General features: G+C 38.9%; 5 protein-coding genes and 1 long non-coding RNA gene across 10 annotated transcripts; 4 read left to right on the top strand and 2 right to left on the bottom strand.

Moving 5' to 3' along the window:
- Positions 1 to 95,582: 95,582 nt before the first annotated feature.
- On the bottom strand, positions 95,583 to 207,834 carry LOC134550611 (uncharacterized). Of its 2 annotated transcripts, XR_010080376.1 has the most exons (5): positions 207,742 to 207,812; positions 205,389 to 205,480; positions 102,982 to 103,047; positions 96,426 to 96,532; positions 95,583 to 95,712 (listed from the first exon to the last, which is right to left on the bottom strand). It is a non-coding gene; the product is annotated as an uncharacterized LOC134550611 (long non-coding RNA). The 2 variants fall into 2 exon arrangements; XR_010080375.1 differs by lacking the exon at positions 205,389 to 205,480 and having other exon boundaries at positions 207,742 to 207,834.
- A 10,304-nt stretch (positions 207,835 to 218,138) lies between these two features.
- SEL1L (SEL1L adaptor subunit of SYVN1 ubiquitin ligase) lies at positions 218,139 to 252,111 on the top strand. The gene is made up of 21 exons (XM_063399108.1): positions 218,139 to 218,368; positions 225,319 to 225,356; positions 225,708 to 225,930; positions 227,135 to 227,302; positions 227,854 to 227,959; positions 229,661 to 229,823; positions 231,274 to 231,327; positions 231,408 to 231,467; positions 232,065 to 232,146; positions 232,452 to 232,606; positions 233,358 to 233,414; positions 234,392 to 234,460; positions 236,920 to 236,997; positions 238,139 to 238,201; positions 238,973 to 239,060; positions 239,310 to 239,458; positions 240,018 to 240,183; positions 241,599 to 241,673; positions 243,262 to 243,434; positions 246,781 to 246,909; positions 248,156 to 252,111. Exons 1-21 carry the CDS (start codon positions 218,275 to 218,277, stop codon positions 248,357 to 248,359), a joined length of 2,394 nt encoding a protein of 797 aa, XP_063255178.1. The 5' UTR covers positions 218,139 to 218,274; the 3' UTR covers positions 248,360 to 252,111.
- A 7,798-nt stretch (positions 252,112 to 259,909) lies between these two features.
- On the top strand, positions 259,910 to 333,628 carry STON2 (stonin 2). Of its 2 annotated transcripts, XM_063399105.1 has the most exons (8): positions 260,013 to 260,059; positions 273,663 to 273,775; positions 277,137 to 277,345; positions 277,779 to 278,018; positions 284,183 to 284,380; positions 319,889 to 321,724; positions 327,703 to 327,905; positions 329,163 to 333,628. In XM_063399105.1, the coding sequence occupies exons 3-8, from the start codon at positions 277,258 to 277,260 to the stop codon at positions 329,244 to 329,246; spliced, it is 2,649 nt and encodes an 882-aa protein (XP_063255175.1). In that variant the 5' UTR covers positions 260,013 to 260,059; positions 273,663 to 273,775; positions 277,137 to 277,257; the 3' UTR covers positions 329,247 to 333,628. The 2 variants fall into 2 exon arrangements, with proteins under 2 accessions (XP_063255174.1, XP_063255175.1); XM_063399104.1 differs by lacking the exon at positions 273,663 to 273,775 and having other exon boundaries at positions 259,910 to 260,059.
- Positions 333,629 to 346,044: 12,416 nt separating this feature from the next.
- Positions 346,045 to 372,332, top strand: GTF2A1 (general transcription factor IIA subunit 1). The gene is made up of 9 exons (XM_063399106.1): positions 346,045 to 346,258; positions 353,278 to 353,379; positions 355,024 to 355,228; positions 357,526 to 357,590; positions 359,729 to 359,804; positions 361,576 to 361,709; positions 362,608 to 362,928; positions 364,761 to 364,850; positions 367,827 to 372,332. Exons 1-9 carry the CDS (start codon positions 346,229 to 346,231, stop codon positions 367,932 to 367,934), a joined length of 1,131 nt encoding a protein of 376 aa, XP_063255176.1. The 5' UTR covers positions 346,045 to 346,228; the 3' UTR covers positions 367,935 to 372,332.
- A 5,861-nt stretch (positions 372,333 to 378,193) lies between these two features.
- TSHR (thyroid stimulating hormone receptor) lies at positions 378,194 to 426,690 on the bottom strand. Its single transcript, XM_063399107.1, has 10 exons — positions 426,082 to 426,690; positions 415,825 to 415,896; positions 412,637 to 412,711; positions 402,851 to 402,925; positions 401,604 to 401,678; positions 398,833 to 398,910; positions 397,767 to 397,835; positions 391,182 to 391,259; positions 382,180 to 382,368; positions 378,194 to 381,370 (listed from the first exon to the last, which is right to left on the bottom strand). Exons 1-10 carry the CDS (start codon positions 426,249 to 426,251, stop codon positions 379,966 to 379,968), a joined length of 2,286 nt encoding a protein of 761 aa, XP_063255177.1. The 5' UTR covers positions 426,252 to 426,690; the 3' UTR covers positions 378,194 to 379,965.
- Positions 426,691 to 437,061: 10,371 nt separating this feature from the next.
- CEP128 (centrosomal protein 128) lies at positions 437,062 to 535,586 on the top strand. Of its 3 annotated transcripts, none has more exons than XM_063399101.1 (25): positions 437,062 to 437,368; positions 438,492 to 438,531; positions 439,932 to 440,089; positions 441,435 to 441,521; positions 442,918 to 443,044; positions 443,949 to 444,070; positions 446,776 to 446,867; positions 447,587 to 447,659; positions 455,472 to 455,588; positions 462,688 to 462,774; positions 464,232 to 464,306; positions 465,553 to 465,685; positions 467,499 to 467,656; positions 472,280 to 472,630; positions 475,814 to 476,464; positions 480,229 to 480,393; positions 483,236 to 483,412; positions 484,993 to 485,052; positions 486,720 to 486,912; positions 509,600 to 509,649; positions 512,386 to 512,409; positions 524,146 to 524,223; positions 526,035 to 526,148; positions 529,733 to 529,841; positions 533,930 to 535,586. In XM_063399101.1, the coding sequence occupies exons 1-25, from the start codon at positions 437,192 to 437,194 to the stop codon at positions 534,034 to 534,036; spliced, it is 3,525 nt and encodes a 1,174-aa protein (XP_063255171.1). In that variant the 5' UTR covers positions 437,062 to 437,191; the 3' UTR covers positions 534,037 to 535,586. The 3 variants fall into 3 exon arrangements, with proteins under 3 accessions (XP_063255171.1, XP_063255172.1, XP_063255170.1); XM_063399102.1 differs by having other exon boundaries at positions 437,106 to 437,311; positions 467,496 to 467,656; XM_063399100.1 differs by having other exon boundaries at positions 437,108 to 437,368; positions 467,496 to 467,656.
- The last annotated feature ends 41,130 nt before the right edge of the window (positions 535,587 to 576,716 follow it).

Raw genomic sequence — 576,716 nt, 5'->3', positions numbered from 1 at the left:
GGGCTACACAGCACCCATCTACCATTGAAACCCCTGAACCCTTAAAAGATCCTGTGACAATCTGTTGCACTTTACAAAGGACCTAGTTCAGTGCTTCCATCTGGCACCAACTGCCAGCACTCCACTGAGTATTCCAACTCATCTATCAGCTATTCCCAAAAGTGAAGACACATTTTACAATTTTGTTTAGCTCTTATCTGGTCTCTGAATCTTTATTGTACTCCCCTTCTCCCCTGCTTTTTGTTTTTTTAAATTTTCTCAGCATGTTGTCACCTAGTCTTTTCTCCCAGCAGAAAATCAAAAATATTACAATTTGACAAAGGAAATATTCACATGAATTGCTTGAAGACTGAGAAGATTTCCTTAGAAGTTATCATTACATGACATCAGCCTCCTGCTGATTGCTGAGATAAATGGTGTTCAGTATTCACTCACATTTGGACAGCATAAAAAGAGAGTGCAGACAGAGATGCAACGTACTTGAAAGTGGCAAAATGTGTGCCCATTTGTTGGGAGCTCTGTGCTGAAATTGCACCTCCACTGGATTTACTGTTCTCTGCTGTCACATCTCACCCCAAGACACCACCACCAAGAGTGGGCCACCAGCACTTCCCATCTTTGTGCCCCCAAAAAAATACTTGCAAGGACGCAGCCCAGGGTGCTACTTCACCCCATCCAATCTGCCTCTGCAGCGCCTTTTACAGCTCCCAATACCAAACAAGTTGGATGGAAAAACAGCACTGAGTTTCTGTTCACGTTTAGTTCAGGTTGGGATGGAGAAATAGCTTGTAAAATGATAGCATTGTGCTCCGAAATGCAGAGAAGTGCTGTATGTCAGAAAGCTGAATGATGGCAAGGGCTTTCATGTTTCTGAAAGCAATTGTCCCAAAAGCCCATAGCAACTACCTGTGTAAGGAAATATCTGCCCACTCCCTACCCTCTTTTAATGCCAAGCTTAGTCTCAGCATCAAAAAGAGCCACGAATGTGGTGTGCCGTGATAAAAGAGCCCTGCTAGACTTCCACAATAGCCTCTCTTTGTGAATGCCCTGTCCCTTCGTGGAAGCAGTGGTGAGACCACTATTGAAGGCATAGTTTATACCTCTGCATTGTTTTGTACTTAATCCCTTAGCCAGAAGGATTAAGCAGGTTTAAGGGAGCAGGAAAGGTTCTGCTGCTCCTGAATGCCTGTTGTGTGTTGCTTGCAGTGTGTTGACCTCTGAGCATGGCCTGCAAGCATTGTATTTTCCCAAGCGTGTTCAGTGGTTTTCCTTGATTTTTATTCCTTCAGTTGGGCAAATATCACATTTTTCTGGAAATGGAGTGCTGTTAGTTTTTTCAGTCAATGGAAAAGGGATTGATTTGTCTGAAAATGTAGCTATTGGCACAAAGTCTTTGAAAACACACAAAGATGACTGTTCATACCATGAGGCAAAATACAGTACAAATTACAGAAGCCTACAATGACTCTCCAAATCCCAGTTGTTATGTTCCCAGGCCCTGACTGCAGGACAAGGTGTGATTTCCCATTCAGAGATGGAGCACGGTAAGAATGCCACTGGTAATCTGGAAGACAGCAATTGTAATGTGAATGTGTGTCCATAATGAAGACACGCCGGACTCACACCACCATGAGTCACAGCCATGGCTCTGACTCCCTTCTCCAGCTAAAATTTGCATCATGCATTACATCTTCACTTACCAGAGGTACCCTGCTACGGACAAATGAGACATTACCTAGGTACTCCCAGTAACTGTTGCTGCCTCCAGGAAGACAGCTAAGATTCACTTAGGATATTTTCACTGTATCTCCTGTTTGTCAAGCATTTGTGTCTGAAAGTATCTTTAGTTCGTTTTCTGATTTTCAGAGGTGTATTTCTTGCTGAATCTGACAATTTAGAGGGAAGTATATACTACTTGGGAACGATAACCTTACACTGATGACATTTTTCAAAGACAGAAATTGCAAAAGAGGAGCTCATAATAAGCAATAACTCCACTGAGGTCTGTGCATTTCAACATTATCAGTATTACCACAGGCCCTCAGAACAAAAATTTTATGAGAAACAAAGGTAGTCCACAGACCTCTGTGCAGCAGTGATCACTGCTTCTGAAACTATGAAAGGAAAGAAAAAAGATAGAAGAGAAATCCAGCCCTAGTAAATACTCTAAATTATGTTCCAGACATAACAGAAATAATTTTAAAAGGTTTTTTAACTAGAATTTAAAAACATGTGAAAGCAAAACAAAAACTAAGGACTAGAAACAAAATATGAAGCTGCTCAGACCTTTCCATGGAGTACTGAGGATTTTGAAGTATATACATTTAGCACACATTGCAGGACAGGAATGCAGAAAAGAAGAATAAAATGAAATTAAGAAGAATGGAAAGATTAATTTATAAACGAAGAAAGGGAAAAGAGATTTGTCAGAAACAAAAGTCAGGTGCCTGCAAGCAACAGGGGGAAACAATAATACGAAAGAGAACTGATTGTTTCTGAACAGCCAGAAAGGACTTTCAATTTAATAAAGACTGCAGCACCTAGAGAACATTCCAAGAGATTCTGAAGTCCTGTCAAGCATCTGGCAGGCAATTCCATTACATTTGAGACAGGAACCAAAAACATTGCAACACTAATAAAGGTTGTTACATACATTAGGAGACAAGGGGCTAACAGAAGTTCACATCATGCTGAGACATTTTGATGATAATGGAATTTCAGTAATCAAACCACTCCACACAAAAATAAAATGTCCAGGCAGTTTAATATCCCAGGCAGAGGATCAGCACAAAGCGTAGCTACACCAGTTTTTAAGGAAGAAATGCTGCACTTATAAGTGGCATATGAAAAGAGAAAACAGGACATCAAAAACAAGGCATAGAAAATAGGTCACACTGTGTTCCACACCTGGTTATCTGAGGTCCAGAGTAGGGAAGCTGTCTTACTACATTGGTTTCTCTTCTTCATTCCCCTCCTTAAAATCCACCCTGCAAGCCTCCTCTAACCTTGACTCTAGAGAAGCAAAGTCTACCTTAAAGGATTGAAGATCAGCAGAAAAGTCCAGAGTGTTTGAACTACTCAGCATGCAAAATTGGCTTCCTGAGAAACAGTTCTCACCTGTGAGCTCCAATGAATGATTACAGCATTTAAGAACAAGAGAGACAAAATGTATTTTTAGCATCAATGTACAAAGAGTAAGACACATGCCATTCATTGATAAGCAAGACAGAAAGGCTGTACCAGAGCTGTGGTGCTGCAAGGTGTAATGCTGCTTTGCCAAGTTTCTTCTGTTCATTTTCCTCTCTACTGTCACTGATTCAATGGCATTATCTAGTCAATGCACGCAATTCATATTAGATGTATATGTTTTTATCCATTGCACATTCTACTTGCACATATATAGCCTGTAATCGAAAACAGTACAGCTGAAGCATTTGAAAACCCCAGAAAACTGAGCTAGCTGCAGCTTGTGAGGCTGGAGCTGGTTAGCAATGTGTTCCTATAGGTATTTTAAACATTAGAAAACATTTTCTCCCTTTTCCAGAAAAAAGCAAGCAGTCATACATTTCCTCCTTCCCATGTTCAAGGCCATTCTTGTGAGGGAAACAATGAAAATGCAGCAGCAATTACGTGCCTAGCAAGGTACTCACATGATAGAGCAGCCTGTATTACTAAACAGGGTAGATGATTCTTGCAGAATCCCTTCCCAACCTTTTTCCAAATTAAGCAGTGAAGGTGACATGTCCCTTCTTCAGGCAGCCTGAGCTTGCTGTGGTATATGTGCAATAACAGTGCCTTTCTTCTCCTAATGAACAAACATACACAAAAAATGATATTCCTTTTCTTTTCAGGAACTCTGTATATTCCTGAATCCAACACAGAATTGTTTGTACCCTTTCCAGGGCAAGCTAACTGTGCCTTTTTTGGTTATTGGACTTGGGAGCAAGCCCAAGGTTTATGAAAAGAAGAATCCAGTAAAATTCCTGATTTAAGCTAGGGAAGAACAAACAAAGGTTTAGTCACTAACATGAACTTTCCACTCCTTAAATATGCTGTATGAGACTAGAAAGGTCTCAACAAGCAACAACTTCTCCACAAGCCTCCTTGCATTTTCCATTAGTTATTACCCAGAAAAATTACTAATCTTTTTTCCTTTAAAAACTGAATAGAAATCCTTCAAAATCTTCTAATGAGTTTCCAATTTCATTTTTACATACTTCTACTATCAATTCAGTATTATGTACTATCATCAGTCTCCTTTGACAACTCTGAGCAGTGTTTAAGGCTTGTTAAAAAAAGCTTACTATGCTAAACAAAAAAGTCAACAAAATCTGCCATATAAACAAGTGTGAAGGACAACAGCACTTTGCAGTGAACATTGTCACTCATTGGGAATAATCTTTTACCGTGGAGATAAGAAATTCACCTCTACATTATCAAACAAATTTGTGAAATACTCACATAATCCTGTTACTGATATAAAGACACACTCATCCTTCACTGCTCTGAAAAATAATGGCCCTTGAAACAGGCAACCTCCTTTGTTTTGTTTCCAATCATCAGTAATGCAAAACTTCTGCTCACTAGAAGATACTGTTATGCCAGGCTTGATGCAACAGCAAACTGTATTGCTCTCCATAAAGCACTCCTAAACCATCAGTACAAATTTTATGCATCTTGTCACAGATTTAAATAGTTGAAGGCTTCAGAAGCTGTTAAAACCTGTTTACAAGTCTTAGGTTTGACAGTACATCCATGTAAATCCAAACTGCTTTATAACCATTTCCTGAGTGATGCAGAAACTACATTGAAATATGCTTCATTAGCAGCCACTCTCACCTCCAAGAAACACAAGGTTGGAAATGGCTCTGCGACCTTTCATTGCAATTGGCATTTTGCTTATAAAGAGTATAAAGAGTGAAGCAGAAGTTGACCTTTCTGTTTGGCATTAAGTTCTCAGCTGGGCATTCTGCTAAATGGCATTCTAATGGTTGATGCAATACTGTTACCAGACAACTAGGTGTGGTTCTGACGTAAGCCACCTCTTTCATACAGGTCGCTGAAAGGCTGTCATGTAGCAACATTTGTTTACAAAAGTGGATTCATAGAGAGTCAGCATCTGTAAAATTTCATATCTCATTTCCAAACTAGTGGGCTCACTGGAACACAATATATTTCACATATGGTAGATATGTGATATAGCCAAAAGGAAAAAAAAAAAAAAAAAAAAAAAAAAAAAAAAAAAAAAAAAGAGCAACTGAGGAATCTTCTTAGCAAAAACACAGAAGTGCCACTTTTAATAAACCTCTGTTTTATCAAAGCTGGAAATGGGAAAGAAACTCTCTGTAAGTTTCTTTCAAACTTTTCCCAAATTTAATATAAGACTACATTTCAGTCCTTACAAGCTACTTCAGTAAGGTATTTTTACAGACTACTTTGTCTTTTCATCTTCGTGACTCTGGGCGAATTATGGCAGGCAACATGAGAGAAAAGGAATTTTGTGATTCCATTTCTAATAGAACACATCACCTGAAGATATCATCGTTGAGCTCTGTTTAGCAATTGAAAGTGTGGATAAACCACACACAGAAGAGCTCACCTAACCCCATGTAACAGTAAGGAAAGTAAGAAAAATGCTCCTTACAATCAGGTCTCAATTAACATTAAGAAATTTCAATAGATTTATTAAGTGAAAAAACACGTGTTAGTACATGACATTAAACCTGCTACTTCAGGGTTTATAAAACCATCCATGGTTTTAACACATCCTAAACTAACACATATTAAAGATTCATGTTCCTGAATCTCTGGCAAAGCTCCCATCAAATGAGAAATTAATGCTATATTCTGGCTTTATAGGTCTCAGTATGTTAAATTAAATACTTGGCCCTGGGACAGCTGAAGTCTCTATTTTTGCATTAAAAGGGTAGCTTGATGAGTTTTTCTTGCTTTTACAAAGGCTAGGAGCTCTGAATCTGAGCACACTTCGAGCTGATTAACTTGAAGTTAGAAGCCAAAAAGCCAGCATAATATTAGGAAAAATATATTTTTCTTAGGCAAACCTCTCTCTCTTATGACATTCACATTTGCTTTTGTTTCCATACTTTTCAAGAGTGGCCTTGAAAGTGCACTCAAGTGTCTCTGAGGCAAAATGACACATTTATCCAAAATTCCTTGAACTCAAATTTGAAGAGCTGACTGCTCCTTGGGGGCTAGCAGAATCATTCTTCATTTCACTGCATGAACTGATTTTCACTACAATTACCAGCACACATTGAAAGAAGACAGCAAAGGGAAGGGTTGAGTAGAACACAATGAGCAGCAACAGGATGCACAGAGGTGATGCAGGGCTTGGTGTGAATCAGCAATTGAAAAACAGATACAACATACTATCTGAAAAATAATTTTGAAAAAATATATGTGACAGAATTAAGGTTTTCATGGTTGCTTCTCATTACTTGAGTTACCATGACTTCAATATGAAGCAATGAAAGACAAGTTGAAAAATATCAGATGTTTCCTTACAGAGAGGAGGACAAAGTGAGAAAGAAAAACCAAAAATCACATTGCATATGGTTATGTCCCAGCAACACTCACAGTAATTACCGGACTTTATCCACATAATATTCTAAAGTCTGAAGAAACATCCCTATTCTTTAAGAGGATTATTGAGCAAATAATGCAGGGAACTCTATACAACAGACTATGTGGTGAAAAGTCATCTTAAATACAATACAATCAGCTGATGCTCAGCAAGATGAACAGACTTCTGCACGGACTAATTCCAGAATGACAAATAAGAAGTGTGGCAAGGAACAAATCAGGAATACAGAAATCATGTGTATTGTTATAGTGACTTGGAGCACAGCTTGCGAGCTATCACAGGCCAAGTTTCAGATGAACTGGTTCAGATGAAACCTCACCCTTTCCAGAGGCTGGCAGTGGCATGGTACTGCAGCAGTTCTGGGGAGGGTCTCAGCCTCTGTACAAATGGGTAAGCACATTTTAACACACTCTGCAGTCCATAAACTCAGAAGCTGCAAAGAAAGAGCAGAGCATCTCCAAAAAAGCATCACTGCTGTGCTCTGAAGGTGGCCACACCTCAGACAGTGCAGCAACACAACCAGCAGGGCACAGTCCCCCAGTCCCAAACAGGGTGAACAGAGCAGGGCTGGAAACTGCAGCAGCACCGATTCCAGCATCAGGAGTCCAACAAACATCAGACATGACAGTGAGTCAAAGCCAAGATCAATCCAGAAAATTAGAACAATTTGGGAGCAGCAGGGAACAGGACCAAAGACTATTTCTTCAATATGAAATCTCAGACTGCAACATGTTGATGAATTGGCCTTTGCCAGAGGAAGTATGCACTGAGGTCAGTATAACTCAGACATACCTCAAGATGGCCATCACATTTCTCCTTCTCAGGCTGTCACATAAAAAAAGTTTATTCAGGAGAATGAACAATTCCTTGGCCTGTGGCCCTCATTGCCGAGTCAGAAGTAACAGATATTATGTTATTGCCTGGTGAGCTGATAAAAATTAGAGTAAGTGTTGTCATTGCACCCTAAATCTGAAGAAAAGACAGTAAAGACAGCAAAGACAGCCTGTGCCCTTTCTTCCAAGGACAGCAAAAGTGAGACAATGCAATATATATGGATAAAATAGTGGATAACTGTCCCATAATACATTTTTTCCCTTGGATTCAGTCAGTCAGGTTTTGTTTATTTTCTTTTTGTTGATGAAACAATAAAGAAGAATAAAAGTGAGTATTGTTGAAACAATAAAGAAGAATAAAATATATGAGCCTGACGGGTCCAGTAATAAACCCACAGTCATTAAGGATCTGTTCTGGTTCTAGCAATGAGACCCTGACAGCTGACAGGTTTCAAATATGTCAGATGCCCATTGTGAAACATTGTGAGAGTATCTGAGGCCTGTTATGATTCTTCATGTTGCATACACCTGGCCTTGGGAAGTCTGACAAATCCTTTGGAATCCTGTATCATGCATTAATTAAAGAATTTTGAGACATGGGGAAAGATCATCTTCTTGAGGGATTTGCATCCTTCCTGGATGTGCAGTCCTCAGCTTTATGGTGATCACGTGTCTGCAGACTCTTCCTGGGGGACACTGAGACTACCTCCAGGATCCAAATAAGGATTTTATCTATCCATCTGGTTGGAATGCAGTGTGAGAACACAAGGAGTACATAAACAAGTACCAAAGGACCTGATTCTGCAAAATATTCCATATGTATGTAAAGACACAAGTACTATAAATTTCTATTTACTTCAGAAATGCTCAGACACCAGGCTCCCATCACATGCAGGACATATAAGGATAAGCGCAGTGGAAGTAAATAGATTCTAAAATTTGCACTTCAGGAAATTATGGAATATTCCTTGAAGCAAGAACATGCATATTTTTTGAATGGCTAGGGGAAAGAAAACAGAACTGGGCTTCAGAATGAGGTAACAGTAGGACCATTTTTCCTTGGAAAGTATTTTGGGTCCATTTGGGACTGGCAAAGAGACACAGTAATTCAAATCCCAAACAAGCCATCATATCAATCAAGGGCCAAATTCTAAACTTCATTCTTAATTCCTGCCTCAATGAGGATTGAGTGATAAAGAAGAATTTGATATAGTGTAACTATGTTAGAAATACATGCTCTAAGAAGTAGTTTCTCCATACTAGGACAGAGTAAGCCAACAGTTCCCTCTCATCACTGGTCTCTCTTGTATTTTGATCATGCCAGTCATTGCAGACTGTATTCCCAGCTTACAATATCCTTCAGTTTTTTCCCTTTTTGTCAATTTACTTCCACTGCCTCCAAAATCATATTAAGGAAGTTTTTAGGCAGTTATGAACTGATTCTTGTGGCTACTTCTCTGTTCACTGTCTTCTAGGTCCCAAAACACAGAAAAGCAAGTCGTTCTATCATGCTAAGGCAGCAGTGAACTGATACAAACAAAATCAGCAAGGACAAACCTGGGTATCCAATCTGGAGAAGCAATCTATCTGAAAAACTGGCTACAGAACTGTTTATTGCATTGCTAGAACAAGCTATTAGTAGGGCAGGGTTCCTGGCGCAGTCTCAAATCCACTTAAGCTCATAATGAAGGCCACTTTTAATGCTGATTTCATACACTACATACCCATAAGAGCTGCCAAGAAAATGAAGATAAATTCAGTCATAAGGTTCCCAAAACTCTCCTTGCTGTTGTGAATTTGTCCATGATGAAATCGATGATGAAAAGATTAAATTGCAAGTCATTCCAAAAGTTAGCACGATACTGATTTTTGGTAAAGAATACATGGAAAATACCTATTTTAAAATAATTCATCAAGATGGGTATCTGTTTTCTCAATCCTGTCTTATCAATCAAAATGTTGCAGCAATAGATGGATAATTGAAGGCTTGAAGGTGGCCAGTGTACAATACCTTGTGTCATACAATTATGGTCAGTGTCCCTGGCTTATCATAGGCCCCAACTTAATGTCAACAACAAAAGGTATTAAAAAAAATAGGAAACCCTAACGAAAAGTAGGACTTCCTCTTCTTCAGCTGATCAAATGGAGCAATATTTAAAAATTAAAAAGGCACTTTCTACTGGCAAAAATCCAAACTAGATTATTAAAAGTTAAAAATAATAGTCTAAGTGACTGTATGTAACCTAAGGGAGAAAAAAAAGTATAAGATTTTAACTTTGTGGGTAACTTGGCCTATAGCAAATTGCTTTTGCTCATGTGGGAAATACCAGAGCATGTGATAAAATTATTAATGTGTTTGTTTACAATATATATGGGAAAGATAAATTATGTATGCTTGTTTGTACGAAAAGAAGTAACACAAATCTTTGTTTGAAAGAAATTATGTAAGCTACAAGGTGCCTTAGCAAATGTATTTATGAAATTGCGTTTAAATATAAATGGATTAATGAACGCTCTTCAAAGATAAACTGGATTATACTAAAGACGTATTTTGGGGATCTTCTCAGAATGCATTGAGAAATGGGGGTTCCAGGTGTTACAGTTAGAGTGTTCCCACAGGACACATGAAAGAATATATTATTTGGTATTAAAAACACAGCTAACACTTCATAGAGCAGATAATGACATTGGTTTTCTTTTCAGTCACATAAACAGGAAGAATGTTATTTGGTGTCAAAATGTTAAGGTGAAGTCTTGTCTCCAGAACCTCAACTGACTTGTGGTTTAATAAGGTTTCACCTCCCTGAGTAGCCTGGGGTTGCAGGACAGACACTGACCTTGGTGAAGCAGAATGAGACTGGAAGAGCTCTTTTTGAAATGAGACAAGAAGAATGTAAGTATTATATGGCAAATTACAACACAAGACAAAGGTCCATCTAACATTACCAAATCAAATGGATCTCAGCGCTATGTTAAAAAAACAAAGACTAGCAAGTCTAACATAGGAAGGGTTACTCTCAGCATAGGAACATCCTTGAAGAGAAGGTTGGATGAGTAAGAAGTGAGGTGGGCAAGGATGTGCAAGGAAAGCAGACAGATGGGACTTGGAGGGAATCACGGAATAGGTTGTGATGGGCAGAACCTTAAATATCATCTAGTTCCCTGAATATCTTCTGTAACAATGACCTAGAACAAAATTATCCTCGTCACTTCATTTTAGAGGGTCTCTTTAGAAAACTGCTGTCACCAGTATCTGGACTAAGAGATGCAAGCCTGGCCCTCTCCTCTCCAGGAGGGAAGCAGGTTAAATGGCACTGTTATCAACCTGTTCTACACACAGGTATAGAACTGCAAATGTAATGCATCCTTGCAGTTACAGCAGCTGTGGACCTGCTGCCTTTGCAGTCAACTTGGAAGTACAGCATATATATGCTGAATTCAATTTGGCCTTCTCACTTAATTACTTACTTCATTTAGAGAGAAATAGCTTGAAAAAGATTAGAATAACAATGTGTACTTTCTACCACCACAAAATCCCTCACAGCTAGTTTATCAGCTACTTGCCTTAAGTATAACAAACATAAGTTCAAGTCTACTTAAGACAAAACTTTATTTCCCTGGGCTGGGCTACTGCTAATACCTTTGCAGCAGAACTGCTGGGTAAACTTTCCTCTCAAATGTCCTGTCCTTTCTTCTCCAAGAGTCCAGTAGTTCAGGTTATATATGCTTATATCAGCATTGTTAAAAAACAGAAGTACAAGTCTAAACCTGAAGACACCCAAAGAAGGAACAGATATTAAAAAAAAGTGTAAAATCACATCATCACTGGGATGCTTCATGATATGAATTCTGTAAAAGCATAAATATTTTCATTAAATCCACAAAGAATCAGTCACACTCAGGATTATGTAGCTCACTGATATCTCTGATACTTTAATTTTGCACTGTTAACCAACAGGGCCAGACAATGCATTCCTGAATCAGTCTTTCTGCAGACTAATCATGCACCAGAGATTACAGTCCCATGGACTGAAATGGGATTTGAGAGGCTAATTCTTCTAAATCAACCCAACAGTTTTGTAAACCCTGGGCTGAGGGTTTCTGCTGGAATTTTTTAGTAGGTAATGTTGGATCACAACAACTTCTTATCCATCAAATCAAGAGCACTGTTATATGAGCATCCATTTCATTTCTGCCTCCAGAAAACAAGAAAAAAAAGCAGCAATCATAATTAAATTAAAATAGCAATACATATACAACCATCCCTTTTTAGACCAAACCAGCTCCTAAAATGACAACTGAAGCAAAAATAATTAAAGTAAGACAGATGAGTGGGAAGGAAAAGGAAAAGGAATGTATTTAGAATTTGAAGAGAAGTAATTAGTTTTGGCAGGTTATTTATTTATATAAATTGAAAAATTAGCTGTAGCAGATGCAGGCAGCAGATACAAATTTTACTCTCTATTCACATCAGAAGAAGAAGAAAAAAGTTATGGCTAAATAGCCTATTGGATTTCAAAGTATGTATACGTCCTCAGAGAATATGTAAGAGTGTTTTCCATAATGAAACATCCCTGGCCAATAAAATAGATTATACCAAGAGACATTTTTGTGTACTGTCTCAGAGGGCTTTAGGATTGGTTTTGTTGCCTTTTTTTAACCAGGGATACTTGCATCAATTTCTTTTTTTTGCAGCAGTTTTTCAGTTCTTGAATTACCACTGCAGTGTACACTGTCTTCTCAAATTTTCTTACACTTCAGAAAATAAGCTGAAGTGTGACTCATTAATATAGCTCTGTGAATGGATTAGTACTGCTGTCTGGAGAAAAAATAGATGGGTATAAGTCACTTTAAGTTTTAATGATGGTATAGTCTTTTCTTATATCTCCCACCACCTTTGATTAATATGTCCTCTGGAGACAACATCAATGCCAAAATGAGAAAAGTATTTAACTTCTTGGTGTCAGGTGCTATTCTCTGCATGTTTACAGAGGCACAGTATATTTTTAGCTAACATTAACAAGCAGAACTGGAGAGGCTGTTGTTAAACCAACACACAATAATTTTGCAGTAAGTTACCATTCCCCAGTTTCACAGAATCACAGAATATACTGAGTTGGAAGGGATGCATCAGGATCATCATACAGCTCCTGGTCCTGTACAGGACACCCCAACAGTCACACCATGTGCCCAAAAGCATTGTCGTGAGGCTTCTTGAACTCTATCAGGCTGCTGCTGTGACCACTTCCCTGGGGAGCCTGTTCCAGTGCCCAACCTCTGAGTGAAGAACCTTTTCCTGATATCCAACCTTAACCTCCTCTGATTCAACTTCAGGCCATTCCCTCACAATCTGTCACTGGTCACCAGAGGAGATCAGCGTCTTCCCCTCTTTCCCCTCACAAGGAAGTTCTAACTGCACTGAGGTCTCCCCTCAGTCTCCTCCTCTCTAGGCTGAACCGACCAAGTCACCTCAGCTGCTCTTCATACAGCCTCCCCTCAAGGTCCAACCATCCTCATTGCCATCCTTTGGACACTCTCTAATAGCTCAGTGTCTTTTTTATATTGTGGTGCCCAAAACTGCACACAGGACACAAGGTGAGGCTGCACCAGTAGAAAGTGGCCCTTCAGCCTTTTTTTTCCCATTGTTCTTTCCTTGTATCTATTGAAGGCCTATGCACAACACCACAATCAGATGGCATTTTAACACTCTATGAAGAGGTTAAGGCACCATCTCCTTTGGTAGAGGTAGGATCAAACACCGAGAACAATTCTTCCCTTTTTTCAATATATGGTGCCTTTGTTCTCAGACTCCCCAGTGTGATCATCCACTAAACAGCAAATTTAGTTTTGTGCAGCAGACTTCTAGCTCACCCAGATTTACAAATATTAAATCAGAGCTATTTAAGCAGCACCTTCAGACAGACTTGGGGACTTACATTCTGCTTTCAGCACCACAGTCTGGTAGGTGATATAGCATGTCACCTCAGCACCTCCATTTCCTGATTTGCAGATTTACAAAACATGCATGCTCCAAGGCATGCTTAACATCTGCTCTCCCCAAGGAGATCAACAGCCCAAAGGCAAAGTTCTAAATACAAGGTAACAAAAAAAAAAAAAAAAAAAAAAAAAAAAAAAAAAAAAAAGTAGTTATTACTGCTATTCACATTTTCACATTTCCAGGTCACTGCCTTTGACCTGGAAAGCCTTTCAACCTTTGAAGCACATTTGAGTTGCATTTCAATTCATTGCAGTCCACTCTTTCTGCTCAAAAGCACAAAATAACAGGAAGCAGAAGGACTATAAATTGCTTTATGGATACCATAAATACAAATAATCCTTGCCCATAAAGTTACATTGGCATTACAAAGATCTAGTCATTTATTTAATGCATGGCACAGCCACGCTGCAGCACTTGGAGGAGGAGGATGATCATGCTGTCACAAGGATTCCATCTTTAGCATGAGAAATGTCTCTCTGACTCACACAACATATGAAAAAAAAAAATGCTGGGAATGCAAGCACCAGCAGTCCACAATAGCCTTAGAATCATAAGAAGCAATAAAGAGTGCTCCTAAGTGTCAGCACTGAACCTGGATAGCTTCATTCTGTGATTTATATACTATCACACACCACTTCTGAAATCAGTATTTAACTGACTTTGTGTTATCCACTGTTTTATGTGAATCTTCACTTCTGTCTACAAAGTGTGTAATCAGATAAAAGTCAGATAAGGCTTCTGAAAATCTACTTGTAGAATTCAAATAACAGATTATTCCTGTGGAAACCAAGTTATATCATCATTAAGTTTTCGGAGTAAGTTATATTAATACTTTCAATAACTGTAAGTATTAATATATAACTATATAGTTATATATTTTTATAACTATACATAGTCATATATGTATAACTGTAATTTGTAATAGTTCAAAGAGCTGCACATATACACACAGCAATTCTCCTAGGACTCATAACTGATATATTACAATGTTTGCTAGAGTATTTTTTGCTTTATTGATAATTTAACAAAGTCCCTGAGAGTCCTTGAAAGTCCTTAATATGTTTTATGAAAAAAAATGCCCACATCTAAAAGGATACTTCCTTCCTGTAATGTTACATCCACAGCCCTGGTGGTGACACAGCAAGTGGTCCACCACAGAAGGCCAGTGAGCAAGCCCTTAATTCAGCATCTTCCCATGAACAATCAAGTCAGTTAAACATGGAGCTCTGAAAAGAGAAAACAATATTCCCACTGAAACTTACCAGTCCTTAGACCATACACTCAGTAACTTTCTTTTAGGGGATAATTAGACATGTATTGTTTGTTTTTGCATTGTTAGAAGTTATATTTAGCCTCCAGGGAACCTAAATTAGGCAACAATTAAATATATTCTGGCACTTACTTTTACAATTGATAAAAATAAGCAATGAGACTACTACCCAGAATAATGCAAAGTGAATTTTGGGTTCCCAAAATTATGAACTACCTAATTAACTACACAGCCCCACTTCAAATGAATAAACAACTTCAATATTTAAAGAGGCAGCACAAGGAAGACAGACTGAGATATAAAGTGATCCTAAATTCTTGAGTTTAGGATAGTCCTGTGGCTGCTGAAGTTAGTAACTAGAAGGTGATCATGGACACCTCCAAGTGGCATTCGGGTGTCTAAGGCATTTCATGGCCCTTGCTTCTGCTTTGCTAGAGTCCTCATTCAGTATTCAGTGCTATTCAAATATGCAGTTGTGAATATTCTCCTAGCACCATTTCCACAGTCCTTCCCTGCAACCTGTCATTTAACAACTCTTCTGTGAAATTACTAAGAGTCTTCAATCAAGGCATTCTGAAAATAAAATAAACCAAATTTTCATTATTCAGACAAAAGTAATTTGCTTTGAATCACCTAGAAAAACAGAACCACCTCCTCAGGCAGAATTTAGCTGCCATAACCAAGAAACCATGCAACGTTTTTCCTGCTGTCTCCTCTCTCTTCTGCCCACCATCTCCCAGTATTTTCAAAGTTTTACAAAGAAAACTCCTAGGATAAACTGCTGTGTTCCAAATGAGGCAGAAACCTTACTACCAGAAAAAGTGTTTAGAATCTTGTCTCCGGTACTGATATGCATCTAACCAAAGGAAATTAACTGCATGGACTGCTTTCATTGCCTCACTTCCCAGTTGCTTATTGAAGGGGAATTAATGTCTTAAAGTCACTTCAAGTGTTCATATCAAGTGTTTGCATCTAGACATGACATTGACTGCAGCATTGCAAAGTTACAGTCATAGATGAAGTTCTGATCATCTCTCACAGGTATACTTTCACTGCAGACACCGAATTTAGCTGCAAATTTCTATGCAGAATCTGTAGAAGATATGCAAATGTTTCCAAAGATTTTCTCAGGAAGCCAAATGCTAATTTCTGAGTTCAAAGCAGAATAGCATTTAGAACAACTAAACTACATTGTCCCTATTATCATTCTCAAGAAACACAGAGACATTTAGGACTGTGTATTCAAGAACTGTATCTGCATCAAGCTGACATTCAGCATGAAAATGGTTCAGGCCACATCATTAAGCCTGACAGCTGAAAACTGTATCTTTTAAGGGAATTGACCTTTAAATAATATATGATCCTCAACCTTGCAGCTGCTACAATTGGCAGCCCAATCAGACCCACGTACAATACCTGGAGTCCTAAGGATAAATGTTACTTCTCTCCCTTGTTCTCTATATGCCTATACTTTAAACTCATAACCTGCACAGAGCATTGAATATTAAAAAAATAAGCAAACATGAACATTATACATTAGGAAGGAAGTGAAATAGGAATCTGAGACATGAAGCCCGTATGCCCCACGTACACTACTGCAAAAGGCCAATTTGTCTCCAGGCTACCAGTATCAGCCTTTATGTAAGAAGTCTGATGACTTGATGAGCAGTAACATGCTGTTCTCTGCATATTCTTCCCACTCCAAAGGGTGACGCCATATTTTTTATCCCACTTTTTAACAATTACACAGAGGAAGAGAGTTTTCCTGCAGTGCTTTCCGCTACATTTGGATCAGTTCTGAGGCAATTTTTAAATTGCTATGTGCTGACTTCTTTCCATCTCAAGTGAACATTACCTTAACACACCTTCTAGAGAGATTATTTAGATTAAAAAGTAGATGCAGGTTGGTAAGAAAAGGGTTTTTTAAAGGCTGGAAATTCAAATCAGGATTTATACACAGGCCCAGTCAAGATCCAGATTCACTGATTGTTGCAGTCAGAAATGCATAAAGCAGTTCCTGTGATGAAAGCCAGCCAGTAACACCTGTAAGGACTGCTCACCTGCCAAGGGAGCAACACATTTGCTGAGAACCAAAAAAGAGCTGTAAGGGACAATGACGGAGGAAGAGCTAGTACAGAACAATGTACTGCTAAACTCTAGTCATAAGCTGAGATCCTCAGCTCTGATGGTTTGTGCTGTAAAAAAGGTTCAGCACAGTGTAAGAGGACCCTAGTAAGTGTAGTTCCAGTCAGAGAAAGATTTCCCCAATACAGCTGCCTGGTGTTAAATTAAAGCATTGTAGCCAATCATGTTAGGGCTAGGCTTGGAAAAAAGCCTTTTCCCTAGGCAGAATCTCTATGCTTACAAAACAATGCCACAAAACTTGCAGAGGAGTAAGCTGTTCTCCAGGGGGTATTTTTGATCAACTCAGACTTGATAAGTTGAAAAAAAAAAGAGGGGGAGGAGAGTTTCAAAGTGAGCATGAACAGGCAAACACCCCACAGTGTTTGCCTGAGGTCAATCAGCATGTGTGTGTCAGATTTGTCAGCAGAAGTCTCTGCACTGTTTGACACAAATGGCAGCTGCCTTTCTGCAGAGCAGCCATGGCTGCAATGCCAGGTTTTGCTCCAAGTCAGGACAGAGCTGGGCACCCCCAGCACCAATTATCTTCCTCCACATCCCTAGCTCAGGGAGAATTCCTTCCCCTTAATATCTCTCTACCATAACAATTTATGAAACACCACTGAGAGATGCAGCTCAGCCAACACCAGAAAGCTATTATGGGGGAATTGTAATGTATTAAATGTAGCTCACAACTGCAAGGCTCTTAAATGATAGTAGCATTTGTTTTGGGACTTTTGCCTGGAAATGTTAGAAGATCTTTTAATAAATGTACTAAATAAGATGCATAATTTAGCTTCCTCTCAGCAGAACGCTGGCTGGCTGCCAGATCCACTCTCAGGTTTGACTCAATGTCAGGGCTGCCCGCTGGCCCAGTACAAATAGACTCATTAAAAAATGTTTGCTGCTGTGTGCTCAGGCTCTATTTCTCCCACTAATGGCTCAGTTTATTCCTCCCTCTCTTGAATAAATAGAGGAGCAGCCTCCAGAGAGGAAAACATTCTTCTGTACACACATTCCACACATATGAATGCGGGCAACCTGCTGGGAGGTGTAGGAAAGCAGAAGAGAAATGGCTGCCCCATGCAGGAAAAGGAAGACATTCAAAGTAGTCATATCACATAACATGGACTCCGAGTGACCATGGTATTTATTAATCGTAACAGAGACTGTTCACCTCCAGATTTGGTCTCCATTTCCATTGGGGTAGACACACCCAGAGCCCAATCCACTGGCAGAGCCTGACATCTGAAGAAGCAGCATGGACAAAGCCAAGATAAGAAAAGGATACTGAAGGAGGCAGCTACCCTGGGACAACACTTATATGCCTCTGTTTTCAAGTTCCATTAAGCCTTATTTCTTCTCTTGATTAAAGAGGGTTTGTGACTATTACAAAACCTAACAGAATTTCTCAGCAGTCAGTCATTTTCAGATTTGCTCTATTAAATTTCCTTTCAGATGTTCTTTCTGTTTAACAGCAAAAACAGTGGTACAGGTAAAACTGGCTTTTCTGACTTATTTATATTAGTAGAGCAAAACTTTATATATTGGAGGTGGGGGATGGGGGTGGTGTTATTTAAAACTTTGGGTTTTTCCAGTGGATTGCAAAAGGTCTTGCACTAGAGAACATAACATTAGCAGCATGTTCTATATGTCAGCTCTGATAATATATCTTAGCTTAAAAGCGAATGTAAATGCAAAGGCTTAAACAGTCTCAAAACACCTCCACCTCTTCACCAAAATTAAAAATTTATAACATCTAAAATTATATTTCTGTTAACTCTACAAGCACTGGTAACTGCTGAAATGGCCTTAAGACACACAGATTCAAAACTCAAGCTAAAAGAAATTAAAATCAGTCTCCAATCTCATCCACTTTCTATTATTTTTAAGAGTCATGTTCGGCCAGATAATGGAAGGCACTGCACACCCACATAGCAAAATAAAGTAGTTTCCACATTTAACTCAGTGGCTGTATTTCACAACAGTGGATCAGATCTCTAACTGTGAAGCTACAAAAATGTCACCATCCCACCCTCTCTGGCCCAGCAAATCATGTCTTCTTTTTTCCTCTCACCAACAGTCAGAAGCACCTGCTGTTCCTTCCCACATTGCTGACTCCTAGAGTAGCCTCTATCCCCACATTCCCTCCACTAGATTAGTTCAATAAAAAGGCAAGCATGTGAAATTAAAACTATGTTTTGTTTTTGTGTAGCGTAGTAAGAATTATAGAAAAAATTATCAAGCAGAAACCCAGATAGCCATCCCTCACCTTTCAGACTCATCCTTATATTTAGTGTTTCTTAGTCACTCACTCTGGACTATGACCCTGACTATGCTCTGAGGTGCCTAAATTTCTTTGAGATCCTGCAAAGAATCCAGGAACCCAAACCAGACATTTGTCCACAATATTTTTAGGTTCTAGATGTCATTTATGCAGTGACACTTAGAGTCAGTGACAGAACAAGGGTATTTCTTCATGCTTAAGCTCCCTTGCTCTGCTCAAGCTTGCAGTGATATTGCAGCATGCTGAATTTCAGAGCTGGAGTCTTTGATTCTATATTTTAGAACATTGCATAGAGCTTTTAAAAGCTCTGCAGTTTAAATCTAGTATACCTGAATCACCAGCCTATTAATTCCACTCTGAGAGCATTACAGCTCTGTTGAACTAATTTAACACCAGACTGAAAGAGCTCCTAACTTCTTAGGTTATTTCTTCTGCAACTACGCAGCAGACATTGTTTATTTACAATCCATTTCCCAGGCCTCCATTACCTCTCACACACATCTTAACCTTTGCTGAAAACATACTGCTTAATACTCCTTCTGTATTTTCTTAATATAAAAAGGCCCTATTTTAAAAACAAGCTGAATGGTCACACGTGCTAATCATTAGTACCTTTCAATTACATCTGACCTTCTTCTTTTAAAGTGGTTCAGCTCCTCTGAGACTCATCTAATCTATTTAAAAAATCAAACCCACAACATACTATTACGGTAGTTATAGACAATGACTATGAAGAAGATGTTAAGACTGTTATTTATTTTTTTCTAGGTGTGCTTTCGATTTAGAGCATGTAATGAGAGTATTTACACTTAAAAAGTAAGAAAATGTTCAGAAGTGAGGCGGTGTTTTATAGAACTGTTGAGCTATCTTGGTGAATCAAAGAAATCTAGATAAAGCATAGTTCAAGGATACTGTCTCTCAAAATACAGTGTTACCAACTCGAGATAGTCCATTTTAGGGCTAGAGGATCGATAGTCATATAATTGTGTAAACTAATTTACCCTTTTAATGTATGTAAAAATGTTCAAAACCTTTTTAAATTCTGCTTGATTTCTGTATAGCTCAAATTAAGACTTTAAATTCTGTGCTGAGTGAAATTCTGCCACCACAAAAGCTTGTCTGTGTGCTGTCAGGTACCAGTACTTCATTTTAAGAATATACAGTACATTGTTTCCCAATTAGATGTTACACCAAAATCAATGGAGTCCTTCTTTGCAGCAAGATAGTAAAGCAATATTCCAAAGCCTTATTGATTTTAAAAGGGTTTTGCTAGCACAGAGAGACCTATTTGTGTGAAATATTTTATTGGAGCAGAGACTGCAGTTTTGAAAAGGTCTAAAAGGAAATGACTTTTCTCTAAGGGTTTATGCATTTGTGGGGAGTGCAAAGGATGCTTTGTAGCTCAAGTGTTACGGCTGCAGCCATCTTATCCCATTTGTCACTGAGAATTACAAGCCTTATTGACAGAAATATACAGTGTTTCATAACTAGGATTTCAAAGCTGAGCATACAAAAGAGTCAGGCTTTGACTGATGTGTGCCCAAATGTCCCCAATTCTCAATATGCTAAACTTGCTTCCTTCATTCTCTCCTCCAAGGGATGTAATTTTTGAGTCAAGTTGTAGAAAATTCCCTCTTGTCCAAGTTGCATCCAATTATCCACAGTGATTCTGAGAGAAAAAAGTTATACTTCTGCTGTGCCAGCATCTGGAAAGCAGCCTGATTGGCAAGACTAAAGAGCACTGTAATTGCATGTTCAAACACTTTAACTCTGCCCTTCCATATGGAATAAACATTCAGTTAAGAACAAACAGCAAAAATTCCCTGTGAGGCTGGTGTTGGAAAGATCACCCTTCACCAATGGTAGATATCCAGGGTAAAAACTGGGTAGGGTTGAAAGCCCACAGTCTCACAAATCTTTTAGATTTAGAGAGGCCGAGTCTGAACTATTTAATGAGATATATGTGCTGGCACTGATTAGCTGAATAGACTGAACATGATGGTATGTACTCAAGTATTCACAGAAATAATTTGCAGCCAGAAAACCTGCAAAGTCTTTTTCATTACAAGGGCATCTTGGGACAAGTCCAAAGAGGACAGAGCAACAGCAATGCACTTTATTTTTGCCGAATACTATAACACAGTCATAGGAAATCCGGAGTTGCACAGCATAAAAATCCCTCATCACACCCTCATCTCTGATTAGTAGGAAATGAATGACAGCAGTGGAGCTACTCAGTCTAATTATCAGTTTTGCTGAATTCCTAATAAGCTCTTAAAATCTAATTTTGGAAGCAGGAGTTTTGTCTCCTGCAGGGAATGGCTGATAGAAATGAGTAAGATTTCAGTTTGTCAAGTCTGGTCATTTCTCTGGCATTTAAAGTCCTCAGTGAATCGGTAGGTTGGGGATAGAGCAGAATTTGTGTAAACTCTTATCCACTTTACCACTATTTTCTTTAGCTTTCTAGGGATACAAACCACTTCCAGATTTAGACATGGCCCTACCAATTCCAAGCTCCCCTGCTAAGACTGGGGTATTTACGAGAATGACTCCACTGCTTCGTTCATGCCCGTCGACTGGGAGGTAGCCTGGCCAAGAAATAACTTCTGACAGCCACTCTGCAGTAATAGTGAAGATCAGAACTTTGACTTAGATAGCAAATTAATGTTTCATTAAGCTTTAGGAACCATTCAGAAAGTATTTTAAGTATGTATTCATAATTACACTTGCTGTAGCAATGGGAATTAGGCTTCTGGCTGTTCTTAGCTCTAATTTCTCTTCCCTCATCTATTCTTCATCACTATGCTAGCACGAAAAGCAGCAAGCCTCTCCTCTGACCAGCACTAAGCCTCTCCCCTGGCCAGCGATGGGTCATGGAGAGATGTGTCTGGGGACACAAAGCAGTTAATGAGTGCTGATAGGGACTCATTTCTGCAGGCTGCTTGTGAACTCATTCACAAGGAAAGGAAAGGGAAGGGAAGGGAAGGGAAGGGAAGGGAAGGGAAGGGAAGGGAAGGGAAGGGAAGGGAAGGGAAGGGAAGGGAAGGGAAGGGAAGGGAAGGGAAGGGAAGGGAAGGGAAGGGAAGGGAAGGGAAGGGAAGGGAAGGGAAGGGAAGGGAAGGGAAGGGAAGGGAAGGGAAGGGAAGGGAAGGGAAGGGAAGGGAAGGGAAGGGAAGGGAAGGGAAGGGAAGGGAAGGGAAGGGAAGGGAAGGGAAGGGAAGGGAAGGGAAGGGAAGGGAAGGGAAGGAGGAAGGGAAGGGAAGGGAAGGGAAGGGAAGGGAAGGGAAGGGAAGGGAAGGGAAGGGAAGGGAAGGGAAGGGAAGGGAAGGGAAGGGAAGGGAAGGGAAGGGAAGGGAAGGGAAGGGAAGGGAAGGGAAGGGAAGGGAAGGGAAGGGAAGGGAAGGGAAGGGAAGGGAAGGGAAGGGAAGGGAAGGGAAGGGAAGGGAAGGGAAGGGAAGGGAAGGGAAGGGAAGGGAAGGGAAGGGAAGGGAAGGGAAGGGAAGGGAAGGAAAGGAAAGGAAAGGAAAGGAAAGGAAAGGAAAGGAAAGGAAAGGAAAGGAAAGGAAAGGAAAGGAAAGGAAAGGAAAGGAAAGGAAAGGAAAGGAAAGGAAAGGAAAGGAAAGGAAAGGAAAGGAAAGGTTCAAAATATCCCCCCCCCTCACTCCCGCTTTTTTTCTCGTATTTTGTAAAGCTGCCCAGCACACACAGCAGGGTTCTGATATTGCAGTCCTTGGGTTAAGGAGAGTGGGAGAATAAGAGGTAGAACATACAGGCCAGGCCAGGCCATTTTTCAGTCTAAACTGGCAATTCATGGCAAGCTCTGAATTGTTCAGTATTAATGGAGAAATAGGGGATAAAGACCTGTATGCAAGAGATACTGTTCATGTTTCTAAAGGCATATCTCAAAAGGGATTACATTAGAGTAATATAAGGACAAATCTGACTAGAAAAGACATGTCCAAAGCATTACATTCACTGAGGAACATATTAATTGACCCTTGCTCATGTAACCTCATGTCAGGAAAGAATCTTACTCATGGCTTCACTGTGTGCAAGAGACAAGCTGCACCAGACTTGAGTCAAGCTGCACTTGACTTAGAGTTTTGGATGGAAGATGTAGCCAGGCAGCAGAACGCTGATGAAAAATCAACTTATGTGTAAGTTAGACTAAATACATTTTCTGCATTGATGAGAGTAATTACCTCTTACATAAAATTAGAAGTGAGTAGGAAGAGGGATTGCAACCCTGAAAAGAAAAATGCTGATTACAAAATATTTTCTCTTCCAAAATATTTCAGTTTGGTAATTGCAAGTTATCATTTTTTGGTACTTTACTGTAATTAAAATTGACTTTTACAAGTGGAATAAGCATTTAAGAAGTAAAAGGGAAACTTTTTCATGTGAAAATCCAAGAAGAGGTATTTGAATATTTTAATATCTATTTTTAGGAACATATAAACCAGAACAAGCAATTTCCCCCTTCTCAGTCTCAATAAATTTCTGTTTTAAAAATCTCTCCATTCTTACAGGTACAAGGGAGAAGACATCTGAAGACTTGAATTGAAAACTTTCCTCAAGGAAACATTACAAAAGTCCATCTTGATAATATGTATCTTCCCACAGGGAGAGAGAAAGCATTTATAGGAGTCTCTTTGCTTCTTTCAGCACACTGCCATTTTCAGGTCAATGTCAGATATTGTCAGTTGCCTCATGGTAAGTCTGTGCCTTGTGGGACTCAAGAGCTAAGTGACTTTTTTTTTGCCTCTTACTATATTTTTTTAACCCTGAAAAAGAATGAGATTACTTCCTCCTTATTCCTTTGTTCCACGTTCCAGCCAGACTCTCATGGAATTTTGTTGCCTTCTTGAGGTTTAGATGAAGACCATTTCACTGCAGCCAGCTCTCAGATCCTCAGCACAGGAAAGACATGGACCTGTTGGAGCAGGTCCAGAGGAGAGGCAGAAAAATTAGCCTTTCAGTACTTAAAAGGGGGCTATAAGAAAGCCAGGGACAAATTTTTTAGCAGAGGCTGTTGAGATAGTATAAAGTGTAATGGTTTAAACTAAAAGAGGGCAGATTTAGACTAGCTATAAGGAAGTACTTTTTTAATGATGAGGGTAGTGAAACAGTGGTACAGGTTGCCCAGAAAGGTTCTAGAGGCCCCAATTCTGGCAACATTCTAGGTCATGTTGGACAAGTCTGTGGGCAACCTATTATAGAAGACCTTTAAAAGGTCCCTTTCAACCCAAAATATTTTATTTAGAGCAATCTAGAACTTGTGTCTGATTCTTTCTCCTGGTAGGATTACAGAGCCTGATGTCTTCAGTCCACAGACAGTAGCTAGAGGGGAACTGTAGCAAAGACTCTTGGTGAGAAGAACCTGTTGGATTACTGAAAAGTATTTTTTAATTTCATATGTGTTTTTTTTTACTCTGGCCACTACCATCTGGAAGCAAAGCTGTGTCAGTTCCTAAACCATGTTGCTCTGGAAACTTCTAAAACAATCTTATTGTCAAATAGGTCATTTCTACAAGATTCAGACCTTTTGGTGCTTCTCGGAACCGAAGTTCCAAATAATCCAGGATTTTATTAATTTTAGTTTTTTGCAGCAGTAAAGGCAAATTGGTATTATTTTATTTAGACTTCTAAGATTATAGAAAGCTAAAGCACTGTGACATTTTGATGTTCCTAAAAGCTTTGAAGTTGCTGTTTCACATGACAACTCTCTTCCCCTCACTTCATCCTCACAGTCGAACTATGTGTTCTACTTTTCACTTTGAAATAGAGCAATGACTGATGGGCACAAGCTGAGGATTTCTCTTACAAGGAACTGAAAGGGATATGAAATGAGGCCAGAGGTATAAATATAAAATAGCTATTTTTCAGAATGTTCTAGACTTACAGCTAATATAGAAATGAAGCTGTGTGGCTACACAGAAAACCTCCCTATCTCTCTCCTCTTTCATGATCATACAGCTTTTCCCAGAATTTGGAAGTATTACTGATTAAACACTTAAAATCTTAACTAAAACTGGAAATAATGAAAAAATCTGAGAGCACTGAAAGAAAAACCAAAAACAAAAACAGAGTGTCTAAAAAACTTGGGAATCAAAAATGAAAGGGAAGTCTGATGAAACTTGAAGATGAAACTCCTGTATTTACCCTATACCTTTTCATTCTAGGAGATATTGGCTAGTAATTTGGGTATGTATCTTTGCTTTTCTGAATACCCAAATTAAAATATTCTTCTAGCAGACCAAAAAAAGGGACAGTGGTGTTAAAGTTATTCCAGTTTTTCCTCTTTTAGAAGTATGGTTCCCCCTGGAAATCCAGAACTTCATTTTAAGTACCTGTCTCTCTCTAAGCATTAAATCTGGGGTCCTGGATGCTCAGTGTGGTCAAACACACACCAAACAGGGCAGCCATTCAAAGATCAGTTCTTCTCTCATTTGATCTGAAAACTGTATCTCTGAGAATTTCTGTAAGCATGCCTGAGAATGCCCATCAAAATCAAGTCCCAAAGTGATGCTTACCTTCTGAAGCCTGAATAAGCCTGACTTTCTAACTGTCCCTTTTGTTCATGACCACTGCAACTTTTATGCATGAAGAGAGTGACATCAGATGCCTCAGTAATTTGGAGCAGAATATTTAGAGAGTTCAGAGACTTGTGAAATTAAAGGACAGTTGAATGTGGTTTCAATACTGCAAGCTTGAGCTTCCTTGTAAGATCTTAAATTTCATTTTTATGCCTTAATCTGGACATAGATATCTAAAAAAATAAATTTTACACTAAACACTAAGCATAAAATAAAAGCATTAAACACAAAATAGTGGATAGCAAATAGATGCAATAAGAACAGCAGCACTAAATTTAGTAAATGGGGAAGAAACAGAAGTAACTATGATATCTTTATTTAAAATCAGTCCTGTCTGATTGATTAATGTATTTCTTAGGTGAGCTGAAAATAAGAAATGTATGCACCTAAAGTACAAATTAATCAGCACTGCACCACTGTTATCTATACCGTATTAATTAATTATACCACATGACGGATGCAGATTTAATCACTCTGTCTGAAGGATTTGGGTACAGAGAGCAGTAGAGAAAAGATGTGTTTTAGAAAATTTATGAATGTTCTATAATCACTTAAGCTGTTGAAAGATTCCATGAGATGCTTTTTCTGACAGATCTTGGGGAAAAGTCTTCAGCAATAATTAGCAAAGTTTGTATGAGCAGTCATTGATTTATTTCAATGCAGTGTTTTCTGTGGGCTTAATTAGGAGTTGTTAGTGTTATGTCTGATAAGTTAAAAAGTACGGTGAGATGCTCCATAAGATAAAAAGAGATCTCTGTCTAGATTTGTCAAAGCGACCCTAATTTGCTGTAAAATTGATTTTATTCCAGAGTGTAGCAGGGAAAATAAAACTTTTTTTAAAAGCCACTTGAAAATCTTCAGGTTTTCCTACACCTTTTACAAAGAAACTGAATTCCATACCATTCCAAGAGTCTCCACCTGTGAAAAATGCTACACACTGAAATGAGTACTACGAAATCCTTTTCTAGATTTGGGTGGTAGTTCAGTCCTTTCATCTTGTCCTCTTTCCAGTCTTATCCCCCACTCTGCACCCAGGTTTTTCATAGGAGCAGGAGTTCTAGGTTGAGTCAATAATTTATACTTTTCACAGATTGCTTCCTTTTTTTCTCTTACATGCAACAAATCCATGATTATCTGTTACTAAGTAGCACAGTAGCCATTTCTTGCCTCAAAACATGTTTAGTTCCACTCCTCCTGCTTCAGGAAATCAATTTTGTATCAATTGAACTCAAGTTCTGATTTCTATCTAAAAAAGATTTAGGATTTAGGGAACTTTGATCAAAGAAAACCTGTGATAGTTATGGACATGCATTTAACTGTATTCATTCTCTCCATCCATGCCTTTAGAAAATATCCTAAACAAAGGCATTCAAGAGCAATGAAAATTCCTAGTCTGTTTGTTCAAACCTTCTTCCTAGTCTCTGACTGGCTGAGAAAGTTTCTCATTATACTACTGAGTAATGAGAGAGTCTTCAAAACAGGACTTAAACTACCTTCTGAAGGTGGAGAGCTGCAATAAATTTCCCTGCAGGCTGAAAATGAGCCCCTAATGATTTGGAATATATTCTCCCATATTAGGCTCTGTCTTTATTTGCTGCCATTGAATAGAGTCTACAGCTGAAATGGAAAACAGGAATGTAGGAAAGAAAAGAACACATATGCAGAAATTTTGCATTATAGAGCAAGGAGTTATTAGCTTCTTTATCTGCTGTTTCAGTGATTGCATTGAGGATACAGTATTTATATAGCCCCAGAATGCCTAACCTGAAAGAGCAAAGAGAATTTAGGAAAAGATGAAAACTCAACATATAGAGAGACTGATTTAAAGATAATGATATGATGAATGAACTAGTATTTGTGTTAGGATTCTTGGAACTGTTTTATAGCAGTCACAGGCAAAAATACTCCAAAGAATATGCTGACATGTTCTCCTTTTCCCCCATTTCTGACTTGACAAGCAGATCATGATTTTGTGGAATTAATTTGCTATTCAAGCTTATTTCCAAGTTAAATATAATGGCTCATCCACTACTTATCTGTAAGGATCTGCCATTTGAAATTCCAGCTGTGCTGTTCAGATTTGATAGGCTGCAGCAAACACATGGCGTGTGTTTGTTCCTAGGAGGATGCCTGTAACATCTCTGCTGGCAAGTTTCTCTATTAAAGTATTTTTGGAAAGCAGGCACAAAAGGGGCAATAACGGTGACAGAAGATTGTGTTCAGACATGCAGAGCATGTTTTCGGGGCATAGTTCTATTTCAAGACCTCATCATCAAGCAAAAATATCCCCTAGGTCAGGGAAGTGTCAGACAGCTGGCACACAAAGAACAGAAGGACGTGAATGTTAACCTGCCAGTGGCAGAAAGGCCCATATGGCCATGATGGAAAGGGTAACAGGTACTGGTCATGGAGTTATCAGCCATATGGCAACTCAAATTGATGCGAGACAGTACATGAGCATCAATAATAAACACTAAAAGTATTGGGATAAAGACTCCTTTACAGACTACAAATAAAAAGTTAAATTGGGCAAAGCAAAACTAAGATAGGAAGAATGTAAAACTTGCTGTGTACAGGGCTAAAGAATTAGCATTTGAGGAAAGGTGTCAGTGCCATTGCTTCAGAAACTCAGAGCAGACACACATATTGCAAGGAAATACCCCTTTTTATTAATTGTGAAATGGATGGGCAAGAGATAATGAGGTATCTATGTACCAGATTTGCATTCAGGTATTCAGAAGAATCAATATTTACAGGTTTTGTCTTTAGGCTTCTTCTCTATTCTTATTACAGAGAGAGAGTGAAATTTGCATGCAGGGAGTGTGTTTAAATAACCTGCAGCTCATTTCCATTTAGAACGTCTGTTTAAATATCAGTTTGACCTCTGGCTGTCTTTGGTGTTGGATAATACGTGTAAAATGGCCACCAAGAATTTTGTATGAAGCACAAGTTGAAAGGAACATACTGAATTTTCTTGGGTTTTTTTTTTTACCTGATTGTTTTATTTTCTCCTTCAGGATGTCAGAGGGAGAGAGGATATAGGCAACAAATCAATAAGGCAGAGAAGAATCAGGATATTTGCAGTAGAAGATGAAGGAAAGGAAAGCTGGGTGACTCATTTCATCATGTAAAATATGCCCTTTCTGATCACCCTCCTGGAACCAAGAATGCAATACTCTATTTGCTGCTCAGATACCATGCTGAAGAAGTTAATACAGTCTTAAGTAGATCAGATCTAAATGATGTTTTGTACAAAAACTGAAGGTTTACTACAAGAGAAAGTGACATGCTGTTTCTTTTATCATTATTTACAATAAAGATTTGTTTTCTTTAATGTGGACTTCCCCTGAAATACTGGAAACCAGAACATAACAGGAGGAATTGAGAAGTGATTATGTCCACAAATAGCAAATGAAATTCTGTAGCCCTTGTACCTCATGAAAAATAAATAAGATTTTTGTTTCTTTTGGTTCATTTGGGGATTTTTAATTTTTTTTTACCTTTTTTTTCACATTTTCCTTTCTTTAAATTCCTCTAGCTTTGAGGGTTTTTTATGTAAGGCACACAGCAAAGTAAGATGTATTCATAACTATCTTGCAGTATAATGGTAGACATGTAAGACTGTCTCTGTCACGCCCAGCACTACATACAGGATTGTGTAACATAGAGAACTTGCATTAAGGTCACAAACATTCCAAACTCAGTGCAGAACTCTCAGTTTTCACAATATTCCATTTAAAGTTTAGTTGAGACATAAAGGTTTCTTTGCCCACAGGAATCAACACCTTCATTTCAAACTAGAACTAAATTGCAAATTTTCCTATATGAGGCAAATCATTAACCTTTGCCAAATCATTACCTCAAGAGATAATTAACAGAGATCTTGCAGAAAATGTAACTAATAAAAAATGCTCTCAAAAATTAGTCTGAAGAACAAATGTTGTCTGCCTCACAGCTAAGGGACTCAAGTCCCCAGAGAAACTAAGTTTCTATGGACTTAAAAGAAGGTCAGGTGAAGAAAAAGAGAATTATTCTAATCTACTAGACCCCCCAGGTACGGCTCATCTTAAACTTGGCAGAGATGTTAGAGTAGAAATTTTATCCTGGTATCAAATAAATTCTAGGTTACATTAATTTGACTATAATTCCATTAAAAATAATAAAACTTTTCACTAATTATTCAGTAACTAAGCTGAATTTGCCTAGATACATAAGAAAGTTAAAAGCTTAACATGGGAATCCAATGCCCTGGCTTATCTATTGACTTTGTTATTCACTTCTTCTGAATTTCGCTTTTATTGGTCTATAAAATATGTACATAAATATTGAATTAATTTACAGGAGCATTGTGTAGATAAATACATGCTAGTAGAGTCCACCAGGTACAGCATACCTTATGTTCTCTCACCTCCTGACAATTGCATGATCTTTATGAAGTTGCAGGGAAAATCACTGTGATCTTATCACTTTGTGCAATCCTTCTATACATTATTTATAAGAATCTAGTAAGATGACACATTGTTTCATTATATAACCCCATAAATAATCAAATAAAGTATAAAATTATATGTGCATCAGAATCAAGAAAATTGAACCACATATTACTGAAGGCTCAGGAAAGTAATTTTTTTCTAACAGATGATGAGATCTAGTTTCAGAACAGTATCACAATGGCCTTTTCCTCCTAATGAATTAACTCAAGGAATATGGACTATGGGCTCAAGAAAAAACAACAGCCTCAGCAGCCTGTCTCATTTATTGTGTACTTTTTGTTACTGTACCTCTCACTTCCTGAGGGAAAAAGCAAGTGAAAATTAGGCCATTCATAGAAGGTATGTCAATACTTCTCAGTAATTCCACATGTCATTGGATCCTCTGGGGAGCACTATGAAACTTCTCCCATAGTCCACCTACTTGATGAAGCCCTGTCTTTCCTGTATTTAGAGTCAGTCACAGTGTGTAAGGTGACTGCAGCCAGGTATTAGCTGGGCATCTGGAGCCTCTCCTCTCAGTACAGTGTGCAGGACTCTGCTCTGTGCAGGGCTGATGAGGCCGGAGGGAGCAGCAGCCGTCCTGCACATGGGCTCATGTCTCAGTGAACCCGTGGCAATAGAAAACAGCCACAGCCAGGAATGTGCTACGTGTTTATAGGAAACCAGGATTGTATTTTAAGATAATGTGAAATGCTGAGGCCTCTGACATTTCTTGTTTAAGCAAATCATCTTCAGCAGTTATTAGCAAGACAGTATCTTCCACAATTAGAAACAGCATGCATCATTTGTAAACAATACAAAATAAAACTTTGCTAATGACCCAAGCCTAAGGAACATGTGTTCACCTTTTCTACCAATGACTCCTCTTCCTTGACTAAGACCCTGGCACATGGTTTTTCTCCATTTTGTACATGGCTGCCTCAATGAGACAATGACATGGGCAATGTGACATTGATGTCAATGAGACTTGTAGATATGGGCTTCTTTCCTCCATTTATTGCAGCAATGAAATGTGTTTCTATGTTCTGCCTTTTGTATTGTTGGGCCTCTTCACAGGTAAATCTAAAAAAATACATGGAAATGACTGCTTTACAACCAAACCCTTCTTGCTAACAGAAAGCAGTGACCATGAAGTCACAGCATTATTGAATCAGTTAAAAAAAAATCGTGTAATCAATAACTGCAGATCTTTCAAGCTCTTTAAATTAGGCCAAGTAGTTTTTTGTGAGTATTTTAGTGTTTGCTATAGCTACAAATGATAAAATTACCATAGATTTTTGAATTTGGGGTTATTCACACATGCAAGAGGTTAAGCTGGGATTTATTGAACTGCTGACTATCTAATTCTTCTGATAAGCTTCATGAGGTCTTTATTCCCAGACTGGATAAATATTTACATACTTCTGGATCAAAGACTTGCATTAACAAATTTAACATTATTTTCCTCTAAAACTTTTACATGTAATAGGTTTTGCATGTAATACACCAGTTCCTTCATGATGTGAATCTTTAGGATACTCCCTGAACTCAAACTCTCAGAATTTGATTCAATGCTACATCAACAGGTAATATATAATTAAGAGTGCAATCAATGTCAATATTGAAATATATAAACTCATTAATAATAAAGAGCATCTAATGATGTGACTATGGAATTAGGATGGAAATTGACACATTCAGTAGGATTTAAGAGATGACAATAATAGGAGAAGAAAGCTGAAAGGAAGCTCCAGGGGCCAGTACAACAGGAAGAATCTTGTACTTCTCATTTTCTGACCTCCATTGAAAAGACAGTTTTCCCACACCACAAGATTTCATGAGAATTTTGAAAGTAAATTTATCATTCCTTATTGTCCTAAAGATCTTCAAAATAGATCTCCAGAAATAAAAACCAAGATTCTCTGAGCTGATAAGGATATCATTTTAGCCATTTATTCCCATTTTGTTTAATGATTAATTTATAAGAGATCCCCATCAAGTTGTCCCATTTAGCTCTGGTTAATTCCTTCATTACTACACCATGATACTGAAGATGTTTGTTTCTTATATCTTTTCCACAGTGTAGAACATCTTCAATACAATAATGTGTTTCAACCTGAGTATAAAATAAATTGATGCTTTAGGAAATCACTAAGTTTCAAAATGAATGAACTTTTTGGTCAGAAACAAGTAGCAATAAGGCTTGAACATGATTCCCTTTTTCCTGTTGCCCACAAAAATTCACCCTGTTCTTAGAAACACTTTTCCAAATTTAACTGTTATCTAACCATCTAAGCTTCTAAGTGAAAATGCATGTTTTTACCAAAAAACATTTCTCTGATTCTAACATTTCATCAAAAGCACCTTGAATTTCACTGCATCTCTGTGTTATGAGTTATCAAACTTGAAGTATGTCTTCCCCAAATCATCAGAACCATTATCATCACAAAGAACCCCCCTGCATTTTTTAATTCAGCATCTTTTGGTGATACTTTTCTATGTCCTCTGTGTAGGTGTATATTTTACAGTTATACTGTAATTTTTCTATTTTTAAGCAAATGTCCATTTTTAAAGTTTTAAGGTACACAGAATTGTCTATCCATTCTACACTAACCAGACAAGCTCTGAGCTAATGTTCTCAGAAATAAACAACCAAAGTAAAGTGAAAGCTATTCTCTCTATATGGAAGAAGGTAGTGCAATCTTCTTCAAAACAACTGTGAAATGACCACACAAGATGTTTAAGAATCAAAAATAAATAAGACCACAGACAGGGCTGTGTTGGAAGTAAACAGAATCAGAGAATCATAGAATAGAATATTCTGAAGATAGGAGTGGACTTGTGCAGAGAAATGCACAATGCATACACCAATATAAAGACAAATTCTACCCACCAAAGGCATGTTCTCTCAAATAGATTACTTCTTTGAAGAAACTTCTTGTTAGGTATACAGTCTCAGACCATCAGTCCTATACAATACTCTTCAGGAAAATGTGTAGAAAGTCAAACCATAAGATATCCTGGACAAAGGTCATAACATGAATCCCTTTTTCAATTTCTCTTTTCTTCTCTTCAAATTCTCCTCTTTCTTTTCAGAATGTTCAGAAACAAACGTCTGTATACCCACACACATCAAACAGTGTCAGACTGTGCCTAAGCAGGAAATGCAAGATCCTACAATGCATTTCTCACACTCACAACAAAGTATGTTCACCTTGTCCCCATTTCACAGGACACCCAGGATGTAACTCACCTCCTTCAGTGCATTACATACCATCATAGAAGCTCTGCAGATGAAAACAACTGAATATACAGCAGAATAAACTTTCTCAGAGCAATAAGTCAGAAATAGCCATTTACAAGGAGGATAATACTCTTCTCAAATCAATCATCTCATCTAGCCTCCTAATCTGTGATCTTTCTACACAGGGTGGCAACAGAAATGTGCAAAACACCCTCAAAAGACAGGACTAGGAATGAAAATCCATAACTAGTATACACGCCCCTTGGTTTTAAATCATGGGTTTAAGCCATCTACCTGGGTCCATGTCCAGATGCAGGTGATACTGTACATACTCATGTACTCAACTGAGCTCATTCCACCCTGATATTAGAGTGACAGAGTATCATGTTTATCATCTAAAACAAAAGTGAGATTTGTTCAAATATAACATTCCTAAACTGACTGACCTGGACAGCTGTCAGCACTCAAGACTTTCCAGTGAGCAGCAAGGATCAGATGCTGCACAAGGAAAGATGAGCCAGCAGTCAAGTGTGATAATGAAGTATGTGGGAGCAATGTCCTAAACAACAACAGGGCAGGATGCAGAGCAGTGATTTCAGCTCTGAAGAGACAATGATCAAGAGTGATCAGGGTCAGACACAGCACAGTGACCACCGAGCAAATCTGCAGCAGCCAGGCAGGTCCAAGGCCAAGCCAGGAAACCCAACCAGCAGGGCCAGGTCAGACTCACAGAGGTGGGAGATTAGGCAGAGTCACAGTTGCTACACAAGCCTGGTATGGCATGGGCAGAGGCAAGATTAAAGTCTCAGTTAAAAGAAGCTTCCAAGAGAAAAATACGGCAGCCCTCACTTCCAGGTCTATTTGCTCTTAGAAGCTACATTCACCAGCTGAATCCCTGGAAAGGGGACAGTCTCCAGGACTTAACAGTCTTACTACGATCAATTGCTTTCTAAACCATAAATCTCAATTGGTAACCATTTCTAAGAGGCAGAGAAATGTCAAAGAATGGAGAAATGCAACTAAAATCTCAATAACCAGAAAGGGAACTTTTTGTCCAGGAAGTCTCAGATATCCTCACTGAAAAGCTAGAACACTATGATATGAAGATTTTTGAACAGAAATATGGAGCTGTTTTGAGAAGACAGAATTTATTACATAAAATTTCTGCTTCCTCTACGTTTTACTAGGTTGGTTGCTTAAGGGCAAATGAATTATTACAATATAATTGGACTTTTTGTCAGCATTTGATTTAGCACTGCAAGAAATTTGTTTTAATGTAAGATTTTCTAAATCTTTTCAGAAGCTAACAATATTGTAAAGTCAAGCACATCCACTTAAATAATCTTAAAGAAATATATATAAGTAAAATTTCTTACTCCAAGAGAGCTGGGTTTTCCTTTGATAATTTTTAGAGAAAGAAGTGCAAAAATGTGGAGAAGACACATATATGAAGCACTTCAACTAAAGCTACTTGGTTAAAAATTTTAAAAATATATTTCGTCTCCCTTTCTTGAAGTATTAGGTATTCTCCTTTTTTGCTTTGATTGATTTCACAGTTTTTCAGCAGGACATATGATACAGTCACCCCACTGCCACTTCCTTATTTTTAACACAGTCTGGCAGGCGCTCATCACAGCCGTGCAGTAGAGGCATTCGTTTCCACAGCACCCCTTTGAGACAGTCAGTTTGTAGTCATGCACAGTACAATATCATATTTTACCACTCAGGGAGACTAGAATTCAAAGTAATAAGACCAGTTGCAGTAAATATTTTGCAGTAAACACATTTCCAGGGTAGCATATCAATACCATTGTTGAGTGAGAAAGATGCAAATACAAAGCCATCCTCACTGAATCAATAAATGAGGTCACGAGGGAGAGTTAAGCTGTGTCTCACCAGCAGTCCACTTAGTTCAATATTCTGCTTCTGGAAAGAGCCCACACTTGGCACTTCAAAAAAATGAAAAGCTATTGACAGAGCCCATCATTATGTGACAGAAGACTCTTTTCTGACCTGTTTACACAACATACTTACAGATGGATGCTGATCTCAGCGTGAGCAAAGGGCAAGGTTCAAAATGCTTCAGGAGTTGCTTGTTCCAACTGAAAGACATTATTCTACTGTCTGATTTGGTTTGTGGGGTTTTTTATCATTTTCAAATATATATGAGCTCATATAATGAGGCATTGCAGCAAATGACTGCAGCTCCTGCTCAAAAAAGCAGTGAGTGTCAGCAACCAGAAAGCCTTAGAGGCTCGTCGCTCTTCTCTGCTTTCAGCCATATTGGTCTGGCACGCAAATTAGCGCACTCCAAACTGCAAGCTTGGTCTTGTCAACATATCAAACTGGAGTGCTAATCATTAATAACTTATTCTGAGACAATATTGACAGCTGCTTTGCTTTATTACCAATGCCATCTGTGCCCAGCAACCCACACTTTCTTTTCTACTACTTCTTAGCTTGCATTCCAAATGCTTTTCAGGCTGCAACAAGCAGAATGGAAATAACAGCTTGAGCTTCTTAAGAAATATCACCAGCCAACTCAGGGAGCCCAGAAGATAAGGAATAATATGATTGTAGCCTACTGAGTTTTCATCATAAGCCAGCTTTATGAATAGCATGCTGCCAGGTGCCTTTTCCTACTAGTGATCACTTCCACTGTTTCCAAAGATCAATATTGTGCACTTGATATTCAACTGGTCTTTTCCTATTCTCAGCAGTACTAAAGCCTCAGTAAGATTACTAGCAGATAACAGTATCTGAACCATTTTTGAGACTCCCTATCACATTTATTCAGTGTTTAGATACTAAGAGAAGTTTGTGACCAAAGCAAAAGTATTATTCCAATAATACTTTTGCTTTGGCCACAAATTTCTCTTAGTATCCAAATACTGAACAAATGTTATAAAAAAGCAGCTCCTGCTCTTCTGCTGGGCCACTTGAAGACTTTTCATTTGTGAGTTCCCAAGGTGTTTGCGCTTCAGTACAGAATTAATAATAAGAGCTATCCTTGCTAACCAAAGTGCATTCCTTTGAACAAATGAGAAGATTTAGATTTCACAAGTAAATTTAGCTTAGGTCATTAAAGGCAATTCAGTTTTACCAAAATTATTTAAAAACTTGTAAAGAAAAAGAACTGAGAGTGTTCATTCAAGCCCCTTTTGTGGGTCAGCTCAACTGGGATGAAATTCCTAAGATAAAATGCATAAACAGACAGATATTTGATTGTTTTATAGTAACAATTTGGAAAAAGAAGGAAAAACCAAAGATTTTTGAAAGACCCACAGATAAACTTTCAAGTGTGGATAGCTTTTTCAAGTACATGTCCTTCTGATTTTTCTATAGTGCTATTTTGGGAAGAGGTGGAAGGAGCCCAGAGATCTACCATTTTCTTTGGAAAATCTGCCTTTTGTCTAAGTAAATTCTATCATTTGAAATTTTTAAGTCAGAAAAAAAGAAAAAGATAAACTGTGGGGTTTTTTCACATGTATGTATGTAAATGTGAAAATTCAAGTGCAAACTGAGTCCAAAGCAGAAAGGTCTGGAACAGATGGCTGAAAGTCTTTGGAACGTCAGTTGAAAAGAGGCTGTCAGTGGCAAACAATGATACCTTCCCTGAAAAATAAAGGGAAAACTCTACAACAAAGAAGGAGTTTAGGTAACTTGTTAAGAGCACTTGCCAGGAAAAGAGAGGAGTGTTTTCTGGGTGAAGATACATTTTTAACTATCTGAGGAAGGGACTGGGAACCCAGAAAGCTTGTCTGCTCTTACCAACCTTATCACTGATCTAATAAAACACTGTATCTCTGCAGAACTTGCCTCTATTAGATCTCTAGAAAGCATAGGTTCTGCAGCCTCACTACTACCATGAAAGAGTCACAAGTCAGCAAGAAGAAAGGGACTTCAGAAGGTTGATTAGAGGCTGTCGCGTCACGGTGAGGGTTTTACAGGCCTGTGGCGACTGGGCTGAAAAAGATGAACAATAATTACTGCAAATTCAGTGTATGTAATTACCTCACACAGATGACTTGCCAGGACTGATAACACGCTGACAAATCCGACACAAAACTTTTTTAGCTTGAATAGTGGAGGTTGGCATCTGTGGTCTGCAGTGCTCAGTGAATGACCGCAATCGCCGCTAGCGCATTGTTCATTGTGCTTCCTCAGCACACTTGACCCTTGGCCGTTCCATTAGCAGTCAGCAGAAAGAAAACTGATCACAGTGACCCTGCCTCCTGTGGTATCACAGAACCAACCTCAATAGAAACAGAATCTACTGCAGGATTATAATGCTTTCAAAACTGGATGGTGTGTCTCTACCCACCTGTAACAAGACTGAATCCTGCAAAATCAGTGTCTGTTTCATGTTACCCAGGCTCCCTGGATCACAATAGGGGATGTAATGAAGAGGGAACACACAAGAGCAAACCGAGCTATCTGATAAGAGCTAACAGCCTATCAGGGCACAAAGCATGCCCAGGAGCTACTCCTCTCCAATCCTGATCTGGGATGGCACAGGAGACTGCAGCTGCAGGTGAACAGTGTGAGACCTGGCAGGTCCACTTTGAAAAAGGAGTAGAAGACAGGCTCTTTTTCATTTAGTCATTACTCTGTCTGTCACATTGACATTGCTCCCTTGGATCATGTTTTCAATACCACACACAGAGTTACAAATAGCTCCTGTTAATTTTATAGGTTATGTCCAGGGAGCATTTGATCTTATCTCTCAATTCTGCATTCCTTTTTGCTATTCACAACATTAAAAAAAATTTCAGACCAGATATCTTTCTCCAGCAACTAAAAGAATGAAAACAAATGTAATTGATTATTTCAAACATACTGAGAACACTCAGGTGTAAGGACTGAAAAATCTATGATTAAGTAGAATTCTAATTAAGAAAGTGATTAACTTGTTAATAACCAGAGAGAAATCTTAAGGATAAGGGGGTTGCAATTATTGTCATCATTACTTTGGTCTATTCTAAATACTGGAAGCTTTATTTATAAATTCTCTGATGTATATACATTTAGTTACATTTCCATTAGGTTATTCCTTTATTTCATGACATTTGCAGCCTCAGATAGAACAATTATCCTCTCCCTTCAGGCACAATTTTAATGTCAAAACAAAAGGCTGTATCAATGTTCTTTAGGACTTTAAATCTGTCTTTGGAAATGATATTGTATGCCATGTATGGAAAAGAGAGTGTTAACTTTATCTGTATCTAGTCTAACCCAAATAGTGCGTTAAGGATGTGTTTATTGAACTTGAAATGTGCCAAAGCAGACTGACATAAGGTCCTCCACCACGTGTCAGATAGAACAAGCTGAACTGCTAAGATTGAAGAGGTATTTTCTTTTTCTTTTCACTTTAAGTAAAAACACAAAGCTCTTTGACCCAATTCAATTTTTACTTCAGAAACAGCAACCGAAAGAATTTCCAGGTTTTGCTGGAGACAATTTGAGGTCAGTGAAAGTCAGTCTGTCTTGGTTAACAATTACTGGATCAAATACTGACTGAATAATCCCCAAGTCACTATGAGTGATCTCTTCCCTATATAGATGTGTTCTTTAACATATAGAAAATGTGAATGTAGGCAAATTGACTTAATACCAATACCTGATAAACCTGAAGGTATCAGACCTGACCTGTCTCAGAGAATTTCCCAGACCTGACATTTTGCATCTCTACTGTTTTTGAGGCTACTTAAACCTGGTCTGTGCTCAGAGTGCTTAGAAATTCCTCCTGTCTTTGTAGAAGCCAATGCTGATTTTTCTAGGAAAGTTCTCAGTGTCATCTGGCCTGCTGGCAATCAGCCATGAATACCTCTCTAAGAGCAGACAGATTAGAAGGAAGTTGGTCATCTAGGCAGAGCCTGGAGCTTACGTGAACAATACCCAAGTGCATCCTGGAGTGATGTGTCCTGGGAATTTTCTCTGGCTTGCACAAGAGGCAGCCCTGACAGCACACCCAGCAACAAATTCAGCCACAAATTATGTGGGTCATGACTCGATACACTGTGTACTTGGTCTTAGGGACAGAAAAGTGCCAATGCAGTGACTGCCCTGAGAGGCTGAATCCTCTCATTCTTCCAGCAGTTTTAGATTTGCTGAAATCTTCTGGGCTGTGTCACATACGGGATGAAATTATAACAATGACAGAAAATAGGTCTGGAAAGGACCCCAAAAAGATACCTAATTCAAAGCATAAGTAACTAACTTTTCCAGTCCTATAGATTTTGCATTTTTCCAGTGTTTAGCTTTCCATTATTCGTACAAATAGAAAGCCTCTCCTACTGCCTAAATTCTTTGTCCTTTCTCACCATAAATGCTAGTCATTAGCTGACTGTATTTTTAAAATTCTAAGTATTTTTAATTTTCCCAAGTAGACTTTCTCTCTGATTAGAACCTTTTGGTCAAATGACTGAGCAGTGCTGAAAAGGGTAAATCCACTCCACATTTAAGAGCACTAGATGGATCCCATGACAAGGGACAAGGGACAAGGTGAATAACCAAAGATCAGTTACCACACTGTTTTTGTCTAAGATGTAATAAAAATTTCTGTGGAACCCTACTGATTACAGCCATGGCATAGAAGTCCTCCTTGCATCATACACAGCTTTGTTACATGCAAGAATGGCAATGGCCTGCTGTTTGTTCCAGCTTGCCAGTGCACCTAGGATCTGTAACTCTTCATGTAAAGGCTCTGAAATTCCTGATCTAGAAAGGGTTTTACAATTATCTTTCCCATGGTCTGTGCCACTAATGTGTTCATCCCAGAACTGCCATCAAAAAATAAAGCTAATGCAAATGCTTATATGTAACTACATCAAACTTTGCAACCATTGATTACTGCTTGGTGGTGAAATCACTGGGCAGCACTGAGTCTGGAGACATTGAAACAGGAAGCACAGGCATGTATAAGTCCAGGTACAAAACACTTAGACTTACATTGGAAACTGAGCTATTTCCAAGCACATATCCACCTGCAGAAGCTGACCAATTCTCTATACTAAAACTATGATTAAAAAAAAATAAATCTATGCCTATCATGAAAGTAAATCATTCCCAAACAAAATTCAAAGTCAGAGGAAACATATTAAATGGTTTTCATTTAGGAACAGAAGCTGTACACAGACATCTGGGAAAATAACTACATGGAAGCTTTATGCCAAGATCTTCTGCTTATTTCCACTGGCATAGTGGCCTTTCTGGTCAGGATGCCAAGTCTGCTATAATCAGCAGAGTTAAGGGCTCTCAGTGCTTCAAAAGATTGGGATCTAATTGCTGCAAATTTAGTTAATGCCAAGGGAGAAAGACAGGCATCAAGATTTGGGCCTTTGCCCCAAAAGAGAAGTGCAAATAACATCCATAATCATTAGACAGTTGTCAGGAGAGTACTGAGAACTGGGCTGTACAGAAGCCTGCCTGAAAATCTGATGAACTAAAAAAATTAATGAGCTTTGGGTTCAAAAGGTTTCCTTTGATGTGTATCAAGCATTTTCATGAAATACAAGTAACTACACAAATGTGCTATTTAGCAATAATGGGTCATATCAGAGCTGGATATCTCTTGATCTCCTGTTGAGATGACAGCATGCCCCACACACTTCTGCCAACACAAAACAAGTGTTAGCAGATTTACTCTTAATGAGCTCATCACACCAAAGTACCAGTTAAAGGGAGTGGGTCACAGATTATGTTTGTTTAGTTGTCCTGATGTGTTTTGTTAATTCCACACACAAATGTGGTGTTGGGGCAGGAAGTGCCCCCAGTTCACAGTGCCTAACTACCTTCTGATCTATAAGCTTCCTATCTGCCTGAACTGGGGGTAAATCGACACAAATGAATTTGTCTGTGCCGGCTTTGAATCTAGCCCTGAGCATATGTACTTTCTCCTCTTAACATCTTTTCTGACCTCTCTCTCCATTGAAAAAGATGTAAAACAAGGTTGGACCTTTTGGCCTTTGTTGGATTTGGTGATCTTAGGAGTTTTTACCAAGGTTAATGATTCTAAGTTTGAGGTAGGAAGACAGTTTCCAGCCCTACCAGACTGGTATTTTCAGATCATATTTCTGTTTACACATTTACATTTCTCATGCATGTTGGTATGTGGCAGAAGTCTCAGTCATGCAGCCCTTTGAATTCAAAGGTGGTCAGATCAAGGAAGTTTAGGAATGAGAGGATACAGTCCTGTGATGCAGGAATACCACAAAATCTGCTCAAAGACCAAAACTACATTCTCTTCTATGTACATAAAAAACCTGGGGCCAGCCAATGGATATTACTACAGCACTTAATAACAAGCACAGCTAAATTAGCAGGTGTTTATGCCTAGAGAAAACCACAATCCTTCATTCCCCACGCCTCCACCCCTCCAATGAACCCATGCCTACCTACCTTTTGTTTTCATTCCTTTCTGCACAACAAAACACCCTTCACATGAAAGTAGGGTACTTGCTAGAGGAAGATCTTGAACACCCAGAAGCTCTGCTGCATCTCTGTATTTTATTGTGTATGAGAATGAGGTCTACTGGTTAATCCAGTACTTAATTTCTCTGTAGGGAAATGCTTAAGGTTTGATGTGCAGTCCTGATCCCTTTCTTCTGTACAGGAGGACAGAGTCCAGTGCTGTATTCATAAGGTAAGGCACAGATTAAGATAAAATAATTTTATATAACAATTGCATACCAGTATGTTAATTTTCTTGAAGAACCAACATCTCTCCTGCTATTCTCCTAACAACAATCTATTGTTATGAAAATCAATATTTAAAATGAAATATTTTCTGTGTTGGATTTGATAGAAGAAGCAGTATGTGATAATGTTGTATGAACACTTAACAGCCAATGCTATTTTCACAGAAATCAATTTTGTGTCGTAGCCCATTAGGTACTTCAAGGCAATGCAACATTTGAAACTACAAAAGCTTTAGTAAGGCATATAAATTACACAATAGACTCTTATCCTTGTCAGGATATGCTTAAACTGCAATTTTGATGGTGGGGAATGCTAAAAGAGCTCCTATTCTTCCCTTCTCTTCCATTTTGTTTATAGAGCTGTCTTGAAAATCACAGCACGAACTGAGTTTGGAGTAATTCTTAAACCTTTCTCCTTTTTTTGGTAAAGAGGGGCTGAATCCAGAACACAGTGGAGTAACCCCACTAATAGCTGTAGTGGCACAAAAAAGGCACAACAGTGCTGCTGGAGAACACCGACGAGAGCAGGAGCTCCTTCAGCCACTTTGAGTGCTTGTAGTTAGTGCCTTGTTACTTCACACCTACCCAAAAACTAGTCCCATCAATGACTAGCTCTTGGAATTCAAAGCACATTTTGGTCAGTAATCAGTTTCCTCGATTTCCCACAGGTTTGTTCCCTGTGATGTATACAATGTATACAATGATTTTTCATCAACTAGGACTAAATTATACTCTACAAGAAGCAATTATTTGGAATGCAGATAAAACATAAGAAAATGCTACGTAATAATGGCGTCAAAGCTGGCTTCCTTTTGAAAGCAAGAGAGTTAAGGCAGGAAGAAGTTGGCGTTACTGGAAATGATCCACTTCCAAAGCAAAAGCCTTTCGCTGATAGAAAGAATCAAAACACAATAGCACATCTGTGGAACAGGTTATGGTGGCTACACAAGTCAGAGTTCAGTAATAGTAAGAGCAGAGCAAAGAGAATAAAAGTAGCATGGAAGCTCTTTAGACAAAAAGCCTAAACTCTCTCATCTGGAATCAAAAGTTGTACACAAAAGATGTTTTGAAAACAGTATTTTTATAACAAGAAAGGTGTAGAAGCAACACCAATTATCAAGTGTTGCCTCTGCTTCAAACATGATGTTTGGAGCACAAGTGTGTGTATACCACCTTTACTTTAGACATAGCATGACATTTCATTACCCACCTCCATAGTTTTCATCATGTCTATTATTCTAAGTATTTCTCTGCTTTCCTTCCCCAGAGCTGATTGTCTCAGCTCCCAAAAGGCATCTTTGGCAGCCCCCAGTTTGCTCTCACCAAAAATCTTCTGCACTGCTGCTTCAGACACCATGGCTCATGCCCTGTCATGACCTCACCTCTTTCCAAATGTCTTAGTTCTTTGTTTATATCCTACTTAATTTCAGGGACTGTATTAAACAAAAGCGTTCACGGTTTCCTTCCCCTCTGTATACTTCACCAATATACACACCACTGCAGTACAAACACGGAGTTTAAGTCTGTGTTTATCAAATAACTCTGACAAAACCTGAGGTGTTTGGTCTGTCCTTACACACAAATGAAAGAGAATTTGGCCAGCTTGGGAGTGAAAACTGAGTATTAAAGGTAATCAAAAAACACAGGGTACTGTAATTCATTTAATATTTCAGCATCCCCAATTGCCACATATTACATCAGTTTTGATGTGTTTCCTTAGGGCAGCAACACTTAGAAGTATTTTTACAAGCAAACATCCTCCTTAGTTTTTACATACCTATTACCTAAATCAATATCCTAATAATCAATCCCACACTCAAAGTCTTAGGCATCCTTACTGTTTTTTATCTATAAACACATCTCCTGATTGTCTCCTTTCTCTAATTGCTCTAATGATATCAGGGGAGACAACATCTACCTTCTTTCAATGCCCTTCATTCCTACTCAAACTGTGTCAGAAGTTATGCTGTTTCTCTTACAGACTCAGACCTCTCCAGGACATACCATCCTTTCTGGCTTACTTTGTTTGTGGCTTTTGGCAACTCCTGTATTCTATTCAGTCCCTTGATGTTTTCCAGGCTTGTCTGTGATGCTAGATGAATTCTGTATATCTCTTGGAAAAAAATAACCACTTGATTCTGTAGTTTTGTGCTATATGCTTCAAGAATTTGTCTGGAATATATTCACAATGTACTTTTAAATTACTTGCATTTATAAGATATCAACTTGAATGCACAGTACAAGAACTTAAAGACAAGAAAAAATACCTATATGAGAAAAGATCAGGACTCTGGACTGGGATTTGAAATATCTGGGATTACTTCTTGGTTCAAAAATTCTGTGTGTGATCATCAGTTACAGCTGTATCATTATAAAACAGCAGTCTCTAAAGGGATAATGAAGTTCTGCCTTCACTCATCCTCTCTTCAAACCATTGCCTTGGAGATGAATTGGAGAGACTCTGTATGCCCCAGGGTGTTAATGTATTGGCAGGATACTTGAACACCCAGATGTTTGAACACATTCCTGTGTGCTTCAGAAAGTACAGCTTAGATCTATATTTAGTCTGCAAATTTGCAATTTGTACTTACAGCCTTTTAGATCTTCCTTGACCCAGTGGTGTAGATACAACATTATCTTTTTTACCTCTTTCCCTTGCCTTCAACATCTCTTTTCCATCTGCTCTGAACCATAACTACTGAGATTATACCTTTATCTGTGTAAAAAATTCTTAATAAGAAAATAACTAGGGTGTACACACAAGTAACACTAATTAGGACTTTGCAAAATCTTCAAACAAATGCCTTATATTCTGCACAAATTCAGTGACTAGTTCCAGCATGTAACTGACTTTCACTTCTTAATATTTTCAGTACAAACTTACAGCCTCTTATGTCAAGCTTTTTGTTACATTCCTCACCTCTGTTTAAACATAAGTATCAGGAAAAGTTTCATTCTTTAAATTATTTTAGAACTGGACCAGTCTGATCCCAAAATGTGTTCAATTCACCATACCTTCAGTAGCCACTGTGCAGAGAGTACTGTTCAAACTCATTAAACATCCTTAGAGCTGTGTTGACACCAAAAGGAACACCTAAAGCCTAAGCAGAAATTTCGTGACTAATAAGGACTCATCTGAACAGACCCCATGACACCCACATGGCAGGAGACACTTAACAAATAAACCTGTGTTAATGATCTCTTGGTAATATTAGCATTTGCATTAGTACTAAGAAAAAGTAAAACCAAGGCCTCCTTAGCCTTTTGTTGCTTCTTGTAATTGGAAAATGGGGTTGAGAAATATACACTAAACAAGGCACTTGGGGCACATCACAGGGTCTACAAGCATTTGGTGATCAGGACATCCCATGCTGGCCTGAGGGGACTTGCTCTGGGTACCCATCAGACAGTCCAGCACAAAGTGCCCTGGTGCCATGGACACAGAGTTAAAGCAGCCAGCAGAATCTGAGTTCCTGGAATTCATTTTACTAATCGACTTAATTAATTTAAATGGATTAATTTAATTAATTGATTGTTTTAATTAATTTAAATGTCATTAATCACTTTACTTCATTTTTCCAATGACAGAATTCCAGTGAGAGCCAAAGAAGCACAAAGCAAACAAGCAGTCTGGAAATTCAAGTCAACTGCAAGGCAGTTAAAGCTAAATTAATGGTGTAAACAGAGCACACAAATGTACTGCAAGGTCACGGCTGCTCAGGCTGACAAGGACTGCATCCACCTTAGCTTTTCAACATTTGATGAAGGATAAGTATTCTGAGGGGATGGGAACCTGTCTCCTCTTGGCTGCTATGAAACACATATTACGACTCAATTTAACCAATAAATTCAGAACAAGAAATGCACATTCCAGCAGTGAGAACAGCTCTGCCCTGGAAGGTAAGAAGTGATTATGAAGGACAGTTAGTGGTCTGTCCTGTCCCTGTCTGCCCTCCCTGGCCCATTCCAATATCCCTGCCATGACTGGGCTGTGTCCAAGTCCCCCCTCACTGGGCTTGATCCTGATTTGCTACAACTTGGCCTTGGACCTGTCACCTAACCATGGACTTCCCTGATTGCTGAGACTCTGAGCTGACTCTGGCTGCTTCTGCCTGATGCCTTGTGCAGTGCCTAGGCTGAACCAGCAGAACAAAGGAGGTTACTTCAGATCTACAGCCTTTTCAGATGCCGGTCAGGAGGGTCCCAGCTTACCCAGGATGGAGCCCCACTAGCCTGAAGGAGTGGGATGATGGTTTCTCCACAGAGACTTCGAGTCTCCTGTAGGTACAGTCCATGTCCTGCCACAGTCATGTCATTCCAGAGACACACAGGCAGTAAAGAGGCAGGGTGACATGCAGGCATAGTCAAATTAGAGAGTATTGAGAATACCCATAGACTTCATAATCCAGTTTTATAAAAATTCAGATGTTTCTCCTTTAACTAGTCTATATAGGCTTTCCCATTCCTAATCTTCCATAGACTAGGTGACACTCACTTGTAGACACAGACTTTTGGGGTCCCAGCATATCCAAACCAGTACTGTAGATTAAACTAAACTTTTTGGGAGGTTTATTTGTTTGCTTGTTTTCTTTGATGGGATGCCAATCCTGACAATATTTGCTACACTGCCTTCTTCTCACCTGTCACCTGTCATGGCTGTAAATCCATGGTTAGGAGATACTGTTGCTCTGCCAGTGTCTGAAGGACCATAGGAAATGCAGTGGACACAGCAGAAAACTCTATGCCCAACCTATTGAGTTCCAAAACCAGTTTCCTTCAGATACTTTGGTTCTGTAAGAACTGCACATTTGCATCACCTGCTTCAGCTCACTTCTGTCACCTCATCTATGCCTGCCACTTCTCCGTATGTAGAGCTTACTCTCTTCCATAATCTCTTCTGTGAGCTCTACTTCAGTCTCTGTTCTAGGGACTAAACTGCTGAAGCTGATTTTTAGGATCCCAATACCCCTATTTAAATGTTTTTAAAATATGTATGGACCATATATGCCATAGCAATTTGGTAGCTGAGCTGATTTAAAGTCCAAGTCTAAGCATAGATTTGCTTCATCTCTCTCCCATAAAATTTTCAAATAAAATACAAACAACTAAAACTGGATTTTTTAAATACAAGGCATCACATGCTCCTACTACCCCCCCACCTTTGCATTTTAATTGCTTTCACTAAATTAATCATGTCATTTTAATGCCTAATGAATACCATCAAAACCCATTAATAAGTCATCTCAGAAGTCAGGTAATCTGAATTTGAACACAAAGAGCAGATCTCTTAGGATAGTGTCATCATTCTTCAGCACAGACTCACACTTTAAAGCTTTGGACAAAAATATAATGATTTTTTTTCAAAAGCAGACAGCCATAAATATGCTAAATACTTACTATGTTATATTTGTAATTTTTCATTCCTTGGGATTGAATTCCACTCCTGCCTTGTGAGTCAAAAACAGTCCAGGAGCTATGCTGCTCTGAAAAATAGCATTGTTGGTTCTTGTGTGTCCTGTGCCCTACACACTTGCATTAACTTTAATAATTTAAATAACTACATAGCATTTTTCTGCACTTTGCTAAAGCCTAAAAAAATGAATCTCATTATTTTTTAATTTAATATATTTTCACAGAAAGTCACAGCTGAATATTTTTTTACTCTCTTTCTGTTCCTCCTCCTTTTTTGGTCAGTAAAATCAGTACTCAGTTTAACTTGAGATTTGATGGAAGATGGCCAGCTGGAAATATCTGTTTGGATTGTCTTTAATTGTCACTAAACTTAAAAACTGCTTAGTCTTACTTTTTAGAAGCACAATTGTACATTAATTGCTCCAGATTAAAAGATTAAAATTTGGATGTAGAAACCAAGGAACATCTTCAACAACTTGGTAAGTAACAGGTTTGGTTAGTCAACACTTTGGTACACAGCATAAGTGATCTTGACAACACACTCCTCTGTCTCTGTGGAAGGACAATGAAATTGCAGCTGACAAAGAACATAGGTAGTGGGAGCTTTAGGTCCCACTTGTAACAAAAATTAAGTCAAAGGACTGAGATATTTAACTTTGAAGACATCAAATTCTCTGTTCAGATGTAATTCTGAGCAGTGCATGTTGCCAGGGGCTAGTGAACTGTGTGAAAGAAGAGAGGAGCAGATCCAAGCTCCATGAGGGCTTAAATCCTCCCTAACTACAGAAAACTGGAAAATATCCAAACAGCTTTGTGTGTTGTACCTGCAAGGAATATAATAATAAAAAACATTATACATATCACATACTTCACAATGAGTGATCTTTGAATCATTTGATGCGGTTTAGCAGCTTCAATTAACTCAAAGTAGGCTCTTTATGAAATGCTAATACAGAATCATGAATTCCAGGCAAAACAAAACACAAAGACTACAAAACCAAAAGGGGAATACAGGAGATTTTGTAACTGAGGGGAAGCCAAGGAACAGATCTTGTTCTTTCTGAGATTAAACACTAAAGAAAGATCATCTCACAGTAGTGATCACCAATATGATCCCAAGGAGGCACTACCAACTGTTGACAAAGAATTTATCCAGCACACGCAGTCACCCAGCCCCATAATAAAGTGGTTAAGGGGATAGTAGCATTCTGACAATATAGACAGGAACTATAAGAACTGTAAAAGGGAGACAAGTGAGAAGCAAAGGAAGCACAGCACAATGAGCTGCAAAAAAGACCAATGTTTTCTTTTCCATTGTAAAGAAGAATCTTCCTGTTAGGAGAGAATGATTGTTGTCCACTTCACTGTACAGTTGAAATCCAAAGCAATTAATACAAAGTCTCACTATGTTTCCATGTATCATAAGTAGTTTTATGTTCAGTCTTGTTAAAGAATTAGTAATTTTTCACGTGCTTAAAATCAAGTTTTTGTTAAAAATCTCCACTGAAATTCTCTAAGACTTCAAAGGAATGATATCTGGAAGGCAAGTACAGGTGCATAAGAAAAGAAAAATCTCTTGATTATATCTTGAAACATTACATTCAATCCATCATAAGGAATAAAATAACCTACAATTTAACAGCATACCAACAGCATTTTTAAGGAACCAGGTGGAGAATCTACAAGCACAGCTGAAAAGTTGTGTGGCATGTTTCATCAGGATTGCTCATGAATATTCATATCACATATTTAGACTAATGTAAAAGGCCACCGTCAAGCAGAAAGCATGAGTCAGATCCCAGGAGCCTATTCAAAGTTGCAGGCTTCTTTTTCATTTTTGATATTGTTTACTTTGCACCTTTCAGTCATCTCGATATACAACCCTAGGCTCATCTTGTTCTGCCCACAGTACAGATGGCCAGAATCAGCACCTAAAATTCAAATTACATTTGGTAGACATAGGATGGATTAGAGGTAATTAGGGCCTCGTTTTGTTGCAGTAATTATAATTCTGACATGCTAGAAAATTCTATCACTCTTTAAGTCGTTTTTATTCCAAAGGGGAAATAATTCCCACCCAATGATTTACTGTTGTCTCAAACAATTCCAGCTTGACTCATACTTTTTTACAGAATCCACAAAAAAAAATCTGTATATTCAGTATAGTGTTTATCTCGAATACTGAACTATGGAAGGTGTTACAAAAAAGAGTTCAGGACTCGTGCCATTGCCCCATAGATAGTTGGTAGGAAGAATACTTGTGTGGCGATGCAGAGCTCTATGGGGAAATGAGCAGGTAGACTGCAAGGCTGGGGATGACTCCACTGACATCATTAGACAAACAAAGCCCCTCTGCCACCTGAGCAAATTCTGGAGCAGAGAAGATTAAAAGTTTGGAGACAGATCAACAGGACAAATCCCATTCTTTCTGCTCTAGAGGGAGCAACTTAAAAGCACTCCTGTATGGCTACAGGGAATCACTGGCAGATCTTCCAACCCCTTCTTATGACAAAAGATCACAAGCCAGTCCACTTTATTTGAAGAACAATGCAATGGAAAGGAGTAGGAATATCCAAACAGATGACTGTATGGAAACTGTTTTGGTCAGGACCACAAGCACAGAGCAGCTGGTCTCCATGGAGTCACTTCCTAACATTGTTTCTTAAGTTAATAGTTGCTGACTGCCTTTCCATCCTCTGATTTACCTTAGAATTACACAGCTGTAGAATTGTTTAGGTTGGAAAAAAACTTCTAGGTCACCAAGTCCAATCACTTACCTAAGACTGCCAAGTCCCCCATTAAACCATTCTCCCTGAGCAGCACAGCTACACATCTTTTAAGTACCTCAAAGAATGGTGACTCTGGCCACTTCTCTGGGCAGCCCATTCCAATGTTTGACAACCCTTCCAGTGAAGAAATTTTTCCCAATATCTCATCTAAACTTCCTCTGGTGCAACTTGAAGCCATTTCCTCTTGTCCTACTAATTATTACTGGGGAGAAGAGACTGACCCCCACCTCAGTGCAATTTCATTTCACAAAGCTGTAAAGAGTGATAAGGTGTCCCTGAGCTTCCTATTCTCCAGGATAAACAACCCCAGCCCTCGACTGCTCCTCGCAAGACTGCTGCTACAGACCCCTCACCAGCTGCATTGCCCTTCTCTGGACACACTCTGGCACCTCAAGGTCTGTCTTGTAGTGAGGGGCCCAAAACTGAACACAGGACTCAAGGTGTGTCCTTACCAGAGCCAGGTACAGGGGGGACGATCCCTTCCCTTGTCCTGCTGGTCACACTGTTTCTGCTAGAGGCCAGAATGCCATTGGCCTTCTTGGCTACCTAGGCACACACAGACTCATGTTCAGATGGCTGTTGACCAGCACCCCCAGGCCCTTTTTCAAGGGCAGGTTTCCAACCATTCTTCCCAGCCTGGAGCAGTGTATGGGGTTGTTGTGACCCAAGTGTAGGACCTGGCACTTTGCTTTGTTGAGCCTCATACAATTGGCCTTGGCCAATTGATGCAGCCTGTCCAGATCCCTCTGCAGAGCCTTCCTACCCTCCAGCAGATTCACGTTCCCACCCAGCTTGGTGCTACGTGTTACTGACTGAGGGGGCACTCGATCCCCACACCCAGTTCATTGACAAAGATACAGGACTGGCCCCAATATTGAACCTCAAAGAAAACCACTGATCACCAACCCCCAGCTGGATATAACTCCGTTCACCACCATTCTTTGGACCTATCCATTCAGATAAGTTTTTAATCCAGTGATGAGTGCACCCATCTAAACCATGGACAGCCTTTTATTATTGTATTTAAGTAAAGAAAGTTATCTCCTCTCTTCCACGCTCTTCTTTGTTACAATGCTAGAGATTAAGTACTGATAAGATAGACAAATTAAAATGGATCTGTAATGGATTTGATATTCTGATGTGTCATGCTGCAGCCCTTCTCTGCAGTAAGCTGGCACTCTATCACACTATTTCCCATTTTTCACTGTAGACAGTTTGTAACTAACACAGTGGTTTTCATTACCCATTCCTCTGAATACAGCGAAGAATGTATATTAAACTAGAAACACTGGCAGCTTGCTTGGCCCTAGCGTAAACCACTGCTTGCTTAATTCAGCACCATCACAGCTGCTTGGCAATAATAGTCAATAGTGTTACAAAAAATAAGAAGGAATCAAGGCCAAATCCAATCAACATAACTGCCATGTCTCCCAGGCACCTTCTAGACAATGTACCATTGAGAAATCTCTCTTTAAACCATTGCACGAGTTTTGCTCATCCCTGACAAAAGACACTTTTGTACTGTTCACTTTCCACACAGGGTCAGCTAGTAAACCAGTCCCAAAGAAACCTAAATCTGCTTCCATTGCTCCGTGAAATTTGGGAAATCATGGGGTAATCTTCAGGTGGAGACCAAACCTTATGAGGCAAAGGAACTGCTCCACCACAATCTCAGCCTTGTGCTAACAGAGGATAGAATTCTAGCTATACATTCAGAAAAGAAATAATAGTAAATAAAAGGGTATAATAAAGGGGCTAGGAACCTCATCTTAGACATTGCAAACAATCTAAGCATTTCCCATAGGTGTTGTTACAGGCTGTTCATACTGTATTTTATTTCCCCAATGAAGCAGAAGCAGAAAGATAGTATTTAGGATAGTAGTTGTTCTAATATTAGAGACCATGCCAAATACAGTGTCCCAGTCAATTTGAATCTCATGGCTCTTCAAAATTAGAGTGAAAATATCTGTACTGTTACTTCTATCTTCCAAAAATGATTGCACATTTGCTTTTCCTGAAAAATTCTAATATAAATTATGGTAGCTGAGCCCAAATGAACCAGGGAAGAACTTCAAGGAAGAAATGCAGTTACATGTTTAGGATTCAGTCTTGCTACAAATCTTCCTACCCTACATTGCTCTTCTAAGTTCAAAAATGCAACATCCAAAATTTGAGTGCTGAAGTTCTACTTCATTTTTCACTTTTTCTTCTAATAATGATATTGAAGAAAAGCAGTACCTCGTGAATCTACTGCAGTGACAAAAAATAGGAAAAAACTGTTGGCATCTCCACGTTTCATTGGTGTAAATTAGGTGAAATGAAATGACAAACATTTTCATGCAAAGCTCCACGAGAGAGAGATTGAATACAGACAGATCCAACCCATCTTCTGAGTTACTGAACAACCTCATTGGTTCAGGGAGCAGACTTATGTTCTGGTTTTGATTCACAAAGAAAAATGCAAAGAGATTGGGTTTGGTTTGTTTGTTGCTAAGTTTATATTACTATAGATGAACTTGATGAAATTTATTTGCCAAAATCCAGTGATGAAGAAAAGGAGCTGCTCAACCAGCAGTGTAGAATGACTAGAACTGACAGAGAGGTACAAATCACAGCCAGTTTTGTTATCTAAATTATTTTGCACAGTTCTGATACCATACACTGGACAACAGTGAGTTCGATTCTCTGGGCCACTATAAAGATGGTGCCTAAAATATCTCTTTAAATCTTTTTATCTGGAAATGTCTTAGTTCTATGGATTAACAACCCTAGAAAGCAACAGCTTCTGCATGGTGTAGAACAAGTAGCACCAGTCAAACGCAATGTAGGGAAATAACTTTCCTGGCCTGTGAGTATGCATAGATTTCTACTTGGAGATGCTAATACATGCCAATAAACAGAATAATCTCTTGGTGTTAATCAAAATATTTCTTTCCTAATATTCAAATGGAAATGATCTGTTTGATCCCTTGCAGCACTTACATTGATCTAAACAGATAATGCAAAGTGGAAAGGTTGCATAAATCTCAGACACAGCCCTGTCTGTTTTTCAGTCAGAAGCATTTTGACACACTACTGTGGACTGTATTTCATAATGAAACATGCTGTGCTCTTGGCAGATGATGGTTTGTACCCATCTGGCAAAACACGAATCACAGTCAGAAACATAGCCTAACTGTTTTTATGAATTTAGGACAAGTCAATGAAGCTTTCAGATTTCCCCTGGATGATCTGGTCTCCTAAGCTTCAGTGTGTAAGTTCAGGCCTATGTTTATTATAGGTTGACTTAAACAGTACTAGTAAACATCGTGGCACTCTCAAGTTTTTAGCAGTCAGTAGGGATAAGTGACTACAAGAAGCAGAATGGAAAAATAATTGCCTTTGAGTCTATTCAATGAATAGAAAACTCCATTTGTTTCTTCAAAGCAGAAACTGGCCACAGAATTATAGAAAAATATTTCCATATTATGTATGGTGTTTATGGCTTGCAATTAGAAACAATGTGAAAATCAATTAGTTTAAATGGAGAGAAATTGTGCGAGTTCCCACTGGCTTTCGAATAAGGATTTAACCAGAAATTGGCTGCCACAACCCATATCTGAGACAAGTAACAGCTGACCAGTATCTTTTTCAGCCATTTCAAGCATGTAAAGGGCTTGCAGTTCATTTTTAAAGACTTTTTATCACAAAAAAAGAGATTTTTTTTTTTCCCTCTATACTAGCTCCCTGGTTATTTCCATCAATGATGATATAGCAAAATCTGCTTTTATTTGCTACAGGAGGTGGCAGACTGATTTATCCCAGAGAAAGTTCTTGCCTTCTCTAGTGAATTTATCCCCTGGGAAACATCACAGATTTCATAAGATGATATCAAGAAAAAAAGCCTGGCCTATCTTCATACTATATCATTTGCTTGGTGTCTTGAGTATAAATTTAATTTCAGACTACTTGCAAAACTAGGATAGAGGCACAAAAGCTAACCGACAATTATTGGCCTTTCACTTTGGCACATATTTTTAAATTTCTTAAATTATTTCTCATTCAAGAAGTGCAAGAAAATAAAAATCTTTAAAATTAAATACTTTTTGAGTGATATTGTATTAACACCACGCAGCAATGGCATATAGTTAAACAGTGGTTCTTGCACAGTAATTACACATCCATAAATGTTTCCACAGTATTTTGCATAGGATGTCTTACTTCCAGTTAGAGCATACACTAATACTTTGAACAACAGAAAGAATGAAACAAAAACATGGGAACTGGAGTGTGTTGGTCAAGTTCTAAACTTCCTTGACTGGAATACTCAGACTGAAAGTATATCCTACCCTTACCCTTATAGAAATGGACCCACTATTGAATATGGTTTGACAGACAACAATCTTTTAAAGAAAGAAGATCGAAGCCTAAAATGAACGAAACAGAAAGGCAACTTACCTTTGTATATTTAATAGGATGTTTCCTCCAACTTAAAAGACCATTCTGACAACAGGATTAAACCAATTTAAAAAGGATCAGGACTAACACTTCCAAGTCTAAAATCCATAATTTGGAAGCCCAAAAGTATTCTGCGCATCACAACAGGAGGAGTAAATTTAGTGCAGCTAGGATTCAGACTTTGGTGATATTCAGAAGCTACCAGTGAAAAATAAACATGGACCACTACTCATATAGCTTGAACTAAACTCCAAAAGCTAAAATTCAGCAGAAAATCATTAGTAGTCTTGAAAAGTAAAAAGATTTGATTCTACAGCACTTTGCCACTGGAACTTTTACACCCAGATGAACTGCAGTCTCTAAGTCCAGTGAAGTTAAGCTTTTTCTTTACTTGCTCAATTGGGTATTTAGGCAGAAAGGGTTGAGCAAGAATGCTCCTACTTTCTCACATGCTCTTTTTCCCACAACAGGACTAAGCTGATTGCTTAATCATGCTGTCCATGCACAAGTCTGTAAAGAGATGAAGTTATATGTGGATCTTCAATAATTAATGTTTCAATTTTGCCTTTTTTCCAAGGAAATGGCTAATTTGAATATATTATTGCCATTGCTCTTATCCATGTATTATTTGCACTGTGACTTGGTTTTAATTCTAAATTCATTTTCTTCCTAGGATTTTCTACACATCTTATTCCCCATGCTCTGGGGCTGTATTTCTGAGAGTTTTAAAAATCTATTAAAATCAAAATAATTGGTTACTTGTCGTATTAGAGTGTGCCTGTAGGTATAATCTAGTACAAGTTCCAAACCCCTAGAAATCATATGAATTAAATAAGGTACATACTGCTAAAATCCTCTAAGCCTCTCTAAGTGTTACGAAACAAAGGTTTACAACATCATTTTAGTATATGCAACAACGAGCTGAATTCTCTTAACATTTTGCTTAGAGATTTAAAAAATAATAATAAAAAAGGCTGCAATTTTTTCCACCTGCAGGTAAGAGGCAGCACAGCTACCCAGGAGAGCAAGGGAGAGCTCATGAAAAGTCATAGCAAAACAACATCCTTTTAAAGGATTTTGCTTCAGCAGAAGAAGCCTAGAAGATAGATAGGAGCAAATAAAGCTGTTTCAATGTAAAGAGCTCCATTAAATGCTTGAATGGCTCTTCCTAATGAATAAAGCTCTCTGGGATGGAGTAGTAAGTCAGTAAAGCAGGTGCTGTGCTGAGGGGCAGACACTGGAATGCAATTGCCAGTTAGGTTGTCTTTTTCTGCCCATTCAAGATAATCACTTCAGCACCCATAATGCATCTTTGTGGAAGTTATTGCCACACATCAAGAGTTTTAAACCCTTTAGCAACAGCTGAAATTGTTCAGTTTGGAGACAGAATGGAGAACACTGAGGAAATACAAATAGCAGAACAGAGACAATTCAGTTCTGTTACAGTTCTTCTGAGAAACAAATGGGCTAACCAGGATTAACAAAGCTAATATTACACAGTGCTTTGTCCTTCTCCATTAGTTTCCATCTGAGCTTTAGCATTTCCTTGAGGAAGGAAAGCATTTATTTCCCTTTCATGTTTGCAAAGCTAAAGAACAAGCAATGAAGGTGATTTGTTCAAACCTGCACAAGTTTCAAAAGTAGCTGAATTTATAACCCTTAAATCCAAATTCCCTTTCTTTAAGTTCATGAGCACATCCAGAAGGGTAGCACTAGTATTCTTTTCATTCTTTTCATACACACTGTTCAGTTAAGAACACAAAAATTTGTTGGTTTATGAAAAAAAATAAAATCACAAAAATTTGTGAGAAGTATCAAAGAATTTGTTAATGCTCAACAAAACTAAATTAAACCTTTTATTTCATATTGACATTAAAATGTATAGGAGGTATTTATTTGGGCACTTTTGTTGTTTTTCTTAAGGTTTTTTTTAAGTGTTTAAACCTAAGAAATGAAAGCTGATTTTTCCACTGAAACAAAATGATGGATACCTTTTAATTAAACTCACACCTGGTGCGTTAAAGTTGTCACTTTCACGTTTACCGCATTAAAAAAACCCACAACACTCATTAGTTCCCAGAAATTTTTGGGTTTGTATTAAAAACTTGGTTTAATTGCAACTATTTTTTTCAATAGGGAAACTGGCATGGTGAAAGAGCCCAGTTCCTTGTGCCATTTGCTCTTTTGTTTGGATCCATGCACCATGAATACCTTGGTATCTCACCAAGGAACTGCAGTTCAGCAGTCTTGTCCTAGCTTTGAATATCATGGAGCTATGGATCAAGACTGATACTGGGAGTCTTTGCCATAAGCTTAATAATTTCCAGAATCAAATCACCATCAAAAAACTCTGCAAAATAAGACTCCCGCTGAAACAAAGCATCCTTCATTCTACCATGACGGCAATCCTGTTCCCAAAGGCAGAGAAGCCTGGTGAACTCAAAGCCACAGGACGCTCCTCACCTTTGTATACACAAACCATGGCCTGGATATTTTTGAAATCAGCTTAACATTTCCTATTTGTAATTTCATATTTCTTAGTCTAAGTTAATTTGAATTTGTGCTAAAATGTATCATTGAAATCTCTGGTAATTCCAGGTAACAACATCAATCAGGATTTTAATTCTGACAGCAGATTAATCCTTTGAGAATCAATTCATACTTTCTTTTTTGGTTTTGTTTATATTTAGACTGGTTCAATTGCTGCTTCTTGGGGAAAAGAAATAATTCCACTCCTCTCATACATATTAAATGACATGTTGGACAAGAACTTAACTTCTACCTCAGAACTTCTCTTGCAATCTGGGATTTATAATTTTACACTGTATTTCCATTTCTTTGTCTCCAGAATGTAAATAATGAATGTGACTATGTACCTTGCATGGATTTATCAGCATACAGGATGCTTTGGGAAATGCTACTGAACAATCTATTTTAAAAATACACAACCCAACTTAAACCTTTTGAGCATTTATTTGATTACAGCAGAAGAGCTTGTATGCATTGGTATAAATTCTCTGTGACATGCACATCCTACTGCACCTGATCAGAGCACTATACCTATGTGCTTTGTTGATACCTGTCATTGTATCAACAATTCAGTTAATCTGCCAATTTTCTTAAACCACCATTTTTCTCATCAGCTGCTACTCCTCTCTTATTTGGCACCCTGCTGTGTGCATAAATTCTAATTACTGGTCTCTCTTGGCACCTCAATACTTTTCAGACATGATGGAACTTCTGCTGCCCCACATTTCCTTTCAAAGCATAAGGTGGTTATCTCATCACAGATGAAATCTTTGAATGCTTTTAAAAGCAAATAATATCCTTCAAGCTTGGAAATGGACAAAGTATGGCAGTGATCAGTGATTCACCATGTAAGAGTTTTAAACACTTCATTTTCATCTTACTTGAAGTATTTTTTGTCTTTGAAATAACGTGAGATAAATTACCTTTCTGCCTAACAGCAATGTGTCTCGCATTAATGACCAATTACACCTACATCCAAGAACAGACTTGAGCTAAGAAAAGTAATGGGATTTAAACTTGAAATTACTCTGAATGCAATTGTAGCACTTTTGCACCTCTTTTCACTTATATGAGATCTTACAACTGGTATGATAATTCTATATTTAACACAAGGCAACATTTTCTAAGTTTATAGCTGTATTCAACGATCTTAAGGGTTTTTTCAAGACTAAATTAGTCTATGATTTTTGCAAGAAAAAATATCAAGTAGTGTATTTTAAACCTATGATCAGCTAATTTTTTCTGTGCATCAACCACAGAACACAAGAAACTGAGCTTTTGGGCTTCTAGGTTCAGTTTTTCCTTAGACTCATGGGAATTCCCATGGTTAATTCCCTAATATCACTCAGTGTGTCTCTTTTCTCCTCTGCAGAAAGAGGACATTACTTTATCTTTGTCAACACAATGCTACAAGTCCTGCTCGATAGTATTGGTAAATCACTCTCAGTATGTTCAAGAGCAAGGCACTCAGTTTGGCCAACAGTTTGCTGTTACACAAAAAGAATGTACAATGCAGTTCCAGCTGCCCTTTAACATGTAAAGACTTCAGTAATTTTTCTCCCCCACTGAATCACTAAGTGTAATACAGACTTAAACATTTTTGAAATACTGTCTTTCTTTCTCTATACGCAGGTGGAGTCTTTATTTCCTTTTTAATGCAAAAATACTTGTCCTCTGTTTGACAATACTTTGGAAAAAAACCCATATATTCCTGAGAAAGTAAGGACAAAGAAGTACTATAAGAGTAGTAAACTGGGAAAAAGGGCAGTTTTGTGCAATTTTAAAATGAAACTGAACTTATTAATGATATCACTAGAGTAGTAAGAGTAATTTGATTGTTTCATACATATTCCTAAAGGAAGATGGTACTTTTTACCACAGGATTCTTTCTGTCTGACTCAGGAAGACAAAATAAGAAGTAGCAGATTGTCATTTTTCATGGTTTTTTGGTTTGGGGATTCTTTTGGTGGGTTGTTTGTTTGTTTGTTTGTTTGGGGTTTTTCGGGGGTTTTTGAGTTAATAAACTTCAGTCCAGCACAAGGTGCTAAATTCAATACTAGAAAACCCTTGAAAGTCTAACTGGCCCATGATATACACAGGGCTAGACAGAATGATCCTTCCTGGATAAACAAAGCTATGAATACATCTTATCTTCAGCATCCTTCCTAAAAACTCACCTGAGAAGGCATGGTTCCTTCATCTTTCAATGAAGTTTTTAACTCAAAAATATTTAGCACATATTTTCAAAATGACAGCTCACTTAAATTACTGGATTGTGATTCTGCAGATTCTAGAGCATCTGTTGATAAAGACCACCTCCTATTCCCATGCTGTCAACTTAATAATGCAATCCTTGTTCAGACAAAACTCCAGCTGTTCTCATGGAATAAGGCCTGAGTGGGGAAAATTACTCACAGCCCTTCTGTGAACAAATGGACACCTACATTTCTTTCCTGAAACAGCAGGCACCACTGTATAAACTGCATCCATTATCAGCCAAGTTGAGAGTTTTGCTTGTCATTATAATGAAAATTATCTGGCAGCCTTAGAGGCTACATTGACATGCCACTTACATGGCCTGAAACTAAGTCTGAATGCCAGGTATCTGCCAGGCTGACCACCATTAGTGCTGTATAACAAATGAAAAGTTAACCAAAGCCTGTTTCTGAGAATATATTCAAAGGAAAATATTTAGTTGTATTAAGATATTATTGTGGCTGTAATGTACTGTCTTCCTGCTTTGAATTGGGCATTGAAGTTTGGAAGGGAAGCTGAGGCATTTCATTTGCAATCAGAGAGTTAGTCTTTACAGACCTTACAAAAACTTGTCATTTAGTTAATAAGTCTTGGAAAAACTGACGCTCTCATTCTCAGCAAGAATATATTTTAGCAACTTGAAATTTCCAAAGGCCCAGGTTCTAAAGAAAAATTTTCATTGTCTTGGAGGGCCTTCTGCTAAGTCTCTGCCCTGTTCACACACCCCATGCTTGTGGGTTGTCAAGCAGGAGAGTTTGGACTACACAGGCACCAGAATATACATGATGAGGGCATTTGTGTGTGTTCTTTCACCACCACCTTTGTAATCTTTCAGTGATGTGCTTGGAGAGATTTAGATTCTGCTCCTTTTTGCTCTAATCACACTAATGAATAAGATGGTATTAAGTTGCCAATACATCCATGGTTCGTGAAAGATAAAAAAATCTTTATTTAGAAAATTGTTAACAAATCAAACATCCTAAAATATTGCTGCTCCCACAGTTAGTTACCACTGGAATAAGAAAGGATGAGAGTAGTTTAGGGATACTTGAGGAACCACTGAAGAATTGAAAAAATAAACATATCAGCATTTTATCTTACAAAAATGATCCATTTTCAGCACTTACAGGTGACTCCTAATATTTTCTCTGAGAATGTTTTCTCTCTTATTTGCTTTTCTTCACCCTTCTCCTCCACATCTAGGTTATGTCCTTAAATGGTCAAAGTTGAGTAGCTTGGGTTCTGAAATCTGATTCTGTCTGAGTTTCAGGAATGGAAATGAAATTATTTTGGCACTCATAAAACTATTTTACTGCACTCAGAGCAGTCTCACAGATTCACCACAGACACATTTCAGACTTATGGTGCAAAGAGGCAAAGTAAACATATATCTTAATCCTGGGATAGAGATACAGTAAAATCAGTTCCTTGGATAATTATTATAGTGGTCAATCAAAGCAATGGAAGATTCATTGCAGTGCAACTCAGACAATTTACATTGCATGTTTGGGGAAAGAACATTTTAGATTCAAACCCAGTTTCTGAATCATACTTAAATTTTAAACAAACACCTTAAATATACAGGCGTGCACAGAGGTAGATTTTATTTTTGTGACCACCCTTCTTTGGTATTGTCAGAACCTACAAACATGACACATCAGCCAAACTGCTTCAACAGAAGTGAACTCCACAGTACTTTTGAAGGTAGCACTTCTGCTACGTTTCTCAGTAGGACATTCACCCAGAATGACTGATTCCATCCATCCCCACTACTTATGTGTGGTCTTTCCCTGAGATCAGTGACCCTACTTTCATTCACACCGGTACCACAGAGATTCAAGTCCAAAAAGAATATACTCAGAATTCAGACTTTTGTGGCACCAGAGGGCAGGCTGAAACACTCCACACAACTGAGTTGGAGGGTGAATAGCAAGGAGACTAGAAAATTATCTGAGTAGTACAATTCTGAACAATCCCAGAGTCCACCATTAAATCATGTCCTTAAGCACTATAGTTTTAGTGCTGGACTTCACAGTGCTGGGGTAGCAGGATTCAATTATCTAAAAGGTCTATGATTCGAAGATTTTCTTTCTTACGGTAACATTTGGACAATTGAACTTAACACCTGCAGGACACCATATTCATATGTTTTCAGTGTTTCCAAAGGGTAAACACATAATTCATAACAGGATTTATGGATCCCTGCTTGTGGCCTAACCATCCTTTCCCCACTTACTTGTTAGTACAGGTTTCAAGGACAAATTCAGCCCCAACATAAACAGGGACAGGTACCTATTGAGTTCTGCCTGGCTGTTACATTTTATCCACGTAATTATGGTTTCATGGAGATCTGGCTATTTCTGCCTCAGATCAGTCTCTAATGCAGGAATCCCTGACAGAAATGTCATTGCTAAGAACAATATGTTTTGACTTTTTACCTTCAGTTATTCCATAGCTGCTAATATGTTATAACTTGAAACTACTGAAGATATGCAAACATGAGAAAGAAATAGAGCATCAGGAGGCAATGGCATAAAACATGAAAGTAAATGCAAAAAAAAAAAAATCCATTAAAAGAGCACTTTCATACTGATCACAAAATTCTTTCCAATGCTGATCTATCTTGTGTGAGCCTAATACTTTAACATCTAGGAGGAATGAACATCTGAGGTTTTCACTATAACACATACACATTTTTGATAGACTACTTGGACACCCCTTATTGAAAAATCAATATCCTCTCATTTTAACCAAATACTATTTTGTAGCCTCCTGTATTCTACATCTATTAAAGAGAGAATTTGTAAGCTTCCTGCTGGCACTAGGAGTGATAACATGAAGTACCACTGCAACAAAGAATTTGTGTGTGGTCTTTCATGTGTCTGCAATTTTGCCCAGCATTTTCAGAATCTCAGCCTTCTCCTCTCCAATTAGCAAGCACGCCATCAGAATTATCTCCATTAAGACTAAAAGATCTAGTTTGATGGTGAAACTAGATTTACTAGAATTTCAAAACAGTATTTTTCTAAAACCAAAGTACTCATATGCCTGCTTGGGTGAGCAGATGGAAAGCACATCTGCTTTACTTCCATCAATGACCTTATTTTAAAGCAGTTAAATATTCCTGCATAGTATGTGTGATGTAAGCAGTGGAGTTACATGCAAGTGTGCCAAAAGAGGGAATTAAAACCAGTGATTAATCAACAGTCTATTTCCATTGCTGAAACTGAGAGATATAAAAGAAGGAAATCATTAGTATAGAAGATGAACTTTTTTAATCATTTCCATCACAAAAAAAGAGATACAGCTTTATTATAAACAAATATATCTATATAAGTTTGAATAAATAAATAGAAACTTATTAATTTCTTACATCCTAAGTCTTGCAACTTCACATGTAAAAACCCAAGCCTCAATACCAAGTCAGACTACCACAAAATTCCAGTCTCCTGGGAAGAGTCAGCTAGACATAATTCTCATTTATTGTTTCCTAAGAGTTTCAATTTTTCTTCATTTTCATGAAGTGCTTATGATCTGGACCTAACAGTGGGCAATTCTTGTGATTATACGCATTTTATAGAACAGAAACATTATCACTTAGCCTATAAATCAACTACACAAATACAAGAGTGGGAAGTGAAATTTTATTCTCTGTGACACTGAGTGTTCAGAAAGCAGCTAATGATACTGCCCAAGAGGTAGGCAGGCTAGTAAGAGAGAATCATGAAAGCACGTAAAATCTTGAACTGCTAGTTTTTATTTTAGTCTTGCTTTCCTGGGCTATTTTCCCACAATTAACACTGTGCAGCATCGGGGATTAGCAATTCTTATTCTCTTGCTCTTATTACAACCTTACACAATCTCTTAGGCTGAAGAGGAATTTAGACAAGTTTTCAGTATATTTAATGGAGAATAATACACTTCTTGAGATAATTAATAGCATCACAAGAAATCCTTGTAAAAACATGTGCCTGCTTCTCATGCTGAATTTACTTTTCCCTCAGTATACTTCAGCAAAGAGTATGCTGAGCATTAAATGAGTTTCTGATCACCCAGGGCAAGGTCAGTGAGACTGTCACTGGTGTCCCAAGCAGAATAATAGAGCTATCAATAACGCTTAGATCAGGGTTAATAAGTGGAAGGTAATGAGAGTGATTGGGAGGTCACATTGAAACACACTGCAAACGCCTTGGTTTACAAAGATGTTCTCCAGCAGGGCTGGCCCTTATTTCCACCTTATCCATAGAAAGAATCTACTTTTTAGTATGCTCTTAAAATTATTCAATCTTCATCAGACACTCATTTTTCTGCCAGCCTCAGGCAAATAAGGGCCAAATCCTGCTGCATAATTGAGTCCCTCCTGTTCAAAAGAGAAGGAAATCTCTTTTCAAGCCTCCCCAGTGCTCTGCACATGAGAACAGTGACAAGTCCAGCAAAAGGTTGTTTAGGTAGTTCAGTCTTAGTGCTTCACTGTTGTTTATGTCCCTCATTACTGCATTAGCAGTGAGCTCCCACAGACATGAACCTCCCGCATGCCAGTCAATGCAGAGGCAAGAAGAGCCCAGAAATAAAAAAGAAGATTGGCAGCTATTTATTGGTGGAAAGGAGGAACAAGACCTCAGACAGTAGTGAATACAAAGAAAATGGCACTCCCTTCCTCTTACACATACATATTCACATACAAATCCACAGCTAAACTGTGCTGCTGTTTGCATTAAGTACAAATCTGCAGTACCTTTGAGGAAGTGTTTTTAATCAGTCTGGGGATAATTCACTTCTTTTAGGACTACATGTAGTTTAGATAGACATAAAATTCCTGATATGGACTCGACCCTACCTGAACCTATTCATTGAAGATGTTCTGCTCACTTGAATATTTTCCAGCAGACCTTCCTGATCCTCCCACTTACTGATTGTTCATGTAATGTCCCCAACTTTCCAACTAAAACCTTACCCTTTCCTGCTTTCATACCACATGGCACTCCATCTGAGTTTCTTTGGGGGATAAAAACACAAAGTTAGAAGCACCAGATGCATTTTCCAGGATCTTTGGTAAAATTTTCATACCCGGGAAAGATGTACGTGGACTGCTAACTCTCAAGAGTATTCAAATTACAATAGCAGGCCTTTCAAAACTAAACAAATCAGGGAGAGAATTCTATATTATAACAGGGTCATAAACATTTCTGTCTAACAAAAATGTATAAATAATTATAAAAATTTGTATCTAGATCTTCATAGGCCTGGCAACTAACTGGTACACTTATGAACAGTCGTTTCAAAAAAAGAAGCTATAATGCTGCTTCAGACCTAGCTGCCTTCTTCTGCATGATACAAAGCAATGAAACACAGCAGAGGAGATTACATAAATCTGTTCTTAGAAGATCTGAAGTCTAGAACTGACATAGAAGGCACACTGGATACAGGTAACACACACATTAAACAGGTAACTGGATGGACTTAATTATTGTAAGCATGGAATGTTTTATACAGGTATTGCAGGGGTTTTTTGGTTGTTGCTTTTTGGGTTTTTTTAAGGGAGAATGAAGGAATTCAAGATTTAAAGTTCTACTTATGGTATAAAGGAATTTATTATAAATGCATTATGTGGTTTGTGTGCTCACATGGCATATCCTGCTTTCTTGAAAACTTGTTTTTGCTATGGCATTACCTTTTTTGATATGTAATAAACTTGTGATTTAAAAGTTACAAGACTATTACTGGAGAGGATATAAGCAGGTGTGTGCACATATAGACAAACACACAGAGACCAAAAGGTACTCCTACACAGAATATCTTTTTTTTTTTTTTTAACTGGCAATGCCAATGGATTATAATATCCCTGCCCTCATGCCATCCAGCTCAGGGATCCTCTTCTCCCTGGAAAGGTCATTTTGCAATACACTTCTCTTCCATTTCACTGTAAAAGTAGATATCCTTCAGAAAACATTTCCCAAACATGGCTCCAGTTTGCATGGTTCTAGGACTGCATTGTCTTTGGCCTTACACCAGGCTTATTCAGATAATTAGTGGACCTTTCAAACATGCATCTCCTTCCTCTTTCCCACACTAGTCTAGATGAATCAGAATGACAGCTTGCCTGTCCACAGGGAAATTAAACTGTCGATCCTAATCCTGTAGAGCTGTAAGGGGCACTTCTCCACCAGCTCTCTCCGTGATGCTGTCTACACAGTTGGAATCTCTTCTCAGAAGAGAGAGAAGAGCAATCAATAGTGCCTCTGAAAAAGATGCCATCACCAGCACGGTAGCACTTAGCCACTGCAGTGAACCACACGCTTCTGATTAAGATGCCCAGGCAGGGGCCGATTGATTTGTCTGGCTGCACAGCATACTAACCACGAGCCTTAAACCCAGCAGCTTCCCTGCCCTGTCACCCTCCAGCTTCCTCACATCTCTCCTCCTTGGGAAGGATGGAGCACATACGGGTGAACACGGGGCTTAAATCCATACATTGGCAGAAGAAATTGTGATAGCTGATGTCACTCTGTGAATCCAGTGACTGGAAGTAATGAGGCGCATGACTACAGCTCCTGAAGACACATAAGGAAGAGATAAAAATGGCCTGGTAGATTACACTTAGCCCTTCTCCCTGGAGACCACTACAAAACAGTGTGTTCTTTAAGGTGACTAGACTCATTCCTCAGAAGAAGATTTTATATCCTAGCAGGCTCCACTGTTGGTAACCTGGGGTGTTTTTTTGTCTCAGTGTTATTCAGTTTAATCTTTTCCAAATTTGATCAAGTCATTATTGCCCAGTCACATCCATTTCACTGGGCCACACAAAGTCACTACTTTCTTACAATCCTTAGTGGGGCTGGTGGTGCTTTTGGTCTCAGAAATTTGCCACAGGAATAATTACAATTGTCATTAGCTATTTTCTAAACAATAAAAAAAGTAGACATGGGAAGAAAGGGATGATTAAGAAAAGTAGGAAGATGATAGGACCAGAGACATAGTACTGAAGAGCAGAACCAGCTGAGTCATCTGATGTGGCAAAGGCTCTATTTAATTTCAGGAGGATACTGGCATGGAAAAAGCTCAAGAGAGGCTATCATTTATTTTACTGAATCAGTTCTGTCACAGCCTTGCATCAAGACTAACGCCACTTAAAAGTCTGTGCATACAATTTAGTTACAGCCTTGCCTAAGAACCAAGCAGAGTAGAAATTGCCTAGAGTATTCAGGAAGCAGGCAAAGGATCAAACAGTCATTCTGCTTATTTTGCCTAGGCTGACTGCTGCTGCTGCTGCCACCACTAATTAAGAAAAATTAACAATATAGGAGCAGTAATTTTGGAGCTGTAGTCAATACAAGATTGATTCCCCCCATCAATCACTCCTAGGAACAACAAGCCTGACCCTTCACAGCTGTCTTCCCAGCACAGCACAGCAGTTTCATTTTTTTCTCCCTCAGCCTCTTTTTCTCATAACAGAAACAATTCAGCCACAACTTTGTGCCAACACTTCATCCTTCTGGGAGGCACAACTTAGTTTTACTGGAATGTTGAGAAGTGCCATAGCACCCTTGCCTCTTTCCTTCTTAACTACTTCAAATGGGATCACATCTTCTTGAGAGCATAAAGGAAACAATACTTTAATGCAATCACTTCCATGCCTGAAGCAGTTGGTCCTCATACTAACACCCATTGCAACACTTAAAACCAATCAAAGTTCTGAAACAAAACCTAGATTATAGGTGTCTGGTCTGTTGTCCCCTGTGTTCTTTGACAAGAAGGCTCAGCATGTGTGTTTCCAAATTTTTTTGCATCACACCTCTCAGATGCAATTTCCGATACAACTTACTACTAACTATATTTTTGGCATTACTCCTTTCCATAGATTTTCATCTTTCAGAGACTGTCTGATTCTTTCCTACTCAACACGTCAGATTCTTTTTCTTCTTAAAGGATAACTCTGTTCATGTTGCCACGTGCCTGGCAGTAACACAGGTATCCATGGAAATGATGGCCTTCTACAGGCTCCTTTCAAATCAACCTGCCATCTCATAATCAATAAATGCATTTTTCTCTTACGTGCCTATCAAATCTTGTTCTTCTAGTTCAAGAGAACTGAAAGTGAGGAACATGGTCTACATGCCCCCTCTCTCTTCCTTTTCCTTCAACCTGTTTTTCCTTCCTTGTCTTAGTAGTCTCAAAACAATACAGAGATATGGGCTTTTTGACTGTTGGTATCTGGACTTACTTTAATAATATTTAAGATTCTCTGTATTGGCAACACTTTTCAGATCAGCAATGTCTGTCTCATGTAAAACAAAGTTAGTGCAGCATTTAGGTTGACACTATCTCTTTCCAACTTAATACATTACTGTTCACTATTACCATTTCTGTCCTCTGCTCCTTCAATGATGCTTGACTCCAGAGCTCATAGCCCTAAGCTGATATATAGAGCTAAAACATATTTAAAATAGGCATCTTCATCAATTAGGGAAAACACAAAGGAAAACAATGCCACTGATTTTTGTGAAACATACTAACTAAATCCAGAGGCAGGAACACATCTTTATATCAGTACTATTAGAATATCAAAAAATAGTTTATAATTATACCCTTGGGAGCCGTCCCATATCTCAACCACCAGGTGGCAATTTCATCCCATTATATGTTCCATTAAGTAGGCAATGGCCTAAACGGTGTGGAAAGATGAATGTGTTTTCAGTTGATGTAGTCTCTAGAGGGACTGGGATTTCCACGGCAGGCAGGAAAAATGGCTTTTCATCATAGAGGAGAGCTGATATCTTCACATAAGTGGAATAGTCTTCCTTCTTTTATTTGTGGGTATCTAGTGAAAATCCCTAGCTTCTCACCTGGGAACTAGCACTACGTATTTGGCAATCAAAATGGAAGTCCTCACCTCACTGGAATTACAAGGAGGTTACCTCCCATTCAATAGGGGTTTTGTTCAAGAGAACGTGAAAAGAAAACAATTCTCAAGAAACTAAACTAAGTTGTTTATCAGTCCCTTTTCATATGGAAGTAAAACCTCACTTTTTTGTCTTACATGGATTTTGAAATTATTACACAGATATTCCCTGACCCTTAACACTGTATTCCCTGAAGTCTCTGCTATCTCTCTTAAATCCCAGTGATCTTTGTCTTCATCTTTCCTCCTTAGTAGACCTTCTAAGTCTGGGGCTGAGCAAGAAAGAGAATATATCTTCTTCGCAAGCCACATCAACGAGTGGATTTTATTATTTGAATTATTCATTCTTGATCTTTGCACAGAGCATAACAAAGTAACTAATAACATGCTTTAGCAAATCTATGAGGCAGCAGTCAACTGTTTGGTACTGCAGTGTCTCACAGTCAGCTCTGCTTTGAGCCTATTTCCAAAAACAAAAGGAAACACAGAGACAAATTTAACCTTGTTCTGAATTCACCAGTATAGGTGAATTAGCCTGCTTAAAATTAGTAATGAGGTGTATTTCCTATTTTATGTATAAAGCATACTGACTATTCATTTACTTCTGATTTTTGACTGTTTCATATTCAAAACTATATGGCTTTGATATCAAAAAGAAGTAGGATTCATGTTTTATAAACATCTATATATAAAGCAGAGCTTTGTATATAAAATATACAGACATTCTAAATCATTGATACTTGAGTTAAAGACTGCATGTTATCTGTGTTTAGTTGCCAATTTTAAATTCTCCAATGATCTGGAAGGGAATAATTAATGTATCTATTTCACATCAGTGTGGAAGTTTTGATAAAAATACCCCACACCTACAGAGGAAAGGGTACAAAATAACTCGTTTCTTTTCAAGTCTTTTTTTCAAACAGGAAAAAGGATATATTGATGTGATGAGGCTATTTTCAAATCTTCAGCAATTACAGATGATTCATTCTGCACTTCCTGAAGTGTTCCTGATCAAGTTTATCAAGCAGAAAAGTTGTCTAGGAAGCTGTGTTCTGGTGGAGATTACGCATTTTCTGCTGAAGCTGAAAGAGCCAATATTTTAGAGGTAGTAAGTTGTGAGGTTTATGTGTTTCCCTTTGCTGCAGATATGACTTGAGTATGCATGTATAAACCAACACTGCAGAAAGCTAGCCTGGGGGGAAATCTCTTATCCCCTTATTATATTGCTCCCATATTTGAAGTTTGAAGCCACTGTGTATGACAAACACCTGCAAGCTGAAAAGGGAAGTATTCTTCCAACTCCATTATCACAGGGATACTGTCACATCAGAACAGATTGGTTTCATTCTGCTTTAGTAAATTGATCCACAAGCTTAACCTTTGTTTGAAGCCTCTAGGGCTGTAACAAAACAAGTGCTGTGCTTATGGCAGAAAAGCCTTGTCAATGCATTTTTCCAGTGGGGCTATTACACAGCACAGACTAAGAAGGCCCTTCCCCAGGAGAAACTGACTGACAATACTTGTCACTTCTTTAAGACAACCGCACCTTTTTTGAAAAGTAAACTTAAGATGTTTAAACCTGTATTGGTTTATGTGGCAAGGTTTTAGTAGCAGGGGCTCTGTGAGAAACCCCAGAACTGCTCCCATATTGTACAGAGCTGGAGGAAATGGTGGTTTTAGTTTTGTCTCTGTTTCTCACTAACCTACTCAATTTTTAATTGGCAATAAAATAAACTAATCTTCCCCATGTATTTTCCAGACCACAGAATTTCAGCTTGGAATATGATTTCAGAAGCTCCATCCCTACTGGCAGAAAGCCCATAAAGTCTCTGTAGAGCTTGTTGCTCAGTTTATAGCCATGGCACCCTGGTGACTCAGTTTTTGACCACCTTCCTTGTAAAGACACTTTCATTTGACAAGCAGCAACCTCCTGAACGACAAGCAGCACCATGGCTCTGGAAAGACATGGCTTGGTGGCCAACATGATGGTGCTGGGTTGACACCTGGACTCAGTGATCTTAGAAGTCTTTTCCAACCTTGACGACTCTGTGATTCCACGATTCTATGATTCTATGATTCTATGACATGCCAGCTTGAGAGCCCAGATAGAGCTGGGAAAAAGCAAAAATGAAATGGCCACGTACCAAAGAACCTTCTGTATAAATGAGCTACATGTTTGGGCAGTGTCAACTGCAAATATTATGCACTTGCGTTTTCTCAAAAGCTATGAAGAACCTACAGGTGCCTGCCTCCTACATTTGCTTTGGGACACACAGGTTTGCCTGCAGCCATTGTCTATTATCTCATGAACCAAGACTGATGAAAACATTTAGCAACCCAGTGAGTAATTGAGAAAACTTACTCTTGGGATAGCTTCTTAAAAGAGTTGTTACTAGATTCATGAAATATTTTGCCTGTAGCAAGAACTGCATTATAAATCCCTTCAGCTCCAGACAGGTGATATTAATTTTTTCACACCAGTAGTACATTAATGGAGAAAAACCACTTCCACATTCCACAGATCTGACACTGACAGCTGTACAGAAGGGGATATGCACCTGGGTGTCCTGTTCAGTAAATAAAAGGAAGATCAAAGCATGTTCACTAATAGAGAGAAGCTTGCCAAAGGATATAATGTATTTGTTTTGTCTTCTGATCAGATGTGTGCACTATTCACTTATTAAACTATGGAACTTTAAAGCAGAAACAAAATTCCCAAAAAAATAATCTCTTGCTGCTTAACAGTATGAAGTTTTTTGTACTAGTATAGAGAAGAAAATGCTTTTTGACTACATTCAAAACTGAACCACCACTCACCACAAAATTCATAGGCAAGTTCTAATGCATAAGTCTTGATTTAAAAATGGTTTTGATTCATAAGGGCACCTTTTTTTGCCCCAACTTTGTTCTCAGTATTTTATTTTAGAAAGGCTGTGAAATGCTTATACAGGATACCCTGAGAAATACAGGGTATTTCAGCCTAGACTTCAAAAACTTGTTTTGTGGAATAATTGCTGTACATTTTTTGCTACTTCACAGAAAGATGAGTTATCTTCTGGATGCATTTTGACAGCATATTCTGATCATTTAGTATGAAAAAAATTAATGGTGATGCCACTCATAAATATAAATAAAAAATATATTAGAGATGCAGGAAATGTACCTGTACTAACTACACATATAGATACACTTCCTACACTACATATACACTCTGTGCTATAGAGAGTCTTTGACAGTCCAAAGAACTTTAAAACCTGTTTCAACAAATCCAGGACGCCTCTATAGTTTTCACATTCTTAAAAAAACACAACATTGCTATAGTCTCGTGTTATTTTTAAATACTTACAGATATCCTCTGTAACGACAGGGAACATGTTAAGAAAATATGGAAAGGTTTACATAAACACTAAAATAATTATTAAAGTTTTAAAAAGACCAATTTTTTAGCAATTTCTACCTTTTAGCTGTTATACTTGAGAATTTTAGTCCACAACTGAAATTTTGGGTGTATTCTCAGTGCATTTTGTTTAGCAGAAAATGAGCTCTTCTGTCAGACTAGTGCTTTCACACATATATTCCCATGCTTCATAAAAGCATCCCCAGCATTAGGTGGGTTTTAAAGGCACAGATTAGAGTCTGGAAGTCACAACAAGCTAAATTTTGCATATTATAACCATTAACAAGAGTCCTTCATTATCCAGAGACCGAATGTGTCTGCTGATGCATATTCTTGAACAGTCTTCTCTTCCTAAAATGTGTTTCATACAGCACAATGCTTTCTGACTTACAAGGTAGGTACTAAATTTGTTATGGATGTCTATTTTCTGCCTGTTTTAGTTGAAAAGTATGGACTTTTCCTTTATCCACATCGTCCTGCTCCAAATGTCAGACACCTCTGAAGCATAAAGAAGCAAGCTGTAGCTTTCTCAAATTCATTTAAATGTAGTCTTTAGAAAACAGCTTTCAACAACACAGCCAGGACCTGCCCTGCTACACTACTTATGTTCTCTCTCTGTCCTGGAAAAGCTCCTCATTCCCCCTCTTGTGATTGAACAACAGATTTATTTTGGACTGTGAACCCATTTTACTGTCTTGAATTAAAACAGACAATCAGCAAATACAGCAAAATTTAGTAACAATCTAATTCACACTCCTTACCCAACTGTTTCAATTCTATTGATTGCTTCTTTTAAGAGAAAGCTTTCTAGTCCTCAGACTTTTAATGAGGTTCTTACACATTTTTAGGGACTTCCTATTTTGATTCCCATCCAAAGAATGTTTCCTTTTAAGATGCTACAAGTTTTTTTCTGAAATAGTTGCTATTCAACCATGTGAGAACAAAGGGCATGTTGCTTTCTCTGTTGGAGGGGAAAGACTGGATGAGTTTCTTTAGAAGTTTGTTTCTCTTCACACAGCTGGACATGTCTTCCTTCAGTAAACTCAGGCTTTAAGTCTGTTCTTACATTTCCATTTTACACCCAGCAGTAGCTCTTTTCAAAATATAAACCACTATCCAGCCAGACAAAAAACCTCTACTCTTAATCTAAAAGCTTCTGGTACAAAAACATCTAAACTCATCAGCAATTAGTCACAAAGTTTGTGGAAGCACCTTCAAAATTTTCTAGAGAGAGTTAAATGCTACCAGCATACATTAATTTCTCTGTAGCTGTTACTTGAATGCTTACCCAGGAGGTTTTAAAAAGAAAGCTATACTTTGTGTTTAAATTATTGTTAAAACTCTCTCTATTTCTTTGGGTTTTTTCTGCTTGGGACTATGCTCTGGACTACCCACTTACTATTCAGTTGCCTATGATGCTGATCTTTCCAGTTTCATAACTTTCACAAGCAGACCACAACAAATAATCTACAGTAATTCATATTTATTTCATGACTGGAGAACAGCTGGCTAATCAAAACAAAAGATAAGCCCTCTACAATATTAGTAAAAAGATATTTATAAAGCCAGCTTTTATACAGAGTTGCTAATTATTATAATAGTGTGGTCTGCTCTTGGACCTAGCAATTTTCACTTGGCATTATTCTGTACATTTTTCATAGAATACCTCTTACCAAAGTTGGTGGTCCATTTAAGTTTTCCAAAAAAGGGGTATTTCCACTGTATATTGATTTCCAAAAGCCATCAGGCTGCAATTTACCTTTCTGGCCTAAGCCTCTGACCATGAATACTGCTAAGCTGAGGATTTTTCTGAAAGTGTTTTTGTTTCCATTGCCTGGTAGTGTTCTTCCTAACAATTGGCACCTGCAGTGGCTCTCCAGCTTCTTTTAAGTTTGTTTCCCTTAAGAGCTGCACCATAATCCAAGACTGAATTGTTCAAAATGGCCCAAATTGATTTTTCCTGACTCAGAGTAAGCCCTTTGCTTTATATACACACCTTTCTGCCTGACATTTACCCATACTTTTCCAGTCCTGCTGACACACACAGCATGACGTGTTGATTTTCTGGGATCTCATTTATGAGTTTTTTTTAAACAATCACCTACTGGATGGTTCAAGTCTTCCTTATGATTCATGAACATCGCATCACCTGTCAAGGCATTGGCAATGATCTTGCATCTCTATAAAAGAGCGCTAAGTGATTGTAAGCAGGGTGAAATGGGCTATGAAAATGTTTTTATAACTAGCATGTAACTGTCTTTGGCATGCTTCAAAGGCAGGCAAACCATTTCATCACATCTACAACTGTATAATGAACCCTGGTAATTACTGGGAGGGAGAACTGTAAAAGCATTTACTGGAGTCAATAGCAGTCCTATAAAAAGATAATACTTATTCTTTGGCCACATTTACTTCATGAAGAATTTTAGAACAATTTTGTAATCTGGCATTTTGTGGAACTCACTTGATTAAATTGTATGATTTCGTTCATCTGCCATTCTGACTGTGCAAGTGAAAGGAGATGCCACATATGTTAATGCTGTCAGTTCTCAAAATAACAGAGGGAAGGAGAGGTGTCACCAAAGTTTTGGAATGTCCAATACAATAACCCCTGCTTTTGCTTAGAGAAAGGAATGGAATATTAAAAAAAAATCCAAAACCATAAAACAAAATGAAAAAAAAAACCAACCAAACAAAGATAATAGATGTCATAACCAGTTTGAATGTGTAGCACAAAAGAATATAATTACTCCTTTTTGCAGCCAGTACATAGTCAGGCACTAAGGGTTGTGACAGCCAACCCTTTTTTAGACAAATGCCCAACTTCCCACTCTAAGCCATGTTTTTCTTGTGCTCCCAACAGAATGTTCTACTGGCACATTCCCATCTTCTGAGATAATTTGCTTTCTTCTGTGTTTTGGGATAAAGTATTATCCCACATCTCTTTAAAGTTCTGACTCTGGTTTAAAGTAAGAGGAGAAACAATCATTAATAATTGAAAATCTATGTTCATTTAACCATCGAAAAAGTACTTGCTCTCAGTTCCTCACCCTGAAACTTGTAAAATATCTTGCCTCCCTTGTCTACAATACAGTGTAGCCACTGAAAAGCTGGAGATGAATGCCAGTCTGCTATTCCTGCTTTGAGGAGGATGTACTATGATGCTCTAAGAACATTAAGCTGTAAACTGCTGTGAAATAGATGCCTGGGTCACGCACTGCAAAAGATTATGGTGTCTTCTTAACAACATAAATCTCCAGTCCCTTCCTTTTACAAAGTCTTCATGTACTAAAAGGCCTGTGCCTTGTGTAAGTCAAACGTTTCATTTCAGCGCATTCAAGGTATTACACTTTTTCTCCCCAGTCCATAGATGTCAACCCTACAGTACCTCAGCTTCTTTCCAAGCACACAGATATAAGCTCCACAGTACCTCAGACTGGGTAAAGAACTGCCAGTCCATGAAGATCTTCGTAAAGTCCAAAATGTGTTGTCTGTCTTCTGCAAACAATTAAGTCATGAAGAAAATTCCTTTCTACTGAAATGCATCAAAGAATCCATCCCCATGAGCTATCTGTGCTTATAAAGCTTCCTTTCACAGGTGTGACTGCTAACTCCATAAGAAAAATGATGTAACTTTAAATGTGGTTATTAGACACTTAAACTCCCTGTGTAACCTAAAAAAACTACAGCCAGGGATGTTTGAAGCAGTTCTTGTTACTTTTTGAAATAAAAGGCACTGAACTCTGCACATGCAGTTACAGCTGCACAGTTTTTTGTGTCTGGCATGACTTTTGAGATCAAACTTTTTCCCATCTGGACCCTGATAACTAAGGTTATCATGAACCTAACTGAAATTGGAGGTATAAAAAGATTCCCCTTTTACAGAATCACTGTAGCTTTTGATCTGAGAATATTTTCTAAATGCAGCTGTAGTGCTGACTGATATATATATATATATATATTTTTTTTTTCTGTCTAGCTACTCCAGTGTCTCTTGCAGCTGTTTTGCTACTGCTGCTATTTCTGCATTCATTGCAACCCCAATAGAAACAGACAGAACAGAACAGAAAGTACATGTCACTAAAAGTATTATTTGCATCTGCTGTATCTCCCTCTTTTTTGTGGATGAACATATTAGAGGAGACGAGATTTACACCTATGAAATAAACCTCAACTACAAAAAGAGGCAATTCAGATTGAGTTGAATTCCTTTATTCTTTTAAAGATACTTACTGATCCAGTTGAAGAATACTTACTGATCCATGACAAAAAAAAAATCCCCTTTCATTTATTTTCAGTGAAAAGCTCAGTAAAAATTTCAAGAACTATCCCTGAAAAAAAAAAACCTTTCAATTACTCATTATGTCTAGTCTTCAGAAGGCAGTTGAGTCAGTGTATGCCTCACATTGATGAAGTCACAGAATTTAGAATAAGAGAATATGCTGCGTTGGAAGGGAACCATCAGGATCTTCAAGTCTGACTCCTTGCCTTGTGCAGATCACCCCAAGTCACACCATGTGCTGAGAGCATTATCCAAATGCTTCTGGAACTCAGACGGGCTTGGTGTTTTGACCACTTACCAGCCTGTTGCAGTGCCCAACCATGCTCTGGTTAGGCACTGCAATACCCACTTTCTCCTGCTATCAAATCTAAACCTTGCATGACTCAGAGTCATGCCAGTTCCTTGAGTACTGTCACTGGTCACAACCTTGAAGAGACTGGTATCTGCCTCTCTGCTTTGTCTCATGAGGATGTTGAAGACTGCAGTGAGGTCTCTCCTCAGTCTTCCCTTCTCTAGGCTGAACAAACCCAATTACCTCAGCCATTCCTCATAAGGCTTTCCCTGCAGACCCCGCAACATTCTCTTCAAGATGGTCTGTAACAGCTTTATATCTTTCTTATACTGTGGCACCCAAAACTGTCCCCAGCACTCGAGGTGAGGCTGTCCCAGCTCAGAGCAGAGCAGGACAATCCCTCCCTTGCCCAGCTGGCCATGCTGTCCCTGATGCCCCCAGGACAGGGCTGGCCCTCCTGGCTGCCAGGGCACTGCTGGCTCGTGTTCAGCTTTGCACTGATCTGGACCTGCAGGTGCCTTTCTGCAGGGCTGCTCTCTGGCTTCTCATCCCCCAGTCCATGCACACAACCAGGGTTGCCTCATCCCAGGTGCAGAATCCAGCACTTTCCCTTGTTGAACTCCACACAGTGGGTGATTGGTGTCTCTAATTTGTCAAGTCCTTCTGAATAGATCCCACATCTTGCCCCAGCACCCACTGTAGGGCCTCTCTTCACTTTCAGCCTCACCAAGCTTTTTTTTATGTCTTGAGGAGACAGATCTGCCCTGGGCAGAAGACCTCTCTCCATTTTTATGCTCTTCAGCAGGCTGTCTGCCATTGTTAGCAACTAGGAAGACACTGTTTTTCAGAGGGATTTTCAGATCATTCCCATGTCAGCCTCCTCCCCAAGATATGTTGTGCTAACGTGTCATCTTCAGAGCCTTTTTTACTGGGTTGGGGTTTTGGAAACAAATGCCCCTTAGCTTTTCTCACCCTTGCAGACAAGCTCCAAATCTTGGGTTTGTTGTTGTTTTGTTGGTTTTTTTTTTCCTAGAAAAGTTGCCTCCTGAGGCCTTTGCCAACAGTATTTGCTTGGTTTAGAAGGTGAATTATGTCAGTTCAAAGCTTCTAGTGTTTAACACATCCAGTTATTTACTTGCCTGAAGTTAGTAATTCACATAGAATCGTCTTCCTTGTTTCCTCTCCTTTTCCCATTCTTGGCATATCTTTTGCACAAAGCTGCATAGTCTGCCTTGCAGAGGCTTTACTATTATGAATAACATTGAATGGCCCCAATAATTTCTTCTTTTTTCTTCAAATTCATATCAGGGCCTGTCTCAACAAATATTAGAGCAAGTATCATGCTGTATATAACCTTTTATTTAGCAGTAGCTGCTAAGCTGGGAGTCCTGGGAATCTTATCCTCAGGCTGGAAATAAATGCTTAAAAACTGAAAAACTTAGCACACACATGCAAAAAAAAAAGGTCTACTTCTTATCAAGTTCTGATGTATCTTAAAAAATGAAAGCCTGAAATCAAGTACATCTAAAATGTGGTTACTCCAGCTCATGTATATATTTTTCCACAACATTTCAAACATTTTCCTTTCTGAGGTCTCATTTTATTTCTTTACAGCTTCTCAGCACCTTTGAGAGGAGTCTGGTTTTGACAGAATTATTATTATTACACTTTTATTACACATCTAAGATAGATTTTGATTTGCAAGCAGTAAGATGTACAAGATGGTTAGAGGGGTTTTTTAATATGTATTGATTAAAACATTTAGAGCTAGCAGTGAGGACTTTAGAGAAAACAAACACATAGAATATAGTAGCAGCACTCAGACGACAGATATGCAACCTCCAACATAGAGTCTCCTGCAGAATTTTATAAATTTTTCTTTCTACACTGCTCTTAGTCACAGATGGTCCCTGGAATCCCAGAAAAAAAATAGTGTATTTTGGTTAATGAGCAAATAAATGTTGGTATGGAGTCCTATATGACAAACACTACTAATAGCACTGATACATCAAAGGGCCACATTTTTCTGGAGAAAAGTATTACAAAGTATAAATTATAACACTGTTGAAGGCAATATTGCCTTGCCTCAGGATTTTTAAAGATTTCAATAGTCCACTGTTAGAGAGAAAAGTCTTAAAGCAAGAAACACTGATTAGTGAAGGTAGGTATGTAAAATTTTTTTGTGTCTGAACATATATAAATGTAACTGTACAAGTAATTATAATCAGCACCCAAGCTTTGCAGAAATCCATTTGCAGGATTTCCAGATAGAAGAGAATAAATAAAGGTTGAGTTTTCCTATTCTGCAGCAGGAAGATTGCTTTAAACCAAGGTGCAGTAAGAATGTGAAATGTCCCAGAAACATTCAATGAATGGATGGTGAAGATTACCACCATCCCCCATCACCTCTGCAAGCACATTTTACTGTGAAACTCACAGCTTTTTTTCCTTCTTACGACTAGCAAATGAATTTCACAATATGTACACCTATATTTCTGTGTTACTCTGAAATGCAGAATAATAATATACATTTTTGTTCTTCCAGACAGGGACTAGATGATTTTAAAAAGAGAACAGACTCACAAAATCACAAGATGGCAGAATCACTGGTAGAAGAATAAGCCTTCAGCAATAGCTCTACTCTCAATATATTTGTGGCAGAAGTAGCAATAGGTGACCACTTCCTGAAAATTAATATCAGGTAGAAGGGAACTTAAGAGTTCTTCAGTCCAGGCTCCTGATCAAAGCAAGGTTAACACTGCAATTAGACCAGGTTGATGTCTAAAAACAATGTGCTTTCTTCCCTTTTCAGTTGTGGGAAAGCTTCAATTTGGGATGGCATCTAAAATCTTGAACTAAAACTAACATTGTTAGGCATGGGAATCAAATCCACACAGATTCATATTGAGTGCAGTTTAAATGCTATTTGGCTATCTGGTATGTGGCTTTTTAAATTTAATTTGATGTTCCTAATGCATTCACAGACAGAAGGCAATTAGAACTGGACAAATATATGTTTTCAGCTTATTTTATCTCAAAAGTTCAGTTTCATTACAACTAATATATTTCTTTAGCACCTCTAGGTTTTCCTTCAATTAAATGCTTTTTTGATAACTCATTTATAATCTCTGTTACAAAGTATTCATCCTTCATTCTGCGTTAAGGGTTCATCAATCAGCTCAACAACATTAATTAAAAATCATAGTGTAAGAATTCACATTCTTCTGTGACTTTTAAGGAAGCATGATGTCAGTTTTTTAAACTAAACAACCAGCGTGTCACAAAGAGTCATATCACAGTGCTAAAATAACACTAAGAGCAGTTTGCAGGTTTAGTTCAGAATAGGATAACCACAGGTTTTGTTCCAGGTTTTCTTGGTGAAGTGCAAGTCATGCAATTAAAAATGCCCAGGCCCAGGGCATTTGCCCCACAAGCATTAGGACACAGCTAAAAATGGTGCGTATGGCAAGACTTTTCTGAAAATGTTTCATAGCTATGAAAAGCAAACATTCTACAGCTTTTGAAGTACTTGAAATTACCTTTGTTACCTGTCTCAGGTGCAGTGAACCTCGTTTGATCAACTTTTAGCAAATATGTTGGAGGCACTCAATCTCTAATATAACTGCTATCACTACAAACATTATCTGCATTTCAGAGGTAGGCCAAGTGCAAAGACACATTGCAATTTGCTCAACAAAGCTGCTAAACTGAGACTTGAAACCAGATGTCCAAAGTCAGAGCTGTTGTCTGACTTCCTTTCACACTGTCATAGTAGGTTTTACAGTTTCACTGCCACACTAAACCTCACGTGTGCCATTGGCATCTGACATATCAACCATTTCACTTGGCCTGATAATCAAGATGTACTCAAAGAAAAATTTGGTCCATGCATTTGTCATTAGCACATGGGTTTTTGTCCATCTGTATGGCCCACTCCATCTAACTTCACCAAGAAAAAATTCCCAATCTTTCCACTCCTTCCCCTGTTTTCAGATAGCAAAACGACTACTGCAGGTAATCTGACAGCAGATGATGAATGCAGGGAAGGGCAGCTTGTCTTGCAAAGATCTGTAGCTAATAAATCTACTCATGTTTTTTCCCTTTCTTTGACCAATTAGTTTAAAATTCATTAGCTTGAGCTATACCATTTCTGAGAGCAGTCTCAGCACAAATTAAAGAGCCATCCATCCTCAACCAAAAAGAGAGTCTGTTTAATACTCACAGTCTCCATAGTGACCAAAACACAGGATTGTCTTACTATATCATCAGCTCAAGGGGTGTTCATAGGGTCCAAACATCATATTGTCCTATTTGCCCTGTCACTGTAAGTTTTCATTAAAGCCTCACAGAAAATTCACCGGCAGAAGCCATTTATCATAAACTACAAATATTCACAAAGTTCTCTGAAACCTCCAAACCCAAATATTGCATTTATTTCATGGCATGCAAGTGTTTCAGTTCTTAAGACTGCAGGGGGAAGAAGTGGGGCAAAGTTCCCATGACTTTGCAATCATTGCTGAGGCTTCTCCAGTATCTCTTCCACCAGATCATATATAACTGAGACAAAGGTCTTCCTCTCATGTCAAATTAATGAAAGCTAATGCAGTTAGTTTTCCTGAGAGATATGTCATTTGTTAGCAGAAAGCTTCAGTGAAACAACGGTTTACAAGCTCCTGTGCGGGTACAATTCTCAGCTTGTGCCTTTTAATTGTCAGGTAAAGCACCTACGGTGCTCCTGAAATAAAAGATGCAGTTGGATAGTTCAGCTGGTGAGCTGTTCATTCAAACCTGCATCAAGAGCAGACGCATTCATCCCAAGGACTCACAAAGGCCACAGATCTCATGCTGACACCCATCAGTCTCTGCATTTCATTCCTCTAACTAGAAACACTATTGGTGCAAAAGGGTGAATGAATCAGTCTGTGGTTTACATCTCCTGCCTCTCTTCATCTGGTAAAGAGGGTGGATAGCTGCAGAGATTCCTGTTCTCTGGGTCTACATGAGCACAATCAAGTCATGAACAGCAAGGAGAAATCAGCTCAGTATTGACTCCTCTTGGCTCCTGGGTTACACAATAAACCAATTTAAAGGGAAAAAAAATGACTTGGAAAGAAGGATGGCATAGGAAGCTCTGTTTCAATGCCTTGAAAAGGCTGGGGAGAGAATGGCTCTCATCACATCCTGCATGTCTTTACACGGATACTCTACTTCTCACTTCCCATGAAAAATACCCTGACAGCAGTATCTGAAGGGCTTTACAACAAGCTTGTTGCAAAGCACAGCTATCCCTATTATCCCTTGCCTTCAAAGATCCTAACTAATTCCTTCACCTGATTTCCTTTCCCACTGAGAGTGTTGTGAATCTGATATGCTGCCATACATTTGAAATATCATTATGGAGTTCATCTCCCGACCTGCTTCTCTCTCTCCTCCCCCAGACACTTTTTGAACTGATCTGTTGTCAAGTGTCTTGTCTTATATTTGTCTTGCCTTACCTTAGGGCAGGTAAGATGTCTCTCTCCATGCTTCTAAAATGCGTGTGATTTGATCCCACTCTATAAATGTTTTAGAATAACAATAGTACCAAAGGATGCTTGCACATCTCAGCTGTCAGGGAATCAAAGAAGAACATTTTCCACTCTAAATATTAACTGTTAGAGTCTTCTATTTGTATCATAATTGAAAACCATTATCGTAATTGGTTAGCAAAGCCACCAAAGGCACAGGCCTAAAATGGAAATGAACGAAGCAGCTATGGAAATGACAGCTTAATAAGAATAATGAAATTCAAACCCCTACTGCAAGTACAGTGTATAATCCATTACACGGAGATTAGATGAGATATAAATACCTGAAGGATATAAAATGATTGATCTGACATGTCATCTGGTTTTGCAACCATAAAATGTCAAACAACAGGTATCTGAACACTGCAAATTGCCTAACTACAGCTTTTTCATGGAGGGTGAGAAGGGAATTTAGCAACTTGTACTTTCAGGCAAGGCCTTATTCCATTCTGGGTGAAGCATTTTAGCTGGGTTTTTTTCTCTTCCTTTTAATCCAGAAAGTACTATCAGGGCCTGAATAAATTTTTTATTAATTCTCTGGATCTGAAACTCAGTGGATGAAGGTTCGATTCCCAGTCTACCCATAGTGTTAATCTCTTTATAATTCAGTTGCTTGCTCATGAGATGTAGCAATAAAGCTGGCCTTTACCATTTAGAGGTGGAGGAAACGTGGTAATCTTCATGATATGGCAAAATACTGTATCAGTTCTGGGTAGGGTCATACTCAGACTGCTACAAAACCTCAAAGACAGAAAAAGGAAGCATCAAGACTGGATTGAAGAGCATGGGAGCTGGAAGTGTTGACTCCTGAAAGAGATGGCTACTCTCAAGGACTCAGCTGAAAAAGCCACAGTTTTGGTAGAATTCTTAGAATCTCTAGAAATTCCATGTTTCTCATTGATTTTTAAGTGAAAACAATGAGGATTGACAAGTCTTCTAAATCCCCCTCGTCGAATCCAGAGAAACCTTCATCTAGGTGTGAGTTATTCCAGTGGAAATGAGCTATCCTGATGTTTGTATCATTCCTATTTTTGTTGTGGTCCAGAACCTCATAAACACATATCAACCACGGAGGCAGCTCAACACAAAGATAGCACAGGCATCTGAGAAGTCTGAGTGGTAAAAATCAGACATTATTTATCTTCCTTTACAAAGCCTCCCTCACTCATGCCCTAGAAAATATGCAACAGAGCAGGAACCCTGATGCTTAGACACTACTCAGATATTCCTGATTTCACCCAAATCATCCAGAAGCTCCAACAGCGGGTGGCTGTAAGGGCATTTTGCAGCAAAACATGTTTCAATTACAGATACTTAATGTTCATAATTGAAGGACACACCGTGATCAGTGTAGCTAAGTTAAAGGGACAACAAGAAGGATGACGCTCCTGCTATGCATTTTCTCTCGACAGCTTTTAGCCTGAACCACTCATGCTGGTGGTTTCTGTAACACACACACCAACTGCACTTTAAGTGCAGGCAGCTGCTGAGCATAGCTGGGGAAAAAAGTCTCAGCCTTAGCACAGGCTCAAATACACACATGGTTTCTTTACAGAGGGCACATTTATCAGTTTAACCATGTTATTTTCTATCTCACCAGATTTTGGCAAATTTCTGTCTTGTCTTGGTTTTGTAACACATCAGTCAAAGGCTTCTGATTAGAAGGATCTATTTCATGAGCACAGCAAAAGACTGGAGGACAGCTAGGATAATTCACTGAACTTGGATAGCCATGTACAAGCAATACCCTTCAGATACATATAGATTAGGAGTACTTTGCTAAATGTAATATTATAATCTGCAATAATCACTAATGGTAAAACTGGAAATCCACAGTCTTACTTCTTATTCAGTAGTAACTAGTAGTAGTTACTACTAGTAACTAGTAGTAAACCCTTTGATGTCCAAGACTGTCTCCTCCACTCATAACAACCTTACTAGAACATTCATACCCATAAAGTAATTACAGGAATGAATTAATTATTTGGAAGGTAAACTTGCACCAAGTTACACACGTTGCTTTAAAGACACTTACGGAAAAGAAAATTACTACTTTATTTTCTTGAAGTCTTTTTAACTTTACTCCAAGCTCTGGCTGTTGTGCAATATCCTTCCACAATGACTGGGGAAGTGCTTAACATTACAGGAAGGAGCAGTCTACTAAAGTGTAGTCTGCTTTTATGCTGTTCATTTCAGGCTGTCCCTCCTTAAACCATGTGTACTTTATATAGATTTCATTAATGTCAGAGCCATTACATTTGTTCAGCAGCTAATGGGAAATATTAAGTGTACTGGAATAAATACGGCTAAGTAGAAGAGGCCTTAATATTTGGCTTTCAGTAAGCTCTCTTGTCAAGCTGTCACTTTTTGCATGTTATTGTCTATACATATTCTAGAGAACAAGCTGCAGGAAGTCTGGGATAGGAATATACCAGGACACCACTCCAGGGTAGCTACAGGTAACTCCTAGCTAGCTGTGTCAGCAGCAGCAAGTGGTCACTTTCAATCTTTCAGTGTGGTAAGTGTAAGTCTTAAATAGCTTGAAGGCAACTAGCCTGAAAATTGCCACAGCTTGGAAGGCCTTTTTGTGTTCAAGAGATTAAGGAGAGATTGGAAAATTTGGGTTTCTATCCTTGGCTCTATCAACAGGTTATGCTGTGTGATCCCTTAATGGATTTTTTTTCACCCCAATTACCCACATCACCACATCCTTTCTTCTGCCTTCTCTAGTTAGATTATCGCTACACAAGTCAGATGCTACATCCTCTGCATACTTGAAAGCTTCCTGATGTAGTGGGGATCCTTTCTGGATAGATGGTCAAGTATCAGAAGGCATGAAATAAGAACATTCCTGATTCTCAGAGCTTTTTAGGCATAATCTGATTAAGCACCATGCACCAGGTGCATTCTCAGTAGAGCTACTTGCCAGCTCCATTCCTGGCTGCTCCAAAATTTGCTTTGCTGCTATATTACCTTCCTACCTAATTAGGATAATCTCAAGGAAGTGAGGCATTAGGAGGAATGAATACTTCAGAAAATATAATTGCCTTTGAGAGAAAAAGATTCCCTTGTGAATTCAACTTTGTCTGCCTGGTTGAAATGTCATAGCATTTTATTCTCATCCCCCTCACGCTGGCTCTCAGCTTTCAAGTTGTGCAAACTGTTTGAATGAGCAGCATATGCTGACACACAACAATGTTGGGTCAGTTTTTATATCTTTGACTCATTCACGCAAATGTTTTTCTACCATTGCTCTGTTTGATACTCCTAAGGTATCAGATTAAAACAGTGGGCCAGCTCACTTAACACACCCAACTACCTGACAGAAAAGACCAGAGAAGCTGGCGTGTTCTCTTAAAACTGCAGTCCTTTGCCTCTGAATTTAACCAATAATCCAAATAATTAAAACCCAATTGTTTTGTTTTGTTGGGGGTTTTTTGTCATCCAGCATTCCTAGTGTAGATAACCAGACCAGTGCTGTAGCTTCTTCGAGTACTTACATATTTATCCCTGTATTTCTACTATCAAGCAAATATAGTTCATAACCAGTCTCTCTGGGCCACTGAGGTCCATTTTGCTTGCAGATTGTTGTGTGCATCAATTCAGTGTTACCATAAGCCTGGTACCAGCCTCTCAGTCCCCTGAGCCGACCATTTCTGCAAAACTTTATATGTTGGACTGAGTTACTTTTCAATAACATGTCCATGACAGAGGGAATTGATACCGTGTTTAAATGTTTTGACAACATATTAAGAGATGTTATGTAAGATCTTTCTCCAAGCAGCTCCAACCACAAAATTTTTCTTCAGTGTCAGCTGTTCAGTACTAGTGTTACCCACCCTATTTTTCATTTGCTTTGTCTTAGCCATACCAGACTTCTCAGTTCCTACTCCAGTTTTATTTAATCTCATCTCAGTGTTGGGAGAAAGTCAGAAACTTATGCAGACATGTACACATAAATTCTCACCAGTAGCTTTCATAATGGGACTAATACTTTACTTCCTCTTGTGGAAATGCATTGATCAATATCCCTCAACTTAGCTGAACCTGATGTTTAAGCATGAGTTTACTTCAATATATTTCCTCTGTTTCTAGTCATGTATTTATCTTAAGGATATTCCAGTTAAAAATGTTATTCCAATATATTCCTAGAGATGTTCTTTTATCAGTGAACTCTTTCCACTTTTCTCATAATAATTTGTCTAATTTGCTAATTATCTACATCCAAGATATTAATTCATCAATTCAAATTCTGATGCCATCATAAAACAAATAAACAAATAGCCCAAACAAACAACAACCAAAAACATAACCTAGAGTAGAACAGCATGAATGTTTGATCACATTTCCCACATGTATTTAATTCTGTTCTCAGATAATATTTTTTTACTAATAGTCTAAATCTATTGCTCGTATAGCATTCTCCCACTTTTTAATTGTTTGTTGGTTGTTTTTTTTTTCTGGTGTTTGACTTGAGACACAGACTACAAGTCTCCAGTACTTATTTCTACAGTCTTCCAACTGAAATACTTCATGCTCTTGAGTTCTGGTTTTAACTCAGAGTAGTATTTTCAATTTTCATTTCTTCATCCTTAAGATCAACAAATCCATCACTATTATCACTGAAAACCTGCAGCAAAGTATTCAGTCTGTTTTGAGGAGTATCTACATTACTCATTCTCATCCTCATTGAAGATTAATTCTAGTTTTCTTTTTCTCATTTTCTCTTAATATTTTAACAACCTGTTGCTGCCCTGTGCAAGACCTAACTCAGCTTAACTTCTCCCATTTCCTTCTTTCCCTATACTTACCAGATTGTTTTGCTGATTTGTACTTATTCCATGTATTTTTAGATATCACTGGTTTGCTTGAAAACACTTCAAATGCACACTTATCTATTTTCCCTTTATTTCTTCTCATCCTAAACTGTTCTCTGTTCCTTGACAAATAATATCCAAAATTCAGCAGTAAAATACACCACAGAAGAGTTGTGTTGGTGTTCATTTTAGGTGACAATCAGGTCTAAGCCCTCTTTTCCATGCCTGACAGTCACAACCACTATTGCTTACACTACAAAGGCAGAGTCTCTAGTCATCTACACAGATCCCTATTTTGTGTAGAGGAAGAGGTTGCCTAAGACTAAGCAGATTTTTTTATTATGATGATTTCTGCAATGAATGTAGCTCTGTGTCTCCTGTGCAGATCTCAAAGATCTCCTCAGTGCAGTTCTTACCATTCAGGCAGACTTTCTATCTTCCACCTTCTTTGCACATTCAGCTATCTGTCACTCTCTTTTATACTTGTGTTTATCATTTTCTAAAGGCCCTCCTGGGATGTAGCAATGTAGTCAAGTTTGTACATCTATAAACCAGACTCAGTTTGAATAGTTTGATAGTTTGAATTCTGGGCTTTTTGTGCATTTTAAAATGCTGCTTAGCCTTTTTTCTCCCTTAAGTTGCTAAGCAGTAAGAAAACTCAGGACTAGAATCTGTCATCTTTTTAATTATGTACATAAAGAATTTTGTGGATGAGTTACACACGGTAATGCCTGAAGACTCTTGGAGGGCTAATTCCTTTTTTTACACTCAGGCTGGTCAGTACAACCTTTACAGATACTACTTCTCACAAATTTCTTTTTCAAAGTGGGTATTAATAGGCATTTTAATCTGTAAGAGATAGTCCAGATAATGAAGATATGCGGTTAATTATGATGAAAGCCACTGTGCTTAGGGTAATGCAGTGGGATTTGCTGGTCACTCTGCCTTAAGGAACACTTTAGATTTCATTTAATTTTTAATATTACTTTCAAATCCCCTTCAAAGTTGTTTCTAATAATCTGAAAACTTTTAACTGCAACTGCATGCTTTATCTCTTGGCATTAGACTACAGATATACATCTGCAAGTGCTAACCCTCTGAACAGGGTTAGAAACTTACACCAGGCTGAGTTCCTTCATTCATCGTTGTAAGCTTGTGAATGACAAGCAGTATATCCTTGGTGGTAGCAGCTGAGAACAAGAATTTCCATTAAGTATGAAACCAATATTCATGTTCTGAGATTAAACAACTACAGGTTTCTGCCAACCTTTGGAACCAGCAAATGCAATTCAGAGTTACTCCTGCTGAGAAATACATTTAGGGCAGGTAGATCTATTCTGCGTTTTGGTGAAGTCTTCAGTCTCACTGTAGGTCTCTGAAACACACAGTTCTACAGATTCACAAGCATTTCTAAAGCTCAGCCAGAAAGTATAGATAATTTGTGCATCTTTCTCTTTTTATGGATGCACCCCCTTAACAACAGGCTCTGTCACACCCTGCAACAAAAAAAAAAAGCAATTTATCAGGAACAGGTAATTTTGACTGCAAAATCATCCACAAAAGTCTTTGATTATGTGAGACAACTGGTCCAGATGCCACTGCCTGGGGGCCAGGAACCATCCTGCTTCAAGGAGCTGTCTTTATAAGATGGATGGAGTGGGGGTGCTCATGGCAAGGACATAGCTTGCCTTTCTGCAGTCAGACAGCATCCTGAGTCCAGCAAGAGAAAAGGGCCTTACACTTACTTGGTTGTTTGTTAAACAATTTCGCTTCTGTTTGTTTTGTTTGGCAGGTAAAACACTGGCACTGTCCTGACTCCTGCTCCCAGTTAATGTCTCTGATTCTGTGTGCAGCTGTATATATGCCTGACTTATGAAGTTATTAATCAAAGAGTCACAGAAACACAGAGTGGTTAGGGCTGGAAGGGACCTTGAAGATCATTCAGTTCCAACCCCTGCAATCTGCAGGCTGTTTTTTTGGAAGCAGATGTTTTAAGTGATGGAAGAGTGAAGAAAGCAGCTCCTGTGAGCTCCGTACCAGGTAGAATATGCCTGAACATCAATATGGCCTGGAGCCTGGAACAGTGCCTGAATCTAATCCTGGAACACATCATCCACTTGGCAGGTTCAATGGCTAAATCCCTTGCTACTGTGGGCACTTGAGAGGGCAAAATGACCATGCTTTAAAACCTTGCATTAGCTTGTAAGATTACAAAAACACCATCCTTTTGTGCTGTGGGATCCTGTTACACTGTATAAATAAAGAAAATTCATTCTCCCCTTCATTATAAGCCATGGTGCTGAATACAACATTAAAAAAACAAAATAAAACAAAACAAAAGTATTCAAAAAGGAAAAAAATCAATTCTTCCAGGTTTCTTTGCTCTAATTCTGAACAGCAGTTTCAGAGGAACAAATAATCAAGTAAGGCATATGGAAACACCTTGGTTTGTAAGCACGTATGCAAGGAGAAAAGTATTTGGAAAACCAAGAATAAACCTGAGTGCTGTATTTTGCAGGAAAATCTTCTCAGCCTCCAAAATCCTCTTGTGCTTATGTTTTGAGTGGTGCATGTACAAGGCTTCTATCTACCGCCCATGTGTTGAAATGTAACAGGAAATAAAAAAACCTCATGGGTAATTGATGTAGAATACGTAGGTGATCTGAAGGGAAAATCAGAACCAGAGATGTGCCAGGGAACAACAACAAAAAAAAAAAAAAAAAAATAAAAAGGGGGAAAAAAAGGATGATATTTAAAATGCCAGCCTCCTGTGAGCCCGTCTGCTTCCTATCACTTATTTTGCAGCTCTGGGTTCCCACAGTGGACTGCTGCTGCCATCTACTGCCACCAGCACTGCCAGAGACTGAGCTCCCCTCCTGCAACCTGGCCACGGAATCGGGGCCAGAAACGATGGCAGGCCATGAAAGATTTTGAATCAATAAAGGAAAAACAGTTTCCAAAGAAAAGAAGCATCACAGCCAAGACGAAAAACTCAAGTGCAGATTTGTCCATTAATGACATAATGCAAAAAATGTCTGTATTCTGAGGAGGAAAACCTAAATAAGAAAATCTTTTGCTTTCAAAAGGGAAGGGAAAGCCACATCTGGATTCACATGTCTATCATGTAGTGACCTAAACCTATAGTCAGGGTCCTAAAAGTTCTTAGTTTAAGTGACATGGCTGACAGTCTATGTTCAGCTTCATTAGATGATGAAATGATTTGCACAGCAGGAAAGCTAAGGAAGTACAAACAGCCTGGGGTAAGTCCAAATCTCCTGATTCAGTCACCTGTGTTACTCCTGTTCTAGGAACAGAGGGCTTCAGATGCTGGCAATGGAAATTCTATATCTGACCTTCGCTTAAAATTCACATCAACAAAAACTCAGAGAACAGACAAGCCTGCACTTATTGCAGATATTTTCTAAATGGAATCTGAAAAGAAAGCATACTCCACTGTGTACTGAAAGACAGACTATGGAAAGAATAGAAAACAAAAATTTGGCAGGGGACCTATAGAATGTCTGTTACTATCCAGCAAGAGATATGCTTGATTTCATAACCTCTGAATTTCACATAGTCCATTGCAGGTGGCAGCAAAGATCAGACCCAGACCTCCCTGATCCCAGATCATATTTCTTCTCTGTTGGTGTTATATAGCAGCCTTCATTAGCAATACCAGTCTACACAGTGGTTGCAGAGATCTCAGAAGTGAAATAAATTAGCCTTTCCCCTTCTCTGTGCAGCTCTTGTGAGACTGTTCTCAGTGTTTAAGTCAACTGAGTTTAGTAGTCTCTAACTTGAATTTATTACACTACCTGAAATGCAGAGTGGAATAATTTTAAGTTGATTTATTTAAGCACAGTGATAAAGTCATGTTTTTAATCCTTATACCATTTGTCTTCGGTAACTACCCTACACCGTGTGGCCCTTTCCACATGGATTAAAATACAAGCCAGTCTGTATGGCTAGCATCCATTTGTGGTACTATGACTTCATAAGAATGCAATATCTAAGCACGCCACTATCTGTATTATACACAAACAAGTACTAAAAGCTAAGTTATAATAGCAAAACTTCTGTGCCCTAGCAGTGTGATTGAAGCCAAACCACTGTCCACACTGACACAACATCGAAGTATTCCCAGGAATCACTCTCTCTTCCCTCATCTCTGCTAGGAGCTGATCTACCAAAACATGCCTGACAAGAAAGGCCTTTGTAGACTTGCCTCAGTTTATATTTCAACAGTCAGATTCTCCTTAAAGCAACTTTGTACTGAAATAGGAACTAAAATTCCACAGGCACTTGCTAGGTAACAGAGAAGACAAAAAAAAAAACACTAGGAAGCCCTGGGGTTTGTGGTGGTATTTTTCTTACAAATTCTCTTTCAGGACAGAAGTTTTTCCTTCTAAATCAGTTGGCTGAATATTTCACTCTTGTATGGAAGCTGATGTGGTTAGGTGGCCTTCCTTAAGACACTGTCAAAGGCTGATCAAAGAGTAACAATTAATTTGACTGAATATCTGAGGACCAGTATCATTTTCTGATAGTTTTTTTTTTCTTTCTTTCTTTCTAGAATCTTTGTCTCTTGCTCAGGCTTTGCTTTTCTTTAGATTCCTGATTCAGTGTGTATCTCCCTCATTTCACAGTGGTCAGAAGTTCCCTCCATCCAAAGTTTCTGGAGGACTAAAGGTCATTACAACTCCTTTACTCAGTGTTTCAGGAAGATGTATGGGAAAACTTTGTTTTCCAACAGTTCATGTGAGCAAGGAGTTTTGACCTTTACCTGACATAAAGGCAAACTCAAAAAAGAGCTCCTAACCCAGTGCTTCATGGGTGCTTATTCCCTCACAGAGCCCACAGAAGTGAGGAGAGAGAGTTGTCTGGCACTGCAGTCTTCTGGCAATTTATCTCTTGGCCACACTACTGAACCACAGAGACAGTGAACACAGACCCAATGCCTGCTTGCAGGATGCAGGATAAGTCCTGTAAAAGAGTGATCCTGTCTCAAAAGCTGTGCAAGGTAAATTGTAAAGATGGGCAAAATATTATCATCCTCATTTAGAGGTAAGAAAGGACTACAACTTGGGCCTCTGCCTTTCCTTAATGACACTTTTACTGTGTGACAAAAACTACACATGTGCACTCCCAAGACACTAATACAGACGTTCAATAATGAACTAAAATATTATGTGGCAATGAGCCAATAATCAAAGATTAATAATCTAGCCAATTAAACTTGCTAATAGAATTAGCCAGCTACCTTAAATTATCCCAGTCATAATTATGAGGGTCATTGTTTATATCTGTACAATATGTTACAGACAGCCTTTTGGAAATTCCACTAAATGTTCTCCATCACCATGGAAGTATCTATGTAGCATTCATTTTCTGCACAGTTTGAGTTTTTGTCTTGGCTTGCACCTGAGAGCTGAAGCAAGTCCTCACTGCTGCACAGGGATTAAAAAACCCAGCAAAAAAGCCATAACTTTTTTTTTTCTCCTTTAGAATCTGGCACATTCAAATGCAGGAAAAACATGTGATTTGTGCTTACATGATGTACAGTTACCCCATGCACATCCACCAGACCATCACAGTTTTCCTAAAGGATGAAACAAATCAAGGGCCATCCAACACTAACTCTTAAGATCAAATCAGCAGAGAGGGGTTCTTGCAGGTGTTTTTGGAACCATGAATCACAGGAAAAATTAGGGGAGTCAAAAAACCTTGGTTTTCCTCTTCATGCGATAGTGAAAAAAGCCATGGACTATAATCAAAGTGCTTATGGCATCAACGGAGCTATATTTTTCAGATGGGATTTTTTTTTCTGGTTTATTTATTAGTTTATGTTGTTTTGTCTCTGCATTTACATAAAACTGAATGCATTTTTAAAAGAATGTGTGAAAAAGAGATTAATGGGTATACTACAGATCTACTTCTGCCTCTCCCCTCATATCCAGTTTTGACATTTTCAAAGCTATTTCTAATATGATTTGGTTTCAGGAATAATGAATTTATGCATTCATAAAGTCCATAAAGGTCACACTCTTACGAGTTACTAGTGGTTTGATTTTAAGGTGCACTTTGCTGCCATATTCCAACCACCACCAATGTTTCACAATTATGTCTTTCTTAAAACAGAGGGGTATTCCCAACACATTAATCCTTACTTAATAAGATTATTTCTGTTGCTTTTCTACTATATGATGGGCTCTTCATCCTATCTCATGCAACCGCTGTGTTCAGTGAAGCTGCTGCTGTGTTTCCAGATACGGATGCGATTCATTGATAACCACAACAATCCTTTTCCCACATTCCATAAATCAACATTGCTGCCTTGCAGTCAATAAAGCCTGCCAAAACTTTGAATGCTGAAAATGAAAGGTGCACAGCTTATTCAAACAAATGTCAAAAATAGACATAATAACAAAATAGTCCACTTCCACCCAATAAATTTTGCAGCTTCCTCAGAGCTGAAGGTGCCCAATAGCCCTGTGTGATGACTTTACTGCAGAAGTGATGGGGCAATAACCTATTTTCTTCTCAGCACCTCTCTGAACTTCATTTTGTTCTAGGTCACATTTATGAAGATTGTGACCCCATGCAGCAGACACTGGGAGGTTATCTTATTTGATCCATACTGCAGACAATAAAAATTCTGATGAGAGCTTACTACCTTAACACATTTGTCCAATTTAACTTGCATTTGATGCAACCATTCTCAAATGAGACTGTTCATACCAGCTGAGGATCAAATCCAGACATTTTTCTCATAAACAAAACAGCCACTGTAGTGAAAATAAGGTCTGAATAAACCTCAGTTTCCTCTTTGTGCAGCCAGCTATCTCTGAAACTCTTAAAAATTTGACCATAAGCTTTAGGATTTATCTTGAAACCATCCATTCTTTAAATGTAGTATTTAAATGTCTATGCTCCACTAACACATACTGATGAGAGAAACTCTAACTTCTATCCAAGTGTTGTGTTACAGCTTTGTGCTGGATGTGATATTCAGGAAGCTGAGTGGCTGAAAAAAAACCCTAAAACTAGTTTTATAACAAAACTTCTCACAATATTTTCCTTTTCTCTGGAGCAGGCTCTCCCTCAGATCTTTCTGCTGGCTATGGGAAAAAAAGCCACCTTGTGCATGAAGTCCTTTAAGCCAGCTTGTAGCATGGTAACTTCTAGCATAGAAAATGCCTGTTGAATATACTGCTCACAATCATTTGTCTCAGCTTAGTCTGTGCACTGAAAAATGAGAAGAGGGAAAAGGAAGATGGTCTGGTAGCACCAAATCCCTGACCTTTCCTTACTTTCTTAGATAAAAGAACCAGTCTGAGTGGTAAAGACCAATTCAGTCTCATTGGCTTCAGCAGTCATTGGGTGGTGGGGACAAACCCCTGGTGTTTCAAAGAACATGCAAGACAGACACCTTTGAGTACACTGATCACTATTATTTTAGGATGGTATCATGCACTGCTAACTCAACTATTTTCATTTAATTTAAAATTATTTTCCTTCCATGTTGCTATACATAATATAAATCTGTGATTTTTAATATTTTTCCTCTTCTATGATACAGCTTCTAATCAGACAACTGGAATTTTATCTAGGTGTAAAAAGTCAGTTGCACATAAGGAAAACATCAGTATTTATCACAATGAAGTATATGGCTTTACAGCAAGATCTCTACATGGCACAGAAACATATCTGAAAGGTACAGGCCAGAAACCTCTCCTAAATACCTGATTTACAGAATGCAAATAGGATGGATTTCTTAAGCTGCCTGGCAGAGAAACATGAACATTGTCAAAACCTTAACCAGCTACTTAAAAGCTCTGGTTTTGCCACTGACTGTCACCAGCTGCTCCAAAGAAGTTTGCACACAAGATATTTGCACACAAGATACTTGCCTCAAGCCTAAAGGTTCCTCATGAAAGGCTGAAATATAAAATTGTCTCAGGCTCTGAGAAGGCTTGCAGAGCATTTCACAGCAGGACAGTAACAGGACATGCAGTACTGAGTACTTTTACACATTGCCCTGTACCTCAGCCTTAATTTTAAACTGTGGTTTTCCTTGAGGAAAATGTCTGAGCGATCTCCCACAAAAAAAGAAAGGAAGTCAGTGAAACCAGTGGTACTTAAGAAAACTTCTAATAATTTTATTCCTGAGAAGAAGATTCTATTCTCATATACTGAGAAGGTATTGCCTTCAGGGATAACCTGCCACAGTCATTTTCAAGGTGCAATCACTGGTGTGAAAAAAATATCTCTGCTTTGAATTTCTCAGTTTATATTTCCCTATAAACACTTAGATAAAATATTGAAACATTAGGAAAATTGATACTTTGAACAAGAAGAGATATGTGCATCAGAGCACTAGAGGGGAATGCTTTTGCTGGCTATGTGTTTTTCCCAGACACTGTTCAACAGTCTTGTATTCTGTGCAAGACAGATAGAGATCCCTATACCAGTTCTTCACTGGCTCGTCCCTTATTTCACACTTGACCAATTTTAATCTCTTTCAATTGCTGCAAATAGTAAGACAAACATTATTTCCTGAAGTTATATTTAGGTGGGTCTCATCTTGGTTCTTTCCAGTGAAAAGTAAAGCAATTAAAAATGTGTTGGAGATCTGTACTTGGAGTGTGTGCTCTCATGTCAGACATGAAAGCCCAGAAAAGCAACCTTTTTTTTCTTTTTACCATGGCTGAAAGTTTATTTGGTTTGAGATCAAAGTTATGATTTCTTTTTGCTAGTGATTCATAGGCAACTGCAGTACCTGCCAATCCAGTTGGTATTTGCTCTTCCTCACCTCATCACCACAATAAGCATTCTGCAAAGGAGCTTGAACTTCAAACTGATGTCATGAGGCAGCAAGGATTCAGCTCCTTCTCCTGTAGCTGTGTTTGCGCTACAGCAAAAAGAGAAGCAAAAGGTCTACGTTAATCAGCACTTATGACTTGAAGAAACTAACAACAGCTAAATTAGAGAGAAATTTTCTGCTTTATAGCAGCAAACTTTTATGATTATTATATTTAAATTTCATCTATGATTTTTTTTCATTAATCCTAAAAATTACATAAGAAACCTTCTTTTCTGCCAGTCAAGGGACAATACGGTTTACATAAAAAATGAATAGGCAAATTGTAGCAGGTAAAAAAGGCCTGGCAGACAATCAAAATGCATTTAAACTGATAATTTATAGCATTGAAATTTGTAACAACTGAAGTTTAGTTTCTTAATGCATACATGGATGTGCATGTGCACTTGCACAGGTGTATGTAATATGCACACAGACATGCAGAGACACAAAGTTGCAACTAATTTTCCAAACTGTGAGACAAATGCGTGGACAGAATCACCGTGGTCTCTTAACAAAGAGGACCACTTTTGATCTCATGTAAATTCACTCAAGTCAGGGGAATTACACTGGAGAGAGGTTTGACCCAGAATGTCAACAATTTTGAGAAAGTACGGATTTATTTATTATGCAATTATTCACACAGAGGGACTTGCTTTCTCTTTTAAGAGGATGTGTCACACAGTTTGATGTGTGCAGCTTCTTTTTCAGAAACTGCTTTCTCAGTTCAGGCAAAGGCAGAACAAGCAGTGTCAGGGACTTACATATTTTATTTGCCTGTGTTTGCAGCTGGAATATAACGTTTGCAAGCCAGCCCTACTAAAATATGTTGCATATCCTAGGACAGTGGAGAAGATGGGATTCCTCCTGCCTGGGTAAAGAAAGATAGAGGTGAACTGTGATGCATCTTCCCTGCACCTGTTTCCTGCTCTTTTGTTAGATCTCATGCCTCTCTTTTCCTCCCTTAACAATATTTCAGTTCTTTTGGCTACCAGCAGCACATCTTCCCTCTAATTCATATCTAAAGCCCAGTAAAATAGGATCAAGGAGTCCTTTCTGGCACCAAGACAAATAGCCCAGGGTGACTTATGTGCCTTTGATTTAGAACTGCCTTTCCTCAAAACATATTGGCAATACTCATGCTCCTTAGTACTTCCTCCAGATTCCCCTTTCACGTGAATATTATTTCTCTACGGTCTCAAAACTTAATTAATTGGTTTGTGCACTCCTTCCAGTTCAGAGCCATCGACCAAACAGACATGTACATCGTGGGGATGGTTGGGTAGAAGAAATGCTTTCGTTTCTTCTTTGGCCCTCATTTATTTAACACCATGCATGTACTGATTTTGACTATTTTACATTCCTACAACCTCAAGTAGCTTTCTGGAACAGATTCATCAGATGTCTCTGTACCTTCTTGCACCCCAGCTGGCAACACAGCCACCTCTAGCCAGTAGTTACTGCAACTCTACAACTGGATTTCCTTTGCTTAAATATAGAATTAATTCTGAGGAAAATTACTATCAGTTCCTCACCTTCTTCTTTCAAACTGAATTTATTACCTTGCTTATACACCTAAGTTCAAGACTGCTCCACTTAATCCTAGACATTCAAGCAAATTTACAAATTACCCTCAGCAGCGCCTGTGTTTAAAGGAGAGAGGTGGGGAGATTCCTTTAAGCAAAGTCATCTCAGAACTGCACTATTTATGGTAGATATCTGCATTTTTCTTCTAACAATATGAATGCCCAAAACAATCTTATTTGAGAATAATATTTGATGAATAAAACTCAGACAAAAGCCAGCCCCTAACAGAAATAAACAGACTCCCACCATGTCTCCCAAAGCAGGTAGTTATTCAGTGATACTGGATCTCTCCATCAGCAAATCCTTTCCCCGGGATCAAAATCGAAGGCCCATATAAAGGTCCAAATCAAACTCTTCCTACATCTCTTGGTAGTCAGTTTCTGTAGGAACAGCCTCAAGATCCCTGTCATCACTCAATATTTACTACTCAACTTACATATCAGACATTTAGAGGTAAGCATTAGTGCCAAAATCTCAAGAAGCTGGGAACAAATATGACTCCAGAAATCAAACAGTCTGTGGGACCAAATCCCCTGGTAAGAACTCTGTGTCTTGGTAGATATCATCCCTTGTTTGCTGTCTTTCAAAAAATGGAGTTATTTAACAACAAACAAAATGCAGGATTATGCAGGTTTACAGACACATCAAGAGACTCACTGTCTTGATACCTCACAGGACTGTTAATGTGCCTCTCATGCATGGTGACTAAGCAAAGTGCATGCTCCTCAGACTATGGTGGTTTCCAGTATAAAGAGCAGGCATGAGCATTCCCCAAAAACTATATAATGAAGACAGTAACTAAAGTCCTGAGGGTAACATAGCTGATGAGTCTTGAGAAGACTCAACATTCTTGAGTCTTGTCAGGACTCAAGAAAACACAGCACGAGATAGTCTCTAAGGAATTCTGACACAACCTTCACAAAAAAAAAAAAAAAAAAAAAAAAAAAAAAAAAAAAAAAAAAAAGTTGGTTTGGAGTTTAATCAATCTCTTAGAAATTACATGTCAATTTACAAACTACTAAACTCATAATTAGTGTGTTATGAAACTATTTCTTCCCCTTGTAAGCAGAGAAACAAGTGATGATTTACAAACTATACAATCAGTATACAAGCATATATAGGGATACTTCTGATTGTGCCTGCCCGTGTGCCAAAAAAAAGGGCTTTTATCTTTACACGATAAAAATCTTAATTAGCAGTAACGCTTCATCTCCAAGCTCAGGGACAGTATGGTGCCAATCACAAAATGAGGTTAGTGAGAAATTGCTTACACAAGCATTGTGATGATTTATTCTCCAGTAGTGCCTCTGGAAAATATTTCATAGAAATTATTGGTCTGCATTGTCAATTCCAAACTTCCAACACAGTACTTATATAGTCCTTTAAACTGTCTGAGACACAGACTAATCTGACCACATAATAATCACTGTGGTCACCAATAAAGAAAGAAAAAGAAAACAAGTTTTAAAAAAAAGATTATCATTGCGTAGAGACTGGATTGATACAATGGCAACACCTTTAAGGCCCTGTCTATATGGAGCATTTTACCTGTGATTCCAGAGCATTTTAGCATACCAAACCTTCTAAAAGGAGACACAGCCGCCTTCCCCGCTCTCCAAAACAGGTAGATATTCTCAGTGATCAAATCCACTTAAAAAGCAGCCCATAATTAAGATTTTTTTAAAAGTTAGATTTTGTATTATTAAAGCATAATGGGGTCCCCTAGGTTCCAATTAGGAAACTGATTAAAAAATCTTTGAGCTTAAAAAGCTGCAGGTAGGGAGTTCTGCTCTCAGCCCCCTTGAATTAGCATATTGATGGCACCACAGCCCTAGCTGGAGGGAAGGGCAGAGAGCCTGAAGATATTTTGCCAGGCCAGCACAGTGCTATGTGAGCACTCCTGCCTCAGTCCAAGGAAAGAATTACTTACATAGCCAGGCCTGACCAGCAACAAAAAAGTTACAGTAAGAGAAATGTACTGGGCAAAGTATTTGCTGGTACCAGTTCTTCAGGGAAAAGGTATTGTGATTGGAGCAAGAAGAAAAAGAAAAAATTCTAAACCGAAACAAAACCTATGAGGTTTCTGGCTTGGATTTGGAAGGACATTAATCTATGACCTTGATCCATAACAGAGATATGGCTCCAGTTTCAGCATATGGCAAAGTTCTGGCACAAACCCAGAAATTTGCTTTAGAAATTCCTTGAAATTTGGCTTAACTCCTGCTCTTGAAAATTTAAGACAATTAGCCACACTTGTTTCAAACTGAAACCCACAAAAAGTGGGTTTAGTAGGACATTTGATTTTTCATTCAGAGCTCTTAAACATTAAGCTGATGCTGGTTGAGTGCTTAAACCTAGCTTTATCCTAGAAGTCAGTTCACAGACCAGTCAGACACTTACTAAACCCTACAAACCTTTGTGAGCACTGTGGACCCCATCAGTGGAAGCAGTGGGAATTTCCTACCACAGGTGCTCAGCCTGCTGCTCTACCTGCCCCTTCCTAAACTAAACAAGTGTCCTTCAAACAGAAGCAAAGGAGGAACTTGCAGGGCACTGCAGCAGCAGCTATTAAGGAAATTGCTTAAATACGGTGTTCAGGAGACAGTAGAAAGTTCAGTCTTGGTGAGATAACAGAACAGAAAGCACGGGGAGGGAAGGTCTGACAGTCTGTCAGAAGAGCACAGAACCGATAACCTGGTGAAACTTATCAAAGCTTGCACTCTGATGACTATTACAAGAGAAGAGGATGAAAGTGACTCATGCTCTGGTGGACATGGGGTACTTTTATTTTAAGAACATCACTTTTGCTTTAGGCAGTTCATTTGGCAGGAGACACTGGAGGGTTTGCACATCATCAAGGATTACTCTGGTGGATAAGGTTTAAGCAATTGCAAAATTGTGCCAAGATTTCTGATGATCGAGGTGAGGGAAAAATAATTGGGATTATGGGTTTTTTAGTATCTTGCTTCATTGCTAATAAAAAAAGTTAATAGCACTGAAGGACCACCTTGGCATTTTCTTTATCTTGGATAATGTTGCAATCTTTAGGCTCATGAACACAATGCACTGTAGAAACATGTGCCCAAATGCAGAGGGAATCTACCTTGGTTCTGGTTGAAGGACTCCCTGTTCTCTCAGGTTCTCTCAGCTTCTCAGGTTACAATAGCTCTCTTTCACCTGTACAGTTTTCTTGCAAAAGTTTTTCCAGGATTTGAAATGGCTCTTCTCCCAAAAAAGATGTGTGAAGTAAAGGAATAAAAATGCAAAGCCAAGATAGGCATGGTTATAGCTCCCATGGCACCTCTAAATCAGATGTCTCCAGCACATGAAGTACTTCGTAATATTGAATTTGCTGCTAAACTTAGGTCTTAACTGCACTGTATGTACAGTACATTCTAATGGGTTTGACCGGCCAGCTTGTAGCTTGTTAAATACTATGGGTCACCTTTACATCTGTTTCCTTTCTGTTAGTCTCTTGACCCTATTCTCATCTCCAACATAACTTCTACCATAGGTCCTAGACTAGCTCCCCCTTTAATTCCTCCCCTGAGGAACTAACCAAAATCCACAGCTAAGGCAGTACTTCTCATCTGCCGCTTCTTTTGAGAAATGTTCTTCCCATTTCCTAGAGTAGGGTATATCTGTGCTGAGAAATGGCATTGTGTCTTTGTGAAACACTTTGCTACGCCTGTGTAACTACTAAATACCACACATTGCATTAGTGGGCTGAAACAAAGCCGTTTTCTGGTGAACCCTGCATATGAATCCTGAGGTTTGTAGATGGATATTCAAAACTCTTCAGAGACTACCTAAGTGTTCTGCACATCAACACTTTCTTTGGAAATGCCACCTAAAAATGTCAAGTGATGCCAACAGCTTTAATCCAGACTCTGAAAGTTTCTGCGTCTGCATGCACGGAAGGGAAATGAGTGCATGAGTTCTTCTTTCAGATCCTGTTATGCAAGGGCACCCAGAGACCTCATGCCTTGTACCTTTGAGCGTAAGATTAAAAAAAAAAGAAAAAAACAAAACACCACGACATAGTGTTGCCTGCTGTGCTGCAGACAGCAAAAGTAACAAAAGAGACCCTTCACATGCACTGAATATTCAGGAAAAGCCCATTTGAGGAAAAGCAATTCTTTGTGAAAATCTCTGGAGTGTTGCTAACTTCTATAATTGGATGTATGTTCTGGAGAAGATGTACAGAAACAGACAAAAGGTTAGTCTAACTCAGTATTATGTCCCTGGGCAACCTATAAATGCAATGGAAAAAGTATAAAACCAGGCAAGCACATAACAATACTTTTCTAAATACTCCCTCATGATTCAGATATTTGTAGCTTTGAAAGTGTACCTTTAAATACGCAACCCATTCCTCAAGAGGAACTCAGGTCATGAAAGGAGAATGAAAAGAAGGCTACGAGTGGATGTATATATTGCCACAGCAACAGCAGTTGAACTCTTGAATCCATGCACAGGGGAGTTTCTGTTCTGAGGCAGGAGGAGAGGACATGCTCTGATGCTAACCTTGTAGAGACCCTCATGGTTAGGTAGGCCAACAGCAGCTCTTGACTGTTTCCTTTAGACTCATGAATTCACCTAAACTCATCAGCTTTTTCCTTTCTAGACCAACCACTAAAGTGAGGCAGCAAATAGTTTTCTCAAATGCAGTATATTCACCTATAGCTTATTATTTTGAATAAATGCATTCATGTCGTAAGTGTAGTTAAGTGTAGACTAAGATTCTGCTGACTTCTTAGAATGCCAACTGCCACTAAAGTTGGTTAAAAAAACAAGAAAGAAATTATTTCACAAAACTGTATTACAATAGGTTTGCATTTATGATGCAAATCAAGTAGTCATCCTAAAAATTTTAGTGAATATATATATAATTGGGAAATGGCAAACCAAAATTATTACTTGACAGTTTGCTGTCAGTTCTTTTAAGGTTTATAAATTACAAGAATTCAGGTACAGTAACAGTTTCCTTTAAGCTAATTATATGGAAAGCCAAGGAATACACACAGTTATGCAGTTAAATAAGGTTGTAGAACAATGTCCTTCTATTTTAGCAGTGTTGTGCAAGATTCAGAACAGAAAACAGATACAGGTTAATCAGGAAGAGGCAGAAGAAGAAATCAGAGTTTATTCAATCAACTCTTTACAGTTGCTTAAAAACAGTTCCGCAAAACAATCCTGAGAATGAGTAGCTGATATTTTTCAATGTTGCATCTCTCAAATTTATATTTCATTTATCATAAATAGACTGTAATATCTGGAGTGCAACATGGCATGTCTAGCGGCAGCTGGGTTATCAAAGAATTAAGACTCCAGTTAGTGGTATTTATGGACACTGGAACAAGTGCTTTGCAGAAATCTTGTCTACTCTAACTGTGTTTTTATAGCGGTAAATAATGTTACGACCATGGGATATTATCACTAATTTATCATCCTAAAGCTGACAGTGCTTCTAAAAGCACTTGAGAGGGCACAGAGAAATCCACAACCTCTGTAGCATTATGCCAAGACACTGGCTCAATGTGTCCCACATCCTGCTACACTCCTGCAATCCACCAGACACCCTACAGGCAGGCCTGTAAATCTAACAGAAAGCAAAATCAGTGTAATGTCCTCCTGATGTTCTATTCAAGGCAAAATGTTTGAAATTACTAGAAGCTGAAGAACTGTATTAACAGACAGAAATTTCTTGGGCTGATTTCTAAAGAGCCTTACTGGGTATGTCCTGTGGGAGCCTGTGAAAAGCACTGAGGAGGGCTCCAGAAAAGGCAATCACTCCACCTGAAAGAGAAAGCGGAGGAGGAATATGCAAGGATTGTGCAAGGTGAACTGGGGCCACTAAAGCCCTTTCTTGGAGGTATATGTGTATTGATTTAATATTGCAGTTTATTTCCATTGCATAAGTACTGTTTATCCTGAAAGACTACCCTGGGGAGGAACAAACAACTCTGGCTGCAGGCCTGTATTTTAACTAGGTTTCTTAAGACTAAGTCCAGAGAAGCAGAGTCAGACTATTCATCGACTCAGCTAGAAAGCTCTGATGTCCTTGTCTCAGTGCAGACATGCCCCCACATGGAAACACAGAAAGAAGCCAAAGAATCTCATAGTTCTATTTGTTTCTTCCTCACAACCTGTCCTTTACCAGGTCCATTATATACCGTGTCCATACATTGTTATCTCCAAAACTAATTCTTAACACTGGGGATTAGGAACTACATTTTGGTTCTGTGTTTGCACCTAATGCAATGGAGTAAGTAGTACTCTACACTTTAAAGCAGTCTATTTGTTCCTCAAGCTACTGCTTCAAGCTGCTCTAACTTCATTTTTGCCAGCCAGTTCTGTTGAAATCTGTAGTCTGCTTAATATGCCTGTTTGCTCTGAGCCAAATCACCTGATATGGGAAGAATCTCATCCCTGCCCAGATGCAATTAATTGTCTGTTACTGTCAAGTTATTCAAAATTTTGCAATGGCAGCACCACTGCAAGCAGCTTGTTTTATTAGGTCCCAATTTATATTAATTTCATATGCTGCTGTGTATTAATATCTCGTCTCTTGTCTCTCTTGCCTTTGGAAATAAAAAATATGATTTATCAGCAGCCTCTTTATACTGCCAGTATATAATTGCACTTGGGCTAATTGTTAAAGTTCTGAGGGAGCTATACTAAGGGATCAATCCTTTTACTGCTGCAGTAATGAGCTTTTAATGGCTGGCTGGCTAGACCTTCTGGCCTTCTCAGGGAGGCAAGCTTTAGCTATACCCTTTCTTTCTGCCCCTTAATCATTGGTCTCCCATAACAGTATATCAAGGCAAACACAACTGCACTATTGAAAACAGGGAGCAAAAACCAAGACTCATTGCATCTCATTATCTCCACTAATATATACATACAATAACACTGCAGATAATTTCCTTACATTGTTTGAAAAGAAGCCCTGGATGGCTCACAGCTATGGTAAAGATACATCAGGCTTGTCATCTTCAGGTCAGTATTTCAAATCCTGGCCCGTGTAATAGTGACCTGTAGTCATTAACAAGTGATGACATGTTTAAAACCTTACACTCTGGGGAAGCTGCCTCACATCACTGACAGCTGTAACTCTCATAGCTGGTCACTGGAGAGCAATAGAATGTTTACAAAAAGCAGAAAAGGCCTTGGCTGTGTGTAAGCCCTGCTCAGCAATAACAAAAACATCTCTCTATTATGAACATTGTGTTCAGCATAAATCCGAAACACAGTCCCATACCAGCCACTGTGAAGAAAATTTACTCTACTTCAGCCAAAACTAGCACTGTACCTTGTCTCAGTTCCTGACAGCAGGACAGTGGAAGAGATACTTCCAAATGATAGATTCATGGATCCAGTAAAATGGGAAGTGATCAAGCAAGCTGCTTTTCTCCAGCCTCTGGGTAGGGTAGCAGACATGCACTACTGACAAACCAACAGCCATGCTGCACAGCTGTACATTGTGTACCAAGAAAAGTGTATAGTCCAGCCAGGATGGTAACAGCATTCATATGAGCCTGCTCCCTCACTTCTCCATCAACTATCAAGTGAGGATTCTGCGATTCAGATCCTTTTTAGGCAACATATTTTTTATCCATTTAAAGGAACCACTCACTATCTTGCAGGCAATAGCTGCACTGGATTGATGGGAGGTTACACACAATTCTTTTATGTTCTGTCATAAAAAACACAGGCCAGGCTAAATAACACTAGGCTTCCTGCACACAGAGTAAATTATACCAACACATCCTGTGTCACATATTTCTATCGAAGAGCAAAGATTTGGAAGACAGTAACTGATGAGCATTGCGTGTTTGAAGATCTGGTGTTGAGGGAAGGAAACAGGAATCTGGCTGTTCAACAAGCAGAAGTAACATCCTATTTCCTTGCAGTTACTTCATCATCTAACACACAACACATGTACCATAGAATCACAGAATGATGTGGAATGAAAGGGGCCTTAAAGAACATCTGGTTCCAACCCTCCTGACATGGGCAAAGACACCTTTCACTAGGCAGCTTGCTTAAAGACCCAACCAATCTGGCCTTAAACACATCTGGGGATGAGGCATCCACAACTTCTCTGGGCAACCTGTGCCTCACCACATTCACAATAAAGAATTTCTCCCTAATATCTAGTCTAAACCTACTCTATTTCAGTTTCAAGCCATTCACCCTTTTACATGTCCTTGTAAAGATTCCTGATCCAGCTTTCTTGTAAGCTCCCTTTAGGTACTGACATGCCTTCGCTTCAGCTGACATGTAGCTATCCTTCAAAGAGGAGGACACAAAAAAGATATTTACAACCCATTTTTCCAGAAAAAATATCTTCTTTGAATGCAAAGACTATTCTAAATACTGCTGAGTAGGAAAGAATCTGGAAAAAACTCAGTGATTACAAAAATCAAAGTTTCTCATTAGAAAAGTTACATTTAGAGAAGCTAAAATCACAGTTAAATTTCCTGTCTTGTGTGCTCAAATTGACTTCTTGGTGCTACCTCTACACATTTGCTCTTGCCTCTGACACACATCCCCCGTGAAACAAAGACAGCAAAAGACAGTTCTGAAATTATACATTTACTTCTAGTTTGTTCATCCATAGTTTAAATTTCCTTGGTAATGGACAAAATATTTTCCTTTAGTTTTGGTATGTGAAGAAAAGGACATGATAGGGACAGAAAAGCAGAAAAATGCAGTATTTAATTTTGCTTTAATTTGCTGACCTGAGCAGCACTTCCGCCAGAGTTACTGATTTGAACATCAGACTCCTGCTTTAGTTCTAGTATGCTCTTTACCTATTACAGCCATCTGCTGGCTTTGCTCACAAGTGGCCTCAGTGCCTGAATCAGAGTCTGGACTCATTGCTCTTGTAATCAAGAGTCAATCCATCCAGACAACACATGGCCTGTGTGTCTGGGCACAGCTAGTCTGGGATGTCTGGAGCACATAGAGGAGAGCTTCTACACATGCTGCTTTTCCCAGTGGAAATATGGACAATACTAAGGACACGGAATCAGAAAAATACATCTTTGGCTTTTATAAAGATTGTATGTTTGGACTCTTATACTTTCCCTTGCACTTCTGGAAGAAGACATCTATGATCACCTCAGCACTGAACCAGCTGTTCCCTGGGTTTTTTAAAAAGAAACCCAGAAATTCAAGGTCTACACTGAGGGAGACAGAGGGTTGAATTCACAGTTATTTTTCTTCTTATCCAGTCACAAAAGATAAAATTAAGGATATTAATTTTAGGAAAACCACAAGACTTTGGCGCTGTGGAAGACAAGATTAGCAAACAATTTTTTTCTCTAGTTTTCCCCCTTATCATGCAAATTAGAAGAACTGTCAAAATGCAATTTTTTCCTTTTTGTACTTCGAAGGATAAACAATAGGAAAAAACATTTTGCAAGGACAAATCAATTGGATATTTTAAGATAAATACTGACATGAACATCTGAAAGACTACCTCATTAAAAATTCTTCTATTCTTATTTACTTGCTTCTTAATCTGCATGGAGTTTATCTCTTGATTTCCCACTTTCTATCACAGGATAAGCATAGAATCCACTATCCTGAGTAATGGGGCAAACTGACAGGAAGCCACTGCTAATGAACCAGATTTTAGAAATGAACACAAAGTTAACTGACTCAGAATTATCTATGACCCAATTCTGTAACATATTCTACCCTTGTCGTTTGCTCCAGCGCAAAACAGCCCAGAAAATGAAAACTACACCAGATGGGAACTGATGTACAATGTTTTGCATTATTATTGCTAGCAACAGCATAACAAAGAACTGTGCTCCTGCCTTCTAATTTGTTGGCATTTTCTGACCAGTTTGTCTGAAGCAAAGCAACTGAAAGAAAGGCAGCATCCAATCAAAGCCCTGCCATCTACAGGGCAATCTGTCTTTGGCTGTCAGCCATATAAATGCATGGCTGGAGTGTCTATTTAGTGAGTCAACCACGGACCATTAAGGAGGCAGAGCTTGAAATGGGAAGAAGAGCAATGCAAGTCCCTGCCAGCCCTGAGCTATGGAGAGCAGAGCCAGTCTAAAGGCAATGACATAGGTTGTTAGTGGAAGCTGAGGGTTGAATAAATAAGTCCTGTTCCATCAGACTTTGCTTCTTAAGCCTGCCACTTATTGTGTAGTAAACTGGAAGTCATCAGGATTAACAAGCTTTTTGAGTCAGATGATGGAATAGCTGGACACCAAGTGTAAAATGCTGCAGTTTAGATAGCAACATCTAAGCCCTTATCTGACCTAGTAAATTAAAGAGTCATATTTGCTTTCAGAGCACTCACTACATATCACTTTAGGACAACCATGGCACCCACCCCAATTTCAAATACATAGAGGTGTATCTTAAAACAATTAGCAATTAATAGAGTTGGCATGCAGTGAAGCAGCAGAAAAAATAGTGCCATCAATCATCTTTCAATGTCCACTACAATAGCAAACAGAATTGTCATCTTTGTATTATGATGCAGCTCAGAAATTGAACTAGTATTGTTATTAACCGGAATAAACCCCAATCTACAGGATTTCAAACCTCCTTTGAAATTCAGTTTATTAAACACATCATCCATTAACCCATTTTCATTATTTAAGCAACATCATGCAATAAAATAATCTCAGGATTCAATTTGCCATCTGCTGGGGTTTAAATTTGTTTCTTTTCTACTTATACAATTTTTCACCATAAGTTGCTAGGAGACTAACTACTGGTGAGTGCTTGACCAAAACAAAGTGGCCAAAGGAAACGGTAGCACCGGGCTACACCCTTTTTTGTTGTTGTTTTTGGTTTTGTTTTTGGTTTTTTTGTCTCTGGGAGTTTCCTCTCCAAGGGAAAAAAGAAAAAAAGATACCAGAAGGTTTTGGGGCAGGTAAAGGATGGGGCTGGAGGCAGTTTCGCTGTCTTGCTCTCGGCATCAGAGAGAACAGCCATGCTGCTGCTCACTGCGGGAGGAGTTCTCTGTCACCACCCCGTCCCGTCCTGGGAAATCTGCCAAATCTACCATCGTCTGCTCGTGTGCCTCAGAACTCTGAGCTCGCCTCCTCCTGCCCTGCCGGGCCAGCCCTGCCCCACCACTGCTTCTTCAGAAGAGCGCTGCTTCCAGGCTTTCTGCTACTCTGTAGCCCCACAGTGCTCTGCCCTGCAGGGACACCCCTGCCGCTCCAGCTACCAGCACAGACCTTCTGAACTCATCCACCAGCCTGGGACCTTCCACAGTTACAGTCTGGTGCTCTCAGAGTCCCACAGGGGCACCGAGGTCAAACTGCCCCGGGCTTTGTGAAAGAAAGCCCCTCCAGGTTCCTGGTTCTATTTATTATTAATGCTGTAGTTGTTATTGTTTGTTTGCCTTGTCATACATACTAGTAAAGAAATGTTATTCCTATCCCCATACGTCTGCCAGAAAGCCGATATAATAATTTGGAGGGAGGGGATTTGAATTCTCCATCCCTAGGGAGGCCCTGCCCCTCCCTAGCTGATACCTGTCTTTCAAACTAAGACACCATATATAAGTGATTTATTTGTAAGTCACAAGGAAAATGTGACTTACAAATAAATATCACATATCACTTCCAACCACAGATTAACAAAATATTGTTGCACAACTCAGCATGATTTGCACTCTCCACTTGAGAGGAGTTTGGTCCTCATATATAGGGGATACATTTCAAACTAGGAACAAGCATCATTATATGGAAGATTCTCTGTTCGCACTGACTCTTCTGTCATGCATAGGCACAGTGAAACAGTACCCACTGAAGAGGAGAACCTGGCACAGGTAGTACAGACTTACCATCCCAAGCTGATGTAACTGGTGAGTTACAGGTCAGAAAGAATATGTAATGACGGTATTAGGCTCATAGGCCTGAGGATGATGCACACGGAGGAATTTTTCTCTCTTTTCTATTAGAACCAGAGAAAGCAAAGGAAAACAGTGGGCTGCAGGTGCAGAAGAAACAGCAATATTCTTCTTACATCATTAAGCGACTGAAGTCACTGTCACAGAACATGGCAGCTACTATGTATTTACAAAGACTCAGGAGGCAATTAACTGGACTAAATCCCAGAATAAATATCTATCATGATTTCATAAATACAAAGGATACCACTTTCAGAGTATGAAGTTCTTGAGCCAAATATTGTTGGATGGTGGAAGAGTGCACTGAAGAGTTTTTACTGCATCTGAGTTAAGCCAGTTCTTATAGCCATCCCAGGCACCCAGATCTGGATAGTACAGGCATTTTACATTCTTATTCAAGCACTAAAGGGATAGACATCATGTAAAAACTCCAGTTACTTAAAAAAAACCAAAATGTTGGGGCATTTATACTCACTAACAAGATGGGAGACAAATGTGTTTACTTCAACCTTAAAATTCCACTGCCAAATTAATTTTATTCTGTGTCTCAGGACCACCTCCATCCCATCTGTAAAGACATCCACTGTTATTTACAGATTATCATATTTATTGGTGTATAACCTGTTGGTGTTTATCATAGCACTGAATCCAAGACAAGTAATTACAAAGTCCACAGTCTTTCCCACTGAGAGAAGTGGGTAAGTTTTCAGTTCTCCAACTTACTTTCAGGCTTTCTGCAGAATTAGACCAGATTAAATTGATTTCCACATTGCAAATATAGAATTAATAAGTAATAGAAATACAACTGCATAAAGAAACTTTGATACTGAAATGTATGGATGTATGATAGAAAGTAAATTCTGTGGCTAGAGAACACAAGGCCATTATGATTAATTAATTTACCTTTTAAGAAATCTTGTGACAGGTTCTACTGTTTTAGATGAGTAAGTGTATCACAGAGTGCTTGAAGAATAAAATTCCTCCTATTTCTGTAAGAGGCCTTCCCTTTTCATTTTAAAATGTACAGCCCTGTTTCACCCTCTCTGACAGAAAAGCCTTTTGCTATAACCCTTTGGGGCAGTATGTATCAGTTCAAGGTCTGTTCCAGTCATGCACTCTTTTAAAGATAAATAGATAGAGATTAGCAGGTCAGCAGAGTGGGCAGGTGAGGAGGAGAAGCACCCATATCCATGACAAAGAGCAACTTAAAACCATTTTTTACTTAATCTAGCAGAAATCTTCTGTGTTGGGGAAGGGACTACCAGTGTCACTGCGAGGTTTGGTCATGCCTTAGTTCATTAATAAGGCATAGAATTATACACAGAGAGACTAGAGCTGCACATGCATTATCTTGCTTTCCTCACAAATACTGAATTTATGACAAAATTATAGGGAAGAGAAAGAGAAACATAGTATCTGTGAACACTCAAGGGAGTCTACACAGAAAATATGAACTATGTGAATTTCTGAACATGAAACAAATATTCTCTTCATTCAGAAGAAAAAATCCATTTTAGCTGAATGGCTGGATTTTATAACTGGACTCTAGAAGAGCTCCTTAAAAAGGAAAATTATTAATCTATTTCAAAGCAGTAGTAACAATTAGCTCTTAATGAGTGCTTGTCATAAGAAAAGACAGACATAAACTGTTTTAAATTCAGGTGATTTCTGTACCTACTCCAGCATGAGGCCCCTGTGCAACACATCAGCTACCTGAGGAAAGGTTTGCTGGTGACCTGCAGCAAGGGCACAGATAAATGGCAGATTCCAGAGCTCAGTTAGAGGTGGTATCACCTCTCATCTTTGCTTTGCCAGTGCACTTCATCAAAGGCCTGCAATGAGGAAGTGCTCACTCACAGTCTGTCAAGGAACTGTTTTTTTTAGCCAAGATCTGACAGCACTTGACAGACCCAAAGGGTTTGCCCATCGTGGGATGCTGCAGTGCACTCACTGAGAAGGGCTTTCAGGAACTTTCAGGAACAAAAGAAGACTGTAGTCACATGTGGCCATACCCTACATGGGCTAATTCTGGGAGAGGCACTTCTTGCACTGCCCATGGTGACAGATAACTAGACAGAGGGCATTTGACCTTAATAGATGACACAGATAAATAGAAAAAGGAAACAAATGAAACACTGAATCAGGCTGAAGTGAAGCCTTGTTTCCACACATCCATGAATATTCCCCGGGCTCAACATTCATGGCTGGATTCAAGATATTTAATGTTGCTTTGATAAACACAGTTAGCACAGGGCAGCCTAATACTAGTGCTGCTTGAAAAGAACTGCTAAATGGCTTGATTAAGAACTTTTAACAGTCACTCTTCTAATTTCCTCATTTCACTGATGTTTATTTTATTCTACTCTACCTTCCTTCTCTTCTCAGGCAAATATAAGCAGGAGAGGTCTAAATAGCTAAGGATATTGCTTTATAAAAACTTTGCTAATGACTTACTCCTGCTTATAAACCCTGAGGCATCAGCTTCTCATGTGTCAACAGCATTCTGTGGAGTCTCATAATTTTGTCTGTAAACTTTAGTTCATACTAGAAAATTACCTCATCACTTCATATGAGAACTTTGATAAACACTTGAAAATTAATGACTGACTCATATAGCTTAATGTATCAAAAGAAGGGCACTCAGAACTAGCTGAAGATAATCCATTCATTTTTTTATGGATTTGTAGATGATTTTTTTAAGAAAAGGCCACACAACTATCACATGAAAAACTTTCCAGTTAAGACTTTAAATGGATCTTTTTTTGTCAGTTCAGCTATCTTAGACTCAGCTGCCCTTAGGTCTCTTAGCTTTAGGGCAGGCTTTTTCAAAATGGGTCAAAGAGATGCAATAAAACTCCCTCTACTAGTTGCTCTGTTGAAAGCATGATTAGTATGGTGTTATGTACTATAGAAGTTGACCTGGCTTGAATTACGTCCTTTGGTTGCATTTTTCACACCATCCCCTCTTATTTTATTACTTAACTCATTATTCCTAAGGTGTATTTTGCTATAATTGTCCTTAATGGTTCTACTGTAACTTTGCAGCTTACATCGGAGCAAGAAAAGCTTTGCCAACAGAGACAAGAAGGTGCTTTTGTAGGCAACAGCTTTGCCTGTGAAAGTTTCTCTGAAGTCATATGAAAAGGAGTCAACCAAATTGCTTAAAGAACTTAAAATATAGGAAAACATTCTATTTTGCAGAAGTAGGTATCTTGTACTTTACAGAGTAATTGCAGATGATATGGCATACATATCAGTGTGATCTGCTTGGTAGAATGTGGCAGGACTGGACAAGCATTCGCAGCCTCAGAAAGATGCCAGACCACAAATACAAATCTCCATGTGGTAGGAGCCATATTGGAGACAAATTGTTTGTATTTTCAGTCAGGTTGTGGTTTCCCTTGTGCCAAAGCCTGGAGAGGGCAAAGAATACTATCTGGGGTGTATAGCACCAGAAAACCATAAGGAAAGCTGTTGCTGCAGACAGAAGATCAGGCAAAGGTTTTCATAAGCTTTCAGTAATTCAGGAATTACATGAAGTGCCCTTGTCTCCAATAACCTGTGTATTATTTCATCTCTAAGACTATATTGAAACCCAGGTCAAAATCAGACCAAACAACAGCTTTCAGCTTGTGTTTGAGTACAGGATGGCAAGCAGGAAATCTGGTTCAGTGTTCTTTCTCCAGGGTGTAGTTTTTTAACCCCTATATCATTTATCTTCACACTTACCACACTAGAATACATTTTCCCATGATAACCATGTACAGCAAAAGAATATAAGACTGTTTTTCCTTCTTTGTGAGGGGCTACAGCCTCACCAGTAACCAGTACAAACTAACTGTCACCATGACAAGAACTACAGGCACAAAACCTGAAATGTAAATTTTACCTGTATATAAGATTTTGTAAGCTGCACTGGCAGCAGCAGATTGAGAAAATGGGAACGGTGCACTTTAACTTCAAAAAATGCTTACCACAGTTTCATTATGTCAGATGGTATCTGAAAGTCAGCTGAGCTTTAGGGAAGGCACAAATGGGAACTTTGAGAGATACAATATATACAACTGACCTTTAAAAAGATAAACACCAAACACAGAGCAAAGGGAGCTAATTTAATAAAATAAGAGTTTGGCAGCAAATGTTTATTTGTCTTGGAGGACTGTTTTTCTTTTTTTAAAGAGCACCATTCACATTGTTCATTTTCAGTCTTGGTTCATCCCTGATGGATCATTTTCTACTTACTACCCTTATTAAAAACTACTAGACTATCTCATAGCAGTAGTCCCAATCACTGTAGCAATACAATGCTGTGTATTACACTCTTCATCTTAAAAATGCTCCATAAATATTGAAGACCAAACCACAACACTGAAATCTACCTTGAATAAGGGCAGCCTCTACACAAACACTGTGGTTACCTGTTTGCATCCTTCTTGTTGCTAAGGGTTTAATGTAAGTAGAAGTATCGTTTTACCTGAGTTTTGATTCTTTATTTGTCATCTATATGAGAGCTGAGGCCTCTTTAGAAATCTCAGCATGACAGTGAATGTCATACCAATGAAAACTGGACTTTTACTTTCTAAGGAATCCTTGAAAAATCTTCAACTGGAAGCCCACATACTAAAATGGTTTTCCTGAATTTGGAAATTCTGCATCACATTGAATTATGCTAAAAGATATAGAAGTATCACCATGCAAACATGTCAACACATAGCCCTTAAAAAGTTTTTTCAAATCATTTTCTAAGATGCTAGATCCATTTATGAAGTTGCAGAAGAAGAAACACAGAGAAAGGATGAGAAATTAACATCTTCTAGTCTGAATGTTGTTTCTAACACCACTCTTTCATTCCAAGAGTGTTATTAGGAGGTTATTTCTCATGAAGACCAATACTTGCAGTATTCAATCTGCTTCAGCTTCCTTATCCGCAGCTGCTTACCCAGGACTTTGGTAAGGGTCAAGAGTGTTAGGAGACACTTTCTTTCTGCACTAGGTTACAAGCACACACTTTAAGGTGGAGAGAAAAATTTTGATATTGCTCTAATATTACATTTGGTCTACATAAATACATTCTGTATCAAATATGAAGATATCATGTTTATAATTCATCTACCATCACAAAATATATAATCTTGTGTCATTAAGATCTCAAAAAAAACAACAGAAGAAAGGTACAACTTCATTAATATACTGTTTATTTTAGTGTGGAAGCACCTACAATTATATAGATGTTAAATAATTGCAGCTGACTAACTCAGCTTAGTTGTATATTACAGTTGAGCACAATTTAAGGATTCATTTGAAGTTAATTATATGTTCTTTTAATAATGAAAGGTTTTGTATTTCACAGAACAGTTACCAGGAAAATGCTTTTATGACTATTAAAGCCACGCTGATGTCCAAGAGATACCCGGTAGGTATTTCTATGAAATGCGTGCAACTATTCCTGCTCCCAGTTTCAAACACTGGAATAAGTTCTCATAATCAAAATGTCAAGCAGTATTTTTCTGGAATTCAGACACAAGTAACACTACTGTTGCATCTTCTCCTCTGATGACTGAGCACTAAGAATGTCTTCACAACATTTTTTTTACTTTATGGATAATCACAGATGCAAGGTCTGGTGCATTCTACTCTTCACAAGCCTTGTGTTACATTGAGCAATAGAAGTGGTAAACAATTAAATGCAAAATCAGGAGAAACATTCTCTAGACACTCCCAGTAAATCCATCCCTCCAAAAATTACTGTCAAATGTAAAGAATAAAGCAGCAAAATGCCTCAGCTACCTACCAGTTACTAGCAATTTTAGGAGAACTATAAGTGTGAAAGTTGTTAAGAGGGTTTTATTGATGGCTTGGCAAAAACAAACACATATTGACTTCAGGAAAAACAAATTATAAAAACATTGCATCTGCCATAAATTATCATCAGCATGACCTCTCAGAAAAGTTAACCTAACATCTAAAATTACTTCCCTTTATTGTGAAAGCTGTATTGTAAAATAATACTTCATCTTCAAATTCATCTCCTTTCTCACCTATCAGCTTTGCTTGTATTCAGAATCTTTGATTCCTTCTCTTCCCACTCTATGCTTTCATTCTGGTGAACTCAATAGTTTGTGTTGTCAACACTTGTGAGCACCCTTTTTCTAGATGACTATGTCATTTCATTGTTTTAGTCAAAACATAAAAGCAAGAAGGACCCTTTCTCAAAGAGATTTGAAAATCCCAGCTCTCAGGTGAGCCTCTTGAGAGGTGGAATGGCTGCTGACAAAAAAAAAATAACACTTTTACTTTGGTTGTTCTAGGAAAGGCAGAATCAGAGGACTGTACTTACAAGAGTTGTACTAAAAATCACTGGACAACATTAAATACTTTGGTGGGGGTTTTTTTTCTGTTTGTGATCTGCAGCTCAAAACTGTAAATGTGCAGGAGCATGTTTAAATTATGGAAACTCCTGAGGGGACCCCAGCAGGGAGTGCATCCCAGCGCCTGAGATCAGGTTACAGCCATCAAGCTGGGAGACCCTCCAGTATCAACACTGTGTGAAAGAAAGTCTGGTAACTGAGAAGTTGAAGGGGAAGCAAAGTTGAGAGGCAAAGCAATAGCATTGTTAAGTGTCAGAAAAATTATTCAAATATGGCCACAAAGGCTGTCTTGCAGGAAGTACAGGATTGCTGTCAGGAGTCTGGCTCCAGAAGAGAAGGGATGAAGTAAGAGCAGAGCAAACAAAACCGAAATAACTGCTCAAATAAAGGAGCAAGGGTCAGAACTGGGAATCAGAGATGACTGTCCAGGTCACATGGAAACGAGCAGCCCAAAGCAACTGATGGGTTTGTTCTTACACCTATTTAGAGGTAGCAGATCACACAACAGTTTTACAGAGCAGTTCTCAAGTGGTTAGGATTGTTGGACTGCTGCCCAAGCTGAAGCCCAGACAATGACAGAAGAGTTCAGTTGTCCAGCTGGAATCTAACAGACTAATAACAGCCTTTAAATAAATCCTACAACTTTCAGAAATACACAGCAAACACTAGTTCTTGTGACTTCATTTTTACTCAGTCATAACTGAAAAATTCCTCTACTTCCCAAAGGAGGTTTTAGAGTCAGGATACAGACCTGAATGTTACAAAATGAATTGCTGTGGGACACAAAATTTAGTTAACCATAACCAGTGCTTGGGACACCTCTGTAAACATTACAAGTTTCTCATTTCACAGCCTCAAACAACTGTAATTGACAATCTACTAACAAAAAGATTTACTTACAGCTTTAAAATCCTGTTGTATGGCATTTTTTGATTCAGTAATTGCAGGTGAGGGAGGGGAAAGCCAGATTAAAGTTTGTATAACAGTAGTTTCCTGACTTTGATTATTATGGACAAAAGGAGATTTTAGGATGCTGCAATCACCCTATGCATTTTGCACAGAGTATGAAGTGCTGGGAAGAGCAGTGTCTGAAGGCCTAGGATGAGCTGCAGATCTGTTCCCTGGATTTCAATTAACTACTTGTTCTGCCTAGAAATCTCTGAGAGGTAGTACTGCCTGCCTGTAAGCTGCCTGTCCTGCGTGGCCTCACTGTGGGAAGCATGAACTTGTCTATTGCTATCACCACTGCCTCAAATGGAATTATTCCATTTAGAATTTCTCATCCTCCTAGAAACAAATGCTGCAAGCATGATCTGCTTGTAGGTGGAGTTACACCTACACAGATACTAATCATAGATTAAACTAGACAGATGAACCATCAGAAGCCAGTACCCTCTATAAACACAGATATTTAATGCCTAGATAGATGACTGGTAATTGTCTGCTGATAATCTCCATCAGTTTGATGCAATAGTATGAAGCTTTATTTTAGGCTCTAGCCAGAAGTACAGGATAACCTCAGACTTACTTAGCAACTTTTAGTGCAGAAAAAGGCAGGAAATCATAATACAACTGGTAGTTCATTACTACAGTACAGGACAGAAAGCAATCTCTGTATCATAGACTGACAACGGATAAACTCAGATCACAACATCTTCCAAAGGCACACATGAGTTTGAGTAAAATAGTTTTTTCAGCAGTGTTTTAAAATTGCGTCTCCAACTTCAATTGAGTGAATCTTGATGTAACAGGAATACAGTTCAGAGCAACTCAAGTGATGACGTGCTAAAGGATATTTTACACAGCACTCACATCAAGGAGATTTGCTAAGAACTCTGCTGGAAGGACTCAAGAAAGATGAGCAGTTTTAATAAGATCAGGGTAAATGAAAGAAAAATTAAAAGAAAATAAAGAAGAAGATAAGAAAGGACAGTGTAATAGGAATCTTCTCTGACTACAAAGACTGAAGAGATGAAAGGCAAAAGGAACTTCACGTGTTTTCTACCTTCTTGTTTTTGGACTCAGATGCACTGGCACATCTCTGCAAATGTCAGTGAGTCAGAAAGAAAATCAAAAGAAACAGCTCTGATCTGTGGAGTGTGCTTTTGAAAGGGATACTTCTGCTAAGAGTGTAATGTGGCACATCAGGACACCTGGATAATGAGGGGCAGCAGATAAGAAGGAGGATGAATTATGTCAGCTCCTAAATGAGATGGCTGATGGAAGAAATAGGTCCATTTTGCTGGAGCTTTCAGTGGGAATCATTTGTGCAAAAGCATTTTGGGCCTCTACTTTGGAGCACTCTTTTTCTGTACAGAATGGGTGCTGCTGGACACAAAATTTCAAGACGGTAATCTCTGACTTGGAGCCACAAATGACCAAACTCTCACCTCAAAACATTTCCAGACACCTTGCAGAACACTGACCTAAAGTCCATTTTTGTCTACATTTTCTAGACCTTCACAGAATATTATTAAGTTAAAGGAAATTATCTAAATACCATGACTTATGAACAGCAACTAAAAATATTGATTTATCTTTTAAGATTGTTAACTGATTCAAGAATTGCTTAAGATATCCAGAGATTTTTTGTTACACACTTTCAACAAGCAAGCGATATTCATATTCAAATAAATGACAAATGTGATTTTTCTTTTTCTAGAAAAAGAAAAGAAATGAGTAATAATTTAACAGAAGTTTAAATAAGCTTTTGAGGTATTGTTGAAAAGCTTTAGACAGCGAGTTTCCAACAGAAGTTCAGGAGACATGTGAATAAGTGATACATACAATTCTGCAGGAGGCCAGTGTGTTATCAGCCCCACGAAGGTGTATCAAGCTCTGAGGGCTGACCAGCAACCCCCCAAAATGGCTTTAGAATAATCAGCGAGACGGCTTGATCGAAGGAGTTTTGGAAACACAAAAAGGTTTAATTAAAGAGAAAATAAACTATACAGAACAAAAGAATAAAAGCCATGCACAGTGCAGGGAGATCCCTTGCACCTGCTAAGACACCTCAAAAAAGCCCGGTGCTCTCTCTTAAGTATTTAATAATCTAGGAGGGGGTTTTTTGCATGCTGCCCAACAGAAAACAGTTACATTCCTTGAGGAACAGCTCAAGGGTCCAACAGGTGCCTTTGTCCTGGCACTGGGCCAATTACAGTGAGAGAAGCATGGCAGTTTCTGGTTCTTCTTCCTTAAAAGTTCAGGGGCTGAGGCTTAAATACTTTTCCTAATTTGGGAACACATGCTTGGCTGTGGGGGTGCACTGCAACAATTAATGAGTAAATAATGGCCTCAACAGAGCAAGTTGAAAATATCATAAAAAGGAATAGCCGTGGTCTCTTTCTCCTTTAGCAACAAATTCCCTTGAAGTATTTAACATTACTGTGAAATAATATAGGATGAATGTGTAACCAAGAACAATTTAGCTTAGTGATAAATGAAGACTTCATACTGTAATGCTATTGGTATTGTTTTTCTTATTGAATTTTGTATTTTACTTCCACAAATAGTCATGTATTCATATGAACATTCAGATTATTCTAAGTGCTGAAGGATTTGAAAAGCATTATTTGATTTAATATATATAATCAATGAAACCTAAAATAGCTAAATAAGAAATACAGAACTATATTAAATCTTTTTGATTAGAAATGCATTTGGTCAATTTGGTGAACTAATTCAGAAACTGCCATGCTTTTCATTAAAACAAGTAAGTTCTCTGCTGTCTGATCATGATTCACAAACACATAAACAGAACAAGAGACAGGACAGGTCAAGTCAGGTAATGATCATGCATCAGCATTATATTTTGACCAGTGCTTGGACTAGCTCTACTATTTGATTGTCTCCAAAAAATTAGGTTCTTTTCCTCATGAATATTTGTGTTATTCTGCTACCAAGTTACACTCAGAACTACAAATGGAAATGTTGTGGGAAAAAGCATACTTGAAAACAAAGCCCTAAATGATGCTCTTTCAAAGCCAGCCAGGAATGGAAGAAAATCAAAGTCTGTTCTAATGAGATTTCTCCTCCAAAGATTTTTGGATGCACTTGCATACACATTTGAACCCTTCAGGGTTATCTACTGGGAAATGAATTGCTGGGCAATCCTCTTATGCTCACAGGTCCAAGTTATGACCTGGAATGCCTTGTTGTGCTAGCTATGAAACTGATAGCTTTAGAGAATTAAAAGGTTGGAACTGAACCCTGCTGATTGAACCAGGAGTACAAAAAAAAGATAATTAATTAGAGACCATTAGCTTTTTCAGGGTGCTTGGTATCATCTCTCAAACACAAAGCATTTCTAGAAAAGAAAAGATAAATATTTCATATTATAAATGAAAGTGCAATCTGTTTTTATCTGGATGCATCCACATCAATGTTGGCTTTCATCTCAGAGTGCATAATTGAGATGGCAACAGAATGACAGAGTCCTTAATTTGAGTTGTCCAGGGCAGAGTGAATTATTGGAAATACACAGTTTTGCAAAAAGAAAAATGCTTTGCTGGCTGACAGCTTTTAAGCACAGCTGCTTTCTGGGAACTAGGGAATTGTACATTTTGCTGCAGCTTTGGTATGTTGCCACTTTAGTCCTTTGAATCTCTGTCCAAGACAGTAAAGATTTGTGAATGAAATTGTCTAGGAATATAGCTCCAGAACACATTTTTCCATTCTCAGAAGAGGAATAAGCGACAACATGAGGGCAACCTGTTAACATCAAGGAGTCATGACTCCCACAGATGGCTCAAAAGTCTGTCCTTCTGACCCAAAAGCTCCAGATGAAAAGAACTGTGGGATCCAGAAAATTATAATGGATACTGATTTTGAGGACTAACACATGTTGAGATGGAGAGAAAATTTGAAGAAATTTGGACATACAAATTTAATTTTACAGGGTTACCAACACTCAAGCACAAATTTGTTCAATTAATAAGGGTAGCTAGGAGTGAGAGAAATTTCTCCATCACCTTTATTCTTTTCTCTTCTGACTAACAGTAAGAGACAGCCCACAGCAGCAGAGAAACACACAGAAGCATGCCTGGAACATGGGGCTGATTTGCAGTTCCTATGAAGACAAGCACAGTTACGAAGTCATTGAGAGAGAAGGGTCCTTTCTTTAAACTTTTCTTTAAAATTTTGCCAGCCTTATTTTTTTAAAAAGTCGTGTGGTTCAAATCATTGCAATTCTGGTTCTTACAATTCCAGATCCAGACAAAGTGGTTTTAAGAATTAATTATATCACTACCTCCTCATTGCAATGAATGGAGAGAAAAAAAATAAAGGCAGAACCTGCTTCATTGCTTGTAAAGTTCAAGGGCCTTCTGCAAAGAAATTCAGGGTCTTGTTAAGCAAAGTATGAAAGACCCAGTCTGGTTTCTCTCTTCTGCGTATTTGCAACAGTCTTCCACTGTTCCACTATGTACATATACTTCCTTTGCTTGCTAAAACAACCCTTTCCATTATTATCAACCTTGCCTTCCTGAGCATCATCCTGTGTTTTCTGAGCCAAAGATAGTGTGCTCTGAAAGCAATCCTGCACTTCTAGAGTAGACAGGGCCTGGTAGCATTTACATAGATTTGTTTGGACAAAGAATGTCATATGTTACTTCAAAGACAGCAGTATTTTTTTTTTCTTCCAATGTTTTCCCCATATGCTACTTGCCAGAAATTTTTAAGGCCAAGAGCATAAGCCAAGAGCAGATTTTACTTGGTTTTCAGCCGTGATTTCATATTTTCATTAATTAGAAGTGGGAGAAGAAAATGTAAAATTAAAATAATCCAGACACACTATTTGTATTTTTACATTTATTCCTGCAACTGCAGACAGGATTCAGAACAAGACTTACTCACAGAAATAAGCCATGAAGGAATCAGAAAAACATATTTTCTTCCAAAACTTTTAAACATTATGGGTGAGAGATGCTCTGAAACCTGTATTCATTTGAACAGACCGTGCTGGGCAGAAAGGCTTTGCAGAAGATCAGTTGAAGGTCTAGGTCCTTAATTAGCTCAATGGATTTTTGCACAGAGATGTGCAAGGGCCAGAAGGACGCCAGATGGGAGCAGTGGCTGATGCAATTAGTCTGACAATACAAAACTCAACACCAAGTCAGACACAAACAGCTGTTGTATTTATCACATAGAACAAACAACTGGAAAGAAGAACCACAAGCCCTGATGTAGGAAATGAAACTGGATGATGGTAAACATTAAGGAAAATATAAAAGCATAGTAAGCATGAATGGACATTGCACTGAACAGGATGAGCTGGTCAGAAATGGTGGAGATGACACTAAAGAAACAAAGTGATATGGAAAAAACTCCAGTTCATTGCAAATCAGAGGCAGAAACATGCAAATCAAGAATCATAAATGTGGTGGCTTTATTTACTAGAGGGGGAAAGTGATATTGACAACTAAAAGGTGTGATCTCAATCAGGAAGAATACAAATTAATAAATATCATACATAAAACACCATGACAGATAACATGATCTTATTTGCTAGGTAGGTGATTTTCTAGGGAAATTAGGTAAAATCTAATCCATCAGACTTAAGGAAATCTATCAACATCGTCTCAGATGAAAAATCAATTAAGGTGCAGAAAATACAGAACTGTAAAATGGGTTAATAGTTATCTACCACAAGGGGATGTTTGCTGGTGATTACAGTTCTACGGGAGTCTAATGTATTTGAATTAACAGGACAAAGAAAAGAAAGTTATCTAGTTCCAAAAATAGAAGAATTCTCAACATATATGAAAGTTTGGGGATTTTTAATAGGAATACCATGCTGCTGATAAGTTCCAGAAGTGTTGAAAAACAGTGTTTCATTGCACTGTGCTTCTAGGCTCTGTATTAGAATTACAGTTTCTGCTATTAAGTGGAGAATCATATTTTTTTAACAAACAAAAAGAAAGCACAACAGTTGCAGAGTGTTATCACTGTATACATCAAGAAACGTGACTCTGAGCACGATAAGTTCAATTCATGGTAAAGTACTTCCAGTGAAACAGACTGGTATTCTATGTTTACATCATAAAAGTCTATACCAGAAAAATGTGATTCTATTCAGTCTCATTTGAGAAAAAAACTACTTAAATTTGATCAAAGAATGTTCCTGAAAAGAAAGGAACAGTTTTTTTAGGAAGTGACAACTGTTTGTCCAAGCAAAGTGTGCATGGATGAATGTTATGACTGCTCTTGTAGAAATGGAGGAGAAAAAACTAATTATTTAAGCTCAATAAAAAGGAAAACTAAGAAATACATTTACAAACCAGGAACAAATACAGGTATTCTAATCCCTAAACAGAGGATACCATAGAAATTGCCTAGGTTAATGACAGAATTAATACGTGCAAAACATTTTGTGAAATATTTGAAAGATCAAGTCCCTGATCTTTGTCCTTGCTTGGGTGTGCCTCACTGGTCCCCCACTGCTCTGGTGTACTCCCTCCACAGTTTGCCAACAGACAACAGGCAGGCAGGCGCTCTCACACTGAGCCTGGCCCTGATGCAGCGGCTCCTCACCTCAGTTCTGTGATCAGGATCCTCTCATCATGCAACCAACCTTCTGTCAGTGCTCCCTTAAATTTATTTATGTATTTCTTTCCTTTTATATATATAGAGTTAATAACTAGCTGTTGTACAGAAATCAGTTTATAAATAAAAATACAGTTGCACATAACGATTTAGTATTTCTTACTACGAGATGCTCTTGAGCATAAGTAGGGAAAGGATTACACTGCAATCAGTGCTGTGATCTTCCTTAGAGCCACCAGAACCCAACGTGAGACAGATGTCTCCATCAAAAACCACAGAAACATGAAATTTTCATATTTGGAAGAACACAAATCCATCCAATCTCAAAGAACAGGCTCTGATTTCTAACTGAAAGCCTATTTCTGCAGCTGAGGGTCAAGGGCATGCAGTTGAGCAGTCTGGGTCCCTCCCACTAAAAGACTTAACACTCTGCACTACTCAGGGCACAGTGAAATTGAGACTGATGATTGTCTGCTAACTCCACTGACTCAGTGGCAGCACACTTGAAATTTTTATTATCTGTTTCCTGGTACATTAACTGGGCTGACTTACACCTCAAACTGCCATAGCAGTCAGAAAAATTCTTCTTATGGCCATTATAAACAGTTGCACTGAATTCTTGTTCATTATTCCTTGTGAAAGAAAACCACTATGCCTGGATTACTGAAAATCTGTCTCCACTGAAGCAATTCTGTGTGAGTCACTGTCTGTGGCAGTGGATATGCTATAGTTCTCCAAACAGCTCTATAAAAATCTCCATGGAAATGAGGCTCCTTAGCACTGGGAGAATGTGACCTGCAGAGACCTCTGTCCCTCGTACCCTTCTTGCCATGTGAGCACAGGATGAGTAACCTCAGACAGCAGTTTGGAAGCTCTCTGCTCTGTAAGTGGTATTAAGCACATTCACCTTAGCAGTGAGGCCTACGGGGAGCCAGTGTGTTCAGGAGATATATTGTTATCTTCTGGGAATAAATGGAGACTGCAAATCTCGAGAAAAAAACCAAATTGATTAGATGCAGAAAGCATGAAAGTGCAGTCAGTATCACAAGTGCCTCCAAGAGTTTCCTAAGGCAGGCTTAGTTTCTCACAGTAGCTGCTTCCTATAGATCCAATATGAACGTCTTGTGTGTATGTCACTCTTCCACTGCACTGTGTTCTGACTCAGAGAGATGACACAATGTCAACATAAATTTTCTAGAAGCTGTGTTTCAGGCTTTGATCACTAACATCCTGACGAGCAAAATAGGAAGCTTCACCTCTTCATTTCCTCCCTATGGAGTGTGGTTATCTTATTTACAATAACAGACCAAATTCAGAGGACACATATACTCAGTCTCATGCAGAAGTGATCAAAGAGTACTATTTGTCAACCTTTTATCTGATGAGGATGTTGCATAGGAAAGGATTCCCTGCTGTTTTAAAGTCAAAAGTTCCACAAAGAAGAAAAGCTTTTTTTTTAATAACCATAATATAAACACACACTTTGTCTTCACTTTCTTTTTTCAATGAGGTAAGAGAAACCCTATAATGAATTAAAAAATGTCATTTTCTTGTTAGAGACCGAAATCCTGAAATGCAAAATCTTGACAGAGCCCGGAAAAAGGAGGCATTCCCCTCAAAACAATCAGATGTCTTTAAAATCACCAATGCTTTGTTAAGACTGGGTGGTAATGCAGTTGCAAGAGACGTTGCCCTACACCTTGAACTTTTATTATCTTATTGCTGTATTGTGCATATATTGATATCTGTGACTTTTCTTACCATTTCAGTTTCTAAAGACCTCAAATAGGCTTTCTAGAAGATAAAAAATAGAGTGCATTTTTTACATTATGAATTTTTCTGAGTACACCCGCTAGAAAGACTATTCATCTGTGGTGATAAATCAAGATTCAGATTTTGGGGTTGGCAATTCAGCCCAAAATTTCAGGATCTGGGAACCTCTTTCCTTATGATTTCTTAGAAGTGTTATCTCTTTTCACCCACAGACATAACTCTGTTTCCCTATTTCCTGCATTATATCATCATCAGGCTGCTGCACAGACAGGTTGTAAGATCCACCTGACTGCTTCACAGCGCTGTTAAAAGGCGTATTCACCCTCTGTTTATTGTCGTCTCTCAGGAACAGCTGTTTGATACAAGTCAGCTTCCTCTTTCTGTTAGTAAGGAGGAAGAAACATATTCATAGAGGGTTCAGGCCACCATGGTGCACAAATGTTCATGTTTCCTTCTATTGCCTTCAATTTATTATTCTTTACGAAACCCATCTGATGAGTCCATATGACTTAGGGTTCAAGGGCTACCAAAGGAGGTTATTTTTCAACCTATTTGGGACTCATCCAATTAAGAAGTATCTCGTTCAAATATAAATCATATCCCTGTTGGGTCATCTCTGAGCTCTTTACAATATGGCATCTGCATTGATGCACAAAAACAGTAGCACAGCTGACAGTTGTAACAGATCCTGTATATTAAGAATAGATGTAAATTCAACAGCTCTACCATTCAGTAGTTACATGCAGAATAACAGATGAGATGCCTAAGGACTCTTAGAGGGGTTAGATCAGAGTAAAGGAGGCAAGACAGGAGAATTCTCAGTTTCTCAGTGGTAATCTCACTAAAGTTAGCTGGCTAATTAGCTAGTCAGATAACATGACATTCAGCTAACAACAAGACCACAAGGTAAGTAGCTACAATAGCTAGATTAGACTCCTATCAGAATAACACTCAAAACTTCCTGAATTGAGGGTGCTTAGAACTGTATGTGACAATATATTCTCTGTCCTGAAATTTGCAAAATCAAGGTCCCAAAGTCTCTAAAAATTATTTGAAAAGTTGATTTTTTTCATTGCTCTCTCACCTTCTAAGTGACTTCATCTAGCACCATATGGAGCTGTTACTTAGGACTTGAAACAACACCCATGTTTTCATATTCTACACCTAGTACATACAGCAAAAGCACTGATTAATAATGTCACTAAACTCTGTAAAATTCTTACTTAGCTGAACAATTATTTTAATTAGACAGAAGGTTAATAAAAATACCCTTTACTGGAAAATAAGCTGTGCTGATTTATTTGGTGGTTCTCGATTCCACAGTTCCCATAACACACCATTTCTTCCCAATCAACATGCGTTCCAACATAATTGAGGGTGAAGAAATATGTGAAAATTATATTAATTGAAAAGCATTTTCAAAGGCAGTCAGTGCTAATGAGACCAACCAGAAAAGTATAACCAGTTATAGAAGTAAAATAGCATGACACTTAACCCTTTGCTAAGGACGGTAATTAGCAGGAAGGTTAGGCTTAGTATTAATGAGGTAGTATTTTTATTTCATTGAGATTAAATTTAACAAGGCAATTAGTCTAGGCTAGGAAGGAACAGTAGCAAAATACCATCCACAGCAACATGAAGAGGCAGATACAAAATAGGCCACTTAGAAAAATATAAAGGAAACAACTGTTACATGTGGAAACCTATGTTATGGGATGCCACTGGGTATTTTAAGGGTATATGAATGATTAAAGAGGCCAAATCCTGGATCTTGTAATCTGAAGTCACTTTATAGAACCACAGAATGGGAAAGGTTGGAAAGGACCACCGTGTGTGGTCTCTGGTCTAACTTCCCTGCTCAAACTGGGTTAGCCTAAAGCACACGGCACAGGATTACATTCTGTTCTTGAAGAGGTTCTCCACAACGTCTCTGGGCAATCTGTTCCAGTACCCAGTCATCTGTGCAGTAAAGAAGTTCTTCCTTATGTTCAGGTGGAACTTCCAGTACATCAATTTCTGCCTGTTGCCTCTTGTCCTATTGGTTGGCACTACTGAGAAAAGCCTGGATCCTTCCTCTTGATATCCTCCCCTCTCAGTCACCACTTTTCAAGGTTTAACAGGTCCAGGTCCCTCAGACTTTCCTCACGAGAGAGATGTTCCAGACCCTTTATCTTGTCACCCTCCACTGCACTCACTCCAGCAGCTCCAAGTCTCTCATGCACTGAGGAGCCAGAACTGGACACAGCACTCCAGCTGTAGCTTCACCAGGGCTGAGCAGAGGGGCAGGATCACCTCCCTTGACCTGCTGGCAGTGCTCCTCCTAATGTACCCCAGGACAACATTGGCCTTCTTGGCCACAAGGCACACTGCTGGCACATGGACAACTTGTGCATGAGGACCCCTCAGACCCCTTCTCTACAGACCTGCTCTACATGCAGGTCTGCCCCCAGCCTGTGCTGCTGTATAGGGTTATTCTTCTCCAGGTGCAGGACCCTGCATTTGCCTTTGTTGAATTAAAGATGGAACAGGCCCAGGGATGTTGTGGAGTCTCCCTGTCTGGAGACATTCAAAATCCACCTGGATGAGTTCCTGCACAATCTGCTCCAGGTGACACTGCCTGGCAGGAGGTTGAATTAGGTGATCTCCAGAGGTTCCTTCCAGTCCCAATGATTCTGTGTTTCTCTGCCCATCTCTCCAACCTTTCAAGGTCCTTCTGAATGGCTGCACAGAACTGTGGGGTCTTGGCCACCCCTCCCAGCTTTGTGACATCAGCAAAGTTACTGAGGAGGCATCTGCCCCTTTGTCCAAGTCATTGATGATCAAGCTCAACAGTACTGGACACTCTCAAAACTCCCAGCCTAAAATCTGTTTTCTGTCAGGAGTACATAGATGCACTATGTGGGGAGTCATTCTTTCCATCCAAAGCAACCAGTTCAAAGCTTCCCCACAGCTTTCAAACAATTCACATTGCACAGTATAGTCTGATAGAGAACACCACATACTTCTGCCCTTGGCCTCATAGTGACTGTTCAGCATCCTCCTCTCTGCAGTTATTTTATATTCATGAGAATGCTATTTTTCAAACCATCTGCATAATGACTTATCTCTTCAACAGCGTAAAAAAATAATCCTCAGGAGACAAGGGAAATACTACTAAAATGAATCCTACAGATCATCTCCTCCTCTGTTACTTTTTCTCCCTTTCCAAACTAGGTGGGGATGGATTTGAATTCTCTTTGTGGAGTGCTGAGGTGGAGGTTACATACACCATGCCCACTGCTTCTGCCAAAGAAACTGTGTGACTTCAGCTGGCTTTGAGTGCTCAATTTTCACACATTGTGCCATGCTCAGAGTACCTGTTCTTACTGCATGATGAAGTGTCATGCTCAGCTTTTACCACTAAACATATCTGTAGCTGGGTGGTGGGATTAGACAATAAAAAGCACAAACTTCATTCTTCACCTCCCTTGTCCTGCAAGGATTTCTACTCTTCTGTATGGGCATGAGCCCATATGGGTGATTGCAGAGCAGATGTCTCTGGAATGAGGCTCCCTCAAGTACACAAGTGCACACCAGTGAAGGCAGCTTAAAGTAACCCACAGGTGTGGGCCAGGGATTCTTCTTGCCACACCTTGTCCATGTCCTCAGCATTCAGCAGAGTTGTGACTTCTCTTTGCTCAGTACTTGTTTCTATACCATGAAGCATACACCAGACACTGCCCTCCTTGGCATCCACTTTGGCATTAAGAGGATAATTAACAGGGAAAATTATGAAGACCATTTGTTTAGACATATCAACAATAGATTCTGGGGTACCAAGTAGCTTTTGGCTACATTGTTCTTTGCCTGTTCCCTTTAGTACCTTTGAGTGTCTACACTCAGCACCTTCATCTTCAGAATTTGGCAGTTGCTCAGGAATCTTAGTCATTTTCAATTACTAAATATTTTTATTAAATAACAAGTCTCATCTATGCTAACACTTCTCATTACAGTTCTTAAGAAGACCTGAGTGTTTGTAAACTTTAGGAATCAGACATCTAGAGCTGTTGGATCAACCTCTTTCATCAGCCCAACCACAACAGATTTTTCTCCAACATTTTCAGGTAGTTAAAACACTCCAGGAAGCCTTGTGAGCAACAGATGATTCTGAGTAAAGAATAATGCCATACGTATGGGCCTACTGAAGTACTGCCAGATACTTCTTAACAGTCAGGTTTGTGAAAATCCTCCCCATTTTTTCAATCCAGAAAACTGTAAATGTCATGACACAAAGGGATTATTGAAACCTATAAAGATTGAGAAATTGCTTATCTCTGCCAGTTCTCACACATGACTCTATTAATGCAGGTTAACGTGGTGATAAGCCATTTGTTAACAGCAGTAATTGACCAACTGTGAGAAAATATGCTGTACTTAATGAATAATGTCAGAAAGACAGAGTGCACAGAAACCTGCTGGCATTGCTATTCATATTTTTGCTGTCTGTGGTAGTGAAAATTGGTAAATGGTTGCTTCTAATGGCAATTTGCTGTCTGAGCCCATTACCCCATGAAATAGTGGAACTGCACTCTGTGATAAATTACATAAAAATAGGAGTTCAAAGTAAAAAAAAAACTCAGAAGTTTTCTCTGTAGCAACCTGTTGCTCCCCAACAGCTAAAATTTCATGATCTTCCCTCCCAAGGAGATTCACTGGTCTAACAGAAGAGCTAGCTTTTCCAAACTGTCCAGCAACTCTTCTGTATAAGCAAGACGAGAAACAAGGCCTTTGGGGCTCTGTGCTTTTATTGAGTCTCTGAAAGTGCTAAAACATAATATAGAGAGAAAAAGGAGGAAGAGACAAGCATTTCTGTTAAAAACTCCCCAATAATTTTCCTATCTCCAAAAGATAAAATTTCCTGTCAAGCTTGTCCCCAAAACCTAACAAAATGTGTTTCAAAAGATTTTCATTACTTTTATTGTCCCTCCCCTTCTCCCATTTTCCATGCAATTGAATGCAACATACTAAATAGCCTTCAGACTTCCTTTCATTGCTTTCTTATCACTTTTCTCTACTCCTATCTGACAGTACAGCTTTTCAGAGGTAGAAGTCATGAAATGCCATTGAGAAAGAAAAAAATATAAACAAAACACAAACCCTCCAGTGATTTCTTTCACTAACAACAAGAAAGGACAATAGAGAGAAAGATTAAAAAAATGTTATGCTACTAATTCAACATCTCTAGTTTTAAAAACTAAATGGAACTTTTAAGTTTGAGGAAAGTTTTGCAAATACACTTTAAAAGCTGGTGTCAACTTTTGATATTACAAAGAGAGTACTGGCTCTAGAAACAGTCAAAACCAAGGGCTATGAAAGCGTGTCAGTAGGTAGCACTCAAGCAGTAGCCAATCTAGCTAAGGACTCTCAGCTTGTCAACTTTGCAATATTAATATGAGAACAAATTCATCTTTTCAGATATTCCTAATGAGACAGGATTATCACAACTCCCATCATTACAACAGGAATTAAATACTTTATGTCAAATAATGAAATGTCATCATTCCATACCTTAACTGAAATTTTATAATAAAAATCAGTTTTAGCTTCTATTTCCCTCCTTTTTTGCAACAACTCCGGAAGCAAAATTCATGTCCCATGGCATTCATTGGATTCCAAGAAAGAACCGAGGATTTTTTTAAGAGTACACTTAACAAGGAACATGCAATGGTATACAGTGGAAATATGGCTCCAAATTAAGACAGTTTAATTCAAGTAAAAAAACTACTCAGCATAATTACATCCTAAATTAAACAAACCCATGCTCCCCAGTTTAACTCTAAAAAGTACCAGGTTTAAAATACTTGATTCTGGAGGCATTCTAATAAAGATTTCCCAAGGAATAACAAATGGCTTGTAATTTAATTTTTATTGAGCTATTACCAAGTTCTATTCTAATTAAATAGAGGGATCAATACTGTTATGAGTTGACACACTTTGGTTTTCATTTAAAGTGGAAACAGTTCCCTGTCAAGACCCTGGAACGTTTTTGAGACAGGCACCTATCAGAGTTCATTTTTAAATATTGACATATTGTTCAACCAGTGAGGAAGCTAGATGCAACTTTGAGAAATACCCATATAAAATTCTGAGTGCAAAGTCAGCCCTTTCCTTCCAGCCACAGAACAGGTAACATCGAGCTGGGCAGTTCTGTTAGCTTTTGAAGCTTAACTCATCCTTGAGAGAGAGGAGAGATGGGCAGAGGGAACACAGAGAAGATCCAGCATGAAGTCAGAGAGAGAGAGAAGGACTAACTGGAAGAAGGATGGAAGAGTTGCCTGATGGCTAGACTTCAATTAGAGCCATGGAAATTAACTCTTATGTAGACTACCCCTTCAAATCATGGAAAATATATGTATCTGGGGAGAGGATTGTTTATTTATAAATTTTGGAGCAAAGGTGTTGGATAGACTGAGTAATATTGCATTAGAATCTGTTATTCTTGTAGTCTCATGAGATGTTTGAACAGAGAGAGATGAGAAGCCCTTTGTGCCAGTGAAGAAGTGAAGAGACATCTCTGTTCCCTGTGATGAAGAATCCTTTACCTCTGGATTGTTTATCTTTAAAAGGTGACACCCCGATATGCCTGAGTTCACATGACCCATAAGCAGCTTGGGAAACTGCTAATGGGAAGAAGGGTCAGAGGAGTTACAGGAGCAAGTTTTATCTGCAGGCAGGTATTTCTGTGACAGTTAAACCCACAAGAGAACTGTTTTGTCAGTGAGATCCATGACTCTAAGAGACTCCTTCTCCTAAAGAAGTAATGAAAGACCATTTTTTCAAATAGTGAAACTGACTGAAAATCACAAGTTGTCTCTCTACAAGCAACAGCTTGTAAGAAAGTGAACAGTTTGTGGAGTGAAAAGTTTTGAAAGTTTCATTTGTTTCTTTTTCTTTTCCTTTAGTGTGTGTTAAAGTCTGTTTACCTCAAGTTGAGCCTGTTTTGCCTTTTTCCTCCCTAATTCTGTCTCACAGGGGAAAAAAAAATAGACACAAAAACCATCACAAACACCAATTCGTCTAAATCAAGATGTGAAAATATAAATATTAAAACAAGTAAAAAATACCCTTGTGTTGCCCTGAAAAAAGACAAGCCAAGAACACAGAGCAAGAACTAAGGAATTTAGAACTAGAGAGAACTTCTGTATGCCTGCCTGTCTCACGTCGATTTGTTCAGTGTTTTATAATGCCTGCTGTATTTTGCATGTATTTCACACCAAGTGTCCTCTTCATGTACATGTTAAGGGTTGACAGCTAAGGTGGCTTCTTTGACCAAAGGGCTTGTGAAAGAACCTTTTCCCTGGGGATGAGATGAAATAAGAAGTACAGAGATGATAGAGGATCACAAGACAAAACAGCTGCCTCCAAGGGTTCTTCTCCCCATGGTGATAGACCTTGTTCCTGCTGCACTAGGAGTCAGAGACAAAACTCCAACTGACTGCACTTGGACAGAGCAGGATCTTAGGGTGTGAATGTCACATTTTAGCAAAGTTTAAAGGATGGATCACATCAAAAACAAACATGGAGGAAAGACTTGTGAATCTTCCTCTGTTTCCTCTACAAGATATTAATATGTCTTTTCTCCTTTATTAGAATAAATCCAGGGATCTCAATCAAGCTTGAAATCCACTTAATTATTTGTATGGAAAGAATCCTGGAATATGTTACAAGGACACAAGGTTGGGAAAAGCAAGAAAAAAGTGGTTTTGTGGTTTTGTCACATTTTGGGTATCAGTTAATGCCAGAAGATTCCCAGCAATAGCTCTGGTATTTGCTCACCCACCTCCTAACAGACAAATTGGGCATGCTAATTGTATAAAGAATGTGAAGGGCAAAAAGTCTGAAGAAATCATCCAAGCTCACCTGAGAAGCTGCAGAGACACCAGGAAGTAAATCCCACTATAATAACACTAGTTCTTTAGAGTTTCAGAAATATCCCCCTCTCAAGAACAGTTTGGCTTCCATGTTTATTAGGGATATGCCAGTGAGACCAAAATACTGAATCTGAATATCTGGGGATATACAATGAGGAATCCCAGTGGGAGATAATGCTGTATGTTCAAGTAAAAGGAGATGTTAAAACATTCTGTCCTGAAATGAAGCAACAAACATACCAAAATAATGAACAAAAAAAGCAAACACGCTATTTGCAGAAGTATTTTTCTCCAACTACTGGCCATTCTTGGAACATAAAAAGCCAAAAACAATGGTGTCAGTGCATGAACATGTGAATACCAAAGCTAACTGCAGCAAAGGAGAGAAAAGAGTCCCTGCACACTGTTCAACATGTAAATACTCTGTAATTGCCCGGTAAATACAAAGTGTGCCACATGCATGTTTAATGTTAGGGTCAAAGTGTAGTGCACTTCTTCAGAAATATCCGGTGGGTTGAGCCTTTTTTTTTTTTTTTTAACCTTTTTGATATATATATTTCTGGCTTTAGATTTTTGAAGTAAGTTCCAAGAGCTTCAGCAGTATTCTACGTTTGAACTGTATTTTGCTTTGGTCTGAACGCCAGCACATTTCTTAGCATTAATTCTGCCTGTTTATTCTATGTACACTTGTTCTTTCAGTTGGCTTGGGATGTTACAAGGCTGCTGAAAGTTGAAGCTTTTTTATTTAGTATTATTAGGTTTTTTATTTCTGCAAGTCTCACTTAACAGAACTTTCACCCTTATATTAAAACACACAGCGCAATATCCACCAATTAATGCAGGCTTTAGAAATGACCATGCAGGCACCATAAAATAAGTCTAATGAAGGAAATGTGTTCCTCCAGTGCTGAACTTTCTATGACATTTTGTCTTCTAAAAGAAGAAAAATGTTTCTGGCCCTTTCCAAAGTCATGTCCTGTGGTAATTTATAGGATGAACACACACATGCAGCATATTCACACACATGCAGCATATTCACACACATGCAGCATATTCACACACATGCAGCATATTCACACACATGCAGCATATTCACACACATGCACAACCTCACTGAAAAATAGTCAGCTTTTAAAAAAAAAATCACCTTTGTGTCCAAACACTAGGTACTCCCTCAAGAAATAAGAGTCAACCCAGATGCCAGTAAAATCAAAAGCAGGTATCAGAGCAACGGCTGTTCACAAAAGTCAGTCCCATGACACAGCTTTCCAGACTGCACAGCTCCACAGGTACATCAGACACCCCCTCAGCAGCTGTGGAGTAAGGATCCAAAGTCACCACAAAAAAAACCCACCCCAAATATGCTGGTTAGTATGGCTCTGAAGATGTTTACATCTACTTTTCTCCTGGCTTGTCCCTTCACACCCTGGGTGATGCATCTGAAATAAATCTGTCCGTGGTGTAGTGGGGAGCCCAAAGCACTACGCAGAAGAGAGTGCACCTTCCCAAGGGACACCAAGCAGGAAACATGCACCTATAGCTGTTGGCATACAGTATCACAGTGCTTTTCCTTTCCCATGACCCTGTACAGGTTGCTGAGGTAGCCAGGCAACAAAGCACAGAACCATTTGTTATACAGTGTCAAAGGTGAGGAAGAAGAGAGGCCATGGGAACTATGCAGCAAATATAAAGCTCACATCGAGTGTACGAAACTGGCTAAGCTAGACCTAAGAAGTGTGGGAAAGGGCCAGCTGAAAGGTATTCTAACCCCTAAAGACACAGGAAAGGTGTAAGGGAATGTATTGCAGACAACTCATCCCAAAAGCATTGTTGTAGGAACAAAAAGAACTCATTAAAAGCATTTTAAAACATTTTAAAGGGCATTTAGCAAGAAATTTGAACATTTTAATAGTTCTCATAAAAAGGGAATAAAAATCCAGTGGTCAGCCTTCTTTTAAATTATGAGGAAGGAACTGTAACCATGGGTGGTATTGTTCAAGTTTCTCCAACACTGCAGAACACTCAGGCATAGGACCCATATCAGGGTTGCAGCTTTTGGTCCCCTCTGGATGTAGAGCTTATGCTGACTGCTGTGAAGTGTGTGGGCTTGAGGCAGGTTTGCTCCCTAGACTCTTATAGACTAAATGTCTCTTGCAGATTTGTGTGAGAACTGGATGAATGTATCACTGACCGTGGTGATACATTCCTTCTCTATGAATCTGTTTCTTCCTGCAGGGTTGTTGAAGATCATATTCAGCACTTACAATGATTGTACAGAGGATAACTGCATAAAAGGTAGAACAAGATTTATCGTGTCTGGCCATCACATTAAACATGCTTCTGCTATTTTACCTACATACCATGAGCATAACTTCTTTTGTATTTCTCATTATTCTGAGTTTCATAATAAAGGTCAGGGTTAATATAAAGCAGGCATGTAATACATCCTGAGGTTTCTTTGGGTGGATTTAGAGGTGTTTTTTAATGTCAAAATGCTGTATTTATCACACTTCAGCATCTCGTACATAATTGTGTATATGGCATTGCAAACCCTAAAGGAAAATTCAGCTATTATAAAGAACCTACAAAAACCCTCATGTTTGGAAAACCAACCCATCCATACACACTTCTTTCCTCATAAAAATCTCCCAGACATTTTCTATGCTATTTTAATTACAAACTTCTATTTGGGAAACAAACGGTTTGTACATTACACAATATAAAGAAAATAGCCTCCCACAGAAATCTCTTTTCCCCCTATACTGAGAGTTTTTCAAATGCTTGGCAGCAGGTTAAAAAATGTTTCTTAAAAAGCCAATTACAAGTAGTGCCACAAATAGTCATTACAGTCCAGTCTCCTATACCATAAACATTTTTTGCCAGGACAGTAGTGTTTAAAACAAATATTCCTGTGTGCTCCCTCTACTTTGCACCCTCACTCCTGCAAAATTTCACTTGCAACAGTCTCCATGTGTTCAACTCTTACAAAAAAAAAAAAAAAAAAAAAAAAAAAAAAAAAAAAAAAAAACCACCACAGATTTCCATGGAGGACCTAGCAGTCAGATTATGCTTCTTGCTTCTCTTCAGTAATTCTTACTGTCACCATCCTTTGAGATGGCACCTGGACAATCACCCAAGTCCCTGAGAGGTGCTTCAATTTAACTGCAGCAGGAAACATGTACAGAAACAACTCCCAGTCCTCACATGGGCAAACATTGGGGCTGCCTCAACCCATGTTTCTCCCCAGCTCTGCTCTGCAGCAGCTCACAGCCCTGCCCCCCAAGAGGTGTATGGCTGCACACCCAGGCACCGCCGGCCCAGCTCCACCGCTGGGTCAGGTCCTTCTGCTGTTTCCTTTCTGCCAAGTAAATTCGAGTTCCAAACAGATGGACGTATAATACAAGAAAGCAAACCACTGTAAAGCAATCTAAGGATGGCAATCCATTAACATGACCATCCCTTTCAAACATGCCCTTCATGATTTCCCTGCTACAGAACAGCACAAGTTCTACTTACAAGCTACATTTAACCTTTATGAGCCAAGTTTATGCCATTATGTCAGCTTGCTAAACAAAGGAAGAGCAACTTTGCAGCTGGAGAAACAGAAGCACTGAAAAGCAATGCAATCCATCACAAAGCAAGATCCTATTGGAAAGACTGGATTCTTCTTTGTTTTTTCACTCTCCCCTCCTGCACTGCTACATGTAACACAGAACAAGAAAACTACCATGAGTATAAGAAGAGGGAAAACAATCTTACTTCAGCCATGTCTCTAAAACATGGGAAATGGGAAAGTTGTATATTAGGCAGAGTGGAAACCTGCATCTGAGAAAATCAACTTCATGTATCAGGCATCGTAAATCAAAATGCTCCTATACACAGAATTTTTCTATTCAAACTCACTGATGTATTATTATAAAGCTAGACATAATTAATTAATTAATTCACCCTTTAGTTGTGCTGATAAGTCCAGAAAGACTAAACTTGGATTCAGAAGTGGAAGAAAAACTGTTAAGTTATATTTTTCTGCCTGTTGTGAGTTTTGGACACCTCCTACTTAGAACAATTCTTGAGATAGATTCACAGTTTCAAAAGACAATTTTCCATGAACGTATAAGTGAAGGAGAGCCTGTGATAATCCACCTCACTGTATCCCCTTTCCACACAGGATGGATAGTAAAACGGTGTAAGGTCATGGGGACCATTTCCTTTGGAATACTTATTCAGTAAGCACTCCTGCTCTTAAACTTGCTCCTCTAACCTCCTGCTTACAAAATCAAAAATCTACATGAACAGCAATGATCTAAAAGCATTTTCTTCATTATTGGTTAAACATTCATGCTTTGTATGACTCTAGCATTTATTACTTTGTTTATGTGCAAATGCTTTGTAATGTAGAGACAGGTAGGTCTGTCTTATCAGCTGACACTCTATCAAGGTGACACTATCAAGGGTACTTGCAGTATTTAACAATCTTATCCTGCAGAACACCCTTGGGTTCTCTGATTCATAGAGCAGAGGAGCAAACTGAATTATATGGAGAGATCCTCAGATGTGTCAGATAAGGAGTACTAGTGCAGTAGACCCCTCCTTCATGGCATGATACGGCTGCCAAACCTTGCACTAAGTTAAATCAGAACCGTACGTATCTCAGAGGGCTACAGCCTAAATTATCAGAGTGACTCTGGGCAGCATTACAGTCCATGGAAAGGATAGCTTCATGCAGACCACTACTTTTGACAGGCATCACTACCACTAGCAACGTAATTTTCCCCCAGAGATAGAGGAGATACTGTTTTTAAAACCAACAGAACACAGCTAAATTTGCTAAGCCACACACTAGATTTTTAATGGTAAGAGCAGATGTTTAGACACGACATATGAAAGAGGCGTTTATGATCACTCATTAAAGAAAAAATGTAGCACCTCAGAAATACATGTGAATACATTCTCCAGCTCATCCACAACCACCAGTTCCATTCTATTGAAGAATAAAGACCTTCTAAGGCCGTTAGTAAACAACAAATTTCTTTGATCTGTTATTTTGATTTGAGAACAAAGAGTTTCTGAGCAGCATAAAAAATTAGTTCACCCATAATACAGTATGTCAGACATACTGTTGTCTTGAATGCTTTTCATCTTGCAGCTCTGTAGAAGCTAGGCAGTACCATCTACTTTTTTTTCTGAGCAATCACATATGAACCCTGATCTCTCTGCACAGTACAGAACAGGCTGCAAGTTCCAAGGAATTAATGCAATAAGTCTCACATTGTAACTTTTTATTTTTAGTCTTAGCTGAGTATACTATATGTTCTTTAATTGAAACCAGTACATTTTATTTAGTTTTAATCTTTATTTGAACTCAGTCCAAACCCCTTCTATTGTCTACAAAATGCTTCTGTGTTAGTAGGTATGATACTTCATCTGTACATTAGAACTAACACATACTGCTCTATATATTGAAGCCATAAAACACACAGCTGACAAGTACTGACATTAAATATCAGCAGAACTGCAGGAGACACGAGTGCCTGAACTCTAGTGACAACGATTTCTAATATCAGAAACCTTCTTAGCATTGTGCCTCATTACTTTAATACTTTGTGTGAAGTATTTTATCCATTACAGGCAGAGGATGACATCTTTCATTAACAGCTCTAAGACAAAAAGCACTCAACTTCTCATTACTCTGAAGCGAGTCATATTCCAGTACTAAACTTAAGAGCCACTTACAAAGCATTCAGCACTTCATGCTTTCTTGTAGACACTCGCATTGAATTTAGTCCTCACTTCAGCTTACAGCAAGGATGATGTATTAGACACTTTCACTATTGTAAACTGTCATGGCAGAAGAGTCACTAATTTACTGGGGGATAAGCACATTTTGCCTCCCCTCCTTATTACCCATTACTTTATCCCATTCTTGTTCCTTAAGCTAACTTACGGAATCTATAAAGTCATTAATTGAAGCACTTGGAGTTTTTTGCATGAAAGATGTCCTTCTACTCCAGACAGAAAAATTTCAAGAAAAAACAAATATTTGTGGAGTCCCTGCAATCCTTTGACTCAATACCCAGGGTCTGGGCTTGGCAAGACAGACTGTAAATCTCCACCCTGCCTGAGAGAAAGAACTCCACAATGGTGCTCTGATGGTTTGGCCCTGTCCCCTCACTTCCTAATGCCCTTGGCCCCTTGGTTTCTCCTTTCCCCTGTATCTCCATTGGTGGTGGGATCCCAATGACCAGCCCTGTTTTCCCTATAGGTCACTGCCTTACCTGCCCTTTGTACCATCCCCATGTCTCAAGGTCAGTGGCTGCTGAAGCTCATACTTAAGCCCAAGCTGGGACATGTTCAGTCCTTTTGACTCTGGATATCCCTTTGGCTGGTGGAAATAAACCTGGCTGGAACTGATCTAGTGCAAAGGCCTTCTTGCCTCTCCCTGCTGAGCTGCCACATGGCATGTGTAGATGTGTAAGCTTGACTGCTTTGTCCGAGTTTCCTCAAGCAGCTTTTCCACAGGAGATGCTTATTGGGGTTTAAGCTTCAGCTCCCTCCTAGAAAGCATATTGCAACAAATATTTCTTACAGGAAATGAAAAATCAAACTTTTGGAGAGTTGTGCTTACTTTATGCCAAGCTACATGCTAAAGCAGATGATCACACAAAAATTCATGGGTTTTTGTGTTGCAGGGTAGCTATTCTAAAACTGGAGACAGTTTGGGAAAAGGTAAGCCCTGAAAGAAAAATGTAAAAAAAAAAATAACAAACTTATTTTATTGCACTTACTGGAAGAAGAATTGGCAGATAAGAAGCATGAAAATTCCTTTTCTCCCCTATAGAACATTATGCTTTAAAATACATGCACACTAGTTGTTTCATTCTCTAATCTTGTTCTATTTTCTGACAACATCCTGAAGATTTGATTCTTGTACCCTTCACTTGCATTGTGAAGCATTTTACTTTGTGATAACTTCCAATCAAATTCAGAGAAACTATTTTAAAAGTGATTGCTAGCCTGATATGGATGAAAAAACTCAAGTCTCTATCTTGCCAAGGTCAGAGAGAAAAAAAAGTGATTTGACAAATCTTTTTTTTCTTCCTTTTTTTTTGTTTGTTTTTGTGTTTTTGTTTTTTGTTTTGTTTTTGTTTTGGTTTTTTGGGGTTTTTTTTTCTCCTTTTTATTTTTTTTTAACCTCTGAGAATGATAGAATCAGTAAGGTAAAGAAAACAATATCTGGTTCTTAGTACAAGCTAGAACAATCCAGATGACAGACCTGCATCCTGAGTGCAGCTGTCCTCGGGCAGTTATACACATGCAGAACCTTCAGAGTAACTCTTTCTCTGTCCCACTACATTACATGGCTATGGGTTGGTAAAGGGTTTGGATCACACCTTCCACACACAGACTCATTACTGAGACTGTCAGAGTCGTGTCTCTAACCTGTTGAACTCAATGCAGTACAGCCACTTTTTTTTACTAACTTTGTGTTCATTGCACCAAATGCTCCCCTTCCACCCTTGTATCAACATCCAAACTACCTCAACAGCTGAGGAAACTTCAGGCCACTTCTGTAGGCTCTTCAGCTTTTGTTCACATAATATGAAAAAGCTTCAATAAAAGAGAAAACTGAAATTTACAGTCCTAATAAAAGTTTATTTCCTTATCAGCAGCAATAGCTACTATATTTTCAGCTGTCCAGTAAGTTACAGACTTCCTTACTCATTAACTCAAGAAATAGACCAACTCCTTTGAGCTCAGGCATAGTAAATCAAACTATAGAGCTTCTCATCACTTCAAGCTATGTAACCTGAATTCGCTCTTCAGTTAAAGCAGCTTCCTCATTACCTGTGTCTGACATTTTTTTCACCTCAATTCTTATCTTCTTTGTTCCCTTACCATCAATTCAGACAGCATTCTGCTTTCTAAACTACCTCCTACATTTTTAGGCATCATATTCACTGTGCAGGTATACTCTGATGACAGAGGCTGAAAACATGATGTATACCAGTATCTTTGCATTTTTTGAAGTCTCCTTTTCTAGCCAAACATGACCTGAAATGGGAAATATGGAATTATAGTATTTTGGTCCTCTAGACAGACAAAAACTTTCAAAGACTGTAAAGAACTGCAGGGCAGGGGAAGAAAAAATAGGAGCTCTGCCTTGGGGTTGAGGGGAGAACAATTCAACTGGATTTATTCTATTGGATATACTGTTATTCCAGAAACTGTACTTGAATGACTGAAAAATGTCAGAAGGAATATAATATCACAAGTTACAAACAGCAAAGCTTGATTAATTGATAAATGATTTTTTCTTAATATTTTATTTATTTAAATTTCTTCATAAACATTTAAAAAATTGAGATAGCAATAAGGTGTCAGGCAAAACAAGAATTGGCTAACAAGCAATAGGAAAGAGCTCTCAAGCATGATATTCAGTTCCCCCACCAGTATGTTGAAGGGATATGAAAGCTCCCCATTTAACTCCACTGCTGTCTATCTACTTTTATCACCCTGCCAAAGTCAAAGAATCACTCCATTTTTTTTAGAAATTACAGCTATTGATTTCTCTCTTTTTCCTGTCCTTGTAGGAGAAATATGCCTTATTAAGGGTGTCTCTGGTTGGTTTGGGCTTTGTTATTTTTGAAAGAAAACTCCTCATTCTTCCCTCCCATTTCTTCCTCTCTGTATTCCAAAGAGACCAGAACTAAAACCAAGAAGAAAGAGACACTGACAGGCCTAGTATTTCTAAGGTCAACCACCATAGTAAAGAACACCCTTGGTGGTTTCCTTAGTCTACTTGAAAAAGGGCACAGACAAAGCTCACATGCTCTTTGCAGAGACAGTGCACATAACCGAATCCCCACAGCCACATCAGACAAAATTTATTTGTATAGCAGGAATCACATCATCAGCCTAAGGAAAATGGGAATTAAATAAACCTAAACCTCTGGATCACAACAAACAAATGAGATTACCCTGTAGTTCCAATCTCACCACCCAAATACAGCTGTTACATACTCTTTAATTACAAATGAGATCTCCTGGTCCCATGGAAGAAAGTGTTCAACCTGCTCAAGGCTCATCTAAAGAACATAGCATTTACAAATATTGATTCACTCTCTTTCCTTAGTGGAAACATCCATAGACAAAGAAAGCTGGCTGCTGAGCATAATTAGAATTCTTTCTGGTAGGATTTCTCTTTTCTACTTTCCTAGTTTGATTAATATATCCTGATTTCAAACTATTTTTAACAAGTCATTTTTATTCAATCAAAGGGAAAATGCTTTTTCAAGAATGTCACTTATCTAAATTATCCATCATTTAATAGTTCCCGACAAGTCTCAAGAGTCTCTACCATAGAAATAAAATCTACAGCTGAATTAACTTAGACTGCTTTATAGGTACCTGCTATTACAGCAGTGCACCAAATCTTGAAGATCGTTGAAGGCTGTGGTTCTTAGCATTACCTTTATTTTTTGCAATAATTATCCATAGTACATGAAAATACTGGGACCAGAACTTAACCTTTGTTGAATCTACATAAAACTCAAAAGATTCTAATACTATCAGTGTAATTATTTTGCATTTACAAGGGTAGAATTGAAATAACAACAATCTTAGTAAGAATAAGAAAATCCTTTTGATTTTAAAAATGGGATAAATGGGTGAATTTGAAAACACATAGATGGCCAGTCAAGTGTTTGTGTTTTTATTGAATTGTTCTGAGCATGAAATGCAAGAACATCTAATTTCTCAAATTCAGGCTCTCTTGAGAGTGCAAAATCACCATTACCAGCTGAGATTTCTTGCTTGGCTGATGGTTACCAATCTTGACACTTGCTGGTACTCTGTGTTGTGAATAATTCAGGTATACTGAGTTGTTCAGTGACAAACTATGGAGGGTAAAATGAAATCTGACATTGCTGCTTACCTGTTTTTGCTTCATGGCAGAATTAATAAGTAGAATCTCTACTTATAAGTTAAGCCTCAGGATAACTGAGAGGAGATCTGAATCAAAATGCCCCATAAATACTCCTAGTGTTTGCTCCACTCCAGCTGAAAGGAAGAAAGCAAAGAGGGTCTTTGCCCAACATTTCTCAGGAACTTAAAGCAATTGTCCAATTGCTGTAAATAAAACATTTGACTGAATCAAGAACAATGCTGTTTGCTTCTAAGCCTCAGAATTAGAAAGAAAATAGATTTCTTGTCTGGAAAAGAAGACACTGAAAGTCACAGCCACTTTCTGCTAGATCCAGATATGCCACTGTAGAACCATGCTCTGCTCCACCTTTTACTGAGAGCCAAAAACACCTATAGAGATGTCAGCTGAGCCCTTCAACACTTCCTAATTTGTTCACAAAAAATCACTTATGTTGTTTTGGGCCTGGTTTGAGTTGACCTGAATGGATTTAGTTGACCTGCATACCCTGGATTAGAGAGCACTTTCAGCACCTACTGTAAAGGAAGTTGATAGAGTGCTTGATAATCAACTGAGGTTAAGCTCTAAAACTGATCATGTCTCCTTAGGATAAGAGCATTTGAAGAGACGGAATCTTGATTTACATCTGATGTGGCTGTGGGGAATTAGTTGTGTGCACCAGTGCTGCATCCTGTCCACATCCTACACTGGGCTCTTTTTCCAGTAAGGTTAAGAAGGCTCTTGAGTGCATTCCTTACAATGTTATTTGACCTTAGAAACATCAGCAGAAAAATTAGAGCAATGGAACACAGATGAGTCAGCACCTTCTTCCACATCCATAGCTGGATCCAGAAAATTATGTCTATGAAGGGCTTGGAGCAAAAGGCCAAGAACCTGCAGCCCAACCTAAGAGTGCGCAGCCAGGCCACTGGTGGAGTTCTTCCTGGGCAGTTACAAGTCTCAGGACTTTTGTAACACAAAGGGCTTTTGCAAAGAAAAGACTGGCATGAACTGAACCCCAGTCAAAGCAGGTCTGTACAGCTGTTGACTGATAACACTAATAATCATGCAGAGGAGTCTGGCCTTGTGAGCCTCCAGCATTAAAGGCTTTTATCTCAGTAATATTAATGTTGACTTTACATTTTTAAAGAGAGGAATTTAGAGACTAGAGTCATCAAAACACAAATTAAAAAATGCAAATCCCTGTAGTGCCTTGAGTTTTGGCAACACAAAACAATTGTTTCTTCCCTTTATTTGCATAACAAAGACACTAAATCCCTCTTTTCTCTATACCCACAGGGAGGGTTTCCAATGCACTTGAGGCACAGGAGATTCATCCAGCCAGACAGAGAAGCAGAGGGCCATTTATACTGCTAAGCTTTCTACAGCAGAAGAGTGTGGTAGTAAGCACTTATTTTCTTTAAATCAAAAATGAAAAGGGTATGCTAGTAAAAAGCCTAAGCTTTACAAAATCAAAATGGGGTTCTATAAACCTTAAAGTGCACCTGTGATTACCAAGCATGAGTAATAGCTCACTGCTAAAGACCACTAAAACTTTCCCTGAAGGGCATCAATTTATCCGCACCAAAAATTTTCTCTACAGCATTAGAAACTCAGTATTAGTCATGCACAAGGACTGAGAAATCTTAAGCAAAAACAAGTGTCAGCCATTAACTTGACAATTTTCATTTTACTGCCACAGAGGCAAATGGAGTCTCACACACACACACACACACAAATATCTAGCATAAGGAATGAAAAATAAATGAGATTTATAACATGTATTCAGTTTCACTGATCTGCCTTTTCATGGTTGTATATTTGCAGCCTGTTGTATCTAGGGACACCATGTAGTGTCTAAAAAACATGAGTGTAATAGTTACTGGACCAACTTTGTCACTTGATATGAAAGACATTTTGATTAGGTTAAAACTACCTTCAGCAATAAGAAAAATTCTTTATATAGTATTTGCATTTTTTTTTATTTTCCCCCTAAATTTTTATTCCTTGATTTGTTTATTTTTATGATAAGAAGGAGATGCTGCTATTGTTAGCTGTTTTAATACCTGCAGTCCTTGGAGGGACACCACTGAGCCATGGCCTGAGAAGGCTGACTTCGCTCTATGTGATTACTTCCATGTACTGGATGCCGTACACTCTCTTGTTAACATTTAGTTACCTAGGCGTTCTCAACCTCATCGATAACTCGCTGCTGAAGAAACACTTCTGTGAGCAAAATGACATTCTCTCATTTTTATCCTTACAAACCCTGGGTTAGATAAGGATGGTTTTAGTCTTGGAGGACTGTATGGCAAGTTAAGCTGGTTTACCACATACATTGAACTTTATGAGTTACTACAGTTACTAGATGATTGTGGAAGGAGGTTCTCATGGTTTACCCACAGCCAGCAGCCAAGTCCCAAGCAGCTGCTCACTCACTCCCTCACCAGAGTGACTGGAGACAGAATCAGAAGGGTAAAAGCTGGAGAACTCATGGGTTGAGATAAAAACAGGTTAATTGAAAAGCAAATGCTAGGCCTACAGGTAAAACAAGGGAACTAATTCACTACTTTCTATGGCAGGCAGGTGTGCAGCCATCTTCAGGAGAGCAGGGCCCCATTACTCTAACAATGACTCGTGAAGACAAACACCATCACTCCAAACATCCCTCCCCTCCTCCTGCTTCCCCCCACTTTCTATACTGAGCATGATGTCACATTGCCTGGAGTATCCCTTTGGGAACTTGGGGTCACCTGTCCTGGCTGTGCCTCCTCCCAACTTTCCCTGCACCCCCAACTTCCTCACCAGTGTGGCAGTACGGAAAGCAGAAAAGGCCTCGGCTCTTTGTAAGCCCTGCCCAGCAATAATAAAAACGTCTATTATTAACCCCTTGTTTGAAATAATACAAAACATAGATCCATACTGTGAAGCCACTGTGAAGACAATTAAGTCTACCCAGCCAAAACCAGCAGAGAGTAAAACTGTTTTGGAAAATTTTGGCAAAAAGCAAGCACAACTGTATCCTTGTATTTTTTTTTCTCACATACACAGGGTACACATTTATTTATTACCATCTATTCCAAAGCTAAAAAACTCCAGGAAATACCATTTATTATCATGCTGATGTCTAAAGCTGAAAGCTTGAAGCAAATCATTAGGCTTAACAAATATCAGGGAGCTCTACCTATGGATCAGCAGTTCTGAGCTGAGCAATAAGGTTGACACTTAGCACGCCTGCTTGTACCTACTGAGGGTTCTCATTCTTTGCTTTTCTGAATTTTCTATGCATATTCCAAACAGACAAGAAAAAAAAAAAAAACCACTAGTAGTGGAGATTAGATGAAAAGTTACTTTGTCCAATTCCCCCTTAACTCTTGATGCAATACAATGTTAATTTTTCACACCCACGAAGAAGCTAGCAGTCTGTCACACAGGTGGAATATTTTTTCAGGTTGAAGAAATGAATTTGAGTCATTCTTAGCAGTAAATATCTTATGCCAAACAACATTTGCAGAAAAGTCCTATACCAAAGACTCAGCCAAGCACATTTTGAATCTTCCACGTTAAAACTGAAAACAACGTTTCCTGATCTATTTTTATTCTGACACAGTAAAACGGGTGACCTGAAAGTCAACTTGCTTGTTTTTTTTCCCACTTCAGTTCTGACCTGTTCTGTGCTCCTGTTATACCCATAAATGAGTAGATCAAGGAGGAGGGATCAAGTATCATTCCTGCAGCTGCAGGAGTACTGAGCTGAGAAGAAAATCCTTTCAAGACCATTCTTGACCCAGATTCATCCCCAGCCCTGTCAGCTTCTCACAGCCTAGATTTGAGGACGAACTGTTACTGTGATGGCAAAAAATTACTCTCAGAGGCTTATTTTGATCAGAGGAACCCCCAAGCACCCTTTATAATGCAACAATCAAACATGAACTGTTTACATCTTTAAAATAAATTACAGTTTCCTGCTTCCTGCCATGAGTCAGACTGCACACCAGAAATAAGTCAACACATTTAGAGGCAAAGTCATACAGGTTTTGCAAAAGGTTGAGGAAAGTGCTACCCATCATCAGGTCAGAAGGCCATTCGACATGTCTGCCAGTGAAAGCTCTGTTAAAGCTCATATATAACAAATTGCCTAAAAGACTTATTTTTCATGGGACTATATGCAAATAAGGTGCATTCTTAAGTGCATCTCTGCTATTGTTTCAAATCCACTGAAGTTTAGCCTGGAGGTACAGATAGATTCCTTACTACATGTCATGCCAAAATCCCACAGTGCTGTTGCTTCAGTCACGAAAATGATCCAGTTAGTATCACACACGTACCCTGTGTTCAAGGGTACGTGACTATAAATTAAATACAATGGCAACTGAACTTTGATCTCTTTTCTCCATTTCATTTTTTTGCTTTTGCCTACTAAATTAGTCTAAAGACATCATGAAAAATGACATGGTTGCTTGAAATGTATCTGAATAGTTCTGACTTGTGACTCTCAGAAATAGCATTAGCACATGTTCCCTTCATAAGTTCACAGCTTATGATAATATGAAAAATAAAATCATAAGACCATATGAGAGTTACTGAAAAAATGAAGCAAAAGGAAAAATACCAGTTTCCCATTGGTAGAAAATAAATAATGAAGTAAAAAAGACAAAGATGTAAAAGCCACTGCCTACATACTTCTGATATACCACCTGCTCCGACAATAACTTTTAGATGTCTCCATGTCCTATAGGATCTTAGTCTCTGAGGTAGCTTTTCTTTCTCTGGATGATACACTCCCTGAGAATTTCCTGTAAAGCGCTGCATGCATGCTCATATTAGGGCATGATACTAATAATGCTAAGGTCGTGGGTTCAATCCCTGTATGGGTCATTCGCTTAGCACTTGGACTCTGTGATCCTTGTGGGTCCCTTCCACCCTGGAATATTCTGTAATTCTGTGGAAATGGTGTTTACACTATTAATGGTGTCCACACAAAGAGCAAAACAGTCCTCAGTGGCTTAGCCAACCTTATCTTCAATTGAGAAAAACTCTACAAAAGGATGAAGAATATACAACAGGATCATTTTGGAGTATTTTCCATTGTCTTCAGGCATTGCATTTTCTATCATAGAATCACAGAATTATAGAATTGCCTTGGTACAAGGGACCTTAAACATCACCTAGTTGCAACTCTCCACTGTGGGCAGGGACACCTTTCACTAGACCAGGATGCTCAGAGTCCCATCCAATCCGGCCTTGAACACTTCCAGGGATAGGACATCCATCTCTTCTTTGGGAAGCCTGTTCCAGTGCCTCACCAGCTTCACAGTAAAGAATTTATTCCTAATATCTAATCTAAACTTACCCTCAGTTTCAAATCATTCCACCTTGCTCTCTATCACCACATGCTCTTGTAAACAGTACCTTTCCATCTTTCTTCCAGTACCTTCAGGTACTGGAAAGTTTCAATTATGTCACCAGAAACCTTCTTTTACTGGCTGAACAATTCCAGTTTGCTAAGCTTTTCTCAGGGTATTTTTTTCACTGTAACACTTCACCTTCATCCCACCTTACAGAGTTCAACTGAAATTGCAAGAAAAGAAAATTCATAATAGAAAAACTTCACAGAACACTCAGCTGAACAAAAAAAAAAAAAAAAAAAAAAAAAAAAACCAAAAAAAACCAAACAAAAAAAAAAAAAACCCACACCTAATTGGACTTTGGATATTTATCCTGATTTGAACTTAAAATCATTTGGTATTTTCTCATTCAAGGTATTTCCTTGGAGTAGGATTTCCTAACAGTCTTTTGGTTCCAGGGAACAAAAAGAGCTATTTTCTTCTACATGCTCTTTAATACCTGGCTTCTATATTGCATACATAAAAATGTTTGCCAATCTCAAGTACTCATAAATTTGTAATTTTACGATGTATAACAAGTAAATAGAGGATGTCTGACTGTAGAACCCTGAGTAATCACAGCATCTCCTATTTGCTTGAAGAAGATCCTTCTTGGATATTCCTATTTGCTTGAACACAACCATGTCAACAAGAATAATGTGCAACTCCAGCTCTTTGAGGTGGTCCTACATCACACACAAGAAGTTCACTTGCTGGTGTCATCTGAGAAGCTTATCACACAGATAGCAGCAGCCCTTGATTCTGTCAAAAATTTCCGTGCAGAGCTGTGTGATATAACACTTTCCCTGCAGACTGATGGGTGTGAGACATTAAGGTATACTGTTAGGTCAACTTTCTAAATTTTGCATCTAGGTAATTTTCACTGATAAACTACTTTTCTGCCTTCTCTATCCACATCAGCCCTTTTATCATCTCTTTCAATACTGATTATCTGTAGTTGTACCTAAAGTGTGAGTAGAACAGAAAACTAGTCAAGTTGGCAACCTGTAAATCCTTGTATGGATATCAGCTTCAATGACCTTTGCAGTATTTATTTCACTTACACATGCACATTTCACTTATACATAATGATCTCAAAAACACTATTCAAACTGATCAGTGAACCAAACATAAGGTTGTCTTTAGCTAGCTGCTACAGGACTGCATAACAGCAAAAAGCAACTGGGTGTAATACCTTATAAAGAAGTGGCTAACAGGCTACTCAAATGAGAACATGTTGCAGCAGCCTTCTTGTTAGAGGGTAGAAATGAGCCAAGACAGATATTTCTTGTTTATCACAGCATGAAGAGGATCCTGGTTTATTCCTCTTTACACTGAGCCATCCTGACTCCAACTATTCACTGACTCTGGCTATACCAAGCTCCTGCTGTAGGCTTCCCTCACAGCCTCTGAATGCTGGTTATTTCCTGCTAAACTATGACTGCAGTATTGGTTTGCAGACTCTGACTGCAGGCTTTTACCTGGCTAGACTGTGACTGCAGGCTCCAACAACAGGCTCTAACTGCAGACCCAGACTGACCTCACAGCAGCGATTCTCTCTCCCCCAGATCCTCCTTCCTCAGGATCCTCTCATTCCCTCTTCCTCAAGGTTCCTCCTCCTTCATGATTCCTCCTCACCAGCTATCCCACTCCATTTTGTCACATTTATCTTTATTCACTCTAGCTGTGACTCATCAGAGGCAAGGTTGTATTGGGTAATTAACACAGCTGTTACTTATCAGGGGCAAGGTTACCTGTATTCCCTTCTCCTACAAGAACACAGGGAAATTTTACTTCACTGATATATAGCAGTAAAATTCAGCCTAACTGCAGTGTTGTCCTCCTCCCATGACTTCATTTGGCAAAATTTAGAGGTGAGGCTAAGGTTGTGTCTCCAGCTATGCAGTGTCCAACCAGCACAGCTGTAGTCTTGGTTCTCTGCCCTTCCTGACAAAGCATAAGTCCTTACTAAAATACCAGGGATTCAAGCTGTTAAATGTAGCCTGGCAGCAACACATTCTACCATAAATTTTGGCTCTCCTTACTTCTCACAGCATGTCTCTCCAGGGCACACCATAGCCATGGGAAATGGCAGAAGCCAAAACTCAGTAAGTGTGAGAATCTTAATTGCTCAGGCTAGTAAAGTTGATGCCATATCCAACATAGGCAAAACAGACTCAGGTCCTTTGGTCAGCACCTGTTCTGCTTCATGTCTTGAACTGGCTCCAAGAATGGTTTTATGCTCCAAGAATAAACCCTTGACACAGAGAACATCCAGTTTCCTAGAAATGCTGATATTTAGCTGTACGGTCTCTGCAGCCTGGTACTGGTGACAGCCAAGCAGGCAGATGACCTTTCTACTTATAATTGTCTTCAAAAAAATTTGAAAGCTCAGATACCTACAAATTGGCTTAAATTTTTAGAAGTTACTTTCAAGCTTGGTTAACAACTCCAGCTGGAGACTAAACATTTCCATCCACTGGTTAAGTAAAATATAGCCAGTTGCAATGTCGACTCTCCAGTGAGATGAGACAAAATGATTCTGTCTCTCCAGTGAGATGGGACCAATTCTGTCAAAGACAGAGGACTTCATAACATTTAGTTTATTCTGTCTTGTCTCTCAGGTGACAGCCAGGGCACCAGCAGTGACATCTTCTCCTGCCTTCTAGTAGCTCAAAAATTGAACAACTAGCACTAGTGACCTGGACCACATTTGAACTAGAATTCTATGTTGTACTAAGAGTCTCCACAGCTGCAAGCAGTTCTTTGTCCTACTTACAGCTAAAAACCAATCTATCCTGCACATAAACTTGAAAGTTTACCTGAGTTATATATTGTCCTGATTTTTCCTCATATGTTGACAAAAGCAGATGAATGAAAACTTTTATAGAAACAGATTCAAAGCACAGTACATAGGTATAAATATGGAATTACCTTAACCATCTATAGAAGTATCCTCTCACAAATACCCTGACCTTTGCAGGAAACCAAAAACAAAACAAAACAAAACAAAAGCTTGGGCCTATTATAGACATATAATAACCACTTAGAGCTCCTCTTGTCAAGTGGCTTATGTGAGAAATTGCTTTGGCTCCTCAGCTGCCTTCAAATCAAATGTGTGATAGGATATCAATTTGGAAAGACGCTGGCCAGCCTCACTGTTCTCATAAATATTTTGCCCTTGCTTCATTCACCATCCTGTAGTTCATAGGAGGTGATTGAAAACAAAATCATAAAGAAAGTCAAAGGAAGATCTAAAAAATAGCTCCACTTTTCAAAGTTATTCCAAGGTCAGATCAGTTATAACTTAAGCCTTACCCAGAAAACATAGAATTCCGGTACAAGAAGATGCCAAAGATGTTTTTGCAGTTTTACCTCAGAGTTGCTTGCCACGCTGTTGCAACAAGAAAGAATACTTAATAAAATATGTGCTCTTATAGACAATTTGTTCTGGCCTGGCTAAATAATAGGTGTGTTATTAGAGCAGTGACAATTATACCTCTTCGATAATTACATAATTTGTTTTTATAACTTTTGAATGATGAATTACTGGTGTGCTCTCCAGAGGGAAGTGTATAATCCCCTTGGCTGGGCTGCAAAGTGCCCCAGGAGCACCATATTGCTGAACATCCTGCAGGCACCAACTGAGACAGCTGCCAGGTGTTCTTGGGGCTCAGGGCACTCCAGCGATACAACCACCTGTCTATAAATACTTGGATTCAATGCCAGAAAGATTTCTTTACATTGACTCATGCATTGAAACAGCGTCCATAACATATTTCACCCTCCAAAGCAAAGCAAGTATCTCCAGAAAAATCAACTGCCATTAAAAAAAACAAATGTACACCTTCAGAGAGAGATTTCTCTGGCACAATTAAGAGTTACTCTCTTATTATAAAAGTGGAGTATCAGATAAGAATTTGGCCCATCCAATTTGAATGACATAATATATGCATTCTTCAAAATTAAATACTTGAAACTGTCAGCTCCATCCAACTGTCTCATTACTGTTCATTCACTTCCTGTCAGCATCACAAAAATGGCTAGAAGAAGGATTTTCCATAAGGAGAGAGCTCAGAATGGAAAGGGGAGGTTTCTATATGGAAAAGGGAGAGCATGTAGGCAAGTAGAGAGATGAGGACAGGGGAAGCAGATCAGTGGGCCACTCAGTACTGAGGTACAGGATGAAACAGCAGAAAAATAAACTGTACCTGGGGAAATGAGCCTTGGAAAGTGTTAAGACTGCAGGCAGCTATTTAAGTAGTTTAAGTTAAAGGGGACATTGTGTACCAGGAAAGACAAATTTCATGTTCCCTGTGTCCTCTGATTGTAAAAAAGGTCCCTAACAAGCCAATTCTCAACAGTGTAAGGAGACCATACTAATGCATACCCTCTAACCCAGTATTATCACATCTAGAGATCTCCTCTGTGCCACTTGCAGAAGAAAGCCTCACAGGCAGTATTTTGTCATTGAAAGCAGCACTGAAAACTACCCACTTGGCAGCCAATGAATAGGTCCTTATTTTCCTGCCTTTCTTACGGTAGAAGCTGTGAGACAGTCAGATCATCTGAATTTCAGAGCAGCTTCTGCATGAAAAAAAGGCAGCCTAAAGCCATAACACCTGCCTGGCTGCACTAGTAGTCACAGTAATCCCTTATAGTACCCCCCACCATGCTGGAACGAAGACCAGTGTTGTCTTCGTTCTCTTTTCAGAAAAAGAGAACCTTTTCTGAAGGTCGCCCTTCTCTTTTCAGAAGAGAACAGTCGGCAACAGAGAGTCAGCTGGAGAGTGAGAGGACTTCAGAGTTTAATTCTCAGCTCCTGCTGAACCCCAGCTGACCTCTCTTGCTGCTCTGTGTTCAGAGAAGAGCTGAGAGAGAACCTGCCAATGACAAACCAAATGGGACCCAATCGTGCTAACCAACCCTAATCCTATGCCTTCTAGTAGAAGGGCATTTATCTCTGTTCTTTGTTTTACAAGGGTAGTGGATTCATGTATTTTTAATAAAGAAAAAATAGCTTACAGCCACCTCTGTACTGCACAGTGAACTGCAGTCCCTTCTGATACTAAGCAGCCCTGCAATGGCTTTGCCTTATACCCACCCTGCAGAAGTGCCACCCATCAGGTTCACTGAATTAAACTCAGTATAGCACGTGAATAATTCTAGACCTTTAAACCATCAGCCACCCACAAAATTTGGTCCTCTTGTGTGGATGTCTACAAAGTTTATGTACATATGCAAATCAAGCAATCACAAGATGTCAAAATAAACAGTGGAAATACAATTGATCACACAACTATAGCAGCTCTTTGTTTCTCTCTTCCTAAGTGCTGACTACAAGAGTAATTATTAAATTTCAACTATCACTGTATCTTGATTTGGTTATAGCACTTTTCTGCATTGTGAGAGTTTAAAAAAATGGAGCAATAACTGAATTATGTCTGATTACGAGACTAATATTGATTTTCAGACTAACAAGGATACCAGAGGGAATTCTCTTGGTCCAGAGAAATCAGTGTCTAATGACACAAAGTCATATATTGGCAGAAGCACCGTAAAGATGTTTCACATAAAAGCCCATAGTCTAGCCAGCTTCAAAAATCCAAGCTGAAATCCAACTATATCAAGTTGACAGCAACTCTTCCAGTACCACACAATAACACATGATCATTACATATTGTTACTGTACAATGTTTTCATACATACCTTGTTTCTGTCTCCATTGCCAAGAATCTAATTGTAGTAAGTGACTACCATATAACTAGCATGAATAACACCCTGTTTTTCTTGAGCTGGATTTTTCAAAATAATGACTGCAACTCAGATTCTAATGTTTACCACTTACTCTCAAATTGTCATTATGTGCCTGCATAAGGAAAGACTTCCAAGGGGTTTCATGGTGCAATAGATATGCCAAATGCTGAGAATCATTCCTCTTCAGCATGTCTATATAGGGAATGTTTCTTGGGAAACATCTTCTCAATTAGTCAGGATAAAACAGATAGAAGGTGATGGAATATCTCAAACATAAACCACTGCACTTTATATACACACATTTTGGCCTATATTATTCTCTACCTTAAGTGCCCATTTAAATTGTGTTTTCAGCTTTTCAAAAAACTGTGTAGAAACATTTGTGTCTCTCACATGGTTCTTCACGCTCTTCCAAAAATTCTTTTTCCCCACATTAACACAAAGAACTCACTTGCTGCTAATTGCTCAGTAAAAGACAGTACCTTGGGGCTTTATTAAGTAAGATTTCTGAGACTGAACCATGTGTGACCTAAATTGGCTACATAAGTGCTTTCTGGAGGGCATAGAGCAGTATTTACAAACATAATCGTCTTTCACCTTGATGTTAATTATATACTTTGCCATTCAAAATAAATTATGGCCATGAGCTAAAGCATTTGTAAAGTAAACATGTCAGGAAAGCAAGATACTGGAGAATTAATTAAAATAGTAAATTCATCTCTATTAAAAATTACTTTTCTTTTTACTTTCAATCTCTAGTTGGCCTAAACATAAAACTACCATTGGTCTCTAAAAGGAAGGCAGCAAATTTTCACCTCTCTAGTTTGCTTTGTTTAAAAATAAAAATATAATGCATAAGTCTTTTCCTTGGAATATGAAAATAAATGAGCCTTCCTGGTTAACAACAATTTGACAAGCTGGAAGTGCTTCAGAGTCTCATAAAATACATTTCCCCTAGAAAAAAAAAAGTTTTACATTACCTATCATTTTTACATTTCATTTTCTGTTTGGGTTTTTTTCCCTTTTTTAAAACAAGGATATTTATACAAAAGCAGAATCTTTATTTCTCAACTGAGCCCTACTTCACCAGAGTCTGTATGACCCATTTTTGAGAGTGAGTTTTCTGGTGGGGTTTGTCGCATGCTGTTTAAGGGAGGACCATAAAAACAAAAATCACCATGATCCAGAAAGCAAAGTCTCCAACCAAAAGAGATGGCAACCAGAATTTACTGATTGCCAACAGCAATTAGTGATGAGTTTAGAAAACCATGTTCTGGACCTGGCCAGCTTTAAAGCAGTGGCTCAGCTGAGACGAAAGGACTAGATTTTGCAAACAGATTTGTCAGGCATTTAAGAAAGATCATAAAGAAGATGCTTGAAAAAAATTTTGAAGGTTTTTTGCTTTAAATTGTCATCTGCCAGACAGTTAAGAGGATACAGTACAGCTGAGGATACAGGACAGAGATGTAGGTTTTTTCCAGTAATTTCAAGCTTTGAATCCTCACTGTTCATTCCACACTGGACAGCCCACCTCAACCCCTCAGAAGACCCATTGGGGCACTGCCTCTGAATCCAGGCTGTGCTCTCTTCTACATTGTCTCCTACATCCAACTCCAAAATTCAGTGTAAAGAATTCTGTTTGTCATTTGACTAAAGTCTCCATTTTCACTCTCTTCTCCATCCACCATTTTGTTTGCCTGATACCTAAATGCGAAGTCCTCAATGCTCCTCTGTAAGCCCACAAAAAAACAAACCAAAATATAAAAATAAATATTTGTAGCTTCAGAAAAATATATATGACAGCTTTATAGAAGATGAATCCACTGAAAGGTTTAGTACCCGGGACAGTATTTTGGAGAAGTTTATTTTGTTTGTCTTTATGCTTTCTTTCTAAACTAGTGCTGATGAATTGTGTTAAATCAGAGTGCTGACACAAATAATCCTTTGATCTGAGCTAGCAGGGCTATTCTTATGCACTGTCTCTACAATACCTCCGCTCTCTGTTCACTCTTTTATGTTTCTTTATAGAAGCTAAGACTAAGCTTCTTGCGAAACAATTTTGTTGATATCTGACATACTTTATAAACTAAGTAATATTTCATAAGACCATAACATCATCCTTTTGAGACATACTGGATATTAGTTACAAGTATAATAGATTAAATTAATACTAGAAGTATCATTGTGAAACCCTTTCTTTAAGATTACAGTACTGAAGTTTAGATAAAGAATTTCTCACCTCCTTGAGGATATTAACTGCAGACTAAAAGGATGATGAGGGCGTGGACTAAGCACACAGTAGAATAAAAAAAATTAGGGAAAGTGTTAAGCCTCTTGTACGTCATTATTTTCACTGATCAAGTTGTTTTGTTTTGTTTTGTTTTGTTTTGTTTTGTTTTCCTTTATAGGCTACAGTTTAAGTCTTAACTCAAACCTCTAGAAAGTACTGGAGTCCCCTGTACTGGGCACTGGTCAGACTGGAACCACTCACAACAAGGACGTGGAGGTTCTTGAGTGTGTCCAAAACAGAGCAACAAAGCTTGCATCTGATGATGAGCAACTGAGGGAGCTGGGGTCGTTTAGCCTGGAGAAAAGGAGGCTCAGGGGTGACCTTATCATTCCTACAACTGACTGAAAGAAGGCTGTAGCCAGGTGGGCACTGGCCTCACCTCCCAAGAAACAACTGTTCAGACAGGAGGAAATGGCCTCAAGTTGTGCCAGGTGAGGTTTAGACTGGATATTAGGAAAAATTTCTTCTCCGAAAGGCTCATCAGGCATTGAAATAGGCTGCCCAGGGAAGCAGTGGCTTCACCATCCTTGGAATTAAAAAGGTGTGTGCATGTGGCACTTGGAGACGAGTTAGTGATCAACACAGTGGTGTTGAGTTAACAGTTGGACTCAGTGAGCATGGAGGTTTTTTCCAACCTTAATGATCCTATGATTCTATGAAAGACATTCTCAACTTTCATTTCAAATCCTCATCTAAAATCCTCTGTAAGATGCTCAGAGATTTCAGTGCTTTTGTCTTCTTTGTAGCACTTCAAGTGATGCATACTGCTTGAAAACACACTTAGTACTAAACTCTCATAATATCTCTGAAAATTTGGAGGTATTTTGAAAGAAGATGCAAAATTCTCCACTACAGCTTATTAGAAAAGTTATTAAAGGCCACTCTTATTTCCCTTCTAATTTCACGGATTTCTATGTCCTTTCTTGGAAAAAAAGTATCAACACCATTACCCAGCTGATCATTTTGCTGGAACTTTGGATAAATATCCTATGCCTCATTATTAATAATCTTTCTGAAATGTATCCTTTTTGCCAGTACTATGTTCCCCTCTATTTTCAAATTTTTAAATAACAGTTGAGGAATCTTATATGCTGCAGTTGATTCCAATGGATTATTATGTTCAGGTTGCACCATTGTACTTTAAGACATCACTATGATTGGTCTGGAAGTCAACCTTTGCCAGGTTTTGCCATAAAAACTGCTAGCTCACAGCACATGAAAAACAATTCAGAGATGACTCCAAGCCAGTCTCCTAGTGTGATGTTTTAATTCTATAAATCAGCAACCACTAAGAATAATGATTCGAGGTATCAGGTTCCTACAACACTGATGCAATTTATTAATCCATTCACTGTTACTTGCAAAACAAGCAAAGTTGAGTTGAGATAAATAAACTTTAAAATGTCATAATGAGGAACAGTATCTGAAAGAGCTAAATTGCTCATGGTAGAACTGATACAGAATGAACAGACAGTATTAAGTCAAGGCAGACGGACCTTCACCTCATTCAGCAGAGTTGCAGGGTCATTAACTATTGGATATCACATTCTTAAGGTATCCTAAGAGATAGGTTACTTATTCTGAAATATTTTTGAAGTATCCTTTACTTAGAAAGTATTTTACAGAAATGAATATGCATGTCATGAAGCACTGGTGCAACAAATACATCCTAACCAACCTATAACTGAAAAAAAAAGGAAGAAAGCAATAAATTACTTGGGAAAGGCTGAAATATTTACACAAGAGATATGATGCAAGTAAGACTGTATCCATGAAACTAAGAGTAGCTGGAACTGCGTAGATTCCACAGTGACAAGGGCGGTTTATGCAACTGAAGATGAGAGAGATATTAGTAATTCCTCTGGATTTATTAGTATTAGTTGCAGTGAATTATTTAATAAATTTCTGATTAGCTGCACCTCACAAAAGTTATGGCCGCAGCAAATTATTTCAGTAGTCATTCATAAGAGCAACTTTACTCCAAAGAGTAAGAAATCATAAACAAATCAATCCTTTCACCACAGTTGTCTGAAGTACAGATAAAAGCCCTGAATTTACATCTTGATATGAATATAGACATCTGGATATTAATATAATCACATCTAGATGGAATAACATCTAGGTTAATGTAAGTACTACATAAACTATGACATCCAAAGTAGCAATAGAAACCAATACTAAACGGATACAAGAGCACCCTTTAAATTCAATCCTTTGCTCTCTACAAGCTTAAGTTTCCAAAAATATTGTCTAGTTCCCAACATTAATTAAATATACCAACAATAGTCATTATCAATCATAAAGCAGTGTTTTATTTCAGGTATTTACTAATACATCTAATATACTTCAAAAATTATTATATTCCTTTTTACATTTTGATCCCTTTAAATTGAGTGGGAGCACTTTTATACCCTGCCTTAGTCCTGAATGGGATTCACAGATTCTCCAATGAAAGAATTCAAGTAAAACCAATACAAATAATGAAAGGGATTAGGCAGCAAATATATGAAGCATATAAAAGTTAAATGAGCTAATGTTAGGCACAGGTCTGGTTTGGTATGCTGACTTTGGCAAAATGAGAGCTATCTCCAAGACTGAGGGGCCAGAATTCTTTCTGTTCTTCTTCCCAGCTGACAGAATTTACACCTCTGTGAGAAAAGTTTAGTTCCCACAGGCCATTTGGCCCCTGTTCCCCTGCTCAGAACACTAGCTGGCCTGTAAATTAAAACATTTTCTACTACAGAGAATATACCCCACTAAGACTACATTGACACTAGATGGTACAATCACCTTGGGGAAAATTAACAAAGGCTACTGGGACAATCACACAATTGTTGATATCACTTACTGCTCTTGGAGCAAAAGCCTTTTGTACCATTAACTGAATTTAAAGTTTCAATCTCATTGAAACATAAAGGAGAAACTATACTGATCATTTACAGTAACACAGGCAGTATTTCTAATGTTAAAGATATTGTTAAAAAAATACAAATCAATGATCCCTTTCACATAAACCATGAAAAAACACATTGGATTCTTTCACTTGCAGCTATTTTCTAACTGATTTGGATAGAGATCAGTTTCCAAGCATTAAGAAACTGCCATCTCTGACCACCAAATCAGAAATGTTTTCTGGTCAGCACTTCCATTCTTACTCTATTTGAAAGAAGATAAATTTATATACACTTATTGAAAACATCATACTCCAATTCTTAAGAAAGAGAATTGAAAAATTTTCAGTAAGTATATGAGGAATTAGCTGATTGTTCAATAACATTAGGAAAATAAAAAGGATAAGGTAAGAATTAAAATAAATAAATGTTCCTAATAAAAGAACTCTTTGCATCATCCTTTTGATGATGCATACAGTTTTAATGACTGCCCAGCCCTCTAATCTTTCAAGGTCTCTCTCCAGGGCCTCCCTGACTTCAAGGGAGTCTACAGCTCCTCCTGGTTTTATATAACCTGCAAACTTGCTTAGTATCCCTTCAAATCTTGAGTCCAAAACATTTATGAAAATGTTGAAAAACACAGGACCAAGAATGGAGCCCTGTGGGACCCCACTAGTGACAGGCCACCAGTCTGATATCACCCCATTCACTGTAACCCCCTGTGCCCAACCTGTGATCCAGCTGCTCACACATCACATGATGTGTTTGTTTATCTAGCTGTGTGCTGGGTATTTTATCCAGAGGGATCCTGTGAGAGACAGTATCAAAAGCTTTACTGGCATCCAAAATTATAGCATCAACTGGCTTCCATTGATCAACTTGATGGGTTACTCTGCCATAAAAAGAAAATGGAAATCCTGATAAGCAGACTTTACCCTTTACGAAACCATACTAGTTGCGACTGATAACTGTATTGTCCTTCAGATGTTTTTAAATAACTCCCAGGATAATCTTCTCCATAACCTTACCAGGAACTGAAGTAGGACTAACAAGCCTGTAGTGTCCAGGGACATCCTTCTAGACCTTTTTGATAACTGTGACAATGTTAGCCAACTTCCAGTCAACTGGCATCTCTCCAGATTCCCAAGATCCTTCATATACAGTCAAGAGAGATCTCAATCTCATAAATACCCCTAAGAGCTAATTCACAGCATTTTCATTATGTCAGTCATTGCCTACAGCTGAGAAAAACTAAAATAGAGCCAAAAGACATGAAACTATTTTACCACATATACAGGGAGTTGGTGGCAGATCTTGGAATGCAGCAGCCTGGTTCGCTCTTGAACCATGAAGCCAAAGTCACACATAACACCAGGAAAAGCACTACAGTTGGAGTGTTTAACAGTACTACCATTATAACTTTGTGCTGCTCATGGCTAAGATAAGAAGAAATAATTAAAAAAAACCAGGATGAAAAGTAGACTTCATTCAATTCTCAGAGGGCTTTCCTCAAGTGCAAATTCCAAATACTTTTAACAGAGTTTTCAGAAGGTCCCTCAAGATCTTGCCAGAATTGGTCCTCCATAAATGATAATACACTTGAGCCGAAGCAGTGTTTCTGTCGACTCTTATAAGCATGTCTAGCAGTTCATTAGAAGCCATCATGCTATGAATTTTGAAGCATAGCAGGATATTTCATTTTCACAGAGCAATTTCCATTGGGAAACAGTGCAAGTGACCAGTTTGTATTTATTTATTGAGCATCATTTAAGGACTGTTAGAGTCTTTTAAGCTTCTCCTACCAAGAGAGTACCAGCTTCTTGTTTGAATAAAACAACATAAAATTATAAAATTGGGCAGAAGATTAAATTGCCGGTACATGGCTCTAGTGATAAAGGCCAGTGCAACACTGGATAACATCTTTAAGAGTACATGTGAGGAACTGTCCTGCAGAGGCCAAGGCAGGGGAGAAGGAAGAGAGGAGGTGCTCCAGACAATGCAGCAGCAGTTCCCCGGCAGACACTGAGGAAAACAATGGTTTCGCAGGCTCTCAGCCTCTGTTTTGTGCCACTGGCAAGCAGATGTGCCCCTGCAACCCTTAAGCCTCCACAATAGAAGCAGGTAATGCTTTAACCCCAGCCAGAAAAAAAGTGCCACACAAGGGCTCACTCTCCCCAGCAGCTTGCTGGGGAAGAGAATTAGAGGAGTAAAGATGGGAAAACTTACGGATCAAGATAAAAGCCAGTTTACTAGAGAAATCAAAAGCCAAACATGCAAGCAAAGCTGGCAACACCATCACTATGCCCCCACTGTGACACCACTGGTGAGGCTGGCTCTGTAAAGCGCTTGCATCACAAAGGGCTCCCGCCTGTCCCCCCCTATAAAAGCAGGGCAGCCGCTCAGAGCCCTCAGCAAGCACCACCATGGCTGGGTACAACCGGCGGCGCAGGGGGCGCAGGAGCCACAGCCGCAGCCGCAGCCGGCGGCGCCTGCGGAGGACACGGCGCAGTGGCCACTCTCGCCGCCGCAGCAGACGGCCAAGGCGCCACCTTGCATCACACAGGCCCCCAGCCATCAAGCGCCGGGCCCCCAGGAGACGCCCCCGTCCTGAAGAAGAGGATCTGGAGGACGAGCTGGGTGACCTGGGAGAGTTAGAGCCAGTAGATGACTTCGACTTTTAGAGCCAGAGGCCCTGAGAAGATCCGTCACCACATGGGCCTGGCTGCAAAAATAAAGCATAGCAAGCTTGCATGATGAAAGTGTTTATCTCTGGTACACGGTGCACTAGCAGGACACACAGATAACCTCTGCTCCTGCCACTTGTCCCCTGGGCTCCCTTTTTGGGTCCCTATTATTGCAGGGTCCCTAGAGGCTGAGCAAAGCCCACAGAGAGAAGAACCCTCAGTGCCTCATGCCCTCTCCTGTGGCACTGCTGGGGCTTCGAGGCTAAAGGCCAGACAAAGCAGTGCAAGTTTCTCTGCCCATCTAATTCCTGACTCTCACCCTGGCCAATCCCCCACTCCTGGTAGCGTTGTCACATTGCCCTTCACAGATCTCCCTGTAGAGAGACTGTCTCCCAGACACTGCAACATGCTTCTCAGTGCTGCTGTGCTTCCCCTTGCCTCCCCCTGGTTCTCTGTGCCTAAACTGGGCTTGGGTTGTTGAGAGCTTGAGAGCAAGGAGACAGTGTGGAGAGCATCTGGGAGAAGATGGCACCAGCTGCCTCATGTTGGCCAGGATAGTGCCAGCCAGACCTGAGAAGGACTCGCCACTGGCCAAGGTGGAGCCCATTCCCTAAGGTGATAGTGCCTCAGGGATAAGGTGTTTGGGAATACATGCAAGAAACAGTCCTGCAGAGGCCAGGGCAGGGGAGAAGGAAGAGAGGAGGTGCTCCAGACAGTATTGCAGCAGTTCCTCTGCAGACACTGTTAGAAGACCATGATTTGCAGGCTCTTCTGTGCAGCCCATTTTATGCCATTGGCAAGCAGATGTGCCCCTGCAGCTCTTGGAAATGAATGGTGGAACTGAGTCATGTTTTAACCCCAGCCAGAAAAAAAGTGCCATGCAAGGGCTCACTCTCCCCAGCAGCTTGCTGGGGAAGAGAATTAGAGGAGTAAAGATGGGAAAACTTATGGCTCAAGATAAAAGCCAATTTACTAGAGAAATCAAAAGCCAAACATGCAAGCAAAGCTGGCAACACCATCACTATGCCCCCACTGTGACACCACTGGTGAGGCTGGCTCTGTAAAGCGCTTGCATCACAAAGGGCTCCCGCCTGTCCCCCCCTATAAAAGCAGGGCAGCCGCTCAGAGCGCTCAGTGAGCATCACCATGGCTGGGTACAACCGGCGGCACAGAGGGCGCGGGAGCCGCAGCCGGAGCAGGCACCCCCTGCGGAAGACTCGGCGCAGCGGGCAGAGCCGCTCTCGCCGCCGCAGCGCGCGGCCAAGGCGCCTTGCGCCGCATGAGCCCCCGGTCATCAAGCGCCGGGCCCCCAGGAGACGCCCCCGTCCCGAAGAAGAGGAGGAGCCGGAGGACGAGCTGGGTGACCTGGGAGAGATCAGTGAGCCGGTAGACAACTTCGAGCTGTAGAGCCAGAGCCTCTGAGAAGACCAGCCACCACATGGGCCTGGCTGCAAAAATAAAGCATAGCAAGCTTGCATAATAAAGAGTGTTTATCTCTGGTACACTGTGAACTAGCAGTAGATCACTCGGTGTCCACCCATGTCCCAGGAGTGTGGGTGGCCCACAGGTCAGTGTGTCCATGTCTATGCCCAATAGCTGTGGGTGACAAAATATGTAGGAGGGTTTGGGATCAAAGTAACAGGCCATGGACACATGCACACCTCTACCTGGACACCACTAACTTTTATCTCAAGCCACAACTTCTCTCAGATTTAGTCTTCTGATTCTCTCCCCCAGAAAGCTATCCTTGGAACACCCAGCAGTACCGTGGGAGAGGGCAAAATGCACCAAATGTTATTCTCTGTGTGGGCTCTGTTCAGCCTCTTGGGACTTTGGAAAAAGACAGACCCAAAAATGGACCCCAGGGGACAAGAGAAAAGAACAGGGACATCTGTGTGGGCTTGGTCACAGGAACTGCCCAACAGGGAGAGATTACATGTATAGTTTATATTCATCCCTGAATACCTTCAGAACTTACCTGGCTGAATACCATCCAGGCCTTGGCATCCTTATATATCTTTTATAAAATTTATGTATATTTTTACAGTAATGTCTAAATGTATTAGCAGCTATGTAATTTAGTATAAATGTTGTGTTCCCTTAAATCTCCTCAGAATGTCATTCTAGCAGTGTTATTCCACTTAAATATGCAGATAGTAGTTTACTAATGAAACATTCCATAGGTTCTATAACTTACAAAAGTTTTACCTAGATTTAATGTAATTGGAAGGATTAATGGAAGAAAATTCTGGCAGAGGCCATGAAATATAAAGACTTCAAGCCCAGGAATACTTGGGAGTATCCTCAGAGGAAGTATTGTAAGTTTGACCTGCTCAAACAGTGCTACAGCATTCACTGTTGGCCACTGTTTAGGATTCTTTTGTAATTGTGTTATAGTATGACAAGCACAAAGCCAGATAAAGAGAAAGAAAGTTCCACCTTTTGCCTGATAAAATGTCAGACACTCAGAAACACCCATAAGTGAGAGCCAATTCTCAGCCTACAAAAGAAACATTTATTTATTTATTTCCTTTCTGTAGCAAAGAAAGTTGTCCTTATCAGCCTGCTACATTAAATCACCTCTGGTCTGACATGCATTTCAATAGACGCCAAGTTACCATGGTGCTGATGGACAAGTATCCTCTGCATACAAGCAGTGGCTTTAATTTGAAGTTTGGTCAGCACAAAAGACTCTCTGATGAGCCAGTGAGGTACTGAACTTGGTATTTAGTCCTCTGGGGATCTTGAAGATGTGATGTAAAGTGCACTGCTGTATGTTGTGCTGCATAAGCAGAAGCACCTAAGGCTTCTGGATGAAAATGTTCAGTGCAAAATACCCTTGCAGGCTCAAGAAAAGAAATAAATATGAAGGATGGGAGGAGTGAACAATCCAACACCAAAGAAAATTGCTAGGAATACAGAAAAGAGCTGTTTAGCATTTCAAGAGGTGTTTTTCTTCTTATGTATGTTCACAATATTCCAAATATGTCAACATACCCAGAAATCCTCAAGCTAGAGTAGTAGCTGGCTTGCTCCAAAGGAGTTCACCCTGATAGATGGTAATATATAGAGCTGGGTGTGGGCTAATCTGAAGCTACAGGGGTGATCTAGCAATTCTAACAAAGACAAATACAGCTTCTGCTTTGCAGTGTTTTACAGTGCCAGGTACTGGCCATTGTTTTCCCCGACATGATGGATTTTATGGTCAGGTGTGGTGACATCTCATGACCTAAATAGCTTTCAGAGAACAGCTGGTTTGTTTTGAATGATGATGGATTATACTTCAGAACACCCCATGAAAAATTATGTCTCATGCTTGCAAGTACTGCATGGACAGGGATAAGTTCTAGTCAGTTCTTGGACTTGGTAAACATCCTTGTGTTTTTATTGCAAGTTTCTGTCCATATTTTTCCCATGCTTTATAACTGCCCCCTTTGTTTCTCAATCATCCTAGATAAATTGATAATCACATCCTCCTCAGTACATCCTTGCAGGGTGACATATGGAAACGTGAAGAAGACACTGAAGTCAGAAATACTGCTAAATGAAGGTACCATGTAACATCTGATTTCAGCTACAGGTCATGAGTTTTAGCCATAGCAGCAACAGTGACTGCAAACCAAACTCTTACTTCCTTGTGGTACGTCACTTCCACTACCACAGAGCTACACCACCAATGCCTCTCCCTGTCATGCACCAGTCAAACCTGCACAGGAAGTTCCACTGGTTATGTGTTCCCACAACTGCCAGAGGAAAATCCTGTAAGCAGGAGTGTAGGGAAGAAAGAGCACAAGCAGGAAGTTCTGAAAGTGATAGAGCCCACTCTGCACAGAACCAGATTGAATCCAGCAAATTTCTCTGGTTACACTGTATATACACTAAAGCTAAATTTAGCCCTGTATGCTTTACCTACCAAACTAATGGGAAAATTTACTACCACAGAGTAATAATACTGCATCAAAGAAGAGGGTCCATGTCTGAATTATCTGGAACACTTCTCAAGCTACATATATATATAAATTTAACTCAGCTGTGGACTTTAATAAGGATTAATAAAGGATTAATAAAGTAAGCTTTCTTACACTACAGGCTAATGCTGTAATTTCTTTTTGAAATCTATTTCAGTAATTTCTGGTTGAACAGAGAGTGCTGCTGTTTTCCTTCCTTTCTGGTATTTTCCACTCTTTTCTTTAATGAATTTTAGTATTTTGCCTGTGTCTTTGTGTTAAGAATGAGCAGTTTCCATTTAAGGCTTTTCTCTCTCCAAATGCTCTGTGTCATGTTTTGAGTATCAGGCGGCATGGTGGCAGCAGGGGAGAGCAGAGAAGCACCCACAAGCAGTGCCTAATGGAGAAGACAAACACCACCAAATAGCAAGAAAATAAAATTCCAGAATATTCCTTCCATCTGTTTGCTATACAGTGGCAAAGTCCATTTTTAGTGTAATAGCCAAAGGGATTTTAAAAATGCTTCAGTACTGAAGGAACACATTTCCACTAAAGAAGTTACTGTACTACAAGCAATGATCTCTTTCCTTAATTCAATACTGCAGTTCTTCTGAAAGTGAGGGACTGTTTGTGGGCACAAGATGAATCCAGGTGAGCTCTACACAAGCTTTTCATGCACTGATTTTTGGAATCCCTGCCTGTGACCTGCAGTACCCAAGCTCCTCCAGTCCTTCCTCAGCCCCTCACATTAGTCACATCTGCATCCAGGTTGTTGTTGTATCACAGAATCATAGAATCATCATGGAATCCTAGAATCCTAGAACCATAGAACCATAGAATCATAAACTCATCAGAAAATCACAGAATGGCCTGGATTGGAAGGAATCTTAAACATCATCTAGTTCCAGGCCCCCTGCCCTGGGCAGGGATACCTTTCACTAGACCAGTACTGAGTATCTATTGAACACAGATCAGCTTGTTCCAGACCCTTCTCCCACAATTCATGTCCATACCCACACTGATTTCTGCAGATAAAAGATCCATGTTACCATATTACTCCTTAATAAACTAGCTTGAAATAGAGCTTAAACCAAAGCTTACCATTGTGATACAGACAAAACTGCAAAAGAAGTCACTGAGAGTAATTCTAAAGCAATGATTTCCTGTCTAGGTATTATGGCTCCTAGTTCCTACTGTTTTGTTATTTGGAGTGTGAGAGTTTTACAGGACTGGAAGTAAAGGCACAAGATCATCTTCTTTCTGTTGAATTAGTAACTCTGCAGGCTGGAATTTTATCACTGGAATCAGAAACACAGGGAATGCTGGAAGACAATTTTTACACTCAGCCACATACCAGCCAGTAATCATATATACAGCTCTCGCTGGGAATATCCAAATTCAGCCACGGACACACTTCAAATTCAGGGTAATCAACTGTACTCCAATTAACCCTGCAACTCTGCTGCAATGCAGAAAGTATCACATCCATCAACACCAGAGGCATTTAACATGACACACAGACAAAACAAGCCCTAGCCCAAATCTTCCCCAAAGAGGCAGTTCCTGTGTCATAGCTCCAACTAGCAATTTACATGTATTGCAATATCAGACACACTCATTTCATCTTAATTTGTTTAAACAAATACAGCCCTATCATCCAGTATAGGTCTCACTGAGAGCTGATTATGATCACTTGTTCTTGTTCAGCATAACAACCAAAACCTTCCTTGATATCTGCTCCCTCTTTACACATCAAAACTGTGTTTAAAAAATTCCCAAATCAGGCCATGGGAATTTTTCACAGGAAACAAATACAGTAATCAAGCCAGTAAATTTATACTAACGATGTAAAGATAAGTGGTTTGTTTATGGGATTTTTCACAACCTGACATTTCAAAACAGTTCCAGAAACTTTCAGGATTTGTTTCCTTAAGGGATTGGGAGTATTTTACAGCCAAATTTCTCTTTACTAGCTCATGAAAACTGCAAGGAAAAAAAAAAACAAAGCCATTCAGTTTTGTTACAAGCAGAACTCTCACTGCAAGATGTTTATTATATATTCGAATACTGATATATCATCCTCTGTGCATAAAGAATAAGGGCAAGTTCAAAAGAGCTTCCTCCAACTTAACTAAAAAGAAAGAAAGAGGGGAGGGGGAAGGGGGAAGTGAGAAAAGATATGTTTGCTGCTTGCCTTTCTAATACACTTGGAAAAAAAAGAGAGAAAAGCCAGTTTACCAGATGCCAGTGTGCAAGATATTATAGAAAATCCAATGTACCTGATGACAGAAGGAGCAGAAGCCTAATCCTGCCTCATTCAAAATGCACAGGTTATTTGAGCCAAAGAGAAATTTCCTCAAGCTATTTCCACTGCAACATCCATGAGATTCAGTAAGCAGTTCTTATTTTATTGATAATCTTTGTCTCTGCCCAGAACTTGTGTATGACTTTATTAATCTAAAAGACTCCCTAAGTGGTTGTCATGCTCTAAGGTTTCCTTAAACATACTGGTATCACCAGAGCTTCCTAACATTCAGTCTCGTTGTTAACAGAATGGCAACTTCTGTCACTTCAGCAAGAGACTTCTGGTGTACTTTATAAATTATGTTGCATTAAAAAAAGAAGCAGACAGAAAGTTTGATATTAGGAGAGTCTTCTAGTTTGCTGATGTTCAAATTCCCTAAATGCAACATTCATTATGATTTCTGGACCACATGCAGAGACAAGGGAAAACAGAAGATGAGCTGAAGAAAGCAAAAATTAGCATCAGCAATGCAGGCAGATATCTAATGGGAAATATGTCTTCCTGAAAGGGTAGTGGAAGTTCCATGGAAGTGAAAATCAAATTTACTCAAAGATCAGACTCAGGACTGATTTTTTTTAGTAACATTAGTAATTCAGGCCCAATAAGGAGGAAGAATTATCTATGTCTATTTAATCCCAGCATAACTATGAGTTACTGATGCAACATGAACATTAAAGACCCAAACATGATTCTGGGAGGTTTCAGGCAAATATTAAAAACAAACAGGCAAATAAAAATGTCACTAGGAACTCAAATATGATGCAGTTACTGTGTAGATCCTCTGACTATTCACCCTGAGATTATTAACTCTGAAATTAACCCAACAGGTTAGAGCATAGTGCTAATAATGCCAAGGTCAGAGGTTTGGTCTCTGTACACTCCATTCACTTAAGAGTTGGACTTGACCATGCTTGTGGGTCCCTTCCAACTCAGAATATTCTGTGATCTGTAACAGGAGGAAGGGTTTTCTCTGTTATTTCTACCTCAAAGAACGAGATCACAGAAGTAAATGTTCAGGAAAGGGTAATAAAAGTTTTCAAGAGATTTGAAAAGATCACACAGAGGTAGACACTGAAATGGCTTCAACTGTTGGCTTTAAAAAGGGGCTTACAAAGGATGAGACAAGATAAAAGTACATCAAATAAGGAACCACAGCAGTAAAGAGAGATGGGGAGTTTCTGTTTTCTGTTGCATAATACCATAACAGGAAGATGTGCAATGAAACAGTGGAAAGTGAAAATTGAAAACCAGCAACAGGAAATCATTCTTCATACATGCAGACACATGGCAGAATTTATTTTCATTGGAGGCTGAAGATGCCAAGAACTTTACAAGATAATGAAGGAACTGCATGTTTACAGGGCATAATACCATATTCTGAAACCACTGAGTGTCATGCACCCATCAGAAGACATTTCTTCCTCACTAACATTCATGTTACCAACCCCTAAACCTGCCCAGACAAAAGAAAAACTGAGGCAATCCTTGGGTGTTACTTTGTATTCAAGAGTCTGACATTGCCAGAGTCTGACAAGGGCAAACTCTTGTCCCAGCTAACCTAACCAAAATAACCAGAAGACAGCTCTGAAACCAAACTTAACCCAAGACAAGCTAAAAATAAAATTAATTTACTTGCAAAATACAATCACACTATTTCACACAATTTTAAAATACAGAAGTTACAGTACAAAAAGTAAGAGAAACATTTGTTTCTACCCACCCATACATAAGTGTTGTTTTTACCCAGCTGACAAGCAAGTCTGAACTCTTACTTACTCATGCAGCTGAGAGACTTCCTTTGGAGAGATCTTTTTCCTAAAATTACTGACCACCTCAGCACTATTAACAACTATTAGAAATAATTCACTTTCTCTGAGGTAAATGCGTACTTTTATGCCTGGCCAAGCAATGTTCAAATCCGAAGATGAAGTTTTTTCACACATTACCATTCACACTGTGACCCTTCACTTTGACATGTACTGAGGTCTAATGAAGTCTTGCTAACACACACCAGATTCCAGTGCCATTCTAGGAACAACAGAAGTGTTCCTGAGTAGGTTGCTTGCTGAAGAATTGTATTAAATCCTGCATTCATTGTGGCAGGAAAACTGTGAGGATAGATGTGATGACCAGGTGGGAGGCTGACATGGTCCAAGGAGAGGAGGTCTGTTGCAGAGCCAGACTACCTGAGCCATGTTTACTGTCCATCTTAGAATCTGTCCCCAGACATGTTTCTCTAAGATACACATCCCCATGGGAAGAACTCCTGGTGCCTCTACAGCACCTTACAACCTCTCCACCACTCACACAGGGGTTATCTGTACATGAGAGAGAATACCAGAATAAAAGAGTAAAAATAATCCCTTGCCTGAGCAATTTCCTTCTCACTCAGACAAATATTTTCTGCTTTCCTACACAGAAAACACAGTGCATGCAAGATAGCATCAAGAGTGTATACTTAAGTGATAGAACAGATATTTATCTGCTGTATCTGTGGGTAAAGGACAGACCCCAACCTTAAAGTTTGCTAGCACTTCTCTTTGCTAGTATTTTCTGCACTTCCATTAATTTAATTTCTGAACTCCCTACACAAACAACCTCCCTCTATATCCCTCCATTCCATCGCCTATCAACCCTAGCAAACATAAGCATCTCAGTCACCAAATACTTCTGCCGACAGCATGACTTCTTCAAGGCTTAAAAATTTATTCCCAGCAAGAAAAATGGAAAGGGAGCTTCTTGAGCTGTATCCATCAATTTTTATTAAGCATTTCCTTCAAAGCTGTGAGGCTACTCATTCCCCCATCTAGCGATAGCAGTCCTCTGATTTGGGGAAGTGCTGAAAAGTTTGGGGAAAAGATGAGAGCCAACAACATGAACAAAATCACCAAAACTTCAGTCTCACCCAAGGCTATTATAGGATACATTGCTGGTTGCCAGGAGTCACAAAGAAACATAACTGCTCTGCAGACTTCAATATACCTTGACAGAATCAGATTTTTGTGAGCTGTAGATTTTCTCTAGAGCATTTTTTTCTCCCTCTTCCTACTGGTTTGTTTTGGGGTTTTTTTTCTTTCCCTTCTGAGTGTACTCCATACCCATTTAAGCAATTTTTCTCCCTGTTTTGCAGGCAGGGAGCACTGTACTAAGCATACCAGAGAGCTGGTGCACTATGGACTGTTGTAATATTTCAACAGGGTCGTGATGTACACTACAGGAACAGTTTCAGTATTTGATGAAGACAACTGAAAAGCCAGTAGCTAAAAATCCATGTCAGTCTGAAGGGGAGGCACAGGAAGAACACATTACCTCTTATGTGCTTGCAACAGGCTAAAGTAGTGTCTGCTTGAGCCACTTGGGGACTCGAGATAGAAGAATGGAATGAACCTAGACCTTGATTTGATCTGTGATTCCCATGCCCTCAGGAGCACCCAACTGAAGAAACAATTTAAGTGACTTATCTAAGTCAAAGGACATCTGCAAAAGCCTTGCATTTCAGGAATATAGAGCACTCACTGGAACTGACCCAAACTGAGCTCTTCTGAATGGTCCTGTGGCAGTGGCGACAGACCTAAAAACCATCTAACTGCTCTCTTGTGGGCAGAAATGCCCTGTGGACAGCAGATGACAGAGTATGGTCTTCCACCTGAACTGCTAAGCAACAGTCATCTGAATCTATTCTTTGCATGGATTATCCAACTGTGTCATAGATACAAAGAAAGTTCAGATGGATAATAAATTAAGGCACAGCACCACAAACATGTTCAGACTGTTTTTAGTATCATCCTGGTTTCCCCTAATGGCACTGAAGAAAAGCCCAGAGCTGGAACCAATGAAGCCTGATAGGATTAATCTGGCATTATGCAAGCTAGGATTTGGAATACACAGATGTCCTGGTGCTTTCCTATGCACCAGCCAAAGTTCAGCTGCACTTCCTTGCTTTAACCTGACTTGACTCCACAAAGACATTTCAGCTACTTTCTACTCCCAGTCTCCAGGAATTGTAGTCTGGAGCCCAATCTTTCATGTACCAGCATCCCTCTGTATTGAGACTGCTGAGCCATACTTGTGGCAGTGTACCAGGAAACATAAGGAAGAAATTCCCCACCTCAGGATCCACCAAACATGGTCCACAATCAAGAGTGATTAGAGCACTGGGTGCCAAGCCTTATTTATAGTGGGAAGCATCAAACTCTACACCACATACTATTAGACATGCTATTTAGTTTTCTCTGTTTTCTTGGATAGCTCAAACATCCAGTACACTGAGTTATGAAAAGCTTTAAAATATGTAGAAGTATACCAGAAGTGACATCACATGTGGCCTCCAAGGTTTTATCTGCTAAATGTGAATTATTATGGTTCACCTCAAAGACTATTGTTACCCTAGTCAATCAAGGAGCTAAACTCAAGTAAGTTCAGTTCCCACTGACTTTCAGTGGAGTCAAGGCAGGTCCCATTTCAAAATTCATAAAACTCCTTATGAAAGTTGCTTAATGCCATATTTTTAGATAGATAGATAGATAGATAGATAGATAGATAGATAGATAGATAGATAGATACACACATATATGTCTTACTTAGAAAACAGAGAACTGGGAAGGTTGTGATCTGTGAAGTGAGAGATTTGTTTACCTGCAGGAAAAGTTGTGTAAATTAGCTTTTCCTCAGTACCACCAGAAACCTGCAAGATATCTCATGACTGATGCAAGTTGCATCCTTCTTTCCTCTTCAAATCCTCAATTATATTGCAAATTATATCTGGGAAGGAATATCTGTGCAGCAATGTTTTAAAGGGAGTCCTCAATGAAAGATGGGATTCTGGCTCTACTACCAGTCATGACACAAGGTCTGACAAGATTACAATTGAATGTGACAGGCTTAGCAGAAGATGTTTTGCTTGTTTCAAAAACACATTCTATCTGGTAAGACTGTCAGACCAGGACTCTTATCCAAAGCCAACTTTGCCCAAAGTAAGCTGTGTTTGATTCAGAAATTTGCTCCTGTCCATTAGTATATTACATAATTCAGAAAGCATTAATTAGAAGTGCTTGTACAGAAGGGAACTGCTCCAAGGCCTGCTATAAAATAGTTGTATGTGCATTGCCAATTACAGCTTTCTCAGTGCCTTGCTTTGCTCCCCTGAAAAACAGAGTGGTACTTTTTAAACTGTGGATCACTTTGAGACATTATGTTAGAGAAGTAAAATAGTACAGACCAAATCTCCAGATGAAATGAAGCAAAATTATCCTCTCCATTGTTACCAGTCTACTAAAATTGTGAATGAAAAAATTTAGAACTGGAAGCACTATTAGTATCTTGCCTCCAATGGGATATCGAAGGAAATAAAAAGGTTCAGACCCTTGCAACAGTAATGAAACAGATGTGGGACACACAAATGTGGAAAGCTGAGGTCTAGAACAGAGAAGATACTTGTTTATGACAGCACTGTTGACAGGACAGCTGACTGCCACTTCTTGTTTCACATCCATGTGCTTTAGACTCTGAACTCTGTCATATCAAAAACACCATTGGACACTCAGCCCTTCAATTCAAGCACTGTATAGAAGACCTTTAATTCTTTGCAAGCACTTCTGATAGGCCTGACTCTCTAACTATTCTGCTCAGCTACTTCTTTTTGTGCTGTTTATGTGCAATCATAAAGTTCCAATGTACTCTTCAGCTGCTCAGGTTGTCAGAATTCAGTCACGCTAAACTTCAAAGGTGTGAAATTCAAGCTAGATCACAAACTCCAGAACCAAGGAAATTTCTCATTTCAATGGGACAAAACAGTGGATGTCACTGCCCACTTTTATGAGAATCTTCAGAATGACAGCTCCCCACATTTTTTGTCATTAATTATCAAACTTTCTGATTGTGTTTGTTTCATCTGATCTTTCTCCAGCATTTCTCTGGCACAAGATGGACCGGCTTTCTGCAGCTGAGATCTCTGCCAGCCTTAATCCTTCAGCTGTGTCCCAGTGAGAACTCAGGCTCTTGGCCAGCTGGAATAAGCATTCCTTTCCCCCACCTTTATAACCCCAGGCACAGATTGTGGCTGTAACCCTGACTGGTAAGTCAGAGTTAGAGAGTGAATGAGCAAGCATCATAACATGTATCAATAGAAAATGCTACTCATCCACTTAGTAAACACATTTCAGATATGATGTCACAGTGGGCTGTGTTACCTCACCCCACATTCCACTATGACAAACAGAGCAGAATTTTCTTTATGGCCCTTTTATTACTGCTAATTCAACGACAGTGGTACGGTGGTGAGCTGCATCTAGAACCTAGCCCATGACCCAGCCACTCAGCACAGCTCAGGGTCAACTAATTACTGTTTCACAATCTCAGCAAATTTATTCTTTTCTAGCAGAAAGTTAGTTAAATCTCAACCTTCCCACAAGGAATTAAGTGAGAATGAATGGCTCTGTGTCCAGCGTTCCTTGCCGGAGGGCAGATGCATTTTAGTCACAGTTATTAGTCCCAAGATCTCGCAGAGAAAGAAGGCATTAATGAAAAGACACTGAACCTCATCTTAGGCTCCCAGCTGTTTTGTGATGTGGGTGATGAAACAGGCTTGCTAAAAATATCCCATCAGAAGTATGATCTAACCAAATATAGCTCTAGTTCCTATATGTGACTTTGAGTGTACACAGAGAGGAGACCTCTTGGCATACAAGCTCAAAGGCTGTGCTATGATATCCTTCCTTTAATAAAGCCTTCTTGCAGTCATGTGCTAAAAAGAACTCTGTTGAAAAAAGGAAAAACAAAACAAAAAACCAATCAATCAAACAAAAAAACCTCTATAAAATGTATTTCTGGCCCTGGATCTAAAGGACTAAAATAATTATACTTGCAGTGACCATCAGGATTCTGATGAAGTTTTTCGGGTACAGTTTCATAAATCTTACTATCTTCTTCCACAACAGAAATTTTTTTCACCGAGAACTATAGTGAAGCCACTTTTTTTGAAGAATGCATTACCTGCATTACCTGCTAAGCTGCTACAGCAACAGCACATAGCTAGTCAAAGCAGGAGGTGAAGGGAACTGCTCTATGTCTTTGAGCAAAAAGGAGCTTTTTTAGAGACAGAAAACTTGATGTAAGTCAGAAGATTCCATGTACCTGCTTTAGACTTCTGAAGTGTTTGAATTATAGACTCCTCTAACCTCTAGCAGGGATTCCAGTAACAGTTTGTTTCTAAGGACTTTGTATTCTTGCTCTCACATGCAACATTACTGAGGCCACTGATGTGGACAGTAAGCATTTGTCAGATGTTTTGGTTGTGTTCCAATTCTGTCTAAAAACTGAGACAGAATATGAAAAACTAGGAGTTACTTATATCTTTCATTTTTTAATAGGGTTCTCTTATTCTCCATGGAAATATGCTGGATAGGATAATGATAGCTATATTCTGCTTCAAGGTCTCTACTCCATTCCAATGCAATGTCTCACTGTATTCTATATGCACAGCAACAAGGATTTTACTATGCAGCAAAATTACTGTTTCTTTCCCAAAGACAAATGTCAAGTTCCCTACTCCTAGCAGGATGCCATCTGCTTCTGCCCCCAATGTGTTCCTGCTAACCCTCGAAACACCTGCTTTGTAACACACAGAAAATGCAGAGCTGCCAAGCAGGAAGAAGTAGAAGTGAGGGAGCATGGAAAGTCTTCAGGCATCCCTCTTACAGCATCACCATTCCTCCTGCTGGGCCCAATATTTGCATGGTCTCTCTTCCCAGCAGGGATGGGGTCAGATGCTTGACCAAAGCAAGATGCAGGCAGCATAGCTGTTATCATTTATTTCAGGGACTAGGCAGTACATATTCATTCCTGTCACTTACGACCACTTACAGAGTGGTTCTGGTGTTCCCCCATCTGTTTAGTTAATATCCCCGAGCCAGTGAAGAACAAACACAAACAGGGCCACTATTACGAGATTGAGTTTCCTTGCTTGGTTACCACCATGCCTTTACCACCACTCACAGTCTTGCCCAAACAACCACGAGTTTATTCACACTTAATGCTGGCTCTGCTCAAGGATATTTATATTCTACTTATAGCATTAAGATCACGTTGGATTCCAGGTAAATCAGAGTAAAACTTCAATAGACAAGTGAGAGCTTTTATATACAAAATTTTTTCATGGTCAACCAAAAGGACATAAACTGTGTGAAAATCGAAGAAAAAATATCATATTATTAGTTTAATTAATGGTCTAGCAAACTAATACAAAAATAAGAACTACTTCTTCAATTCAAATTATCCCATTCCTATTGTGGATTATCAGTAATGTAACAAATGCCTAAAATTAAGTATTCCAGTGTCAAGTTCTCATCCTTTCGGTGCAGTAAGTTGTCAGCCAGAGGAGTAATGTTGATGGTAAGTTTTTTCTTCCCAGGTCTTGTATCCATTCTATAAGTACTTTTGTGTGTTTACACTCCACTTTGTAAATAGGTTACATTTTTTCCTCTCCTAATGGTTCTCAGCATTAGCCACAATTCCTTCTTTATACAAGGTAGGATACAATAAAATGGGGCATGTATTTCTGGGAAAGAACCAAACAAGTAAATAAGTGACACAAAAGTGAACTAAAACCTAAAGTAAATCAGATAATATTGCTAAAAAACAAGCTCAAAACAACAGAATAGGCAAAAGCCACCTAATCACTGAAAATTATGCTATCAGGGTTGGGACTGGCCACTCAGTGGTCCTCTGATTTCAGAATTAGATACAGTGTAAGTAATTTTATACATACAAATAAAGTTAAGCTACAAAGACTATATAAACCCAGACAAGGCCTGACAAGTTTTATAGACTGGTATGGTTATTTATTACTAGAAAACTTGAAGTCTGTTATCAGCTCTAGAAAAACCAAGTTTCTGGGGAACAGGACTATAGAGCTATGGACAGGAAACAGACAAAGCCACCATTTCAGAACATTGGAAAAATACAAATATTAAGTCCCAGTCTATTCCATCTAATCTGCATGGATCAGTCCAAAAGGACAAAGCAAAGACACAGAGACCAGACTGCAAATCAGATGGAACACAGGAAGGCCAGGGTGAGGTTTGGAACAAAATGACAAATCTGACTGGGAGCAGAAAAAACACTTGGGAACCAAAGACTATCATGTAAAAGATGGAACCAAGTAGAGAAGTGGCCTGATTTTGTTACAGTTCATATGGAGCTTTTGTGTAGATCCTCACTTCATGCCAGCATAGCACTGTCAGGTTTGGTGACTGAGCAGTTCAACACCTTCCCCTCTGCTTCACTGCAAATGCAGTTGTTGTCTCTCCATACATTCACTCCAAGTCAAGAAAACAAGAGCCAGACATTACAGTGGGTCTCCAACAAACAAGCAGGCTTCTGTATGATCTCTCAGGCATTCTTTGTTTCTGGATATTATTGGAAGCACGAGTTTTCAATTTAAAAGACAAGGACAGCACAGCAGTTAGCTGAGGACATTTAGTCATAAATATAACCACATTATGTAACATGCCTCCTAACTGGAAGAAGCCTTAAGGGCAATACCTCTTACATATATAGATCTCACAATACATCTGGTGTTGGCAGCTCAAGCACAGAAAGTCAAGAGAGAAACAATTCTGCCTTACTGTTCATCAGGAGTAACTTCTTTGATTTTTAATCTTTCCTTATACCTTTGTAACAGCAGAAGTAAAGCCAGAAACCTCTCAAGCAAAGTGGGAAAGAACCATGCCTGCGAGCACCTTTTTCTCCTAATTGGCAGACATATGTATTAACTGATCTCCTCTCACCACTAGGGAAGGTTCACAGATCAAATCCTTCAAAGCAATATCAGGTCTAGTTGTGTTCCTGACAGGTAAGAAACACCAGACTAAGATGGGTTGCTTGTCTCCACAGCACATTAGTCCTGACAATGAGGAAAATATAGTCCCAGTAACCATTACTTTTACTCCATCCTTTCAGCTTACTGACACATAGAGACTTGACAGAAGAACACGATGCAAACACATAAAGGAAATTATCAGAGGAAAAACTTTCTGTATATTGACATAAAATGCCCATGCATTTACCAGCAATTATTTCACACTCCTAGTAAAGATAGGAGAGATCCCTGCATCTTGTTTTATGATAAATGACTGTGTGAATTGTAACCAGAACTATCTGCAGGCCTTGAGACCCATGAGAGGAAAAGGGGGAGGGAAACAGGGCTCCAGCACTTTCTTGGTGTTTTTTGTTTCCTCTGTATTTATATTTTTCAAGACAAGACAGCTCTACTTGTTAGGCATAGGATGGCTTTGCCTCAAGGTTACAAGGCCCTCAAAAACCTAATAATGAAGTGGACAACATGCAGAGAAGGGCATGTCTGGAAAGCAGAAAAGCATTGTGAAATTCAGGCAAAATCACACAAAAATTAATGCATCTGCTCCTCAGAACTGATTGATTTAGAAGGTGATTGAAAGAGAAAAGTATTTATATTCAGAAAATTATGCCAAATTCCTTGAAAGAGCAACTATTATTCTAAAGGATAAAATAAAACATTCTCTACTTGCTGTAGTAGAGCTCTAATTATTTAAAGTGTGAGTTTTAAAAGACCCATACTACTCAAATATGAAATTTTTTACACACTGTAGATACTTATCAATACAAATAGGTTCACAGTTAGCTCTCCTGTTCACTTTCATATGCAAAAAAAAAAGTTTCTTGTCCTGATATTGCAAATGATGCAGGAAGATCTTTATTTAATGTGGGGATCAAACTGAAGGTTTTGTAAATTTTTCTTTTTCACTTCCCAAGACATTCACAAGCCTGTGATGCACACATTAGCCCAAAGAACAAGAATGAATCCCTGAATCCAAAGAAATTATTCAGTACTGATTGGGCATGGCTGTGTAAGAAGCTCAGAAATTCTGCATACAGAGAAGATAAGCTTTACTCCTACTAAGATTTCAGAAAGAACTCTAGAATTGTTATGAGACAAGTTACAAAGTGCATATTCCCACCATCTACCTTTTTTCTCACAAAATTTCATCACCTTAGCCCTATGTCATTGCCTTGTCCTATGAGGTAAGTATAGTACCATATACACATATATATACACTGCTTGTACCATATACACATACAACTCAAAATGCTCCCATTCTAAAGTGCATTCCTTTCCCACTGCAGATGTGAGTAAATGAACTCACTCATGTGAGCAGAGTAGTAGTCAGGCTAAATGGAAGTTAGAAAGAAGTGCTCATCAAAATTTGCTGGAATGCAAAGAAATCTAAGCTGGCACCGCAGCCCTGACAGCCAAGAAGCCGCAGTGCCCTGTGCTGATGTGAGGCTTTGCTGGCAGCAGGGACAGCAGCTCTGGCAGCTCTCCTGTGCCAGGGACACCTGCAGGTATCTGGTGCATCTCTGGTGCCTGCTCAGGTGCACATTTGAATGCAGGCAGCCAGTCCTTGAAACTAAAGACAAAGTCAAGAGACAAACTACTGAGTACTTTTCTGCATATGGATATGGGGGGAGGGCTATGGATATGGGCTTGTTTATTGCTCCACCAGTTAAGAAATACCTCTGGTAATACCCATATCCTAGAATTCCCAATGCTGTTCCCCTCCCCAGCCAAAAGAATATTTATATTCTCTACTGTTTAACCATCATCCTCATCACAAGATTTTCTCACTGTGGGTAGGATTTACTACTATTTTAACTCAGGCTGGAGGAAACAAGGTAAGTTTAGCAATAAGACTTTGCAAAATAAGATGTGGGCACTGCTTCCCTCATACAGCACAGAGTGTGTGTGATCAGCCACACTTGCTGGGAGAGGAGGCAGGTTGACAGGCTGGTGGGTTAATCAAGGATGGGCTGACAACTCATGAAGCTCAACAAGAGCAAGTGCAGTGCCCTGCACTGTAGGAAGGAACCACCCCATGCAACAGTACCTGCTGGGGATGACCCAAATGAAGTTTTCCTGCTAGAAACATTTCAGCTTCTCAAGTTATGTGAGCATAAAGGGCTTCTCTGTTATTTATTTTGTGAAACAGTGCCCATACCTGCCATTCTGTAAGTAGTTGGGGGAGGAGGATAAAATCTCCTTTTGTTGCACAGGAAGTGGGATAATTTTCTTTATGATGAGTTTTTTAATCTTTGGCACAAGTTGCCAGAACATATTTGTTGAGCTTCTTGGCATTCTGCTCATGTCTCTGGCACTAACACCTGCTTAGAGCTTGTGGAAAGTGTTCTCCTGTTCCTAAAATTTCATCCTCCTTCTTCTGTCCACCCTCAAATCTCAGTAGATCTCACAAAAACTGGCTATGATACCACTTCTCCTGCTGATACACAGTGAGCTCTTCATCTCATTTTTCCTTAGCAACACATTTGCTAATTCTTCCTTGGCATTGCTTATAACCAGATATTAACAGAACCTGTGAGAACTCAAGAGCCAATGATTTAAAACGGGCAAAGAGAGAGGACATAGGAAAGGTGACTTTTACAGTGGCTTGCCAGCTATCAGTTTTGACCCAGTACCAACCTGCTTCTTTCTCCATTCCCTCCTGAGGCTGGAGCAAGGAGAAAGCTGCTGTTTTACAGGCAATTTTCTGCTTAAATAGCTTTAGGGGAGGAAATACAAAACTAAGAGGTCACCAACAGATGCCAGTGTCAGCTACAGAAAGATTCCCAGCCATAAATTTTAAGACACACTGCACATGCACACACTAATTGCTCGTCCCCGCTCATGGCTGAAAATGTGGAGCATCATTAATTAATGTAGGAAATGGATCCTCAGTGAATCCTCTCTCCATTCTTTCCCACTCAGGTCCCTGCTGCCAGCACCTAGAATACATTCAAGGCCAGTACTCAATCTGACCCAGCTCAGGAAAGCAACTTTCAAGATATTTTGGGGGTTCTAAATATTTCAAGACCAAATATGTCAATATTAAAAGTCACTCAACTTCTGCTAACTCAATTTTGACCATTCAAGCTGCTGTTTTCATCTCTTCTCACTAGGAATAAATGGTCAGCTAAGATCAGCTTTTGTATACATGATATAAAATCATCTACCTCACTGTCCTGTGGTATTAAGTCTACAGGGCAAGCAGAGGAATCACTGAACTATTATTTCACTGTTTTACTACAAGAAAGCTGATGTACTAGGAATTTAGGGAGCTGCTGTTGAGACCTAACTCTACTTATGTCAAGATTTAAACTGAGGAAAATAAAAACATCAAAAACTATGAAAAGTATCAACAAAATATTTTTTACTGATGTGCTACCATGATTTTCAACATTTGTAAGTGATAGTACAAAACTGGACCGTAGGTATAAACAATCTCACTGCCTGCTGAATAAAACTGGGCAATTTAATGATGTGTTTTCAACAGGAGACACAGTTTAGGGTAGGAAGTTATCTATTACAGCTTTGATAGTTGGCAACATTATTTGGCATGCTTTATGTTTCCATGCAGGACTGTTTTATGTGGTTATTAACTAATAACTGCTCACAATCAGAGTAGAACATTGACATTACATCACTAATTACAGGTTTGCCTGTATTTAAACTTGTCAGGAAAGTGGCAGTGAAAGAAGTGTGGCCTTTTACTTGTGGCTTTCAAGAACACAGGCATTATTTCTGATTTGGCAGACATTGTTCATTTGCTAGTAAAAAGGTTTTTCTGGGCCTCCATGAAATTATTCAGGAGCAAAACTGTTTGCTAATCACCTTGTAAAGAAGCAAGAGCTCTTTCTAAAAGACACTGGGAAAGGTTTCAACTCCCACCAAGCTGGGAGTATAGGATCCTCTATCAAATAACACAGCAGAAATCACAGTCACAGAAGGGACTGGAAGGGACTTCTGGAGATCACCTAGTCCAACCTGCCAAAGTAGACTCACCAAGAGTAGGTCATAGAGGAACTGTTCCAGGGGCATTTTGAATGTCTCCAGACAGGGAGACTACACAACATCCCTGAGAAGCCTGTGCCAGTGCTCTGCCCCCCTCAACATAAAGAAGCTCTTGTTCATGTTGATGTGTTTGCCAGTTTCCAAATCTTCCAAATGAAGATTTCCCTTTCATTTACATTATTTTTACTACTCTTAATTAAAATTAAACTTTGAAGTGAAAGCTAAAAATTGGAGGCCCGTTTTTTAAAGGGAGAAGGAATACTCCACCTATTCCATCACAAAGGCCAGTGAGAAGAGATTAGGAAAAAAAAAGTCTCTTCCATGAAACAGGTTTCTAGATGCAGCTAGACCATAGCCACCCTGAAGCGATTCCAGCACTGTCCTTCAGCTCTTGGACTTCACTGTATAGGTAGCAAAAACTTAGCTGAAAGGAGGAGGCAGAAAGAGAGAATTCAGAGCTAAAGACAAATTGCCTGTGAAAATGCACTACTCAGGTGTATTGCTGCAGACTGAATTATTTCAGACTCTGTACAAGGTAGGACTGGGCTGCAGAAGCTGTTGGCACAATCCCCAGCCTAAACTGGCCATTGTGCCTCCCAGCACATAGCCCACGTAAGACTGTGCAGGTACACTGCTGTAGCTGTGTGTAAATTACACGCTATTTATGTCAGCTCTGAATTTGGCTTGTTGCATTTTCATTTTAATACAAGTTGGCTTCTACATATGGCAATTAAAACTAACTTGGCAAGTGGGAAAACACCTGTACAAACCTCTCATTATTCTGGCATTCCACACTAATTGTAATACATTTTAAGAATGCAGTATTGCCTGAGGCGGGTAATTTTTGTGGAGTTTTACAGGCAATGAACTTTCACCAGAGGAGCTGACACTTTCCCTGATCTTACAGTTTTAACATTACCAAATCCTGATTAATTTTGTGGATTAATCAGGTTTCAGGCCTAACAGCCAAGATGGATTTTACCTAAAGCTTTATTCACAGATGACTGGGCAATACCTGTTATAATTTACAGGCACTGGCAGATCTGCTTCAGATTGCTCCTTGGAAGTAATTATCTGTCTTGCTTCACAGATGCCATGTGTAATATATTCCAAAACACTAAGTTACATAGAATTTACTGATGTCTTGAGTTCTTTTACTCAAACTCAACACTGATCACATTCATCAAGAGAGCCACAGGCCTGGAACCAGTTTCCAACGAACTGCAGTTTATTTATCATGCAAAGGTAGTGACTTCACTCTGCTTTGCAGAGAACAAAGCAATTTTGATTTGGAACTTGTTTTGCTTGGGCAATCTGAGACTGCTTAATCCTGAAACTACAAAATTCACATCAACTAACTATTTGCCTGAGTTTTGAAGAGAAACGTAGCTTCACAAATCCTGCTATCAAGCCAAATTCCTTACAATTAAAAATAATCTGTTCTATGTACAGGATCCAGTTACAAGGACTGACAAATACAAAGTTCTTCTGTAATTCCTATTCTGTTCTCCTTGAAGTCAGTAATATTTTGGGCAGGCAGAAGGCTGCATGCTGACAGAAAGGAAGAAGACACCACAAAGAGGGCTTGCCTGTGTTGATACCAAAAGGGTGATATGGAGGTATTCAAGGCCAGGCTGGATGGGGCTCTGGGTAACCTGGTCTAGAGGAAGGTCCTCTGCCTTCAAAGGGGCTTCAAACCAGATGATATTCTGGCTCACTTCCAACCCAACCCATACCATGAAAACTCTGTGCTGCTTGCTCTTTTGAGCCTTGAGAACACTTTCTGCATGACCTTCCCAGACCAGTGATGATCTCCATATTGAGGATAAGGAGGGAAAGAAGTGATTCTGTGAATATCAAGAAGGGAAAAACCTCTAGTCGCACTAGTGTGATCCCAAGATACTCAGCTATTAGTGAACTGAAGACATTCAAAATAGTCCCTGTTAGAGAACAAAGGGAAGAGCAAAGGAAGGAAAATTGCAAGGCATGCTGTTTCACTTTTTAGTAGCCAAAATGATGCAAGAACCACATGCAACTGTATTACTAACTTCACTACAGTGAGAATAAAAATAATAATAAAAAAGAAATGTATTCATTATTTGTGGTTTGACAATTTCTTCTATCTATTGGAACGAAACACCATGTGAAATTAGTAAAACTAGAAGTTCAAACATGATTCCCCAGAAGAAATTTTGCAGTGCCAATGCCCCTAATAACCTTGGAATGGTCAAGTATGCAGCTGAGCAAGACAGCTATTTCAGCAGCAGAAGGTCCTAGAGTCTAATATTTTCAGTAATATCAACTTCTGTCCTTTTGCTCTCCTGTCTTACCTGTTTTCCTTTCTTATTTTTTCTTCTTATTTTTATCTTTAATAAAGTTGGTCAATTATGGATTCCTGCAGAAGGATGGACATTTCAAAAGTCACATTTCTAAAGACAGGTTTCTCATCCGAGTTGTGCAGAAGATGACTTTGCAGCAGTTACATTAGATGTCTGGAAAGAAAGAAATCAAAATCTCCAACTCTTTCACTATCTTTTTGCTCTCGGTATTCATTTCCTTTAAGAGAATCTGAATCATCTTCTTAAATTCTTAAAGCAGCTAGTAATGGCTTTGGGCTTGACTTGGTCCAAAATGTAAATCAAATTCAATCAAGTTTTATGTAACAAAGACAATTAACAAACTTCTGTAACCTACTCTATTTTCACAGGCATTTTTTAATCCAAATTCCGTTGTGGGAATTTTTAACAATATCAGCTGTAAAATCTGCATTCAGATCCATTTTTCCCTCTATTCCTCAGACACACTTTTCAGTTGAGCCTGCTACAGAAATAAAAGTATCCACAAAAAAGCTCTAGATCGGGATGCTTCTTAGTCAGGTGTTTTTCAAAACCTATCTGTTTAAGAATACATACCTCATACTTAGGAATCTTTGGAAGGCATCAGTGTCATCACACCTTCTCCCTCTGAACAGTTGAATATTCGCCTTTGTACCATCTTGTCCATACAAAACTTTTTTTTTATTTCATCAACTGATCCTGTTTTGCAAGCAGGCCTATGTGAAAGTGAAGGGCAGTGGGAAGGCTAGGCAAAATGAAGAAAAAAGGGACCATGATTAAAATTCCCAACAAATCCTGGACAAAAATCCTGAGGAGGATGCAATAGCATGAGGCGTTGACCCTAGCCAGCAACAAAACACTCATCCTTCCTTGGCTCACTCAACTCTCCTGTGAGATAGCAATTTAAAAAAATCAAAGGAAGGAAAATAGCTTATAGATATCAACTATTTATTTAGAAGAACAAAGGCTGTGTAAGCAAAGCAAAAATAAGGTATTCACACCTTACTGTTGGCATGCGGGCAGATGTTGAGCCACTTTCTGGGAAACAGTGCATCCCCATGTGTAACAGTTGCTTGGAAAGAAAAATGCCACTTTTCCCTGAGCTGCTGAGCACATTATACAGTATGGAATATCCCTTTGGTTAGTTCAGGTCACACTCCCAACTGTGTCCCCACTCAATCTTTTGCCCACTGCTGGACTATCCATAGGGGGAAACCTTGACACTGTGCAAGCAACATGCAGCAGTACTCAAAACACCAGTGTCACCAACACTGTTTTAGCCACAAAGCACAAGCTCCTTGTGAAATGCCATGAAGTTAAGTACATAATTTCATCCCAGCTAAGACCAGTACAAATATACATACCATGACAGGGTATAAACCCAGTCTAGGATACTCCACCCTAAACAGAGTTAGGTTTTCTTGTTTTTAACGAGTGCGCCTCATGCATTTAATGCCACCTTTCCATGGCTGTAGGATAACTAACAAAAAATGCAGGACAGAACTTTGGGTTTGAACACTTATCTGCTGAGTAAGTACTACAAAAAATGGTTAGTATGATTTCATTAAATGAGAAGAAAGTAAAGGCAGGACAACCTCTCATTCTTGCAGATTACTCTTAGACTTTAACACTTTCACTTCTTAGGAATTCTCACTTTAATATCACTTCTCACTCAACCAACCTCCTTACAATCCCAAGAGCTCAACCAAGTTAAGGTTAGTTTACCCATGCTCAGCACCATCTTTTCTCCTTTAATTTTCACCCTTAGATGGAAATGCTCTCCGTAAGTGCTACTGCTGCCAGTCTTATGCCTGATTGCTTTAATTAAAATGCTAGAAGGGATGATTTAAGAGTCTCATCATCACGCTTGGCATAATTAGACTCCCAGACCCAGTGTCAAATGCTCCCAGGGCTGCCCCAACCTTTCATCCTTCTAAGGCAGCTGTAGGCAGTACTATACAACATGTTTTGCAGCAAGAACCATTTCTGAAAAAAAGCTTTAGAAGAAAGGTTTTGTCTTCTTTCTTGAAACATTAAAAAATCCCCCTGGCACTTTTTCACAGAGCCCAGATTTCTGTTTATAACCACAGCCAAACTATCTATGCCAGAATAGCTTTTTTTTAGTAATGCCAAGCGTATGAAGTTGAAAATTGCCTGGTGATCCTCTGGAGCAGAACACGGTATGTAAATAGCCTCACTATTTATATCCTATATAGGGCCAGTTCCAAACTAAAATGAGAAAATTAAATGGGAAAAAGAGGTCAGTGCACTCAGATATTCTCCAGCACTTGTCAGCATCAATTAAGCACAAAAGATCAAAGCATCAGAAACAGAACAAGACTGTTTTCAAGGTGTCTCAGATCCTACTGCACTGAGTTGACAGCTGGGTATGTACCACAAAGGCTTGCCAGAAAGAGCCAGAAGTGAGCCACTGCAGTCATTGATATGGGTCTAGTCTCTTAATTACTACATTTTCTCTTTCTCCTTGGAGATTAGGTTCTACCTTTTCCTGAACTATGAGTGCTGTTTTACATGCAGTGCTATCACAAATTAGAGAACATCTTAATTGTTCAAAATTCTTGCCTGTTATATAAAGGTAATATCACTACAAATGAGCAGCTAAAATATTAGTTTCTGGAAGAGCAAGTTAAGCAGGATGTACACATTACCAAAGTCTCACAGCTGGGGCCTTGTAGGGAGAACTTACACAGATGTAGTCGGTTTAAACAAGGCACATAGTAGTTTAAGCAAGCAGTTACCATAAATGATGCATTTTCACCACTGCTGAGGTCCAAGTCCTCAAGCTTTTTCTGCACTCCCTATTTCCATAAGTGTTGTACTGCCATCTGGTGGGGAAAACTCATAGAAAGAAGCATAGTCATGAAGGTGTATGAACAGAGGCAATGCAGTGAGAGTAAGAGAATGCTGAATTCCCAGTTCCAATGTAGGATTGTAGGATCCAATTCCAACGTAACATGCAAATACACAGATAACTGCCATACAGATTCTACATAATAAAGAAACAATACCATGAGACTTGGGCTGAGTATCAGTAAGACAGATGCCACAGGCACCAAAGACAGTGACCAGACCACAAATCAAGCCACATGAATAGATACTAACATTGTAATGTGAATTATCTGATGGCCTACAAGAACAGAAACATTTTAAGGGCAAAGAGAAATTCACATTCAGCAAATAAGTCACTAACTGGGAGCTATTATTAAAATTACTCAGAAGTGCACAGTGCTCAAAGGGCACATGTAACTTTATGGATGTATCCATTCTTTGGGTTGGTCTAGTTTTACAGTCAAATGCACTTAACTAAAGGGCAAACTACGGCCTGTTTTAGTGAACCAAAGAAATTAGTGCCTCACCTTGTGCCACTGGCTTTAATCAACTTGGGAATACAGTGCCCATTCTAAGTTAGAACCTGTAAAAGGTTTTTATTTACCCCATATTTCCCTGGTAGGATTGGTCCAGTAGGGTCCAGAAATTACCACCTCTCCCTCTTTAGAAGACTCAAAGGTCAACTGGAAGTGCTGCTGAGTTCTTTTCTATGCAATGTCCAACCCAAATACAGATGGTGCAAACAGTTCTCTGTGTCTGGCTCTGAAGAGAAAGCAGGAAGGATATTCCTGGGTAGACAAAGATGTCCTCTCTTTTCCGTGAAAGCCAACTTTCAAAGATGACAAGAAAGTCTTTTGAGATTTTGAGGGGGCTTTAAGACAAAATGTATTCCATCAGTTACCTTTAGCCAATGCGTTTCAGGCAGGGACTTGAGATAATGGCATGGAAGTATGACTGATCTATCCATTAATACAGTATGTCACCACCAAATGGTATTATTTATGTTTTATGAGTCTAAATGTGTTTTGTATGTTGCTGAGTGTGCTTCCATTAACTCTCAGGCACAAAGGAACATGTTTGCATTTGGCAGCAGATTGCAGACAGTGTGTGAAAGCAGAAACTGGGAGAAGTGCAGCTGAGGGCTGCCATTCTCAGCAACAGGCACTCGATAGCAAATCCCTGCCTACATCCTAGGATGGCACAGTAGAGTTTAAGAGGTCAATGCTTTCATAAATACAAATTTGCTATTGCAAAAGGGCGTGATTCAGTTTACACATAGAGAGTTGCCAGTAGTAATCAAAGCATTCTTCTTCTCTGGGTCATGTCAGAGTTCAGATCCAGGCATTTCAGGATCTACTGCCTTGGTATAACCAGACAAACATGGTTCTCTGGGTAGGCTATGGGTGGTGCTTGACCACAGATTTCAAAGAGCAAGGAACTGATTCACCCTTCATTACACTTCCTTGAGTACAAGAACACACTGAGTTAATGTGAGGTCTTATCCTGAATCATTTTTTACAATTCTAGGAAAATAACAAGTGACAGACCAGGAGGTATGCATCTCCACTGCTATTTGGAGGACAAAGGGATGACCTTCTCAGGCTCAGTACTTCAGATAATACAAGGAAAACTATACAGAAAACTGAGGATATGCACCAGATTTTGAATAACATCCTTGCTTTGACAGAGTATCAAGCACTTCAAATAGTAGCCCCCAACCTAATTTAGCTAATTTCTATTAAATTAGTCAGTGAACTGATATACATAGTCAGGATTTGTCCCTATCATTATTTGTTCCATAAATTGAATCAGTTTAGAGTCCAGGTGACTCTGTCACTGTGCAAGAGTCACTGTGACTTTGGTTCTAGGTTCCCCAGAAATAAAACTTTTTTTTTTTTTTTTTTTTTTTTTTTTTTTTTTTTTTTTTTTTTTTTTTTTCCAAAAATGTGATTCTGCAGTTGCTGAAATCCACAGACTCTCCTGGAAGGGCATCTTTTCATTTAACAGGAGAGATGGCTGACAGGCAAAAAAATCACACTATAGAAGGTAAGGGAAATGGAGAATTTTCAGAAGATGGCAATAATTCCTCCGGAACAACACACAGTCTATCTGCTTGACCAGATAACAATGGATTAGCTGAGAAAAAAAGCCAGTAAGAACTGCCTGAGTAAGAGGGAGGTGTAGAAACACACCAGTGATGACAAGGTAACTGTGCTGTTAGTATCTTTTGCTGCTTGCCTGTGTCTTTAATTAGAAGCAGCTAAAATGCCTACATCTAGAACAGTGAAAAAGGTAACTGAGCAAATGACACATCAACAGACACTTGAGGAAGAATCATAAAAGCACTGGAAGGAAAAATGGAAGCAGATGCACTACTGGAACAGAAAAGACCAAAATATGATGAAATTGTATTTCAGAAACTGAGAAACTGTATTTCAGAGAGACACAGACAAAAGAATAAGTTTACTGAAGTCAAACATGTATCTCCTCCTGTGGGAGATTGCTGGTCCCAAAAGAGGAAAAAAAACCAATCAGTAAATTTACTTTTCCTGGTTATCATATTTGCTCCATTATAGCTTATATAAAAAACATCCCCCAAAGAAAGGAGGGTAGGCAGATAAATCAACAGATAACTTTACCCTGCAGGTCCACTGGAGGTGTGATGGATGTCTAAGTATTTCCAGTCACTGTGCCAGAAAAATGTGAGGAAGAGTCCTGCCTCTTAACTGCAAATGCTTGGGAAGTTTGGAAAGGTCGGACACCATTACTTAATGGGAATGAAATCATGACAATGGAACAAACCCCAAAACAGCAATAATAGTTCCCATTGCTTGGGAACTTTACAGGTTTGGAAGCAGAAACTGTCCAGATTAAAAATGTCAGATTTTAACCAAGATCCAGACCTTGTATTACTATTCAGACTTGTACCACATCAGCCCACTTCTGCATTTCTCAGTAAGGTTCTAGGTTTAACAACTTAAATCCAATAAACTTAAAATTTGTGTTTAGAGAGCAGAAAATCCAAAATCCAGATCGGGATCTAAAGCACAGAGAAATAATCTTGGAAATACCACCTCTTCTTCCAAGAATTTCCGACTAAGAAGAATTCACAGAACCATAGAATCACAGTATGGCTAAGGAAAACACCACAGTTGGGTCATCTGGTCCAACCTCCCTGCTTAAGCAGGCTCATCCTAGAGCACATTGCATAGAATTGCATTCAGAGTGTTCTTTAATATCACCACTGTGGGAGACTCCACAGCCAAATCTGTTCCAGTGCTCCATCACCCGCACTGTAAAGTTCTTCCTCATGTTCAGGTGGAACTTTCTGTGCATCAGTTTCTGCCTGTTGTCTCTTGCCCTGTTGTTGGGCATCACTGAGCAGAGCCTGGATCCTTCCTCTTGGCACCCTCCTGTGAGATACTGACAGACATTGATAAGGTCCCTCTCAGTCATTTCTTCTCAAGGCTGAGCAGGCACAGCTCCCTCAGCCTTTCCTCATGAGAGAGATGCTCCACTCCCTTAATCATCTTTGTTGCCCTCCACTGGACTCGCTCCAGGAGTTCAAGTTTCTCTTGCACTGAGGAGCCCAGAACTGGACACAGCACTCCAGCTGTGGCCTCACCAGGGCTGAGTAGAGGGGCAGGATCACCTCCTTTGACCTGCTGGCAGTGCTCTTCCTAATACATCCCACAACACCATTGGCCTTCCTGGCCCCCAGGGCACACTGCTGGCACGTGGACAACTTGTCCACCAGGACCCCCTATCCTTCTCTGCAGAGCTTCTTTCCAGCAGATCAGCTCCCAGCCTGTACCAGTAAATGAAAGCTGCTTCTGTCTCTACAGCAAAATTAATGAACTAATACATGGACAAGCCTTCAGGTACTCTGGATTTAAGTGCCCCTGTCCCTAAGCTAGTTGCAGTCTCTGGTGTCTGTGATCCTTTGCGCAGGACATCTCCTCTTAGACCTCTGGACAGACTTCATGCTCTGATCCTTCAGTCAGGGACCAAAGGCAATAGCAAGGTAAAGCCTTCTGTTCTTCACTTTTAACAAAGGAATGTATACTAGAGATAAAAAGCACTGGAAAACAATCTATAATTCCACTGTGAAATTAACTGGGCACTTACAACCAAGTTGAAACAATTTCCAGCTATTTTATGCTACTCATTTAACTTCAAATATTTCAACATTCAGATTTGTTATAGAGAGAAGGTACTAAAGGCAAAGAGTCGGTAAGTAAAGTTTCCTCCAGTTTTCCACCCACCAGATAGTTATTATCCTTAATAATGCATACAGAGCAGAAAGCATTCTCTTCCCACCACTTGATATAGGATGCATCCTTTGGACATTGTGTGAATATATTGGCCGTGTCAAGCGTCTCATTTCTAACAATAAAGTTGTCCCCTATCACAAACCTATCATGTTTGTACATACCAGCTTCCTCCCCCACCCTCCTGGGCATCAGCAGTGCTTTAGAAATGGAACCAAATTAATTTTTAGGGAGCATGCTGTAGTTGTATTTTATTCTTGTATTGTCATGTCACAAATTCAGAGCTATTTTAGCAGTCTATTAAACGCTTCTCTGCAGAAATCAAGTTACTTCAAATGAAAGGAAGGTATAACCAACAGGTACTGTATTTCATTCTTACTCCTTGTTACACAGACTTCATTTGGAAATCACAGCTTTGTTGCACAAGGCAAACAAGATGAATAAATAAGGATTCAAAGTAGTGTAACATCACAAGCAAGCCTCACAATACAAAAAGCCTCATCAGTTACTGTCAAACTACATTGTTATTGGCCAGTGCCTGTACAGCTCCATTCTCCTATCATGAAACTGTTGCAAAGGAGCAATAGTGTGGTTGTATCATGTCACAAGAACCTGCTTGGTGACTGTGCCACAAGACAACAACTGACATTGTCACACAACACTGTGATATCTTACAGGGACACTCCTGAGTCATTGTTGCTTTATAACAGCACATTTCTGTCATAAAAGCAATCATCTCTGGACTGCAGCACATGGGATCATTAACATCTGATATGCATCTAGATACTGTAGCGTATGGAGAGAAATGCCAAGAGCAAACAGGTTTCCTAGTATCTGATTTTGGGTGCCTAAATGAGAAGGCTAATCACCTCATATCATTCAGGGACAGAAATACAAGCATTGCAAATACAATTTATAGCTACAGCTTAAGCAACATTGTCCTTAGCTGCCTCCTGAAAGAAACCATTGCTACCACTAGGGAACCTGGGGAAACTAGTCTAAGATAAATATCCACATTTAGATGCCCAGTGTTTGACACAGACTGGCTTGATTTAAATAATTGTTTGCAAGACTATAATGCACAGGGCACAGGAGGACCCACCAAACTCAAACAAACAGAAGTAGTGAGCAAATCCTTATATAAGTTAAGATAAATGCACTTACATCAGTAGAGCCTCACTTGTTCCAAACTGTAAAAAAACCACAACAAAACTAGTTTGCGGCTATATTCACTTCCTGTTACAAACAGGCAGGCAGTATCACAGTAAGGTATACTCAATAAGTAATTAAAAACTTTACATATAAATAAAAAAAAAACAAAACAACAAACAGAGATAAGTCAGTGCTACATTTGTTGGTATAATGTTCCCCTCATTTCTTTCAAAATTAATTTTAGCAATATAGATGTGCACTTCGCTGACCTCACTGAATGCTGAAGTACTTTATCACCATTTTAGTCCTGCTGTTAAAAGGAATTGCATCGTTTATACATGTCTAAAAAAGCTTCTCAAACCAAGTTTTCAAATCAAATAGAATAATTTCTTTGCAGTGTTCTTGAAATACACTGTGGTCCTCTTTCCTTTGAGCTGAAATTCAGAATTATCGAGATCTCACGTAAGGCTACATAAAAAGATCAACATCAGGCAAACCAAGCCAAGTGCTTCCTCAGCTCTGCCAAGAATTAAACACAGTGCTCCATCAGCAGGAAGGCTTTCTTTGGTAACAAAATCTGTCTCAGCCTGTATGTAAAAGGTTTCCTAAGGCTGCAAATTAAAGCTTAAAGACCACAAGAAAGGCCACAAGACAAGGAGAACTCCTATAGAAAAAATGCTGTATAGAATTTCCAAAAATAAATAGGTAGTAATTACTTCTAGTAACAACAGTAATAGCAACAATAGTCCCTCTTTTTAATGATTCTCCTTCCCTAGAGATCTCAGCATGTTCTATAATTTATATAAGCAACAGAGTGTGGTTCACTTAATATTGAAATCCAGCCATCTCTGAGCACAACTGAAAAAGACAGCATTAAATTACATTTCATTATGTAAGGAAAAGAAAAAAAGCTATATTAATTTGAAATCACAAGGGAAGTTTCACAAGACATTTGGAGAAAACACCAGGGCTAGAAACCACTCCCTGGAAAAGTGCCATTGAATATTTAACAAACTGAAATGGTCAAGACTTCTTGCATGTCAAAAGGAAAAATTAGACTGCACTTCATCCCCTAACCCCTGCCAGCACTGCTCTGAAACAAGCTGGGGAGGCAGTTCATCAGTGATTGAAGGGGAGAAGCCCAAACACCGTATGGGAGTGCTCTTAAGAGCAGCTCTTAAAAGGTTTGAAAAATGCACAGGCACTATTTGCCCTGGAAATGGATTTATTGGGAGCATGAAGCAGTCTGCTAGTTCTGTTCCACGCTGCATGTAGCAAGCACAGACTGACATATCAACCATACATCTGACTGATAATGTCATATTGGTCTGATTTGTCTTAGCACAGTATTAAAGACAAAGGTGCAGTATGATGAACAAAACTGTAGCAATAAAACAGATTTCTGAAGGAAATTAGTCTGATTTGACAAGAGTGTGCAATCCAAAGATAAGTATCTTTCCTATAGCAATTCTGTTTACTAATTAGCAGCAGTGAAGGAGACTGAGCATTTCACTTCCTTCCCTTTTTATTAATATGCACAGTAAGTCAAAGCTTCCGTCATACAAAGCAAGATGGAATACTGTTAGTCTTATCCCAAAGTAACACATGGACCTCCTGTGATAGCACATACAAACAACTAACTCCTTCTGCTCAGCTTTTCCATCACCCATCATTCATTCTCATCACTGAAAGCCACCAAGCGTGTGGTATTTCTCAAGTACAGATCAAGTGTTACACTCAGAATGTATAATAAAGTAAATAAAAAAATAGAACTGGAGGTAAACAGAATTAAAACAGAAATTTAATCCTGTTTTTCTTTTAAAATTATCCTTATGTTCTCACCAGACCAGAAACACTAGATTGGAAATCCTGCGTAAGCTGTCTCTTTGAAACTCCTGTCATCTTGGACATAACTAGATTTTATGGCTAAACAACCTTGACCACAAACAGATTTAAAAAAAAAATCCCCAAAGGGAAAAAATGGAGAAAAAAACCCCAAATAAACACATCAGAAACACACCTGGGCTCATTTCATGTTGTGGTATTATGGCCAAAAAAAAAGGGCATCAGTCCCAGAGCTGATAATCTAGTACTACCCCACCATGATTAAAACATGCTTCATTTACTTTACTATAAAATAGCTAAAGCCAGCAAGACAGAATTGTCTCTTCCTTTTAACCTACTGTGATGGCTCAACTGGCCTGTGATTATATGAGACTTACAACTCATCTGAACACATTAGTATGCAACTATTTAATAACACTACAGTGATTAAATGTCTAAAGTTATCTTAACCAGTTCAGTGAATATCTAACACAAAGTGAGCTAAATTTACAGTGGAAGTGCAAGAGCTCTGATTATGGCACGAGTATTACACCCATTTCTTCTAGTTGTAATCTCCTGTCAAATTGATGTCCACAGATATTACAGAATTGTTTAACAATGAAAAGTGCCCATACTGTCGCATTCTCAGAAGTCTTGTCAGCACAAGGAATGGATCACAGAGACTTAAACTGCTCACTAATGCTCATAAAGAGTAATCTTAAAAGGTGAAGCCCTGATATTGCACTCCAAGGAAATTTTGCTGCTGAAAAGACACCAATTAGCACATCTTATTAACTTCAGAAACTTGGCAAGGAACAAAGGCCACAGCTTTTAGTTGCATGAGAAGATCATGATGAACATGAAGAGAAGTGTCTTCACCAGGAGGGTAATGTAGCATTGGAAGGCATAATCCAGAAGGACGGTGGAATCTCCAAGCTGCTTCCAGACAAAACCACAGCTGACCTGGTCTATCAGTAAGAATAATCCAGAGACCCCTTCCAAACAACTTTTCCAAGATTCTGTGACCTTGTGGGCAGATGCAAACCAAGGCAAAAACTGCAGCAGGAAATGGCTGCAAGAGCCCCTAGTATGGTAGTAAAGCCATACACCTGGACAACTCTCAGGCAAAGGTTCACAGAAGATCTTGTGCAGATGCCTGTCAGCAACTGCATTTTTTTTTCAAAACGCTGATTTTGGCACTGCCTTCCACGTATCAGAAAATATTTTAGCTGAATGACTGAAGAACGTCAGCCACTCCCTTGTCTTTTCCCTGAGTAACACTGTTTTGTCTATCAGACATGCCTTTGCTGAAACACGAAGATGTTCCACATGTTCAAGTTAGAGGGGAAGTCTGGCACACCAAGTTCCATTCAGAACAGCTGGTGCTGGCATGTAGCTAGTTACAAATGCATGAAGAACCTTAGCATAGCAATGGTAGTGCAGTAGAGGAAAAATGCTCCCTTCTTTTTCTGTTACAGTCTTCACGGTTTAACTTTAAAAAAAATTTCTCTGCTTCAAAAGTCTTTCATGCATATGAATGTGATTTTCAGCTTGTCTCTCAACTCCACCGTTACAAACACTTGTCAGGAAAAAATAGTAACTGGAAGGACTCGAGGGTAAATGAAATATACAAACTGAGAAACCTTTCTTGTGTCTGGTTGCACTCTTCGGTACCCCCTCTGGTACAAAACATCATTTTTCACATCATTTAAGCATTGTGTGCATTGGACACTTCTGTATGTGCCAGTAAACATACTTGCATCTCAAGCTTTCTTGTCACTAGTATGATTTGCTCTGCAGGGTAAGCATAGTTTTAATTAGCTGGTGCAGGTCTCAAGACAATTTTTTCCCCTTTTATTTAAGTTTTGGGCCCAAGACCTTACAAAGAATCTTGGGGGAGAAAAAAAAAAAAAAAAAAGCTGTGGGTGGCATCCAGGGGGTTGCCTTCAACTGCAAAATTTTTTCTCAATTTTTAACACCTGATACCCTTCTCATTCCAGCAGCAGAAGAGGGAATTGATAACAAATATAGCTCTTGCTGTGACTAAAAGAGTGGAAAATCTTTGAATCAAGCTGTCAGATACCGTAAGAAGAGTACTCAGAAATTCATAAATCTCAAAAATATTTATTCTGTAGTCCAGAAATGGAGTGGGCTAAAATTCAGAGTCTTGAATTCTTATGATCTGCTGCAAAATTGTAAAGAACTCCCTTTAGCCCACATGAATCAAATTACAAGGGAAGTTACTGAAATAACCAATAGATCATATGTGGCAATCATATTGAGGTCTTGCTCCCCAATGAAGAATTTTACTCTTCCCCATAATGAAAAGTACTAGGTGAAACTAATAAATGAGGTATAACTAACAGGCATGAAATATGTACATGCTAAGACAGGGGCATCTGTTTGGAGTGGTTCATTCTCTAACATCTCTTTTCTTCTTAGCCTATCCTCCAGTTTGAGGGTTTGGTGTTTTCCTCCTACCTAAAACTTCTCTCCTTGTTACTTTAGTTTCATCTTCCTCCCCCCAAATCATGGCTCTACATTTTACCTCACACTCTTCCTTAGAGACAGAATGTTCTTTAGACAAAGTCTTGACAAACTCAGTCAAACCAGCATGCTCCAGCAAACCACAGACCTTCACAGATTTCAATGCCTGTAGACTTCATCTAGCATGATTTCTTTCATTTTTAATACAGATTTCTAGGAGTTATATTTAAGTACGCTTTTTAACAGGAGAATCTTAAAACGTTAAAACATCAGAAGTGAGGGCAAGTCCACCACATTCCCGAGTGAACTGCTTGCAACAACCTTCGCTTAAATACCGCATCTTTTTTAGAGTAAACTCATCTATTTCATTGTGTTATTGCAATGAAGACTGAAAATTTTCCCTCCTAGGGCATCATGTTCTCATCTGGAGTTATTAGTATTTATTAAGCCAACTTTGAGACTCCAGAGAAAGAAGAGAAATATATCTATGTATTTAAATCCATCTCCAGCTAAGGATCATGTTAAGCCCTTCTCTGAAGTTCCACCAATGTTGCTATATTGGTTTTGGATAGGAAGTTCTAAACTGAACATAAGAATGCAGCACTCTTACCAGTATTTCATGCAGAGGTAAAACTACACCTGTTTGTTTACCTGCTATTCCGATTTTCAGTAGAGTCCCAGTGTTCATAGCAGAAATGTTTTGAACATCACTTCAGTAAAAACCTGTATGGTGACAGGTACCCATGTTCATAATTACTGCTCTAAGTTACTCCCTTTCAGGAGTTTCTTCAAATAGGTATGGCCAGTATTCTCTTACTCCTACACATACCATGTTTTATTTATCTGTAAAGAATGCGATTACTTTAATTATTACACTGTAATAATGCTGTTATTATTATAATTACACTATTATTTTCTATTAAATAATTTAAACAACATTTCAGAACACTGCAAAAATGCTGAATAATATAAAGCAAACAGGACTCCTCAGGTACCTTGTCAAAAAAAAGACACCCTGTTTTTTTTCCCAATAGCAACTTTTTAGATCTGCCATGAAGCCAGATTTTAATCCATCTAATATATAACTTCTTAGAGCCAAATTTCATTGGTTTCCCCCATCAAGATGTTAGAGTGATAAGACAAATGCCTTTGAGAAATTCAAGCACACTATATTCATTCTGCTCTCTTTATCAGCCAGATCTATGATCTTGTCAAGTGATGACAGTTTTGTTTGACAGAACACACTTCTATAAAACCATCTTGACTGACAATAATATGCTCTTTGTCTCTAACCTTTTGTAGATGGCATCCAAACTGTTCTGTTCCGTTGCCAAGACTTCTGTGAAAGTTGCTATTCTGTTGAGTGGTGGATAGCTCCTTATAATTCTCCTAAGTATTTGTATTACAATGGCACTCCTGCATTGTTACAGAGCTTCTCTACTCTCCAACGCTCTTTAATATTTAATTAATGGCTCACAACACAAATGCTAGATTTATTTATCTAGTAGGATTTCAGAACTGCTGATCATAATACGCTTACTTTTACCCAGTGCTCCTCATATTGCACTTCAACTATAATGAATAAATGTATACTATCTATCATAGAAAGGTTGAAAAACAGAACAGAAACAGCTGCTGAATATTTTTAGCTGTTCTGCATCACTATTTATAATTTTACTTTCAGTTTAGCAACAGGTAAGTCGATCCAATTTGCATCTATCAATTGGAGGCTGATTCATAATATATCTTATTCATAGTATACTTTCATAATATACCTTAAAAATGCCATCTCACTGCTGTTCGATTTTGGTAATCACTTTACCCCCCATGGCTTGCTTTAACACAGGGACAAAGTACACATCAAGTTAGACAAAAATGTCCTTATATCAGTTTCACACTGAAAGAATTGGGGGGAAAAAGAGTACAATAAGATTGTCTAAGTAGCACTGTATGTGGAAGAAAACATACTTCCTTGTAAAAAAATCAAACTGCAAGTAAAATTTAGATAACTGCTACTTCAATGCTTTTCACTTGACTTTGAATGTTAAAATTACATTTTATTATTTTTACAAGATACAGGGAAATACATAAACCTAGAAGAATCTTAATTGTTGTACAATTTAAATATAGAACTGTCGTCTGTGAGAAACACAGCTGTAAGAAATCGCTTTTAAGAGAACCAGAAAATACTTCACCTTGGATACCAACACCTATACATACACTCTCCATCTCATGGTTTTGAAGCAGCGTACAGCAAGTTGAGAAACAGAAAACTCTGCAACATTGCTCTTTCCCAACATAAACAGAAAACAAAGGTAGATTCTGAGCTGTAGTTAAAAAGTGACCGTCAGAGCTGGACAGACACAGAGGTGTTCTGACTCCTTCTCTTGATTAGATCACTGCCTAAGGGTTGGTGAATTTCTAATACAGTTTTTTATGCAGCAAAAGTTTATTCCATTCTGTTTCTCTGAGGAGTGGGAGGAGATGGCGCAGAGGCATCCATACCTCTCCCAATATGCTCGGTGCTGTTGTGCTTAGTTGCGCATATGCCAGGGACACAAAGCATATGGCCCGGGGGTTGGCACTGTCCCGTTTAACAGATGTCTTCAATACATTCTGCCATAAAAATCTTTTGGGGGACTGCCTGACTGCTTTTTATCAGACAACTCTCTCTCTCTAGTTGATAGAGAGTTATTCACCTTAACTGAAATCCCACTAAGCACCTTTAGAGAAGTTGTGTAGTTTTTCATATCCAGCAACTAGAAAATAAGATTTTACTACTCTCTCAAATTAAGTCGGCACCTAGCAGATAGATTGACTGCAAACTGACTACCAGAGGTAGTGGAAGTGGTGCCAGAGGAAGATATAAATCTTCCTTAAGTAGTTATGCTGCTTTGGTTTTTTGGACAAAGAAATTAGAGACAAGAATCAATCTTCAAAGGCAAGCACTCTTCCCCTTGTGGCACTACTCCAAAGCAGCCAAGGATGAAAACACCTGTAATTTGTGCAGGCTAGCCATGCCAGCAAGTAAAGAGGAAGACTCACACAGCTTACAGAAAAAAGCAAGAGAGCAAGTAGCTATTTGGAAATCCACTGTCAATTAATCTTGCATGTTGGCATTGTAAGGATTTACCAAATTATTCAACTGGTGAACAATATTTAATCCTGTAGGCTGTTTACAAACTCTGCCTGAATTGTTTTATGGACAGTTAATTCCCACTTTGGGTTTGTGCATTTGACAATCCCTTCCCCATGGGGTTTCCAGTGTTTGGCACATCCATCAAGAAGATGGACAAAATAATCCTCATAGAAGTTATTCCTTTTTGCCTTTGTAGAGAACGCACCAGACAGTGGAGTAATGGCTGAATGGGAGAAGAAAAAATGCTGTTGCACAATATCAATGCCCTACACCAAATCACATGACAAAATGAGAAAGTCAAAGCATCAAAGGCAATTGGCTCCTAGTCAGTGAGCTCAAAGGCAGAAGAATACTCAAAACTGACTTAATTTCTGTTTTTCCACTTTAGTTCTTGTTATAAAGGCTGGACACTTTCACCAAGCATCATGATCTGTTTTAGTTGAACACCTGTATCATCCTAAAACTTCTACTTCCTCACTTACAAATTAGAAGGGAAAGAGTAGCACACTTTGTGATCCCTCATGAAAATAAAGAATAAGACCCAAGAGAACCCAGAAGAATTGCCCTTCAAGTGTCCCAAACTTGGAAACTGATGTTCCACACTAAGCATTCTCTTCCCCCCAACCAGTGGTAGAGCATTCCTGTTCCCTAGCTGGTGATATGAACGTGCCAGGCTTCTACCAGATAATTTTTCTGGTAACACAAAAACAACGCAAACAAGAGACCTCTTTATTGATTCCCTCGTCAATGTGGTCAAACACCCTGACTAAAAATAAAACTAGATTGCCTCAACAAAGTCCACTCTTCAGTGAGCAAAGATATGCATTGAAAAGAAGAATGTGAAGGCTTTTATAAATGACTCGGCAAAATAAAAAGTATATTCAATCAAATTAAAGAAAATCTGTATTATATCTCCTCCAGCCCTTCTGTGACCCCCTAGGGCCAAATTCCTTGTATCTAAATCACAGATTAATCCATCCTTTAAGAACAATAATAAGCTTAGCTCCCCGGTGTTTTCACTACGCAATTGTAAATACCGCAATGGAAAAACTTCTCCCCTCTTTGGGAGGCTATTCCCTAACCTAATACATTTCACCATCCACTTGGGATCCAGTACTCCACAGACCACTAATTCTGAACAGATTAAGGAAAAAGTATCTAATTCTCCTGATAAATTAAAGTCTATGTAACCTTAAGGAATTTTCTTGTATCCTTCTCTGAGAAGTTAACCACCTAATTTCTGAGACTTTCACTAGTGTGTTGCCATTTGAAGAGACCACATAAGAAGCATATATGAAGAGCTATTTTTGTCAATTGCTGCCTAAACCTTAGCAACATTATTCATTGGCCCCTACCTCGCAAAGCACCTACAAAGCACATTCCTCCCCAACTAGATTCCCCCAAAGTGCCAATGAAATAAAGCATGCTTCGTGTTTTCCATTCAAGCCAATACAAAGATAAGAGTATTACACATAACTGAACTATTTCAATCTAGTATGAGCCCAATCTATCTGCCCAAACCACTCAAACATCTGCTGATGACTCGACTAAGCAGACTACATGAAGAATTAATACAAGTTTCACATGATTACCATCACCTGTTCAAACTGAGGAGTGTAAGCGTCCATGTAGCCATTGCTGTCTGCATAAATGTTGGGATTCGTGATTTATTTCTCTATGAGTTCTCTGTGTGGTTCAGTTTCATGTATCCCTTCGCCCCTAATTGTTATGCAAGCCTTCCCTCACAGTCCCTGCACCCCAAGTTATTTTTAGCCTTTGCTGTTAAGTGTTCCTCATCCTTCCCGCCAGAAATGTTCTCCTCCCCTTCCTCCCTGATTGGCTCTACTGCCTGTCCCTGCCCCTTTTCTGTCCTGGTTACCAACTTGGATTGGCTAGCTGCATCTAGCCACCCCCATTGCTCCTCCCATGCTCTGTCCCTTAAAACCCCTGTGCATCCCTGATTCTAGGTCTCTCTCTCTCTCTATCCTCAAAGAACCTAGAGTGGGCAAATAAACCTCTCTGTGGGTTCCCCCGAGAGAGCCTCTCTGTCTCCTCCTTCTTTGTTGTGGCGAACCATCGGGTCTGCATTGCCTCTCGAGGCCAAGAACCCACAGGGGCAGGGCTGACTCCACAAGGCTGTCAGCTCGCCTCCCAGAGTCTGTGCGCCAGCGGTGTAGAGCAAGCCAGGCTGAGCAGACGGTGAACAGCAGACACCGCAGCACATAAACCCTTATTCCCCTGTAGCCCATAAGCACTATGGGGCTGTTGGATCCATGATATGATCACAATCTTTGCTTGGATATTGTATCTATGATATGATCACAGTCTATGAACAGTCTTGTCTTCTGGCTGTTCAGCTTTTCATCTCTGCAAATCTGTAAGAACTCCACAATCTGACAATGGTAGGGCAGAGTGACTGCTTCAGGTGACCTCAGCAATGTCACTTACATTTTCAGAAATAGAAGCTACTTTAAACATTTCTACCCACAGTCTCATAATTAGCCTGTTAAATTTTCTATTCAGATAAAAAACAAAAACAAAATAAACTACTGCCTTCACCACGATTATTAAAGAAAAAACAATGAGGGTAGAAAAAGTGATTTTCTTGATGCAACTCTTCCAGAAAGGCATATTTCATTTTAAACTATGCTAAAAACAAAAAGGTATGATCTCTGTAGTGCATGGGTAGCTTGACGCAAATGAAGAGAAGGAAAAGGAAAGCAAACGAATGTCAAGCACTGCCCACTGGTATATTTTCTGTGAAGAGAAAGATGCATGCTGGTGGGAAACATAATAGCATGTGAATGGAAGGGAGGCCATGGCACAGCACCAGACTGGTTTGTTTTATTTGAGAAAGCACTGAACACTGAGATCATTTACTAGAGAAGCTGGGAGAGCAACTCACAATAAATAATTTAGTCTCCAAATGTACCTCTTTTACTATTCAAACTGTCCACAAAGACCAACCTAGTTCATAGATGTTTGCTGTTTGTACTTATCCAGATAAGTATTTCCTTCTAGTCTATACCAATTCAAGTGCTGGTTTAAGGATTCAGCACTCACAATGACAGCACTGTGACTGCTCAGGCAAGTCAGCTGGCATTTCTCTTGCTCCAGCTTAGCTGCATATGCTGAATTCCTTTATACAGAACTAAAACTTTTGAAAGTTCCATCTCAACATCTGCATGTCTGACATTATTTATACCAAAACTTAGCATAAAACCCCCTGCTCTTGCTGTACACTTCACAATGGATGTGAAGAACATGTCACCATAGGATTTTATTGCAAGTTTAGTCATTTTTTTACTTATGTGTGCAGCTCTGCTCTAAAGCACATAGCAAAAGAGAGAATTTAGTAGACAGTGTGAGAGATGAGACAGGTAGAATTAGTCTTTTGTTATATCTGCTCTGTCCCTTTCTTCTATCCTTTGAAATTCAATTTCTTGTTTGCTGATATAGCATCTCAAAAAAGCTTAACCAGAATACACATAAAACATTTCTTCTGTAAATCTGAGATTTATCTTTTCAGAAGGCAGGTGTAAGTGCAAGAGAATCATACAGCTACTTTTCTAAATGTAACTTGATTACAGACCTCATACAGCTCCCAGAATTATGGCATGGTGATATCACATATCAGGCAGGTAATTTTATATACATTCACTGTCATTCACATGCATACTCTGTTTATTCATAATAAGCTGCAGCTGTTGAAGTACTTATGCTTCAAAAAATAAAACCATTTGGGGCTATGCTCTGGGGTTTTAGGGAAGAGATGGAAAAGAAATCAGTTTTTCCCCACGATTAATCTCAATGGAAATACATCCATTTTCCATGAAGACTGTGACTCTTTGGGATAGAACAATCCTACATATATTAAAAATCAGGGTTAGGCACAATGCTCCCTAATAAAACTGGACATACTGCTTCATAATATCGTACTTCTCTGCTTTCTGTAAGACATACAAAACTAAAGGTACGAAATACAAAACAAGGTTTAAACATTGTTCAAATCCTAGGTGCTGAAACAGAAAAAAATATATGCTGTAATTTTGCACTGGAGAATAGATGAGATAAAAGGTACATCAAGTAGCAGAAGATTAAAAGAAGACATCTGGAAGAGTTCAAGAAGGATTGTGCTATCTCAGAAGGTTATCAGTCATTAGACACCATGTATCCCCTGACCTAGGGGGGGAAAAAATAGAGAGCACTGTACTCTGTACTTGCTTCTGGTCTAATAAATTTTTCCTCATAATCAGTTCCTTTTCATAAAATCTGACCCAGTAAAGCATTCACCACACTTTGGTTTTAGGTACAAGTGATACCCTGCATTTCTAGGACACTATTCACATCATACAAGGATTCACAGAGTTCAAAGTTTGCTTTAGAACACCAAAATAATTAAGTTCTTGTAGGATTAAACCCATTACTAAACTTCTCAGCACATGATTCCACTGGCACAGGGCTAATCATCACAGAGCTTTCTAATATGATGCTTTCTGGCCTGGAAAACCGTCTCGCTAATTTCATCTTAAACTAAGATTTTTAGCAGTCTTAATAAATATTATACAATTAATTGTAATTCACATAAACAGAGTCAAAATGTCTGGGGTTTTTTCTTTCTTATTCAAAATTACAAATAAACACATTAGCAAAAAGGGGAGAAAAATGTTTGACTGCAACACCTACTTTTCTAAAGCTATAAAGAGATTTTTTATGCATGAGAGGGTTTAGAATAATTATATTTACAAGAGATTACTCAAGGATTGCAAGTCTCTTTCAAATATACTAATCTTAACCTAATTAATATTTCTAATTTTACAGAGGGGTAATTGACATAACTGACATTTTCAAATTAGGTCTCCTATATTCAAATTACTATATTCACATTGAGAACTGAAGGAATGCAGGATCTTTGAATGTCAAGATAATTTTTTAGGAACCTATGCATTGACTAAGCTAAGAATTACAGAAGTTAATTTTTGCAAATTGTGATCAATATAATGAGACCATGGATATCATTAGGAAGAAATTAATGTCTGTTCAGTAGTTTGACTGGTGTCTGATTATAAAGTTAATAGCTTTGTGGTCTGCAGGTCCAACTGAAAGGAGGGCTAGAGGCTTCTGATCTAAAGAAGCTCCTCATTAGATCATAATACTGAGCCTGGAACATAGCTCTTGTGCATATGGGTAGTTATTCACACCACAGAAGAAAAGCCACTCTAGGTCTAAGCATGAAGTCAAGGCTCAGTTCATTAACAAATCCTTGAGCCTAATTGTTTCTCCAATGGGAGAACTCTGGGGAAATTTGAGTTTAAAGCAAGTAATCAGCAGGCTACACTGCTTTTCAGTCACAATTCAGCACCTTAGAGGAATCAAATTCAAATGGGTCTAGTACATTACATCCAGAAAGGTGTAGGACATGTTTGCAAAGCAGCAGTTGCAGCCACTTAAGCATTCAGCCTTATATATCTAGGGCTGTCTCCAATCTCATTTTGCTTTATTTGAAATATATGATTGTAATACTCACGCACAAAGAAACTCTGACCTTCAAACTCCTCCTCCTCAGTCACTGAGAAGATACTGGTATCTCTACCTTATTGTTCCACACAATAAAATATCCTAGAAAATACATATAAAATAACAGTGCTGTCTTGATATTAATTTTATTTATTCTCTTTAAAGTCTCGGTGTCTTTTGCCAATCCTCTCCACTAGCAAATTTTCATCAGCAAGTACAGTATACATTAAATGCTGATCTATGTCTGCCCTCAGAATATGCTGGTTCACTTCAGCAGTCAATAAGCAAAAGAAACACATAAAATTTGGAATAAAAACAAACACTAATCATTTCAAAGCTGGAACTGCCTGCATTTGTAATATCAAGCTTCAGCTATATCTCCAGCAATACTGAAAGACCAGTTTTAAATCAGACAGCAAGACTTAGCAACAGTTATCTGGAACGTGTTATATAAAAATTACACCATTCATCTTTCAATCTCAAATCAGAAATGTGTGCTCTTTCAACATGAAATTGTTTTGAGTTATAAACTGCCTAAAATTGAAAAGTGAAAACAAAGTCAGTCCCATTTAGATAAAATAAACGAACAAAAAACCTAAAAACCATAAAAAAAATAAAAACTTCACAAGCTAAAAACCAGCAAAGTAAAAGTAGAAAAAGAAAAGGATAGAAACATAAACTGTTCCTCATGTTCTTGGATATATATACTTCAAACACGTTTAGAGATTAAAATGTCTTAGTCTCTCAACACCTGTTTTCATGATGAAGAAATCAGCTATTGTTCTACAACTTGATGAGGCAGATTATGCACAATGATGCCACATACTATTTACTGTACTGAAGTCAATTTTGCCTTGCATTTGCTTTCTTTGTGGTGTTTACCCAGATTTCAATAACGTTATTATTAAAATACCAGAATATCACTCCACAAGCGAGTTCTTGTTCAGTAGAGAAGGGACGCATTACTAATGCCATTTCACAGTTGAGCTATGTAAGTCTTGAGAGATTAAGGCGAGACTTCTCAAAAAGTGGACTCTGAACCAGAAAAGCTTTGCCTGTTATTTTTACAGAATGACAGAATGGGGCTGGAAGGGATCTTTGGAGACCATGTCATCCAACCCTGTTGCAAAAGCAGGTTCACCCAAAGACAGCTGCCAGGATCGCATCCAGGCAGCTTTTCACAGAATCACAGAATCACTAGGTCGGAAGACACCTTCAAGATCATCGAGTCCAATGCATGCCTTAATACCTCAAATAAACCATGGCACTGAGTGCCACATCCAGTCTTTTTTTAAACACATCCAGGGATGGTGACTCTACAACATGCCCGGGCCATTCCAGTACTTTATCACTCTCTCTGTGAAAAACTTCTTCCTAATATCCAACTTCTATTTCCCTTGATGCAGTTTGAGACTGTGTCCTCTTGTTCTCTCAGTTGTTGCCTAGAGAAACCCCCCACTTTTCAGAGAGTTGTAGAGAATGATAAGATCACCTCTGAGCCTCCTTTTCTCAGCTCCCTCAGCCGTTCCTCACAGGGTTTGTACTCCAAGCCCCTCTCCAGCCTTGTTGCCTCCTCTGGACGCGCTCAAGTGCCTCCACGTCCTTCCTAAACTGAGGGACACAACTGGACACAGCACTCAATGTCCTTCCTAAACCGAGGGGCCAGAGCTGGACACAGCACTCAAGGTGTGGCCTCACCAATGCTTTGTACAAGGGAATAATGACCTCCCTGCTCCTGCTGGCCACACCGTTCCTGATCCAGGCCAGGATGCCTTGGCCTCCTTGCCCACCAGGGCACACTGCTGGCTCATGTCCAGCTGCTGCCACCACAACCCCCTGGTCCTTTTCTGCCTGGGCACTGTCCAGCCACACCATCCCCAGCCTATAACCCTAGAGGGGGTTTTGTGGCCAAAATGCAGAACTCGGCACTTGGACTTATTAAACTTCAATACCCCCATCATGTCATCAGTGAAGATATTGAATAAAACAGGCCCCAGCACAGATCCCTGAGGGACACCACTGCTCACTGGCTGCCAGCTGGATGCAGCACGGTTCACCACCACTCTCTGGGCCCGGCCATCCAGCCAGGAGATTCCCCAACCTCCCTGGCTCGCCTGTTCCAGTGCTCAGTCCCCCTCCCATCAAAGGACCTTTTCCTCATGGTAGGACGGAGCCGCTGCGTTTCAGCTGGTGCTTGTTGCCCTCGCCCTGTCGCTGGGCAGCCCGTCCCACGGGACAGCAGGGGCCCCGCCGCAGCGCACCGCGCTCCGCCCCTGGGAACCAGCAGAGTTCAAGGTGTTTTCAGGCACTCGAAAGGGACCCACTCGGTAAGTGTAAGCGGCAGGGGAAACCCCTCCGACTACCTGCAGAGCCTTTCCTGCTCTCTGCCCGGCACGCCCCGACCCCGCGCACTCCGCACCGCGGCCCGGGCGGCCTCAGCCGGCCCCAGCCTGGCGCCGCAGCGACACCTGGCGGCTCCCGCAGGCACCGCGGGCGGCTCCCGCAGGCACCGCGGGCGGCGGCCGGGGAAGCGGCGCTACGGGCCGAGCCTGTAGCGAACAGGCACAAACGCACCCAAACAAACCTGCACTAACAAACGCACCTAAACAAACACACCCAAACAAACACACCCAAACAAACGTACATTGCAGGCACGTGTACCGATGGAACGTACAGATATGCATACATCTAATATACCTATATGGCGTAACAACAACTTTAAAATACTGTTTGCAGTGTCCAGCTGTCACAGCTTTCAGAAGATTTGAGGTATCTGGGTTAGTACTCAGCAGGAAACGACAGCAGAGTTTCCCCATACAATTCGGGGCAAATGTAATCTACATCACAAGAACGTTTCTTTAAATCGTTATTTTACTTTAGTGTTTAGAACAGGCACTGCTGAGGAACAACGCCCAGTTGCTAAACCAAATGTGACATGTATGACAGCAGAAGTACAGACAGCTTTCTGATCAAGTCAAAATTACTCCTAAGCCTGAACTCCTCCTGCACAACAAATGGATAGTTGGATCTCTAATCTAGTCAGTTTATAGCCGAGGATACTGAAGTTTGCAACATGAACACTGAGCACCACCACCACTGTTTGTATGCTGTGGCTTACAGATCAGCAGACAAAGCAGACAAAAGCCAAGATCACAACAGAAATTAAGCTGGTCACCAGTGTCCTCAAGGGATGTTAAGGAGTCAAAAAAGATTGATATGCCAAACATTTAAAATTCACAATCACACCAGAGGAAAAAAAAAATCTGAAGTGAAGTTTGTACTCCTTCCCAAAGCCTTTCACCAAAGCAAATATTTTCAAAATAAAACAGGTTTGATGCTTTTCCATTATTGTCTCTCTAGACATATGATCACTAGACCACTGTTAGTGCATCAGGGGCCGGACATGAGAAACACAATGAAGCTGATAGCAGTGGAAACTTAGTGTGAATCAGTGTGACAATATCATTTGGTGGAAGCTGCTGTTCTACTCTTGAGGAGCAGAGCCCAATTCATACACTTCAATCCTGGCTTTCTACTAGTTCCATATTTTATACCCTAAGTTAGTTCTCTGATGATGTGCTTCAAAGAATCTTGCTGCCATCTATTCTGAATATTCTAATATCAAGTATTAGGTGGTTTTACATGTAAATTATTTCTACATACATATTTCTAAATATCTACAATTATTAATTTTTATCATTCTCTGTTCCCAAATAATCTAAAAAATCCTCCAAGCCTGTTCCTTACTTGCAAGTGGTTGTTGAACCATTTTTCTGAATAAATTACACTCTGCATGAATGACAAGATTATTTATTTATAATTGATAGTTTAAAACTTGTGATTGTTTTCAGTTTTTTCCACCTGAATGACTCAAATTTTCAAAGCAAGCCATTACAAATACTAACTACATATATTTAAGAGCTAAATCTGAAAAAGCCCAAGAAATAATAGTGTTGGCATACCGTAAACACAAAAGATACCTGAGAGTTCATAGAAAGCTAGGGGATAGTTAATATAGTAAAATGTGATGTTCTCAGAGATGCACTTTTCTTCATCTGGCATTGTGTACTTCCCAGAATTACAGTTCTGGAGATGTTTCCCAGTTAATACCCAGCCCTATTACTGTAATAAAGATCTTGCTCCTTGCCTGATCACTGAGCAGAGCTCTGGCTTTGGTCTTGAGCCTACAGCCTGCACAAAAACTTTCAAGAAAAGGGCTTACAAGCTGGGAAGGAAAACATCAAAACCAGGTCTCACCCTTGAACCATTTCCATGCTGTACTTGTTATCTTGTCCTATTTTCCCTTGAAAGCTTTCAGTCCCGTTGAGGTTTTCTTACTTTTAAGTAATTCAGACTACTCTAGAAATTACCACTAAAATAACTGACACTGCTAAATCCATAACTGCAACTGAAGTGCAACGTACATGAAAATTTTAGATTGCAGGCAGCACAAGGTTTAATTTTATCTGCACTGCAACTCATAAGACACTTCTCTGGAAATCATGTGAAAAACACACTAATATACAAAGATTCACATGTATGTGCATGCTTCAACTTGTTTCTCAATAGCCTGGGAAAGGGGATAGAATGTACCCACAGAAAGTTTGCTGATGATTCAAAACTGGGAAGAGTGGCTGATCCACCTGAAGGCTCTGCTGCCATTCAGCAGGACCTTAAAAGGCTGGAGAATTGGGTGGAAAGAAACCTAATGGCATTCAGTAAGGCAAAGTGCAGGGTCCTGCACCTGGGGAGGAAGAACCCCAAACATCAGCACAACCTGGGGGCTGTCATACTAGAGAGCAGCTCTGCTGGGAAGGACCTGGGAGTCCTGGGGGATGACAAGCTGACCATGAGCTAAATAGTGCCCTTGCGGGCAGAAGGGCCAGTGAGATCCTGGGTTGCATTGGGAAGAGCATGGCCAGCAGGCAGAGGGAGCTGATCCTCCCCCTCCAGTCAGCCATGGTGAGACCACATCCAGCATGCCACGTCCAGTTCTGGGGTCCTCAGTACAGCAAAGACAAGGAGCTCTGGAGAGGGTCCAGCTGGGGCCACAAAGATGATGAGGGGTCTGGAGCATCTCCCCTGTGAGGGGAAACTGTGGGAACTGGGAGGCGTGGTTAGAAGAGGAGAGGTGAGGACAGAGAAGAGAGACCTCATCAACCAATAGCATTAGTATCTCAAACATGGGTGTCAAGGGGATGGTGCCAGACTCTTTTCAGGGCTGCCCAGTAACAGGACAAGGAGCAATAGCCATAAACTAAAACATAAGAAGTTCACCTTAGTGTGAGGAAGAAATTTACAATGAGTGTGGCAGAGCACTGGCACAGGCTGCCCAGGGAGGTTGTCAAGTCTCCCTCTCTGGAGATACTCAAAACACATCTGGACAAGTTCCTGTGTCACCTGTTCTAGGTGACCCTGCCTTGGCAGGTGGGTTGGGCTAGATGATCTCCAGAGGTCGCTGACAACCTAACAATTTTGTGATTCTGTTCAGTAGCACAGAAAGGGAACAGACCACGAGCAGAATGTGATTTCCTGTTATAGACACTTAACAGAGTGTTTCTTCTTTTCTTCATTTGGTCCAGCTTTTGAAAATCAGAGGCTAGAATACAATCCTATGGATTTTACACAGCCTTAAAACAATAATCTATTTTTTTAAATTATAAATACTATGTTTTCACCAGATTTGCACACAGGTCAGCCTGATGTCACTATACTTTATCTCCAGAATAGGATAGCATTTGTTTTGCTGTAACACCTGCAGACTTGTTTGTGCTTGCTATGCATTATCATCTAAAGACAGGACCTCAAACACACAGACGACTGGATAACATTATTTTTTGTGCAAGCACACCAACTATTCTTGCTGGGGGGTTCCCACACTAGGCACTGATCTGAAGTTCTCAGCACAATTTGTACACAGAAGAAATCTATATAAGCAACTCAGTGATGCCTCTGGGACTCTAGCATTACAATTGTGGTGAGCATGTAATACTCAGATTTTGTTAAATCCTATAGAAAATCTAATTGAAGATAACTGGAGCTCTTCCCTTGAGAAAATGGACAGAAAAAAAAAGCAAGTGATAGCAGTAATTCAATAAGAGAGGTAAAAACAGAACCAATACAAAAAGCACCATGATTTCATGACCTCAAATAAACAAGAGTTTTTTTCCTCTATGCCACTGTAAGAGCATGTGGTTCATTAAGCTTTCTAGTTAAGGACCATTCAGTGTAATAGAAGAAATGAATAACAAGGAAAACAATAAAGCAATAAAGCAAATGAATACACAAGCATTAGTGAGCAGGTAGACAGTAATAAGGTAGACAAAGACCAGAACTTTTCAGTTGCTGATTGATGGGCTGTTAGAAAGAACTACTTAGACATAGGCAGGGGCAAGGGGGAGGGGGGAGCACAGGAGGGAACAGAGAAGAAATCAAGACTTCATGAGTATGATGACATATTTGAAAGTGTTTGTGAGAGTGTACCAAAACCATTGAAAAGTAAAAAGAACTTGTGGGGATTATGTAAAAATTATAGATTCTTTATGGGAAGTGAAAAATGTAAGGAAAGTTAGAGATATGGATGGATAGCAGAGGAAAAAGCATAGAATACTTGTCTGAGCCACATGATCAACACGTGATCAACATATGATCCTTTCTTAATAAATTCTATTACTGACTGCCTTTGTAACCTCACCCTATCCTACACGAGTGCTACAATGTCCCCAGCAGCTGGAGAACACACCACAGGTGACCGGGTTGTAGATCCAGGTGACAACTGAAAGACTAGAATGCAACTGAGATCTGAGTGCCAGCAACAGAGGAAGGGATCATTCCCCCCTGGGAATAGGGTGTGTATTGGTGGGGTCTAAATGGCAGCAACTGCAGCAGGGACTGTGGCTCACAGGGCCCATATGTGTAAGTGCCAGCAGTTGGAGACACCAGACTGTTTCTATTTCCCAAGGGAATTTCACTGTGCATACACCTGTGTGTATGCACATCCATGTGTACGCATACATACACTTTGCTAGCCAGTCTTAAGCTGTAGCAGTGAGTAGCCATGAAATAGAAGATCTATATCTGGAAAGACTCGAGCTCTGAGTCAGCAGCTGTGTAAGGGACACAGTGTGTGTGCATGGACATTGGATCACCAGCCAGTGGGAGATCTAATATCTGAGCAAGCATGCTTGTGAGAACAGTGCATGAGTGTGTGCATCTGTTCTGTACTGAAGATCAAGCCAGACTCTCCTGGTAAGCAGGGGAGGCCCCAAATAATGGGTGAGGGCCATGAGTCTAGGCATGGATATTAGAGCTCACACTGATATTACAGAGATCTGTCAATGCTGGTATATTTGGGAAGCTGGAAAGCAAGGGCCGATGTTTTCAGTAATGAGCTTCAAGCATTACCATTTGGAGAGGAGAAACAGGCCTGGGCTATCTGCATTGCTATTTATGTGAATGCTGGAAGTTCACAGTGTTGCCTAACCTCTCCAATCGTTACTGGTCTAGACTGGGTGACAGCCCTTCAAGCTTCATCATTCTTGTTCCTCTTGACTGGAGTCTTCACAAAAGCCTTGGCAACAACCTCTTTTCTAACACATACTGAAAGAGCCTTCTTTCCTCTCTTCATCACTGCTTCTCTCTTCCCTGTGACTGGGCAGTTGATTTTACTGACCAGTTGATATTAACCATGGCAATTTTCACCTTTTCTCCCTTAGGCTGCTTAAATAACACCTGTATTGTGTCTCTTACTTTGCATATAGGCCTTGCTAGAATCATAACCCTCCAACTGCCATGAACACTGGAGATATAGGAGTGTTATTCTCCTTATAGTTGTTTTCTCAGAAATTAGCATGCAAGAGTTTTAAAAAAAAATGGTAAAATATTTTTAAAAATCATTAAAAAGCTATGAAAATTAGTCTGCCTAAAACGATGTATTTTGTACACTAATTTAAGACACTAAAAGAATGCTATACCTTTTTAGTAGAAAAATCTGTCACAAAGCCAATGTATTTTAGGACAGAAATCTTCCCTGAGAGATGTCTGAAGCTTTCTCCTTTTAATTTTTCTGAAGCACACTGAAAAAATCTTTATGAGAACATTCTGCAAGGAGAACTCTTGGGAAATTGCTCTTCAAAATCTACCAAGCTTCATACTCTCCCACTTGTGCAGTTTTTCATTAAAAAAAAAAATACAAGAAGGTTTCTACAATCAAAGTAAAAAGTAATATTGGTACAACACAGATAGTTGTATGACCAGAGACAGAAGACAAGAAAGAGAGTATAAGAAATAATCATAAAGAATACATATCACTAAAGTATTCTTAACTTTACTCCCACACTTCCATTCTCCTAACTAGAGAACATCCAATATTACATCACGCTACACAAGCTAGGCAGTACTTAACAGATAAATTTAAAAAATCTGTTGAAAATTTAGATCAGATAATAGTTTGAGAAAACATAGCTAAGAGTACCTAAAATGCAAAGGATGAAATTTAGGGCCTTACCATTTGTCTGGTCACTTGGACTGCTGTATAAAAGACCACAACATTTTGGCACAGAACAGAGAGAAAGAACACTGTAAAAATACCTAAGATTCCATTCAAAGCTTAAGAGAAGAAAATGCAAAACAGATTAAGAAAATTGATGGGAATTTTATGGCTGCTGCACACATAAATGGAAAGGCAGCAATCAATTTAACACCCTTAGAGTACAGAATATACTAAATTAATCAGAACTAACTCAGTCTGCAATATTATCTATTTTTTGTTGTTTGTTTGGAAGGTTATTAATTCAGAAAAAAAAGAAATATGTTTCCCCCACTGCATTTTCCTCTTGTTCCTCCAGTTCACTTAACCCCACACACATCACTTTAGATGTAGAATAAATTTCATTAGAAGCTACCTCCAGAGGTCATCTAGTTCAACCCCTGCTTGCAGGAAGGCTGACTGGGTCAAGTGGAGGAGAGATTTGCTCAGTGAAGTCTTGAACAACTCACGGGCAGGGAGTCCATAAGGGCACTGGGTAGCTGTGATGGGTTGACCCTGGCTCATCACGAGGTGACCACCAAAGCCTGGAAAGAGGAGAGAAAATATAAGGAAAGGGCTGAGGGTCAAGATGAGGACATAAGAAAGATTACTCACCAATTACTGTCAAGACTGTCAGATCAAAACAGACTTGACTTGGGAAAATTAATTATGAATCTAATTAGAGTAGGGTAATGTGAAGTAAACCCAAATCTTAAAGACACATTTTCCCCCACCCCATCCTTCTTCCCAGGCTTTATGCACAATTTCTCTCTCTCTCCCTCCTAGTGCTACAGCAAGAAAGGGAAAGGGGATTGTGGTGAGTTTGTCACTTCCTGCTGTTCCTGACAGGAAGGACTCTTCACACTACCACTGCTACAGCATGGGCTCTGTCACATGGGAGACAGTCCTCCACAAACTTCTTCAACGTGATTCTTTCCCATAAGCTGCAGTTCTTCACAGACTGCCCCAGTGTGGGTACCTTCCACAGGGTACAGTCAGTCCTTCAGGCACAGCCTGCTTCAGTGTGGGTCCTCCACAGAGTCACAAGTCCCACCAGCAAACCTGCTCCAGTGTGGGCTCCTCTCTCCACAGGGCTCAGGTCCTACCAGAAACCTGCTCCAGCATGGACTTCCCACGGGGTCACAGACTCCTCCAGGCACCACCTCTCCGGTGTGGGATCTCTGCCCCTCCATCAACCTCCATGGACTGCAGGACAATCTCACCTCCCATACCTGGAGCACATCTTCCCCTACTTCTCCCCTAACTTTAGTGTTTGCAGAGCTGTTTCTCTCACATATTCTGTCCCACAGCCATTGCCATTCTACAGTAACTTTTGCCCGTTCCCTAGAGGTGCCACCACTGTCAGGGATGGGCCCGGCCTCAGCCAGTGACAGGTCCATCTTGGAGCCAGCTGTCATTGGCTCTGTCAGACATGGGGAAAGCTTCTGGAAGTTTCTCACAGACTTGTAGTCCCCCACCATGGCTACCTGTCATGGTTTGATACAGGCCAAAAGCCAGGCACATAAAAAAGTCATTCATTCACCCTCTTCTCTATAGTTGGGCAGAGGAGAGGGGAAAAAAGAAATTAATGAAGGGCTCATGAGTTAAGAACTGGGAGAAAAACACTCCAAGGACAAAATAGGTTCAAATTTAAAGGTATAAGGTAAATTTATTATTAATAGAGTCAGAGAAGGATAATGAAAAGTAAAATAAGCCTGTAAAACATCTTTTTTCTCCCCTCTTTCTTATCAATAGCACAGGGAGACAAGACATGGGGGTTTTGATCACTCAGGGGTTTCTTCTGTTCTCTCAGGGAGAGGAATCCTTTTTCTGTTACGCTGTGGAGTTCCTCCCATGGGCAAACAGTCGTCTCAAAACTATTGTGGCATGGGTCACTCATTCACAGGGTGCAGCCTAAGGATAGGCGACTCTATTTTGGAAGCAAGGGCCCTCTCTTTCCATGGCTGGAAGCAGAGGCCCTCTCTCCCTATTTTGGTCTCTCACTGGATCAGAGCTTTCTTTGGCATCCACCCACTCTGGATTTGATCTGACTTTCCACATGGGCTATGAGTGGATCTCTCTATCCCCCATGGACTTCATGTGTTACAGTTTGTTCTACCATAGTCCTCTCCATGGTTTGCAGAGGAATGTCAGCTCTGATGCTTGAAGCACCTCCTCTCCCTCCTTTTTTGCAGTGACCATGTTATTTTCCTTCTCGTGCTCACTTCTTCCTCTTCTCTGACTAGAATAAAAAAATACTGCTCGTAGGAACCATTGTCAACAATTAAAGATTCCTGCAGGATCCCACAGCACCCAGAGGCCGATCTTGTCAAGGTTCCGCATCGGAGAGCAGCTCACCGTATTTTCGCTGCCAGCCATGTGGCCCCACCGCCACCAAGCAGGCAGGGGCAGCCGCTGTGGTGCTGGTGCTATTTAACACCTCTCCTCATATGGGGCACCAGGAAGGGGAAGCCACCACTGCCGCCCCTGCAGCGCTCTGGCTAGGGCCAGCCACGCAGGCAAGGTTCGCCATGAGCCCACCGAGATGGCAGCAGCCACGGCAGTGCATTGTCACACACCGTGCCAGGGATGGCCCCTGGTGGCAGTGCCTGGCTAACCCTGGAAAAACTGATTTTCTTCTTAAATACGTCATTGCAGAGGCACTACCAACCTCTCTGATTGGGCCAGCAGCATGTCCATCTTCAGAGCCATCAGAGATTGGTTCTGTCAGGCATGGTGGAAGCTTCTAGCAGCTTCTCACACAAGTCAGCCCTATGGCCCTCTCCCACTACCAAAAAAAATCAGGCCAAGTCAACACACTGCCCAACATACTGCCCACCCACCCCTGCCCTCATGCCCTCTGGGCAGGACAGAGCCATCTCCTTGCAGTACTGCCGAGGCTTCAGGTCACCTCATGGCCCCTCATGCTGCTTCCCCGGGCTGGTGCTTCCAGCTCCCCTGAGCGCTGTCACTGCCACACACAGGGGTTCACACCACTCCCCAGAAGGGGTGGGCTCCCCTCCTCTGCTCCAGGGGATGACATTCACAGGCAGGTGGATTTATGCTTTTCCATTTACCAAAACATAGGTTAAACTTAGGGCTGATCTGAGCACAGAGAAGCACGCTGGTGAAACCCCTTCAGACCCATTCCAAAATGGCACTCCCGCACCTGTGCAGCTTCGTTCTGCCACTGTTTAGCCATGTGTCCTGTTTACCTGTACTGTAGCTAGAAAAAAATTGACCGTGACTTCAGTATTCTCCTACTTAGAATCAGAACCACTCGTTCATTCCATCCAAGGCGCTCGCATGCTCTTTAGACACCTGTCTGAAGCAGTGCAGGCATTCCGTTGCCTGCAGACCCTGCCCTAGCAGGCAGAAAATCCCTCAGCCAGCCCTGGGTGGGACTGCCCTTGCCACAGCTTTTGCCACTGTGTGCCATGGGAGAAACAGCCGCTGGTGGCCACTCTCGCCCTGCAGAGATCCCAAGTGTAGCGCTGTAAGGCTGAGCTGGCTTGACATGACTGAGACAGTGTGGGAAAACCCCACTTTAACATTCAGCACAGCACTGCGTAACAGGACAGTCCTGTGACGCGGTGACATTTACCACCTAGCCATGTTTCAGTCCATTAAAGGCTGGGTTGCTAGTTCCCTTCCTCGTTTGCTTTTTAACTGACCCACAGAAAGATGCAATTCCTATGAGAACGGAAGAGTTGCCTCCTACAGCGCTACACCCATTTCTAGAACTGATGCCTTTCTGAAGACAAAGTTGCACTAAACTCTTTATGTTTCACATACTCCATGGTCACATGTTTCACATACTCTGTGCAGGTTTAGGCATACACTTAATTCACTGCTGCTTCCATACTCCTAGCCAACGAACCCTATCCCAATTCCCGGAATTCTGCGGTCTGGAATGGGCGGGGCTGCGGCCGGCGGTGCCGCGCTCGCCCCCTGCGCCGTTCGGCGCGGGGAATTGTGGGTGGCGTAGTCCCTGCCCCGCAGCGGGCCCCTGGGAGCACACGCTCCCAGGCAGCTCCGCGGCCCTCGCAAGGAACTGTGGGTGCTGTAGGAACGGGGCCCGAGCCAATGGGAGGGGCCGTTTCGGAAGGACCCACTCGCGCAGCGGCGCTCGCTGACACACGTGCGGCGCTATTTGCTAACGGGAGGGCGTGGCGGGCGAGCCGGGCCTCTGCCGAGCCAATCGGAGCGGGCCATGTAGGGCCAGCCGTTCCCCGGGGTTGCGTGTGCTGCTGCCAGCGGCCCGTAGTCGGCCGTCAGCGCGGCAGCTGATTGGTGGCGGCCGCGCGGTGGGCGGGGCGAGAGAGCCGGAGTCGGGGGCGCTCGGCGCGGCCCCTCAGAGCCCAGCGGGATGGGGCGGTGGGCGCGCTGGGTGGTCCTGGTGCTGTACCTGGCCGCGCTCTCGGCCGGAGCGCTGCCCGCGGCCGGAGCGCTTCCCGCGGCCGGTGAGTACCACGGCTCCGCCTCCCTACGCCCCCCTGGGCCCGAGCGCTGCGGCGGCATTGCCCCCCGCGGCCTGCGGCGGGGGAGGGGGCGCAGAGGTATCTGTGCGGGTCCTGACGCCTGCACCGGGGCGCGGAGGCGGCGGCAGCGGGGGAGGCGAGCCAGTGCTCTCGCCGGGGCTTTGGGGTGCGTGGGGGCACCGCCGAGCTCGCTGGGGCGCTGAGGCGGCGGAGCGGAGCGGCGGGGAGCGGGGCTCCTGTCAGCTGCGTGGCCGCGGGTGGCGGGACCGGGCTGGCTTGAGCTTTGCCACACCGGCGCTGCTCCGTAGGCCTGGTAGGGGTAGACGCATTGCTCAGTGAGGTGCCAGCCTTTAAACAGCTCGTTGGGAGCCCACTTTGTAGTGCTTGCACTGCCTAAAACTGAACTGAGGCGTTTTTTCTCCCTAGAACGCATTTTCTCCCCGAGGCGCTGATAATGCTGATTTCAGCCTTATCAGAGCGGTTTTCTCGCCTCGATATGTGAGAACATTCATGCGTCCTGTTTTATGTTCCCATAATACTTTTTTTCCCATCCCTGTTTTGTTTTGCAGCTCGGGTTTTGTCTGATTCTTATGTGTTGTCATCTACTTCCTTTCCTGGGGTTTCTACCTCCCACACTCTGCTTTCCACCATGGGCTGGTGGGGGGGATGTGCAGTGCATTTATTTTTAAAGCCAGAAGCCACTACCTTAAAGACAGCCATATGTTGTGCTACTGGGGATTTGCTTTTTATTTCAGGAAAGTAACTTAACGTTTTCTGTAGAGGTAAGTTCAGTAGCTTGGCGTTCATTTTCCTGTATGCAGTAGGAAGTTGAAATTTAAAGTAATATTACTGTATTTTGGATTATATGAGCTTTGTAGATCATTGTGTAAGCCAGCAGGGCACTTCTGAAGTTATGGAAAGGATATACACAAGTTCTGTGAAAACCAGAGAGATGCAGGCATTCTTCTGAACTGTGTGCTTTCATTTATAGTGTATATGAAGCAAAAAGCTAAGGTGAGCAGAGGCTGTGAGTGTCAGCTGAACCATCTGTTGTGTATGTGGAAGTTAGGTGGTAAGGGCTGGTCAAGTGTGCATCAGTGGCTGTACTGCCATGCAGCTCTTCTGTCTTGACTGTTTCTCCACTATCACAAAGTTCTTTGTGAGCATGAAGTTCTGATAGTTTAATTTAGCCTGTGTAAACAAAATGTTAAGGTTCAATCTAATACAATTAATAAGCCAAAGAAAGCACAGTACATGAATGTAGGCTTAGGAACTGTTTACAAACATAAATTGCTACTGTGATATCAAACTGTTGCTTGATATCCACAATTAATTAGGAGAGGGTATTTGGAGTCCATCTTTTGGCAGAAGCTATGAGAGGAATACATTTCTTGCTCCAGTTTTTGACAAGAATCGTTCTGGAAGTTGTCCTCACTTCATGGTTTGATTTCCCACACTAACAGTATGACTTTCTGTAGTAGAGACTGGTATAAGCCTTGGGACAATGTATTAAATGCTTCCTTGAATACTAAATTGTTTCTAATGTCTGGTCTAGAAAGAGTCATCTAGGGTGTGACTATAGGGGGAGGGGTTTTAAGAAGAACGAGTAAAAATGGTCCAACTATTACATTTCCTAACTTAGGAACAGTTTTTAATGAGGACTCTTTTTCAGTGAGTATTTTAAGTATAACTCTATCATCTTAAACTTCAGGTCAATTTATTGAAAACTTGAGTTGAATGCAAGAAAATTCAGGCCTAAGGAAAAAAGAACTCTATTTTTTTGAACATATGATATTGCTGCAGATTATGACGGCATTTAAAATTGCGAGTGGGGAAAGATATTAAGAAGGATTGGCAAAAGCAGCTAAAAAATGCTGAGTGTGTGCATGTTCTCCAGGTGAAACTAGCTGTCTTCTGGCCATCGCAGCAGTGACAGCTTTCCCCTGCTGATCACTCATTAAGAACATTTAAAAAAATTTTTTTTTTTTTTATGATTGCTGGGATTGTTTCCTCTTGTTCACAGACTAAGAGGTAAAAATGCTCTCATTCTGCCTGAAGAGAGGAAGTGATGCTTCCTCTGACTCTGCTACATGTTCTGTGGCTAACTTCAGCGATAGGCAGATGCTTTTATACTATGCCAGTGATTGGTGGGACAAATGAGCATACTCATATAGCTGTAGGGAACTTCAGTACCTGTTCCTCCATAAGACAGAGCTCAGTGGTTTTTCCTGACCTTTCTGTTTTTATTTATCTGATAGAAAAATATCCCCTACACTATTTGACTTGTTGCCTGGTTGGGAATCTCAGTTCCTGCTGAGGAACTACTGGAAAGTAACTTCTGTAACTAGTTAGCCAACAACTGCAAGGACACTGGAAAAAACATTTTTATTCAGGGTGAGGATTGACCTATATCTCAATCTTCTAGTGGAACTAAAATGAATATCTTGCACAGATTGTAACTGGGAGCAATTTACTTGCTGCCAAGGATACTTTGGAACTGTTCTTGCTGAATAGGTGCTGCTTGAGGATTTTACTTAACTCACTGCATGTTTTAAAGCTTCATGTAATGGAAATAGCATCTATGCTATTGGGTCTGTTTCTGTGCTGAATATATCAGTCAAAAAATTGATGACAGTCTGAGGTAATTTTTTTCTTAAGATTTCCTTTTTTTCCTGGAAGAACTGGATAAACAGAGTTTGTGTTCTCTTCCAATGTCTATCTAGTCACTTGCACAAAAACAACATTGAAAGAAATTGCCAAACAATGCGACAAAAAATCTCTCATGGATGCTCTAAAGCAGTCACTACCAAACCATTTCTGTTCATGCACCCCTCCCTATAGAAAGATTTTTGAGCATACATTTTACATGTAATTTTTGTAAGTTAAAGATTGATGTATTCTTGTCCTAACATATTATGTACCTCATAAAAATGCACAAAAACACAAATGAAAAAGAGTGAAATAAAGGCGGAATGACCACTGTATTAAGCAAAGTTTTATGTGTTAACAGTCCGAAAGGTATGTCATTCCTGCAGCCCCGATGGGTTGGCTGGCATACTCCTGAGGTGTGCACACTCCCCCTGGGAGCTCTCTGCAGAATCCCACTCGTTGCTTTGTTATAGTGTTTGAGGCTTGGAGAACTCCACGAAAACTAGAAGGAAACTCACAACAGTAATGGGTTAGGGATTCATCAGGACTGTGGAAGACTGCTTCGCTTACTGAATTTTTGGCTACTTCCTGAATGTGAGTGACCATTTTAACATTGAAACTTGTGGTATTTCTTGTCTGGTAGGAGCAGCCCTTTAGCTTTATGGGATGAGAGTTGATCTGTTCTTCTAATACTGCAAAAGTTTGGAACTGTTGAACTCCCTCAAGCTAATGATGGTATTGCTGCATCACACTGCATAGCTCTTCTGGTTTCTACTCTTTTCTCCTTAGTGCTCTCTTGAAAACAGTAATTCTCACAAAATGGTAGGATCTTTATCCGGCATATGGTAGGATCTTTTTCTCTAGCATAGGCTGCCAGAGTACTTTTACTATATTTACATAGCATGCTTGAGCACTGGCCTTTCTAATTGAGGAAAAACGAATACTTTTTAAAGCTGATTTTAATTATATATGAACTATATATATATATTGAACAGCAACATCTACAGCTCAGCACTCTTTGTAAGTGAAGCATTCTGTACAACATTGTCAGCTGCCCACTTAAGCCACAGGTATTTTTGCCTATCTTTTCCTTTTAATAGATCATTGCACTCCCTAACTTGTTTAAGAAATTGTGACATTAGTTTGCACTTGGCCTTTTTAGAGGAAGTTTATAGAATTAGACAGCCTTGGTAACAGATATGAATAATAATTAAAAATGACTTAGTTCCTTTTTAAATTAAAGTGTGGAAAAACAAGCTGAATTATCAGCTTTAATCTCTGAAGCAGGTGCATAAACTTAACATCTGTGACTTAGTTCAATAGCTCAGCCTTGACTGATAAACTGTTCTTAAGTCCAACTGTGACCTTTCATTAACACTTTCAGAATAGTTTCCTTAACTGTTTTGTAAGAATAAACGCTTCGGTAAGTAGTGGGTGCATATTAGTGAGCAGTTCCAGGAAACACCAAGGCTGTAAGTGATCCCTCCTTTAGTCATACTATTCATTAATCTCTGCAACCTCATCTACCTACCTTAGAAATAAGTCTTAAAGCTAAGAAAAGTTAATATTTTGGTTTTGCTGTAGTGCCTTTTGGAACCACTGTTTGAAAACAATCATTCAAGTACAAGTTCTCAGTAACAAAGCTGGTTTCTTCAGAGAAAATTTAAATGATGCAATAGAAAGGAAACAGGTTTATTTACTTTCAAGGAAGAAGAGCAAACACTTAGTGAGCTCTACCTTACATTGTTCAAGTGTCTCTTGCCTTTCAATTTAGTAAACCGTTTGCTTTGCATATGAAGTTACAATAAAATCATCCTTTCATATGTGTGCGTAGACAGTATAACCTATTTGTATTTGTTCTTGTGTGGTCTTTTGACATAAAGTGAACCTACCCCCACAGGTTGAAATCAGTTAGTGAAGCCTTTTCCGAAATGTTAGAAAGCTCTTGTGCTGTCAGGCATGTAGGCTGGTTTTGTACAGACAAAAACAATCACCCTAGCAGGTGTAGCTGTTAAAAAAAAATAAATTATGTTTTCTGCTGTAATAATGGGCACTTTATAAGTGCTTTGTGTATAGTAGAAGGAGCATACTGAGTAGATTACCCTGTCTTAGTTTTCCTGCTCTCCAGAAGCATGTCTGGATGTCTTGACAAGCTCTGAAGTTTGAAGGTGGCATTTGGTCTTAGGTCAAAATTATTTAGAATAATAGAATGTAATATGGAGGGAAACATGGTAAATGACAACTTCTTTCATTATTTCAAAATGGAAACAGCAGCAATATCCTAAATGTGTGTGTACTTTCACTGAATTTAAGGATCAATTTATGACCAATTGTCATAACATGGTCTGGAGTGTCAAAGTTCAGTGCTAGAACTTCTTCTGACTTATCACAATCACCCTTATCCTCAAGCTGCTAAACCCCGAGGTCTCTGCCAAAAATGCAGCTAGCCTTGTTTTTTCCTTATGCCTCATTTTTTTCCAAGTTGGTGTTTATTCCTATGCTGTCTTGGTTGCTCCTTGCAGGGTCTGTTTCATTGGGAGTGCTCTTTGCTCCACAAGTTTTTCCGAAGTTCTCTACACATTTTCATTTTCAGACCTATAAAGTACAGCTGCTTACCCGCATCAACTGTTCTACATCCTTTTTAATTCCATGCCTGCTGACAGTCAGACTCTTTGAGCTTTACATCCTCTTCACCATGCTCAACAGGCTGTTATTTATGTCTCAGTTGTACTCTCAATCATCTCATCAGTTTTGTGGCTTCACTTATAAGTCTTTGCATTTTTTCTTAATTTCTATTGCGCTGTTACAGCTTCAAGTTGAATTCTCCCTCATCTTTTTACTTGTTCCAATCAAAGATTGTACTTCAAGTAACAATATGGAATCTAGATTCCAGAAAGGGATTTCCAAGATTAACCCATTCATTGCAAGGGTATAGTAGTAGGCTTCAAAGCATGACCCGATGAAATACCATGTTTGGTATTGGTCACTTCAGAGATGGTTTATCTCTGGTAAGTCACTTTACTTGCATGAGAATGAAAATAGTGCAAGTTTTGTTTGCTAGGTGCTTACAGGAGTCAGCAGAGCTCTATGAACTGTTGGAAGTGTTTGTGCAGGTAGCCTTTCATGGCTAAGTGTAACATACTAAATGTGTCTCATGTACAGGGCATTAACTTCTATCAGTTTAGACACCTTTACCAGTCACGGGTGCAGGTCTCCAGCCCATCATTGCTTTGCCACTGCTACAGGGCATTGTGTACCCCAGAGCCTCAGAAAGCAGGATTTCAAAATGTAGGAGGAGTTAGTGGCAGCTTTGCTAAGTGGTCTGTTTATGTTTTGAGCTTTTATTTCAATGTGAGTTAAGTACCAGAGAGATGGAGGCCTGTAGCATCTTCTTTCAAATATCGGGGGGTTTGTTTGCTGAAATGAGGTGGTATCAGATATTGATGACTCTGAACAGTCACATCTCAGTGATGTTCATTTTAGAGGCTTCCCATCAAAATGATAGCACACACCAAACTGTTTGAAGGACAACGGGTAGCCCATTTCAGTTGAAGGAACAAAACAATTGTTGCAGAAACAATTTTGAAAAACAATGGTAAATCTGACATAAATAAGCTTTTCTGATTATCTTCACCTTTTCACCTGTATTCCTTTAGGTGTCTGCCTAATAGCCTTTCTTCTTTACCATTTCTTCTCCTCCTAATCAAATGTCCTGTAGCTTTTAGACAAGAAAGATGACAGTTAAACAAGACTTGCATCTCTTGAAGAGTATCTTAAAGACAAACTAATTCCACACAGTTTTGAAGAGAAACCTCTATATGAAGGTTTGAATATGCTGGTCAGGCAGAATGAATTGGCATTTTATAAAGGACAGTGTTTAATTACAAGCATGGGGTTGTGAATACAACTTTCTGGTCACTACTGATGCTGTTCATACTTAAGCTGATTTGATGACTTAAAACCTTATGTTCCAGAGACCTCTTTCACTTGATCCAAACCTTTTTAAGTAGTTTAATTGGACTCAAACTGTTCAGACTGTGATTTGGGTTAAGAACAAATGCACTTGGAACACACAGTTGTGTTGGCATAATTTAGGGAAGAGGACCACCTATGAAACATTTGATTCCTCTTCACCACGGTAACAAGGGTTTTCTGAAGTGTATTGGTCAACTTAGTACATTAGAATATTTCAGAACCACGGTACAACATTGTAACTAAAGGTTTTATTTTTGAGATAGTTACTCATGGAAAAGCTTTTTACTGACTTATAATGTCTCTTCTAGATGAAGAAGGAAATCAAGATGAATCACTGGAGTCAAAGGTGAGGAGATAAGTTTCTAGTCATTCTGTTTTACCTGTGGAGTGAAACCAAAGCTCTTAAATTTGGAACAATAATTTGATTTTAGGTTTTAAGCTTTTCTGGGGCTCTTGCTGTCTCATTAATTTTTTCTGTGCATCAGAGAAATTAATACTGTGTTACAAGTTTGAAACACTTTTTTTCAAAGACCTGAAAGGAATAGAGGCAATGAGAGCTGATAGGTAGCTCAGCTTACTTTTGATTCCACTGTTTACATTAATTAACCATGTCTTTTAAGAAGTTTTTAAATGGACTTTAAGCCAGCTGCATCTTCTCAGTTTCAATCTTCTGAATGATGTGGCTGCTTTCCTTCAGACTTTATCTGCAGAAGACCAGGTGAAAGATCATTCCACAGGAACTCGAGTGGTAGCAGGTCAGATCTTCCTTGAATCTGGGAAATCAGACTCTCAATCAGAGAATGAAGAGAACTTTCACAGTCAAGAAGAGGAAAAAGAGAATTCACTGGAAGAGCTGAACTCTCTAGAAATGTCAAATCTATTAAATAAGGATTTGGAAGAAGCAGAAATACAGAGTCCAGGTAACTGCTCACAGACTTTTGAACATGTGGCAACACAGATGCATCTTACCACATTATTTTTGAGTGCAGTTAGTGAAAATTACAGTTTTTCTCTTGTGGTGTAATTAAGTTGGAGTGATGTGGTGGAACCTGTGTCAAGGCATCCAATTATGAAGAGCAATTTGAACAGGTCCAGCTATATCTGAAGACGTTTTTACTTCAAAAAATCAACATGAGATATTTAAATTAGTATAGTGTTTAGGCCTTCAGTTTTAGACCCTTAAAAAAAGAACTAATTTTCTCTGTAACTACAATAATTACTTGAAAAAACTCTCTAATTGACATTGACAATTGCATGATTTTGCAAATGTTTTCAAGTGAAGCTGAGCCCAACTGTTGGATTTAGCTTAGCGAAAGAGGAAAACATCTATGAAAGTGTAATTGAAATAATTCCATCTTCAAAACCTAGAGAATTCTTCATCTTCATACAAGATTGATTTTATTTTAAAATATTGTGATATTAAAGTCAGTAACCTTTGAAGTTTTAGTGCATGGCAAGTGATAAATTGTGCTGTTCAAAGCCATTTTGAATGCAACTAAATATATTGGCAAAATTAAATACTGGTTTTAATCTAAGTATTTTCAAGAGCAGAAAATTACTGAACTCCTAGTGATGAGAATCCTTTCATTTACATTGTAGTGATTTCACTTAAATCTTTTCATATGGTTGTATGTTCAAGTACTCCCTGCTGATACTCCAGTACTTTCAATATGGCATTTTGTGATGTGTGGTGTTCTGTTGCGATTGTATCCAACCCGGGGGCTAAAATGAAATGTGCTCTGGAATGCACTTCAAATGTGCATTACAAGGTTTGTTACAGAGCAGAGAAAGTGCAAGGAAAGACTATTCTGGTAGGCAGTAAAAATGTAACTGAGATTTGCCTTCTCAAATCAAAGCAATATTTACTTTGCTTAGAACTAAGACTATAAGAAACCACATATCTTCTGCTTCATTTAATAATTAAAACTAAGAATTGTATGTTTCAAGTGCTATTTAGAAAAACTGCTTTTTCAAGCTTTTGTAAATTAGAAATTTTACTGAAAACCTGAATAATTGTAGTTCATAAAAATGAAATCCAACATAGGAGCACTTTTCTCTATGTAATACATGATTTTAATTTGGGACCAAAGGAGAGTAGTCTAATTGCTGGGTGTGTATTTTCAGTTTTGACAGCCATTGGAGGCACTGCAGATGGGGAACCTTGCCACTTCCCGTTTTTGTTTATGGAGAAGGAATATGCAGAGTGCACCGCCGATGGCAGGGAAGATGGCAGGCTTTGGTGTGCAACAACATATGATTACAAGAAAGATCAGAAGTGGGGCTTCTGTGAATGTAAGCAACCTTTTGTCTTGTTTCTGTACACAGAATGCTTTTTTAGACAAATGTTTTCAGACGTCTTTAGTAGTCTTTATTTCAGGATGTAGAAGTCCCTGGCTACTTCATACCACAATAAACAAGTTGTTACAAAGGCAAAGTTATGCCTGATTTGGAAATCTTGCAGTGAAGACACCTATAAAACTGTTTCTGAGGCTGTAGGAGGGTAGGAGTTTGACATCATTGCCCATTATACTTAATGATTTGTTGCGACCCTTTCTAGGAAACATCCTTTTGAACAAGGAACCTGCACAGCTTGCTTTTGAGCAGTGAATAAAAAGAACATTTTGTCAGCAAACTTGTACATGAGAGACATCACACAACAAGAAATCATCCATTAATGTGTCAAACACATCCGTTAGACAGCTTTTTGTAATCACTTAGTTTCTTTATTGGTCTTCAAAAACATGTTTCTGGCTGTACTTACCCTTTAGAACCAATAGGAATTTTGACATGATAGTCTTGAGTGTATAATTGGAGCTCTTTATGTACACTTCTATTTTTTTCAGCTGAAGAGCAGTCTAATAAGAGAAGGCAGATGCAAGAAGCTGAGGATGTTTATCAGATAGGAATGAAAATCCTTAATGAAAGCAGTAAAAAGGCTCAGAAGAAAGTGTAAGTACCTCATCTACCCCCACAGGAGAAGGATGATATGGTGAATTTTATTTTACTCAAAAAGAACTCGAAGGAGCTGCCCTGAGATTTTGAGCTTTATTGGACTCAGCATCAAACTGTTCAGTAATAGAAGATAGATAATAAATTTAAGGTATTTAGAAAAATAAATTTATGCTTGGATTCCTTTGAATGCAATAAAAATTGTGTAAGATTCATTTCTGAAGAGTGAGTGTCATCAAAACATTGACTTAATGCAAGATAATTCTGCAGTTCTCTAGCCCCAGTCTATACATGGCAACTGCCCAGGAAAAAAACTGAGAAAGTGATACAAGATTATTGCCTTTTTTCAGATGTTTGTTACAGTCTGGTTCTCATTCTGCTTCAAAGACAACGTGGGAAAAACTGGCATTTCTTGTCCTGCTCTGTTTTTTTTCTCCTGCTTTCTCATGGTTTTGGTCACCATAAAAATAGTATTAAACTTAAGCTCAACAAATCATTAAAATTCTAATAATGTTGTTAGAAAATACAGGTAATGCTTGTAGACGAAACAAAAAATAAGCTTGTCTCAACTATCTCTTCTGTATTCATCCAATTACTGACTAAATAGCTACAGAGTTACCACAGTAATTCAGAATTGCTATGTTAATTTAGATCTTTGTCCTGTTCATGTTGACAACTTCCTCAGTAAATAGTGACTTCTGCTGATTAATATGTGAGGACTATTACTATTTAAAATTTGTTTGTGGAAATAAGGGAGTGTATTTCTACTTTGTATCAGGGAAAGTAAGGCACATCTAAAGCTGTCTGCACCTTGGAAAAGACAAAGGGAGGCAATATCTGTTGGATTCTGAGTAGTATTTTTTAGTATAAAGTAGTGTAAGAATTCTAAAGCAATATTAGGTGTTAGTTCTCTTGTACACCTTACACTTTATTAGAAGATGAAGTTCTGTGAGGGTCCAGGTATGCCTCAGTCTGTCCTAAAGAGCAAGCCTGAGCATAGAAAGGAGGAGAGGTAGATGAAAATCTGGAGTTCTATCAAAGGTCCCTGAAGCTAAGCTGCAGCAGGCTTGCTGATAGTGTGTAACGGGTAAGGTTGGGAGGGTTTTAACTGCTGTGAAACCAGCTGCTGTGAAATTACTTTGAAGGGTTACCTTACATTCTGAGACTGAAATAGAAGGGGGAGCTTCCAGAGATCCTCCTGATCGTTAGTATGACTTTTTTGGCACAAAACTGATCATGTATGCAGTTGCCTTGGGCCCAGGGCTTGGTGTTTCCACTGGAGTGGTTTTGTACTCAAGTTGTAGAGGCTCCATAGTCTTTTTCAGGCTGCTTCTTTTTACTGTGATATACGGGAGTGTTATGAAAGTGCTTCTAGTGGATACCTAGTACAGAACTAAAAATTATTGCTACAAAAATATTATCCTTTGACCTTAAATTTCTTGTATATCTTAGAGGAGAGGAAATGCATACTGCTTTGCTTATGGAATAGAGCAAACATTGAAATTCAGCTTGTCCTTTAACTAAATTGTGAGTTGTTGCTTATGTTGGTGATTTGTAGCTGGAACAAATGCCTGTAGGCTAATGCATTTTAGAAAATAAAGGCTAAAACAGAGAAGCAAAACCCCTCTCCAGAGTCTTCAGGCTTATGAATGGAATTTGCTACATTGCTTCAAGTTAACAAAGAAATTGTTTTCTCTTAAGAGCATATCAGTATCTTCTGAAAGCAGCTGACATGAATCATACCAAGGCCATGGAGAAAGTGTCTTATGCTTTGTTGTTTGGGGATTACCTGAAGCAGAACATCCAGTCATCAAAAGAACTATTCGAAAAACTAACAGAAGAAGGTTCTCCTAAAGGACAAATGGTATGTATGTCCTTAGGTCAGGTTCTCCTAAAGGACAAATTGTGTGCATATCCTTAGATTCTACAGATTATTCTATAGGTTTGTAAATGGTTTACAGATTGTGCTTCCTCTAGGGTGCTTTTATAGGTGGCACCTGCACCCTCAGAGTAAACACAAACATATCTTCCATTTGAGTTTAAAAAAATGTGTAACTACTAGGAATATGGGATGGTGGTGGTCCTCTAGTTTGTTGTTTTTTTCTGTTATATGACTGACAATATCACATATATAATGTATTTTATGTGCTTTTTGTGCAATGTTGGGGGTTTTTATTTGCAGTTTTATCTGAGACAACACCAATTTATAATTTAGTAAATAATAACACCTAGGAAACTGGACATGCATTTAGTAAATTGTGACTTGCTTTGTCCGTGTGCCTTTGAACACAGACTTATTCATACTTACTATTACAAAATGTCATAAAATTCGAGTGTGACTGATTTTAATGTCTCAGTATCTATATATACCTGTTGTTTAGTTCTTGCTTGTTTTGCAAGTGTCAGCTTCTTAAGAAGCTGTTAACTTTCTTCTCTTTGGCTACCAAATCTCCAGCTGTTCCCTGTTTAATGGGGTGGTACCGATTTACCGTAGAAAGCAGGAACATGTTTTCTCTAGAGACTTATCTCTCAATGATGACTTTGACTTTTATTGATCTAGAATTCAGTACTGTCTGCATGAGATAGTTTTTTGTGTATGCTTTCAGATTGCCTAGAATAGTCTTAGAACACTGTGAAATACAGACATCTTTGCATATACACTGTCTTGTGTGCTACTAGTTTCTATTCTGAGCCACCAGCTGTAACAAGTGTGATAGGTAGAGCAATAACTATGTAAATGTTATGAACAAAAATAACTTCTGAAAGAACCTCAGCCAAATAGCTCAGTTCATTCTGATTGTTTATATTTATAGTCACAGTTGCAAGTAACCAGTGGCAGAACAGATGCAAAACTGTAAATTCATAAGGTTGCTAAATCAAACAGTATGAGTCTTCAATGCAAGGCTGTGGTTCACAGGTGTTTACACTAGTGTCTGAGGCAAACTGGGTACAAGACTAACCTGACAGATACTGCTTAGCTTCACTTGAGGGTCTTTGAGCTGGGACACTTTCACTGTTCAGGACCTTTGGATCTACACTTGATACTCAGGAAAGTAGTAGTATGTTCCTTGCATTTGATTCACTCATCTGAATTCTGATGAAACACTAATTTATGTTAGCATTCTAAGCAACTGAATAGTTTAGAAACTTCATATTCTGAAAGGGGCAGGGAAGAGCATAGATATAGGTAGCACCAAACTGAAGGTAGAGCTTGGCGTGGTCTTTGCAGCTTTGAATCTTTATGCCTCTGTATTCCAGGAAAATTGGTCCTTTTTTTTTAAAATGTGTACTGACAAACTTAATTTTATTTCTAGGCTCTTGGATTTCTATATGCATCTGGCCTAGGAGTCAATTCTAGTCAAGCTAAGGTAATTCTGAGATTTTCAGTATGTGGTCTTTTATTTTCCCTTGAGGGCTGATATTAAATAACCAATAATTTTGTTTTAAGGCCCTGGTGTATTACACTTTTGGAGCTTTAGGAGGAAATCTGATCGCTCATATGATCTTGGTAAGTAAGATGGTTAATAACTTTAAACATACAAGAGTGTTTTTTACTCCTACATTTTCAGTGTTAAGATTTCCTTTCATATGAATACCCTGTCCAAATACTAGATCATTTTGTGTGCATTAGTGGGCAGTAGTATCTTCCCCATTATTCATTTTTAATTCAAGGATGAGTCTGTTCATGTTAAACTATGAATTTTAGATGGACCACGTTTACATCTCTTGACTTAAATCAGAGTTGTCAGACTTAAAATTTTTGTAATCTAATGAGAACTATGAAAGAGATTTTTATAGAAAATGCTATTTTAATCAGTATTGTGAGATTTAAGACAAAGTGCAATATGTAAATAAAAGGCTTTACATGGTCACCCTGAAGCATTATTTGGTTTTTCATGAGTAATGTCTGAACTCTACTGGCCATGTTTAACCTTTAGTAGTGTCAGTCGTTCATTTTTTACGTAGCTGCAATGGACTTGTGGCTTTTGTCCAGCCTATTGTCTCATCAAGTCTTGATCAAGTAATGTGAAAAAAGTTCGTGACGTGGCAAGCAGTTTGTTCTCAAGTAACTGAGAGTTCCATATGTACATCATTTCCTTTCTAGGGTTACCGGTACTGGGCTGGCATAGGAGTCCTTCAGAGTTGTGAATCTGCCCTCACTCACTACCGACTTGTAGCTAATCACGGTAAAAGCTTTTTACTAGGGTAACATTCTTGTTACTTTGTGTACTTCTGTGTCATTCAGCTAGAAGATACTAAAGTACTCCCAATGCTAATAGGATAAATAGAGAATTCCTGCTGTTAATCAAGTTATCCACTTGACTCTGCATTTGATATTTTTATCTCTTTTGAAATAGTTTAGAGGGTATCGAAGTAATTAATTCTCTCGTGAGTTTACAGCTTGAAGCTCTGTAGACATCTGTTTTTACTATGTTATGGTGCACCTTCTGCATCAAAAAACCTGTCTGAATATTTGTCATCTGTTTTCCAGTTGCTAGTGACATTTCCTTGACTGGTGGCACAGTGGTTCAGCGAATTCGCTTACCAGATGAAGTAGAAAATCCAGGAATGGCAAGTGGGATGCTAGAAGAAGACTTGATCCAGTATTACCAGTTTTTAGCAGAGAAGGGAGATGTACAAGCACAGGTAAAATTCAGTTCGTCTGATGGCATTCAGACGTTTTCAAGAATTACAGAACAGCTTTATGAAATGTGGAAAGATATTGGAGCTTTAGTGTTCTCTTCATCCAGAATCAACCTGTTTGCTATTTCCCCATTAGTTTTATGTGAAGAGACTTATATTTTAGTGTGTTTAAGGTACAACTTGGAGAGATAATGCAAATTTTTTTTGAGAATACGTCTAAAACATTACAAGTTTAGCATCTTAGGACTGAGACTTGGCTTTCACTAGAAACCAGGCAGACTATTTCAGGGTTAGCTTCAATTGTTGTGGAGGAAGGCTAGATAAAAAACTGACCTTGACAGGGGATTTCAGTTTCTTACTGCTCCTGCTATTGCGTGAATTCCGCATGCAGCAGGCTGGACCTCTTCTACACACAGTGCAGGAGGGGAGGATGCTAATAGAGGCAAATTGTCCCAAGCCAACTTGGTCATGTATGACTTAAGACTTAGGTAGGTAGGATTCAAATGAACAGTTGTTACTTACATCTAGGATAGCATGTTGCTTCTATCTAGGATTAAATTCCATTTAGGCTAGTGTGAAAAAGTAGGATAGTACTGGAGTTATTGAAGCAAATCTGCGCCTTCAAACTTTGTGGCATCTTTAACTCTGATATTGTCTATCTGTGTAAATAATTAGCTCACCTCTATCTGTGTTGCTAGAAAAAGGAAATCCCAAGGGAAAAGTGACTTACTTGCAATATTAAATTTATTTTTAGGTTGGCCTTGGACAGTTGCACTTGCATGGGGGAAGAGGAGTAGAGCAAAATCATCAGGTACCCTTTCTCTGTATCTCTGATGTATATTACACTAGGCAGAGGAGGAAAAAGTATAACTGAGAAAACAGTGATGCAAAAGTGTGTAAGTACCACTGTATGGTATGTAACAATTTCAGTAGCCTTGTTCACTAAAACTTAATCTTCACGTGACTAGAAGATGGAACTGATTTTTTTACATAGTTACTTTAAGACTAACCATCTTAGAAATGAGAATGTCAAAAATAAAAACTTTTTTTATCAAGTAGTACTGAAGCTGGCTGAGCTTTTGTAAATGTGGTACAATCTTCATGATGCAGTGGGCATGCATTAGTGATGATAGTGTAGTTTGTGGCTTGCAATATTTTACTTCTGCAGACAAAACACTACAACTCTAAATACTAAAGATATTAAGTGTGCATAGAAAACAGAATTTCTGCTGATGTAAGCAAAGCTAGCTGCCTTGATTATGGAAGTTAAAATAGCTAACCTCATCTTGAAGTATGTGCAGTCCTGGGGATTATTTCATCCAATAAAGTAATTATTTAACAGAAATTATTTATTGGTCATCATATTTAAAATACCTCAAAATGACTGCTTCAGGAGGGTTCAGAGATGATAGTAAGTGGTCAGAAGGAGTATAACCAAATTCTGTGTGAAAGTAGAATAAGAACTGACACATCTCACCTATTCTAAATAGGGTTTGATGGTGCACTAAGAAAGTAAGATTTACCTGTGTAGCTAGTGCATAGTAACAGTTGTCGTTTGTTGGGTTTTCCCCTTGAGGTTTATGGAATACACTAGTTAGAGGGATTGCTGCTTAATATTACAATTATATAAGTGAAGAACCCTGCCACATATATTAAATTAGGGGGGATTGGTAACTTTTATTCCCAGCACCTGGTAACTTGGCAAATAAATCTACCTGCCTCTACTCCATTGGCAAGCAAAGTTACTCAAATCATAGTGATGGTGGTTAAAACACTTGTTCTCCACAGCGAGCATTTGAATACTTCAATCAAGCAGCTAATGCTGGCAATTCCCACGCTATGGCCTTTCTAGGAAAGGTAAGATATAAACACTCTCAAAAGCAAGAAACTGCCTTGCAATGAAAAATAGCAAATGTTTCCTCCTATCTGATACCAGGCAATCTAAAACTTGAATTCTGGAATCTGAGTATTGCCATTTATCTCCTGTTTTGAATTTTTCTGCAAGAGTTGAGTGTTGTAGTCTGTTATGTCTTATCTAAGTTTTCCCTTACTTTAGGAGTTTCTTGGGTTTTTTTCAACAGTGCTCGAACTCAAGGAGTTTTGTTAAAATCAAATAATTAAACATCTAAATGTTGTTTTTCTGTGATGGAATTCAAAACTCTAAATAAGCAACTATTCTTTTCCCCATAATGTATGGAGAAAAGCTAGAGTTCTCAAAACTTTGCCCAGCAGGAAGTACTAAGCTAGGAAAGGAAATGGGAAGGAAATTCTTCTGATTTCATTTTGTGTAGCGAATTGAGGCATCTGAGTCAGAATTGCCAGTAGGCCTGTATTTACTTTGCACTAAAGCCTGAATCTATCTGCAGGGTGGGCCATTGTTTCAGTTACCAGATTTAAGGTCTTTTTGTCTAGGGGCAAATCTTACCTGACCAATATGGTTTCCTTCTATGGTGGAGTGAAAACAATGGTCAACAAGGGAAGCATGTCTGATATCAGCTATCTAGCCTTCTGTAAGGCCTTTGGCATGGTCCCGTGCAACATCCTTGTCTTCAAATTGAAGAGAGATGGATTTGAAGGGTGGAATATCTGGGGGATGAGGAATTGGCTGGGTGGGTATAGCCAAAGAGTTGTGATTGATGGCTTTATGTCCAGATGGAGGCAGATGACAAGCGGAGTCCCTCAAGGCTCTGTCTCGGGACTGGTGCTCTCTGATATCTTTATCGGTGGCACAGGCAGTGAGATGGAGCACAGTTTGCAGATGACACCAAGCTGAGCAGTGCAGTGACCAACAGAAAGATGGGATGGCATCCAAAGGGACCTGGACAAAACTGAGATGTGGACCCATGAGAACCTCATGCAGTTCAACAAGTGCAAGGGAGGGCTGTGCCTGTACAAATATGAGTGCAGACTGGGAGATGAACTCATTGAGAGCCTTGTGAAAGACTTGGGGGATCTCATGGGTGAAAAGCTGAACGTGACCCAGCAATGTGCACTTGCAGCCCAAAAGGGAAACAGCATCCTGGCCTACATCAAAAGAGGAGTGGCCAACAGGTTGAGGGAGGTGATTATCCCCCTCTGCTCTGCCCTCATGAGACCCCACCTGGAGTGCTGTGTCCAGGTGTGCAGTCCTCAGCACTGGAAGGACATGGACCTGGTGGAGTGAATACAGAGGAGAGCCATCAAGGTGATCAGAGGGATGGAGCACTTTTCCAATGCAGACAGGCTGAGACAGCTGGGGTTCTTCAGCCTGGAGAGGAGAAGGCTCCAGGAGGCCTCATTGCAACCTTCCAATACCTAAAGGGGTCTTACAAAAAAGAGGGAGAGTAACATTTTGCACAACAGATAATGATAGGACAAGGGTGAATGGTTTTAAACAAAATGAGGAGAGATTTAGGTTAAATGTTAGGCCACAGTCTTTATTCAGAGGGTGATGAGGCAGTGGAACAACTTGCCTAGAGAAGTTGTGGGTCTCCCATCCCTGGAAGTGTTCAAGGCCAAGTTAGTTTGAGCCCTGAGCAGCCCAGTGGCTAGCATCCCTGCCTGGCATGGTAGGTGGATCTAGATGATCTTTAACCCAATCTGTTCTATGATTTTAATTTAAAATACAATTGGCAAAGCTGCTGGCAGTAATGATAATGCATTACTGCTTAGAAAGGTATTTAGGTCATTTGTCTGAGATCTGGGTTGCAGACTATGTAAAGCCTGTGAGGAACTAAATCCTTATTACTCCATTTGAGTACCTTCTAAGGTTAGGCTACAATAAGCACCAGCTCTAGCTCATCTTTTTCAGGCTGTCATTGTAGTAGAGGATGCAAAATCAATGTCCTTAAAGCCTAAAAAAATAACATGGTGTGCTGTTCGAGGCACTGACAGAAGAAATTGCAGTTCCTGCTTTCTCTATTGGTTGAGTGTTTTGTATTAATTATTGTTGAAGTGAACTGTGTTTAGTAACCAATTTTTGGGTTGTTTTTGCAAAGTATTTTGACTGCCAATACAGTTTGATTTCCACTGGCCTCAGAATTTTGCCTGTTTTCACTGCACATTGGTAGAAATTAAAAGTGAAGGGTATTGTCATGAAAAATGTTTAATTTTATGGGCAATTCATTTTCCATTAGAAAGTTAAACCATTTGAATTTTACAGCAGGTAGATGTATTTTCTGCGTCTGGACAAGTTTTAGTGGTTATTCAGTAACATACTAGTCAGAATAATCTAAGTACAATAGACTCCCTCTCAGTATGTAAAGTGAAGATGCTTCATGGTCTTCATGCTAAACTGACTGCTTTGGCTCTTCTTCAGTAATGGCTTTCTCTTTCAGATGTACTCAGAAGGAAGTGATGTTGTACCTCAGAGCAATGAAACAGCCCTTCAGTATTTCAAGAAAGCTGCTGATATGGTATGATTATCTGTAAGGTGGAACTACAGCATGTGCACTAAGAAGCTGATTAGCTCTGAAATGCTGCAAATGCTTCATGTGCTCTTCCATGTGCACACAACTAGTCCCAGCTTCTGTCCCAGATTAATTAGCCCATAATCTTGCTTGCCTAAGATGTCAAAAACTGCTCTGGCCATGGTGTTTCATGAAGTTGAGTTCAGCATAAGGAGTCTAGTAGCTCTGTTTCCTCAATATGAAATAACGTCCACCTAAATTGTCTGCAATTCTGTGAAGTGCTAGTGTTTGTTAATTTGAAATTGTCTTGTCACAGGAGTTTACAGCTCCCATTTTCTGAATGTATAATAGTTTTATACATCTCATTTCATTGGACTGTATACTTTTTGGGATGATGTTTTTTGATCATGTTAATCCCTCTGTCTCTCTTTGACCTGTGCCTTATAGTAATGTTTGTACAGTTAAAGCATGAGTAGTCCTCCAGGAAGGGTGTTTAGCATGTGAAACACAGTAGGTTAAGTTGTGAAGGGACTGTTGTAAGATAACTGCCTTCATGTTTTATGTTCCTCAATCAGAATGCTGTTCCAGATCTCTGTGCTAAAGTGAGGATTACTCAATGTGCTCATTCTCTGCACTCACTGAAACTTTCTGATGTGTCCCAGTGCCTGTCCTGGCACTGAATGAGTGCCACAGTGCCCTTTTACAAGGGCAGTGGTTCGTAATGTAGCCCACAGGACAGCCACCATTCTACCCTTAACACAGGTTCTTAGAGTTCCTGGAGCTGTTTGGGGAGCTTCTGTAGCACCCAAAATGTTTAGAAGTTGGAAAAAGTTCAGATGAGTAAGCTATTAATGCCCTGTCTTTCTAGGGTTATGGGTTCTAAATATTGTATGACACTGTAAAAGTATATAGTAGACTTTTATAACTAATATTGAAGGTTTTTTCCCTGGTTATCAGCTGTGTAGTTACTGAATAAAAATTACTTTAAATGCTGTTTCCTCCCTAAATAACTATTGCTAGGAGCAAAAAATTAAATCTCTCTTGAATACTATATGATCATGTTTAATGATGTTAAAGACATACAGACTTGAAGGATGTAAGTGTAGGTTTTGCCTTTCTTTGCAGAAGTGTTTTTTTGTGTTTTCAGGGTAATCCAGTTGGACAGAGTGGATTAGGAATGGCTTACCTCTATGGGAGAGGTGTTCCAGTGGTAAGCTTTTGACAGTCATCTTTCTAATCATAGCTGATTGTGTGACTTTTTGTTGTCAACAGATTTTTTTTTCTATGAAGTACTGTAGAAGGCTTAATTGTGAAGATTTCTGTTACGCTGAAAATTCCTTGAGGAAATCTGTAATGTAAAAAACACTATGGAATTAGCAGCTGTGAAAGAAACATCCTGATTTTCCTCTCAAAAGTTTGAAAATGTTGCTTAAGCTATTAGAAATGCATAGAAGTGTGCATTTTAGCAGGAGATTTGAGCTTGTCTGTCATTTTCTTGTGAAATAAAACAAATCCTAACTGTCCCCATTTTGTGTCTCCTATGGGAGTGGAGGAACACTTTGAAACTTTTAATTAGTTCGTTTGCTTTATTGTGTTTCCCACAGGAGGATTTCTTGTCAAATGTTTTATATTTAGCTATGAAAACAGATACTCAAAAGTTGAATTAGCCCAAAGTTGAGGAAATAAGTAAGTGTTCTAGAAACAGATGAGAGCTTCCATTTTGGTAAGCATAACTGTTCATGGCAGTGGTGTGTGAATGCCAGCTTTGAGATAGCTGCAGAGTTATAAAAGGCTAAATATCACTGTAGTCTGTTCCATTTTTTAATTCCAGATTTTGATCAGGGGAACATTTTCACTGGAAAATCTTGCTGTAATTTTTCTATAAAACAGATCTGTCCTCTCATGTAGGCACATGCATATTTTCTCTCTTAAACTTTGGTATATTGCAAGACACTAATGACTGGACCAAATCTTCCTGCAGAACTACGAACTAGCACTGAAGTATTTCCAGAAGGCTGCAGAACAGGGATGGGTTGATGGACAGCTTCAGCTAGGTTCCATGTATTACAGTAAGTGGCCTCAAAACCATTTGCAGGTCTGAACACCTGCCTTTTCAGTCACTGTTCACTAGGTGGCATTAGAGGTGTGCATACACTGCATGTGGAATGGGCTCACTACATTGAACTTGTATTTCATTCTGGGTTTTCCTAACATTTTCACAATGCTTTTCTAGAGGAATTGTAAAGAGTAAGTAATGCATTTCATACAACACTGCTTTTGAAGAGGAATGAATGGCAATGATTTAATCTTTCTTTTAGATGGCATTGGAGTCAAGAAAGACTATAAACAAGCTTTGAAATATTTTAACCTGGCCTCCCAGGGTGGCCACATTCTCGCTTTTTATAATCTGGCTCAGATGCATGCTACAGGCACTGGAGTGATGCGGTCCTGTCATACTGCTGTTGAGGTAAGGTCACCCATTTATAAAGATCAGTAATACTGACTTGCAGGAGATTGGCTGTAACCACATCAGCCTGTACAGGACATTTCCAGCAGTGACTGCAAAGTCAAGGCTATCAAAAGGGAGGGTGATATATTAGCAAACTTGTTTGTATTTCATGAGAAAAATCTTTGGCTTTTATGTTATGTCAGGTTTGTCTTCCATTTATTAACTTGGAAGAAAATCAAAAGAACGTAATAAAAAGCAACAGTAACTTATAGGTAGTGAATTCTTCTTTTATACCTCGATTTAAGTGTAACAAAACGAAGATACTAAATAATTCTGAGTAAGCATCTGAGTCTTACAAGTTACTAGCTTTACTTATTGATAGTCTTACAAGTTGCTATGCATCTGCTTAGCAACTTGTATCTTAAAGTAAGCCTGTCTTAAGCAGTGGCATTTACTTGTCGTATTTTTCATGTGAAATATAAATATTTTGAACAGGCATCAGAATGTTCAAGTGTTACTTCTTGAAAACCTAAATTTTTTCTGTTCCTGACAACCTCCCTTCCTTTTTCCTCTGCAGTTATTTAAGAATGTGTGTGAACGGGGTCGTTGGTCTGAAAGACTGATGACTGCCTACAACAGCTATAAAGATGGTGATTCAAATTCTGCTGTGGTTCAGTACCTTCTTCTGGCAGAACAAGGCTATGAAGTCGCACAAAGCAATGCTGCTTTCATACTTGATCAGAGTAAGGATCTGAATATGTACTGAAAAGGGTTTTTCTGGAGGTGGCATATTAGAACTTTAAAGAAGCTTTTGTCCACTTTCCTGCTCTTCACACTGGAAAGTAATCAGTTTTCATTTTCACTTCTAAGGATGACTTCATAACTAAAAGTTAAAATACATCTAATTTCTGAGGGATTTTAAAATGGCATAGGCAGAGAGTCTTTAGAAACTTCTGTGGTGCAAAAAATTCTCTTCCCTGGATTTCCTAAGCATGATTGTAAATGTAGGAATTGCATTAGATTTACCTCTGTCTTGTACTATGCATGGAAGTCTCAGTGTCCTTTGTTCTTATAATACATTTTCTCAGCTCCTTCTTCTTTGTGTGACTTTACTTATGCTATTCCTGAAGCAAGGGTGAGGAGCTGGGCAGTCTTAGATTTGAAAAAAATCTTGTCCCATGTGTCTTACTGGAACTAGATGGTTGGAACTTGGATTTATTAGAGTTTGAAGTTATTGGGAGACAATGGAAGTACAATGGCAAATCTGTCTAGAAATTGCAAAACATAGTATTTTCAACTTTCTCTATATCAAATCTAGGTCTCATTGTCAGCTTTTTATCTTACTGTTGAAAGCACCTATTGGTGGCTGATGGGCTAATCTACCATATTCATTTCCAGTTAATGTTTTTCAAAGGTATCTGGTGAATCACCTTTAGATAAGGTACAGTAATGACAGTCTTGGCTGGAAGTGAATACTTGCAAAGAAACAGCATTTTTCCTTGAGTTAAAACTCTGGTTGTCTTTACTCAAATATATCTGCATCTCAACTGGAGATTGATTTAAAATTACTTTATATGTTTTATAAAGAAAATCTTTGTGTTAGCTGTGGGATAGTACAGCTGAAACCATAATTACACTAGAAATTCAAGTTATAAATCCTCTGAATTGTTTGAGCTCTGATAGTTCATGAACCTTCAGATTGTGACAGGAAAAACTTGTGAAGTAGCCAAATCACTACTGTGTAAAAGAGAGACTGTAGTCTCTGCCTGGTTAAGGAGTTTAAGCCTTTATTTTACCTGACTAGTCCTGGCTTTCAGGTGGCCAAACCATAGCAGGTTATACTTGCATTTTCTGTCATTCCTTAAGTATGCATTAGAATCTCCTACAGCTGGAGTGGGAGAGATGCTTGGTAAGCCATAGTTCAGGGTGAAATTATATAGTTTGTTCCTAACTCTGTTATGTGGGCAGATAAATGGCAAGGCCATGTAAATGAAAGGGGGTTTTATGAGTTTCAGATAGGTTGAGTCTTGTTTGTTTCATAACACAGATTGCTTCAAGTTTTTAACTTATTTCAGCAGACTGAAGATAAGCAGGGTAATTTTGTGGTCGTGTGTGCATATACCATGGTTCTATTTAACTGGATTATTTTCTTCTTTAGAAGAAGCTAGCATAGTAGGAGAAAATGAAACCTATCCTCGAGCTTTGCTTCACTGGAATAGAGCAGCTTCTCAAGGTATGTCTGTACCTCACAATTCCAATCAGTTTATTTTGATGTTCAGGAATACATTCAGTGTAGGTTTGCAGCTGCAGTGTGAGCTGCAGGTTGAGCTCTGGCTGGGAGGAGCCCCAGGCAAGGGGCCATGAACTGCCGATCCTTTGCCATAGGCCCGGGGATCTGTGCAGCCAGGTGAGAGACACAGTGGGAGCCAAGGACCCCAGAGTTAAGTGTGAACAGACTGTGAGGGTATAAAAGCCCAGGGATTGCTTTGTTTGGGATTCCTTCTTGGAAATACAAGCTCAAGCTGGTTTTTGTGTTACTGTGCCATTATTAAATTGTTTAAAAGATTCAGCCCGTTAAGATTCTGCTTTGAAAACCCAGGGTCAAACCAGCAAGGAAGGCTTGTCTGACTGTGTGAGGGTGGCACAAGCAGGGAGCCAAGCACCCATCGGCCCTTGCAGCCAACCCACTGCGAAGGGGAAGGAGGTTCTGTCCGTGCAGTAACAGTCTGTAGTGGTGGGAGTGTGATGGCCAGAGTGCCTCCCAAATGATCAGACAGGGATGTTTCCTTAACATGTAGTAGAGCCATTAATGTGTGATTTCATATGTTTTGGTATGAAACATGTAAAGAGGTAAAGTTTACCTCGTCCTGCTCAACAGAAGTTGTATCCCAGGTAGGGAAGTTTGCCTTCTTTGTTCTATTGTTAGCTATAGTGTCATTACAATATCCTTGCAGGTCTGAGCCTTTCTGTGATTCTGAAGACTGAAAGGACTAAAATACGAATGTACTGTGTGTTTCTTTTGCTGTTCCATATGGAATTGTAGAGCAGTGTTAAACAACATTAGTAACGTTTACACTGACTTTTCTAAAAATATATCTGCTTGGAAAAACAGATCCAAAATCCTTAAGAGTAGTTCGTTACTTTTCATCATTTATAAGAAATACAATTTCCTATTCAAACTAAGCAGAGTCCAGTGATGAGGAATGCAGCCTTGATGTCCAAACAACACAAACTCTGGTGCTTGTGATCCTACCCTAAAATAAGCAAAATATGAACTTCATGATGAAATATCTTGAGGTATCTAACTTCCAAATGGATGGATCTACACTAACATCTGCGTACAATTTTTGACTGTAGAGCAAGAGTACCATGCGAATTCACGCTTTCAAGGCTTTTAGTTGAAAGCTAAGAAATTGAGATGATGACATGGATGATTAGACACTATTTTTCAAATTTCCAGGGTCACTGCTTTTAAAAAAAAGTTGAATCCGTTAAAGGCCATATAGCAAATGAAAAGTTTTTCTGTACTAAGTGACTGATTGTGAATATATTACGGGTTTTCAGTTCATACCACTTCATAGCAATAAAAATGTTGGTAGAATTACTAGGAAAAGGTCTTACCTACAAAGAGAAATTGCTTATGTTTTAGTTAGCTTAACCAAATTTAAAAACTAAAAGCTGTTTATGTTAGAGGGTGGTGGAAGATAAACAGTTTGTACAAACTGGGAAAAGTAGTATTAATGCTCCTACTGCCTCTTCATAGGAAGCCAAAAGGGTTTCTTTGCTTAGCTATTTTATCCCTTTTTGTTGTTTGTTTATAGGATATACTGTTGCAAGAATTAAACTTGGAGATTACCATTTTTATGGGTTTGGTACTGATGTCGATTACGAAACTGCATTTATTCACTATCGACTGGCTTCAGAACAGCAGCACAGTGCTCAAGCAATGTTTAATCTGGGCTACATGCATGAGAAGGGATTGGGCATCAAGCAGGTGAGTAAGCTGTAGACTGAGTGAGAGTCTGCTTTGTTAGAGTACGTTTGCTAATACTCAGTTCAGTCCATAACTACTACTGGGCTTTGGGTACTATATTGGAATTAGCATGTCTCCCAATACATTCACCAGTAGGCAATGGACAAGTATATTGACTTCACACTTAACTATGTGAAGCAACGATGCGTAGATGGGGAAGAAACATTTGCCCAAAACGGTGAATATTGGCAAAAAGAGTGCCATATGCTTCAGTAATGCTTTCAAGACTTTGAAGTGTAGTGAAATGAATGCAGATCAACTCCAGGCTCATGGTATTTTAGTACAGGATTATTCTGGTCCTCTGAAACACTGGTTAAATTGTTTTCTGTATCATGATATTTTAAAAACAAGGTAACAAAGCATAATCACATCCAAATCAGCTGTGGTTTTTCAACTTAGGCAAGCTACATCACCTGAAGAAGACAGTACATCTTGTTCTCCCAGGAAGCCTGTGATGTGCTGCTGTCCATGAGTTAATTCTTATGGAATCAGAGCAACATATTTCTGTATGTGTCAAAATAATGCAGTTAGCAATTGCATACTAATTTTGAGCAGCCTACCTTAGCGTAATGAATTTAATAATAACTTGACCTGAAACTAGAAGAATTGGTTTTATTTTCTCTATTTTCAGTGATCTTCAACTTTTTTTTTGTCTATGTATGCACCTTTTAATTATTTTATTAATCTATTAAAAGACCAATTTTTGCTTCTCGACAAAACATGAGAACAATGCAGAGCAATTAATAGGTCAGTATTGTTACTTTGGCAGCATCAGGCAATTCACATTTGAAAAATGCTTAATAACTTCGATGTAGAAGTGACAATACAGTACACAAACTGCATTTTTTCTAAAGTTTCTTTTCAAATGTTACTTTAATATTTACTTTTTTCCTAATTAAATGTTACTTTTTCCCTTTGTAACTGAGCCCTCAAAAGTAGTTGACTCCTGAAAATAGGTCCACAGCTAAAAGCAACAGTTCTAAAGTTGAAGGTTTTCTTTAATTCTTTCAGGCATGGGCCTTCTTATTTTGCATCTGTCTCTAATACAACACAATTTAGATCAAATAATAAAAGGTTTGAAAAGGTTCTTGCATCGTGTTCAGCATGATGAGAAAAATGATTCCTAATTCCATCATTTGCACTGAGTATTCTCCAGCCTGAAGCAGAGATGGCTGCCCACAGAGAGCCAAAATGAGGGCACAGAGGCTCATGATGAGCATATGTAGCCTTGCTTATGCAGAAGAAAAATACTTTCCCTCCTTCAGATCCATCATGGAATGAAATGTTGAATTGCAAGGGAAATAGAGAGAGTTAACATAGATATAGGAAAGGAGCACCGAGAATGTCTAAGCAAGGAAACTGCATGTGTAAAACCAGTCTTAGTAATTCTGAATTTGTAATGTCTTTGTTTTCTCTGTTCTAAAACTTTACAGCTGTAAGATGAGAAGATGGAGGTTTAGGACTGATTCAGTGGCTAGGGGCTGGGCCAGGATATTCTAAAAAAGGCTAAGACTGAGTTTTGCATGAAGCCGAATATTTGGCTTCCCTTTCACAGAATGGAAATTGCTGAATTCTGAGCACCTCTGAAAATGACTGGCAGTTGAAGTTGTAGTTCCTGCAGTAGGATGTCTACCACTCAAGTCTGTTCTTCCACTAGGGGCCTCTGGATGGGACGTATAAACTGTAGTAGCACTGTAGTATGTAACAAAATTGGGAGGGGGTCAGTGTTTTGAAGAAAGGGATGTGTACTTGAAATCTCTCCTCACCTAGATCCATGTCATTAACATTCCTCCAGAGCTTGGGAGAATGTTCCAATCAGATGGCGTGCACAACTTCAGGTCACTGTTCATTCTGGTTAAATGTGGTATTTCTTAATGTGAGGATTTTTTTTTCCCACCAAAGAGCTTTTGCCTTACTCTCACTTCAATTATTGAATAAATGGTCTTTTTCTTGCATATAGAATTTTATGCTACACTTCTTATACCAAGAAGCTTTTTGAACTCCAGCTAGGTCAATGCCAAATATTAAGCCCTTTCAGAAATCTCACACATGTACACTTAGACACTCTTCATAGACCTAATGCTGTCAATCCCTGCGGCTACATGTCAGAATGAAGACTGTTTCCATAAACTGCTCAAAATTAAGAATGAGTTGATTTTATTACAATATCATCTTAAGATTTGCTGTGGTATTTCAGTGCTACTTGTGTGTTATAGCTCACGCTCCTACCGTTTGCACTTTTCTGTTAAGAGTAAAGTATTCATAAGCAGAATGAAGTACTTGCTAATTAGAAGTGAAAATAAGCCATTATTTAGGATCTTCTTTTACACCAACACTAGCATGGTGCAAAGGAGGTAAGGAAGTTTCTTTAAATAGTTATACAAAAGATAAACTTTCCATCCTCAATGAGTATTAAGAGTTGCTCTATTAAATTAGAGTGCTGAAAACTGAGATACTACATCTCATTCATTTAATAGGCCGATTTTCATACTGTTATTTCCACTGTATCAATGAGCAGAAAACCTTTATGGTATTTCACCATCAGGAAATTATCAAATGAGCATGTGGCATGAAGTCCTGGAGATCTCTCTTACTTTAAGTGTCTGATTTGGAACACATTCAGAGGCAAGTCTTACATGAGCCTGTTCTTCACATCAGTGGTTGAACATAGCCAGTTTGTATCCAAATATCCCAACATGGCACAGTATGTATCTGAAGCAGAGCCAAGAAAACACTGAACAAGCAAGGAAAGTTAAAACTATTCAGAATATGTCCCCTCAGTTCTTAGTCACCACCTTGTTTCAATTGCCACCAAGGAGCACTAATTTAAGCTCTTCCTTAAATTGCTCTCTCTTTGTGCCAGTACTTTTGCCAGGCAGCTCTCACTAATGCCAGTTATGTACATTTTGGACAAGTAGTAAAATCTAATTTGTGTATATGTGCAGAAATTATTAGAAGCTACACTATGCAGCAGGCATACTGTAGTGTAACTGAGAGGAAATGCTGCTGCATATTCCTCTGAAACTTGGGTTTTCTTAGTCTTTTATGTTTCTTGTGGTGTTGGAGATGTTAAAGCACTAGTATTACTGATATATTTGCCTTGGTTTACAGCGAATAGGTTTAACATGTTATTACTAACCTGATTGTGAACTTCAATTCTAGCATCAGCTAAAATAGCTTCATCCTCAAATTGAAGCTTCCATTTACTTGTGTATTCAAAGGTAAACATATCTCAGGGGGAAAAAAAACCCCTATGGTTAATTTTTCAAGTTCTTGAAAACTGAGCTTTGAATTTTCTTAACTTTAGGATATTCATCTTGCAAAACGATTCTATGACATGGCAGCTGAAGCAAGCCCAGATGCTCAGGTTCCAGTCTTCCTAGCACTTTGCAAGCTTGGAGTGATTTATTCCTTGCAGTACATACGGGAAATCAATGTAAGTAATGCAGAATTAAAAGAAAACAGCAAATCTGGTTTTCATTTTTAAAAGGAAATTTGTAATCTTAAGATTTTAACTTGTAATCTTACTTAAGTAGAAGTATTGCTTGAGCCTTCTGCAGACTTAAGATAAATTTGTTTTCTTCTGTTGCATATCAAGAAAGTCACTGAAGCTTTCGTTCCTATTTCCAATTTGTGCAACTCTGTGAAACTGAAATGTGCAAAGGCAGTGCTGTTCTGTGCTGTTCTTCCCTTGAAGAGAATTTCTCAAAACCATTTGACTGTTCTAATCCATGACCATGTGCTATCAAAATGAAGCAGAATTAACTGACAATTGTTCAGGGGAAAAAGTTATATCTTTAATTCTCATGCTATTTATATTCAGCTCTAACAACCCCAATAGAGTTGTGTTTGATCTCTGTGGGGGGAAAATGTATTTCTATTAGATAATTCAGGTATCTGTAGTGTTTCTACTGGGTGATGGCCCTGGAAAAAAAATTGTCTGGAATTAAAGTGAAGTCTTTCCAAAATTCCTAATGTTCTGATATCTTACTGCCTTTTTGGATTAGTTAACAAATTAAAATGGTGTGAAAGTTATTAGCACTTAAAGCAAATGCAGTTTTAGGCAATTCAGCAGAGTTTGACAAATTATAGTAGTCTTGAGGCTGGGGACAGTCAAAATACTCTAGGTCAATTGCGCAGATACCCACGTAGCACTCACAGAAGCTAGTGTGCATAACCCAGCTTTTCCTAGTTTTGAGTCTGCTGCTGCAGATTTGAACTGGCAGTGACTGTGTAGTATCATCAGATACAGTAGTGAAGCACAGACGTGCATGTTGGCTAATCCTTATGCAAATGGGGTCTTACAAAATGTCACTTTAATCAAAACTAACAGTAATTCACTTTCATTTCCCTGTCCATTACCTGCGCAAATCTCAGCATTGAACCACAAGTGTCCTGAGGCTTAATGCTCTGTCATTCATGGGAAAGCCACAGAACTTCATAGTGAGAACTTTGATCTCTAAAATAGAAAATAGAGTACCTTATTCTGTGTAGCATGGCTCTTAGTGGTATTTTAGTTCATGGAAACTAAGAATATCACTGACATGATACTATTTTTTCAGAGAGAAAAAGAGCCACTAAGTTTTAATACTGGTACATGAAAAGTGTTACAAGTCAAATTTAAATTCAAAGTAATTTCTCCTTTGTGTTCTTTGACATGATGTGGGCTTTTTCCTTCTTAGATAAGAGAAGTATTCTCACATATTGATATGGACCAGCTGCTGGGGCCTGAGTGGGACCTCTACCTTATGACCATCATCGCCTTGCTCCTGGGAACAATTATAGCTTACAGACAAAGGCAGCACCAAGCAATTCCCAGACCGGCAGGACTGCGGCCAGCTGTGCCTCAACAAGAACCGCCCCCAGAGCACCAACCACCACAATAGCAACAAGAGCCTCCGTGAAAGAACTGGATTTTTCCAAAAGGAACAATTTTCATTGTGAATTAGGACTTTGGATCAACAGACCCTCCCTCAAAAGAGGCACAAAGAAGTTTAAAAAAATGTTTGAAAGCTGCTTAGAATGATGCCTTTTTTCAGGGATAAGAAAAATATTTTGAAACTGATTTGAATGTTATTTCAGTGCCAATGGAATAACACTATGGCTTTTTTCATGGAAACACAAGAGTGCTACTACAAAAATGTTGCCTGCTGTATCTAGTTCCTCTTTATTCAGAGTCCTTTTCATCTCCCAGAGAGACAGAAGTCTACCAGTGGAAGGTTTTTGCCTGCTTGACAGCAGTTGCCCTTTATAAAAGTAATAATAACAAATTTATGGCAAATTTAAGGCGAAGAAGCTGAACTAGATTCATATTTGAAAAGATCAGAGCTGTTAGGAACTTAAATTCTGATCTGCACCCCAAGTATTTCTATAGTCCTCATTTCATTTTTTTTAGTATTTCTTACACTTTGGTCTTTTAGGCAGTGTTGGGTGGTTTAACATAGATAATTGATAAACCCTGTAAAACTAAGCCAGCGAACACACCACTCTCCATTTGTGCTTTTTTGTTTTGGGTATCTTCCTCCATTCCCCTTGGACAGTTCTCAGCAGTCAGTATGTAGCCTGGAAGGCAGAGTGGGACAGATGAGGTCTGTAAAGCTCGTCAGCTGAAAACTGTCATACAGCACCCAGATCTCACATACTTCTAAAGCTTTTCAGGAGCCTGTGTAGTTGCAATCCTTCATGACATGAAACCATATTGGTAGTATTCCGAAATTTCAATTTGTCTTTACTAAGAGGCTGAGTCTAGATTGCAGAAAGCACCAGTATTACTATGTACACTGAAGAAAGGAGAGAGCCAGAAATCTCCATGAGTTAGCTGACTTGCTTTTAGAGTTGAAAGTTCCATGCTTAATTTTCAACAATCCTGTTAGTGATTTGCAGTGCAAGAAAGAAAGATGTTTATCTCATGCATGCATCTGCTTAATGCATCTACAAAAAGAGCCACAAAAATGCATACTCTTTACAAAAGGGCACGGGCTTATGTCAGGGATGCTACTTCAGAGCTGCAGGGGTGCTCTGGCTGTTGCCAACCTCTCTTGTACCTGGCATAGGGGAAAGTCCAGTAACGTCTCTGGCTGTGCCATCTCGAGGACCCCTTGTAACAAGAAAATCCAAAGAGAAAGTAGACTAGTGGCTTCTTGATGCCACCAGGCCAGTGTAAAGGTCTTTTAATTTTAAAGAATGTGACCTGTGGACTGATGACATAAGACTGCAAGAGAAATCTTCACTGAGAGATGGTTTTCACTGAATGGTAATTTCCTGGGCTGGGGGTGGGGGTGGAAAGCAGTGGGGCAATAGTTTAGAAGCGTGAAATGCAGAAGTGTCTGCTCTTACTTACCAATGGTAGTTAAATATTGGTTTCTGTACTAGCATTAAACCCTCTGATTATCATAAAGCTGAATGAATACAAATGAGGAAGCTTTAGCTGCTTTTTGACAAAAGCTATTGTGTTTAAAGGGTTTAAGGGCTTCTTTTCATGCAAATGTTTTTCCAGTGTATTGGCAACAACATATCAATACACTTTATTTAGAATTGAGATTTTGGTTTGGTTTCATACTTGGTGCATTTGCAAGGAGATCATTGCACAGTAGATCTCTATTGGGATAGAAGATAAGCAATCCCTTCTTTTGTAAATGGAAATGTGACAGACTACTAGTATTAAAGGTACTAGTACTATAGGTAGAACTCAGTACTTCACAATGCTTATGCTGGTCATATGAAGACAAATCTTTAATTTTAGTGTGGAAGGTTGCAGAATGTGGTAGAGGAATGTCTTGTTCAGTCTTAATAATCATTAGCAGATGAAACAGTATTGAACTAAAATGTAGTGTCTTAAATGTACAGCATTCCCCAGCTGCATTTCTAAGATACGTGTGACTTCTGAACACTCCCTCTGAAATATTTTGCCAGTGTCACTTAACTCTTTTTAGCTTGGCATGAGTAAATTAAAGAGTATATGGAAAATGTTTTTCAGTTAAATACCATTGGTTCATTGGTATTGCTCTCTTAGGCAATTTAACAATTTTGTTACTGCATTATTAAAATGTTTTGGTTGTTTATCTATTAGAACTAAATTCTAAAAGCTCTATTCTACTTGCATGAGAATCTCTCATCACTGCTGCTATATGACAGTCTTATAGATGACTTTTAGTGAATCTGATGCATTTTACATCCAAGAAATCAGCAGAAGAAAACAATTGAAGATCACCAAGTTACTTAATATTAAAAAAAATGCTTTTTGAAGGAGCAATAAGGAAGTCTTTCTCCTGCTTTTTTCCCTTCCACCAAATTACTACCACTAACTTTTCAAATGACATTCATTTGAATGTGGTGGTAGAAGAAAAAAGGTACTTACCATAAATAATGGCAAGTTAACTCAGGGATTAAAGAAATGAATAAGTTTTCTAAATCAGTTATCTACAACATGACTTAAGTTTTTGTGACAATCCCTTACTACTCTGTTCGGAAACTTGCATTTTGAGGAAAGTATATTTAACTCTGACTAGCAATATGTTCCTTGTTGTGCACTCAGTTAATCAGGCATCATTTTCCAAAAGAAGCTGAGTTGCTCCATTTACCGCAGTGAAGTACTTTTCCCTTTTGGTAGCACACAGGTTATCTTATAGTTCATATGCAGGAGTATTTTGGAAGGGAAACTTGATTTAAGAGAAGCCTTTCTGGGTGTGTTCAGCATGGTTTGAATGGAAAAGTTGTATTCTTTGTGTGTAGTAATATAGGCCAGAGCCTGCTTATTTGACCTTCATAGACACATACTCTTCTTTCCCTGCACAGAAAATGAAACTACAGAGCAGTAAGTGTTCTTGGTGGTGTTTTTATATGTAGGAAAACTGTGGGAAAATACGAAGAAACGCATTTATTCTGCATCTCAAATTATTAATCAAAGACATGAGCTGTTCTTGCTAGTTCAAAGAAACACTGAACTGTTGAAAAAACAGGATTTTAGTTCATCGCTGGTGAAACTTGTCCCAGAGCTATCTGTTGAAATAATTTTCTTGCTTTGTGCTGTCCATGATGGGACAGTGTCATAGAAGGTAAGGCCTTTGATACAAACATCCCCATGAGACTCTTGTGAGAGTTTTACTCACTTTTTAGTCATCTTCCATAAGTTAGCTACTCTTATTAAAAATTAATAAATAAAAACTGTCAAATGTTTTAATTTGGGGGAAGAACATTAAGATATGGCTTGTGAAAGGACTTTTTAAGACTATGCATTATCTAATTTTCACCTATTATATGCTAATTTTGGCCTATAAGAGGAGATTACACTCACCTTTGCAAGTTACTCTCCTTTTAGATAGGCAACAAAGAACTGAAATTCTATTTTTGTTTCAGAGAATATTAAACTGAAAAGATTTAGTTTGATTTGAACTACTGCAAATGCATATGGCAAATAGGGACTATGGGGGGGAACCCTTTGTTTTTATCAGCTACAGTTCTTTAAAGGGTCTTGTAGGAGTTTTGTAAATTTATTTTGTATTTAAAATCAGTATAAAGGCTGGTCAAATGTAATATAATTGTGTAAACAAATTCTGTTAATAGAAAGATGTACAGATTCATTTTGTACTGTATCTTTAATCTTGTGAAATAAAAATACCACCTGTGTGGTTACCCTCAATGTTCACAGTGGTTATGGTAACAGAAGATGTGAATTGCTAGTCATATGCACTGGTATGTGCCATTGTTCAATGCATCCCTTCCTATAAGATTCTCATATTGTCGCTTCCATTTTTTAGGAAGGGCAAAGAAAGGGGGAATGGATCATTATGAATTTTGTCTTCAGTTGTGCTATAAACTTGCCATCTGCACATATATGTGTGTGACAGTGTATATAGCATTTGTATTATGCCTGGTAGACACAGAACTGTGTGATTCAAGTAACTTTAGACTTACTACTGCATTTTCAATCCTGTTACAGGGATAATTCAGTCAGTTGGAACAGACACTGGGGGAGGGACTGCTCCAAGCTGACAAATTTGTTTGCTTTTCAGGCCGTTTTTGACCCATTAATCCCTTCAGGCTCCGCCTGTTGAGACCAGGTCCTCTCTTGTTAAATTCATGTAGTTGATGGCTGCGATGTGCTCGTTCATTGGGAGAAGGAAAATAAGAACAGTGGAGGGAGCAATAATGGCTAGGAAGGGCATCAGTAGGTAAGTGATCCTGAGCATCAGCTCAAATTAACATAGTTTTCTTAAGTGTTTGGAGGCTGTCCATGTTGCCTGCTCCTGCCAATAGCACTTGTTGCAGATAAAAACAGAACTGCAGGTATTAAAAGCAGCTTGAGTTTGACTAACAAAGCTCAAGTTTAGTGAGGTCGTTCCTCACCTTCCAAAAAAGGCCATTGTTTGAGATGTGATTACTGACATACTCAGTTGAGGTAGGGTCAGGTATAGATACTTTTATTTTATTTGTAGCCTGTAGTCAATGTGGAGCTGTGTTCTGTGGAGGGAATTGAGTACCAGATAAATATATGATGAGGCATGGGGGAGTGTAGGGGACTTCTGTTGCTTGTTTGTTTGTTTAAAAAAGCTTCAGGATAATGTTCATTGAAAACTAGTATACTTTGCTTAGTTTGGGGTTTTATATTGCTGTATTCTCCATATTTTAGTCTTGAGACTAAAACCAATTAAAATACTATTAGAGAATATAGTTTCTAAACCTAAAAGACCTGTTTGATTAGTATTTGTTATTTGGCATAATGACAATGTTCTTCCTCTTCTCTGAATTCTCATGATCTTAATGGATTTTCTGAATCATGACTTTGATTCCTCTTTTTATAAAGAATAATTGAGGGAAAAAAAGTCACTCTAACCTACTTACTGTCAAAAATCTTCAGACAACTGTAATCAACTTCTAAAGCCAGGGATGAGGGAGGGCAGTGTACCATCTATTCAGATAATGAAAACTAACCTATAGTCTTAACTTTTTTTCAGAAAGAAAAGTAAGGGAAGATGGAGTACCACTGTAGTTGCACTTCAGGTAGTAAGAGAAAAAAATGTCATTTAGCTTCCACAGAGATGAGTTGCTTACATTTTTATTTCTTTAGTATGCAACCTTTTGAGCTTTCTATGTACCATGGGTTGCAATTCCAGATATTTGAAAAGAGCTTTGAAGAATATCAGGTTTTTGTGTTGCAGAATAGAGAAATTACAGCTCTTCAATTCTGCTGTCAATCATTTTCTGTATTTCCTTATTTTTTTATATGCTTATTTTTCTTCGTTCTTCGTCCTAAACACAGGCTGTTTTGTAAAATTAGTTGTTCCAGTTGCCATCTGTTACAAAAGTGGCTCCATTTCTGTACAAGATTCATACCAACTTTCTTTATTGCTTCTAATTTAACTGGTTTTGCTGGTGGGAAAAAAGTGCTGTACCTGGGATGTGTGTTTGTAACCACAAGGGGGTGTTAGACAATAATGGCAACTTGGACTTGTTAAATACTTGAGGTCTCAAAGATTGGGAGTGGAGTAACTTCCACCCTTTGAAACACTGTCATGTCTTGGGAGAATGTGTGTATATCTGTGAGTGCATTTTCTATATACACACATACAGAGATACAAGAAGTCCTTGGTTGAAGGAGCTTTGGAAACTTCACAAAATTAAATCATTCAGTACTCTTATTCCTATTTGTGGAGCAAAAGTTCAAAATTAAAAATCACTGTAGCTTCTGGTAAGACCGGGTAAATAATTACCTTCCCATGACTATTAAAACTTTTGTAGTACGTAAATCATTCTAAAATGTGCCAGACTGTCTTCCAACATTATTTGGAATATTATATTCCAGCTTCCAGGAAAGTAGCCTCTTTTGCAAAGTTAAATCCATATTTTCTTAGAGTATAAAATCTTTCCCACAAAAATAAGTGAAAATGTTTAAAACAGGTGATTTTTTTTAAACATTTTTCACTGAGCTCATGTGGTGCAATATTTGAGGTATTCAAATAGCTTGAAAACTTTAACAAAAAAGAATTTTACATTATTTGTTTCTGTCCAATCTTACTTTAATGTTTGTTAGGCTCCAGACTTTGCTCTATACTGAAATTCTATTAATTAATGGCATTTCAGGCACTTCTAAATAATTTATTGTTATTACTACCACTATTTGGAAAGTTTCCCACATCAACAGCATTTTTAAAGGAAAAGCCAGTTTACATTGCTAGTATTAAAAAGGGATATGTGATAAGTCTATGAAGTGTGTTTGCCTTTTACATTCATTATTATAGCTGATGTTAGAATTACTGAAGAAATATGTGGAATGTTCCAGTTTAAGGGTTATAACTTTGCATTATAAAAAAGATACTTATTGAACAATCATCCAGCTTTGAATTCAAAGGCTGAAGGCCTGACAATCTACATGTTAATTTTCCAAAGTTATTTTGTTGCCTTCATTACTGGGGCTATGAGATCAGGAGGACTTAATTCTTTTCAGATTGTATTTAGTTTCCTCTCTAGTTTTCATTACATTGATTATAGGACTGGACAGTCCATTAGGAAGAATAGCAACACTAAAATATGTATACATTTTCATGTGGAATCCAGTGTTATGTTAGTGTTCAGCCGTAATTTCAGAAGTAAAGGATTTCATATTTTTTACAAATAATTTGACTTGGTTGTTGAAATCTGGGAAACATTGCACAGAAGGGAGGTGACTCTAGTAAGAGAATTCAGACCCAGTGAGATAAATGTGGTGAGCTCACTGCACGCAGCTGTGTTGGCTTTTCCTGCCTCTTTGCTAAACTAACAGCCTTGCTGAGTTCCCTACTAGGAGTCCGATTTTTTGGGAGGCGAAGGGTCCAAGTAGGTAGGCGCTTCTCAAAACAGAGCTAGAAAGAAGGGTTTCTTCATTGATGTAATCTCTCAACTAACAAACGGGACATTGTATATTTACTGTTTGCCTACTCTACCTTGTGTATTCAGTGAATAGCTCCACAGAGACACAAAAAATACTTCAGATTTTTTGCACATGTAATTGCAAAAAATTGGCCTAATTATTATGTTTGGGTTTACAAGCCTCAAAGAATTTACTCTTTACTACATATGTAATTCTCAGTTCAGTTCCAAAAGATAGATGGATACGAAATACTTGTAAATGTTTCTGGTGATACTAGTTCAGCATCATAAAACACAGCTCTCAAGTTTAGAGTAAACAGTCTGCAAATAATGCTTTGGCTGAAAACCAAAAAATTCTATGGTAAATATTGAAAATTAATAGAAAATAAACTAAAAATAAATCCCCTTTAAGATTGCAGATCTAGTGTCTCATTAATCCCCTTTGGCACTGTGAAAGGTGCTAGAAAAATATTCTGTCATTTTAAAATACTATTCCTTATTTAAACACAGCAAATAAAATATTCATCCACTGTCTCCTTGGGATTTCTGAATGCCAAATCATAAAGACTTTCTTGCAGTTACAGAAAAGGAAGCTTTCAAATTACATAAAATGAGTATGTTTGATAAGCCTTTAGCTCTCTCTATGCTTATATTAAGCATTTGATGATTCCAAATTTCTCCAGTAGCCATTACACTCCAGGCACTGCGATTCTACAAACGCTTCAGTTGCTCAGATTGCAGGCAGAACAAGCTCTGCAGATAGTGGTACTTTGGTGTGCTGTTAGATGGCAAAACAAAGGTGTCTGGTCATTGAGAGGTGCCCTTCTGTGGGGAAAATACTGTCTGTGAAGGGGAAGTGAAGGTGATGGGCTGCCATGCTGGAAAGAGTGCATTTGTCCCTGCAATATTAATTTTTCACGGATCTCAGCATTACTGAGATGTGCAGTTAAACAAATCTCTCCTGAAGAATGTGATCTTCCAGGCTGGGCTGTGGCAGCTGGAGCAAAGACCACTCAGGTGTGTGCCCATGGTCTGAGGGAAGGGAGCTAAGCAGATAATCTTTTAGCACTACACATTTCTCTTACTGCTTGCTCCGTGTGTCAGTATCAGCTCATTGGGTGAGAAATAGCACTCCTGTGAAACTCCTTTGTGATACAACATAAAGAAATATGTGAAGTACAGACTTTATTGTGGAAGCAGGTCCAGATAGGTTAAGAAAACCTTGAAGTGCTTCTGTACACTTCTGAATTGAGCCTCTGTTGGCACACCACTAAGGGTTAAGTCACACCACCTCATTTAATATGATAAAATATATTGAATACTGTTAACTGACAAATTTAATTAAATTTGCAGTAAAGCTTGCATGAGATTCATGGTTTTGTATTGGAATAAAATAGCATCATTTTCCTGGATATAATGAATTATTAATATCTTTATCATGAAATATTAACATTAAAAACCCTAGTTACCTGTCAAGTTGAAAGAACAAAAAGTCAGGTGATGTGTATATTCAAAATAAATTAGAATTTGGATCATTCTAGCAATTAGTTACTCAGTACATGTGTTTATAGTTATGACTTCATACACTCTAACCCTATAGAGTCATATCATAAATACATCTTCAACATCAGTCAGAATATCAAGAATAGAATGCTGTATTTTTATGAATAATATGATTAACATTGTCATATTGTAGAAAATGGAAGAATATAATCTTTGTTCTTCAAAGCCAGACTATTTGAAGTAGGCAAATCAGACTCTCTGGAATATGTTTGATTTTTTTTTTAATTTTATTTTTTTACCCCTGTGTCTTTACTTTGGTGGGCATAAACACTTGAGTATATTCTAACTTCTCTTTCTATTATAAGAAAGGCAATGTTCAACCAGAAATTGAATATACTTATTTAAATAGAATAATTTGGGGTTTGACTCTCTGATGTAATAGAATATTTCAGTAGAAAGAACCTATAATGACCATTAAGTTCAACTGCCTGACCACTGCAGGGCTGACCAAAAGTGTTTTCTGTGGTTTTGATTCTGAGAAGACTCAGAATCAAAACCACAGAAAAATATAAGAATCTGTGTCAGGTGTGTTACCTCCTACTCCTTCCATTCCAGATCTTACTAGTAAAAGAACTTCAGAAATATAAAGCAAAAATTTCTTTCAAGTCCAAACAGAATAATACTAAACAGAGTTGTGTGGTGTTGTGGTAATGATGTCATAACTTGGATGGAATAGTGTAAAAGAACCAAATCTTGTAAAACATGTTTTTGCTCTCCCTCCACCTCTTTCCCCCTCCTCCTTTTTAAAAGAATGCTTAATACAAGAACTTCAATTTACCTAATATCAGAAAAAGTAATGGGTGCTAGAGCAAATTTAAGCCTTGTAATCTGCATAAAAGAGGAAAATGTGCTAAAAAGAATAATATATTATACGCAAGCCTTTTTTCCTTTAATGATTTCTTAAACGAGGAAACATCCTCTTCCTTAGCCCTTAAACCACCTAAAAGGCTATCAGTAAATATGCTCTGGAGTGAAAAGAAAGCTAAGATGGAAAATGTATTTCTGGTGCTAGGTCTTAATTACAATCTGATGACATTTCATGCCTTGTGCTTTAGCAGTGCAAGATACAGCAACCACTGCCTCTGTTGGGCTGTTTGTGACAGCATTTGTCAGTCTTTGTGACTGTGACTTCAAATACTGTTGTGAAAAGTTACTCTGTAGTACCTTTTACTTTTATTCAGAAGACAAAGAAGTGGAAAAAGCAAAAGAAGAAATGGGGTTCAGGACTTGACCAAACCAAGGATGGATTGATGGCCTTCAACTCTTTGTAGCCAGGATCTTTCACATCCGAGGTCAATAATGTTATTCTGGATCCTGGATTTATTAAAGATGGGAAAGATAAAGGGAAACAATCGGAAAACGAATCTGTAGTTCTTTTGACTCATAATCCTGAGAAGAAACATCAGTTGTACCCGAGTAGAACTATCGATGTCCTTGTTGAATTTACCCTGTACACATGTAAATGAGTCTGACACCCAGCCTAAACCCATTTGTTATTCAACTAAACATCTTCCGGCTGATTTGCTTTGTCTGGGCAATCAACGTCTTCTACTGCTGAATAAGACAGGATCCGCAAGTCCCGTTTGGTAATGTGCGAAGTGTGTGCTATTTTCTCGCAGCCACCTCTAGCTGGCACTCGTGTCGGTGCTTTGGGCCATGCGATGTCCCACGCTTGTGCCACGGGGCCTTTGAGCTTCGGTTCGCGTGTTCTCTGTAATCTGTGTCCCCACACCGCTCTGCTCCCTTCGAAAGCCCCTTGGAAACAATCAGATGAACCAGACACGCTCAGCTGCTGCGTGTAACATCAGTTGCAATTACATGCTGATCTTGGGCTTTGCATTTGAGATTTTCGCAGTGGTTTTGCACTTTTTAAAACTCTTAGTTCACCAGAGAAGAATAAAACTGCAACTCTTTTTTTTTGTTTTTACAGTCACTCTCCATTATTAATTAAGGCTATCATTATAGTGTTTATTGCATTTGTTAAGGTCATTAGCATGTCTCAGCTTGCAAGGTTCAATTTTCTAGGAAGCTCTTGTGACTTGCTAGTCCCTCGGCTCTGCAGAGTCATTGTCTGAATCTGCTAATGGATGTAAATGTACACAGCTGCGCTCGCGTTTGGGCTAATGATGCACATGCTCATTTTGCATAAGCTTCCCTGCAGCTGGAGTCTCGGAATTGTACTGAAGATCGAAGTTAATTCCTCCACGAAGACATTTCCATATGCAAATTGCTCTCTGAACTATTTAAGGGCAGAAATAAGATTAATATTACCATACAGTTTATATTATTAGGTTTGTAATAGTCTTACAGTTTAATGGCTTAAACACATTCGGTTCATAGACATTGTATTAACTTTCTTATACCTGCCTAATCCATAATCTGTAAAATTCATCAGGGTCCAACAAAAGAAATGAGGTGCCTGTAAATTGGTGTTGCAAGTGTGTACACGACCTCACCAGTTACAAATAAATAGAGTTGTATTTAAGTAAGCCCAAGCAGAAGGATATTTTGCTTGCATTATCGATTGTTATTTGCACATAGCTATTTATTTTTGCCCGTGGGTGAGCGGAGACGGCAAAGTCCGCTGCCTTTGGATCGTGTTTAGAAGCGGGCCCGAAGAAACTTCGAAGGGATCAAGCCGCCCCTCCGCCGACACCTGTGCGCGGGGCCGGGCCCTACGCGGGGAGCAGCGGGGACAGGGACCGGCTCCGTGCGGGGGGACGGACAGGGACAGGGACCGGCTCCGTGCGGGGGGACGGACAGGGACAGGGACCGGCTCCGTGCGGGGGGACGGACAGGGACAGGGACCGGCTCCGTGCGGGGGGCGGACCGGGACAGGGACCGGCTCCGTGCGGGGGGACGGGCCGGGACAGGGACCGGCTCCGTGCGGGGGGACGGGCCGGGACAGGGACCGGCTCCGTGCGGGGGGACGGGCCGGGACAGGGACCGGCTCCGTGCGGGGGGACGGGCCGGGACAGGGACCGGCTCCGTGCGGGGGGACGGGCCGGGACAGGGACCGGCTCCGTGCGGGGGGACGGGCCGGGCCCAGCCAATGCGGCGCGGCCGTCGCCGGGAGCGCCCAATGGCGGCGGCGCGGGCGGGCTGGGCCGGGCCGGGCCGGAGCCGCCGCCGATCGCGCCGGGAGCGCGGCCGCAGCGCCCGCGGAGCAGCGCTCGGCGGTAGGTGCGCGGGGCCGGGCAGCTGCGGGGGGCGGGGGCCGCGCCCCGTGCTCTGCCTTCTGAGCGCCGGGGAACGGGGCTAGGGCGGGCGGAGGACAGCAGAAACTGGAGCCGGGGAACGCTGAAGCGAAGGCAGGTGGCCCTGCTGGCGGAGCTGGGGTCGCCGCCTGCCCCGCGGTGCCTGCGCAGCGGGGCCGCCCTCGGCTGCGCGCCCTGAGGGAGCCGAGGTTCCCCTCCGCGCTCCGGCCCGTTCCCCGGCCGGGGTCGTGCACCGCTCCCAGCCGTCTGTAGCGAGTGCGGACCCGTTCCCGTCGGTGCTCGCAGCCTCGGTCAGGGCCGTTCTCCGCGGAGGGGTTGGTGCGGGCAGCCCGGCAGCCCTCGGGCTGTGCGGCTGTGGCCGTGCGGGCGGGCCGGTGCGCTGCGGCCGCGGAGGGGTTAAGCTCAGCAGCAGCAGCAGCGCGGGGAAGCTGCTCGGGTCCACCTACCCCTCAGCTGCTCCGTGTAATTACTCATGCTTTGGAGTTTGTCTCGCCTGGGTCCGCTGAACTGGGCTGCTTTTGGAACGTTTTACTGCGGTTCAGATACTGCAAGGCAAACAAAAATCGCTCGCTGATCTTTCTGTTGTCGCGTTTGAATACGCTGTGTAAATTGTAGGTTTAAAATGCTCAAATTACATATTTCCATGCAAAGTGGATTTTTGTGTTGATATATGATCAGACAGCCTTTTTGCTGCCCATTTGTTTAGTTTGTGTGTTAAATATTCTTTCTGTACTGCATATCCACCTTTTTCTGTTGATTTTTGTTAATTATTTTGTGGATTCATTGCTTGTAATTAGCCTCGACTTTTCTGATTTTTCCTTTCCCATGGCTTAATCTTTTTGAGACTTCAGGTTTTCAGAGACACAGAAGTTTAAAAAATTCTCGACTGCTTGACTAGATCGGGTGATGCTCTGCAGCTCATGTCCTCTCGTACTTTAGTTGTGCCTTTTGCTGGGAAATATCCTTAGGATAATGTTGCAGTATTGGTTTGAGAGCACTTTTAGTATTGTCAAGGCAAAAATTTGGCAAACATTGGCATTTCTTTACTTGTGAACCAAATATGAATCATTCTTGTCTTCTGTGAAATGTGTATTTTGCAAACTTACTAGTCTGGGCAGGTAAATTTCAAACAACAGGTAGCTGGGAAAATGATTGTGTTTGCTAATTCTGGCATGTGACTCTGATTTTGTTTTTTCTTTGCCAAGGTGGAGGAAACATACCTTGCATTACAGAGACAAGTGAGATCTGGACTTTGCCTTAATATTGTCTAGATAAACAGGTTTATTTTCATGACATTTGTGTTATCACCAAAAAGCTTAAAGAGCCGTTTCCCATATCTCTATGAGATGTATTATGCGGGATTAGGCAGGATATTGGACTTTCCTAAATACTTAGTTACCTAATAGCTGGGTTGTCTCTTCTCCAAGAATTTTCAATTTTGATTGATTATGATTTAAAACAGTGTTTACTATGAATTACTTTGTTATGTCTTGTTTTTTTTCAGGTAAATCTTTGACTTTTTCTGTATATTATTACTGGCTTTTCATTATATTCCTATGATGCTTTAAAGCACAGAGTGAGTAGCAGTAACTCCGTAGCAGATCTAACATACAGGTTTCCTTATATGTGGGAACACAGCTGGCAGCTTCAGTGATCTCTGCTCTTTTATAGTTTTGGCTTTTAAATTATTTTTAAAATATCAGTATCATCAGGAGCATGGCCTTTAAACTTTCCTGTAAGAGAAAAGGGTCAGATTTTTTTTTTGTCTCACATGATGCAGTGTATCTCCGCTCAGACTAGTGGTGCGCTCTTATAATTTGTGTCCTTCATTATCATTAAGAACAGAACAGCACACCTAGGTCTTTAACTGCAGAGCTTTCCTTGAGTTCCTTGTATCCCTTTCTACATCGGTGGCATAATTATTACTTGGTGTGGTTGATTTAGAATAGACTCCAAGGGATGGAAGGTAAAAAGGTAACAGCTACATCTCGGTAGTGGCCAACTGCCCATGTCGAGTCCTTGTTTGTGCTGCCTCACCAGCTGCCTTGTTAAGAACTAGCAGCTGGTACTGTTCCCTGACTGAGAAACCCAGACTGTGCGTGGGTTAGAACCATCTTGTGAGTGGGCTAAAAACACCATGTTTATAGAATCTGTAATTTGCAGCTATCTCAAGTCTGGCATCAGCAAGTGAAGATGAGAAGTAGTATCTAAGCGTGTTACAAACCTCTCAAGATGTTTTGCCGTACAAGGCTTCTGTTGCCCCTGAAGCAGTGACTTTTCCAGTCAGTGAGACAGTTTCCAAGGTGGCATCAGCTTTAGGGCATGGCTTGTGGATCCTCCTGCTCTGACACTTGGCTCCCTTTCTTCATGCAGCTTTTAACCCAGGTACTGCACTGAGGCTTTGTGCAGTAAGCTAACAGAATCAATTCTGAATTGTTGATGTCCTGTTAAAGGCCATCTTTGCAATACCATGAGCTTTCTCATTGGAAGCTGGAAAACCAAAAAGATCATTAGGAACTAAGCTGTAGAGCTGTAAGGATTCATGTGGTGGTGGCAGTAGTCTTCTAACATAATATTTGCCATCTAAAAGTTGTTTTTATCTAAAACAATCCCTTAAACTTACTCTGCTGCTCAGCTAGGAAAGGACAACCTTCAAAAGGCAATTCTTGGCCAGTTTGTCTGAACCATTAGTTGCATTACCAAAAAAAAAAAACCAAAAACGATAAAGTACTCAACTGCAAACCGAGATTATTTTGTCCTCAGATGTCTTGGTACGTTTCTTTGGAGTCTTTCATGATGGATGTTTTCTTGCGGGACTGTGAATTCTGCCAATGGATGTCATAACTTCAAAAGTGGTTAACCTCAAAGAAGGAATGCCTGTCTTTGTACGTGTCGGGTATGATCATGTGCTGTCTTCAAGACTATAGCTGTAATTATGGCCACAAGAATTTGAGTCTTAGGAAATTAGAAGCCTTACAACTCAGCTTGTACATCGGAAACTTCAGGGATTAAATCTTTGCACCTTGTAGGTAGTGGAAGGTTTACCAGGACCTTAAACAGGTCCAAAAATCCATCTACACGTGTCTGTGTGGGTAAAACTGTTTCGCAGGGAGGGATTATGTATCTCCTATTGACTCCTGCCATTAATTTTCACTGTCTTCTAAATAGTCAAATAAGGTGAATGGTGTAGAATGTCCTGTTTTTTTCAAAACTGAAAGGGCGGTAAAATTCCAGAAACTGATTGAAAAAATTGGAGAGATGCAGTCCTGTGGCAAGACCAGGGAACACAGATCAACGTTCCAGATTTATTATCTTTTCTGAAAAAACTGTGGATGCAAATACATGAGCACACTATTTAGTGCAGGAATGCACTTTTAAAATTAATGTCCTGATCATCTGCATTTCTGCAGTTCAGTTTGCATCTTGGAGCACATAAACTAATTCTGTCTGGGATAATCCTGAGGAGCTCATTTAATGTACTCCAAATGCTAATGCAAATTCAGTCTGCAGGATCATTTTGGAGATAATTGTAAGTAAAAACCACAAAAAAGGTAGAGTGAAAGTTGTGCCCTTGATGCTTAGTATTTCACTCTACCACTCTGCTCCTGCTGGTAAGGTTTTATGCTGTTTACTAGTGTAAATTTAGGATGTCATCTCTTCACCAACTTGACAACCCATTTTTAAATTTAACATAATCTTTATTATATATGGACAGAAAAAAATACAAGAAAAAGAATAAACATTGTAGAACAATGCTAAAAGAGCTAATAGAAGACATGAATGCTAGGACAATGTGTCCCTTAGATAAACATAGAAACAACTGGTGGTTTTTTTAAATAGGAAATAATCCAAAAGAAATAGCTTGCTGGAATGTACAGCTTTCTTGTACACCAGTTCTACAGAGATCCAGTTTCTAAAGGGAAACCATAAAATTAAAGAGCTTTTGCTGTCATAAATCCTGAAAATCCTTCAATAGGTACTTTTTTGACAGGAAGTATTTCCCATAATACTGAAAATATTTCTTGGTGATATATTAAGGTTTGTCAGTCAGCTGCAGTGAAGTGTCTAGAAATGTGTGTAAGACTTCCTTGAAGTTTACACCCTTAAGTGTGAAAAAGACATGCAAGTCTAAGTTAGGTACCATACTCTTCTTGGAGGGGGATTCACCACATTTGGAAATAGGTCAGGCCAAGGACCCTCTGAAGGGTCCTGTTCCTTCTGTTGGCCGTAAGCTCACTGTCTCAGATGTCTGCCTGGGTGTCTGGAGTTAAAGAAGGTGTGTTTCATCTTGCTTTATTAAGGTAACTGAACTAAAGATCTCAACACAACTCCTTCAGCTTGGAACAGAGGGCAGAACTGACCAGTGTGCTTCAGGATCCTACAGAGGTGCTCTGGTAGTTCAAAGCTGTGCTGATATTCAAAGAGCACACAGTGTGCTCCAGAGCTGAGATTCAAAGTGGAGCTCCTGGTCCAAGGGCAGCAGACCTGCCTGGTGAGCTAGAGAGAAAGGATGTCTTTTTGCTGAGCTGTTTCTTAATTCATTATGCTCTTTTAGGCCAAGTTTTAGTTGGCATTTATAGACATGAATATTTATAGAAACCAGTTCTCTCTGTGGGCTCTTGGGTTTGCCAGCTGTGAAATAAAATTAAAGAATCATCTTCAATTTACTTTTGAAATAGAGGGTGGCTATACAATACAGTGATTTTGCTATCTGAATCAGGGGCCTCTGGTGAACAGAAGGTACTATTTTGCAGAACTTCATGGTGGTTTTGTGGTTGTGTGGGTGATGGAAATGCATGAAAAAAATCTACAAAAGCATTTTTGAAGAGAAAAAGTATTACTAGCTGCAAAACTGAAACTAGAGCTGGTCAAGCTCCGCAGCACAAGGCCTGTTTATCTTCTAATAGAGCAGTTTCAATTGAATAGCTGTGAGGAAGAATTTGGCCTATGAAGTTTAATGATTAGTTGCTGTTTAGTTGCCAGCTGCTCCTAATGACAGAAGCTTGCCAACAGAAATGCTCCTTTCTGATCCTTGCTAGGTTGTTTCATGTTCACCACAGTTGAAAGTATTTACCTGGCTAAAGCTTATATTCTATATATAAAAATTATACATGGTGAAAACGTCAGGTGCACGCTCCCAAATTTATTCTAAGTTGTGCAGTACATGAGTTTAGCATGAGGAATGAGATCTCAGTTGATAGGTGTTCCTTTGGGGGCATTTACAGCCAGAATCTCAAGTGTCACTGAAGAGGATAAAACTGAAATAGAATAGATTTGGCAGATGTGGGCTTTCCTCTCCTAAATAACACGTCTCTGACCTCTGCAATTTAAACATCCAGTCTCTCTGAATGGAGACAGCTTTATTAGTTTACCCCACTACATATGAGCTCAGCACCAGCATTCAACACTTTTTTTCCTTGAAAAGTTTGCAGATTCTCCCTGTATCCAGTCCAAGCTATTGGTATGAATGTGCCTGGAGCTGAGGCTGATTGAGGGCAGCCACAGACCTTTAGGAGCTGCAGCTCCAAACAGCTACATTAGCTCTTCAGTGACACTGAAATAGGCACTAACTCTCAAGAGATAATCCCTTCTTTTCAGGAAGTTTGTAACAAAAAAAAAAAAAAAAGGTTCTTCTAATACTGCCAATTTTCAGTAATTTCTAATATGCTTTTGTGTCTGTGTGACTTAGTGTCAAATTTACAGCTCTCACACAGTGACTCTTGGTAACAGAGTGTCCCTGTCCCTTTGTGGGCCTGTGCCTTTATGAAGGAGGAAGTAAATACCTCAAATATTTTAAAATCTACTTGTCTGTATCCCACTGCCGAAACTTGTCCACTGGATATGGCAGCCTTTGCCAAAGGGTAGCTGGATTCAGCCTCCCCTAGAGCTGCCAAGAGAGCAGTAGCACTCCATTAGGATTGCCATGAACTGGTATTTCCACATATCATGATGCTGTGCTACTGAGACTTACTGTGGGCTGGGGAACAGAATAACCATGGTCACTTTTGGCTGAGTAAGGCTGGGGGAGGTGGGCTGACCTGACTGCATTGCTTCTATTTCCAGAGCAGCTTCAGAAAGCAGCTGTGCTGTCAAACACTGCTGGGAGTGTTACCCAGGAGGGGTTGCACAGGCAGGATATTCAGATTCCAGACCTTTTAATGAAGAAAGGCCTTGCTAATGTGAGTGCCCAGCATCCATCTCCAGTGCTTTCTATTGTTTTGTTCAATGAAGTGAGTGAAGTCTTCATAAAATTCTTTTTTCTTTGTTTTCCTGAATACTTGAAAACTCTAGAGTTTTCAAGGCAACAATAAACCTGTCTTAAATGTGTGATGACTCGATGAAAAGGGAGTTTTGGGTTGGTTTTGATCTTGTGTTTTTGTGGGGTTTTTTACACAGTTGCTCTACTAAAGCTTACTAAAGCACTTGCATAACACAGAAGAGGTCATGAATTAACCAGAAAGAAGAAAGTTATGCAATATCTGACAGTACTCAGAAATGCAACATGAATTAAATTCTTGTCTAAAAAATTTGGGATACTGCATTATCCAAGCCCAGCTGTGAGCTGGAGTATGTTCATGACTTCACTTCTCTTACCATGTGACTCTCATAGTACTCTGTGAGTTTCTACATGCATAATGCAGAAGGAGAGCACAATTCTAGCTATATGGAATGGCTGGTCACCTGCTGCAGTTCAACTTTACGTGATTTCCTCTTCATTAGGAACTGTACTGATAAGACAAGGAGTAGCGGGTACAAATTGAAATAGGGGAAATTCAGGTTAGACATTAGGCAGAAATTCTTTATTGGGAGGATGCTGGAACAGATTGCCCAGGGAAATTGTGGATGCTCCAACCCTGGCAGTGTTCAGGGCTGGGTTGAATAAGGTGTCCCTGCCCATGACAGGGGGTTGGAACTAATAATCTTGAAGGTCCCTTTCAAGCTTTACCATTTTATGATTCTATGATTAAATGATAAAATAAATCTCAGCTATTTGAAACTGAAGCATTAGTTTTTTGAGAAGGAAAGACCAGAGAAATGTCTTGCTGTGTGCCTTTTCCTTTCTCTTTTCCTTTCTTCTTTTTTCCTGAGTATTGATTTATTGTATCCAACTAAATTATTATATCTCCTCAAAATATGGAATTTTGAAGGATTGAATCACATTCCTATGCCCGTGTGAAAACTCTTTTGGTTTTTTTCCATGCACCTTTAAATAGTGGTTTGTTTTGTTTTGGTTCTGTGTAGCCTGTGCATGTACACACACAGGACTTGTGTCCCTCTGGCTCAAGCCAGACATTCAGGAGAGTGCTACTGCAGAAGCTTCCCCAGCAAATGGTTTGGCCTCCAGGGACCTTCCCCAGGGTGTCTGCACAGCTCTGTCATGCCACAATGTCCATGCAGTGCTCCCTGCTGTTCCAGTTTTGACAGTTTACTCTGACAGTAGTGCCTCTACCATCGAGAGATTAGCCATTGTCCCACTCCGTGGGAGCTGGTAAATAGGAATTTTGGTGTATAATACTACACATTTTTTAATACCCTGCATGCTTTTTAACTTGGCATTTGGGTCAGATTAAAAGATGATCTCATGGAAGCCATGCAATAACATTGGTATTAATTATTTGATGCCCTCTAGCATGAGGTGCAGCCAGTCCTTCTTCCTGCAGTTGGTGTCAGACTTGCATTTTCCTGCTGTTGTAGCTTCCTCAGCAAAATACTGAGTGTAATGAAATACAAGGGATTTACTGCCTCCATATGCAAGAGGAGCCTGCATCACTCACACCATGTACCTCACTTAAAAGATGGCACCGAACAGATGGCCACGTCTTGGATTCCTCTTCTGGAATGCACAAGCTTGCCTGCTGTCTCACAGGCTCCATCATCGGGGTACTACCATAGAGTACCACTTATTAGTGTGTGCTAGTAAAAACAAAACAACCCAAAACCAAACAATAAAAAGTGAAGGATTTTCTCATACCCCCTGTTCTATACATCATGCTACTATATTATGCATTATGTTTTGACAACTAAACAAATACAACTAGACACAAATGCATTAGACCATTAGGCAGTACCATTGCAAACATACTCTTTTGTACTGTGTATGAACTTGACTTGTCAGAAACTTTGTTTCTGCTTCAGATATATTTTTAGTAATGTTATATAAAATACTGGGTACCTTTAAATTCAGTCTTTGCACAAGCTTTTTTTTTTTTTTTTTCCTTTTTTCTACAGCAGTTTTTTCCTTCTCTTGAAATAGAGGTGGCCATGCTAAAGGAATAGACCCATCATGTCTAATGGACCTATATTTAGGCTGTCTAAAATAGAGAGTGACAACAAACATGATATTTGTGGGTTGCCCTTAAGGACTGCAGTGTCCTGGCTTCACATTAAGTTGCATATGACTCTTCAGACACTGGAAATGAGGAAAAACTGGTTGGATCATCGAAAGAATTTTCTGTTAGGGCAGGCTTGTTCCCTGTGATACCTCTTCCAGAGTATTGGGGTTTTTTTCTGGCTTTAAATAATCAAGCAGGGTTTCCTTAAACTGGGAGACAACTTCACATTTTAATGCTGCCTTTATCTACAACAATCGAGAAGGCTCTCCTTCATAACAAAAATCCCTTTTTAAACTCTTCATTGGAAGGGTGCTGCTGATCCAGGTTAGAAGTTATAAAAGGTGTCACATAGAAATACAATTATAGAGAAATTGTTTATATGGAAATAGCTGTTAGCTCTATGGAAATACAGAGAAGCTTCAACAGAAGATGACTTTCTCACTCAGTGTTCCTAATCACCCTTTTGAGCCAACATTCAGCACAAGAAAACTTCTTTGCTTTCATTCAGGGCTGCATCACTTCCTCAATAGTCCTTGTCTTCCTGATGCTTTCACAGTTGGATTCTGTGTTTTTCTCTCACTCTGAATCTGTTCCCCTGTTCTGTGCATACTCACAGCTCAGACAGATCAATACGCATCCTCTCCTTAGGCATACAGCCTCCAGTGAAGCATCTCTCTACAGAATTCAGTTCCTCCCTTGTCTTGAATGTGGCTAGTGTTTGAGAGCTTGACTTCTTTCTTTATTGGAGGGTGGTTTTTTTTGGTATGGGATTTCTTTTTTCCTCTTCCCCCGGCTGTCTTAGTCAAAATGAGAGTTTAACTGATACTGATTGATGGCAAATAATTGTACCCACCACCTTCACTGAAGGTGTTTTTGCCTATCTTCTAGCATTTAAATTATTTGTAATGAGAAAATAAAGCCCTGATTTCATTTGTGCAGGTGAAACTTGAGGCACAGGAGGAATTCAACTGCCTCTATTTTACTGATGAAGCAGGATCAGGTTTTGAGTTGTACAGTGAATACTTGAAATGCAGTCATTTGTTGCAATGCGTATAAGCAGTTGGTATAGCAGTTATAAGCTGGAAAGTTAGTATCTGTCAGAATAGAATGGCATTTCATACAAGGCAGGTTGTGTGTTTTCTAAAAGCATGTTTATCATCCAGCATGATATTCCAGTACTTATTATTGCTTACTCTTTCCCTGTTTCTTTTGTCATTAGTCCCAGTGCAGAAGGAGGACGGGTAGATAGGATTTTATGATCTGTGTTCACTTCTTTGATGGCTTCAGTGATGTCAGGCTGTGTTGGCATAGTTTGTTCTACAGTGATTACCTGTAGAACATTTAGCCTTTTGTGTTAGTGAGATAACTTAAAAAACCACTTTGATAATCATCACAAGAGCTAATAAAGTACAGGAGCTTTTGGAGGGTTTGATAAATGGAATACATCTGGATAGTTTTTCTGTGCAGAATTTAAATGAGAATATATGAAAGCATCAATATCAGCTGTGCAAACCCAGTCACTCTGGGAATTTTCTTTTGAAATGCATGTTTCTTGTATGACTCACTTTTTGAGGTTTGGAAGAAGAAATCAATTCTTAAACACAGGTCCCTCCACATACTGTGGATTGGAGCATCAATTTTATAGTATTGTGTTGTGCAGTAGTGACTACTGCAAATTACCATCCTGAAGGAGAGAAGAATCTGTGACACACGTAATGGGCAGGTGTTGAAGTCTGGGATCTGGGTGCTGCTTTGGACTTCTGCCCTGTGGAGGCCTTCAGAAAACAAGGAAGAGTAGTAAGGACCCTGTACCCTCCCTCTCCTAAGGGGATGTTAGCAACCTCTCCTCCCTTACTGTATTTAGATTTCCTGTTGCCTGCTATGATTACCCACAGAATTTTGCTGAACAAAGTAAAACTTGATCTGAACTATTGTAGTATTTGGGAAGAAAAACCTTAAATTAGTGGGTTTTTCCCTTCTATTTTTTTTTCCTGTTTGTACAACACTGACTGGGGAAAAATAAAAAAGTGTCAGATTTTAGAGATGGAAATGTTCTGCTAAACAAATCGACACATTACCTCTTTCCTGTGATCTTGTCTCAGTCTAGTTCTATTGCACTGTTGCTCTGTATGGTAAGAGAAGCATTTGACTGATTGTAGCCTCAGCTTCTAGTTTGAGTTGAGCGGTTGGCAGTTTGGGAAGTTGTCCTTCAAGTTCCCATGCAATTACATGGCTTCAGTTACACTTTGAATGAATCGTGTACGCAGAGTGAGCTATACTGAAAGTCCTGAGATGCAGAACTTCTATTTTCCCCATGTGACTGGTTATGTGAACCATCACTGTCCAACATTTTGTCTCACATCCTCCCTTGGTTTTTGCCTGCTGTGTATTACTTCTAATAGGGAAAAATATAAATAAATAAATAAATAAACATTCCTGTTTGGTTTTGCACTGCTAGTCTTTCTGCAGTGTCTTTCTGCATTTCTCAAGTTTTTAGGAGTACAAGGAATAGAGGAGATTGTACAATTTTTCTCCAGCATCAGACTTTGAATCTCTGTCCCTCATTCTGAGGCATGCAGAACCCATGAAGTATTTCTGAGGCATGGCCTTCTGAAGAAGAGACGTTATTGCCTTCTGAACTGCCTAAATATGCTGGTATTAGCTGCAGGAGAGTGTTTTAGGTGTCTTTTCTCTCTCTGTGGAAAACAGAGGAGCTTCTGTGGCAGATAAATTTTGGTGCAGAGAAAACAGCAGCTGTTGACCTTCCAGATATTAGCCTTGACGTAAATATTGCTGAGGGAGATGCTTATGACTTTCTTACCAATGCATCCTGTATAGACTCTCCTCTCCTACTCACAGCCATGGAACTGTGAGCTTCCAGGAAAACTGGGATGTGTGTTTGTGGCATATGGTTTTATGTATGCTGGTTATGCTGGAGAAAGTAAGGTCATTCCAGGTCACCTCAGCCTGAACACTGCCTCTGCCACGGACTTGCAGTGGGTGTAGGCAGATCACTTTGTATCTGTTGGAGTAATTGGGGATGGTCATTAGTGTGGCTGCACTGGGTCCTGGGCTCAGGCAGAACCGCAGCCTGCTTTTCTGTCATTCAGTGTGCCAGATGGCTCTAGGCACCTTCAGCACCTTACTCCACCTCACTCCATCTCTGTCTAAATCACCAGAAGACAGCACTAATGACCTACACTGTAATGACACAGGTGGCTTTGCTCTGGCTCTGCAGACACAGCACTTAGATGCTGTGTCTTATTACCACTCACATAGGTGTGATCCATAATGGGAAAAGCCATCCTTTCTCCCAGAGAGGCTGCAGGAGTTTCATAAGACATGTCCATTTGTCTCCCTTTGGGCCCTAGCTCTTCCTTTCATACCGAGAGCTTTTTGTGTTACATGCACCAGGTAGTGACTGAGCTTCTTAAGCTACACCAGAAGTCATGGAGCTCTTACAAAAGCATGAGAGTAAGTAAAACTGGTCTAAGATCTAAACCAGAGTTTTACCAGAGACTTTATCAGGGCAATTTACAAGCTGGCAGAGCTGTATACATGGAGAAGATATTGTCAATATTACAAATACAATAATCAACTAAATATAGTTTTATTCTTGTCATCATCTAGATTATTCTTGAGGTAATAGTACTTCAGGCATTTAAGCAGAGGTTGATAAAATTATTTTTTTCGGTAACAATGATATCCAAATCCACTTCCTTTATTTCACTGGGTTTCTCAAGTTCATTGTTTTGTTTTTTTCCTGTTGTTTGGCCCTGTGTTTTGTTTATGCTGTTGCACCTTGAAGTACTTGGGACTTGGTTTTGATGCTCAAGAGCAGAGTTCCAGTTTGGAGTTTGTTTGTTATTCAGATCATGATGTGCTGATGGTCAGTGTTTGTTTACAGGCCAAGCTGAGAGGAAGAGCAGTGAGCTCTCTCTCACTTGGAAATTTGCCCAAGGCAGCAATCATTCCTCAGTTCATGCTACTAGAATAGATTCATCTGTACAGGTTTGCCAAACACATGGTCAAGATAAAATTACTTATTTTTCCTTGAGGCTTTCCTGGTGGGAGTGAAGCTTGTTTGTTACAAGAAAAACCCTGGTCAGAGACTTTCCTTTTCTTACTGTCCCTTTGGCTTAGTTTCTTTTCTCTTCTGTATGGAATTTAACAGCTTGTCTAGTTGTTTTCTCACAATGGTCTACTACAAAACCAAATGCAACCCACTGTAACCAGTTGAAGATTCAGCTCCTGGGATTGTAAGGGAGTGTATAAGCAAGAAAAACTGAATCACTATAAATTACAGGATTTTTTTCAATAGTGTTGCCATGTAAGGCCATAGAGTCTATGCACTTAGCACAAGCTTGCTATTGATATTATATTTGGAAAACAAGAAAGCAAACCACTGAATTTTGTTCTCAGTATTTTTATTCCGAATTTTTTCTCCTGTTTTCCCATATAACTGTGACTTAGTAACTGTGGGTAGTGACCAGAAAGGCAGCTGCAGCCTGCATCATATGAATGTAACTTGAAGCAAGTGAAGAAATGACCCTTAGTGCTTAAAATTATTAACTGTGCTAATCTGTTTCTTCTAAGCAGAGTTGAAATCTACTGAGAAACTATTTGAGTTTGGTGTCCAAACACAAGTAATTAAATACTTTGAATGGTATGTTTACAAAAACACCATGCAATTACAGATACTTCTGAAATCCATTACAGATACTTCTGATACTTCTAAACCTCAACAGTGCCACAAACATTTCTACACATCAACATTACTTCTGCTAGTGTTTGTACTCACATAGTGTGTAAAGGTCCCACCTAAAGTGAGGGCTCATTGTACGAGGTGCTGGGTGTCAGACTTCTGGCACAGGATAATTATGTGTGTCTTTCTCAAATACATGTTTTTGGTTTACTGAATAAAGGGAAAAGGACAATGATATTCCTTTTCATCTGTTGCTAGAGTGTTGTACAAAAGGACAGATGGGTAGTCATGTCACAGGAAGGAATGGCTGTTGGCTGTGAATTTACATAGTTTTGAAATGAGAGGTTTCTAGCTATCAAAGCAGTTTTGCCATTTTAGAATGAAAGTTCATCAGTTTTTAAAAGGGCTTGTATAATATGTTTTATGAAAACACTGGGAGGACTAAAGAGACAAGGAGTTTTGTTCCAGTTGTATGATCTCTGCCTTCTGGAGAACTGGAAATAACTGTCACCTACTTATCACTCAGATTCACATGCACCACTGTGAAACTGTAATGTGAAAAAGGGACCTGAAGCAGAAATTTCAGCTTCTTTGAGGGATTTTTTGCCTCATGGTCAAGTCACTGCCTTGAAACTGATGGTAAGGATCATTGGCGTGAGTAGGTAGAACATCTTCTTTACCTTGTATTTACTGTGTAATAGTAGGAAATAAACAAACTTCTGATTCATAACTTTTTACCAAAAAATTTTTTAAACCAGTCCAGCACCAAAAGCTTTAGTGCACATGATAACACAAATCCAGAAGTAACGATCTAAACAATCCTATTCAGGTAGAGAGAAATAATGCTGGTCTGGCCTGGTAATACCTTGTTCCAAGAAATGTGTTTCCATCTGCTCGTTTGGGCTGTGCAGTATAAACTTTTGCTTTAACTGTAACTCTCTTGGAGTTTAAAGGATCCATTTGTTCTTAGTCCTAGTAGGCTGCAAAATTTGTTCCTCTACAAATAGCCAGAGATGTTTGAAAAGCCTGAAGAACAGGAAGGAACACTCTGAAATTCGCTTGCAGGGTACTTGCTGCAGTGTTAAAGCAGTGGTGCTGGCTGCTTTGTTACAGAGAGAACTCAGGTTTATGCACAATTCAAATGGTTCTTTGGGAGGGATTTACCTCTAGTAGTTCTGCAGGTTGCAGCATTGTTGTGTTAACTGAATGCACAGTGGCACTGCTGTTGTGCTGGCTGAGGCTCATTGGTTCACAGTGGGATTGGCTTAGGTCTTTCTTGAAGGACGATTTTGGAGAGTGAATGAGAGGTGAAAATTAATTTCTGGATGAAGTATTTTTTTCCACATAGTCTGCACAGGTATTAGCTATATATGATCCATAATTCTGTAGAGGCATTTAGGTCAAGGGGTGGGATTGAGGCTTCTTTGTGAATGTTGAAAGAATGCAAAATTCTATCTTTTTTTTTTTTCCGAACCTAACATATGCATCCTCAAAATACCTCTAGTCTGAATATCTTTGAAGTTATTAGCAACTCAGACTGCCTTTCCTCTCTTTCAGGCTGCTTGTCTAAAGGGTGTGATAACCCCAATAAGTCAACACAATCTCTTATTTACCTGTTTACCAAACTGGGAAGTCTCTCGAAAATTGCAGTCATGGGAAGTTGTATAACCCTCAATGCACAGTATTCTGATGCTTTTCTGGGCTTGTAGTGCTCACTATCCATTTTGAAGTGCTAGTTTTGCTGTCTGGTACTATGTGGATTTTAAGAATTATGTTTATCAGGGCAGTAAAGTACTAGAGGAAATCCATCTTAAAATATTGGTATAATGGTGTAAATGGTATAATTTATATATAAGTATATATGGTTTAATATATAAATATATATATGTAAATTTATATAATAATATAAATGGTATAATTCTTTCTATGTATGTGAACAATTGCTGAAACAGTCCATTTTCTTGCCTCCTTTCATATCTTTCTTCTTGAAATCAAAAGGGAAGAAATTAATTTAAAAATTAGCTCTACTGCAGTCTCTGTTCATCAAGGGCAGGCTAAATAGTTTTCTTTTTTCATTTCCTGCCACATCACGCTTCTGTCAGGACTTTTCCAGGAGAAAGGGCAGGTCAGTATCCAGTTGTCTGGGAAAAGAAAACTTAGTTACAGATATTTAAACAAGCCCCAAACAAACAGTTTAATTGGTCACATGAGGAAAACAATATGCCAAGGTCATCCTCTCCTTCCCTCATATGGCATCCAAGTGACCCTAAACATCTGATTTTTTTTTTTTTTTTTTTTTTTTTTTTTTTTTTTTTTTTTTTTCTCTTAGCTTGCTTCTATGTTTAGCTTTGTAGTTTCTATTAACAGCACCCAAAATAGATGTTGTTCAAGGCAGGCAGTGTACCTGCCCACCCTGCATGGAGTCAGGGCTCCTGCCATGGCAGTGGAGGAAGAGGGGCTCCAGCACCGCTGTTCCTCCTGCAGCAGGGAGTTGGTTGTGTAACAAGGGAAAAATATGCAGGGTGACTGGTCAGGGGGCAACAGGCTCTGGAAGGTCTGTGGCAAGGGGGTCAGTCTTACGGCAGATTGCACTTAACCCTCTGGATTATCTCTAGGAATCCTTTTATGTGTTTGCAGGAAATTGTACATTTTGCATTCTATTCTGCTCAAAAACATTCATCTTCAGACACTGACCACAAATTGTCTCTTGTCAGGCAGGTTTGTGGCTTCCAAACTTCTGAAATTTTCAGCTCTTTTGTCTGCCTTCAGCAGACAAAAGACTTTGTGGCCCTGAGGAGAATAATAATACTGGAAGCTATTTGAGGATCTGTTTCCTTCAGAAATACTTAAAGATCAAATGCATTTAAATGTGTCTGCCTTTTAGGCCCAGATTTTGTTAATATAGAGTAAGGAGAAGTCTCAGTGAAGTATCTTTTCTTGTACACTAACATGAAGTTTCACCCTGAAAAACCCTTTAGTTAGGTGAGAGACAGGAGGCCAAGAAATGCTGCTTGAAGCTCTTTCAAATAGTCAGGTCTGAGTTTCAGTATTTTCAAGTACTTCAGTACCATGGCAACAACAAGAGCTTCAATGCTTGAGATAATTGGGGACAGAATTAGCATATTTTCCAAGGAAGAGTCTTCTGAGGGTTTTGAAGTGGTTTACAAAACTGAGGTGGTCATGGGTGCTTGTCAGAGAGAATTTCTCTGCCTGGGCCTGACTGTCCCAGTTACTAGCTAACAGCCAGAGCACTTTCCTGTGCTCCATTCCATCTAGCAGCTTTACAGATCTGTGGGGGTGCATACCATTGCAGGGCCTACTAAATTCAGTTTCCACATCTATGAAAACATTTGCTGAGCTACAGCAAAATCATGCTTAACTCTGGACAAGGTCTAAGATGGTTTTTAAAATTAAAATGTGAAGTTCCAGTCAAGCAGAAGAGTGGAAAGTGCAGCTGGAGGAGAGGGCAGCGCTCTGTACCCAGACCATGATAAGAGTCATTGGCCACTCATCCTCATTCCAGAATCAGCTACATAAATGTTATTGATAATGAAACATGCAATTTATTGTTTGCTCTGGAGAGGGATTAGGCATTGTAAGCAGCAAGGTGGGTAAAGACATGTTGGCATCTTGGAGTGGGGATTAAGTTACATCATAATCAAAATTTGCTAAACCTGGGAGAATCTCCTCATCTGCTTGTGCTGGGATTATGAGAGGCATGGCTCCTTGAGTAAGGACTAAAATGTTGGGTTTGTTGATGGACTGTTTTAACATGAATATGTTTCAAGACCCTCAGTTGCTTTATATGAAGGAGTTGCTCAAGTGTGACCCTCCTCTAGACACAGGTGACATTCCTGTCTCAAAGGTGGTAATGCTCTGACAGTACTGTGACTGTGCTACATAAATTGCTTTAACATTCTGTATGAGAAAAAATGGTGGCACTAGTTTCTCCTATTCAATTTTCTAAAAGACACAATCAACTTATTTCTTGTCTTAACAGCAGTTGAAAAAAAAGTGGAAAGGAGGTGTTTCCCTCTATTGGCTCATCTTCACTGTCCCTCTCCCATTCTGCTTCCTCCTCCTCATGACCCCCAAGTGAAGATGAGTGACCTGCTGTGAATATGACATCTCTGACAAGTGTCATTGCCTCCCACCAGTCTGAGTGGGTGTCCTTCCCTGATGAGCTGCTCCTGCCTGTTCACCCACAAGGTAAGCGCTCTGATTTTCTTTGAAACTGGTGAGACTTCCTTTGTTTGATTTAGACCAACTGCTGTCATATGTCTTGCATGGGAGAGCTTGTGTCCTACATGGAAGCAGTTTGTGCAGAGATTGAATTATCTCCTGCTACCGCTATGTAAGAGGAGAATTTGAACCAAAAAGGCAAAATAATCTCCTCATGTGATTTAATGTGGATCTACTACAGGTGTTGGATCTGTCCTTCAAAATTCAAGACAGTATCCAACTAACTATGGAGAAAATCTCACCTATTATAATCAAGTGCAAGGCTGCCCAGTGTTAATCCAAAAACCACATTAGGTGAAGGAAAATTTCCTACATTTAATGGCAAATTTTGGATCTTTCAGTAAAAACCAATGAAATAATGGTCAATCCTGTAAATCTTTCTATGTTTTCTCTATTTTAGGTAGCACTGAGGCTCCTCCAGTGAAATGTTTTAATTCCTCGGACACATCCTCAGAAGAGAACCACAATGCAAACGGGGAATTTCAAGACCTTTTCTGCACAGAGCTGGAAGAGGCAGCTGAGCAGCCCAAGGTGGATTCTGCTGTGCTTGGTAACCGTGATGTGTCATCATCCATCAGTGCTTGGGTTCAGTTTGAAGATGCACCGTGGACCAGTGCTTCATCAACCCACCCACAAACAGGTGAGGCAAAAGCAATGAAAAAGTCTGTTCAGTAAGATAACAAAGTACAATGAGAGCATACAGGATTTTTGCCTTGCTCTTTGGTTTCTCAGAGGTTTAACTTTGGGTAGTTTGTACTGTATTTAAACACAATTAATGGTATCAGAGTTTCAATAAGGGCTCACACTATCCTTCTGGACTGAACAAGAAATATTTTCTTCTTGTAAAGAAAATGAAAGTCTTTTGTGATTCACTCCACCTTGTCTTGACTAAATCTTGGAGATTGCCAAAATGTATTCATGGGGAGAGCATAGAGGTGTTTTCAGTAGTGACATTTCTTACATAGACGTATGAACAGCCATTGAAAAAGTCTGAGCCATATTTGCCTCTGTAATCTGGAACTGAAAGAATAGTGATCACCTCTGTGATCGTAGCCTTTACCTGATCATAGTTCCCCTGTGTTTTTTGCCAGCAGTTCATTGATGCCAACAGCTAGTGTGTCAGTGCTCATCAGTACTTTCTGCTGTCTTTAGCTGCTATGATTTAGCAGCTGGAGAATTAGAAAGGCAACAGAAGTTTACCTTAATTCCAGCACTGCATGCATTTTTCTTCAAATAGAGCAGTTCTTTCTAACATACTTTAAACACACATGCAAATCCTCTGGCTTGCCTCATCAGCTTATGGTAACTGATGTGGCTGTGAGCTTCTAGCTTTTCTGCATGAGCAGACTTCTGTCCTTCCTTGCAGGAGGTTGTGGAGTAATTGCCCAAGAAAACAATAGTTTACTTTTTCATGTTTAAATTGAAATTCTCTCTTCTTAATTCCACTTTATGTCTGCTAATTATTAAAGCAGATTAAAGAGTTACAGCTTTCCTCTGCTCACTGAGTCCATCAGATATTCCCTGTAACATGAATAATATGTCTGTCAGAAAACTTGGATTGTCAACTTTGGATTGGGTTTTGGGTAAACCCCATCTGGTTTTCCATCTGCTCTTTTTATGGGTTCTACAGACTAGTCCTTTTGAGACAATGTGGTTAGACCTTTGTGCAGAAATAGGGGAGTCTTCAGGCTAAAGAGATTTCTCTGACCTTCTTTATATTTATTTGTTGGTTCTTAGTTGAAAATACTTATTTATCCTTGTGATGTGGAGAGAAGGAAGAGCACCCATGAAGTGTAAATAAGTAAAACTGAGGTGCTCTGCCTCTCTCTCTAGTTTCATGGCTATGTGATCCTTATGCTTACTCATACAGGCACACGCTTTTTCAAATGGCTCTGACTTGATATTTACTTCCTAATGTTGTTATATCCTTGTTAACTGAAAACCTCATAAATGTGCCTTCTTAAATGAAAAATAAAAATCTTTGCTCAACCTTAATAAAGCTAGTCATAAGAAAAAGACTTGCATAAAACAAATTCTATGGTATAGTACTTGATGTCCTACCCTTAGAGGGATGTGACCCAGTCTCAAGGTACATGCTTAGCCAAAGCACTGCCTGTTGGTGTGTGTTTTCAGCCACAGGGGACACTAGTCTGTAGGCAGAGGTCTAGGATATCCAGATGAGGAGAGCAGACTTTCCAAAAGCGTTGCAGTTTTAAAGGGGACACTCATTTGTGCCCCTGTAGAGGCTTGTCCTGTGTGACCCATGTCACTGAGGGAGGATAGTTACACACTAGCTTTGGCATCTGACTGAGATTCATGGAGGAGGGTGGCTCCCCTAACAGTCAGACCAGGATGTACTCCATGTAATTCTTGCCAGGGAAGCTGTTATTCTATGAACTATATAGAAACCCTAAGGAGGTGTTTCCTAAGGGTATCTTTAAATCCTTCCTTATGATCTGGTCCTACTCCTTTTCTGGACCCTTTATGATAAATGGCCAGACCAGTGCAGCTGACAGCCTCTAAAGGGTGTCAGAAATGACAGTTCTGTTTCTGGCCCTTTAGTCTGAGGGACATTTGACAGCAAGAGATAGGATAAACTTCAGCCAAGTTGTTATTGTGCAGCTCACGATTTTTTTTCTATGGGTGACAGCAATGCTGGAGATGTTGTGTATGCTGACACCCTCAGTGGAAAGCCCGTGGTGACAGCAATTATTCATTTCCAGTAGCAAACATTCTGCATCAGAACAATAGCAAATACCCAGAGCGGGGGGAGGGAAGAGCATAAAGGCCAAGTGCAAACAGGATTGGTGTGAGAAGGATGGACACATTGGAGATCTGTTTCCTGTGCAGGCAGCTGTGAAGAGCAACATCCTGGAGGCTCAGCACCCCCGGTCGCGATCCTGTCAGGGCTCCAGCGCTGTTAGGAAATCGTCTGTCTGTCTGTCTGTCTGTGCTTGAGCAGCTGCTCAGCTGACTAGATAATTACCCAGGCTAATGGCCAGGCTGCCTGGAAACACATTTTGAAAAGGGCTTGCAAAGCGGGATTTCCAGAGTGCCATGAGAGCAAAGAGGATGGCTCCTAGAAGAGAGGGATACTGTCTTGTTCTGACATTAGGGCTACAGTATTTTGGCACACGTTTCCCCAAACGCAAATATTTGTCCCAAAGTGCTCAGAGGCTAAAAAAATAGCAATTTAAAGACAGCTAGAATGTAGTGGCTATCCTGTAGGAAATACATTTTAAAGAAAACCAACGCTAATGCTGGACCCTTGTTGTTCTGGGAAAAGTGAGGACATTTTGGGGGGAGCAGAGGTTAGAGGATTTATGGCCAGAAACAGGGCTGAACAAACAGGCAAAGAATTTGGAAGATGAAAAGAAAGGTCAAAATCTGAGGTACAGAAATGAAAAGCACCCATAGTAAGCCTCACAGTGAAAACTATCTTTATTTAGGATGTTCTTGTACACCCTTCCTTCTCCCAGGTTCAGGCAGACTAAATGCTAAGCAAAATGTTTGTTTTAAAGTATTTCTGCATTTGGGGTTTATGTATAGTTAACTGACAGCTGCCAAATCATGTGGATTTCTCCTCGAGAAGCAAAAACTCTTGAGTGAGGCCATAGAAATATTTAGTCACAGAAATTTTGTATTGCAGTGTCTCCTTCTCTGTTTTCCTTTTGCTGGGAAGATTTTTGATTTTTGTTATGATTATTATCAGCCTAGTCAAACTGTAACTGCCAAAGTGGAAAATGAGATTTTTAGGCTGACCCAAATGCTGCTATCACAAATGCTACACATTCTGTAAATGATCACAGCCAGCAGGTGACAAAACATTTGCATTTGTTACACAATGGGCCTCCAGCTCACAGTCTCATATTCTACCAGTGCTAGCTGCACTCTTCAATTCAATGAGGTATTCTTAGTCACCGTAATTAGACTAAGGCAAGATCTGTTACATCATCCATCATACTCAGCCACGCCCACTTCTTCCCAAGAGCTTTTGTCTGGTTCTAAATGGCTCAAATTACTTGGACTCTTACCCTGTCCCTCGAGAGGCTATCCAACAGCATATCTGAGCTTAACTACTTTGTGCTGCTCTCTCTGAAAACAGGCGATATTTGCAACACAAGATCAGCAGCTGGAAACTACACCTGTCACGAGAAACTGTGATGCTGTGCTAATATCAGAAAAATCTGAAGTCCTATGTAATAGGAAAGGAAATTGTGCTAACATGGTTTATTATAATATAGTACAGGGATCAGGGAACAGGTCCTCAAAACACCCAAGAGGAATGAATGCTTCAAGGTAAATCTGCACATTAAAAGCCAATCCATTGTTTTAAGAGTAAACACGTCAAGAAAAGTAAATTGCATGTTGAAGAACCATGTTGTTGGAAAACAATTAGTTGATTTTCAGTATCCAATGCATGCTACAGAATTTGCATTTTATGGATAGTTTTGGCACTGGTCTTCCAACATTAACAGATTTCTGAGAAATTCCTGCAGCAGAAAGGCTGTGACACTCTGGTTATTGGCATTAGAGACTGAAATCAAAATTTCAACAAAAGAGCCCTGCCTCATTTAGGAATTTGGCTGCAGCACTTCCAGGAATCTGAAGAGCAGCAGCAGAAACATCTGAAGAGTGATCTTAAACATGTGTAGATGTTTGCTATTGCTTGTCTTGCTTTTTGAGATTGCTAGAGGGTCATTTGGCTCAGCATAGGGGAAAAGGCACTTTTGCTAGTTTTAATAATTAGTACTGGGGAACCTAGAACAGTCACAGGTAGCAGCTGACTGTAGTAAGAATTTAAAGAATATCTGTTGCAGAAAAAGGTGTTTGTGGTTTTGGTTTTCCAAAGTACAAGGCTCTTTTTAGGAAAAAAGCAAACAATTCTGTTCTTTCAAAATGGCCCAAGTTACCTGGAATAAAATTAATTTGCCCATATATAGAAGTATTTGGCAGCACTAGTCCAATCAGCTGCCTTCTTAGGTAAAAATTTGGTTTAGGAAGCACAAAACTAGTTGGCAGTATTTGAGTTATTGTATCTTATATGTTTCTAAATTAGTCTGCTTTTTCATATTGCTGTGACTGACTTAAAACCAAAAAATAATGGAAATCTAAGATGTTTTTCTATAAAAAAATTCCTCAGTTTCTAGGATATAAAGCACACTTTAAAAAAAAAACTTGGCTCCTGTTAGTGATCCACATACAGAGCTCAGCTTTTCAGTTTGTCTTCTATGTCCAAATAAAGTGCTCTGTCTGTCAAAGCAATTTTAGCTGAAGTTTTAAGGATGGCTTTTGAGGTGCCTCACACCATGTTTAACAAAAGGACTGGGAGAGGGACTGACAGATAATAATCATCCATTCATCAATGCTTTCTCTGTAGGCATCGAGCACAACACAGTGTGCAGTTCCTGGAGGGAGGAGGGGTGGGCTTTGGTGGCGGGTCTGACACAAGAGCTGTCAACCTGTGCAGTAAGGAGACAGATCTGACTTGCAGCTCCTCATCCACAGGGATGACTCTACTCAGAAGCCACTCAGTGTCACTAGGCTCACAGATGTACACATATAAAAATACCACTGCCTGCTTACCTGAGGCTGTCAGTGAGGAAATACAAAATAAATTCATACTTCTCTAGAGGCGAGGCAGAGAGCACTGTTTGGATATTTGTTTGGATATTCTGTCTATGCACACAACAAGGTTTCCATAGTGAGAAAGTGTCCCATCACATCTCTTGGATGGAGAGAGATAAATCTTCTTTAACATTAAGTTGTCATTTTTTCCCAAAGTATCTGTCAACTTACTAAGGCTTGTTTGTTTATTACATACTGAGAAGAGAATCTCTGTGTCAGTAGTTGTTCAGTAACTGCGAGATTTGGGGAGCATCAACATCTTTGTTGGTTTAACAGCTAAATAGAGATGCACTAATTTAGAAAACTGTTATTAAGCTGATAATAATTAGAACTAGTCTCTACCCATACACTTTTCCTTAGTTCGGGAAGACTTTTTAGCCATAACTTCCTTTTTATTAGTATTATTGTCTCACTAGAGTCACCCACTGTTCTAGCATTCAAGTGATGTTGTGGGCAAAGAATATGCAATACAAAGAGTACACAATACAAACTCATAGCAGTGGATGTGTGTGATTGTGTTCTAAACTCTGGGTGATGGTTAGGCAGCACTGAACTGTTTGACGTGCAAGTCTGGCAAATGAGAAGAACAGGATTTTTGGTCTACACTGAGCAGAAATGTTATGTAGTATATTCACATTGAGACTCTACATTCTGCATGTTCAGAAACAAAAGCCATTCCTAGTGCACATCAATAGGCCCATTTCAGGTTATTTTTATACTCCCCCTCCATGCAGGGCATTCCTGAGATGATGACTGCATTTGAGTGGGTGTGACAGATAGGGAATGCTTAATTAAATATAGTAAAGCCACTTTAAAAAAATCTGTGGTGCTGTAAAAACTCCACTGTTGCACAACAAACATATTCAGGTCTTGTCAACAGTGTCAGAAACATGAAATCTTGTTCTGAAAAGTCACAGCTTCTCCAATACTTGAGCAACAGGAAAACGTATGGCTGCCTGCAGTACAGAGTCTAAGGCAGACAGCTGAATAGTGCTGGAGGGTAACAGTGCCAGGCACTAGCTCTGTGTTTGTTATAAAATAACTGTGTTGCTGTGGATGTTGGCATTTGTATTTACAGAGCCCCAGCACACTGATCTGGCATGTCTTTGGAATGGTTCTGATCTTTGGGTAGATTGCCCTGCATGTCTCTAACCAGTACCTGTTTTCTGCAACCAGTGTCTGCATCAAAAGCACCCAGCTGGACTTCCCCCTCCTCCAACTCTTCTGAGAGGCAAGCCCATGCCTCAGAGAGCAGCTGGACAACCAACTCGGAGGACACCAGCAGCCCAAGCATTGCTCCCTCCTACACAGATCTGCAGTCACTTAATACCGAGGACTTGACCAGTGGCAGAACATCTGCAGCAGATTCAGCTGGTAAGAGGGAATCCTTCAAGCTTCCATCTCAGTCTTCTTGATGCTTCTCAAACTCACTGTTCAGAACTGAGCCACAGGGAGTGGATCCAAAGCAGAACAAACTCAAGGATTAGGCAGACTAACATTTTGTTCTACTCTAATTCCAAAAAAAATCACACTTGTATTTTATACAGCACTGACATGTGCAGGCTCCTGAAGTCAGAGCCTAGTTCAGCTATGTACCTGTTGATAGATTTGGAGCATTTCTGGTTTTCACATGCCACGTCAGCTTAAGCTGATCTAGGAACTAGTATGTTGTGGGAGAGGCTGGATGCCTTTCCTAAATTTCCATGCAGAAATTTTCTCAACAGTGTATTCAGCTGGGGCAGGCCCAGTTCTGCTTGCTCCTCTCTGTTTCAGTGAGTGCCAAGACACAGATCCAGTTTGCTGGTGGCATTCTTTGCATAGTGCTTTGCACTGTTACTGAACAGTAAATGCAGAGGCAGTGTAAGACATGACATAAGATGGTTCAGTAGCAGATTTTAACCATTTAAGGATCTTATATCTGACCTTGTAGGGCTCTATTCAGTCCTGATTGTGGAAAAATGTGTTCCATGGCATTGTAGCTCTATGCTCCTCAGTTGTACCCTGGGTAATCTGAAGCAGGAGAAATAAAGCAGAGTGTGCCAGTCATGACTTGGAGAAGGGGAACAACTGAATGACAAAGCTGACTTTCACAGTGTATAAAAAAGCTGACATGTCAGGACACAGAAAAAAAATACACAGCTCCAGGAGGAAGCACCTGCACTGTGTTGGAAGCTGTTCAACCCAAGCTGAGGAAGGCAGGTAGCTACCCAGTTTGGTGATGAAAATTGATTCCCTGGTGTCATGACAGCTCAGTCTTGGGAGATATTTAATGTGTTTTCTCTCAGGTGGCAAATGTAAATATATGTAGGAAATGAGATCTGTTTTGTGAGAATGGACTTCCTAAGCCTCACTGAGGTCACATGTCCCTGCCGTAAGAAACATATGCATACATCACGTGCAAAGAGTATTATTTGGTGGGTCAGTGAAGCCAGGTTAGACTTCTAGGCAGGTTTGTAAACAGCAGCATGGTAGGTCCTGGCTCAGTACTTTAGACAAAGGATTTGTAGAGAAGTAGTAGTTACTTTGGATAAGTAGAGCGGTTTCTTTTTTCAAATAATGAAGTTACAACAAATCTGTCTGACCATTTTTATTTTGGAATACTCTGCTTCTCTGTACCTCTGAGTTTGGAAACCACATTTTGGTAGAAAGGTAGAATAGGCAAGCGGGAGTATGTGCTGGATATTGCTATTTTATTGATTTGGTATAGGCTGCTGTCATTGGGGCTGTCTCCATCTGAGCAAAGGGAACGAGGGTGCCCAGTCCATATGTAACTTCACATCATATAGGCAAGTCAAAGACAGAAGGACTGCTGCATATGCCTGTCACACAGGCATTATGGGATTATATCCTATATATGGCCTGAAGTGAACCTCATTCTTCAGTAAAAGCTTTGTGAGCAACTTTCTTACTGTATCTTTCTCAGTCAGTCACAAACTGACATATTTATTAGCAAGACAAGTACAAAAACTCACTCCAGTCACCTAAAAATTTTTACAAGTAAAAAAGGAGGTAGTATAAGCAAGGCTGTGCTATTAGTTAAAACATAAGCTACACTAATCATAAACATAAGATACATAAAACATAGCATACACTTCCAGTACCTTAGTGATACTGGAACTTGAAGTGTGAAATACACGGAGTCTTCCTGTCACAAGGTGACAAGTTGACACACAGAGACAAGTTCCAGCCATAAAAATGTGCATCTTGGTGTCCAGAGTTTGCAAAAGGGCAGCATGAACAAAGTGCATCTGTTTGTCCTGTTCCTGGGATGCCTCCCAGTTCACCCCCCAAGGTGGCTGCTGGCATCAGGAAGGTTTGTGGAAGTGGGGAAGCTGAGGACCTTCTGGCCGGGGAATTGCTGTACAGGCTGTACTGAAGTTCTGGCTGCTTTTCTGTTGTTCAGTCCACCATCATGGCACCATACTAGTGCATAAGTGGACAAAAAAATGTATGAACATTTTTTTCTCTTCATCCTCTCTGCCCTTCTCCAGAAATTCAGTTCTATAAACCTGACTTGATTCAAGCATTTGATTTGCATTTCTTCCTTCAAAGGACTGGCTGCCTCAGTCTGTAGTGAAGTTTGAAGGCTCCATCAAGACAATGAAATGGCATGTATTTTCCATGAAGGCAGAGAGGAGTCTTCATGCTCTGTGTGATGATGAAGTCACCTTGACTGTTAGCCAGGATGCTGACTCCAAGGTTAAGCTTGCTGGAGGAAAAAAGAAGTCAGACGAATTTCACTGCTAAAAGCCCTATGAAAATAATAAGTCAATGTTTGATCTACTTAGTGATGGTAAAGAATCAGGTCTATAAAACAGTCTAGGTTTAATAGTGGTTTCAAATGAGAAAAACCTAGTGATGAGAAAAGCATAAAAAATTCTACTCTGTGGTCAGATGCTAAGTAAAATAACTATTTTAACCATGGTGAATTTTTATTGCCTGAATAGGATAAAAGGATACTCTCTTCCATAATTTCACCACTTGTCTTGAATTTATCCTGCATGCAAAATGCTTAAACACCAACAGCCTGTGGTAGTTCAGGGCACAGGGTTTTGTGTGGGAGTAAATGAAAGCCTGAGGTAGGTCTGACTGCAGGCATACACAGAGACAAGTTCCAGCCATAAAAATGTGCATCTTGGTGTCCAGGGCTGGTAGGCTCTAAGTAGGTAAAATTGGCTGGGAATTAACTCTCTCACAACTGACACAAAATTTGTGTGTAAAACCTATGGGCTTGAGCTTATATAATGCATATAGTTATGCAAGATATGGCCTAGGAAGATATCTGAGGAAGATGAGAGAGACCTGAATGATGCAACCTGAAAGTTTACCCTTGCTACAGGGGATTGCAGAAAATCTCCCAACTGATGGAGCTGGGATAAGTAGACTGATGTCCTGTAAAGGCAGCAATGTTCACAGTGTTGAAGGTAAATGTTAAATGAGCAGACATGAAAAAGATTTGCTTTTCTATCAAAGTGCAGCTAAAAGATGCTGCATTTCATTGCCTATGCTTGCTTGAACTCTGGCACCAAGAAGCCTTTTATATTATCCTCATCTTTGTCAGCACAAGGGACTCTTTAGCCTGCAGCAGCTAGCCCATAAATGGTGGTCAGGTGACAGCAGACTGTCCATTTAATGTGGGCAGCAAGTTTATGTGGTTACAACAGCAAGCACTTTGCAACAGCTGGGGTTCACAGTGTGTGTGAAACTGTGTTTGGTGCTGGTGAAGTGCCCTTGCCTCAGAGTTCTTACCATGCCTCGCCGTGTCGCTCAGCTTGGATCAATGAGCATGAAAAGAAGTGGGAACTTTTGGCCTTTTTGCTGTGCTCTGCAAGATAAGTAACACAGGACATCTCTGTTACTGATACAATACAAGTATTTGTTCCTTCTGTCGCAGATGCCTGTCTCAGCTTTCAAAAAAGGCCAAATATCTGCGAGACAGAGGAGCAAGGGAGAGGCCTTCTTGTAACTGTGGTTATGGATCTGTTCTGAGATTGTGCCCAAATACCTCACAGCTTGATTTAGATTTTGCCATTTCACCATTCTTCTTTAAAATAATTTTATTTATATAAATTAAAATGATATTGGATAGAAAATATAAATAATTATATATGGTCAGTATGTATATAATAAAGATGATATTTTTTCATAGCTCATAAACTATATGCTATTATAAACTTAATAGAATATATAATAGAATCTCTCTTTATATAATAAAGCTGTGTGTATGTATGCCGTGTGTAGGCATGTTTCCTAATAGCAATTTTAGGTGCATTGTTGCTCGTTGTGTTGTTTCTGTTGTGATTTGTATCTTAGCAAAGCTGCAACTATGCCATGTTTGATGTTAACAGTTCAATTTGCTGACCAGTTGTTCTCTTTGGCACTTTCTTGTATCTCTGGCACTACTGGGATACTGAAGAAATTGCTGTGTTATTATTTTCTGAGAACATCTGCATGTTTGGAGATAGAAGCTTGTGTGACTCCTAACTTCTCAAAATCCAGACAGTTCATAAATAGCACAGGGAATTAATTCTGAGAATATTGTCATTTTCAAAGTAAAACACATCGTTTAATGGGGTTCTGGGGCTTCTGTTCCAAAACTTGGAAATGGCAATTCTGACAAGCTCAGCTTCAGCTATCTCTTGAAGGGAATAGAGGGCAAGTAGTAACTTTTCAAACCTTTTCCTAATGCTTTTCTGCAGTAGTTCTGTTACATTTCTTCTGTAACTGTAGCCAGCTAGATACTGAATCCCAAGAAGATGACTGCAAGAATGGTGTTCTGTGAGTTTCAAACGAGCAGCTTGGAACAGATTATATAGCTGTGCAATGTGGTTGCACTAAATGCCATGAACAGGCTACAACCTCTGAAATTATTCCATGGAATAATTACCATGGAAAGGGGGAAAATAATATATGCTGATGATTACCACCTTCCACCCAGAAATGCATTTCAGTTATGCTGTGTAACTATTAACCAGCTTGTGCTGGTGTCCCAGTCCCAGACATGAAAAACTTGTACATGAGAGCCTGCCAAAGCCAGCTGGAGAGGCTGCAGAGAGGAACATCCAACCCTTGCTTCAAAGAGGAGGGGACTCCAGAGTGCCATGAACAAATAGCACCTAAAATATACTCCTAAACAACTGCAGCCTGTAAGGGCTAGATTCAGCACCAGAGGCAGGGTTTTTATTCTTCATGTCAATACCAACTAGGAATTCAGGGGTTTATATCCTAGTTGTCATCCCAGCTTTTTCTCATGCATTTTTAGCTTCTTGAAGAGTACTGAATTAGTGTAACAGATCTGGGAAGCTAGGTCTAGATAATTCATAGCAGTAGAAGTGTTGTGATCCCAAGGTAGACCTGTGTACTGGGAATTAAGGCTTTGTCTTCTCATCTTCAAGGCTTCCTGGCCGCAGTATCCCAATGACCTCTGCAGTAGTGTTCAATCCTCATCCCTGTTTTGCAGCGGGGAAGCCTGCAGCTTGGTTGTGCAAGCTGGACCTAGGTGAACTAGAAATAGCTTTTGCCATATAGACTGACAATCCTGCTCTTTGATGAAGGCTGCAGGTAAAACCAATGGACCAGAGTCTCTGTCTCAGTCCCTCCTTGTGGCAGGAGGGAAGGTACAGAAAATCTGCCAGGAGAAAGGAGAAGAGATAGAATGAGGAAAAGAACAGGTACAATTAACAAATGTTTATTTCTCTCTATTCAGTAGAAAGAATTACGAAATAATCTCGGTGTGCAGTCATCTGATTCATTGGCTTTAAGGCCAGAAAGGAGGACTGTCATGTTAATATTGTCCAATCCTCCTGCATGTCTCAGGCCAAAGAACTTGACCTGATCATTTGTGCACCAAACCCTTCAGTCTGGAATATACAGCAAAACTGCAGGCTGTGCAGAGAAAGCATCGAGAACAGCCCTGAGGAAAAAGGTGTGAGGGTGTTGGTGAATGAAAAGCTCAATGTGAGCTGACAATATGGAAGAAATTCTTTACTGTGAGGGTGGTGAGGCACTGGAAGAGATTGCCCAGAGAAGCTGTGGTTGCCCCATCCCTGGAAGTGTTTAGGGCCAGGCAGGATGGGGCTTGGAGCAAGCTGGTCTAGTGGAAGATGTCTCTGCTCATGGCAGGGTGGTTGAAACAAGATGATTTTTAAGGTTGCTTCCAACCCAAGCCATTCTGTAATACTGCCATATCCTGAACAAATATTTGCCTAATGTCTTTCTGATTAACATCAGCTGCAGCGAAGTTAGTCCCTGATCAGCCATTGCCATCCCTTTAAAACTTCATTTTTAAAAAGGACTGTCCTAGTGATAACGCTTAAAGCAAGATGAGATTTCACTGAGCTCAGCTTTGCCAGCTCTTGTGGGGCTAAGTGTAGTCTAACACTGGTTATTTATCTTCTCTGTTACTTTGCCTCACAAAGAAGAGTGGTTGATGCTGCTGTAGGAGTATCAGATTCTTGCTTTTTCTTCAGGAACAATGAGAAATATCAGGGAGTAGGAGGACAGGATTTAACATTACTCTTATAGTAAGAAAGGAGTTAAAAGAAACCTTAGAAGTGTAGGCTCCTACTAATGCCTACTAGGCTGAGTCTTACAGTGCTTACCCCTGTGAATTAATTAGGCCTTCCCTGCTCCTCCACATTCTAAGAATGGAATTATTGCTTGGAAATGTTATAATTAAAACCTTATTATATATATATGTTTATATATATAATAAGTTTGCTGTTCAATTGAGTGTTTTCTTGTCTGCTTGCTAGCACAGAATCAGTTCTGATCTTGTGCATGTCATTGGCCCTGTGCTGCAAACAGCTAAATGAGCATCTCCTGGTTCAGGTGCTGAGTTTTCTTCTCATGGCTATTGAGAAGTGCCAGGTACAGTAACTGTGGATTTGTAGCAGGGTTATCTTTGTTATAGAAGAGCTAAATGCTGAGCTACATGGTATTCTTGATGAAGTTCACTCTTTTCACACCTATTCACCAAAGTTTTTACATAGTCAGATCACTTGAAAGGACAGCAGAGAGAAGCTCAGGGCGAGTCACAGGACTGACCTTCTGATCTGCCTTTATTTAGGCAATATCCTGAGCAAATAGATGTGATTAGATACTTTGTAGTTTGTCTCAGGCCAGTGAGGCGGACTAGCTGGTACAAAGCTCTTTATTTCTGTTTGTGAGGCTGTGATTCCTCAGCCATAGTGTTTACTTTGGCCCCAGTTGGTCTCTAATGCAGAAAGCCATGTGCTGATATGATAAGCCTGAGGAGTTCAGCAGGAGATTTTGCAGCTGGACAGGACATTTCAGTGTAAAGCTTAATTGGAGATGGAATGCTTAAGTGCAGCAGTTATCTGTGATTGCTGGGTTCACAGAGGAACAGCTTGGTTTATTTGGACCAGTTGTGCAGGATGCTAAGTGGCTTCCAAGCTTAGAGCTACTGGGAGAGAAGAACACCAGGGTATCTCCCCGCATCCAGCTCTTTCAAAGTGGAAAACATCAGTGGCAGTCTTCAGTGACATCATCTCACCTGTTGCATTCAGTTCCTGGCAGCATGCTGCTATACTGCTGGCAGGGGCAGGAATGGCACTGTAGCCATGGAGTAGCTCTGGAGATGCACTGTCCCAGCTTCGTGCTGCTCAGCACCACAGCCAGTGCCCTACAGCACTGGCTGCACCCCAAGGAACACATTTCTGCAGCTCCTGAACCACAGAGAGGGGCCACCCACCTGAGAATTGGCATTTTCCACCCTTGATTCCACATGGCAGAGAAGCAAGCAAGGCATCAGCATAATCAGTACCAATTAACAGGAGTTGTAAATCATTGCATGTGCTCTTGATTAGAGATCCCAGTTCTGTGTGGAATTTCCTGTCTGATTATGAAGGAGCTGAATGGAGCTCAGAGTAAAACAGCCAGTGAAGAAGCTGGCAGCAACAGAGAGCAAGTAAGAATGAGAAATTTTACAATACCCAAATGCACGGATGTGCCTGTTTCTCTCTTGCTGTGATATCATCCAAAACCTAAGAAAGGCTCAGGGAATCACCGGACTACCATCACAAGAATTGGAAAAGTGATGATGAGCACCTATAGGGGATCAGTTATAGAGTCATCACCTCAAGAACAGTGGGACAGTGGGATAAAATAGGAAGCAGATTTGTCAAAAACATGGATAGTGAACAGAATAATTTAAGCGAAAACTTCAGCTTCTATGTTGACAACTTATTTTCTTGTGCCCACTTAGAAACTTGTGATAAATGTCCATTTTTATCAGGACTTCTGCCTCCTTTTTTCTTTTATTCAGTCCTGGTGTTAGGGAAAAAATGTAACACTTTCTGTTCTTTCAAGGCAGAAATGAGCAGAGGTGGATGACAGTACTCTAGGGAAATTGCTGATTTATGTCTTTACTTCAGTATCTCTGGTTTTTACCTCATCTAGCCTTGATCAAACCATATAATACAGAGCACAGATATGATATGAATATTAATAACCATGTTCATCTGTTATTAGAAGCAATTTGGTCTTAATTGTCCTCATATTTGGCAGATGAGGCCAAAATCCTCTGCCTATATGAACTGGTATTTGCATTATGACTGTGCATATGACGTGCATATGACTGTGCATATGATCTGACGAGAGGAGGAGAGTTCATGCTGTTTCATCATTCTGGTCTCGATTAGCAAGAATGAGAATTGTGATTCTAGGTTTTGTCACATGGATGCCAGTCCAATTTACTTGTCAGTACCCTTGTGGTACTGCAGTGTATTTCATGGACACTGATTTGTACTAATCACTTAGGACTCAATTTTTAAAAACTATTTAGAGTGCTCAGTGACTTTTTGTGAAGAAGTCCTGTGAAGATCTGGGTTTTACACCTAAAACTGTTTCCAAGATTCTCATGTCCCAGCTATTCTTGTTACAGTTGAACTAAATTTTCAAACAGCTTCAGCTCAGTGTGCTCCTCTCCAGATCTAGCCATTTAATTTAGTGTCTAAAAGGAGATTAGAGATCCTGCCAACATATGTCCTGCAGCTCTGTGTTCTCAAGCCCATTACAGGATTTGTAAAAATTATTCAATTTAGGTGGAGACTTTACTCAGTGGTTTATTGAAGCTGCTGTATTTTCACATGTAGACATTTCAGAGAGATTTAAACAGGATTCACTTAAGATCATAGGAATGGAATTCCTATTTCCAAGACACTGATGTAAATGTATTCATGACCATTTCCTATCCATGTGTTCCTGTGCCAATATTGTCTTTCAAATAGCTTTTTGCCCTCTCCAGTGTAAATATATTAAAGCACTTTTAATATATTTATACAGGGTAATTGTCTCCCTCGCTGTGTTCATTTGCTAAACTGAAGGAGACAAGCTCTTTAATATTCTGGTTCTCCATTCTCCTCCTCATCTTAGAAAGCTTTTCTCAGCTCACGTTGCTGTTTGAATTAATTTTTCGGGTATATGGTGGTCAAAACTGTGCAAGACTGAAGTCTCACCACTTTCCCATCTTCAGGAATTGCCTTCTTGATACATCCCAGGATCTTATTTCCTTTTGTGCCAGTGCATCAGGCAAGTACCCTTGCGGTATACTCAGACTGGCTGTCTATATGTGCTTGCTGTGTCCCGCCTCTGCTACACGTGCATTTGTATGCTCGGTGGTAGGCACGAGCCTTCAGAAGGGCTGGGGTGGAAATGGAGCCCATGGCAGCACAGAACGGACAGGGAGGCACATGGTGCCCCGGCAGAGCAGACAGCTGGAGGTGTTGGCACATTTGTCACGCCGGCCACAGCGCCAGCTTCGCTGCTTCCTGTGCTCAGCGCTGCCTCCAGCACCGACACTTGGCTCCACAAGTGGGACACGAGGTTGGCCCAGGGCAATTCACTGCACCTCCTCTGCAGCAAGCCCTTCACCAGCCAGCCAGAATTAGGATCTGGGTGGGAAAGTTTACATAAAAGAAGTAGTGGGGAGCTTTCCTGGAGGCTTTGCTTTCATGAACCCTCCACTCCTCCTCCCCCGGACTGATTTGTTTGTTCAGGCTTGGTTGCCTCCAGCAACACATTATTAGTGCGAACTATGGTGTATCCTGGGAGACCTGCAGGATTCCCTGCAAATCTTTTGAGTTTTTCGTCTCCAAGGAGGAAGAGACACAAAGGCATTTCACTCTGTTGACGCAGTTGCGTGTGCATTGTTCCCCTCTTTGAGTGTTGGTGTGTCTCTTCAGCACACAAATGCTGTAATTGGACCGCACAGGCTTCATCTTGCATCTTCGTCTCAGTGAGTAGATTATGCTTTTCTTGGTAAAGCCACCAAACTGCACTGCTTCAAAGACTGTATTTGAAAACATGCTTAGCTGAAGAGGTTTCAGCAGAGCTGTGTGCTTATTGTTGCACACACAGATCTGTCCTTGCTGATGCTAGACCTCAGGCTTTCAGGGTAAATCTGGCCTTAAGGTAAGTACAGATTGTATTACACATGAGCAGTTTTCCTTGATTTAGCATGGCTGCAAAGGCAGTGAAGACACAGTGACATGGATAAACAACATGAGTATATACTCAGGGCTCTGCTAAGACCATACATCTCTGCTAAAATCTATGCCACTGCAAATTCTTTAGATAGAACAAGTGTTATGAGAGTTTCCGCACAATGTGATCAAACTCTGCAGGTATGCTTTTGATCTCTGCTTGGTTCAAAATTACAGGACTCAGCTTCAGCTCCTTAGGCTGTTCTGTGTCCCAGGCTTGCAGGAACCAGCCTATGTGTCACAGCACAGTTCAAACATCATGAAGAGCACTTGATTTCCTGATTAGTCACGTATGTGTCCAGAGATGGACAGCATCAGATGAACTGATCTCCCATAAAGGTCAAGGCAGCTTAGCTAAGAGAGGTCAGTGCTCCAGTGGATAAGGCATCAACAACAGATGGCATCTCAATAACAGAGCAGTCAGAGGCAGCGGATATGAGGGTTCTCACAACAGGGATGCTGTTGGTAATGGGAGGCTATTGAGAGGGCAAGAGAGTTAGGGAAATGCAGAGAAGGTGTTTTGAGTGTGATCTACTTCCACCTGGTGATTCAGTTGCCAAAAGACTCAGACGTTAAAAAGTGGTGACTGAGGCTTCAGCCCTGTCCTCTGTCCCCCTGCCAAGCTGATCCAGGTCTGCCAGAGGGTGGGGGACTGCTAGGGCAGAAAGGTGAGCTGTGCCCTGCTGAGACTGACAGTCCAGCTTCCAGCTGCATCCTCTGAACAAACCCAGCTTGTCTCATGTGTCTGAACAACCCAAACCTGAACTAATGGAACAACAGGTGTGAAAGGAGAAGAGTTGTGCCAGAGCCAGTAGCTCCTTGTCTGCTGGATGAAAGGAAAAACAAGTCAGTAGAAATTAACCCATCCCTCATCAGATGGCAGGGAGAAGAGTCACCCTTCAATGAGCAAAGGCACTTGAGATTAACCTGATAATTTCTAGATCATTCACAAGTCAAATAGCAAGGGACCAGGACCCAGGAGGCTTCTCCTTCTAGACCTGGAAACTCACCTTATGTGCCTCTTGATATATTTCTCCAGGGAAGAAGTAAGGGGGAAGAAAATATGAGGATGGATGACTAGGCTATACATTTTCCACATTTGAATTATTTCTTAGTGAATAGCTTTAATCCCCATGCTCCAGCCCATCTCCTGCTTTACAGAAAAGTTTCAAGGTGGCTCCTGAGCCTCCCAACTGCCAGTGCTCTAAGAAATGCTCTTCAACCCACAAGGTCCCTTTTCCCTTCTTCACCATACGATTTTGTCTCTTCCTGCCCATTTTTTCTCTTCTGGGTGCTGCTCTGCTTCTATTCCTTTCCAACTGAAAATAACTTAAATCCTAAAAAGCTTTGATGTCAGTGGCATCACCTTGTTTCTAGTGGGTGACCTGCTGCATCCTGCATTCCCTTCTGATAGGGAAGGAAAAATGAGTAAAGGTAGTGTCATTCCCTTTTACTTGGCAAAATGCACTTCTGCATGCAGAAGAATTTCTTCATAATCTGCTTCAGAACTTTAATTTCTCTTTGTTGATTGGATAATTGAAGTAGCACTGTTGCAAAGTAGTGAAGTAATGGTTGTCTTCGAGAAAATACATACCAATTCTAGCAGTAGCTAGTGCTTTACTGGAGTGCCCTGAAGTGTCATTTAAATTTCAGCGGTGGCAATAATTTCTGCATTGTACAGGAATCTGAAGCTGCAGTGTCTCCCTAGATATTTTGTATTTTGTATGGTGCTGTAGATGTTTGACTCTTTTACCTGGATTTCTACCATTGCATTAAAAAAAGTGCATTATCTTTAAAACTCAATTTTATGAATGAAAATTTTGTGAGTATTTTCATTTTTCTAACTTCATTAAATCATTCCCCCACCCGTCAAAAAATCTTTATTTTCTATACTCTAATACTGTGAGTAGTGTTTGAGTATAGGAGTCTTCACTTAAATTAGCATAAACTGGGAAAATGCCACTCAAGTTGATGAACAAGTTTTGGAGGCAAGTGGTCTCTATGTTTAACATGATAACCACCTAGAGTCCCCATGCAATAGTCTAAAGAGACATATAATACATCCAAATTGTTAGAGTCACTCTGAGCCTGTCACCTGCCTGAAATGAAAGTGTAAAATATGTTCATGTGCCATTGTTAATCTAATTGCCTAGTAATCATCAGGAGGTAAATATTCCTCGCTATCTTTCCTGAAAAGTTTAAGAACTGAACATATCCTATATATTTCTTTAGTTTTTTGTTTCAAAAGCCTTCAGCCTCAGTTCTGTTTGGCAAATGCAGTATTTTGTATTTTTTCATATAAGTGGAGCTGGCTTTGCAATGTGTTCCATAAAGTCAGTTTCCACATTGACTATGTGCAACGAAAAGAGGAAAACACCATGGTGAATATACAGTAATAGTCTCCAAATTGCATCTGCCAGTACAGTTTACTTTAAATTAATTTTCAAGTAAACACTTGTACAAAGCAGTGAACAAATGGTAAAAATGGTGAAAATACAACTTCTGTTAAAAAATAACTGCTAGACTCCCTAAGGCAAAGAACTATGGCCATGGCATGTTTTGTGCTATCTCTGTCTTCTGTGATGAATGGCAGGACTGTTGAGTACTGTAAGGATAAAGTAATTTTTAATTCCTGTGATGAAGTAAGATGGTGGGAACAGTGAGGATCCTACAACATAAATGTCTACTCTGTGTTTTCTCCCACAAAAATTTGAATACAAAGGCTGCCTTTATCAACTGCATGTTTTTTTTCCCCCTCAACTTCTCATACTTTGTAATTTGGCTGTAAATTTTAAAGAATGGAGCAGAGATTAGAAATTAGCACCCTTTGTGTCCTGTTGAAAGCATATCAACCCCTCCTCCTTAGACACTGCAAAATTCCTTGCTAATAAGGCTGACTGAGCAAGTCTTCATTAAACTGCATGTTGCTGGGCTGGAGAATTTGTCTCCATCAGCCATTCAGACCATGACCTGGACAAATCAACCGTGATGCCTCAGATGTGAAAAGCCTTTGTTTGGCTTCTCATGTTTTGAACACAATGAGTAGCTCTGCAACCCATCCCTTTGGCCAAGGTAGAGTCATGCTGTCCCTTGCTGTAACTACTGGTCTTGAGGTAAGTCACTCTGAGCATTCCTCAGGTGATTCAGTAGAAGGCGATTTTAACCATGTAACTCCCAGTCCCATGGAAAGGAGTGGCAGATGAGAGTAAAGCTGGTTACACTCAGTTAACATAGTCATTCTGTACTGTCTGTGCTGGCAACCTAATAGGAAATGTAATTGGACAAAATTTCCACTAAATTGGGGTAAAGAAAGTGACTTATGCAATGTGTCTGTCATTAAGGTGACTGAGGCTTCTCTCAGCCTCCAAACCAGGAGTAAGTTACAATAGATGTGACTTTGTGTAACATGGCAGAAAACATGAATCTTTCATTAAAAATCACCTTCCATTTGAAGATAAAGTTATTACAAATTATACAAATAAAGGAGACAGCTTTTTGTAATAGTCATTAAAGGCTTAGGAGCTGTTTCACAAAAATGTAACTCCTTGAGCATGTCAGAATTTGCTTTGCTCCAGAAGAATGAAAGGCCAGTGAAAGTTTTAAGCTCTATTTCCTCCTCCTAAATACTTAGGATCGTGCATTTAGTTTGGCACTGGTTTTGCTGCTTCTTCAGATTATGTCTCTCTTCCCTTCAGTGTTACCGCACTGGAGAAGTGGTATGCCTTCTACTCATTATGGTCAGGAGCTAATATTTCAGATATTTTGCCTCAGGCACTGGTTGAAGCCTTTCTCTGTTACGTGCCTGAAAGTCACAAGGCAGCGGAAGCATGCAACAGGTGAGCCAGGGTGCTCTCTGTCTGTCTATGCATATAATTATCTATATTTCTAGATATGTGTGGGGGTGTGCATGTATACATACTCTTATTTGTAAATTCTTGCAAGACTTCAAACAAAAACCTTAATTGTGTTTTTTGTAGGAAGGGATGGGTGAACATCAGAGCAACCCAACCAAGTGGCTCTTCAATCAGGAGGGTCTTAACAGTGTCCTGTGTTCTCCCCTGGTTTCCTCACCCACACCATCCCTCTATGCACACAGATCCTGGTCTCCTCAACTACACACAGATTGCTTCACAGCAGCAGGAGAAATGTTTTGTGTCAATTGGAATCCAATGTGAGGCAAACAGCAGTCTCAGGCACTTCTGAACCAGCCTTGTCTTTTGGACACAGAGCTCTTGCCTACAGTTCAAATGCCAAGAAGGGCTTGGTCACTTGAGATAGGAGGTGCATCTGAAGGGATCCATTTCAAATGGATTTAAATGGCAGGCATGGTTAGGAAACCCTTAGGGTTGAAGGAGGCATCTCCGAGAGTTCTCAGCATGAGAACTGGACCTGCTGGACAGTGGTCTGTGACCTGTGGACTTCTCCACACATTTTTCTTCTCACAGACCTTAAATGCTTATTGGCAAATGCTGCTTCAGGCATGTGAATTTATGCAACAGGCAGAAACTCATCAGAGACTACATCTCGTAGATTTCCCAGGTATCAGAGGGTTTGGCCATTCATATTTTCAGTCTTTAGCTCTGACCAGTGCCTGGATTATGCCATGTGTTATACAGCTGAGGAGTATCTGGCTTTCAGTTAATCTTTTCTCCTAATGTATATTGATGCCTTTCATTCTCTATGTGGTGTTTTTTTGCATTGAGTATATCCTGGCCTAAACCATCTTGTCCTGCTAGGATGCTACTACAGAAACACATTCTGGACTACTGAGCTTTAATTTTGCCATCTTTTCCTCCCAAGAAAAGGATCCTGGAATAGTAACTGTTCAGAATTCAGTGGTTGCAAAATAAATGATAGACACAAGCCAAATGCTGCTGACCAAGAATTGTGTTCAGCCTGAGCTTGGTTCCTCATCTCTTTCTCAACTGCTGCAGGATGAATACAGGCCAGCAGTGACAAGATACTGCTCAAGAGCAAGTCCTTCTCTGTTACCTATGCTTCAAATGCCTCAAGAAACAGAGTTGAAACAGACTTTCATACAGCTTTCATATTTTGTAAGGATGAATAGGAATAAAAGAATTACGAATGTAAGGTGTGATGAAAATCACACCTTCTTAGGGGTAGCTGGGAGAATTCAGAGACCCCTCAGCAATTTGCTCTGCAATGAGATCCATTAGGCTGCCAAACAAGCCCCAGCAGTAAAAGCTCTGTTGGTTAGCTATCTGCAACACGATCTGCCAGAGAGGTATCAAACATCAAAAGGACAATCTTAGAAGTGCTGCTCTAGACACACAATATTTATCAGCTGGTTTTAGTTCTTCTGTAGGGGTTGTTGGAAAGGTATTGTGGCCACACTGGATTTTGACAGAGCTTTCATCAAGGTCCAAGGTGGAGTTTTGACAGACTGGGCCCAAACTGGCAATAGCAGGGTGGGTAGGATCTTTCTCTAGGATGAGAGACATGAAGTTCAGGTTGGGCTCTTGTGTAAAGAAAAACAGAGTTGAACTTACGTTTCCCGCAGCCAAGCAGAGGCTGTTACCACCTTAACAGGCATTTTGGAGTGAATTTATCCTTTACATTTTTCACAAAGGCTGTTGACAGTTTTTGAGACATTTTGCTTAGAGATAATAACAGTTCTATAGTGCATTTTAATGCATAGTCTTTTTTAGATAGCAGATTTTATTTCTTTCCCCACAAATCTGATTCTATCCCTAATTTGAGTTAATTAATGTGCACATTTTAAAAGTTTTCTTTGTATTAGACAAAAGGTCAAGGGACCACCACCTTATGAGAAGGTTTCCTGAGAAACAAGCTTGCTTCAGTATGTCTGTGACATCCCAGCACCCCATGCAGTGCTCTGTCGTGGTGGCCAGATTAATTATGGAACCTAATTGGGAACAAGAAACAAAAGAGGGTGTCTAGGGAAAGATGACTTCATCTCCCTGCTCATCTTACATTGCTGTTCCACACAGAAAGATTGAGGCAACAACAGAACAGCAAACAAAACTACCTACACAGAGTTTTCCCTTGGCTGAGGAGAGAAAGGATAAAATGAGAAAAGGAACACTGTTCACCTGGAAAGTCACAAGAGCAGGCCTGAGTTTTCATCTTTCCCAGCCAGCATGTTTGTTTAAGCCCACACCTTTTGTTCAAGCAGATTGTCTTTGGGCTAATTTCTCCATCTTGTTCTGCTTTAGCCTCAATTTGCTGTAAGCCTGGGAATTTTTAGCCTCTGTAAAAGAAGCTTTCTCTTACACTGACAGAGAACACCTTGTCTGCTACATGAAGTTGTTACAACAAGGTGTGGGAGGCAAGTGAGGCATGACGGTGTTGCATAAGGGACAGCTTCACGGTTGGCAGACCTGGGGGGATTACAAAACAAATGTTCCGGTTCTTCCATTAATCATTTAATTTCAGATGAGTAGTATAGGCTCAAATTGGCAACGGCCTAGAGAGATAGGTTGGCACAAGTAAAGACAGCATGTGGCCATTCCTGATTTATTAGTTGTTTGGGTGTTTTTCTGAGGAAAGGCATCTAACCACTGCTTCTGACTCCTTGCCTATCGACACATACGTATCCTTCTAGTAAGGCAGTCTCTTCTGCAGGCTGGCAGGCACTGGCTTTCTTGCATGCTGTTCAGCACCTTTCCCACAGGAAAGACACACACAGTTGTCCCTGCAGTCCCTGATCACATTCCTCCCATCACCTATCCTCACCCCTTTTCATCACTTAACTCACAATCACCACTGTACCAACACTCAGAAGTCATAGCTTGGCCTTCCAGTTTTGGTTCTGCATTCTGCCACACTCCACCATTCGAATCATAAAGCCATTTACCGTCTGTGATTAATTTAATGTACTTAAAAATACTTCTATACTGATATAATTTAATGGGCAAATGGCAAATCACTATTTTTCTGTGCACCAAGTACTTTTTGGCATTACTTCGCAATTATCCAGATAACCTTGCCTTCAAACAATCTGTCTGTTTTCCTCAGTGTGTCAAAATATCACATTTTTTTTTTCTACATAGTAATCATTAAGGAGAAATGAGAGAAACCTGAATAACCCAAGGAATGTCACAGAAGAGCAGAAGGATGTTAGCTGTTTCTCAGAGGCAGTGACAGATTGTTCCTGTGGTTTGCGGTCTTACACCTGAACTTCTTGGGGCAGAGGTAAGGGCAAGGAAAGAAAAAAACCACTAGGCTAAAGGCTAAAACAGGACATTTGGGACTACCTAGCAGTGTATTTGGCAGGTGGAGCACTCTGTGTTGGTAGACCTGGCTGTTTGGTATGTAGGTTGGGTCTCCTTCTCCTTCCTTTTATGGCAAGAACTTCCTGGATCATTAAGTCTAAATCCTGCTATCACAAGTGGGCATATCCTGTCATTAGTGTCATAAATTTGTCCTGCTTGGTGTTTAAAAACATGTGGTTTATTCTCTTCATTTTCCATCTGTAAGGCTGCACTGGAATCTCATATCCTTCCAATGATCAAAAACCACCCTCGAATTTGTGTCTTTAGTTTGAGAGAGACTTGTGTCTACAATTGAAAAACGTAGGAAAATGTTTCCAAGGAGATTAGAAATGAGTGGCTGACTGGTTATTTAAAATGTGGTATGTGCTTTGCATTTAGAAGTTATCTCTGTATTTACCCAGCCTGAAGTAAGTGCAAACAGTTCACCTGAGAGGACAAAAGGAAATCCCAGTCCTAAAGCCAGTTGGTGACGGAAGAGTTAACGGGACACAGAGGTTCGCTGCTGACACGGGGAGCAGCCTGCAGCAGCTTTTTACTGGAGTAAGAAACCCCAAAACTTCGGGGGTTTTGTTCGGCGGAGTTCATCGTGAAGTTCCGCCCCCCGTTATCCCGGCAGCTCCCTGCCCGCCCGTCCGTCGCACACCTCCCGCGCCTGTGGCTGTGCTGGGCTGCCCCCAACCTGCCCATTCCCACCTCCCGCGCCTGTGGCTGTGCCCGAGCTGTCCCCAACCTGCCCATTCCCACCTCCCGCGCCTGTGGCTGTGCCCGAGCTGTCCCCAACCTGCCCATTCCCACCTCCCGCGCCTGTGGCTGTGCCGGGGCTGCCCCCAACCTGCCCAGCCCCACCTCCCGCCCTGCCCAGCGGGCGGGCCGCCGCGGGGCCGCGCTCTGCTCTGCGGGCCGGGCGCCGGCGCCTTCCTCCCCCGGCCCACGGGCTCGGCCGGGGCAGGACAGCCAGCCCCGCGGAGGGACTGAGTGCGGCCGGGAGAGCAGCCCTTCCTTCATCGCGGCCGCCTCGCGTTAGCTTTTGCGCTTCGGTGCGAGGAGGAGGAGCAGCGCATGAACTTTTAAAAGCAAGGTACTGCAGCAGCGGGGCCAGTGCGGTGGGCAGGCGGAGGGATGGCCGATACTCCAGAGAAACTAGCTTGGGAGGAACATCTCCATCCCATGAAGTCCAAGGGAACTTCCAACACGGTATTATTGACTTGGGAAAGTTTCATTTACAGGCTGAGTTTGGTGCTGTGAGCGGTGCTGGTAGGATGAGGTAGAGAGTTGGCGTTTCGTGCCCTGAGAAGAAATGATTTAAAGAGAATTGTACGTTTTGTGTACGCAGCTAAGTCGGTGTTTGATTTCCTCCCGTGCCTTACTCATAGCGCCACTGCACCGGTCCGGGCGCACCGTGCTGTAGAGCCGAGCAGGATGTGGGGGAGGAGGCTGGCTTGGTTCGTGAACTTTCGTGGGACGTTGTTTCTCTTCTGATCAGACGGAGGAAAAGTTGGCTGTTTCTTTGGAGTAGAAGATGAAATTAAACATACGAAAAGAGCTTTATTAATTTTCTCCAAATATTGCTGAAATTATTATGGAAACCTGTGTCTGTCCTCACTGAGATGCTCAAGAAAGGGAAGGTTTTGGAAGCAGGTTTTGCTGTGAGATTAACAGCTCTGAGCTGTTCTGTATAGAATTTCAGTGGGTGAGTGAGCAATTCAGATTCGTCAAGGCTGCATTGTTAGGGGATTTCAGTGCCTCGGTATTTGCTGAAAGCACAAGCAGTGCATTGCCCTTATGTATGCAGGAATAAGCAGCTGGATTTACACAAAAGTATACGTTAGGAGCTGAGTTTTGAAGTGCAAAAAAAGCAAATTTCAGCTGAATTGTGCTCTGTAAGAAAGGATAATCTCATGCAAAACATTTTATTCCCTGTTATTTTCAACATAATTTAGTTCTGCAGTATTGTGTGTAGAATCATGTATGTCCAGATACTTTGAGAGCAGGTTGTGTGAGGACATCCTCACAGGTACATTTATGTTTGGCCTTCAGAATATCCGTCTGGCTTTCTTTGTAACTTGAATTTTTCATTTTTTACAGCCAGTTCCAAGATGTTTAATTTGGCATCAACTCTGCACATCTAATTTAGTTTTTATTAGTATTTTTCTGTGAGGGAGCAGTAAAATTCATTCAGCTGCTTTGAAATTCATCACACAACAGGGGAGTGAGATGGAGGTGCTTAAATAACCATTGCTATTTTTTCTTCCCATGCAGATTAAAAGGTCAGAAAGCTTTAAAGTGATCATGTAGCTGGAGCTTCTGCATATCACAAACCACAGCACATCCCTGACTTAGTTCCTGTGAGGACTAGAATAATCTCACCTGCCTAAAGCACTCTTGTGACTTCACCAAGCAGGGTTTTTTGTAAATTAGTTCAGTGGTTAATTGTCCCTGCATGATTGTTAATCTCAGTTTCTCCATGTTGCCTACCAACTATCACATACCACTTATTAGATCACAGCAATTTTTCTTTTATAATTTTCTGTGTAGGTGCTTACAGACTGATTGTTCCTGAATCTCCCGCAGAGCCAATTAAATAGGTTGAGCTTTTGTCTTTGATGTGTGGTAGTTTTTATCCCTTTATATTGTTGTGACTATTTTCTGAACAGTTCTCAGTTTTTCTGTGTTCCTGAATTGTAGACAAAAGATCAGGTTCCACCAGGAATCAGACCATACTACATACACAAGTGAAATTGTTCCCATTCCCTTCATGTTTGTCTCTTCCTAAATCCTATTATATTGGTTCTTTTAGTCTCAGGATTGCATCAGACGTGATAATCATCCAAACCTCCAGAACCACTGCTTCCAATGTTCCATCCATCCCATGATGTTGCCTACCTCCCTCTGACTCTCCTTACCTGAGGGTAATCCATGCACATTATCCCTAAATACATACTGCTGAACTAACCATTTATGATAAAACACCTTTACAGTCAACAGTAAATGAGGTGTACAAAATTATTTCCATCTAAAAGTGTCTCCTACTGGCTCAGTGTAGCAGCAAAGGCTCCCTTTTGCCACTTCAGCAGAATTGCTGCTCACAGGATATTGGAGTTCTGCTTTACATATCTTTTTATCTGCTGCATCGTGCAAGTGCAGACATCTCTGGAACATACTCAGTGGTGCAATCTGCTTGGCATCTGGCCATCCATGGGCAGACAGGGCAATATCCCCTTTCCAGGTGGTCCCTTGTTAGGAAATGAATGAAGTCGTGTAAATGAAAAGAAACAATCTGAACTTTCTCCTTCCCATCTTTAAGCTGAACTTGAGAGCTCTACCAAAGCTGGAAGCTGTTCAGTTGGGTTTATTGTCTGTTTTGCAGCTGCCTCAGCATGTACAGGTTCCAGCTGGGACCAACAGAGAATCACTGAAATGCTGTCAGGAATGCTGATCCAGGAGACTCTGTCCTGACCTGAAGTTCATATACTCTCATGAGAGCTCCTGTTCTCAAGAGAGTTTCAGCCTGCTTTGCAGGTCAATGAGACAGTAAAGAAACACTCAGACTTTGGTGTACTTACATAAAACTTACAGTTTACAAACTGCTGGAGTGGACAGCTGCTGCAGGCAGGATCCTTGTTCTTCCAGCCAAATCAAAAGTGTAGCTGGTCTTGGCTGAAAAGGGAATTGCTTTGTCTGCTTGACATTGTTTCCTCAATTTCTGTACCCAAGCATTACAGTGAATTAGAAAGGAAATACGGTAAGAAAGGAAATAAGAAGACAACAATAGATATTTTTTTCTTTTCTTTCTTCCATCAAAGATCATTAAGAGAAAGGTCTTGCCTGTCACAAAAGCAACCAGAACTTTTCAGTTTGGATGGTGAGACTCAGGTGTGGATTATAAAAATCTGCATACTCTATAGAGCTACATGTACATACAGAGACAACGCCGAGAGCCAAGAGTTGGGGAAAGCATATGGGATTCCAGTAGCTGCCCTCCTGTTAAACTCTACCCTGTATTTACAGAGGATAATGCTACCAATGCTATCTATATTTATTCTTTCTGTTGGGAAAGTGTTGCCACTTCCATTGAATGACTTTCTAATGGTTCTGACTGTAGCAGGCTGTGCTGGAGAAAGAGATAAAATATGTAGAATTAGTTCTTGCCTTATTTTAAAATTGCAAACCATCCACTCAGCATCCATGATTAGCCAGAGCTTCTCATGATTTGACTATAGCCAGGGACCTCCCGTGTTTCCCCAGCTATTTCTGGTGGACCCTGAAGGATGCCAGTTCCAGGCACGCAATGCTCTTTAGCGTGTTTGGTGCATGTTATTTTGATCTAGTTCAAGTTCTGTAATTGGCGCCCAGGCTTGTCCGTACAAGCCGGTCTTGCGGAGGAGCCTGTCGGGAAGGCCGGCCCGCGGTGAGCGCCGCGCAGCCCCGGCACTGCCCTGCCCTCCGCACGGACACACAGCCCGGGCACTGCCCTGCCCTGCCCTCCGCACGGACACACAGCCCGGCACTGCCCTGCCCTGCCCTCCGCACGGACACACAGCCCGGCACTGCCCTGCCCTGCCCTCCGCACGGACACACAGCCCGGGCACTGCCCTGCCCTCCGCACGGACACACAGCCCCGCACTGCCCTGCCCTGCCCTCCGCACGGACACACAGCCCGGGCACTGCCCTGCCCTGCCCTCCGCACGGACACACAGCCCGGCACTGCCCTGCCCTGCCCTCCGCACGGACACACAGCCCGGGCACTGCCCTGCCCTGCCCTCCGCACGGACACACAGCCCGGCACTGCCCTGCCCTGCCCTCCGCACGGACACACAGCCCCGCACTGCCCTGCCCTGCCCTCCGCACGGACACACAGCCCGGGCACTGCCCTGCCCTGCCCTCCGCACGGACACACAGCCCCGCACTGCCCTGCCCTGCCCTCCGCACGGACACACAGCCCGGGCACTGCCCTGCCCTGCCCTCCGCACGGACACACAGCCCGGGCACTGCCCTGCCCTGCCCTCCGCACGGACACACAGCCCCGCACTGCCCTGCCCTGCCCTCCGCACGGACACACAGCCCGGGCACTGCCCTGCCCTGCCCTCCGCACGGACACACAGCCCGGCACTGCCCTGCCCTGCCCTCCGCACGGACACACAGCCCGGCACTGCCCTGCCCTCCGCACGGACACACAGCCCGGGCACTGCCCTGCCCTGCCCTCCGCACACACACACAGCCCGGGCACTGCCCTGCCCTGCCCTCCGCACACACACACAGCCCGGGCACTGCCCTGCCCTGCCCTCCGCACGGACACACAGCCCGGGCACTGCCCTGCCCTCCGCACGGACACACAGCCCCGCACTGCCCTGCCCTGCCCTCAGCACGGACACACAGCCCGGGCACTGCCCTGCCCTCCGCACGGACACACAGCCCCGCACTGCCCTGCCCTGCCCTCCGCACGGACACACAGCTCCGGGCTCCCCGCGCAGCCGGCGGCCGGGGAGGGCGGCCCGGCGGGCAGGGCGGCCGGCTCACCCCGCTGCTATGGCAACAGGCCGGGAATGCCTGTGGCTCTGCCATCCCGCTCTCCGCTCCGAAGCGCCTGCTCTGCAGACAGCTCCATTGTCTGCCGGACAGTTCTTTCCATCGGCTTCCAGCGAAATAGCCTCTTCCCGAGGACAAAAGGCTCGACACAGAGACTGAACCGGGCTAAAAGTTTAAAGGGGGTTGGAAATCCCCTTAATTCATGTTTTAACTGTAGGGGAGAGAGGAGCAAGTAATTTTGGCTTCTCCCAAGTGATAGTTGGTGAAGAAGGAGAGGGGTCATGACTAGGTTTTGTTGGGATTTGGTAATTGCTTCCTGATGCATACTGAACTATTCACTAGGAGACTGGCCTGCCCACAGGACTGTGGCATGCTTTTTATCCCTGCACTGTCAGGCTGCTGCAAATCAACAACTGGTCAGATCATGTAATGAGAGATCTGGGTTTCAATTTGCTTCATGGGTGAACCAGTTTTCATAACCAAAATCATCAGAGTTGACCCCAAGAAACAATTTTGTTTAGATCAAGCTCAGAGAACTCAAGTGCAAGTTTGCCAAGTGTCAATGGATACCTTGTATTCTAGAGTTTCCCCATTATGTTGTGGTGTGGTGATGATGGAGAAATTTAGGGGGGAGGATACTGCTGAGTTAGTAAATACAGGATTTAATCTTGCAGGCTCTGTCAGCATTTCTAGAGCATTAAAATTCTGGTTAAAATAAACACACTCCCCTTACATTCGGTTTTCTTGTCTCAAGCAGAAACATGTTTTCCTAAAGCCAGTGGGAAGGCAGAATTCTTCACGACTTCAAGGGCTCATATGTGTGTTTCTGAACAAAGCCTACAAGAAATGCCATTCCATGTGAGAAGCTAAATTCAAACCTTTCCATAGGGTGCACATCCTTGTCCACATGACTGGCCTTTTTGTTTCTGCCATTTGACCTGGATGTGACCTAGATGAGTGGTACAAATCTGCAAACTAAAGAGATGCAGTGCAAAAGATCAGAATACATTACGTTCCTAAATGAGTTTAGATATTTCTTCTAGACTTGTTAACCTAGTGGAAGTCACTGGTGGTACTTTCTCATCTGTCAGCTATTTCTGACATTTTATAAAAGTCCTTTATCCAAATAAACCAGTGGAAAAAAAATTCTCCCACCCCCACTCTCCTAACATGCTGAAGCAATTTTTCACCATTATCTCATGAAAATAAAAATCTCTTTTCCTAGATCAGTTTTTGAAATGTTAGAATAGAATGCTCACCAGTGAACTGAGCAGTCATTCTTGTCCATTGCAATATTGTTCTTAGGTAACTCCTGTCAAATTTCCTCCACCAGTCAGTGCCACTATGTAAGATATTGCTTTTGGGTATTTTGATTATACTTTCAGTGTTACCCATTTATTTCTTGAATGTTCATTTGATCTTTTTGTAGGAATACATTAAAACATATATTTTATAATCTGAGTACCTTTTGTTTAAGCTCAGTAAAGTCCTCATTTTATTATCCCATGTTCCTAATTTCTATAATCCCTGTTGTTTCCTTTGGGCAGACCTCAGTTCTTTCAGGACTCTTCTGCAAAATCTCACATGGCCCTTCAGAAAGCTGAGCTTTGTTTACAGGGCACAGCAGCTGTGGGGGCCCTGTTGTTTTCCTTCACATTGGTCACATTCTGTGCTCAGCTTTTGTCTCTCTGGCGCCTCCACCAAACCAGCTATGCAGTTTGGTGATAGAGGCAGTAAGGTTTCCTAATCACGCTGTCCATATCTTTTATTTTTTCTGCCCTAATCATGTCCTGTACCCTGAAGAGATCTGTTAGGTCCCTTCCACATTTCCAGACTGCAGAAGTCTATTTTCACTTAGCTTTCTGTGGTGTATTTTGTCCAGGGATTGTCCTGACACTGTCAGAGCTCCACCCTATCCAGCCCTAGTACCCTGCCTGATTCCTGCTTCTGATGCCTCAGGACAAAAATTTTCAGGATTTCCTTCTCCTCCCCTCTCTCCATTCCCAACAAAGGAATGGTGAGCATCATTTGGGGATGAAATAGGACACACAGCTAAGAGTAGGTGGTGATAAGCGTTGCTAAAACTTACAAATTATAAAATAAATCAATTGTCTGAAAGTTATTCAAGACTAGCATACAGAAACTTGGGCCTTGTATACTCTCTGTTTTGCCTCCAGCCAGAATCGTAGCTTGGATTGAAGATGCCTGTTAAAGATGGAAAGATGGGAAGTTAAAATCTGCACAGAAGACTGAAGTTTAAGTTTTTTCACTTCTCACTGCAGTGCTGTGATAACATAATGAATTATACCTTTCTGTTCTTCTCACATGGGTCCCTTTTGCTCAAACTTTCACACTTAACAGAGTCTCCTGCCTTTCCATTCACTGTAATCACATGAGCATGGTCCAAGGGAGGGAGGGAGAAATTGCTTGTTGGATCATTTCTGTTTGGCTGCTTCTGTGGAGTGACCCTGAATAATCCTGTGTACCGTGGCAGCTACACACATACATACAAAAAGGAAAAACAAAACTCCAAATGACATAAGATAGGCAACAGCCCAGTATTTGGTTCTGTTGATTTCCTGCAATTGTGAATAGCTGCACAACAGCTGGGGTTTTATGGCAGGAGCCTGGACTGCTTATGCTAAGGGAATCTTGGGCCTGGAGTAGATGAGTGTGGAAAAGGGGGAATGGCCTCATCAATCACAGCAATGTATTGTAAAATGAGCCAGTCTGTCACAGCAGCCTCCCAGGCTGGTGGACAGCTGCCTTGAGGTTGGAGATGACATGCTGATAACACCACGGGATGGTAACAAGACTCTCAGACTTGGACAGGGGGCTGTATAGCAGGACAGTTAACTAAAACTTGTCTTATCTGTCCTCCACCCTCTTTGGGAATCCTTTTGTTATATATATATATATACAATGGGTGAGCTGGGTCAACTCTGTTGTTTTCCAAAGTTGGCTGAAGTTGTTGATGGCACAGTTGTGCTCGTCAGACTGGCAGGGCAGGCACAAACTCTGATGGTGCAGCCGTGCTTTTCATAACTCTCCAAGACAACCCCTGTAGCATCACTTTTTACTGGATGGGCAAAAACTGAGATTGGTGTCACCGTAAAGGAGGCTGGAGTTAGGTTACCAGTTGTGAGAATATTTTTCCTACTATGTTCTGTCTCTAAATTGTTGTGCTCAACATATATCCAAAACACATCTTTAAAGGCCTCAAGAGCTGAAAAGCAGCAATGCAGCATCCTGACTCAGCCCTGCAACCACCTTAGCAACAACCTAACCTGAATTTTGAAGACAATAACAGAATAATAACCAAATAAAGTGGTGCCTATATGACTGTAAGAAGCATGTTTCACCATCTGTTGCTGCATGCATTTGCTTTCCAAGGTGTTGGTAAGCCTTTTTCACTTGCCTCCAGTATTTTTTTGCTGGAAGTCTGTAAACAGCGTGGACAGTACCCTGTTTCTCAGCCTATGAGAGGAGCGAACAGGAAGAAGCAAAAGCCCAGCATTTCTCCTTGCAGTTCACACCAGTCTGGTATGTAAGCATTGAGCCTTAGCTGTTTACTCCAGTTTCTCCACCTTTCTCTTTGTTTTCATCCAGATACACCTGCTTGCAATGGCCAGTGCGCAAAGAATTCCCTTGGCACATGTAAGTTAAGTTTTGCTCAGCCAAGGGCCACAGTTTCTACTCTCTACAATTGTTTTATTCCCTACAGGAGCTTCCTTGCTTATTCCCTTTATCCTGTATGGTTTCTAGAAAACCCACAAGCTTTCACATGACTTATGATAGCCTATTTATCAAACACACATGACAACAAGCATTAACACTCCCATTACATCAGTATTTTTGCTTTGCTACAGAGAAAAAACTTGTGGAGCAGAGGCCATAAATTGCTAGCTGAAGGTCAATTAGACCGTCACATGGTTCAGATTAGCACGTAAGACTTTTGCAGTCCATTCCTGTGTCATATCCTTTGCATCATCCTGCTTCTCAGGTACCTTTAATTAATATCTTTTTATTGAGGGTGTGGGTGTTGAGTTGACAAGTGCATCTTCAGTGATATCTATGTGGGTCAGACATTGCATGTAGATCAGGCTGTCCTTTCTGTTCTCTCACACTATTTCCAGCCAGTTGCCTTCAGTCCTTTGTGTTATGTGTCAAAAATCCCTTCAAATTTTTTTTAAAAATTCAGATACACGTGGCTTTGTTATGATTCTTCTCATCTTTGCATTGGGCACCTCACCTGTTAGCTCATAAAACTTCCCCATAGCCTGGAGCTCACATGCTCGAGTCAAGAACTGGCCAAACTGGGTACTCTCATGCAGTTACATGGTCTTCTCTGCATTTTAAACAGAAAATGTTTGCATAACAAGCTACAGAGGTGAAAAGTATTAGCGTTAGACAAAAGTTGAGAGCTGCTGTCCTGCATAATTTATAGCTGTGTGTCAGCTGTGTTGTCTATGAAACACATTTGTCTTCACAGTTCACCAGGTAATTAAATTATTAAAATATGTAACTGAAATTGAAGTTTCCACAGAATCTTACATTAGAAATTTCTAAATGGGTCTTTTGGTTTGCTTTAAATATCAGCACTGACATAACTTATAAATCATTTTGATACTGCTCAGGGTAAAGGTAGTGAGTGTATAAATATGAGATTACCTCTTGACCGCATGACCTGAGATATGCAGACATATCTGGCAGACAGGATGTGAGCTGCTGACTTGATATGATATAAAACTTGATCCTGGGAAATGCCTTGGGCACAGGAATGAGGAAGTTAGTGCTACTATTTTTAAATGTTGTGAGGAGCCAGAAATGTTTGCAGTAGTGCATTTTGAAGATGTAAAATATCCTATCTCGTTCTAAATGATGTGCAGTGTTTATTTTTGTAAGCAGTGGATTGAGCACTGGTACAGGCTTATTCAACATCCCTGTGTACTGACTTGTCTTTTCTTGCTCAAGAATCAGCACAAGACTGAGCAGATAGTTGGGGTGACACTTCATCCATGCATGAACTGCCCACCTAGGAATCAGAGAACCAGTTATTTTCCATTGACTACCAGGTTGTCATCAGCTGATGTTACTGTCTGTGGTCACCAGTACGGTTTCTGAACTGATGGACTGGCAATAACAACCCAGAGTGTTTCAGCCACTTAACACACGTGATGGTCTCCTGCCTTGGATTTCCCTATGGCTGTGGGAACATTTCTCACATTTATTCAGCAGGGCCAGACCCCATGCCTATGCAGTGCTGACTGCAGCAGCCATTTGAATCCACAATTCAGTGCATGAGACCATAATGTGTTGCTTTGCTGTCAAAGGTGATGCTGCTCAGTAGGACCGCAGTTTCTGAGTGGATCCAGTGCTGGCACATTTCCATTTGCACTCTTGTACTGCAAATGTCAGGCTTCTTCCATGTGGTATTACCTCATAGTCAAGACAAAACTAACAAGGTCTTCAAACCTCTGTATTTTGTTACTGGTCCATCATGTATTGCTTGAAAAGTTATGGCATAATGAAGTAACGTATTGTCTTTGTATGAGAGATTTATGTGATTGCCTTCTGCAAAATAGAGCTTGTTCATTGGATGGTCATCAGCTCCTCCAAGATGGATTGGAATTGTCTTTGCATTTATGGGGCTGGCTACAGATTTTTTTTGCTTGCCAGATACCAACTTCATAAAGCATCCTGGGCTTGTAGATTAATTTTTCTTTCCTTATTCACTCTCATTTCTTCATGAGATCAATAGTCTCATCTCAGTGGCGGTTCCACTATTGAAGGATCTGTTGTATGTACTGAGGATTGAAAGAGGGCAGCAGACATCTGTGGAGAGAAGCAAAGTCCAAAGTACATTGAAGAAAACTGTCTTCATTTATCTTTGCCAAAGTACTTTCAAATGAACCGCTTTTGAAAAACGTTGTGCATGTCTTCTTGTTCTTCTCGTTTGCTCCTTGTTCTCCATTTGGATGAAAGAAGAAGTAGCATGATTCATTCTTCTGCAGACAATCTCTCATTCTCTTATTGATCTCTCTGCTGGAACAGGTTCAGCTTGGTGTTTTCCAGCTCTGCTCTGTCCCTTCACACCTTTGTGTGTGCAAAGGCAAGACTTTGTCTTGCCCACCCCAATTGGGAGTGTAAGTATTCCTGTGGCAGCAACAGTGACTAAGTCTGGGGTGTAGTCACTGTCTCGGTAACCTTTGGGCTGAGCACACCTTGCTGAGAGCACAGTTAGATGACATAGTGGTAAAAATATGTCAGTCATATCTGTGCCATGTCTTCAGGGGTAGAAATGAAGGTGCACAAAATGACTCATGTAGGTATGCTTGCTTTATGAATATACCTGCTTGTTTAATAGAAACAAGTTCTCAGGTAGAAGAAGGAGGTTTTAATCTTTTCTCCACCACTTAGGTGAGATCTAGTCACAACTTGGCTCTAATTATAAACAAACAGTATTATGTCACATGTAGCATATGAATTCTTTGCACAGGCTTAGTCTTGTCTAAATCTTGTAAAAGCTTGAACACTTCTTCCAGTTGTATCAGTGTTAATGTACCACCTTCTGGCCAGCTAATGGAAACACATGAACTGATCTTCAGGAGCTTGCCCATGATTTGTGCCTCTCAAATGGGCTAAATCAAACAGCCTTTTTCTGTAAGAGTTCTGGGACCCATTCACTACCATTGTGTTACACAAGAGAAGAACTCCACTCTTACAAGTATTTAAGGAGAACAAAAAGTGTTTACTTCAATTTCTTTTTAGAGTAGCCACCTTTACTGAAAAAAAACCCCAAAAAACAACAAAGCAAGCTTTGTTTAAGTGATAAGCAGTGCTTTTACTTGGAGTATTAAATGTTTTATAGCTACGACTAGGAGAATTTTACTCCTTTTAAAAGTAACTTCCTCTAACGTAATTCCTGCCTGATGGATAGATGTAACTTTATTCAAGACACTAACAACCTCATCCATTACTTGTATGAACTATATCTAATTTGTAGTCTACTGTTCAAATGATAAATTGCTATGGAGAGACACAGGCACTTACACTTCAAAGCTATATATCTCTCTTTGTTGCAGTATTCTGGTGAGTTTTGGATAGGCTGTATGCTTATTCTTGACTGTAATTCTATTGGAGTGTTAGTACACTAACTTCTAAGTGTTTACAGGCTTAAAACCAAGCCTGTAGATCTGGCAAGAACATTTTCTGAATATGGATATCTTCTGCACAAATCTAATTGATCAGTTTTGTGCACAATGTGTTACAGATGCTTGGTTTTGTCTTAAGACTAGCCAGATACATTCTGATTTCTTAGGGCATTGCATAGTACAGACTGCAGAACACGTAAGAAACTTCTATAAAATTGTAATTGTAGCCAAGAGCTGTACAAGAGAAAGGGGAGTTTACTGTACACAGACTATGAACTGCTGAAATATTTTTTCAGTTATTCCATACCATATCTGACATGCTGGTGACATGGAATTTTTTTTTTATGAACCAGAGTTTTATCTAGTCAATAAACATAACACAATAAAAACATTGAGTACTTTTAAATTAAATTCTACGTTGGAAACTAATTTAGTTATCTTGAACATTTTCTTTATTCAAGGAAGAGTGAAAGGCCTCTGACTGCATTAATTAGTTTCTCCAGTTGAATAAAGATAAACAGAGAAGAGGGAAATGATTGATAGCTTCCATAGCATAGTGCAAGGAGAGTTACAGCAGCAACTACTGCTCTTCTGGTAGTGTGAAACCAGTGTTTTAATGGTCATTTCAGTCTTGTTTGTTGGGAAGATGCTCTGTTCCTTCTCCAGGCAGCAAGGGGTTGTGTGAGTGGAGGAGGCAGGAGGCAAATGATTCCAGGCAATGAAGCACTGTAAGCACAAATGCCTGAACTACAGTAGTCCTTCCTTCCCATAAACACAGACTTCTATGCAGAGAGATAACTGTTAGAAAAAGTCAAAACATCAATGGAAAAAGTCAGCAAAAACTTCTAGGGTCTTTTAAGATAGTACATAGAGGATTGACCTTTTCAACAGTTCTCTTGCAGTATGAGGACTGCTGCAAGCTAGCTGTGAAGGGTGAGTAATCATTTTCTTGTATTTCATCTTCAGTTTAGTATCTGAATGATGGCTTACATTTAAAATGAAATATAACAGTTCTTACAGAGACTCATGAGGATTAATTAATTGAACCTAGATGAAATTCATTGTGTTTTAAATAGATCTGGAAGCTCCATTATATAACTTCTTTGTAGCTTTGGATGATTTCACTTCATTTCACAGTTAAACTTCTTTTAGGACTTATGATGAATTTGCAATAGTTAACCAAGCAACAGGCATTGTATTTAAGTAGTCACTAAGCCACCACTGTGAACAGTCTATGCAGTGCTACTGTAGTATAGATTTGGGATGCCACCACACTAGGTTTAAGCAGGCCAGATTTACGTGGCCTAAATTTAGACAATTGTGTTCAAAGAGATGTTATGATTTGGCAGAGTAGTATGAATTGAAAAGGTACCTAATGATGAATCCATTCAGCATGACCTAAGAAGTCAGTCAAGTGGGAGGAGAATGAATAAGAGGAAACCGCAGAGATCAGATCTGTGACATCAGTCTTTCATCTTGCACCTTCTCCTGCTCCTTATTTAGTCTGTGGAGATTTTGAAATGTGTCTTAGCTGTACCATAAAACCTAACTTTTGTACTAACAGTTCAACTTGTTGGAGATCTAAATTGCTGATAAATTTTTGCATGTGGTGTATTCAGTAGCAAGAGTAGAGGGCACAGCCTGTGTGAGCAGTCCCTTCTTGTACATGCCAGAACTTGCAGAGACACTCAAAAGTCTGAGGAATGCTTACTAATCTGTCTTGCAACCTGTTGCATGTTGGTAGTTGAGGTTTGGGATTTTCCAGCTGCCCTCTGTAACCTTCTTGAAAAGAGGCAAGATGGATGCTTCTTTTGTCTCCAAAATGTTCTGAAGGTCATGGGAAAAAAGGATCCTTCCAGGTTGTGAGAGGACATTTCTTAATGTTACCACACACTAATTGATAGCAAAGGTATCTAGGAAGCATCTGGATGTAATGACTGCTACCCTCACAGGGATTCTTCCATGCAGAATAAGCAGGTAGTACCCTCCTGTCGACAAGAAGTCTTCTGTGCTTACAAGCACAAGAAATCTTCTTACAAGCTGTACACTCGTGTAACTGGTTTTCCTGCACTTTCCTACTGTATATTTTGTTGCTGTCTGCAGCAGTAACAGGTTTGACCTTCTACCATTAACAGAGCTGTGATAAAAGGAAAGCTGACAAAAACAGGCCTGGCTTCATAGCTTCTTGTACTAAACTTGAAAGCATTTTCAAGTGCATATTGCACAGAACTATTCATTGAATCAGCTTATAGGTTTATATCCAGTTCTGTGGCATTTACCCTCTTACACTGTATTCTGTGAGAGTCCTAGAAACGTGCTGGATACTGAGGTACAGAGGAACAGTGTTCCACATGTAACACTGCTATAGTCAGAAATTAGAAAAAAGTGTGAAGAGAACCAGAAGCTGTGATGTGATGTGATAGTGATGTTTTCCCAGAGCCACATATGAGGTTGCTGTCAAGGCTGGAAATAGGAGTCCTGTTGTATCACTTCAAAGTGATGGCCCACTCACTTTAAATGTCTTTTAAATTATACCATCTCTCTTGGTAAGATCAGAAACCTGACAGACTGCCCCCCAAAAAATGTGCACAGTCATAGTTGTTTTGACTTGGATATGGAAAAGCAAGATAATGACCAGATATGAATGTCATGCAAACTGTGTGAAAGTATAGCCTTTGTCAAGGAGACATAACTGCACAGCAGCCTGATCCTTGATTTCTCCAGATTCTGTCTACCTGCATTTTCTGCTTTTCTATAATTGCTTGTGCAGACATCACAGGTTTTGTTGCTGGCATCCTTATGACCTGGCTGATCTTTAAAGACTAAGTCTGTATATCAGTGTCTAGTGAACTTTATGTAAAGAGCCCTAGAAGAGATCCAGCTATGCCAACAGAAATCTTAGCAGTGCTTTCTTTGAGGGACTGATGTAGGGTACATCAGGGAAGTCAGGATCCCTTTGGAAGGTGTGATATGTCAAGAGTAAGCCTTTATTACAGACTAAAGTTCAAAGAGCTATCTGAATTATACATAAATTAATATATTCAGGTAACAGAAACAGTCATGCCATGAAGCTCTGAGCTAATTTCTTGCAAGAGGCAAAATGGATGAGTACTCAGAAATTTGAGAATTCAGGCATTTGCTCAGGTCACTTTCTGAAAGTTGTTATCTGTCGTTCTTTTTTGAAAGCTACGTAATACCCTCAGATCTTCTTCCTACTTCCATGGCACAGTTGTGATGACAAACACTTTGCAGTGTAAATGTCCTTTAGCAGTTGGATGGCTGCCTTTCCCCCAGGCACAAGTAGCATGGTACTACCTGATAGTTTTGGCCAAAGTAGTTGTGGTTTAGCCAAAAAGAAAAATGAAAACATGATACATGAAGGAGAACCAAAGCTTTCTTTCTTTGTCACAAGGAAATTGTAAATGCAGGCAGAGAAAACACTGGAGTTTTAGAAGTCCTAAAAGAAACTGGCAATGTTTTCCTGGAAATACCATAAACCCTTTGCTTCGAGGTGGTACATGCTGGATGACCAAAGTCCTGGAAAGATGTGAGACAGCATAGACAGCATATTGGTGTGGGCTGAGGATCAGAACAATGTCAGATTATTCTTCCTGGGTTCTTTATTACTTTCTCACTCAGGGTGTGATTGTGGATAAGTCAGTTGGGTTGTTGTTCCCCCCATCCCCAAATCTGTTTGTAGCCTTGTGGCAATACTTAGCAGATAATCACTGCACCATGCGGTGTGACCAGTAGCAGGGGCTACAGACAGGCACTGTGCAAAGCTGGAGTGAGATGGCAGGCTAGAGAAGAAAGTCTCAGAAACTGGGACAATGGCACTTCTATTCATACACACTGTGCAAGGCATGGGTAGTCTGTAAAAGCTGTCCTTGTTATTGCTTTGTGTTACTGTGGCTTGAAAAACAAACTGATATCATTCACCTTCATGTATAATTCTCAATTGTAGTAACGCTTAGAACTTGGTTGATGTGTTTTGTCCCTAGATCAAAAGGTTGGGTAAACTTACATATTGCTGAGTATGGCAATGAGAATGAGAGGGACAGAATATCAAGTTAACCAAGACATTATAATGAGCTCATGGCAGCACTTCGACTAGCATGAATATTCCCTATTTCATATTCTAAATGGTAGCTGAAATAAAAATTTAAATTGTCTGTTATGGTTGAGGCAGAATGGAAATCAAGCTCATCTTTTTTGGGAACTGGTGGCAATTTAAATAATGACTTTAAATAGTTTGTTGTTGTTGTAAATTATGCTCAAACCACAGGTGTATAGCTATAGCACAGTGCTACATTTTACATTTACTTCTCACTTGTACTGAAAAACAGTGACTTGTGTAAAACATGGGATGTCTGGGAGAAGCAAAAAACACAAATGCCAGCACTGCTGTATCATGTAGAGCAAACATGGTGCAGCTAAAGAGTATAATTTCATGCTGGCTGCTCATTTTTAAGACCACTCTGATTCATTAGCTCAGCAGGAAGCAAATGGGAAGAAAGTCCTTAAATATCTTGACACTGCGCATTTTTGCTCATTTTGGAAAATACCTTATTACCAGTACAACAGTCCTGGGAAGAGCTGGGACTGAAATAGCTGACTGTGATACGGTTTTCTACAAAGTGTCTTGGCAGAGCCTGAGACTAGGAAAATGCCAGTCAAAGGAGCCCTGTGGTGAAAGAGGATGAGGACAGCTTCCACAACACAAGTGAAAAACATGTTTCCCTATCCTAACGTATATACCTAGATCACAGCTTCTCCAAGAGATGTTTCAGAGACATCCAAGGACTGTCAGACTCTTGTACACTGGGTGCAACAAAGAGTCTCTTTACTGAAAACATCTTGGGGAAAAATCACACCTGGGTACCTTTTACCGTGCTGTCACCATAACCCATGTGCTTTTGTGGTAACAGCAAATGCACAGATAAGTACTTGGGGACAGATTGGAGATGTGCTGTTCCTCAGTGTTCATTCCTCTTCCTACTGGATTATCCTCTAGGGCAAAGGGTATGGAGATAGAAGAGGGAAGAAAGTTATAACAAGAGTGAGGGAACATTCCAGGCAAAAAACAGAGGATAACTGTAGAGAAGATGCATCCTGAAAGTTTACAGAGGGAAGTTTTAAAAAATCACCGTGACATGTGGTTTCTCCTTTAGGTCATTATGTTGGGATGACATCAGTACAGTCATTGCTGTCATGCCTTTAATGTTTCTTTCTGAATTCCTTCTCTGTGTTAAACTGTGTATCTTTTAATTAATTTGTCAGACTCCTCAGCATTTTAGCCAATTCTTTTGACTATCTTACTCTTGCCCAACATATGAATAGGCCTTCCTTGAGCATGCAGACTCTGGGGTTTTTTTGAGGAGAGAACTAGGTAACTTCAGAATAATTAGCTGAAATTTCCTCCCCTCCCCTCTTTTTTTAAAGACAATTCCTCGTCTCTCCAGGAAGATGAAGAGATAGATATGGAGGCTGTCAACTGGCAGCTGAACAACACCTCTATGAATGGCCATTCATCTACCCCAACCACAGTTCGCTTTCCCAGCTGGGTGACTTTTGATGACAATGAAGTCAATTTTTCACCACAGAGCCTTTCTCCCTTGAAAATAGATACCCCACCTGCAGAAACACAGGCTCCAGACGTTAACTTTAATCTCACTACATCCTTAAAGAAAAGAGAACGTCCTAAAAGCACATTGGGAGACCTCTCCAAAATTCAAAAACTAGATCTCTCCTCTTTAACCAAGTTGCCTTCTGTTGAAACACCACCATGGAGTGCTACTAATCCCTTTCTGGATGAATCTCTTCGAGATGTCCAGCCCTCACCCATCAATCCATTCAGCTCATTCTTTGAGGAGCAAGAGAGGCGTTCCAAAAGCTCTTCTGTCTCCAGTGCTCCAGGCAAAAGCCAAAGAGACTCTCTCATTATTCTCCATCAAGAGCCTGATACCATCAGTTTCCATGAGGCAAACAAAACTGTAACCCACACAGATGCTGTAGAGCAGCTCAAACAGCTCCAGATTGGAGACCCAGATCGTGTGAGCAGTCCTACCTTGCCTGATGATGACCCCATGATGCCATATGATCTGGATGCAGCTTTATTTAACCTGGCACCAGCTCAGCCAAAGGATGGCTGGCCAATGATGCTGAGGATCCCAGAGAAGAAGAACATTATGTCATCCAGGCACTGGGGACCAATCTATGTCAAGCTGACCAACAGTGGATGTATACAGCTTTTTTATGAGAAGGGACTAGAGAAGCCCTTTCGGGAGCTCAAGCTTGAAATCAATCATGAGATTTCAGAGCGCAAACTGCAGAACTACGATGAGAATGGAAGGATACACAGCGTGCGGTTGGATCGCACAACCTACAAGGAGAAAAAGAAGTACCAGCCTAAGCCAGCCATTGCACACACTGCCGAGAGAGAGCAAATTATCAAGCTTGGGACCACAGATTATGAAGACTTCCTTAGCTTCATCACTGCTGTTCAAGACACACTGATGAACTTGCCAGCTTCATCAACAGACCTCAGCACAGTGGGACTGAATTATCAAGAAGAAGAAATCACTGTGGATGTCAGGGATGAGTTTCATGGCATCTTGGCCAAGGGAGATAGTGTGATTCTCCAGCACAGTGTAATGACTCATATCTATGTTCTCAGCTTCCTTTCTGGCCTGGCAGAATGCAGACTGGGCCTTAATGATATCCTGATCAAAGGGAATGAAATAGTTGCAAGGCAGGATATTATGCCCACTACTACCACTAAGTGGATTAAATTATACAGCTGCCGGTTCCATTCATGCGTGGATGAGGATATGTTTAATAGCTCCCGCATTATCCTCTTCAACCCCTTGGATGCGTGTCGGTTCGAACTGATGAGATTCAGGACTGTCTTTGCCGAGAAAACTTTGCCTTTTACTCTGAGGACAGCTGCCAGCATCAATGGTGCTGAGGTGGAGCTGCAGAGCTGGCTGATGATGTCCACGGGGTTCTCTTCCAATCACGACCCTTTAACTCAGGTCCCTTGTGAAAACGTGATGATCCGCTACCCCGTGCCACGTGAGTGGGTGAAGAACTTCCGCAGGGAGAGTGTCCTTGGGGAGAAGTCTTTGAAAGCCAAGGTGAACAAGGGAGCCACTTTTGGATCAACCAGTCTGTCTGGTTCTGAGCCAGTAATGAGAGTGACTCTGGGAACTGCCAAATACGAGCATGCCTTTAATTCCATTGTATGGAGGATAAATCGACTGCCTGACAAAAACTCAGGTGAGTGGTACATACCATCTCTGCAGGGATAAACTAAAACGAGTTATGTATTTTGAAATATAGGAAATACTGAGTTTAAATGGTGAGAGAGCTATCATCCTCTGTAATATACAAAAGGGCATAAGTTAGTTCCATGAAGTATTTGTCTGACCCTTCTTTGTGATAATTTTACGTATACTACAAATGCAGCTAATCATGAAAACAGTTTTAGGTTTTCCAGATGCAAAAATATGTGTTCTGTCTCTGCTTGAAGGTATTTAAAAGAGGTAGTACTTAGGGAGATAGTTTAGAGGTAGACTAGATTTGTGCTGGGTTGGACTTGATGATCTTAAAGATATTTTCCAATAAATGGTTCTGTGATTCTTTGATTATGAATCCTAGGCATCAAACATCTGTGCGCTCAGGACTGTTATTGGAAGCAGGGCTTTTTCTCATTATTTACAAAATCAAGATTCTATGCTATGGGACTGAATGACAGGATCAGATAAATTGCTGTAGCTCCAGCACATGTGATATCTTCTCCATGCATTGCCAAGCATACTGGTCCAGTGCTATATATTTCAATGCATATGCCACAATTAATGCTCCTGAATTATCTGAAATGATTGTAAGAGAACAGAAGACATTGCTCAACCATTAAAAAACCCGAAAAACCAGAAATTTCCAAACACCATTTTGTGGCTATGTTTCTGTAATCAGTGCAGACAGGGAATTACAGCTTAAACCTGAAGAGAGAATGTCAACATGAAACCCACTTTGTATTTCTATCCCAAGTCTTTGTATTTCTAGTAACATGATCATAATTAAACATTCAAATAATGTGGGCAAGCTACTGTTCCCTATGGCCATTTCTGCCAGTCATTCTGTTTGTGCACCATGTCATCCATGGTGCACAATAAAGCTGGACAACTCATATTTATTTTTATTTACAGTGAATTCTATTTCTTGACCTCTCTGATCTAGAATAGCTTTTTGCAAATGAGATGGACTTTTCAGTATTAAAGCTGTAGTAATGCATCTGGCTGACTGGGAGGGTTTCTGTATTCAGTGCTCCCTGAAGGAAAGTTCATTGTGGTACCAGATTTGGCACTGTCTATATGTTTTCCCTGAGTTTGAGTTTTAGTGTCAGCAAAGCAGTGACCCAAGTGTCCTAATCTTTTCAGTCATTTTTCAGCCCAAGGACACTAGTTTACACCACCAGTTACAAATTTGGAGGGATATCACTGACAAAAGGGAAGGCTTCAGATTTCCTGCAGACTGGAGACAGAGCTTGGAAACTTGAGAGAAATACAGCAATGAAAAATTAACCCCAGGCTGTTTATGAGCAATTACATGCTTGTGAGGAAGATCTCAATATGCCATCTGCACGAGCTCTGGGAATGAGACGCTGTAAAATTGGGCCTTCTGTGGTGTCTTCTCTCCAGAGATCTCAGTGTACCACATAGGCATCACAGCTGAGGAAACGACAGCCCTCAGACTTCAACACAATCACAGAACATGCCAGTAGCAAACCAGGAGAAGAGGCGAAGCTCCTGTCTCTACTGCCTCCTGCAAGGTGATGCTGCCTTACCTGTTGCTGCTCTGAGGGACATACTGATCTGTGCCTCTTGTTTCCTTCTTTCCCATTGTGACTCTTTATTGTATATACACTGTGACAGGGGGAAGGAAATACATTACAGATTTGTTGCTGCTGTTGGACCCCTGCCACAGAGCATCTATCCATCAGTGTCATCATGCAAAACGCAGGGCAGTTGGTATTTGTTTACATCCTGAGAGGAAGAGAGTGTCCTCACCCCTCCGGTCAGATCAGATGTAATTTCAGGGAAAGGAAGAGCCTTGGAAGCACTGTCTTGGCCAAGACACGAGGTATGTGAGAGGGAGGGAATCCCAAAGTGATGACAGGGCAGGCCAAGTGCAGTTTAAATCTGACCTTGCCCTTCAGGGACTATTTCTGTTTGTTGGTGGTACTTCATCCCATGGTTCTCCTTTCTCAAAGTGTATGGCAAACAAAGAGGTATATAAGTGGTACTCAGAAGCATTCATTCCCACCCCTCCTTAGATCTGCCTGATGGACAACATGCACTTTTGTCCAAGAGATACTCATGTGGGATCCAACTTCCAGCCTTGTGCATGTTTGGCTGTATCTAGCCCTATCCACAACTCATATCATTACCCAACTTCATGTATTTGCAAAGTCATTATAAATGATGCAGTTCTCAAGCACTAAACATAAAACTGCTCCACTGACTGACACTTTATGCTCTCTTACTGTGATTCCTGTAACCTCTAAGAGCACTCTGGGTCTTCTGTAAATATCTGGCCTACTAATGAACTGCTTTGATGCCTGGGACTCCAGAGCAGGAGAGAAGTAGTGGCATCACATTGGAGCTGAGGGAAGTGCTGCAGATGACCACAGCCTGCAGCTCACCTGCCTCCCGAGGCCACACAATAGGTCCACACCACTCGGAGCATGTGCATTGCATGAGTGCTCAGCACATGTGCCTGTGTGCCAGATGTGCTCTCAGGAGTGCATATGTAGGTACACATTTTGGGACTTTCTGTTCATCCACAGTGTGTGCTGACACACAGTCCCTTGCAAACACAATCCCAGAACTCCAGAAGTCTCCAGATAGCCAGCTGGACCTGCTGTGCCTGCTCCATTCCCTGAATGTGGACTGGTGCAGTCTCTGTGTAGAGGTGAGGGGCATGACCCTCAGCCCTGCCATCCACAGGAGAGCGTGTCCCTACTGAAGCTCACTGCTTGTATGCAGATTGCAGCATCCTAAGAACCCAGATTGTTAAGAATTATTTCAGCAGCTTTGCACTCTTATCTATTTTTTTTCTTTCTGTGCTTTCTAATGGAATGGGCCCTTTGCACTCCAAGTCTAGGAGACAGTGTTATCAGCACTGTCTTCATTATTTTGTAGCCAAATTATCTGCTTATGACTGAACATTGAAAGCATGTGACAGATGAAGGACTCTGCATACTCTGACTATGATTTGACCTAAGGAAAAAATATGGACTGGATTCTACTGAGTACATTGCTGAAATCCAAACAGCAAATATTTGTCCATTTTTACAGCTTAGCAAACTTTGTTGCCCATCTCATATTTAAAATTAATATGAACACAAGAGTTGATGAAGAACACCTATTTGCAGGCTGTTCACAGCTACACTTGCTGCTGGCTGGGCTTCACATGTTTTTTTCTTTTTTTAATCCACCAGCAGAATACTAGGGAAACATCCAAATAGTCTTTGATCGTGGGAAAACGCTTTTTCTGTGAAGCAGGGATGTAACATCTATGCAGAGCCTTGGACCTGGATTTGAACTTTCCTCTAGTTTGGCTGTGGATCCCGGGCATGGTGCCTGGAATACTTTCTGAAGTAAATTATATCTTTTAATCCAAACATGTTGGGACATTTGAAGTGTCATGAGTCATTTGGAACAGATTCTCTCCGGTCATAGTTACACTTGCATCCTTGATTGTTAGAACAAACTGGTAATAGCTCAAGGAAACAAGAGGTGCAAAACAAAAGCAGTGTGTTGATTCCTGCTGATTTTACTAAGAAGGGTACCTGTCCATTAGAGAAAGAGCAGTTGAACAGTCTAGAGCTGGTGCCTCGGAAGCCTCATGCCCAGGACAGTAATGAACACTGATGGGCTAGGTAATTTTGCAATAGCTTTAGTGGAGGAGTTGCTTTCTTAATCTGTTCACCTTGTTATCTACCAGACTGAGCTGATTTAAATTAATGACTTCCATAATTTTTATTCGTTTGAGGGGGGCAGGGCTGGGGATGGGTGTTACCAAGTGTGCAGTTAAAATTAAGAAGGGTTTAAAAGCTGAGCTCTCCAAAACACCTGACATGAAGCGTGCTCAAGCCCAGTTAAACACTTCCTGGTGATACCTACAGACACATCCACCCCAAAAGCAGCTGAGCACATGCCAGCTTAGGAGTGTCACAGCACAAGCTGAACGTTCTGCAGCTGTGGATGTGGCCTGCACCAGAGCACAAAGCACAAAGCCACTCCTCCTGGGCTGCTGGTGTTCTCCAGTCTGAGGGAGGGAGCAACCCACAGCAAACTAGGGAGGAAAAGCATATCAAAGCAGATGAGTAAGGATTACAATGAGGAGTCTGCTGAGAGTGGTACAGTGTGAGGAAAGAGATAGGAATGATTGGGGAGCCTGAGACTGGGGGTTGGTTGCCAACTGAACAGAGAGTTTTGGAGCCAGTTTTGGGATCTTCATACTGCAGTACCAGAGGGCAGTGCTGTGTCACTGTGGCAGATGCTGAGTTGTGCTGCCACTGTGGCTGTGCCCACCACAGCCAAGCTCAAGAACTGGCCAGAAGCAAAAGCACTGCAGTGCTGGAGGGCACGGTGATCTCCCTGAGAGCTCCTGGGGCTGCTGCTCTCCTGTGGTGGGCAGGACCACCAGGAAGGCCTGCTGTGCTCCACAGCTTTTGATCCAGAAAAAACATGTCCATGTACGAAAAGCCCGGAAGGGCTGTCAGAGATCCTGGCTTGCTCTAGAACCAGCGCAAATGAGTCAGTACACTGCTTGGGATAATTAATCCTGATGAAAAGCAGATGTATTTTAATGCTTGCAGAACTTGAGCTTCTGTATCTGCTTGATACTGCACCCATTCATTCATAACTTGGCTCCAGCTATGGTGCTGCATATCCCTGGTCTCTGCTGAACTGCACAGCCTCTCACTGGATTTGCTGCACACACATTAGTTCCAGTGGTGAGGGAACTTTGGCTAGACCGTTCTGAAATATGAGTCTGACTCTAGATGAAATTCTTACCCAGACTTACACCGAGTAGGATTTTTTTTCAGCTCTATTTCAGAGTTCAAGTAGGATGTTGCAATGCCCTCTAAAGACTGCCTATTTTCATCCTATTGGGACAAGTCATATTTCAAAATCCCACATCTTGCTTTTCAGGCTTCAGTTTAACAAGGCTGACTTTGGGCTAAGCAGGTGTATTCCTGCTTTTCCCAGTGGGAGTTTCTGGGCTTTCCCCACCCAGTTCTCTTTACTCTGTCCGCCTTCCTCCTTCCTTGTCTCTGTCCTGTACACTCTGCTGACCTGTATGGAGAACTTTCCCAGTGAACAAGTATTCAGAAATCCTAAAGCCTATAATAAAGGCAGACAAGGATTCCATTTATTTACTTAGACATTCATTTACACATACATCGATAATAGGATCCTTCCAATCAGAAAGCCCTTGGTGGCTGTGAAGGCTTTCATCCTCATTTTGCAAATACAGAAACTGAGAAAGAGACATTACATTAGTTGCTCAAGAGTTTAAGGAGTTGACAGCAGTCAGAGAAAAAGCCAACTTAGTTTGACTAGAAGTTCCTACTTTAATTTTTAAACAACACTCCTGTTCAGCAAAACAAAGGAAAAAAATAATAAGGGTCATTGACATATGACAGAGCTGAACATTACTTTCTCTCCTTGCCATCATTAATGACTAGCCACCTTGTCATGGGTTCAAGTGAGGAATAAATTGTTATTCCAAAGCTTTGCACTAATTTGCTTTTTGAATAAGGGAAAGTTATTTAGCCTTGTCCAGTACATTTTCTTCTGCTAAAAAGGGAAATCACAATTTCAAATGAACATCAAATATTTCCTAATTCCTCCTTTCCTTACTATCATTTCATAACATTTCAGACGGATGTGCCACGATATACTTAGAATGTGACAAACACTGAGGGAATCAAAACACCTTTACCCTACTGTGCTTGATTTACTTCTTGTACTTTCACCCACTAAAAGCAAACTAGAGTGATTATCAATCCTCTTTGCATTTTGTTTAATTCCTGTGGTAACTTCAGGTAAGACACTTGCTATGAACTAGCTCACCTAGGGAGATTCTCAGTTTCCTGCAGCTTCGTGATGCTGCCTTCTCCTAGGTGTTGTGTTTTGATTCATCTGACACAACTCTCATGACTGTTCATTCTTTTTTTCCAGCTTCTGGCCATCCTCACTGCTTCTTCTGTCACCTGGAGCTTGGCTCTGACCGGGAAGTGCCTTCCAGTTTTGTCCGCTATGTAGATGTGGAGTTTGACATGCCCGCCACCTCTGCGTCCAAAGCCGCTGTTCGCTCCATCTCCGTCGAGGACAAGACCGATGTGAGGAAGTGGGTCAACTACTCAGCACACTACAGTTACAAGGTAAACTGAGCAGGGCTAATCACCACGGTCACTTTGCGTGCTTCATTGAAAAGTGTGGGCAGACAAATAAAATACCATGGCGAAAAGAGGGGGGAATTTGGCACATGCCAGGCTGTGTGCAGTAGCTACCCATGTGCAGCTATTGATTCATTGCAAATAAGCAGTGGATTATCTCTCAGCAAAGATGGAATAAATTTGCTTGCAGTTGCCTGTGGAAGAGCATGCACAAAGCCAGCTCCTGGGGATTAGCTGATATGGAGAGTTTGAACAGGGAGTTTTGCTGCTCTTCATAGTGGGAGTACTAATGGGGGGGGGGTCCTACTTCAGACAAAAGAATCACATTGTTTTTCTGCTTAAATATTTCTTCCTTCTGCCTGTCCTAAGGAGAGGAGCAGATAGGAAAGTGCACTATGTATATATCTGTCAAAATATCTCAGTAAAATTGCATGCTAGCTGAATACTTAGCAGTGAAATTGGCATCCTACCTTGCCTTATTTGAGAGCAATAACAGGTTCTGAGAAGACTCTCAGGGCAGATATTTTACTGATAATTGTAATTATATTTTTAGTAGTTTCCCAAATTCCCTGGAGATGGTATTTGATCTTGCCAAGTATGCCTTTTAAGAATTAAAACATTGGATTATTCCTGAGTTTTTGGAGGTGTGGAAATTTAGAGCCCAAACATAGATCCCCTTGGTCCTGTCCCAATACAGATTGATATCTGTAGGCCAAAGCACCTCTGAGCCTTAGGACAGCACGGAGTGTGCTGATACTTGGGGAAGTGTTGGGCACTGCTTCAAGAAGCAGGGAGTTGGATTTGATGATCCTTATGGGTCCCTTCAAACTCAAGATTTTAAAAATCTCTTTGCTTTATATATCAGTCTTTGCAGAATTTATAATTAAGGCTGGTTTTCTGCTGTCACATAGGAGGCCACCTATCATCTGCAGATTTGGTTCTGGGTTTGTATTCAGAGTACAACTGGGAATGGTAATGAATATAAAATCATGTGAGTTCTCTGCATGACATTATCTCTTCTGGAAATTATTTCATGACACTGCTGAATTGTAGAACTGCTTAGATTAGACTGAAAATCCTTATAGTAAATAAAATCCAATTTTCCCTGATCCTCAGTCTGTTTTTTCTCAGTTCATCAAGAGTTTCTTCACCTGAGTGCAAGAACCACCACTGAGGAAGATTTGTGAAACTTTTGTTTTCCTTTCTCATTAGAAATTTTCTTCCTCTTTTTTCTTCTATCAGGTCGAAATAGAGCAGAAAAAAAGCTTGAATGAGGATCTGAAGGGAGAAAGTACTGCAAATGTCAATGAATGTGCTACACAATAAAGGAAGATCAGTCTGCAAGTCCCAAGAGCGATGGTCAAATTAACAGACCTGGAAGAAAGGACTTGCAAGGGTTGGGTATTTTTCTTTTAAAAAATTAGGGACTACTACTTTTAAAATAATGCTCTGAAGAGTATAATTTTTTTCCTTGTAATGATCTGTACTTTGAGAAGAATGTGGTCAGTAGTTTGTTTGGAGGGCATCCACAGGCTTTTGCTGGAATGGTGTGAGTACAGTTGTACAGTCAAGCCTGCCTTTTCTGCCTTTTCACCATTTAGATTCTGCACTCGAGTATGGTCTGGCAACCATCGCAGCCGCACCAGAAAACAGCCTTTATCTCACAATCTTGCCTTGCCACGTTAAGCATTTTGTTTCAATGCCTTTTGGTTTGGCCATTGACTGAATTGCTTCCTTCTGAACTGCCAAATAAAATTCAGGGAGGATCAAGTGAAAAATTACATACAATGTGTTTTCTGAAATGGTCCACAGAGTGATGACCCTTAGCATCATTCTGGAGAATCAACACACTCTGTATGTTAAACAAAGAGGATGGTCTCTGTGTTTGAGTAGATGAACTACAGACAGAACAGCTGATCCCAGCGCTGTTCCTCTGTTCAGCCCTTCCTGTCCCATCCCTCGGATGACAGCATGTCACTGTGCACGTTTTCACAGGGCTTGCACAGGTTACAAGAGAGCCTCTGCAATTCCCTAGAATTTTTACTTTGTAGTCTGAGCCGTTCTGGTATCTTGACCGAACATGGTCGTGGCTGCTAGCAACAGGGAATGTGTGTTACAATAGTGGAGATACCAGAGGGACTTTGCTGAGATTAGATCATTCCTGCCTAGAAAGGTATTTAAGGGAAAAACATGGGGGGTTAGTTTTGGGTTTGGGGGGGTTTGTATGTTTTCTTGGATGGGTAAAATGGGTGGTTATTAAAAATGTCAGAACACAACTACTTTAACAGACAATGTTGTTTGTTTTCCTGAAAATCCTTGGAAATCTGTCCAGCACAATATTATTTTCATGTTCTATCTTGAACCTACCTTATAAGTAACTTGTATCTTTATAATACTCCCATTAACTGGGCCCCAAAATCTCCTTCCAAAAATTAACAAGCTTCTATCATGGAGATTTTTTATCACCACTTAACTGGAAGTAACAGCAAGTCTTAAATCCTCTTTCTGTATAAAAATGCAGAAGACATAAATCACTTACACATATTTTAAGAGAAAACAGTGTTAAAAGTACCCATTTTTAGTTGTTTCTATGGCTTGTGTAATATTTCGTCTCGTAAGGTTAAATGTATAGTAAGTAATTTATTAAATCATTTATCTTTTGAAAGGTTACTACTGACTATAAAATACACATTTGGAAAACTTTGGCAATGTAATTTAAAATAATAATGAATTAAAATGAAAGGGTTTTTTTATAAATTTATTTCATTTTACATTTAATATAAAAAATTAATACGCTCTTGATTTACCACTTTCACTGTGACTCCTATAAAAACTACTACAATGTTAAAATCCAAAATAAATAATGAAATTAATTTCACTGATTCTGAAACTGGTAGAGGTAGAATTTAAAATAAATTGCAGGGAACTTACAAATGCCTTTTTTATATGTACCTACATTTCAAGCTTGCATCACCCCAGTGACACGTATTTACACAGGTACACCACTTTCACATATGTAAAGTCTCAGTCCTGCTGGGACTTACTAACAAGCTTGTAATACTCCATTGCAGGTGGCCTTTCTGGGCCCAGGATGCTCCTTGGAGCACACCAGTTAATACTAAGCATTTGCAACATCTCTCTGTAAATGGAAGAATGGCTATTAACTTTTATAAAAAAAATTTTGAGATCAATGGATTAGAATTTCTGATGTTGTTAATGGTAACTTGTGTAGGTTTTGAAATATCTGAGAGCACGGGGCTGAATTTGTGACTGATTCTCAGCTCTGGCACAGGCTGGCTGTGATGAATTGCATGGCAACTCCTCTACAAAATTCACTCCTGTTCAAAGGCACTCAAAGAATTTCTGGGTGGTCTTCCTGCTTTTCACTGCAGCTCCTAATGTACAGTTTCTGACATCCCACCATCAAGAAATCAAAAAAACCCAAGCTGAAGCAGTGCTGACATGTTCCTGAGGAAATGTGAGAATGTTTTGTGAAAGAAATGGAGATTTTCTACTCTGACCTGCGGGCTCAGTATCTGATTTTTTTGCCTATTACCCCTCAGCTCATGGAATCACAAAAATGTAATACAAGTTAGCGAAGTTATGTTGTACACCTTAAGAGGGGAGAAAATAAAAGGAATATAATTTTCCATCGCTGATGAATTGTTAAACTATTCAGTATCTATCATACTTGTGCCACAGAACAGTCTGTGTTCCAGTAGCTGAAAGATAAACATATTAGAGCTTTATGGATTTACTTAATTTCTTTATCACTTCATCACTGATTTTTTTTAAATTCAGAATCAATGAATGACAAAACCTGACTCGCATCTTTCTTGTGTAGTTGTACACACAAGTATTTCTTCCAGTCATCATGAATTTATGCAGGCAAAACTGGAAAAGTGTTTTGGTTTATGGGAAAGCTATTTTAATCCATTCTCATCTCCAGAGAGTGTTTTTAGATGTGCCTGCCACTGAAATTCCAAGAGTTTAGGATGAGTACCTCAGACAGAGTTTCAAAAGATCCTATTTCCTTATTTCTTAAGGACTGGAGTAGGTAGTTTGATGTTTTAAAAGAGTGCTAATAACCAAAACCTTTAGAAAGTCTGTTGTTGGTGTCACCAGGTGTCTCAATTCTTTTTTCAGTCCAGCACCATTATGAGCATTGAGAATTTGAACACTGGGATCCTAAGTGTCCTTACTGAGGTCTCCACTGTTTTTTCTTGATTAAATAGTTCCAGTTTTCCAGCGTTACACACTGTCAAATATGTATTTTATGTACATATACTCTTCACCCATGTGAGTATAGTAGTAATTTGAACAGACTATGGATTGGAGTGTAGGGAAAAGCTCTGAGAAGTTTGTGAGTTTGAAAGTAGCAGAAATTATTTAGATACAAGCAGTGCCTATAGTGGGGATGACTTTTTTTTTTATCATGTGGAAAAATCTCTCTGACTAGTTTCAGATTGCTACTTCTTTTGAGAAAGATGCAATCACTGTCCTTCGGTATATTTGAAAGCTTTGTAGTACTCAAACACTCCATGCAGGAAATGTGCCTTCAAGGTAAGCAGACGTTTACTCCCTGAAGCAATTCTCAGTTTCAGTTCCCTTTCTATTTCTCACTATGATTTTAATATTTGTATTGTGGTAAGACTTGAGGTATTGTATGGAATTCTGCCTAGAAACATAAAGTGTCTTTAATCAAGGAGTAGAGATGAACAATATCTCCAGGCATCTGAGCTTATTTAGTTAATGTCTCTTACCTTCATTAACTATGGACACTCTGCTAGAAAACGAAAATGAGTGAATTCAGCTGAGAAATACTAAAACTGACTGATCTTATTTTTGTTCTATCTTTTATTTAGATTTAAATTTAGTCATCCTATGAAGGAGTCAGATATAGCAGTATCATTACAAACACTGCAGAAATAATTTTCCTTCTCTGTGGGTTGCTGGCTGACAGTTACTTGATAGGATGTCCAACAGCTGTCCACGTTATTTAGTAGCTGCTAAAACTCCCTCTTGAACAGTCACCTCCCAGGACAGAAAGCAATTGCATGCAAAAGAGCATGAAAGCAAATGGGAAAGGTGTATAAAGTTCAGCCTGGAGGTGCTTGCTCTTTTGCTTGCATAAAATTCTCAGTAATTTCCTAGGTCCTTCAGTGCACTACTCAAGTCCTTGATAGGTCATCTGGGTTCCAGATGGTGAAAAATTTCTTTCAGTAATTCTTAGCAGTTCATGTGTATAGCTCTAGTAATCTCTAGAACTGACCAGCACAAGAATTTGCAGCACACAGAGATCACTTATGGATAAAGTACTTACCCTCTTCTGCCACTGAAGTAAAATTGGCATGTCTGAGATACAAAATTTTGTGTGATAACATGCACAGCTGTTCCTAATGTTCCTGTTTTGTTTAGTCAGCCAGCCACCCCTCACACATTCAGCCATCCATCATCCCATCCGTCCTACCCTCCCTCCCTCCCTCTCCGTTTCATACTTGCAATTCATTCTTTGCACTATTGACATTGATTGGTTTAATTATTATTTTGTAACGTGTTCCTACCTTGTTATTTTGTAAAATAAGTCCATACACTGGCTAACTTCGTAGAAGTGGTGTATTTTTTTTCTTTACATGAGTTGAAACAGGATGTCATGTTTTGTTTAAACTACGTGAAAATTTAAATAAATGTTAAGATGAAACAGCATATTCACATTTTCACTGTGAAATTGAAGTCGTATGTGCTGTATATTCTGATAAATCAGAGGTCTTGAATTTGGAAGAGGAAAGGGAATATTTTGAATGGCATAAAGGACAACATAACTTAGAAGTAATAGGACTACATACAGAAAAGAGATTACTTCATTTGATCATGCATTGAACAACAGACTGCAGAGGAAATGGAGCAGGCCTAGAGCTTGAGCCACGTAACAGTGTGGAGAAGTACTAACATAATATGGAAGACAGTCCAGCATTTGAACAAATCCATCCTGAAACAAAGTAATTGAGGATTGAAGCCTCTGCTCGGTGGTCTCTGCTTTGACCACTAAAAGCAGGAGTACATGAAAGGGTGGTATCTTCCTGTGATTGGAATGTTTGTTTGCATAGCAAGTAGAATGTCTAAAGTATGTAGAGTCCTCTGCTATGATTCTCCATGTTCTTCCAAAGTTCAGTAAGCCATGTGTCATTTTGTACATCTTTCCACTTTTCTCAGTCACCAAGACGCACTTCAGTTTGTTGTTTTCTCAAAAGCATTCCTTCTATCAGACTGAAGAGCTGGGCACTTCTCTTGGCTAAATAAAATCAGATACTCATCATAAGGGCTGTTCAGAATATTGCCTGAGCTCAGTACAACTGACAGTAAGTCAGTCATTTGACAATATCAGAAAATGGAGGTACACAAGGTATGATGCCTCATATTTGTTACTTAAGAGTAAATCAGGTCAGCCAGAAAAAACAAGATTCAGGGGCTGCTAGTACTAACTTTTTTTTACTACAATTCAGACACTCAGTGACTGTTGGAAATGAACATATAAAATTGGGAGGGTACGATTTTATTAACCCTGATAGCTTGCTAATATGCATAATGTTTTTAAAAAGACAGGAAAAAAAAGGAATTTTAAAACCAAGGAGTTCAAAGTTCCTTGGCAATAGTGTAGACCCCAGAGATAAGCCAAAATAACACCCTATAAGAGATGGGGAAGTCAGAGTTCCATTGCAACAGGTACCCAAGCAAAAGACAAGACTGGATTGAGATAGCAGAATTTGGAGAGGAAAAATAGCAGTTTTCTTTCAGTACTCTTAGTTGCCATGATTGCCCACCCTGACTAGTCCAGATATGTTGTAAGTTTTAAGCCAAAAAGTGCTGAAGGTCAGCTGGAGATGAAGGAAAAGATGAAGGAGCAGCCCGCTTTTTCAGCTTAGGTGCAGGTGTAGGTCACAGCAGAGGTGTCTGAAACATAAAATGCACCAGTCCCAGAAAAAACTCTTGTCCTTTTGGTCACAGTATCAGAAGCCTAACAGCAACTGCTGTATATAAAAAAGTAATTGGAATAATATTTTATATACCAGCTATGAAAGGTGTCATTCTTAACTCTGAATAACGGGACAGCAAAGCCTAATGGACAGGGGTGGCTGTAGTACTGCCTTCAGTAGCACTGGGGTACTTCAGCAAGTGGCAGACACGTGCTGGCGTTCAGGAGGTCTGGGCACACTGGTACTTCCCTGGCTGGGGGCCTTCTGCAGTTCCCAGTTGTTACTGCTCCAGGGGCTGCAGATAAACTGGGAGCAGTCAGCTCAGCCTAAAGAGCTTCTGAAGGAAAAGGCTGAATACAGGCTGAATACAGCTGAAAGTAAATTCTTAAATTAGGAGCCTCTTTTCTAAAGGTTTTCCTGATGCAGGACTGAAAAGGAGAGCTCAATTCCTCTGTGGAAGCAAACTAATTTGTTAGGGCATAGTCAGTTCAGCAATTTTACTAATACAGAGTACTCAGATTGAAAGGGAATGAAGTGGGAAAACCTTGTGTCAGTGCACAGATGCAGGCAGAGTAGCAGAGTTCTGACTTCAGGTCAATGAAAACAAAGGCAGAACTGCAGACAGTTTTCAACTGAGATTAAGAGTTCAACTGCTGTGGCATCCCCTGTGCCCATCACCCTTTTATCCAAACCTTGTTTCTCACTGCAGCAGTCAGCAGGTTTGTTTGATATTTTTTTGCCCAAACTGTCACAGGTACCCTTTGCCCTGGCTATCAGGAAGTGACAGTGCAAGGGGAATGCCCAGTGCTGGTGGCAAAATGGGATATGCTGAAGTTACAATTTCAGCAGAGAAAAATGTGTGCTAATACCATATGAAGCCCTGTGGGAAGTAGGAACTATGCAAAAAAATGTGACTTGGGAAGTCCCAGTCTACAAATACTGATCTTGGGAACAAAGGAACAAATACTGTAAAAATTACTATGAATATTATCAAGGACAGGAAGGCTTTTGAACAAATAGAATTAGATTTGGATCTGATCCACATTGGCAAAATCAGCTCTCAAATTGTTCAGGGCCAGCAGACACAGCATGATGAAATTGTGAAACGACTGCCATTTCTGCTTGGTAAGTTGGGGTCCGTGGTGTGGGTCCTACCTGGTGAAATGAACCACGGATTGGAACAACGAGGCATTGGAACAAGGCATTGGAACAAGGCATTTAGCTGCGTGCTCACATTCCGTGGGTTCTCAGAAGTGAAGGGACTGTTGCTCTCTAGTGGTCACTGCCAGGTTCTTGCCTGGACTACTGACGTGCTGCACCAAGCAGCCTCAAAGAGTCACAGGTCTCACCAGTTTCAAGACTGAACTCCAGGCAGTATTTGGCCCGTTGTAAACCAGTAGGATCTCAAAATTGGGTGTAAGAGTTGACTACCTCAGTTGATCCAATGTTTAGCTGAGAAAAGGACAACAGACAGTTTTTCAGTTGTGACTATCCTTTTCACCTGAGTAGTCCTCACCTGTCTGCAGTTTAAATTTTCATCCATAAAGTACTTCAAATGCCTCCAACAAAAAATGCTGTTATAGGATAATGTTTAACTATTGTCTTTAAAAAACAGAAACATTTGTGTGTGTTGTATAAGTATGCAAGGATATATGCAAATACGCATTAATGGAAAGAACAATTTGACAAAAAGGTTTGACCTTTTTATTTTCTAGACACTCTTAAGAGACAGCCACTCCCCACCACCCCGAGGTGGCTCAGTCCAAGTCCAGGCAGCCAAGTCCACTAATCCTGTCTGGTCAACCCCCAAGCAGCTGCTGCCTCATTCTGAAAACACAAAATTCCCAGAAGCTCTCATAAATTTGTATGAAAGATGTCTGCAGATGCCAGCTGTTCCTGTATGTGACCCAAAGTACCACAGTTCTATCCAGCCAAGTCCAGCTTGGGTTTTCCAGCCAGGTATTCCCCTTCTCTGCCTCTGCTGAGGATTCCAACCTGCTGCTGTGCTCACAATGAGCACTGTGTACGTAAAGCTGTGCACTTTTAGAACACTGCACTGCTGGGAAGTGAAGGGGTTTAGGATCCCTTTCTCCTCCTTGTTTGATGCTACCTAGAGGGTCAGTACAGAGGTGGAGGTAATTAAAGACTGAAAAGAAGGATCGAAGACTTTGAGGGTTTAGAGTACTGACCAGGTTTGTCAATCCTTGACTGCAGTTTATGAAATTCTGTTGAGTATATTATGGAAATAGTCCTTGGAGCAGGAATTAGACACCAGACCTACCCTTTCCCTCCATCCAAATTGCTTTCTCTTTTGAGCTCACTGAACCTAGAATGCCTGTTGCCCAGTGAAAGTACGTAATAGGATAAATAATAGCACCATTTGAGGTTAGTTCTTTCTGTGTTTGTTGAGGTGCTATGGAAATGGAACTGTTTAAATACATCCTTACAATGTATTTTCTAAGAAGCAAATTGTTATAAAAAGTATTCTTCCAGGAAAAAAAATGATCTTTCTGTATTAGAGCCTGGCACAAATACAACTATATGCCTTTAAATAATGGGAGCAGTTTTCTTTCCCATCTACAAAAAAAGCACATGACAATCAGTTTCAATTCCTCCTGAAGTCGTTTCTTACCTAAATTTTAGGTTTAAGAAAATTATGTATTAGTTACTAATTTTCAGCTTACATTAACCATTTAGTATTTACCATGCATTGAGTCTATGTTCATAGGATTTACAGCCAACAATCATTGTTCTCAATGCAAGAGCTACTGGACAATTTTAGCTCGAAGAAGGGAATTTTGAAAGTGCATTTCTCTGATTGTTCTACTATACTACCATAGGAGTTCTGCCTCCCTCTTGTGGCTACCTCTTTTACTTTCAGTTTGGAAACGAAACATTCACAGTGCAGTCATGATCAGCGTTCTTATAGTTGCCTTCCTGATATAAGTCTCCTCCTTAAGTTTAGTTCAAAAAAGCCCCATTATGTCTGGATTCTCCTATTAAAAAGAACAATAATAGTCTACCTAAGAGAGCAAATTGAGGCTGGTTATGTTTTGTAATTGGGTCTGAATGTTTTGATTCAAGCGAGCCTCATGTAGGAGCTCCACCTAGGAGTTACTAAGATATACTTCAGGGGGCATGATATTTTCAAGTCATGCAAAAACCCATGTCCTGTATCACAGAGGTCACAGACTCACTAGGTTGGGAGAGACCTCCAGGATCATGAAGTCCAATCTAACCCTAACCTCAACTAAACCACGGCACCAAGTGCCACATCCAGTCTTTTCTTAAACACATCCAGAGATGGTGAATCCACCACCTCCCCAGGCAGACCATTCCAACATTTTATTACCCTTCCTATAAAAAACCTTTTCCTAATATTCAGCCTATATTTCCCTTGAAGCAGCTTAGAATAGGGATATATTTTAGGATATCACTTTGTTCCTTCCTATCACCTTCCATTTAAATATTACATAGTCTTTTTCAAACATTAAGAAATCAAGCTAAATGAAGATTTAAATAAAGGACTGTACCTCTAAGACTATAGGAAAACCAAGACAGTATTAAATGGCTGCCTTGGAATGCTAAAGCCCCAGCTGAATGCAGATCTAATGTCCCTCCATTGCTCCCCTAACCCAGAACATCTTCTCCCTTCAAAGTCCTTAGCAGACTTACAGCATTTGCAGGGCAACTGACCTTGAGTGTGCTTCTTCTGTGCCCTTCATTCTTCTGCAATTTACACTGCTGTGAGTATAGCACTTTATAGCCTGACACACCATTCAGAAAGAGATGTGAATTTTATCTTGAAAGCATAGCTAGAAAGTGGGCCGGAGAGACATGAACATTTGCAGCAGAAGTCTACAGTAATGGAAAGAGAATAAGCTGCACAGTTCAAACACTACTGCTGGTCATCTTGTTTTCTCAGGTCTAAAACAAAGCGTCTCTCTAGTTCTACACCACTTGGTTGCATCCTCCAGCTTTGTCCCCAGCTTCATCTGGCTTTGGCAGCAGGTCAAGGGACTTGCTTTGACCACTCCTAGATTTACGTAGCTGTTCAGATGATGTGGACAGAGACCTTATCACTTTGGCTTTGAAAGAACTCTCATTTGATTCATGATGATACCCATCAGCAGCTCCTTGACAGCTGGCCAGTGAAAACATTCATGGCAGCTGAGCCCAGCTGAGCTCAAAGTACAGACCACCAGGGCCTGGCTGCAGTGACAGCTAGAACTTGGTGGAAAAAAATCATCCTTTGTGCCTACACATCCAATAAAGGCGGCATTGCATCCTCACCCTGTAACTTCAACACTCTCTGCATCTGAACAGAAGGGTCAAAGCATGGGTCAGTCTCTCCAGCAAAAATGCATCTGTCTGAAAACTCTTATCAGCTGGAAGTTCTGTTTTCTGCTCAGCAGGTGTTCTGCTCATACCATAAAATAGTGCAGATACTGGAGATGTGATGGGATGCCTCACTAGAAATATTTTCTTTCAACAGAGACACAGCCACACTGACCACTAATCTGCCCAGAGTCTCAGCGGGAGAAATGACATAGCTGATGCCAGTAGTCCATATATTGCAAATCTAGGAAGATCAGTAGTGGAAGATGATGCTTAAGATGGAAAATTTCCTTTTTGTCCAAAGCAGCAAGGCAGGGATTAGGAAGCAGCTGAGGGAAAATATGAGTTCCAGTCTGTAAGTGTAGCTTCCCATTTTTTAATGTGTTTGCAGCTGTCAAAATCTTGGTTTGCCAAAGACTCCCAGGTTATTTATCAATTACCATGAAGACTGGAGCAGAGAGGAGCTCTGGAAATGGGTCTCAGGTTAGGAAAGACAATAAATGCCTAGGGTCCTATAGCTCCACCTCAGGATGAACAGGGCTGGCTCATTCCTGCTGTTTTCCTTCCTCTTAAAGCCAGCTGCCCAGCAGTTCTCAAACTAGTGCAGCTTTGCAGTTAGGTAATTTGCCTCAGAATGAGAACTCCACATTAACTACTCACAAGCCATAGGTTGGTTCCAGCTGAGTTTATGTTCACTGTTCCTCACTGAGAAGACAGATATCAGCCAGAACTGAACTGGAGTTGTTCTCTGCAGACTCCACCAAATCCTGTGAAAAACAACCCTAGGATTCAACAAGGGGAAAAAAAAAAGAAAAAGAAAAAAAAAAAGATTATGCTTGTCTGTCTGACGCCTCTCATGCTGGGTCCCAGAGGGGACATAGGATTACCTCCGAACAGGCTGCAAAATGTAGGGCACCTATGTTTTTTCCATGAAAGCTGTAGACTCCTTGCCCTTAAATCTATGAAATTCTCAGCAACCCAGAGGCTGGTGAGGATTGCAAAGCCACTCACCTGGGCACAAAGGATGAGAAGTGTTACGTGGGAGGCGGTGAGCATCTGAAGTGGAACAAACCTTTGCACAAAAGCATTTTTAGCAGACATGAACATATGGCTGAGGGAAAAACCACTGAGTAAAATACATGACAGCACATCTCTGCTTGGTGGCAGCAGCCTGTGTGCTGCCTCCCACTCTGCCAGCTGTGCCAGGGAAGCTGAGGCTACACAAACACACACACTCCTGAAGGAATCACAGAGTTATCCCTCACACAGGCCAGCACCATGCCACAGTTACACACTGTGTATCTGTATTCTGGCATACCCCAGGTGAATTATTCTATCTTAGGTCACCACATGGACCCTGAGGTATGCAAGGCTTCCAATGGCACACTATATAGGTCACTCTGCAAATTTTTCTCTATGGATATTTCATCCTCTGATGCTTGTATATATCAGGAATAACTTTGCTGAAGTTAATTCAGTTCTGCTGTGGATCTTTGCACATCATAGCTGCTGGCTGGAATATATGGCAGTAATCAGTAAAAAACATTTATTGGCATGTTATGTACAGCTCTGCTTTGGATCAGTAAAGGACATTGCGCATGAGAAGAGTAAATGGTATTTTAAGTCTGGCTATTTTTTATCTGACTTCTTTGTTGTTTGGTTTCACACATCAGAGCCAGCAATATTTTGGCTGTTGCTGAAACATCATCACAGCTGAGTAGCTGTGATTCATAACAGTTACAGTCTGAGTGAATAATATTACTGCTTTAAAAGCACTTCAGCAAGGTACTAATGCAGAATGTGTAACTCAGAGGCACTCCTTTACCTCACACCCTTTCAGACAAGCTCTGACCTTCAGAATTTTAGGGACTTTTTTCAGCTATTTAAGCATCGGTACTCTGTAATCAAGTTATGAATCATTCAGTTTGTGGAGACTTCAGCATTATGTCAAACATGCACACGTGAAAAATGAAGTGGTGGTCTGTGCTCTAAGACCAATACTCTTCCTGCTACAAGCATGAGAGTTTGATTACAGCAATTGGGGTGTGCATTTTAGTAATGGCCAATTCTTATTCAATAAAAGGAAGCCTGGAGACTTTTCTACATGACAAAGCATTTGGCAACAATGTTGTTGTGAAGCATTTCCTCCTCTGGTCACTTATTTCTACTCCTGTCAGCTCTTTCAGTTGCATTAACACATCTTTTGTAGGGCTGCCCTATGAACCAGATCAGGAAACTGATCCAGGTTAAAAATTAGCAAGCACAGGAGGAAAAAAAAAAAAAAAAAAAGAAAAGAAAAAGAAAAAAGAAAAAAAAAGGCACAGCAAGGAACTGGCAAAAGCAGAGCGTGGTGGCACAGAGACAGAACGAGCACACAGTGTTATGGGAAGGAAGTACGAATGCCTGAAATCCTCATTATCACTGAATACTTGGGGTCGTGAGAAAAACTGAGTCAGTGTCTCAATTAAACTTTGCCTTCGCAAATTAACTGTAGTTTTGCCAACCAGAAACATGAAAAAAACCCACAGTCTCTGGTCCACAAAATCCACAATGGCAAAAACCTCTGCTAAGGTGTAAAATAAATGTAGCATATGGCAAGAGCCTGGAAAAGACCTACTTGTGTCCTCCAGCTGTAGCTGATCATTTACTAGAAACAGCTGTTATAAAGACCACGGTGCACAGGCGTGAAAGGATTCCTTGAGGAAAGTCAATTTCCTAGGCAGAGGAGGCACCAGTGCTCCTAGAAAAGGAACAGCTTTGCAAAATCTGACATGGTGTTTGTGTGTAAGTTGGATAGGGAACTATGATTCTGCTAGAAGAGAAATCTGGCATTGACAGGACAGGGTTGAGCATTTGTTAGTGGCAGCTTTGGAAGAAAATCTCTGATTGGTCCTGTGGCTTTTGTGGTGCTGTTCTTCACTCTTTGAAGACGTGAGACATCTGTTGAAAACGGAGACAGAAGGAGCTACAGTAATGAACAGCAGCTGGTCACCTGCTCATGTAGACTTCTGTGAAGTTGCAACTTGGGTATTTTGCTTGGGGCAGGGAAGACTGCTTGCTTATGTTGGTAGCTATACGGCTCTGGCTAAGCACATAATTTTATTGTACAGTTTAGACATGCCTTAATGAGAAAGGGGTATATATAAGTTGTTACCAAAAACTATGTGTTCTGAAAGTCTATATTAAAATAAAATTATTCGTATTTCTGACTTTGCTTCAGTAAGTACTTCTTACTCTGAAGTAAGAGCAGAGCAGGCCTGAGACTCTACAAATCTAATAATGAAATAAAAGCTTAATGTGTAACTCAGAGGCACTCCTTTACCTCACACTCTTCAGAGAAGCGGTAACCTTCAGAATTTTAGGGACTTTTTTCAGCTTTCTTGAAAGCCTTCCCTGCTCTGGCACTTCAAAGATGAGACTTCACTGAAACATTGTTTGCCCTCTGCAAGATCATGAGATGCAAAATACCCAGCTGTAGGATGAGAAGCTCTCTGTGGGCTGTGAGGAGAGCTGTTGAATTGTACATCTACTAGACCCTTAGAACTGCTGTTAGTGTGCTTTGGTAAAGCATATTACTATGCTTCAAATTCTAGATATCAGAGTAATCCAACTAGAAGAATAGAGGTGCCTTGCAATAAGCTATTTCATGAGCTATTTCATTCCATTTCTGCCTTGCTAAAAGTACCTTTTTGGAAAACCTGTTGCTGAAGGAAAGAGGGAGATGTTTATTGGTTTTGACTTCCAGCTACTAGATCATGGTGAGCAGGCCGTTAGGAGAATGTTAATTAATATATATATCATTGAATTAGGGAATTTTTATTCAATACCTGAACACTGTCTGAAAGTCATTTCAATAAAGTTTTGTTATGTGTCAGCCTCCCTTTTAACTCTTGAGGACTTGTTGCATCCAGAAAAGCTTCATTATGATGTGTCTGCTTTTAACTTCTGCCTGTGCCCAACATTTTGGATTGTGGCTTGGACCATTTATTTTTGTTTTTAGCTCTGTATGGACATGTAAAAACCCCAAAGAAACAAAAAGAACAAAAAACTCCACTCCTCACAAACAAACAAAATTTCTCAAATTTAATTTAATGATATATTCTCTCTTTGGTACAGTGAATGGAAGCAGTAAGAGAGACTTAGAGGAGAAAATAAGCTCTAATGTCACAATGTATGAACATTACTTCAAGAAGCATTATGATTGTGACTATGATTGAGTGGGAATTTTTCTATACTATACTTTTCTATACTTCTCTAACAGACCAAGGATCAGCTTTTGATCTTGTGCACAAACCAGTTTTCCCCTACACTATCCCATATTTGCTACGATTTTCACATTGAAGGAGAAAGTTTACCCAAATGTCATCATCTTTGCTCTTGATGTAATGTCCATCTGTTGACCTGGTTTTTCTGAGTTTTTCTAAAGACTTCTGATTGTTCATAAGATGGAGTCAGTTCTTTAGTTTCTGCACAGTATTAAGAGTCAGTTTTTCAGTTTCTCACACCTTGGAACATAAAGAAACCTTCTTGTTTCTGTTCTCTGTCTCTTGTTTACATATTTTCCAGCCTGAAATGATGTTGATTGACAGCTGCTCTGGTCAGTGGGGTGAAGGGGTAGTAACCCCAGCAGCCAATCCACAACTAGACCCACAAATGTATAAAAATTAAAGAAATAAACAGGCTCACTCTCTTTTTGGGGAGCAACTCTTGCACTGCAGCCCTCTTGCCTCCGCGTTGTCATTCTGTGTGTCAGTTGACACATCCATCTTCACAATGGGGCTCAAGTCTGGACAGCCCAATAGCTAAAACAGAAGTGCCCACCCAACAGCACAGCTGACGTTATTGCTAAACCTGGTGAAGCCACCCTGAGCTGTCAGTGGTAGAAACCTCAGGGAGAAAGATGACAGACAGGGAAATGCACAAATTTAGGAAGATTCATGCTTGCCCAGCAAACAGAGGAGAATGTTGGCAGATAAAGACATATAAATATAAAAGTAATGCTGTTAAGTATTATGTCTATATCAGAAGGCTGTTATGCCTTCTGATGTTCCCCAGAATATCAGTGTTGTTCTTGCACTATACACAAGCATGGATGTTATTCCAGTCTAAAAAAAAGCTAAATGAAGTAGAATCCCCTAACATGCACACAGCAGGCAGCTACGGTGAACAGACTTCAGGAAGTGGCCAGCTCGCTTGACTCCCCAGGCAGCAGCTGAATTGCCATGAATTAAATGGATCATTAGTCTGACTCAATGGGGCATTTCTCATGAGGGCTTGATTTTGTTCACAGCAATATTCTTCAGAGGCACTCAGGGGTTTGCAGTGCTATGCTACAACTGGATATTAGTGCCTGAGAAACTGTGAGAGGGCTGTGCACACAGGTCTTGCCTTCTGAAAAGGGAGTCTGATAAATATGGAAAGGAGCATGACACCAGATTGAGGTAGTACTGCTAACATGCCCACATGTTAAATTTTATAACTCTTTAGTAAGCCATTCTGAAAAACTGGGAGGGGGTTCCAGGGTAGGAAACTGTAGCCACGCAATGCCTTGTTTCGAAAAGAAAAGGGGTATGAATGGCAACGTGATTCCTTCCGGGTACCATGCCAGTCATTTCAGCAGTTTTGTTTCACAATGAAGTACAAACTTTTTGCAAGAGATTACTACCTTCCTATCAGAGGCATCAGACGTCAAGTAACACCAGCACCTCAATCAAACCCAGTAATTCATTCACCAGACTATGAATTAGGGCTTCTGAGTGGGCAGATCCTCTTCAGTCCTGTTGGCTGTGCTATGCAGGTGGAAAACTCCAGCGAAAAGGTGAGGCTGGACAGGTGAGAATGGTAGAACTTTGTAAACTTTGTGCTATTTTGGCCAGGGCTCCAGCAATGTGCACAGTGAACACTGACTGAATTAGCGGACCTGCTCTGAACCAATGAATCATGTCCCTAAACGAAGTCTGCACTCCAGCAGGGAAGTTAGCAGGACCAGGGCATTGGTTTTCTGCCTCTACTTGACACTCGTGAGGCTGCACCTTGAATCCCGTGCTCAGTTCTGGGCCTCTCAGCTCAGGGATAACACTGAGGTGCTGGCGCCCGTCCAGAGAAGGGAACAAAGCTTGTGAAGGGTCTGAAGCACAAGCCTGATGAGGAGCAGCTGAGGGAGCTGGGGTTGTTTGGCCTGGAGAAAAGGAGGCTCAGGTGTTTGCTCCCTACAAGCACCTGAAAGACGGTGGTAGCCAGGTGGGGATTGGCCTCTTCTGCCCGGCAATCACTAACAGGACAGACAGGGGAGGTTGAGGTTGGCTGTCAGGGTAAATGGCTTCACATGAAAGGTGATTACACGTTGGAATGTGCTGCACAGAGAGATGGTGGAGTCAACATCCGTGGAGGTGTCTAAGGAAAAACCGGCCGCGACACTTAGTGCCCTGGTCTAGCTGACACGGTGCTGTTCGGCCATTGCCTGGACTCCATGGTCTCACAGGTCTTTTCCAAACCAAACGATTCCGTTTTCCGTCGCGCGCGGGAACACGGACCGCCCGGCCGCCGCCTGCCGCACGCGCCTCGTGACCTCACACGCCAGCGGGGACGGCGCTGCGGGGAGAGGCGCAGACACTTCCGCCTCGATAGGGCCCGGCCGCGCCGCCCCGCGCAGACACTTCCGCCTCGATAGGTGTCATGGCGGCGGGGGCGGGGCGCCCCACGTGACGCCTGGGCCCGGCGCGGTCTCGCGGAAGCTCTCGCGGTGCCTGGCGCTCCCCCGCCCGCGTCCCCCGCTCGCCGGCCGCTCGCGCAGCGCTCGACTCGCGCTATATAAAGGGGCGAGGCGGCAGCGCGGCGGCTGCAGCCCCGGGGCCGCGAGCGAGCCCGGTACAGGCCGCGGGGCCGCCCGTCAGCCGGGGCGGAACGCGCGGGCGCTGGGGGGACGCAGCCGGGCAGGTTTATTGTTTTAGGGGCGACTCCCCCCCGCGGTTGGGGGCGTCCCGGGGGGCTCGGGACATGGCGAGCTCGACTAACACAAACCCCGTGGTAAGGACCGGGTCGGGGGGCGAGGGGGGCCCCGGGGGCAGCGCGGGCGGAGGTGGCCGGCGGGGCCCGCCGCCCCCTCCCCCGCACTCCCTTCCCTCCCGCCGCCCGCCTCGGGCGGTCCCGGCCCCCCGGCGGGCAGGGGCGGCGAGGGGCGCGGGGCAGCCTCGCCCCCGCGGCGGCAGCCAACTTGTGGCGCCCGGCGGCGGGGCGAGAGAGGCGGCGGGAGCGGAGCGGCGGGGGCGCGGGGCGGCGGCCCGGGGGCGGCCCCGCGGGGAGGCCGGGGGTCCGGCGGGGAAGAAGGGCCGTCGGGCGGGGGGCGCCGCCGCCGCCGGCGGGAGGCGCCCGGGGAAGGGGCGAGAGCTGGAAGAGCGCGGGCGCTAACGCCCGCCCCGAGACGAGGGGAAGGGGCGCCCGAGCCAGGTTTCGGTTTTGCGGTGTCGGGGAAGCCCGCCCGGGCTCCGCTGGAGCCATTTTATGTTGCTTTGTAAGAAGGAGACGATGGTTGAAAAGCACTTATCCCAGTCCGGCCGGATCGGCTAAGCTGAGCGAAAGCCCTCAACTCTGGCGAGCGAGGCAGTATTTATTTGAAAAGGACAAAATGAAAAAAAAAAAGAAAAAAAAAAAAGAAAACCCCCAAACCTGTTCCCCGTTCCCTTCTCGTGCTTTCTGCACCTTGGCGGGTGGCTCGCTGCTGCACTTGTACTCACAGAGGTTTGCAACAAGCAGTCACACAAACCTGCGCTGCCACCGAGCCCCCCCGGCCGCCGCTCCGCTCCCCGGCGCGCCCCCGGCCGCGACCCCCGCCCCGAAGCGCTGGAGGAGACAAACCCGGCGTCCCGGCGGCGGGCTCGGCCCCCTTGTTTGTGGCTCTCAGATCCATCATGGCTTCCCCCTGCCTTTCTGCCTCCCTGCTCCTTGTGTTCCTCCTCCCTGTGGCTGCCCTGTTTATATAGCGCTATTGCCGCTCTCTAATATAGACTCTGCTAGGATGGGAAGGTGCTTTCCAGCCCCACGTCACCGCCTCTCCATTTAAACACCACATCAGCCTTTAAATAGGGAGCGAGCCGCGGAGCGCGGGCTGGGAGGTGCATGCGTCCGCGGCGGAGGCTGGGAGACGGGCGGCTTGTCCCTCGGATCCCGACCGGCCTTGCCCACCGCCTTCTCTTCCCTCCGCGCCGCCGGCCCCGTCGCCCCTGGGCTGCGGAGCGGTGGCGCTTTGCGGGGGCGAGGGTGTCTCCCAGCCCGTGTAAATGGGCTTTCCTTTACTTTTACACAAAGACAGTTTTCATCTGCTCCTGCATTTGAATGTGTTTTACCTTTTCCTGTCCTTCTTTTTTTTTTTCCTTTTTAATTTTTTAATTTTTTAAAATTTATTTTGCGTGTTTGGTTTTGCGTTTTGCTGTGGGGATTTTTGTTTGTTTAGGGTTTGGGGTTTTTTGTTCTTGGCGTACAGCTCACACACGTTCCTGTGCTCCTGTAAAATCTTCAAAGTAGCTTTTCTGCTGCTTGGGGAAAGGAGTGTTTAAACGGTTCTTACCCAGTGTATCGAGGAGAGTTGTGGTATTTATTTTATGGCGCTTTGCCAAGGTCTGACTGCAGCTGTCTCCCCAAAAGTGAAGTTAATATTCAAGTTTTATGCATGTATCATGGGCTGCAGATACTGCTCAATGATTTGTGTGTGTTTCTGGTGCCTAAAGTGTATAAATATTTTATTGCAGCCCAGGCAGAGCAGCGGTTTTGGAATTTTCACTACTTAGTTTCGTTACAGTATTTGGTATACTACAGAATATACAAAACAAAATGCAAAGCATCCTAGTTTTCTTTTCCTAATCTAATCCTAATGAGTTAGGTTTGTGCAGTTGCAAGGAAACATCTTTGATTTGGTATATTGTCAGCTTTTGTATCAGAAAATTTTAGGAAAGTAGTCAGCTGTTACACAGAGGGCAGTTACTCAGCAGGATGCAAATTGGATGGGATTTGAATCTTAGTTGTCCTGTTTATAAACTTCTTGATTTGTGTTTTTATTGTAAAATAAGGTTTTATTTCTGTGTAGTAAATTAGAGGTTTTGCTTCTCTTTCTTGACCGAGGTAGTACTGAATAGCAAAACATATGTACATTGAATAATCTCCAGGGAACTTGTAAATATTTTTGACTCAACAATTTACTAAGACTTGTTTTCTTTCACTGTATTTCTGTACTGGAAGTTCTTTTGAAAGGTGTCAATGTTTGGAATAGCAAAAGCCAAGCTTAAAATGAGCCTGCTTCAGATAGGTATGCTTTAGGTTCATTTTCAATTAAGTAGCAAAATCATACAACTTTGTCAAATTGAGTCTCATTCAGTAGCAAGAAATGCATTGGTTACCCAAGGGTTGCACAGAGATGCTGAAGGAACATTTTGAAATGCTGCAACCACGTGAGTTTAGGAAGATGGACTTGAAGCCTGATATGTTAATGGCATCACATCAGCATCTGATCAAATCTGAATTGCTAGAAATCTGTTCTCTGTAATAAGGGACAAATATTAGATGTTAACAGGTATATATAGTATAAGATTTTACAGATGATGAAGGTAATGAACTTGTAAAAGTCCACAACACCATAAAAAAACTTGAATTGTAATGCTTACAGTGTAGATTATATGTGTTGCTTTTTTAATGCACATCTTTGATGTAATTGTGACTAGAAGCAGTTACCTTTAAAGTGTGCTCTGCTGGCTTTCAGCACTAACTGCACGGCTGGGAGAAAGATCAGCAATGTTCCAGGGAGAGCTGCAGGAGAACCAGCAGCAAACTGTTGTCGAATGTACGAAGCACACTGTGGTCTGTCTCTCCACAACGTGCTGGTTATTTGAAACCCAAATTGCTGAAATCCCAGGTGTTGTGATAATAATTACAGAGGATTGCAGTTTTTGTACCCTTGAAGCGGAAGGAATGTAGGAAGTGTAAGCCCCCAAAGGCATGTGGCATTTCTTAAAATAGCTTTCTGGTTGCTCCTGGATTTGGAGCGTCTGTGTACCAGTGTCACCATATTGAAGAGTTTTCTTTTCAAGATGCACAGAGAAAGTAAAATATAATCATTCCATTATGTTCCTAGAGGGGGAAATAGTAGATTCTGAATCTCTTCTATGTGTTTGTGGTTGTATCTAATAAATCAGGAATTTTAATTGTTGTCTTTAATCTGTAGTAAGTGCTTGGAATAGTGTTTATTGAAGAGTGATTTGAGTATTTTGCTCTTAAAAGAGCTTGACATTTACAGCAATGTACTCTTTATGAGGGAGAGACTTTAATATAAACCAGATGAAAGCACAATTATTTTAATAACAATCTTTAAAGTTGCCATTGTTCTCATTGCGTTCTCTGACTGAATGCAGAAACTTACTGGAAAGCACACCTACTATTCCATCTTTAGGCTTGCTCAGTAATTGTATTACCATGTTTGTCTTTTGAGTAAGCAGTGTATGCAAATTGTTTTGTCATTCAACTCCAAAGTCTGAGATGCCTTATATAAACAGCTTCAGCATCATATAAATAATGCTTAAAGCTAACACTTAGTCTGTGTTGAAAACAGTACAGTGTGCTTTCTTTTAAAGTCAAGAACTTAAGACTGTTTTGTAATTTTGCTGGATATGCCCCTTTTGAGATAGGAAAAAAGCATTTTATTATATTCTCCCGAATTCCACTGTGAATGTCCCTTAAAGGCATTGCTGCCTCCAGTGTGGGAGGCGTTCCACCTGGGCTGGATGTTCAGTAGGAGTGTACAAAGGAGAATTCAACTGGACAGGATATTTTTGAGTATTATCTAAACATGGATAGGTAAAATCAGGCACTGTTTCATTATAAGCATGCAAATGTTTTGTTCCCTCTTTTTGTCCTCCGGGTCACAGAGCCATGAGTGTATCATGTGTATTACTGTGTGATTGGAACAGTGTCTGAGAATTCTGACCCGTTGGGGATCCAGTGCGCTGTGGGGCTCATACAGGGGGATACATGTGCGTACAGACAGCAGGTGCGCTGGTTAACCCACACAGCACTCGGCTCACTCCACTCCTGCAGGATGCCCTGTCTTGGAAGACTTACCTGCTTGCTTGGGCTGTTGGAGTAATGCAGAAGGATCTTGTGTCAGCGGTGGCAGAGAGATGATCTGTGCTCTTAACCTGCCTTTCTGAGGTCTTGCTAAGCTAATACTGGACACCAGAAACCAGTGTCTGCGTGAGTTTGTTTTTTCTCTTATCTACCTGATTCAGATAACTATCTGAAGCAGGTAGAAAAGCAAATTACCAAGCAGACTGTTGGGCTGTGGAGTCACTTTGTTGTATCTGAATGTTGGCGTCTTTCTTATAGGGCTTTATAGACTCAGAAAGCTTTGTGAATAAACATTAAAAAAATACCTAACTGGAGATAGGAGGAAGTGGCTACTGGTGGAAATTATTAGGGCCTGTTTGTGTAAAATCTGTTTTATTAGAAAAGTAGACCTAATAGGTAATTGAGGGTAGAGGAGGATTAAAGGAGAAAATGCACCCTCCATCCTGCAGGGATTTTGATTGTAATTTGAGGCATACAGGTAGTTCTCTTGACTTCCATAAAGTAACTTACATGCTTGAGGTTAAGCATGTTTGTTTGCAGAATGTGGTTTGGCATTAAGAAGCAAATGCTTTTAATGTAATGAGGAACAATATATGGAATAGGTTAAGTAGTATTTCCGTGCTAGTTGAATTGTATAAGCTTCATGCAATTTGTTTAATTATAGAAATAATAGGACTTAATGTTATTAAGTAGAATGTCCTCTTGCATCTGTTACGAATTAAGTGGAAAAATAATCCTGTTAATGGTGCTTGGTATTTCTGAGTTACTACACAGATCTAAAATACTAGCACTCAAGAGAGGTCTGGCTTGGAAAGTCTGTTTCAATGTTTACAAGCTCACTTAATGCAGTATTTCAGACCTGGATAAGAGAGCCTGCACCATGATATTTTTTGTTTCTTTTGAAGAAGTTATAGACATAGGTACTGTAAATGTAGTTGTCAAGGATGGCAGACTTACTCTATTACTTGAATTTTTTGTGGTTTTGGTTTTTTGAGTTTTTTTGAAAGACCAGTAACAAAAGGATGAATGGTAACATTTCAGCTACTTGATTTGCAGCAGCATGTTTTAAAGCTAAAATGTGATCAGTAACATAGAGTGGTATGTTAGGTTTTGTTGGGGATTTTGGGTTTATTTGGTTGTTTGTGCACTTCTTTTCTTTTTGGGAGGGAAGGACTGGGGCAGGGGTTGTAAAAAAAATAACTTGAGCATGCCCCAGTGCAGAGCTTTTTTAAACAGTAAGGACATAATGCACTAAGCAGCCATCAGACTGCTTATTTCCAGGTTTCAAATATGTTCTTTTATTCCATTGTAATCTTTATGCATTTTCCTAAAATTTATTTTCCTTTTTCCCCCCCTACATCTAAAAGTAAAGATATTCAGCTTTTTATGCTTATTAACTACTTAGATTTTCCGTGGGTTAGTAAATCATGGGCTACTAGTCTCCCTACATTATTCCATAATTTAGGCATAAAAATTGCATAATGTGAAATATAATTTTCAGCATGTCTGCAGCAAATTTAACACTTCTGGAACGCATTAAGAAAATGTCTGTATGTAAAATAAACGCTTCAATGCATTCAGTAAATTTGTGTAGTTCTCACACCTCTGGACTCTGCTTGTGTTTGGTGCAGATTTGCTGTGTGTGCCTTCCTGGAGTGCCAAACCCACTGCACCAGTACAGGATGATTGTTTTGCATATATACAGCATATCTGATGTGTGTGGCACCATTCAGGATTTATTGCTTAAGGGAGTGAGGCAGTGGGGCTGAGGAGGAAAGTGACAGTTTAGAGAAAGTTGTGGCTCCTTTCTGATAGTTCTAAGTCTGTATACTCGCAGCCCAAGGAGCAGCCTTGGGCAGTGAAGTGTATGTGGTTTGCAGGCTGCAAGACTGATCAACCATAATTTACAGCTTGTTGTGCTACCTTGCAATTAGATAGCACAGATATTTAAGCCTAGCCAAAATCCCATTGAGGTTCATACATACAAAGAGACGTCCTATCTGTACTATTTAAAAGGTGCACAGTACAGTTCGCATGTGATTCTATGAATTAAACTTAATTGATAATGTTAAGTGTTTACATTCTCTATTTTAAATTGTACCTTCATTTTAAAATTCACTAAATGGTTGACATTGGAAGGGACCTCTAGAGGTCTTCTTGCAACCCCCTTGCACGAGGAGGGCTGACTAGAGCCCAGGATGATGTCCAAATGGCTTTTGAGTGTCTGCAGGAATGGAGCCTCCAGAACCGCTTCTGACAACCTTAAATGAAATAACAGTTCACTTTCTTTAGTAGTTTAGGTGTGGAAGCAGTGTAATAAGAACATATTTTTAGTACTTCCCCATGAAAAATTTGAAATGTAAAAGCATAAGTGGTGATTGAAAACAGAAGTCTGTCTAGCCTAATATCCTGTCTTAAGGAGTTTCTGAAAACAAATATGTAAGGAAGAACAGGGCATTCACATGAATCCTTCCAGTTCTTTGAGCCTTCAATGTTTTTCAGCTCAAGATCGTTCTGAGCCATACTTGGTGCCTGTTGACCTAGTAAGCACTAAGTTTCTTTTCCTGTCTTTAATATACTCTGGAACTTTGGACGTTCTTTGATGCATTTTGCACACATCTTTGTGTGTTTAGGATCTACATTTGCAAGCAGAAAACAAATTGACTGAATGGAAAACAGTCTCCTTTTCTTTGTTTTAAATTGTGCTCTTCATGGCTTGGTAACTCTTGTGCTGTAGTTGTGTCGCAGAGTATCGTGAGCAGTCCCTTCCCTTTCCACCTTGTTTGAGCTGTTCTTCCTTCCTGGATATTTCAGTCACTCGGAAACACATGGTGTATTCTGAAATGCAGTTTTTGTTGGGGGGAAATCTTACTTTAGTGTTAAAGTGACAGATTTTTTTTCAAAACAGTGCTGATTAGTTACTGTTTTTTTTAAAGCCTAAATTGTACAGGTCTGTAATTGAAGATGTCATTAATGATGTCAGAGAAGTTTTTCTGGATGAAGGCGTGGATGAACAAGTTCTCATGGAACTCAAAACAGTAAGTTGAACTTAAAAGTTCTTTTTAATAGACCAATACAGCAGTTAGTTTCGAGATCTGGCTATTGTTGTTTACAGTAGAAATACTAATTTTTAGTTAATAAGCACTGTAATCTGCATATCTGTAACCCCATAACATTTGAATTGCGCTGTTGTATAGACAGATCTGCTCACCCTGTTATTTTCCCTAATCTGACAGCAGTCATTTGAATGCAGTGTTACTTTGATCCCCAAAATCCTGCATCTTTAAAAAAGGGGGGAAATACATGTTTTTTATAGACATATGTTTATTTTATAGACCGTTCTTAGTGTTTCTCTGCAGGAAAAAAAAATGCCTGCACTGCTTGATATTTTTGTCTTTCTGAGAAAGACTTGCATTGTTGGATACATTGTCAGATTTTTGCATGTATGGTTCGTTCACTGAAAAAGTATTGTCGTTTCGGGGATTGGTACATAATAAATCACACTATATGCATTACACTTGCCTGAAGCTCTGATTCAGAATTGTTTTACATGGAGTGGGTTTGAACCAAAGATCCAAAATAAGGGCAGGATGTTAACCTGAGTTCTAGTGGGTCTCGTATGGCTTTTCTTCAAATTCTTCAGGAGTAAAAAAAAAAGGAGAAGGGAAGAAAGCAGGGGAGAAAAAAAAAGGTAAAACAAAACAGCAAAAAGAAAGGAAACTGGGAAAGTAGGTGATTTTTTTGTCTCATCATTTTCAGTGAGCGTGGTGTCCCACATTTACAATATTTTTGCAGTATTTAAAAATGGATGGAGTGGGAAACAAATTTTGAATTTGATTAGACAGAAACAGGTGAAGACTTTTCCCACGACCTGTCTTGGAAGCACAGTGAGCACTATAAAAAAAGTGCTTTGGTATTTGTGTCACAGATGTGTTCTGCAAATGATGTCAGCAAAAATTAATGAGGAAAGGGACAAGAAGGAAAATGAAGTATTGAAGAGGAAGGGAGCCCTAAGCAGGTTTTGAAATTGAGTCCTGAGTGCCTGTAGTCTTTTAGACATCGATGCATTACAGAATACTTGTGTTGCTCCTTTTATAAGAGCTGCTTTTTTGCATCTCTGTCTGTCCTTTGGAGACATGTCAGCTGACATAAAGAACCACAGGGCTGGGGAAGCTGAATTGGATATTGTGGTAGAAAACTGTAAATTATTGTAGACTGGCATTATCTTAGGTATAGGGGTAGCTTCTGTTGTAGGAGGCAGTAGTCTTTAAAGAACTACTGAGGAGTTGCAAGAAGAAATGGCTTCAGGAAAGCTGTAATAAAGAATTATTTTTGTGATTAAAGAGGTAAGAAAGAAAGAATATAGGGGAAAGGAAAACTTGAAGTCTTATTTAAAGTTACCAGTTTATCTCAATTCATGCTTCTATTAAGGTCGTTGTGAATCTTCCACACTTGGAAGAAAGAAAGAATGTTAAAGCTTAATCTTGGATTGAGAAGGGATATTTAATTCTGTTTCTTATCTCTGTGGAGTTATCTTTTGTCTGTATCTGCCTGAAGACTTTTTGAGCTTTTTGCACAAAATAAACAGTGGAACTCAGTTTTGGAGTACTGTCATTATATTGTTACAAATCCTGTAGAGTACAAGTTACACACAGATATTTTTCTTTCCTTTTCCAAACTAGCTGTGGGAGAACAAGCTGATGCAGTCTAAGGCTGTAGATGGCTTCCATTCAGAAGAGCAGCAGCTTTTATTGCAGGTGCAACAGCAGCAACAGCAGCAGCAGCAACAGCAGCACCATCACCACCACCATCACACACCTCAGCCGCAACAGACTGTGCAGCAGCAGTCTCAGCCACAACAGGTCCTTATTCCAGCATCCCAGCAAGGTCAGACTTCATCTCTAAATGCTCTAGCAAAACACTGAAGTTAGTCCAGCTCCTTAGCATATTCTGAATCTAGGGCAGGATGCTTGTCTGATGGTTAACTTTCTGTATTTCTACTTGGCCTCTATGCAATGGGTCAGGAAAGCTGTCTTAGTGAAAAGTGTCTTGGTATTTTATAAGTCATATTCTTTAGAAGACTTTGGAAATGCTGGATTCTTCTCTTGGTCTCCTATAATCTAACATGTTTTCAGAATGCTCAACTATCAAAATTCCATTAGCAGCTTTAAGCTCAAGCTAGTATACATAAGCAGTTGACAGTTTAGTCATGAGGTGGTAATGTCATTAGGAGCAAATTATTTCAAAAAACCATTACTAGTTAGCATAACTCAATGCTAGGACATGAAAAATACTTGTATCGTTGTCTGAGTATATGTAGGGTTTTTTGGTATTAAAAGATTGCACACTCTGTAGATATGGATGTACAAGGTACATATTTTAGCTAGGCATAACAATATTGTTTCTTGTAATAACGGTCTTACATATTCATTAATAATTTAATGAATTTATTTTTCAGCAATTATAATTTCATTTGAAAACTGAGATTACTACGACTGCATTTTACTGCATGTATGCTGAGTAAACATATCTGCCACCTACTAAAGGGTTGATTGAGTTTTTAGTGTAATACTATTTGTGACATAAAATATTTATCTGTGGTAGTCACAGACTTCAGTCTTCTAATCGGATTTCATGGATCAGAGAACCTGTGTTGTCATAGGCACGAAGGATAGGTATGAGTTGATATCCCTCACTGTCTGCCCCCAAAACCAGCCCAAACCTAACTGCCATGTATTGCACACAATATAGAACCGATGTGGCTAGTTTTCCATTATGTTTTTTTGATTGGTTTTTTTTTGTGGTTGGTTTGAGGCACTTTTTTGACAGGGAGGGAAAGGTGGGTGTCGGTTTCTTGGTTTCTTCTTACAGTACTTTTTATTTTGGTTAGACATAAATGAGTTTAGTGTGTTGAGATAAAATTACTTTGAGATGAAGGCCTCTCAATAAGCACAGCGGCTTGCAAAGCTCGGGGCCTCCGCGGGGCGGCCGCTCGCCGCGCCCTCTGGGGGCCCCTTGGAGGAACACGGAGTTTGTTCCTGTGCTCCCACGGGCAAGATCCTGCCCGTGGTAACACACTTAAAGCTGATTTATTGTTGCCCAGTGTTGTGGCTTACGACTAAATGACAGCACGGAGACTAAATGAAGTTAAGATATCAAAGCACTTCCATCCCAGAGATGCAGGAATTACTTGATTTCCCTGTTCTGTGGTGGAGATGGTATAGCAGTTCCTCACATGACCTGCTGCAGTCCAAGGGAGGGATCAGGATGATCGACATGGTGATTCCTGCTGTCGTTTCTGTGGTACTGGCTCAGATTCACAAGATTTCCTTAATCTTTTGCCCTCGTTCATTTCCCTGAAAGCTGGAGATACCCTCAAATCACTGTACAGGTTGTGAGGCTTCCTACTTCTCTTTTCCAGAAACTCTTGTTCCTAGTAAGAATATTAAGTGTCATTTGTTTAAATAATTGGATGGAGAATAGTTTGTCAGTGATAAATTAATTCAAAGTGCTTTGTCACTTTCAAGTTTACTGTCACTGATAATTGCAGTGGCAGCTTGCTTGTTCCATAGACTTGGACATATGCACTTCCAGATGATCAGCAGGTTGTTGGTATAGTTTAGCTCTTTCCTTTAACACACCAAAACTGCTTTGTTGTGTGGGAGAGGTGGTTTGTCACATTTCTTCTGCTTCTGCTGCATTAGAAAGACAGTGAAGATCATGAGCTTACAGCTATGCTGACTAGACATTTCAGGCTAACTGCAGCATCCTGTTACTCTTCATCTTGGAATATTCCTTGCTTTTAAGTCTGTTTTAAGAGTTAACTATTTTTGTTTTTGAAGAACTCTGATATTGGACATCAAATTTTATCAACATCTCACTAATACCTTTAATTTCAGAAATACATTTTCAGTCTTGCTTTATCTAGATTCAGAATAGGTAACTGAAGCCCTTGAAATAAGATCTGTAAAGGCAAAGTAGTCATATCACACCTCAGAGCTGCTATTTAATATTGTCTTGATAGTAAAACTAAGACTAGAGACTGCTTTGTTTTTGCTCTGTATTTGTTTCTGTGGTGAAGCTCAGCTGACATTTGGGTGATATTCTTTCTAAGGTACTTTGGCTTGGATGTTATTTGGGCAGATTGTATGTTTTTCGTTAAATGCTGGTTTTTTTGTTTCTAGCACCTCAGCAGCAGGTTATTGTACCAGATTCCAAGCTGATACCACATATGAATGCATCAGGCATGGTAAGAGAAGAAGTTCATACAGGCTTACACTGTCATTATATAAATTGTTTTGATTAAACAGTAAATACAATTTTCTATTAGTCATCAGATACTTAAAAATAATTTAGGACACCCTGTAAATCTGTCTGCCACCTTCCTGAGTTTTGCTGCTGCACCTACAGTCTAGGAACATTAATCTATAACTTAGGTCCACTAACAAATGTTAGGACTGACTTTGATTCTCTGCTTAAATATATTTAACGAAAAGGTTTTTTAAGTCAGAAATGAGAATACTGCTGATATGAATCTCCATGATTATATGCTTATATACCAGTACACCACTGTTAACTGATACAAGCCTAATGTATTTGCTAGATGCAGGAAAGAGCATTAAATACACTGAAACTTAAGTTTATGTGGAATGAGAGGTGATTTAGCATTCTGTATAGATCTTTGCTGGTCACATTAATGTGATTCACTAATTACGTAACAACGTATAGAACTGAGTCTGGTCACTTAAAGTTTTCTTGCACTCTACATCTCTATAGGTTAACATAGCTTATCTTACCTTGCTTTAAAGGCTCTGGCTTAATTTAAGGAAAAATAAGTTGTTTGCAAAGCTGTGAAGACAACCCCTAATAAGTTTAATGTTATGTTGATATGGCCAGAATTCATCACATTCTTACCACTTCTATGGTAAAAGCCCATGAAGCAAAGTTTCATGATGCAACAAGTTTGACGCTGGCACAGCCTTCTCTTACCTTCTACTTTTCCATTACCTGCTGATCTTGCTACAGAAAAGTCTGACCTTTGTTAGTTGAATACCATGATTTACCCACAAGCCAAGAGCACATAAACATTCACCTTTTTCTTATGTTTGACAACCATTTCAATGGGATTTGTAAGTTTACAAGTCCTACAGTTAAATGTGTTTTTGTCCTGTCTCAGTTATCTCAGGGTATAGAAAAAATGAGTATGCCAAGCTTTTTAAACTCCACTGTTGTCAAAATGTTTGATGCTTTGTGTACCACAGAGAACTGCTGTTCAGCAAAGTGTTACAATCAATTTGGAAATACTCTTTGTGTTTATTAGAAACATTTAAGTTGATATAAAAGAGTGGATCTGACAGGCTTGGAGTATTTTGGAAGGCAGAGAATAATCAAGTTCATTCATCTGCCTTTGTCTGGGATGTGAGGATGCATACAAGCATGTTTTAGTTTTCTGTGGTGATCTCTAATTTTGGCAGATATAGCTATGATGTTGGCTGGACACTATGTGGAGATTCTGCTTCTTCTAAACAGGAAATATGCACTCTACCCAGTAATGAAATATAAATCCTTTCAGTAACAGAGAATAATTTGCCATGGTTCCCTTATAGTAGGGGAAGGGAGGCTTTTTGTAGGCAGCTGAAGTTGGACCCTTGAAATGGAGAGGCCTCTAGAGAAGTCCATCATCCTCTGCAAGTTAAGGACTTCATACAGATTTTTGTGTTTGGAGCTCCCATAATTGTGTTGGAATTCAGTTTCCTTGCAGGTTCAAATAATTTCACTGATAGTTCCACTTTCTCTTTGAACCAGCTGTCTTGAGAGAAAAAAAATCAGTCATTCTGTGAACAGTCAGTACACAGCATGTGTAGATTCACTCTAGGAGCTGTGTGATGTGGGACTTGACATGCAAATCACTTACAGAATGAAGAAGAGTGCAAACTGATTACTATGCCTTGTGAAAACAAGACAGGCGAACATAATCATTGCCTCAGTGCCTTATGTTCAGATTTGTAGGCTGTAGCCTTAGCTGCTTTGAAAAAGTGTGACTGAAGTTGCCACATGAGCAATGCAGTGTCCTGCTGTATTAGTAGATCAGCAGAGAAGGGAGAGGTTTATCTGCTGAGCTTGCAGATAAACCAAGAAACCACATGGAGTTGCATTAGGGTGTGATATTTAGTGATTTTGCTTCAGTCTTCTTGCTATTAAGGAAAATCAAATAATTTTTATATATAGTATAATGTTCAGTTGAAATGCCTGCATTTCAATAGCTACAAGAACTTGTGTGCAAACACTGTAAACAGCAGTAAAGTTAGGTGTGTTCAGGCAGCATGTTGTGAGATGGAACACTGTTAATACTATGTTTGTGGTTAAAAAGCTTTTCTTGTATTTCAGAGTGCTGCAGCCACTGCAGCTACATTGGCTCTCCCTGCTGGTGTTACTCCAGTTCAGCAGATTCTTACAAATTCAGGTAACTCTTCATATTGAGAACCAACTATAGTTCTAAGGGGGGAGGGGGGTGTAAGAGGGAAGCATTCTGGACCTTACTTCTTATTTACTGCTAAAAAGCAGGGTCTGGGAATCCACCCTAACAAGGTAGTGCAGTCTCTTCAGTTGATTCCTGCACTTTCTGCTCACTAACTTTCTTATGAACCTTGTGGTTCTGCCCTAACGGTGTTGTAGATTAGAAGTTTTCCCCACTTAGAGAAGTTCTAGACACATAAGGATTGGTATTGCTGTCTTGCCCTCTGTCTGTTTCTGAGCTTTGTGATGCATGAGCCGAGCTCAGGTACTGTGCTGGGTATAGAAGCAGGATCACTCTTTGTGTGACTTCAGAAGAGTCATGTCCTAAGGTTTTTCTTACCTGCTAAGCATGCAAAGTGGAATTTCCAACTTTGCTAGAAATTCTACCTTTATTTCATATTTATAGTTCGTAAATACTGTTATGCCATGCATTTAGAATATAATTAAATGTTACTTTGATGAGCAGCAGATCTGATATTTCATGTACTTTCATATTATGTTGATTTTATAAACTTGATTATAGATCTCTACTGCACAGGAATTAAAGAAAGGCCTGAGAAATCTCTACATTTTCTAGATCTAGTTGCTACTTTTGCCAGAGTAGATCACCTATGCTCAGAATCACCTGGGACTTAATCCTCCTGATTTAAACATTATAACATTTAATGATACACAGTTGAAGTAAAATTTAAATGTGCAGCTGTTCTAAAAATCAAAATCTTCCCAGTTTTAAGGAAGTGTATCTGTATTTGTTATGGCACAGAATAATCTGTGGCCTTCATTTATTACTATTCTAGTAATACTTCAGTTTTAAACATTTATAGTAATTTCTTAGACTGGGGCTGGGGCAGTCCCTTCTTTCAGGTACATTTAGCTATTTCAGTAAATAGGGCTTTGCATTTTGCTTTGAAGGGAGATCAGGAAATCTATCTGAGGAAATGTATAAAGTTCAGGATTATCTAATTTAATTTCTTCTCTCTACTTACTCCACCTTTCTGATAAGAAATGTGAAAAACTACTGTTGAAGTGTATGTTAGCTCTTACTTTTCAGAATTTGCAGTGTGCTTGCATCTTGGATGTATTTTGTTAATTGATGAAGGGTATAAAATGGTAAAGGATAACAGAAGGAAATCAAGTGCAGGCACTGTGGGAACAGAAAGGAGAGGTGGACAAAAAGTGTAAGGATAGATTTTCTTTTCCAAAATAATACTGAGGAGTTTCTTGCAATGTGGCAATCTGAAGGGAAAAATTCTGAGGGACGGTCATTATTTCACAGGACCCTGGAAATACCACGGTGTTTGCAGTGGATAGAATTTTTATATTGTGAGTGTCTGTGCTTCTGTTTTGGTTTCAAATAATTTGTCTTTCCAGCTGTAAAATCTATCTTTTAAAACAGGAGGTATGCTTGTAAGTGGGAGCTGTTATTTAAAATACTGTGCTGTGTTAAAGCATTAGTCTGTGGCCTGCAAAAATAAATTTATTTTTGGATAGCATACCTCATGATCATATTTAGATGGTAAACAACTCTATTCTTTGTTCCTGGCACAGCTGCAGTTGCATTCTGTCTTTTCACTGATGAGAGGGAGTCTCTCAGTTAATCAGTATTTCTCTCAGTTAATTGCCATTGGTATTCTTCCAGGAAGCAAGCTTCTAAACTCCCAGATTGTTTTAAAAGTGAACTTGTACATTTGATTAATTGGATACTTATTTTACTACAGGCCAGATCCTCCAAGTAGTTAGAACTGCAAATGGAGCTCAGTATATTATTCAACCCCAGCAGCCAGTGGTTCTACAGCAGCAGGTCATACCCCAAATGCAGCCTGGTGGAGTACAAGCACCTGTTATTCAGCAGGTAAAGGAACTTTTTTCAATAGGTACACATGGAAGAAAGAAATATGATAATAATTACTAAAGGGGCTTGCATTTTTGTGAGCAAGTTGAACTACAACACAAACTCAGAAACAGTACAATTTAAAAAGAGAAATTGTGTCAAGTGTGGCGGGGTTTTTTTGTTATTTTTTGTGGGTTTTTTTTAATGAACAATCTTGAAATGTTGTTTTCAGCATCACTTTTATTCTTGCCAGATACTGACTGGCTGCAGGTTAAAATTTCTTTTGTGCATCTCCTGATGAGGTGTATTATGTGCATAATCCTAGTCTACATACTTGTAAATTAATTGAAATTATTCTGAGTCACATAACACACAGAAGAAAATACCTAAAACTGACACTCCTTGGTTGTTTTAGTAGTAATTAGTTTAGTATGTTTTAGAGAGATTGATGTTCATCTACAAGGTCAGCAGTGTGTCCAGACTCTGTTAGCATTGAATTTAGCAAAATCACATTGTCATAGTGTCACAGTTAGACAATTTAGGCATGACTAACAATTTTTAAAGAGTTTAATTTTTTTTTAATAAAGAAGATTTTTTTTAAATCATCTTTTACTTGAATTAGAACATTCCAGTGCCTCATTTGGAATGCGGGTGTGGTGGTAGCGCTTGTTTTAGAATGGATAGACTTCTAAAGTTTTTTCTTAAATTTAGTGATGCAAAATGCAGAAAATGAACAACAAGTAGTGCAAGAAGGTATGTGATTAAAATGAAAATTATGTACCTGATACAGGTGGAATATTTGTAACTCTTCTGTAATTAGTTCAAGTCAGATTGATATGCTTCAGTTGTTTCCTTTGGCTCTGTGATGTGGTGGTCTGTCACATTAGCAGCCATGGTACTTACGATGATATTCCATCAGGTTTTGGCTCCTCTCCCTGGAGGGATTTCCCAGCAGACAGGAGTGATTATTCAGCCTCAGCAGATCCTGTTTACAGGAAATAAAACTCAAGTTATACCTACAACAGTGGCTGCCCCTACACCAGCTCAAGCACAGATTCCTGCAGCTGGTCAGCAGCAGCCACAGCAACAACAGGCACAACCACAAGCACCACTTGTTCTTCAAGTTGATGGAACAGGGGACACATCATCTGAAGAAGAAGATGATGAGGAAGAAGAGTATGATGATGATGAAGAGGAAGAGAAAGAAAAAGATGGGGGTGAAGATGGCCAAGTTGAAGAGGTAAAATTAATGTTAGGGTTGGATTTCAATTTTTTTTTTTTGGTGATATTTTAAAGAAAACTATGTCAAATAATACAATTACCTCAGTCATTTTGAAAATGTAACTTCTACGCTTGTACTTCAGATTGTTTATTTCCAGTACTGAACTTGTGGAAATGGTGTGTATTAGCAAAGCAATACAGCTTGGGAGGATGTGGGGGACACAGCAAAATTATCTGTAACCAACACCATTTACAACTCTTCAGTAGGAGTATTTTTGATGTTATGGAGAGGTCAGTCATGAAATGTGTAACCTTCATGAGCAAACAGAAATAGTCAACCCCATTTGGAACCAAGTGCATACAAAAGCAGGGTGTTAAGATTGACAAAAAGGAGAGAAGTATTTGGTTCAGTGATGACACCAACAGATGTTGTCTACCTGTATCTCACTGGCTACTCCATTGCTTTCTGTTACACAGCAGGAGCAAGGTTGAAAACTCAAAGTGGATTATAAAGCATCTTCTAGAAATACATCTTACCTTGATTTAATAAAATAAGGAGACAGGAACAGGAGTGTGTTCTTCATAGTATGTGCTTAATTTAGACTTTGAGCTGGCTTGGTTTTGGACTTCAGCCAGCAGTTCTTACTGAGTTTTGGTGTGTTGCATCAGAAAGCCCCACAAGAATAAAAGACTGTATTAAAAGGGTAGAGGGTGGTGAAATACTACTAAGTTAAAAGTATTTTTACGTAGTCTCAGACAGGAAGCTTAGTACTCCCTAAATCTGTCCCTAAAATGCATTTTGAACTGCAGATTTCTTCCAAACTTCTCTACAGCCTTTCCAATTATTTTAGATTCTATTTAAAATGCCAGTATGAACAGCATTTCACAGTCTATATCACCCCCGCAAGATATGTAGGTAAAACTTGTAAATAATCAGATTTTCTGTAGTACATTTACAGTGGTGTCTTAACACTATTTTTCTGTTACAAATTATAGTTTGGGTTCACATCACTTTTCCATTATATCATTCAGCACTGAGGTCAGTTTGAATGTTTTAATAGTTGCCTTATTAAGTCATCATTCTTAAATATTAAGTGTTCCTTGACCTTCCCAGACCTCCATTCTGGAGGGAATTTTTTATATGCCAAGATATCGTTATCAGCATGTCAGAAATCTGTTTTTTGCTTCCTTTGCTCCTCAGCAGCTACTTTGAGAGAATCATTTCTTTAAGGACTTTGAACTCAATTAAACATAGCATTACTTGGAGTGGAACTAGGACCTCTAGTACACCTTCTTCTCTCACTAGTATCTCCTCCATTTAGCTTCTATATTTGGAAGTATATTAGTTGTCCTGTGTTTACTGGTAGTTGTTTTAGCTGTTTTGAAGTGTTTATCATTCACATAAGAGTGTTTATTTTGAGGTTTGTTTTCAGTTTTGGTGCATCAAATATGAATAAGCCATGGAGTTCTAATTTTATGGTCACATCACTCCTTACGTGCCCTTAAAAATACAACTTCATGGCTTATTCACATTCAATGCTCTCCACTACCTAGATGCTTTACAAAAAAGAAAACCTGCATACTTTTGTATGAACCTTTACAGTGAAGGAGAAGGCTGCAGTGTTCAGAGTCTGGCCTGGACACAGAAGTTCCAGACTAAAATTCATAAGGGTGTCTTCTCAGGATAGAGGGTAGGAAGCATCAGCACTCTGTTGGAAAGCCTGATGTTGCCCACCTTAATTGCACTTTGGGTCCTGTAGTTCATAGACAACACTGTAGCCTCATGTTGATAATCCAAGTAACAGCTCTAACCTTGCCCACCATCACAACTTTTGCCTGTGTTTCTTCCAGGAGCCTCTGAACAGTGAAGATGATGTGAGTGATGAGGAAGGACAAGAACTCTTCGATACAGAAAATGTTGTTGTGTGCCAGTATGATAAGGTAAATATCTACAGAAAGCAAGCCAAGAGTTTCACTTTCTCAGTTCTTCCTATCAAATTGTAATTTTCAAGTAGTGTCTTTGTTACTGTTAAGTACCGGTGGATATGTACAGACTGTAATGTGAATGGAAATGTAAGAATTACCTATTGCTTTAAAACACCTTTGTGTACCATGTTTGTACTAAACTTGGTAATGAGTAAAGCTTAGAAAAATTTGGCTGCATTTTATTTCTCTTCAGTGTCTTCTTGTGCCCTTTAATAAAAGGGCAAATATCTGGGACCAGGAGAGGTGAACTGCTGTTAAGTTTGTACATTTGTTGTGGCTATAAACAGGAAAAGTAGTCATCAGGATTTAGACTTGTGGAAAACCGTTTCTTGATCACTAAAAGTATCTTTTCTGGATGATAGGGATAGTTACCAGAGGAGAATGCTCTTTCTGTGCTATGCATTGTGCTATATGAAATGGCAGTGTGGAATGCTTATGCTTGTTTAGCTTTAAATTCTGCTGAACTGTCTTGCAAGAGTTTAGTCATTACATGGGATCATGTTTTCCCTGGAATATGCAAGGATTCATCTGTGGTGGAATATTCTTAAGTGTGTCTAGATGATATCAGAACCTTTTGGCTGAGGTAGTATACTGGTTATTTGATGTGGATTTTTTTTTTCCTGTACTTGATTAATTTGGCTTCAATGAATAGGGGTCCTTTTTAAAGCAGAAAAAAAAGCTGTAAGCTTGTTGAATAAAAGCTCCTACGTTGCAAAGAATGTCTGTGTTAGCAAGTCTTCATTTATGCCCAGACTCTACTTGGGCTTCCCATCAGATTCAACACAGAATTTAAGACCTACATCCCAGCCATCTGTCTCCTCTACACTGTAATCCAAAACTGTTCTGAGGCAATTTGTAAGGAGTAGTGAGGGACCTCAGAAAAGCTTATTGGCAGCTGCTGAAGCTGAGCAACAGGAGCTACTCTGAAATCCTTGCCCTCTTAAAAGGTAGGAATGGGAACTTGGTAGGGAACAGTGTCCACCGTTAACTTCCAGTGCTATGGAAGGACCTAATCTCTTTTGAAGAAATCATTATTCAGTTTGCCTCTAAAATACATAGGATCAGCTTAGATCTGAGCTTCTGCCCAGTGTCCTGCATCAGCTGGTGGTGTGTGCTTCTGGAACTATGAGACAAAAACAGACAGGTAGCAATGCTCATGCATCTTCTGTGAACTGTCTCTTGAGGAAGAGGAACTACCTTCTCAAATGGCCAACAGAGGATTTTTTCCTCTACTTGTTAGAAATCAATTTGATTATTTCTGAATCCTTAAAAACTTCACCTTATGACAAGAAGTTTCATAAATGTATTGTTTGTGTGGAGGACCACTTTATTATTAAACCCATTAATTTCTTATGATACTTCCTTGTTCTAAAGAGTCTTTTCTTTTTTTGGTGCTGTTTTATTGCAGACCATGATAACCCTCCTCAGTCATAGCTTTGAAATCAGAGCTGCACTTTGTTATTTGTACAGCTGTTCAAACATTTGATCGCTTTTACTTTCATTCTCCAGATCTGTTTGATTTTTCTGTATCTTACTGGTAAGGGTAGATAGGGCTAAGGGAGGAACACAGGTTCCTTCAATTTATTTGCTGGTCTAGCAATGTTCTGCAGTAGGTTGTGTATGCTTTTGGCCTCACTAGACACAGAGCTGATATTCTCATAGGAAAGTCTCAGACCTCATTCCCATTGGAATCTCATTCCTGACTTGAAATTGTTAGTTGGAATCCACCACTTGTATTATCCATTTAAATTGAAATTGATTTTTTCCCGTTCTTACCATCTTTGTATGCCTTGAATGTCACCATTGTTTCCTCACACAATGAGTTAGGGCAGTAACATCGTTCTTCAGCTCTTCAGTAACTGGGTTTTTTGTATCACCAGTACATTTGGTCATTTTTCAGATCCTTAGTGATCTCTTAAACTGTGTAGACTCCAACCAGCACAAATCTCTGGAATGAACTGATTTTGCTGTAAAAACTGTTATTACCTGTGTTTTCTCATCTTTATTCAGTTATTCATATGAGGACCTTCCTTCTAATCTTGTGGCATCCAATCTTGCAGATCCAATGCTTCTGATGAGGGATTTTTGTGGAATGTCATTCAGTAGGGCAAGAAGTGTGTATAAGCCAGACCTTTCCTTGTTCATTTACTTGCTGACTGACTTTTGCCATTGTCTTTTTTTCAGCTTAAAGTGAGAACAGATCAATCAGTTCTATTGAAATAATTAGTAAAGTGATAATAATTGGCAGAGTGATATGGTCTTAACTGTTTTGGTGCTATATTACTGTTTTTACAGCACTGATGGTAGATGGTGAGACTTCCTATACTTGATAAAAATTGAAAAATTGCAGCAGGGTTTCCTGTTTTTACGACTTATGTAAAATTTAAACTTTTTCTAGACCATCTTTGGTCTAGAATTAAATCTTTGTTCTATCTGCAAAAGCTTATCATAAACTTTCCTTTTGGACAGTATTTCAGCTTTCTGAAAAGTCTCTGCTTTCTTTGAGTATCTGGTGATCTTTTGCTCTTTCAGATGCAATTTTTGATAGATTGCAAGTGTGCACTGCTCTGTGCTTACAGCGTGTGGTGGGGGGTTTTGTTGTTGTTTATTTTAATTTTTCCAAAGTTTACTCCTCTACTTTTAGACTGAATTTTGTTCAGCTTTCTTTAGTTTTAACATGTAGGCTGAACATCAGGAGGAACGTCTTCACAGAAAGGGTTGTTAAACATTGTAATGGGTTGCCTGGGGAGGTGGTGGAGTCATTGTCCCTGGAGGAGTTGAATGAAAGACTGGATGTGACACTCAGTATTTTTAATAATTTACTAATGTATGTCTAATAGTGTTTTTTTTTCTTGCCCTTATATTTTACTTACACATTATTACCTATTTCTGAAGCAGAGTAATAGCTTAATGTTTTTGCCCTGTTTTTAGATTCACAGAAGTAAAAACAAATGGAAATTTCATCTCAAAGATGGCATCATGAATCTTAATGGAAGAGATTATGTATTTTCCAAAGCCATTGGGGATGCAGAATGGTGAAGTTTTAAAAGACAAAAGAACTCCCTGTAAAAGGAAAAACAAAACAAAAGCAGGAAAGGTTGAGACTTGGATGTATACTCCAATCAAAATGTGTATCTGCACATCAGAAATAAAAGTATTGGAACAAAGGTAAAATGTGGCAACAAAGACACTACTTCAGATGAGCAAGCCATGGACTGTAGCAGCTAGAGCATTGTCTGGGAGCTGGTTTTGTGTGTTAGGAATACCTTAATTATCAATTCAACATACAGGTACCTACAGCTGGCATTTAGCATGTAAGGCTTTGTCCCCCCTGCCCTTGATTTAAGATTTTAAAATACTTCTTCCACTGATTGAAGGAACTATTCCCTTTGATAGATTATTAATCTGAAAATGCTTATTGTATGTACAAATCTTTGCTTTGAACACTTCCTTTTGGTAGTGAGGATGGTCAGAATCTTACTGAAATAGCGTGCAAGCTTTGTACAGAAGGGTAAGAATTAAGGTGTTAAATTTTAAATAACTTGTATAAGGAAAATATTTTTAATTCTGATATGCTCATTAATTATTATATCTATTTGTTGTTTTCAATGCAGTTCCCTATAAACAGGTTGTTGTTCCTAGCAGTTAAAAACTGGTAAAATGATTTCTATTTCAAAATTGTTTTCATTTTGTGTGATAGGTTTTATCTAGGGCTGCAGTTTTCAAATTTGAAGCACCTCACCCCCACGGAAGTCAGATTGCTTTACTTGTTAATTATATTCTTGCTGTTTTGTGGCGGTTCAGCATCACTGAATTGAAACAAATACATTTCCCTTGATTTTTTTTTTTTTAAACCGTTTTTTAAAGGGTTTGGATACCTTTTGAATCCAATATATCTAGGAAATGCCATAATAGATGCATTCCTTTACCTGCTTACTATGTATGTAGTCCAGACACACAAAAATAATTCAACAGACCACAGGAATGACTAAATTTTTAATACAGAAAATCACCTTAAAATTCTAACAGCCTGGCTGAAACTCTTAATCAAAGATCTGCTTTACTAAAAAGTATAGTCAGAAGTTACCTGCAGCAGTTAATCTCTCTAAAGTTTCCAGATGGCGTGTAATTTCATGAAGAGAGCTGCACAGCTTTTGAGAACACAAATTTTGTTAGAGTATCTTTAGGCTGTCTTGGTAACAGCAAATCAAGCAGTCAGATCAGATGCACTAAACCTTGTGTAGTCACTTTTTCGCTTGCCTTTTTTATTGTTTGTTTATTTGGGGGGGTTTTGTGTTCAGTTTATGAAAAGCAACAAAGTTATTCCCCCCCTCCTTCCCTTTCTCACCTCAGGTGAAGAACTTTTCTTTGTGCGTAGGGTCGTTCTTGCAAACCCTGCTTTTGGAAATGCAGTTACTTTTGAACGAGGAGAGGGAATGGGCATTATATTTCAGAACTGTTGAGGAAGGAATGGTCATGTGGCTCACCATTTCAAAAAACTCTGCATTTTGTTGGGTGCTTGAAAAGATAATGAAAAAGGACACAACAAGGATAATTTTTACTAAATTAGAGAAGACCATGAGAAGCAGACATGATTTATGACTATTTTTTGCTTGAGAATGAGACATCTCAAACATTGTTTAACAAAGTCACAAGTGTATTTTAGCAGTGTATAACAACTGCTTTAATTTTCATTCTCTGATTCATTTGCCTTCAAGTGCATTTATAGTCTCAGCAGTATGTAGAAAAATCCCAACAAATTGTAAAGAAGGTTTTATTGCTGTGATTTTGTACACCTGCGCTCTCATTGATAATGACTAAAACTGCCTGTAGGCTATGTCTAGAGCCATATGGTTGTTAGAAAGCTGTCTACATTCATAAGCTTTATGGTAAGTTAATTCATGATTCTTCAAATTAATTCTTCAGTAATGGATTCATCATTTAAACTGCATTTTTAGTTTGGGCTTTCAAGGTATTTCAAACTGATTGGTGTTTGCTTTCTTCTGAACAATGCAGATATTTTATTTTTTTACCACTGTTGACACTTCTATGTACAACTGCAAGGAAATCAATACCAGCTAATTCCTTCCCTCACCTTTTCCATGTCTGTTACCAGTAAGTCTTAAGTAGTGGACTCCAGGAAAATTCCCATAATGATGCACAACCAAACCAATAAAAGGAAAAAACGTCCCTTTAGCTATAGATTCCTTTTTATACTGCTGGAACCCAGTTTACTTATACAACACTTTGATTTCATACAGTTGAGTGATATTTCTCACCCACATACATGTACTAGAAGCTGCATAGCCTCTCTATTTATTTTTAAGGGGTAGCTGAGCTTTAAAGGTAATTAAGCTTAGTCTGTTCTGAAAGACATTAGAAGCTTTCTGTACTTGCACAGCCTCTTGCAAGCTAATTGTATGGTATGCTTTTCAGATAGGTTTTGTCTTCAGATACAAATATCTGTGAAGTTTTGGGAAAGCCAGTCAAACCATGCACATACCAAACTGTGCTCTTATTGCTACATCAAGTGTTCCTTTTTAAAGTCAAAAAGCATGTTTTAATTTCATTTTATTGTAGCAGCTTGCTGTAAGAATGTAGTTCGCTTAATTTTATTATTATACTTGAATTTTTAATCATGGTTTTAACTATATAACTGAACAGACCATTTCATTAGGTTCAAAAGAAACCATTCCTTTCAGAGGGCAAGGGATTCCCATGTTCATAAGTGATTTTTTTTTCCCATTAGAAATAGCGCTTTTGTTTTCCAATTTAAATAGTTCAGTATTATGGAAACAATTAATGGTTTCAAGAGGGCTTATGTTAAAATTTGCACAGATAATGGAGCACCTTTTTATGATGGAAAAAAGATGGGGAAGATAACTTCAGAATTATAACCATGATGGCTGATGGAAACTTGTAGAGCAACTGGGCAAAATTGAGTCTTGTGCCTTTTCAGTTTGCAGAATACCTGTTTTGCCAGTATGACAATGATTCCTGAGAGAGTAAATTTCCTGCAGTGCTTCAATCAGAAAAGCAACTTTTTTGTGCTAATTCTGTTGGGTTTTAGTGTGTGCAATCATTTAAAACCATCTAAGTGGAAAACGAAAAGTTTTCTTCTAAGGAGATAATAGAGAGTTTAGTCACATAAGGAACTTTATTGGACTATTTAAATAAAATATGGTTTTTATTCCCCCTCAGTTGCTGTTAGCAACAACATTTCTTTGCGATTTCATACTCTTTGTTCCTGCATTGTACTCACAACTTGCATTTAAACATCATTCAGTTTCCTCAACACTATTTAAAGTGATAGTCGTGGTCCAAGTTTATTTCCAAGGTTGTTGTGTGATTCTGAAGCACATTTTCTAGAAGAGAGCAAAAAACATGTTGTGTCATGTAACCGATTTTTTTAAAATAAATATTTTCTTATCTTTTTGCTGCACAATTAGGAGTGGTAAAATAAACTTCATTGAGTCTGTGAAAATAATTTCACCTCTTGACAGTTAGCAGTAATTATGTCACCACATAACACTACCAGAGTAAAATTTCTTAATTTCAGTGAAGGAGTTAAGAGACCTTAACTAAAGTTCATGTTGATTTAATCTCTTCAGTTTGTAAAAGCTCCTTTAAAAACAATAAAGCCCCCCAGAATTTCCCCCAGAGCAAAAGCTTCCTAACAGAATGCAATAAGATGTCCAGGAAATGAGCAGTGGTTTTAGGGCAACGCACACTGGATTGATACTGGGCTGCCTTACACAGCACTGTAGGGTTTACTGTGTGCCATCCCACACCACCCATGCACCCCCATCTGATATTAGACTTCTTCTCAGACTTTGAGATTAGTGACTATACAAGATGAAGAAACTTGCATATTGTTCTGTATTGGTGTCTGGCATTCAAAGTCTCGTTTTCCCATTGCTGTGATTGGTTGGGAAATGTGTAAAAACCAACACATTGGTTTCCATGTCGTCTACTTTTTTCAGGCAGTTCATGCAGTGTGTTTTTTAATTATTATTTGGTGGAATAGATGTTGTGGAACAAAAGGAGCTTTTTGAAACAGGAAAAACTACCTTGGGTTAGCTATATGTACAGTCATCCAATGAGACATGTTCCAGAGTGCATAGGGTACCAATAGATTATGGAGTGGGGGACTATCCTTTTTTGCTGTTCTGAGCTACTATTGTCAACTGCTGTTGTACATATACTGTTATGTGTAAGGGGGTAAATATATTTATTATGTTTGTAAAATTCATTCTGTACAATTGCAGATCAAGGTTGCTCCTCTGTGATATACAGGATATTATGTTTCAAAGGCCATGCTTGGAATACAATTAGAGAACTTAGTATTTTGATGTACTAAGACCTATTTTAAGTTTAATATTTTGCCTTTGCAAAAACTTTAATTAAAGATGTTATTTAAAAATGTTTGCCACTTCATTTACTATTTTGCATGTGCATTTGTTTCATATATGAGGCTTATTCCTAATTCATAATAATGTTGAAGATTCTGTATTTATTTTCATCACATGGAGGTAACTTCACTGTCACTTATTCAGTTTGCCGTGCAGACTTTCTGTTTAATACCATCATGGTGTTATAAAAAAAAAATCACAGTTTAATTGTTTAATTGCACATTTGTTTAAGGATTTCTCCCAGTGGTAACCTAAGCCTTAGGTGTTGAGGTAAGATGGGTTGAACAACTTTGTATTAAGGGCAGTGGTACCCTGAGGTGCATTAGGAACAGTGGTCCCGGGTTGAGGGAAGTGATCCTCCCCCTCTGCTCAGCCCTGGTTGGGGGCCATGTTCAGTTCTGGTCTCCCCAGTATGAAAATGAAAAGGGGCTACTGGAGAGGGTCCAGTAAAGGGCCACAAAGACGGCCAAGAGATTGGAGCATCTCTCTTAGGAGAGACTGAGAGCTGGCCATGCTTAGTCTGGAGAAGACTGAGCAGGGATCTCATTACTGCATAATAAATATCTCAGACATGGGTGTCAAGAAGGATGGTGCCAGACTCTTTCCAATGATGTCCAGCACAGCAGCAGGTTAAGGAGCAAAGGCTAAATACAAGAAGTTCCACCTCAACATGAGGAAGAACTTGTCTACAATGAGTGTGGCAGAGCAGTGGCGCAGGCTGCCCAGGGAGGTTGTGGAGTCTTCCTACCTGGAGACATTCAAAACCTACCTGGATGAGTTCCTGTGTCACCTGCTGCGGGTGGCACTGCCTGGCAGGGGCGTTGGACTGGATGCTTTACAGAGGTCCCTTCCAACCCTGGTGATTCTGTAATTCTGTGTGACATGTTGGTATTAGTCCTGTATGTGGAAATGCAAGAAGCAAAATGCAGAGTACTTGGATGATAACTGGCCAATCAGTAAGGTTTTGTCTTCACCGGTGAAATTAATCTGACAGAATTGCTTTCTGGTGTAAGCAGGTGACATCTTTATAGTTCCTATCTAAAAGCAGTATCTTGAGATGTGACTTGCGATCTATTTTTAAATTTGAGTTTTGAACTTGAAACTCTTAATTAGAAAGAAAATAAATGTGGGCTATACTGCCTGTGTGGGTGCTTGGATTTTGGAATATGATGATTTTGCAGTAATTTTTTATCTACAGTGGTGTCAATTTATAGCAAAGCAAGACTCATAAGGAGTGGGATGTTTTGTTTTTTCCCTGCTATTCAAGGATGGATTCCCCTCCTCTCTCCCCCAATACTCCTCTTTGCTCTCCAGCCCTCAACACTTAAGGAAATTTAAAAAAATACAATATTGCTTTTTCCATAAAATTTGCCCTACTTGAAAGGGAGTTGGAGTTGATTCTGGATAAATAACTATTTATTATTAAAAAATCCAGTGTTTTTCCAAAAGAGATCATTGCTGTTGTAGCTTGCACCACCACATAATAGTCAGAAAAGATGGTCTGTTGTTTTGGCCAAAAGGTTTTCAGAAGGACACTGACAAAAGAGGAGGCAAATTAGTAGCAAATTCAAGTTAAAACACAAAGCTAGATTTCATTCCTGTGAGGAAAGATGAGAGTGTTACAACTGAATGTTAATTGTGCTCTCCCAGCTGTGGCTGAGCAAATTATTTCAAGGATTGGGGTTTGTTTTTTTTTTTTTTTTGCAAAATCGAGTATATTTAAGAACACATAACTTTCTTAACTGGTTTCTGTATGACTTATTGTCATTGCAGAGGTATGAGAGGATAAGTATCTTGGGACATTAGCATAGCTTTCAGTATTTTCAACTGTACATTATTCCTTACAAGTTCTCTTAAACTGCATCAGCTTTTTGTTTTGTATTGTTTTTTTTCAAATGCAGACTCCTCTTTGTAAAATACTGTTAAAGACTTGTCCCTTGTTTTCAGAACAGATTTCTGCACTCTTTGCCACTAATAGGATTATGCCAAAATCTAATCCTTTCAGAGGTAAGGACATCTGTACTACACTCAGATGAACTGCAGCTGAACCATGTTTGACCTTCAGTGTGGATATATAGCTTACAGAAAATTTGGTTTAGGATTGTCTTTTTCTTTAGAATGAAGACTTCCCCAGTTACTTTTGGGCAAAGCACCTATATAATTACATCTTTTTACATAGTATAAATATGTATGACCTTGTGTGACCTGAAAGAGGGTTATCTAAAATAGATAATATGGAGAGAGAATAAATGCTAATGCTTTACGTTACAAGTGAAACAAACTGCCTGTCAAAAACTGCTCTCAGAAGATGGATATTCATGAACTGCTATTTTAATATGCTTTTTAATGATAATTATTTAAAAATACATTTAGTTTTTGTTTTCCTTTTTAATTTAGTTTGGAAATAAAAGTTAACTGAAATTGAAAACTTGTTTAATTTGGAAAAGTTTATTTCAGTAGCAAATCCAAAACAAGGACTGTCATTGTAAAAATAATAAATGATCTTGTAACAGCAAAAAATGTTACACGTGGATATGTGATTCTGTCAGGGTAGAAATGTCTTTCCTTTGCTAGAGGAACCAACTGAAGGAGAAGCAGTGTTGTGGAAAAATCCCTTTAAATGTCTGGAACAGCTGGAATTCCAAGAGAGTCCGGATGCTGCTTTACAAGTACTGGAGCTGCTGGATTTCATGTCAAGGTGAAGAACAGCCCTTCCTTGCTTGTGGTGGGGAATACTATTTTGACCAGCAAAATAAGGAAGGCAGTGCTGAATCTCTTGGCTGCCTGAATTTTCCATTTCTCCTAGGAATCCTGCTGTGAGCCCCCTGCAGATAGGGCTCCTCATGTGTCCTGCCGATCCAGCATCTGAGTATTTCATGCAGACCTTTCCCTTCCGGAGGGACAACTGGCTTGACTCTAGGTGGGCTCTGGTTCCAACAGGTAATGTATTCTGGGAAACACAGTGGTGTGGGAAGTACAGCATCTCTAAAAAAGGATTTATTGCAGAATTCACTTGCTGGGAATACTGCTTGTAGATTTTGTTTCAGCACAGATTGCCTTTTGTTTCAAAAAACTGAAATTGTTGAAAGATGGAAGCCCTTTCCTCCTGAGCTTACCTTGTTTGTGGTTGTAATGAAGAAAAAGCATTAGTGCTGGGAATAATATTTCTGATGTCCTGGTTTTTGTGGGCCAACTTTGATTTTAATAAGTGGTTTTAGTATTTAAACATCAAAGCAGCATCTAGTGAAATTCCCCGTGTGTTTAAAGAGTTGACAAAGGGCAGATGTTTTTGCATGTATCATTTAAGTTGGTTTTGGGAGGGACAGAGAGAAGGTAGAGCAGTTCTTAAATGTACCAGATCAAATTGATGTTAATCTTTGTTCAGAGTATCTTTTAGCTTTCATTTGCTGTACTAAATGATATTCATGTCCTTAAACAGGTTTGTTATTTCTCTCAGAGGTTCGTGTGTTGCCAGGTAGCCTAAATCACTTCAGATAGTAGGTGGGAAACATAAAATAATTCTTGCAATAGAGTGTGGGATTTTGCAATAGCAGAGGAAGGAGATGTAAAGAGAAAATGGAAAGAGGAAACAGTACAGAGGAAAAGATAAAATAATGCAGCCAGCCCTTAAAAAAACAAAAGGAGAGATAGCAAGTGTGCTTCCATGTCAAAAGACAAGTGTATGTATGAGTTGAAAAACCCATTTGTTTTTCTTTCTGGATTTTTCATGGGGAAGGTGCATCTGCCAGTGAGTCAAACGCTCTCCTAACTGCTTTTTAATGCAAACATTGTTCTTGCTGCTTTATACTGACTGCTGCAGGGTTTAACTGGAAATCTGTAGCTGGCTAAAAAATAATTCATTTGTTGTTTCCACAGCTCCCTCTAGGCAGCAGCAGTAAACCACATATAACTTAGGGAATTCTTACTACAGTCAGACTGAAACCAGCACAAATACAGCTTTGGTGCTGCTTTTCAGTGCTATCCTGCATATGTCAGCAGCAAGCCATGGGGAAGTCAGACACTCAGGTAACACCTCAGAGCCTGCAGTGAGAAGATTTTTGCTAAAACTCCTGTTACTGCTCAGGTTAATGTGTTGCAGCTTTGCCATCATAAAAGACATGAATACTGTAGTTTTTCTTCACTTCTCAAAGAAAAGCCACTGTCATGTCAGATGAAGCTGTAAGACAGCCAGCATGGGCTTGGTAGTCCAGCCCGTTATCTGTCTCAGTGTTTGAAAGAGGCTGTTCCTGGCAGCAGAGTAAGTGTTATAAAAAGTATCACAGTATACATGTGAGTGAAAATCCAATGTTTCAATCACTGTCCAATGACTTTTTAGTGAGCTCTTAGATACAGGCTGTTAATGAAGTTGATGTTCACAACACATTTCTTTCCTTAAGAGAGAAGAAAAATAACCCAAAGGATACTCCTCATCACAGCTGCATACTGAACAGCTGAGAACAAAAACGAATGGGTTCCTTCTCCTTGAGCTCCTTATCAAAGCTTCACAAACTTCAGTGGAACTGCAGCAGTAAGGATATGACTTGAGATGGCCACAAGTACAAGCCCTGGCATTACATATAATCAGGATGGCACAGAGAAGTCCTTCCAAAAGGTGGGGTGAGATTCAAGTTGATTATATTAATCTCATGGAAGTTAAACTCTTGGAAGGAGTAAGTTCAGGATGGTCCAAGTGCAGTGCTAAAGTTCACGAGACTTTTCCACATTTTGCGATAGTTACCAATATATTCAGGGTGGAAAGTAAGGCCAGACAGTTACAAAAGTACACAGCATTGGTATCCTGTGTGAGAGCCTAGAAATTTGGGATACTGTGGAAATTCATACCAATGTGTGTTCATGGGGGCACAGGGCAGGCAGGTGTGGAATGGGAATAGGAACTTAGAGGTGATGGGTTCTGATGAAATACTCTGTATTAACCTCATAGAGCCTTCATTTGTTCACTTTCACATCATGATTTCCAGCCACACAAAAATAAGTCCAGTCAGATGGAAGTGACTAACAGATGAACAGTATTGAACAGAACTAAACAGATGAAAAGTATTCCAGCTTTATGAAGATGTTATTGACCAGTGTGAATTCTAGGCTGACAAAGCTGTCAGAATCTTGTGGTGTGCGTCACTAAGACCTCTTAACTGTCTTCTGTTCCAGGGCATGATGAGGGCCCTTCACCATCTCATGCCTTAGTCCACAAAGCCTACATCTAAGTGCAGTATAATGTCTTATGTTTTTGGAATCCCTGCAAAGGAGGATGAGAGTGCCTAAGGGAAAGGCATAATATCCAACTAATTTTGTGCCTCACGGTCCAAGTTTAACAGCAACCCAGAAACCATTTGGTTACTGAGTGGTTTTAGGCTGCAGATGCCTTGCATCTGTTAGAAAAACAATACTCATTGTGCTGCTGTTACTCATCAGCCTGCCCAAACAGCCTAGGAGGGAGAGTTTGGTTCATATTGATACATAAGCATAGGGCTTCTACCCAAATCAAACTTTTCTCTCCAAGGAAATTTTCTGGTACAGGTTTTCCAGTACTGTGAGCATTAATACTTTATTTATCCCACAAGAAAGGAAGCAAGAGGGCATTTATGTTAAGAAACCAAAATGCTATGGTAGTGATGTGAAATTTATCTTTGCTTGTGCTGTTTTCAGAATCCAAATACCAATAGGAGGGCAGGGTGTGCTTTGACTAAAGCTGACCTGTTGCAGATGATGTCATCTAGAATGATTACCTGCTCTATAAAAATGCACATCTCTCTCTGTTAGAGAGGGAGGGGACTACCAAAGGACACCTAAAGCCATGAAATTGCTCAGAAAAAGTTCCAAGTGTTCATAATTAAGGCCCTTTTTCAACTTTACAGCTTTTGTGGTGGGTTTGTTTTTTTTTTTTTGGTTTTTCTTGAATGTAAGAAAGGATGGTTGAGGAACGCCTGAGCTCAGTTAGTGATGGAGCTAAAACCCCCAAACCTGCATCAGTGTGTCATGTTCTCCCCAAGGAGAACAATGAAGTTGAATACAAAAGAAATAGTATTTACTTTTTATAGGAGAAATACTTTAAAATTTCCCAAAAAATTTGCTGACCCTCTTCCAGTTTCAAACAAAACATTTTATTCCCATGCTTTGCATTATTTCTGAAGTGTTCTAGAGAACATACATACTAAATGCCAGAAATAATACAACTTGCTGAGACAGGTTTAAAATAGCAAATATTACATAAAGGTGTGCGCAAACTCAGAAATGGCTCAAGGAATTGATCAGAGCAGGAATGGAAGAGAATATCTATAGGATACAAACATTTACAAGAAAAGGTCTAGCAAATAAATTATTTAAATTCTATTTGCTTGGACCTTTCCAAGAGCTAAAATATGCTTTTACCAAGTTAAACACATGAAGGGAGTATGCAAGACAAACTGGAAATATCAAACTTCTTTGATAAAGGCAGTATCTTGTAATTCTTTTAACAGGTATAATGTACATGCAATGATGAGAAACAGAAAAGTTCAATAATGTGTAAATATGTCACCCATTAGTAACAGCAAACAGCTGCATTGATTACAAGCAACCTGCACTGTCCAACATACCACATCTTTCCAAGTCCAACTAGTTTCTGTGAAAGAAATATTCTGGTTTAAGATCCATGGTACTTTTAAAAGCACTTTTAACATAAATTTTGATTTGGTCGTACCTCTCTTTCTGAAAAAGAATAGGATTTAATCTTGGATTTTCTTTTCCACTGGTACATAGTGTCTGTGCAGTCTGTAAGATAAATGTCCATTAAAACCTGATTCTCTTTTCCGCTGCTGAGATACTAAATAAAGGTACTCAGGAAACTTTTTCTCCCTTTAATCCAGTATCAGAAGGGTGGCAGAAGCTGGCAGGGCGGTGTTGCATCTGAAAAGTCCCATGTTTGTGTGGGACTCCCGGACATGGCCAGAGCATTACAAATGCAGCTGTTTCAAGAGTATGGAATTTTGCTATCTGCAAGCTTAAGAAGCTTTCTTTGTTTCTGATGTAACACTGGGCAACTCCAGATTACAGAAGAGGAGGTCATAAATTATTATATGCATGGGTTTCAGCAGTTTGCTTTCAGAGTTTGCTGAGAATCAACCTAAAATGGAAACATGCCTCTCCCCCAAAATAAGCAGCTAAATTAGTCTATACGGCAATATTGTAGATTTTTTAAATGGCATTAACAATGATAGGTTATTTACTTTTTGTAAGACTATCTCATGGAATTCATGAATCTGTGCCCTTGCTTCCACTCACTGAAGCAGCCCTCATTTATCATCAGAAATACAGAATCAAATTGAGTTTTAAAGATTTGGAAAATACAGAATCAAGTGGAGTATGTACCTGGCATTTGCAATCACTCAGTTTCCAGCTGTAGTAGCCAGCAGTTCAAAGAGCTCTACCAATATGGTTTTTTGGACACTACTAGCCCACATTATATAAGTTCCAACTATTTTGCCCTGCACTGATAAGAGGTTCTAATGAGTCATTTCTCCAAATGCAGACCACTCTGGAGGTTTTTCCAGCTATAGCAAAGCATAATCTAGGGGGAAAGGATATGGAGATGATCTTCTCACTTGATTCACTGTGTGTACAATCACCTGTTGACCAGGTTTTGGCTGTGATACTTTGAGATGTTATAGCTCAGTTTGCTTGCATTCTTCCATGAGATTTTGGTTCTGCATTGTCATAGCGGGAAGGTAATCATTGACTGGGTCTTGAATGCTTGTAAGAATCTGACCTATCCCTCGGCTCATTCTCTGCCCAGAAGACCCACTGCTGTTTTTGGCTGAGACTGTCTGACCTCTGTAGACTTGAGCCTGGTGCTCACATATACCAAACCTGCTTAGCAGGATGAACACATCTCTACGGAAAGCTTTGGTGAAAATAGCGTACAGAAAGGGGTTGGCGCAAGAATTGAGTGGGTAGAAAAGTACCAGCAAAATCTTGGAATTGGAGACAGTTATCAGTGGTTTGTTCATAATGGCAGATAAAGCATGGAAAGAGATGGGAGCCATGCACAGGAAGTCTGTGAAAATCAACACAGCCATCCGCTTGGCAATTTTGGTGTCTTTGTCCCCTGACTTGTACTGGGGGTTTCGCACGGTGATGTAGATTTTTATGTAGCAGGCGCAAATGATGACAAAAGCAATAATGTTACATATTAAAACAAAGACAATGTAGGCTTCAGCCACTGGTGTTTCAGTGTCCATAGGCAAGCAGATGCTGACTTTGGTGTAGCTGCTGACACCAACCAGTGGCAAAAGGGCGAGCAGGATGCAGGAGAGCCACCCTCCCAGCATGATGAGCACGGCGTGCCGGAGGCGAATCTTGCGGTCCGGCCGCATGGCGAAGGTGATGGCGTACCAGCGCTCCAGGGTGATCACGGTCAGCGTGTACACAGAGAGTTCACTGGCAAAGACTGTGAAAAACCCGGCTGTGTTGCAGCCAGGCCCCGTCTGCCACTCTATGGCATGATTGTAGTACTCTGACCTGGTGTAGAGATCCACTGAAGCGATCAGAAGGAGGTATAACCCCATGCAGAAGTCAGCAAAGGCCAAGTTACACATCAAAAAGCGAGGTACAGTCAGTTTATAATGACTGGTGAGAAGGATGAAAAGGACAAAAATGTTGCCTAGAATGGCAAGCAAGTTCACAAACCACACCACAATCCTTAGAAACTGATATCCCATTATATCCTCACAGGGATTAAACTCATCAGGCTCTGGCGTGCATATTACATCTTCATTGCCTCCACAGACAGGATAGTCGTAATGACTGTCAAAGGTCTGGACATCTTCCATTTGAGGGTTCTTGAGCTCGTTGCCAAAGCCAAGTTTTCCATCTCCACGCTCTTCCAAAAAAATGTAATAATGGGGATTTTCATGAAAACTTGGGAACTTGGTGTTTGTGTCATACACAGCATTGGTGTGGTCTGTGTATTCTTCTGCATAATCTTTGTAAAATGAGTCTCTGAGGGTCTTGACTGATCTCTTATGAAAGCTGTGACTGCTTTGATTACACATCAAATACTCCAGGATCCTGAAAGAGTAAAAGGGGAAATCACTGCTGGCATTTACAGTCTGACTGGTGCACAGCATGTGAACAAAGGGAATGCTTCAAAAGCAAATCATCTACAATGAAAATGTAGCTATAAAAGTGTGATTGGATATATTTTTGTTAATAGACCATATAATGTATGATAGCATTTCTGGGCTTTTTTAAAATTGTGGTTTTAATTTTATCCTCAGAAGTAATTTTACATGTTTGCCAGCCATAACCCATCTTCTTTTTTGAGATCTACATTCTTAGTGGGTAAGAAGACATTTATCTACTGTTTATAACTTCCTGGATAATACACACAGTACTTCTTTCTTTTTCACTGTGGCTCACTATTTAATTTCTCCAGAACTTCCATCAGTCTAATTTCTGTTCAGTAGCTCCTTTACAGCTAACCAGCAGTGCAGCAATTTGGAATCCTTTACTTCATGGTGTGATGCAGCTGTATTTTCCATCAAAAAATTCTCAGTAGTTAACAGTTTTTCAGTTAGAAAACATGAGACTTGAGGCTGTAACCTCTCCAACACTTTTTTTCCAGGCCTTGCTGTAGCACATTACCCTTTTCTTTTTTCTTTCCCTTTAATTCTGGGCTCAACAAGAGGAGGAACCCTTGCAAAATGTCCTACAAAAAATTCTTCTGCCAGTTTGCAATTATAATGTGTTTCAAAGAACATTGTCTATACCTAGAAAAAATGGTTACAAAAGTGCCAATATTTGTGTTTTTATATTACTAGTAAAACATTGTCTTTACTGACATGTTTAAAAAAGAAATGCTAGTTAGTGAAACTCACCCACTTTTTTTTTTCCAGCTCTTGAAGGCACAGCAGTGACTGGGATATGATAGGTCAGCTCGCATTAGCTGAAGAAATACCTTTACAGCTGGTAATTTCTTTAAAGTCCATGTATTTTTGGCCATTAGTTCTTTTAGGTTTTCTAGTCCTTTGGCTGGAAGGTTTGCAACAGCTGTTCTGGAGACATCCCTAGGAAAGAAAAAGATGACTAGATCAGATTTTTTTTTCAGGTTGTTACAGTTCTCCATGAGTTTCACAGAATTCTACAATAAAAATCAAATCCTAAAGAGGTGGGGATTTCATATCGTCTTGCTAAGTTCTGATACCATTCAAATTCAAGTAGGCTGTTCATTTCTCTGATTTTCACTGCAACAAAGCTTGTTTCTGGCACAAAGTAATACAAGGTAGTGAAAGCTAAACCTGATTGTCTAAAGAAGCAGAAGGTTCCTGTGGTGGTGTGTGAAATTTAGTTTATTAAGTTTGTTATATGTTCCTTTGTTCCCTCCCTACCACGTGTACCCCTGTGGCGAGTTACGTAACTGTCAGTTTTCTGTCACTCATGGAGCCCGCGAGTTTTTGTATTTCTCCCCACTCCCTGGTTGGCAAAGTTGAATATCGCATCTGAGTAACGATCCCTAGAACCCCTTTTATTGGTTGTTTTGCCTTTACCCCTCCCTGACACCATCTGTATAAAAGTTCATGCAGAACCGCCTCTGGGGGCGGTTGCGAGAGCAGATGCAAGCGCGGATATCGCACTTGCCCGACAATAAACGCTGCTACCTCACTGCCTCCCACCCTGCCTCTGCTTCGTCACTTTAAGACCGCTGCCAAGGATCTCTCGAAACAAAGAACCCACAGGAATCAGTATTGTCGCACGGCGCACGAACTGATCCTCGTCCCTTGTCACGGTGTCCTGGGCTGGCCGTGCGTGGAGACGCTGAGGTCTCGAAACACAGCACCGTGACATAAATTGTGGTGCCCAACGTGGGGCTGAGAAGAGATCGACAGAGCTCTCGAAAGCCCACAGAAAAAGGACTGGCAGACCCTGCGCCAGGCGCGTGGTCTGAAATCGCGGTCCGTGAGCGTTGCAAGCAGCTTCGGTCGTAGCAGCCTCGTGGACTCGAGGAAGAGCTCCCGGAGCGTCGGGGAAGGTAGCGCCACCCTCTTCACACTCAAGGGAAGGCGTCTCCCCCAAAAGCAGAGGTACCCCAAGATAATTTTTTGCATCCGCCGCCAGGAATTTGGTAAGTATCCCTGCTGTTTCTGCGGAGCGGGTTTCGGTTTTGGGAAGCCGCCGTCGGAGCGAGTCTGCAGAGAGGCTTGTTGCACGACCGCCAGGAGCGGAGCGCTTTTGCTCGTTCACCGGTTTTCAGTTTTTCCTGGCACTTTTCTTTCTTTCGGTTTTCGCGATTTTTTTTGTGCGCGAGCACGGGTGTGCGCGTGTGTGTGCAGCCGCTCGCGTGGCGGTCAGCAGACGCTCGGAAGGAGCGCGTTTCTGGCAGCTGCTCTTTTGTTTTGCGCTGTGCGCCGGTTGGGTTCGCAGATTTAGTGAGTGCGGAGTGCCGGTCTTTTAAAAGCGCAGCGTTTTTTTTCTTTTAAACATTTATTTTCTCAATCTCGCTTTGGGAAAGTGCCGATTTTAAGATCTCAACGGGGAAAGAGATGGGTGCCTCTTCCTCGTCTGTACAAGATGGGATTTTTAAGGTTCTGGTTGTGCTGTTAGAATTTAAGAAAGCTAGGTTTTCTAAAAGTTGTGTAAAGCGTTTTTCGCAATGGCTCTGTTTGATCTTCCCAGAAATCTCGCGAGCACATGCCCGCAGCCCGCATTTTTGGAGCGCTGCGGAGCAGAAATTGGCAGATTTGGCAGTTGCGAGAGCAGACACAGGCGGGTGATATCGCGCTTGCCCGACAATAAACGCTGCTACCTCACTGCCTCCCACCCTGTCTCTGCTTTGTCACTTTAAGACCGCTGCCAAGGATCTCTCGAAACAAAGAACCCACAGGAATCAGTATCGGCGCACGAACTGATCCTCATCCCTTGTCACGGTGTCCTGGGCTGGCCGTGCGTGGAGACGCTGAGGTCTCGAAACACAGCACCGTGACAGGTTCCTGCAATAGTACATGACTGACCAGAAAAATAATATGCTTCCAAAATAATGAACGTAAAGTACATTTAGGAAAAAGCAATTTTAACTTTACATGGATGACAGTGGGCACTGTGGAAAGTTTTTGGAGTCCTCTGCAAATGTCAGGTCAGTGTTTTTAGTAATTTTAAAGGGAAATAGAATACTAAACTTGGGAAAGAAATAGAAAATAGAGCAAAGAAATTTCACTTCGTAAATCTGTTATGACAGTAACTTAAACATTATCTGCAGTTCTAAAAATACTGTATGCAGTTATAATAACAGCATGGAAAGCTGCAGCTAGGATGATAAAAGTATCAAGTTGTTTATGTATGAAGTAATAAAGTACAGATAAAGATTTCTCTCTTGGGAAAAGCTACATCGGGAAGCAGCAGTAGTAGACTATAGTGCCATGCAGATTGTAAAGGTGATTGGTAATGATTATTTGCTCTTGTGAGATGAGTTTTGGAACACTTAAGAATGTGATGCAGAAGACCTAAAAATCTAAGAGAAGGCATAATTTTTCACTCAACTGCACCGTTGTGAAAATCTGCTATGGTTCATCAGGTAGGCCAAAAAAAGTAACTAGAAGGACAGTACGCGTTTTTGGTTTGGTTTTATTCACAGTTGTGTAACATTCCTATGAGAAATGTCTGGGTCAGCAAGAACACCCTGGGGGACAAGGGCTCCTGCTTTGGAAACAGCTGCTGAGAGGAGCATCTCTGGATGTACAGGGAATGGAGCTGCAGCTCCTGGAGAGCTGTGAACAGAAAGGAGCAGCAGCCCAGGGCTCCAGTAGTGGAAGCAATTTCTCAGGGAGCAGAGGTGAACATACATGAGTGTTACCAGAACAACTCAGAGTGTTACCAAGTGATGTTAAAAAGTCTGAAAGAAACATCTGGTCAGTGAAAAGAAAGGGCTTGGAAGAATTAGTTATCAGACTATGTAATTTCTGTTCTGTCTTACCAAATCGTGTGAATGCTTTTATGTATGTGTCGATGGGTATATATTTAAGCAGACAGGTATTGTAGGTTTTGTTTTCAAACACTCTGCTTTATACTTGGGAGCTTGTAAAAAAGTTAGAGGAACAGATGCCTTGAAGTTCTTGTTGATTTAGGATTAATTCTGGTGCAGAATTAGCAATAGATACTTTGTCCTATCCATGGGCCATATTAAACACAATGGCTTAGAAGTTTGGAAGTTTCCAAAATCCCAGTTTGGGAAGTCCCTAAACTGCTGGTATGCAGTGTCTGCCAGCAAGAAGTCTTGTGACCCCTCTGTACCACTGCTATCACAAATCAAAAAGCTTCCTGGGAGTCTGGTGATAATTTGTCTCCCAATGGAAGATAGTTTTTCAGTTACTCTACCTAGGTGCACGCTTTGTTGTGTGTGTGTCAGCTGGCCAAGAGGAAAGTGTGGGATTCTCAGGGGTTTTTTTTACCTTACAAATCTAGTCTTGATTATCTAATCAGGTTCACAATCTACTTCAAGCAGCACAGCAGCTATCTTCAAACTGGATTGAATAGATTTATAAGTTATTACTAATCCTCAGAGCTGTGTGAATCCAAGTAATTGGAGTTGTCAAGACTCTAGTATCTGTGCCTGTATTTATATAGAAGACACATTTTCCTGAATGATTTCTTTGTGTGCCAGTGTATAGAATCATCGACTCATTAAGGTTGGATAAGACCTTTAAGATCATCAGTCCACCCACCATGTTCACCTTGTCCTCAAATGCCGTATCCACACATTTTCTGAACACTTTCAGGGACCATGGCTTCACCACTTCCCTGGGCAGCCTGTTCCAATGCGTTGCAAACCTTTCTGTGATAAGTTTTTCCCTAATATCCAATCTAAACTTCTCCTGGCACAACTTGAGGTAATTTTGTCTTGTCCTGTTGCTCCTTACCAAGCCCTGATAAGCCAAGTATGGTCAGTCCTAATCAGTCAAGGATGATCAGTCCTGATTTTGGTCTGCTGAGAAAAATGGCAACTGACTGCACTTATATATCTGTCTCATTAACATCTAATCATACTGATTACAAAGATGCTGTCTAAACACAGTGGTGCTTACATTGCACAGAAGAGTGTCTTGCTGGCACTACTAAGCTATAGTGTGCACCCTTAAAGAAACACAACAGAATGGGCAAGAGGTCTCTCTCAAAAAGTGACTATAAAGAGGCTAGGCAGGAAACTGATAAAATAAATGATAGCAAGTCACAAGGACTGGATGGTTTTCACCAGAAAAGTTCTGAAGCAGCTGAAGAATGAATTAGTTGAATTGGTAAAAGAGTCGTTGAACCTTTAGCTGTACTATCCTGCAGAAAGGCAGCAAATAAGCCACCACCAAATACAGTATATCTGGGGAATGTCAGCATGTAAGGGGCTTTTGTAAAAACGAGTCCTGCCTTGCAAACTTCTGAGTGTTGTGCTTATGATCTGCTCAAAGTCTCCTGGGACTTCCATGAGGCCTTTGACAAATGCCCACAAGGCTGAGACAGAAACCAGGCAGACACACTCTTAGGGAAAGTGTCAAATGCTTAGGATTATGGAAAAGGCTAGCAACATTCACAGCTAGCCTAGAGCCAGACCAGACCTCAGCTTTTAAGCAGCCATGGTCTAGAGCCTGCTCAGGTACTGGAAGTGGTTGCGTAGAGTTCTACACTGTGAGGCGGAACAGCAACCAAAGTGCTCTCAACCACTCTCAACATTTTGGCTTGGTAGTGGTTGTTTCGTCCTCACATATTTTCTTATAAATCTCATGTGATGTTTCTAGGCTGTTGCTTATCTCAGTTGAGATGTACATGTTATATTGAATGTTAAAGAGAGATTTGAGAGGTTCAGATAAATGTGGGAATTAAACAGCGTATGAATTCAGAGAGGTTGTTTTCTGAACCAACTGTATATTATAGAAGTGTTAAACAGATACTCAGTTGCTCAGATTTTTTTTCTTTTTTCCTGAGTTATTATATTTCGGTCTAATTCTTTGTTAGTTTTATCAAGTCATTATTTCAAAACTAGATCTAAGTGATAATAGGTCAATAGTCTTTTTCATTGCCAGAACCATGCAATTGTAGTATGAAATCCAGTAATAGTAATAATTTAAAAGACAGGTAATTAAGAAAATGAGATTGAATACATCATAGTACAATTGAGAATTTTTACCTAATCATATACAAGTCTCTGAGTATCTGGAATAGATAAGGCATAAAATATATAATGGGCTTAAACTACCTATACTATTTTAACTCTAGTGAAAGTTTTTTTAGGTCTAAAAATTAGCATTGTTTGATCAACAAAATACAGAGCGCTCCTCTTGCTCAAAGACTTGGTTGTGCCCCATGGGAAGAACCATTCCTAGATTGGGAAATGATGCTTTCAAGAGCAATTCTGCATTCTACAGATAATGGCCTACTCACATGTATCTTATGTGACTAACATTTTGAGTTTGGATTGTGTGCTTTGTAAAAGCTAATTGAACAATGGGCCTGATTGTATTTTTGTTGTTCTCTGTTGAACTTTTGCTCTAGGCAGCAGTTCTTGTTGCATGTAGTAAATCAGGTCCACCGAGTTGCTGAATCTTTGCCAAGGTTTCATTTTGAGATGAAGAGCAATGTATTGTCATCTTACTCTTAAAATAATTTTCTAAAGGGAGCAATCTGTGACCTCTGTGTACATCCACATACAGCTGAGTATGCAACAGTGACAAAGGAACCAGTATAGCTGACCTCTAGTTTCCTCTATTCAGTGATCACGCTCCCTGCTTCCTCTGCTGTTGTAAACTGCAAATTTGAAAGAAATTAAAAATTAGCTAGCTTTTCATTATTAAAGTATGTTTAATTACATGGTCTGAGAGCATGGCCAAACTCCACAACATAAAGTGAGGCACAATTCTTTGTAGTTAAATCTTTCTCACTGGGTTTCTTTAAAGCCAAAATGGAACATTACCCCATTAGGGTGGATCCATGGTCTGTATTTCAGCCTTTAAGTTGCTGTTGCTGCTGAAATCCTGATCAGAAAAATGCACAATCTGTGGAGCACATGTTCCAACTACCATAAATTTTTGTCTCACTTGAAGAGTGTGAGGGGAACTCCAAACAATAAGTTCTGTCAGCTTCATAGGGAGGCAAGACAGAATTTCTCTTTAGAGCTCCATAAATGTTCTTTTTTTGAACATTTTTTTGAATTTTTTTTTAAAGCATACTGCTGCCACTATAAGCAATGTCATTCATTGTCCCAGGAAGAAAGCAATATTCTCACAATCATTTTCCGTAGTGTTAATTTTCAAGATGAAACAATTAGGAAGTAAAACTATTTTGAGGAAGATGGAATGATCAACTACCAACAGCTGAACCAAAAATGACTTGACAAACTATTCCTTATAACAAGCTAAGTTGTTTACACTGCCCGAGGGAATATGGAAGAGCTGTATTGGTCAGACTTTTCAGACTGTTAATAAATCTGTGATCTCTCTGTAAATAACTCAGTGGTCACAATGATATGGTGGGTGTGTATACTAAGGCACCAATTGCAAGGACATTTTTGTCTCCTGTGCATGGTGTTAATGCCCATTGACATGACACAACCACAAATACTCAGTTTTTCACACAGTTTTCATTTTTTTACTTCAGCCCTCTTAAGATAATGTATATGTGGAAGTTTCAGAAACAATTCTGTTCCTGTTAAAATAATTCTAGTTCCTGAAGGTCAGCTAAGAGATCTGTCCAGGTGGAAGGATTCTGCTTTAAATTATTGTTCATTTTATGGCAAACCTTTTCTACATCACACATGCAGAATAATTCGTGGTTATCTGTGAGTAACACAAGCCTCTAAGCTGCTATTAAAATTACATTAAAATAAATTTTTAAAAATTAATTATTATTTCTTTACTGGTTTTGATTGGCATAGAGCTAAATTTCTTCACAGGAGCTAGTATGGGGCTATGTTTTTGATTTGGGATTGAAAATATCATTGATAATACAGGGATGTTTTAGATGTCCCTGGGCAGTACCTACACACAGCCAAGGCATTTTTTGTTCTTCACGCCATCTGACCCGAGAGGAGGTTAAGGGTGCACAAGAATTTGGGAGAGGATAACCAGGACAGCTGACCCCAGCTGACCAAGAGGTATTCTAGACCTTATCAAATCAAGCTCAGCAGTAAAGATTGGGTGGATATTTGCCAGGACTGCCATTGCCAGGGAACTGGCTGGGAATCATTGGGTAGGTGGTGAGCAATTGTTTTTGTTACATCACTTGTTGTTCTTGGGTTTAGTTTGTTTTATTCCCCCTCTGTTTTTTTTTTTCAACATCCCTTTTTTAATTATTAAGCTGACCTTATCTCAACCCACAATTTTTCTCATTTTTACCCTTCCAGTTCTTTCCCTCATCCCATTGGGTACAGGGGCAAATATGCAGCTGAGTGGAGCTGAGGTGCAGGCCAGTGTTAAACTCTGACACCTTCTTAGAAGCTTTATCTTAGGACATACATATCAAAGTATCATGATGTGAAATACTCTGGCTTTTTAAATCCACTGTTGATGGCATGTGCTTATATGCCATTTCTGGCCTTCTGCCTTTGAGAAGCAATACCTCTCTCTGTAGCGACACTATAGTAAGTACCACATCTCCCTTTACTTACAAGGACTGCTAGGAGTCTTTTTAGCCATGGAGGTATATCATTCTAAGAGGAGATGGATAGCTGGCTGTTTAGACTGCAAGTATAAAACATGTCCTGAGATCAAGGGTCAGTGGTAGCTAGGATAGCACAATAATTATGGAAGACTAGAAAAAATTCAAGTAATTTGAGTTATCTAACTTGAAAACAGGGTAAAAAGGAACTTCTGTACAGTTGGATATCCACATCCTAGGAAAGCATCTCTAGCCCCTAAACCAAGAGGTTTTGTGTAGCTGACATCTCCAAGCTAGCCTTTGCTCAGGAAGCTTACCTGGCTCTTACAGCATATCATTAACCACCCACAGCTTTTTGCAGCATATCATTACTTGTTCACTGGTCCAGCAAAACAACACTGATGCTTTAAATACCCATAGTAATCAAGAGTCAAAATTCTGTGCTTCTGCAAGCTCTCACCCGCTGGAGCCAGACTGATTTTCTGGAGTTGAAAAGATTCTGAAAAAAAATAATGACTTCTGCACCTTTTGTTATTGCAGGTAGCTGCTAGGATTCCTTCCAAGAAAAATACAGTTATTCTGCTATGTATACGCTGTTTTCTTGAAGAGCAGAAAGTAAAACTTGTTCTTACATCGACTGAGCACTGCCATCATCATCCGGTTTTGCAGTGGAGGAAGAAATTTCCCTTTCAGTATTTCAGTTCTCCTTGTGATCAGGCATAGGTTCTACATTACAAACTAGACAGTTTGAGTCAGAGAATGGGATTCTTCTGGAAGTTCTTGAAGTTTTATTTTCATTCTGTATTATGATTCCTAATTTTAGTGAAAAGTTCTTTAGAGGATTATTAAATCAGACCGGAGGTCAAATAACATGAGAAAAAAGAAGACCATCAGAAGTAACTATTTTTCTGTCTAAAATTATTTTTCCGTCTAAAATTATTTTTCCTCTCTTTCAATTTCCTTTACATGTGTCATACAAGAGTCCTTCTTTTGTATTACAATTGTACAGCCATAAGACAGGTTGTAGTACAGAATCTTCCATAAGAATAATTGGTAAGAACAGTATATGTAATGTAGTATGCGTGCATTTCATCAGTTAGTTCCCTAAAGTACAGGTTTTGTTGCTGATATTATTTTTGTAAACAAGCGATTCCTGTCCCTGCTGCTCTGATGCTAATGGTTGTAAAGAATTGTAAACTAAACCAGTATTATTTTTAAAGCATTTTCTACTTCATTTTCACCTACTTACAGTAGAGTTGGTCCACTGTGCACTCCCAGAAATGCATCATCATTGATAACTTTAAGGTATTTGTTCTTGTGCAGGTAGCTGCAGAAACAAACAAAGTACAGTGATTTGGAAGTAGTTATCCATAGGTTACCGAAGATCTCAAGTTTACTTGCCTGCACAGATGTACAAAAGCAGTATGTATAAAGGCCATTCCTTCCCAAACACATATTGAAGCACAGTCACTTCATTTTCTGTGTACCCAAGAAACAAAATACAGGTTTTCCATTTTGAAAAGCAATTAAATTCCTCAACAAATACTTTATTTTGATATTTTTTTATTATCTTTGTTCCAAATGTTTTCTCTCACTGTCATGCAGATAAGGGCATATGCATACACACTGTATCTTGAAGTACATATGTGTGAGGATGAGGTGAAATAGTTTTGTTTTCTTTCATCAGAACAGGGTGTGGGGAAGTACATGATGGAACACATAATGAATAAACAGGAAAACAAGTTCCTCCATGTTGTGAGTTCAGTAAAATTTCTAAATGCTTTAGAATATCCATAGTCAAGTGGATGTTTCCACATACAGGCCAAAAGTTAATATTGAAGTTTTGTTATTAGAAGAGCAAGAAAAGAGTGGGATGTTTGGTACCCCATTATAAATATTTACAAGCTAGCTTGTGCTGTAGCTAGTAAGATAAAAAGTGCAATAAGGAGGTGGTCACAACAGATGTCAGAGGGTGTCTGTGAAGTTCACAGAACATTTTGAGTTGGAAGCGACCCACAAGGATCACCAAAATCCAACGTCTGGCCCTGCAAAGAACAGCTCCAAGAGCCATGCCATGTGCCTGGGAGTGTTGTCTAAACACTTCCCCACTCTGTGACTCTGATGCTGTGACCACTTCCCTGGGGAGCCTGTTCCAGAGCCTGTTCCACCCTCTGTGTGAGAAGAACCTTTTTCTAACCTAATATCCAGTCTAAACCTCTATGACACAGCTTCAGGTCCCGTCACTGGCCACCACAGAGAAGAAATCAGTATCTTTCTCTTGTCTTTCCCTCAGGAGAAAGCTGTAAATGCAATGAGGTCTCCTCTCAGTCTCCTCCAGGCTGAACAGACCCAGTGATCTCAGCTGCTCCTCATACATCCCCTCTAGGCCCTTCACCATCCAGCCCTCCTTTGGACACTCTCTAGTAAGTTTAATACCTTTCTTATGTTGTGACCAAATCTGCTCACAGTGAGGCAACACCAGTGCAGAGCAGAGCAAGATAAACCCTTCCAGTGCCCAAAAAATTAGGTAAAGATTCTAATCCTGCCCTGTTTGAAGTCATTGGCAATTTTTTCATAACACTCACTGGATGTAAGCTTATATTGATCACCATAGTGAGAAATTAGAAGTAAATACACTTCATCTGGGTTACACAACAGAAAGTCAGAAAGGGAGCCAAGTAATGCTTCTGGCATGTTATTCATTGGAAATTACTCATGCCTTAAGCCTCGTTTCTTACAGAGGAAAATAGTTTACATCACCTTCTCAGCTGTTGTTTGAAATAAGCTTTCATTCTTTATAAATACATGGCATTCAAGCATCACCGGTGTTTGTGTTTTCTGAGAACTGACTTTCATATTCTGTAAATGGCACACTATAGTTGGGAACATTTCCTTTAGTATGCAAATTTCATTATGATTTTGTCTGCAAAATGAATACAAAAATTAAAATCAGAGCAGCAGTTAAGAATTAATCCAAGATTTCAACATCTGGGTTGTAGTGCTGAAGGACACAAAAACCTCCTTAACCTAATAAAATCTTTCTGTTTTGGTAACTAGACCCTATTATACAACCAGTTAATTGCTTGTCCAATTCTGAAATACTTTCTCCTGATGTTTGAGTACCATAGTGACTAATAAACCTGAAATAAAATAGCTGATATGCCTGATAAAAATCTCAAAAGTTACAGACAGAAACAGCTAGAGACTTTGAGAAGTACAGAACTATGTGTTACTAAGGAGGTGCTGTGTTAGCTGCCAGTTTTCACATCACTGAGCCAGGCCCATCAGAATGCACAATTTCCTGATGGTAATTGGTTTCAGTTGTTTAAGCCCTTTTATTTTGATAGGTACTGCTTTTAAATTGAAATAATAAGGCTTTGGTAAATACTAACTTGACAAAGAAAGGTTATGTGAAGTCAGTTCCTTCTGAAAGCGCCATTGATCCTGTTATTACTGATAGCTAACTGATACAGAATGTCATTTAGATTCCCTGCAGAAGAGAAAACCACAACAGTGGTATCAACATGTCTAAACAAATCTTAGAAGTTTTAGAAATCACATAGTTGATATGTAATATCTAGCCTCAGTGTGGACACTGGAATAATCATAATTTTGGAGAGCTGGTGGATGGCATCACATGAATACCACAGTACAAACTGCAGGTATAGTAGTGTAAGTAGTAGTGTAGTAGTAAGCGCAGAATCTGGAGTAGGAGATGCTTGTAGTGGTTTGGTTTTTAATTGTAATAGTTTTTCCCTCTCGCCCCTCCTGGTCACAATGAACTTTTCCCCAGCTGTCACTGCCCCCTAAGTTGCCAATGTCTTTAACCCTTCCCCTGTTTTCCCGAGCCTTCCCTGCCAATCCACAGTTGTGCCTCCTGCCCTTCCTGTCAATCTTTGTTCTGCCATTCCCGTGTTCTGGAAAGGTCTGTTCAATTCGAGCTGTCATTGGTCTACCTGAGTTGTAACCTCCCCTTGTTGTTCATTAGTGGTGCCATGTGTGTCATGCACTTCTGTAAGTCCTCCCCTGTTCCTTCCTATTGGTCAAAGCTTTGTCCCCCACCTAAGATCCTCCCCTAGATTTAAACCCTGGAATCTCACGTGTGACCGTTCTTGAGGCTTGAACCCTTTCGGGAACTTTGAGTTTCCTTGGAAACTCAAGTCCTTGGATGCCCTCTCATTCTTTACCCTCCGCCTCGAGGTAAGCCACTGGGCGCTGCGGGGCTCCGGCTGCCCCGGGGCTCTGCCCTGGTGCTGAGCTCTGGGGCAGTTCCCCTGCTGCGCATGGGGCCGGCAGTCTGGGCTAGCCAGGGCTGCGGTGACCCTCCCACAGGCACTGCGGCAGATGCTGATGGTGCTGCAGTGCTGTAAGGAAATGAAGGCCCTTTTCCACATTTTTCAATCCAGTCAGAGCAGTAAACCACCAGTACTTATGTCTAACAGTCTCTACAGACTCAGGGTCCAGGGTAAGTGGGAAGAACATTGCGTTAAGCCTCAACAGCACCCGAAAACACCGTGACTGCAGGATGCTGAGCAGGACCTTCTGAGGGCACGAAACACTAACAGGACATTTCAAGTGCTATGTTAAACATATGTATCCATCTGGATTATGAAATGAACAGGCAAAAATGATGGATTGGTAAGTGGGCAGTAGTAAGGATTCATCATAAGCTGTTTCCACGCAATTGTTTATCTTAAATCTGAGCTATGCCAAGCATTATAAGTGAACCCTGAAAGTGTATATTAAAGTATCTATATTCTTTCGGAGTTTATTTTTGTTATTAAATTTTGAGATTGCACACTTTCCACTTCAGTAATTTACTGAATAAATAGTTCTGTGAAAGCTCATCACAAATATATTTTGCTATCCACTGAAAATATTTTTTTAAAACTCTTCTTTCTTCACCAATTACCTTACAGAAATAAACATTGATGCAGCAGCACTACTTTGCAGGAGTAATGCAGTTTATGGACTTTAATGATGGGTTAGGATGAGGGATTCAAGTGTCAGATGACTGCTTTTCAGTAAAAGTGTCATTCAGCCCTTCAGTCCTGGTTCCTTACTTCCCTGTCCTTATAAAACGTACACAGCAATACTGTGGTTTGCTGTTAAACACCAACCCTTGTTGGGTGACAAGATCAACTAGGTAGTGCTAGTATTCAGTATGATAATGGAAACCCTTTATTCATTTGTTTTTTCACCTATACCTGCATTAATTTTTTTGGCTCCCTTTAATTACATAGGCATTTCAATACTGCAAGAGTGGTAGGAAAGGCATAATGCATAGTAGAAGATAGTCTCCAAGATGCCCAAAATGTCTTCTGACTTATGGATAGAATGTGAAGCCTTTGAATGATTTGCCAAAAATTTATCATAGTTTTTGATTATTTTGCTTTGTTACTTTTTCTTGTCCTTGAGAAAATAATTCAAAACACATTGAAATTTCCCTCACCCCTTTTCTATTACTTTATTTTTGCTCCTATTTTTGTTAAATTCAAATGCTCTTGGATCAGACCCAGAGAAAAACAGGTACTTCCTTCACTATACAGTCATGGGTAAACAGGAGTTCAAATTAGAAATGTCAGAATAGAGAAAATGAAATATTTGCCTCTTACATTAACTTAATGCTGCTGCTAGAAACAACAAATCTCCAAGCTTGCACTTAGCAAAATTATACTTTATCCTGTCATGGTAACCAAACTACTTCAGAAAATTAGTTTAGAAATTTCAGTGTAGTTTATAAAACAGATAAAGGCTTTAGCACTCATGTTCAACTCTCTAGTTTGCCTTGTACATTTAGAGTAGTGCTGTGCTCCAAGTAGATGTCACATGATTTAATTAGGGGAAAAGTGTTTGTTGTAATAAACCATTGTTACTGCTGATAGATAAACCCATGAAGGTAAGTATAGTTTTAGTTATTCTATGGGTTGTTTGTTGGGTTTTTTTCCCTTTTAAATTTGATTGACTAGTTCATCATAGCCAGTCTCACTTAGGATCATAAATCATGCAACATGTCAGGTTGGAAGGGACCCATAAGCATCATGGGGTCCACCTCCCTAGTCCTTGCAGGACGATAAAAAACAGAATTGTGACTATGGCCATCATCCAGATGCAATTTGAACTCTTGACAGTCCTGATGCTGTGACCAGCTGGCCATGCTGTGCCTGATGCACCCCAGGACAGGGCTGGCCCCCCTGGCTGCCAGGGCACTGCTGACGTATACTCAACTTGCCATCAGTCAGATCCCCCCCAGATCTACTTCTGTGGAGCTGCTCTCCAGCCTTCCACTTTGTATATATAACCAGGACTACACCATGCCAGAGGGAGAATCCAGCAACTGTTCTTGTTAAATTTAATAAAGGTGGTGATTGCTCAGCTCTCAAGTCTGTCCAGATCTCTCTGTAAAGCCCTTTACTCTTGGCCTTAAAAAGAATACTAATTAGGATTTTTTTTCTAAAAATAAGCAAACAGTATCTACAGAGGCTAGTATGTGCTGTTTGCTTCTTCCTAGTTTAATAAAGCAGACGTTTAGGACTCCAGATCTTCTAAAGCTACATTTTCATTTGATTCTTTAATAATACTGAGAATTCCAAAGAGGACAGGAGCAATAGCAGCTGCATACTATGAGAGGAGCATATAGAAAAATTGCTACAAAATAGTGTCCAACCGGTGTTCTGTCAAAATGGAAGAAATGGAAGAGCTGACACAGTTCATATATTGGCCAAGTCTTGGAAAGTTTCTGAGTATTGTTGCCTGCAGTTTGGAGGGATTCAGTCAAGACATTGGCTTTATTTTGCCAATTTTACATCTTGTGATTTCTGTGGGCACTAGTACAAACACTATGTCATCATGGAAAACATCCTTTTTCATGTGAAAGTTTGAAGTAACTAAACTAGTGTGAATAAAATCAGATCTATTCCAGATCTTTGGTTTAACTCAAACCTTTCAGACTTTAAGAAGTCTAGCTAGCTGTGAAGCTGAACTAGGCAGTTTGGAAAGATTAGGATCATGTGAAGGATGTTCTTACGGAATTCTTACAGAATTAAAGGCTAATTTAAAATAAAGTGAAAAATAAACGGAAAAAAAATCATATCTATCCTCATGTGTCTCTGGTTAATTTGAGAGCCCACAGTGAAGAAATCTCTTTGCTCATGAAAGTGACAGACTCTTCAGTGAAGCTTAGGACAACAGTAAGCTCTGCCAAAGTGAATGGAGTCTCTAGGATGGAGATTTATTCTCTCTTAATGATTGAGGCAGATGATTTTGGGTGTGGTGTAAAAAGGATACTCACTCACCAAATATTACTTTTTCAGAAAATATAATAAGAAGTTGCAGGGAAATATGAAATGATTGATTCATGCTTTTGAGATGTGCATCTCATTTCTAGTGCAAGTGGCTGGTTCCTCTGAATTGTGCTCCTAGCACCTTACACCACTCTCTTTTTTTGCAGGTAAGAGATACCTGCGAAAGAGCTGCTACTATTATCAGTGCTACACTTACTAAATCAAACAGTCTTGTAAAAAAAAAAGCATAATTATCTTCCAAATGGTGTTAGAAAAGTTACTGATCAAACAAAGTTTTATTGTAGCTTCAAACCAGAACAAAACTCTCAATGGAGTTACTTGCTATGATTTTCTTTCTGAGCTATAAATATACATATTGAATGAAAGCACACTGCAAAAGATATTAAGCAATGTATTGTTATTGCTGGCTGAAACTAACATCCTCTCTTTGCTCCCTTGAAGTTATTAAAATAAAAGACATTTCAGAGCCTAAAATAAGCAGAGAAAGTTGGGTTTTTTCTTCTGAAAGAAGAGAATTACCTGCTACTTACATAGCATCCAGATTTGTCCCATTAAAAGCATGGCCTTGAATACTGGTAAAACCATTATTGTAGAGTTTACTGCAAGCAAAAAAGAAATTACATCAGTGTATTTTGGGCTGCTTCAATATATGAATACCTAACATCTTATGCGTCATTTTTATTTGCAACAGCACATTTATGGATAGGTTAATTTTAATCTCTTGAAGAAGCAGAAGTTACTGTGCAAGGTCAAACAAATGCCCAGAAGTGTTCTTGAGTGCACCTGAATCAAGGATACCATGTGGCAGGTTGTTCTATCTTCTACCTCTTTTTACAGCAATGATAGACTAAACCACTTTGCTATAATTTTCCTAGACTTAAATAAAAGCAAGGAAACAAAATCCTGCTAGGACTGATTAAGGAAGGCTAAAAGAACTAACAACTAGCAAAAAAGGTCTGCTTTTACTATCAGGTGTACCTTAAATTTTTAGAATTCATTCTTTTAGTCCCTTAGAGCAAAAGAATTTTGGTTTAGAATTTCTTTAGGATTCATCTGTTTACATTCTAATGCTCTTCCTCCCAGGTCAGGTCATTACAGTTCAGGTCAACTCATTACAGTCATTTCACTCCAATCACTTGTGGCTCAGATTCACTGACTTGCATAATTGAACTTCATGTAACAATTTTCTTTCAAATATGACTCTTTTGATGTTTTGATGTCATCCATTAGTTTCCAAGGTATGTACCACTCAGGTTGCAGAAGTGTTAGACACAGTTATAACCCTGCTGTAGGGGGAAGAACTTTGCAGACTTTCTCCTTTGAATTTTTTTCAAATACAACCATTCACTGGCACTAGGGTCATAGAAAAACAAAACCACATTAGTCAAGCCAGTGTAAAGAAAAGAGCAGGACTGATTCAAATAGCTGTCAAAGTACAGAATTTATGCAAACTAGAATATAGATACTGTCTGTCTGTGGTGTTTCTCTGTTGCAAACTACTAGCGAGTAGAACAGGAATAATTTTATTTTTAAACATTTTGCCATAGGCATTAACAGAGAGGTAATTGCCTTGTGACTTAAACTGGAAGAACTTACAGGGTTAGAGATTCATTACAAAGCCCATGGAAAGCATTTGCAGGCACTGAAGTCATATAAGGATTATCTGCAATTTCACTGAAAAAGGAGACAAAATATCACAATCAAAATCTGCCCAACACAGGATCTGGAGAACAGCTTTGTTATTAATTGTTCTCTGCCTTGATAATAAATAAATGTTTAAAACGTAATTATTTAAATAAATTCATTTTAATGTATACTAATATTAATATGTTATAAAATAAATAATATTGCCATATATATTATATGATAAATTTATTTATTCAAATAAATAAGTTTAAAAGAATAACCTGTTTAGTTATATCTAAGGCCAGAAGATGGATGTAGAATGAAGAATTGAGCATATTCCAGCATCCAGGAAGACAGCTCATGAGGTAAATGGGATTGGTAGTTCTGGTGAGGTGTGCCAGTCTGTGTGATAATAGTGGCTAATGGCACAGACAGCTCCTTGGTCTCATAAGCCACAGAATTAGCAGAGCAAGCATTAGCTGCAGTGTCAATTGAACAACCCAGGTGGCTTTAGAGCTGAAATCCTGCTCTCTAAATTCAGATATCAGATAATACATTATTCACGACAGGCATTTTACTTTACAGAACTGCATCTAGCACATCTCTTTCACTACTACGTGAAATAACTTACTGATTCTTTTCACCTCTTGTCCAAAGGATTGTTTCACTACTCATTTCTTAAATAGTTTTTTTTTACTCCTACTCTGCAGTCTTAATAAGTACTGTGTATCTTCAGACCAAAATTCTGTTGTACCAAAAGGGAGAAAGAAAAACTAAAGAGATTTACTAAACTAGAGAGAGAGAGGAAAAAGCTGGTAGACACAAAGGGCAGAGCAAAGTCTTTGACTGCCCTTTTTCTGATTTTTTCTGAATAATATTATAGTCTGGAAATGAAAATATTGTGCAAAGTTTTCCTTTTCTTCAGCTTGTGGATTAGGTACAGCCTAATAAGGCGCATGCATAAAGTCCATGGGCTGAGAAGTCCTAACAATTACCTGTGTGCCAGAAATAACCTCATTCCTTTTCTGTGCTCCATTGTGCATATATATGTGCTAACACTGAACAGTACTACAGCCATTTTCATTCCAAGTAATTTTCACTGATAGGTGGTTTCCACCACAAGTTATTTGGATTTGACATTTTGCAGATTGGTTCATTTTTTTCTAAATAAATGTTTACTTGTACGTTGCTTGACCTCAAAAGCAAATAGTAATATAATGAATGGGTTTCTCCCAGCTATACCTTATTCATTATTTAGAAACCTATTATTTTTCAAAAGCATTTTTTTCTTCATGGAAGAAACAAAAAGTCTTTCATTGAATAGCAATATTTAGAAATACATATCATAGAACTATCTTCCTTGAAAGTACAGGTCTATTCTTTAAAAACTCTGAATATAAGACCTATATTTATCTTTTGATAGTTATCACTATTCAAAAATATCAAGGCAGAAATAAAACAGTATTTGGCTTTCTGCCACTTAGAAAGGCACTGAGTTGGTAGGAAGCAAGAACACAGATGGTTGTGTAAACTGCTTCCTTTCATCTAGCCTGTTCAATTCTGGGTTCTCCCTACTATGTAGAAGTTGATCTAGCAGAGTTTTCAATCTAAGCTGAAGCCCTTCTGGTCTTTGAGAAACTCTTAAGATGTAGTTACATCTCAGAGCTGACTACTCGGGTTTCAGTCTTGCAGGCCTACAGCCAAGGTGAATGTGTGTTAAAACAAAGCTTATCTCTCAGATGATCCTTGGAAGGGAAGAACTTGTTGCTTCCTACAGGTTTACACTTTTTGGCAAAAAAGGCAGCATTTCTCTTTTGCCCTGAGGTTCATCTTGCTAGTGGCACACCATGACTGCAGTGGGAACTGACCCTTCTTGACCAAAAATACCACTTAGCAGCCCTGAAACAAGGCCTGTAGTAGATCATCAGTCACATCTTTCCAAATCACCTTCTAACATAACACTTCTCATTTTTAATTGCCTTTTGCCTAGCCCATCCAGCATTCAAGCCTCTTCCAGCTGAAAACTGCTACAATATAAGATTTCTAACTCCTCTCTGGGAGGAGAAGTGACCAAGATACTTTTACCTTCTGTCAGCCTGCAAATCTTCTTCTGAGCTACTCTTCCTCCTCAGTTTGATTACAACCCAAAATTCTAACAGATTAACAGGTGGGTGTTGTCTGTGCTTTTCAAATACCAAGAAACTCCTGCTTATTTTCAAGTTCAAAGCAGAACTCTTTGTTTCTGAAATACATTTAAGGATAATAGTGGGAGACCTCCTTGTCCCCACTTGCATTCCCATTCTCTTTCTTCAAGAAATTGTTCTGCAGTTTCCTTCACCATACCAGCAAAAATTTGCTAGAAGAATTTTGATAGAAGGACTTGATGTTAGCAGGATGTACAACAGCTCAGGTCCCGTGTGTCACACTATTCTGACTTCTGTTAATTCAGGTATTGCACAGCCATTGCAAAAACTAAGAACAAAATGAAAGCATAGGGCCTGTAGAAGTTGTTTATCATGAATGTGCTGTATGTCCGTGTCTCTAATTGAGGTCAAATGTGTAGTGCTAGGTGACCTGGCATTTTCCAGATCTGGTGCTAATGATCATGGAAATACTGCTTGAGGAAATCTGCTTTGTCAGATTTAAATGATATTATTCTCAAAATCAGAAACCTTCATTAAGCATGTTCCTGTGGTCTGAGGATAGCAATATTCTAATCAGCTGTAAAGACAGATACTTACAGCAAAAAATTCACATCAAATGAATAGATTTTGTTGAGTTCTGGAAATACTTTGAGTCCAGTATTAAAAATACCACTGAAAGAGAGGAGAAACAGAAAAAATCACTGCATCATTAAACAACAAGAAATGTATTTAAAGTTCAACAGGGCAGGATGGTTATTGCATCTTGTCTATTGTCAATCAATTCATTTATAATCAACTGTCCAAAACAGAAGGATGAAAAATATAAAAAATTTGAAATACTAGACTTATGATAAATTATAGAATCTAAAAAATGAGAACACAGACTAATAAGACAGCCAGGAAGATCTGCAGAGGGAAGCATCTTGTGAGGTTGAGAGGAAGAAAATAATTGAAGCTCTGGTTTATTTTAACTTGAGAGATTAAGGCTGTTTCAGTTAGTAGTCTGGGCCCTAGAATCCTCTATCAGAGCTGTTCATATAGCTCTCAAAAGGGAAACTGTCTTAAAATGTGAAATGCTTAAAGCCCTTTCTCTATGAAGTCCTGTAGAGTGAAAATAACTGTAGGCCTCAATTTTTAAAACTACTCTCCTGAAATGGAGTTTTTTACTACTTTCTTTTTTATTGCTTTCACATCTATGGGAAAAACCTGGACAAATCTTTCTTCCTTGCCATTGCCTCCACCGCATACACACAGAGGCCTTTCTTCCAAATATTACTCAAAATCACTGAAGTCTTTTTAGAAAATCATGGGAAATTTTCAGGATTTCTTTCTGCCTTAGAGATCATATGAAATCAGGTCTCCATAGGTGAGCTTTGCACGGTTGGCTGACAGTTATGCTTTAAAACCCTGTGTAAATGTCTAGTAAATACTAAAGATATATACACTAAATATACACTAAATACAACAGATAGATACACTAAAGATGTGTATCTATCTGTTGTGTCCCTTCTTCCCTCTACTTCCTACAAACATAGAGTAAGATAGCAATTATAAAAAAAGAGCTAGCTATGGAAGTTTTCCAAGGAATATTAGTGTATTCTAGATATTTAATGGGTAAAACAAATGGGAAAACTACTGATGAATTTGTGAAAGTTCTCCTTTCTCACAAAAGTAGTAAGGGTTCCAACCCTTACCCTTGCTGGCTTTCTGTCATTAGAATAAAGCAACAGGGAAAAACATGGCAATCAGTTCCAAAATCAAATGCAAACTAACAAAACTGCTATTATGTTAAGAGTCATCTGTGAAATTTAAGTACCAAGTTGTTACAGGTACTGAATACTTACAGGTATTTCAGAAGTGGGAGGTCCTTAAAGGCATCTGGATCTATGTAATCCAAGTTTCTAAGATTTCGAATTTCACTGTAAAAAGGGAGGGACACTGATAATTAATATTTAATAACTTATCACAACAGAAATCAGCAATGTTAAAATGAAATTTCAGGGACCTAATTCCTGCAATAAGCTTTTTGTACTGGCCAGCAGTAGCTCAAGACCAGAGCAATCTTACAATGATGCATTGTCATCTGGATAGGTGCCCTCCTGGGGATTGGCCTTTTGAAGCACGGGGGGAGAAGTACCTAAGATTTTATTATGGATCCTTTAGCTGCATGGTCTTAAAAGCAAAACAAATACCCAATGGTAATGGCTATTAATTTGAATATGGTGAGGGGTTTGTGTCTGCAAAGTTGAGTAAAAAGAAGAAAAGTAAAACTTCAGTATTTGTATATAATAATCCTATCAAATTACCACCATCTATGCACTTTATAATTTTATGTGCAGTTTTTCTGCTTACTTTCTTCATGTGTCTGACAGTACCTTGTATTATTTTTTCCTGTGTCTTTTACAGAACTCATCAAGAGATGGCTCAGTCACTTAAATTAACTTTGTTCTGAGACTTGAAATGGACACACCGTTCACTACATAGCCATGCCCAGTGTAGAGGATAGCATCTCTCTTTGCTGTGTAACAAGGCAAGACATAACATAGATTTCATTCCTTATATCTTCTGTCCACAGTTATGTTTTTAAATACTTCCACCCAAAAGACATCTTGGTCTGCAAATGGCTTTTTAGTCTGCACATGCTGAAAAACCAGCCTGGCACTAATCACAGCTATGGCCATGATGGTGCTTTCTACAGGTGTGTTGGTGGGGCTGCTGCCCCCTCAGCCACCACCATCATTGCCTGGAGTCATCATTTTTCTGAAATGTTTCTCTCTTCCCTTAGTATAATTTCCCTCAGTATTTTTCATTCCTCTATTTTCTAGCAGATTTTCTTTTCTGTCTATAACAACAGTCAGCAGTCTGGCTGCACCAAGCAGACCCTGCCAAAATTCTTGGGATCGAGGTAGATTCAATAGACTACCAATTTTCATGTTTTATTAAAAAAGCCCTCCCCCATCACATGCAGACTTTAATTTCTTGAACTCTTTACTGTTTCCAGAAGGATATGGATGGTTTTGCATGTTTGCTTCTGTTTCTTTACCTTAAATCAGCTCTGGACACTGGTCTCATAACACTGCTGAAAAAACCCTCAGCCTTTTTTAAATAGAAACCATGTAGAAAGAATGGTGCCAGGCTTCCTCCTGATACTAGCAATAGAACAATGGGTCTGAAGAAAACATTTCTAGCTACTTATATAGAGAAATTTGATAAAGATGACAGATTTAGATGGCATGATGATGCGGGTATGAAGGTGATGTTCCAGCCTTAAGTCAGTCAAAGAAGTGCTGCTACTGGACAGAGACCCAATGGGCAGAAACCAGTAGTATTTAATTTGCCATGCCCTAACTCTGCCAAGTAACCTGTATAAGAATCAGAAAACTGGGATTTAAAACTACCTCTGCCTCTGGAATTGTTTTAATAGGATAAAATCAACCCAGACAAGTTGTGTGAAGAAATAGAAGTGGGAAAAGAGACAAAGGTTAGTAGATAAATCATTGTGTAGACACACATACAAAGACTTCAACCTCTCCATATATTGTTGTACTGTCAAAACAATTCTGCTTCACCTTTCAACTCATGAGTTTTCACTCTGTTTACTAAAACACTGCAGGGAAATGAGGATTTACCTTTTACTTGCATGTTAAACTGATGGCTTTAATTGCTACAGTACTGCTACTGTAGTGCTGCATTCAACTATTCTTCACATCTGTTACCTACTTTGAACTGTAGCTGGGTTTCTGTATTTAAAAGAAATCCTCTCAGTGTTAGTTTCTTGCTTCTCTCTGATTATTTTATTAGTTAGGTAGCTATCACATTCCCAACAGTGGAATTTGCATCATAAACACTAACTGACAAAAAACTGACATGTTTTTTCCATCACTGACTGCTTTCAAAATTTTGGACTCATAAGCTTCCTGGCCTGATACTCCTCCATGGACCAAGCCATATTCCAGGGAGAGTGTTCAGTTCAGCCTTTAGCCTGGAAATGGATAATCCATTGGAGTATCAAAGAGTCATCAGGTTTTGGTTTGTTGCCATTCATAGTATTCTGTGTAAATTATTTGGATGAGGGTACTGGAAATAAGAATTCAAAATCAGCAGATAGCACTAAAATTTAAAGAACAAAATAAAGTTATGAGATTGTATGAGGTTTTGATTTATTAAGTATTTGGGCCATAAGAGGACATTGGCTGATTAAAAAACGCAAATGAAAAAGTAATTAATCTGGGAATAAAATATTTTAAACAGCCAGATGATACAGCACAGTAATGAGAGAAAATCTTAAATAACAAGAGGGAATCAACTAAACACTGGGTAAAGGTTTATATCCCTGCTGTTCAGTTTTCTGGGAATGGTAATGTTGGGATTAAAAAAGAAGTATGTTTCAATATATACTGTATTTATATTTGCATTTCATCCTACACTGTATATTACAGAGGTGACTAAAGCCCAAAAGGAAATAAAGGGCCATTGTGGAGGAGACAACCAGGCTTAGAAGTGTCTAGTCAAAATAGATGAGAGAGGTATAAAAATAAAAGGTGATTTGACAACAGTGAGTGTTATACTCGAGAAAAAATGAGGATGGAAATCCATTTTTCCCTACTTCTAGTCCAGTCAAATGTGCATCCTTCATTTGACTAGCCTGAATATGTGGCCTCTCATTTTATCTGGGTTAAAAACAGAAAGATCTTGTGTGCCATAGATAAATGTGGCCTTGACAGACCTTGACAGCTGAAGTGCAAAATGTAGATTTATTCCATCATCTTGCTGGCTGGAGGATTGAAAAAAAGCAAGTGGACACATAGCCTGCTAGGCTCATATTAGCAAGGGCAAAACACACTCAAGCCTGAGTCCTGCCTTATGTATCAAAGCGGGCCTGGAACATGTGCAAATCTTCACCAGGCTGTGTTTTACAATCTCTGCACTTCTTATCTCTTTTCCCCGCTTACAAAGAGGCCCCAAGCCTATAAGAAGAATTCTTTTAAGTCTTCCACAGTTTTCTATTATCTTGTGAGAAAATTTCACTTCTTTAGTAGACAAAAAACAACCAAAAAACCCAAAAATACATTAATTCTCTGACACTGTTTTCTAACATCTCCCCTAGTGCAAGATTGGTCTCTGAATGAAAACAATTCTAATCCAATTTATTTTTCTCTCCTCTTGTCAATCTTCTATTTGCCAACCCTTTCTTCCCCATAGATCTTCAGATTAATTTCTATTCATGAACTGTGCCACTATCCTTGTTTTAAATACTCAAACATCATTATTCTTAGAGTACTGGAAGGAATTCCTCTCTGAAATCACACATTTAAAGGATATCTATTGCTCCCTTGATATTGGGGCCTATGAAGTTAAGCCCATAAGGAGGAAAGATATTTGAATAGTTCCAATCTCATCAACTCACAGGAAAGCTGCATTTCACAATTTCTTTTACAGTAATCAGTCATGAGTAATATACTCAAAGGTGCATAAGTGTTATATAATCCTAATTTTCAAACTTTAATCAAAAGACTGCTATGGTGTAAAGATTAATCCCAAAAGGTCCATAAAGACAGAAGAGCAAATTGATTATCAGTAAATTCATTAAGCAGGGTTTGCACTTCTATCATTTATCTTCTGTGAATTGGTGAGTTAAAAATACTGAAACTTGTGAATTTAAAAAGTTACAATTCTTTGAAAAGCAGCTCTAGGGAAACTATTAGTAGTGTAAGCTGCCTAAAATGCAGATAAAGATGAAGAGTATACTTAAAGTGCCCAGTAAGCTAGTTCCCAGTTATCTGTCTATGAGAGCTGATTTTAAATTACTTTTGAAATCAACTTTGCCACACTCTACAAATAGAACAATCATGGCATACAGCAATGTTACAATTCTGAGTCCTTCTGGGCATTAACTGCTTCTTAAGAGACAAGAAAAATTGAGATGATTATTAGGCATTTTTTGCTGACCATTGATGCAAAAAGGCAAAAGTGCTGTGAAAAAACATTTCACTTGGCAGTCCTAACTAAAATTACTTTGAGATTCTCATTTTTAAAAAAAGGATGCTGCTACTTAGTCACAAGCTAAGAGAGTTATTTGCGGAGTATTTACAAAAGTATTCAAAGTTGCTTTAGAAACTCTTCTCTATTCTTGGAAGTACAGAAACCATTTAAAAACTGGCTTATTTGTGCTTTAAAGATACTTGGTGTTTGAAATTTTAGTTCTGGCATTTGGATTAGGAATCAAAAATGTGCTAGGTTCACAATCAAATCACCAAATCACCTCACTGTCCAAGAACAGCAATTCACTTTCCCTTTTTAATGAAAATACACAAAAAACTTTATCACATCAAGAATGGATGTGCAGAGAAAGTCACTTGATGTTATAAAGATATGTGTCAAGACTTACAAATAACTATGAACTTAGGTTTATTTGCAAAGCTATAACTACTTTCAAATCCAAGGGAATCTAAAAATGAAACTAATAGTAAGAACTTTTCAAATATTAGGCTAATTAATTGAGATATATGTTTGCCAGCTAAATTTCCAGAAAGGTTAATATGCTACTTAAAATTCTGTGTGGATTTGGTAACATTAAAAGAAGCAAAACCACATATTTAAGTGGAATCTAAATTTCATTTACCAGACATGTTTTTCATACCTGCCTTGCAATATTGATACATTCTTGAGTCTGTTTAAGCTCAGAATTCAGAAATTTCAAATCTGGCTTTAGAGTAGCAATATAACCATGTTACGCTGAGATACCTACAAAGACTAAGGATATCCAGGTCAGCAATTGTGAAATGTTTCAAATGAGCTTTTTTTCATTCTCTTGTAATAACCCCCTCTCTATCTTCTGAGACTTACTTTGCCTGTAGCTACCTGAGCTTCTCTCACTTGTACATCTACTTCCATGTTTTATTCTCCCCCTGCAGCCAAACTATCCATGGTATTTCATCTGCATGCACCTGTGCAAGCCTTTGCATCACTGGCACCAGAAAACTGGCTAAGGCTCCCAACAGTGTACTCCCTACCTCCAGACTGCAGATTTTAACAAGACTTTCTTTCACAGCACTTATCCCAGCTCTGAAATTGACTGCAGGTACACAGCATTCTCCCACAGATCTCTTCAGTGTTCCTCTCCAGTTGCTTCTTTCTTCTTCCTGCAGCGCTGTATGCCATGGCCTGGCATCACTGTCCCAGAGAAGTGCAGCCTTGGCCAGAGGCTGGTGGGGCTGCCCTGGCCCTTGGCTCAATCTCACTGCAGAGCTGGAGAGAGGTCCCCCACCAGCTCTCCAAATGACGTCACACATATGAGGGCAAGCCACTTGAACCATCACCTTTGGCCTTGTTCCCGAATGCTTACAGGGCTTTTTATGTGGTTGTATAAGAGGAGAACGCTTTACGAGTTGGGAGAAGAGAGCACAGAGAGACCAGGGCAGGGTGAGCCAAGACACAGAGAAAGGAAGAAAAGAAAGAATGAATTTTTCTGAGGTTCTATTTGCAGCAATGTTTCGCTGAGAAACAGAGACCTACTTACAACATGTTTTTATTTAGTGTAATGTTACCAAGCTTCAGCTCTGCTAGTAAGGCAACTACACAGAGACACTGATTGCTAATCAGACCCTTTTGCAATTACATTTACAAAAAATACTTACTTATGTAATTATTATGAGAGAGTCAGTTGTGAATCCATAAACAGACATACTTTAAAAAGGTAAATACAAAAAGAGGAAATAAGAAACCATTGTAAGACCAATTTAATACAGGTGGGGAGAAAAAACCAGCAAAAGTTTGTTCCTTATTTCCATCTTCATAGAGTGAAAATTTTGTCATTATTTACCAGCAAAATGAGATGTGGCTCATTAAAATACAGCAGGTGATCAATATCCTTAGTATGCAGAAGTTGCTCAGTACTTGAAAGTCATGGATGCATAAAAATACGACCTATGTGTAAAGAGCTGAGGTCTAGAAGGAACAGAACGTCAGGACAGAGGCACATGAACCAAATAAGGACTGAGAAAGTTGGCTGCCGAAGATCAAGGCTGAAGTGCACTAACAAGCTTGGCAGACATCATGATGAACACAGGATGCCTATTCACATTACACTTGGCTTAAAGCAAAGCATTAGTTCCTCTCTTCCATAAACACTGAATTTTCTCTTAAGAAGTTCTTATGTCTAAAAACAAATGTTTTGAGAATGAAACTCTGTATAAGTTTCAGTTAGGGCAAAAAGATTATTTACATAAAAAGCTGCACTTAAGGAAAGTTCAAAGGAAAAAAAAGCTGTAAAAATAAAACTCTGTGAAATGACTTTTCCAAACTGTGAGAGTAATCTCAACCTCCTTTAAAATACCTTGTGATAATCTTAACCTAGTATTATTTTAGCAATAATACTTTAAAAATACTATGCAAATGGAGAACATTAAATTAATGCATAGCACAAGATAAAAATTTATCCCTGTATAATCCTGTTGTTTGGAAAGTAAATCAACCTCAACAGTGATAGGTTTTAACAAATGAAAAGTTATGGAAACAATTCGTAAAAATGATCAAATATATAAATTGTTTTCAATCACAGCTTATGTGGAACTGACTTGCCAGATGCCTGTCTAGTTCCTGATTAAATAATAAATTGTAGGAGAAGGGAATACAGGTGACCTCACCCCTTACAAGTAACAGGTAAGTTAATTAACTAATACAGCCTCACCCCTGATGAGTAACAGCTATATCCAGTAAGGATGAGTGAGATAAAAGAGGGCTAAAAAGCTGGTAAGGGGAGGATTATCATGGGGGAGGAGCCAGGAGGAACATAAAGAAGAGAATGATAAAGCAGGCTCCCGGGGAGAGAGAATCTTTGCTGTGAGGTCCTTCTGAGTTTGCAGTCAGAGCTTGTTGTTGGAACCTGTAGTAACAGTCTGGCTGGGTAAAAGCCTGCAGTCAGAGTCTGGAAACTGATACTGCAGTCAGAGTTTAGCAGGAAATAGCCAGCAGTCAGAGGCTGTGAGGGAAACCTACAGCAGGAGCTTCAGTTCTGGCTGCAGTAGCCAGAATTGAACTTGAACAGTTGAGGTGAAGGTGACTAAACTGTGAAGAGAAATAAACCAGGACCCTTTTTATGCTGTGTTTAACAAGAAGTCTATGCCTCAGCTCATTTTTACCCTCTAATAAGAGGGCTGCTGCAACAATAAATGTACCTTACTTCTGAACACATTTTATAAACCTGGTAAGCACTTTTGAGTGGTAGAGGTGTCCCTTCTTTGTGGGCTATCTGCAGAGGCTTGGGATTTTCCTATAACTTCTGTGAGCAGAGTTCTGATGCCTTGTCCTGGGTAGTATTTTTGGCTCTTGCACAGAAAAAAAATAATTGTATCTTGTATGTCTGTGTATAGCTTCTCTTTTGGCAGTGCTTTGTGAGAAATACAAGGGGTCCCACGTTACCACACCCTTGTACAGCAGAGCAGGAAACCTTCCCTCCATGCCTTCCCCGCAGCCTGTGGCAGAGGAGACATGGCAGTAGGTGCCTGTGAATGCTGCTGACTCCTGCACAGACCTGCAGCTTCTCATGGACAACACATCCAGGCCTAGGGGCTGGAGTGGGTGTGATAATGTGGTGATTTTGGAGCTTTCTGGAGTATTGTATCTTTAATTTTTAATAAGGTGAGCCACAGAAGTAACATATGATGAATTTGTAGTGCCTACTGGCATATGCTTTATTCATTGCTGATAAAATGTGCTGCTAGTAAATGTTTCATTAAATGTTCGTTTGTGTTAAACAAGAGATTTTAAAGACACAACAACTATGAAAGAGGAAGAGAGAACAGGGACACGACAGGCTTGGAGAAAACATCTACAGAATAGGGAATGATATAACCAAAGGTAAGTACTGATACTACACCAAAGCCTTGCTGTGAAATTCAGGAATACTACTGGAGTATGTTGTTGGCCTGAAGTAGATCTTGGGATCCTGCACTCTGCTTCTGGGTATGCCAGTCAGGCTCATGCTCTCTTAGAGGAGTCAAACTTGCACTTTGCAGCATTGGTTTCTTTCTTTGTTGTCATTAACAGTAATTATATTTTTCACCTGCAACTTTGTTAGTCTTTCTGATTCACACTGTGTGAAGTAAAAGGAAAAAAATCCTAGAAGATACAGCAGTGTTAAATCATCATCTAATTAAATCTTTTTCTCTGAATGAAGATTAAGTAGACCTATACAATTTCTGATCATATAGCCTTAAAGGCCTGCAGTAGTAGAGACAATGTCTCCAGGAAAACAATTCTAGTGTTTATTTATACCAGCCACAGGAATACATTTCCTAAAGGCTGACATGAGTCTCGTCTCATCTACTTTAACATTATTATTACTTTTTCAAACATTAGCGTGAGAACAGTAGCTTTCACCTCTTACAACAACCTTAAAAAATCAATCTGCCTCTGGCATGTTTTTATTCTGGACGCAAAAGACTCTTCTCTCTGACAAGGTTTTCTGGATCCAGAGTGACCAACTGTGCTCTCCATGGAACCTTTGCAAACAAAAATCTCAAATATGCCGAACTGTAATTCAGCTGAACTTTATGACAGTGGCACACTTTCCAATTCCTCCTTTGGATCAATAATGGAAATATGGAAGAGTACCAGATACAGGACGCATCCTATGGTGCTCTCTATTCAATACATTACATTCTAATTTTGACAGGGTCCTGACAGATGACAAGAATTCTCTGGAGGCATCCTACCAGTTCTGTAACTGCATTTAGAGTGTTACTTGGTGTGGACTGGTCAGAACATGAGAACAAAAAGGTATAAAAATGTCACAGTGGACACGGGAAGAACTACACGAGGACACGCTGGTGAGCGAAGCAGGAAAAGAGAAAGAGTTTATTTACAAAACCCAGTTTTATACATTTCCCATGGTGCCCGTGGATTGGAGGATGGAATTCCACCTCTCAATCCACGTTGGTCGAGCTAACTGTCAATCACATTTCTCCTCCTACCTAGAAATATGTAAACAATAAAAGACAGTTAGCAAAACATGGCCAGTGTTTATAGTAGAAAGCGTGATAAGGTGAAACTTCTGACTCCAATATGAAGAACATATCAGAAGGCTTAAAAAAGTCTTCAAAACCAGGGTGACATCAAAACACTTCTCAGAAACCTTTTTCCATATTATTCTTGTTCCATTTAATAACCACATAAACACTCTTCATTTTACTAGTGCACTTTTAGAATGATTACTTATTCTTCATGTCTGCAGCTAGTGCCATTTTGCTGTGTGCTTTGGTCCTTCTGATGGATGTATTACTGTTTTATACTTACCTGCAGTAAATTGACAGAAATAATTTGTAGCTGCCATTTTTTTTCAACTTGACATCAGTGTCATGATGCAGTCCCACTAGTTTCTCACTACATTTACCTACATTTCTATGGGAAGATACAGAAGAGCAAGGGAACCAAAAAGATGTATGGAAAACAAGCACAATAAAATAAGCTCAAAAAAACCTGACTCACTCCACATTATGGAGAAAGGAAATCAGAAAACGCATATTTAGCTACATAGGAGACAGGAATGACAAACATAATCATGTATGTTTTTTCCACACATTCCAAACTTGTCTCATCACTGTGTTAATTTATTTAATTACAGTACTTACATTTGAGTGACTTTGCTTAAACTGTTGAAGGAATGGGCTTCCAGACTCTGAAGGGTTTCATCTATAGAGATGTAACTAAACACCAGCAAACAGAAAAATAAACAGGTCTCAGACAGTGGAAAGCCACAGCTAGTGCCCATCGTGCCACTTCATTTGTCATCTCAGTAATTTTCTCATCCAGATATGATGACACTCAGAATGTGGGAGTGCAGGGTTTAAATCAGATCAACACTTGGCAACAGCCACAAGACCCTCTCCCAGCCCTGACTTTCTTCCTTCTCCCTGTCTCCACCTTTCTTTGCTTCTTTCCAACCTCAGCATCCCCTGTATTGCTGCCTGCCAGCTGCTGTTGTCCTCTGCTGGTGATGGAAAGCAGCTTGGTGACACGTGGGGTGCTTCAGGAGGACAGCCAGGAGCAGGTAGGGCAATGGAAACTGAGCTGAGGCCGTGCTGTATCAGCTGGCCCTGGGGAGCACAGGAGGTGCAGATACCTGTGAGGTGTGGGGAGCTGTGTGAGGGCACTGGCTGTGGGACAGCAGTGTGCACAGGGTGGGAAAGGCACTGTATTGCACAGTGAATTGTGCTTTATATGGGGCTGCTGGCAGAGAGCACTGTGGGGTGCTCCTTTGTGTGGAGAAAACACTTTGAGGAGCTACAATCAGGTTTTTGTGAGGTGCTTGTGAATATGACACCAAAGCATCATCCTAAACCTAGAAAAGATGTTCCTTACCCTTCATCTTAAAAATACTGAATGTTCAGTATGTCCTTAAGTCAGCAGAAAACACCAGGTGAAGCCCTTTTACCAAGATTTAGTGTATTTGGATTATTAACAGTGGAAACCAGAAGTTTCTCTTGCATTTGAATACACTATAAAACTTCTTTTATTCAGTGATGCATTTCTGACAGGAATTAGCTTTGCAGTTAAGCACATAATTAAATGTTTTTTTCTTTCATTGACGTGGAAAAGCAGCACAGGGGGAAAAATCTACTTCTGGCTATCAAGACTACATAGCTATTCATTCATTTAGGAGAAATCGTAGCGCTAACATTTTTGTTTAAACAAGCTTCATAAAGAGGACAACTAAATTTTCAATTTGGTACAGATAAAAAAAATTGTTTATTTGTGGAAATTGTATAGCAGACAACATATAGCAAAATGAACTGCTGCATTTTGAACAGTAAATACAGTATATATGCCTCTGTCAAAACTTAAGAACCTTTTCTAGATGAATTTGCAAAACCAGGAACGATCTGGTAATTTTCATTGCACAGTTTTCATTGCACGGAAATTATGGGCTGGGAGAGGCAAATGAGACATGTGGTACATTAGAGGCCAGGACATACACATAGATGTTGTACTTAAAACCCAGGTACTGATTCCTTAACCTGAAGTTTATATCAAGAAGGTGGGTGTTCGTGTTTTGTGGTAGTAGTAATGCTGTAAGAAATATCCAGATGGGCACTGGCACTATTCAAATTTAAACTGCCAGTTGCAGCTTTTGGAGCCAAAGAAGGGCTGACATCCTTTTATACTGAATCAACTCTGTTCTAAACTAAGTTTATGCTTTTTATGTATTATACTGTACATCATGTGAAGGATATTCCTTCCTCTCCAAAAATCCTTCAAACAATACACCATCTATCTGATTAAACTGAGATGGTAAATGAAGCTGCAGATATCAAAGAACAATTACTTATAAGAATTTTAGAAGGGCTTTATTTCAATATATCTGAATGAAACTATAAAATATAATAGGCAGACCATGTTCCCCCAGAGTCTTTTTTCATGAATTCTTAAATAGTAATCCTCAGCTTTTCAGTCAAAGCTCATATAGAATTGAGACTTGCAAGGAACATCAAGGGTGCAAGAAGAAGAATTCCTGTTGCTACCTTAGTAATAAAAAGCTGAACAAGAAAAAAAAATGGACCTGTTCCTGACTGAGGTGGCTTACCTAGTTTACAGTGGCCACAGATTGAGTTACAGTCCTATGCACTCTGGTTGGATCTGAGCAGATTGTGGACTAGAGCCCTCCTGAAGTGTCTTCTAAATTGCACAGCTCTGATTCTGGGGAGTGAATTGTGAGGTGGCAGAGAAATTCCCTGCATCAAACAGGCAGGCACAGGATCACAGATGCTGGGCCAGCAGCAAAGAACAAAGGGGAGACAACTTTTTGTCAAGAGTGCTGACATCAACAAGTGGTACAGTGCAAGGGCAAGCTGTTGAGGAATCCGCTCAGCGCAGGTAGCTCGGATTGCAGCTGCAGGTTGAGCCCTGGGTGGGAGCAGCCAGGGGCCGTGAACTGCAGACCCTTTGTGTAACAAAGATCATGGGGATCTGTGATGCAACCCGGTGAGAGACACACTCAGAAACACAGCAGGAGCCAATGACCACTGACTTTGGGGCACTTAAGTTGTGAGAGTGTAAAGCCCCGAGGATTCCTTTGTTCGGGGTCCCTCCATGGAGGCACCAAACCCGGGATATTTTGTTATTTAGTTACTGAATCGAGATTAAACTATTAAAAGATCTGGACATCTGAGACTTTGCTGTGGGAAATGTGGGGTCGAGCTGGTAATGGTGAGGACGTGACTCTCAGAATGGCTCCTGGATGGTGGGACAGGGAAGCTCCCTTAACATAGCCACCTTCAACAGGACAAAGTAGACAAAGCTGGTTCTGCTTTTGTGGACTGTATCCATGCATATGTTTGCACCCAAAGGAATTGACACAATGGAAGTCTCTCTCAATCACACAAATATTAATGTTTTGGTGAAAGTCCATCTCTAGCCTAGAAATGCCCCTGGTCTCCAAGGAGATATGCTACAATTCAGGCTGGCAGCTGGAAACAAATTTTTAGCCAGGACCGGCAATTGAATATGTTAATCTGCTACCAGTGAAATTATTTCCTATGATTTGCAAACTAAAAAAATGTTTTTTAGCTTTATCACATGGATTTTAGTAAAGGAGGAGTGGTTTTGTTCACAAATGCTCAGAATACCTTCCTGTAACTGGTTCAGGTTATAAACAATAGAATTATTACCTTCAGTTCCAAAATGTAAGTGGTGAGGTAGCAAAGGTACACAAATATTTTCATTTCATAAGTTTTTATACACAAAGACAGAATTTTGGAGAATGAGAGTAATTTTAAACAAAAATACACAAGAATAGTATCAGAAACTGAACAGAACTTACATCCTAGAGATGTTGGGGAGATTGGAAAAAGCATCACTTGGAATTTTTTGTAGATGAGTCTCCAAAAACCTCCTAGAGAAACAAAAGTTTGGCAGTTAATATCCTTTGGTAAGTACAATTTAATGTTAAAAAATTCTGCACAGCTTCAGCTCTGCTCCAATATTTTTGTTCTTATCTTGCCTTTTCTCCGTGTTGCCATCTTTGCCTCATTTCTATTCCTGTTTCATTATGTGGTTTGTTTTGCTTGGTGTGCTCCATCAATCTAAATTGCAACTTTCTGCATTATCCCTCCCGAGAACTCAGCAGTCAGTGGTGATGATGAACCTTCCAAAACTCCAGAGCACAACCAGCAAAACAATTTGCCCATTGAAGTTAATGAAGTACTAAGAGAACTCTTCTAATCATTTCAGGCTCCACAAAGATATTCCATCCCTCATTCTGAGCAAGAAATTCAGGTATGTCAGCCAAAATTGAATTAGAGCAATTGCATATTACCTCTACAGGATTCTCCATTTTCTTTGTAATATATACTGCATTCTTCCTCCCCAGACATTTGATGCAGGGGTGGCATGTTCCTTACCCAACTGCAGGAGATTTCAGAAAAACACACAATACTTAAGGGAGATACTTATCAACAGCCAAGGTCTTAACAGAATCAATCTCCAGCAGACTCACTCCTCTAAGAAAGGAGGAAATGCTTTTGAAAATCAGCCTATCATAGCTATTAAACTTACAGTTACAACATGTTGTTATTAATCCTTGGTTTTCCAATACAGTTTGGGAATACACTTAGAGAATAGCTAGTCAATTAATAGTTTGAAGAATAATCAAGAACAAATGATGAACTTTTCCCCTAGCTGCTGTTTAACAACAATTAAAGAAAAAAGAAATAAACAAGTTAGGATGATCTCCTGGTTCTGTTTTGTTTCATAACGCCAAATATCTGATTACTATAATTCTATTTGATTTACATAGCCAAATATATATTATCATGAGATTTATCAAGCTTCTGGAGCTTGCATACAAGAAATAATACTATAGAAATACAGTTTAATAATAATAATACATTTAGAAATTCTTAAAGATTTTTTAAAGTATAAATTAAGAGAATGTACATTCCTATAATCCCAAGGGAAGAATCTACTCCCGCAGTCTACCTTCTCTACTCCATATACTTGTTATAAGAATGAGTAAAGACTTCTACTTTTCCAGCAGTGGGTAGATGTTTCTTCTGACCTCAATACATTTGGCTCCAAAGAAGCCCCCAAGAACAGCACTATCAATTGGTCCAGAAGTTATGCCATATAGATGTTATTTTAACATCCACAGCAGTATCAGAAATATTACTTCAATAAGATACATTAGGGAAGTAAATATATATTTTACATAGTTGCCTCTTCATTTTAAAAGAATTTTTAAATGCACATCTACAAAACACAATAAGTAAATACGCACCGCCCAGAGAATTTCAGATTGAAATGATATGATTTGAATCATATCAACAAAAGCTTTACATATTTTAATGAACTATTCTCCACCAATTCAGGATGAAAAAATGACCATATCTCTATATGAAACAGAGCTTGTCAATTTGGAACAAAGTAAAAAAATTAACATCCTAATTTCATTTTTCTGAGAAAATTGAAACAAGTAATGACCTTCAACTTTTATATAGGAGAAATAAACATGACAACAAAGTAATGGCTAAGCAAACAGCTCTGGACATAATTTCTAGGTTTTTTATATCCAATTAAATCCAACATAAACAAAAATATATATTTTTAATTATTCTGAAATAAATGCATTGTAGTCTTTCAGTGGTGCAAAAATAGCTATTAAAAGGCATTTCACATAGTGAAATCTGTGCTGAGCTTACCAGAAGCTGATTACCACCTAGTGTCCAGTGCTAGCAATACCAATGTGGTAGGAATGTGGGAAAGATTCACACAGCAAAGGAGCTCTGAAAGTAGGGAATCACTTCTGAATATGCAAGACTACATAGCTGCTTTCCTACAACTAGCAGTCCAACACAATAACAGAAAGTGTCCCTCAAAACTGGCCCAGCCCTAAGAAATTAAAGAAATACTAGCTTCTTTCAAAATAAAATTGTACAGGTCAGTGTTTGGGACAAGTAGGTACTGAAAGTAAGCTCTTATTGCTAATGTATTGTCTTCCTACAAACTGAGGTACATATGGACACTGTCAGACTGACAGGCAAGAATTTAGGTTGGTTACTTGCTAATTTATAGCAAACAGAAAACACCAAGCCACAATGTTGGAGCTTATCCTTGCTCAGTTCGTCATCACGCAGTGCTTCTGACTGGATTTGAGTAAAAAAAAGGCAAAGCAAGGATCCCATCCTCAGTCAGTTTTCAGATGACACCAAGATGGGCAGGAGTGTTGATCTGCTGGAGGGTAGGAAGGCTCTATCGAGGGTCCTGGACAGGCTGGAATGATGGGCCAAGGCAACTGTATGAGGTTCAACAAAGCAAAGTGCCAGCTTGTTGTGTCCCCTCCCAACTCCTTGTGCACCTCCAGCCTGGTGAGGTGATATGAGAAGCAGAAAAGGCTGTGACTCTCTAAGCACTGCCCGACAATAACTAATACATCCCCGAATTACCAACTCTTGTCCCAGCACAAATACAAATCCAATCCAATCCATAGCACCGTATTTAGTACTATGAAGAAAATTAATTCTATTCCAACCAGAATCAGGCGACTTTTCTGCAGTGTTTTTGTTTGTTTCATTTGCTCGCTGACCTCTTAAGTCCTTCACCTGGCAGCACAGCCTGAGGAAGTGGAGCATTACCTGGAGTAGAGGATAGGCTGAAGAAGCACTGAAGTGTACTGGACATACAGCAGTCTGTGAGACCAGATGTGTTGCACCTAAGGCCAATGAAGGGGCGCTGGCTGATAGTGTTCTGAGACTGCCCTATAATCTTTGAAATATCATGGTGATCAAGGGAGGTTATATCTGAGAAAGAAAAGCAGCATGCATGTCTTCTGGTGAGGCAAAAAGGGGGATCTGAGGAAACACAGGCTAGTAGCTGCTATTTAGTTATTTTTTGTGTGCAAGTAATTTTATACATTTGAATGTCTTTTTGTAGATGCTATGTACACAATCAGAGGCAAAAAAACCCCACATTTATTTTCATCTGAATTTCTGTCTTAATAATTCCTAACATTCAGTTTGACTTTTTGACCTCTGCTGAGCAGCTGGCAGCAACTATGGGCACTTAGTGGTTCTCTGATCAAATGCAATAGTAGCCAGCAATTATACCCTATTCTTACTCTCTTTCCCTGTAGGAATTGAGCCTCTTCAGATTCTGAAATTCCATGGTCTTGTTTGAACTTTCCTTGCAGCAATTTATAGGCTTTTAGTTCAATATTTCAGAAACACAGCTCTTTTCTATTGTAGTTAGAGTACATTTTATTGCAGGCCAATATAAAAGTTTAAAGTTCAGGGTAAAAGTCACAGCACTGATTTTAAGTCAAAATCAAAATGAAGTTAAAAAGTAATGAAATAGGTACGTCTGTGATCACAATAAAAGAAAATATATGAGGCTGTAGTGTTTTAATATGGCAATCGGGTGAAGTCCCAGGTGACTGGAAAGGGGGAAGCATTGTATCCATCTTTTAAAAGGGTAGAAAGGAGGACTGTGGTAACTATTGACCTGTCAATCTCATCTCTGTTGCTGGGAAGATCCTCCCAGAAGCTATGCTAAGGCACATGGAAGCCAGGGAGGCAATTTGAGACAATCAGCACAGCTTCACCAAGGGCAAGTCCTGTCTGACCAACCCAGTGGCCTTCTCTGAATGGAGTGACTACATCAGGAGGCAAGGGAAAGGCTACAGATGTCATTTGCCTGGACTTCTGTAAAGTGTTAGACACAGTGCCCCACAATATGGTTCTCTCTAAATTGGAGAGAGATGGATTTGATTAATGGAATGTTAGATAAGAAATTGGCTGAATATTCAGAGCTTTGTGGTCAATGGCTCAGTGTCTAGATGGAGAACAGTGGAAAGTGTTGTGTCTAGTAGTGGGCAAATACACAAGTCTTGTGCCCAGCAGAGAATAGTATTTTCATCAATTAGATAAACAGTTGGGTCAAGTGAACCTTCAACAAATTTGTTGATGACATGAAGGTTAGTGGTGCAGTTGATACACCTGAAGGATGGAATGTCATCCAGAAAGACCTGGACAAGCTCATGGAAATCTCATGTAGTTCAACAAGACCAAATGCAAGGTGCTGCACCTGGGTCAGGGCAACCCTTGGTATCATCACAGCCCGGGGACGAACAGATCAGAGCAGTCCTGCTGAGAAGGGCTTGGGGGTGCGGGTGGATGAGAGGCTGGACATGAGCCAGCAACGTGCACTTGGAGGCTGGAGAGCCAACGGTATCCTGGGCTGCATGCAAAGCAGTGTGGGCAGCAGGGCAAGGGAGGGGATTCTGCCCCTCTGCTCTAGCGAGACCCCACCTGGAGAACTGCATCCAGCTCCGGAGTACTGAGCACAGGAAAGATGTGGACCTGCTGGTGTGGGCTCAGTGGAGGGCCATGAAGATGATCAAAGAGCTGGAACCCCTTTCTATGAGGAAATGCTGAAAAAGCTGGGCATTTTAAGCCTGCAGAAGAGAAGGCTCCAGAGATGCTTTGTTGCAGCCTTCCAGTGGTTAAAGAGGACTTCTAACAAAGTTGGGGATACACTTTTTGGCAGTCCCTGTTGCAATAAGGCAGGGTATGATGATTCTAAACTAAAAGAGGTCAATTCAGACTAGATGTAAAGAAGACATTTTTCCAGTGACCATGGTGAAACCCAGGCACAAATTGCTCATAAAGGTGGTAGATAAATCATCTCTGGAAGCATTCAAGGTCAGGCTTGATAGTACTCTGACCAACCTGATCTAGTTGAAGATGTCCCTGCTCCTTGGAAAGGCAGTTGGACTAGATGTTCTTCAAAGGTACATTCTAACCCAAAGATTGTATGATTCTATGCTAAATTAGAATTATAATATTAGGTTAATTATTAATTGAATTATAATATTAGGTTTCATTTCAATTACCTTTATGGGCTTTTCAGCCTCTTTATTTATGTATCTACTTATTTGTGAGAAAAAAAATAACTCAAACTTTTCCTGTTGAGTGAGCCAACCTTTCTTCATAAAGAGTGCCACTTAAAATGCCTTTTTCTTTAGATCCAGACAGATCACACTCACTGGCTGGAGTTCAAGAGAGAACTAATCTTCTTTTAGTATGTGTCAGCCGCTCATTGCCTACATTTAGGCTTAAGTTGTAATGTTTACTGCAGCTGCTGTCATTGCTTCAACGTGAGTTCATAGCATTGCACTTTGCAAAATCCTGGGTATCATTTCCCATTGACTTGGGTAAGGTATCAGGGCACTGACTGGATTGCACAATCTTGAATAAAATAGGAGCTCTTGACATAAAATAGCCTTTTGCAGATGGCTTTCTTCTCATTTTTTAGCAAAACAAGCTGCTTTTTCTACTCTCTAAATTTTGGCTACCACATAGTAGCCACCTAAGTGTGATTAACAAGCTGCTATGCTATTAGCAGCTTCACAATATATATTGTTGAATTTTTTGAGACTCTTTAATGTATATTCTGTGAACATGAGTACATGTAAGGGCTGAGTCCAGCAGAGCACAAAAGCATGTTTAAATTTGAGGTTTTGAGGAACTGAGACTGTATCTCATTTCCCTTATTCCTGTTTGGAAGATTAGCATTTCACAGTAGTCTCTCTGAACTGCATGTGGGAAGGTTCAGTCACACTTGGTGATGAAGGCAGATCATTTAGACATCTTTAAAACACTTCCTGAGACAGTCCAGTTTTCAAAATATAATCACCGTTTATAGACTGCTTTGAGGTTATGTAAACCCACGTTAAGGAAAGCATCAAACATTCCTTGATTTTGCAAATATAGAAACAGACTGTATGAGTCAGACTCATGAAAAGTTGCCTTCTTAACTGATATTAGCTATTTGCAAAAAAAAAAAATCTGTAAATTATTCTTTAGTAGTCTCATGGATTTTTTTTTCTTTGTTGGTAAAAGTTAAGCTTTTTCTTTCCTTTTACAGATGTATCAATAAACTCTGTTTCCCAATTCAAGACAAGGCTGTTGTGTGCTTCTGAAGTGTAATGGGTTGGAAATGTTATGTCAAAAGAAAACACTGTAATGAAACCTGACAATAGTGGCAATTCAAGATTCAGTGTAGTGTAACACTTACAGAATCAATCTGTTAAACCACTGTTGAAATCAATTCCAAAAATAAGAGTTTTTTAACTCTGGTATAAACTATTATTTTGCTATTATGATGATCAAAACTCATCATCTTCTGAAACAAGAAAATGACACAAATGAATTGCTACTGCCTTATTACCAGTGTCCTCTCTAAAAATGTGTGGTATTCTCATTGAGGTTAATTTCTTCACAGCATTTACAAAATAACTACTTGCAGTTGTTCTGCTTTCTGTTGAGCAAGCTACGTGTGCAGTTAAAAATTTCTGAAGTAATGCTCTCTTCTACCAGGAATGGCAACGGCTTTTTGGTTTGTGCTTGTACAGTTCCTAGCACTTGATGGGTTTCTGTGCCATGACATGGTAAATTTAAAAGTTCCAAATGTACAAGAAATATTACTGAAACAATAATTGATGAGGAAAAAATATTGTATTCAATGTTCACAAGATATTATTTTGGTCTTTAGTAGTTTCTCTGTTCCCTTAGTCCCCCATTCCTGTTCTTCATCTGCTCACTTTTAGTTGGCCTGTGCATGTACAGTAAAGCAGTGCAGAGTTTGTAAGTTACTTCCAGAACCCTTAGAACAGTGCTTCAACGCTTCAGCTTACCATTAGGATTATGAACAAATCCTTTCACTTTAACATTTCACTTTAACTGAGAAGATAATACATACTATTTTATCAACCTAGTGTATTGGACCTGCTGCATGTCAAATGCAGGATTGGTGTATGTTGATAGCAGGATTATAGAAGCAATACCATGCCTTTCTAAGCAAAGTTGTAGGTAAATACAATAACAAGCATCAGAATTGACAAGAAAGTATAGTTTTATGTAAAATATAGTATTTAGGAAACATTTTATGTTGCGGCCATGTACATAGAATTATTTAAATCATTACCTGAAAGACAATTGATAAAACAATTTCATGGATTTGGTAAGTATAATGGTGTTTGGTAAAAAAAAAAAAATTATTTTGAGAAGGTTCAAATCTGGCTTTGTCTTCAGAAATAGTCTTTTACAAATGAGAATAGCTAAATATTTTTTGGAAAATGAATTAATTGCAACTCAAACATTATTTCAATATGTGTAGCCATTCTATATTACTTACAAAATACACAGAATATATGGACATTAATCAAAAGGCAGTATCCTACCTATGGCAAATATACTAGAGCAAATGTAGAACTGTAGAAATGTAGAATATAATCATAGGTTAATGTAAAGATCATATTCTTGAAAACTGTACTGGTTTTGTGTCTATTTATATACCAGTTCCAGTCCTTATATACCAGTCCTTGCCTAACATCCTCTTGTTCAATTTCAATTAAATTTGATTATGATGATATGAAAATAGCACCTGGGTACAGGATAGAAACCTTATTAACATGGGATGGGAAGGGAAGGGAAGGGAAGGGAAGGGAAGGGAAGGGAAGGGAAGGGAAGGGAAGGGAAGGGAAGGGAAGGGAAGGGAAGGGAAGGGAAGGGAAGGGAAGGGAAGGGAAGGGAAGGGAAGGGAAGGGAAGGGAAGGGAAGGGAAGGGAAGGGAAGGGAAGGGAAGGGAAGGGAGAGATTAAGTTATTTTAGTAAGTGAATGCAGGAGATGTAATGCACACTGAATAAGAAGCAAAACTTTATTAGTTTTATTGTCAAAAGAAAAATAATTTAAAGCAACTATAAATAGATTTATGAAATGAAAAGAATTGAGAAGTGCATTAAGCTGTTGCTGGGATAGTGATACCATCTGAATATGTCATCATAATGATGCCAAGAAGCGTATTATAATAATTTGATAATTATGATGCAATTATATCTTTGGAAAAATGTTCAGTACAGTGGGGTTTTGGTGACCTGTATGTGTACTTAAACGAAAAAAAACATCTTTTACTGAAAAAAGGACATCTCCAAGATCAGTATCTGTGCATGAAGGCATTCTGGATAAGCACCTGCATTAACTATATTTGGATAACTAAGTTTAAAATAAACATAATTTTCTGGCTTAAGTTCATGTCACTTTTCCACCAAATAGTTAGAAATAAGCATTTATTGGAATTTCTTATAAGCATTTTTTAAAAAAAGGTTTGCCCCATTCTCTTAAAGTAGGGTAGGGAAAAGAGAACAGTTCTGACTGAATAATCAGAATGAAACTTTAATTGGAGTTTCAAGATCCTGAGCACTGAAAAGAACTCATCATCTCCAAAAGCTGGCAAAGTGTTCCTAGACTCACCAGGCTCTTAGTTCTACAAACCTTACAAAACTGAATAGCCACACAAAAAAGTTCTTAAACTGGCAATCTTAAGGTTCACGTTACCACCATGAAGCAGAATTACTTTGTCTAAAGTAACAAACTTGCTGCATTTAGGGAAAATTGTAGAGTTTCAACATAAAATATGCAGATATGTACACTCTAATAGGTGGACATGATTAACTTTCACCCCAAATAAACAGAAAAATATTTCTAAGGTTTTTTTTTAATTACTTTTCTCATGGAAATAGGATCTTCATGAGGTGTTTTTGTCTTTTCAAAACAATGGTTTATTTTACAGCCCCCACTACTACAGGTGTTTAAAACACCAGAATTCCAGTGGCCAAAGTGCTTTATTTGCAGAGCTGTATGTGGAGAGGTACTTCTCAGCCACGAAACCAGCATATTTCAAGGAAAGTATCAAATTTCATTATGTGACCACATTGTTTCTATTAACTGTTTTGAATGCCTGTACAAAGGCATTTTCTCCTATAAACTGAAACTGCTATATTTTCTAACTTGTCAGGGTAGATTTCAAAGAACATACTACTTGGTACCTGTTGTAACATTTCTGCAATTTCAACCTAAATAAACTGTGTATATGAAAGTATAATAACAAAAATCTTGTGTAATTTAAAATCTTATTAACCAAAATACTGCAGTCTAACCATCAAAAAATTAAAGCAAAAATAATGAAAATTACCCTCTTTTTTTTTTTTTTCTTCCTAGGCAAGTGACCAATTTAAGCTTTTACTTTCATTGTTAAAAAATCTGAGAAGTATTCAAATAAGTTCAAATACTTTAATGGTTCTTATTTATATAAAGTCCTGAGAATCACTATCAAGATATAAACCAATCTGTTACTGTTTTACCTTGCAATTAAATCGTTTCACTTCATTTACTTTATCAGAAAGTAATCTATATTGACAAAAGAAACTTCCCATAAGAGACTATAAAACTTTTGTACTTCAAGAAATAAAGTAAAAGCCAGGAGTGATTCATCTGCTCAGTTTTAGCTGACAGGTGCCATTTCAGCCTCACTACAGTATTTAACTGACAGATATGATCTGTCATATCTGTCTAAAGATGAGCACCTTTACAACAAGATGCTCATCTGGATTGGCAGCAGGAACCCAGACAAGATCTTCTACTGTGCTTATAACATACCAAACACCTAGGCTGAGGTACCTGAATTACCCTATCACTTTGGCAAGCTCTAAATTTGCTGGTTTATCCCATACTCCACATTTTCATCTGAAGTATTGGATTCTCAATTCCCATGGATTTTTTTTATTCCTCGGCTTTGACAAAGAAGCTGAAAATGCACAGAGGATTTTGTGGAACTCTTTGTGAGGTGACACATCCAATTCCTATTAGTTTTTAATCACAAAATTGTGTTTGATCTACTTTTCCTTCCCCTCACCCTCCAAGCAGTTGCCACATAGAATCCAGCCTACTGCTCACTTTGTCCACAAACAGCCCTGTTACTTATTTCCCCATATTTTACACAGAACTCTTAAGATGCAATGAACCGTCTCTTCATAGCTCTTTAAGATTTGAGAGTCACTTTTCCTACCTCCTCCTGCCACACGCAGAGTCTGCACCCTGCCGTTCCCGCTATCCCGGACCGCCCAGGTAATCTGCAGCACTTCTGCCCTCTCATCGCTTCCTCATCTCATGGGACATTAGCTCATCTCCTGCCTACAAAGTATGAATGCTCACAGGCGGCTTCCGTAAACCGCCCCAATATACTCACAGGGTCCGGGTGCCCTCCGGAAGGCTGGGGATAAAGTAGATGTCCCTGCAAGTGATTTTGTAGTCCTCCCAGTCAGAGCACTCGCAGAAGGCTGAAGGACACCTCTCAGTACCCTGGCTGCACAGCACCAGCACCAGCAGCAATTGGAAGGCTGCCGTGAGGCACAGCATCTTCCGCCGTCCGCTCCCGCTCTGCCCCTCGCTTCTCCGAGGAGACGAGGAGATCCCGGAGCTGCAGGGGCACAGCACGCTGCCCCGCCGGGAGAAGCTGCCGGGGAAAGGCGGCACCTGTGCTGGACAACGCCGCCTCCTCACTCAGCGGGGTCAGGAAAGGTCTCGGCGAGCCGTGCGCGCCCTCGCCATCGGGCAGGGTCCCTCTCCTCGCCCCGGCCCCGCGCCCATCCTGCCGGCCACCCTGGACCTGGTCCCCGCTCCTCCGCACCCCTCCCGCGGGGTCCCCCCGGGCTCTCCCCCGGCAGCGCCGTCCCCCGGCTCTCACCGCAGCTCTCCCGGGACCCCGCCGCTGCCCGCGCTCCGGCGGACCCGGGGCAGCCTTGAGGCGGCGGGGCCGCCTGCCGCGGGCGGCCGGCACCGCGCGGGGCGAGCGGGGCGAGCGCTCTGCCCTACCCAGCCCTGCCCGGCCCCGCTCCGCCCGGCCGCGGCGGGACCCCCGCCGGCAGCGGGACCGGCCCGACCAGCCCTTCTCAAAGGCAGCGGAGGAACGTCGGACCCCGAGCATTCCTCCTGGCATCTTAGCGGAAAGGAACAGGAGGAAGGGGGCTGAGTAAGAGTCATACTAAACCACTCGTGAAAGCAGTGAAATTAAAGCAGACCTTTACAACAAGCAAATATTCACTGACTGCAAGTTAGATATGCACTAAATGTAAAGCAGTTTAAAAAGCACTGAAAATTGAGTGATTTTGAAAATGACAGGCTAAAGCAAAAAGAGGAGAGAGTAGTATTTCCCACATTATCAGACAAGATAAAATCCATTCATCAAAGAAACTAAATGGGGGAAAATATAACCTTGACAGAAATAAAGTGGAATTATTGTCACCTGAAATAGAACACAGTACCTGAAATAGTACACAACAAGAGAAATGTCAACATAAATGTAATCTTCAGGGGAGGAAACTTGAAAATGTAACCTATGCACAGTATAAATTAGATTACCATATTCTTGGATAAGCAGTCCCCCCTGAGCTACATTAGAGTTATTCAAACGTTTTGAGTACAATAAATCAGATACTATTTTGATATAACTCTTTTAAAGTACTTTAAGTCAGTTCACCGGTATGTGTTTCCTAAATGTAATGAATCTCCTCAATACATCTTTTTAAGGTAAGCAAGTGATACCACGGCCATAAAGAAATATAATATAAATCCTGATCTAATGGGCTCATGTTAAGCAGTTACATCTTGTGTGAGAAATCCCATCAGTTACACTTATCCCATTTAGAATGGGGTACCCTTCGCGGTGTCCCAGAGAGGGGACAAGCTGAAGCAGCCACAACAGTGTCCTACAGAATTTCACACTGCATTGCATGAATTCCCTTAGAAATATTGGCTGTCCTGTGCTCTGTTCAGTCACGTCCTTCTGACACACTGCTCACATCTGTAACTCACCTGCAGCCCTAAGAGCCACCACTCATCACCACTGCTTGGTGTCTGTACCAACTTGACTAAATAACAACAAAGCCACAGGCAGATCACTGAATTTCAAGGCAAATGAACAAGAGAGATACACACTCCACAGAGGCACAGATGAGACAGAAGTTGTGATTCCGTCTTGCCAAGTCAGGTGTGGGGCTCTGTAACTGTTCACCCCTTGGGTCAGTGCTAAGGGAGATGACTCCAGCATGGCATAAGCCAGACTGGCTTGCTCAAGGCTGCTACCAAGGCGTTCAAGGTGGCCATCTCTCAGCAGTGGGATGATGTTCTTTCCCAGCCAAGAGCTAATGGCAAGTTTCATGAAGAAGAAAGCCACAAAGCAGTACAGGTTCTGGGAGTGGAAACACATCTACTTCTGTGCTGCTACTCCATCCAGTCCTGTCCCACCCATCTTGTCCTCTGTGGAAACTAGATGCACCATATCCTGTTTGGTTTAGCTGAGACTCAGCAACTACAACATTACCAATATTGCTATGATCTGCAAAACCTACGCTGTTGTCCAACACACTCAGGGTAATGTTGCCTGGCATTCATGAGGCATAGCCTGTCTTTGGTTTTCGGAACCACAGACACAATAAAAATTCTCATCCACCTACTGTATCTGTTGTGGGAGACAACTGGATTATTTCATCATAATTTGAGGTCTTATTGATCTCTGAGGGCAAATCACAAGAATGGGGTAATGGGGCAAGCTCAGGGCTCCTTAATGTGTGCTCCATTCAACCCTGCTGATCTTTCCCAGATCTGGAAACATCACCTCAGTGCCCATCCATACTGTAGGGAAGCTTTTGCCAGGATCTGTGGGACTTGCCTTCTTTTTTCTTCTCATGCTGTTGTGGTTTCCGTGGCCATAATTTTTAAAAATTAAATGCAGATATATCAGAGATCAAACAAACATAAAAGTTGAGTGGATTTAGGTTTGCCTTGGATCCTCTACCCAATGGGAATAATCAGCCACTTAAACTTCACCTAACATGTTACATTACAAAAATCATGCTATATCTGCCTACATTATCCTCTGGTTTTCTGCTTCTTACTGCCAAAGTAACAGCTTGTCCCAGGAACACTGTACACCTTATTAAAAAAGAGAAATGAAACTCTGCTCCTTTTGGCTTTGGCAAAGAAATATTTTGGTTGACACAGGCTGACACAAAAGCATACCAAACCATCTAGCAAAACAAATGTATAATCAAAGGAATTTCTGTTGTCTTTTGGACCTATCTCTTAGTTGTTGTGAGCTTATTCTACACCTGATTTCCAGGTGCAGTGGGTACAAGTTAAAGCTATTTCATCCAGCAAACAATATTGCCTGGCACTGTCCAGAGGCAGCTTTGTCAGCTCCAAGCAGTGTAAAATTCTCTTCCAGCTTAAATCTCTGTTTTATCACAACCAATTTTGATGACCTAGTACAACTCTGGGCACAACAGAGGAGTTCTTACTTCTCACAACATGACCTAGTTTACCAGAAAAGACCAGAGATGTGTATCCCATCTCTCTAATTACAGTGTTGCTGGAGTGAGCTGTAAGAGTATCTTGTATGTTCTCTCTGGCAGCCCACTTCTCTCCCACTTGCATTTCAACTTCAGAGTTACGTTTTATGTTTCACTGTGTATGGACAAAGCAAAGGAAAAACAGATTTATTGGTGGGAAGATAAGTAATCCCAAGATTTGAGTAATTTGATTAGGTTATCATAAATGAAATACTCACTTGTCTGGTGTACTTAACTAATAGGATAACCTGCATTAGCTACTCTGTCATAATTGTGTTTCAGATTCCTAAACAAGATGAAGGATAATTTGCTTCATTGCTCTTTGACTGAGAGCAAAGTATTTGAATTACCTTTCATTTATTAAGGAAAAGGAGCATGCATATAGATACTGGCATCAGAAGCTTTGGCATGGCAACAGCTCTGTGGCAGTGGTGACAGTCCAGAAAGTCTTAATTGAAGGAAAAGTATCCTCCAAGCTATTTCTAAGGGATCAAAAATGGAAACTATAAGAGATTGTACACTAAAAATGGCAAAGTTGACACAAAGATGTTCAGAACAGATTCTAAAATAAATAAGAACTGCTTAATATATGATTTCTGGGCTTGAGAGAAGCAAGGGACTCCAGTTGTTGAAGGCCTGATAGCCTTGAAGGAAACAGGACAGAACATGTACCTTCAGCCTGGGAAGAGCTCCAGGTCTGGATGCACCTCCTTCTGTGCTTCAAGACTTGGCTTGCACATTCTGAGCCAGGAACATCAACAGAGCTTGGGGAGAAAAATGACTGTTGCTAACCACGTGGTGTTTCCATGGCCACTGGCTTCGCTCAGGAAACTTACGCTCTAAGCAAGGTGATGTTTGCATTGTAGTTTCTAGCACATTTAAGGAATTTTCTGGTTACAAGTCTGCAACACTGTTCAGTTGTCTCCCTCCGTCAGGGTTCTGCCCTGGCCAACCTGCCCACCCCAGCACCATGTACCCCCTCTGACAGCTCGAGGGCTCTGGGTCAGCTCAGGCCTGAGCTATTCAAACACTGAACTCATGCTCAGCCTGATTCCCACAGCCCTGCCTTGCTGACTGATTTTCCTGCATTTACTGAGGACCAGTGTGGAAGGTAGCATTGTCTCCTGTCTTCTCTCCAGTCCTGTCTCCTTGACACCTTGGACCTACATTGTAGTTTTGTCTCCAGGTGTCTCTTGCTCCTCCTATCTGGACGCTGGCTCTATTTTCATTCCTTGCCTTGCTGTGACTTTCAATATCACCAACGCAGTCCCACTGAGATGCCACAGGACTGTGACACTCTCTGTGCTGTGGCCACGCTTGGCTCACAGCCTGCAGTCCCCAGCTAGAGCAGCCTGTCAGAGCTGAGAGCACGGATGGACCTGACTGCCGGAGCTGCTAGCCTTGCATTGCCATGCTCTGGCTTCTTCTAGACACAGGCTGAACTTCTTCTAGTTCCTGGTCCTTCTGTTCAACTTTTTCAAGAACAGGCCCAGTGATGGGGAAACGAAGAGCAAGCATATTTCTAAGTCTACAGATAACCCCAGGCTAGGGAGGTCTCTGAACTCTAGATGAGAATGTAAATTCTGCATAGAAGAACACAGGTAGCTACATGCAATAAGGCACACCCTGCATGGCAGAAATATGGGAATATGTTGCAACTATTCCATTTCATTTTGCATTTATAGAGTTGTCTGGAATACTTTATCATCAAGAAGTAGACAAACGGGATTATTCACAGGACAGTAGGGAAAATGGGGGGTTTAGAAACATGACCTGTATTGAAGGAATAATAGAACTCAGTTGCTTAGCTTAGTCAAGACTGCAAGTGGTTTAAGCTGTAAAAAAGAACAATAATCAATAGTTCTGATCACATCAGTTTTGAAAAGTGATGGCATCTAGCAGCTTAGAGTGACTGGAAACTTTTCAACCCTGTAGAATATTAGTAAATGTTCCTCTTTTATATACTAAAACCAGTTAATGAGTTAAAAGTATCACCAATAAGACTACATCCAGAATTATAAATAAAATCCTAAGAACAGAGATGCAAAACGTATGCCCTGAGGCTAGAGAAATTAAGTAATTAAAATGTCTTGTGCTCTGGTTCAAATAAACAAATAGAAAAGAAAATCACTTTAAAATCACAGCATATTGTAGATTTTTTTTCTGGTTCTTTTTCAAACACTCCTGCATGTCCCTATTAATTTAAACACAGCGAGAATTGACAAGCATCTTTTTCTACTGTTACAGGCACCCCCTCTAGTGACAGCCACAATTTCTCATTTAGTACATATCATCTCCAGCACTGCAAGGCTCCAAATTCCACCGTTTTTGTTGTGCTTTAACATTAAAACATTATTATCATCTGCCAGACTTGATGTGGTTTTTCACTTATCCTTTCACTGCTTATATGGTTTATACACAAATCAGATAAACCACAAAGAAACAATTAGATCCAATTGGTGTTCAACATAGATCACCACATATCAACAACCACATCTAGGAATATCTGCATGAGGAAATGTTTAAACTTGGAAAATAAACTAGTAAAGAGGAGACTAAAAGATTTGCTGGGGTTTTTTTTCTGACTAATCCACATGCTTTGTCATACTAGATGCTTGGAAGATATGCCAATTCCTACCTGTTTTTATTTCAGTATTGCTAATAAATATGGCTTGTCAGAAAAAATACATCAAACACACTGCTTTGACACAGCATCATTCATCAAGTGTTTGAGCAGCTATGTGAAATAATTTTATTCTAGGTTCTTGAAGATTCATGTCCATATTAAAAAAAAATCTTCTATTTCAAGGTTATTTTGGAGTTTATGGTTACGGGTTATTGAGGAACTCTTGTGCTTTTCCTTACTGTAAGAAAAATCCAGGAAAAACTGTGAAAATTGGAATACCCAGCAGGCTGCAGGAAAAAGTGGAAGTACTGCTGTAAAGCCTTATAAAGCCTGAGGCTGTCAATTCTGAGTGCTCAGAAAGAAGAGCAAGATGAAACTATCTCTTGGCCTTAAGCAATTAGTTTAGGTAAGAGTGACGATAGCTGCTTTCAGGCAGGTATATTTGTCTACAGAAAGAGTTACTGAATCACTGAGTCACAGAATCAGTGAGATTGGAAGGGCCCTGGAAGCCATTTGCCCAAGCCCCTGATCAAGCAGGGTCACCTAGAGCTCGTTGCCCAGAACTGTGTTCAGACAGTTTTTGATTATTTTGATTATTCCACGGATGTAGATCCACAACTTCTTAGTGCAGCCTGTGCCAGTGTTTGGTCACCCTCAAAATTGAAAAGACTGTCTTGATGTCCAGATAGAAAGTCTTGTTCTGCTTGTGCCAATTGCTTCTTGCCTTGTCACTGCACACCACATTATCTACACTCTCCCTTCAAGTATTTATACACAGTGATGAGATCCTCCAAGCCTTTCCTTCTCCATGCTAGACAGCCCAGCTTTCTCAGCTTTTCCTCAATGGAGAGATTAATTATCTTGGTCTCTCTCATCATGTCAGTAGCTACCTCAGCATCCATGGGTGCATCCCAGGGCCTATGTTTCTCTTTATATATTTTTTTCCCTCAGGCTTACATTCCCTGTGCCTCTTCATCTAAAGTCAGCTTTTAAGCCATCTTTGACTTCATTCTGCTCTGTCTGCATCTCTTGCATGGGCATCCAGGCTTAGAAATAACCTCTAGCAAAAATGGATTTGCCCTCGTTATTCAGACTTCAGACAGATCTTGCACTTTTTTTTTTTTACTTGGGTCATGGCACATACTTCCTTTAATAAGGAGACCGGCATGTTTAATAGAGGAGTTTGACTGTTCATTACACCATTCATAAATAAAAAAACGGCTTTTAAGGTCACTGACTTAGGTGCTCACTGACACAGTGCTTCTCCTCTTTTATGAATTTATGATAGGTGTTCATAAAAGAACTCATTTTCTGAGTACCATGAAAGATGAATCTATAAGACAGTTATTTATTTTGTGTTGTCCTTTCTTTTTCTTTGATAGCCTCGTGAAAGAAATAGTGAAACAATCTCCTGAAAGCTGCATGAATCATGATTTGTCAAGGAGGACAAGTAGTATAGCATGAAAAGGTATCACTAGTGACAAATACAAGAATTTTAAAAATTATATTTAAGCTTAAAAAAAAGGATTTTTTTTTTAAAGTTATAGTCCTTCTGGATTTTCTGCCCTTAAGGTCTGTGCCCTGAGACTCAATACACATTTATTTATATATATGCAGTAATGTAATGGCTCAGAATAATATTTCCTTTATGTTTTTTGGGTATTTTTAAAAGGTTTTAGTCAAGATCCATATTAGTATTAAATACTATATTAGTCAAGGGGCACACAGCATTAATCAAGCTGCACTAACCTGAAGCAGAAAGACTATGCTGGCCTCTCTAAATGCAAGCACTGTCATGTTACTGTCTCTACACAGGATTTCAGATAACAAAATGCTGGGATGTATGTTTTCAAATTCATCTAATAAAATAAAAGGGTTCTCTTCTTGTAAAGTTAAACAACTTCTTTATAATTATGTCTAGTATAGTGGTTTGTTGTGCACAGTTAAATCATTTCTCATAATCTTCATTCCAAACTGAAGATGTTCTGTAGCACTCTTATGCACATGTTTAATAACCTTACGAAAAAACTAAACAAACAAACAAAAAATCACAGTACTGTTCAGCTTCAAAAAGAGAATTCCAGAAATATGACTCTGACAAATGTAGTGGGTACATCAGTATAAAGTACTAGGAAGAATAAAATTAATGTATGCATGCTCTTTGAAGGAAGAATCAGAACACCTTTTTTGAAGGACAGACTGCTTGTTCCTTATATGTTTTGAAAGTTCCTTATATGTTCTGAAAGTCTTCTGAAGCTGTCAACAGAACTCTAGATACAGTTTATTTAGATTTTCAATCTGCCTTTAGCACAGTCTTCAGCAAAGGTCCTTAAATTATGCAAAACCACAGAGCAATAATACAGCAGGTTTTCACACATTCAGAAGTAAGCTTACAGAAATCATCATTAGGAGGTTGGGAAGGCACACAGGATTATACAATTATTATTTAGGGTCTACAGGTCTGTAAACAGACACCAAAGGAAACAGCCTTCTTATAAACGTGCTCTGACATGACAAATGTAGGTTCCAGAAGGAACTACAGAGGGCTAGATCATAGCACATAGCCAGGTTCATGTGCTCCCTCTAAATATAACCTCCTGCTGCCACTGATGAACACAGTATGCTGGGCCAGATGGACCACCAGGGCAGTGGACACAGCGACAAATACATGCACACTAATCTTGGGCCTTTCCCTGCTCTAAAGAAAGGTGTAGTAAAAATCCTCTAATACAAACATCTACTCTGGAAATTAAAACGCACAAGGTACAAGGAACAGTCTTTACTGAGCTGATAGTTCATTGCACTGGTAAATTAGCAACCCTAATGAACAACCCTATCACATTACCTGTTCTTGCTTTCACTCCTCAAAATTTGAAGATAACAGAAGACACCAGAAGTTGGTACTAAATGTGTTGTACAAAACTCACAGGGCACTTCAGGCAGTTTGTAACTTTATACTGATGTTCACTGAATCAACTGAGTGTGAAAACATGGGTGAAATGCTGCATTCTTCTCTGTTGAGAGTGGTGGGATCTGGATGGTTTGAATCCTTTTCAGTAAAGATACACAAAATCTAGGATGTCCTGGTTCCAGTTAGGATAGGGTTTATTTTAGTAGTAACCAGAAGGGGGGCACGGTCAGGATCCTAAGGTTATTTTATACCAACGAAGCCATTTGTCGGGTGTAGGGGAAAGGGAATCTCTTCTGGGAAAAAGAGCTCCTTCAGCTGGGAAAATGTGGTGGAGGGAGCCATCTGACATTGTCTATTATTGCAGGGTTATTTTCCATGGATCCTTTCTTTTTTTATATGCTATGTAATTAGTATTTTTGCTGTTTCCAGTAAATTGTTCTTGTCTCGACCTGTGATCTTTGTCTTTTGTGTCTCCAATTCTCCTCTGCAGCCCATCGTGGGGGGCAGGGTGGAAAGGGAGAGGGCAGTGAGGGAGCAGGTTTGGATTTTTTCAGTGGGAATCCTAAATTGGGGAACACTATTCCTAAACCACGACAGAAATAATTTATGCCAGCTAACCATGACAGGGCATACATGCCTGCTTACGTGTTTTCTGTAACAGTTTGTAGTATCTTAATTTTTATACCAAGCAAGCCTTAACTTGATGGGGATGAAAAATCTATGTCTTAATCACTGGCATAAGCTTTATTTCGTATGCATATGTGAAAGAGAGTGTCTGTGCAGTGCTGCAGCTGAGAATGGAGCTGTGTGCACACAGCCATTTGAAGCACTGAAGCATCTGCTTCTTCTGCTACAACCTAGCAATTGCTCCTTGCCAACTAGCTACTTTCTCATGCATGGTTACCCCGGTGTTTAGAACCAGTGGCTGTGCCTCGTGTGTCGGTCTCAGGCACTGGCATCAGCTTCCACTGGGAGGAACACTGTGTTAGCAGCAAGTCAGACGTGCTCACATGCAGCACAGATGTAAATACACTCCTCATATATGTACCAGTCACACCCAGGACACCTTACCGACCCCTTCATTCCTCTCTGTGATGGCCTGAGAGACACTACTTGGGCAGGAAAAGAGATTTGCTCATAGATGAATTCTGTTGAGTTTATGGAGCAGTAAGTCCACTGCCAGGTACAAAATCGAGAGAAAAACGCTCAGAGAACTCAGGAAAATTTGGGGCCTGTCTCCCAGAGACCACCATAAGCAGCAGAATGACCAGAAAGCCTGACTCTCACCCTGCATTTAGACCTGTAAACACAACCTGACTGCGATACAATGCTGCAGTTTGCAAGGGAAAGGCCAGGACAATGCTCAGGTATTGAAGCTAGGGAAGACTTATTTCTTTACTCTTATTCACTAATGCTTCAGCTAGAAGTGAAATAAATTATATCCTTACATTCCTGTACTCTGTCTCACCTGCCTTCAGCTCAGATGAGGTTAATGCCTCTTAAGCATGACCACAAAGGCACAGGAGCCAGCAGCCACTGCCTGGACTGCTGGTGAATGCTGCCAGTGTGGGAGACACGACTTATGCCCGAAGTGTGCTGTAATCGTATGGCCTTCAAGCACTGGAGGCTCACTAAACAGTCCTGCAGGACAGGAATGAAGGTAGGCACTGTGGCTTGCCAGCCACGCCTTATTACTGTGCTCAAAGCCCAATGGTCATTGCCTGGAGTGGATTCCAGAGAAACAGACATAATATGTGTTAAAACCCCCACATCACTGCATTTAGCTTTGGCTGGAGTGCTCACCTATAGGTGAACAAATATTCCAGTGACTGCTGGCCTATATTAAGCTCTGCCCAAGTTTCAGAGGACCAGGAGATATATCCTGTAATCAGTCACAACACTCTTTACCCGTTTACTCTCTTCCAAGGCCAGTCAGAGTAGCAGTGTGTAATATATGGTCATTTTTACTGCACACAAGGGTAATGGATAAAACATTTGGGAGCAGGGAGATGCGTAGCTTAAAGAAACAAGAAAAAGCCAAGAAACAGGAGAGGAGATGCCTCCTTGTAAGCAACAGCTGCTTTCCGTCGCTCAGCCTTTTCCCAGCGTATCAGCCGTCTGCTCGGAAGTGGAACAGACCCGCCGGCTTTACCAGGGCAACAGCTTTTGTTTCTGCTCTTCGCAGTCATTTAGCTGACATGTTTGTAAACATCAATGTGTATTTTGTAAAAAATTACCGTTTCACAAAGCAACTTTCATAAACAGCAGATCACTTGCGGAACTTCCCACAGCTTTCCCACCAGCGCTCTCCGCAGGCCCAGCGGCCTCCCAGCAAGGCGGGGCGTGCCCGGCCTTCATCGCTCTGCCGCCGCAAAGCCTCTCGGGAGTTGAAGTCCCGCACACTGCATTTTCCATGGCGGGTCCAGGGCTTGTGGACTCCGTGTCCCATGGAGCGCTGCGGGGGCCCGGCGCCCGGCCCGCGGCCCCGGCAGCTGGCGGCAGGGCGGCTAGTTCAAGTTGCCATAGCGGCGAGGTGAGGCGGGCGGAAGGCGCCCGGGGACGGTGCGGCCTCGCCTCGGAGCGCTGTGCGGTGAGGGGCTGCGGGAAGGGCCGCGGCCGGGGCGGCGTGCGGGGGGCGGCTGCCCGGCTCGGAGCGCGGCGGGAGGGCGGGCGCGGATGGGAGCGGCGGCGGGAGGCGCGGGGTGCGGCGGCCGCGGGGCTCCCCGGGGCAGTCCGGAGGCCAGGCCGGCGGCGGGTTCTGCGTTCCACGGTCCTGTGTGGGCCAAAGAACCGGGAGACTCTCAGAGCTGGAGTCGGGTGTTGGTGAAGTTCCCTGCGTGGCCGCCGGAAGGACGATTTATAGATTGCTTGCTTATGAACAGTGTGAAGGAACTGTTTTCTGTGCCGTGCTGCTGAAGTGTGCTGGGAGCACGGTGCGACAAATTGATAATAAAATGTGGTACTGATCCCTGAAGGCACAATGGTGAAATAGCACCGTATGGGATCACCTTCGTGTCTTTTTCCGGGCTCAAATACAAGCACTGAAGGAAAGGGCCTTTCAGGTGTCATTTCCTTTCTGGAATTTGATTTTTATTTTTGTCGTGTTCAGTGTTAGCTATAAGGCTTCAGCCATTCGTGTAACACTAAGTTAGTTACCTAGTGATAGATTAGTTTGTGTGGAGCTGAACAAATAAAACATTGAGGAATTATCAAGTGTACACTGACTTCATCTTTTGTTTACCTGAGCTGGAGAGCCTGACATTCTGATTGTCAGCTCCATTCTTACCTGGCAGATGTCTTCAAAAGAGTCCTCAGTGAAGCGGAAAGGCTCTGCTTCCTACAGGAAAGGAAAATACTGAGTATTGATGCTTTTCATCAGCTCAACAAAGGTTATGATCTATTTGGGTAGAACTGAAACCCAGTAAGAGCCAAATGATTCTTACTGTCAAGTAGTATGATCACGTGCCGAAATTAGAGTAGCTTTTTGGAAAAAGTGATAAGCTTTATTTTGTTTGTTTCAATTGATAGGCAAATGTGCATATGGAACATTTGTACAAATTTCTACTTCTTTGTGATTTTTATTTTTTTAGTCTAAATTTTTTAGACTATTTTTTTTAATCTAAAGTGAAACTTTCACAGTTCCTTTAAAAATGAGGATGTCGCTTTATGTGAAACAACTTCTTCGCCTTAAAAGTACTTGTGGTTCCTTTTAGGTTGCTCGCGAGAGCAAAGAGGAATGCTTAAACACAAATAGTAAGTCTTCTTCAGACAAAATGTCCTCCTTATCATGTGCTTTTATGTTTACCTTGGTTACTTTCCTTTCTTCTTTGCTTTTTCTAGTATATATCTTAATGAGCCTATTTATGGACAGCTGAAAATAAATGCATTAATCTTTCCTGCTGTAATCTTTATTTCCCTTTTTTTCTTCAGTCTTTGCTTTTCAGTAGTTGGGAATCTTATGGTTGGGTCTACTTGTTTGTTGGGTTTTGTTGAGCTTTTTTTACCAAATTACAGTAAAACCAGTATTGTTCCTTGTTATTATTTCTATCATTCCTGCTTCCCAGTGTTTAGTGTTTATTCTTTTGCAGTCTCATTAAGACTTCTTTGCAGCTGATGAGAGTGAGGCACTGGAATAACGAGTTCTGATACTGTTAGTAAAAATGTACTTTAGTGAAGTGAGATAAGAAGAGGAAAGATGAGGTAAATTCACCAGTTCAGAAAATATAAGGAATAGTGATGTACTTGAGCACAGACTGAGCACATTGATTTGCTCTTCTTTCATGTTTGAAAGGTTTTTATCCAAGTCTGGGGGACACAAATTTGCAACCTTTTAAAAATTAAATATGAGATCCTGAAAACCATCAAGTTGCCTTCATATGAAATATAATATAAGATTTGAATCCATCCATGGTTTCTTTTAGAAATTTCAGCTCTCATGGCTGGAATAGTGACATCTTTACTGTGACTTTTTTTTTCTTTGACTACAGGGGTTCAGGAGTTTGCCAGTCTATTTCTTCTTTCACCAAGTCATTCCATGACTTTAAGGCAAACTGCTGCAGTGTGTAATAGTTTAAGAAAAAAATTCAATCTAACCTTCCTTTTGAGGGTTGTTATTTTAATCAGTTACTATGTGACTTTACTATAGTAGGCATGACTGTCTGTAGTTTTTAATAATTTCACCCATCTGATGACTGTTGACCTCTTTTCCCTCTATCCTGGCATCCTTGAGACTTAGCAGTTCCCCATTCTGAAGACAGCTTAGTGGGTTGTGTGAAGTAAAGGAGAATGGTTCTGCAGACCAGGATGATTGATTGATATCTCCACTGTATGGTTTGGAGGGAGAATTTGCTTTGGGATGCAGTTTTATCATGGATACTGGAGCCTTGGAAGCAGTGAGAGTGCATATTTTGACTTAATTTGCTCTTAAGAGGCTCTGTCCCCTCCATCTTGACCGCGCTTCACAGTGTGAACAAAGGTAATAACTGAGGAGCAGTTGGAAGATGTGCTTCAAAAGTACATCCTGCTGACCCCAACCAGAATGACTTGTGTGAAGGTAATCTGAGTTTATGGAGTTGCTTAGGGAATATTGTGCAAGACCACTCAGTTACAGACTGGAATTAACATACGTTACTTTTTCTGGTCTTCCTGCCCAGGCTTCAAGACACTGATGGCAGATTCATCCAGTGATTCAGACAACTTTCTTTCGGGTCGAATTGGAAGGCGCCCTTTGAGAGTATCCCACAACAGAGCTCAGAACTATGGTGCTGAAGAAGTTACAGAGAAGATCCATACTTTAGCAAGCACTTTGCAGGTTGTTTACAAAATACAGTTTTAAAATATTTATAGAGCCCGTGTTTCTGTAACACAGGGTAAAATTTTCATTCCTGAAGTTGTGGGGTGTACTGTACAGATGGGAAACACTGCTTTCTTTGCAAACCAGAAAGGGTTTTAGGAAATTGATCATACTGCTTTTGAGCTGAAAGTGTGGGGCTTGTTACACTCTTATACAGCTGCTATTTCAGACAGTAATAGAATGTTGTTAGAAACAATGATGTGTTGGGGCATGCTATTTATAAAGTTAGCTAACTGAATAGGCCAAATCAGCTTTGTTAGATTCTCAAGAGACATTAAATTTGCTAGGAGAAAGTTTCAGCCTTGTCTTGGTTGTCTTTGCACTGTGTAAAATTTCCAAATTTCTGATAAATATGTAAGCAGTCAGTTCCTTCAGGACAGAGCTTACATTTCAAATATTTTCTAGATGTGAAAAAGCACTGTGAGAAGCATTATTTCTAAACTTGTAAGAGATACATACCTGAGCAAGAAAAAGTGGAGGGTGCAGAGGGAATATCTGAATTTGTTTTCCAAGTGGGAGGAGACATTTAGCTATCCTGACACCATTAGTGCCTGAGAATTTATTCCAATTCTTCTCTAGCTGTCAGTTCTGAATACCTAGAGTGGGTGGGTGTATGTTTATTACTTACTGTTTGACCAGCAATTTTTTTTTCCTTTCAATATATGAGAAAAATCAATTTTGAATGGTAAATTTATTTGGAAAATAAACACCAATCTAGAAAAAGAGGTAATAAGTTAATAAGAAGACAGTCTGACTATTTTTTTAAAGAGATTCTTTGATATTCTGATTCTGTCTAACCTCTTTCTAGCTACTCTTCTGAAATTCTAATTTTAAGCTAATTGCTTTTTGTGGACTGCTTTTTAGCAGATCTATCTGATCCAGGTGTTTATCTGTTCAGAGCCTGCTCATGCCAGTGACCTTACCTAGTCTGTTCACCTTCAAAAACTTGTTATTTCTCAGATAAATATTCTGTTCCACAAGCAGATAATATTAAGGTCTTTGGATTAAAAAGGTTTTTCTGGGTGAAACTTGAAAAAACCTTTTATTTGAAGCTGAGGCCTTACTGTTCTGAAGTTATAGCATTTGTTTTTGTTTTTTTCTTTGTCTTCACTTTCCTTCCTTTAGCCATGCTGTACCCCCTTCATGTTGTGGTTACTTGAATAGGATTTTGAATGCTTAGACCTTTTAGAAAGCACTTATGTTTTCAATTTAATCTTAGAAATTAATAAGAATAAAAACAACAGTAATGTTGATAAGAGGAGCTTTCTGTTTTAACTTTTTTTCTAAAACTTTTTTATTTAAGGATACCAACAGAAACCTAAGACATGTTGACCATTTGCTAGGACAATACAGAGAATATAACAAGGAGCAAACCAAAGCAATAACAACTGTAAGCAGCTTTCACTTTATCTTAACTTCTTAGATATTTTCCATTAGTTTGAATTCATAGCTGAAAACTTGGTATTAATGGACAGAATATATAAGGACTTAAGTAGCTGTAAACAGAAACTATTAAATATTTATTTGAATAAACTAAATTGTAATATAGTAATATGTTATATAATGAAATTCTGACAGGTTTTGTAGGCTCATTACTTTTCTGGTTTATAGGCACCCAGTAGATTATGTCATGGTACTATGGCAAGTAGAAGATGTGTAGCTGAAATGGAGCATTAGGGAACATGTTTCTTGTGCGTGAAGAAGTGATAAGATAAAAGCTGAATTATAGCAGGGAATGGGATTGTGATCATACTAGTGTAGCTGTTTTTCCTGTCATTCTACAACAGTGTCTGGATCTGTTGACCAGCTTGGTCTAAATTGCAGAAAGAATGGAAATTCTAGAAAGAGTCTTCTAAAAGTTTGAAAGCAGGTGTCTTAGAGAAAGCAAAACAAGTCCTGCTAGGACAAGAGAGGTTTATAGTTTGGTTACAAACAAGCTGCAGCAGGTGCTGCTTTGAAACAGATGTGAAATGTAGGAATATTTTCCATGTGAAGGTAGAGAGAGCAAAGAAGCAAATGTGTGGAAAAGAAAGCTGTTTTCTTCAGAAGAGAGAAAGAGGTTCAACACAGTGTATAATTCTGCAAGAGTGAAGCATCAATTTAACCATTGTTTACAAGCTTCTCTTAGCAAAAGGTGAACCTTTAGAAACCAATATTTTGTGAATTGTCAAATAAAAGTGTGACAAAGCAAGTGGCTAAGAACCAAAGTTAACAAATGCAATTATAAAAAACAAGATATAAGTGTGAAAAATTAAGAACTAATTTTTGAATATAGCTAGTTCTGTACTCCTGAATTGGGAATGGCTTTCTTTTCCTCTAAGGGAAACTTCTGTAAATAGGGGTTTCTGTATAGCTGCTTAGGGAAATTTGATAGCCATATGTAAAATTGATTCCAGGTAGGGCTGTGGAGAAATTCCAGTAAAAAACTTCAAAAATCTTATTATCTTCTGGATTTTGCAGGACTGTTAATGAGCATTGCTGGCAAATAGGTCTTATTTTGGTTGTAGGAGACAAACTTTTGAGTTTTCATGGTGGTGCACCATGTGGTGCACCACTGTTTTAAGAAACTTGATATTTGAAGCTGCCAATGTTGGAAGCATGTTTTGCTGTAATTACAGGAATGTGATATGTGAGATATTGAAGAAAAGCTGTTATTAATTCATAGCTGTACTTGGCTTAAAAATAGCTTTTATTCTCTTAATGACTTTTAAATAAATCATATTTTCCATGCTTTAAAGAAAGCCAAGTTTGTGTTCATATTTCAGTAAATTATAACTTTTCTGCAGTTAAAAGAAACACTGGAGCAATCTATAGGTCAATTAAGGAGCCAGCGACTAACACGGAACTCTGGAATGAGAAGTGCGTCTCTCTCAAGCTTATATCCCAGTGACCTGGAAGGAGAAGGAACATCAGGTGAAATACTGAAAGGGCTTGAGTGTGCTTGAATTATGTCATATAGCTGTGTTATGCACAGAGCAAATTAAGAAAAATGTGTAGAGATAGTCTTATGGAAAGTCATGGTTGATTACTTGTAAGAAACTGAGTTTAGAAATCTGGGAGGCCTGCATTAAGTTATGCCATTGTTTATGTGGTAAACTTTTCCAGCTTTCTGTTTCTGTTAGTATTTTCTGCTGATATCCCAAGAGATCTAAATGAAACGTTGATTCTTTCAACTGAGAAAATTAGTTTTCCACTGCATGAGTTGTAGGTACATACAAGTTAAAGCTAAATCCAAAAGATATTGCAGCTTCTCACAGCAAAAAGGGAATTTAAATTTTAAATGCAGGGGATGATGGAAGTTTAGAAACAGTGGAAAAGAAAAAATGAGAAATTATTTATGACTCACAAAAGAGTAGATTTTTTTTTTCTTGTATGTCTCAGAGAATTCATTATATTTTAGGAAAAGGACATTTGGGTGGAGTATTCCTTTGAGACGTAGTATTTAATATATTTTAGTGGAAAGCTCTAAAGATTTAATTTCTATGTAAAAGCTGTGAAATATAATAGTTTGAAGCTCTGATAGATACATGTGGAGGAAAAAGTGGTTGGTTGGGCAAACAAACTTTGAGGAAAAACTAACAACTCCTTGGAGAAACGATTCCTCTTTCTGGAGTACTTGTATGTTAAGAAATGTTTAAACTGAAGAAGAATCCTGAGAAGAGCTGAAAGGGTCCTATGCATGTTATGTAATTCAGTAGTTGTTTTGTCTGTGATGTGACCTAGAAGGATATTGTCAAGATGAAATACGCATTTCTTGTGAAGCAAAATGAAAATTTGTGTTCATACTTATTTTTTTTTTATCTCGTATCTCCTACAGGCAACCGCCACTTCCTGCCCACTTCTCCTCTCAGGGCTTACGGGGACTCGCAGGGCAATAGACATCGGAGGTCTAGATCTGCAAGTGTTCGATTTGTCAGTGAGGCAGATAATGTGGACCAGGTACAGAGCACTAACGGGAGCTGCTGTTCCAAACAGGCAATATGTGGTTACCAGATTCTTGTTTTTACATTAAATGAGGTGTTTCTGAAGATGCAGCTAAGGATGTTTCAGCTATGATTTGTGCTTTCAGTGTTACCCACTTTTTTCATTAGGCAGTCACCTCTTGTATCTCTCATGAAGTCTCAAGCAAATCATTATTGAGGAAAAGATGCAGATGGTAGTGGTATCAACAGTAAAATATGAAAATAATTTCCTGACTTTTTAGGCTGTTTAATGACAAAGAAAAATATCTCTGAATAGCCTGTTTAGTCTGGAGAAGACTGAGAAGGGATCTCAGTAATGCATATTAATATCTCTGATATGAGTGTCAAGAGGATAATGCAAGACTGTTCAGTGGTGCCCAGTGACAGGACAGGGAGCAATGGCCATAAACTAAAACACAAGAAGTTCACCTCAGCGTGAGGAAGAACTTTACAGTGAGTGTGGCAGAGCACTGGCACAGGCTGCCCAGGGAGATTGTGGAGTGTCCTTGTCTGGAGACATTCAGAACCCACCGTGGACAAGTTCCTATGTCACTGTTTTTATGTGACCCTGCCTTGGCAGGGGGCTTGGATGGGATGATCTCCAGAGGTCCCTTGCAGCCGATTAACATTCACCTGCTGCTGAAGTTCAGTGAGGCTGTGAAGGGGATTATTCTGCTTTAGTTAATGGCGTAGGGTCTTAGTGCTTTTGCTTTTACTTCAGTGTCGCTTGGATTGATTTTGAACCAGGTCTTAGTTCTTAGTCTGACCTGTGAGTGGGATAATTTGAGCCTGTATTTCAGGCAGATGATGGGAGGAGGAAGGGATGTGTGTGCCACAGGTAATTTTCATGCCCCTTAACTTGTATCTGCTTGCAGACTTCAGAAAAAATAAATTAATTACTTTAATGGGTAAGATTATAGTGTTTCTGTTATCCTACAGGTAGAGAGGAGATATCACTACCTGCTTTTGCTTTTTCAGACAGGGTGGCTAGACTTGCTTGAGTGAATCTATGTAGACTAGTATTAAAGAAGCTGATTGTAAGGTATTCATATTGACTTTATTAAATCAGTCTCAGTTTCCATATAATTTTAAACTTAACTACAACAAATTTTCTCAGTTGACTTTTTGGGAAGCTAAAGAAATTCTAGACTTTTATTTAACCCTGTTTCATTGTCTTTGCAATCTAGTTCTCCCCTCATTCCTTCCTCCCCCAAGGTAAGTGTGGAAAATAATCCTTGGAAGGAAATAATGCTACATGAAAATCTTTCATCCCAAACATCTAAAATCCTTAGGACTATTTTAGTTTATTTCTAGATATTTTATAAATACCTTGGAAATTTTATTCATGGTAGTTCCTGCAATGCATACAAAGTTCTTTATATTAAGTAACTAATCATGTAGCAAATAGTGTTTTTTTAATATAGTTTTGATGACAACTGCTGGTTTATTCCTTTTTATTGCTTTTCAGTGAGTGAATATGGCTTTTTTCTTTCCATTAACTATTTTGTGAGAAGAATATAGTGCTTTGAGGAATGATGAACTACAAGTAGCCATTGATCATGATTATAGGTAGAAAATAGACCAGAGATAAAGCAGTACTGCTTAACTAAAATTGTGGTTTTTTTTTTTCTGTAACCACTGTCTCTTTATTCCCATTCTGACTTTTTCTCGATGAAGTAATTTTTCAGCCAAATGGTCTTTTAACACATTTAAGTCCATCTCCTTCCTTAGCACATGCATTTTGAAAATATGATGTGTTATTTCAAAGTCTCTCAGATCAGGTTGAAATTTCTCTTCAATCACACAGAGGTAGTAGTGCCTGTGTCTGAATGTTGAGGGAGTCAGCTTGGTTGTAGAAGATACAAGTTTAAATCTGAGACACAGAATAAAGGAATATTATAAATTAAGGTTTTTCATAACGATAATCCTGGCCATGGAATTGTTGACAGCAGTAGGTTGCATTAGGATGGATTAACTGTCACTTTCTATCCCATGAAGAGTGAATGACCTATTCATGTTTTTATTTGCTCTCTAAAACTTTGATGATAAACTGGGAGCCTGCTGAATGGGGAAAATGGGAGGTTTTACAGAGGAAAGTAGATGTGTGGTTTTGTTCTTTGCTTTTTTTCCCTCAAGATCTGAAAAAAGAGTATGTAAAGTCTTGGGCAAGGTAAAATACCTATTCTTGGTATTCCTGAATACATTATACTGTTTTTGTTTTGTTTCAAGTTCCTATGTAATCTATTTATTGTAGCAATATATAGCTGAGCAGAACTTTGTTTTACCAATAGATACTAGTATCTCTTGACATGAAATATGTCTCTTCTGAACATTACTTGTTCAGATGTTTCAATTTGCTTTGCATTAGGTTGAAGAGGTGGTATAGTGTCTAAGCTCTGAACCACAGAAAAGAAACATAGTTAGCAAACTTGGTTTAGCAAAAGTACTGAAAGTTAAACTACAATGAGCAAGTATTGTGAAGGGTGGATTGAAACAGACGTGCACAAGCCTCATCCAGTCATCCAGGCTCAACTACGGTTCATGGAGTTTTATTACTTTTTAGGTTTTTTTTATCCGCCTTATTTTTAAAAGTGTATATATGTGTAGATACGTATTTTTGGAATATAACAGAAAAAAAAGGTTTCCTAAGCATTGACTTAATTTGTGTACTTTTATTTACAGCTGCATTCTTTCCACCAGTCTCTTCGAGATCTCAGCAGTGAACAAGTTCGCCTGGGAGATGACATCAGTCGTGAGCTTTCACGAAGAAATCGGTATAAACAGAATATAACCCTGTGTGAAGAACAGTGGGGAAAAAATTCTTAAACTCTTTTATTTCAAAAAATAATTTTTGGGAGAATGAGGGATTGCGCAACATGTAGGTGAAAGCAGGATTATTAACTGCTTGTTTTATGTCATCCTCTGCAGTATTTATAATTGTAAATAACACCTACCAATTCCAGTTTGTAATAATATATGGGGCTTTCCTCAGCTTTTTAAAATATATGCACAAAATGACAAGGACTAGGGAATTCCTTTTATTACAGCTTTGCTCCTAGCTTGTTCTTGTTACTGGAGTCCCTTCAGGGAAAGCTCTCCTGCAGGCCATAATGTATATACTTTCTCAACATGTGGTGCTTTGTTCAATAGCAATAACAGGAATTAGAATGTTAATTCCTAGTAGGAAACTACTGTTCACAAGGACTGTGCAGATGTGTCCATAATTTTGTACTTGTTGACCTGATACCTAGCTGATACTTGGATGCTCTATATCTTCACTTGAGGAATGGGAATCCTTTTTATCATGAATTTTCCACTTGAGGCTTGTTTCTAATTATGCTATAAATTACTACGAATAAGCTATGATCTATTGTGAATAGGCTGTAGAACAAATAGAAGTAGGAAAAAATTTGGAGGGGAGTTGTTGCTACTTAAAATTATCGTGGGTGTTACTTAGCTTTTGCACTATAGAATATTGTCTTTTTATTTGAAGGACTGATGCTGAATTAAGAAAGACTCTAGAAGAATTGTCGGAAAAGCTCACTGAGTCTCAAAGGCAAGAAACGGTGAGTGTGACTAACATTAAAAGGATTATTTATATCTATTATTCTAAGCAAGATGTGGGCTTCTAGTTTAACATGTGCGTTGGTAATTGGTGTCACATACTGATATGTGTAGCTGAACGTGGTCTTATTTGGGCTGCTATAGGTTGTTGAAATGTTACCCTTTGATTGTGAAATCAGCAAGACAAGTTTTGTTTCAGGTGCTTGTTTTAAGTGGAAGTGTTTTACAGGTGTGTATATTGTGCATTTTTCTGTTCCAAAATCCATGGTGTTGGAGAAAGCTGCTTTTTAACTTCAAACCGATGTTTGAGTGCTATTATAGTTGTTGAAGGTACCTTTGGAAAGATACAAGCTTTCCCAATTTATGATGATAAATACTATTTTTTCTTCTTCCTTCCTCCCTCCCTCCCTCCCTGTCCTTTTCAATCCTTATCATCTGTATAGCAAAACAGAAGGAGTGTCTTTGGGCTGCATGCTTCTCTGAAGGCTTCATGACAAAATGTAACAAAGGAGGCAGGACAGTCATGACAGTCTTTTTTGTCTCCTGTGTCTGCTGGAAGCAGACTAACTGCAGTCTATGTTACTTAAGTCTGAAACAGATCTGCTATTGAGATCCAAGTCAAACAGCGTATTGCTGTAGAACGAGAGAAGCTGAGAACCACCACAGTAATTAGTAGATGAGGATCCTGTAGGTAGTTCTTGGCACATAAGGCTTGAGTGTATGCTTTACATAAGCATTTATTGTGATATTAGTAGCAAAGCTGACTTTTCAGAGCAAATGTTATATGTGCATATTTTCCCACAGGTGATTCATCTTGCTCTGAACTTGCATGAATTGGTACTGAGTGCTCTGTCAAGGGCTGTAGTGATGTGTTAGCCACTGATAACAATATTGTTGGCATGGACACTTGTTGGTACCAGCAGACTGAATAAATGTACTTGTGTAAATTCCTGACTCTAGATTGAGTTGGGCAGTAGTTCAAGAGATGCTGTCTGTACCAGTTATGTTCTTGATATGATAGAGTTTGTCAGGGAAAGAAGGCTTGCCTCGTCAGCCTTTGTAGAAAAATATGGGGTTGTCTTTGTTAGAATGTTAATTTTGATTTCTCTTAGTAGCCTGGTAGGATAAAGTAAGTCTATCTGATAAAGAATTCTTGATACTTGCTGAATGCTGTGTTTTTGTTGTGGCAGACTTCTCAGTATACTTATTTTTTTTTTCCTCTTTAATGTACCAGGAAATTAGCAAACTCAGTTTTACCCGAGGTGGTTCTCAAGAAAATAGCTGCTACAGTTGGCTACATTAGAACTGTTCAGTGCCTTTGCATGGGAGAAACAAACCTTTCTCAGTCCTCTGGAACAGAGGCATCCACTGTCTGTTCATTAATGAAAGAAATAACTAGCTATTTGACCTCCTACAGTAGCGTTTCAAGATGTGAAATTGAAGGTTACAACTTTTGACCTGAGAGAAGCAAAAAATGAGAGAGGTGAAGTATAACAAGGAAGTCTTCTGTAGTTTGTTAATGGTAAAGGCAATATCAGAAGAGTAAATCTCTTGTGAGGGAAAATTATCATGCAATAAAACTGTGAAAACTGAAATATTTACTGATATTCTTTCAGTGAAGACAAAAATGTTGCAGCAAGCTGCAGTGAGATGCTTTTTATGTGTAGGACTAATAAGAATTCACCTGGAATATGCTGCTCATTGCTGGTTACTTACTTTATGAAGAACATCAGCCAAATGGAAAGAAGACTGGAAATAGAAGAGGGAAAAAAAGGGAAAAATAGAGAAGACCACTAATTCAAAGACTTCATTGAAAAGATAGAAGAATTGCTGGGGTTCAGTTTGCAGAAGAAACAGGTGGTTAGGAAAGATCTAGCCATGTATGATGAATGGCTAAAAAGTGGAAGTTTAGCATACAATATTGGAATGGAAAGTCATCTAATGATAATTCTGTACAATAGAAGTCTAATCTAAGCTATGAATTAGGAGCTTCTTGGTCTGGAAGTGGTATATCTGCTTTTTGTACTGACTAAAAATCCCTCTGTGAATTTCTCTTTTGGGAACTTTTCCAGTCTTTGTTAGAACTTGCATATCTTTATAATCTTGTCTTATAGCTAGGGGTTCTCCAAATAGATTAGATATTCTGAGAGGAGCTGCCACTTTTTTAATCATCTCTTTTTGGGGGTTTTGTTTGGTTATTTTATATATGTGTGTTTTGGTTGATGTGTTTTCTCTTGGTTTTTTTTTGTTAGCTGTTGTAGGGTGTTTATTTGTTTGGTATTAAAATCTAACTACTTTTTCATCTGTCATTTTAACTTGGGAGGTTGTTCAGTTTTTTCAGAGGCCTTTCAGAGTGTTACTTTTTGGGCTGAAAAATTCAGTCATAATGCACTATTGTGTCCAGCCAATTCCCCACCACATAAAAAGCCTGGTGGTAGAAACATTGTGCACTGCTGTTTTACCAGTGCTCACTGATCCCAGGTGTGGATCCTTTGCCCCTGTTCAAAGTCTGGTGATCTCCGATTACCTGATGAGGTTGGCAGAGTCAGTGAGACAATGTAAATGCAAAAGAGAGGAATTTAGTATGGATGTTTAGAGTAAAAATAACTCTCATGGTATGCATAGCAAAGCATGAGAGTGCATGTAGAAACTAGGGTCTGTTATCATAGGTATTTGACATCCTTTGGTATGTGTATTCATTTAGGAATTCTTCTAATGAGATTGCTTAATTCAGAATTGATTGTCATTGGTGAAAGTAGATGTCTTGGTTTAGGGCAAATTTGAGAGGAAACTTTTGAATGGGGTTTCCTCTGGGAAGCAAACTCAAATGGCCCTCCTTCTAACTGGTCTGGGAAAGAATTTCTTTGGAGAAAAGTGGAAAAAGCAATTTATTTAACAAACAAAGTACTCACAAGCACAAAAATGAATGACATGAAATAACAAAACTTCTTACTGCTCTGAAGAGAGATGGCAAAATTGAGGAAGTCTTTGCTGTGGGTGAAGCTCAGCTGGCTCAGTTTTTTATTAGTTGCTCTGGTGCTGGAAAAAATGCTGTCCTGGGCCTGGTGGGCTGCAGGTGCAAGCTCTCGGTGCTCTTCTGGGTTTTCAATGTAGAGCAGGTTTAAACAGTCCTAAAAAAAGGGAAAAAAAACAGTCCAGGGAGCTTCTCTACCTCAGCTAGGTAAAACTAACTAAAGCAAAGAGATCTCTGTTCTCCTGTCTGCTCGTGCCTCAGACAAACGCAGTCCAGGAGCAGAAGCCAGAGGAGTGAGCGATATCTCTAAAACCAACTGCACACTTCTTCTGTCCTCCCCTTCACTCTCAGAACCAGTCTTAAAGGTACAGAACTTAACATACAGCATAAGAGGAACAGACAATTGGGAATACAAGCATCAAAAAGTCACCCCATGACAGTAGACTTGGGTAAGACGAAATACTTTTTTTCTCAAGACTTCCTTATGCAAAGTTCTGCAGGAACTTTTGTCCTTAGTGCCTTTATGACTTCACTTGGGAGTGTTTATCACCTCGAGCATTGCCATCCTTGTATTTATATTCTGCACTATGATTCTTGGCAATAAATTGTCAACTTGAAATCTTGATAATGTCACAGGATGAGCTCATGGTAGAAACATTGTTTTCAGTTCAGTGTCCTCAAGTCTTTATCTTTTAGAGATGTATATCTAAATTCTTACAGTTTGGTATATTTGGGGCTGTTTGAAAATTGCCTATATGTAGATGTGTGATGATAAAGGTCTAAGTCACTACAGTTCTTCTGAGTTCAGAATTTCTTTTTAGTAGAGTTTATGATTCTTAGAGTCTTTTTGATGCTGAATCTTGTTGGCCGGGGAATCAGCCAGAGTCAAGACAGCACTCAATATGAGTTAAAAATCTTGCTCGTTTATTCAGCTATTTGACATACATTTATACTGTGCTAAGCATATCATGCACCTAACTGAACATCATTGGTTAAATCATAGTGTTCACGTGTCCTTGCAGTATACATGATGGGCTTACAAGCTCTGTCCACGCGGCTGGATACTGTGAGCCTTCTCCAATTTATCCTCAACACATCCTGTCTAGCATCCTGTTACAGCTATTGCTCCAAACTTTACTTCCTCCTTATCCCATCTAAGGAATGGTTCAAGGACGTTTCAGCTTCTACTCATCCTTTAGGCTAAAAGCAGGATTGTGCATGTTCCTGCTTTTCCCATGCATCCACAGAATCTGAATACTTTAGGATTCATACAACACAATCAAAGCACACTATTTTAACTGGAAAGAGAGCTTTTCCATCCCAGTATAAAAACCAGATGACATCAAAGGGGGTGACTCATGCGTAGTTGGATGCCTTTTTCAAGTCAAGCATTCTCTATGGCCTTGTGCTTGAGAATCCATGTGCAGTTTTGCTAAAAAGTCTTTGTAGTTCTACAACTCTCCATATCAAAATCTCTTTCGTAGCTAGACATTTTGTGAGATTCCTTTGTTCTTGAAAAGGGTTTAGGTGTTTGCTAGACAGGCATATAAGCAATTGAAAGAATATTTACTTACTTTATGGTTACATAAGATAGCTCCCTTGGATATTTTGTTGCAATTGCTTGGATAGAAGCACATCCCAAATAGCACAAGATGCTGATCCTTATACATAAAAAGCAACTTCATTAGAGCACAGTTTCGTTAAGTAGATGCTTAATTGAAATGTTGCCGTTATAAAATGATAGTAGACTGTCTCTGGAAAAAGGCAGCAATGTCAAGTGAAATGGATCTTAAATGGAGTTACTGTGGTTATGATATCTCAGAGGGCCAGGATTACTGTAAGATAATGAACTGTCCCTCAGAAAATCTAGTATAAAGATTTTTGAAAAAGATATATCACATATTATCATTTACCATGAGGGAAAAGTTTAACAATATTTAAAGTTATATCTCTGAAAAAAGTTTGTTCTTTTTGTGATTTTAATACTCCTGCTTCAAGTATGCATTGATGGTAAAATGGGTCATAACAAGAACGGCAGCAAAAATCTTTTGAAACAGATTTCTATTAGCTGTACTTTTGCACTAGAAATAACAGCGGAAAGCTGAAAAACAGGTCAGAAATTCGATAAGTAGGGTGGTGTTTTTTGTACACTAAGCATCCAGCATCTTCCACAAGATTATATTTAGCTGCATGACTTAAATGTCACCCTAGTTTTAAAAAGCACATTCTGTTCTTTGTGTTTAATTGCAGGGGAAGGGAGGAACTTTTTGATAGCTTAATCTCTTTTCACGTATTTTGCTGGTACCTGAAAGCTGTATGTGGAGACACAGCTCTAGTGTCATCATTATTATTCAGATAGTCTGTGTTGCTAAAAATGCATGCTTGAAATCACATTCTATTATGTTCTGAATGCAGTAATTTAGTGCTAGTATTTCATGTCATTGTGTAGAGCCTCCATATTCTTTGTACTGTCCTTTGGTGAACCACTTGTCTACACTGAGATTTTTGATAACATTCAGAGGTCAAGATACATATTTTCATGGTAAAAGTGTTGTCCTGAGTCAGGGTCATTTGGGACAAAGGAAGACAAGTATGTTTTTAAGTTTACTCTGCATGTACTAATTAATAAATTAACAACTGTTTCTATTTTTTTAAATCCATATTGTCGTATGCCACAGGGTCTGTTACAATCTGCGGAAGGTCAGAGAGGCTATAAAAACAGGGAACATAATTCTCGTGGGAGATTAAAGCCTTGCTGAAGTGCTAAGGTATTAGCAATACCATACCAACGTACAAAGTATGAGAAATAAATAGAAGTTATAAGTAGCTTGAAAATGTTTGGTGGTTTGTGTTGGTTGTGGGGTTGGTTTGTTTGTTTGTTAGAGAGGATTATGTCTGTAACTGAAAGTTCCATGACCAATATAATGATATATGATCCATCTTTTGTAGTACCTTGTTAGAAATAATACAAAAATTGTATTCTGGAGTAGTTGAAGGAAGTCAGAGACAAGGCAAATCACCTAATGGAGTTACTTTCTTACCTGTTCTGAGTTAGTGATAATTTGTAATGAAATCTGAACTTTACAACAATCTAAAGCCTTTCTAGTGCTGCCTCCTGTCGTTATCTGCTCTGCGTGCTAGACCAATAACAGTGAAGAAGTTTCTGAACTCTCCTTTGGAATGTCATCTTTGGGGGTGATGTTACTTTTGAATCTTCTGTCAAAAATTGTATGTTTTCTTTCGTGTTAGCTTTAGTGCTATTAAGAAACTGCTTAATTGAAAAAGGTACATGAGAGAGCTGAGAAAGTGTCTGTCTTCAGAAACACATAGTCAAAACTTTTTAAAAACATGTTAAAACATTATTGTTTCATTTCTTTATGTTAGATATGTATGGGGGAAAGGATGACAGCTTATTTCCTGGCTTTCAGCAAAGATAGAACAAGTTTAATGACAGTGGTATTTTCTGTTCCTACTGCATAGTGTCATTGTTTCTGTTAGCTGAAGTATTTTATCAATTCTAAGAGGTAAGGCTGAGCAGTACTTGTCAAAACAAACATCACGATGTGGACTTTATCTTTTATACATTAGTTTTTAGTAAGTAATTATTCTGGATTATGGCTGCAGAGCTTTCATAACTTACTTCATGGAAGTGTGTGGTTTGAATGCAGTACCAGGCACTTCCTGGCTGTTTTAGCAAAAAGTACAATATTCCAGACTGTAAGCTGGCTGTTCATCTGGCTGCACAGACAAGAATTGTTTTCTGAGAGATGTATTCTGTTGTAAAGAAAAAGAGTGTTTTGTTCATTAAGCCTTGTGAAGCCCAGGACATAAGTGTAGAACATAAGAACAATTGTGTTTCTATTGCTACATAAGTTGTGTTGCTCACGGTAAAATTTTCTATCCATGCATGTGCTTAGTGCTAATAGAAGTGTGCTTAACAGAGAAAGATGAGAACTTATTCACCTCCAGAGAGAACAAAAGCTAATAGTTGAATGATGTTTTATTTTTTATTGCTTTTTATCTCTGTCTTCCTCTTTTTATCTAAATATTGTTTGGTAATGGATATATTGCTATCTAATGGTTGCTTAAAATAATTAGTTTCAAGGTAGGGAGGAAATGATGCATAAATATTTTTCTTGCCTATCTTTAACAAAATAAATTTAATTTGCTGCCTCAAGAGGGTGCTGTCTGCTAGCAGCTTGAATTGCAAAAGTAAAGTAAATCTGGTATTCTAGTCTGATTGAACCTTTATGTTCATAATCCAAGTTACTTTAATAAACACCTGTTGTTGTTTGTACATAGATTCACAAAATATTGGGAAAAAGGCTTAGAATGCTTTAATTATTTCGTGTTGTTACAGTCATTCTCATGTACTTAGTTCTTGTTTACTACTTTTTACTCACAGATTTTGGATCATGAAAGAGGCAAACTGTTTTACAGGCTGGAGATGTGAAAGAAATGTCCCTCCAGAGGTTTATCATACTTGTGACAGAGAAGCTAAGGCTTTTTGTGCTGCAATTTCACATTAGGCTGCTCTAATTTTGATAATAAGATATTTAATGCTTGAGTAGAACCACCACTGTAGAGAAAAATATGCATACACCTAAAGGAGAATACTACCAGCAAGATAACAATTTGGTTCCCTGCTTGAGTACTTCTGGAGTGCTCACTGCTATAACTAGTTATTTTCTCTACCATTCTAAATCTGCTTTAATAAAACACAAATCATGTTCTCATCTCACTTTGCCTCATATTCTGTTTACATTTTTGCCATTGATATTTTCACAGGTATTAAAAGACACACTAATTTCCTACAGCATGGGTTTTTTTCCTTTTGAAGGTATCAGAACGTGTGGAGAGAAGACTTCAGGAGATAGAAGAGGAAATGCGTGCTGAAAGACAGCTCGTAGAAAGGCGCCAGGACCAGCTGGGCCACATGTCTCTTCAACTACAGGAGGTAAGCAAATGAGAGCTTCCCTTGTATTTAGGATTTAGGAATGTATTGCATTTGTTAGCCTGTACCTGGCAAACTGGCAAAAGGGCTCATCTCTTTGGCACGTTTTTTAACTCCGAGTCTAGCTCACATTGTTTTGCTGATCAGATAACAAACAGCAAGCACAGCCTCAGTCCTTCATTGTATGGTCTTGACTATATGTAGACCTTTTCGGTAACTGCCACAAATCTTCTAAGAACCAACCCCCTATGCCCTTCCTGAAAACCCAAGCAAACAAAAGCGAGTCATTAACCGAGTTTTTTCAGTTAAAATGTTTTATTTTCGAAAATGTCAACTTTGCTTGCTCATGCAAATGAATACTTTAATTTATTTCAATAAGCAGTCAAAAACACTGTAGTCCCAGACAACTTTTTATTGAATTTCAGTTTTATTCAACAGTACCTGATGAAATATGAAATACTGTTTAGGAGACGAAGAAAAATGTTTAAAATATAAATTAAAATTTGAGACAGCTATCAGCTTTTTTTCTGCTTGTTTTGGAAAACGTATGAAAAATACTTATTTCTATTTGATTTTACTCCTTTTTGGAAAATCTGTCTCTTAACATAGTGTAACTTTTAATTTCACTTCACTTAAGATACAATTTACAGTGTTATCTCTGTCTGTGCACTAGGATGCTAGAATTGAGAAGAAATAATGCAATTCCTTGGTTTTCACTTTCAGTGTTTGCAACATAGCTTTTGGGAAGGTGTTATACTGTGCAGTGATACTGAGGAACCTTGCTCATAATGCTGTGTATTTCATGTAAAGCTAGAGACTGTTCAAAGGCATCATATTTTAGAAGAAGAGATGCTTTTTTTTTTTGATAGAGACAAAATGTAACACGTATCAAAAGGCTTGGATTCCTTCTGCCAGTATTTCAGAAAGGCTTACTGTTTTTTTTCTCCTGGTTGGTGCCCTAGTGGGTGAAAAGAACCGGAGTGCTGAATTTCAGTTTTCATTGCTCTTTAATAGGCCTCTGTCCACTTGTACATTCTTCAGTTGTGCCTTCAGGCTGAGAAAGGGATGCCTAACGCAATGCATTGGTGTGATTTGCTATTGTTATCTGCAGAAGGGAACAATCTTATTTTATCCTTTTAAAGGGATGATAGCTTGTAATCTCTAAAGATACATTGACACTGCCTTTGTTTCCTTAGATAGAAAACTTGAATTCAAGTGAATGAGTTCAAATGTAGTTAAAAGAATTTTCATGTGATCTTTCGTAGATCATATGAATGATCACAGTCTATGTGATCATGAAGCCTTCAGGCTGGGTACCTTTATTCTTGGTAGCTCATCCTTTGAATTTCATGCAAAAAGAATATGAAATACTAAGTACATCCTAGACCTTCTATTCCCCTAAGATGTCCAACTGTGAATGAAGATGGTTTAATCCTTCCTTTTGTAAATTCTGTTTTATTTTTGTAAGTTATTTTTCCTAAGGAGTCCCTTTCTAAAATACAGTTTAAGTTGCTGTATTTTAGAAACAATGTACTTGAATTGACTTGTGTACCTTTGGGCAGCCTAGAGAGAATGAAATAAATAAATATTTATTTGGATGAAACATGTTTCTGCATAATTTTGAGCTTGTTATTCTGTTTCTTGTCGTTTGTTACATGGACTCTTAACTCTGACAGTGGCCTCAATCTTGTGGTAATCATTGCACAGATGTAATGTTCTATTGAAGTCTACTTCTGTTTTCCTTTGTTTCTCTCAGATGCTTCCCAAGTAACATTACTGGAAAGGAGGGTAGTGTTTGGACTGAGTTTTGAAATCCTGTAATTTAATATGGCCCAAATGAGAAGAAGAGAACAGAGAGAGATTTTACAGAGAAATACTATTTAAAGCATTTGAGGCTGTTTAATGATACGATTTTTTCATTAGTTTGCCTGTTACATATTCCAAACCAAATCAAATTAGACTTTTGCATGTGATCAGTACTTGCTCTAATTAAGAAATCTTGTGAAGTTTGTGAGGATTAAATGGTATTATTTTTTCAGTAAAGTGCAGTGCCTGGAACTGACCACTGCTTGTCAGTGTTTCACTGTCTTAAGAGAATCACCTTCCTAAATTACTAAGTTATATATTTTCAGGCTCTAACAGAACATGACAATAAATTTATTTTGGCCTTTATCTTGTCTGTCTCTTCTTTCTCTCAGTTTTTTGTATAATGTGCAAACTTTTTAATATTGTAGTATTACTATAATCATAGACTGATTATGAACCAAGAAGATATCTAGGCATATACTATCTATTAAGAAAGCTTGACGTATGAAATTTTGTATCTTTAAGTTTTAAATTTGCATTTTTACTTTGAATCTTTAGCCTGTGCTAAATCTTGTGCTATGTGTAGTTGTATAAAACCTATTTTCTGTACATTTTATGTATCTTTTACCTTTGTGTGTATTGGTACATTTAAACAGCAGTTACTGCAAATTAGAAAATAGCAATTGGTAAACAAATTAATGCAAATCATATATCTTATTTTTTTCTGTATTCCTGATATAAATATCTTTCTGATTAGAAAGAAGAACAAATATTCTTTTCTTGGCAGGGGTGTTGGTGTGTATACATGAATTGCTTTAACAAGTGCATTTGTTTTGTAAATGAAAATTTTTTTGAGATTCCCCAGTGCTGCTTCTTCTTTAAATATGAAGACACCATCACCTCTTACTTTTTATTTCATTTAGATATCTATTTTCTAAAACAAGATCAAGTATCATTCTTAAAAATGTTTTCTTTGCATTCTTTTACGTGTGTTGGATGTCTTGGATGGCTTTACACAATTGTGTGCTTGGCTTCCTGGATTTTGGTGAAGTGTGTCCATGTGTTCATGCTTGGCATGCTTTAGGTGAACAGAATCATCTTTATTGAACCTTTAGGATCCACTGGCTGTGATAAGGCAGTGACTACAGTTATGTCTTAAGCTAGCAACTTGGGTAGGCCAGGAAGCATTTTTGAACTTTCTCGCTGTGCAGCTGTATACTTAGATTCTGTTTGCCTCCCACTACAAATACCATGAACTGCAGGAAGCTGGTGGACTGAGAGTGGGGTAAAATTGATGGTCAAAAGTGTTATTGAACATTGTTTTTTGTATATCTTTATCACTGATGTTTTTAGACAAACATAAACTTGATCTGAGCCGCCTGGATATTTTAGTGCATCGTTGATACTTGCTCTTTGGCTCTGTGCTATGCTACCTGTGGCCAATGGTTTCTGTTTTGATTGTAGTTTGCATTTGACTCTTGCTTGGAACATGAGCAAGTCTCATACATATCTGTCACTGAAATAGCTAGGTAGTCTCTTTTTTATTGCCTGGCTGGTATGTTTAGGTAGCATACTTGGAGCCATGCTAATCATTAATGTAGCAAGTTAGGGAAAATATTTTCATTCAGATTAGGATGTGATACATTTTTGCCTTACTTTAAACTATAGCATGAGGCTGTTCTGCTTGTATATTTGTGATCGTATGAAAAGTTCACTGATCAGTCTCACTTTGAAAGAGCAAGTTTTGGTTTGTGGTCTGTACACAGCTTTCAAAAAATCTGGTTTTGTTAAAAAAAACCCAACAAACCACAGAGAAACCAAACTGAGACCAAAACCCAAACCCTAAGAAAAGTTTTTAGGCTTAAGTTGCTGTAAAAGTTATGATTTGCTCTTGAAAGGTTATCATAAGTTGAAAAGATTGAGAACTTGAGTTGTTCCACAGTCATCCCCATAGTTTTCCTCATGTATAAGAAACGTTGATCTATGAAGCAGTAAGTTATGTTTTTGAAGTTTTGGGGTTCAATAGATACTCTGTGTATGTGGATGAGGTATGCTCAGTTGGGGTATACCAGTTACACTTGTATTCTAATGCTGCCTTATGCTAGTGAACTCTTTATAAAGAGCTGTAAGAACTGCTCTCCTTGGTCAAATCAAAAGTTCATCTAGCCTGTCCACAGAGGCAGGCAGTGGAACATAGAGCTGGTCCTTCCCAAAGCCAGGTTGTGAAGACCTTTGTACATGGAAGTTCTCTGTCTCCTTGTGGCCCCTGTATACCTGCCCCCTCCAAGGTCTCATTAACCTCCTTGTCAGTCTCATCCAGACCGACCTGGACACTAATGCTTTCAGAGGAGGATCATGGCAGGAGAATTTGTTGACTGTAGGCCTGTTGCCATTTCTTGGTGCTTCAGCTTGTCTGGGCAGTGTCTGCCTGCTGTTTGGGAGCCATCAGGGAAGAGTGTGTGCTTGAGCTGTTGTCCTTAGCATCCTTTTCCTAGTTGTCATTTTTGAGATTTGACTTTCTCAACCCCTTCTTTGGGGACAACAAATGAAATCAAAGAGTCATTTGGATTTACATGTTTTTGTTTGTTTTTTTTTTCTTTCACCCCTCCCAAGAGTAAGCTTATATAGTGATCTTTAGTGCAGAAAAAACAAGTGTGGCACAAAACAAGAGAATTATTTAAAAAGGAGTACAGGAAGGAGGCAAAACACAGAATTAACTATTATCTGTACAATTTCTGAATTGTCAGTAACAGTTGACATTTGTCTGGCTGTGGATGACCACATGTTTCCATTTCCTTATGACATTTTGATTAACTGCTTACCTGGCACCTACTGGTGCAATGCATGTTTCACAATCTAGGCAGTGCATATGTAGTATGTTTCATTTACTGTAACATGTCTTCTTTTTTTTTGCAGTATTTTAACTCTGGAGTGTCTATCTATATATATGAGCTGGTTTTTTCCTTGAAATGGTTATGAGCTATTTTTGCAATATGCTGAAAATAAAACTGGAGGTTATATTTATAGTATCAGTTATAGTAAAGGATGCATTTTTGTTTGAAAGTATTCCTATTTAATAGTCTGAATATCAGTCAGTGAAGTTGAAATGGTGTATTTATTTCCACAATTTCTTCTGGGAATTAGAATGTGCTACTGATGCAGAGATATTTTTTGTTTTCAGGAGGAATAATCTTTGAAAATTTTACTAGTATTCCTGAATCCAGCCCAGCTGTAATATTTTCTTTATGATTCTGACATCTCTAGCCAAATCTGCACATGAAAACATGTGTGTTTGGTACTATATTAATTATTAATTTAGTGCCAAAAATAAAGTTGGCCTAAAATTGAGTGTCTGTAAAAAAGCTTCTAATTTTGCTAGTAAAACTGATGGTCGATTGCAGTTAATAGACATCATATATTCCAGGTAGGCTGTTCTGAACTGGTACTTCTGGTCATTAAAAATAAACAACAACAAAACCAAACCAAAACAAAAAACCTAGTCAACTTGGTAATGTAAAACCAGCATTAGCTGAAGAGGTGATCTTAGACTTTTGTTCATGTTGCTTTTTGGGACTTCTCCCAAGAGCGTTTTTGAGTATAATGTGTGCAGTATTGAGTTTTATAGTTGACTGGAATGATAGATTTAATTCTCTACTGAATACTTAGGAAAATACCTTAAATGTGTTACAGTCCTCTTATTATCTGATTAGGGATCAGGATGACTAAAAGTATTACTCTTTATGTGGCATAATATTTTCAGTGGCATAGTTATGATTAATCTCTTCCACGGTCTCAGATTTTAATGTAAGCTGTTCAGGCTGAAGAGTAATCCAAACTATACTGAAACCCTTATGTTTACTGAGGTGAGGTTATAAGTGAGGTAAGTATATAAAGCCATTTATTTTTTCCAGAAAGCTACTTTTAAAGCCAAAACTTCTGAAGCTGAATTCTTGGCTTCACTGAAGTTGATTAATATCTTGTGTTTTGTTTTCATACAATGAAATTGTTCTCCAGTATACAGTGAAGAGAAAATGTTCAGAAACTGAATGAAATGGCACAATTTATAGGGACAAATTTTAGGGGTATTTCTTAAAGGAGATAATCCTTTAAAATGTAAAATGAAAATGCTGCTTGGAAACTACAGACTGGAAAAAGAAATTTCTTTCTGGAAAGGCTATTTTCTTGTTGTTGTTCTGTTGTTGTTTTAGCACGTAATTATGGAAGGCATAGATGAACTTATGCTTCAAGATCTGGGATGGAAGTAAAAGATTAGTGCTAAGGTACCTAATTAATTGATTTGTGACTAGTGTGAAAAATGCTTGGTCATGTTGCACAGATAAAAGCTGTGATTTATAAACAGTTACAGAAATTCATGGCATATTATCAGTATATGGCTACTGAGCTCTTTCAGCTGATGTTTCTAAGTGATATTTAAAATGAGCCAATGATTTTGCCATGGCTTGAGATGTCCAAACTTGAGTTGTTTATGTTGCAAATATTACATGTCATTAATATCTGTCATGTCCTTTGCCAGTGATTGGCTGTGTTTTGCAAATAGTGTTAGTTTGCAGAGTGACAAGATTTTGAAATTGGTATTTAATACACTTGTATTATTGTAAGATGGTTTAGAAAGTGTACACATGTGGTTTTAGATACATCAGCCGAGAGGGAATGGGGAAAATCCCCATGGATTTGTTTTATTTTTTATTATTGTCAAGGAAGGGCACATCAGTGTTGGTAACTTTTGATCAGGAAAGTTTCAGTTGATTCAGTTGTAGTTCTGTGGCTCTAAGCATCTGTCCAGATTCAGAAGTAGTAACTTTTTCCTTTTTTTTATTTTGACTTCTAGCACAACCTTATGGTAATATTTTCTTGACTGCAGTTCATGGTATTTCCTAACATGCACACTTTATATTAGAGAATATATTCTTTTTTTCTGATAAGTACACAGCTAATCTGTAGGGGATCTCTTGAGCCTTTTAGACCTTAATCTAAAGGTGTTTGGGGTCAACTTGAGTGTCTGGAGCTCTATACATCGGAAGGATGTTAGTGCTGCTTTAGACTTTGTTTGTCCCTGTTCTCTGCATGGGTGTGTTTATGTATGCATGAACTTATATTTATCTTTTCATAACAATATACATTGGCATTAAGTGGAAAAAATAGATGCAGAGAGAAAGCATTTGTCTAGATCTTCTTTCTTAAATGTATCAGCAGATTCTTGAATTTTAACAGCCTTGGAATGGTGGCTTCTGTAAATTTTGTGATGAAGTTTACAATATATTTTTCTCCTCTAAAGGTTTTAAGGAAGCAAGATGCTAAAGCAGATGAAACAGAAGAACTCATGAGAAACAAACTTGTGAAATATGAAAGTGAAAAGCACCAGGTAAGACTTAATTTTTTCTTTTTTTCTTTTTTTTTGTTTGGTTTTAATTGAGTGTATGGTGTCATCTGTTACAGTATATGCTTCCTTTTTCTGAGAAACCAGCAGAACAAAACTGTCTTTACTCTTTAAGAATAAAAGGTATGGAATTTTTTTCTGCATCAGAGGCCCTGAATATAGCTGTGCTCAGCTTGTGTCTGTCCTTCAAAGCTCTTCAGTTATAGTATGTTACTTCTAATGGCTCTTCTGTCCTGCCAAGAAAACAGATTTAAAACTTGGGCATTATCCTTGATTTGTTTCTCTATTTTGTCTCTGACTTTGTATGTAGTCTGCTGTTGCTTATTTGCAGCAGCTCAAAGCAGCTTTTCTTCATGCCTGCAACTAACTCATGCTGGTTATTTTGCACCACAGTTATTATTAATTACTCTTACTGAACTGTTGCCGTATTTCACTCTTTCTTTCCATAGAAAACAAAATTTCTTGTATTTCTATACTAGCAGGATGTTAGGGCCATATTACATGTTTCCTAGGTTTTTTTCCACTTGCATCAAGTTTAACATCTTTCAAAGTTATACCCTTCATGCTAAGCCTTTATGTAGTGTTTTATGTTATTCTCTTCATTCTCTTAATGTTGGTCCTGTTTACTTTGCCCATTTGCCAGGCTCTCAACATCCTCCTTGAGATTGCTATCTCAACAATAACAGTTTCTGCTGTCAAAACCTATATTTATTTCCAAGTGGATCTTTGAACTATTTACGGAAGAAGTCAGAAAATAATTTGTAGCTTTTGCCTTTTTTTTTTTTTTTTAATGGTCATCAGTTTGATGACTACTTCTGATTACACTGATTTGGATATCATGTTTTTACAAAAACTTTCAGTTTTATGAAATTCAGGGCACTTCCATTTTTTAGTCATCTTGTTTCCAGAATAATTCAAATACATCATCTTGCACAACACAGAAACCCACAGTTTTTACCAATTACAGTTCTACCAGTGCATGTCATCTTTAACACTTCTATGAATAAATATTTACCAAGGGTGACTTAAAATATTAAGTCATTATTAATTTTAAATTTGAAATTATGTTTCAAATCCAGGGACAATGTTTTTGAAACTTTGTTAAAAGTTATCTTCAATTTTTTCACTTTTAACCCAGTAAAAATTTGCTTTTGTGATTTTTGTTTTGGATAATAAAAATTACTTTGTATCATTATATGATACAGAGTATTGTACAAAAGTTATGACTGTAAGTAAAATCCTCTTTATGTAATTTAAATAATTGCAGGGATTTTGTACAAATGAGGGTTTGCTTAAAATTTTGGACAAATAAAATACTGTGCACTGCATTTTAGATGGATGTTTATATGGACGAATTTGTGTCAAAATTAAATGTTAAAATACACATTTATATTATGATGCCTACATTCCTTTTCTTTCTTCATCATCCTTTGAAATGAAAGCTTGAGCAGGAATTGGAGCAGTCCCAGAAAAAGTTGAGTGAATCTGAAGGCAGTAGAGAAGCTCTTTTGCATCAGGTAACTGCTTTAGTGTGGTAAAAATCCTAAGATTTTCGTATTAGGTTGTGTCTGAGCCTTTTTGTTTAATATTCCTATCTCATCCTCTGATAACATTGTTTTATGAAGGAAAAAATGAGATATAGAAAGACAGGTTTAAGTGTGTATAATATGTGGACTGAGCTCGTTAGACTTTTTCTACTTTCCAAACTTTTATATGTTTTAACTTTTATGTGTCTATGTTCATTTGTATAAATTATAGTAGTGATAGTAATGGTATGTTTTCAGTACATGAACACATTATGTGAAACTTCCTTTCATAATATGCTTTAGAACATTAGTGTATATACATATATTACATATATTAGTAATCATTGTTCTGCAAAGCATGTATTGTAATTGGTGAAATCAGATAAATCAATGACCTAGAAGTTATTTGCTACATTGTAACATGCAATAAAAGTAAATAAACAATACCTGGTAAAGTATCTAAAGTGTGCTTTAAACAATAGCTATTGATGCATATATGGTTAAACTTAAAATTTCTAATAATTTGGATTATAGCTTTAGAATAAGTCCTTTCTCCTAAACATCTTTCTTTTAGAGGGACTGGATAAAAAGACTGAAATAACTAGGGAGGGGGCAATTGGCATTCTCATCTTTTAGCATTAGTTGTTTGACCTGTGTATCTAACAGACGTTTGAGATAGCTATATTACTGTTTTGAATTTAATTCATTGCAAATGAAATATAGGGTAATATGAATTAGAGATATTTTTCTTCAATTCTGTTTCAGTGTGTTGGATTTTCTCGATTTTCCTGCATGTTGTGATCTTTGTAAGTTCTGTACTATATATGATAGGAAGGAAAAATGTGAAAAGCCCCTGTGTTTTTTATGAATAAATACACTGTCTTTTTAAGGAGCACAATTTAAATAAAACATATTGTTTATTAAATTTGTATAGACATTTTCACTGTGTAAAAAGACAATTGCAACATATATTAGGGTCACATTTTGTTTGGTCTAGAGAAATTAATGCTCATCTGTGGTCAACATAAATTAGAAATTTCCTTTAATTTTGAATAATCACTTGGTGACCTGTAATTAGGAAGCAGTTTGTCTTTTTGATTACCATCTGCACTACTCTCATGATTTATTTATAAATATTTTAGTGTAATTTTTTTTTTTTAGCATTTAATAAAGGTATGATATTTATCTTTTTGTTCTGTTTTTCATTAAACTTTTGATGCTTGTGCATATCTTTTAGATTGAGGATCTTCGTTCCCAGCTTTTGAGAGCAGAAGAAGACCGTGTAGAATTGCAACATCAAATTTCCTATGCTGCTATGCATCGCCAGGGCTACCAGGATGTACAAGATGATGACAGGAGAATTAGAGCAGGTACATCAAATATTTTGCACTAGAGACCTGGAAACTAGTTAGTAGGCATGGACTTTAATTTTATCTTACAGTTGCAGTCTAATTCTTCTGTTGTTTCAACATAACCAGCCATTTAATTCCTCAGATTTAGGTTAATACATATTGGCACCTGAATATTAACAGACAAATAGCAATGACAGTTAATTTATGATAAGATACTTTGATTTGCATGGTTAAAACAAATGAGACAATTTCAGCAAACTGAATCATGTTTTTACAGAAGAAAAACATGTGGATTATTTTTAAGTAATAATTTTCCAGAAAACTTGCATTTCAGTCCGTTTGCAGTTTGAATCCTGCCATCTTGAAAATCATAACAAGAGTAATTGACTAGGTAGTTAATAAGGCTGATGACTTTATGGTAGAATTTCCAAGCAACACGTTCATGAGTGGTTAAGAAATATTTTCTGTATGATGCAGTCAGGGCTTCTGTTTGCACTATGTTAGAGTTTTAGAGTTGGAATAGTTTAATTTAGAAGACAAATACTTTAAACCATTTCAAGATATGATTGCATATTAAATTACCACTTTAGCAAGATCTTCAATTAATTGTTAGTTATCTATATGTATTTAAACTTTTCAAACATAATCAAAAAAGGCATTAGGGAAAGTCTTTATCTTTCTCCTTATTAACATAGAAATGTATTACTCAAAGTAATAGAGGAATAGTGACTCTGTTCTAGAGTCCAGTGTCTATGGGAATGTTTAATTTGTTTGGCTAATGAAATATTTTCATTTTTTTTTATGTCAGCTTCTGAATTATCTTGGTTTCTAAAATAGGACTCTGACTCTGTATGTTACAAATATCATACAGAGCCCTGGAAATGGACTAGATTTTGTATGTGGCTTAACTTCAGAAATGTTATGCTAGATAATTATTTCAACAGTTTTTCTCCAGTCATGTTAATGTATTTGCTTAAAAGTTAATTTATTTGAAACAACATGGCTTTCATGGCATGTTAATAAAAGCATATTTTAATTTTCCTATTGATCTTATAAATCAAAACAGTTGTAAAAATATGAAGAAAATAAAAATGTACTGTAACTTAAAATACATGCATACATTTCTATAATTTTTGCTGTTGTGTTTCACCTTGCTGTGTTATTTCTGTTTCTTCAAAGATATACGGGAAGAAGACAAATAGAGATTTTTTTCTTTTTTCTTGCCTCTAGTAGTTATTTATGACTGAAGACCTTGGAATTTCTGATTGAGAGAATTTATAGGTTACTCGTATCAAAACTTTTTGTTGTAGGTAAATGTAGTTGAATTTCTGATTGAGAGAATTTATACCTTACTCCTATCAAAATTTTTGGTTGTATTTGCAGGATTCAGACATAAAATTCACAGATAATGTGACTTTCAAATTGGAAAGTATTACTCTGGGGAGATAAAACCTTGGCCTTGAAGCTGAGGGCCACATTTCATTTACACCAGAACTTGCCCATTGTTTCTTCCATGCTATTTTATTTTATTATGTTGATGCTTTGGTTCTTTTGTTGTTTTGTTGGGTTTTTTGAGGGGAGCAGTTGTGTGCAAGGGGAAGAGTGGAAGCCCCTATAAAATGACTGAAAAATACTGTTTCATTCAGTAAAATGTTATTAGGTTATGATACAGGTATACCATTTTTCACAGATATTTTGTTTAAAATCAGCAGTTGCAGAATAGTCTTGAGTACAGCAGCAAATTGTCAAAAAATAAATGAGATAAAATTAATTTACCATGAGCTGGTATTTCTACTGAGCCTGTTGCTCTGTTCTTGCTGTTTTACAGTAGCTGAAAGATATGAGAGAGAGAAGCAAGATCTAGAGAAACATATTTTGGAACTTAAAGCAAAGCTGAGTCATAATGCTGTAATGTCAGAGGTAGAAGAACTGAAGAGATGTATAGACCGTAAGGACAAGGAGAAAGCACAGCTTGTAATGCACATACAGGTAAGTTGGGTTTTGTTGCTTTTTTGCTTAGTGGCTTTTTTTTGTTTGTTTTTTAAATAATTTCTCCTCTGTTTAACATTTGGTGATAGATTAGGGATTAACTTTTAAAGCTAAGAGTAACTGTCATGCTCGTTATTATTGTGTAACTAACTTGGAAAAGTGATTTGAGTTTGCCAACTTTTTTCTCTCCCATGTAATACCAAAAAAGGTATTTGCTATTGCCCATGATTTCATAGTTTGGATTACTTGTATTTCCCATGTGCAATGAAAAGTTGTTCTGATTTTATCAGCACTTAGCATTAATAATGGTTTTTGGAACTACTTTTATAAGGTAGTACTTACTTCCTTAGTCCCTATTCCATCTTTCCTCAGAACTAAAGTTTAGCATTAAAATTGAGATAACTTGTTCTGTGAGAAAGTGCAGTAGAATAACAGAAGTAGGTCATAACTTCCCTTTTTTTAGTAATTAGATGTAATGTAATAATACAATGCTAAGCATTAGTAGTCATCTTTATGGTAAGCACATAATGTTTGATGTGGTTCTCTATGGAAAGGTTAAGACCAGCCTTTGGTACTGGAATTTTAGCTAGAAGACTTTGAACATAAAATGAGATAAGTAGACAGCAGCATTCTTATTTAAAATGGGAAATTTGTGTATTTCTTGCTCCTGTCTAGATTGGTCATTGGCAGTAGTATGCCTGAACAGTAACAGTTTTCTTCTGTCTTCTCTGACTGTCAGGACAAAAGAGTTAGTTTTCAAAACCGTGTGTATTATTTCAGTAGTCAAGGACTTCACATTTTGTCCTGTTGTGTTTTGGCTTTCTGTTAGCAAGGGATTTTATATTTATGTTCCTAATGAAGGTACTTATCTTTGAAATAATATTGTATCACTTTGGAAGGTCAAATGTAGGAATTTTTTTGTCTTTTCATAGATTTGCAGGTCTATAGTGTTCAGTTTACTTCTGCTGCTGCTCTACTTTGTCAGCTTCTCTGCTAATTTAAATCAAACTAATACGTCAAATTACATTTGGAAAAAGCCAGCCTTCTCAAAATAGTTTCCTACATGCTTTATGAAATTTGGTCATTGAATAAGTTTAAAAAGACCTAAAGTGTTTCTATAGAGGATAAGAGGAGCAGAACTCGTTTCCTGGTGTCCATCAGCATTTGTATTCCAGCTGGTCAATAAAACCCATAACTAACTGAAAACATCCTGTTTTTTTGTTGTGTTGTGCTTGAGAAACTAAGTATTTTGGTGACAGGAATTAGTGGGGTGAAAACCCACAGAAAAAGAGCTATTTTAAACTTCTGCTTGTGGAACACGCTTTCTTAAGGGTCAGAATGATTTTAGAATACTGATTTCCTGCCCTGAAAATACTCATGCAAGAGTGCTCAGTTGGGGTCATTGTCATTTCTCTGAGTTGGAAATCTTTGACTTCCCTCATTTTCTCAACAGAAAATACTTCGTACTTCTTATCTGCTTCCCACTGCCTTTCTCCTAAAGGGGCAGTAACAGGAAAATAGCTAGTGTGTTTTTCTTTTAATGAGACATCAAGGAGTGCAAGGATGTGAATTTCTAAACTTGTGTACTAACAAAGCATTTTGTCAAACCTGTTCTAACAGCTGCTCCTGTCAGATAGTCTGATTCCCAGTTGGAAGTGACCAGTCATATTTGACTTGGGTGTAATTTGTCTTTGTTTAGTGGGGAGGATCTAACTTGCCTCTGATGTACATGTGATACTAAAAATTTCTTTTGATTTATTCAAGTGTCATTGTTTGCAACAATTTGAGTTGTGTGCGTCGTGCATTTAGCCTCCAACAGTTGCCATAAAATCACAGTGTGATGTCAAATGGGAGAGGATGAAAAAGGTTAAAACATATTCTTAAGCTCATGTTTAGAAGTGAGTTAAATCTTCAATTAGTTTTTAAATATATTATTTATTTCAGGTACTGTAGTTTACATAAGGGTGCAGCTGTGAGATCTTCCAAATGTATGCAACTACCTTAAATGCATTTTTCTGCATGAAGCCATATAGATATGGGGCTGTTATGGCTAACTCTTAGGATCTAACTATTATGACTAAGAAATAAACAGAGTGCACAGATTATAAAGATGCAATACCCTACTTTCTCTATAATGGTTTTAGACTCTTGTGCCTGGGAACTTGTTTGATTTACTAATTACTCTTCATTGAATTTGCTGTTAGCATTCTTGTAGTATTGTCCAGTACAGCAGTCAGTTTGTTAAAATATTTCAGTTTTTCTGAGTGAAAATTATTGCTATGCTTGAATTCTTCAGTAATATGAGTCTTTCAGTTTTATAAATATTGATTCATATTCCCACTAAAATTTGTTTTACTTTTTCTTCTGCAAATGAAACTATTAGCCAGTTAAATGCCAGTAGCACAAGCCCTCATAGATCAGAATTTTGGCAACTGCACCTGTATTAACACAGAGATACACATTTATTGTACATCAACTAGGAATTCAAAAGTACAGATCAGTACATTTGGGACTCCTGTTTCGATACAGAAACAGTGTGTGGAGACACTTTCTCTATCCTCTTGCTTTACAGCGTTGGCTACATGAAATGTTGACTTGCTATGCTGCTGTTTTCCACCCGATTTCAACTTGGGTCTGTGGTGGCTCAACTCTTTTAAGCAAAATTCTAACTCTTTGCTAAAATTCATCTTATTTACACATTTTTGTAAAAATCAAACATTAAGAGTCACATCTGCATTGGTACATCCATGTCAAAATCCACTTTTCCTCCTCATAATTGGTGTTGATAAATTAGTTGTGCTTCAAGGTAAATATCTAAAACAAGTGTTCCTCTTTTTCATTATACTGTAAATCAATAAGTTGGAGGTTGATTAACTTCTACACAATAAGAGGAATGTTTACAGTTAATTGAACATTATTTTCTGTGTTTAAGCTTAGACTCAAAGTTGGGGGGGTGTAGTTTTGTTAATGAAATGTGTACTCTGAGGAAATGATATATAAATAACTATTTTTTAATGATGCATCATTGAGTACTAGATGAATTTAGTCTGATATCCTCTATAGAGTCTCCAGAAAGACATGAAATGGGGAGTGGTAATAGGATGAGTAATCACATGACTGAAAAAATGATGACCCGTTTTAGAAAATCTGTGGAATGGTAAATGTAATATCTGATTGTATTTTATGAGGCTATTTTTAACTCCTCCTATACTCAGTTTGAATCTTTGTCTTAAAGGAAGTATTATAATCTGTTTTCATTTGAAATTAAGCTTGTTTTGATTAAAAATTTAGCTAGTTGTAGCTTGTGAGGTTGTTTTGATTATCTTTTTAGTGCAGCAGATACTATCCTGAAGAGATCGATACAGTGTACTGCCTCCAGGAGGTGTTGGCCTGGTTTGGAGGGGGAAAAAAAAGACAAACCAGCAAACTGACAAGGACAGAGCCCTTACCAACAAAAACACATATCCCTCCTTTCCTCAACTTTGTTGAAGTATCTTTGTCTAAATAGTCATTCTATATTCATCTGTAAAGTTGCCTATTTTTTCATAGATAAAATACTTTCCCCTTGTCCATTCTGAATTGTAGTCTGTTTATTTCAGGCTACATCTGCAGTTCTTTTCAGCCATTCTGAAACCTAATCCTCTTCCCTAAAGTATTTCAATCCCCTGAGGCTTGATAATATGTATTATATATATAATGGTTATATATCATATATATATACACACACACACTATATCAGATCTATCAAATTCCTCTTTCATTAATGAAAAGACTGAATGGTATGAAAGCAGTCTAAATAGGCCCAAAATGCAGAATATTGAAGTGAATTTCTGCATGATGATATTAGTAAAATACAATTTTGATAGTGTATCTTCAAAAACTGATTTATGAGTATGTTCTTCCAGAAGGGGCATGGACACTATTTTTCCTGAGTTTTTTATGAGACTGTTCAGAGAAATACGATTTAAGAAATGCAGCACCTTTTATTTTTTAAATGGTCTGTTTTCCATTTAATTCATTTTTGAAAGGCTTATATATGCCTCCTACATTTTCAAACGTCCTTGCACTTTGTTCTAGAAGCATTTACCAAGCTGCTGTAATCTCTTTGTATTCAGTGCTATCAAATATACCTTTATTTAGCACTATGCTTTCATAAAGGCAACCAGCATATAAAACTGGGTAACAACTAGCTCATACACTATAAATTACTGAGGTTGTGGTGAATGCTGTTTTTTCCTTTCCAATTCTCATTTTCCTCTCATCTGTTTACATTAATCTCCTTGTATCTTACTATTTGGTTTATTTCTTATTTGTATAGTGTGTAATATATGGCCAATGATTGATCACAAATTTACAATACAGAAACATAACAAGAACAACCAGAAGAGGAACAAATGCAGAAAGAATTGAGTAGTATGTATTTTATGTCTTGTGTTGAAATTCTTTGTCATTGCAAAGGGAGGGATTCTCTGGGCTAACAGGGCTTTCCTTGATAGTCAAGCAGGTCTTTTATGCTGTTCATACTTCAAATAAAAATGTGATTTAATGTTGCTGTATGTTGTTTGATAAAGTTTCATACTGCATATCTTTAGAGAATGTTTATATTTTCTCTGATAATTCCAGGTACTAACATCTGACCTGGAAAACAGGGAGAAGCAGCAGGAAAAAATGCTGGACCAGCTAAAGGAGATACAGAATTCCTACAAGGCTTGTGAGAATGGACGCAGACAAACTGAACTGCAGTCTGCTGAGCTAGCTCAACAGGTTGAAGAGAGTACCAAGGAAGCAGAACGGTATCTCACTGAATTCAAGCATTCAGAGGCACTTAGGCTGGAGAGTGAGAAAAAAAGAGAAGATTTGAAGGTGAGAGCCCAGGAAGCCATCCGCCAATGGAAATTGAAGTGTAAGAAACTGGATCGTGAGGTAGAAAAACAAAATCAAACTATCAGTGAGCTGATGGACAAGAATAATCAGGTAAGATTGGTAGATATATTTTTTGTACCCTTTCCCTTTGTGTTAAAAAATGAGGAGAAGGAGTTTATTTATGCAAACTGTGACTTAAGCTGCTTTCCACCTTACGTTCTGGATCTCTTTTGTATAATTTTCAGAACTTTTTCTTTGAAAAATCAATTTGCAAATTGATTCTGTAATATTTCTGGGTTTTTCATTTGTCTTTGTTCAGTATGGCAGACCACTTATTCCTCTCTTTTTTCTCCTCCAAAGTTTCTCAGGAAAAAACATGGATTTTTTGGTTTTTAACTTAGGAGAGTTCCTTTATTTGTTCAGCTGCTGACACTGTTTTAAAGACAAGCACTCACATCAGTGCTAATGCTTATCATCTTTTATTGGAATAATGGTATAAAACATCATTCTGTTGGCAATGCGTCTGTGGATCTGTATTTTCCAGTGCCTGGATCAAAAGTTGCCTGTTCCTATAGTGGCTAATAGAGTGCTTAACTCTGTGCTGTGAGCTTTTTTCTTAACTTAAATCCTCTGCTGGTGCAGTCTATAATATTGTATGGCTTTTGTTTTACAGTGCTATACCCTCTTTTCACGTATTTTCTCATGCCATCCATCCAGTTTAGGTTACTGAATCTGATGCTCTTGAGCTGGCTTTACCCTCTGCTTTGTCTTGCTCAAAGATGGAGGTTTTCAAGAGCTATATGGGATGCAGTATGGGATGTCTATTAATCCTGTGTTGTTTGTGATCCAATGATCTGTTCTGAGATTGGTACATGAATACGAGCATGGTCAATGCACAGGAGAAGTTACCGTGGGGCTGAGTTGAAATTCATAAACTCTAGCAAATCTCAACTGTGATTCCTGGTTGTTGCTATTTCTCTCCTGAATTGTCTGTCATATTCCTTACTTCTTATTATTTCCTCTATGCATGCTGGAACAATTCATTCTATAGTAATCTTCTATTTGCTAGCCCAAGCGCTTGTCTGGGCCAGTAAGATTCTCAAACATTTAAGAAGCTGGTCACTCTTGCCTAAGAAAATGGAGGTTGTAAGCAAAGGAAGAAGACCTGAATAATTTCAAAATCATGGGTGTCTATCAAATGGACAAATAAGAAGCAAAAAGTAGAGATGAATTGTGAATAAGCAGCGTAGATCCCAAAACGGTTCTGAAATCACTGTTCATGTAAACACATAGACTGGTCTTTGTAGAACCGCTTGAGAACACTGTCCATATTGAAATTTTCTTTGTTACGTAAGACTCCTTGACGTGGATCTTACCACTTTTTATGTGTCAGATACATTCACATGCTAAATGCTGTGCTTAAACTTTGGCTTAAACTCCCATTTAAGAACTACTGTCAGTATTTGTTCTTACTTTTAAAGTTGTGACCATCCTGCCAAAAAGTTTGAGGTAATTGTCACTGATGAAGAAAGTTTCTTTATTTTAAGATATGGAAGATCAAATAAACTGTGTGTCATTGTGAAGGAGAAAGAAGTACAAACAATGTTCTCAATATGAAGTTGGAAACAGTTTACTTATAGGGATATAATCGATCTAGATGCAGCTTTTAGTATAAACTTGAGGTAATTGGATGAACGTAATTTAACTAGCTTTAAGATATAGACAATTAAAATCTGAGACAAAATTCTGTAAAAACAATAAAGAAAAGGAAGAAATGGCAGTTTGTTGTCTTTGATTTCTTTTAGAAGACTTCAAAAGGTTGATAGAAAATTTTCAAAATTGGGTTGCAATCATAGATTGCAATTTTGGGATTTTTGAAATATTGGCAGACAGTGGATGAGCTATGGAAAGATTGTTTAGGTTTCATGCTCTTGGAGTTACTGGGATAATTTGGTTTAAGTTTTGTCCATGGGGTTGTCCTTAATATTGTTTGATAGTGGAGCTTCTAACATCTTTTGAAATGTATGTTCTTTTAAGTATGTAATGTAGAAAACATACTCAAACCAAGTAACTTACGGGTTGTAGGTTGAAATTTTACTGGAGTTTTGTTTTTGTTTGGGTTTTGGGTTTTTTTAGCCAAATCCTTCAAGAAGTATTACAAGATAGGCTTAGTAGAGTCTTTTTGTTTGGTAGGTTTTTTCTCCAAAAAACCTCATGGTGATCATTAGTCCATGTACTCAGTTTAATATATTTGTATTTTGTTTTGCATTGCTTATTCTTGATGTAATTGCAAGTTGTTTTATTATTTTTAACTGCACACTTTTAACCCTAATTGCCTTTTTGTTCTGGATTATTTCAAGTAGTTTTGCTATATCCATAAAAATGTGTGTTACTGTGGGATAGTTGAAAATGCTCAGTAAAATTTAGCATAAAATTTATTAAGTCAGTTTAAAGAATCTGATATACCCAAACAGATTGCCCAAACAGATTGCATAGTCTCCCTCACTGGAGATATTCAAGAACCATCTGGAGGCAATCCTGTGCCTGTGTTCTAGAATAAGTCAGCTTGAGCAGGGAGGTTGGATCAGATAACCCCCTGCGATCCTTTCAAGCTTACACAATCTGTGATTCTGTGATAATTTTAACATGAAATATATCAGTGTTGGAAAAAACACCCAAACCCTTAAGATCCTAGGAAAACAGTGGATTTTGATTACGTTTGATTGATTTTTATCTGGGAGATGGTGTAGTTACTTCTTGGCTTAGATGCATAAGTGAACCAACCTTTTAACTGCTACTAATTCACCTACTGTGCATAATTTCAAAAATAAGTTAAAGTTGGTGTACTTCATATATAATATTTTAGAAAATAAAATAGGTCAGCATACAGAATAGACTGTAGGTACTGTGTATATATCCAGTAGTCATCCCTGTATGCTGCTGTATTACTCTATTACCTCATTTTCTCCATCCTGCTATGTGGAGGAACCAATAAAGAAACACTTCTCAGTCTGCAAAGAGAAAGTGTGAGAAGCAGGGAATTTACCAAAACTATCCCTACTTAGAAGGCTAGATAATTTAAGGACAAGTCCAAGTTTGAGATTGTACATGATCTGTGTGTAAATTTAAAGAAACACCGAGAACATTTCAACTGAGTTTGTAGCAAGGAAAATTTTTATATTTTCACATACATATGTTAACTGTTCCATAGACATTCCTGATGTCTTAGGACATCCTTCCAACAATTGCCTTTAATGACTTCAGATCAGAATGGATTTTTTTTTTCTTTCCTAGGCCCTCAAAGAAAAAGATGATCTCAAAAGTCAGCTTCTCTCAGCCATAAACCAAATAGAAAACCTGCGGAAAGAGCTGAATGATGTGCTTACGAAGAGAGCCCAGCAGGAAGAGCTCCTCCACTGTAAAGACATAAAACTGAATGAAATGGAGTCACATCAGGTATCTCTTGAAGAAGAGATCAAAGAAGTTCAAGGTACTGTAAAAAAAATGGAGAATGAGTTGAAAAAGGAAGTCTTCCTACAAAACCAAATGCAAGCTGAGAAGGAACACTTGAAGACAGAACTTGCAACTATTAACTTGTTTCATAAAAAAGACCAAGAACGACTCCTAGAAATGCAAGCAGATGTAAAAAATTTAAGTGCCGTACGTGTGGAACTAACAAACAGAATAGCAGAAGAGGAGAAAGCCAAAAAGGAATTACTTAAGAGCCTCTCAGACCTCCAGAAACAGCAGGAATCTAGTCATGAAGAGATGATTTCAGCTAACAGGCAGCTGAAGATGGAAAGAGAAATTCACCAACAGGAGTTGGCAGATCTTAGATCAGAGTTGCAAAATGTGAAAATCAAACATGAACAAAATGTTCAAGAGCTTACAAAACTCCTTAAACAAGAAAAAGATGATGCAGAGGCTCAGATTAGAATGCTAAAGGTACCTATTGTGAAGAATTCCAATGTCAGACCTCCCCCCTCCTCCCACACACCCCACACACAGCCCCTGCCATTGAGTGATGAAGGTAATAAAGCATGGGCTTTAAAGCACTTAACACACACTATTGCAGGCCATTGTAAAAGTTTCAAGTTCAGGGTAAAAAATGTAAATGTACCAGTTTTAGGTCAAAATCTTAGTTGAAAAACAGTAAAATATATATGTCTATGATCAAAATGAAAGGAAATATACAATGCTATGGTGTATATGGCAGGCAGGTGAGGTCCCGGGTGACTGCAAAGGGGGAAGCATTGTACCACACCCCAGGACACCATCTTTTAAAAGGGTAAAAAGGAGGACTTGGGATCTACTGACCTGACAGCCTCATCTCTCTTCCTGGGAAGATCATGGAATAAAACTTTTTAGAAGCTACCCTAAGCCACACGAGGACAGGGAGGTGATTTGGGACAGCCAGCACAGCTTCACCAAGGGCAAGTCCTGTCTGACCAACCCAGTGGCCTTCTCTGAATGGAGTGACTACATCAGGAGACAAGGGAAAGGCTACAGATGTCATTTACCTGGACTTCTGTAAAGTGTTAGACACAGTGCCCCACAATATGGTTCTCTCTAAATTGGAGAGCGATGGATTTGATGGGTGAGATAAATAAGAAATTGGCTGAATGGTCACATTCAGAGCTTTGTGGTCAGTGGCTCAGTGTCCAGATGGAGGCCCAATGTACAGCAGTGATGAGTGGTATCCTTCAAGGATCTCTGTTGGTACTAATGTTTAGTTATTTAATGTATCATTCATGACTTGATAATAATTCTTAAGCAGCTGGTAACATAGAAACCTTTAAATAAAGACAGCAATAAAAAAAAAAAAACTGGGTTGTTGTTAGTAGAAGGATTATTAAAATCAAATATTTTGACAGCAGTGCTTAACTTGGGACTTGTTTTTTAGTGTGTATAGCATTATTTAAGTGATCTGTCCAAAAGTGGTTTTTTCTTTGGCAATGACATTGAAATTAAGGGTGCATATTTGATGTCAAGTGGAGAGAAGGAAAGTGTATTCTGGATGCTAATAAGAAAAAATAAGATCCTGTGTTTTTCTATGAAATGACAAATCCTACAGTTAGGACCTTTTTATTTTTGCTGGTTGTTGAAACTAAAAAGAGGTTTAAAAAAATTCACTTCCATATTTCATTTACAGTTCCTTGACTTCTCCCTAAATCTACGTATATTTTTTAAGAGCAGAAGGTTTGAGGGAGATGGATTTTCTGAGATATTAGGGTAGGCAAATTTTTTAGAAGTATACAAAATGTTAATGCATAGGATTCTCTCAATTGAGAGACTGTAAATGAAACAAAATAGAAAATTATTTGCATCTCTAGGAAGATCTGATAAGTACATGTCATCCTGCAGGTGATTTGGTTATTTTTTGTCTGAGCTAATCATTACATTGCATTTGTATTTCAATTTTAAGGACATACTTTTCTTTCAAATTAAGGTAAACCTAACATACATTTTATCTTTTCTTTTCCCTTTTTTTAAAAAGTATTTTGATATTAGAGTCGTGTTTAGGGAAATCCAACAGAAAAAGTTGGGGGTTTTTAACCTATTATTATTAATATTATTTTTCAGGTTGCTAAGATTTTGTGTCTAGCAACCAGCTGTCTTTTACTGTTACAGTAATAATTGACCTTATTTATGCCTCAGCTATATCCAACCCTTGTAACTGTTTTTAGGAAAGAGTATACATACCCTGTCCAAAGATAGTTAAAGTGTTAAAAATCAAGGTCAGTTGAGAGAGACTTTAGGAGTGAAGAGAAATTTGATGTATTTGTAGGATCCAAAGCCTTGAGGATGCATTTATGAGTTACTTCCAGGAAATAAAGGGTACAGAGCGCTGTGTTTAGAGGACTAACTTCTGCATAGATTGTAAAAAGAAGTGACTTCTGATTTTTGTTGTTCTTGCCTCTCTTGCCTCCTCTGTACAATACTTTCTGCCTCACTTTTGCCTGGTTTTCTGTAGTGCAGCACTGGATTGAAAAAGTATTAAGTAGTTAAGGATTTTTTTGGGTAGTAGGGAAGGTACCATAAAAATATTGTATGATGCAATAGAACTGGAGAAGAACATAGAGTTTTTTGAGATACCAGTATTAAGAAGGATCTTACTGTTTCAGTACTGAGATTCTGATGCTTGAACTTTTAATTTGGTTTCTGCTAGAACATCCTAAATCATTCCCAACCAATGCCTCTGTGATGTCTTATTTGATATTTAAAAGGATAGATACACTAGGAATTTAAGTGGTTTTTTTAGTGGTCCCCATTTGGCTATGTGCTCATAAGTTCTGGATTTATCTGCTAGTTTTAATAATACCCTTGTTTGCTTTAAAAACATGGTTATTTTCTTATAATGATGACATACAAAATTTCCTACTGTCTGACAGTATGGAAATATTTGAAGTATTAATCTTTAGTCTAAGGTTATATAGAGATATGTATCGATACATATGAAACTGTGTATATATGTTTTTCTTTTAATTTTTCTATACATTTTCCAATTGTTCCATCCATTTTTTTCCTGAAGATTATTAAATGTTGAAATTGGGTTCAATAACGATCAACTAAATTATAGTCATACCTACCTTGTCTGTACTAGAAATTAATAAGTATTAAGTTTCTCTTCTGTGTCTCAAGGCTAATATAGGTGAGGGATTTTTTTTCTTGGATTGTCTCCATCTGCATAGATATTATAATGCAGTTACCTTTAGCAGGAACTGAAAAGTTGATTTTTATAAGCGTATTCACAGAAAATCTTTTGTGCATTGTGTTCTTAAGTCTTTTTAAACTGTGGATGCCAAAGTTCTTCCTCAAATTTCCTTTGGAATAGTTTTGTAATCTGTTTAGTGTTTAAATTAGAGTCTAGATTTAGTGTCGAAATTAATTCATAAAATACATAAAAGTTCTCTCCCTACCCTTCTTCCTCCTAGAAGTTATGTTTATAGTGTAATTGGGAAATATAATTTTTGCTTTTCCTGAGAAAGAAATTTACTTTGCAAGTTTATTTTTGTGTTCAATTGCATCCCATCCTTCATCTAATATGAAACTGGTTTTGAGTAATGTGTGTGTTAATTTGCTTCTTTGTTGTATTTTTTAAAGTTTTCTAGATATTATAGAGCATTTCTCAAATCTTTCGTGTTCAGTCAGTTATTTTTTCACTGGAAACAAATATACAATATTTACTCCTTTTTTTGGGCTTTCTAGATTCTTATATATTTTCTTCATTTTTCTGTGCAAAGTTTCATGAGTAGCATTAATCACACAAAATAATAGCACTAAACTCATGCAATTCTAGAACTTAAAAATACTAAATGGTTACTGTTGTTTCCTTTCAGATGTAAATTTAGTATTGGTTCCTGAAATTAAATGATAGTTTTAGACTTTCTGATTCCAAATTATTTTAGTAATGGAAAAGCTGCATAAATACTAGTCTTCTCAGGATGATGTAAGCTGATGAGTGTAGCAGAGCTGAAATGAAGAATCTGAGAATTCTGTTTTCTGCTTTTGAAACACTGTATGGTTCTACAACTCTGTGATGCATGTTTTCCATGTTCAGATAAGTAATTGCACTTAGTAGAACTTAATTTAATTTTTACAGTTATCATTTGGCAATAGTATTCCACTGAGTTAAAACTTTGGGGTTTAGGTATGTTTTAAAATAGCCCATACAGTGACTTTGTAATCTGTTTTCCCTTTACCATCAGATGGAACTTTTAGAAGAGAAAAACATAGTCAAGACTCAGTGTCGACAACTGGAAAAAATAAAAGTTGAGTGTGATAAATTGACGGAAGAATTAACCCAAAATAAGGAAGAAAATGTAAAACTAAAACGGAAATGTGAGTTTGTAAAACAAGAACTGGAGAAAAAGGTAAAATTAACTAATTTTAAGCATGAATTGTTGTTTTGCTGATAAATACCTAAAGTAAATGATGGATTACAGAAATAGATGGTAAACCTAAAAAGCCCAGCATGTATGTATTAAAGAATATACCATAGTACACGGTTTCTGTATGACTGAAAGAAGACAAAAATGCTTTGGCTGGATTATGAACTGTATCCCTCCAAAGATTTGCTAATATTATTTAGGACTAGAACTATTAGTCCTGTTGCTTGCCTGATCTCTAATACAGGTAGCTAACAAATGTTTAATCAACTACTTCTAGTTTTCTTCATATTTTTCTTAAAGATGCAATGGAGCTATGAATAATTTAGACGTAATTTGAAGTAGATATGCAATGTAAGCAAAGTAAAAGAAATTCTAAAGTTGGGGTGGAGGATTTTTGGGTTTTTGGGGTTTTCTTTTATAGTATAGAGGTAGAAAAATGTTAAACCTAGCATTTCTTCAACTTATTAAACTCTCAGAAAGTGGTTTAAAAGCTCTACTTGTCAGACTGGTAAAAAATACTTGAAATGAAAATTGGAAAATACGTTTTTTCTATGTTGGCACTTCAGTTCTATAATATCTGTTATTAAGAAAATGTGTTTATAGGAATGTACATGGGCTTCTGTAGTCTGTTGTGAATCAGCTCCAACCTTACCTAATACTGAGAAGGCACTCTTTTTACACAAAAATCATCTTTTATCTCTAAATTGAAAAAGCTCAGAGAAGTTTTAAGCGTGCATTCCTGTGGTCTCAGCTACTGAAGGAAAAGGCAGGTGGAGACTTATATTAGATTGCATTAATGGTTAGCTTAAGAGAGTATTTGCTGTTTTGGTTTTGTGGATTGTCAAAAGGATGTTAGGATGGGGGAAATAATACTATCTTTTGAGAAAGCTCATACTAGCATACAGTTGTGGCAATGCAGCAGCAGCTTATTGTGTTACAGAGTACTTTCTTTTCCATGCTTTTTATGCTTTTAATATTCTGTTCTTAATGCAAATACTAATTCAAAGAGGCATAGATATTATAGCTAGCTTAGATTTTTTTTTCGTGAAAGGTGAAAGAGCAGAACATAATGGGAAATGATTGGTTTCTTTCCTTTTCCTTCTGTGCACTTCTGATTCATTAGTGACTTATTTTCTCCTGTGGGCTCTGGATGTAGAATGATAAGGAATGTTGGCACGTGCAGAAAATCAAGCAGATAAGAAATAAAAAAAATAGGTTATGTATTCTGTTTAGTCATGGTCTTTGGAAATGAACTTTGATATGTGACAGACTGCATTCAGTGAAAAGTAAGATAACAGAGTACTGATACTGGAAATATATACAGAGCAGTCTTATTACTTTCAAAATACTAATCTAGGTCAAAACTGTTATTTAAACTCTCATCTTTATAGTACAGAAATACTGGAACCTGTCCATCTTAAAAATCTTCTAATTTGTTCAGTTTGGAATAACTACTGTCCCAAGTATTTTGTATTAATTAAGTGAAAAAAATCAGACTTCTTATGAAGTATGGATGTTTCATATTTGTAGGCTACCTATATTAAAAACACCTATTTTGCTAGCAGAAGTAACAACTATACATAAATATGTATACAACCCCCTGAAAGGAGGTAGCAAGGTGGATGTTGGTCTTGTCTCTCAATTAGCAAGTGATAGGATAAGAGCAAATAGCCTAAAGCTGTGTCAGAAGAGATTTAGATTGGCTATTAGGAAACATTTATTCATGCACTGGAACAGACTACCTGGGGAAATGGTTGAGTCATCACCCCTGGAGGTATTCAAAAGACGTGTGCATGTGCTGTTCAGGAATATGGTTTAGTGGTGGACTTGGCAGTATGAGTTTTTAGTTGGACTCTATGATAACTGAGTTCTTGTCCAACATCAATGATTCTGTGATTCCATATATATCCCATTCATGGAATTTGGGTGTTAGACATTACCTAACTCCACTCTCATAAGAGCAATGCATGAAGATTTCCAACAAATAGACTTGATACAGTTGTACCTTGTCATTGTGCAGGTTCACAATTAATACATTTTTGAAATCCTTGCTCTTCTCACCATTCTTGGTGCAACTTGCACACATTGGAATTTGCCTGTTAAAGTGTTTGCCCTTTCATCCTCCTGATCTCAGCAGCAGACAGGTGTGTTTCAATTTCACTTATTCTCACAAGATAGGTTTTTCTATATTATTTATGATGCATAATTCAATATTTTGTGTAATGTAGCAGAAGCTTTGCTTGGTTTTATGGTAGCTCTATCATAGGTATAAAAGAAGAGAATCTGAATTTTAAAACATATGTAACATATTTAGCCAACTTTCTGACATTAGATGATAGCATAAAATACTGTCCTCAGCGCCACTCACCCTCCTATGAGATATTCTTTGAGTAGCTTTCCTTTGAGAGCACACTGACTGCCTATAAAATTTTCCTTCTGGGATCTCTTTTCTGATGATAGAGATCAGATGCCTGGAACAGATTCAGGGCAAAAGATAATAATGGGCGTGTTTGCTCTGGGCTCTTTTTCTACACATGGGGAGATTTGTAATAGAATATCTATTTTTGACTCTGAAAATAGGCTTTATGATGGTTGAGTTTGGATTTGGTAGCAGTTTCTTCATAACTGATTTACAGGATAATAAGGAGACTCAAGGGAGGAACTTACAAGTACTATTAGAGGGTATTTTTCATGGCAAGGAATTGAACTTTAGCATGACTCAGTGTGGTCTGATTATAAGATTGAAAGATACGTGGCTAATGACATATGTTATATTATTAATGCAATTATTTATCTTTGTTTTGTTTTTCTTTTTTCACTCCAGGAAAAACAGATCAGCAATGAAGAAGATCATTTGAGAAAGATGAGTGAGGCCAGACTGCAATTTAAAGATCAGCTGCGTCACTTAGAAATGGAACAGCAATCCATTCTTTCCGTGATAGGAAGTGAAATTGATGCTGCTTGTGAAATCTTTTCTCGTGACTACATGGAGAAATTCAAAGTAATTCTAAGTTTTAAGTATGCTGCAGGTTTTATTCTTTTCTTATTGAAAGTTTGTAGTGGAACTCATATGGATTGTTGTAACTGTTGCATAGATAATCATTGTAGTAGAATTATGGCTACTTAGCTGGTACAGAGGGACAGTAGCAGGTGTTAGAATGGGTTACTATGAAGAACTGTCCATGCATTAATTGGTGCTGCTTTCTTTGCCTTTGTGGGTTTTTTTTTCTTTGTTGTTGTTTTTTTTTAGTGGATTACTCCTCCTTTTGCTTATGTGAAAAGACCTTTTATTAGCCAAAATTTTGAGGTAGGTTTTCTTAGGCCATGTTCCTAGAATTGGGAAGTCCTTAAGAAAGACCTAAAATGCTTTTAAAATTGGGAGAAAATGGATGCTTTGATTTTTATGTAGAGAACTGAATAGTGAAAATGAAAAACGTTTATAACCTCCTCTTTTGAGGAGCATCTCCTTGTATCCAGAAAACTCAGACTCAAATTTTCAGGAAACAGGTAGCTTGCTGTAACTTTTTTTTTTTTTTTTTTTTTTTTTTTTTTCCTATTTTTTTTTTTTTCCTATTTTTTTCTATTTTACTACTTCTCCTGCAACCCCTTCTCCCTGTAGCTTTTCTTTTGAGCATTCTCATTTCTTCCTCAGGTACAGCCACTCTTCCTCCCTCCATATGATTCTATGGTGACTAATCCTCTTAAATCAACATTATTTCTGACAGTAAAAAGAATGGACTGTCTGACTCAGCTTGTTGCCACACTTAACAAGTGCTTGACCTAGTGGCTTCTTAGCCTTAGCTGCAACCCAGAGTACATTCAGAATACATCTTTTTTTGTCTTATGATTTAAGCAGAGAATACTTTGTAGTTCCTGGTCATTTGACTGGGCTGCTTTTGAAATCGATTTTTTTCACAATTGACACCATTTCTCCTCTTACATATGGAATTGGGGTGTTGCAGCACAAAACTAGATGAGAATTCTAATGAAAAATGTATTTGACAAACAAGCTTTCTCCTCCATATCCTTACAGATAGGTCTTTTTTTAAATTAAGTTTTGTAATCTGCTATAGTTGCCAGCTTTTTGATCATTGAGCCATGCCTTCTTGGATTTGCTCCTCACCTAGAGCAGAGTTTTTGGTTTCTGGAGGCAGTTTTGCAGATCCTTGTTTTTACAGTTCTCTTTTGTTTTTTATCACTGGCAAACTAAAATCAATTCTGAATGCGATTTTTTGACTAGACAACTAATGTGAAAAAAAAGTTTGTTTTTTGGTCGTGGTATGAGAATTTTTTTAAAGGTAAGAAGCTTCCTTTATAATATTGTTCCTCTGCCCAGTACTTCAGGTATTGCCAAGATTTCTAAAAAGTTTCACCCTTTACTTCAAGAAGTTGACTGCAACTTGGGTAAACAGGAGGAATTTGATGGATAAATATTTGTATTGAGAGAAGTCAAGCACTAGGCTTAATCTTCCTTGATAGAAAAATGTATTTCTTTGATGAACTTCTAGTAAGCAGAAAATACTTTCTTCTTCCTATGTCTAATTCCCATGTCTTATGTCTTTGTCACCTGCTTTTTCATAGGCAATATCCCTTACACCAACAGTACTGAATGATCCTCATCGCTGGTTAGCAGAAACAAAGGTAATAGTCAAACCTCCTGAATTTTTACTGAGTAAGCTAATATTCAACATTTGATGGTGTAGTGGGAGGTGTTCCTGCACATGGCAGGGAGCTGGAACTAACATGATCCTTAAGGTCCTTTTTGGCCCTAACAACTGAGTGAGGGAGTGAGTCTGTAAATGGATGGATCTGATGTAGTTGAAAAGTCCATTTAAAATGGCACTTCAAGGGTAAAAGCAAGAATACAAAAGCATTTCTTTGGCAATTATTCTGATATTTCCAGACTGTTACTTCAACTGATAGAATAATTTTCCAAATGTGTCTATCAACAAGAAATAGCCATCTCTGTAACAAAATAAATAGCAATGTTGTTTTCAGAAAAAAAAAAAGGCATTGAAGTAAGAGCAGTGATAGCCTTTAGATCTGGTTCAAATTTTTTTCAGACAAGTAAAGCATGAGAGTGTAGTCAGCAGGTTAAGTTTCTCTTACAGCATTGTCACAAGGCTAGAAATGATGGTAAATAAGGCTGATACTTATTCAATGTAAAATATATTAGATTGGGTTATTGGAAAATAAACAATTTTTTTCCCATTGAAGCTTTCAAATCCTGTAATGTGGGGACACACATGCTTGAAAACATCTTCAAGGTGATGACTATAACTCATAAATCTCGCCTTTCATTTTGCAGCTTTCCTCCAACTCCCTTAGCTCACACACAGCACACTTCTTACTCAGTATCTTTTAAAATAAGTAAATTTCTCATGACCAAAATAGATCACATACTGTGGAAGACAACTGGTATTTTTGCTTCATGTAGAAAGGTCAAAGCCCCAGGAGAACTGACTTAAGGAAAAAAAATTGCAAATATTTGCACGTAATAGTAGGTTATTCATGGTCTGTATAAGACTTGTAGACCTAGAAGGACTTCCACTGTAGATAATGTAGATAAGATTGGAGAAATGTTATAGAGATTGTGTTCATTTGAAAAAGTGACACTGACATATTATTAAAGAGAACTTTCAAAGAGCACCTAATAATACTTTGCATACATTTCTCACCTAAGTTTGTTTAGCTGCTAGAGGGATATTTAGAACAAATGACTGCTTAAAATGCCACTTTCATTTTCTTTTGGTTTTAAATAGGTTTTGTGAAAGTATTCCATTTGAATACTTCTAGAATTCCACTTCTAGATTTACTGTATTGATCACAACCTTATCAATGAGATCTTTTTCTCCTTTGAGTGAACCTTAAATATTGACTCTTGCTGACTAGAAAGGATTGATGTCATTTTTTAGAAAGGAGAAATAGTTTAAATTCTGTCAGCATAAAATATAGAGAAAAAGGTTTTCTGAAAGGAAGGCCTATCTCTTTGTGTCTATGTGTGCACTAATTCAATGTGAATTTCCATGTCTGCCCTAGCAAATTTATGCTTCTGATTTAAAAGAAATAAAATAATATAAAAGAAAGTAATTTTTCACATATGATTATCAACCAAAATATATCTTTTGCGTCTCTTGAAAATCAATTTATGTTCTCTTAACATATCTGAGTGCCCTCTATTATTATTATTCAGCTAGCTACAAATGAGTAATATGTGACTCAAAAGATAATTTGGTCAGTGAACATTTATGTCCTCTTAGTTTTATTAGAATTCTTTACCTTTTATTGTACCTTTTTTTTCAATGTAGACTAAGCTTCAGTGGCTGTGTGAGGAGGTAAAGGAAAGAGAAAGTAAGGAAAAAAAGCTGCGATGCTACTTGCTGCAAAGCCGAGAGCAGCTCAAGCACTTTACACAGATAAAGGAGACTGAACATCAGTCTCTCTTTAAACAGATAAAAAACCAAGAAAAACTTCTGGAAGAAGTTCACAGAGAAAAAAGAGGTATGTTACTGGTTCCAATTTTGTTAATAAAAGGGAGAAAGAATTTAAAATTCTTTTTATTATCATTTCTAGGGCACATTCATTTTATCAACTGGTTATTTCAAACTGCAACAGGCTAGTGATAACCAAGAATAATGTTTCTTTTGTGTTTTTTTTTTGTTTTCCCTTGCTGACAAAAGAGGCAAAAGCAATCAGCTGTGTTTCAGGCAAATACAGTGGCTGCATAACACACGAGTTTACATCATGCACAGTGGATATAGAAATTATTTCCCAGCTGTACCATCTGGGACATTGCACGACCTGGGTGAGAAGGGATTATCCAGGAGTCTGAGGCAGGCTGAGTTAGACTGCTATTTGCATAGCTTGCTGTGTCATGGTACGATCTTTCATTGTGTTCTGTTCCCTCAGTTTTGAAGAAAAGGTGTCACCTTTTAGGTTTTCTTCAGAAATCTTGTTCCAGCCTTTGTTCAGGACTCCATACTGATATAACTGGACAGAATAAGTATTCTCTTTCATTATTTTGTTCATTGTCAATTTGTGCTGATTGATGTAGATTCGGATAAGAATAAACTTTTAGTAGGTGTAGTTATAGCTTCTAGTAGCTGACTTATTATTGAAAATGTTTTGTGAATTGTAGCAAAAACAAAACTGCCTGGTTTTTGCAAAAACAAAATTAATTCTCTTCCTAGCAGCTGAAACATGCTGTGTTTTGGATTGGATATGATAGTGATGTTGATAACACACTGATGATTTAATTGTTGCACCCTGAGTCAAGGACTTCTCAGTTTCCATGCTCTGATAGTGAGAAGGTGCACAAATAGCTGCAAGGGAGCATGGCCAGGCCAGGGGAACTGGCAAAGGGATATTCCATATATTAAAACATTATTCCCAGTGTGCAAACACAGGAGGGTCTGGGAGGAGCCAGTCACAGCTGGAGAAGGGGCTGGACATTGCTTAGTGGTGAGCAATGATATTGTACATCACTTGGGGTCTTTTTTGGTTTTATTTCTATCTTTTTTGACATGGGCGTGTCATGACAGTGCATGTGACAGTGTATGCAAGAATAATGAATTTACAATCTCCATGTAAATTTAATTGGTTTATTTTACAGTCATGTCAACTTAGATTTTTCTTTTTAATTTGAAAATTATGACTTTCATTATACCAAATCAGTTATTTTTTAGAAGTTGAAAAAGGTAGAGAAATAATAGAATGTATATCTGTTAATGTGAATTTTGAGTACTGTTGTTCACCAAGGGATACATTTAAATGTTTTAAAAGGGTTTTTTATTTTAAAAAAGGGCACAAGACAAAATCTGACTGTTTTTATATCTTGAACAAATACTTGTACATACTGAGTGAAAAGCCCAGCCTTGATTATGATGCAAGTAATAGAATGTAAACATGTAAATTGTTTAATGGATAAATGACTTGAACACGAAAACTGGAAAAGCTACTTTCCCAGAGGGAAAAAAGAAAACACAGCTAAAAGCTTAAAAAAGATGGTAAACCAAAAGGAGAAAGCAATCCATCAAAATGAAAAAAAATACAAATTAAGGATACAGAATGCTGGTTGGCTTTTCTTATTTAACCATAAAAAATGGAAACACTTACACAATACTGAAGCACCCAGTAATGAAATTATGGGCAAATCTCAGGTGCAGGAATAAAGGAAATGAAGGCAGAATGTATTTATTGATTAAAAAAAGCCCTTCCCTTTTTTTTTAACACCAAATTATCCTTTATGGTATTGTTGAATAAAATGGATATTCAGTCAAATTTGATCACATGGATGAAAATATTTTCTGCTGGAATGATGCAGATTTTAGATGGAGCATTTTATCAGGTTCTGTGAATAACCATGAATATCCATGGATGTGGTTGACTGTCCCCACTGACACAAACCACTTGTCTGAGTACATGATATAATCTGAAAATACTCCATTAATTTAAGTTCATGTAAATCAAAACTTAAGAAAATGAGACAGAGAAATTGTATTCTCAAGAAATTAATTTGTTAATTTCCTTTCTATGGATCTGAAAATGCAATTTACTCACGGGATTTTGGGTAGAAAAAATAAAACCAAAGATTTATGGTGGACATATCAAAAGTAGGTGGCATAAATACTTAAATTGCTTTGTTGATGAACATGTTTAAAGAAGTTTTATTAGCCTAATTAGGTCTACTAAAACTTTTAACTATATATTTTTGCTTTTCCCCTCACCAAAGCATTTGTAAATACCTTGGTTTTTGTAGGCTTTTGAAACCTCCTTATGAATCTCTGCAAAAGTGTTAACATTATCACAGTGGTACCTGTGTTAGTGTCAACTGGCTGTCCATGTGGCGTAATCCTGACCAAAACAAGTAAGCTAACATAAAGATTCATGAATGAGAAAATAGAGAATGAAGCAAAATACAGTTGTGAAGCACATAGTTTTGGGTTTTTCTACAGAGTAGCAGAAGTTTCAGAGTTAGCTGGTTCAAGATCAGCTGCATTTGTCATCTGTTCTTGATAAGAGTATCATGATGGAGAGTTTAGATATACAGAAGTCTATCAATATTTATAAACACAGAAGAAATGAAGAGGATGTGAATTCTGATTTCAGGTTTGCAGATTGGTACTTTGGATAGAGTTCACTGCTTAACAAGGTATTTGTCTAGCATGCTACACAATGGGATATTTCAGTAAATAACAACTTGGATTCCATTTTTCCTTTTAGAGTGATTTTGGTCCTACAACCAAATTTGTTTCACTAGCATTCAACTAGGTATTCAATATGGTAACAAAATGAACAAAGGTCTGAGGAAATAAAATGCATAAGTTCCAGTTTCTAAACTAAGAAATTAATTTGCATTCTGGAATCACTAAGCATGCCATGGTGTTCTTAAGATCAATTTAAAAATTAGTTTAGGTAACAAAAAATTTATTTTTATTATTTTTAATGCCATTGTCAGCACTTGTACCCAAGATCTGGCACAAATTTCTTCCATTGGTTGCATTTCTATATGATCTAGCCAGACTGTGTAGTCTGAAAAGCTCATTATTCAAATCAGTGCAAGTCTATATTTGATCCTGGGTGGACCCATTTTTTTTAATAAACGCAGATTTACTTTAATTGCCTTTCCAAGAAAATCTTGGAATATATTGACATGTATATAAGCTAGACATAATGTTACATAGTGGTGGACATGAAGTCTGCAGAGTTCTTGTGTTTCAGGATAATGTACTGCTACTTCAGGGAAAACATGGATAGTCAGCAAATAAATGTTTAGCAAAATAAGATCTGACATATTTGGCAGGGCCATATCTGTTCTTTTTTATAATGAGATAATGTTAGTATGGCTGTAGTGATGTAAGAAGAGAAGGTGCATTGCTCCTATTTACAGACTGGTTTAATTTATCTCAAAATATTCTGCAAATACTGTTTTACACAAAGTCCCAGGTGATGCAGGACATATTCTGTACCAGTTCTCGGTGTCTACTGAGATAAGGCTCTATAATAACATTTGAATTATGACATATTTAGAATTTCTCTTATATAGGTGTAGTATATCTACTCATACTGCTAAGTAAATCCTAAGAAGGTAACAGTTGTAGTCCTGAGCTGTGATATACTAATGTTAGATGCTTTTGTCACAAGCACAAAACTGTACTGGTGAAGTGTGTGGTGTTTTTCGTTACGTATTAAGTTTATCACTCATGCATTTATCATTGTGCATTGTCTTAGATTTGAGAATACAAAAATCAAATTTTGAAAGGCTTACATTTTAGCTGGTTTTAGTGGTGGTGTCAACTATATGAATTATACAGTTACCTCTACTTTCATCACTTTAAACAAGTCAAATTTACAAAGATTTTGGTAAGTGAATTGTGAGGTGAGACATCAGTTAATTTTAATTTCTTTTTCTTCTGTTAGGTTCAGTCAGGACTATCTGTTATTCAACTGCTGTGGATAACATAAACTCAAAAGACCCTGTTATATTAAAGTAGATTAAAAATGTAGGTAAAACTTTGCTTTGACAAAACCTAATCTTTCAAATTAATTTCCTGATTTTTTCTGTTTTAAAGTCAATAAGTCTAATTTTTGTTTGAATCAGGAACACTAAAGCAGAAAGCGTAAAAATTGAAAATAAGAAACAGTGTAGTACATTGAGTGTAAATACACTAACACTGAGCAATCTCTGTTATTAAACTGAGGAAAAGTATGAGATTGGGAACCAGTGAAAATCAGAATAGGGTAAAATCTTTCTATTATGACCTATTATGTTTAATTTAATTGTGAAGTACATATGCTGTTTTGAAGACAACTTTAAGCGTGATTCTGCCCTTTGTGTTGTTTCTTTCTTTTTTATTAAATTTCTTTTTCTAATATATATATTTTTCTCATATATATTGTGTTTCCCATTTACAAGGGTATGGTATTGCCCTTGTATGAACAAGAGTCCTTTCTGTGGCAACAAGAAACATCACAAGGTATTTTCAGGTCATCTTTTATTGAAGAGTGAATGGGAGCATCAACTAGAGAGAACACTCTTTTAAGCATTCATACAGGAAGCAATCTGAAGGATTTCAGAGACACTCTTCATAGTACTTGGTTTTCATAGTGAGCTTCAAAATGCATAGAGTTGGAATATCATTACTATTAAAATAATTTATTTCTTCTTAATAGTGTTCTTGCCCTTTAAATAATGCTTGGTTTTTTTAATGTGATGGGGGAAGGAGGAGGGAGGACTTCTAAGTTATTTTAAACTTTGCCAAAATGAACCTGCGTTCAGAGTCTTAGAAGAATGGAAATAAACCCAAATCATTCAGAAATCTCACTCTGTGGATTTTTTTTAATCGGAAAACTGGAAATACCCCACTGGACATACATTGCTGTAATTTAGTATTTTTCCAGAGCCATTTTCATTTGACATTATCTTTTTATGCACTCATAAAAATATGGCTGCCATTATGAAAAAGAGAAGGTAAGAGATGGGATCAAACTATAGCTAAGATATTCTTAAGACTTCCTTTGATTTCTTTTTTCTTTCTGAATCAAATACTTTAGATGATTACCTGAAACTTATGTACAGTTTTTGGTTTGGAAAGCATGATTAGTCCTTCAAATTACTGAGTTTGTACTGCTCATTAACAGTAAGAGACTAAATTTATCAGTTTTATTTCTTGGTTTACCTGCAAATACTGGAAACTAAATCAAAATTAACCAAAGTAACCTGGGGGATGGGGATTCAGTGTATATTAAATAATTAAAATATATTATTTCATTTTTCCTTTCTTTTGTGAATTATTGCTTTTTTCTTTAAACCAAGCTAAAATAACTGATGTTCTATGAACTAGTGGGTTTTTTGGGTTTTTTTACAGCTGTTGAAATGATGGCATTGGACTCTATAAGCACAATTACAGCTTAGCAGTGATTTAACACTGTATACTAAAGAGAATCTTGTAATCAACTGTATAACTTTATCAGGAGTCCTTGAATTAATGTGAAAGGTGCTGTCATACTTTCAGGTTATGTCCTAGGTTTCTATACCAAACTGATATCACCATTTTACAGCTACTAAATTTTAAAAAACCCAACCAAGAAAGCCCTACCCCCAAGCAACACAGGTAATTCCACACTTGTCTTGAATTCAATATTTTTCTGAGAAGTATGTAACAGAAATATGCTATCTGTCATTTATTCTTCTTTAGGTAACAATGATATCCTGAAGAAACTCTTTAATATCTGAAAAGATGTCAGTTTATTTAAATGATATGCTGTCTTATACAAAATAAAACTGAACCAAGGGCTCTATGTTCCTCTCCTGGTGTGCCTATTCCCTTGGTCAAAGCCATCTTAGTCTAAAATACAGATGAATCATGTTGGAAATTTGAACAGAAATGGAAAAAATGCTGTTTAAGATTTAGTATAGTAAAGTTTTTGAAATTAAAAGAGTATTTAAAATCTTGCACCTTGCTATATCTTAGATTGAATATCTTTCAAAATTAGAGCTTGTAATGATGTTGCCTAGAATTTTTCAGGCTATAATAGAATGTTTTTCAGTGTAGTTCATTGCTATGTTAATAGTTTTTATATCCTTTCAGCTGACATGCTATTTAAAAATCCTTTTTTTTCCTAAAGTGAGTCCTAATGATATTGTGTATTTGGAGAACTGAAGCTTAAGTCTTGTGTCAGTACCAAAAAATTCCTCACTTTGAGAAGAGCTTCAGTCATTAGTAAAACCAATTCTTAATGTTGACTGTATACAACAAAATCATTTTAATTACAGAATATACATTTTAGGTGAGTTCTTGAAAAAAGAAAGTCTAGCTGGTTTTGGATTTTTCTATATAAAGATTAAATTAAATAAGTGACATTTAAGGTGTTTGCACATTTTTTCTTTCTAGTGGGTTTAATATGACAAATTCCTAGGTTGAATATTTACTCTGATCAGCATGTTCAAGGTAACAACTGTCTATATCTAAAATCTTTTTTCTCTTCTTGGTTATGGTTTAAGAAAATGGGGACTGTGAGTGGTACTTTTAAATGCTTTACATATTTTGTAGTTAAAGGGGAAAAACCTTAAAAATGTTTTAAAGCCAAGCAAGACAAGCAAATTACAGTTCATACTGTATGAGTGATAACAACAATAAGCTACTAATTGTTTCTACTAAATAACAAGTTCTTCTATGTAGTTTTTAAAAAATTCACAAGTGATAATGGCCATGTATATCTGAATCTTCTTTAGAGTGGGCAGAGAGAGTCACAGTATTTTTCTTGTCTGCATCTATTATGTCTCTAGGATAAGGTCATAACATAGTCACAGTCATGATTTGGATACTTCTGCCTATTTTAATGGGCTTGAGTTGCCTGTTATTAAGCTGTTTACTGATAGTAAACATTGTTGCTATAAAGTTTTATGGTTTTGCTTAAGCAGATACAGTGTCTGAGTCATAGAGAATGTGCTTGTTCCTGGTTATGTATTAAAAAAAAAGAGAACTGAGGGTAAAACTAGGTCTCCTGTTCCTCAGTTGGATTTCTTAATTCTACACCACCTTTCTACTCTGAGAATTATTTTTTAAAATACACATGTTCTTATTGCACTACTTATTTTCAAGTATTTGAGCAGTACCGTAGTGCAACATTATATATTACTAGTATGTAAATCTCTGTTTAGTGGAAAACATTTCAATGTAAAATTTATCACCTTAATTTTTGTTTCACAATTTTAACACTTAGATTTTGTTACAGAATTTTTCGTTTGTTTGTTTTAGTATACCTGCTGAATTGAGATGCCTACCACTAGAGAAAGAAACCAAGGGCATACTCAAGAAAACAGATTTATTGAAATATATATATGTGTACTTCATGCATATGTCCATACTGTATCAATATTGTATGTACTTCAGCTGTCTGGACAAAACTTTGTCTTCCTGGTTTTAATTATATTTGATGACTCAGCTGTAGAACATTACTTTTCTTGATTGGATTGAAATTCTAGGCATAGCAGTTTCTGAAAATAAGGCTTGAATGTTGTCTGTATGGAAAATTGCTTCTGCTTGCAAAATCAGATGATCAGACTATACCATTTCTTGCAAGACACTATATAAAATTAAGAAATCCTAGTGAAATAATTCTGTTCCAATACAACGTGCTTAAAATCCCTGGAGCACGTTTTTATTAAGGAAGAGCTGAAAGGACAGAATTAAGTTAGGACACTATTGAATATAATGCAACGATCTTAGAGCTATTTGGCAATCCACAGTTTCCTTATCAAGTTCTTAATGCCTGTTACAAACCAGTTTATTTTTTAGCAGAAGCATATTTAAATTGGCAGAGAACTTGAGTTTTTCAGATGCCTTGCTTCTGTCAAGCCATGAGACATGTCATGGAACTTGGGAGGAAGTTTGCTGTGCATAGCTTCATGTCATCATTGTGTCTAAGGAAGGAGGGGCTTTCTTCTCCAAGCTGTTGGGAATGTTCAGCTGATGTTTCTCAAGTGTATTAAAGGGATTATAAGTATGTTGGAATATGTTTTATTAAAGTGGCTTCTTAGTAAGAGTGGAGTGTAAATATTATATATACATGCTTATTCTTGTAAAGGCTGGAGAAATATTAATACTTGATTCTTGGTCAATGAGACTTATCTACACAGACTGGTTTAATGAGTTTGTTGGATGGACTGTTCATGTATTACAGAGAAAATAGCAAAGAGTAGGATAAGATCTGAACTTTAAGCTTGGAATGTTTCTAACTGGTTGCAAAAACGTCAAATTTGAAAATACAAAAATAATCTATCCTTTCCGATATATATATATATAATATACAATATGTATATAGTATAACATCTTCAGGCTGGCTTCTGATATTGTGGGAAGCCTGCGTTGTGAGGGGAATAAAAACTGAAAGCCTTCTAAGATTTCTTTTTTGACAATTTGAAAAATCATTGTATTTTAAAATCTAATGTGTTTACAGGACACTGCAACTCTCATTTTGATCTGATCTCAAAACACTTCATTGTGTAACTTCTAAAATAACTTGATTAAAGTAAGTATTTTGTAGTCTTGCTGTAAGCAACAGATTTTGCTCATTATCTGGAAGGAATTCTGATTTCCAAAGCATTATTTACAATAAAGACAGTGTTATTACCACTAAGTTATGAAAATTTCCATCCTCACTGTAATTGAGAACCAATGGTATGATTATGTGGGCCATTCCAGCTGCATGATTATGCATTTTTCATGCGTTGATCTGTTGTTACTATAAGAATGGCAACATAAAATGCTTTTAATTCACAAAATTAGCTTTTCATATTTCCTGAAGTGCTAATGTACAAATATAGTGTGACTGAATTTGAGCATTCTATTTGTTGCTGCTAATTCACAAAATTAGCTTTTCATATTCATGACTGAATTTGAGCATTCTGTTTGTTGCTGCTAATTCACAAAATTAGCTTTTCATATTTCCTGAAGTGCTAATGTACAAATATAGTGTGACTGAATTTGAGCATTCTATTTGTTGCTGCTAATAAGGTTTTTGTAATTAATTTCTTTTTGTTCACTGGGAATTTTGTTGATGATGATGATTCATTAACTTGTAATAATCTAACATACTTGAGTAGTCACATAACGTTATTGGACAGATCCAGGAACACGCTGCATCAGGTTAGGAAGAAATGACAGTACTCATAGTGTCAGTTCACCAGGATAGATGTCAGCTGTCATCAGGGCATTTTTTACAGAGCTGTATAAGCTCTGTAAATGGGTGTGGTCATCAGAAGCTGAGTAGGTTCTTTCTCCATCTGAATCACCAATGCAAATAACATTTTATGATGTCACGCCAAGAAAAAGTATCAGGTGTCTTGTACCTTAAAATTTGTTGCATATGTTCTGTTCTCATCTGGTGTGCACTTTGAAGTATAGAATGTGCGAGTTGCATGTGTACTCTGGTTCCAAGTTGCACGTCTGACACTGCCGTAGCAGAGAAAACAAGATCCAAGAAAAAGAGTTTATTCCAGAAGAAGTTGTATTTCAGCTCTACTGGTTTGCTAGTGTATAAAATACACAGCAAGACAGCAGGACAGACATTTACAGTAAACCAAGTTTTAATTAAATGGGAAAGTATCTGCTACTGATCATACTAGTGCCTTGGGACAAATGAACTTTGAGGATCAAGTGTGTAGAGGAGAGTGTTGCACTGGGACATTATACGATGTGTATAGTAGTGTAGGTCTGGAAAAGGTGCTGTCAGAAAGCTTGATAGAGTACAGAAAACCAGCGTGATTAATCTTAAACATTACTTTGAAGATGAAGGTTGTCTATGATTTATATTTTATTGTCATTATTAAACCTATACATTGTCATACAGAAAAAAAAACCCAAACTGATGCTTATTTCAATTAAAAGGTCTTTTGAAAAAACTATGCCAGCAAGAAATGTTGCTGCAGCAAAGGAAAATTATACTAGACAAAGGGGTAGAATTATAGAAGCCACAGAAAAGCATGCAAACTTCTGGGTAAGAAGTAAAAAACTAATTTCTGAAAAGCAAACTCAAGTTTTCATTTTGATTATTTTTTTGTTTTCTGAAGAAAGTTTAGCACCATATTTTCACAGTAAGAAACATATTTTAGAGCTAAGGCTTAAACCTTTACTTTTGGTCTGAGGAGCTTTAATTTTTGTAATTATATTTTGTCATACATAATATAAAGACACAAGGGAAGAGAAATTTAGCCATTTAATAAGATTGCTAGAGGATATAAAAACCTTAGATAAGTAGTATGAGTTTTCAACATTGGGTGCACATTAAGAGAGGAGTTTTCTGTTGTTTTCTCTGTTCTCAAGAGGCAGGAGCAGATCACTGCACATTATAAGCAAGGTCTCGTAGCAGTTATACCCTTCTGGGGCATTTCCAGTGAAGCACATTTACTGTTTGCTTGGTACCTCTCCATTCCCAGCCTCGGAGATGATGCCCCAGCTATTGGAAACACTTTCCAAGGTTCTGTTTGCCAGTATACCTTGTAATGTGTGCTGCAGGTAAAAACATATCAAACATTTTTACACTTTAGCAAACTTCAATTTGTTCCTTGCATTTGCATTGCTGAGATTAAACAGATATGCAGCTATTATGTAAATAGGTGAAGGATTAGGTGTGTAGAATACTCAGTATATTCTCCCATTTACAATGGCATTTTTGGGGGATTTTGACAGTCATTTTGCCATTTCTTTGATTACTATTTGAATGTCTCTATTTGTAGAAATGATGTAGTATTGGGAGAATGGGATAAGCAGTTGTATAATAAACAACTTATTTGCAGCTCTTATCAACCTTGTGATAAGATTTGCAGTGTCTTTTTATAACAAATAATTTTTTATAGTACATTAATTATACTGCTCATACTGGATATACATTTCTCCATGTAATCTCCATTGTGAGATTATTGCCTTCTTGCATTTTTAATCAGTTAAAACAGCAGTGTAAATTTGGAGGTTTTTGTGATCAGTCTCCAGGAATTCTATTGATCAGAAATAAAAAGTCAAGTGCAGTTGAAAATGACATATACTCCACTGCACAAGAGAAAGAAAACAAAAAAGCTCTGATATTACTATTCAGTTATAATACTATATATATTTTTCCTCTTAATAGTCTCTTCTCTTTTAGAGTATAAATGAGATTTCTTCCTTAAATCTATGTATAAAATGTTCTTCTTGGAAAAATGTACTAGATTTGTTGTACTGTAGATTTTTGCAAATTACTATGCAGAAGGAATAGTAAGTTAGTGCATTTAGATAGTGTTATTTTCAAAACAGATTTTTAGATATTAAGTGAAATGTTCCATTCACTGAAAGTTAAAGTGTTTACCTGCTGAGCTGTTGAGTCTTAGTTGTGTATCATCAGTTACCATGGGACAGTACAACAACAGGATTGTCCCACTAAGGAATAAACTCAAAGCCTAACTGCAGCTGAAAAAATTACAAGTAAGCATTGCTATTATGCCTTTCCTCATAGTTGCTAGCTCAGTTTATTGCATCTTCCTCTGTAGCACACGTATTAAACAGGATAATTTCTAATTACTTTATGTTGGGTATCAATGAGTCATACTGACCTCTGTGCATGTATGTTTGGTTGAAGTAAATGTTTTCTTAGAAGCTGTTTGGGCCCTAGTGATACATAGAGCCATCTAGTAGAATTAAAAGCTTTCTTACAGCATTTATCAAGGAGTGACTCCTATGGAGATAGGAATTTCTTTGTGTGTTTACTCTTCTGACAAAACATCCAAGCTGCTAAAAGATCCCTTTTCTCTGAGATTGGTAGGGAAACTTAATTTCCAGACCAGTATCTTTGAGCTTCCCATATTATCTGTTCTTCTATACTGTGAACATTGCAAATGCATTGTTTAGTTCTGATCTTCAAACAGCTCGATTAAGAAATGCACTTCTAGGCTTGGGAGAATTACTCATCTCAAGTAAAAAGTGACCTTGGCTAGAAAACCCTTCTGTCTTGCAGCTGTTGGCCTCCTTTGGTTTGCCCAGTTATTTCAATTCACATGAGCTGCACTAGCTGCTTCAAAAAGCTGGATACCCATAGTCGTTGACCATTCCTTAGCTGGTAGGTCCAAGATCAGCTGTGTGTATTTGCATCAAGATCTGCAGCTGCCTTTCAGATGTAGCGAAAAGGAAATTTTCTGATCTGCATAAATATGGTTGGGATGATAAACATCAACAAAAGAAAATCCTAGGATATTAAGAGAGAAAGCTCACTGAAGAAAGTGGCATTCAATTTCCTGTTTTGTCTTTTATATATGCCATACCATAATTTTTATATAGCTGCTATGCCTATAAACATATCAATATAGTTTTCTAAAACAAGAAATGACAAATTATCTTTCTAGCTTGCAGTTGGTAAATGAAAACAAATCAAGTTTCAATTTCTTTCTGTGTGTTCCTGGAAAATTTTCTTCATTACAAGAAAGGCAATATTTCTCCATTCAGGAGAGACTTGTAGCAATTATATATTATAGGCAGTGATAAAACAGTGTTCAACTGCATTTTCTGTTTAAAGTGTCAGCTATTATGAGGAGCTTGCTTTGAGACATTTCTTACTATATTTTCTTTTATATAATACTGATTTATTTTCTTTCCAGGTTATTTAACAGGTTTTCCAATAAAACTATGGGCGAAAAAGCCATTGTTCAGTTTCCTTGTATAGAGCTGAGCAACAGACAGGTGTGATGATAGCTCAGGCATACAAATCTAAGATAATAATGAGTTAGTGGGCCAAATTGCTGTCTCCCATTCATGGAGACATTTAATATCACTGCAAACAAAAGGCAGAATTCTTATTTCTGTTTCTTTCACTCCCATCAGTGCTCCTTTCTCCATCCCTTCTTCCATGTCTCCTCCTCACTGGACCCCTCTAAAATCATATATTACTCAATATTAGCCATAATAAATGTCTGGGTTTTGCCAATATGCTGTTCTTGTTTTAATGAACTAAGAGTGTTCTGGAGGTCTGGGTTTGTCATTTTACCAAAGCAGGACAATGTAAGCACGAGCAGTGCACAACCAGAGGCAGGGAGCAAAGAGACCTCCCTGCATTTTGGCAAATGCAGCTGCAAATGCCATTTATGATGTGATTTGAGCCCATCTGCTGTAAGTGGAGCATTTGGTGCTAGCACATGTTAGCTGGGTTGGCCTGGCTTCTGTGGGACATGAAGAAGGAGTAATTACATAGTCATTAGTACCCAAACTAGATTATTCGAAGCTATTAGTAAAGAATTTCATTTTAGTATAAATATGCTATTAGATTGTTATGGTTGAAAATTGATGGCTTCTCAGCAAAATTTGTTAAGTAAAATCTGAAGTGTTTATTCACACCTATTGTATGTTAGATTTTTTTATAAGTCTGTTCTTGAGATTTATTTCTAGTAGGAACATTATTGCCTGCGTTCCAGCATTGGTTGGCTATGTTACTGCTGCATGAGTAATCAATACCTACATATATGATAACAGTTTCAGCTAGAAGTAGAATCAGGTAATTGACATTTAAGGCCTTAGAAACATTAATAATGATCCCACAATGCTTAGTGGCAGAAATTCAGAATGTCACTATGACTTGTGTTTTGCTTGAGTTTCTAATGTCAGAATAATTTCTAAATTCAGTAAATCTCAATTATTTCCTCAATTATCTTTATTTTTTGGGTTTTAAATCTTTTTTTTTCCTCATAAGAAATTCTGCATAGTTATAACTGAAAAGAGACTTCTATTATTGTAGTCAAGTCATGGCACCTTAATGATAGTCTGAAAGAAGAGCTGGAGTCTTTTGATAGATGTTTCAGTAAATAGTAGCCAAAAGAAAAGCATAGCAGCATATTCCAAATGTAGTGTTTAAGGGTTCAAATACTAACACACAAATCTGTGTGTTAACAAATTCTCTTTGGCATGTGTCTTTGATAATATACAAGATAAAATTTCAAAATACTTTCTCAGTTACCGTAATTAGATCAATATTTTATTAGTACATTTACTGTTACTAAAAATTTTGCCATGAGGAAAGTTTCTTTTGCACTGAAAAAAATTTTGCTCTTTTTTTGCCTGCAAATAAAAGGCACAATCCAGAGTCTATAATGACTAGAATGATTTAACCATTGTTACTGTTTGAGGTTTGGATTTTGTGTTTAAAGTGCAGTTACAGGATGATGTTCCTTAGCTCATGTAAGAGAAGAGCACAGACAGTATCAACGCTGGCTTTTCCTGCTATATTCTTATACTTTTTTTATCCTTAAGCATATTAAATGGAAAAAACTCCATGACATTGGCACAAAGGATGTTACAAGATGAAAATAACTTGCAGTTATCAGGGGTGTTTTAATATCATTTAAATCATTAATTTGAGTATAGTTTCAAGCAACACCTGTATGATATGTTTTTAAATTTCACAGCAACCTTCGGGTTGCAGCAGATCTGTGGATGTAGTTTTTATAAGTAGATAATTTTAATCAGAAGATGTCAACATCCTGAAAATCCCAAACCATTTTCAAACCAGCTATCCAAGGCATTAATTAAAAATAATGGGAAAAAATGGTCAAGTGCTTTTTTGGTATTTGTGTGTCCTGTTTTCATTTTCATGGCAGGAGCCATGCCTTTCAGCTAAACACTTTGCTTTACTGGATCAATTTTCCATGATTTTATTCATGTTCGGGGTTTTTTTTGATTGTACCATTCTTGAAATCTGTAGTTCTTGTTTTCAGACGAGAAAATTCTTATCTCTGTCTAAATTATTAATTTAGTGTGAAATTTAAAGAAATTATAAAGAAATTGTTAAATAGAGGCATAAAGAAAACTCTAGCCTGCAGTGGTTTTTTCTGTTAGTTAGTAGAATCGTGGTTTAGTAAAGGTTTCGATAAGAAAAGCTATGGTTGTATCATCCTACAGCACTGAAGCAGATTAAAGTCCGTAGTGCAAGGACACTCATACAGATTTAGTACTCCTGGCAATGAAAAGTGGCTCCTTAAGACTGAGACAAATTGATTAATGAGTCTGTCTAAAACTGAAATTCCAGTGGCCTGACTTTATATGCTTTTGCATCTCTGTAGAGAACAGTTGAGCAAATAATGCAATCAGAAGGTTTTCTATAGGTCTGCAGTTGTGACTCATGGTGTTGATAGCTTTACTGCTATCCCAGCTGTGGTAATTCTGATGGATCATCTCTAGATTCTGGAAGAGACCCTTGATTCTATTCTGGCTGCAATTTAACTTGCTTATTTGGACAATACTTCAGAGAACAAGCAATACCTGGGTTACCACCTCTGAATTTGTGCTAGTTGGCAGCTGTTTAGAGATTACACTCATAATTCTAGATAAAAAAAATCTTAGTAAAGATTTCTGTTAACATACAGACTGTTCCTCTTGTATGTACAAAGCTATGTTTGGCACTTCAAGATTAGTTGATACCAATCACTCATGGCTCAAAAGCCACAGTGATGTCTCCAGATATGATCCGCTGCTCATAGGAGAGCCTCTATTTGAATAATAAGCCACACATCTTTGTTCTGTCCCTTTACTGTAAATAGTTCTAGTCCCTTCTTCTCTTCCTCATTCTTCCCACGCAGTTTCTCTTCCCATAGACAGCCTTCTCATTAGACTTTGTTCTTACTTTCCTCTCAGTTCTGTGCATTGCAATGTATGCTGCTTGACATATAAAAGAAAGAATTTTGGGGTAAGAGGCTAGAAAACATTTCAGCTTTATAAAAACTAAATGCCTTTGTTGAAAAAAATCAAATAATGAATGCTAACTGCTAGCCATAGTCTACTTATTTCTGAAGTGAAATTGTTCCAAGGTTCTAAATACTTAGCAGTAGTCTCCAAATTTTACTGATTGCATGCCCCATCAGTAAACGTTTGTGAGCATAACTCCCTAATATATGTATATTCATTTATTGACAATAAATACATATAAATATACAACTTGATGATAAATAAATATATGCACTTTTCTAAGTTCAACCCCACAGAGCTAGAAGACCTGTGCCTTGATCACATTTTCATAATTAAACCATCTTTGAATCAGAATGAGATGTTTTTATCACTTCAAGGTTAGCCTTCTTATTTGTCTGTGTCACTAACTGTTTCTTAATGAAACTTACTGGAACTTACTAAAGCATCTAGGAGGTGATGCTTGTTTTGGGAAGTTGTTCTTTAATGATTTTTTTTTTTAACAAGAAACCCTAAGGTCCCTCAGGAGCTTTTGAAATCCTCTACAGCATGTCTGCTGGTACGTAAGTGTCATTCAAAGGAAAACAACAGAATGCTTATAGCTGTGCCTCAAGGAGTGTTAACTGCATCTGTATTCACAATCCTCCCTCATACTCCCCCTACAGTAGTTTCAATTAGGAAACAGTATGGTCCTAAACAAATGTAACAGACATAATCCCTTTCCCAGCTCATACCTTAGGCAGTTGCTAGGACTTAGTGAAGTTTTGGGCTGTCGTCACCTTTTGTATTCATAAGGAAGTTCATAGGAACATTTTGCGTGGATTTCAGTGCACTTGGTTTAAGCTTCACGTCAGAAGATAGAGAAATATTTTCTTTAGCCATGTTGAAATGAGGCACAGAACATTTCCCAGGAATAGAGGGGAGCCAGGAATAGAACTAAAAGATCTCATGTAAGCTTTGGGAAAAAAAATTCTCATTCTTTTGATAAAGGCCTCTTAAAAAGCAGCACATTGAGACCTATAATTTTGATTGGTGACCTTATAGTTTTTTGAATATATTTAATCTCATATTCAGACAAACTGTTCCAATGCAACAATATTTGGACTGTAGAAGAGGTTACAGCAACTTGGCCAAGTATCTTGTGTACTTAAGCTGTGGATTTGAATATATATGTGTATCCACTCTTGAACTTTTGAATTCACTGTAAGGCAGGACTGTAATAGTTCAGGTAATGACAGGTACAGAGAGGTTGTGAAGCTGATGAGGAGAATTTTGGACTGTTTCTTGGGACAAGTGAAAAGTTGGAAGAGGTTTTCTAAATGAAGTGTGGGAGATACAAGTAAATTATCTACATCAAATAACAATCAAAGTGAAACGGAAATAAAGAGAAATATCAGGATGAAACACAAGGAAGACTTATTGAAGGAGCAAATAAGAAGCAATAATTATACATATTAAAAAGTCTTGACAGTCCAGACATTATGTTAGAAACAAAAGGAAACTTTTTTTTTTACCCAGTACATGCTTCAGTTATGGAAACTTACTGTCCCAAAATGTTCTGGTATCCAAAACAATAAATAGGTTCAATGAATCATAGAATATGCGGAGTTGGAAGGGACCCACAAAGATCACTGAGTCCAGCTGCTATCCCTGCACAGAAGGGCCCCAGGAATCACACCATGTGCCTGAGAATGTTGTCTAAACACTCACTGAACTCTGTCAGGCTGGTGCTGTGACTACTTCCCTGGGGAACCTGTCCCAGTGTCCAACCACCCTCTGGGTGAAGAACCTTTTTCTAATATTCAACCTCAACCTCCCCTGACTCAGCTTCAGGCCATTCCCTCAGGTCCTGTCACCACAGAGAATAGATCAGTACCTGTGCCTTCTCTTCCCCTCATGAGGAAGCTGTAACTGCAATGAAGTCTCCTCTCAGTCTCCTCCAGTCTGAATAAAGCAAGTGATCTCAGCCTTGTGACCTCAGCCACTCCTCATGTGGCTTCCTCTCAAGGCACTTCACCTACTGTCTTTGTAGCCCTCCTGTCTCTTTTATATTGTGATGCCCAAGACTGCACACAGTATTCAGGGTGAGGCTGCCCCAGCTCACAGCAGAGCAGGACAATCTGGCTGGCCATGCTGTAAAATTCGCCATTTCTCTAAAATTCTTTTTAAGATGATAATAATACAGTTATGTAGAAATTGCCTTAATGGCTTGCATGTGTGGCGAGTAGTGTTTCAATTAAAATGGTGTGAAGCACATGCCAGCACTGTTTTACGTCTCAGTTGTTTTAGTGCCAGGGTGATTTGTGATGTCTGGCCTGACAGTAAGAAGGTTCGGCCTCACTGAAACATCCTTTAGTATTTCTGTACAGTGACAGTTGTCACAGTACTGTGCAGCCATTCATCACAAACTAAAACAGGCACAGGGCAAAACTACAGCTGTCCAGCCTTTACAGCCATGAAAAAAAATATGTATCTTGTGAAACACTTTGGTTACCCTGGTTCAGCTAGAAACATCTTGATTCACCCCCAAAATAGGGCCTTCATGTCAGATTCATTGTGTGAAGGGAAGAACTTGTAAGTGGTATGTGATTAAACTTGGCTGTGTAGATGTGAGCAAGATAAGTAATTTCTAGCTGAGAGAAACTGATTTATTCAGCTACTTGAAAATTCCTGCATACTTGATGGAAACCTGCTTGGCTACCTTGTGCATCTACAGGAATGCTGCAGTATCTGTTCAGCAGTTTTGTGAGGAACATATCCAAACGATGACCGAAAGCTGTAGGATGTGTATTTGAAGTGAGAATGATGGGAAATACTTGAATTAAAAATCCTTACAATTTTTGATCAAAGCAAATTTAAAGGTAATATGATCAGGGTGTCTAATTTAGTGATTTCTCAAGAGTTTGGTATACACTTATATAACTTAAAACCTCAGTGTCTAGGGTTACAAACCTTGGGAAACCCAATTAGTTTTACTAAATATATAACTGAAAGCCCTGACTTGTGTTTTGGAGAAGAGCTTTTCTTAGCTTGATGATGCAAAAAGTATTCTGACAATTTTTTCCAAACTTCCATTTTTTTTGGTAATAACCTGGATTTCTTGCTTTAATGCCACATAGTAGCTGTATTTTTTGTACTAGTTAAGTTGTTCTGTATTTTCCTGTGTGATCTGCAACTGCTTCAGAGCAGTGAGTATTCAGTCAGATCTACAAGCAGCCTGAAGATATCTAGGATCATTTACAGCATATTACCTATGAATGCAAAACTGAATTGTATGAATGTCAGCTTCAGAGCATTCTGAATGACATTTTAGGATTTTTCACTGTATGGGTAGATGTCCATGGTAAGAATTGATTCTGTGTGCACTTCTGTATTTGTGCATTCTCCTTGGCTAGAACAAGGTAAACATAAAAATGTGGTGTTGGTTCAATTTGTAGGTTTTTCTCTTCAGTTTCTACAGCAGGAGGTCAGGCAGTGTTTGAAATTAAGAAATTGATGCTCCAGTTGATATAAAGTCAGTGTCCTGTTTCCCACCTTTGTTACACCCAGCACAGAGATAAAGGAGTTGAACATTTTAGCGCATGAAGGAGCTTTAACATTATAGTTGATTTGCATGTTAATGGATCAGCTAGGATAAATAAGATAGTACTGTTGCATTTTACTCATTTCAATCAATAAATATCTGCGCCTAAATCTATTTTCTGATACTCTTCACCAGCAGTAAAAATGACAACTGGGGTGTGTGTGTGTGAAAAATCTGTTTGAATAACCCTTTTTTCCTCAGTTGTCCATGTAGTATGATGGAACATATAATCTTCATCTCCAGCTTAGTATTTGAAGTGTTTTGCAACATACTGTGGTGGTTCAGTGTCAGGCAAACTGCAAGAGATAATGATTCTGACAGAATGTTTTAAATCATAACCTATATTTTTCCTGTAAGTTTGATTGGTCAAATCTAAGTCACTGTAGTGTAACTTCAAGGACACTCAGTTGGTATTTACTGATGCATAGCTCAGTGAGATACAATCTTTACGTGATTTGGAATTTTAGCACTGTAAAATTGTTTTTGTATAACTGCACAAAAATATGATCCCTAATTTTGCAGACAACATCCTGAATTTACTGTTGATTTTGAGCAGTTTTACACATCTGAAATATATCTCATTTTTAATAGTTTTAGCTTGTAGTTCCTTATAGGATTGCAAGCTTCATGTTTAGCTAGAAATAAAAAGGGAATATGTTGATGAATATCTTTATTTCTCAATCTCATTTCTCTTGTCTTTATTTCTCCATCTCATTTCTCTTGTTGTCTTTTTCCATGTATTATTCATCTTTTGAGAAGAATCATCAGTGCCTAAAGGTGCCTTTTCCAATAATGCTATTTCTTCTAGCAAATTTATAAATTTATGTGTTTTGTGCCCTGTGAGAATAATGATATATTGCTTTGAAAAATCCCTGAGTACCCTGTGGTTACATTAGGCCATGAAAGAAGATGATAGCAGGATTGCAGGATAACCCATGCCACTGTGTAACTTCATTTACAAACAAAATTTTAATTGGAAAAACTCTGAGGCTGTTCATAGGATGGATGAAAGGAGCCTTCACTAGGGCCAGTGACCATCTTTGCTCTGTTGCAGACACAATGCATTCTCTGTCTTAACTTTATTGCAACGTTATTTTCTGGCACAGGACATAAAACATGTAAGTTTGCACAAGAACTTACATGTGGGAAGTGTTGTACAAATGATAAAATGAATCAACAGAGCTTTTCAGATCAAGTAAGCAGAGTTATTCTGTCATAGTAAAGGATGTCCAGAGGAATGATATAATATGCTATATATGACTTTTTGTATTGCTGTTTAATATATATTGGTGTAATATTTATTTTTTACTTCAGCTTTGGAAAAAACATGCCATTATTTTACATGGAATACTAAATGGAATCATCAGGTGAAATGCAGAACTTGACTTTTGAATATATGTTCATAAAGGATGACTCTGCACAGGTGTATATTTTGTCAGTTAACACCCTTCAACACCTACCTGCCCTTCCAGGGGCAGAGTTTTGTGTCCTGCGGGACAACTGATTTAGGCAGGGGTAGAGTAAAGTAGATGGATTCTAGATAACTCTAATTTGAGATGCAGAGTTTTCAAATCTAGATACTGTTAGCAGAAATCAATTCAACTTACTTTACATTTGTAGAAGATGTTTGAAAGGAACCTTGTAATAGCAACATTTTCACTTAAAATAATCGTGTGTCTGTACAGTGGAATCTTAATTACTACATTAGAATGAAAATAAAGCCAAGTATAATAATTGAGGGGTTTTGGTCAGATGGAACATGGGGATGAATTTTTCATTTCCCACCCTTTTCTCGTAGACTTATTCCTTGCTCCTAGATTTTTTTTTTAAGTATTACAATACAAATTTTTATCAACTTACATGTAATGTTTGAATATACCGAGAGAAAACATACAGGATAGCTACTTTTCAACCCAAAATTCTTGTACTAATGTTGATGATGGTGCACTTGTCTACAGTAATTTTTGTGGCAGTTGGATCACTGGACTGAAAAGCATACCAAGAGTAATGCAGAAAAACATAAGTGCACCAAAACAAAGTGAAGAAACAGTAATTTTACTGATTTCAAGAAAGGATTTTGAAAAAGTGGCATAGAAGCTAAGAGGAAAGAATAGCAAGTCAATCTCTCAGTTTGTGAAAGAATTAACTAAAATTTTTTACATGTTATCTACACCTCTTTTAGAGGACTGGTGCTTGGAAATAAGTCTCAATCCACATGCAATGAAGAAATAACAAGCTATGAAAAAGGAGGGTTGGGGTGCTTACAGGGAGATTTCATAACAAGAGAAGGAGAAAAGTAAAAGATTAGAGATATAAAGGAAAGATGACAAATTAATGTCAGTAGAATATTTTATGTAGTTACTATTGTAAACAATTGAAGCTTATCTTCATGACTATATAAGTATCAGTAAACTTTATTTCTTAAGGAAGTAAACACAAATTTTCAGTTAGCTCTTCTGTACTTGGATGTTGAGGGAATTGACAGTCAGAATTCAGTCCTCTGACGTTGTCAAGGCAGTTTCATAATCTCATAACTCTCCTAATGGCTAGCAAACTGGAGCATGTCTGAGTTCAGAGTCAGTCTCTGGCTTAGATAAAGCAGTGCTCTTCTCATGCAAAACTCATGACTTAACTTCTGATAGTTAAAATTGCAATAAGCCTGCAGTGCGTTTTTTTGGTTTTTCCTGCTCTTTATGAGGTTATAACTTTAAGGTTTCTGAGAATTCTAAATATGTTGCAATTTATCAAAAACATGATTTTAATCATAAAACTATGTGAATGAAATAAAAGGGAAAAGCATCTCATGATATAAGCCACAGAATTCCAACAAAATTAATTTCCAATGTGAAATGTTACATATGTGCCAGTGTCTGTAATTGCCACACATGACAATACAAGATTTTATCTTGTAAAGACTATAAGAAACTTTTCTAATATTTTGTCACAGTGAATTATTTTCCTTAGCAAAATTGTTCCATTTCAGTGGAGTAGGTAATTATTGTCAAAATAGTTTGCAGTATTCTATAGTAACTTTTCATATATAGTTGCATAGCTTTGACAATCAATTTTAGTCAATTTTTGGAGAGAATCTCTTTGATTTTTTTCATTCAATTCTAAAAATATACCAGAAGATTTATTCCGGTATAGAAAAGTTTATCTGTGATTCTCAAAGCTTTTTTTCCCTCCAGTCAAATGGTCTGTGTTCTTGAGGCTGTTTTTCAGTCACCACAACAGCCCATGCTTGGAAGCAATCATGTGACTGACACATTTCATCTATTATTTAATCAGTTGAAAAGGGTGTTGTGAAATCTGTAAAATAAAAAGCTCAATGAGTGTTTTACACAGTACTTTTTCTGTTAGGCTGTGAGACAGGAAGTTGAATTTACAAGTTCCATTTTTCATTTTGCAGAGCTACTGGAGAAGACACACAGAAGAGAGGAAGAAATGGGAGCTCTCCAGGTATATTTTCTGCTCAATTAACTAGCTACATTTTTTGTTAAATTTCTTAAAACTACCATAATACAATACCATATTGTATTACAGCATTGTGATTTTCTGAACTGCTTTATAGCTTCAATTCAGATTTGGAAATATATGCAGACAAATCCAGACCCAATAGCTAGTAGTGCTGACTGATGAGTTTTTTCACTGCTTGAGTTATATTTTCTGGACAGTGTTACTTACTTTTGTAAAACTGAATAAAACTGAAATTAAAGTATTCTAAGTAAGTATTTAAAGCCTCTGAAACACTAAATCTTCATAGTCACCTTTCTGAGGAAGAATGGACCAGTCAGTATTTGCTGGGACCTGATACAATATTATAAATCCTTACTGTACGTCATCTAGCAGTAAAGCTGTTTGTGCTAATAAGCACTTTAAATTTGCACTTAAAAAGTCAGATTTATGCTAAGCTCAGCTTTGGAATAGTATTTAAGCATTACAGTCAAAGAAAACATACTCCTTTCAAGTTGAAATGGCCGAGAAAGCAAAAACAGGCTGGAATGTCTGAATTGTGAGACTCAGAAGTCTACAAGGGAGGGTAATGTGTGTGTTCTTTAGAATACTGAAAGAAAAAAAGAAATTTTTAACAATAAATTGCTGCAAACAATACCCAGTATGAATATAAAAGTTTACATACAATATGAAGAATATCAATGATCAATGACACAGCATTCTGTAAGTGAATTGAAAGCAGGACATTTGTGAGGGAATTAATGAAGCTAAGGCTCATAAGGAAAATGAGATTGTGTATTGACCTGAGTTTTGACCATAGGAGTTCGTTTGAAGTTAAGCCTTCTCTTCTCATACAATAAATAGAAGGCATTTTGAGGGCTAGAGGAATCAAAGAAATTAGTGTACAAACAGTTTGATCCAGTAAGAAGAGACAAGTCGCAAGACCCAAAAGTTACACAACACACCAATCCAGCTGTTTCCTGTTCAAACAAAAATCTTGGCCTGGCTTTCTGGCAGCTCGAGTTCAGCAAGGCGGAGAGCTTGTCTGCGCAAGCAGTTTACACAGGTGCATATCTAGTTACATCAGGGTAAAAAGATCTTTCATGTGAAGCAATTCTGCATCTGCTTTCATGTGAAGCTCCATGGTTGACAAATTGTTCTAATGATATTACTTGTGATTGAATTTAATTTTAGACTGCAGGAAGTTGCATCATAGTAGTGTCTTGCATGGCTGTAGATGCCTGCCTGACTGTCATGTTCCTGATTAAACTGCTTTATTCCTTTCACCAACTGGCACTTCTGGTTAAGGGTGTGAATTGTAGTGCTCTGGCTGCTGTTCTTATATTCACATGCTTGATAGCAGTTTTTTCTTCCTTCAGATATCCATGCTTTCACAATCGAGTAGTGTATAAATTATCCATTTTACATTTCCTAGAACATTAGATGCTAGTCTTCAAAAATTATCTGCTGAGATTTTAAGAGTTTATTATATTTTTAGAATTTGGCAACTATATAATGCACTTTATTTAATGCATGAGTCATTTTGAAAACACTCTTTATTCTGTCATTGAAACCATCCTCACTCACTCTAAGAATTTTTTTTCCAAGTAGTCCTCTTTAACTGAAAAAAGTTATATCTGAACTGTTGTCCATTATCATCAAAAATTTATGAGATCTGTAAATACCATCTTTTTTATGGTAATGAGTATCTTTTGTGCAGAATCTTTAAATAAATATGAATGTCTGCCTCTGCAATATTGTGGAGGAAAAAACATCTCAGAATAAAAATTTCTGCATTTTCAATATAGTATTTTTTGTCATAAGTTTGTTCTGATGTGTGGAAATAGTCTGTATCTCAGACCTGCTTCTAAGGAAGAATAAAGACTTTAGCATGTGATACACTACCTTGCCTGAGAAAAAATTGAGTAATATTTGAGTAAGGTAAGAGTTCCTCTCATGTCTTAATGGTTATGTACTGTAAATGTGGACTCACCTAAACACTTGAATATGTGTTTTGTCAAATTACTTAAAATACCATACCTAGTCAGGATACAGTACCAGAGTACACTATCTTGATTTTACTAACTTTGTATTTTTCTTAAAAATACTTCACACTGGGAAAGGAATGTTAAAATATATACAGTAAATTAGCTAATTCTGGGTTCTCTATATTTTGTATTAGATTAAAACTTACACAAGTTTGTTTTATTTGTTTGACTAATGTCATCCTGTTATTAATAAAACATTATTCAGAGCTATTTCTGGATGAAAGAATAATGATATAGAATTTACTTTTTCTAAGGAAATGCGTAAAAGAAAACCAAGCCTGATGCTAAGATTACATGAATTCCAAAACATGCTAGATTTACAGTCAGCAATGATCAAAAAAAAAAAAAATTCATCCTTTGAGATATGTAATAGTAAAATTAGCAATATTGAAAACCTAATGCACTAATTGAAAAAAAAAAAGATATTGTGGAGTAGATTTTTTTCAAATCCTTTCTCACCTTTTTTCTGGGTGGTTTCTTATTTTTGGGGCAGATTTCCAAGGGGGATAGTATGATAAAGACATCCAGTTAAGTGTACAACAGTTCCTACTCAGTGATAAAACTCAGTTAGTTTTTTATAAAGAACTGTACGTATGAGACCACCAAACCCCAAAATGAATCCTATTAATCATTCTTTGACTTACACTGTGTTCATATTCTTTGCTTTCTAATGGCATCTTGTGTTTTCTTTTAGGAACGTATTATGGCCTTAGAAATGGTAAGTTTCTGAAATTAATTTCCAAACCAATCCCAATTACATTGCTGATAATTTGTCTAAATTATGAAAATATTATTTATATATATTTTTGAAAAAGATTGCAGTTCTGGGTTTTTAACTGTCATTTTACTTTTAAGAGAAGTTGTGATAATTTTGCACTGCAGCTCTCTGTGTAGATTTTTACTACAGTACTTGTGTACTCCTTATATGAAATACAGTGTATTTCAGTGTTGTCATTTTTCTGTACAGTTCAGTCCTCATCCCATCCCTGGGAAGAGAAATGTTGTAGATTTTATCCATAAAAAAGATATTATTTTTCTAATACTTCTAGTGATTGAGGTTCATGTGATAGATCTAATTATTTCAGTGACTACCCTGTATGCTTACTTGTTTGGTCTGGGAGGTGCAGGACAGAATCAGTTTATTTGCCCATATCAACACTGCAGCTTAAAAGAGTAAAGGAATGTAATTTTAAGCACTAATTAATATAATTTAATATGGTATTAAATTGGAATAACAGAACTTTATGCCTGTACATGCCGTGAATGCATTTTCCAGATGTCCCAAGGTCGTAAGTCTGTCAGGTAGAAGAGCTGGAATGAGTTTCAGCTTGCCCTATAATTTCAAAACCATTCTTCTTTCCCTTCATGTACCAATGTCCAATAAGACATCACAAATTGTATGTATCAGGCCCATAGTTTCTTTTTATAAGAAATCCAGAAAATTTCCTCTAAAGAAACCACTACTGAGACAATATCAGTGCTGCAAATATAAACTTCTAAAGTTTGTTTGTGCAAATTATTATTTTATTCTTTCTGATAGTCTCTGCATCTCTGAAAACAGTTTCTGATTTCAAAAATATATTTTAAATGTATTCAATTTGTTAAAAAAATCTTTCATTCAGCCATGAAAGGCCCTTTGGAAATCAGAGTGCTGTGCTGCAACACCTGCCATGTGAAAGCAAAAAGCTAATGCTGACATTCAGTGTCCTGGCACTTCACATGGGGCTGTGTGACTGTCAGGTGTTGACAGGACATTAATTCTGTTCAGGACCTTCTTTTATTCTTGGTTTGCTTACATGACAACCAGTCAGGCATGTATCCATTGCCATCCATTTCTCACAAACCATGAATTAAACTGCCTGCATATTCCTTGTCCTTTTTGCTCCCAGAGCTATTTTGACACAGGCAGAGAATAGTTGCTTGCAAATACCCCAGTGTCATTTAAATTCAGTTCATATTTTGTGCCAAATGTTTCTTTCTATTTTTTTCTGGAGCTTTTCTCCTTTTTATACTTCCAACGTCTCCTACTTTAAAAAGGAAGATTTGTAAGTTATTGTTCAGATAGAAGAAAAGGATAACCTATTTATCATACTATCCCACTGTTCTCCCTTTCTGTACAATCTACTCATTTCTAACTCCTGCTCTTGCCAGTAAAATTGTTGTAGTGGCCATGTGATGAACTTGCCAACATAGATAATAAAAAGTTTTGAAAGAAATGTAACATGAACCTTTCAGATTCCATTCAGAGCTCTGGGTAAATTAACCTTCCAGGCCTAGCCTAATCTAACTCAGTGATTTTGTGAGTTGCTGCAGACAAGGAGGACCCGTGCCTCTCTCTGAGCGCTGTCAGCTCCTTCTCCTCTCAGCAGTGTGTTTGAGCTGGAAGCTCCATCTCCTGTCTACAGTACCAGGCAGTTTCTTGGGTCTCCATTTCCTTAGCCAGCTCCTGTTTCTAGAGGAAAGTGCTGTTATTATGAACCTCCTTCAAGATATTACACATGATCTGATCACTTCCTTAAGGAGCTTGATAACAAATAATACTCATTTAGAAGAAACTTTTGGATATTTTGGCTTTTTTTTTCCAATCAGATCGATTTTGCTGTATGATTCAATAGATAAGTACACCACTTCTTGCTCCAGCAGGTTGTGCAGGTCAGGATCAGAAGCTGGAAGCTAAGAAGAACAAGATTTGTTAGACAAAATCATTAGTGGATATAAAAGGAGCTGAACGACCTAGATGTTTTCTGGAATAATCCTTCAACTCTTGAGAAGTTCCAGAGGAGTAACAAGTATAGGCAAAACTGAGGTTTTGAGTATCTAGAGATTATGTGTTTTGTTTGGCTTTTTTATTTGGTTTAATGCTGTTAATTAAAGTGAATTTAATAATTTCATAGCTATTAACAAGTAAATATCCTAATTATTTTAGTAATAAAATATTTAGTCTGACATTTTGAGAGAATGAATATGATTTATTTTTAAATAAAATTAGTTACTTTATTCTTGAGTATACTTCAATTGTTACATACAAGATATGGATCTGTATGATTTATAGAGAAAGGTGTCCTTTTTTGGGAGAAAGGAATCTGCATTGTATTCTCAGGTGAGGCTACAATGGAAAACATATTTATTGCTCATTGAGAGGTCAGGATGCATTTTGTAGGTGCACACTGCTACTATGCTGTGCTTGGGATTTTAGTGGGTTCCTATAAACTATATACTGTTCTTAGTGACCATAAGCTGCAAGTCATGTTCTTCTGCCTTACTAGTACTAGTCTGACATAGAAGATTGCAAAATTTAATTTGAAAGCAACCACATCCTGAAGTTATTCCAGTGAACATATGCATTCTGTATCCTTTAATCAATAAAACAGCTTGTTGCTTTCATTAGAGAAACCTAAGAACTTTCTTAGAATACTTGGATCAGACTTTCCTGGACACAAGTCAACTTTTTGTTACAATGTCCATAAATCTAGGTTAACTCCAGTAGTGCTGTAAGTATTCAGCAAAATTGTTATTTAAGATGAATTTTATGTTCAGCATGAACGTTTATGCATTTTATTGTAATGCATTTTTATATTCAAGAAGGTGAAGTTTTGAATACCACTAAAACAAGTTTCTGTCAGCATCCACTCAGCAATGTAGAAGCTATTAGATTATTCTCCTGTAGTAGCAGGCTCAAATTTGCATCAGTTTTCTGGTTTATCACCCAATTTAAAAGAAGAATTGGAAGGATAACAATACCAAATGAGTTTTGCAGAGAGAATATGTGACTGCCTGACACCATCCATTTTTATGTTCTTGTTCTCCCTCTCTGTCTCTCTCAGTGTGCCTTCTATCAATAAGTAAGTCTTGGTGTTAGCTCTTGAGATTATTTCATGACTTTCATACTTTGCTTGTATGAATTTTGAGGAAATACTGAATCGAAGAGTTAATACTTTCTTTTCCTCTTGCTTTGATTCTGTAGTATCTTGCCAAAACTACCATTACATCAAAGGCTTTCTGGTCCTCCCAGATCACAGCCATTCTTTGATCTTATAAAAATGACCAGGAGCAGTTTGAGATCCTCTGTCCTGCCTGCCTTGCCCTTTCCTTTCCTTTCATCAGCGAGCCAGTGTGTCACTTCCCTTCATTGGGCTTCCCAGAGTCTTTTCTCTGCTCATTACCACCAAGTAACTTCTGCTTCCTGAGGGTGCTGGCAGCCTATTTCTTTTCTTCTAATGCTCAGCTTTCTCTTCCCTTCTTCCTTGATGTTGTCTTCTCAATGTATTTATTGCTCTTGTTTAATACTCAGCTACTTGTCCATCTTCTGCCCCCTATTTGGTGTTTCACTTGTTTATTCAGGTTTTTTTCTAATACAATCACCTCTAGTTTTCTAGCCTTCAGAGTGAAAAAGCATTTTCTGTCTTCAGACGGAACCTCCTGTGTTTCTGTTTGTGCCCACTGCTTGTCACTGGGCAGCACTGAAAAGAGCCTGGCTCCCTCTTCTTTGCACCTTCCCTTTAGATACTTGTGCACATTGATGAGACCTCCCAGAGCCTTCTTTTCTCCGCACTAAACAATCCCAGCTTTCTCAGCTTTTCCTCACATGAGAGATGTTCCAGTCCCTTAAAAAAATTCAATGTCCTTAGCTGGACTGGCTCTTGTATGTCTCTTGTACAGGAGAGCCCCGAACTGGACCCAGCACTCCAAATGTGGGCTGCCTAGAGGAGAGGGATCACTTGATTTGCTGGCAGTGCTCCTAGTGGAACCCCTACATGCTCTATCTAAGTTCCTTTCAAAATTATGAAAATATGTTCCATATGTTGCAAATATTGAACATTTTTGCCAAAGTTTAATAAACCAAAATCCTTCCGTTTTTAATTAGAGAAAGTAAAAATCTCAGGGAAAATCCTTATTGCAAAAGATTTAAGTTATTTAAAGTTACTTATTTCAATTGAACTAGAATCTCAATTTTTTTTTTTTTTCATAGTAGGTATATACATGTAAATGTAATTTTTAAGAGAGATCTTATGAGTTCCATCCACAGGATTCTCATGAGAAATCAGAGAATCGTAGAATCACTGAGGTTGGAAAAGACCTCTGAAACCATCATGTCCAACTTTTGACTGAACACCACCTTGTCAACTATAGTGCCAAGTCCCACATCCAGTCATTTCTTGAACACTCCCAGGGATGGTGACTTTATCTCCTCCCGGGGCAGCCCATTCCAATGCCCTTTCAGTGAAGAAATTCTTCCTAATGTCTAACTTGAACCTTCCCTGGAGCAGCTTGAGACCATTTCTTCTTGTTCTGTCACTTGCCTGGGAAAGAGACCGACCCCCACCTGGCTACAGCCTCCTTTCAGTCAGTTGTAGAGAGTGATAAGGTCCCCCTTGAGTCTCCTTTTTCTCCATGATAAACAACCCCAGCTCCCTCAGCTGCTACTTATATGAATTATGGTGGCCTTTCATCTGTGGAATATGTAGCTGACTTCTTCCACAGAATGTAACTTGGTAAGACATAGATATGTACTTTCTTTATTTTTCTTGGTTTGGTTTATGTATCACAAAATAAGTTAAATTTTGGTTTATGTATCACAAAATAAGTTAAATTTTATTTGACAGTAGACTATTGACTAGGTGCTTCTAATATAATGCTAGGTCCTTCATTTTATATTTAAATGGTTTATATTTGATCTAGTTATAACCACAGGAGCACGCAATGAGTTAGACCTATTGATGCCACCACAGATTTTTTTTCTCTCATTATTGTGCAGCTTTTTATTAAAATAGGGAAATTCATAACGAAAACTCCTTATTTTTTTCCTACTCTGACACTGATTAGCTGTGAATCCTTGTTGAAATCACTTCTCTTTTCATTTTAATTTTTCTCACCTGAAAAACTGAATGATATTTCTTCTTTATCATGAAGGCTGTGTTAATTGAATTTTTGCAGTGCTTTCTGAAAGGTTTGATGAAATACTGTTAGCACAGAAAACCTTAACATAAATTACATGTAAAGATTTTTAGACTGCATGCTTCATAATGTTAAAGATTAGCAACAAGGAAGACTTTACACCTTTTGAGAATGTGTTCCCACTAACATTGCATTACTTTACACACTCTACTTCTTGTGTTGTATTTCTTTTAATTTCCAGGAATTATTTCTGGATGTCTCTGATCGAAATCTTAGTAATTGATTAAGAATAGATTCTCAAAAACTGGTCCTGTGGACCCCTAGAGTACTTGGAGCACTGACAGATGATTCACAGAAAGCTGGCTTGCCAAAAGGCAAGTTTCTTCTATGTTTCCAGCTGCTAGTATGCATCAAACAACTGCAAATTCATAAAATACTTTCCTAATACTTTCCCATGTAAACAATTCCCCTAGTTAGCACAGGCATGTCATGTGTTCATGAATGAGAGGAAAGTCAGTCCATGTCACTGCAAACAGGAAAGGATGCATCCATGAAGTTCCTTCAATTAAAATGCGGTTCACCCCATGCAGAAACATCTGGAATCTAAATTAAACATTCAAGTAGTTTGACATTGGCAATGCTTTGTTAGCAAAGTCATTTGTTTTTCATTAGTGTATTTTTTGGTTAAAAAAAATCTTACTTGTTGAATCTCTCATGAAACAATGAATTACAGAAAAAAAGCCAATTGAGTATTAAAATTGTAATTTGATAAAATTACATGTGTTGCCTACCTTTGTATAGGTACTTTGACTTGATGTGCTGAAATCATCAAAACATAGTATAATTGGAGTCATGATATATGGGGAATATAAAGATAAAAAATATGGGTTTTTTTGTTTTCTCTGAAAGTTCCCTCTCTCTATATGATGCACTACTCAAGAATGTCCCAGCTATCATGGAGTTTGGGTGGCGTACAAAAGTCAGCAGAGCACCTCAGGCCTCTTGAGCAGTGCCACCTTCTTAAAAGAAAAATGTATGATTTATCAGTGGAGAGCTGGATATTGAAGCTGATAGTACATTGTTTAACAGATCTTAACAGGGAAAGCAAAGGATAATTTTAAACATGCTGGATGCATCCTATTCTTGCTATTTAGGTATTCAATACACTAAGGTAATTTAAAAATAAGTAATTTTAGGTCACCTCTAACATTGTATCTTTCATTTGAATTGTAACTGCCTGCTGATATGCATTGCAGCCAGTTAAAATGACGTTGCATTTAATCTTTTTCTGGTTACTCTTTGGGGATTAGCTAACTGGTACTTAAATCAACTCTCATTTTAAAAAAATATCTGTGCAATACAGATAGTAATTTGTTTTTACCTACCTCAGAAAAGAAAGGAGTACTGTACTTGAAAGTCAATGAAGTTTGGTTTCTGGTTTATGTTTATGTGTTTTCAATATATCGACTATAAAGGCAAACTTCAGGAGTACTATATACAAACCTGCTTTGATTTATTTGCATTTAGCATTGCAGCTTTGAGACTAAAAATAAAATGTGTCTGATTTTGATTTAGATCTGTCCCTTGAGATAATGTGAAACCGTCTATTAGCAAGAACACATCAGTATAGGAGGATTAACTGTTCACATACAGTTTAAACATCAAAGTGTTTGTATGAGGTCATGGAAAATAAGTAATTTGTTTTGTCATTCTCTGTGAAAACATAGAACACCCTTTTAAAAAGTAAATAGTCGTTATTTTAAAACCACAAAGATTAGTAGCACTCAGTCCATCGAAGAGAACTGCTGTTCAGTAAAATGCCATTAATACTGCCTCAGTCAGTACAATGGGTGCTTTTTCCTTTTATCAGTACCATCGATGCTCTGGGTCAGTAGCTGCTCTTGCATGTTGTACATAAGCAGACAAATGCGATTGCTGTTTAGGATTATGTGTATGCATTATGGCATACAGCTTTCTGTTTTCTGGGAAAAAAATTAACAGTACTTAATTGCCCTCTATATCAGGTGCTTCTAATATCCTTTTCCACATTTTATCTGTGTGGTTAAATCTATCTTTTTAATAGAATAGAGTGTAGTCATTAATGATACAAGCATGGCATTTGAACCACCTTGAGGAGGTTGCTGTGATTTTCATTAATTGCTAAAAGCTCTTTCATCATCTTTCCCTCACATTGTTCAATTTATTCTTTCATTGCCACCTTCCTTCTTGAACTTCCCCGAACAACTAACTTGGTTTTTTTTCTGTTTTTATTTGCACATCACTACCATTCCTTTCATTTGTTTTGTGGAAAAGACACATATTTCTGTCTCTGAAAATGTTAGTGTGTGAGTTATCTTATTTAAATCCCTCAGACTGCTCAAAAGACTGTGGGAATTTTAGAATATAAGAAGAACCTGGTCAGGAAGAATTCTGGTCAAGACCAAAGGTTAGTCTAGCCCAGCTGCAGACATGGCCAAAGTAAAATGCTTAGGGAGGACTGTATGAACAGGACTGACATGTATTTTGTTTCCCATTCATTCATTCTGATTTCAGCTGTTCAAAGCTCAAAAGCTTCCAGACTCAGATGTAGGTTCTGTGAATTTAGAACCATTCTATGGTGTTTCTCATTCATGAACTTGCCCAGTTTTCTGTTTAAAGCCATATGAAATTTTCTATTTTTATGTGACTCCTGATTTTATGCAAATTGGTCATTAGTACCCTCAGGCATCTCTCTTCTGGCTGAAGAGTCCTGTTCTTCAGACTATTGTGTTTATAATTTCTCACTTGGAAACAGCACTCCATGGCTTTGAAAATTCTTGTTCAACTTCTCTGACCTTTAAAGATACACATCTGCACTCAGCAGTCAAGATGCAATTGGATTAATGATCTGGGACAGTTATGTTCTCTGGCTTTTTATCCTTTCCTGATTATATTGAGTGTTGATTTTGCTTTTCTCATTGACACTGAACACAGCATTAGCAGATTTTTGGTAATATGTATCATTACCCCATGATCTGCTTCTGGAACTGCAATGGTTACCTTGGAGCCCATCATTTTGAATGTGAAGTTAAATTTAAACTTTAGGAGTCTAAAATACCTTTCAGAAATCCAAGTAGCCTATACCATTCTTGATCCAGATGATTCTCAACAAAACCAAAAAAACCAAGGACTGGATATGCATCTAAACCAAAGGCTGGTCCTCTGCTTTCAGGATTATATTTTACAATGTAACTAATAGGGACTAGCAGAGAAACAGCTTTTTTTATTCTGCTACAAAAAGTGCATGAAATAGAGGGAATATATTTACGAGACACTTTGGAAGAACAGATGATTAACATCTTCCTTAAATCAATTTACAGACAGTGTTGACTTGAGGTCTTGGCATTGAAATTAGAGAAGGAATTGAAAATGGGGATGGCTTAAGGCATAGGCTTACACCTAGGGCCTGAGTTCCTTTTTTTGATGAGAACAGATCACAGGTCATCTGTATTAAAACAAGTTGGGTAAATAGATAAATATATCTATTTACATAATACTATGTATATCTATATACACAGTATTTTTGCATACATATAATTGCAGAAATAGAACGAGTCTCATATCCTCTACCTAATTTAGTTTATTAGTACTGAATATTGACTACAAGTTCAGTGCAAGTTAGCTGCAAATTAATCCCATTGTTTATGAAATTTGACCTTTGTTTGTTACAAATATTAAAACCTTAAAAACTAAATGTTTGGAACTAACAACAAGGTAGACATCATTGCTTTTAAACAGATAGTGTATCTTCATTTAGGTTCATTTCTGATTGCCCACTCCTCACTCCTGTCTCCAGCTTTTTGAAGTTGATGCCACTTATGCAGAGAGATTCCCACTGATTTTTCTTCTCCTGTTGTGACTGAAACTTTTAGAATCTTCAGGTCTTAAGTCTGGGTTCTAAATGGAATGTTTTTCGTGGTGGTCAGATTGACATTTTCCAGAACTAGTAACAGAGCTTTTGTAGTTAAGGGCAAGTTAACTCAGTTTGCACAGGCTTTACAACATAATATTTGATTTCAGGATTGATGGATTTTATTTGTTTTAAGATTTTGCTTTAAAGAACCAAGGCAGGAATATGGTTAATGAAGCCCATTATTGGTAGATTGAATACCAGACTAGCAGAACCTTATCCAAAGAAGTATGATTTTTAGAGTTGTGGAGAAAATACTAACTGTTGTTCGGAAAGTACAAACAATTCTGGTTTTACTTGCTCTTTGGCGAATAACAGAAGGGCAGTCTTTGAGAAGCTGCAGAGGCATCTGGCCTGTGGGACATGACTGTTCTTTGTGCGTGATAACCAACTTCATCTGCACACAAAACCAAACCCATTATGTTTATTCAGTTCTCTGCAGTTTGAAATAGACTAGATTTTTTGCATGATGGGTGTGAATGTGAAATCTTATTGTTGAGTCCAACCCTAAGTCTCCCTAGGGTGGCAATTCATTCTTCAGTAGTACATACCATGTGCCTAATCTGAAAACAGGAAATTTGATTGTTCTATATTTAGCTAAGTGCTCACCACATATATTTTTATTAAAAAAAAATCACAGAATCACAGAATTACGCTGAGTTGGAAAGGACTCACAAGGATCATGGAGTCTTACTACTGTCCCAGCACAGCACTATCCCCAAGAGTCACACCATGGCCCCAGAGCATTGTCCAAACTCATCTTGGGCTCTGTCACGCTTAGTGCTGTGACCACTTCCCTGGGGAGCCTGTTCCAGTGCCCAGCCACCCTCTGGGGGAAGAACCTTTTCCTAACATCCAACCTAAACCTCCCCTGACAGAGCTTCAGGCCGTTCCCTCGGGTCCTGTCACTGGTCACCAGAGAGAGGATATCAGTGCCTGCCCTTCCTCTTCCCCTCATGAGGAAGATGTAACAGCAGCGAGGTCTCCCCTCAGTCTCCTCCAGGCTAAACAGACCAAGTGACCTCAGTCACTCCTCACAAAGCTTCCCCTCAATGCTCTTCACCATCTTCATTGTCCTTCTCTGGATGTTCTCTAACAGTTTAATATATTTCTTATAGTGTAGTGATCAAAACTGCACACTGGACTCAAGGGAGTCATAAAAGGAAATTATAATAATAGGACTTTCCTGTCATGAAATCAGGATGGCTGTGAGCAATGACGATGTTGTCTTTCAGGTGTTTTTCAATACCTCCTAGCATAATCTTTTATCGGACACTATAGAGAAACTGACAGTCCTGTAGCTCCTGGGATCCTCTTTCTTGCCCTTCTTTAAAATTGTGACAAGGTTTGCCAGCTTCCAGTAAGCTCCAGATTCCTAAGACCACTCAAAAATACAAAGAGAGGTTTTGTGATGGCATCAACTGGCTCTTTGAGAAGTTTTGAATGAATCCCTTCAGGCCCCATAGTTTTATAGGGATCCAGCTGGAGCAGCAAACCCCACACATCTTCAGGGCCGACTGAGAGTTTATCATTCTCACAGTCATATGAGTCCTGCTCAGGGCACTGTGATCCCCTTGGTCAAATGCATTAAATGCCATTGCCTTGTCTCTGTCCCTGTTTGTGAAGTGACCATCCTCATCCTGTAAGGGGACGAGAGTTTTTTTACACTGCCTATTGCCATTAATATATATTTTTAAACTCTTTTTATTGTCCTCCACATTTCTGGCCAGCTTCAACTCCAGTGGAGCTTTGGCCCCCTGAATTTTCTCCCTACAGTGACAAGCAGCGTCGCTGTATTCTTCCCACATCAGTAATATCTTATTCTAGTCTCGGGAGACAGCAGGCGTGAGCCCTGTGAGCTGGGTGCAGTCTGCATATTGGGCCCTCCATTTGCTTTAGAAGGGTGTTTCCTATTACAACTGTTCTTAAGTTTCCTATTAACAGAGGTCTACCCACCTCATCAGTAGCCTGCCTTCTAGTGCCAGAGCCTCACAGGTACTGTAGAACATGCCAGTCCTACCTGTCAAATTCTGAGAAGACAGAGGAACCTTCCTCCTCGTACATGCTGTGATCTACTTCCAGCCTTCATCTTTAATAGACCCTTAGCTAACAGTCCTTTGACTGAGTACCCTGCAGGGTTCTGAGTCCATCTGCTTCTCCACTGTAATGGAGGTTCCTGACTCCTGAGAATCTTGAGACTGTCAGACTCTGAAAATAACCAGTCTCTCTTTTGCTTGTTTGCTCAAACACTGTGTAGCCTGTTCACTTCCTCCTGTAGCTCCTTCACCTGGTGACCAGCTCCTCCAGCACAGCTCACCTTCTGCAGAAGAGCTGTCAGCCCCAGCCCAGTGAAGAGGCATCAGGCATTCCTGGCAGCCTCTGACCTGGAGAGCTCCATCTGCCATCAGCAGGCCTGGCTGGCTGGAGCCTCTGACAGGGCTGCTTCAGTGAGTCCACAGCCACAAGGGATTGATTGAGCTTTAGGGCAAGTCAACACCCTAAATGAGGAAGCTTGAACTAGTATGCCAATATGACTGGGGGTTTTAATGTGTGAGATGGCTGAAAGAATGGATTTGTTTTTAATGTTTTAACTTGTGTTCTGTTTTTTAGAGTACCCGAGTAGCTTTAAACCACCTGGAATCTGTGCCTGAGAAACTGAGCCTGTTAGAAGATTGCAAAGATACCGCAGTGAGAAAGATTTCATTTTACTCTCTCAGTACTTCTAAAATATTTTGGATAATTACTATTCTCTATGAACATACAGATAAGTTGTTTAATAAGATTTACGGTTGCATATGTACGCATGATGTAGACAGAAACATACTGAAATTTATTTTCACAATTATATGGATCATTTTGAAATTATAAATTTAGTTCTCATTATTAACACTGTCCCATAATGTAGGCAAACATTGATAACTGGGCATAACAGGTCATGTGTTAATTACTGTTTCAGAATATTTGTTATTGAGTGGTAAATTCTGATATTACATGTTAAATGAAAATTTTATAATTAAATAAATTATGCCAGTTGTTTCAATATTTAACATAGTGAATGAAGATAGATCTTTACAACTTTTTGTTTTGCTTTGATGTGATGATGATACTTGTCACTTAGTTTCTCAGCACCACTATCCAATCAAGATGTGTTTGGACACAGTAGGACATACTGACAGTAGTGGTGACATACTGTCAGGAGTGATAAGGCTCAGATTAGATTTTCAGTGGCTAAGTGGCTAAACCCCTGTACCATAGTTACTTTCCATTTATGAAATGGATGGTTTAATAAAAAAGAATTTGTAACTTCCTTGTACAATGTAAATTTTAAATCGGTATTAAACCACAAATCAACACATACATAATGCTTTGCATTTTATTTGATGTGTAAAATTTCTTAATCTGTGGTTGTCATAAAAATTTCAAAACATATGTGTTTGGAGCATTGTTTATTTTGTGTTCCTGCATGAGGTCATCAGTTAATAACTCTACATCATTTTATTGCTGTCATCATCAACAGATTTGGTAATGTAAGTACTGGTTAAAATGTTTGGGTTTTTTATGAGCAATACTGTTGAGATGTATAGTTTTAATTTCACATTCCAGGTATTCCCAAAAGAGCTTTTTTGCTCTGACAGAGGTTTATGTTTACCTTCTGTTTCTGCTAAAGGAAAAATTTTGTTCTCAGCAGGCATTTTCAATCACCTTCACAATTGCCCTCTCTTGCTAAAAACTGCTGTGAAATTACACTGTCATTTTCTGGTTTGCTCTAGTTATAACTTAGACAATATTTACGACATTGGAATGCAAAATCTTTGGTGTCAGTTGGGCTCTGTCCTTCTCTATTGTGCCTAATTTTTTGAAGATGATTTTCTGAAGGTGAGTCCCTATCAACACAGTGTTTTGTTTAAGAAATAATTTATTATTCAAGAGAGCTAAACTTTATGCCTAAGCTTTGAGAAGGATGTCAGTTTACACCTTCATTAGTGTTCTTACTTGGAAATAACATTAGATTTTTTGTACAATAGCTAGCAAGTTCTTCCCTCAACATTTTCATGGAAAGGGAGAAAGGAAGAAGTAAGTTTTGATAAACCTCTCAGGTTGTCTAGGAGGTTTGTTAATTCTGGTGAATGATTAGCTAGTTCAGTGAGAATGTTTCCTTATTGAAAATACTGTTTTGTCCATATCTTTAGAAACTTATTTTCTTCAAGTACTTGTTTCTGTAGTGTTGTAATAATTTTTCAGCATTACAGAGTTTTTGTTAGACAGTATGATACTGCTGAAGTTTGGAAAGGGTTACAAGAAATCATTCACTGGTTAAGGATAAGGCCATTTCCATTTTAATCTACATGTATTTGTGTGGCCCCTGTAGTTCAGTCTCTGAAAGTTAAAACTTAATTTGTTCTTGCTGTGGTGAAAATACCTCTGTTTACAAAAGTCAGAATTTCTAGCTTCTTTTCAAGGAATAATGAAATAATCTAAATCTTTAAATGCATTTCTAGGAGTCCCATTGCCAAAAGGAGATGATTGAGGAGAGGTATATGAAGTATAAAGACATAGTGAGGTCTTTGCAGCAACAACTGGAAAATTCAAAACAAAGAGTCAGGCAAGTCAAGGTATGTGTGTGTGCTCCACTTTTGTGTCCTCATTACTTTCAATCAGTAACATAACCTTACCTTCTTAACTCTTAGTACAAACACAGACAGAAATCATGCATGAATGTCTCTGTTTCAGATAGCTGCCATGGCTGATGGCGTGGCAGGTATATTGACATGGCATGAAATTTGATGAATTAAGGGTTGCCTTCACATGGATACTTTCCAAAAATCTTTCAACTTTCACAGAAAGGTATCTTACTGTGTCTTACTACTCTGAAGTGTTTACCTGCTTTGTCAAATTGCTGTCTACAGCAATTTTTAATTATTTTGCTCAATTTTCTCTTGTCCTTTCAAGTAAAAGATATAGAAACCTGTTTCCTCTACAAAAAGGTTGACTAATTTGTAAATCACATATAGTAATTTTTCAGGAGTAGATATTTGCATTCTTTGCAAATGATTCTGTATGATGTCTCGTTCATACATTAATGAAATCCCGGTATACAGAAGGGAAGTGATTTGCTATGAGTCAGTCACTGGACTTATAGCAGTGCTAAGCATGAATAATTAACTCCCTACAATATAAATAGTGCTTTTCTTTAGAAACTTTGTAATGAGTTCAACTTTCCAATTATTAATATGCTTTCTTTCTGTTATTAGCTTGTTCATTGTTACATCACTGTCATTGTGATAGCAGCTTACTTCAGGAGAACTATGATTTCTTATGGAAATGATTGAAATAATCAGACCTGAAGAATCTTACTAGTATTTCTGCTGCATATCTCAATCAAATCAGTTTATTTGGCAATGTATCATACCTGTGTCTCTAAGCAATTGAGCACAAATCAAGAATCACTCACTATCAAAAACATTTTTGTGTTCCCCAACTTATCTGTAACCATTTTCCTTCTGTAAAATAAGGACATACTTACAGTATGTCTTTTAAAAGTGGAAAAGATAAAATAAATACAGAATATTTTAGTTTAGTAAGTTGCTGTTGTAAGAAGGTATTAAGTTACTTGAAAAAGCCATCTTGCTCTTCTGTAAGAAAGTACTGAAAGGAGGAAACAGGCACAATTAGTTGCTGATGATTATGTTCAGTATCTTGAATTTCTCTTCCCTCTACACAAGCATTGCTAAATCACTAGCTGTTGAAATTTGGAAAACATTGAAAAGCCAAGTGGAATGCAATCAGCTGACAGTAGAACATAACATTGCACTAAGCTGACTGGACTTACTGAGCTGGTGTGATTTGAACTCAATAATCAGAATCCAGTACAAAGCTCATTCCAAAACAATTCTCTTTCTTTAGACAACCGAGAGCATTTAATGGCTTCCATTTAGTCAGGCCTAATTGGGTTTTTGCATGACATACACTACACTTTGCTGTCACGGCTGTTGCAAATAGAACAGAATGTTCAAAACCAAGTAACAGACGGGTGCTAATCTGATTTCAGTGATCAGGCTAGCTTAGACCAAAAAAACCCTTTTAAATGCTTGCCTTTCTTACCCTCCTTTCAATCTAACTCAAATGCCTTTTTTAAAGTTTTTGTTTTGTTATTATTTATTTTTTAATTGTGTGTCAGTTGGGAGTCTCTAAAATTGGTTGCTAGAAGAGTGTAGGTTCAAGGACATCAAAGTTGATTCTTTCTGATACTTTTGGTTCACACATAGTGCCCCTGCTATACAAAGTAGACAGATATTTGATAGGTGATAAGAAAATGTTTCCTGTAAAATTTTTACATTGATCATTTTACATGAAATTACTTCTGAAATTAATCTTTCTCCTCTGTTATGTTTTTCTTTCTAGCCTTTCTTATAATACACTTGTTTCAGCTTGCTTGCCAACATTAATTTCAGAGCGGCACTGTCTAATCTTGTGTCCCAGCCTTTTTTAATTTTAAGGAGGAAAAATTAAACCAAAGTTGAATGTTCCTCTAAAAGCAGATTTTTTATTTCTTTCTTATGATTTCTTTTGCAATCCACCAGACAATATTCCTACTCTTCTGCAGTTTTGTCAGATGGCTTTAAAATGCCTGTTGCTTAGAAGCCCAGAAAAATCATAATTTCTATTTCTATGTGTTAAAATGGAAGATTTCCAGTAATAAAAGTAGGCCATAGGCTGGCAGAATACCATCAGGCACAACAATCTTGATTTTACAACTAAGAAAAGGACAAATAATTGTAGATAAAGAAGAAATTGGGGGAAGAGCCCATAAATATAACGTATTAAAAGAAAATAGCAACAGAGGCAAAATCAAAACAGAAAACTAGAGATAAATATTTTGATTTAGAGATACAAATATTTTAGGAGAGTTTTCCTGCCACAGACAATTGATCATCTACTTGAATACAACATGCAGATGTAATTGTCAATGAAGCACACAACAAAAGGCATATTCTGTATATTAATATTTCTGTAAAAAGAAAGCCATTTTGTATTGCAGATACTGGTAGAAGCACCTTTCTTGTTTAAAAGTTCTTCTTTTAAAGAATTTCTGGAATCAGAATGGAAAGACAAACACTTTTTTTATTCTTTAAAAATTGTTATTGTGCTATGAACACGTCGAGTATTAAGTCTCTCATCAGCACATAAGGGGATTAATATGTATAATTCCCATTAGTCTTAACAGCAGTAAATCCTTCTCCAGTGATGGAACAAAAGCTCATTGTATCTCTAAATTAATATAGAATTTTATTTTTTTTCTGTTTAGTTTTCAAATCTTAGTATCAACATGAATGATAAATTGCAAGATGTTTTAACAAAATTCCCTGAGGCTGTTTATGATAAGAATTCAGCAGTAAAATTGTGTGGTTTATGAACTGATGCATTTATTCATTATTACCTCTTCTCATTTCAAGAAACTGAGTAATTTGGATAGCAAGCCAAACTTTTAATCTTATTTTGGATGGTGTTGCAACTGGGAACTGCTTGCTGCAGAGCTAATAGAGATTTTTCAGGGATTTTTGTTTAAATGACCTTTTTGAATTTATCTTCTCTTTTTAAGCTTATAGACCAAATGACTTTCCTCACCAAGAAGCTATGCTGTATTGGTTTAGCCATAAATAGTAACATTATATTTCAGACTTTATTTATTGGTTTAGCAAAAAAATTCAAAAGCACCTTTAGGTCTTTTGATATGAGAAATCAAGGAACTTTTAGTTTCTTCACAGGCAGATAAAATGGATTTATATTTATTACTACTTGTGGAACTCCAGTGAATTAATAGGAACCATTCATTGATGAGGAAGTCATCATTCACTGAAGTCTGCCCTGCTCATATGATGTGTCCTGAACTGTGTGTGATGTGAACAGGAAAGAGTATTTTTACAACTTGCTGTAGTGGCAAAGACTTGCAATGTTGCCAGTGGTTTTTTCAAGGCAAAACAGACATTTTTTTAGTGGTGAAATGGGGATAAAACTTGTAAGCAAATTAATTTGAACCTAACTGCAATTACTGAGAATTCAGAGAATTCAAATCAGTCTTTTCCAGTATTTGTGAAATGGCAGCTTGTGCCTGTATGTGTGCTACTGTATGCTTTTTGTTAAACTTTGCAGCTGCTTGATAGTAACAGATAAAATTATTTTTATTTGGTTCTCGTAGGATGTGAAAATGGATGCTGAAATTTCTGGTGTAGAAGTGGCTGCTCACTCTTCTAGTTGGCGAACTCAGAACAGCTTTTTGTGCAGCTCACTGCTTTCAAGTTCAGGTTGTAAGTATTATATCACAGATGAGAAATCTACAGGTAACAAACATATTTTTTTCTCCTAAAATCTTTTTTTACTTGAAAGTGTGAGACACTACTTTTCAAAAAAGAAGTGATAGAACCACCTTAGTTATCCTTCTGTGTTTTAGTTTTAGATGCTGGATGGACATCTTTGCCTAGGAAGTACTTAATTACATCCCACTGATAGTTGTTTTGGGTTTTTTGCCTGGGATGTACAGTGTATTTTGTCACCCAAACCTATGCCAAAGAAAAGGGCTGCCCTTGAATTCTGAATCTCTGCATAACGAGTCTTACCTGTGTAAGCTGTTGATCTTCTGAGGGACCAGAGAGATATCCTCAAACATGGATTCTTTCCAAGATCTTTATGTGCAGTTAGTCTCATACTTATGTAGCATTTTTGCAGTGAAAGTTGAATTCACTAATTCTATTTCAATAGTGTTTTTAACTTTTTTTTCCTCTACCTCCTTGTGTGTATACAACATGTGAAGTCATGGGATCTCTGATACAGGTGGGAAATGCTCAATAAAACATAAGCTGGATTAGGTCTTGATTGGGTACGTAGGCACACCTTTCTATGAGTGTCAAAAATAACTTAAAAATCAGGTTTTTAAGGGATTTTTGGGCATATCAATACACGGATATCAAAATACCTCTCTTCAGAAGGGTATCACCTTCCATTTCTTTTCAATATAGCCAATTTGTGTACTGGGAACCTATTTAGAAATTTGCATTCTGTGTAGCGGTAAGTCCTATTTCAGGCTTCGTTGCACTTTGAAAGCGTTGCGTTTTAGAATGAGTGCTGTGTGCAGAATTACTGCTCACCAGTAAGTCCTGAGCTGATCTGATGGGGTTCAAGGTAATTAATTGGTTTCTCTTCCTTTCAGAATCTATGGGTTGGGTTAGTATCTTTTTGCAGAGCATACTGAATAACAATAGTGGGAATAAGGCATAGGAGCAAATACCTCTGTATCACCTGTACTTTAGCTTCACTCACAGTTGATTTTTCCATTTTCCCAAATCTCATTCTTGTCAAAGTCTTGCAAATCAAAGTACAGCTGAGCCTGTTTTGGGTATAGAAAAGAAGGAACCAATGTCCCACAGCATATTCAGATAAATGGCCTCCAGCAGTCCCTTCCAATCTCAAGAATTCCAAAAGTGATTCACTGCAAAAAATTACTCATGTTTAAAAATGCAGTGTAAATGTTCCTAAAATATTACTATGTCTTTGTACTACTTAACCCAAATTAAAGAAGCTAGGACTTTGTTGCTTTAAAACTTTTTAATAATTTTTTGGCAGTTTTAAGAGAAATAGGATTCATGTGATCTGAATACCAATCTGATGAGTTCTGCGTATTTATTCTCTGATTCAACTGTTTTTTACCAGCAGTCAGTACTAAATTTTCTGGAGATAAAGAAATAAGTGATTAACAAAAGACAGTGGTGATTCCATTCACTATTTAGGGCTTATGGCACTAAAATATGTGGATTACTACACAGACTTTGGTTTGTGAGGGATTGTCACTTTATGCTGAAACCAATTTCCACCAGTCAAATGTGTATTTTAAAGTTGTTGATGCAGTTCTTGAGGACAGTGAAAATTCTACAGTGGTATTAGCATTGAGTGGCAAATGAAAAGTCAGCTACTTCAGTCATGATAGTCACAAAAACATAATGAACTTTTAATTTCAGTAATGATATTAATTAATTATCATTTGAGACTTTGACAGCGAAGTATAATTTGACATCTTTGCTCCCAAACCTACTGTAGCTTTTAATAAATCTTCCTATACATGTCATCATCTATTTTTCTGTGATTAATTGTCTCCTTCAGAAACAGAAGGATGGACTTTCTTTTTCTTTCCTTTAGCTTTGGGAGCAGTTTGCAAGCCTTTGTGATTTATGTTTCTCCATTCCATCTCACTTCAATTTGTGAAGACTTACAGACTGTAAAGTCAATAACAAGTACTAGAAGCTTCCTTCCCAATGTGGGTCTTCTATGACTTGTAGAGAGCACCTGGAAGGACAGCAGACTCACTTGAAATAATTTAACTTATTTTTGAGGGAGGTAGTGGGATTTAAGTTTAAAATTCGTTGAAGAAAGAAGAACAAATAGTATAGGAAAACATAATAAGGGAAGAACAATCTGTTTCCATATATATATATATTTACTAAAAAGTTGCCAACACAGCAAGCGGTTAAAAGGTACGTAATTAACATCAACATTATGTTTTGTTTCTGGTATAATTTCTGCAATTATAACAGTTTTTCAATTACAAACATATTTTAAAATATGTTGAGGGAAAATGCTTTTATTTCTGCACTCATTTTCTTGGAAGTGAAGATGTTTAAATGAGAAAATAATTTATTCAAGGAAACATTCACTCGATGCGGTTTGCAGTTTATAGTATTATCAGACCAAAATGATTGGTCCAGACGGTCTCTACTAGTTGTTATCTAAAGAATAATCCTCAGAAACTGTTTTTACGGCCACTGTATTTTCCTGAAATGTTGAGTTATAAAAGTCCCTACACATGCTTTGCATTAGCTTTGTGAATTGAGTCCTGCCCTTCTCTTTGCACATTTCATCGCTTTCAGGTTTTAGGCTGGATGGTTTCCCAGAAACCATATGCCTTAGAGGCTTTCTATTGTTGTTGGGAATTTATGCTCCAGGGCTTCACAAGTTGTGATAGACAACACTCATGTGTCAACATGGTATGTAGCATGACTGATACCACAGCTGAATAAAACCAAGTTGTCCTGAATGCAGGTTTTATTGTCATAACAATTAACTCTTGCAGTGTATTGCTGATGCCTGTCTTTATCCTTCTATGTACATTTTTCATAAGTTCTTAAGGCTATTTTTATTGGCATTTATAAATAATGTTATGTACTTACAAGTAAAAAGACATTGCGACATCACCATGCTGTGGACAGCCTTCTAGAGCAAAACCGAGGGCTGCTTAACCATAAGAACTTGGAATGACTGGAAACTTGACATCATCACATAGAAAAATGCAAATTAAATTAGTTAAGCAATGAACTTTATAATTTTTCACCTTGCTTTGAGTAGTGTCCACAGGAGGTACCACTGACATAGCATATAGCAGCTGAGCTTTGGACCCATTCTGAAAAATCTATGCTGAAAACTTAGAATTCAGTGTTACACCAATGTCCCAGACACAGAGACTTCATTCTTCTGAAAGGGAAAACTTCTCACCCCTCCTAACCAAACTGTGTAGTCTTGCTCCTTATTAAATAACTTCTTTTGGCTATGTACTGCTACAATTTTACTGGATCGTTGTGCTCTGGATATAAAGTAGGACCACTTTTCTTACATGCTTGTGCTATAAAGAAGGCCATTAGGAGAAGGGTATGTTGTATAAGCTGTTAGCCACTTTCCTTCCCTTAATTTCTATCTTTTGCTAAATGTTTGGATATTTGATTTTTTTTCTGCAGAATTTTATTATAAGATGTTTTGTCAATTCATGTTGTCTGAATTTGGATACAATATATTTAGAAATAAGCACTGTATGGGTACCCTGCTGTGAAGATGTGTGCACAGCTTGACATTGTATGAGCACCTGTTCAGTGTCACTTGGTGACCTAAGTCCATGCAGTTGGTAAAGTTATTCCTCACTTTTCTTTTTTGAGAGGTTTGTCTTATTTTAACAGAAATTCTGGAAAAATAAATGGAAAATATATAGTAATGAAATAATCAATTTTTTTTAAAACAAAATCTATATTTCTCGTGTGTAAGAAAGCTCTTGGCTATGCCTGTGTTATAGAGTATTAAAATCTATTTCTCTAGAAAAATAAGTCAGTTTCTCAATTCATAGCCTTACGAATATTGAGTATTTATTTATGAATATTGAATATTTATTAACAGCGTATTACTTGCTGAATAAGTTATAATATCATAGAGTGAAATACATGTTTTAAATAAAAACTAATGGTCGGTAACCAAATCCGAGAACAATAGGTTTGAAAAGGCCTCTAAGATCATTGAGTCTAACTGACTTAGTGTGTGACTCTGAAGATGCTTAACAAACCCTTCTTGTTTGACTTGTTTCTAGCACTTAAGAAAGGGATGGTTCCTTTGGATACAACTGCCACCAAGGAAGATTCTACCAATGTTGCTGTTAGTGAAATGAAGCTGCAAACAGAAGGAGGAAAGCAGTAGAATATTTTACAAAACCACAACAGTTTTCTCTGTGGTAAATTCCACTCCACTCTTTTTTTTTTGGTTTTGAACAGTAGTAATTCCATCTGCTGTAGCAGTGAGCACTCTTAATGATTCAGCAATTGCCAAACAGTCAAATGAAAGAGCACCAAGAGTGATTCTGATGAACGCTTGTGATAATTTAAGTGACTTGTACACCAAAGGCTTTCTGGGATTTTGCTATTCTCTTGTATTTGTTTCTGCAGTCCTCCTAGACTAAATTTATTGTATTCCTGAGATACTGTGAAGTGAAATACCTGTGACATTAATATTTGCTATGAGCTTGTTTTCCCCTGTACAGGGATTGTTCTGACACTTGTTTTGTTATTATGTTTAATCAAAAATATTCAGAAATTGCCTATTATTGTGAGAGAGGGTCATTATACAGTGTTGTACAGACACATTTGTGATTTTAGGTCCCCCAGTTTGAAAAAAATCATTTAAGGAAGAAGTGATAAAATTTTCTCAAAGCGAGTGAAAATTCACATTTTGGTTTCAGGTTCAGCATATATGTATTGTATGTTGTCTAGAATTATTCTTTTGGCCAGAACAGTTTTATCAGATGGCCTCAATTAGGCACTTTAAAAAATCTGAATCTCACTCATCGGTGTCAAGAGTGTTAAAAGGCAGTTCTATGCGGCTGTGAAAATTTTAGAAGCAGTGTTTAATGTTCATTTATTTATTCTGTTTTGTTCTCTATTAGAGAAGGTGTGTCATATTGATTGTAAAATACTATGGAAATACAATATTGCACATTTGTATTTGTTCAGATATCACTATTCTAAACAAATGGGACACAATTTTCCATTACAGTGGTCTCAAAGAGCAAATCACAGAAGAATTTTCTGTTGTCTAAAGAAATCCAAGTGTTTCTGATGGTTCTTGTTTTATTCTCCTCTCAGCTACTTCTGACTGGATCACTGCTATAGTGCCTAAAATGGTTTGCCAAAGCTATTAGAGTGCTGTAGCAACATTAACACCTTTCAAACAATTTTGTTTTGCAGACTTCTGTCATATTTAGGAAGCCTACTTCTTCTCTGAAGCACTGTCTTCTTTTAGCACTGTAGGTGTCTCAGGTATAATTCACAGGCCATGATGTGCCATCTCAAAAGAGGACTTTTTTAATGCTCTGGTGAAGTGTTCTGTAGTCCCAGTGGGTGCTCTGGCAGTGCACTTCCTTGACTGTCACCTTGTGTTCAACCTGTTTAAAACAGAACAACATTCTGAGAACATCAAAATCAGACACAGAAATGAGAAAAAGATTGAGTTCATTCTCCAATCATTTTCCATGACATTAAATTGCTTTAAATTTTAAAAATATCTGATTTGGTTAAAAAGTTTTCTTTACTTTTTAATGTATATTATGCTGGGCATGGTTGCGCTGGCATTGGCTTTTTGCAGACTTCTGGCACATCTGCACATTCAGAGGATCAAGAAAAGAAAACAGGCACTTCCATCTGTTCTGATCTCAAAGGCCATGACAGGGACAAGAAATAAATCAACAAATAAACTTCTGCTCTCTACAAAGAGTGTGGATGTCATGAAACAGTGTTTAGCTTAAGCCAGCTACTATAAACTAAACTTACTTTAAGTGGATCCAACATTTGTCATTTATTTTTTTATTAGATCAGAACAGAGGTGGAAATGTGGCATTTAAAATATTTTAACTGGTTTGGTCTGTTGAAACTTAAAAAATCGCAAAATGAAATGTCACCAGCTTGCAGACTTTATGGTACCTACAAATTATGGCCAAAACATAGAAAGGTCACTTTAAAATATATTATGAAGTGGTAAATCATGCTGTCAAAACACCTTATGTGGTAACGTGGTCTGGTGCATGGATTGCTGATGGATAAATGTATACCCTAACAATTTTAATAAGATTAAATGGTTTTTTGAAAGTGCCTGTAGGTAAATAAATGGGGCTTTAAGAGTCTTAGGTGAGAAGTAATACCAGAAATATAATGTCCTCTTTTTTTCCTAAGGAATTTGTAAAATCTTACCATTTTATGTATTTATACATTTTTTCCTGACTTGTAACTTAGAAACTTAACTTGTAACTTAAAACAGGATCACCACTGCTTTATATTGTTGGAAAACTAAGAATAAGCAATCTGATCTCCCTCACTATTACATCAGGAATTGAACCGACTTTTGTACCATACAAAACAGAAAATACTACTAGGTGAATAATTTTGGCTTTAAAACTTTAAGTATGTTCAGTGCTTAGTATATTTGCCTTTGCCCCTGTGACTGGGTTTTCATCAGTTTTATATCCTTTTATAAAATTTTCTAAAGGGGCTGGAAGAACAGAAGAGGTCAAACCACATACACACACACACAATTTTTTTTTTTTTACTGAGTAGACTTATGGACTCCAAAGCCAGGAAATTCTTTCTTAAATTTACCCTTTTGGCATGACAGTATAGATAGCATGTAATATTTGTCTCTCTTCCACCTCTGATAGAGGTTCATATTACAAAGCAATTTTTGTTTCCTCTTTACTGAAGGCTGAAGTTTTGTTCATGACATTATGTGAAACTGTCCCTTTGTGGTTTAAATAATTTTTTTTCCATATTGGTCTGAAATAATACTCTTCTGCACAGTTTCAGTTTTTAAAGTAGAAAAGCAGATAATTTTAAAATAAAACCTTTTGTATATTTCACATCTTAAAAATTGCTGTTGCTTCTGGTAGCCAGATCTTTTTATACTTTAACCCTTTAATGACCTGATACTCAATTCTTGCCCAAAGCAGTGGTTTTCAATAATCAAAAATGTGGTATTGCACACACAAAAAATGATTTAATGGTTTAAATCTTTGTTCTGTTTAGCATTTGGTAAATCATGCAATTTTTTATGTATATACCAAGTACATACAGATTTTATAAGCTAGTATCATACATTCTTTTTTTTAATGCTGTACTGAAATACAATGCTTCAATACTGTGCTTTCAAAAATTCATTGGCCCTTTATTCTAGCATCAAATAGTTGTCACATGAATAAGCTATAAATTTTATGGCCTTCAGTTCCTAATGTTTTACAGCAGACTTGAGTACCTAATTACTTTTGAGATTATATGTACTAAATAGACAAGATAATTTATTTTTATTGTGTAATTATGTCCTAAGAAGAAATGTCAAAATAAAAATAAGAAATAAAATTTTACAGTGCAAAACCAAGCAATTTTCTTACATTTACTTCTCAAATTTTTGATGGAAGCCAGTCTTCAGTGATAGTGAAAGTACTCCTTGGATATTCAAAGCTGAGCCACATTTTTACTAACTATTACGGCAAAGTAAATAAAGTAAATATATGAAAAACCCATACAACAAAGAAACTACTGTTCTAAAATCCATTTCTGAGCTAAGGAATCTAATATCAGTTAATCTCTGACTTGCAAGGCGTAGTCTATGCACTAGCTAGTACTGAATGGTTTTTCATGAATGAAAATGCCAGTATTACTCTGAAAGGAGATCATTAGGTATTTTTGTAACTCTGGTGTAACTTTTGTGGCTGAAAATGAGAAGTCTGCAACCTGGATGTGTTCTTGTATCTATAACATGCAGAAAAAAAATTTCATAAATTTTTGTGCTGCTGCTTGTTACAGTGGAATTTTACCAGTGTTAAACTGCAGAGTTTTCTGCAGAGTGTTAGTAACAAATTCATCTCTCTCTAAGTCCTTGTCACCCCACAGAAGTAATTGATAATGAAGTTAATGTGAGCTGCAGGTCAATATTTGATGATACAGCCTTGTCAAAAATGGATGTGCAGGAGGACATCATGCTAAGTCCTGTGATTTTGATGCAATTGTAGAATTTAGAAGCAGCTGTGAGGAAAACTAGCAGTAGAAGGGATGGAAAGCAATTCATGATTAAATTAAAATTTCAGAACACTTTTATTCATCATGCCTTAGCTTAAAAACTGCCTTATAGCTAGTATTTATAGCTGAATAAAAGTGATCTGTAAATAAAATTCTATCTTGGATTTTTTTTTTCATGCCTAAGTACTTTCTACTCTAGCACAACTCAACTCTTTACTGTAAGCATGTCTAGACTGCTGTGATTATGAACTTATTTCCTTTTCTATGTAAATAACTAAATTAGATTTTAAATCTGAAGAATATTTTAGTGCTCTGTTCAAGAGTACAAAACAGCAAAATCCAATAACCAAGTCGTTCAAAAATCTGCAATGCTTTTGAGAATGTTGACAGCAAAAATGAAGGAGATTGCTGTGGTTAAAATCCAGCAACAGCCAACATTTATCATTTGTGCTAACAATAGCTCTCCTGTTTCTAAAGCTGAAGTTGCACATCTATCATTTCTCTGGCTAAAATAATGAGATTTTTTTTTCTCTTCCCCTAATAATGACAAAATCTGTAGTGTGAGAATATGCAGTGATGATATTCTAAATTTTCTACCAGGTGCTTTTGGAACTAAATATTTTTGGAACATGGTTATTAACATGTTTTTGTTAAATTATTACATTTAAAAACAAGAACAGCATAGAGATACCTGTTTTAGGATAATTTTGCTGTCTTTTTTTAGGGACATGGCTCCCTGATAGGTGTTTTGTTTGAGTAAGTACAGCAGTTGTTCTTGACTGGTCTGTTATTTTCATCTCTCTTCAGACCAGAGTTGTTTGGACCTTAGACTGCTTTTCTCATCTGCCATCAACAGCGCACTAGTGTGTCAGAAGACATACCATGATTTCTTCACCTACCCTCCGTCAATAATTTTGGTAGTTTGTGTTCCCCTGGAATTACATTAGTCTTGATGGGGGTTGTATCTTATAAGTTCTTTTGATGCAAACTCTGACACTCTTGTTTACTAAAAATAAAAGCTTCTTAGTAAATGGACTAACATCAGGTCACTTTCTGTCTAATTTTAGAGATTGTTCCACAGGCCAAAGTAAGTGTCTCTTACTACTTTGTCTAGATTTTCTGATTACCAGCATTGATTCTACTATCAGTTTGTAGAAAGAAATGGTAAAAGATAGACTTTGCTGCAATAACCCTGAAATATTATTGATTTGAGGCAAAAAATGAGACTGCAATGAATTTAGGACATCTAAGTGCTTAGTCTAGAACGTAAAATACTCACATTACAAAGTGTATTTCTTCAGTGTGTTAATATCAAATCATCTTCGTTATAAACAGTTGCTGGCGCCTAAATATTTTTGAAAAGTGATACTAAAATTTGCTAAAGATGATCAAAAGTGTTTCCTTGTCCCCTCCACTGTTAAACAAGCATTGAACTGGGAAACAGTCCAATTTATGTTTCTGAAGCTCTTCACAGAAACCACCATTGATACAGCTTTGTACTTAGTGTGGAAAATGATGAAGATGAGCTGTGTTTTGCTGCTGGCTGGGAGAAACGTTTGCATCTGTGGCTGTTTGGTGCATGCACCATTTTTATTGAGGCTTTCACTGCCAAGTGCAGCACTGACAGCACCATTTCATTCAAACAGCTGCAACCATGAAGACATCATGGAGCTGGCAGAACTTTTGTTACATGTTTTGACTAAGGGAATGTCAACAAGTCCATCAGAAACCTTGGAGTTGTTTGTTTTGTCTTCACTGAAGCAGTCTCCAGTGCAGTCATAAAGCTAGAAAACTCATAGTCCTTTGTTCAGTGTGAGCTGCATCAGCGGGGACGCTCATGCATGCCGTGGAACGTGAATCCATTTGTACGTTGTCCATTGATTGATTAGAGGTTTACAAATTAACAAAAAACTAGCCTGAAAAGTTTTTAAAAGTGAGACAAATGATTCTTATTTGATAGTCAAAAAATCTCTATTTTTGGAATATGGAAAAATGAAGCATCCAAGTCAAGAAGTCTTCATTTTTCCAGAATGCAAGTAATTTCTTAAATTTCAGTAGAGTGACAGCCTAAAATGAAGTTACTGAACATGTTAATCAACAGACATCAATCCCACTTCGTGTCATCTCTTAACATGTGAGACTTGCTCACTTTGATTTAGACTTAGCTATGTTCCATGCTTAGGGAAAGTCTGTTATGTGTGCTGTGCACTGGATAGCAGAGTTGAAATAATTCCACTGGAGGCAGCTGATATGCTACAGAGGGAATACTGGTTCTTGCAGTGTATTTTAACAAAGAGCTCAAATGTTCAAATTTCTGCTGTGGTATTACATTGCCAGAAGAAGGCAACAAATAGAAAAATATTTAGATTGTAGGTGAGGGTGTCAATTGACAACCTCAATGCAATAACAGTGTATTACTGAGGCTTTGATGGTGTGTCACTTCTAAGGCTGATGTTTCTGTATTTGCTGATTAGCAAATGGAGATATTCTATTTTTTTCCCCTTGGAGCATATGAGAAGAAAATGAGTTATTCCCTTTTGATTTCTGGAACGTGTTTCACCATTTCTTGCTGCCAGTTTCTATTTAATTTGGGGTTAGCTGAAAAAACAACAATTTAATTCTGATACTTCATTACAAGCACTCCTAATTAAGTTAGTTGATACATTAGTCACTTTCCTCCAGATCTTCTGTTTTTATTTCATTTGAATGAAATACAGTGATCTTTTTGCAGTTAGTGTCCTAAAACTGGCACAAAATTATTCTTGTGAACTAGCATTTTGGTTGGGACATTCCAAAACTAAGATTTGCCCAGGCACTTCATATATGTGACACTGAATATATTATTTCATATTTTCCAGTGAAGTATTGTCACTGCAATATAGTATAAAGTAATAACAAAGAATCTGAAGAATTTCAACAAATAATATGGACATGAAGCATTTCTGTGCTGGTGTGAATTCAGAAAGGTCTGTTTAATACTTTTTATTGTATTGGTTAATGTGATAGAAATAGGCATAGTGGAATGAAATCCCTCAACATTGAATTATTTCTTGAGAAAAAAGTCCTTGAATGTTTAGCAAGGAGTCCAGCTCGTCATACATGTTGAAGTTCACCCTGATGTAGTAACCAGAACTATTGCAGTTTCCTTTGGACTTGATTTCTGAAACATAAAGGTGTGTTCAGACTTCTAATAGCTGTGTAGGCATCAGGTATATCCTGTCCACATAATTATGTCTCTTTCTTATAGACATTGACATGTATAAACATGTTCATACAATGTAAAATTTTACTGCTAAAAAAGGAAGATTTCCTTTTATGCTTGGAAATCTTGACTGCAGTAGAGCTAGCAGAGGCCTTGTCTATAATATCACTGGAGTTATAATTTTGTGCTGAGTTTTAGAAAAGGAGAGAGAAATATTTTCTTTGTCTATATTTTCATTTCTTTCTGGAGGTCTGCAAGTCTACCGTATGTCTTGGTCTGATGAACAACAAATGCTTGCTGAAAAATACATGATCTCATTAAAATCATATGGTAGCAAACTCCAAAACATTAGGAATAATTTGGCATTGTTCCAAAAAAATATGGAATATAAAAATCTCATTTTTATATTTTAATTTTTTTCAGATTCTGAGAAACGAGATTTCAAGTTCAGTTAGGTTCCTTTATATTTTTTTTTCAAGAAGACTGAATCAAAGTTAGTTATATAACAAAAACCATAGTACTTCTAAATAACATCAATCCAAGCTTTTGGAATTTGAAAAATTCTGAAACGTTGCAGCTCTTTGTTCCACTTTAGGGTGGTCTACTACAGCTTTGTCAAAATAATGAAGCCAGGAGAGATGGTTCATCTGTTAATATGTATCAGTTGTACTTCACACTCATGACTAAATGTTTTGTTTGGTATCAGTTTTTCAATTGATCTATGAATTCAATGAGTACCTAAAATGGGCATTTCTGTGTGTGTAGGAAAAGCTAATTATATCTTACATCTAAATTCCAGCACTATTGGTATTCTTTTTTAACAAAAGACTCATGAAATAAAACCAGTTTTGACTTTTTTATCCTATGATATGTTTGTTCCAAGATGGCTTCATATGGTATTTGCAGTCCACTTTTTCCATTGTCTGCCATCTTCAAGGAGGAAAAAAATCCAGCTTTATTATCTTGAGAAGTATGTAATGAATGAAAAAAAAAATCTAGAATCATAGAATCATTTAAGTTTGAAAAGAACCTTTAGATCAAATTCAGCCAAACTACTGCTTGACTATTACTTCCTGTAAATCACATGGATGCACGTAAAACTAACTCTACAGGTTGGATTTTCAGAACACCTCATGCAGCTTTAGGAACAATGCATTGTAGAAGTATAGAAGGAGGAGCTGTTACCATGATGGTTTGATGCACAAGTTCTTACCAACCTGTGAAGTTTGAGGTACTTGGTTACATGTGAGGTGTGACTCATGTCACTCCAGAACGCCAATTTTATTGATGGGTTGCTGTTCTGACTTCAGAACGCCTGTACCTGATTTATACCAATATGAAGCCAGAATGAAATCTCATGTATAAAGCCTAAGTACCAATCAAAGTACTAAGTGCTGAGATCTTGTTAAGTGATTGCAGTATGAAGTATGTGAAAGCTGTCTTGTGCTCTGAGTATGTTGCTGCAAGCTGAAAGCTTGGCACAGTCTGCAGGTATGTTTAAGTTTGCTTAAGGCTCTACTAAGAAAGTTTATATGTTAATTTAACATCATTTGTACCTACTTTCTGCAATTAGACTATAAAATGTTAGCCAATGAGGCAGTAACAAAGCTATTAAACTGCATTACACTTTTGCTGACTTGAGACATAGTCCAAGCAATTCCTGAAGGCAGGGTTGCAAGTCTTCATTGCATCTCAGGAGATAGTTGGTACCTTTGCAGGATCAAAGTTGCTAGCTGTACTTGTAATTTAAAGTATAACATAAAAACTTGTCATTTTTGTAAGCTAACATAATAAATTATTTTTCCAAGCAATGCATGGCATCTGTATTCATTTACCTAACATTGCCAAACTTTTGTAAAGACCTGTTTTATGTAATTTATTTTTTTAGTTTTGTGAAATGTAGATATGTGATATGGAATTATGTTGCCCAATTTTATTCTTGTCTCTAGGAGCAATTGGTGTTTTCTTTCTTCTACTATAATATTTCTTTAAAAACTAAGATGATAGTTTCATTATAAGAATATGTAGCTTTCTTCAAAAGTGTGTATTCAAAATACTTATTCAGGTCAAAGATTTATATACCATTAAGGACCCAAAAATCTGGCAACATATTATGGTGTTAAAATAGGAGTGGGTCTTTACAGTGGCCACTATTGACAGTGTTTCCAGAGGTGCCCTTAATTAGCACAGCCTGTTGTGCCTAGTCTCTTAGAGAGTGTGAACAACATTCATCTGATTGAACTTGAGTGTGGACAGAACACATGCCTCCATGTAAATGAACCTGCCTTTGTCGTCAACAGGATCTGTAGCATCCTTTATCTCAGCCCAAAGTAAGCAGTCAGGGTTTGATCAAATTGCAGTGAACTGCTCTAACTATATTGTTTAGATCTTCATTTAGTAAAAAGGAGAATCAGGCATCTGCCTTAGAGGCTTATTGCCTGCATTATAGGCACCATGTCCACCCACAGAGTGGGGTCCATCCGTGAGTTCTTTATCTGGATTCCAGGGTAGATTCTTTATTACCTTAAATAAGAGACACCCCTGGAAGTAGTGAAATGGGATGCAGTTAAACTACCAAAGAGATTGGGTCATGACACTTTAATGAAACAAAAATCATTGTTACTGGGAAGTTCCACACAGCTAAATTTCTATGGAGGCTTTTAATGGAAAACAAAGCCTTGGGTTATATTTTAAAATAGAAAGTAAAACAAAACCAAAACAAACCAAAAGGTATTGCATAATTCCATATAATGAAGTTTTCTTGTTCTGGTTTCTCACAACAAGCTGGCCAAAATATAGTTTCTTTATATACTGAGAAATCAGTTGTTGAAAGCTTGTCAATTTTTACTAATTTCTTTCTCCTCAATGACATATTTCCTTGTCTTTTGAAATTAAGAGGTTTTGCATGTATTTTACATAGTCTTGTGATCTGTAGTTGTTTTATAACAAACTTACATTTCTTTGGACCATTTTTTTTCACTGGTGATAGCAGAGTTGTTTCTTTCACACATGTTTATTCCTCTCTTCCAGCAGCTGTTGCATAACACTATTCTCTCCTATTAAATCTGCTATCCCAGAAGCTCTGCCACCATTGCTGAAGGGCTCAGCCTTGGCCCTGACAACTGAGCTCTTGCGATGTAGACAAATACCCTACAGGCTCCTTTACAAGTGGAAACAAGTAGTTTATTCCAGTTTCCTTTTTGGATACCTTCCGAATGTGATCCTTAGGTAGAATTTCAAAAGTAGTACGTACTACTGCCTGAAAACTTCTGCTGGAAGCATCAATGGCTCTACAGGAGACAGAATGCCTATGAGGACAGGTCACTCAACATCTCTAATGCTCTGGGCAATGGACACCATTACAGCTCAAACGACACTTCTCAATGGGTAAGGCAAGTAGGTTGATAAAAAGAGCAGACAGACTGGTTTCATAGGAATTCTAGTTGTAGTCTCAGAAAAATGCCTTTGCTCTGACCTCAGATAAAAGCCCCAGCTGGCCCTCAGTTGGTAGTGTGGACCTTAACTTATGCTTGTTTTATAAGCTAGGAACTCATTGAACTATCAAGTGATGGTTCTTCCTGGTCTGACTCTGTGTACCTCTTGGTGCCTCAAATTCAGATAGGAACTAAACCAGAGTATAGGACTGGGTCTACAAAAGACTCCCCAAAACTTGTGAATAAGAGTAATAAACAATGCTGAAAATGACAATTTGGATTTTATCTCAGGAGCTGAGAATTTTGAAACAGTCTGTGTACAGCAAAGTGCAAGCCACAGTCAATTTTATATAGTAATGTTCAATAGTCAATTTAGTGACAGAACTTCCTAACAGGCAATGATATATCTAGCACTGAATCTTGTATAGACCTGCAGCCAGCAACAGTGATAGAGGGCATTACTGCTTCCTTACAGCCCCTTGGAAAAAACTATACTATGACTTTACTAAGAGATGGTCCCAAAAATTCTCCCACATATATCCCATGTAGAAATGCAGTGTTATTTATCTTAATTTATTGTAAAATCTGTTTTGTGGTAGAAATAGAATAAACTCAACTTCTAAGACATCCACCAAATACAAGTGGATATAGACATAAATCAGAATAGCAAAATTTGCTAGCATAATGTAGGCTAGGAGGATATATTTTCAAATTTTGTAGGCAGGATTTTAGTAATTTTATCAGAGTTCCTGAGAGTTGTTCTCTTGACATCCCTTCTGTTGATCTTACCCTCAGGGCGTATGCAACCTCCCATTTCCCAAATCCTTTTGTCTTGTAATCCCTATGCAATGAGTCACATTTGCTTTATTTGTTTGAGACTGATGGGGTCGGGAACCTTTGTAAAAAGGCAGGAAGATGACTTCTCCCCGAGGAGTAACTGAATGTGCTTAGGCAGAAAAGTTTTCAATATGAGATGGGGCACTTGGACAGGAAGAACTCAGGATTAGGTGAAAATAGGACATGGCAAAAAAGAGTGAATATACATATTCAGATACACAGCCATACCTGGGCAGTGATGGGAGTAGTAATTCCTGGGGACCCAGGAGACACTGCATCACTGGCTGCATCTCAGAAAACATGTTGTTGATCTAAGACCAAGCCTGAAAGTAAGGACTCATTTGTGAGCAGGAGAAAAATTTTTTACAGATACTTTTAATCTTCCTCTCTTTTGAGAGGAGGATTACCGTCACCCCTGAGGCAGGGTAACTGAGGTTCTTGTTAATAGATCATCGGGGTGCACTAGAGTGAAACAACACTGAATGTCCAGCGTGTGTGTATGTGTGCATATATCTGTATCTATATATTTTGGGACAATTTGGTTGCAGTGGAAAGGAGGTATGTAGCTATTTTGCTTATTGTCTTATAGTCTTATAGTCTTATAGTAATAAAACAATATAAAAGTATAAAGATAGCGCATAAGGAAAAGAGAAAAGCAGAAAGGAAGGGCAAGAGTAGACAGTGAGAGGAACCCCTGGGTTCACAAACAGTATTTGGTTGATGCAATTTAGATGTCTGTAGGTCAAAGTGATGGTCACTGTCTTGACCCATTGTGAGTGGGGGGAGCCTGTAAAATAAGAAGTTAAATGGCTTCAAAAGTTCAATACATTCAGGTTCAGGTAGGAACACCCAGGTACCTGCCTTGGTGGGGGAGTTTTACACTGTCTGATGCAACACTGTGGATCATGCTTCAATTCTCTGGTGGAAGGCCCAGAAATGAGTTGGGGCCACTTCAGGGGTCTTTGATGGTTGATTATCCCTTCTAAGACATGATGGCTGTTTCTCACACCTGCATAGTTGAGCCAGTTGTGCCTTATCAGAAGGGATGAACACCTTCAGGCTTATTTGTAGATGTCCCAGTGCCTCCCTCTGGGGTGGGGGAGGGAAATTTTATTTCCCTGAGCCCCATGGGGAGGAAAGTTTTACACCTGAGCCTCATGGAGAAGGATGACATTGGCATGATAAAAAAGTATTTTCCCTCCTCGAAGGATCTGCTGCTTATCAACCTTTTCACTTACCTGGCTCAAATCCCAGCTTGTTGCTGAACAAAGGTTCGTTTGTTGTGCTCAACCTTTGGTGGCAGGAGTGCACTTCCTCTTCACCTGGGCAGTTCTTATGTAGATCAGATCTTGTTGTCTTACCACAACACACACAAACTCTCCTCTCCCGTTTCGTTGTGGGGGGTGCAAACCTGGCCTTAGCAAAGCACCTGCTGCTTTTGCAAATGTCCAGTTGTTTAAGTCTTTTAACCTTTAACATTTCCCTCAGAATTACAGAAGCCTTCTGCTCAGCAGGACTATTTAGGTGCACCTGTCCACTTATTTTTTTTGTTCCTGTTCATCCCCTGGCAGCTATTGTAGTCTGTCCTCTAATACTCCTTCCTGTTTCATGTTTTTAGCTCCAGCCTCTGTCCTTGGAGGAGACAGCTACTCTGGTCTTCTACCAGAAGGCTGTTAATTAGTCACAAGTTGACTAGAGATTTTTCTTCTTGATATCACGTCCTTACTTAACATGCAAATAATTGTCCAGTAAGGAAGTTTCTTCCTAGGGCAAATTATATATTCCAGCTCCCTTGAGATCTTTCCAGTTAGGTTCACCAAGGAATCCTTTCTTGCTCATTTCCAGCAATTCCACATATTCCATTACTGCCAAATTGAAGTATCTTGAGGCTGTGGCTGCAGATGTCACTGGCTGGCAGTAACCCCTGATTTAGCCAACTTGCCCCATACTTTACTGCCAAGAACAGAGCTTAGAGGAAACTGCCTAACATGCACATGCTCTGTCAAAAAGGAGAAGTGCCTGAATGCGAATTAAAGCAGTATTTTGGGGGGTATGTAAACCAGGAACAGTGGTACCATTCCAGATAAAATTTCATCTAATCTAGAATTCTGTCTCCAAATATCAAGAAAGTATTGAGAATTTTGAAAATACATGATGTGGGTTTTTAAGGATAAGTTTCCAACATGTAACAATTTCCATTTCATGGAATTCCTGAACCTGTGGTGATAGTCTCCTAGTTAATGATAGCCTTGAGGTTTCTTTTTGCTTCCATGAATTTGTGCTGATACTTTTAGAACTTGTATGAGTTTTATCATGTGTAAGATTCTTTAGCAGAGTTCTGTGACATAATCATGCAGAGTGGATGTGGTCAGCTTTCTGAATATGCCTCCTGCAAGTTTCCAATTCAAGTGACCTAATTTTTAGTGCAATAAGAGAATTGTGCCTTCTGAAGACCCTTCTTTTACCATGAAAAGTTCTCTTCTAAAAAGAATGTGGAAAATCAGAGATTCAAATGATTTCTTTCCTGGTCAGTTTCTGCTGTGGCTGCCTATTATGCTGCAAGTGCTTTAGCACCAAGGATCCCATCTGGATGGGATTTTTTAACAAGGAAGAAAGATCTGTTGGAGTTGTTAGCTACTCGACAACTTCTAACAGAGGTTGGAATCTTCTGATGTTATTCTATGGCATTTTGCAGACAATCTGTGAAATGGATTCTGTGACCTTTGATGGAGGGTGTGTCCCTTAGGCACAGCCTAGTTTCAAGAGAACAGGTTTTTTTCTGAGAAACCAAGGTTGTTCTGTTGAGCATATAAGCTTGGCTAATAAAATAAATAAGACTAGCTCATTCTGATGGTCAAAGGAAATGGATGGACAGAAGAGACCTGGGGTGGAGCAAAACTGCTTTTTTCAAAGTGGGGTTTCTGAATGAAATTGGGAAGAATTGATGTACCCTGTTCTTTCAAGTAGCCTAAACTAAGCAGGTATAGACTAATAACTGTAACTGTGTCTTTTTATCTCACAGGAGATAAAATTGTTTCATATTGTTTTGGTTTTTTATATTGTTTCATATTGGATTGGTTTTTTTATACTGAAAATCAAAGCCTATGTAATCTTTTGCTGGATCTCAACAGACTGCTCTAATACAGTATCATTAAGAATCATAGAATCATTAAAGTTGGAAAAGATCTCCAAGCTCATCAAGTCCAAACTTGTTAAATCCCATTCAGAATGTACCATGTTACAAGGTGTTTGAGCAGTCTTCTAGACAGTAAATATCATATTTACTGTGATTTAATATAGAAAGTTAATTCACAGCTTTTGTCTCCATGCTAATTTCAAAGCTGGGAGCTTGTGTGTGTTACTCCATATTGCTCTATAGCAGAGGCCATCTAGCTCAGCGTCCTGTCTCCAACATGGGTAAGGAATAAATTGCTAGGCAAGTGTTTAGGCAAGTATCTGGCACTGTCTTCTCAAAATTTCTCCCAGCTTCTGGCAAACTATGTCTCAGAAACCTCCTAAACCAAAACTTGCAATTTTGTTCTGTTTTTCTGGTTGTGTGGGATGGCTGCCACTTTTCTGCAGCTAGGAAGGAAATTTCTTCCCTATTAGATGCATGAAAGGAATTACCCTTTGTGAGATTGTACAGAGTGCATGCAAACCTAAAATATATTTTCAGGCACACACAAAGTTTAATCTGCAGAATAGCAGCCACTGTGCACACAACCAGGCTTTTAAATCAGTTCTCATCTCTGCCAATCTGGAAGTGTTTTCTGGAAGGACACGTTTTTTCAAACTTAATGGTTCTGGGGAAGTCCATTGTTTTGTGGAATATAGGAGTGTTTCTCCTTAACAATTCCTCTGACCACTGGAGTCTTGACCTACTTCTAGCCATGCATGTGCTACAGGCAGTGGAGGGGTTATTGCAGGGAGGGGCTGTTCTTCAGTGAAGTCGGGGCTGACAGCGGTGTCTGCCACGGTGCCAGAAGGACTGATGTGGGTGACTCAACAGGGGTTGTTCTTCCATTTGTTTCAGTACTGAAACAATGTCACAGCAGGATGCTGGAAGCTACATGGGGGATAAGATGTAAAAGCCTACTTTTCAATGCTCCGTTACTCTATTTAGTGTTTGCTTGCCTTCTCTATTGTGTATTTGATGAAGTTTTAATTATTATTTATTGTGTTGTTAATGTTACATGCCAAACACTGTGGATGCAAAGGAGATGGTTGTTAAATAAAATAATTAGTATTATGCTTGAGAATAATGGCCCCGTGCATGGTGAATGGTGTGAGTGAGCTTGTACTTTTGCAAAATGTTTTACTATTCATGGTCTTTCTGTATCTTCTGCTAAGTCTGTAGTTAAACCTTCCTTCTAGGTTCTCATGGTAGATAAGGTGTTACATCTACTTTGAAATTTCATTTTGATTTCCGTGTACGTACAGTGGCTTGGCCAAAGCTGCAATCTTGTGGCTAAACCAGAAAGAGTCCTGGTCCCGAGTCTCCTTGCTTTATCTAAGACTCTGCAGTCCTGTATTTACGTATTTATGGGTAAAGGTCTTTATCTGCACTAAAAATGACATGAACTAATCTAACAATTTCCTTTGTTAGTAGGCTAAACAGAAAAAACCCACAGGGGCACTTTTTTCATCACAAAATGTAAGATACCATTCTACTCTCCAGTTTTGGATTTTTAAAACCTGGCAGGAGCCTTGAATTATGTCCATAGATTTTGCTTTGCTAAGTTTGTGTAAGTGAGCAATTGAGGGTAACAGCCATGCCAAGCACAGAGGAGAATTAGATATCAGTTGGGGGAATTGGGAATAAATCAACACTGGAAGACCTTGAAAGCAAATGCACGAGTCACGGAAGGAAAAAAAAAAAACTTCAAAAGGCAGGAGCCTGTGATTGTTTACAGCTGTCAGGAAACATCGATCCTGCTGCCAACCTTCTTTGTTATTTAAGGAAAGAAAAGAAATATAAAGAATTTAATTTTAATTATAAAAAATAACGTGCTAGGGAAGTAGGCCATGCCAGGGCCTACTCTGTATCTAATATTTCACATAATTTGCTTGCTGCCCTGGCTGAGAGCTGCTGTACATGCCTGTCATGTGAACTGCAGTTCCCCAAGGCTTTGGGATTATTCAGGTTTGTGCTGTAGCACTCTGTTGCTATTGCTTTAAACCTGATTAATGAATTGGATGTTGAGTTAATTTAGTACTTCAGGTATCAGCATAAAATTAATGGTTGCAGAAACTTGTTCAGGGTTTTTTTTCAGTAAATATTGCCTTATTCTCCCTGTTGTCTTTGAAGAAAAGCAGAGAAGAACAGTAGGTTAAAGTTCAATATAGCTGTTTCATTAAGCTCTGGAAACTTAGATGCAAATGAGGGGGACAGAAACTGAGTATAAATTACACCCCCCCAAAAAAATCTTGAGGCAGTGTTGGAACAGGTTTTTTGCTGCTGCGACATGCAAAGTTGCTTCTCTTTTGTTCACCTTCCAGCTAGGAAAACGTTCTCTCCCCACTTAACGACAGCAGCAGCAAAAAAATACAAACAAACAAAAAAACCAAGGGAATGATCAAGGTCTGCCCAAGTAAGAGCAATTCCTTTCCTATCCTCCTTGGGGCTGCCTGGCATGGCAGTAGTCAAGTGTCCTGCTACCCTGGAGGGAGTTCAGAGCATAATGTGTAGTACAGCCTGAAAATAGGAAGGGTGCCTGGGGAGGCAACACACCCCTACTCCTATGCTAAAGTGCCACAGAGCACTGCAGTGTTTGCTGTGCCCCCAGCTCAGAGAGGAGGGTTTGTTTCCTCTGTTCTGGCAACTTCACAGTTTCCCTTGTAAGCCCCTGAAACTGAGCTGTGGTTGTGTCACATGAGATGCAAAGGGCAGGGGAAACTGGGTTGGGATCAACAGCACAAAAATCTAAAAATACAAGTGAATCTAAAGCACTACCAAGTGTTTAAATCATAGAATCATGAGGGCTGGAAAAAATCCTGTCCTTTGCATAGGTGGAGCAGATAAAAATCAGAAGTCAGGAAAGAAAAGCTGCTCTAAGAGCACCAAAGTGTGCTATTGGGATAAACTACCTAGAAGCCCATTGGCCTCCTCCTAGGAAAGCTTAAACTTACCCTACAATGATGGAGGCAAGGACAGGAAAGTATAAAGCTACTGCCTCTGGGAAACAAACACCATATTCTAACCCTTTCCACTCTTGCCTCTCCCTGTTGATGAAAGGAAAAGGCAACAGAGTGTGTGTAAAGTTCTTTGTGCTACAAATTGATAAAAAGGCTACATTACTGGGTCAGACTCTATTTTGGTTTTCAAGGACAGTGGTATGGATTTTAGAGCCTCAGGTTACTGATAGCACAGTATTAATATGTCCTAAATCTTGGGTTTTTCATACAGATTTGGCACATCTAGTGAATGGAACTAAACAAACCCAGATAATCCCAAAAATTTATGTAGGACGATGTCTCAGCTTCAGATGTTTCAAACTATGGGTGTTCATTTCCTTCAGTATGGTCTCCAAAGGCCTACAGTTCAAAGGCAAAACTCCCTGAGCATTTGCAGTTAAATAACACTTTGTACTGTTTATTCTATTAGTGATGGTGATCCAGGTGCTTGTATCATTCTTTCTGTCAGATTTTGACACTTGTGTCTGTTATTGGATTGGCTGATAGTTACAAAAGGCTATTGCTTGAAACACTGGAATGAAGCCTGGCCCTCTTAAACATTTTAAGTAACTGGTTTATTTGTCTTTCCAAAGCAATTTATCTAAATAGGCCAACACAATCAAATTACATGGGATTCTAAATACATTCCACTGCCCAGTCTGACATCTTAATTAGAACCTTTAGAAAATAATGATTACCTTTTGGCTCTCAAAATTTCACTAACCTTTCTTAAAAATTGGTCAGTGAATTTTTAGCAGCCACACAAAACTATTTGTTTTTTAAAGTTGATCAGACTTTCCATTGGCAAAAATCCTGGCAAAAAAAAAAAAAAAAAAAAAAAAAAAAGCAGTGAGAAAAAATTTCTGCTGGTTCAAAAACACAGAAGCAGGGAATAACTGATTGTTCCAGTTGTAATCTTGATCTTGCTTAAAACCTTTTTTATCCACCTTTGTTTAAAATACTGCCTTATAAAACCATTTGTTTTCCAATATAATGTAACATGCTTGTGTTGCACAATATTGTGAGTAATTTAAAATACATTGTATTGGCTTTCCCATGCTGCTTCCAATTTTTTTTGCTGCAGGGACTGTGTAAGTGGAGCTATTGCTTTTAAGTGTCATTTTAAGTTTTGCTGTATTCATTTATAAATTACCTCATGTGCCTCAAAGTGGACTATGATCAGTGAATGAAGGAGGATAAATATCTACTCAGACAGAAACTTTGCTTGAAAGACAAAAAGCATCAGAGCTCAGAGATGAGGATTTAAAAAGATGCTAGCTAGCATTACTACTTCCTTTCAATTTCTGTGGGTTATTAAAGTGAAATAAATTTCAGGCTCTACGAACTTCTTGAATGCAGAGTCAACTAATTTACACCAATCTTTCAAATAAAACAAACACCTCCACCCCATCCCCCTAATTTCTGTTGTCAGAATTGCAAATGGTTCTCCTAGTATTTTGTTCAAGGTGCTTGTTTAGATACTGAACTTGAGAGATTTTTGGTTTCTTTTAGGATAATTATACCTGACCACAACTTACATCAAAACTTCACTAGTCAAAGTAAAGTGAGTACAGTTTTCTAGAGAATAAAATAAATTTGTTAACTATTCCTTCAGTTATCAGTTTTGGTGCATAAGAACAAGGCTCCATTTAATGGAAATTAAATTAGAAATTTCATTCCAGCATGCCAAATGCAAAGCAGCCTCTGAGAGACACCAGCAGCAGGAACTGGGCCTTGAGACAACTTCAAACCATATCCATGACCACTTTCATTCTTGGTGACCAAAAGGAACCTAGTCTGGTATGAAATTATATAAAAAGCAGACATATGAGATGTGGGAGCTTCAGAACACACTGCTTTAATCTACAGATTCTGCATCTGGGATGAGGCAACCTGGGATGTATGGACAGGCTGGGGAATGAGAGGCTGGAGAGCAGCACCGTGGGTCCTGGTCACTGGCAAGTGAATCTGAGCCAGCAGTGCCCTGGCAGCCAGGAGGGCCAGCCCTGTCCTGGGGTGCATCAGGCACAGCATGGCCAGCTGGGCAAGGGAGGGGATTCTCCTGCTCTGCTCTGAGCTGGGTAGCCTCACCTCGAGTCCTGTGTGCAGTTTTGGGTGCCACAATTTAAGAAAGATATTGAACTATTGGGGAGCATCCAAAAAGTGTGATGATGTTGAAGAACCTTGAGAAGAAGCCATATGAGGAGTGCCTGAAGTCTCTTGGTCTGTTCTGCCTGGAGGAGACTGAGGGGGGACCTCACAGCAGTTACAATTTCCTCATGAGGAGAAGAGAGGAGAGGCAGGCACTGATCTCTTCTCTCTGGTGACAGTGACAAGACAGGAGGGAATGGCACGAAGCTGTGCTGAGGGAGGTTTTGGGCTGGATATTAGGTAAAGTTCTTCACCCAGAGGCTCCCCAGAGAAGTGGTCACAGCACCAAACCTGACAGATCTCAAGAGACATTAGACAGTACTCTTGGGCATGCAATGTGATTCTTGGGAACGGTGCTTGTGCTGGATGCACAAGGAATGATCCTTGTGCATCCCTTCCAACTCAGAATATTCAGTGATTCTGTGAAATTAATGAACTTCCAAAATTTGACACTCTGTGTATAGAGACCATAATACAAGTTAGTTACTATACTCTTTATCTGCTTGTTGCAATTCTGTGGACATACTTTTATTACACTGAAGATTCACACTACATTTCTATTATCACAGCTAGCATTATGTCTAGTATTTTTCATTAAAATTTTAGGTTATTCTGCAGTGTAAGACAGTACAGTTTGAATTTTATGATAAATTATACAATATACAGAAGGAAAAAAGGTCAGTGCCATGCATTTCTGTGATTTCTGCCTCGTAGTTCAGTTGTGCAAAAAAAGAAACGGGTAAAGAGCCAGGTTCTTAAGCAGAGCACTCCCTGATTTTGGCTGGAATGGTTCTCATCCTGCTTTATAGTGAGTCTCATCTCCTTTGCTCTCTCTGTATGAAGAGAGTAGAGGGATGCAGTCAAAAACATGGGAATCTGCCAGCCTGAAGCCATTGCTAGTAAAGCATGAGCAAAAATTGATGAGAGGATGGATGGATGGATGGATGGATGGATGGATGGATGGATGGATGGATGGATGGATGGATGGATGGATGGATGGATGGATGGATGGATGGACATCCAACAAAAAATAAATCTGTCAAATACTGAGGAATGCATATAGGAACCTGCATGAAACAGAACAGCAAGAATTAGAAGGGTCAGGGACTTGTGAACAGCTGTTGGCAATAACTGTTGGCTAGATGGCTGCAAAAGGTTAGTTGAGGAGACAGTGAAATAAGAATTCATCAAATGCAAAGTGAGAAAATGATGCTAAATGAGAGAAGACAGAGGATGTGTGAGGACAGAAATTCAGCTTGATCACCTAAGAATGTCTGCTCTGCATACATCCATCATCTTGTGTTTGTGTGGTAGTTCTAGAAGCTGTGCTTCTTCCTAAGGAAATTGTAGCCAGTTGGAAGTTTTAGGAGAGAAATTTAGAGATGAAAACAAAGATACCAAAGTGAGAAGTCCTTGCTAATACCAAGAAAATATATGTGAGATAACAGGTAGGAAAAACTTCACATCCCTGATAGAAAAAGGAATAAGAGTAACAGAGCTAAAAAAAATATGAGTGAAATTGAAGTTGAGTAAGATGCAGAGAAAAGAGAAGGAAGAGGAAGAGTATACCTAATATAATACATGACCCAATGCAGTATCTGAGTCAAAAACCAACAGAGCATGCTGAAATCAATGAGATGACTTAAAGAAGAAATGTTGATTTTATTACGAAGAGGAAAAAGAACAAATAAATTCTTATTTATCTTGCTAAAAGAGTGAAAAGTCAAGTATGCTGAGTTATAAAAAAACCACTGCAAACATGATTTTGTTTCTTGGCAAACAGGTAAGCGATAATGCAAGATTATGACTAATAAATCAAAACAGTTTTCAGGCTGTTTATGGAAAGCTTTGTGAGAAACAACAACCAGATTTCTCCTGGAAATGAAAACTTAACTGTTTTGCACACACACACAAAAATACCTTCTCTCATGCTCCTGAAGGAGCCAGCCTTCTTCAGAAGCACTCTAAATAAAGGACAATGCTTTGCTAGCCTGCGTGACAGGATTTTCAATTTATTCAGGATATATGTAGTCTGTACTTCTGCAGTAGGACTTCTTCCCAAGCAAAGTAACCCAAAGCTTGTTTTAGTTTCCTTTCTGAGTAGAATAGCCTTGCCCGCAGCTGTTGAGTTGCTGGTAAAAGAAGAGCAGCTTTTATTAACTGAATTGTTCATCCTCGATGGCATAATTTCAAGAAAAATAGGACCAGGTCAAAACTTCTATTCTGACAATAGAAGCTTACCAATTTTCACAGCAGAGAATGTGGAAGAGAGGAAAACAGTATCCTTCCAAGCATGAAAGATTTTTGTGTTTTAACCTTTTCTTTGGAAATTCCAAATACCTTTGGAATTTTGTCAGCTTAATCTAACCAAGCAGTGGATGCTTGCACAGGTACTGAATAAACACTGTGCTGGAGATAACTGCACCTTTTTTAGCACCAGTAAGCACAAAGAATTAGAGTTTCCAAGCTGAGCAAATGTTAGTTTTCCAGTTGAGTGAATAAAACCTGATGTGCTTAATCCAAACTGATTAGGCAGCGCTTGAGCTTGTACTTTATGAAACTTCTTTATTAAGGTGTTTCTGTTGGCAAATGTTTTAAATACCAATCAGTTTGTTTCTGAGATGCTGGATAATAATTGACATTTGAAAGGAAGGGAGAGAGGTCTAGGAAATCTAGGTAGGAAACAGAACTTCCACTCTTCAACAAAATTAGTTAGAAATAAAATTAGAAACTTAAACCCTCTGCAATCAAAAGGAAAGCAAGATAGGCATGAAAGTTCAGTTTCTGGATGTCACATTAGGATGAAATCTCATCACAGTAAAGTACATATCAAAGTTAACATCAGCTTCAGAAAGGACAAGCAACTAGGATTCTCTTTTTTCATCTTGATTATACCCACTTGAGCCATTGAGGAACCTTTCAATCTCAGTCTTTTGATTTGTGTAAGTCAATAAAAATGGAACCCTGACAGTTCTTATGTGCAGGATCTAGTGCATCAGATTCCATCTTTGACTTTTTTCCAGGATTTTTAAAGTCTCACAACATTAACATAAAAATCAAATTTTCATGCTACAACCTAGAAACTATTGTCAAATTATGACATTTTCTTCTCTTCAGATTTTAGCTATTTTAAAAACTATTATTGACCCTGAAACCTTCTAAAATTCAGACATATCACAGTTCCATTCTTGCAGATCATTCTATAATATTAATATACATCTTGGTTTTGTGTTTTTTAAAAAGGCCTGTAAAAATTTCACAGCTCTAAGTAACTCATATCTGTAGTGGAATGGTCAATCCTTTAGGATAAGTCACTTGGTTTCCAGAATTGGTATAGTTGACTTTAGATGACTTCACATAATATTAGCAAAACTTTAATTCATTATTCATAGCTTGAGGTATTCTGAATATTGTTATCAGTTCTGCTTTCCATTTGTACTGCAGTGTAAATGGCAGGGTTTTTTTGCCTTGTGGAGTAAGTTAGTTTTTAGAAGGACCCTGAAGGTGATTGGGAAAATGGCTGCATATGGTTTGAATCAGAAACAGACATCTGAAGGGAGAAGTAATAAGCAAATCAGCCAGCCAGCTAAACAACAGAATATAATTCCTGCTAAATCTTTGGCACAGAAGTGCCCTCCCAGTGCCCCAAAGCATCTGGGAAATGAGTATGAGATTCAAAGCCTGACAGATGGTGAGAACATCCTGCATGTACTCAGGCCATGCCAACTGAGGATACCTGCTATTTCATGGTCTAAATTGCACTTGAATGAAAAAAAAAAAGAAAAAAAAAATTAAAAAAAAAAAAAAAAAAAAAAAAAAGGAAAAAAAATTTTTTAAAAAAATTCAATCTTCTTAAAATCGAGACCATCTAGATGAAAATAGTGTCTGGTAAATCTAGTTTTGCTGGTTTTGATGAGAAACAGAACAGGTTAGGTAGTGGAACAGAGCACTAGAAGCTTTAGAGTGAAAATTGAAAGCTTCTCTCAGGTTAGCAATGGTGTGTTTGTGAGATATTAACTCTTTCAGAGACAGATTTTTAATGGAGGATTCTCCAAGTCCTGTTTCTTCTGGAGAGCAAACTGAGGTGCCTTGGGGCAGGGCAAAAAGAAACATTTTTGGTTTTATGTGTTTTTTACTTTTGAAAGAGGATGAAATTGTGTAGATTTTTAATTTTTTTTTTCCTTTGTTTGGTGGTTTTTTCCAGTTGTTTGGGGTTTTTCTTCCTACTTCATGGATACTGAATCTAAGCATGTTAAGGATGATGCTACGATTCTTTAATTATAAAGATTTTAAATGTGGTTTTGAGCACTACTCAGCAACCACTCAAGGGTGTTTTCTGTTGTGGGATCCTTAATCACTCCCCCGTTAACCATTTGTTGATTTTATATCAGAACACAGGACCAGTGTCAGAGGTGTGATATCCATTCTACAGACGTGGAGTGTGTTCAAGGCTGGAGCAGGCCCTTGCAGACGTGATCAGTTGTTACTGCGGAGGCAGCAACTGACACTTCTTTCAAAGAGCTGAACTGTTATTTACAGTTCATAAGTCATGACCTTTGTGTTTATAGGAAACAAAGAGCTTTGCTGCAAGCCATATATATAGAAAAGAAAAACTTCAAATATTTCTTTAACCTTGAAAAAATCATTGGTGAGCACGTCTGATTTCTATTCCCAACCCACCTTTGAGTACTTTACCAGCTCTGCCATCAAAATCATTGGTATGGATTGCTGTTGAAATCAGGCCACCTTCTGAACATTATGAAGTCAACACTGAACATGAAAAGGTAATTTAAGAAGCAAATGTTCCTTTCCCATTATTATAAATTCTTATTGGTTATAATCTGAAAATATGGTACATTTCCCTTCTAGTTTGTGTAGCTTTTTTCTTAATTGCATTTACTTTCTTTACCAGAAAGTTTATGGAACTGTTGCAGCTTCTAAGTAGCTCTCATTAAAGTCACGTCTCCTCTGTACATATGTACTTTTCAGCACAGATTTAGGAACTAGAGGTGTCATCATGGCCTATCGCCTTGCCTGAACTTGTCATACACAACATTCCCAGGTTCGCATCAATAGAGCTATTAAAAAATAAATGAGATTTGGCTGATTCTGCCACAATCAAGATTGTAGGCTGAATAGAACAATTAAATAGAATGAAAAATCATGGCTGATAACTCTCAACTAAGATGAAGAGGTACTGGTAGGATACAGAGATATTTGTTGTTTTATATTCCATGCAGAGCATGTCCTAAGTACTTTAAGTAGTACTTTTCTACTTTCTTCCAGTACAACCTGCTTTTAAGATCAGAAGAAAGTTACTTCAGTAACTTTGTAGTTGAAAGCGTGAAAACTCAGAGTCAAGCAGACTAATATTAGTATGGCAGAATCTGGATAGTTTTGTTTGCATTCTACAGAAGAACTTGGTGTTACAGCTTTTGCTATCCAGGTGTATTTCTAATGAACAGGAGTCTGGAGACCAGTCTCTCCTCTTCATTTTCTTTATGTGGAGAAGCTTTAAATGAAGTTACAGGCTGGTTTCTGTAACTTGTAGACCAACCTCCATTACCTTATATACTACCTAAGCTCAAGGCTGAAACAATAGTTGAAACTCTGAAACTGAAAATAACTTACTCTGTAGCTGGTGGAATACATCTTGCTTATAAGCATTGTGTTTAATTTGCATTGTTTCATACCCTGTAATGGAAAGGAGTCCATAAGATCCTGGGATCTGGAACACAGTGTCTGCTTCCATTGTTGGAGAATTCAGTCCTGTGGAGACAAATGCCATTGTCATCTTTGCTTTAGCATTAAACAGTATTCCATAATGACATTTTAGAGCTGCAGGCACAGTTTTGAGCTGTGACTGCAAATTGTTACTTGGCTGGTAAAAATCAGTAGGGAGGTGTTACAGCCATTGTCTAAAGTTTATTTCTGAACGCCTTCCAACTAAAAGGCAAGATGCTAATTTCCTTTGGGTTCTCTTTTTCTGGGTTTCCCTTGACTTCCCTAATGGATAACTGTTTTCTGATGCTAACAAAAACCTTCAGCATGTCTCTGTTTTGAAGTTTTCACTCTCATTCAAGACATGGTGTGGGACCTCCAGCAACACACAAGTTTCACGTACACAATTATATATTCTGTAGGAAGGGATCTGATTGTGCTCACTGATGAATTTATGCTGAGGGAAAAAGAACTTATGTTAAATGTCTCAGATTTAGCACATGCCTTTGCTGTCACATACCTGCAGCTGCTATTGATATTTATTCAGACCTTGACATGACTGATCACAGTTCATTTTTGAATATCACTATTCATTTCTTCCTGAATATTCACAGGGAGCAATAGTGCACAGCTGCCCCAGTGGGAGTAATTGACTTTAAATATGAAGTTCATAAAAATATTTTGTCTGGCTGCTTCTCTGTCTTCTCATCTTCTGTGCAGTATGTGCCTTCTTAGGTAAAACTTTGCAGTGCAATACTGTCCTAGAAAAGATCTGTGTCACGTTGTCAATACAGTCAGTCCTGGTACTGACAGAGACCTCAGAAGGATGTTACAGTCCATATGATAAATACTAATATAACAATGTGTTGATATCTAGGAATTATTTCTCCGACTATTTAGCCTGAAATTGTTCATAAAGGAACAAAAGGTTTAGTGGTTTTTTCAACTTTAGGTAATGAAATACAGATATGTCCCTATTTAGAATCTTTAGCTCTTTTAAGTAGGAAACACCTTTTCTTACTGATGCAGTCAGATTGTTTGATAAAGTAATCTTAGCTTCCTTGCTGTCACTTTCACCCTGCAAATATTATTAGGTTCAGTAGCAATCTGTCAGCTTAACTGCTGTGTGCTACTAGTGCCCAGTAATAAAACATTAATGACTGACATTTATAATGGCATCCAAGGACTTCAAACTGTCTTCTGCCAAACCTTACTTTACTACTCACTCCATCCTTCATCTCCTTTAACACCTGACAAGGAGTTAAAGACATCAATCAATTACAGAAATTGTAGTGTAAGAACACGTGAATAACCATTTCTTGTCTGAGCAGTGATCTGTGTAATTTATCAGCCTGTGACACTGCCCAGCAGAAAAGGCCTAAAGAGGAATGTATTGAGTGAACTCTGTATTGTTTCCCTTAAGCAGTGATTTAGAAACTGCATCCAGAGCACTTTCAGCAATGATAATACTTTCCATTATTCTGATTCCTGAACTCTTTTATTTATTTATTTAGCGCTCAATTAATATTGTAATGGATTCTCCATTGTAATGATTTGTCGAGTGAAAAGTGGTTCCTTGCTTTTTGCTGTAAAACCTTCTGCCAGATCACCCATTTTACTTTCTCAGCCTGGAAAGCTATGAAGAGCAGCAGAACAGGATGTGAAGGATTCAATCCAGATCCCCTTAGCCAAGATGCCAAGAATGGCCATGACTACCAGACTTCATGTATTGCAACATCACTTGCAAGTGTCAAGGCCCCATTGTGCTAGAAGGGGTACAGACTTGTGAGGGAGAGTACAATGCAGAGAATTGGCACTATAAACAGAAGAAGCTATCAAAGTGGAATAGTGAGAAAAACAGGATTCTCATTCTTTCTATCTGCTTGGAAAGAGCTAGAAAGTCACAGTTGTTGCTGCTGCCACCTAGACAGTAGGCTGGGAAACATCCTTGTTCACCGTCCTCCCATTTTTACTCAACTTTCTTCCAGCTACTTTTGGCCTTTCCTGCTTGGACTCATATAAGGAAAAGAAGTGGAAGTTATGCAAAAGAGTCAAAATGTGAATGGTCAGCGAGAAGTGGTTCCCTCATATGTCCTGAACTCTACTGCACCAGGATCTCTGAGACTAGGATGTTCAGAAACCATCTGCTGCTCCCTGCACAGGACCACAATTAGTGCAGAACATGGACTCAAAGATGACAAGTATTGATTGCTAGTCAGAGAAGCAAGCAGCTCCAACGGGCAGGAGAAGGTAGAGAAAGTTCCAGATGAAGTATCCTACTAAGATTAAGATTTGTAACTACAACAACCTTATGCCCACACCAATTGTTGTGATGCTCCCTTGTATAACACTGCAGTCAATAAAGGTGCATTCAGACATTAAACACTAATTTGTGATGCCAACTATGAAGCTGAGGTAAAATTTCAGAAAATTTAAGAACAAGCAATTGTCCCAGAATCTGCAGTTCTAAATTTATAGCATGACTGCACCAATGAATGTCTCCAAACCAAACCAGAAACATTACATGTAGACAATGACAAAAGAATGTAACTGCAGGCAATTCTAAGACTTTGATGATTTTTTTTCTGTGGGTTGTCCATTCCCTTTTTGAACCTGCATGACCTTTGTCTTCTATAGCCACAGGTTAAACAGCACAGTGATCAAAAAGTACTTCCTTCAGATACTTTTGAATCTAGCCCTTATCATCTTGCTATTCTCTAGTTATTATATTGAAAAATATACTGAAAATTCTTCCACATTTTACTCTTTATCTTTTAAACCACTACTATATTTCAGATTAAATGGTCTCAGTTTCAGATCGTGGAACCTTTTCTGGTTTGGGCTCCCTACAATAGTACTACATGTACTTTTTGATATCTCTTCCAATTCTCCTTCTTTTGGGGAAGAGAGGTCAGACCTACTCACAATTTTCACAATACCAAAGAGTCAGGGAATTATACAGTGGAATAATCCTGTTCTTATGACTGCTGTGTTCTACAGTCTTTTTCTTACTGTTACAAATTATTCAGATTATGTTTTCATCAAACTATTTAGTAAATCCTCAAGATTTTCATCCTGCCTTGAATTAGCCAGGCTGTAGCAGCAGTTGATATGTGAAGCTCAGGTTGTTTTTCCCCATATGCATTATCTAAGCTGAATTTCAACTGTCATTTCTTTGCCAAGCCACTCATTACCGTGAGGCTTTTCTGAAACTGTCTCTCTTCTTTATTGCCTTGAATAGTTTAGTGTCAGCACCATTCTTTGTCACCTCGATCTTCTTCCCCTTTTAATTGATTTATGAATACACTGAGGGCCTCAGGTCCCAGCACAAAATGCTGTGGGACTCCACTGGCTATTTGTTCTTTGGCTCTGTTTCTGATCTCCTAAAGAGTTCTTTATCCATCCAAGGACATTCCCATGTTGTTTAGATTATTTAAGAATCTTTGGGTGAGGAACATTACTGAATGCCTTTCAAAAACACAAACAGACCATATCAAAGGTCTACTCGTTGTCCACATTCTTAATTGCTTATTCAGAGAAATTAAATAAATTTGCAAGGCACAAATTTTCTGAAAAAAAACCCCACAAGAAACAAATAGTGTTGACTCTTCTCTATTCATATTCATCCACATGTCCATTAATTTTAATATGTAGGATAAATTCCACTAATGCTTCAGGAGGCTTGGAGGCTCATTTGTGAGGTCTTCCTTGGGTCTCTCTGAAAATTCTGAAAAAGAATCAGTGTCATGTTGGCCATCTTCTAGTACCAAAGCAGTTTTAGGTACAAGATGAAATACACTAGAATTAGTGCCTCACCACTTCATCTTGAGTTACCTTAGAGCTTTAGGATGAGCAGAAGTTGATGATAGCTTGTAATTAATTTCTTATGTCTTTTGCAAGTTTCTTCCCATGAATTTTTCCGTCTTCTTTTTGACTCGCCTTACTGTGCTATTTTTTCACTTAGCATGCCAGCACTGAAATTTTCTGAAGGAGTGCTTTCACACTTTAAAAGCTGATTTTATTCTGCTTTCTTCTGGTGATTTCTGAGACTTTAAGTGTGGTACTGCTTGGTCCAGAGAATCCAATAAATGGTGGCTATTCCAAGCTGTGTTTGGAAGCTGCTGATAGGAGGTGGCTGTAGAACAAAAAGTGAAAAGAAAGAAGCAGTGAAGAGGAAGGGAGTATATTTCGAGTGACCAAGCATCTTGATGTGGCTCTGTAGGAGAGTAGGACAATGTTACCTAAGCTCCACCAGTGGAGTTTGAATAAACTCATGATATTTTGCTAAAAGGCATACAGGATGTTTACTGTAGATTTAGAAAATTGAACTCAGATCTTTAGGGTCCAGGACTGCCACACAGCCAGAGCACCAGATGGATCTCTCTTGCTCTTATAATAAGTGCCATTGCTAGGATGATCTTAGTCCTATTAGATGTCAGCATTTCCACTAGAACAGTTTCTTGAATAATATTAGAAATTAACTATGAAGAAAAGAAAATAAAACCAGAGAGTTCAGGGGTGGTGGCTTTCATCAAGGAGCATGCTTCTTTTCTTAAACACTTGGCTGGTTGCTTCAAGAGGCAGTTGTGGGAAAAGAAGATTAAATAGGGGAAATACAAGAAATGCAACTGGGATGTTCAGGAAATTAAATATATGCACTTTTGCACTACAAATATGAATACCATTTTTAGTTGTTGCAGTAACTTGAAAATGATTAGTCAGTTGTGTACTGAAGACAGCTGAGCGAGGCCTTTTTATTTATAACTCAGGTCTCAGAAGCTGCTTTTTTTTTTTTTAATGAGATTATTCCTGTTTTTTAGATTTATTGTGACATTTTACGTGCTACCAATTTTAGTATTGTGAATTTGTAGTTACTGTCCTCTTGAAAAGTTGCCCATGCTCAAGCCATCAGGAACAAAATAATTTTACAGTACCTGGCAATATAATGTATTCAGTTTAACTTCCATAATTTTCTTACCCTGAAACTTTTAAACATGAAACATTTGTTAAATATGCCCCTGTCCTGATCAAAGTGATAAGTAATACTGTGAAATGTTAGGACCTTCCAGGTTTTCCCAGATAAAATATAGGACCTTCACCTCTTTCAATGTTCAGAATAGGAGTCTCTTGAATCTATTCCAGAAATGTAAAAATAAATAAAAAATCATTACTTCCTGGAACATAGTACAAAGTTTGGAAGAGCAGCAGAGATAAGATAAGCTTCCCATGTGTGAAATCCTTTCACTTTTGTAAAGGCTTTCCTGTGTCATGGATTTCCAGTGAAAACAGTATCAGGAATTGATATAACATCCTGAATGAAACGGAGTAGATCTCTTTTCCTCTCCTCGTTTCACAAGTCCTTCTGATGGACTATTTTGCACAGTGAAACCACTGACAATATGGGAGTTGAAAGCAGGAGAAGCACAGCCATGAGGCCTTGAAACTCTCTGAGGGTGGCTACTGCTTCTGATGGACAGAGCACAGAGGGATGTTGTTTTTTCTTCAAAGCTCTGGACACCAGTCTCTTGGATTGGATAGATAATGGACCTACTATAGCATAGAAACTTTTAAATGGAATAAAAATAGTGCTGTTGAGACAAATTAAGACCTAGAATAAAACACCTAACATAAAGGCTTTAAAGGTATTTTGCTGCTTGCTTTTTGGATGAGCTCCTAGCAGAAAAAAAAAAAGCCAAAGCAACCCCAACCTAATATTTAGTCTTGTCTTTAGCTGTGTAACAGGAGAATGTGTTGCATCATTTGTCTGCTGCTTCCAGGTGCTTAAAAAAGCTCAGTGGTTGCTCTCACTGAAACTTGAGTGCTGTCCAAATGTTAAAATCAGTTTCTAAAAAGCTTAGTTCACTCTAGAAGGCCATGCCCTATGGGACAAAAACCAAAGGACCCACTGCCCTACTTTGTCGCTATCACTGGCACTTCCCTCTCAGTTTTGTTGGCACAAATCTTTCTGAGACCATGTAATAAAGTGGATCAAGGGCCGAAAAAACCACCCTTCTTTTCTGATGGGTTATTTTGAATCAGGATAATTTTCCTTTTTCTGTTTAAAATGAGATACTACAAACAGTTGTGTCATCAGTGGTGAAGGGATACTACGCCTCTTTCTAGCAGTGAGTGGTGGAGATGGACTATGTCAAACCACATTAATTCTGGATGGAAAATTTATTCTGATCTGGGCCACCTGATCACTAGTTAAATAAAGCTGTTGTACTACTGAAAGACCTCAGAGGGCATATAGGCACCAATCCTTCATGCCTTTAGTTCAAAGCCTAGGAAATCTCCACAGGGAAAGGACATGTTATGATGTCTTCCAAAACGCCGTGCATGTTTGTTAATAATTAAAAAAATCCTGAAAGACATGTAAATAGTAGTTCCTCCTCTAGAGACTTCACAGTACAATTTGGAAGAAGGCAAAATGAATGCAATAATTAGAAAGAGAAGTACAGAAAAAATACAGTTTTGAGATCGGATCCTGGTAAACTGTATCGGGTTGTTGTATTCATAATCCATCAAAGAAGTCTATTTGATTTAGGAATGGTACTTCCCCATTTAGTGCTTCCACAGAGACTCTCCAAACCAAGCTGCTCCTCACTTGTTCACTCCCCCCTTTCCCCTCCTCGTCTCCCCTTTGGGAGGCTGGAGAGGAGGATTGGAGGCACAAAAGGTAAAGATGGCAGGTTGGGATAAGGACAATTTACTGGAAACAGCAATGAGATAAGAAAAGGAACAATAACAGCAAAAATACTAATAACGAAGTGTACAGACAGACAAACGATTCCCATGTGATTGCTTGGAACAGTGTTACCCGACCCCTTCCTCCACCTGCTCCCCTTTCCCCTGCCCCCAGCAGTGATGTGGGAGAGAGTGAACAATGTCAGTGCTCCGAGAAGGTGTAAACACCAATCCAGGCTGCATGTTCATGACTCTTGCTCAGTTTTGAGAGGTGGTGGTGAGTACATAGGGCATAAATCTATGTATACCTCGTATTTCTAATTGTGTTTGTTCTTATTTCTGAAAATATCCAGCATTCTTCGAGGGCAGGGAGCAGGCCCACTGGCAAGAAGCTGTGGAGTAAGCTTTCAGTTCAGTTTCCTGCACTGTACATGTTCTATGAATAAATAAGGCTTCACTGGTTTAGGCTGACAACTTTCATTGAGCGAATTTATTTGAGACTGGTCCTAGTTTTTGGATCTGGGGTTTTTTAAGATCTGCAGAACAGATGATGTTGAAGGGAAGTGTTATGAAACAGAACCTGGGCTTATCTTTTGAGGCTTGGTCTTTCCCTCCTGATCTTCATTTCAATTAGCACAGCCGGGGTGTGGCAGTAAGCAGATAATCCTCCTTCAGCAGCACAGCTGAATGCTGTTAATCTTTCAAATTGACTTTAATTTAACACTCTTGTTGGTTTGTTATGCATATGCTTCATTAGTAACCAAGTGCATCGCTAGTGGAAGAAAAAGAATAGTTTTCTTTCCTTTGCTGAGAGAATTAATCTTTGAGAAAAATATGAAGTTGTGATGATGCTGATTCATGTACCACGTAAGGTATGAAATGCAGGTAACTTGCTGGAAGGTGGGTTTTTTTGTGTTTGTTGTTTTTTGGTTTTTGGTGGTTTTTAAAATTTTTTTTTTAATCTTTACTAGGCCTCTAGAAAACATTAGTATCTAACTCAAATAACTGGTGGCTTAAGAACAGAATGGGGTAAATTTTTAATCTGTTGAGGCCTCATTTATGGTTTGGCTGTTGCTGCATGTAGCAGCAGAAGGAGTTAGTCTGGTGTACTCATGTGTACCAGAAATGTTCTTCTTGCTTGCAGGCACACGTGCATCTGGAAAATGGCTCTGAACAATAAGCATAGAGTAGCTGTAGTTAAGTACAAACTGCTCCGTAGTATTTGTTCCTTCTCATTCACCTTTGTCCTTTTCTTCTTTTCTCTCTTCATATGCAGTATAGTATTTGAGCCAAACTTCAAGTACAGTAAGTACTCTGATGTATATCAGTGCTGATAATATGCTAAAAATTATGAATTATGTCTGTAAAGGCATCCTGCTTGAATGTGTAAGCCAGTGTTTGGTGTTCAGTTCTGACAGGTTTCTGGATGTACTCTGAGGACTAGTTATTCTTGAAGAATAGTTCATTACAATCTGATTTTCCTCTGGGTTTTTTGTTTGTTTTCTTTATTATACTGAAACTCATCTCTGCTGAGGCAGGCTCAAAGAAGCAGGCTTGTCCAATGTTATAAATGGACTTTTAAGATGAAAGGTTCTTAGTCAGAAATTTCCCAGATCTGAGTTCTTTACCACAGCTGTTCTGCAAAACTTGTGTCTGATTTTCTTGTACTATAAAGCTTTTTTTTTATTCCTTCATCTTTTAAAAAATATTCTCCATATGAACAAACAACATTCCTCTCTATGGTCTCTTACTTGCTTGAATGGCATCATTAGCCTCAGACTCCATGATAGCTTAAACCCATTATTTATTTTATAGTTTAGACTAAGGGACTAGGATAATGTTAAAATTTTCATCAAGAATGGAAGCAAGAACAGAAAATAATACAGATGCAAATGTAGCTAACCTTTCAATTGGAATTTCCTGATTTTGAAAGTGGTTTACCAGACTTGGATCAGATTTTGAAACATTTATGCCTCTGTATAACTTTGTATATACACGGATAACATTAGTCATTAGATAAATGTCTGCAAGAACATAACGGTGCATTCACTTTATTTTTTTTCATTTAATTTTCTATATTTTCTTTAAGAAAAAAGAAATGCTTGAAACTTCTCATAAAAGTACTCCAAGTAGAATTGCCAAGGCTGAGGGAGGTCAGTAGATGGGAACTTCCCTGGGACTCATTAATCATTAGGAGACAAAATAATACCATGGACAGATGGCACATAGCTGCCCTGCTGTTCCTTGCCCCTCACTTATTTCTTGCCAAGCACTGAGCAGTGGGATATGGGAGACTAAAAGTCTGCAGGATGAATGCTGGTGAGAGGAGAGGAGGGATGGGGCATTGAGAGTGTTAAGTGGAAATATATTGCTCCACAGATTGGTGGTTGTACAGCATGGGAAGATGGAAAGTTCATTTTAATGAACTTCCAGAGACTTAGATTGCCATGGGAAAGCTTACCTTTTGCTCTTGTGAGGACAACAAAATTCAACTATCTTCTCTCAAATGGGCTGATCAATTTTCATCTTGTTTGCTTAGAAATTTTGGGAAAAATTAGCCCTTCTCTTGTCTCCAGAAAGGAATCTCTCTTGCAAAGGCTGGATCACTTGACCAAGCTGACTAAAATTGAAAGCTTTTACAATTATTTTCATTACGTACAGCAAAACATATATCACAGACCTGATTTTTCCAGTACTGCAAAATGCATTTTATGACTTCCCCTTGTCTCAAGACTTCCTTCAACCCAGTTCTTCCAAACACTAGAGCATCTCTCCCCTCTCACAGCAAGAATTGTGTAGTAAGGTCCAGCCCCTTTTTCTTTACAGCTGCTGAAGCTGTTCTTTGCTCTGAGATCCTCAAATGTCAGAATGACCCTTTGGGACCAATAGTAGCAGGTGTTAATTGGAACAATCTTTTGGACGCACTCTAGGGACAAGCTGGGGTTTAAAAGCCATATGTATGCATGCCAGATCTGAATAGTAAAAGCAGAAAGTGTGATGTTTCACATTTCAGACTTTGTACCTTGTACCAATTTTCAAATGTACAAATGAAATTTGTTTAAACAGGGTTCCTGGGCAGGAGCCATGGTCTTCATTCACTTCAAAGTACTGTGGATAACAATAGGAATAAGAAATAGTTTATTTTTCTCCTTTATTAAAGCTTCTAAAAAATAGTCATCCTTATGTATTTAGAAACAATCTGCATTTGCATCTTTTCAGAGCAGTTTGGATAAAAGGGGTTAATTTGGGCACTTTTTCAAAGATACGACTTATTCTTCACTTATTATGGTTGTATTGGTAGTTAGTACACAGCCATTTAGTAAACAAAAAATTCAATGTATTTCACCATACTCCCAGTACCTCCCTACTTGACTGTACTTTCTGTTCCTGAATAATGAGAACTTGGTACTTGAGTTTGGCCATCCAGCATTTTTGCTTTCTCATAGAGATACAAAAGGATGTACCTTTGTATGTTCTTGTATTCAATCCAATAAAGATTGGGTTTTGACTTATTTTTGGATGCTGGCAAGAGATCTTCTGATGGAATGAACAGTGTCTAAATATGGAAGTCTGGGCATGCCTGTTCTACCCCTAAGCAAAACCTTTTAGGCTAAATGTCACTGTGGAGCCCAGCCTTTGAGGTAGGCCATGAGATGCTCCACCAGTGCTGGAGACTCTTACACCTGTAGGATTTCTATCAGCCTAGGAACCTAACAAAAATCTGGTTTTACCCTAAGGAGCAACTACGTACACAGAGTAATAGTGAATGTATTAATTTTCTATGCAAAAGGTTTTTAACAACTAAACTAAATAAGTTGGAAAAGTAAAGCTTGAATTTTAAAAGCATTTTGTCAGACTTTTAAAGTTGATATTCAACAATTTTTTACCAGAGAGCTTTATGAAAATTTTAATGTTTGTGTGGTTTGGGTGTCTTTGAGGGTTTTTTGAGCAAAACACGGAAAATACTTTTTGTGGAAATTTAATTTCAGTGGCAATTTTTTTTTTTCATGTTGTCATTTCTCTTTTAATCTGCATTTACTGTAAGTATAAATTCACCACTTTGGATATTTTGTTTTGTTTTGTTCTCCCACAGATATAAATGACCAAATAAGAGCAAGAACTGTTTTCTTCTGCCATATAGTGTTTGTGATTTTTCTGCTTTTTCAAAAAAACCAGCATTTCCCTATTGCATAGTTCAGGATAGAAATATCAGGCTTTACTGGAGACCAACAGCACATTCTATACAGCATCAGAAAGCAAAAAAAAAAAAAAAAAAAAAAAAAAAAAAAAAAAAAAAAAAAGGTAAATCTGCACAGTTTTAAAATTACTTCAATCTTAACCCTCCCCATCTTTTAAAATTTCTTTTCTGTCTGTTTACCACTTGTGCTGACTTTTCTGATGGAGTTTATGTGGTTGAGTACTCTAAAGAAGATCTCACAATGAACCATAAGCCTTTTTCTAAGCCTTTCTAATGTCCACAACTTTTGATCACGTCTTACAAGAAGCACTTGTGACCATTTGATGATAAATAATTTACTGGCATGCAAGGGTTTACCGGGCTTTGCTCCCAGTCTCTCATCTTCAGAAACTTTCTGCACAGAAATATTTTTTCTCACTAGAAGTTCAGTGCCTTTGGTGGCATTTAATTTTATTCTTGTTCCAGCCCTTGTAACAAATATGTTGCTGAGTGGATGTAGATTGCAGGGACAGAGAGTTAAAAATGCTTAATGCTGTGTGGATTTGCAGGCTCTGATCTGTTAAGCAGGCAGCAATGACTTTTCTGTCACCAGGGTTACAAAATCTTGGCATCAGGCTACCAGAGAGACTTTGCCCATCCCACCCTGTCCCCTATTTCCAAGGTGAACTTTGGTTTGCAGAATTGGATTACCTCATAATTGCAGAACAAAACCAGCCTTTCAATCATTGCACCGTTTACATTTGTTAAATTGTGCTAAGTTAGCACACTTTTGTTTTTTTCTTTTAATGCATACTATGAACCCATGATTCTTGTAAATCCTGAGATATTCAGAAAGTAAAATCCCCAGGGGACAGTGGTGACCTGTGATTTATGATAAATTTCCATGGGTCATGTTCTTGTTAGTCTTGAGGAGGTGATTTCTGCAGAGTTGTATTGAAGACCACTGTGAGCTGGGGCCATGGGTAAGAATAAACAGACCTGATAGGCACAGAGCCTAGAGACTGGTCTCCCTTCATTCCCTTTTCACTGCTTCTGTGTTAGGATGAGTCAGGGAAGCAGTCAGGTTTCTCTGGCATCGTGATGCTTTCTGTGCACACCTCCCAAGTTGGATGTTTTCCTGCTCATGCTTTATTCCAGCCCTATCCATGGAGATTGCAGCAGGGGAGAGGGAGAAGGGAACCTGACCTTGGTGTGTTGCAGCAAGTCCTGACCAACACGGGGCTTTGGTGAAGCAGCTGGTTTAGATTAGAAGAGCCCTTGGGTTGCTTTCATCTGTGGAAGGGCAGGGCTGGTGAAAAACTGCCCCCAGGATAGGAGAAATGCATTGGTTTTTCATGGATCTCATCCTCAGCCTCCTCCTTAGTTACATCTAATAAACAATGGTACAGCTGGGAATGTGGCCACACACAGTTCGGAGAATTTCTTTTTGTAACTAGATCTTGGGAAAGATTTCCCTTCAATACAGAATTTCATGGATTTCCTTTGTGTGAGTTGTGAAAATAAACAAACAAACCATGTCCTGCAGTTGGAATGTTTCAGACACCACAAAATGAATTTGATTTCCCTGTCTGATGGTATACCAGGGGCACTGCTTCTAACAGATACCCTAATAGGATCTGAGTACATTTAGGTGTGGTTCTTCCAAGTATCTGGAATGAAATTATATACTAAAGAAGGGATGTTATTTCTATATATTTAAAGTGTCTTTTTAATTTTTATTATCACATATGTATATTTTAAATATTAAATTAATAGGAATTTGGCCACCAGAGCTAATTTAGTGGCTCATGGCACCTGTTTTTAGGAGTTTACCAGCTGTTTACCATTTATTGTCCACAGTAATTGGAACTGCTCAGATCTCAGTGTGTTTCCCACAGCTTTCCTGAACTGGCTGAGCCAGTTCTGCAATACTGAAGTGGCACTGTCAAATGTTTTTACTTGATTGTTACACCTTGTTCAGGCATAGCAGGTTTGCATATTTGTATTCCTTTTACTGGTTTAGCAAGAATTTGTTTATGATGATTTAATTCGGTGTCCATCTCTTAAGTTTCTTTCTTTAGAATGACTTTACCAGCTGGCCTGGTAATACAAATGTAGTATTTTCTTTAGCATATATAGTATAGAATTGCATGCTCTCACTCCTAGGTGTGAAAAAGTACTTATGTTCAGAGAGGATGCACAAAATAACAAATACAGTGTTTTGAATATTTACTAAATATGAATATTGCCAAATATTACTCCAGCTTTTGCAGTCATGAAGGTTACTCTAGTCTAATAAAATGCCCACAGTAAATAAGAGGAAAAAGAGGAAGACAGAGATATAGATGGGTATGTGCAGAGAAGTTAAGTGTAACAATCTATGGGGTTAACTGAATTTTGCCCCAAGGCCTGTCAGCTTTTTATGTCACATTTTTCCCTCTGTCAAACTGGCAAGCTGGGGTTTTATGTGACCTGTCAATAACCAGCAGTATAGGGCTATGGAGCAGAAAGCCTTAAAGAAAGTCACATGATGGATGTATTTGAAAAGAGGAAGGACACAAAGAGGGTGAAGTTTCCTGAGAAGGACCACAAGCCAGAAGGGGGTACAGTGAACACATGTGCTTATTTTTGAAGTCCACAGAACAGAACATCTCTGCAAAGCATCAGAAATGCTCCAGAGACAAGAGACTGGGTGGCACCATGCAGGTGATAGTAGGGAGTAAAATGTAGTATTGCTTCTTTCAGCATCCAATCCATCCCATTGAATCAGCTTAAATATCTAGTGTGATTTAAAGTAATACATACAAGCACATCCCAGGTGGCTGAATGCCAGTGCAGAGCTATATTACCTTTTCCTGCTCATGTATACCCAAGTCTGGTCACATATCTTTCCAGAGTGAAAAAACATCCAGAAACAACAACACTGTCACATATGGCCTTTGCAGGATCTCTGAAAGAACTTCCAGGTATGATTTATCTTCATCTGTTTTCCATGACTTGGTATAAAGCATGATTTTCCAGTGCTTTCTCATTTTAATTTGTGGTCAGGCCATTGAAAAGATTGCACCTTCAACTTCCTACTTTTAAATTATTATTTTTTAATGTTTGGACAGTGAGGTAATGTGGAGAACTGATGTTGAGAACTTTCCTCAGTAACTTGCAAATCATACTGGATACCAAGATCACAATGTGTAAATGAAATTCTGGCTTCAGGGGTGACTAGGGAGTACCAGAGAACATTAAAGGATTAGGCTGTTCATTTGCAAACACGTGAATATACACTAGCACCAAACATGAACTTCAGTGACACAAGTAATTTCAGACCCTAATTTACCTCTACTGCAGTTTGCTGTTATCTAGTCTTAAAGGTGTTCCTGGGAAAATTCAACCACCACTGTGGTTTAAAATTCTCATACACATAGTAAAAACGAATCCTGTATCTGTAGATAGCCACAAATAAATCATATGTGCTGTAATGCATTCTTTTGCTAACATACTAGCCTTCTGACTGGTTTTGAATGGCTGAGGAGTCCCTTTCTAATGTTTTTAGATTCCATGACGGAGGGGGTAGCCGCTCCCTGACAATTCCACTGTTGTCTATGACAATGTTAAAGCTGTTTTAAAGTAGCTGATCTCCAAAAAGATGTACTGATGCCTAAACTGAGGCCTTTAATAAAGACTAAGTCTGACCTCACTGATCTTTTAGAAGTTAATATCACACCTGTAATAAAAGCTGAAAGGGGAAGATCCTCAGGAAGGGGGTCTTGCTGTTCTTAATATTTTGAGCAACACAAACTCACTAAAGTACCCAGTATGTCTCCTCCACGGTTCTTATGGAGACTGAAACAATAAGCACTGCTTCCTAAACGATGTGCAAGTTGCAGCCACTCTCCTGTTTTCTCCTCCTGTGATTTAATCTTGTGGACTGCATTTGCTTCTCCAGTGTGAGAGTTGTTGAAGGTTTGAGGCAAAACCCTTTAAAATCAGTGTGAGTGGTTGTTCTGGCTCTTATCAGGCTTTCTGTTCTTTGGTGTTATGGTAACGTATGACCCTCAGTTGACTTGTAATTATACACTTGAGGAACAAAGAGAGTGATAGAATGAAGCTGATGTTTCATTCCAGTAATAAGCTGACTGAATTGGGAGGATTTACTGCAGCTGGCCAGAGCTAATGGCTGTGAGTATGTGGTGGCTGAGAGTACCCTCTCATGTGCGTGGAACTTCTGAGGAAAAACTGACTCCATCAAGACCAAAATACATTTACTGGTGGGAATTAAAGGGACGGTGAGATCCAAGGATGTCTGTCTGGGCTGGGAATGCTTACAGACAAGAGATGAGTAGCCAACTTATTGGAAGTTTGGGTCAGGACACGCAGGCTGCTGCTGAAAGGACCTGTCTACAGTTGTCTTCTGCACATCCAAACAGGGGATCTCCTCTAAGACAGAGGGTTTTTTTTCCCCCATTATGTTTTCCCATTGCTGGTTTTCCAACTCTTTGATTAAGTGAGCAAAATGGGGACCTACTTACATGCAATGATAGTTTAATCCTTTCTGAAATGGATTTGGTGCTGGGAATTCCCACTGAAAACTCCCTACAGTGTGAGTGCTATGTCCTTCCTCTTCCATCGTGCTGCAATTCCTTTATTTGTACAGAAGGCTAGAGTAACTTCAAAGCTGCCTTGAAGCTTAATAAAACAACATTAAATGTGTAAACCTCTGGTCTTCACCTTCACCCACTGTATGTTCTCTGTAATCAACAGTGATTACACAGCAGTGCCTGGTTTTTTCCCTGCTGGTGAAAATGTTAAGTATACTGAGGCTGTAGACTTTCCTTGTAGATTTTGAGGTAAATCAATGTATTTGACATGTATGTCCTTGTATATTTATGTTGCAGTATCACCTAGTAGTGACAGGCCCTGTTTTCTGAGATACACAAAGGAGAAAGCCTGAGTGCTTACACAAGTCCTATAATTATTTTTGTGTTTATTGTATCTTTGCTTTTGTTCTGTCTCTGATCAAAAAGTAATGTATTAAAATTGAAGCATCGCCTTGCTTCTTTTGTGAGGGGTGGAGGAGTAGGAGACAGAAAGGCACATGAGTGCACATACAAAAGCATATAGGGATGAATATCCACGTACCTTGACAAATACATAGGATGTGTGAGAATTTAAGAACATCAGATGTTCTATAAAGCATGTCTTCTCCATGCAGTACTGTATCTGGGAGGCACATGAATACTTGAAGTATAGAAAGCTCCTTTAGGTGACTTGTTGCTCCTTTGGTACTGTTACATAAGCAAGTGGCCCCGGTAGTTGTGGATGTGCTTCATTAATGAATAGACACAGTTTTTTTCACTGCTTTAATGTGAGATAAATGAACATTTGGATGAGGACATCTTGCATGATTCAGAAAACATTCCGAAATTCCACTTTGATTTTTGAATGTTATCTTTCATTGAAAATGGTATGATGTTATAGTTCTTTCCCATCATCAGAATTTCCCGTAAACAAGAACCTTGCATAAAGCCAAATTCAACTGTTGCAAACTCCAGAGATTAATTTGGCTCATTATGCCATGGGCAATTACTGTTATATGGATTTTTAATCTGGCTTCTTCCTCTACAATTTTTTTTCAGTTTGGACTTTGTTCTTGTACACACTCTCTTTAGTATTTTATTGTTATAATTCAGCTGTAGTTACCCTCTGCTGCTTTTATTTCTGATTCTCACAGATTTAATTCAGGAAAAAAAAACTTGGTATAATATGATGAATTTTGTCACTAGACCAATTAGATATTAACTCATATAGGCCAATAATGTTGTGAAGTAATTTTTTTGAAATTGCTACATGGAACATAAAAATTAACTTCAGAGCTGAGTAAAAACGAATCTCTGCAGTTACATAACCCTGGATACATTTTCTTTTAGAAACCTCAGTAAGAAATCTGACTTGTGCTTCTATTTACAGCTCATTAACAGTTCATATTTAGTTCTATGTGGTTCTTCTTTGTTTTTGTATTTAACATAAATACTTTAATTGCCAATAGCTGAACAACAAAGAGCTACTACAGTCCAAGTATTCTCATTAGAATTTCTCTTCTGTGCAGTAATCTATTAATTTTAAACTTGAAAGAAGGAAACAAATTAATGTAGGGAAGCACACACTTCTTCAACTCCAGTAAGGTAATTCCTTCCTTTTCACAGAAAATCTTCTGACTGATAGACCTACTAAAAAAAAAAATTCCTCTATCAAAATCATCCTTAGGATTCCCTGCTTTCCTCACTTGTTACCATCAGTTGTGAAGAAAAGTCATTTAGACAGATAGAGTTGGCACTCATTCTGTCAGGGTAGAATTTGGATTTTAATTTTGGACAAGGACTCTCTGTTGGAGAGGTAGTTAGAGTAAACATTTTGTCATCTCAGTGGACTGTCTTTCACAT

Source organism: Prinia subflava, chromosome 5 (genome assembly GCF_021018805.1).
Source record: "Prinia subflava isolate CZ2003 ecotype Zambia chromosome 5, Cam_Psub_1.2, whole genome shotgun sequence".
NCBI lineage: Eukaryota > Metazoa > Chordata > Aves > Passeriformes > Cisticolidae > Prinia > Prinia subflava.
The sequence above is the reverse complement of the archived record's forward strand: the minus strand, read 5'-3'. Positions and strand labels throughout refer to the sequence as shown.

Excerpts from the sequence above, each read along its gene's own strand:
- SEL1L (XM_063399108.1), top strand. The coding sequence starts at position 218,275 with ATGGGGCGGTGGGCGCGCTGGGTGGTCCTGGTGCTGTACCTGGCCGCG. Across the intron at positions 227,303-227,853 it reads GAAGTGGGGCTTCTGTGAAT|CTGAAGAGCAGTCTAATAAG; the intron begins GTAAGCAACCTT and ends TATTTTTTTCAG. Across the intron at positions 236,998-238,138 it reads TCAAGAAAGCTGCTGATATG|GGTAATCCAGTTGGACAGAG; the intron begins GTATGATTATCT and ends TTGTGTTTTCAG.
- STON2 (XM_063399104.1), top strand. The coding sequence starts at position 277,258 with ATGACATCTCTGACAAGTGTCATTGCCTCCCACCAGTCTGAGTGGGTG. Across the intron at positions 277,346-277,778 it reads CCTGCCTGTTCACCCACAAG|GTAGCACTGAGGCTCCTCCA; the intron begins GTAAGCGCTCTG and ends TCTCTATTTTAG. Across the intron at positions 278,019-284,182 it reads ATCAACCCACCCACAAACAG|TGTCTGCATCAAAAGCACCC; the intron begins GTGAGGCAAAAG and ends TTCTGCAACCAG.
- GTF2A1 (XM_063399106.1), top strand. The coding sequence starts at position 346,229 with ATGGCGAGCTCGACTAACACAAACCCCGTG. Across the intron at positions 355,229-357,525 it reads TATTCCAGCATCCCAGCAAG|CACCTCAGCAGCAGGTTATT; the intron begins GTCAGACTTCAT and ends TTTTGTTTCTAG. Across the intron at positions 359,805-361,575 it reads GCAGATTCTTACAAATTCAG|GCCAGATCCTCCAAGTAGTT; the intron begins GTAACTCTTCAT and ends ATTTTACTACAG.
- TSHR (XM_063399107.1), bottom strand. The coding sequence starts at position 426,251 with ATGCTGTGCCTCACGGCAGCCTTCCAATTGCTGCTGGTGCTGGTGCTG. Across the intron at positions 401,679-402,850 it reads CTCCCACTTCTGAAATACCT|TGGTATTTTTAATACTGGAC; the intron begins GTAAGTATTCAG and ends CCTCTCTTTCAG. Across the intron at positions 391,260-397,766 it reads GGGACAAATCTGGATGCTAT|CTACCTGCACAAGAACAAAT; the intron begins GTAAGTAGCAGG and ends TTGTTTCTGCAG.
- CEP128 (XM_063399100.1), top strand. The coding sequence starts at position 437,192 with ATGGCGGGTCCAGGGCTTGTGGACTCCGTGTCCCATGGAGCGCTGCGG. Across the intron at positions 483,413-484,992 it reads ACTACATGGAGAAATTCAAA|GCAATATCCCTTACACCAAC; the intron begins GTAATTCTAAGT and ends GCTTTTTCATAG. Across the intron at positions 512,410-524,145 it reads GTATTATGGCCTTAGAAATG|AGTACCCGAGTAGCTTTAAA; the intron begins GTAAGTTTCTGA and ends TCTGTTTTTTAG.